Source organism: Dama dama, chromosome 8, assembly GCF_033118175.1.
Source record: "Dama dama isolate Ldn47 chromosome 8, ASM3311817v1, whole genome shotgun sequence".
NCBI lineage: Eukaryota > Metazoa > Chordata > Mammalia > Artiodactyla > Cervidae > Dama > Dama dama.
Window position 1 is genome coordinate 21317357 of NC_083688.1, and position 576716 is coordinate 21894072.

Genomic DNA, 576716 nt, shown 5'->3' on the forward strand with positions numbered 1-576716 from the left:
AAGTCTCTCTGACTGTAGAGCTTCCCCAAAGCACCAAAGGGCCATAATTGTAAATCTGCCTAGACAGAACTTTGAGCACAGAGAAAATTTAGTTCTCAAAACTCACTCAGGAATGAAAAATAGCCTTACTGAGAAAAATCGCCTTTCTGAGAGCTCTGGCCCCATGTGGAGCACCCATATTTTAGTATCTTCCATCTAATAAGAGCAGTGTTTGAAACAGATTCTCACTGAAAGTATTTGTCTATGGTCCCCATTCAGCAATTCTTAAGATGGTAGGTACAAGAAAAATATGTATCGTCTAGATGGAAACATGAAAAATTGAGTGAATTAAAAATCATCTACTTCAATGGTTAATGATCTAGATTTTAAAATGAAGATAGTAAGGTTCAGGGAACTTGGTGGTAAAACTGCGAATGTCATATCAGACTTGTCTTTACCTCAGTCTGCTTCAAATGAAGGGCAAATATTTCAGTGGTGAAGCCACAATGAATTCATCATGTTTAGAACTTAGCTCCAACTTTAGTCAGCAAAAGGATCAGCTGACAAGCTACTTAAAGTTCAGCTTCACAAAGAGCAGTGGGTCTGATTCAGTGAATTTTGTAAGTAGCCCAGGAATCAGTGTTTATTTAACATTTCTGGTGACTCTGATGCATGTGGTCTTGGACCATACTCTGAATAACTGTGTCAGAGGTACATGTGAAAAGTGAAAGTCGCTCAGTCATGTCCGACTCTTTGTGACCCCATGGACTGTACAATCCATGGAATTCTCCAGGCCAGAATACTGGAACAGGTAGCTTTTCCCTTCTCCAGGGGACCTTCCCAACCCAGGGATCAAACCCAGGTCTCCCTCATTGCAGGAGGATTCTTTACCAGCTGAGCCACAAGCATATGTTAAGTCAAACAAAACACAGTATTATATACATCCACAGTGAAAATTCATCCACACACTATTAGAGAAACTCCCATGTGGCTATCTTCATAGCAGGTGTTATGAGCAGGTGCACTTGCTTGCCATGAGTCATTGCATACAGAATCCTCTTGCTGAACCAGCTGACTTTTTAAACCATTTAAGCAGTTCATTCACGTGTCAAGAGTAACTTTATACTAATCAGTGGTTCTAAACTCTTCTGTCTCCCATGTATACCTGAAGGAGGTAATACTGTCACATCACTTACCATGACTCCTTTCTGCATTCAATCTTGAACAGGGGTTGTCAGAACTAAGATAATCCTGGAATGACAAGGAAGAGGGGTAAATGCCATTTGTAAGAAACTCACAGTTGATTTTGATGTCCATTGACTTACTTTTCTGAACTAAGATTTATCATGTGCTCTTAATATTTACAGGAAATATTTTTGTTTGTCTAATCTGTCTTAAATGCCTCATTTGTGAAGTCATTTCTGATCCTCACTTCTGAAATTATTCCATCCATTTATGCTCTGCCACTCTTTGATTTAAACTATAAAGCATAATCTATATTGAAAATTTTTGTTTCCATGTTGCTAATAGACTAAATGCATGCATCCCCAAAATTCATATGCTGAAACTTAACCCCAGATGTAATGGTATTTGGATGTGGGTTGGGAGGTGATTAGGTCACATCATGAGGGCTTTGCTCTTATAAAAGAGGTTTCAGAGTATTCCCTTGACCTTCCTTTATATAAGGACATAAGGAGAAGAAGTCGTCTATGAACCAAGAAAAACTTTATCAGACATCAAATCTACTGACACTTTGGCATTGGATTTTCTAGACTCAAGAATTGTGAGAAATTGCTCAGTTGTTTCAGGGAAAATCCATTTCTTACTCCATGTTCAAACTCTTTCTTTGACTTGCTTTTCATTGTTTTTGTTATTATAAGCATACATAATGGCCTGTCTCAGAGAATCCTGCCCCATGCCTATTAAACTAAAGTGCCTTTGTTCAGGACTCTGTTCACCTGTGGATGGCAGGAAGGAAGAAATTAACACATTCTCCTGCATAAAGCTTGCCATTCTGGGAGATATTTGCAAGATTAATGGCCTTTTTTCTTTGTTTCCTCACCTTCCCTACCATCTCTGATCCATAAAATAACCTGGCATCCAGACCTAGATAAGATGGCTATTTTGAGATATTAGTCTGCCATCTTCTCAGTCAGCTGGCTCTCTGAATAAAGTCATATTCCTTACCTCAACACCTTATCTCTTGAATGTATTGGCCTGTCCAAGCAGAGTGAGGTTGGATTCAGTAACACTATTGTTTATAAGCTCTCTGTCTATGATATTCTGTGATAACAGTTCGAACTAAAACATTCACACTCTTAGAGCACACATTCATGTGATCTAACAGAAGCCTTGTATTATTCATCTTCATATCATCAGCTTTCAGCAAATTGCCAAGTCAAGAATAGGCTTTCAATAAAAATGTATGAAAGAAGAAGAGCAGGCAGGCTGGCACTAACAAATGCCCTGGTACATATGTTAAGAAATCTCTGAATATGTATCTTGGTCCATAAACATATACAAGAGTAACTGGAAGCAAGATTCTTCTTAATACTGTCAAAAAAATCTTTGTATTTTCTTAAACTTAAATATATGCAGGTCTTCTTCATGTTTTAAATTAAAACATTGTATTATATAAAAGTAAGACAACTTTGAATTATAGTAATGAAAGACACTTTGGATAAACTATATATATTTTTATGATCCAAAGCATCCAGCATATAATGCTATTTGGTAAAGGATGCAGTTTTAGAATCTCTAACGTTTCAGTAAACCTTATTGAAAAAATTCAAGATCTGAAAACAGTTTTAAATGATATTTCAGAGTACCCAAAAGCTTTCTCAAACTCATACGATTGTTGTCATTTTTCTCCCCACCAGGTAAGAACTCTGCAAATTTGTTTGTATTGATTAAAGTCTGCAAAGAAAACACATTTATTTAGACTGATTCATGAAACTGACTGCTATAATGAAATACTGTACTACTTGTTTCCGTATTGGGCCCTGAAAATCAATTACAGAGCACTGAGACCATTATTTTCCTCTTTTAAACAAAGGCTCTTTCATTTCCAGAACATTCCTTCTATGTAAAAGATGATGGACCAAGATATTATATCTAAAGGGGATATGCCAACATTTGCCTATTTAGGTTAGCTGGAAGCCGCAAAATTAATATTGGCTGGTTCTGAATTTTCCAGCTATGCTCAAATGAATACACCATTTTTGGAGAAAAACAAAACAAGCCCTGTGTTTACAATGGCACTAACTTGCATGTTGATTCTTAAAATAAGAGTCTTACTAAAGTCATTTCAAAGAAAACCTCAATTCTATGAAATATCTTAGTCTGAACGATTTAGAACTAGAAAGGATTCCTCCCTCAGTGTATACTGCTTGGATACAATTAAGGAATGTTATGGTCTTGTGGAATTTCCAGTTTTAGCCATTCAGAATCTAACCAAACCTTCCATCACAGAAGTTTCAGTGGTACTTACTAGATTCTTTCAAAATGGAGTTGTTCTTTTTCTGGAAAGATCACTTACAATTACATCCAATAAACAATGCTTAGAGTTTATTTTTAGAAGGAAGAGGAAGTGTAGGTCAAGATTAAAGCATACAACCACCACACAGGCTCCACCCCAAAAGACCTCTTATACCTAAGTTCTAGGCTCTTTTATTATACATCTTCTGGGGGTGATTTGGAGTCCTTGGTTTCTTCCTCTGCAAAGAATGAAAGGAAACTTCTGGCAAAATTAGGCTGAAAACTTAAGAATTAACTCTTCAAAAATCTTTGGGAGAAGTCAACCGTGTATGTAGTTGATTTTTCAGTAGGCATAAAAGTTAAGAAAATTCAATCCCATGTTTCAAAAAAGGGTTATCAGTAAAGAGTAGGACCCATACACACCAGAGTTAACTCTAATAGAGGTGATAATTGGTAATGAGTTATTGTTTTACCTGATGTAACTCTGCAAACATATCAAAATAAAAAGTTTACTAAATAATAAAATAATCTGGCTGCACATAAATGTTATACAGATGATATCTATCTTCTTTGAATGAATTCTAAACCATTTCAACACTTGTTTTTCCCTAATCCCAAAGCCTTGTTCCTCTGACTTGATGTCATTTAATTGTCATTCAAACTTTACTCCCTTTCCTGTCAGTTCCTCTACTATATCAGGGCTTTGTGTGCAAAGTAGCTTCCTCCAGGCTCCAAGCCTAATTTCATTCCATACTTTTCAGATCTTTCTTTATAAACAAAATTGTTACATTTTAATACGTGTTATTTAGATGACTACCTATCCAAAATTGAGCTTCCCAGGTGGTGCTAGTGGTAAAGAACCCACCTACCAACTCATGAGACTTGAGACACAGGTTTGATCCATGGGTTGGGAAGATTGCCTGGAGGAGGAAATGGCACCCCACTTCAACATTCTTGCCTAGAGAATTCCATGGACAGAGGAGCCTGGCAGGCTACAGTCAATGGGGTCACAAAGAACCAGATATGACTCAGCATTTGAGCAACTATCCAACATTTGATTGATTTGTATTTGAAAGAGACTTAAGACATTATTTATTCCAACTTTACCATAATAAAAGTAAGAATACTGAGGCTCAGAATGTGCAAATAATGTTACAAACTGCTCAGGCAAAGTAAAACTATCAGAATCTAGATTGCCAATTCTTCACCAAATAAATGGGCTTTTTCTTGGTTGGGGGAGAGGGATTGGAGGTGGGGAGGCTGTGATTATTCTTAGTTTAGACTTCAAAAATAGCCACAAATGGCCATAAATTTAAAATCATTTACTCTTCTATTAACACAGATAATATACACAGTCCTTGAAATCTACAGTATTGAAAAATATCATAGAAAATAACTTGATAATCCTCTTCACTCCAAATAGCCTTTCCTCCACTGCTTTTCTTCAGAGGCAAAACTGAACACAGGCACATACATGTTCACAAACCTAGGGGCGCAATATAAACATTTTTTTTTTTCTTTTCTCAGTAACATTCTCAGAAATTGGAGTAGGAAATGGCAACCCACTCCAGTATTCTTGCCTGCAAAATTCCATAGACAGAAGAGTCTGTCAGGCTACACAGTCCATGGGGTCACAAAGAGTTGGACACTACCGAGCAACTGGGCCCCTCTATCTCAGAAATTATTCCCTATCAGCACACAAAGGCTGTGGTGGACAGACCTGAGAGTGTTCCCTTCATGACCCCTGACTCTTGGTATCATGCTCATGTATAATCCTCTCACTTCTGAGTATAGGCCAGAATTATGCCATGCTTTTAGGGACTTCCCTGGGTGGCTCAGTGATAAAGAATCTGCCTGAGATGTAGGTTTGATTCCCTGGAGGAGGAAATGGCAACCCACTGTAGTATTCTTTCCTGGAGAATCCCATGGACAGAGGAACCTGATGGGCTATAGTCCATGGGGTTGCAAAGGAGTCGGACATGACTTGGAGACTAAACAACAACAACACATCACATTTCTAATCCGTAAAATGTGACAAAAGTGATGGTGTTAGGGTGTCACTCTAGTGATTATTTTACCTTAATAAGACGTAAAATTTTGCCTTGCTAGCAGATGCTTTCTAGAGAATCTTCTTACTGGCTTGATGAAATAAGCAACCATGTGGAAAGGAATGGGCTGACAGTCTCTAGGAATTATGCCCTCTGGATGCTGAGGGTGACCTTCGGCCTAGTCAGGATATGCTGGGCCTTCAATTCTACAACCATCAGGAAATGAATTCTGCCAACAACCTGAAAAGCTATGGATGTAAATTCTTCCCCAAATAACCTTCTGGATGAGAATACAACCCAACCAAACATTCACTGTAGCTTTATGACACTTGAGCAGAAGCCCTAAATAAACAGTGCCTGAACTCCCAACCCATAGACACTGTGAGGTAATAAATGTGAATTGTTGTAAGCTACAAGTTTGTGGTAATTTATTATACAACATAGTAAGCTAATATAAATGTTTGCCTTATTTTTTCTCCTACATAACGTTGCCTTTATTCATATACCATATGGTGGTTTAGTCACTAAGTTGTATCTGACTCTTTTGTGACTTCATGGACTGTAGCCCACCAGACTCCCCAGTCCATGGGATTTCCAAAGGCAAGAATACTGGAGTGAGTTGTCTTTCCCTTCTCTAGAAGATGTTGCCGATCCAGGGATCGAAGCCACGTCTCTTGGGTTGCAGACAGGCTCCTGCATTGCAGGCGGATTCCTTACCCACTGAGCCACATGGGAATCCTTAAATTTTTCTTATTGATGGATGTTTATAGTTTGTGCCTCTTTGCACATAGAAATAAATATATTTGTAAAGCTAATTCTCACTAGTAAGATTCTACATTAAATATATGTTTACTAATTTCATTGATATTACCAGTACATTCCATACAGAAATATAAAATTTTATGTTTTCTCTAGCAATATCCAAGGTGAAGCAACTGGATAAAGAATTTGCCTACCAATGTAGGAGATGCAAGAGATGCAGATTCAATCCCTGGGTCAGGAAGCTCCCCTGGCATAGGAAATGGCACCCTACTCTGGTATACTTGGCTAGAAAATTGCAGAGTACCCTGGTGGGCTACATTCCATAGGGCAACAAAGAGTCAGACATTACTGAACACTAGCAATATATGAGTCATCCATTCTCCTCACCTGTATTTTGCTGCTATTGTTTCTATTTTCCAAAATATTGATAAAAATTTTACAATTTTTCTTTTTTTGGTACTGTTATTTCAATGCATTTTAAAGTTCAAATTAAAAGACAAAATTTTTATCCAAGATATATATCAATAAGTTCATTTTCCAAATCATCCTCCTAGGGCAATGGTTACATCCCATCAAAAGTTCTAAAACCTAGTAAGACATGTTAACTTATATAATTGTTCTATTCTTATAAAATATGGCTAAAATCTATCAGGTCTCTTGAACTACAATAGGAGAAAAAAGTCATATTTGATTTTTTGAAGAAAACTATATAGCCTTGAAGAAAGTCATAATGTTTTACTAAACTATTGTCATTTTCTATAAAACTGGAGGTAGAAATACCAAGCAATGTCAATACATATAACTCAAGACCACAATTTCATGGAGCATTTTCTAGGAAGATACACAAAACCCCAATATATTTTCAGTGAATTTGTCTTTTAACCTTCCAAAACAAGAAAGAGCAAGAGTTTTGGATTAATGCCCAGAACAATTAAAATGATGAGTCATGAGTGTCAAGACAGTATTTGAAGTGATATGCTGATGTGCACAAAGGATGTTTCTCATATTAGTTATGAACCATAGATCTTTGCACAGAGGTACCCAGGTTGCCTAGAAGTTACGAAGACGTCTCTCTCAGGACAGTAAGGACTAGAAAAACTCTGCCCCCAGATAATGGGTGACATCAAGCACTTTACAGTAAGTTGGATATCTTTAAACATGTGTGCTCCTTTTTCAATCCTGTTGTGAACTGGGCATGAGGAGGTACAGATCCAGTAGGTTTTACCCCTTGGGCAAGGAAAGGTCATCATCCTGGAGTGGGTGAGTGTTAATGCAGTAAGAAGGGCACACAGAATCTTGGGCATATGAAGGCATGCTTTTCACAGGATCTGTTAATATACCCTATACTACATTCTACCCTCCTCCACATTTTCTTTGCAATAGAGACTGTATCTCCTTTAGTTTTGGTTACGAATATGGTTTTGCCCTAGAGGTGCATTTTGCAATTGACCTTGTAGCATCATGCAGTTTTGTGACTCAATTTCAGACAAAAAATTTATGAAACTTTCTCTTCTCCATGGTATCTACTCTCTTCTTCTGCATTGAAATACTGATCAGAGAAAAGCCTGAAAATCTTTAGTGAAGTTGAAGATCCCCTTGATTCAGAAATTAAGCTCTTTAATCTTCTATTGTGAAGTGAAGTGAAGTCGCTCAGTCATGTCCAACTCTTTGCAACCCCATGGACTGTAGCCCACCAGGCTCCTCTGTCCATGGGATTTTCCAGGCAAGAATACTGGGGTGGGTTGTCATTTTCTTCTCCAGGAGATCTTAGGTTGGTGCAAAAGTAGTTATTTAAATTCTTTGAAAAATACATCACATGAAATGCCAGACTGGATGAATCACAAGCTGGAATCAAGATTGCCTGTAGAAATATGAACAATCTCAGATATGCAGATGTTATTTGAATGGCAGAAAGGGAGGATTAACTAAAGAGCCTCTTATGAGGGTGAAAAAGCTGGCTTAAAACTCAACATTCAAAAAATGAACATCTTGGCATCAGGTCCCATCACTTCATGGCAGATAGATGGGGGGAAAGTGGAAACAGTGGCAGATTTTATTTTCTTGGGCTCTAAAATCACTACAGGCAGTGATTGCAGCCACTAAATTAAAAGGTATTTGCTCCTTGGAAGAAAAGCTATAACAAATCTATGTTAAAACTGCATATTAAAAAGCAGAGATGCCACTGTGCCAACATAGGTCTGTCTAGTCAAAGCTATGGATTTTACAGATGTGAGAGTTGGGCCATTAAAAAAGTCTGAGCACTGAAGAATTGATGCTTTTGAATTGTGAAGCTGGAGAAGACTCTGGAGAGTCCCTTGGACTGCAAGGAGATCAAACCTATCAATCCTAAAGAAAGTCAACCCTGAATATTCATTAGAAGGACTAATGCTGAAGCTGAAGCTCCAATACTTTGACTCTTGATGGAAAGAGTTGAGTTACTGGAAAAGGCCCTAATGTTGGGAAGGACTGAGGGCAAGCAGAGAAGGGGGTGGTAGAGGATGAGATGGTTAGGTAGCATCACTGACTCAGCAGACATGAGTTTGAGCAAACTCCAGGAGATAGTGAAGGACAAAGAAGCGTGACGTGCTATAGTCCATGGGGTCACAAAGAGTCGGATTCAATTTAGTGACTGAACAAAGCAAAACAAAACAAAACAAAAAAGTAACTATGGTTTCAGACCCTGAATTTTAAATCTTTATAACTAGGCTCAAGCACATCTTTTTTTTGCCAACAAGAAATAGGTTTATTTATTCCTGTAACTTAAAAATCTCTGCTTTGGGATTTGAGGAACTCTTGGAAAGCATCTTCTGTGTCCTGCTGGTTGGAGAAGCCTTTTCTCTGCAAAAAGTTGTTGAGATGATTGAAGAAGTGGTAGTCAGTTGGTGAGAGGTCAGGTGAATATGGCAGATGAAGCAAAACTTTGTGGCCCAATTCGCTTACCTTTGAAGCACTGGTTGTCTGATGTGCAGTCAGGCGGTATCATGGAGAGGAATTGGGTAATTTCTGTTGGACAATGCTGGCTACAGGCATTACAGTTTTGGGTGCATCACATCAATTTCTTGAGCATACTTCTCAGATGTAATGGTTTCACCAGGACCAAAGAAAGCTGTAGTGGATCAGACCAGCAGCAGGCCACAAAACAGTGACCATGACCCTTTTTTTGGGTGCAGTTTTGCTTTGAGAAGTGCTTTGGAGTTCCTTCTCGGTCCAGTCACTGAATTGTTTGCTGCTAGTTGTCATATAAAATCCATTTTTCATCGTACACCACTATCAAATCGAGAAATGGTTTGTTTTTGTGTATAATAAGAGCAGACACTTCAAAACTCTGATTTCTTTTATTTGTGTTGAGCTTATGATGCACCCACTTACTGAGCTTTTTCACCGTTCCAATTTGCTTCAAATCCCAAAAGACACTGAAATGGTGGACACTGGATTTTTAGGCAGTTTCCTGTGTAGCTGTAAGAAGATTGACTTAGATGGTCCTGTCAGTAAAGCTGATACTTTCAGTTGGTCATTGTCAGCTGCCAATAACCAGGCCCTGCACTCCTCATCTTCAAGGTTCTAGTCTCCTTTGCAAAACTTCTTGAACTACCACTGTTCCGTGTGTTCATTAGCAATTCCCAAGCCAAATGCATTATAGATGTTGCCAGTTGTCTCTGATGCTTTATGATCCATTTTCAACTCAAATAAGAAAATTGCTTAAATTTGCTTTTGGTCTAACACCATTTCCATAGGTTCAGTTCAGTTCAGTTCAGCCGCTCAGTTCAGTTCACTTCAGTTCAGTTGCTCAGTTGTATCTGACTCTTTGTGATTCCATGGACTGCAGCACGCCAGGCCTCCCAGTCCATCACCAAATCCCGGAGTTTACTCAAATTCATAACCATTGACTCAGTGATGACATCCAACCATCTCATCCTCTGTCATCCCCTTCTCCTCCTGCCCTCAATCTTTCCCAGCCTCACGGTCTTTTCCAAGGAGTCAGTTCTTCGCATCATGTGGCCAAAGTTTTGGAGTTTCAGCTTCAGCATCAGTCCTTCCAAAGAATATTCAGGACAGATTTCCTTTAGGATGAACTGGTTTGATCTCCCTGCAATTCAAGGGACTCTCAAGAGTCTTCTCCAACACCACAGTTCAAAAGCATCAATTCTTCGGCCCTCAGCTTTCTTTATAGTCCAACTCTCACATCCATACATGACCACTGGAAAAACCATAGCTCTGCTAGACAGACCTTTGTCAGCAAAGTAATGTCTCTGGTTTTTAATATGCTGTCTAGGTTGGTCATAGCTTTTCTTCCAAGGAGCAGGAGTCTTTTAATTTCATGGCTGCAGGCACTATCTGCAGTGATTGTGGAGCCCCCAAAAAATAAAGTCTCTCACTGTTTTCATTGTTTCCCGATCTATTTGCCATGAAGTGATGGAACCGAATGAGATGATCTTAGTTTCTGAATGTTGAGTTTTAAGCCAACTTTTCACTCTCCTCTTTCACTTTCATCAAGAGGCTCTTTAGTTCTTTGCTTTCTGCCTTAAGTGTGGTGCCATCGGCAGATCTGAAATTATTGATATTTCTCCTGGCAATCTTGATTCCAGCTTGTGCTTCATCCAGCCCAGCATATAAGTTAAATAAGCAGGGTGACAATATATAGCCTTGACGTACTCCTTTCCCGATTTGGAACCAGTCTGTTGTTCCTTGTCTGGTTCTAACTGTTGTTCTTGACGTGCACACACATTTCTTAGGAGGCAGGTAAAGTAATCTGGTATTCCCATCTCTTTAGGAATTTTCCACAGTTTATTGTGATCCACATAGTCAAAGGCTTTGGCGTAGTCAATAAAGCAGATGTTTTTTGATAATCCAATGGATATTGGCAAGTTGATCTCTGGTTTCTCTGCCTTTTCTAATACCACCTGGAAAACCTGGAAGTTCATGGTTCATGTACTGTTGAAGCCTGGCTTAGGGAATTTTGAGCATTGAGTAGTTTGTTGTGATTTGCACAGTCAAAGGCTTCGGTGTAATCAATAAAGCAGAAGTAGATGCTTTTTCTGGATTTCACTGTCTTTTTCTATGATCCAAAGGATTCCATAGTCTAAAATACATATAAAATAAACAGCAAGTAATAATTCATTAACAAAAAGCATAAAACAAGAAATGCCCATTAAAATGAAGTATAATGCCATTTATTTTGTATTCCAGTATCAAATGGCAAAGTTCAACAATGCAAAACAGGTTACTTCTGCACCAACTTAATAGGAGAACTCTCAGCATGTATATAAAACATATATACAAAAATGACAAAAATGCAAAAGCATCACTTACAATAGAAATAGTTTGCAAACCACCTGCTGCTGCTTCTGCTCCTCAAAAAAATAAATTAATAATTGTGTTTTATAAGTGTTTTGATAGAAAGGCAAGCAGCTGCAGGTTAAGGGAAGAATGTATATGTATGTATGTGATTACGTCATTCATTGTGGGTCAGGAATAACGGACTATAATGACATGATAGATAAGGCACATATCTTTAAATATTTAATATTTTAAAATAAAATATAATAAAAGCATCACTGGAGGAGGAAGCAGCAACCCACTCCAGTACTCTTGCCTGCAGAAATCCATGGACAGAGGAGCCCGGAGAGCTATAGTCCATGGGATAGCAAAGAGCCAGACATGACTGAGTGACTAACATTTTCACTTTCATGTTAAAACTTGTGGGATATGCTTAAGCAGTAATTAAAATAGAAAAATATGTGATAGTCTTAAATAAAAATTTTTAAAAGGCTAAAATCAAATGTCATAAATTATCTCATGAAATAAATTAAGATCAACAGATAAAATTATGCTTTATTTATTTGTATTTATAGATTATAGGAAGTTAGGAAAAATAAAACTGTGTTATTTTGCTGTCAAAATTATCATTCATTGAACTTTATAACTAATAGATAAATTTGTGTTAAATATATTGAAGAGGATTGTTTAAAAAAAATCTTCTCTCTGTATTAGTTATATCCAAGATGAACTATATGAAAAGATTCTTCATGTCATTAACTAGCATATATATTACACATTTCTCTATGAAAAATAGCTCCAAGTTATATCTTTCTCAGGTCATAAAGTGTTTAAATTTTTTTTCCTACCAAGGCTTTAGAATCTCTCAGTATCTTTCTCCTATTGGCCTGGCTCTGAAGAAATATATAATAGTAACTTACTAGAATGCTGTGCTCCTAAAGACCATTATGCTTATTTTTGTAGCATCCAAACATTCCTATTAATGTCAGGAACACTCCACCCTACTGGAAACCTGACAGTCATTCAATAAGCAGTACAAAGAAAGAATGAGAAAAACTCTCATTTTATGGAAATGATATTATTGCCGAAATAAAAAGCTTACAATATTCTCCAGAAAAAAAAGTTAAAACTAATAAGAACAGAATTACTGTCAGGAAGGCTAACATGGGATGTTCTGAAAGAATAGCATCGAAACATGTATATTATCAAGTGTGAAACAGATCGCCAGTCCAGATTAGATGCATGAGACAAGTGCTCGGGGCTGGCGCACTGGGATGACCCAGAGGGATGGGATGGGGAGGGAGGCGGGAGGGGGGATCGGGATGGGGAACACATGTAAATCCATGGCTGATTCATGTCAATGTGTGGCAAAAACCACTACAATATTATAAAGTAATTAGCCTCCAACTAATAAAAATAAATGAAAAAAAAATTGTAAGTCCTCATCCCAACAATACCATTTATCAAATATGAAAGAAAAAAACATATTATTTATAATATTTAAAATATTGTAATACCCTCAATATTATCAATGCTGAGGAAAAAATAAATAATTTGTGATTTGGGAAATATCTAAAAGAAACTGTTTTATATGCAAATGATAGAATCCTATTTTAATAGTAAAATCAGTCCTTATTTGTGTTCAGTCATGTCCAAGTCTCTGCAACCCCATGGACTGTAGCCCAGCAAGTTCCTCTGTCCACAAGATTTTCCAGGTAAGAATACTGGATGGATTGCCATTTCCTTCTCCAGAGGGTCGTCCCAACCCACGGATTGAACCCATGTCTCTTGAATCTCCTTCACTGGCCAAAGGATTCTCTACCAACTGAGACACATGGGAAGCTCCATTTACTAGTAAAATTGAATAAAACAAATACATATGTATTTCCATATATATAACCATGGAACTCTAAATAACAGGGAAAAAAAGACTAAAGGGAGACATGATGCTGATGGCTTCTAAGGGCTCAAGAAGCAAATAAAGAAAGCCTACAGTTTGGTCAGTAATGCTTTAGGTATTTTATTCATAATAACATTACACAGAAATATTACAAAGTTTTTTAATGTTAGGGAGTAGCTGTGCAGGTAATTGCTACATTATTCTCTAATCTTTTGTGTGCTTCTTACATTTTTCAAAGCTCCAAAATGATTTGTAAAGAAAGTAAAAGAAAAACCTGTAATTATAATCACAAACTTCTGTATTTATATGAAGCATGCTTGAGTTATCTCATTTGCATAAATTGTATATGTATTGTGCAAATATAAAGATCCTGATAGTCTGAAATATAAAAAGAGTGATTTGGAATTTCCAATTCAAATCCTTCAACCAATTAACTGCCTCATTTACTTAATATAAATGCAACTTCAGATTTATGTGATTGAAAAGCTCTTGATAAACAGAATTTCTCTTCAAAAGAGTTTTGGTTTTTCTTCTGTAAATTTAATCTTAGTAATGATTTTTCATTTATCTTGAAAGCATATAATTTTAATTTTTATTAAAGAGTTAAAGAAGAATAACATACAGGTAGCAAATTATGCATTCAGTAGATTCCATATTTCTCAACTTTTCAAGTTCTAGTGCAACTGCCCACCACAGATGTGAAATGCTTTGGAAAGCTCTTTGGAATTTACTACAAAGGTTGTTTGTGGGTGAAAGTGAAAGTCACTCAGCCATGTCTGACTCTTTGCCACCCCATGGACTATACAATCCGTGGAATTCTCCAGGCCAGAATACTGGAGTGGGTAACTGTTCCCTTCTCCAGGGGATCTTCCTAACCCAGGGATGAAACCCAGGTCTCCTGCATTGCAGGTGGATTTTTACCAGCTGAGCCACAGGTGAAGCCCAAGAATGCTGGCACGGGTAACCTATCCCTTCTCCAGCTGATCTTTAAAGGAATAAAATGATGGTGGCTCTGATTACCAAATCATGTGACACATGTTTACAAAATAATCCTAGAACAATGCCACCCCCTCCTCCATTATGACCCATTCAACACCAAGGAAACAAAATGAAGAACGGGCCAATTGATTTTACTCAGATGCTCAAGTCTTAAAGGTAAGCACATTCGCTGGGTGGGGAGAGACTTTTTCCACATGGCTAGAAAAGGCCTTACCAGTAACAAAGAACTTGCTTCAAAAGATAATCCCACCTTTCAGATTACCTCAATATATACAAAATGATAACAAAACTCTCTCAGATTTAAAGGCTATTCTGGGAAAATGGTTTGGGTTCTCAAGATCATGGCTGAAATTCTGGAACAAGAGCTATGAGGTCTCTGTTTGTGCATTCATATGTGTCTATATGTGTGTTATAGATTATGATTTGCCAAAAATTAATTCATAAAACTGTTCTAATTAACTTAAAATAAATTAAATACTCATATAAATACTCAAAAATACAAAATAATCAGGCCAGAATGAATTTCAGGCTCATGTTCAGTTCAGTTCAGTTCAGTCACTCAGTTGTGTCTGACTCTTTGCGACCCCATGAACCACAGCACGTCAGGCCTCCCTGCCCATCACCAACTCCCAGAGTCCACCCAAACCCATGTCCACTGAGTCTGTGATGCCATGCAACCATCTCATCCTCTGTCGTCCCCTTTTCCTCCTGCCCTCAATCTTTCCCAGTGTCAGGGTCTTTTCAAAACAGGCTCATGTTATCTGGAAAATATTCAGGACAAAACTGATATCTGTTATTGGTTTAGCCTTTTTGATGTGGTTAAATTAGGCAAAGAGTACCCATTTTCAGGATTAGTTGGGTAAATGGGTTTTTAGGGATGGGCTAGGACAAGACTGGATTTGATTTCTCCCTCCAAAGTATTCTTGAAATGCTGCTTTTGACAAACAGATTGAGATGAGTTTCTTTGCCTGTGAGTGATTTTTATTACCTTTTGAGATCTTTAGGGAAAAAAAGTCTTTAGGTTAGGGATTAAGTATTATCTCACAGTGACTTATGATCTTATGTGGCTAAAACTAACTTTCGGATGTTTTAGAGGGCTCCTAAGGTATCTCAAAGAGAAATGTTTAACTGGGGTTATTTAGTATGTTATGCTAATTGTGATCATTTGTAATTCTGGTTATTGTAGCCAAACTTTATCATACACTATAGTCACATGTTGGACCATGCCTTTTGAGTCTTTTGTCATTTATAGATATTTCTGTACACTGGTGCTGATGCAAAAAAATACTTCATCATCAAGAAGATACATAGGAAGACGAAGGAACTAGTTACAACAGTTATACATCAAGACAATGACTATGTAGGGATTTCAGCCCATGTGGACTAAAACAAGGAGCTTCCCTGCTCCTTGGGCCCCTAGATCAGTCATCCAGAGATTTTTACTTCTGATAGGTAGGGTCGATGCCTCTACTCAGCCTTGAAGCAATTACAGAAGATGGATCTTCGCCCTTCTGCTTCCCATAAGAATATGGGAGTAAAATCTCTGAAGGGGGAATGTAACAGGAGGGAAGGGGGAGGACACAACTTTTGAAAGAATGACATAGCCTGAGGACACAACATAAGTCGATTAGAATCAAGAGGGACCAAGATGGCAGACAAGACTAGACCTTGATCCTGGATCAACAAGTGAAATGACACATCCAGATGTGCCATGACAGTTCCAGTTCAGTTCAGTCAGTTAAGTGGCTCAGTCGTGTCCGACTCTCTGCGACCCCATGAATCACAGCACGCCAGGCCTCCCTGTCCATCACCAACTCCCAGAGTTCACTCAAACTCATGCCCATCGAGTAGGTGATGCCATCCAGCCGTCTCATCCTCTGTCATCCCCTTCTCCTCCTGCCCTCAATCCCTCCCAGCATCACGGCCTTTTCCAATGAGTCAACTCTTCGCATGAGGTGGCCAAAGTATGGGAGTTTCAGTTTCGGCATCAGTCCTTCCAATGAACACCCAGGACTGATCTCCTTTAGGATGGACTGGTTGGATCTCCTTGCAGTCCAAGGGACTCTCAAGAGTCTTCTCCAACACCACAGTTCAAAAGCATCAATTTTTCAGCGCTCAGCTTTCTTCACAGTCCAACTCTCACATCCATACATGACTACTGGAAAAACCATAGCCTTGACCAGACGGACCTTTGTTGGCAAAGTAATGTCTCTGCTTTTTAATATGCTATCTAGGTTGGCCATAACTTTCCTTTCAAGGAGTAAGCGTCTTTTAATTTCATGGCTGCAGTCACTATCTGCAGTGATTTTAGAGCCCAAAAAAATAAAGTCTGACACTGTTTCCACTGTCTCCCCATCTGTTTCCCATGAGGTGATGGGACCAGATGCCATGATCTTAGTTTTCTGAATGTTAAGCTTTAAGCCAACTTTTTCACTCTCCTCTTTTACTTTCATCAAGAGGCTTTTCAGTTCCTCTTCACTCTCTGCCATAAGGGTGGTGTCATCTGCATATCTGAGGTTACTGATATTTCTCCCAGCAATCTTGATTCCAGCTTGTGCTTCTTCCAGCCCAGTGTTTCTCATGATGTACTCTGCATATAACTTAAATAAGCAGGGTGACAATAGACAGCCTTGACGTACTCCTTTTCCTATTTGAAACCAGTCTGTTGTTCCATGTCCAGTTCTAACTGTTGCTTCCTGACCTGCATACAGGTTTCTCAAGAGGCAGGTCAGGTGCTCTGGTATTCCCATCTCTTTCAGGATTTTCCACAGTTTATTTTGGAAAGCCTTCCACTCAGTCGAAGGCTTTGGCATAGTCAATAAAGCAGAAATAGATGTTTTTCTGCAACTCTCTTGATTTTTCAATGATCCAGCAGATATTGGCAATTTGATTTCTGGTTCCTCTGCCTTTTCTAAAACCAGCTTGAACATCTGGAGATACCCCACGTCCGAGGTAAGAGAAACCCAAGTAAGATGGTAGGTGTTGCGAGAGGGCATCAGAGGACAGACACACTAAAACCATAATCACAGGAAACTAGCCAATCTGATTACAGGACCACAGTCGTGTCTAACTCAACGAAACTAAGCCACGCCATGTGGGGCCACCCAAGATGGTCGGGTCATGGTGGAGAGGTCTGACAGAATGTGGTCCACTGGAGAAGGAAATGGCAAATCACTTCAGTATTCTTGCCTTGAGAACCCCATGAACAGTATGAGAAGGCAAAATGATAGGATACTGAAAGAGGAACTCCCCAGGTCGGTAGGTGCCCAATATGCTACTGGAGATCAGTGGAGAAATAACACCAGAAAGAACGAAGGGATGGAGCCAAAGCAAAAACAATACCCAGTTGTGGATGGGACTGGTGATAGAAGCAAGGTCCAATGCTGTAAAGAGCAATATTGCATAGGAACCTGGAATGTTAGGTCCATGAATCAAGGCAAATTGGAAGTGGTCAAACAGGAGATGGCAAGAGTGAATGTCAACATTCTAGGAATCAGTGAACTAAAATGGACTGGAATGGGCGAATTTAACTCAGATGACCATTATATCTACTACTGTGGGCAGGAATCCCTTAGAAGAAATGGAGTAGCCATCATAGTCAACAAAAGAGTCTGAAATGACAGTTCCAAGGCACTTTCAAAAGACCAAAGAGTGGGTGGTGGCCCAAATTCTGGAAATTTCCACCTCTTCCCAAAATAGTTGGAATAATCCTCCCACTCATTAGCATATAAAATTATCCAGCCTATAAAAACTAACCACACCACATTTCAAGGCCACACTCACCCTCTGTGGTGGCCCACACTCTGTCTGTGGGGTGTGTTTCTCTCTGAATCTGAATAAATCCACTTCTGACCTATCACTTTGTCTCTCACTGAATTCTTTCTGCAATGAAACATCAAGAACCTGAGCTTCATTAGGCCCTGAAAACATGGGTTGTGGCTGGGTTTGAGTCCCAGCATGTGGGTTCAAGTCCTAAGCTGAGAAACAGTTTCACTAGCATCTGTGGTTTTGATATAAGGTAAGAGGACACAACTGAGTGACTGAACTGAACTGAACTGAAGAGGACCAATTACTTGTTGACATTACTTTATGTAGGAGTTAGCAAGCAGGAAGAAAATAGGGGTCACTGGAATATACACTGTTGGCTAATTCTGTGTCTTGGTGATAGAACTTGTGGCCTTGAGTGGCTCACTGATGCTGTTTAATGTTTGGGTTTCACTCAAGGACAAGATTGAGTCTTTTGTTGACCATTAAGGGATTGATGGATCTTTGTTTCAGTTCATTTCAGTTCAGTTGTGTCCTACTCTTTGCGACCCCATGGACTGCAGCATGCCAGGCCTCCCTGTCCATCACAAACTCCCAAAGCTTGCTCAAACTCAACTTCATCAAGTCAATGATGCCATCCAAACATCTCATCCTCTGTTATCCCCTTCTCCTGCCTTCAATCTTTCCCATCATTAGAGTCTTTTCCAATAAGTCAGTTCTTCACATCAGGTGGCCAAAGGATTGGAGCTTCAGCTTCAGTATCAGTCCTTCCAATGAATATTTAAGACTGAGTTCCTTTAGGATGGACTGGTTGGATCTCCTGCAGTCCAAGGGACTTTCAAGAGCCTTCTCCAACACCACAGTTCAAAAGCATCAAATCTTCAGCCCTCAGCTTTCTTTATAGTCCGTCTCCCACATCCATACATGGCAATTGGAAGGACCATAGCTTTGAGTAAATGGATGTTGGCAAAGTAAAGTCTCTGCTTTTTAATATGCTGTCTAGGTTTGTCATAGCTTTCCTTTCAAGGAGCAGTCACCATCTGCAGTGATTTTGGAGCCCAAGAAAATAAAGGCTGTCACTGTTTCCATTGTTTCCCCATCTATTTGCCATGAAGTGATGGGACCAGATGCCTTGATCTTCGTTTTTTTGAATGTTGAGTTTTAAGCCAGATTTTTCACTCTCCTCTTTCAATTTCATCAAGAGGATCTTTAGTTCCTCTTTGTTTTCCGCCATAAGGGTGGTGTCATCTGCGTATCCAAGCCTATAGAATGGTAAGCTGCTAATGCTCACTTTGGCTGAAAATCAGAGGCAAGCCGTATTCATTTCCTAGGGATACTGTAAGCAAAGTGCCCAAAACTGGATGACTTAAAGCAAAGGAAATTTGTTATCTGACTGTGCTGTAAAATAAAAGTCTAATATCAACACATTGGCAGGACCATTTTCCCATCTCAGCCTCTACAGGAAGTTCCTTCCTTGTCTCTTCCAATTTCTAGAAGCCCTAGATGTTCCTCGACTTGTGTCAGTGTAACTTCAGTCTCTGCTTTGGTCTTCACTCGGTTGTCTTCCCTCTGTGTTGTGTCTCTGTCTCTTACACTATCTTGCAAGGACACTAGTCATATTGAATTAAGGGCTCATTCTACTCCAATATGACATTATCTTAACTAATTACATGCCTAATGAACATATTTCCAAATAAGGTCAGATTTTTAAGCAAAAAAAGCAGGGAGACACTACTCAACCCAGTACACAAGCCTTAGGCAACTTAATTAGATATTAACTTGAAATAATAAGTTCCTCATAAACAAAGAAGAAATGACCCTCCCTTTCCATGTTTATTTCACTTTTTAAAATTATTTTTAATTCCTGTAGTAATTCTTTTTAAGCTTTCCTTCCCCCCCGCCCCACCCCCGGCCCCGGTCAGAGGATGTAAATTTCATTCACTTTAGAATTACATCATTATTATCTTTGCAAGGTTTGGAATGTCCTTAGAAATCAGGGATTCCTTCAAGAATATGTCTGTGTGCATGTATGTGGAGGGAAGAGAATTCAAATCTCCTGGGAAGTCAAAGTTTTAATCTCCTTCAGTTGCAAAAGAAAAATTTTGCAGCAAGATAAATGAAACGACCTGCAAAGGGATGAGAAATAAGTCTCATTATGTTTCTTAACCATTCAAATCTGATATCACCCATTAAGTTTCAAAGACTAAAAAGCAAAGTCTATTTATAACAATGGGCTGCCTGGGTGGCTTAGTGTTAAAGAGTCTGCCTGCAATGCAGGAGACTAGGTTTAATCCCTAGGTCAGAAAGATTCCCTGGAGCAGGAAATGACAACCCATTCCAGTATTCCTGCCTGGAAAATCCCATGGACAGAGAAGCCTGGTGGGCTACAATCCATGGGATTGCAAAAGCCTTAGACATGGCTTAGAGACTAAACAACATTCATAACAATCCTGTAAAGGGATTTTTTCTGAAGGGAGAGACAAGGGAAACTAGAAATTCTAGGTAAACTTTTTGTTTCCTGAGGTCAAGAGATTACAAACTCCATAGATAGTGATGGATCCAGAGTTCAGTTCTCATTTTCAGGGTGGTGAGAGGTCATAAGGTATAAGAATATCAATAAGAATTACTTGTAATTCAGATTGTCCTTGATGTTGCCTCATCATCACATAACTATATGCACTTCATTCCTTTTAAAGAATAAAGTTCAAGTTTCATTTAACTCAGAGAAATTCCCTCAAATGGTATTTTACTTTCTGTAGGCCAAATCCAATTCTTTGTTCTCAAGTAGGATATTTCTTTTTAAAATCTCGAGTCTTCAGGGCCCCCAGACATGTCATTATAACTCTCAGTTGCTCTATATGTAATATCACCCTAAACTGTTAAATCACAGCAATTTAAAAAGTGCACCTGAAACTTACTTAAAAAAAAAGAAAAACAAAAAACCTGGTAAATACCATCTTTCATTGTGATGTTGAAGTTTCTAGGATATTTCTGATCCTACTGCTTTTAAGTGTTGCCTTTAAAGGACTAGAAAAGCATAGATGAACTGTCACAACCAACCATTTATGTAGGAAATGTCTGTGACCTTATAAATTGTTCTTAATCATGATTTACAGATTTGGATACTGAAACACTCTCATAATGCTTTCCAAGTGGTCAGAAATATGTACATGTTAGATAGTTTAGTAAGTATGGGTCCAAAAACTGATCTCTCATAACAAACACATACTTTCCATTTATGGATAAGAAAAGATGATTTGGAACGTGAATAATGCCTTTATTCATAAATCTCCCACCAACATATCCAAGCCTATTGATAACAGGGATATTTGGATGTGTGTGGTACTAATTTGTTATGCAATTGAAAGTACATATATTTTTTACATAACATCAAATATAAAATTATGGTTAAGCAGACATGACTCAAAGTTTCCATGTGCGTCAGACAGCACAGTCTATAGACTAGTCTCTAGTAATTCTAACTCCCCCCACATATATTATGTTCAGTCAATGAGTACAAGTATGATAACTGAGGCATGTGAAGGGATTTGATAATGCAAAGTAATATTCATAACTAAGGTTTTCTGTGTTTCTTAATCCTTGTTGTGCTCTACAATCAACTGGCAAGATTTTTAAAGTTTAGTGAATGGAGAAACTAGTGAGTGGAGAAATGAATTGTGGTGTCGATAGTCATACCATTGATTACTTCTCAGCATTTTCAATAGAACATAAAGAAATGAACTATGTTACTTTCAACAGTATGATGAATCTCAAAAATATAATGTGATATGAAACAAACCTGGTGCAACAGACTAACAATTTTGGTTACATTTGTATGACATTCTGAAAAAAGTACAACTGTTGGGATACAATTCACTTTAAAATGAGTGACACAACTCAAGCTTGGGGAAAATTAGATATCCAAGCCTCACTCCAAGAAATTAAATTCAGTTATGTTAGAACTCAGGCAAGGATAATTTTTAAACTTTCCCAGGTGAGTCTAATGTGGGAGCTAAAAACAAAACTCCATCTTGTTCATATTAGAAGCCCCAATCCCTGTTGACTGTGACATTGCAAGCCTATGCAATAATGGATATCTACCCAAAGTATCAAAGCTACAGGCATCAATTTCTATACTATAAATAGAACTATAATACAGTTTCCTTTATCAGTGGAGATCTGTACATTGATTTACTACTTGATTTGATTTAATGGACTTCCCTTGTGACTCAGACAGTAAAGAATCTGCCTGCAGCGTAGGAGACCCAGGGTTGATCCCTGGGTTGGGAAGATCCCTAGAGAAGGGAATGGCTACCCATTCCAATATTCTTGCCTGGGAAATCCCATGAACAGAGGAGCCTGGTGGACTATAGTCCATGGGGTCGCAAGGAGTCAGACACGACTAACACTTTCACTTTCACTTTATTTAATGCATTTATTATTCAACACAATGGTTTGTTTTTACTTTTCCTTTGTGAAGATCACATGCAGGTATTTAACTTCTTTCCAGAGCATTGTGAACATGGGTAGCCCTTCTCTCCTTACTAAACTGATTTACCTATGATAACACATTGTTGCTTAGTCACTTAGTCATATTTGATTCTTTTGTGACCCCATGGCCTTTAGCCTGCCAAGCTCCTCATCCATGGGATTTCCCAGGCAAGAATAGCACAGTGGGTTGCCATTTCCTTCCCCTGGGGATCTTCCCAAGTCAGCGATTGAACCTAGGTCTCCTACACTGACAGGTGGATTCTCACCAGAGAAGCTCATAATTTTGGCTGGATTCAGACTGAGACCTATATGAATCAAGATTTTGATGTGATTACTCAAATAGCTAAGGCAACCTCAGCTTGACAAGAAATAAATATTAAGCATCTACTCTTTAAAAGGCATCTAGGGATTTTCACTCTAGTGTAAGAAACAGGACATGCATATTGAGAACCAGAACACAGAGCAGGTATCCACCAGCACCAGAATCATGATCTCTACAGTCTAGGGAGGGAGGTAAAACATCCATCTAAGTGTTAATTCTGTAATGCTCAGAATTAGCTTCTCACCATGTTTCTCCCACATCACATTCACCCACTAAATTAACACCAGAGTGAATCTCCTAATCTACAAATCTGGTTATGTGACATCACTCCTGAAATCATTCAACAGTGCCTCTTCTCCCACAGTATAAACATCAAATTCCAAAATGTTGTATAAAGTCTTCCACTATCTAGGCCCTGCCTCTGGTCTTGGTTTCATTCCAGTGTTGCCCACATTTCCTTCCCCTCTTCTCCAATTTGTTAACATTTCAAGTTCAGTTAATATTAAAATTGGGGCAATGGAAATAAACCCATGCACCTATGGGTACCTTATTTTTGACAAAGAAAGCAAGAATATACAACGGGGCAAAGACAGCCTCTTCAATAAATGGTGCTGGAAAAACTGGACAGCTATATGTAAAAGAATGAAATTAGAACACTTCCTAACACCATACACAAAGATAAACTCAAAATGGATTAAAGGCCTAAATGTAAGATCAGAACTACAAAACTCTTCAAGGAAAACATAGGTAGAACATTAGATGACATAAATCAAAGCAAGATCCTCTATGACCCACCTCCTAGAGTAACATAAATAAAAACAAAAGTAAGCAAGTGGAACCTGATTAAACTTAAAAGCTTTTGCACAGAAAAGGAAACTATAAGCAAGGTGGAAAGACAACCCTCAGAATGGGAGAAAATAATAGCAAATGAAACAACTGACAAAGAGTTAATTTCCAAAATAAACAAGCAGCTCATACAACTCAATGCCAGAAAAACAAGCAACCCAATCAAAAAGTGGGAAAAAGACCTAAACAGACATTTCTCCAAAGAAGACATATAGATGGCTAACAAACATATGAAAAGATGCTCAGCATCTCTCACTATTAGAGAAATGCAAATCAAAGCCACAATGAGATATCACCTCACACTGGTCAGAAAGGCCATCATCAAAATGTCTACAAATAATAAATGCTGGAGAGGGTGTGGAGAAAAGGGAATGCTCTTGCACTGTTGGTGGGAATGTAAATTTATACAGCCACTATGAAAGACGGCATGGAGATTCCTTAAAAAACTAGGAATAAAACCCAGCAATCCCACTCCTAGGCATTTACCCTAAGGAAACCAAAATTGAAAAACACACATGTATCCCATTGTTCATTTCAGCACTATTTACAATACCTAGGACATGGAAACAACCTAGATGTCCATTGACAATAAATGGATAAAGAAGGTGTGGTACATATACACAAAAGAATATTACTCAGCCATAAAAAGGAACACATTTGAGTCAGTTCTGATGAGGTGGATGAACCTAGAACCTAATATATAGAGAGAAATGAGTCAGAAAGAAGAAGATAAATATTGTATTCTAACACTCATATACGGAACCTAGAAAAATGGTACTTAAGTATTTATTTACAGGGCAGCAACGGAGAAGCAGACATAGATAATAGACTTATGGACTTGGGGAGAGGCGAGGAGAGGTTGAGATGTATGGAAACAGTAACTTCAAAACTTACATGACCATATGTAACATAGATAGCCAACAGGAATTTGCTGTCTGGCTCAGCAAACTCAAGCAGGGGCTCTGTATCAACCTAGACGGGAGGGATGGGGAGGGAGATGGGGGGGAGGTTCAAAAGGGAGGGGATATATGTATACCTATGGCTGACTCATGTTGAGGTTTGACAGAAAAGAGCAAAATTCTGTAAAGCAATTATCCTTCAATAAAAAAATTAATTAAAAAATAAAGAAACAGGAAAAAAATATTAAATTGGGGTGAGTATCATATGCTATCACATATATGTGGAATCTAAAACAAATGATAAAAATGAACTTGTTTGCAGGACAGACTCATGGAGAATGAACTTAAAGGTTGCAGAGGGAGGGTGGGGGTAGGACTGAAGGAGGAAAAGACTGGGAGTTTCAGATTGGAATGTACACACTGCTGTGTTTAAAATGGATAGCCAAAAAATTAAAATAATAAAGGTAATCAAGGAGGACCTACTATAAAAAATAAACTAATTAAAAAAGAAAGTTTTTAAAAATTGGGTAGAATAGAGAGGAAAACTGAATGTTTTTGATCATACATCACTTTCTTCTCTATTGAGAACTGTGCTACTGTGGAACTGATCTCATGGGCAGGAGACATTATGTATTAGCACAAGGTCTTGTACTGAGAAAGACTCCTATGCCTGGTTTAATGATCTCCTGTTGCCACCTTGAAATTCCTAATAATTTCATCTTTGACCTTGTGTTTTGGAAATGACATCTCACTGGATAGTGGAGCATGTGCCGCCTGAGTAGAAGACATAGCTGGGATGGCAGTGTGTTCCCAGAGCTGGGGTCCAGGAGCCCTGGGCACAAGGGCAGACACATAGAGCATTTGATTCCTTGTCATTTGATCTCTTATGCTTATGCCGCCTCAGGCAGTCCTGGACACCCTTCTTTCACTTTGGGATGACATTTTCTCCGCCTGGAATGCACACTTGTAACCGCTTTCACACTTGTCAACTCACCTTCCTTTACCTAAATATTGGAGAAAATTCTATGCATATTCCAAGACATAACTGAATGATTATTTTGATAGGAAAGCTTTCTTAAATCCTGCAAGAATTCCATCATTTCCTTCCTTGAAACACACTGGTCCTGGCACTTGGCTTCCCTGGTGACGCAGTCATAAAAAAGAAAATCCTCCTGCCAATGCAGGAGATGCAGGTTCTATCCCTGGGTCAGAAAGATCCTCTGGAGAATGAAATGGCAACCCATTCCAGTATTCTTGCCTGGTAAATCCCATGGACAGAGGACCCTGGCAGGCTACAATCCATGGGGTTGCAAAGAGTCGGATACAACTTAGCAGCTGAACAACAAGTCCTAGCATTAACCTCTACTCCAACATGTACCAGGAATATCTCACAATTATTCACAGGTAATTTTACCCTCGCTAAATTATACACTCTAAAGGAAAGAATGGCTTTTACTATATATATTCCTGACACTTAGCACAGAGCTCAGATATCATTGACTCTCAGCGTTTAACCACTTGTACTTTTTTTAGCAAATGGGCTTTGTGGTGATGGACAGAGAATCCATGGCTAAAAGATCCTCTTGTCAGCTGGAAAGGTTATAGGCAGAAGGGAATCTCAGTATATCTGGGGTTTCTAAACTTTCCAACAAGCCACCAGTATGTACAAAGATGAGACAGCTGGTTCCGTAACAATGAGCCTTTTTATCTGTTTTCTTCTCTTCGCTTTGCCACTTAGTCTATTTTATGTGAAATTAAACAATGTCTCACATACACTCGGGAGTAGGTGTTTTCCCAGATGATTGAGTTTAATATTTCAGTGTTTACTTTCTGGCTTTTTGTTGAGTATTTAAATCCAGGTGTTTACAATATGGGGTTCTTCTGTAATTTTTGTTTTTTCCCAAGCAGATTTTCTAAAGCAGCTGGTGGCATGTATGTAAACAAAATCAAAATATTTGTTTAAATTTTCCTAGGACTTTGCATCTACCGGACTTACTGATAGAAGATGCTTATTTTAGAGTTGGCTGTGAACGATGTAACTGAGATCATATTGCTTGGGAAATATAAAACAACTGAAATAGGTTTATAAAAGCAAGTTGATATTACACTGTATTGATATAAAACAGGGAACAATTATTGATATTGGGTTAAACTAAACTGAAAAAGGCATGCGTACATCCACTCTAAGTTGCTTCAGCTGTGTCTGAATCTTTGCAACCCTACAGACTATAGCCTTCCAGGCTCCTCTGTCCATGGGATTCTCCAGGCAATAATACTAGAGTGGGCTGCCATGCCCTCTTCTAGGGGTTCTTTCTGACCCAGGAGTCCAACTGGCATCTCTTTTATCTGCTGCATTGCCAGGCATTTTCTTTACCACTAGCACCACCTGGGAAGCCCCAAAAAAGGTATATATGGGTGTTAATAGAGATGATACATTTTATTGAGCATCTTTCATGAATTAGAATATAAATTTCAAGCCAAGATAATATATAGAGTGTTTTGTGGGTTAAGAAAACCAGACACATTTGGGGGCAATTTGAAATTTGTTAATTATTTAGGCATAAACCAGCTAGATTATTCTCTAATTGTTCTTAATACTGTCTCATCATGACTAGATTTTCTTAAAATATCATAGTCAAATTGTTTTTTAGGAGAGAGTTTCTGGCTCAGTGGAAAGACTGGGTAGCACAAGAAAGACACAGGCAAAGGATATGTGTCAGCAGGCAGTGAGTGTGAGGGAAACTTCTTGGACATTATCTAAATCAGCATATCTTTTAACTTAACTGTGTGCCACAGCAGGTATAGTGCTGGACACTGGCATATGGCGTAGAACGAAACAGACATATTTCTTGTCTGTGAGTGTCTAGATTTGTATTAAGCAATCATATAATTCTATGTAAAAGTGCACCTGGAAAAATACTATGAAGAAGAGTCATATGATGAAGTGGAAACATGTCTCAAGAGGAGCTGATACAATTGGGAAATCTGGGTGAGGGAATCAGATAAAAAGAAAAACATGTACAAAGAAAACAGGTTTAAGGGTTAGACTAGAGATATTCCTTGAATAAGGAGGCAGGGACCTGTAGAAGACAGAATCTTTGTCTTTACGTGAAAAGTCACAGGAAGCCCTTGCATTTTAGCAACAGAGTAAGCTGATCAGACTTGATAAACTTTATCTGGCTATGGGATTGATTGGAGATCAGGGGGACTGGAGAAAAGAAGACAAGAGGAGACTCTCCATCAATCCTTGTTTTTCTCAGTGGCTCTCATCTTAACCCAGAATCCAAATGGAATAGACTGTGAAAGGGTTAGTATTAGAATATCATATGCTATCACTTCTTTGCGGAATCTTTAAAATGTGATACAAATGACCTTATTTACGAAACAGACTCACAGACTTAAAGAATGAATTTATGTTAATCAGGGGAGAAAAGTGGCGGGGAGGGGTAGGTTAGGGAGTTTGGGATGGACATGTACACTCTGCTGTATTTAAAATGGATAACCAACAAGGACCTACCGAATAGCACAGAGAACCTTGCTCATTACTCTCTAACAACATAAATAGGAAAAGAATTTGAAAAAAAGAATGGATACATGGATAACTGAATCTTTGTTGTATGTATTAAACTAACACAATGCTGTTAGTTAACCATATTCCAATATAAAATAAGAAGTTTAAAATATGCCATACACAGTATTAATTATTCAGCATTCTCTTCTGATGACCTAGAATTCATCCACAACCCTTTGCTGGCAGTGAAAAATATTCACATCTACACTCTTAAAGCAACTCCAAGGACAGCAGAGCCAAGGTTCTGTAAAGTCACGCAGCTGTTCAGTGGAATGTCTCTATCCTATAGGGCAAGGCCCTTGTATAAGAAACAAAAACAACTCTGGGTGTTCCTAGTTAGCCTTGTGGAGTCTGGCAGCCATGCACAAGGATAGGCCAGCCAGGTTCAAAAAGCATCTGTGTGTGTCATGGAACATATAGCAATGTCAGCCAGCTGAGCACTTGGTCACCTTTGTATTCTGAATAAGGGCATGCATTTCTGCCTGACTGTATATTTGTGCTTCTCACTAATCAAAGGCACCTGAGTGGGAGAAATACAGAAGTCATTTCCTAATTGAAAACAGTTTGAAAATCTAAACACTGGAGTTGACCCACTCCCACCCTCCCTAATAAGCTACTTGGAACCTTCCCAACATCCAAAAACAAGGTAAAATAAGATAACCTTCTGATAGGTGAGATGTTAACCATCAGGCTTGGCAAGAAAGATGCAGCTCCTTCCTTGCTCTGGATTATGCAGAAGCCTTTCTGGGATAAATTACTAAAAATGCTGATAGTTTCAACAGAAAACTTACTATAGTATGATTGAGCTTTGGGATATTATAGTTTAATATATATATAATAACTGCCAAATTTACCTTTTGAGTCATTCAGCCTGTATATTTCTTGTATACCACATGAATAGCCAAAATCCACAGAAGCAAGGAGACCCTTTCTCACTGATTTTATAGGAAAGTTCAAGATATGACTCCATTAATCTCCTTCTCATCCTCTATCACCCCAACTCCAAGGATGATACCCATTATTTGAAAAGGAAGTGAAGTCATGCCAACAGAAAGTAAATTTAAAGCATCCTTCTCATATTTTATGGGCCTTAAAATTTCTGGCTGGCCAATGACTAAAGCCTGAAGTCCTACCTTCTATTTTAATTATTTATGTGATTGTATACCCATATTGTTTCTTTTAAAATTCATCACAAGACCTAGAAAAGACAAATGGAATAACTTCATTAATACATAATATAAAACTTCATTGCAAATGAATACCATGTAAAATCATCAAGAGAAAATGGAATGGCATATTGTAACAATTCCTTGGAAATAAATTGTGAAAAATAAGAGTATCGTCATTGCTATAGAAGAATCAACAATCATGTACAGATTGTTGTACTCCCTCTGATTGGGAGATTCCACATCCACGAACTCAACCAACCACATATCCAGTTTCACATGCCATTTTATATAAGGGACTTAACCATCTGTGGATTTTTAGATCCATGGTGTCTCAAAACCAGTCCCCCATGGATTCAGAGGGATGACCGTGTGTGTGTGTGTATGTGTATGAGGGAGAGAGAGCACACATATGTGCAGATTTTATGTTCAATTTTTAATTATTGCTTCAACTCTCATGGCCTCTGTTTTTTAGGTAACCACTCTACTCCTCCATGTAGATCCCCAAAGTGAAGCCATCCTTCAGTCCACTGTGTTCTCTCCCACATTTTGAAAACTGAGTGATGCAAGAGTAAATGGCACTTAACGTACAGTTTGGTGTTGATACATCATGGTTATCAGTCTCATCTGGAGCCTCAACACCATTTGTCAATCTTGTGTCCTGTTGCAAGGACTAGTCCCCCCAGAGCTATTAAAAACTTACCATCAACCTCAAGTATTTCTCACTCTAAGCCTATCTACTCACCGAAATGAATGAATGGAGTCTATCAGGTGGGAGCCATGCCATCTGCTGTTCCAGGACCCATCTCCTCCTTAATTTCTGCTTACTTTATTATACAGATTCTCCTCCTTCTTCTGCATCTTAAAGGTTGATGGTACCCAGAGTTTTGTTCTCCTCTCTCTTCTTTCTTCTCAGTTGTGACTGGAAGGCTTTCCTGGGGAGCCAACTCTGAGATGCAGTTGAGGGTACAGGGGCTTTATTAGGCTGTGTTCTTGGTCTCAACGCTGGTAGAAGGGAAAGGAATAGGAATGGGCACAGAGGACTTTGAAGAATTCCTGAGGAGTAGGGGGGGCGGGCAGGCTTTTATATCCTCTGGTCAGTCTGTCATCAGAGGCTGAGGCCAGCTATTCCGGGAGAGAATACGATCTTACAAGAGGTGGATCGCTCCATTGGCAGAAATATCTAAAGAGGCTACAGAGGAGGGTGCCAGCCGCCCTGCTAAAGGTTAGATTTTGAAAGTTTTATTCATGAAGAGAGATCTGAACCATGTGTCACATCATTGTGTCTGCCTCGTATTGCACCCTGATACACACACACACACTTACACACACATACACACACTTATACACGCACACACACAACAAGTTCTTGTGACTTTACTTTCTGTCTCTGCCTCAAATCTGACCCACTCTACCATGCTTTTATTCTCTTGAACCCTGAAGATGGAAAATACAAGATTTAGGTATTTATTTTCCTGTTCCTCTTTCCTTAGGGGAGAGTCATCCACAATAACGAATCCTAAGTTCCGAGAGAAGCAGTGTCTCAATGAGTGATCTGCGAGTGTTTGAGTTCTCGTGTTCCAGCTGTCTCTCAAGGCCAGCTCCCTTCCCATATTGACAGGGAAGTTCCCATGTGTTTTCTTCTTTCCGTCACCCATTCAAGTAGTGGACCCAATGCTGGGAAGGCAAGGAGCTCTGATTCATTCAGATGATAACCAAAGGCTAAGCTAAGCTAGATGCCAGTGGGTCACTGTGCCCTTCAGGTTAGGCAGCATCTGCCCTGAAATTTATCTTGGTTTTTGTTATGTCTATCTGACTTGTGCCAATATAATTAAGCCCTACCGCATTTTACCTACCCCCATGCTTGCTTTCTTCTTTTTATTTAATTTTAATATGCTAGGCTTAAACAGGAAAGCACCTGCATTTCTGCTGCAGGTGACAGGATGATTCATTTCCCAGATGCATTTATACCTCTTTTATCAGAAAGAAAAAGAGATGCAGAAAAATGCTTTGGAATTACTTTTAGACACTCACTTTCTTTTCCACTCCCAGCCTGTAATTGCTCACCAACACCCTTACTTAAAGAGCTATCCTTCATGAGCACAGCCAAGGGGAAGGCAAGAAGAACTCAACTGACTCATCTTGCACAGGATGAGAATGAAGGAGAATGGGGCAAGTGTCTACCTGTGTGCGTGAGCTGAATGTATGCACAGTGATTGGGGATTTTCAGGGTGGGGAGGCTTGGAAGTGGACTGGTTGCCTTAACAAGCCTTCTCCACCCAAAAGACCATCCATTCTCCTCTTTGAGATTAACTGACCCCTATGGAACCTGGGCAACCACTATCTTCAGAAGCAAGTAACTAATGCCTCAATAATGTTGACTGTAAAAACAACAAAGCAAAATGATGTATGGCAGATACAACTTTAACTCATCAACTGATACTTAACTTGCACTCACTTTAAACCTGGCTTTCTCCCAGCTATTGAGGAAAACATTTTTTTTTTTTTTCTTAAAGAAAGGATTGATTAGAAGTATCTCATTGCCATTACCTCTGTTATTTAATTCTGAATTCCAGTTCATTATGTTTCTAGGAATCATAAAATGACTAACATTAATTAGCAGACTTTAAACTGCATCTTTCACATGTGTTATGCCTTCTTTCTCTCTTGTCAGAGATATGATATTTTGAGAAGTAATCATTAAGTTTCCCAAGTTAGAAAATTTTAAACTAAAGCCACATTATATGAAAACAAGGGCCCAAGATCACATTAGTTAGGAAAGGAAAGGGTTAACATAACCTGGGTTAACATAAAAAACTGAGTTTTTTGACTCCAGAGACTAAAATTCATTCATCTAAGAGAATGTGGAGAGTTGAGTTTCTCTAAAATAACAAAGAATAAGTCAGACCAGCGATTCACTCATAAGGAAAGCAAAAAAAGTTCTGTTTCTAGGTAAAGAGCTGGAGATAATTCATTTAACAAATATTTATTAGGCCAGTTGGGTGTGTCTAGTTATTTTATCATTGCCCACCAGTCTTGAGCTGACATCTTTGACAGACTTTTTGTAAAGTCAAATCCACAGACCATTTGCTCAGAAATACCCTTGAAGCCTGTAAAAAAAAAAAAAAAAAAAGCTTGTTGAGTCTGAACCAATGGGGGTAGTAAGTAGCGAGTATGCACTTCATCCATATTCTAGGTAACATGTATTCTGGATGGTAAAGCTTAAAAAATCCTGGTTTACAAATCTTGACTCAAATTATCAGATAACTTGAATCGACACTTTCCTTATTCTGAGGGAACAAGCTAAATACTGCCAGAGAAATGAGTATCACTTTCTTTCTCAGTTATTAGCTTTGAAATAACATTTTACCTCAAGTAATCTTTCTCCTAAGCAATGAAAATGATAGGGACTGATAATTCAGAATCACAGAATCAGGTTGCTAAGTACAGGAATACTTGGCTGTGTTTGCTGGACAAATCTATGAGGGTGGCCCAACTGTGAGATATTTTCTTTTCCTTTGGCAGCAGTCCCATCAGTTTGTCTGACTAAAGTTTGTGCTTATGTTTTAATGACTCATCTTCTCCTGCGCTATCCCATCAATTGCTTGGCAGAATTGCTGTTAGTTTGGAACATCGCATGTCAAGGGACAGGTATTAGATTCTGTGTATGTCTATTTCAAGATGAGCAGATACAAATGTCTAAATCTTTGCTCTTTTACAGATTTCTCAACATGACCTAATTTTCTCAACATCTTAAATTTAGAATCAGAACCCAGACTTTGTATTCTTTAATATCAATGTTAACCTTTAAAACTACCATAGAAATAAGTGGGTCAGGAACAAGTATTGACAGAGATTCAGGGTGACAAAATTCTGTGTACATCAAGAAGGGAAGACAAGGAAAGCCTTTATTGTTAAGCTTGCAACTCTCTCATCTGTGAATCTTGGCTACCAGGGATCCATTTCCACAGGGTATGGGTCCTTCAAGTTCCATGTAGGGAAAACAAGGTAAGAAGAACTTGGACCAAGAACTCAGTAAGTGGAACTTCCCTGGCAATCCAGTGGTTAAGACTCCACATTCAATTCAGGGGACACGGTTTTGATCTCTAGTCAGAGAACTAAAATTCCACATACCACATTCCCCACCACCCAGAAAGAACTCACTAAGAATGTAAAAATGCCAGATTCTTCCAGTCAATCTGAGACAGAACTACCAGACTGTTTAACAATTGTTCGGTAATATAAGTAATCCTAAGGGTCTTTTTTGTACTATGAAATGTGGCCTCTTTTCCATGTCAGAGTCCTAGTTAAACATCAACCAGCCTTTTCACTGTTTGAGGTGGGAGGCAAGTTTAGAAGAAAGGGCTGGAAAAGGAAATACAAAAGGAGTTTCCCAACCCACAGGTTGCAGAATCTTTAGGGCAAGGAAAAGGAACACTTTCTAAAGTTCTATGTTAAATTCCAGAAATTTACATTGTATCCTGCTATAGCTAAAAACAAGCATATGTGACCTAAGTCTTCTGAACCTCGCTATTGACGTTGAAGTCAAGTAATTCTTAGTTGCAGAAGGCTGTTCTGTATAATGTGGGATGTTAGCATCTCTGATCTCCACTCATTAAATCCCAGTGTAACTCTCTCCCTTTGTGACAAGAAAAAAAGGTCTCCAGATATTTCCAAATGTCCCCTTCTTTTTGTGGTTCAATCGCTAAGTCATGCCCAAATCATTGCTACCCCATATCCTTTATCCTTGCAACACATATCCTTTTCCTGTATCTTTTCCTGTGCTGCCCATTCTTTCATTGATTTTCAGTCACTCAGTCTTGTCCGACTCTTTGTGGACCCATGGACTACAGCATGCCAGGCTTCCCTGTCCTTCAACATCACCCAGAGTTTGCTCAAATTCATTTCCATTGAGTCAGTGCTGCCATCCAACCATCTTATCCTCTGTTGCCTGCTTCTCCTCCTGCCTCCAATCTTTTCTATCATCAGCATCTTTTCCAATGAGTTGGCTCTTTGCATCAGAAAGTGAAGTCACCCAGTCGTGTCTGACTCTTTGTGACCCCACGGATGGTAGCCTGCCAGGCTTCTCCATCCATGGGATTTTCCAGGCAAGAATAGTGAAGTCAGTTGCCATTTCCTTCTCCAGAGAACCACTGGGCAAACTGGACCAGGTCTTCCACATGGGTCACCCTCCATGTGTGAGGGGTTACCCAGGCCACATCCCCCCCACAAGGGGTAACTGCTGTGATTCTTCACTGTCAGTTCATTCTTCAGTCCACTGGGGCTTCAGCCAGTGTCCTCTTCACACTGTATTAGAGATGAAAACTCTTTACTAAAAGGTCGGTGCAGGGCGCTGTTGCTACATCTCAACACAAAACAGGAAGCAAATTAATACTGAATATTCAATATCAACTTTAAATTAAATGCAATTAAATGCATTGGCCAACTCTATGACTCACAAGCTTTCTCCTGCCATGGTTCGAGCTTCCTCTTCTCTTCTGATAGTCCTTCTCTGGCTCACTCTTGTCTCCTGACCCAGTTGGTAAGTTGCTCCCAACTTTGCTTGTTACCACTATATAAAGAGTATGAATTAGTCAATACAGCTCCAGATTGCTTTCAGAGTTGTGCTTGTGTCTTATGGTTATTTTACTTTTCCATTTAGTGAACTAAGGTTATCACACTGGGATTCTACACTTTAGAACTTTGAAGTCCCAAATGTTCCCTTATTGGTGCTTCTTTGGGATCTAAATTGTGTATTTGGAAGACAGTCACAAGAAAGCTTTATCTCAGATAAACTCACAATTCAGTCAAAAAATATATGTGTACATATATACATATATATATATATATATATCAGTGATCAGTGAAAGTCACTCAGTTGTGTCCAACTCATTGCAACCCCATGGACCATAGCCTGCCAAGCTCTGCTATCCATGGAATTCTTCAAACCAGAATACTGGAGTGGGTAGCTGTTCTCTTCTGAATGGGATCTTCCCAACCCAGGGATCAAACCCAGGTCTCCCGCATTGCAGGCAGATTCTTTATCATCTGAGCCATCAGGGATGGCTCATATGATATGTACATATGTATGTATGATATGTACATATCTATATGTATATATGGGCCGTATATATGGCCCATATATACATATAGATACATATATATGTGTGTGTGTATATATATACATACAAATTATATCACATGTGTTATATATGGGGCTTCTCAGGTGGCTCAGTGGTAAAGAATCTGCCTGCCAATGCAGGATCCACAGACAGCACAGTTTTAGTCCCTGGGTCAAGAAGACCCCCTAGGGGAGGAAATGGCAACCCACTCCAGTATTTTTGCCTGAATAATCCCATGGAGAGAGGAGCCTGGCGGACTACATTCCATGGGGCCTCAAAGAGTCAGACACAACTGAGCAATTGAGCATTCACACACCCAAGGTATTTATGAATATGTAAGTATATACACATAATTTTATAGAAGCAATAATATTTTTGCATGTATACTTCATGACAGCTACACCTTTGCTCTTGTGACATGGAACAATCTGTTGTCTGAATGACTTCAAGTCAGAAAAAGTTACACCAATAAATATCCCATATGATATATAGTCCTCATGGAAATAATCCAGAATCCTCGCTGTTCAAGAAAAGAACCCAACTCTTAATGCAGTATCTAACAATGGAGTCAGGGTTGAATCTTAAGAATTGCACCGAGTGGGATCATTTTAGGAAACTTGTTAAGTACTGAAGTCTTTGATGCTTCCCCTCCTATTTGTCTACTGTGGATCTCCCTTCTTCATCTTTATGTGAGAAGTCAAGCCTGCCTTCCCCTTTTACTCCCAGTGTCTCCATCCTCTCTAGCTACAGGATCTTACAAGATTACGGGAAGATTACAGGTAAACTACTGGGTGTTTACCTTTTTTAATATTCTTATTTATTTATTCGACTGCACCAAGTCCTGGGTTGTAGTGCACAGGGTTTTCAACCTTCGTTGTGGCAAGCAGATTCTTTTAGTTGGGGCATGTGAAATCTTTTTAGTTGCAGCATGTGGAATCTAATGCCTCTACCAGGGATCAAACCTAGGCCCCCTGCTTTGGGAGCACAGAGTCTTAGCCACTGGCCTCCCAGGAAATTCCTTGGCCATTTACCTTTAAGTCAGTGCGGGGAGCCGGCCTGACTGCTCAGGCCCCTTTTCGGCCCTGAGAGAGATCTAAGAGGTCCCTCTCTGTCCCGCCACCCCTGATTTATTAAAGTGCAAACTGGCCTTTCTCACCTCCCTCAAGGAAATCGCTGCAGCCACCATTTGCCCATTTTCCTGACTCTGATAAGATTTTCGGGCTCCTGTGAATGGTTTATGTCTAGGTAGTCTTTAACTGATTGTAAGACGCTGGTGCCATGCTCTGCTAGAGTTAAGATAAAACTCCTGAGCTAAAACTAGTGTCTGCAGTTCTGCACGTATGCAAGTCTTTGATCTAAAATTTGGTGAATCCTGTTAGCATATATATGTATGTTACCCCTCAGTAAAGTCGTCGGAATCAGTCACAAGCTGACTCCGTCCCTCTCAACCCCATCTTTCCGAGTCTTTTATTTCTCAGGTGCTCTGGTGATTGCGTTCTCGACCTGTTCGTTTTCCCGGCAGGTCCGGCAAGTCAGAGCTTCTTGTCCTCAAACGTGGGAATGGTAAGTCCAGAAGTCTTCAGTTTCTCCCCATCTGCATGCCCTAGAGCCTCCAAAATTAACTCTTTGAAGAACTTTCTAACCATGTATCTTCTACTGCTCCCATCCCATAATGCACATCACCAAAAATCAGTGAAAGCTTGTCAAGATGAATTCTACATAGTTTATGTAATGAAATCAATAAGTAAACCAACTGAGCCCCACTCATCCTCTGGATATTCTCACAGTTCACCCCTTTCCCATAGAAGGCTTTTTTTGCTGTGGTGCAAATTGCTTCAACTGTTTTTCCCAGACTCCAAGGTTGTCTTCCTTAATCCACCATCCACACGCTGCCAAACAGTGAACAAAAAATAAAAATATATCTTTCTTTTGCTTCAACCCTTCAATGACACATGACTTGATAGGCTTGTTTCTCCCATGGCCAGTCATATGCTCTGTGGGCAAGATAGATATAACACACTTCTCTTCCTGGCTTAACCATAGCAGTGCTGAGCTAATGGAAGAGGCTGGGTTATGTTGCCTCTAATAGTATAAAAGGGAAAGGAGAAATACTCTTTTAACAAAATGTTTCACACTTTTTCTAAGAGGCAGTCACTCTTGGCCAGATTAAAGACGCTGGAAATGGAGGGAAATTAGTAAACTGGTATTTCTTTAACTCTTCTCCTTGCAGAGATTCACAGCTACAGGGTGTGGAACATCTCAGGTCAGAGCAAGGGTGGAAATGGTGAGGAGAGGAGCCCATAGAAGAGAAGGACCCTTTTGAAGGCGTTACTGGAAGGTAGAAAATTAGGGCCTGCTTCAGGATCCAAGCAGTGTATGAGGATGTCAAGAAGATCCCTGAGATACTCTTGACTCCCCTGCCACAGAACATTCAATCTAATCTACGGCTGAAAATCCATACTCTGTGTTCAATGGTACTCTGAGTGTGAAAGACCCACAGAGTATTTTTTGAGGGGGAGGGAATGCTGAGATGTGTCATTCTACACCGTCAAGGATAAAGAACAGGGGTGACACAGTTTTGAAAATATTTAAGAATCGTAAGATGTATTTGAAAAGCTTTACAGGGACTTCCCTTGGGGCCCAGTGGTTAAGACTTCACCTTCCAGGGCAGGGGCTGCAGAGTTTGATGATCAGCTGGGGAGTTAGATTCCACATGCCCTGCAGCCAAAAAATCAAGCCATTAAACAGAAGCAATAATGTGACGAAGTCATCAAAGATTTTTTAAATGGTCATAGTCTTTACCTCTGACTCCTGCTGCTTAACACTTCTGTGACTGTCAATATACCCTGAACTCCCTCATTCCAGGCCATTATCTGTGCTTTTGCTTGTGTATCCACTTGTACAAAATGTGCTGCGTTTCACTACTCTCATCTGTACTGCTAAACACTACTCATCTTTTAAGACTCTGCTGACATGAAGTTATGTCACATCTTGTCTCAGGTTCAATTCAGTATTCTACATTATTCATACCTCAATAAAGACACACATTGCAATATAATTGCAAGTGGATATATTTATCCCACCCACTAAGTTACAAGTAGATCAAATAACTGAATACTATTAATTTTTCAGCCATCTCCTCCTGGCCTGTGTGCTCAGGTGTGACCCACTCTTTGGGACCCCTTGGACTATAGCCCTCAGGGTCCTTTGTCCATTGAATTTTCCAGGCAAGAATACTGGAGTGGGTTGCCATGTCCTCCTCCGGGCATCTTCCTGACCCAGGGATCAAATCTGCATTAGCAGGCAGATCCTTTACCGCTGAGCAACCTGGGAAGGCTCTACCTTCTCCAGGACCCACTAGTTATTCCGTATTTATTGGGAAAAAAAAAATTACTCCTAATATGCATTTTTGGTTGTTTTTCTTAATATAAATAAATGATAGTTTCTTTTCTTTATCAACTAAGTTTGACTTTTTGGTGTCACAGCCGCGGAAGCTTTTCTGGCACCCCTAAAGTGTCACCATGATACAGATCCATTGTTGGAAAGTAGAGTTCGGGAAACTTCAAGTGTCCTTCCAGAGACATTGACTTTCTAGCTGGAGCCAGGTCATCCCGAGACACTCATGATCCCCTGGAACATCTGCCAAAAGTACACCTGAAACTGGATTTTTGCCACAAATGCATCATGTGGTTTCTTGGGCATGATTTAAATCTTTGATATACTAAGGGTGAGTCAAGTGTAAATAACATTACGAAATGTGGATGACTTCAAGGAAGCATTTGTTCCCAATGTCTTTGTTCTGACAAGCTACAAACCTCAGCAGAACTAAGTTATTTATGTGAAAACTATAACTTCTAGTCCATAGTAACAGTGAATTTTTTTCTGTTTCTTTGTAAAAGAAATTTATTTGTAAACTTTCTAATAACTTAGCCCTGACACTACTTTTTTCCCTAATTTATATCATGAATCCTTGAAGGGCAGTTATCAAATTTCACTGAAAAAATTTAAATATGGGATATATTGGATTATGTTTTTTATACACTGGTGAATATCATATATTATATTAAAGTTGATCTAGTCCTACTCATCAGCTGCCTTATTGTGGGTTGAAAGTTTTTGTGGAAGAGATCATGAATCCATGAACAGAGCAAGCAATCTATATAATTTCCTCATATCATTAGAAAATTTATAACTTAATAAATAGAAACCTAGTTTAAAACATTGGAAGGGAGGTCAAAATGAGAATTTCCCAAGTGAAATTCAGTCATGACATTAGGGCTTCCCAGGTGGGACTAGTAAAGAATCTGCCTGCCAATGCAGGAGACTCAAGATATGTGAGTTTGATACCTGGGTCAGGAAGATCTCCTGGACTAGTAAGTGACAACCCACTCCAGTATTCTTGCATGAAAAATTCCATGGAGAGGGGAACCTGGCAGGCTACCAACCATGGGGCCGCAAAGAGTCAGACACAACTGAGCAACTCAGCACACACACTAGGGCAAAAGGAAAAACAAAGTTGATCACCTACTCACTCTGCCTTGATTCTCAAATACCAACTTTGAGGGTTTTTTGGAAGGCCTTGACAACATTACAACTTGCATGTTTACAACATTATAATTTGCACGACTCACGTGTTCATGCAAGCTCTCTCGTACTATGTAGCAGGTAGCTTCCCAGAAGCTGAGAACGCAACAGTGAACAAAACAGACAGGCACCCATGGAGTCTGAATCCTATTATGGAGTATCAGAGAACTAAATAAAGACTTCTGGCAAGTGCATTTAAGAAAACAAACACAGTGATACATAGAGTATTACTTAGAGCAGAAAGAAAGGACCCCACATCAAACAAGATTCTGAAAAGGCCAAGAAGGTGACTTCTGAGCTCAGATCTGAAAACTATACAAGCAACAGCTGCTAAAATGCATTTGAGGAACAGGAAACAGCAAACACAAATGGACTAAAGAAGAGTTAAACTTAGCAGAAATAAATTCACTGAGAGTGAACCTTAGTGATCGGGAACAGATGGGCATTGGCCAGGGCACACAGGGATTTATGAATTAAAAAAGGAAACTGGATTTTATGAAAAAGGCAAGAAGCTATTGGCAAGTTTTAAACCATAGAATGGCATACTCTTACTAAGTATTTTTGAAAGATTGCTGTCCTGCTAATGTTAAGCTCCAAACAGAACATCCATAGCAATAACATTTTACTTAATTACTTGCTTCTGGCTGGCTAATTTGCTAATCCATAGCACATTAAGGGCAATTAGCAGCTTTAATTGTGGCTTAGCTTTTAAAGGCTATTTTGTTTCTTATTTTTATTTTTAGTCATCATCATAATCATTAGTGCCATGTATAATTATTAGGGAATTCCTTCCATGTTGCCAAAAACTCATTTCTAAATAACTCTAGCTTTACTGTACTTTTGTTCCCCAAATATTTGCCTTAATATCCTTAATATTATAATTCTATATATAACAGTTTCCCTTTTTGCCTATCAATGGATGTTAATTTTTTCATACAAACACAAACCTGTTTTTGAGCTAATGTAAATTACTTGAAGTTTACAAAATCCTTTAATAGTGATTGACCACTGGAAATACAGAGATAATCTTTGAAATCTCCAAAGCTCATACTGAGCAATAAATTTGATTCAATGAAAAATAATTGACAGAGCAATAGGTTATATACTTACATGAAGAAATATTAAGAATATTTTTAGAAGAAACACCTGTCAAGTTCTGAAGTAAAAGCTTTTGCTCTTTTTCTGCATTTGCTTGTTTTTAGTTTAAAAAATATTTCATACTTGTTATTAGAAGTAAGGAAAAACTAGAAAATGATCCAGGTAAGGAAGGAAAAAAATAATACTAGTACATCAAGTATACTTATCTTAAAACCTCAGTCACCTAGATCACTATTTTCTATAATAGAAAAGAAAATATCAAGAGAAAATTAAAGAGAAAAAGATCCCAGGTTATTTGTTTTGATTAATGAGTGGCATATTAATCTTCATTCTCCAAAGAAACGGAACCAATAGGAATTGTGAGAATTCAGGCTGACAAGTCCCGGAATCTGTAGTTGGTAAGCTGAAAATGTTTAGTTCAAATCTAAGGATAGGAAAACCAGACGTGTCAGATAAGGATTCTTTCTTACTTGAGGGAAGGTTAGCCCTTTAATTTTATTCAGGTCTTTACCTGAAATGTTAAGCTCATCCCAAAACACACTTGCTGAAACACCCAGATTAATGTTTCATCAGATATCTGGGCATTTTGTGATCCAGTTCAGTTAACACATAAAATTATCCATCACAGGTGACTTTTAAAGCTTAGGCCAGGATTCAAGTATCTATTCATCCTACCAATATTTATGGGTACCCTGATAAGCAGCAGGTCTACCCTAGATTCTAGGGATTCAATGAGAAAAAAAAAATGATCTTTGACTTCAGTGGCCCTTGGGAAATAGGAAAATGCAAATTCAGTGAGATAGTTGCCAAAGGGATGGGGTTGGAAAGAGAGGGTGGGGTCAACAAGTACTAAACGGGTGTTCAAGAGATTTAACTTTAAAATTTAGGGATTGGGATGAATTGGGAGATTGGGATTGGCATATATTTGCTACTGATACTATGTCTAAAATAGATAACTATTGAGAACTGACTGTTAGCACAGGGAACTCTAATCACTGCTCTGTGGTGACTGAATGGGATGGAAACTCAAAAAAGAGGGGATATATGTGTACATACTGCTCATTCACTTTGCCATATAGTAGAAATTAACACAACGTTGTAGCACTACTATACGCCAATCAAATTTTTTTTTTAAAAAGAAAGAAGACCAGGTTGGGAACAATATTCTTAGATAAAGAAAATAAAGTAAAATTTAGAGAATAGTAATGAGATTACCTGCATAAAGGGCATAAGGATCCCAGAAAGAGGGAATGTCCTGTCTCAAGAAATATATAGGATCAGAAAGGACACTGTGGGGAGTGCAAGTGGACTGGGGAACCAAGAGGAGACTCTTATGCTGTTGTATTCAGTTGCTAAGTTACATTCAACTCTTTGCAACCCCATGGAGTGTAGCCCACCAGGCTCCTCTGTCCATGGGAATTCCCAGGGAAGAATACTGGTGTAGATTGTCATTTCTGTCTCCAGGACATCTTCCAGAGCCAGAGATCAAACTCATCTCTCCTGCATTGGCATGCAGATTCTTTACTGCAGAGTCACCAGGGAAGCCCCAAGAGAAGACCTAGTGATTGGGAAAAGCCCAAGTGACCATGGGAGGTTATGTCATAAAAGACTGTGTGCAGCGAGCATTGCTCTTTGATTGTTACTGCAAGCCAACAGAATTTTCTCTAGATGAAAGACGACTCCTCAGCGCACAAAGAATCTTATTCCATTTTCAGAAAACTTTACCTAATTTTTGCTTGAGTTTTGCCAAAACCTTTTTTTTTTTTTTTTGCTGTCGCCAATGATAGCTCAGTTGGTAAAGAATCCGCCTGCAATGCAGGAGACCCTGGTTCAATTCCTGGGTTGGGAAGATCCACTGGAGAAAGAATAGGCTACCAATTCCAATATTCTTGGGCTTCCTTTGTGGCTCAGCTGGTAAAGAATCTGCCTGCAATGTGGCAGACCTAGGTTCAATCCCTGGGTTGGGAAGATCTCCTGGAGAAGGGAAAGGTTACCCACTCCAGTATCCTGTCCTCGAGAATTCCAGTTGCAGAGTCCTACAGGATTGGCAACTTTCACCTTCAATAATTAACATTTTTTCTGTCTTTAAATGACTTGTTGTGTCAAACACTGAGCCTTCAAATTCACATCATCCCTCCTTTATACATCCATTAAAGAAGCACCATTCATGTCAAGCACAGGTAGATTACAGCAGACAGAACATACGTGGCCTTTTCCTTGGCAAGCTGAAAGTCTCCTAGACAGAAAAGAAAATAGAGGATCACAAACTAAAATATATAACTTTTAATGTGATTTCTGCAATGAGTGCAAAGTACAGCTATGATTGGTTATTAAGGCTAAAGTCAAAATCAGCCCAGACAAAAGAACCCCAGAGTGACCTAGGGGAATCTTAGGCTATTTTATCTTACCAAACCAGTGATACAATCACTAAGGTCCAAACCAACTCAGAGGCCTGCTTTAAAGTGCACAGAAACCTATGGTCTTGTCCAGGCATAGACCTATTATTTTTTAACTGTCATCTCCAACTGGAAACAAGAAATAAAATTTAAATTCCTTCTTGACTTCATGATCTGACTCATTCATTAATTGCTCCTATTGGTTACCATTAATTGAACCACTCCCTTTGCTGCATTTTGTTTATTTGACTTAATAATTATATCTGAGCCTCTACTGTCAAAATCCAAGCAGTGGCATAAGAGAGAAAAATAAGGTTTCTAACAGCATTCTGCCTCTAGGCAATTATCAAGATTTTTATAGCGTCTTCTTAAAACTAAATGGGAAACATAAATTCTATAACTGGAATGAGATGAACTCATTTGCTTATCTGAAGACCAAGCCATTTTTCTTCATGCCAACTCCACCCAGAGGCTCCCAACACCCCTACACTCAAACAGAAAGTAGCAGGTATGCACCTCCTGTCTTCCGTGAATTACAACCGAGATGGTATTAAAGTGGAAAGGGTGAAGATAAGTAAAAGAAACCTAGAAGCCAGAAGCTGGTTCACATCCACCAACCCCTGGTCCAATTCTCCTAGTTAGCCCCAGCATTAAAAATATTTGCAAGCTGCAGTAATTATAGCCCAAACAATTTATTGAGGCCTTTTCTTATTTGCATTACATATACAGTCAGATCTGCCCACAGAATTTTTCTCTTAGTTGTCTTGCCATTCTTGTATCCTAGCCATTACCATGTACCATCCTGCATTAATCCCACACACACTTCAAGCTGCCTGGTCCTCAGTCCTCCCTGCTTTAGAAAACCTCCACAGCATCCATGCTCCTGGGTGATGTGACTAAGACTCTTTACAATTCCTGGTGAGCTAGGATCTTCTGTATCATTACCATAGCAAGAACAAACAAAGGTTGAAAAGGAAACTAATGTTTGGGGGTGAATGCTTTTAACAGAGAAAAAGCTTTCATACTGTGAATTACAATAGATAAAACATTGAATACCTGAGTTTTGGCTTCCATTTTGCATTTAAATATCACTTATTTTAAGAATACCTAGACATTTAAACTATTCTAGAAATTGAAGTTTTTAATTCTAAAATTAGAAAACTCAAATACAGCTAGCAGTTAAATTTAATTAACTGTTTAATAGGAGTTCTTGGACTCAGAATGAACACATATTAATCCATTCATCTATTTAGCCATCCAAGTATTAACTCATTCAAAAAATATATATTTAGAATCAACTGTATGACTCTATTCTAATCAGAGTCTCAAACATGCTTGGCAAAAGTGGTTTTTATTTTCACATCAGATTGGATGTATAAGCCATAGAAAAGATTACATAAATTTAGATGCTCAGGAATAGAAAAAATACTATCTATTTCTGGACTCAAACAGCAGAGTTTTATGGCTTTATAATCCCATTCATTCATTCATTCATTCAATAAATGTGTGTTGAAATCCTGCTATCTATATTGGATGAGGCCCAATTCCTACAGAAAGGACTAATTATTTGAATAGATTATTTTAGTAATTGGCCTCCTTGGTGGCTCAGCTGGTAAAGAATCTGCCTACGATTGGGAGACCTGGGTTCAATCCCTGGGTTGAGAAGATCCCCTGGAGAAGGGAACGGCTACCCACTATAGTATTCTGGCTTGCAGAATTCCAGGACTAGGCCGTCCATGGGGTCGCAAAGAGTAGATCATGACTAAGCAACTTTCACTTTCAGTAAGTACAAAAGTTTAGCATCGTTGCTCACAAGATGTCAATGGGTGGACACAATAGATTGGTCAGTTGGTCACTTTGCGAAGAAGTGGGAACACTGTCTCTAGGCAGTTGGGACTTGCTGAAGACTTTTATGGAGAAGAAGGGTCTAGTTGGGTTATAAAGATCTTCTGAAGGAAGTATGAAGAATGAGATAGAGAACTGGATTTTATTTTGTGTGGGGCGAGGGTTAAGGGGGGAGAAGCCAAGGAGACCTCTTTAATGGGCCATGTGAGAAATGACAGTCTCAGCCATGCATCTGCTGAGGCTATGAGATGACAAGGAAGTAACCCAAAGGAAAGAGAGTGTATGTCTCCATCAACATGTAGATTAAACGCCTAAATACAACTTAACTATGTAAATTTAGGTGTTACCATGATATAGGCAAACTTAAGTTTGTTAAGGGTCAGAGGTATTAGGCAGTAAAACCCAGTATTTCCATAGTATTTGCTATGTGTCTAAATGCTGTGCACAGTTTAATTTACCAAGATTAAATTTACAGGTTAAATCATTTCAATAATCCTAGGAAGAAGCTACAATTTCTTCCCCATTTTACAGGTGAATAAGCTAAGAGAGGTTAAAGAAAATATTTCAAATCTCTGAGCTACTAAGAATAACTGCTAGATTTAAAATCCAGGTATGCCAACACTCTTGGATTTAACCATAAATGGCATTATTGTTAGTATCATTGAATCTTTATTGTAGTAATTCCTGACTACAATATGTGACATCCAATGGCACAGAAGAATAATGCTGGTGTTTGGGAATTCTCCTTCTTTATTCCATAATCTCATCCTCTGTAAATTCCTTTTAATTTTGATTGTCTCTACTCTTAGAGTGGTTCTCCTCATCATTTAGATAGTATGTTTTTAATACTTAATAAAAACAATACCCATTTTGGCCTCACTGTAATAGATGATCATTTAAATAAAATGTACTGAACTCTCATTCTCCATTGCTAGTGTCAGTGTTTGATAGTCATATGATTGCTCTTAGTTTTTACATGGACTCTTTCAGTTCAGTTCAGTCACTCAATCATGTCCGATTCTTTGTGATCCCATGAACCGCAGCACACCAGGCCTCCCTGTTCATCACCAACTCCCGGAGTCCACCCAAACCCATGTCCATTGAGTCGGTGATGCAATCCAACCATCTCATCCTCTGTCGTCCCCTTCTCCTCCTGCCCTCAATCTTTCCCAGCATCAGGGTCTTTTCAAATGAGTCAGCTCTTTGCATCAAACGGCCAAAGTATTGGAGTTTCAGCTCCAACATCAGTCCTTCCAGTGAATACCCAGGACTGACACTTTATGACATTGCTAATATATGTAAGTCCCTATTTCTTATTCTATAGGATTTTTATGGTATAGACCTATCCACATTTCTTATGGTATAGACCTATCTACATTTCTTATGGTATAGACCTATCCACATTTCTTTTTTTTTTTTAATTTTTTTTTTATTATTATTATTATTTTTTTTTTCCCAGTGGGTTTTGTCATACATTGATATGAATCAGCCATGGATTTACATGTATTCCCAATCCCGATCCCCCCTCCCACCTCCCTCTCCACCCGATTCCTCTGGGTCTTCCCAGTGCACCAGGCCGGAGCACTTGTCTCATGCATCCCACCTGGGCTGGTGATCTGTTTCACCATAGATAGTATACATGCTGTTCTTTTGAAATGTCCCACCCTCACATTCTCCCACAAAGTTCAAAAGTCTGTTCTGTATTTCTGTGTCTCTTTTTCTGTTTTGCATATAGGGTTATCGTTATCACCTTTCTAAATTCCATATATATGTGATAGTATGTTGTAATGTTCTTTATCTTTCTGGCTTACTTCACTCTGTATAATGGGCTCCAGCTTCATCCATCTCATTAGGACTGGTTCAAATGAATTCTTTTTAATGGCTGAGTAATATTCCATGGTGTATATGTACCACAGCTTCCTTATCCATTCATCTGCTGATGGGCATCTAGGTTGCTTCCATGTCCTGGCTATTATAAACAGTGCTGCGATGAACATTGGGGTGCACGTGTCTCTTTCAGATCTGGTTTCCTCAGTGTGTATGCCCAGAAGTGGGATTGCTGGGTCATATGGCAGTTCTATTTCCAGTTTTTTAAGAAATCTCCACACTGTTTTCCATAGCGGCTGTACTAGTTTGCATTCCCACCAACAGTGTAAGAGGGTTCCCTTTTCTCCACACCCTCTCCAGCATTTATTGCTTGTAGACTTTTGGATAGCAGCCATCCTGACTGGCGTGTAATGGTACCTCATTGTGGTTTTGATTTGCATTTCTCTAATAATGAGTGATGTTGAGCATCTTTTCATGTGTTTGTTAGCCATCTGTATGTCTTCTTTGGAGAAATGTCTGTTTAGTTCTTTGGCCCATTTTTTGATTGGGTCATTTATTTTTCTGGAATTGAGCTTCAGGAGTTGCTTGTATATTTTTGAGATTAATCCTTTGTCTGTTTCTTCATTTGCTATTATTTTCTCCCAATCTGAGGGCTGTCTTTTCACCTTACTTATAGTTTCCTTTGTAGTGCAAAAGCTTTTAAGTTTCATTAGGTCCCATTTGTTTAGTTTTGCTTTTATTTCCAATATTCTGGGAGGTGGGTCATAGAGGATCTTGCTGTGATTTATGTCGGAGAGTGTTTTGCCTATGTTCTCCTCTAGGAGTTTTATAATTTCTGGTCTTACATTTAGATCTTTAATCCATTTTGAGTTCAGATAGGAAAAGAAGAAGTAAAACTCTCACTGTTTGCAGATGACATGATCCTCTATATAGAAAACCCTAAAGACTCTACCAGAAAATTACTAGAGCTAATCAATGAATATAGTAAAGTTGCAGGATATAAAATTAACACACAGAAATCCCTTGCATTCCTATATACTAACAATGAAAAAACAGAAAGAGAAATTAAGGAAACAATACCATTCACCATTGCAACAAAAAGAATAAAATACTTAGGAGTATATCTACCTAAAGAAACAAAGGACCTATACATAGAAAACTATAAAACACTGATGAAAGAAATCAAAGAGGACACAAACAGATGGAGAAACATACCGTGTTCATGGATTGGAAGAATTAATATTGTCAAAATGGCTATTCTACCCAAAGCAGTCTATAGATTCAATGCAATCCCTATCAAGCTACCAACAGTATTTTTCACAGAACTAGACCAAAGAATTTCACAATTTGTATGGAAATACAAAAAACCTCGAATAGCCAAAGTAATCTTGAGAAAGAAGAATGGAACTGGAGGAATCAACCTGCCTGACTTCAGACTCTACTACAAAGCCACAGTCATCAAGACAGTATGGTACTGGCACAAAGACAGAAATATAGATCAATGGAACAGAATAGAAAGCCCAGAGATAAATCCACGAACCTATGGACACCTTATCTTTGACAAAGGAGGCAAGGATATACAATGGAAAAAAGACAACCTCTTTAACAAGTGGTGCTGGGAAAACTGGTCAACCACTTGTAAAAGAATGAAACTAGAACACTTTCTAACACATTTCTTAAGATGAAGTTTTCACTACCCTTACCCTCTCTTACTTCCCTTGCTCTTTTATCTCCCACTTTGGCAGTTAAATTTTTCATTTTTATGTAATTAACTTTATCATCTTTTACACTTTATTCTGCACTCACAACCAAGTTGGTCATGATTTGTCTGTAGACTGGCTCTAGATATTTAGGGCATTAGTTAGTTAGTTAAGTCGCTCAGTTGTGTCCAACTCTTTGCGACCCCGTGGACTGTAACCCACCAGGCTCCTCCATCTGTGGGATTATCCAGGCAAGAATACTGGAGTGGGTTGCCATTTCCTTCTCCAGGGGATCTTCCCAACCCAGGGATCGAACCCAGGTCTCCCGCGTTGCAGGCAGACGCTGTAACCTCTGAGCCATAAGTAGCTATATTATTATGATGGTGCAGGTAATGTCATCGCCTCAAATACTGCATTAGAATTACATTCTTATCTCAGAAATTTAATATTGGGACCTCTTTCAAAGATGGAAGAAATGATCCTCATATAGAGGTCAAGTTGATTTTATTTTACTATTCCAAATCATACCACATTTTAATTTGCTTCTATGTAAAATTCCATTGGACTGCAAGATCAAGTCAGTCAATCTTGGTTAATTCATGTTGATGTTTGGTAGAAATCAACACAATACTGTAAAGCAATTATCCTTCAATTAAAAATAAATTTAGGAAAAAAACAGTCAATTCTTAAGAAAATCAACCCTGAATATTCATTGGAAGAACTGATGCTGAAGCTAAAGCTCCAATACTTTCGCCACCTGATGCAAAGAGCTTACTCATTGGAAAAGACTTTGATCCTGGGAAAGATTAAAGGCAGGAGGAGAAGGGGACAGCAGAGGATGAGAGGTTTAGATAGTATCACTGACTGACTCAATGGATGTGAGTCTGAGGTAACTCTGGGAGATAGTGAAGGAGAGATGAACCTGGCATGCTATAGTCCATGGGGTCACAAAGACATGATTTAGTGGTTGAACAACATGTGAAACTATGGCTTTTTGAACAGTTTAGTTTTATCACTTCCAATTGCCTCTGTTTTCTTTCCCCTTTCCTTCCTTCTTTTGTTCCTCTCTTTTCTCCCTCCCTCTCTCCCTTCCTTCCTTTCCCCCTGCCCTTTCTCTTCCAACTATGTGCCTTGATACCATGCTATGCTCTTTCAAACCTCTCATTCAGAGGAACAGCAGTTGGTTCGTGATCTTCCCTCGCAATCTGAGTTTCCCTCTCACTCTTTTGCCGTGGACACTAGGATCCTGGTGGCTCCAGGATGATCGAAGCATGAGACGGAAGGAGGTACGCTGGTCCTCCATAGTATCTGTGTGTATTGTCATCAGCTGAGAAAGCATGACCCTACTGGTCCTCTTCCTTTTTTTTTCATCAGCTCATCTCCCATCTTGGATTTGGACAACATTCAGCCCTTCTCCTGCCTCACTCTATGGTCGGGAAAACAGCAGTGCTGTAGAGATCTGTCTTGAAATAACTACACACCTCCATCCGACTCTTCTATGCCTTGGTCAGGCTTGAGGATTTCCATGAAGCTTGATAGATTCTAAGGGATTTAAGTAGAAATGATATAATACCCTTTTCTGTTTTTGAGCTCTCCAAACTCTATGGGAAATCTATCCTAATGTCTGCCTCTCGTTGCCACTTAGGAATTTGACTTCAGAGGAAAGTAGAGATCAGGGATCAATATGAGAGATTTACTATCCTGCCATTTTTTTTTTTTTTTTTTTTCTGAATGATAACCCTTTTTCCCTAGCCCAAACCATTTTTATCTCCATTACAGTTAGAAAGACCCATTCTCAATGATTCTTCCTAGTCTTTCAGGCCAGCATTTCAATAAATACCTTATTTTATTTCCCTTTGTGTTTTCCTTTTAGTCCTATTCTGTGTGTAGAATATTCTTTAGGCCAAACTTCTCTGAAAACTGATTCTTCAAATAGATTCCTGCTTTTCCATATGCCACACTCCAGGGATGTCTGAATTTCAGTTCAAACTCGAGCTGGATAATGGTTATATGGACTACTCTTTACCTTGCTATTTTACTGCATACTAGACCTACACATTTCCTAAAGCAAAACTGGATGATCAAAAATATTTTCAAAATTGTATATGATGTGAACTGATATATCTTAAAGGCTCAGCTGCAGAAATAAAATTGTTTTGAATTTCAGCCTCATCTCAAGATATTTGAAGGCAAAAAAGTTAAAGGCACTCATTTCTATTAAAACTAACTTCAGATCTCCCACAAATTCTGGGGCATTTATCTGAAGTCCCATTGGGTTTAAGCCATGATTTTTACTTCAGATTTACAGTGATATGCTAAAGAAAAAAGCTCCTAAAATATTCTAAGGAGTCAGCATTCTGCCACCAAGGAAGTTGGTTCCCATGAGTTGCGAACTTCTGTTCTCTAATGGCCCTTAAAGGCCATTCAAATTAATGTTTAACCCTCAGGGGGCCTGCATTTATCAGATATTTTTCCCCATTTGTTTTCTCCTCTCATTGAAAGAGCATTTAAATGGGTTAAATATGAGCTGTGGTTATGTTTAAATTGATTTCTAACAGTTCTCATTAAAGTTTAAAAAAATCTTCTAGAAATAAGAAAGTACCTATTAGCAGGTATTTCATAAATTTTTAAAGTGAAGACAGATGAATCTTTGAAGCACCTCAGCTTTATGCTTAAAAATATCAAGGACATATTTTATTATGGTTATGTGCTGCCATATAGCTTCCCTGGTGGCTCAGATGGTAAAGCGTCTGCCTGCAATGTGGAGGACCCGGGTTCGATCCCTGGGTCGGGGAAGATCCCCTGGAGAAGGAAGTGGCAACCCACTCCAGTATTCTTGCCTGGAAAATTCCGTGGACGGAGGAGCCTGCTGGGCTACACAGTCCATGGGGTTGCAAAGAGTCAGACACGACTGAGCGACTTCACATACGTGATGCCATACAATAACTTTTTCATAATAAATCCTTAAGAAATCTTGAGGGATTTTAAAATGAAAGATTCTTACAATTTGGAATCATTAAGATCTAAATACAGGAAGTTTACTGACTACATAGGGTGTTCCAGTTGGTCCAGTCACAAAAAATCTGCCTGCTAATGCAAGAAACTCAAGAGACACAGGTTTGATCTCTAGGTCTGGGAGACTCCCTGGAGAAAGAAAAAGCAACGCACTCCAGTATTCCTTTCTGGGAAATTCTATAGACAGAAGATCCTGGTGGGCTGCAGTCCATGGGGTCACAAAGGGTCTGCCACAACTGAGCACTCACACACACACTGGCTACATACTCTTGCAAGCCCTCTAATGTTTTTGGTTTTGACTGATAATCTGATCTGATACCACTTTGTTTCAAGCTTCATGGGTTCATTGACTACTAATCAGGTTTAATAAATGTAATTTCACTTGAAAATATTGAGTACCATAAAATTATTACCTTGATGATTTTTAACTTAGTGTATCTATAAAAACTTCTGATAGTTTTTATACAACCCATGTTCATTGAGCAAAACTGTTTTCTGAATACAATATACAACATTCCATTTACTTATTATATTTTGAGAGATTTTCCCATTTCAGCTATAATTCAGAATGAAAAATTAACTAAACAATGAGCAAAGTTTCTTAGTATGACATACAAAATAGAAGCTTGCAAATACTTGTTCATTTTCTTAACAATCACTTATTCTCTAAAAGTGACAATAAAATTTAAAGTGTAAAAAGTCAGATCTATTTTTATAAATATACATTTGATAACTAGATAGCCTACAGAGAAAATGATCCTGACTTAAATGAAAATTTAGAGACTCAACAGCCTTAGTGCTTAATGTCACCCACAGGAATTTCAAACAAAAGTTCTCAAAACTTTTCATAGTTTATTTAAGAATCAGATTAATTACCACACCGAGAACAATAGAAATGAAGCTCAGAGCTTACAGATTTGTCATGACATAAAAATAGTTCCTAAAAAAATACACTTGTAATACATTTTGGAGAAGATAAGACTAACTTACTATAATGTTCCACAATAAAATTTTAGAAAGTTAAGATCTAGGAAAATTAACAGTTCCAGAAACAAGTTTGTTGTATTGAGAGGTTTTTATGAAGGCTAATTTTATGTCTCAATTTGACTGGGCCATGGGATGCCCAGATATTTGATCAAACTTTTCTCTGAGTGTGTCTATGAAGGTGTTTCTGGATGAAATTAACATCTGAATATGTAGACTGAGTAAAGCAGATTGCCCTCACCAAGAGGGTGGGTCTCATTCAATCTATTAAAGTCCTGAACCAAACAAAAAGTCTGATCCCCCACCGTGGTAAGTGGGCTTCCCAGGTGGTACAGTGGTAAAGAATCCACCTTCCAAGGCAGGAGATGTAGAAGACGCTGGTTCGATCCCTGGGTTGGGAAGATCCTATGGAGGGAAGCCTGGCATCCCACTTCGGTATTCTTACCTGGAAAATTTCATGGACAGAGGAGCCTGGCAGTCTAGAGTTCAAGGAGTCACAAAGAGTCGGACATGATTGAGTTTACACACAGACACACACACACACACACACACACTCTTAAAAGAGAATTCCTCATACCTGACAAATCATTTCCAACTAAAGCATCAGCTTTCTCCTGTTTAATGCTCCCTCCTCTATAGGAAAGCACTGCTTTCATTAATAATTATGGAATTAAACTAATAAAATAATATTCACAGAAGCAGTGGAGACAGTAAAATATTTCTTTTATTGAAATTTGCATAAATAATTATGTTGCTAAAAGTAAAATAAAACAAAATAAAGTGATTTTTTCAGTATAAAGCACAATTATTTATTCAGTAGTTTTTATGTCTAACTAGCCGTTTGAACACTGATCTTCAGGGGACATTCTATGTAAGCTATGTAAATAATTGTTCATTAACTTTGTTAGTTACTATTTGTGAAAAATAAGCTAATTACAGTAGAAGCATATGCTAAACGTCTGCTAATATAAGAGAGGGAAATGGCAAACCACTCCAGTGTTCTTGCCTGGAGAATCCCAGGGACGGAGGAGCCTGGTGGGCTGCCATCTAAGGGGTCCGCAGAAAGTCAGACACGACTGAAGTGACTTAGCGGCAGCGGCAGCAGTATAAGCAAAATCGTACAATTTAGGCAATTACTGAATCATAGTGCTCTTGTAACATTATTTGTCTTTAGGAACAAAAAAATATAACTATTAAAGAAAAAGTGTAAATTTTTAATTATATGTATATTTATTGAAATATAGTTGACTTATAACATTGTGTTAGTTTCAGGGGTACAGCAAAGTGATTCAGTTATACATGTATATGTATATATTTATATTTTTATTCTTTCTCATTGTAGGTTATTAGAAGGTTAAGTTTATTTTTACATATGTAAAAGTCATATAAATTTTATTTCTATGAATGCAATGTATTATTTACATTCATGAAAATATGTGCTACTTAAAATTCTCCCTTATTAAACCAAATACTGTACAAATTATGTGTACTTACAGTCCAGACTGTTTTACTGTTTTACCTTCCAAACACGGTATAAATTCCATTTGCCATATGACCTTGAACGACAAACTCAAATAACTCTATTTCTATTTCTGTATTTTTACAGTTACCATGCAAATTATTTATTTTGATCAACTAACTGTTTTAATGCAGGACTAGGTAGTACCATAGGGCTGGAGGCACAAACTGTGCTCAAAATAAACTCCAATTATAATGAACCACTGTAAACTTTTTCTCCCTTTTTCTCCAGAGAGTCATCTATAGCTGTGTCTACATGTGTTGGGAGCTGTATAATCGGAGGTTCTCTGAATTAACTTCCATATAAAACACAGTGTTTTTTAAAAGTAACAATGGCTAATTTGAAGTTTACATGTATACTGCTAATATTCAAAAATAACTACAAGGATGCATTAGAACTTAGACTGATAAAATATATTTTTCAGGAAATAGGTAGTTTATCACTGACATTGACCAGCCCCTATCATCTCAAACACATGGTGATAATAAAAAGCAGGTCAATTATTGGAGTAAGTTATTGTATGTAAGTTGGCTACAGTAATACACACCACTTCCTTATTGCTGACTTTGGTCATCTCTGCCACCGCACCCTAGACATACCAGGAGTTGTAGTGAATGTAACTTACTTCCAAACACTTCAGCAGAGGCAGTGGTATCTTGGTGTTTGTTTAAATCTGTATCCCCATAATGAATAGTAAATATTTTATTTTCCTGAATAAAGCGTGCACAGTCCACAAGAAGGGTATTATACAGACTCTAATCAGAAGCCACATTCCAGAGATAGCCAGAAGAGCATGTCAATCAGCTTTATTTCCACTCCCATCAGAAGGCTGTTAATTTAGCAGAATGGGTTTCAGGAATGTTCTTCCATTGGTGTAAGGAGTCATGTTTAAGGTGCAATCATGACCAGCAACTACACCCTTGCATAACCTCGATCTCAAAATCCAGCAAGACCAGGAGACTAAGCTTTCCAGAAGGCTTAAGGGCAATTTCAGAGTGTAGCCCTGTGTCTGATTGTTTTCATAGGATTGTGTCACCTGAGCTGACAGAGTAGCTGACACCTATCCTTGAATAGCTTCTCATCTCACCTTTCTCATCTCACTCTCGCCAACCTTTCCTACAAGATGCTCTTCAGAGCTGAGCCTTCAGGGAGCTTGTGAAACTGATTACAAATCAATGACCACATTTGGGTCCACTTGTTAATCGCTATTTGCAAGTGTGGCAAATTCCAAAGACTTGTTTAACAGGTCACCTAGCAGCAAGGTGTGAAGAAAGTTGAGCACGGAAGAATTGATGCTTTTGAACTGTGGTGTTCGAGAAGACTCTTGACAGTCCCTTGGACTGCAAGGAGATCCAGCCAGTCCATCCTAAAGGAGATCAGTCCTGGGTGTTCATTGGAAGGACTGATGCTGAAGCTGAAACTCCAGTACTTTGTACCTAATGAGAAGAGTTGACTCATTGGAAAAGACCCTGATGCTGGGAGGGATTGGGGGCAGGAGGAGAAGGGGACGACAGAGGGTGAGATGGCTGGATGGCATCACCAACTTGATGGACATGAGTTTGAGTAAACTCCAGGAGCTGGTGATGAACAGGGAGGCCTGGAATGCTGCGATTCATGGGGTCGCAAAGAGTCGGACAAGACTGAGGGACTGAAGTGAACTGAACTGAACTGAGCAGCAAGGTGTGGGCAAGGCTTTCTCACCTGCCTTTAGCTGCAGAAGTTACTTATGCCCATTGAAGCAACCTAATAATTGAGAAAGGCCACCAAATTAGCTTAGGACAGTAAACAGCTCTGTATATGTGTATAGAAAATGATGATTATTAAGTTAAATGGGTCACAACTGTTTTCCTAAATAACTCTTGTTTTAAGAAGTGGTTGGCCACCAGGAAAAGACTACAGTTTACTCTCAGATATACTTTGGTCTGATAAAAGAAAACAATTAATGACTCTTTCATCTGGGAACAGCTAATAAAAGTTTGGCATATTCAGCAATCTACACAAATATTTCTTGGGACACACAAAACGTAGATAGTAATTGTTTATTGTTCCAGTTTGCTTCTTGACATATTTTTCCCATCTGAAGAAGTGGGAGAAGGTTCAAGAATCTGTGGTACTTTTATTTTTAAATCAAACAAATAATATATAGATTCATTCCTACAATTACATGTTGAAAAGTATATTGCCATATATAAAGTCAAAATAAAAGTACCCTTCCTTGTTCTTGATCAGCAAATGTACCATTTCTTCTTTTTAATACATTATGATTTCAAATCGTTGTCTATTTACACCAATATATATGCACATATAGAAATATGGGTTTTCAAAATGGCAATAGAATTTTTAAATATAGTGGAGAGGTGAATGGCTTTTTAATTAATGTATGGATGTACTTATTTGCCCCATTCTTTCTAGTTGTAACTATTTTATTCCATTGTATGGTAACTTGGTAGTTTCTAATAGTCTTTACAAGCATTGTATAGTTTGGGGTGCCCTTGAGGTTGTGTGTGGCCCTGTGAATAGAATGTGAGTGAGAGAGAACTGGATAAATTTTAACAGGAAGCCAGGTGACAGTCTAATTCTCCAAACTGACATCTGAATCCCCGACTGGGTCCCAGGTGAGGGGCGCTCAAGACAGAACTCCAGTGTGTAAGTAGAAATAACCTTGTCCTTCGAGCCACTGGGTTTCTGGAGTGATGTGCTACTCCTGCAGACTCCAGCATTTCTTGACTCATTGAAAGAGTATCTATGTATTAATATGATGTTTAATTCCATCACCTCATCAATATTGTTGCTTCCAATTGTCCCTGTATATAAAACAGTGGCAAGAGACACTCTTAACATTGGTATCTTACATTTTTGTAACCAAGGCAGATTTTATGCAAAGTCTGTTTTGGTAGATTTTGCTGAAAGCGTCCTATAAAAAAAGTTGTCAGAATAGATACTAGTAGAAATATTCATGAGAACATATTGACCCATGTTGTAGCCTACATCGGATATGATCTATCAATAATTTAATTTTCACAGGATCTGATTAGTTAAAAATACCTAACTGTTGTTTAAGTCGCTTTTTCTGAGTATTGATTTGGCTTTATGTATATTAGCTATTTTTATCTACCATGAATACCTGTCAAGAAGCTTCATCTGTATTTCGACCCTTTTTCTTTTACATATATTTATAGGGACTCATGTGCTATACATCCTTAAAGTGAGTGTGTTGTGTATATATATATATATATATATATATATTGCAAATATTTTTCTCCTAGTCTATCACTGCCTTTAATTTTATTTTTGGTGTCTCTTATACACAGAGCTTTCACTATATATAGTAAATTTTGTCTTCTTGGTAGATATGGAATTTGGGCTTAAGAAGCTTTTCTCTACTCAGCAAAGCATTACAAAATGAATTATGTTTTAGTATAACTTAAATTATTTATAAAACGCCACGTTAAGTTTTGGAGGTTGTTTCATTTTTAACTTTTAAATCGAACTAGAATTTACTTTAGTGAATTACATGATGAATTTTAGTGAATGAACATATGTTTTTGTTCAAAAGAATGAACAATTACCCCCACATGATTGGTTGGATAACCTATTTTTTTCCCCACATGCCACACTCATTTTAGGTTTATTTCCAATATGCACTGCACTCTATTCCTGACCTCTATTCTGTCATTTTCTTTTCCTCTATTACATCCTTTCTTCCAATATGAACCTATTTCATTACTGTAGTTTCATAGTATATTTTTAAATCTGATAGAGCAAATTCTCCTCTATTGTTCATTTTAAACATCATATTGCCTTATCCTCACACATTTTTCCTTTAACCTAGATGAATTTAGAGTCAGCTCTTCAAATTTGATAACAAAATTTATTTGGGTACTGAATTTTATTTTATTTATTTGCTCATTTATTTGAGCCTGCAGGATCATAGTTCCTGATCAGGAACTGAACCCATGCCCCCTGCAGTGGAAGTTCAGAGTGTTAACCACTGGACCACCAGGGAAGTCTCAAGACTACTGAATTGCAGATTAATTTGTGTGATAGAGCCTGTGATATGCTGCTGTCAGGCAGCCGTTAGGAAAGACTTCAGCCTTTCTGCAGGGGTTGCAGGCAGCAGACTTCTCCAGCTAGTTCCCCAGAGGACCTGCTTCCACTGCTGTGTGAACTGAGGGGTGTTCACGCCAGGCTCCTCTGTCCGTGGGATTCTCCAGGCAAGAATACTGGAGTGGGTTGCCATTTCCTTCTCCAGGCGATATTTCTGACTCAGGGATCGAACCCCAGTCTCTTGCATCTGCTGCATGCACAGGCTGACTCTTTACCACTAGGGCCACCTGGGCACCTGGAGGGGTGTAAAGGTCAAGCCATTTTGGCCCAGCATGGATTGTCCACGGCTTCAGAGCTCCCTCCAGGTTGCCCATAACTGTTCAGTTTTGTTCTCCACCCAGTTCTGTTTCTATCTCCTCCCTTCACATTTATGGATCTCTAACACACATCTTGCACCCTAAATTCTATTTCAGCATCTGCTTCTCGAAGACCTGAATCTGTGAAAATTTGGAAAGAAGTGACATATTTACATGATTGGCACTCTGTTTGCTAATGAGTGAATTTTCTTCTTGAGAATGGTCAGTCATTATCCTCATAAAAACAAGTTTCATGAAATGAGTCGATGTCCATGGTGTTTATTCATTCTAAGAATACACACCATTCTGAAGGAAAACCAACAAACTGCCTGAAACAGAAAGTTCAAGCAGGTGTCAGGCTATTAACATCTCTGAATGAAGGGGCTGGAGTCAGGCAACAGGGAGGGAAGGACCACGGGATAAGTGGGAGAGGATCAGACTTGCATACAAGATGAGCTGCTCCGCACCAGCCCACTCCTGCTCTGTAGACACATGGACCCAGGGTGCCCCCTTTTCCAGTTTTATTTTTTGCAAGAGAACCCTTAAATACATGTATTATATAAAATGTCCTGCTTCCTGATCTAGAAAATGCACAAGTACATTTCCAACCAAAGATCTTTTTCAAGAAAAAATAAGGTTTATGAAGCTGAGAAGAAAAGATTTACTATATCAAATATGAATTAAACTTTAACTTACCTTTAACCATATGCAAGTTTTCATAGTCATGAGACATGAGATAATGATCTTTAAAGCCAAAAGTCTCCTTTCAGATTCAGTGAACTTCAAGTAATAGTAGATGAGAATGTTTGCCTTGATGGGAAAGGCCTGTGAGCCAGGTGTTAGTCCCAAAGTAAAAATCATATGTTATTTCTCCATCCCTAGGGAGGGAGTAAGTGAGGCCAGTGAGAGAGAGAACAAGAAGCTTTTGGAGATCCCACCAAAGGAAAGAAATATTACAATGGAGAATAAATTGTATGTGTTATATTTGTGCCATTAAGGAAATGACAACCACTCCAGTATTCTTGCCTAAGAAATCCCATGGACAGAGGAGTCTAGCAAGCTATGGTACATGGAACACAACTTAGTGACTAAACCACCACCACCATGATATTTCAGAAAATCGTTACATGTCTTAAAATTTATAAAGTGTCACAAAAGGAAATGCTCACCTCCTGTATTTAAAAATTATAAGTTATAAAATGTTTGCATTCATTTATTTCATAAAATGTAGACAGTAATTATGAAGTTTTTGGTACCATCATGGAGCTTTGTTTTTTCCAGGATAGAAGCTCACTGGAATTGATTATCTATGTATTCATTCATTTTTATCTTCTGTAACAATTTACAATGTATAATGAAAGAAGCCCACTTTGTTTTTCTGTAGAATGACAGAGAAAATACAGATGAAGTCCCTTCATCATTTTCACTGTCTCCTATGGAAGCTTTAACTCCCAAACCAGTTACATTTGTTAAAGAGAGCTGGAATGGTTGCAACAAACTGAATATTTTTTATACCAACTAAAGGTCAATCCTTCTATGTGTTCAATATTTTTAAACATCAAATGTGTTAAATTTAATTTCAGTTAATATTAACAAAAAATAATAAAACAGGAATGAAATCAGATTGCTTAACAAAACTCAAATAAGTGTTTGCTTTTAACAAGAAGAGATTGAGTATTCTAATAAGATATATTTAGAATTTATCAAGCTACTTATAACGAATAAGTGGCACCAAAACTGACCAATTTAATTTTGGCTTAAAAAGCCCACCACCAGTTTCAAATGTTTTGCTGTCATCAATATTAACAAGATGCTGTAAGTTTTATGAAATACATATTTATTTTATTGGCATTCTAGGTAAGAGTTCAGAAAAGTGTTCATGAAAAATGAGCAACTTAAAAATAGCAAAGAAGAATAGAAAATCATTGTTCCAATGAGGAGATCCAATCACAAAGGAAGCCCAATCAGGAGATAGCAACACATAATAATTTGAAGAGGCAAAATTTGATGTAAAGAAGTATCAACTGTAACAGAGGAAAAGATATACAGCACTCAAGAGAATTTTAAAAGTTACCTTGGGGATGAGAGATATAACCTAAGGAAGGAACAGATGTGGATGATAGGATTTCCTTCCGCAATACTGGGATTCAGAACTCATTAGAGTATGGTTGTGGCTCAGTGGAGAGCAGAGTAGTTTACTGAGTTGCCTTGGGCCAGAGATGGTCTACAGACCCTGGGTAAGCTGGAAATATCCCTCTGAGGTGCCATTAAAACTCTATGAAGGTGAGCCTCACTTATATTTGGAACTGAGATGATATGAATTGATCGTTTTCACAGTTGTATTTAACTTTCTATTATCTAGTCATTTCTGTGTGGACATATGTCCCTAAGATTTTAAGGAGTTTATAAACAAAAAGAACCTTATGTATAACACAGGGGATTCTATTCAGTATCTTGTAATAGCCTATAATAGAAAAGAATCTGAAAACATTAGATATTATATACATTCTTTTTAGATTCCTTTCAATTATAGGCTATTTAAATATATATATATATGTATATATATACACACACATATATATATAATATATAATATACTCAGTCACTTTCAGTTCAGTTCAGTTCAGTCGCTCAGTCGTGTCCGACTCTTTGTGACCCCATGAATCGCAGCAAGCCAGGCCTTCCTGTCCATCACCAACTCCCGGAGTTTACTCAAACTCATGTCCGTCAAGTCGGTGATGCCATCCAGTCATTGCATCCTCTGTCGTCCCCTTCTCCTCCTGCCCCCAATCTCTCCCAGCATCAGGGTCTTTTCCAATGAGTCAACCCTTCACAAGAGGTGGCCAAAGTATTGGAGTTTTAGCTACAGCATCAGTCCTTCCAATGAACACCCACTTTAGTAGTGTCCAACTCTTTGCAACCTTATGGACTGTAATCTGCCATGCTCCTCTGTTTTTGGGATTCTCTAGGCAAAAATAATGGATTACCATGCCCTCTTCCCTCTCCCAGGGATTGAACTCGCATCTCCTACATTGGCTGGCGAATTCATTACCATTGAGCCACCAGGAAAGCCCCAAATATTACAATAATCAGGAGATCAGCCCTGGGTGTTCATTAGAAGGACTGATTTTGAAGCTGAAACTTCAATACTTTAGCCACCTCATGTGAAGAGTTGACTCACTGGAAAAGACCCTAATGCTGGGAAGGATTAGGGGCAGGAGGAGGAGGGGATAACAGAGGATGAGATGGCTGGATGGCATCTCTGACTTGATGTACATGGGTTTGGGTAGACTCTGGGAGTTGGTGATGGACAGGGAGGTCTGGCGTGCTGTGATCCATGGGGTTGCAAAGAGTCGGACACCACTGAGCGACTGAACTGAACTGAACTGAAAAGATAGGAGCATATCTAAGATATGGGTGGTAAATATAATATGTAGCCTGTGGATCTAAATGTTTCCTAGTAATCTAAATCAGCATTTTCTAAAATGTTTCATAAAGTGTCTCTCATCTCTTATCCATAGACTGTTTGCTGCTTATTATTTATTCTACTTATTTTTTGGTTTGAAAAGGTAAGGGAAGGTCAGGGAGCTGAAGTATTTCATACTTTATGGCTGTTATTTTTTTCTGATTTCCAGATTCTTATCATTGGCATAGCTGTTTTTCTCTAATGGAAATGATATTCCTTTTAATATCTGTATATATCTGTGAAAATCAGTGCTATTCCAAATTGTGTAAGAACTGAAGCTTATACAAATTGTGGAGGGATGTTCTTTAAGGAAAAAAAAAACAATTTATTAATTCTGTGATTTCTATAACAATACCCTACTGAGCCTAAAGTGATTGTTCTTCCAACCTAATCTCTTAGCCAAATCTCAAAAATTCCCAGAAACACTCCAATGTTCCCAATCAAGGAGAAGTAGGATGGAAGGTAAACTAAAGTAGAAAAAGACATCACTCTGAACTGATTAATTATAATCCAAAAGGCCTGCTTTTGCAGACTTTACACAATTGTATGATCATATGAAACCATTGCTGGGCTTTTCTCCCAGCATCTTAGAATGGTTTTTATATAAGTGTATGTGGCCATAAAATTGACGTCATTAGTTTCACATTAAACCTATCTTTGGCGATCAACCTAACTATAATTTATTAAAGTCTATTTGTGTTTACTTACCTCTTCTGTTGGATTTTCTTTTTTTGTTGCATATTTTCAAATGTTTGATGAGACTTGATTTTCTGCACATGCATTGGCTAATGAGAAGTGGGCCGATCAGTTTAGGAAGGTGTCATAGATATCCTTTTTACTAGACCCATGTATTCCTAAATTCCACCTATGCCTTTTCTTAGATATTGCAAGTGATACGTTTTACATCTTGCCTGGTATATAAATTCCTCAGCACCTACATATCTGGCCCTTCCCCTCCCTGACCTCCTGTTCACTGTATTTGTGGCTAGTAGGGTTCCTCAACAAATCAAAATCTTTTTATTTCAGAGGTTTGACAATCCCGCAAACACTATTCATTGTTTATATCTCACCTCACCTCTTTAGATTTAATTAATAATACATCTACAAAGCAGGAGGAAAAAGCTATAAGGAATCATCAGAAAATACTGAGTCAATAATTTTTGGCCTTACCCTTTCCTTCCTTCTCTGTGCTCACTTTATTCATCTCTATGCCTTGATTCGCTGTCTTGTTTCCCTTCCTAAATAGTTTGATCAAGTTTCCCAAAGGACTCTTTTGTAGAATCCTGATATAAATGTGAAAGAAAGCCACACATTCCAAAAAAAAAAAAAAGAGGTAAATTTCCTTAAAAATTCCTTCTTAGCCATCTTTGGGATAAATTGTACTTTTTTCCAAAACTAAACAACACTACAAATGTTATTTTAAAAATTTACTGTATTCCTACTCTTGTGTTTTTCCCTTACAGACTCCTTATCCTCATGTCTAAGTTTATGTTACAGTCTACCATCTCCTTCACCTTCTATTTTTTTCCAAGCCCAACCTTATTATTGACTATTTCAATACTTGGCAATAGAGACTTGTCTTTTTCTTACCCAATGCATACAGTCTTTTGAATTTGAGATTGTTGATGGATGATGCTGGGGTCTGGGAAGCAAAAGGGCCTTATCGTTTGATACTGAAGCTGGAGGGTTTCTGGAAACAAGTGGAACAGTTTGGAACCTGAACAATGCGATTAGCATTGTAAACTAAGAGAAACCAAGGATTTTCTAGGGTATGACAAACATTTGGATGCTAGTCTTAGGTAAAGTCTGGAGGCTCCTCAAGCCAGCAGCCCATTTTGACATAATTATCATCAGAGATGTGTAATCATCTCCAAGTGGTCTCAGTAGTCTTTTTCTCTTCAGAAACTTTCCACTGTAAAAAGCAAAGTGTGTATTTAGCAAGGAAGCAATATGTGTATATGTGTGGTCTCTAATACAGAGGTGTCAAACCCCAAGGCAATGAGGAGGGTGAGGCAAAAAAGCCTTCTCTGATAGAGACAGTATCATTTTATGGCCTCACAGCAGCTGCCTTTCAACCTTTCAAACACTTCTGAATGTTGCCACATCCGAATATCATCTCAACACCACACCTTGTAATTCTTGAGGTCTGAGCAAGGGGGCTAACTTGGTGATTTAGTCGCTGACTCCTGTCTGATTCTTGTGACCCCCTGGATTACAGCCCGTCAGGCTCCTCTGACCTGGGAAAATGGAATTTTCCCAGCAAGAATCCTGGAGTGGGTTGCCATTTTCTTCTCCAGGGGATCTTCCTGACCAGGGATCAAACCTGGGTCTCCTGCATTGCAGGTGTATTCTTTATGGCTGAGCCAGCCAGGAAGCCACCAATTTAGTAAGACTAGTAATCATATCCACTGTGTAAACTCTAACAGGAGTAGAGTTGTCCTTTATTCAGTACCAAATTCCCATCATTGGTTCAATTTGCACAGGAGCACTCAAGAATAATTCCTTCAGGTCTTCCCTGGCCCTCCAGTGGTTAAGACTCCAAGTTTCCACTCCAGGGTGCATGGGTTCCATCCCCGATAAGGGAATTAAGATCCCCCTCATGCCACATGGTGTGCCAAAAATATTATTTATTCTGTGAAAGAAGTCAAATATTTTAATATGCTAACATTACACTTTAAATGTACAAAAACTTCTTAACTATATAACTAAAATAATAACAAAGCTTTTTTTTTTTTTTCTGTCCTAGTGTCATGAGTAGCGTATTTCATGGATCTTTGTGAGGAAATGTGGCTGAAGAATCTGGAGGTGTCAGTGCCCAGTTCTTTCAAAACCAGGCGTGACTCTATTATTCTTTCCCCCCATCCCTTCCATTTTAAATGACCCAGTGTCTTCCCTAAAGAAAGAATAAGAAAATTTGCATGAGTGCATTCCCTAAAACAAAGTACATCCTTCAGCCAATAAACCTTTTGTTGAATGGAACTGAGAAGGCACTTTGAAACATATCAAGAAAGTTAACATAGTGTGGCCGTAGTTAGCCTAAGGAAAATGTACTGGCAAAATCCATTTAAGAGCCAATTTACTATTTGACCTTAGTGAACTCATTTGACTCTCCCTGCAACCAGTTAAAAAACTAACATGAAATTATCAATAATGGCAAAAAAAAACCAAAAAACAAAAAACTTCTAGTCCTCTACACTGAGCCATAATTGTGAACTTTATTCCACTGTAGGGGAAAAGATGGCCTCTTTGGTGTTAAAATAAGTATATCGAAGTTAGATGAGTTAGTTCCATTGTTGTCACATTTCCCAGGTGGCGCTAGGGGTAAAGGACGTGCCTGCTAATGTAGGAGACATAAGAGACCTGGGTTCCATCCCTGGGTCAGGAAGGTCGCCTGGAGTAAGAAATGGCAACCCACTCCAGTGTTCTTGCCTGGAGAATCCCATGGACAGAGGAACCTGGTGGGCTGTTGTCGATAGGGTTGCAAAGAGCCAGACACAACTGAAATGACTTAGCGGGGAACTAGTGTCTAGCTTTTGTGTAGTGTTCAAAATGTGTCTGAATTTCTGCAAACAGTGAATAGCAAACTGACACTAATTTAAACGAGAGGCTCTGTTGCCATGGCTTTGTTTTAGAATCAGATAAGCTTAGCTTGAATTTTCAGAATCTATAAATACGATCTATTTAAGTTGGGGCAAGTTCTACAAATTTCAACAAGTTTACCTAGAAAATAAATATAATCATAGAGCTGAGGTAGGAATTAAGTAAAACAAATTCATCAACAGTTCCATTTCTACCATGAAGTATGTAAGAATTGTGTTGCTATTATGATTAATTATGAACTTATAATGAGTAATTACATAGAGTATCATTGTATTCATTTTGTGAACTAAAATCATTTCTGGATACTTTTAATATCATGCCCTAATCTTTTATTTTTCCTCTTACAGTTGTCATATAGTCTCACCATATATCTTGCTGTGTTTTATACTTTAATATGAACTTCTTTAATTTATGTAATAACAATGCAGGGTTTAAATAAATGTGTAGGTGGATTGTTCAATCTCTAAGACATGTCCAACTCTTTGCAACCTCATGGAGTGCAGGACACCAGTCTTCCCTGTCCTTCACTATCTATTAGAGTTTGCTCAAACTCCTGTCCATTGAGTTGGTGATGCCTTCTAACCATTTAATCTTCTGCAACCCTCTTTTTCTTTTGCCTTCACTCTTTCCCAGCATTAGGGTCTTTTCCAGTGAGGTGGCTTTTCACATCAGGTGTCCATAGTATTAGAGGTTCTCTTCCAAAGAATATTCAATATGCAATGAATGATTTCCTTTAGGATTGACTGGTTTGATCTCCTTGCTGCTCAAAGGATTCTCAAAAGTCTTCTTCAGCACTACAATTTGAAAGTGTCCATTCTTCTACTCTGAGATCACTGGAAACAATGAGTCTTAGGGAGAGCAGGGAGAATAGAAGAGAATTCAGAATGTGGGGCACTTGTCATGAGCTGAGATGAATGGAAGTTGGAAGTGTTGACAATGGAAAGTATGGTTAGTTATTTCTTGTTCAAACAAGAGGTAGGGTGCATAGACAGCCTTTGAGTAGCTAGAGAAGTGGAAATGAAGAGTGAGAATAAATTAGATTCCTTTTGAGAATGAACATGGAAATAATTTGTGAGAAACTTTGAAATTATAATAAATTACACTGAAATTTGATGTATAAGAGAAGATGTAAGTAGTTGATTAAGTAACCATTAGACTATTAAAGGAGGCTGCAGTATGACAAATGCACATTTTTTATACGTTTGCTGAACTCCAGAACCTTGCTGTATATATTTCAGATAGTGGCACTTTAGTTACCAACACCCCAGTAACATTAAACATCCTGACTTGCTCCCTATTTTGTTATTATTGTTGTTTAGTCACTAAGTCATGTCTGACTCTTTGTGACCCCATGGACTGCAACACACCAGGCTTCCCTGTCCTTCACTATCTCCCCGAGTTTGCTCAAACTCATGTTCATTGGGTCGGTGATGCTATCCAACCATCTCATTCTCTGTTGCTCCCTTCTCCTCTTGCCGCTAATCTTTTCCAGCATCAGGGTCTTTTTCAATGAGTCAGCTCTTCACATCAAGTGGCCAAAGTATTGGAGCTTCAGCTTTAGCATCAGTCTTTTTAATGACTATTCAGGATTGATTTCTTGCTCCCTGTTTAAGCCAGATTAATTCTTGAAGTATGACTGAACAAATGAGTGTGTTAAACATCTTTTAAATAAATGAATATCTTTCCTATGTATACCAGTCTAGGATTGCTGGATTTTTTTTTTTCTTTTAGTGCCTCCAGAACACTTTAGATACACACTGAATCATTTAATTGGAATTAGGTGCATATGAAAGAAAAAATGTAGTTTCCTCTTATTTACTGGATCGCCCATTTGAAGCAGAAGCCAGAGGGTGACTAAGTACAATTGAGGGTCACATAACTAGGGTGAAAGTCTCAATCTTGCCAATGACTCACTGGTAAGAGTTGTTTACCATACAAACAATCTCAAAGGCAACTGGAAACATGGAAAAATGTGTGCATTTTTCTTTAAAAGATTTCTTACTAATCTTGCTTCTTGATGAATAAATACCAGCAACAACAAAGTCAACTAATTTAAACTATTGCTTTTATTATAATTACACGGGAGCACAAATAAATAAGCACAAAAGTATTGCAAAATATTGCCAATGCACTAAAGAAAACAATTTGTTTTCAAACAACATCTGGTTACTTCAGTAGTATCAAAGTACATTTATAGTTACATATTACCTAAAAAATCAAGTACAAAAATTAAAAGAAATTAAAACATCAGTGTTTATATTAATGTGTATATAGAAATGGCTAACAACACATGAGTAGAGAAATCTGTTATCTAATGCTTATTTGCACAACTTTTCAGGCACATACCTGACATTTTTAATGAGTTATGAAAAATGCAATATGACATTCAAATTTTTAAATACGGTAAACATGTGATGTTGGAATCGATGTTAAATGGTTTCTTTAAAAAACCCTGTCTTTTAAAAGTGTAGTGCCATTATCCACTAAAAAACATATTATTTGATATCATTTTTCTCAATAGCTATTTGTTTCAATTTCTTGAAAACAGCAAGAAAGTAAACATACAACTGCTAAATACGTAAACACATTTTTAGTGCAAGATAACAAGACCTGTGACTTTACTGTGCTTTGTCTTTTATAATCACAGTGCACTTCACACAAATTGCTACACTATAAATGTTAACTGAAGGAGTTCCAAACAGAAGTGCATACTAAACACTTTCATATATATTATATACAGTATGTATACTGTATGTGGGCGTATACATGTGTAAATGTAAATGCTTTTAGGGTGGGCAAACCCAGTCATATTTGGGAATAATTGAAAACTTCAAGAAGATTTTCACATAGGTTTGGTTGAGATAAATCCAACAATATTACTGTAAAGATGTTTTCCCTTAAATTTAAAACTTTATAATATTTAAAGGGAAATATACTCAGACATTTTTACCCAGGTAACACATATCTTGCTACAATGTCATTGACCCAAATATCAAAAGGTTTTAAATCAATCCAAACCCCAAGCTATAATGTTCAAAGTCCAACATGGCAAAATGCATTATTCTTTTACTGATTTATATAGACAAGAGTACATATCCTATGTGTACACATAGAGGTTTACACATAAACATATTTTATATTTAGACATCAACTTTAGTATGTTTAGCATTTTATTTTGACTATACACTTGATCCGGGAAAAACATATATAAACACATATATAAACACATAAGAGATGTCAAACACATATGATATTGTATATCTTCTTAAAAACTCTGTTTTGAAACTACTAATGATTGTATAATGAAGCTCCTTGAAGGCAGGGACCACATTTTTCTGAATGCTTAATGTCAAATGCTTTAGAAATGCTTTAGAATAGCTGATATATATAAGTGGCTCAATAATGAACTGTTAAATGAATAATGGATTAATAGCAAATTGTTCACATTCTAGAGTTAGCTATAATTTTTCCCTTACAAAGAAGATTCAGTGAGTTAAGCTTAAGTACATTAAGTACCATTTTTTTTTTCACTTCCATTTAAGCTTGGGATGCAATGAATGGTGAATTGCTTTTCTACTCTACTTCTACTTCTTTGCAAGGGTGAATTCCCTCTCATCTCAGATAATTTGCTGTTAATATCATAGAAATTTTTCCTTAATTTTATAGGTAGCCATAATTAGCTTACAATTACTTTTCAATTTTAGGTAAGTAAGTCAACTTAACATAGAAGTAATATTGAAATTGCATTGTATGTGCATTGTTCTGATGCCTCATTTAATTAAAACAACAAAACAATAGAGTTGTTTAGTTTTATTAATTTGATCACCAAACTTGCTCATAAGCATCAAACCACTTTAGATATAAGGATGCGGCCTAAGCCAAAATATAATAAGAAAAATGTTTCTCTCCAGAAGAATTGAAAGAAACTCGTTTGGGACCTCGGGGTCTCTGAAGTCCCAGTGTCACTGCTTTGAAAAGCGAAGTTGTATCTGGCTATATCCATTCAATTACCACGTGTCTGAATACGTACAGTCTTTAAAACTACACATTCTAATCTCTTAATATTTTGCATTGTTTCATTTTAACGTCTATTTTTGTGGAGTGGGCATTACCTTTTCCACAGATCAATCAGTTTTCACTCCAAACTTGCTTCCATAGTATCAACACTAGGGGGAAATGTTGGCAGTGTTTACTTAAAGAACTACTCTACTGTTATACTTCAGAAAATGCTGGCTTCTGAGATTGGATAGAAAACAGGATTTGATATTTCCCTTCCATCAATTCTAAAGAAATGTGTGTCTTCTAAGATGTTGTTCACATATAAAAGCATCTTGCTGACAGCCAATAAAGTTCTGTTTCTATAAAATTTGCTCTGAAACGATCATTTTTTATAGGGCTGAGCTTTCAACTGGTAACCATACAATGATATGATTTGTTCTTTGGCACTGCTAAGAAAAAAAAAAAATAGCATATGGAGTTTTATCACTCCATAGTGTTCTGGCTGTAGGTGGAATTTTTTATCATTTGACTAAATTCATAGGTATAAGTGCCCTAAATGGCTACCATCAGAGAGTAAGTTTATTTTCCTTTTTTTATCCTAGTGACCTTTTTCCACATAAAGAAATGTTGCACAAAAAGGAAATCAACTATATAATAACTATTGCCACATAGGCTAAACTACAGTGAAGAATTTTATTGGTATAGAATGTCATTTCTTAAATATCCGTGAAGCTGCTTTTCCAGATCTTTCAGTTACTTCCCACTGAAGGCAAGATTTGGAGACAGTAAATGGAAATGGTTGCCTAAGGTCAGATTTTCAAAGAAGCTACCTTCTCAGAAAATAACTTGCTTGGAAAGGGAGTGTATGAAACCTGGTAACAGCATTCGTTTGGCAGGACAAATGGAAATGGCTGAACCCAACACAAATCATTTTGTTAGCTCTATTTCCTTCTTGACAAGTGGCCAGCATTAAAAAATATCTTCTGCCTAATTCCGAGAGATATGGTAATGATGGGCATTTGAAAAACACACCTATGTGTTTTACCTAAATGAAAATTTCAAGGGAATTATCCAGTTGTAATTAGATCAAGCTTGACATATTCATATGACATATATGTATGTATGTGTATCAAGATCATCATAAAGATGCTAAGCATTGATGGCTTACATATATCTAATTCATGGGCTTGAGTATATGTGGTCATAATAACTTAAATCAGGATAATAATTTGGGTCATAAACACATTTAATGTCAATTCTTAGTTTTACCTTAACACATTTTCACCACTCTTAGATTTGTACTCCATTGATTTTGGGGTTTGAAACATAATCTATAGCTGGGGAAATATGACAGCAGGATCTATTTAAGCTACTTAAGATCTCTCCATGATTTCATGTACTAACTTGCGACTCTGCTTTTGTTTTTTTCCATCTCAATGATACAAGCAAAATTTCAAACATCAGTAAGCATTTTATGTATACAGTTCCCCCACTGAGTACTCATTCACGTGTAGTGTACACAAACACACATAACAGATACACATGCTCCCACTCACCTTATTTCCCTTATTCTTTCAGAATTCTAGTTGGGCATCAAAATATACATTAATTATAAAATATTAAAAAATTATTTTATAACATTTCAAAGGCTTGAAAGAAACTATTACTGATAAAGCATTACTAGGTCTTTAGCAATATAGATTACAAAATTCCCCTACATCCTGTTATATTTGGTTATATTGAGCAGCACTGTGCTATTGCTGTCAAAACCCTTACAAGGAAAACCACTATGACAACAACTTCAAACACATACCTTTTCTCTCAGAAATATAATACTAAATTGATTGTTAAAGAAGAATCACATACTGTCCATTTTTTGGGAAGCATAAATAGTAATTTAAATATACAAAATATATATGATAGTTTCCTTTTTTATTCCTCCATGGGGTTATTTATATTCAACTAACAAGTTACTCTTAAAAGATATATAGGATCTGTTTAACTTAAACTTTACCACCACAAAAATTGAATCCACCCCATCTCCCATCCCCTGCATTTCCTGTTTCTTCCTTGAAATAAAATAAAATAAACAATTGGTCATAATTCTTTGGTCATGGTGTCATCATCGGTAAGAATGTGATGAACATGCACAAAAGATTAACCCCCCAAATAGGGTGATAACTCATTGAAAAGTTAACATGAAATACTACTCCACTCAGGCATCTAGATTTTGAGAAAGCTTGGCATTTAGCGTACTGAAATATGCAGACTCATCTGATTGAATGTTAATTGATCATTTTCTAGGGGAAACAAACATACACGTGAAAAGTTACTCAAAAGTAGCGATTGCAGCAGCTCTAAAGCCACTGGTCTCACCTTCTTGAAAGCAGTCGTGCTGTTTCGCCTTCTATTCCTTGTCCCTTCCATTGTCACAGTGAACCCTGGTCTCCTCCAATCAGATCAATGATGCAAGGACATGTGACCCTAAAGTCATTTCTGAAAGAAATGTTTTCTGCTGGGATGTCCAAATATACCCTAGTAACTTTCTCTGGAGTCTGACTCGCCATTGCTTAGTATAAACAAGACGACATTTGAAGAGAAATTCTTATAAAGCCAATGCAGCAAAAATATCAGTGTTGATGTAATGTGGATGTCCAAATTCAGCATCACATTGGCATTCATTTCCCATCAAACCCTTAAAAAGGTACAAAGCAACAAACAGATGTTCTTAACGATGTGATATTCAACTTCTACATTACTAGCACCAGATCATATATTATGTGATTGAACATAATTCATACATGAGCTAGTGTACAGAAACCAAATGTGGGAAGAAAGAAAAACATTTTAAATGCAAAAATTAATAATCAAAGGCATCAAGGGACATATAAAAGAGATAACAAACCAGTTAATACCGAAATTGTATCATATAGTAAAACTCTTGGTATTTCTATCATTTGTATACGTATAATGTGTATTATTTCAGGTGTCACCCATAAACTAGTAAAATATTTACATCTCAATATCTTCTGGATTCAAAATAATCCATGATAAATAAGTGTGCCTTAAATACAAGGAAATACGCATTTTATCTTGAACTCGCCACAAATAGGCATAGCTTCCCATGGGATTTCCAGGGAACCACTGGCGTTCCATTCTGACTGAGAAGATGTGTAACAGTTACTTATCACATGACAGAGTCGACCTCCCTCTTCGTGTTCAGTAACGTGGAGCTCACGCCATCCAGCACACAGTCATATGGCCGTATCCCAGAATACCGTTTGTTGTTTAGAATAGGGTGGAGGGCTGTACTTCTTTGCACCTGCGTTCTTCTTCCAGCTGGGTAGGATAGGCATGCTATCCTGTTTGCAAAGCCCCTTTTCCGTTTTCTGTCTAGCTTTTATTTCCTTGCACAAGCAACGCTTTTTCTCAATCATCTCAAGCATTGTATGGTCTCCATGAAACCACTGCATGCATGCCACCTAGCAAAAAAGAAAGAGTGAATACAGAAAAAAAAAAAATGGAAAGAAAGCAGATTTGTTTTGCACTGTGCTAGTAGTTGTTCTGAAAAATGTCAGCCATTTCTATATTTCTGAAATTCTTACAAAGCAAAATTAAGGCATATAAGTGCCAAACAAAATTTGTACTTCAATTATTAAACATTGAGATATTATGAAACAATAATTTAGAAGTGAATATTTTACCAATATGTCCTAAAAGTGCATGCTATGGAAATAAAATCTTCTGTAAAATTTTTAAGCCATTTGCCAAATATTTGGCTATTATTTTTATGTTGACTCCATTGTCTTATGGGTCTCAATATTCTAAATTCAATTATTAGCATTACTTTCAAGAGAGACCTTATATGAACGTGATATGCTTCCATGAACATTTTTATTAGTAAAATAAAGCTTAACATTTGTTTATAAATAACATGGAATTTAGGCTTTTAATTATTCTTCTACCAAAATGAATTTCAATGTACATCCAATGGTTGGAATATAGACACTTAAGTAATTATTCTGCAAAGAAGTTTCACTATACATCTTGATGCTACAGCAAATGTTTAATTAGAATCATTGGTTTCTGCAATAATACTGATCCAGATCCTGAATAGTTCCAGAACTTCAAAGAACTAGATTCATCGGGTCAGTTGGATACCAGGAGAAGATTCAGTGATGACTGTATATTGATACACATACATCAACTATTGGACAGGTAAACACTGCTCCCAGGTGTATGAGACTATGTCCACCAGTAAGTGTTCTTTAGCACAGAGTTAGCAGGTTGAATCTGTCACAGAATAGCAGTGTGATTGAGACAGGAATCCAGGATGGAGATGTTTACACTTAATCATTTAAGCAAATCTATTATATGACTTCAGAGTTAAAATAGCTCACTTGGAGACACTAAATTTAATGATACAATTTTAGGAAATAATTGACAAATATTTATGACACTTTTTCTGGGGCTTCCCTGGTGGCTCAGTGGTAAAGAATCTGCCTGCCAATGCAGGAGACATGGGTTTGATCCCTGGGTTGACAAGATCCCCTGGAGAAGGAAATGGCAACCCACTCCAGTATTCTTGCCTGGGAAACATGAACAGAAGAGCCTGGTGGGCTATAGCCCATGGGGTTGCAAAAGAGTCGGACATGATTTAACCACTAAACAACAATTTAACACACTATACCAAAACCCATTCTTATTACTTGGCATAGTTTAATGCAATTATTCCTCACAATGACAATGCTCTGAATTAAGTACTATTGATTACCCCATGTGTATGTTAGTTGCACAATCATGTCCAACTCTTTGTGATCCCATAGACTGTAGCTCACCAGGTTCCTCTGTCTATGGAATTCTCCAGGCAAGAATACTGGAATGGGTTGCCATTCCCTGCTCTAGGGGAATCTTCCTGACCCAGAGATTGAACCCGGGTCTCCTGCATTGCAGGCAGATTCTTTACCATCTGAGCTATGAAGGAAGCCCCTGTAATCCCATAATGAGTAAAATGAGACTTGGAGAGATTTAGTAATGTGCCTACGTTTACAGACACAAATGACAGGGTCAAATGTGAACCTAAGAGTTTATTTCAGCACCTGTGCCCTTAAAAACTACAAGCTGCTGGTTCTAGAGCATGTGAAATTGGAAAGGATTGAGAACGGTCAGGACACCCTCCACATACGGGTGAGGAAGCTAAGTTTTCCAGAATTTATATATCTTGTCCAAACCAGGCAGGTAGGTTTTAATGTGAACAAGGCCAAATTGAATTCTCACAATTCTGAAGTCTTTATGGAAAGGACAAGATCTTGAGCTAGGAGTCAAAGATTCAAATTCTGAAACTTGAGGAATTTCCATTGATCACTCCATTTCTCAGTTTCTTTTTCTGAATAACTGAATTGATAACATCTTCTTTTCAGAAGTTAGTTTAAAAATTAGATTGGGTAATAAAGGTGAAGTAATTAAATAAAAACAAAACAGTGAAACATTGCCCTAGAATTATTATCCTAATACTGACAAATACCTAGCAACGGTTTTCCATACATGCTCTCTGCCATTCATGTGAAAAGAGCTCTACATATGTTATATTAATATTAAAGCCTCCCAGCCACACTGAAAGTTAGGGTTTAGTAACACATCACAAGTAAGAAAGATGAGACTTAGAAAGCTTAAGGAACTAGTTCAAGGAAGGTCATAGGTTACTGGCTGTGATGCAAGTCTTTATCAAATTCAGATCTGCTTGATTCCACAGTAAATCATCTTTCTACTACAGCAAGCTCCATCTCCTGAATATTATTTTAGAGATTTTAATAATAGTTGTTGTTGTATGTACTACCATTTCCAGATGCTATTCAAAAATGCAAATGTATTTATAGCCTTATGAGTAAATAAAAACTGTTTGTCAAGTAAATAAAATCAATGGCTTGAATTGATTAGCTGATAGCTTAGATTCCAGAGGGTGATTCTCTTGGGTAAATATCTTGTATGTAATAAGCTTAACTTGACATAAAGTTTCTTGAAAGGATGGGCTGTGTTTGACACCTTTTGGTGTCCTCTGGCCCCAAGCACAGGGCCCCGGCCATGGCTGTTCACTTTTAAGTGAATTTCTGGGACAACAACCAACAGGTTTTTGTCCCAACATGAGATTGTCAAAGTAGCTCATAATTTTTTAAAAGATTTGTAATATTTTAAAACATGATAGTCTAAGCAATAAAAATACGATAACTCTATTTGGGTGGAAATACAAGCAAAATTTATTGAGTGACTATAAACTGTTATAAATGGAATTTATAATACAGAATTCTCAGAGGGCTAGCCCCAAATAGCATCCAACACAGTAGCCCCGACATGCAGAACAGAATCATTTAGCGCTCAATAAAAGTTTTAGAAATGGAGTGAAGCCACCATCGCTGTACAGTGTTTGCTATTCTCAGAAAACTCTCAAGATAATTTCCTTTTTAGTAAATTCTCACTGGATTTCACATATCCCAATGAAATCACAAAACCTCCCATCTTCTTTAAGGTAAGATAGTTACAGCATCACTTCAATATTTGCATGGTATTTACTTGTCCATACAAACATTAAATCACTTATTAATTTCCTTTAATATTTTTAGGGTGTGAATCAGTACATGTAACTGAAAAATAAATTTTTTTCTGGATTCCTCTGACAACAGTGCCACCAATATATTTCATTATATTTCATTTCACTTCATAGTTGTCATTACAGTTCATAAATGCATAATACTATTGAGAATAACTGTTTTCAGTCAATTAGTAGTTTATGCTATATAGGTATGTCAATTTATTAAGAATAATCCATTCTTTGAAAATCTAAAGAATAAGAATTTAAGAATTGAGTTATAAAATATGCTTTTTCATATTCATTGCATTTTTATTTTAGAATACTTATATATCACTTGATTGAGATGTAATGGTTCAGAAGAGTACAAGTAGACAATCATTCTTGTTTTCCAGACTGACTCTGCAATATTAAACTATTTTCTTTTGGGGGTCCATTATACAGTCAGTAAAAATTCCATGACAAAACATTGCCCAATGAGAGGGAGAGGTATTCTAAGAGAATTCAAATTCTTAGAAGATAGTAAAATTCATTTTTTAATTTTAAAGTTTAACAAATCTAACAAGTCTGGTACAGAATCTTCTCATGTTAAATTTGCTATCAAATTTTTTTTCTCATTTAAAATACCACCCCCAAGTTGTTATTATGTTGCAGTAATATGACTAAATGAAGAATGAGATTCAGTTTGGGGGAGATAAATCTGCTTCTCATATTTACTTTTAAAGAAAACATGTTTTTGAAAATTTTGTCCTAAAGAGTACACATTCTTTTTAAATCCCCAAGTTAAACTCAGTGTTAAACTCAATTGCCTATTGACATGGCCAAATCCCTTCCCCCTAAAATGTGTCCAAAAATTGTATTTCATTCTGATAGTATGTGTATATTCATTACTTTAAGCATAACAAATAGCAAGTTTAGGCATTATATTAAGTGTGTTAGGACTACTACCCATAAAAGTTATTGAGACTTTTCCATTTTTTTGGTCATCTAATTCTTCATATTTAATTTAAATTTAGCTGTAAAATTCCATTCCACTTCATACTATAGTTGAAAGAATTTTATGCCAATTTATAAATATTAATATTTAAAACTAATCCTAGCAAATAAACTCTAGTAGTTTAGTTCTTTAGGGGCTTCCCTGGTGGCTGAGATGGTACAGAATCTGTCTGTAATGCAGGAGACCCGGGTTAAATCCCTGGGTCAGGAAGATCCCCTGGAGAAGGGAATGGCTACCCACTCCAGTATTCTGGCCAGGAGAATTCCAAGAGCAGAGGAGCCTGGCAGGCTACAGTCTATGGGGTCACAAAGAGTCACACACAACTGAGTGACTAACCCTTCCTTAGTTATTCAATCAAGTGGTCTGTTTCTTATCTTTAATCCAAATGCATTTATTGTATGAACAAGGAAGGAAAGGAAAAAAAAATACACAAGCAAGTAAACATGCTCTGGGAAACAATTATTCAATTAGTATGAAAACACTTTTATATCTTGGACAAGATTTTCCTATTAGCAAGATTCAATGGAGACAATATTCTTGCCTAATTTCATGGAGATCAAATCAAATGAAGCTCCTCCTCAAGAAGATGAATCATAAATATACACCCCTCAGGTGTAGGCTATACACATGACTTCTTTCCAGAAGGTACAATGTGGAAAGGAGGAGAAGATGAAGTTTACATGAAGAAACCTGTCAAACACCACCTACACCACACCAGATCATCCACACTGATCAGTAATGTTGAGAGAATGCATCGTGATATCATGTGATGAGAAGTGCACTTATCTCTGTGGTCTTCCTCCTCTAAACCATAACTCCAATAGAATCATGAGAAAAACACCAGACAAGCCCAAATTGAGAGACATTCTACAAAATACCAGTCCAGGAATCCTCAAAACTGTCAAGATCACATAAAATAAGGAAAGTCTGAGAAACTCTCAGTCTAGAAAGGTTCAAAGAAACACGATTGAAATGAATTAATACAGTATCACTGAAGAGATCCTGAAACTGGCCGATCAAATCTAAGGCAATTCAAATAAGGTATGGTTTTAATAACAATGTATCAACATTGAGTTTTTAGTTGTGACAAAAACACCATAATACTGTAAGGTAATAATAAAAGGGGAAACTGAGTGTGGGGTATGCAGGAATCCTCTCTGTGTTCTTTGACACTTTTTGGTAAGTTCAAAACTATTCTAAAATTCAAAAAATATATATTTTAAGAAATGACATGATAGGACCACATTCTTTCCAAAGAATAAGTACCTGTATCTTTCATTCTTTAGAGGGAAGCAACGCAGTATAATAGAAGAATTAAATAACTTGACTGGGATCTTGATTGTTGTGCGACCTTGAAAAGTCATGTGTCTTTCTGAAGTTGTACGTACTTCCTATACACATTATATATGTATATATGTACATAATTCATATATACACAGTATGTACACTTGGATATACTTTATATATATATATAATGCATATTTATGCACCACATTGCACAAGGTTACAGGAGGCAGTTAACTATCACATGCAAGACATTGAAAAACATTAAAGTCCCACACATCATTCATGGTCTTATCTACTGATTCTTCAATGCATCGAGAATAACATAAATGAGGAGTTTTAATTCACTTCAATAATTACTTTCTCTAAAAAAACAATCAAGTACTTCCTGATATTGAGTACATTTTATCCCAAAAGCAAGGAAATAGTGAGACTATCCAATAAACAAATCTCTATAATGTTTAACTAAACTATTCAATTTTTCAAAACATGTAAACCATAAGAGAAAATAATACTCTGAGTAAAGACATGGAGCATTTGAATATTAAAAATGATACAAGAATTAAGCTGATGCAAGCATATCTATCTCTACTGATTTTGATTTTTATGCTTCATGAATAAACACATTTAAAAAAATCATTGAAGATTTTTGAGCAGGTGTGATGTTTGCTTTGAAATAAAGTTTGGCTGTAAGCTTGAAGATTTGAGAATTAAATTTAATTCCTTAAATAATAGACACAACACCAATACTAATTTCCAGAAACTCTGGTACAGGGGGGCGAGGGGCATTTATCAGTTGCATGTTGCTCTCTTTGTCCCAATTTCTATTACCTGGGTAGCTCATTTTCTAAGAAATCATTGTTGCCAACTCTGTAATGACCTATATGGTAAAAGATTCTAAAAAAGAGCAGATATATGCACATGTATAACTGATTCACATTTCTGTACAAGAGAAACTAACACAACACTGTAGAAGTACTATACTCTCCAAAAAAATTAATTTAAAAAAAGAAATCATCGTTTCCAGTATGAGGAGTATAAGCGTTAGTCTAGCTGAAAAAGAAGCTAGATTGTCAAATTTCTCTGAATTTTCTCTTTACCTTGGAGAAAAATTTCTCCAGGAGAGCACGGATAATATTAGTGGGGCATCAAGAAAGAGCAGGCATGAGGCCAGCTGGTATGATTTGAGAAGGGGAAGCAACTTCTTCAGGGATTACAGAAGGGAGAAAGACTTTCACCTCTGCTGTTTCTGTCCTTCGGAGTCACAGGTCAGCCAGAGGTGATAGTGTTCTCATTGAAAACATTCTTCCTCTCCCATTTAGTGGGCAAGGAGATTGATTCTTTATTTAACACATGTACATAGAATAAACATGCAAGTAGAACGGATTTTTTTCATATTATCTTCAGGATAACAGACAGAGGTTGGCCAACTACAGCACATTTCCCAAGTAAAACCCATTGCCTTTTTTAGTACAGGACATGTTGGCACTATAAAGAAGGCTAAACTCTGAAGAATTGATGATTTCAAATTGTGGTGCTGAAGAAGACTCTTGAGAGTCCCATGGACAGCAAGGAGATCAAACCAGTCAATCCTAAAGGAAGTCAACCCTGAATATTCACAGGAAGGACTGATGCTGAAGCTGAAGCTCCAATAGTCTGGCCACCTGATGTGAAGAGCCGACTCATTGGGAAAGACTCTGATGCTGGGAAAGATAGAGGGCAGGAGAAGAGGGTGACAGAGGATGAGATGGTTGGATGGCATCACTGACGCAATGGATATGAATTTGAGCAAATTCTGGGAAATAGGGAAGGACAGGAAGCCTGGTGTGCTGCAGTCCATGGGGTCAAAAAGAGTCAGACAGGACTTTGCAACTGAACAACATGTTGGGACTCATACCACATGACCCATAAAGGCCAAAGTGTTTCTTGTCTGACTCTTTAAAGAAAAAGTTCTCTAGGTTACTAAGTAAATGTCCAATTAACACTTACAATGCCTAAAATGCCTAATATTAACCCTAAGAAGTGCCTGATGAGAAACCAAAAAAGGTAAAATCAATATTAGTACTATAAAAGGGCTAACACAAAATCAAGAGCATTGACTCATATGCACTTACAATATTTTTCATATAAAATGTGGCCCATTTGGTGAATCATAAAGGATGAGACAGATTTAAAATCAGCTCTGACAACTAGTTTAAAGAAATTATTTGGGCCCACTGACTACACATTTTACCATTTCATCATTATAAGAAAGGTCAAACTTTTTTTTTTTTGTCTAAATCTTTTGATTTACACGTATTCCCCATCCCGATCCCCACTCCCACCTCCCTCTCCACCCGATTCCTCTGGGTCTTCAAACTCTTCTTTTAATAACCCTGAAGTACTTATTTGTTTTGTCTGTGATACGTCACACTGGTGATTCAACTTCAATATAAAAGTTACCTAGAGAACTTTTTAAATAATATTTTGGTGAACTGTACTTCTTTTCTACTTTTCCAAACATATTTTAGAAAGAAGGGATCGTCTTCTGACATAAATGCATAATTCTGTCTTCTAATCTTTTGCTATAGACTGTTTTGTATATTTCATTTAAAGAAAATGAATTCTTTAATATGAAATTCTCTTACGTCTATATAAAATCAAGTATAAATAATTTACATTTTTTAATATTTAAATAAACTTGTTTATCTAAAATTTGAAAAAAAAAAAAAAAGAAAGAAGGGATCATCCTTCCATAGCATAGGCAGCAACATAGACCCTAAATAAACCTTTGGAAATTGATATAACACAAAAATTAGAAAGGTTATAATTATCTGCACTTGTCAGCAAATTCAATAATTGTTTTATTACTTATTGACTAACAAGTTATCAAATCCATGTTCCATGATTATTATACAGAATGGAAAAACAATGTATTTTTCTTTGATTTAGTAAGGCTTACTCATGTATGTATGTATGTGTGTATGCATCTACCTATCTCTGCCTATGCACACAGAGGTGACCCAACATCACAGAATTTTCTATGGTAAATATTAAATGGTGCCATCAAATAATGAGGCTCACCTCACTCTGCATAACAAGTTCTAGGTTCATTCACCTCACTAGAACTGACTCAAATGTGTTCCTTTTTATAACTGAGTGATATTCCATGGACACATGCACTGAAACTTCCCCATCCATTCATTTGTCAAAGGACATCCAGGTTGCCTTCATGTGCTAACTACTGTAAATAGTGCTATAGTGAACACAGGGATACATGTGACTCTTTCAGTTATGGTTTTCTCAGAGTATATGCCCAGTAGTGGGACTGCTGGGTCATATGGTAGCTCTATTCCTATATTAATGCATAAATGTGGAATCTAGAAGGATGGTACTGATGAACTATTTGCAGGGCAGAAATAGAGAAGCAGACTTTGGACACAGCAGGGAAAGAAGAGGGGGGGGGGCGTGAATTGAGAGAGTAGCACGGAAACATATACATTACTGTGAGTAAGATAGCTATTGGGAAGTTACTACCATAAGTAAAATGGATAGCTATACCACAGGGAGCTCCATGCAGTGCTCTGTGACAACCTACAAGTGTGGGATGGGATGGAGGAGTGGGAGAAGGTTCATGAGGTAGGGGACATATGTAAATGTATAGCTGATTCATGTTGTAAGGCAGAAGCCAACACAGTATTGTAAAGCAGTTGTCCTCCAATTAAAAACAAATTTAAAAATTAATCCATGTGACTTTATAATTACTTATGTGCTGCACGCGGAATTGCTTCAGTCATGTCCGACTCTTTGCGACCCTGTGGACTGTAGCCAGGCTCCTGTGTCCATGGGATTCCCCAGGCAAGAATACTGGAGTGGGTTGCCATGTCCTCCTCCAAGGGATCTTCCTGACCCAGGGATCAAACTTGCATCTCTTGCGGCTCCTGCATTCAGGCAGATTCTTTACCACTGAGCCATCAGGGAAGCCAATACTTACTTTAAAATACTATTAGTTCTACTCTGAAAATTACAAATTCAAGGTCAGGAAGATGATTCCACCCTAAATGAATTTGTTTCTCTTTTTTCATGAAGGCTGGAATGAAGTTAACTGAACAGGAAAGTATGAAATATCAAAAGTAAAAAAAAAAAAATACATAATATAAGTGCGCAAAACAAAAAGAGATAATATAGATGTGCAATATTTTTTAAAAAGCAGATAATGTAAGTTTACAAAACCAAAAAAGCAGGTACTTGTCAGTTCCATAGACCTGGATTTTATCTTGACTTTTAATCTCACTTGGTGATGTGCAAGTTACTTATCTGGTTCTCTTGCTTGAGATATTATGAGAAGTAAAGGTTACATTTGAAACATTCCTAGCTTTTAAACTTCTATGACAGTATTTGAAATGATAGCACCCCTGGGATAACTTAAGCATTTCCCATAGTTTTATGCCTATGCTTTTATTCATCTTTAACTCTGATATGTTTTTTTTAAATTGTTCCTTTGTACTCTTCCCTCACTTGTCAGCACTGTTGATTTAGAACCTATGGTATATGAAAGAGCTATTTTAAAAGTGTACACCTAAGGTATATGCAAAAATTTCAGGTTTTATTTAAAATGGTCTAAATTTAGCTTTGAGATATCTATCGATAAAATTCAAGTAATCTTCACCCTTCTTTTTCTAGATCTGAAGATCTGCCTCAGTATACAATCTCTGATCAGCTCTAAGAAACATCACATGTTGATATTTTAAACCACATGTGCTATCTTACATACCTGTGCTAGTTTTTATGACCAATTATGTAAAACTCACTCATCATAAAGATTTTTAAATTGTAAGTTAATAAGCCTTACAATTGCAAGTCTATAAATAGAGTTTCAAGTTAATATAGATTGTTCATGTTCTCTGCCAGCAAAATGAGGGAAACATCTAACTCTTCAGTTTTAATATGATGTCCTCTAAACAAGACCCACAGGTCACTTTTAAGGACAGAAGTTGGTCTGAACTACTCTGTTAAACAATGGCAATCACAGCTGTCCCCAAGCTCCACCAATACACTGTGCATCCTTCTATAACACACCAATACAATTTTTGTGGGCATGTTTGATTTCCTTCTTTCTTAGGGGATAGCATAAGTGGGTAAAATGAATATCATGGCCTGGTTTTACCGCTTATTACTTATGAGATCTGGGACAAGTCACATAATCTTCTTGGTTCTTTAGCTTTAAAATAAAAATAATAAGACCTTAGGTTTGTTGGGAGAAGCACATGTAATAAGTTAACATCTACCTCAAGGTGGATACAAAAATACAAGCTCCTCTACAAGGTGGCTCAGTGGTAAAGAGTGCAGGTTTGATTCCTTGGTCGGGAAGATCCCCTGAAATAGGAAATGGCAACGTGCTCCAGTATTCTTGGCAGGAGAATCCCATGGACAGTTGGACACAACTGAGCGACTGAGCACCCACACCCCTCATAGACTGGGTACAGACACCACTAGTGAGCTCTTTGGGGGCAGGGAAGGGTTCTGCAGTAAATCACCACACCCTTAGCCTTTAGCACAAGGAAGTACGTCACAAAAACTCATGCAAGGAGCGAATGAATAAGCAAGTGGATGACTAGAAGACCAATGCTCCGGTCGTGTCCAACTCTTTGTGACCCCATGGGCTATACAGTTCATGGAATTCTCCAGGCCAGAATACTGGAGTGGGTAGCCTTTCCCTTCTCCAGGGGATCTTCCCAACCCAGGGATCGCACCCGGGTCTCCCGCATTGCAAGTGGATTCTTTACTAGCTGAGCCACAATTGAAGCCCAAGAATACTAGAGTGGGTAGCCTATCCCTTCTCCAGCAGATCTTCCCTACCCAGGAATCGAACCGGCGTCTCCTGCATTGGAGGTGGATTCTGAGCTATCAGGAAAGCCCTATTTCAGGAAAGGAGTTTTGGGAATCTTTGGTTTATTGAATGATTTGATTCCACTTTGGCTCAACTGAATCCAATAAATATCCCAAATTTTACAAGGTTTAAAGAATATATTTCCTGGGATTTTTCAGCCACAGAAACCATCTAATGTTAAATTCAGTCCTCGACGTCATGTGAGTCACAGTCTGGGTGTTCTATAGTTGAAATCATTCTGGGGTGTTTGACTCCTTGGGGTCTCAAGGATTTGAATTCTGGGGTCTCAGAATCCTTGACACTTTGGCTCAGATTAATGATGAACTGAGGCTCCCTAAACGTTAATATGCTTTCAGCTCCCCTTAGGAATTCATTAAAATCAAATTCTTAGGCATTAAGACCCTGATGCTGGGAAAGCTTGTGGGCGGGAGGAGAAGGGGACGACAGAGGATGAGATGGTTAAATGGCATCACCGACTTGATGGCCATGGGTTTAGGTGGACTCCGGGAGTTGGTGATGGACAGGGAGGCCCAGCATGCTGCAGTTCATGGGGTCACAAATAGTCGGACACGACTGAGCAACTGAACTGAACTGAACTGATACCTAGAGATCCTGAAGCTAAGTTTTAGATAAGGCGGGTTTCAGACAACTGCATTCAAATGGCCCAAAATGCAGTTAATTCTGTTCCATAAATTTTTCTCAAATTTGCCATCATCTTTTACATTTTCAGGTCATTGCCTGGACTCAGTTCAAGTCCTGGACTAATAAGATTGTCTCTAGTGTTCCATTTCTCGGCTACTTCTCATCCACCATCCACACTTCTGCCCAAGTGCTCCCTGTGAAGCCCCCACAGTGTCATGTTAACTCAATGATTCCCCCTTTACCTAACACAATATAGTAAATGCCCCACATCCATCACAATGAGCTTCAGTGTTGTCTTTGCCAGTTAATTAATTTCGTTGTTGTCCTTGTTTAGTTGCCCAGCCATGTCCTACTCTTTGCGACCCCATGGATTGGGATTTTCCAGGTAAGAATCCTGGAGTGGGTTGCCATGTCCTTCTCCCAGGGATCTTCCCAAGCCCAGGAACAAACCAATGTGTCCTACCTATATCCACTGCATTGCAGGCAGATTCTTTACCGCAGAACCCCAGGGATGCTCCATCCATTTGCTTCCTACTCCAGTCATGAGCAACTGCTCAAAACTCACCCAACACCACAGGCATACTACTTGATCATATTTTTAGCTCAAGCTGTTTCCTCATTCTGGAGCTCTCATTCTCCCAGCAGCCTCATCCTTTATGTGAAATTCCACTGATGCTTTTAGAGTTGAGCTAAATGTAGCAAGAATCCATTGAGAGATCCTCTGTGACTCACTGCCAGGCTGGCTTATTGCTGGATTCGTCTACTCATTCATTCACTTACTGAAATCAGCAGCCTTCTTACACCATGCTATGAATACTGTTTATTACAAGTTTTGCACAAGATTCTGAACTTCTGAAAAGTGGAGATCTTGTTTACACTATTTTTGTAACCCTAGAATCCTGAGTTACTACTGAAAAAAATCCCACAATGTTTTAAATAGTTAAACTTCACTGAAATAATACTTCAAAGTGACTAGTTTGAGAGGTACATTTTTTTCACTACATTTTTCTGATTATAAAGGTAATATACGCCTATTCTACAAAAGAGGGTAATAATTATATAACAAGGAAAATTATCTGATGCCACCATACAAAAAAGTAGCATATTTCTTCACATAAATTATATATACATATAATGATATTTGATATGATAAGCTCCCCTAGTAGCTCAGTTGCTAAAAAATCTGCCTGCAATGCAGGAGACATGGGTTCAATCCCTGGGTCACGAAGATCCCCTGGAGAAGGAAATGGCAACCCACTCCAGTACTCTTGCCTAGAGAACTCCATGGACAGAGGAACCTGGAGGGCTACAGTATGGGGTTGCAAAGAGTCGGACATGACTGTGTAACTAACTTTCACTTTTTTTTTAATAGGGATATTTATGTATGTATAAAATATCTTTTTTAAACTTGGGATTATACAGTATTACTATATCCTCGCGCTTTCCCCATTATTACAGCCTTAAATTCTTTTTTCAGGACATGTTAATAAAGGCAAATTATTCACTATGAATATCTTTATTTAGTCATTTTATAATTGCTCACATTTGATTGACTTTCCTTTCTTAAATGCAATAAATAATGTTTCAATGCTTTATGATATTTTTCTGCCATGAAGCCATTCAAACAGTAATTCTCAAGTCAAAAGGTCAAAACATTTTAGGGCTCTGGATATAGACATAGCCTATTTGTCTTCCAGGAAAGTTGAACTATTTTCCATTCCCATAGCGGGATGGTACTCATATCACATTTTTATTTGCACTGAGTTGTGCTACCAAAATAAAAAGCAAGGAAACAAACAAAAATATTTTTTCTGCATTTTATGCATCTAAAACAATGCTTTGATTTTAATATTTACTTTCACTAATATTGAGTTGAATGGATATGGATATTTCTCAAATGCTTGATAACAGAAGAGTTGATCCATAGCCTTATTTTCTGTTTTTTTCTATAAAGATAGTTTTACTTACTAATTTTTATATTTTAATTTAGGTATTTATATACTATTTATATTAATAATATCCAATATTTAACACTTTTAAATTAGTCATTTATGTTATTACTAAAAGAATGTGAATGAATGTGAAGTCGCTCAGTCGTGTCCGACTCTTTGCGACCCCATGGACTGTAGCCCACCAGGCTCCTCAGTCCATGGGATTTTCCAGGCAAGAGTACCGGAGTGGGTTGCCATTTCCTTCTCCAGGAGATCTTTCCAACCCAGGGATTGAACCCAGGTCTCCCACGTTGTAGGCAGACGCTTTACCATCTGAGCCACCAGGGAAGCCTCATTATTACTAAAGATGCTTCTAATTTTAAGTAGTAAAATCTGTTAATTTTTTCAAAATTTCTCCAGTTTTTATTCTTCAAATTTCCTGACATTTTGATAACATATAAATATACCTGTTACTTTTTTCAGAGTTTATGGTTTTATTGTATTCTTCAATTCACTTTTATTTCATTTGTTTATGTTCTTCTTTGTTACCAAAAGTACGTTGCTTATGAAGAGAAAATATATTTAATATGAAAAATGATACAAAAGGTAAAACAATAAAAGGGAAAATTTTGCATTTTAATTTTTCATGAAGTGAGAATCTACTTTTATTTATTCCATGTACCTAATCAATTGTTCAAGCATATATATATATATCCATCATAGTGGTTAAGCCATATTTCAATTTTTAAAATTCTGTACTATAATCTCATTTTATAAGGTACTAGCCAATATAAAACTTTCAATCACTACAATATGTATATCAGTTCTACCTTAAGGAAAATAATATCTAAGGGGAAAAAAATTACTTCTCCTCTTCAAATTACCCTGGTATAATCATTATCTTCTTGAAACATAAATCTATATGAATGCACATATATACACACAATCCATCTTTTGCAAAAAATACTCTTTCATTTTCTGGCTTTAAATGATTCATATAATGGAAAAATATAGTTTTCCAGGTTGCAATGTATTATACCAAAGTCTTCAGAAGTGTTTCACTTTGGAAAATATTTAGCAATTATGTTTTAAAAAGTCATTGTTTGTCATTGCTTAGTCACTAAGTTGTGTCTTACTCTTTTGCGACCCCTTGGACTGTAGACAACCAGGTTCCTCTGTCCATGGGATTTCCCAGGCAAGACGGCTGGAGTGGGTTGCCATTTCCTTCTCCAAAATAATCATTACATTTCATTAAAAGAAAATAAAAGTCTGTTTTGAAGCTGTCTGTCATCTGACCATATGATCAAACACATGCACACATGAATATATATACACACAAACATTTTATGTATAGTCATAAACATAAATATGTATATATGTATAAAAGTATAGATCATACATTTTTGTGTATAAGTATGTATCTGTGTATTTGTGCATATGTGTATATAACAGACAAGTATGATTAAATTATTGAAAGCTATAGATTTCAAAAAAAATATTGCTGAAATAATATATGTGTCTTTAATGTCACTAAAAGGCTTCCCCGGTGACTCAATAGTAGAGAACTCGCCTGCAATGCTTGAGACTCAAGTTTGATCCCTGGGTTAGGAAGATCCCCTGGAGGAGGAAATGGCAACCCACTCTGGTATTCTTGCCCGGGAAATCCCATGGACAGAGGAGCCTGGCAAGCTACAGTCCATGGGATTGCAAGAGTTCAACATGACTTAGCGACTAAACAATAACAATGTTACCGAAGAAAAAATAGTATGCTAAAGTTAATAAAATCTCATATGTTAAGATTCTTGATTGATCTCAAGGAATGACCTCAAAAAATCCTTGAATGATTTTACAAAAGTTCAAAAATTAATTAGCAAGTTATACTAACCTTTGATCAAGTGACTTTGGAATGAAGGATTGTCACCATCTAAGTATTAATCATAAGAACATCAACAATGTAATAATAGCAGCAAACATTATTTATTTTACATAAACTATGTTCCAGACACCAGACTGGCACTTCACATATATCAATTCCTATAGAGCTTAATAACTATATAAGCTTGTTATTTGTTAGCTGATAAGTTGAGGCTTAAAGCGGTTGAATAATTTGTATAGTATCATATTCCTAACAGAAGGCAGAACTAGAATTAGAATTCGAAACCAAATATACCAAATGCTTAAGTCTGTGCCCTTATTAGTACACTGGATTGTCTCACAGCTAATTCTGATTAAAGTGGCCCACACTGAAAACACACACAGACACGCACAGACACACACACACACACAATCGTCAGGGTACCCTCACTTCACATAGCCAGTAACATGTGAAAGTATGCTGTATTAAATAACAGTGGTAAAATTTGCAGCTGAAATATTAGAGGATTTATAAACTATCAAAACTTTGGGGGAGGGGTGAAACTCTGATCTTATTACTTGTTACACGTGTCATAATTGTCATCATACCCTCCTCTCATCTATATGATTATCAAGATCATGGGCACAATAACCATAGCATCGCTTCTCAGTGAGAAAAGCACTGTGTGAACATTCAGCTTGCTTCATTTCACTTTAGCCTCACAATAGCCCTGTGAACATCATATTCTAGATGAGGAGATCAAGTTCAGAAGAGGTTAAAGCTCACTTAGCAGTCTCTAGAGACAGATTCCATAATGGGTGTGAAAGAAAATTATTAATAGAGAGGAACACATCATCTTCTTCCTGGGTGGGACCCTCTATCCACAGCTCAGGTTCCTTGCCTCTAATCCATAGGAATACATTCATTCATCCTCAGAATATTTTCACTTAGTTATATTTAATATCACTGAGGTAAAATGCAAAGATAGTTCTCTGTCTTCACTTCCTCCCTCCTGGCTTCCTTCTAAAAAAAGTTATTTCTCAAACATCTAATGGATGGAGCATTCTGACTGGAGATGTGTCCAAGTGATAAATAGTAACAATTTCATTAAGGATAAGAACAATGGGTGAATTCCCTGGTGGTTCAGTGGTTAGGACTCCACGTTTTCACTGCCAAGAGGGCAGGTTCAATCCCCGGTCAGGGAACTAAGTTCCAAAAACCAAGTAGCATGTCCCCCCACAAAAAAAGAAGTGCTCCTTTCTCGTTATATAAGAAAACCTCCATCTCATCTCACTTTCAGACTGCTTACTCACTGGTTGTATTTCTGTTTGTGTTTTGAGAATATATTATGTGCTCTGTATACTTCATCAAGGGAAGCCCTCTGAAGGTATTTTCTTTTTTACTTCATCAACCACAACTCAGGTTCATTTCAGGAAGCACTTTACCCTCAGTTTCATGGCAACAAACAGCATAGTAGTCCTTCTACACGTATCTATATACCTCTCCAAGTATATTCACAAGTATAGTAAAATGTTAGTGTCTCCTTATTGAGTTACATAAAAGCGTTAGCTGATTCAATGAGTGGCATTAGGAGGAAAAGTCCAAGAAACACTGCACAAAGGGAAAAGACCAAAGGTGGTTTTTCATAACACCATGAAAGAAGATGCTAATTGCATCAAGCCATCATTTAATAAAATTTTCACTGTAGCAGAAATTTGAGAAGAATAAAATTTCAACATCTAGAAGAATGAAGCCTTAAACATTTAAAATGAATCACATTTTTAGATAACAAGATGACAGCTATGTGCAAAGCAAATTGTCAAAATTGGATGTTAACTTTGTATCTCTTACAAACACATACAAAATGCACAGTGGTAACTGAATGTGATTTGGCACATACACGTTCTGTGGTGAAAAAGTATGGTCAAATATACAATGAAAAACTGCCTATCATCCATTCAGGTGTGTGTGACGTGATATGTGCGTCTCCATACATATGTACAGTGCATATATACAGGTATAAGAAGTGGATTCATTTGCGTAGGGTATAGAAAAATGCAATGACTTTGAGAAATGTTCATAACATTGCATGAGAAAGAGTTGATTTATGATATATTTCTCAAATGTCTGAAATTTTCTTAAAGTGTTGTTACATTTAAATCTGTATACACTTGTAAGGGACATGTAACATAAGCATAAATCATATATGACTTGATATATGACATTCCTATATCAAAATGCAAGAAGAGGCTTTACAGAGGAAAGCTGATTTATGTCCAAATATCAAAAATATTATGTCTGTGTCTGCAAGCAGGACCGTGTATTATCTTAAAATACAGATATAGACACAAATATATAGATGTATATATGTATATATAACTTGATTTGACTTTTACTATTTTATGATTATGAATTCTTTACCCTTAGAAAGTAAAAAGACTATAGAAAAATTGTGATACATTTTTCTCAACAAAAAAGGCACAGCATATTCCTCAGCAATTAAATCTAATAATGACTACAATTTTAGCTGCTAATTGATTAAATGAATTGTTTGTAATAAGAAAACCTCTGAGCAGGTTTCAGAATTAATTTATGTTTCTAAATGAGCAAGAACTTTCTAAGTAGAACACCTTAAAAAGACATTCCCTAAAGGAGCAAACAGTATTACAAGATAAAACTCAATTACAACAAGTGTATTGATGTTTTTCACAAAGTATATTCTCTTAATCACTTACATTAGCATTAAGTTAATTTCAAGTTTAATTCCATTAGAAAATATTGTTTTTTAATTGTCCAGACTGACTTGACCACAGATAAATTAAGGAGTGTCACATCTCAATAGACATTTGTTTTATCTAGCAAACGAAAGGGAAGTTCAGAGACAACCAGAATAAACTAATTCTCAAAGAACAGTTTTAAACATCCTTGGCAGAGCTAACAATCATTTTCATATCTTGTAACTTTGACTAGATCTGAGAAAGTATGTAAAATCTACTTTTCTTCTGTAGAACACATTGCCCAAAAGGAGCATAACTTTATCATAGAAAGAGAAACGAGTTGCGGATCCTAATAATTCCATCCTGAAGTCAGCTGTGCTGTTTACTCACTCTGGTAAGTCACTTCACTTGTCTTGGCCTCAGGTTAGAAAGGACTGGGAGGCAAAAAATGTGAGTACAAAGTTGCTTCAGTTTCACAGGTGTATGTTACATAAAGTGCACAATATTTTAAAGTTTTGAAACTATGTGAATAAAAAATCATTAGATTATAAAGAAAAAGAATGAGAGAGAGAACAGAGGAGAAAAGGGGAGGGCGGGGGGGAATTCACCTGGAATGTGGCTTCTCTTGAAAAATCAGAGAAACATGGTAACAACTGGCTAGGGCTGTTTTTTTCCCTCTCTTTAAATAGGCTGGAAATAGAACTGCCATATGACCCAGCAATCCCACTCCTGGGCATATACACTGAGGAAACCAGATCTGAAAGAGACACGTGCACCCCAACGTTCATCGCAGCACTGTTTATAATAGCCAGGACATGGAAGCAACCTAGATGCCCATCAGCAGATGAATGGATAAGTGAGCTGTGGTACATATATACCATGGAATATTACTCAGCCATTAAAAAGAATTCCTTTGAATCAGTTCTAATGAGATGGATGACACTGGAGCCCATTATACAGAATGAAGTAAGCCAGAAAAATAAAGACCATTACAATATACTAACGCATATATATGGAATTTAGAAAGATGGTAATGATAACCCTATATGCAAAACAGAAAAAGAGACACAGAAATACAGAACAGACTTTTGGACTCTGTGGGAGAAGGTGAGGGTGGGATGTTTCAAGAGAACAGCATCGAAACATGTCTATTATCAAGGGTGAAACAGATCACCAGCTCAGGTTGGATGCATGAGACAAGTGCTCGGGCCTGGTGCACTGGGAAGACCCAGAGGGATTGGGTGGAGAGGGGGGCTGGGAGGGGGGATCGGGATGGGGAACACAAGTACACCCATGGCTAATTCATGCCAATGTATGACAAAAACCACTACAATATTGTAAAGTAATTAGCCTCCAACTAATAAAAATAAATGAAAAAAAAAAATAGGCTTGTTTGTCCAGTTCAACTGCCATGTGTGCTTAGTCGCTCCGTCGTGTCCAACTCTTTGCAACCCCAAGGACTGTAGTCCACCAGGTTCATCTGGCCATGGGATTTTCCAGGCAAGAATACTGGAGCAGGTTGCATTTCCTTTTCCAGGGGATCTTCCCAACCCGGGGATTGAAACTGTGTCTCCTCTGTCTCCCGCATTGCAGGCAGATTCTTTACCCACTGAGTCATTACGGAAACCTCCAGTTTAACCTGGTCCCATGTAATTCAAAGCTGAGACAAAACACCAGTTGTCATTTTTCACTTCCCTAGGAAGAATACTTTTCATTTGATAGAAAAATATTTTCTGTTCTGTTGATTCTATCAAAGTGAGAAAGTACCCATTGCCAATGCCTCCTAGGCAGCTGTGGGCATTGGGGTCTATGACTCTGTAACTTCACCATCTAAATAAATTTCTTTTCATTCTATGATTTCAAGTCTGAGCCACATGGACCTAAAGTCTAAGGCCTTTCATCCTAATTCAAAATCATCACTTATGCCCCAAGTAATCAAAATAACCCGTGTAATTAGACTCCAATTACTCTGTGGTCAACATTACAAGGATTTATAATTGGACTCTAATCCAATTATAATTGGATCTCCTCAAAAGAAGTTGGCCATTTTCCTTTTAGCCAAATTCATCCAAATCTTCATGGAGCCAGAAGGCAGGAAAAAATGAGCACCTTGTACAAGAAACCCAAAATCAGCTTAAGAGCAAGCAGTTTCCTTGCAAAGCCAACAGTTCAGTAGAGGGTTTCCTTCTTTGCTGCCTAATTCATGTCCTCCATCTCAATTTCTTTTATCCTGCTTCCCATACTGCTTACTGACTGCCCAAGAAAACATCCTTCAGGGCAGCTAAAAACAAGTTGTCATGGAATCACCTAACTAAATTCTGGAAGAGGCATGGACTGTAAGATGTGCTCTAAAGCAGTGGTGCCCAAAGTTTTTGGCACCAGGGGCTGGTTTCCCGGAAGACAATTTTTCCAGGGACTGGAGCAGGATGGGGCAGGATGGGGGGTGGGGTGGGTGAGAGGCAGTTTCTGGCTGATTCAAGTACATTATGTTTATTGTGCACTTCATTTCTATTATTATGACATCAGCTCCACCTCAGAACATCAGGCCTTATATCATGGAGGTTGGGGACCCCTGCTCTACAAAGATAACAAACAAGGGCTTCCAGTGGAGGTTCAAGTTGAACGTCATGAAATCTGATTTCCAGAATTAGTCTCTTATGCGCTGTTAACTCACTTCTCGGGAGGGCAATTTGGTCATTTTTGCTCATTTGAAAACTAGAAGAAATTTCTTTTATTCAATGGTAATTTATGTTATAACAATTGAGGAAATCAGCTCATTTAAAATTACCTTTTCTAAAGTAATATTCAAGAGGTTCTCTAATTGTGAAAAACATACACTCTTTCAACCTGAAAGTTATTACCTAGAAAATGGCTCTGCTATCCCAGATCTTCTCAGCTTCTGTATTTCAAAGAATCACGAATGGGCTGCAGTATCATTCTCTACTGTACATAAGGAACAACTTATGCTCAGAGGTAGAATCAAAGTTAAAACATAAAGCAATAAAATCCTTGTGGGTGAGAAATGGAATATTTCCTGCCATATTAGTAAACAAAGAATGTTACAATCATCAATGGTTGCAGCCACCATGGATGGTGAGCTAGAGAACCCTGAGGAGACTCAGGAGGGCAAGAATACCTGCCATCTAGCAGCCATCAGACTATAGCCACTCCCTAAGGTGGGCCCTGAGAAAACTCAGGATGTGAAAAATAGGATACCAGTCCCAGATAACTGAGGTGCATATCAAAGGAAGGATTTTAGTGAGCCCAGATTCTTGTTTCTTCCCATACAAAGCAAAGCACTAAAGTCCTTAAATTGAGATATCTGTTTTTTTCTAAATTAATATTAATCCTTTGACCACCTTCCCTTTGTTGCAAAACTTCCATATAACCTGTCTCTCCCCATCACCTCCTCAGAGCAGTTCTCCCAGGATTACTTAAGATGCTGCTTCCTGGGCTTGAAGTCCTAAAAATTCCCATCAAATAAAAGATAACTCTCAACTTTTGGGTTGTTAATATTTTTATTTTGTTGATGCAGGAAATGGTTCTAGGATTGTCCCTGCATCTCTGCCATATCATGCTGCCCTCATTCACAAGTCACTGTAGCATTTGCCCTCATAATGGCCTTCAGCTGGGGGTTTCAGAGAAAGGAAAGTAAGTCAACAGGTATAATGTTGGAGGCAGTGACAAGGAAGACCAGAATGAGGAGGGAATTATCAATACTACTGTTCTAATACTTTTGTTCATAGACAATTGCTTTAATCATGTATTTTACCTTCCCAAAATCTCAAAGTGCTTCCATTGTCAACAGAACTATGTCTCCATAATTCAGGGGTGCATTGAAACATGTGGACCTGATGGCCACATATACCTTCATGATCTCATCTCCTACAACTCCCTCATTACTAATAGAACCCTGGGTTCTCTCCAGCTTGTGGCAGTGTGCACCATTCCTGATTCAAATTGGAATATTATATTTCTCTCAATCAAGACTGCTCTCAATTCAGATTTCTAGATGGCCAAGAAGATGATATACCTGCTACTTTGCTAACATGAGGGCTTTCCTGGTCGCATGGTGGATAAGAATCCTGCTGCCAACACAGGGAACATGGGTGTTCAATCCCTGGTCCAGGAAGATTCTACATGCTGAGGAGCAACTAAGCCTGCACACCTCAACTACTGAGCCCACACAATTAGAGCCCTCGAGCCACAACTTCCGAGCCTGAGTGCTGCAACTTCCGAAGCCCATGCACCCGAGAGCCTGTGCTCCACGAGACAAGCCACCACAGTGAGAAACCTTTCTCTGCAATGAAGAGTAGCCCCTATTCACAACAACTAGAGAAAACCACTGCAAAGCAAGGAAGACCCAGTGCAGCCAAAACCAAATAAATTTTTTTTTTAATTTTAAAGAAAACATGAGGAATCACTTTTAGTATGCTGCTCTGAGCCCCATTTCTAAGAGCCTTTGGAAATAACTGATACAACTTTATAAGTCCATGCTTTCATAAAAGCTATGTGAAACATCCCATCCCCACCAGTTCCTATTCAAACTTAACCAATAAGCCACTCAGAAATAATAATGGGGTGGGGGGTGGATGAAAATCAGAAAGACAGAGGACAAGCAAGAGGATACTGGTGTTTTGTAATAATTTGCAGCTGTCAGAAGAATTCAAATGGAATCGAAGTGGCCAAAAATATACTACTGTTAGCTTACATCTCTTCTTCCCTCTTTAACTGCTCTTCCCATGGCTCCTCATACCTGCCAACATAATATAATTCTAATTGCATTTGCTTAGGAAAAGGCCTTAGGCAGCATTACTACAAACAAGTGGAGTAGAGATGACAGAATTCCAGCTGAGCTATTTCAAATCCTAGAAGATGATGCTGTTAAATTGCCGCACCCAATATACCAGCAAATTTGGAAAACTCAGCAATGGCCACAAGACTGGAAAAGGTCAGTTTTCATTTCAATCCCAAAGAAAGGCAATGCCAAAGAATGCTCAAACTACCATACAATTGCACTCATTTCACATGTTAGCAAGGTAATGTTCAAAATCCTTCAAGCTAGGCTTCAACAGGATACATCTGAGAAACTCCAGATGTACAAGCTGGATTCAGAAAAGGCAGAGGAACCAGAGATCAAATTGCAGCATCCATTAGATCATAGAAAAAGCAAGTGAATTCCAGAAAAAAAAAACATCTAATCCTGCTTCATTGATTATGCTAAAGTCTTTGACTGTGTCCTCTCTGTCTGTGCTAGTTACTCAGTTGTTGTCTGACTCTATGCAACCCCACAAACTATAGCCAACAAGGCTCCTCTGTCCATGGAATTCTCCAGGCAAGAAAACTGCAGTGGGTAGCCATTCCCTTCTCCAGGGGATCTTCCCGACCCATGGATTGACTCTGTGTATCACAACAAACTGCTGAAAATTCTTAAAGAGATGGGAATATCAGATCACTTTACTTGCCTCTTGAGAAATCTGTACACAGGTCAAGAAGCAACAGTTAGAACAATGGACTGGTTCAAAATTGGGGAAGGGGTACATAAAGGCTGGATATTGCTTGCTTATTTAACTTATAGGCAGAGTACATCATGCGAAATGCCAGGCTGGACAAATCACAAGCTAGAATCAAGATTGTCAGGAGAAATATCAATAACCTTAATTGTGTAGATGATATCTTTCTAATGGTATCTAATGGTAGAAAGAAAAGAGGAACTAAAGAGCCTCTTGATAAGGGTGAAAGAGGAGAGTGAAAAAGCTGACTTAAAATTCAACATTCAAAAAACGAATATCATGGCATCCAGCCCCATTACTTTATGGCAAATAGATGATGAGGAAACAATGGAAACAGTGACAGGTTTTATTTTCTTCGGCTCCAAAATCATTGTGGATGGTGATTGCAGCCACGAAATTAAAGATGCTTGCTCATTGGAAGAAAAGCTATAACATATTAAAAAGTAGAGACATCACTATGCTGACAAAGATCCGTCTAGTCAAAGCTAAGGGTTTTCCAGTAGTCAGGTACATCTAGATGTGAGAGTTGGACCATAGAGAAGGCTGAGCACAGAAAAAAAATGATGCTTCCAAACTGTGATGCTGGAGAAGACTCTTGAGAGTCTCTTGGATAGCAAGGGGATCAAACCAGTCAATGCTAAAGGAAATCAACCCTGAATATTCATCGGAAGGACTGATGCTGAAGCTGAAGCTCCACCTGATGGGAAGAATAGACTCACTGGAAAAGACCTTGACGCTGGGAAAGATTGAGGGCAGAAGGAGAAGGGGGAGACAGAAGATGAGATGGTTGGATGGCATCACCAACTCAATCAACATGAGTTTGAGCAAATTCTGGGAGGTACTGAAGATCAGGGGATCCTGGCATGCAGCAGTCCACAGGGTCTCAAAGAGTTGGACACAACCTAGCAACTGAACAACAACAAAAATAGTTGCAAATTTCTCTATACTGCAGATGAGGAAACCGAGGTCCCAGAGCCAGGTGATGGACAGAAGTTTTAAGTCAGGGCTGATTGATTCTACAACCTGTCATCTTTCTATCTATCAAATTATTCTCTAAAATTAGAAAAAAAAATCAATAGAAAAATAGTTTTGAAAAGGAAATTAAAACCAGTAGAAACTTCACTCCTCAAATGAAAATGGATTACCAATCTGTCTTCAAAATTTAGATATTATTCTAAGTTACATCAGTTGCATCCAACTCTTTGCAACCCCATGGACTATACAGTCCATGGGATTTTCCAGGTCAGAATACTGAAGTGTGTACCTTGTCCCTTCTCCAGGGGATCTTCCCAACCTAGGGATTAAACCTAGGTCTCCTGCATTGCAGGTGGATTCTTTACCAGCTGAGCCACAAGAGAAGCCGTAGTTAAAGAATAGAATTCCTTAATTCAATATGTTGAGGATGAATAAATTTTCTTTCACCCGTCTAGGTTCTTTTGGCTGGTCTAAGAATCAAATTGACATGAGACAGATTAGTATGATAAAGTCAAATACTAAGTTTCATAACATGTATACCTGGGAGACACCTAGGGAAACTGAATAACTCACCAAAATGACACAAGCCCTCACCTGAAATACTGTCTTCAGCTAAAGACAAAAGAGCATAAAGGCATCAGTGTGTTGGGACTTCTAAAATGCACCCTGTGGAGGCAATTCACATGGAGATGAAAAAGCAAATGTGTGTCAAGTGAATGCTTGCTGGGCCAGGCAGAGACAGTGGGACAACAGAATTTAAGCAAACGAATTTGTTGGGTTCCTCCCTGTTTGCACACCTACTTCATATTACATTTATCTGTGGTGATAGCTCCCTTCCTGAAACAAGTCCTTAAACTGCAATCTTTTAGGCAGTTAAGAGGAAGGTCAAAGGTGATTCTTGAGTATTTCAGGCCTTAAAAATAATCAACTTAAATTAATCCTTCTGCCAAAAAGACACAATTAGGGGTAGCAACTTATGCTCCCCTGCAAATATAACTATTAAAACTTTCATAAACATGTAGAAAATGTTTTAAAATACCAATGTCCTCTCTGTATCATATATGGTAAATAATGCAAAATATCTCACTCATTAGTATGTTTTTCCCTAGGACCAAGATTTCAATTTACACAATGTTTTCTAATGGTTTCTCTTCTACCTTTTCCTCCACAGAAATAAATTATTTGCTTTTCTAAAACATTCCTCAAAAATGAGAACATGCAGTTGTAATGGTGTCCATACTTGTTAAGCTACATTTTTCCCTGAACATACTTGCCAAGTTTCTCATACAATATATTTAATATATTTCTCTTAGCTGGGATAGAAATAGAATAATTTATTCATTGTCTTTAGAGGATTGTGTAATGATAACAAAACCAGTGATGCCGTCCACTTCATCATATATTACAATTATCGTATACCCTTTAGAACTATCATTATTGCTTATTTTAATTGCTACCATTTTTCATATAAGAACCTGAGTCAGAGAAGTTAAATAATGTGTCCATGAAATTCAGCCAGGGGATAACTGAGCCAGGATTAAATCAAAGATTCCACACATCTGCACATTTATATCCAATCTCACTACGATTACAAGCCATGCATTCCATAAATGAGGCTATTCTGATTGAGATTTCTCTGAACCCCCCACGCTTATGTCCTACATCTTTTCATGCAATTCAAAAATATACTGTAATCATGAAAGAAACAAATGGTCTTTATAGTTCCTCTTCTTCATAAAATACCACAAACTGAAGGAAAATTGCCTCTTACCCATGAAATTTTAGAAAAATTTCTGAAAAACTTTGACCTGTGAAGATGAAAGCCCTTAGTTTGTTTTAAATTTTCAGAAGAGCAACTGAAAACTCTTTCATCCATTGTAAACAGCGACTAATGACATTAATGGAACCTAGACAGATTGTGAAAAAAAAAAGAAAATCTTGTCAGATGATTTGAGAAGGTAGTAACTATTAACCATTCAATTTACCATAGAAATTAATAATCCCATATTTCTCTCCCATTAACAGGTAAGACTGAAGTTTTTTCCCTCACTTTACTAACACGTGATCTACTCTAAAATCACTATGTTACTAGAGATACAACTTCCAGGTTATACCCCGTGATCAAGTTCTCTGAACCTCAGTGATCTCGGTGCACTGGCAAACAGCTAATCTCCAGGACACATCCCCTGGGACCAAATATAACCTCTGGTTTTCTATCAACAGATTGTTCCCATGAGAACCTGCAAAGAGATCAGATTCGGGATATGGGATGGAACATATGTTCCACTTCTCAACTGACTAATGGCAAATAGGCAGGGGCTTCCTGGTCTCAAATAGCGAACGGGGACCCAGCAATAAAGCAATAACATGTCAGGGGTCATTGTCATAGGATGAGCCTTCTAGACTGAGGGTAGCCGTCCACCCTGCACTGTGCACTGATTGGCTTTGCACATCTCGGGTTTTTCCAAGAATCACTGGAGCACCATCACTCACGGCACACTCGCCTGGAACAGCCCCGGGGGCAAATGTGGTCTCAAATATTTCTTGTCAATTATTCCACAAGCACTAACCTTCCCCACTCCTCACCAAAACTTCTAAAGGGACAATAAATTCTTCTAAGAGGGATTCATAAACTCTCCGATTATTCATATGTTAGGTTCACAAAGTGTTGCATAAGCAAACACCAGAAAATACAGCCCTCCTTCACATGGCATGTCAGAATACTTTTTAAACCTCTGAATCCACACACCACAAGCTAATATATAATCAAAGCCCAGAACCCTAGGCAAGTTACACTCTCTTCAAGAGACTAACTCCCTCATCAAAGTCTTACTGGGAGAAGCAGACGGTTTTCATTTACTTTTGCTCCTTCTCTCTGCCCAGCAGCTCTCAGAGCAAGAAAACCAGTTACTGAAACTCAACGGGACGCAACGCAGGAACATTAAGACCCCAAGTTCTGTGGCTTCACCCGACCTCCTCAGTCTTAACCTTGTTTTGTCATTACGCCCAAGACGAAGGGGAAAAGGAGGACTGTTGGTAGCACTACAGAGATGGCTGAAGATACCTTTGGCATTATCACCCTTCCTGCCAAGAAAGAATGGACAGGAGCAAAGAGTGCTGGTGTCCCAAGTTGTTCTTGTTTCGCTGACAATTAGTTCTCAAAGGAGACTGAGCTTTCTGATTATCCTCATGTCTAATAATTGCTCATCCATTGGTACCAGAAATATATTATCAACAGCATTACATGCCCTCAGCATATGACATGAATTTGATTCATAAGTGCCTATATTGCCTATCAGTGCCTGGAAAAAGTGAAGTTTTCTACTGATTCATAGCAACAACCCAAGAATCACGTTTATTTTTCTTAAAAAAAAAAAAGAAAGAAAGAAAGGTTATATAACCAGACCAAATGTATTTTAGGAAAATTGACTTTAATCCAAATCTCTGTCATCCTGAAACATAATTTTTTTTTCAATTATTATTTGATGCTCCCAAAATGATTGCAAAAAAACCTAAAGTATTACATAGGATTTTTAGAGAAGACTGACAGCAGTTTGGAAGAGATAAACTAGCCAATAGCACCTCCTGGTGGCAATGGGCACTCATCTGCTTGGGAATCTGCGGTGGTTTTAAATGTCTTCAAAGGGGCAATTTCACGACCTCTTCCTGTAAAACATTCCAGGATCTTACTCTCAGGTCTATTAAAACGCTTTGAACAACAGCATGCACCCATTTCCTCTAACCTGCCTCAAACCTGCCTCTGCGGTTGAGATCAGAAACAGATGGTCTCTACGCTATTCCTAGGTGACTATATGAAGAAGGAGCCACATCAAAATTTAATGAAACAGATTTAATCAGAGTAACTCATCGGGGTTCGCCCATATGTCTGTCCAGAGGAAAACCTGCAGATACTAGGCTCACCATTCAAAGCAGAGGGGTGGTTTAAAGGGTTTGAAGTAAAGCTCTCCATCTGAGGACTGCTTCAAAGGTGCTTCACAGAAGATGAATCACTATGCTCCCGACCTCTGCACGTGGTCACACCAACTCCCACTCTTCTCAGAGGCGATACTCAAAATGGATTTTAATCAAGAGATTTTTGAATAATACTGTCTACTAATGTTTTTACTATTTGCAAGTCAACTATGGGACAAAACTGAAATTAATATTTTTTTCTTTTTGAAGTCTAGCATTTTATTTTTTCTATCACTGAACTGAAGGCTATTTTATATCTTCCTCACTTAACACTTTAAATATTAATATTAATAAACTTTGATTTTTTGTTATTCATTTTAGCACTTCCCAGTGGTTTTCAAAGAATAGACCAAGCTTATGTCTGCCCAGTGCATTTTGTTCTTACAGAATTGACATGAGACTCTGTTTTCTTTTCTGTTTTTTTCCCCCACTGAATAATTACTATTCAGTAATAATTATTATTCAGTACTGAATAATTACAAAAATACTATTGTTTATTATTGTTACTCCAGGTGATTAAGAAAGTACCCTTCTCTTAGACCTCTAGAGAAAGTTTGTTTTTATAATCCAATCAGTGCAAAGATAGCTTTTCTCCATATTTTCCTATGGGAGTGAGTTTTTAAACAATGAATTAAATGTGTGATAAGAAAAATTGAAATGTGTTGAGACTCATTTGGGAGCCTTTAATTTTTCAAAAACACAGTATAGTAAATGTCAAATTCACATTTCATAATGATTTTTGATCTTCTGTCTATAAAGGAAGGGACAAACTCGTGATAGGTGCATGCAGTATGTTTATTCTTCCAGGTACATATATATATATATATATATATATATATATATATATATATATATATAAAGAACAGCTAATTGCATATTTTTTCTTAAACTCTCACTAAATTATACATGGGCCATATACTCATTTTGTATTTTGTTAATAATCATATACTTGTTCTTAATCTTATTCAATAATGTCTGTGCTTAATGCACATTTAATCTATTTGAATTTAAAATAAGCAAAAAAAAATAAGTTGGGACAGAATAACTTTTTTTCCCTTTATTCTTTCAAGTGTTGCCCAGCATTCAATTTGATAACTGTCAAAAGATTTCTAAATAAATGCAGTTATATTAACTTTGAAGGTCCTCTCTCGCCCTCTAGTGGTGAAGAGCAGTGCAGACACTTGAACGGCTGGGTTTGCCCTGAAATACTTTCATCCTTTTATAATTCTTCTTTCAAATTTTCAGACCTCAACTTTTGTAACTACTATAATGCTAAATTGCTTGCATTTTTTGTCTGAATGATGTGGTTTCAGACACCTTATTCTTCTGCAAATCTTTTTTCCCTGTCTGTAATGGCTTTCTACCTTCTTCTATTAAAATATCGGGAAAGTGAAAGTCTCAGTCGCTCAGTCATGTCCAACTCTGTGTGACCCCATGGACGGTAGCTCGCCATGGCTCCTTTGTCTGTGGAATTCTCCAGGCAAGAATACTGGAGTGGATTGCCATTCCCTTCTCCAGGGGATCTTTCTGACCCAAGGATGGAACCTGGGTCTCCTGCATTGCAGGCAGATCCTTAACCGTCTGAGCCACCAGGGAAACTGTGGCCATTTCCTCGTCTGTAAAATCATGCTTGACCACCTTCAATGCCACCTCTCAAAACTCAGTCCCTTTGTCTTCTGTACAGTTTCCTCTTAATTATACTAATTGCAAATGTGTGTGTGTGCATGCATGCTTGGGGGTGTGTGTATGAGATCCTTTACTGGGCTGAAGTTCCCTTGAACACAAGCCATTTGTATCAACTCTTGAACATCAGTCAGAACATCTGCTGTTGATCAAGTGGGCATTTGTTGAGGGAAGGTATGAAAACAGTTAGCATATCCCGGGGTCAGGTAGATCCCCTGGAGAAGGAAGTGACAACCCACTCCAGCATTCTGGCCTGGAGAATCCATGGGCAACGGAGCCTGGCGGGCTACAGTCCACGGGGTCACAAACAGTTAGACACGACTTAGCAACCACACCACACCAAAGAGCTAATGTGACTACTGCAAGGAGTCAGCGGCAGTCACACCTGGATGAGGCATCAGCGCGGGCAGTTGTTATTAGGATTATTCAGTTGGTGGGGCAGAGATGCCAGAGTACATAGGGAACATGGGCCTCAGGAGCTGGAGAATCTTGTGTGAAGTATTATAGGATATTATATTATATTATAGGATTATAATATATTATATTATAGGATTTCCCTGGTGGCTGAGATGGTCAAGAATCCACCTGCAATGTGGGAGACCTGGGTTCCATCCCTGGGTTGGGAAGAGCCCTAGCAGGAGGGCATGGCCACCCACTCCAGTAATCTTGCCTGGAGACTCCCCATAGACAGAGGAACCTGGCAGGCGGGCTACAGTCCTGGGTCGCAAGGAGTCAGACACGACTGAGCGACTAAGCACCCAGCACAGAATTATAGGATATTTAGAGCACGGAGGCCTTGGAAAGAGAAGGAAAAGGGAACATGGCCAAACATTCATTTTATCCACACTATCTTTTTTCTCCCCAGACTCCAGGTGACTGTTAGCAGAGCTGTGAAATGTAAGGTTGTCAAATCACTATTAGAAATATCTTTCAGGGAATTCTGGTTCATTGGGTCCAGCCCCTCTGCCCAAAGCCCTGGCATCAGTGAGGAGGGAGAGCAGGTGATGGACAAAGATGAGGAGGGGAAAAAAAAAAGACATGATGTGTTCTGCTCCAGATGGGACTCTTGGCCTCATTGCTGCACCTCATTTCTTTTCATCTCCATGATCAAGACTGAAATGAATCACTCCTGCTTGGACCCACTTTTAAAGCAGGTCAAGAAAGATGAAGTGCTGCCCTCTACTGGTAGCTTCAGCAAATCCTCACCCTCAGGTCATTAAGCAGTTGCATTAAAACAGTCCCCTTCTTCCAACTCATTTTGCCAGGACAGTGAAACAGAAAGACAGACTTTCTTTAAATTCAGTATACCATAATAGCAAATAGCTCTTTGGTTTTCACATCTTTTAAAGTTTGTTTTTAACTATTTGCCTCTGTATTTATTAATAAATTTGGCTGCAGGATTAGTTGTAGAAATTCTTTGGGCATGCAAAGAGTACGGAATCACCCAAACGTCAAGTGCTCATATGTTTAGGGCTGTGCTGTGCTGTTCTTAGTCACTCAGTCGTGTCCGACTCTTTGTGACCCCATGGCCTATCGCCTGCCAGCTCCTCTGATCATGGGATTCTCCAGGCAAGAATACTGGAGTGGGTTGCCATGCCCTCCTCCAGGTGATCTTCCCAACCCAGGGATCGAACCCAGGTCTCCCACACTGCGGGCAGATTCTTTACCATCTGAGCTGACCAGGGAAGCCCATGAATATTGGAGTAGGTAGCCTATCTTTTCTCCAGGGGGCCTTTCCAACCCAGGAATCAACCTGGGGTCTCCTGCATTGCAGGCGGATTCTTTACCAGCTGAGCTACCAGGGAAGCCCTTTGTTTAGGGCATCTAACCAGCAAATACGAAATAAAACAATAGGAAGAAATAGAGAAAGCAAGAAATAAGAATTCAGCTTCAATAACCTTAAATAAAATTTTGTACAGAGAAAATCTAAATGAAGTTAAGTAAAATACAGTAGAACATATACAGACTGTGATATGTAGGGAAACAAAATTTGCCACCCCAAAATGTCTCTTTGGCATGTGGATTATTTCAAGCTAGGGAAAAAAATCAAGTTCTAAAACACTCAGGAAGAACTTTTGACATTTTCCCTAACTGCCTTCAAGAATGTAGACAGAGGACCTATTCCAGGAAGTAAGCCACAGCCGTAGATAAAGTACGTGTGTAGACAGAGAAGAACCCAGTAAAGTCTGTTAAAATTCTCTCTGTGTCCCATCATCTCTGCCTGACCCAGAAAACACTTATTTACCAAATGTTGCTTTTCCATACCCACATGAATTGCCTCCATCCCCTTCGAAGTTCCAAATCACTACCCCAACACCCTCTTCTGTCTTTAGCCGGAGCTGACATTTAAGATGAAGATTTCGGCCATTTCGGTATGTTACTTAATTCCCCTTGGAGTCTCCCACCTTTACAAGTGATTAAACTTCTGTTTGATTTTCTCCTGTTAATCTATCTCATGTGCACTTGATTCTTAAATCAGCCAGAATAACCTAGAAGGGTAGAGGAGAATTTCCTCCTCCCTGACAATACTGTGATTTATGAAAAGAAACATATATTTGGTCTTCACCCCTGTTCCTGGCACAGAGCTACTAAAATCTTTAGACTTTCCTGTGATGAGAGCAATAAAGATGCTGTTTGTTAACTTAAGGCGGTTACCTCTGGGCAGCACCTAAGATGGGGGCTGGCTGCCAGAAGAGCCAGCCCTATGATTACAGGCGTGGAATTTCCAGTCCTATTCCCCTGAATCTCCAGGGAGGGGAGAATGGATGAAGACTGAATTATATCACCAATGGCCAATTATCTAATCAGTCATGCCTAAGTGAAAAAGGAAATCAGTCCTGAATATTCTTTGGAAGGACTGATGCTGAAGCTGAAACTCCAATACTTTGGCTACCTGATGCAAAGAACTGACTCATTGGAAAAGACCCTGATGCTGGGAAAGATTGAAGGCGGAAGGAGAAGGGGAAGACAGAGGATGAGATGGTTGGATGGCATCACTGACTCAATGGACATGAGTTTGAGTAAACTCCAGGAGTTGGTGATGGACAGGAAAGACTTGCATGCGGCAGTCCATGGGGTCACAAAGACTCAGACAGAGCGACTGAACTGAACTGAACTGAAAGTAACAAAGCTTCCATTACAACCAAAAAGAATGGGGTTTGGAGAACAGGCAGGTTGATGAATTCATGGAGATTCAGAGAGGATGTAAAGCTCGGAGGGCAGAGAAGCTTCACGCCCTTTTCCCCTACCTTGCTCTGTGTGTCTCTCTCATTTGGCTGCTCCTGAGCTATAACCTTTTATAATAAACGGGTGAGCTAGTAAATGTTCCTTTGAGTTCCGTGAGCTGTTCTAGCAAATGAATTCAACTCGAGGAGACAGTTGTGGGAAACTCTGATTTATAGCTGGTTGGTCCCTGGACTTTGACTGATGTCTGAAGTGGGAGCAGTCTTGTGGGACTGAGACCTGGACCCGTGACCTGGGGCTCTCTCTGGGTAGCCAGCATCAGAACTGAGTTAAACTGTAGGACACCCAGCTGCTGGTGGAGAACTGCTAGGTGGTGTGGGGAAAAACTCGCACACATCAGAATGTGAACTGATGAACACATATTGTGGTTGGCGCCAGAAGTACAGATGTGAGGTAAACTTTACATTATTGAAAAGATAAAATTCATATTGAACTATTCACAAGAGGAAGGTTTTAATAATCACTTCTGTTACAGCTTTGAAAGGTCTTAATCTGCTCCAATCCCAGTTTATGTTCTGTCCTAAATACACACTTTCATCATTAGAGTTTATCTTTCTAAAGTAATCTCCATGATATGCTCTTTCATCTTCTATTAATAAAAGCTATATTTAAAGAGAAAAAAATCAATGTTTAGGAGTGAGTTTAACAGAGGTTTCTCTTTAAGTGTAAATTGCAGTCGTGGGGTTACCTCTCTCAGGAGCACTTGCATTTCGATTCTCTCACATTTGGGTCTCATCCTCCGCCAGAAGGTAAAACTGGTTCATTAACTAGCTGAGGTGAGCACACGGGATGACTGTGTATAGAGGTATCTGTCAGGAGCCCAAACACTTCTGGAAATTGTTCTAACAGTGTTACAGTGAGAAGACATCTGTTTCCACCTTTACCATTAATTTATTCATTCAATGCAGACTAAGACAGCAGACAGAGAAAAGAGTCGTGGTTGCTAAGGGGCAGGGGGAAGGGCAGTGGGTAAGGGATGGACGAGGAGACGGGTTAGCAGATGCAACGTGTTACACATAGAATGGATAAAGAACAAGGTCCTATTGTGCCGCACAGGGAACTCTGCTCAATATCCTGTGACGAACTGTAATGGAAAAAAATATGAAAAAGAAGATATACATGTATGTGTATACACATCCGAATCACTTTTCTGAACACCAGAAATTAGCACAGTATTGTAAATCAACTACACTTCAACGAGATAAAATTTAAAAAATATATATAGACTGACAGGACTTCCCTGATAGCTCTGTTGGTAAAGAATCCGCCTGCAATGCGGGATACCTGGGTTCGATCCCCAGGTTGGGAAGACTCCCCTGGAGAAGGGAACAGCTACCCAGTCCAGTGTTCTGACCTGGAGAATTCCAGGGACTGTATAGTCCATGGGATCACAGAGAGTTGGACTAGACTGACAACTAGAGATGTCCAAGCGAAAATATGCATTCCAGCCCTCCTAGAGCCTACACCTTCATGAAAACCACTGAAAACCATGAAAAGAAGGGTTCTCTGGTAAAATATACTTGAGAAGCATGACTTGTGAAATCCTCCTCTTTGCAATTTCTAATGCACATCTATAAATATAGATATCACTGACTCAATGGACGTGAATTTGAGCAAACTCCGGGAGACAGTGAAGGACAGAGGAGTCTGGTCTGCAGCAGTCCCTGGGGTCTCAAAGAGTTGGACACAATTTAGAGACTTAACAACAACAAAAATATGTTGAATAGCTATATGACTAAAAATAGGCATTTACATTTAGACATTCTAGCTTAAAATGCGCTTTCATATGAATCATCTCATGTCACATGGATATAGAAGTCAAAATACCCAAAAATTCCATGAAACCCAGGAAAGCACATCACTGGGTGTAAATGCGTCCCACGGAAGGCTTCTTCAGGGGTTCCTGCTCCATTGTTGAGATTTCTATCAGACAAGTGACAATGAGTGTCTTCCTGGGCTGTATCCTAAATGATGTGGCTTTGGCTCTTCTGGTTTCTCCCCAAAACCCTCTGCTCTTGTCTAACTCAAAGTTGACTTAACTTTCCAAGTTGACTGATTTGGGTAAGATGACTTTTGATACCTTTGGGTCCTTCAAATAACTTCCTCATTTTCTGGAAAGAAAGTCATTCTATGCAGCATTCCACACACCACCCGTGTCAAAATAGATGACAACCAGGGATTATTAACTAACTCTATTGCAGCCTGGCGTGCTGCAGTCCGTGGGGTCACAAAGAGTCGGACACGACTGAGCAACTGAACTGAACTGAACTGATTGCAGCATGTACTTTAGAAAACAGAGGCGGCTTCTTCTCCCCCCACCCCCACTTTACAGTGTCTGCTCATTAGATGGCTGTGGAAGCCCAGAGAAATCTTGTTGAATGTATTATTTATCTTTTGTGTGTTGTTGGTTAAATCTACAAGAGTATTCTAGATGCTGGTGTTTGGGTGTGCGTGTTCATAAGAGGGGTGCATTTTCTTTTCAGAATGTGGGAAGAGGTAGATGTGTTCAAGTGTTGATATTCTCAAGTGTGCCTGCCTGTGCACCCCGGCACACACACACCAGTGTGGTGAGCGCTCACGACACCAGCCTGTGGTCCTCAAGAGAAGGACGCCACAAGTGACATCAAGTTCCTTCCAGGAGTTACAGTCCCAACCCCATCTCACTCTTGCAGATCCACTGCCTTGGTGATGCCTTGTTCACTTGAAGTCTCAATTGAATTCATCCCGCTACTAAGTAGCTTTAATCTAGATGAATTATAAGGCAATATCAAGAAAATCAAAGAATGATTAAACAAATGGGTGAAAGAAAATGAAGGAAGGTGAGTTTTATAAAGAGATTAAATTCAGAGAGACAGCTATTTCTAGTAGAAAATAAAGCAGAAGATAAATAGCTAGACCCTCCTAGACTTACAGTCACTTTTGAGCTCTAAACCTTTAACAGGTAACAGGTTCTCCAGCCTCAATTTTCTTGAGTGAAATAAGGGTATATTACCTACTTCTTAAGTATGTTGTAAGAAAGAAATTGTAGGATATAACATTCTGAACACCGTGCCAAGCACATAATCAGCTTTCAACAAAAACAATTTTAGTAATCTGCTTTATTGGGGCAAGGAGGTTTCAACCTGAAGGCTAATGTATACTTGAAACACAGAATAAAGAACAAAGGTTTGTCCAGCAGGTGAGCTGGGTGGAGAAACTGAAGCTGGTAAAGAATCTGCTTGCAATGAAGGAGACCCACTTTCAATCTGTGGGTCAGGAAGATCCCCTGGAGAAGAAAACGGCAACCCACTGCAGTATTCTTGCTTGGAAAATGCCATGGACAGAGGAACCTGATGGGCTACAGTCCATGGGGTTGTAAAAAGTCGGGCACGACTGAATGACTAACACTAGAACTTCCAGAATAAGGCACTCACATGTGGATGTATAATATTTGTTATTCTGAGTCAGGTACAGTCTAACTCTGAACCAATATTAATATCATGTAAACCAATGGTCCCCAAACTTTTTGGCACCAAGGGCCAGTTTTGTGGAAGACATTTCTTCTACAGGCCAGGGGTTGGAGGGATAGTTTTGAGATGATTCAAGCACATGACATTTATTGTGCACTTTATTTCTATTATTATGACATCAGCTCCACCTCAGATCATTAGGCATTAAAACCCAGAGGCTGGGGAGCCCTGATGTAAACATTTCTTGCTAATCCACATATAACTTAAGTTAGAAGTAAACTTGTCTACTGGTCAAGGGAGATTGCTCTTTTCAGGAAAGAACCTTAAGTCAGGTGCACTAAACACATTGTTGAGTCTTGCCCAGCTCTTTGAGACTCCATGGACTGCAGTCCACAAGGCTCCTTGGTCCATGGGATTTTCCAGGCCAGGATACTGGGGTGATTTGCCATTTCCTTCTCCAGGGTTAAACACGTTAAGGTCAAACAAAATCAAGAAGGAATTCTTCCAGTCAGCCAGGCTTTCTCCTTAACTTTTCAGTCTGCAAAATAGAGGTAATGATCCCCTTTCCTCAAGTCTCAGCCTGGATTAAGGGAATCACAATGCACAGAAAATGTCATAAATCCCAATGAAAATAGCCACATCTATTCATAAATAATATATAACCCTCAGAGATCACTATCTGTGGTTCATCACCTATCCACACAAAAGTAGAGAAAGGTGCATTTAAAAGTTAGTTTACAATTACAAAGATAAAGTAATGAAAAAGGTCCCAAACAAGGTCCAAGAGTTTTTCCTGAATTTCTATAAGCATTATGTTCATTATCCCAAACTGCGTAACATCTCTGACAGAAGGCGATTTTGCAGAATTCAATTCTTCCTATGTAAGTACAGATTGCAAAGTGCATTTGAGACACTAGGTGACGCCACGTGTCCACTCAATGTTTCTTTATTTTCCCCAAACTAGGTTGGCCGCCGCCCATCTAGAGCCTGATACGCGCGTTAATAGTTTGAGCTTGTGCTGGAGAAGGTTTCTAAGATGTGACGTCTGCTGATAACTGGCAGCAGATTACAAGCATAGCATTTAGTTCTCAAGTGGAGTTCTCACTCTGTAAAAATTTAATACTCTTTCAGTAGGTCTCTGTGTTATAACTCAAACCAGACCTACAGTTAGGAATTCTTGATTTGTCCTCTAGACTTGGAGCTAAAGCTTCACATTCAACTCTACTGACATTTTGAATAAACTTAGCAGCTAAATAGTTTCAACTGCCTCCCAAAGCCTCTATTTTCTGAAAAAGAAAAAAAAAATGACATGGAAACTTTAAAGATAGGCTTGAAAACACATGGCATAAACTAATGTGACTGTAAATGGATTTAAAAACTTCAGCTTCACTTCCCCAGACACATCCATATTATTGTTAGCCTAGTTAACTACACCACCCTTGGCATTTGAAGAGGAACAAATGGGAATTCCAAAAATGACAATAAGTAAAAATAAATAAATAAATAAATCCCATTGCCTCTGATTTTGCCTAAGAAATACTAAACAGTGGCAACTGATCTCTATATATTGGGACTAGATTTGGCACACATTCATTTGGCAAGCCTAAATGTTGTTAAAATTCAGGCTGCTTTGTTTCCATAACATTTGTAATGCAATAGCCTTAATGCTTTCTTCAATGAAAAGGAAAAAAATAAAAATGAAAAACAAAAGCAAGTGGCATATAGTGGGCATATAAAAGTTAAATTGATATAATAGGATAAAATATCATAATGGACAAGCTTGTGGGCAAATACATGTGCAGCTAGGGAAACAAAGCATCTCAAACTGAGGTCCCGAGAAGCTTTAAGGAAAGCCAAAGTTGGCAACAAATGTATCCTGTGTCTTTGCAGATAACAGCTTCTTAGCAGCTCTAGCATTTTCATTACATTCATTCACATCTGAACCCAAGCAGCAGAGAAAAGCGGGGTCAGAGGACTGGTGACATTTCTGAATTGATACCGTTAGTCAACTTCCACTTGCTTTGCTTCCAAATCACACGTGGCACCTACCAGGTGAGAAGAGATGCCAACAACAACCATCTAATAAGATGCATCCTTATTAGATGTTTACCATCTTATTAGATTAGATCCCCTGGAGAAGGAAATGGCAACCCACTGCAGTATTCTTGCCTGGAGAATCCCACGGACAGAGGAGCCTGGCGGGCTACAGTCCATGGGATCGCAAGAGTTTGGCCCAACTTAGCAACTAAACCATAAGACATCTTGTTTGATGTTTACCATCTAATAACATGCATCCTTATTAGATGGTAAACAACTGAATACCTAATTCCCTATTTGGAGGAGAAGGAATGAGAAGGATAATCCTATCCAGTGTACCTAGATGGGGTGGAGAAACCAATCTGTCTCAGATGCTGTAATAAAGAGATGCACTGTCTAAAGAACTTAAAGTCAGTAATAAAACTCGCTAAAAAAATCCGTCTGCTTTTTTATTATTACCACATGCTAGCTATTCTATACAAGGTCATCAATACAGGGTGGACAGAACCATCCCTCTGTGCCCATCGTTTTCGGAATTTCGCTGACTACAGTGACTCCTCCTTAGGACTTGTCAGCAAGCAGGAAATTTGCATTTCGGAAGAAGGAGAAAGCTATAAGGGAAAGAATTCTTATTTTCCTAACAGGTATTTTCTGTCCAGGACTTCATATACATAGGTTATCTTATCAATCCTCAACAAAACCATGGGCTGTGTGCTAAGTTGCTTCAGGCGTGTCCAGGTCTTTGCGACCCCATGGACTATAGCCCACCAGACTCCTCTGTCCATGGGATTCTCCAGGCAAGAATGCTGGAGTGGGTTGCCATGCCCTCCTCCAGGGGATCTTCCCCACCCAGGGATTGAACGTACTTCTCTTCCGCCTCCTGCGTTGGCAGGTGGATCCTTTGCCATTAGCGCCACGGGCAGATAATACTGCTCTCATTTTACAGATGAGAAAACAGACTCTGAAAAGTTGAGCAACGTATTCAAGGATACACAGGGACTGAGGGGTGGAGCCAGAATTCTAATGGAAGTTTTACATCCTCTAAAACTCAGACTTTTAACCAGTTGAGTAGTTGGGATCAGACTGACAGTTAATAGGTACAAAATTTGGACAAGGTATGTAACCTCACTTTAGTATCCTCATTTGTAATTAATGGGATGATCACAGGGCGGGGCTGTTTGAAGCACACCTTCAACAATATAGGAAGGCTCTCATTACTGTCCTGGCACACAAGAAGCTCATCGGAAATGGCAATGAATGGAACGTAATTTTCATCATGCAGACTTCATCTAAGAACCCTAGAGATCCCTGTATCCTTCCCATGGATTAAAGAATGCTAGATTATATACCTAAGCAACTTTACATCTTTTCCTGTAGCCCTGGTGGTTTATGGCAACAACTTTGATGCTGAGCAGGGCACACACAGATAAGGGGATCTTGGCAAAGTCAGGTAGCAGGCACTCTCAGAGTTCATTTTTCCTTTTCCTCACTCTAACTTGTCAATTTGTTCAAGATTTCTCAGAGAACATTCTCTTGTTTTGTTATACTCTGCCTCCTGCGCCAAGGGTGTAAATGCAAGATTACTGAGGGGAATCGGGGCAAAAGGATGGGTTTCTTTAGTTTGATACTATTCAATACTGGGGTTATTGAGAGACTGGTCTTGAGACAATTGGCCTTTAAAAAGTGATCCTAAATATTCTGCCATGTGAAATATACACAAGCACACAATTCTTTCATAATATGTCGAAATTTCTCAATTCAGATTGTGGTCCATCGCAGAAAGCAATCTGAGTTTCTGCCCTCTGAATACGTGTATGAAAATGGAAGCTAAATCATGCCAACATTTCATGACACAGATTACTGGATTTGTCTGTTACTGAAAGGTAATGACAAAATCTTCTTTATGACACTAATTTACGGAGGTCCACAAAGCACTAAAGCCTACCATTTTTTATAAATCAACCAGGCAAGACTTCGAGGGCACACATAAGCCTTTGTTTACTTTTTGGCACTTGCATTATTTTAATACAATGATGCTATAATACACAGCAATAGATCAATACAACCACTGACACTCCTATTTGTCACATGAATTTATTCCACTTTTCACAAGCTTAGATCCAGTCTCTTTGGTGAATAATATTATCACAAACAACGATAAATTCTTTGTAACATAATCTTTGTGAAGATGGTATTTTATTTTACAGTTTGAAGTTTGTACAGATAAACGCTTCTCCAATAAGGTGTTAACATTGCATGGTAAACTTAGTGGGGGGTTTTTCAAGCACCTCCCATCAGGCTTTAACATATTTGGAAATAAATGTCAGGTTAACTTATATGCAGAATGAAACAAACAATAGGAGTCATTTAAAACTCGACTGCATAGCCTGAAGGAGGTTCTGCAGTGGGGGAGCTATATGCAAAGAATGAAGTGAGTTCAGCTTCCCCTGATTGTATGTTCTGTTTCTGTTTTGCTTGTTTTTTTGTTTTTGTTTTTTTTTTACCATCTCTATACTATGATGTTATCCCTGAGCATACAATCAAACCAGCTGTATACAGGTACAAATGCAATGTAAACATTCTCTTAGTTCAGGTCTAATAGGACCTGGAAAATTACAGGGTCTCAAAAACAGAAGAAAAGTTTGTTCAACACCTGAGCAAGGGATGGTAGAAAAAGGGCCCCTTCATCAGCTTAAGTTGGGGTGCCACGTGCTCTCCACCCACATATTCTGTTCCTTTCTCTGCTAATACCACTTTCTCCCATCTCACACAAAACCTTAACTACTCAACGGGGGCACTTAACAGTGTATGTGAAACTGATCAGGGAAAATCTCACAGCATACATGTTCCAGAACCCAGGGCTGGAATTTTGGTCTTGGCAAAGCAAGCCACATTTATGCTAATGGCAACACAGGGATTCTAAGGAGGATTGAAAATGTTCTCCTCTCAGAACTTGTGAAGCAGGGAATGTCACCCGTCCTCGGGTATTGCCATGTAATGATGACGTCATTAGCCACTGGCACGGCTGACCGGCAACACACCCTGAACTGCTTTCAGGGTGAAGATCAGAATGAGATACTCCAGGCCCCGGAAAAACAGGCAAATCAACCCCGTAGAAATAAATACTTAAAGAGAAACTTTTTATGAACCTGGATTCTTGCATCTTCACTTTCCTAGCGAAGCACTAAAATCATTAACTGAGATATCCGTTCTTTGGGACTAGCAGTAACGTTCTTCTGAGATGTTTCCTAGATGGCAAGTCCCCCTCTGCTAGAATCACATGTGTGCTGGCCCCTCCGTTTTCCTCTTTGGAGTAGTTCCTCAGAGTCACAGATAGAGATCTCAGTAAGTCCCCGAATAAAACTAAAACTCACAGCTCTCACATTGTGGGCTACTTTAACTTCAGTTAATCGAGAGCTTTGTTTTCATTTTTCTATCTGATACAATGCACACAAGCTGACAATGAACTAAGAACATGCCCTTGAAGTTCACATTATTGAGAAACGCGGGTGGGCACCGAGCAGGTGAAACTGGAATTCCTTGCTATGCCCTTGCTGTGGGTTTATGTTACTACATTCAGTCTTCCTTTGTCTTTAGTCTTCCTCATGCTCCCCAGGCTCCTGCAGGTTCTGTGTGCAAATGTGCTGATTGTCTGAGAGTTAAATGAAAGCCTAGAACTCACACACAGTCTGAGAAAGAGCATGGGTCTTCTCAAAGCTTTAAGGCAAAGCATCACTGAGGCTGTGGGACCAGCAGAAACATCCCACGACTCTGAAGGTATTCAAGGCCAAACGAAAAGATTACATTGGATTGTGTGAGAAACACATTTTTTCAAGGCTATATAGAAAGAGACATTTATCAAGAGAGGTATTTAGTAGGTCAACGCAAGCCACTGAGTGTCACACACTAAGTTGGGCAAAGTCCTTGTTACAGAATCTACTTAAATCCTAAATCCTAGTCTTTTATAGGTACTGATTCCTTATCTCTATCTTTGGGTGATTTAGGTTCTTTCTTTTTTTACTGTATCTAGAAAATAATTGTGACATGAGTGATATCTAGAAACACACATGGACACACATCTTGCTGTAGACGCTAACACATTCATCTTCCATTATCTCAGAAACCTGGCCAGATGCCGGCAGACAGACACAGCCACGCAGCCCATGGGAACTGAAAAGGAATTCTGCTCAGCAAGCAACCCGGGCAGGCACTCATTAGGCCTCAGCAGGGTCATCAAGCTCAAGGAAGATGTTAGGAGCTTGGGGGGAGTCCAGAGGACTGCATGAAAAGAAATAAACGTTTGAGAAATGATCCTGAAGGGGCAAGTTGAAAGGGACCAGGCTTGTTTGCCTGGATAACAGCTTGTAAGCACGCAGCAGGAACCGGTCTGGGCAATGGCTTGACTGGAGGGTGAGAAGGCAGCTCTCATCCCACACGGGCCCAGAGAACGAGAGACAATAGCTTTGGGGGGTGAGTTTTAAATTTCCATGGAAATTCGGGACCTCCAGATTTCAAACTGTATGTCCAAAGGAAATGACAGATGGCCTTTTGTCACCCTCTCCCCAACATCAAGGAAAATCAGAGATGATCTAGTTTGGAACAATAAACCTTAGAGAGAAAGTGAGTTCCCTGTTCAACACTTAGGTCACTGTTAGCTCTGTGACTCCCTGGTTTGATGTGGGGAGTTGTTAATTTAACAAGGGCATATGTTTGTGAGTGGGTATGTGTGTGGGGTGTGTGTGTGTGTGTGTGATTGTGTGAGTATGTGAGAGTGTCTGTGGATGTGTGTGCGTAAGTGTGTTGCAAGTGTGTGTGTGTGTGTGATGGAGAATGTGGTTTTCAACTCCTTTGTTCCCAAAAAAAAAGTACAAACATTTCTTAGGAACATTTTTCCAAAGACAGTGGGTGCTTTTGTCTGAAGACACACTCTAGCCGCTCCTTTCTTGAAAGACAGTCTGATTTTCTCATGGCCGTGCTCCTTATTCTATTTCTTCACCTTCAGCAGCAAGACTGGAGGTGACCCATTTCCAATGAAATGGGGGTCACTGATGACACAGGTCAGAGATGGAGGGATAATATGAATATAATCTGCTGTCTCTAATAGTGCTCACGCTTCTTCCCTCTGAGCACAGGCTTTCTACTTCACCACAGAAGAAAGAAAAAGAGAAAGTGATAATATCCAAGTTCAAAACATGACTTCTAAAGTTTTGCTTTTATCAACAAGAAAAGAAAATAGCTTTGTCATTGCAGTTGCAGAAATTCAATCTAATTTCCAAAGATCTGCCTTATGACAAATGCCAAAATATGTGGCTGCCTTGCTATGAAATTCCAAGGAAATGTCACTTTTCCCTAATTGTCCCATGACTGCTCTATTTATTCAGGAGTGAATTAAGAAAGAAAAGATCTATTTTTCATCTCTCTGAGTTTCAGAAAAGAGTATCTGTTGTGTAAAAATTGTAAATGCTTTGGAACTCATGTTTCTTTCCTGAGTTTCCCGTTTCCTCTTTTAAACATTTTTTAAAGTTCCAGTACATTTCTGCAAATCTTGTGTCTGTTTTACTACCTGAAGTCAAAACAGACTGCAAAACCAAGCAAACACTACCTCCACTTTTTATATAAATGGCCTTGGAGGGCAATCACCAAGGGACACAAACTCCTCTGTGGGTCAGTCAATCACTACTATCTCTAGATTCTTTAGGGTGGTCCATCATCTTTGGTCTAGGCTCCCAGGGCTAAGGGTCAATCCTTTTTGGTCACCTCTGCCCATCTCTGCTGGAGTAACTTTAGGCCCTTCTGTCTCCTCCTGCAATCCTTCTCAGAAAGCTCTAACGATGATCTGAAGTGGTAAGTGAAAAACCAGCACTGAGAAAACTGAAAAGAAGTAAGGTATTAACAATCACACACACACACACACACACACACACACACACACTTCCTTCTCTATGAGCAGAAAAGTCCCATCCCTTCTTAAAGCCAGGTTCATCAGTCGATAAGCACTACTGGAATTATTTCAGGGCTCACTGATTATTTTTGTTTGCTTGACAGTACAAGATGAAAGTACAAGACCACATGGTCTTCCAAAAATGTCCTAGTAAGAAGTCTATCCATCTTCTATTAATCTTTCTGTGTTTTAAAAACTATCAGGAATTCTGGTGTTGGGAAAACACTTTAAAAAAAGTGACCAGGGTAATTATTTGTGTGACAGTGCTAGGTGTTCCATCTCCTAATTTGTGTATGAATATCCAAATGTGTTTAAACGTCTCTCACCTTGGGTGGAAGCAAAGGACTTGGGTGACTAAGCAAAGGACAGGGTCATCTTTGTTGTAACTGAAGGGGACATCTCAGTCAAGAGCATGGGAATGAGGTGAGAAGAGGGACTTCAAAAAGTACTCAACTTCAGTGCAGTTCCAATTTGTAGGAAGGCAGAGCAGGGTTCTTCTAAGCCATGTTCACCTCATTAGCTCCAGAGTATGGAAGAGGTGGATGCTACATCTGTTCACAAGACATGGAAGTCACAGAGGGCAGCCTTCTAATTTGCAGTCCTGACAGCCTATCTACGACACGACTGTGTGCCAGAATTTCTCCTGGTTGGAAAGAAAAAGTGCAGCATACAAGTATCAAGAGGGACCTTCTCTGGTTGCTGTGTTTTGAAGAATGAAGAACATCCCATCAGATAAATGAAGAGCTGAGAAGCAAAGGCACAAAGACTGTACCTTGTCTCTGTCCTGGAAGTTACCCCCCAGAACCCTTTCATTGAGAACTGAAGGGGCTCAGGATGAAACAGCTATAAAGATGATAAGGGGAAAAAAGCAAAAGAAAACAAAGACCACAAGCCTCTCTATGTCACCAAAGTCATGTAATACGAAGGTATAAGCACTTGGAAAATTGATTGTATTGATGCAATCCTCTGCCAGTTAACTAAAGCTCTCTCCTGTCTGGATCCAATATTTTAAGCTTTAAAAATCAATAAATGTAATATTTTGCAATAGTTTTAATCAACTAAGATGGCAGTTTATCTTAGTGAGGTTAATTGTGTTATTTACTTATTTATTCATTGTCTTCTTGTTTCTACTTCTTTTATACCCAAAAAGCATTTGAGGTGGATTCATTTAGTTATAAAGGCATTTAAACTTTTAAATAAGACACAAAAAAGTCTAAGTGGCACTTGAGACACCCCCTTGAGAGAAACCTCTCATCTCTTGGGTTTGTAGATATCGCATATATTCATAAATCAAATCCTGTGACTACTTAAGTGAGGCCAAAATACTAAAAAAGCACCCTGTATTCCATTAGAAAAAAATGCAATTAGTTTGCTTGGTTATGTTTTTAAAATAGCTTGACATTTTACATAATTGATGAATATGTAATTTTCTAATCAGTAATGGACAGTTCCCATGGAGATATCATTATTAGTCTTTTAATTTACAATTTCAGAGAGTTTTGTGAAAGTGGAGACTAAAGCTAAGAAGCAGAGAAAAACCACTCCAGGATGGCATTATCCTATTTAACACCAATAATATTTAACAGTAACCACAATTAAGCTTCACAAATTAAGTCATTGTATTGCATTCCTATTGGATGAGTTATAGGTAGAGAATTTATGTGTAGTGATTTTTTCCCCATACTAAATTTCCCATACAGAGTCATGTAACCAAGTGAACATCAGAGCAACATATTATACTATAAAGGGTTAAATGATATTGTAGCTTATGTCTTTATTTCTTGCTCTTTTCTCCAATGATAATAGAGATCTCAGTTACCATGCATAAACACTTAAATTCCCTTACTGAGAATATTTCTGATACTGTTGGTATAAGAGAGAAAGTAATTTATTTAAAGATTGCCTTGTCTGTCTACAGTTTTTGGTAAGTATCTAGATTATGTCATTGGTCAGTTTGTCCTTATGACCTAAGAAAATAAGACTAGCTGCCATGTTCAATCCAAATGACTTGTTATAGGAATATTTATAAGGACATCAATATTCATTGTATCTTACAGTCATGCTCCAAGCGAAATAAAAATAAAAGTTAAACGGCCACAAATATTACAGTATCATAGGATAAGAACTAAACAATATGTACAAATTCATTGACAACATCTGCGCGAGTGTTGTGGACAAAACATTTAAAAAGAAATCTACATAAAACAAAGTTGATAAATTTATCAAATGTTGATAAATTTTCAGAGACAATATAAAAGTACACAAAACATAGAAGAGAAAAAGAATTTTAAAAAAACAACCACTAAGCCAGTACATAGAGTACAAGTTTACATTTATATTACAGAATGATGGGAACCAGAGACAAAAACGATTTGATAACAAACAGCAAAGAAAGTTGCACCAATCACAGGGAAGAAGGACTCTCCTTTTTAGATGAAAATGCAGACGGCCACAGCTCATCCCGACCCCCACCCATACACACACAGAAAAATAAAAGCAGATGCAAAAGTCGTTACAGCAACACACGACAGACAGAGGTGGAAAGCGTTTGGCATGTCGCATCACAGGAAGTCAATCACGATTGGCTAACGATGATGGTACCTGGCTCTGGTGCAGGTCACCGGCTTGCCTGAGAGGGGTAACAGATGGAGGGGGCACACCTGATGTGGATGCCGACCGCCCCAGTTTGCAGCTTACTTTCGGTTCTGTGAACAAGGAGGAAAGACACAGCGTTAGCTGAGCAAAGTCTGCAGCCACGAACCGGCTCTCAGACTTCCTTTTGGTTTTGCAGCAGGTTCTTTTAATGCACCGAATTCTTCTGCTGTATGCTAATCATCGGCAAGTGATGAAACAATTTCATAACAACGGACTAAAACGAAATTTGTTCATGAGGATCAGCTCCTGGGAATAAAGAACAAATCATTTAAGTTCAAGGCCTTGTTCCCTTGTGCTCTTTACCCTATTTGCAATGAGTTTCTACAGAGTGATTAGGCTGGGAAGATCCCCTGGAGAAGGGAACGGCAACCCACTCCAGTATTCTTGCATGGAGAATTTCATGGACAGAGAACCCTGGCGGGCTACAGTCCGTGGGGCTGCAAAGATTGAACACGGTTAAATGACCAACACAACATCCCATTGGGAAAAAAAGCCAATTTTTGGTGCTTTATTTTCAGCTTTGGTCCATGGTTCTCCTATGTCCTAAAATGTCTTTCTACCCTCTCCAAATTTTTCTTCTATCCTGCCCTCTTTTCATTTTATCTTTTCCTCTTTCTCTTATTCTTTCCTTCTTTTTCTATTTTCTAGCTTTTTGATTTTCAAGTTGTCTTGTTCTGGCTATTTCCACGATACAATATTTTCAACGTATCATTTCCCTAATTTAAACTCATTTGCTTTTAAGTCTATAGATACTTCTAAGACCTTTGCAGTCTTTCATAATAATATTATTTTTCAAAATTAAAAAGTCTTCTCCTAACTCTTCCTTTATTTAAGGAACCTAGATTGGGCACCTGGGTCATTGTCAGGATACTCTGGAGATTAGAATTTGGGGGATGGAAAGAGTTACCTTCATCCAAGAAGTGCAGAATGTATGGTCTACAGAGGACACTAATTTTCAGACATATTTGAGGGTACTGTGCAGGTGATTCTAGTACCTACACACCTACTCTTAAAAATATAAGCGTTCAAATCTAAGTGTACCACACAATGACTATCTCTCTAACTTATAAATGAATTTAACTTCCCAGGATGCATAAGTCCTTACATGTCTTAAAGAATCATCTTTCATCATATAAAATAAAAGTAAAGGTAAAGCATCTATTGGAATCCTGGTTGACATGTTTTTATAATGAGCCAGTGTTTCTATATATCCCTTTATGGCAGTAACACATTTAGGTACATGAAGAAAATTAAGCAATATTTTTTTCCTTGGAAAGGATAGCAAATAATATTTTTTCCTATGAGGTTCCTTTAAAGTGTATGTTGAAGAGATTATCCGATGAGTGACACAATCCCACGCCTTTCATATTACCCAACGTACCTACGGATTAATTTCCCCTGCTAGGCTTCCAGTCAGACTCTGACTTAATCAGCATCTTTCGAGCATAGGCGCTGATATCTCTAATGCACAGAACTGAGACTTACCAAAATCCAAGCAAACTCCCAATTTCATCATGACCCAGAAAGGCTTTGCCTTACCCCCATTGGACAGTGGTCCCGATCATGCCCCCTGAGGGACTGCAATTTAGCCATTAACCAGTCATCACACATGGCGGCTTCCCTTACTGGCCAGCCAACCTGTGGCTTTAAAGTCCAAGCCCAGCGTGGCTCATATGAGTTATGACTTCACCTGCAGTGGCAGGGACAGGCTGAGATGATTACTTATACATTCATTATGCACACACGCATATACAGACAATAAACACATTTCTGTGTTTACACACACACACACACACACACACACACACAAATACACACTCCATTGTTGCTTAATGGTATCATGTCATAGGGACAATTTTGTTCATTGTGAGTTTTCGGTTTATCTTTAGCGTACTCATTTCACTCTTGTTTTCCATTTCACCTGGTCCTTCACTTAAATGCATTTGTAATCTATTATGGTGTTTGTGAGACCAGGTTGGTGAAACAAACCATTATGATCTTGGATCCACCAAGGTTTTTTTTGGCCAAAAGAATGTTCTGAAAAAGTTTTAAAAATCCTAGAAAAGATACTGTTTTTATAACTGAATCTCTTAGAGCTATGATATCGAAGTTAAATTGTCCAGTTCACTCACCTTTGGAAATACACTGCACTTTAAGTCTTAAACAGAGGGGCTTAGGATCTGTAGTACTGAAAACAATATGTTTTCATCCTGAACTCTGTTAATATAAAAAACTGCCAAGGCTTTAGAGGACCACAAACAATAGACATATGCCTCAAAAGAGATCTAAGATGTGGCTTTCCTCCCCTTAAAAAAAAAAGAACTCATTTCATTTAGAGATTCATTATGAGCTAGAAATTACTTATTCTTTGTACACCTAAGGAAAAACCTCTCTTTGTGTAATAAACTACTAAAAACCTAGAGGTAAAAGTTGATGTTATTTGTGCAATTTTAGTGAAGGTCAAGTATAAAAAAACAAACAAACAAAAAAAAACAAGAAAGAATGAGGAGGGGGAGATACACAGAGACAGAAAGAATGGAAGAGGAAAATGGAAAAAAGGAAGAAGGAAGGAAGGTGAGGGTGAGAAAGTGGGAGGGCTGGAGGAAGGAAGGAGAAAGAAGACATTAACTTTAACTCCTTAAAATAAACTATCATCAAGTATTCTGTGATGTTTCCAGGCTAGTAATTCATCATCATCTTACGATATTATTAAGGAAGTGCCAACTGGAATTTGTTACTTAGGAAGAAAGAACTAGTATTCTTATTGGATACAATCTTTCATTGCATTTTTAAAGGACGGTAATTTCTCCATCATTTTTCATCTTCCCTTCAGGGTGAATTTAATTTCTGTTCAGGATTATGTTCCTTGGTGTTGTTACAGGAGAATCCCCAAGGCATCCATAGCTACGAGTGTTAGCACTGGAGTTCTCGTTGCTTTCAGAAAGAAAACACAAATGACTGTCCTCAACCTCTGGATGTACACAGCAGTAAGAGATTAGTGCCTTTTCACTAAAGAAAACACTTTCATCTAGCGTCAAAGAAATAAGATCAGTCAAATTCTGGGGAGACTTATTTTTTCTCCATCTTGTTTTATTTTTTCAGTACACTATTTTTCTCTACTGGCAGAGGCATATCATGATTTTCCTTAGTCAATCACACTGCTGAAAGTTTCTAATCGATGACTTTGTGCTACATGGAGGTCACAGAAAGGCCTTTTATTTAATACACCAAGGTATGCTGATTGCAACTCTACTTTCATTTCTGGAGAAGGCTTTTTTTTTTTTTTTCCATAACACATATGCTATTTGAGATAAACTGATGCCTGAGTAATAAAGGCACAGTTTTGCCAGGACTATGCTAATCTTTAACCTTCACAGATTTCAAATGCTTTATTTTCAAGCTTCCCTCACACATCATAGCAAACATATCCGATGCCCTCATATCCTACATCAAATGTAAATTTTATTATGTAAAATTGGAATACATTTTTATAATTTTGCTTTGAAATTTCTGGACTGTGAAAATCCATTTAATTCATGATTCGCTATGATTTCTAGACAGTAATCATGCACACTCAGGAAGCCTTATAGAATTAGACAATCTAATCTGGAATTTATTTTCAGGTGTAATGAAACTGTTTTAATGTTAAACTTAACAATTAATTAAATTGACCTAATGTTACATTTTGTATTGATTTAGTTAAATATCCATTCATGTTAATGTGGCAGTTTCATTTGGAATTTTGGTGCTGCTATTTTTTTTAAGTATCACATATTTGCAGCCATGAAATTGAAACAGACTTGCTTCTTGAAAGGAAAGCTATGGCAAACTTAACATATTAAAAAGCAGAGACATCACTTTGATGACAAAAGTCTGTATGGTCAAAGCTATGGTCTTTCCAGTACTCATGTATGGATGTGAGAGTTGGACCATAAAGAAGGCTGAGCACTGAAGAATTGATGCTTTTGAACTATGGTGCTAGAGAAGACTCTTGAGAGTCCCTTGGACAGGAAGGAGATCAAACCAGCCAATCCCAAGGGAAATCAACCCTAAAGATTCATTGGAAGTGTAGATGCTGAAGCTGAAACTCCAATACTTAGGCCACCTGATGCAAAGAGCCAACTCATTGGAAAAGACCCTGATTCTGGGAAAGACTGAAGGCAAAAGAAGTGGGTGGCAGAGGATGAGATAGGTTAGATAGTATTATCAATTTAATGGGTATGGATTTGGGTAAACTCTGGGAGATAGTGGAGGACAGAGGAGCCTGGCATGCTGCAGTCCATGGGGTCACAAAGGGTCAGACATGACTTAATAACTGAACAGCAGCATTTGTATAGATCCTTGAGGACCCAGGGGCCCACAGACCCAGGCACTGTTACTATGATGCTGAAAGATGAAACAAATCTGATCACTTCTGCGATCACTTTGTGGCTGTGGAGAAAGAATATCAAATGTAAAACTCTATCCTGTGAGTAGACATGCTTCTCTCTCTCCATCTCCATGAGGGGCATTCCTCTAAGCAAGCATTCATATAGTACTGAATGACTCCTGGCATCCTTTAGCTATGGACCAAATTCTAGTGTTATCTGAAGGATCAGATAGTAAAACTATTGATGCTGGAGTAATTGGTGATTCTCCTTGGGAATACTGGAATTCTGGTAAAGATCTAAAACCAGATAAAAGTGAGGTGGCAATCTCATGGATAAAATATATGATCTGATGTCAAAAGTAGAAAATTAAAGAATCCATTGCATACAGGAGAAAGAGAATCCCATGCACGTGGGGTTAGGAGTACCTGTTGTATTCCTTCTGAGTATCTGAGGGTTGGGCTTTCCCTTGCTTCCACTTTCTTATGCAGAGAGAATTTAAATCACACTGCTTATACACAGGGATGCCCCCAATGCTATAATGCACAGTCTTCTTACATGGCAACATGGCATATTGTAGCATTAACAGCTTTTTAAATTTGAGAGCCTCTTTTATTAAAACACATAATTTCTGAAATGCCCTTAAGATCTTCATCACCTTAGCTAAATATGAAAGTGTGCTTTAAAAAAAAGATACTTGATTCCACATAAAAGAGAATTAAATTATATGTTTATAAAGGAAGATATTTTATCTATTCAACAAGCAACATATGCTAGTTAATCATCTTAAAAATTATTACATAAAAATTCACCTGCCAAGAAATAGAGGAAAAGGCATTTGATATGCAGGATCAACTATTACCATGGGAATAAAAATTTAACTTCATGTTATGATGTCAAAAATAGAATAAACAAACAAAAAATAGAACAAAACTCTTTCATCCTCTGATATTAGGAATTAATGCATGGCATAAATAACTTCATGTATTTATATGCCATATTACTTTTAAATAACAAAAAGAAAGAAATTCCAGGCTTAAATTTTTGTGTATCACTCACCTTATTAATGCAAATGACAATCAAAATTGGACATAATACTAGTGATTCTTCTTTATACAATTGATTTTGTGGTTTAAAAAAAGCAAACATCCTGCGACAAAGGGTGACCAGACACTGAAATTGTGCGTGGTCTTGTAGCATGTTTTACTATAAATACAGTGCTCTTTATATATAGAAAATACAATGTTCTTATGTTTATATATATATATATATGCAGTTATTTTTATATATAAATACGATGTTCTTATGATTCTGCCTTAAATACACTGTCTGTTAGAGACATAAACTAAACAGTATGTCTCAGATCCTGGGGTGAATTGGGAAACTGGGGTTGGCGTATGTGTGTAAAACAGCTAGCTAGTGAGAACCTGCTATAAAACACAGGGAGTTCAGTCTGGCCCTCTGTGATGACCTAGAGGGGCGGGATGGGGGCTGATGGCAGGGAGAATCAAGAGGGAGGGGATGTATGTGGACAAATAGCTAATTCACGTCATTGTACAGCAGAAACTAACTCAACATTACCTATACCCCAATTAACCAAAAAAAAAAAAAGTGGCTATAAGACTCTACATTGACATCCCCATGGCTGGGACTTCAATCTGATCTCCAGCAATGGTTATGTTTATTCACTCTGTAGTAGAACTTCTGAGCGGCTCTACCACCCTTTGAGGAGATGGATGGCATAAGGTAAAAACTGCTCTCATAAAAACACTAAGACATCATTTGGTGTTCTCTACTGTGTTGACAAACACACTCAGAGTATAAAAACAAGCTTGGATGAGTCTGCTGACACAGTAGAACCTTAAACAATAGCACCAAATTGTACTAGTAATTATGCATTTTTTCACTGCCACACACTTTCATATTTGGCAGATATCTTTTCAAAAAAAATGAATGAAGTTAGCTTATTGCTTTAAGGAAGACAATTGGCTGTATGTGTTGACAATGATGTATTTGAGCTTTCAAGCAAAAAAGTAAAATTTTGAAACACTAGTATTTCTCACTCTGAGCTTGACAGAACCCTTATACTTAAAGACTTTTTCTAGGAGATAAGTGGCTACATTAATGAATGTGTTGTTTTTGATTTTTTATAACAAAATGTGTCAATGTATGGAAGATTTGCATGACACATTTTCCAAAAGCCCTATGTTATAAATCACTCACCGATAAAGATACACTTAAGTCTAAGATAGACCAAGGTATTTTAATGTATTTAAGAGGTATTTAAGAGCATAATGAGTTTATTGATATGTAGTTAACCTTAACCAAACTGCTGTTAGTTGAATTTGGGGAAAGCATTAAAGAATAGCCACAATTATATGAAAATGCTATTAAAATATCCCTCCTCTTTCACATATGTTTAAGTCTAGATTCCCTTGATACCTTTTAACCAAAGCAACATATCACAACAGACTGAATCCAACATAGATGAAATCCTATGTTCTACTGAATCAGACATCAAAGAGATTTGTAAAAATGTAAAAAATGTTCTTCTAAACATTTGATTAGACATAATCTTCTAAACATCTGTTACAATTTTGGAAAACAGTGTCATTTTTCATGAGAAAAAAATTTTATGTTAATGTATAATGTTTACTATTTGAATGAATAGATAATTTTTAATTCTCAATTTTAATTTCTAGCATGAGAAATAGTAGACCTAACCCAGATAAAGGAAAGCTTTTTCAGAATATGAACTTTGAAGAATATGAAGGGTTCTGAGAATGAAGAGTTTAAGCACTGTTGTTTCCTATGGACTCTGAGCCCCCAAAGAGTTCTCTTAAGAGGGTCATTTTTTTATCCAATTAATCATCCATTTGAGTATTTGTAAAACAAAAATTTGAAACAGTGGAAAATATCATGGTGGAGCACAAGAAACAGGGGAAAACCTTTGAAAACTCCAGAGGATTTGGGAACTACTAGTTGTAAAATGCTGCCTTAGAAAAATCTCGACAGCAATGTCTAAGAAATGCTATTACGGTCCCGTGAGACCTGAGGGAAGACATCCAAATTCTCAGGGTGCTTTTTCATCACTTATAATAAGAAGCACTTGCCACGGTTCACTGATTCTTGGATGTTCATAAATTAAATCTGTTGGAATCATTGAAATGACCTCAAAAATACTCTTGATTGATGGTGAGTTCGTTTACTAAAGTCACTTCTTTTACTCCTCCTTTTCGTTTGTTTTTCATGCTTTATTACTTATTTATTTATTTATTTAGATAGTTATTGTCAAACAAAGTTTAATAACACCTACACATGGAGAGATCGAGAAGAACTGAAAAACTTCTGTGCTTAATTTTTGTATCAGTGTTGGTAGGATTATGCATAACTCAAGTGTGCTATGTGCTAACATTTGTAAAATTGTTGGTGAAAGCCTTGGCAGTAAATGGTTAAACATTAAAAAATAAGTATTAAAAAATAAAATTGAGGAGGTATGAAGGTCATCTGTCATTTCCACCTATCTAGAATCCACTTATTCTTTCTTCTCGAATAGTATGAATTGCCTTTGGAGAGCACAACCATCAGTAACCTCAAGTTTCATGGTTCCCTATTAGGGGCTGACAACAACTTCAGCTCCAGAAGCGGTCACATGATTCTGCCCTGTCCAATCAATCATTCCATCCCCTTGCTTCACTGACTGGCTCAGGATTGAACATGTGACCCACGGCAGCCAATGAGAGCTGCCTTCATACTTCCGCTGGGGCTCTTGGGAAAGATATATCACCAGTGATGCTAAGCTCCCATCACTGACGAGCTGAATGACTATGGACAATTTGCTTGACATCGCTAAGATTTCATTTGTTCACAGGTAAAATGGGAGAAATAAAGGTAGCTGCTTCAGAACATTATTTTAGGAATTAAATAATATAATAAGTGTGAATTTCACCATAGTGGCCAACATGTCATAAGGTCTCAATAAAAGTTAGCTGTTTTTATTTTATTGTTTAAAGCACATATGATCTTTCCGTTCCTCTGCTTATAATATAAAGAAATCTAAACTGCTTCCTTTCAGTAGTACACATGGCTCAACTTACATAGCCAGCCTCACCTGCAACCTTGCACCTGTCACATTGCATTAACTTCTCCTAAAGGCCCATGTGTTCCCTTACTCTCGAATTTTAATCATGCTGCTCACTCTGCCTGCACACTTGTTCCTTCTCCCTCCCTCCATCTCCTTCTCTACTAAACTGAATGCTTTGTGAGGACAGGAGCCATGCCCATCTCATTCTCCACCTGAGCAACAGGAAAACTAATCCCTGATAAGGACTCATGCCGTCTTTATTAAATGAATCATTAAACCATGTTTTAAAGAACGAAGCCAGTGTAAAAGATGACTTCTTTGTGTATCTCTCCAAGTTCTGAGAAAACGTGTTCTTACATTGCTTCATCTTTCCCAAGACTCTAACGAAAGAGGCAAAAAATTGTATTGGCCAGAATATAGTTGAATTTAACTTTAAAAAAACTCATGATGGGGAAAACTGCAATGCCTGACTTGGACAGGAGATGGCAGTGCAAACGCAGTTTGCTATGTATTCTGGTGCGCCTACAAGCTCCCAGAACTAGTTTCTGTACACTCCCAGCGTAAGTCAGACAGAACCTTCTTTTCTGTCCTGTCTCTTATGGCTTTTCACAGATGCAGGAAGAACATGCTTCGTGAAAACTGGTGGCGTGCTGTATCCACAGCGCTTTTCCAAAGAAAGCCAACTGTCAACTAGGAGCGATGTCAGAGATGCTTCTCCCCAAGGGGGCACAGAGTGGGCAGGTTTCCTGCGGTCAAAGACCCGAGGAGCTGGCCCTGCAGTCAGAACTCAAGCATAGGGTCATCATGATGCTCAAAGAGGGTTAACCTACTGAGAGGCGAGTGAGGGGAAGGAACCTTCTGCATTCTCTGAATTATGCCCGATAAATGACCTTTTTTTCCCAAGAGAATCAGAGAGTAGGTAGAAATTCAGAATTTGGGTATCTGTATGGTCTGCAATGTGATGGTCTATGCATGGTGTTTATTAGAAATCAAGTTTAAGGGAACTTTATGTGTGTGTATGTGTGTGTAGTCATACAGTTATGTACAGAATATGATAATAAGCTAGCTGACTGCAAATCAGACCACATAAAACTCAAGTTTAAAATCTATAAATAGCTATAGATAGACACACACACACACACACACACACACACACACCCCAATTGATATCATCAAATTGCTTGACCCCAGAACTGTTCCTATAGCTTTAACAAGTCATCTTGCTAGGGAAAAAATGAGAAAAAGAATGTAAGTACTTTAGGGAAATCCTTACAACCACTGAAAAACAAAGTCCAATCTGGGACAGTGATGCCCTGTCGTAAAAACTCAAGCACCATCATAGGCTGGCATAGGCTCCTTGAAGGCAGAGGTCACTTGTCACCACCGTATAGGGTGCTGTTCAAAAACAGGTATTCTCACAAGCCTGTTGGATGAGTAAATAGCTGAACCAAAGAAAGACAAGGACAGATCATGTTGCTATTTTATTAGGGAAAAAAAATACACGTGACACAGTTGCCCAGGTGCTTGAGAGTTAATGTTTAGATATATCAAAACAAACAGTTATGAACAACTCTGGGTTAGTCAGAAGAACAGAGAAATTTCACGGGCCAGAGAGAAGAGAAAACACTTCTTTGAATTGATAAGGCAGGTTATTTGGGGCAGCGTCTTTATCTTCATAATTCGGTTCCCCTTGGTTTAGGATGAAAATACGTTAGCTGACTTTGTAAACCTGATCTCTCAGTTTATAATCCCAGGAGTTTAAAATCCATAAACGGCTTCCGGGCACTTTTAGGTAAGACTTGAATCAGTGACACGGTCATCTCAGCCTCATGCCGTCAGGCAGCCGCCCTTGGCCACTCTCTCACACATGCCCCCAAGTTCCAGAGTTGTTACACATCCTGGGTCCTCTCCCTGGATTAGTTTTTCTCCTAAATCACGTGAGATCTTAGCTCCCAAAGGACCAGGAGGCCCTGTGACTTCAGAGGGAGTGTGGTGTCATTTTCCTTGGTGACTTTAGTCAAAGATTGTAATTACACTTTTAACTTTTGTGATTAATAGCGGTCTTCCTCACCGGCTCATGCTCAGTGCCTGGGAACTTTACATTGGAAAAACAGAAGAATAAATGAATCCATAAACAAGTAAATTTATGAACATGGAGGTGGAAATGGGAAATCAACCTAATTCAGTCATGGGAAGGGAACTATACTATGATTCAGAAACTTGAAATCCCATTCTTGATTTGAACCTACTACTTACAGATGGGTCTGGGCTGTTTAACTGATTTCTCTTGAGCTGCAGTTTGGTCACCTAAATAACTTGAATCATAACACTAATCTGCAGATGTATGGGTTTTTGTGAAGATCAAATGAAATAGCACTTATTTTAAAAGTTAACACATGGTATATAAATAAAAACACTTTTAAATATGTGTTAGTCATTCAGTTGTGTCTGACTCTTTGTGATCCCATGGACTGTAGCCTGCCAGGCTCCTCTGTCCATGGAATTCTCCAGCAAGAATACTAGAGTGGGTTGCCACTTCCTTCTCCAGAGTATCTTCCCAACCCAGGGATCAAACCCGCATCTCCTGCATTACAGGCAAATTCTTTACCATCTGAGCCCCCAGGGAAACCCATTGTTTTAAATGGGTCACAGATAATCAACAAAGGTGATGAACTGAAATTTCATAACTTGGGCTAAATTTAATCTGCAATAATCTTACAGCAAATTTTGTAATTACATCTGATTCTGTTTTGTTTTTTTTTTTTTTAACTTGTTCATTTAGCTATTAACTTGAACATAAAGAATCTTGAAATCCTTTGGCTTCTTCAAGTCATAAAAGTCTTATTGTAATAATCATTTAAATGCCTAGTTCCTTACATTAATTACAATTTTGAACTTTGGTTCAAGGAGACACTTCTCTCCTGGTCCATTCTGGTCAGCTCCCGGCACACACTGTCATTTTGCCTGACAAGGGTCGAACCCCAGTGTCCCTAACTTCATCCTCCCTCTGTCTGCCTTCACAAGGGATGAGGTAGGAGGAAAGAGGGGAGGTGAAGGGATAAGAAAAGCCTTCTTGCCTGGTGTTGCCATGAGCTGGTATGCCTCACACTGCGGTGTAGCAGGGAAGGAAAGAGAGGGGAATACTCTTCGTGGGGTGCTTTCAAGAACACCCTAAAAGCCCACGTGGCTGGCCATCTCTCACCTGAGATCTCCCGTTTGCCCAGTGGGCATCCTGTGGATGGGCCTTGAGCCATGTCCTGCAGAATCCTTGCCATTCTGGCTAGTCATATGACCTAAATGACCTCTATGGGTTTCTCTCCATGTCTTAATCAGGTCAACAGAAAACACACTTTGCACACATCTTTAACCCATCATCAGTGGCTGGAGAGTTACCTGCTAGGCAGTTGTCTGCTCTGTGGTCATAGGCTATTCAGCTAACCTCTTGTACTTTTTGTTTTCTTAATGGTGCCACTTCAATGACTGGGAAAAAAAAATAACAAAATTTCCAGGTGGTCCTGTGAAAGTCTCCATCACTTGATTTTTCGCTGGGGGAGACACTTTTCTCATCCCTTGTCTATAAGGAATGGAGATTCATCTCTCTCTCTCTCTCCCTCCATGTCTCTGCCTCTGTCTCTCTCTCTTTCTCATACACACACACAAACACACACACAAACACCCACTCTATCGCAAAGTCTCTAACAGCTGGTTTCTAGCCTCCCAGCCTCTAGCCCTTTTCCTAGGCTAGAGAAAGGAGTTCAGTTAAGGACACTCACTTCCATCACCTCCTTTGCAAATTCTGCTTCTGTGGTTTAGCTTTTGGCCTTGGAATGTGAGTATAATCACCTTCTATCATTTTGTAATCAGCCCGCTGCACATTCGAACCCCAGAAAGACACATTTGGGCTATTTACAATGGTTAAGACCAACTTCTCCTGTCCTGGTTGTTTCTCAAAGCTGTATCACCAGTATCAAGAGAAAGACAAATAAAACCATTTCTCTGGCGAACACAAACTCTAGCAGCCAGAAGTCACAGTTTTCCACAGAGAAGTGAAAGTGGGACGACTGGGAATATGACTTATACTCTCCAAAGACTCTCCACGTGAGAATTCTGTTATGTGTTTACTACCAGAATTCAGAAAGGGAACGTTAAACTCTAGAGTGTGAAATTAGCCAGCAGAACCTAGCAACCGGATTTGGCCAGTGTTCCCCGAGGAAATAACCCAGCATCCAATTAGAACTGGGAAGGAGAGCAGATGTGGGGAACTGAACTCTGCTGCCTGAGCTGACAGTACGCAATGGCAGCCTTGAGGGTCATAGACGCTGAAGCCTGCAGCTGCCTGCGGCCCATTAGAGCCAAGCAGGAAGTTAGTCAATATCCTACAGCGAAGCCGGAATCACCATGAGGCCTGAATGCTACCCAACTGGTTTGTGGTTCCTGTTGAATAATAACAATGAAAATAATAGAAATGACAGTTTCTATCTATGCACAGGCCCCAAACAGTGATGCAGCCTTGACAGTTAAAAATCATGCTTTGAAAGGGCTAGAGACAGCAAGAAGAGGGTGAGATGAATGGAGAGAGTAGCATGTAAGCATATGCACTACCATATGTAAAATAGATAGCCAATGGGAATCTGCTGAATGACTCAGGGGACTCAAACTGGGGCTCTGTGACAACCTAGAGAGGCTGGAAAAGGTGGGAGGTGGGAGAGAAATTCAAGAAGTAGGGGATATAGGTATACCTATGGTTAATTCATGTTGATACATGACAGAAATCAAACCAATGTTGTAAAGCAATCATCAATCAATTAAAAATAAATAAATATAATTATGAAAAAATGATGCTTTGAAAAGTGGAATGGTAAAGCAAAAGGTAGGTGGGTTTTCACTTTTTTCTGTGACTTTTGGGTTTTCATGAAGCATACTGCAATCAATTAATAGTAATTAAATATTTCCATTTGATGGAAAACCAGCAAAATTGAAACAGACCATGGCAGCTACAGTCAGTTCATGATTTCACACTGCACCCAAACCCAGTGACTTAAAATGACACTCATTGAGTTTTGTTCTTGAGTTTATGGATCAGTTGGGTGATTTTTCTGGTCTGAGCTGGGCTCACTCATGCATCCATGGTCAGCTCTGGGTCAGGTAAGCATTTCTGGTATTTCATGCTGTGCTTTCTCACGTGCCTGGGGGTTGGCTGGCTGAAGGCTGAAGACTCTCGGCTTTCTTCCATATGTATCCCACTTTCCAATGGGCTAGTTCAGGTTTGTTTTCATGGTGGAGGTAGGACTGGAAGCATTCATGGCCTCTTGAGGCTGAGGCTCATGATTGACACAAAGTCACCTCCATTTTATTCTATTGGTCAATACAAGAAACAAGGATAACCCAGATTTAAGGGGTGAGAAACAGACCTTACTACTTGATAAGGAGTTACTAAAGCACGTTGCAAAGAGTGTGCATTCAGGAAGATGGGAACGATTGGGACCGTTGTTGCAACTATAAGGTGTCAAGCCATAAGAAAAAATGGAGAAGAGTATAGAGTTTGGGAATTACACAGTCATATTAAACAGTTTACTACTAATCAGCTTTTAACAATAAATCTTTTTCATCCATACTTCAGTGAGTGAGCTGCACAGAACACTTTAACCCCTCTTATGTGCCTAGTTCTTACTCATCATGCCAGTACCAAATTTAATATTACTTTCTCAAGGAAGCCTGTCTGAATTACATTCATTTTTAGATGGATAAATCATGTGACTGTGCCCAGAAAAGACCCTAGAAAAGACCCTGGTGCTAGGAAAGACTGAAGGCAAGAGGAGAAGGGGACGACAGAGGATGAGATGGTTGGATGGCATCACCAACTCAATGGACATGAGTTTGAGCAAGCTCCAGTAGTTGGTGATAGACAGGGAAGCCTGGCATGCTGCAGTCCATGGGGTTGCAAAGAGTCAGACATGACTGAATGACTGAACTGAACTGAACTGTGCCCAGAACTTATAAGAATCTGTTAAACTTTACTCTCCATCTTTCCAGTTAGAACATGAGTTCTGGAAGGGGTGGATCAGGTCTACCCAACTTACCCTGCATCCCCAGCACCTAGTCCCTGAATGGCACAGAGTAGATACTGAATAAATGTTTGTTAAATATACACAAAGGGAATGAATGACTGAATTAATAGATGAATGAATGCCAAGTTGAGTATTTATTAAAGAAATGTGTCCCTTTGTGGATATCAGTGTTTTCTTGTGATTCCCATGTCCTTGCTAATCTGTGTTTTTGAATTTCATTCATTGCTATGAAGCAGAAAAGAAACACTATGAGAGTTTAAGATTATTTTTTGATAAGTGTGTATAATGCAGCAAGCAAATTTTAAAGCCTGAACCTGATACTTTCTCCAAATTTCATAAATGCAGACTCAAGAGAATCCAAAAATGGCCTTTACACTGACTTACAGTCTTTGTCAGAAATGCACAAATAAATGAAAGACAGGCTGTTGTGGTTGTGGTCCTACCGTAGTGGTCCTATAGCCAATTATATTCTGTGTGACTCAAGAGAACCTTATATTTGCAATGAGCTGAGCTTTCCAAAGGAAATATTCAGGTTTTGTCCTAGAAAAAAAAAGACTTGGAGATTCTTCTAATAAAACTGAATAGGAACAGAATAAACCGCGGTCTCCTAGCTATTACAAGTCAGATTTATACCAGACCTTCCTATACATTTCAGAGTTTAATCCTCATAACAACCTACATGGTGAGATTCCCTTTATCTTTACTATAAAGATAAACTGGGGCATAGCAGTGTTACAAGTTATTAACACTGAAATATTAATTTATTAACACCACTGTAAAGCATGGTTTACATAAACAAAGAGGGAAGACCACATTGATTTATTATGGTTTGCCGGGAATTATTGTCATAAATACTGTTCCACTATCCTCAGTCCTGCAGCCCAATGCATGCTTCTCACATGTTTTTCATTGTCTGAATTTGTGTACATGAGACTTTCTGGATAGAAATATCTTTCAGTTATGGTTGCCTGGAGGTTTATCAGCAAAGTTACCAGGTATCCTAGGTTATCAAGTAAGGTATGTTTCAGAACTTCAAGAGGAAAGCATCTTTTTTATAAATCAACTAATAGTCATCAATTTTCAAAGACTATACTCTTGGGTTCAATTGTATATAGTTCCCTTTCTTGAATCCTCTTTTTCATTTGCTTATATTAAATGGTTCCCATTCTGCCAAATCTTCTTCCCAGATATCCTATATACTCTTAGGCCTTTGGCTAAAACACTCACATCTTTGTGATCTTTCCAGTCTTCAAAGACATGATTAGAATATGAATTAGAGTAGAAAAGGACACTTGATCCTTGAAAGGAAAGCTATGACAAATCCAGACAGCGTATTAAAAGAGCAGAGACATCACTTTGCTGACAAAGGTCTGTATAATCAAAGATATAGTTTTTCCATTAGTAACATACGCATGTGAGAGTTGGACCATACAGAAGACTGAGCACCAAATAATTGATGCTTTTGAATTGTGATGCTGGAGAAGACTCTTGAGAGTCCCTTGGGCTGTAAGGAGATCAAACCATTCTATCCTAAAGGAAAGGAAATCAACCCTATTCAGGGTTGATGGACTGATGCTGAAGCTGAAATTCCAATTCATTGGCCACCTAATGAGAAGAGCTGACTCATTGGAAGAGATCCTGATGCTGGGAAAGATTGAAGGCAGGAGGAGAAGGGGAGGACAGAGGACGAGATGGCTGGATGGCATCACTGACTCAACAGATATGAGTTTGAGCAAGCTCTGAGAGATGGTGCTGGACAGGGAAGTCTGATGTGCTACTTATTTCTTCATCCCATGTAGAAAGTCCTCATTCTAGATTTCTACTCAATTAATAATAAGTGATTTTTTCAAAAGACCTGATATAATTCTGTTTAAAGACTCAATATCTCCCATTAATCCCTCCATCCTTTATCTAGCTTGCCCTCATTTTTTGTTCTCCGAATGATTAAAAGTAGAGATAGTAAAAAAAAAAAATGCATTCAATTATAATCTAATTAATTTACCTTCAATAGTTTTGTGTCAAAAGAAGCATAGTAATGTTTTAGAGTGGCAGAGACCATGTTTATATTTTATATAGCCTATAATGTGTGTATGTGTTTGTCCCCCAGAAAACATAACAGAGGTGGATACAAGCTTAGAAACTACTTGCTGATTGATTTAGTTTTTGAAATCTAAGATGCTGTTAATACAATATATACTGGTATAATTTCTACTTTTTCTCATTGTTTTCACAAGCATTGGGGTCCCAGTTCTCCACTACCTTCAAGACTCTCCCCCCTGAATTTCTTATTTACTAAACAACAGAAACTTGAAAACAGTGTCACAGCAAACAGCGGCACCAATAATTAGAACTGAGATCTCCTGATACACTCCTCTGCTTTACTTCACATTTCCTTTATTCCTCAGGAGAGCTGTTAAGAACAACCATTCCAAGTGGCTAAACTACTTTTGTTAAAGCAAATAGTCTGTGACTGGTGGCAGTTTGTGTCTCTGTGTGCATGTGTGTGTGTATCTAAGTGTGTGTGTCAGTGAGAGACAGAGAGAAAGAACCAGAGGCAGAGAGCTGACTGACACAGAGATGGGGGACTTAAAGTTTTCATTCCTTTTGAGTGTCAGGTGTGGAGTTGTGTAATTCCTTGTTTAGGGAGGAGGGTTATCACTTGCAGTTCTAGTGTAGTGCGGGAATATTCCTCATCCAGGGGCCCCATGTCAAGGATACAACAATGAAGAGGAAGTATGAGGAGACGGGGGATAAAGCGTAAATACTGAGTCACTCTCTTCTGTTCCAAAATAGCAAATCCAACATGTTCTATTCACATAGCTATTTACCAGACTAGCTATTTACCTAGTCTGGATGAAGGCCATCTCACTGATGGAGGTGATTCTTTAAGGAATGCCCCATTTGTTTAAAACCCCAAAGGTGAGTGAACTTTATAATTCAAATAGTATACCTCTCCTTGCTAGTGGAACTATACCCTTTTCTAATATAGAATTGGCACATTTTAGGTCCTTTCTTTCTACCAACATAACAAATATTTTCCTATTCTCCTCAGTATTCTGGCCTGGAGAATTCCATGGACTATATAGTCTATGGGGTAGTAAAGAATTGGACATGACTGAGCAATTTTCACTTTTCCTTTCAAAATTGGAATATGAGTAGGCTCGACAGATAGGATTTCAGTGCCCTATGGGGTTGGCCAAGACGTTTGTTCTGTAACAGCTTATGGAAACCCAAATGAACTTTTGGGCTAACCCAGTATTTGTGAGGCATGGACTTCTAAAAGTTCAATACTTGTAATGTTCTTTCAAGCATTATATCATGCTAATATGTTTCACTATTAGGGCTGAAGAAGCCCTAATTGGCACGGACACTGTATATGTAACTCTATATTTGCCCCTGCATTTCACATATCTTGCAAAATGGATACAAAAATGTCTTTATCAAAATTGTAACAAAAATCTTTTCTTCCACCTTATTTACTTCCTTCATAATCTAAGATGGAGAGTGTGCAAAACAAAAGCTATTTGTGCTATTTCTTCTGGTCAGTAGACAATTTATCACTCTACAAACAGAGCTTAAGGACCGAGAAGAGGAGATTTTTAGGTGCCATCAACTGAAAGAGATGCTTCAGTTTTCAGTTGAAGAAAGTGAAAGAACATTATAAATTCAGTTTACACTCTGAATCTCGTAGAACAATCATGTCAGAGTGTCAAAGACATATTACAGCTTACCCTTTTTTATGCAACATGTTGTGTTCAGTAAAACTTCATTTGTGTATTATTTGATGGTTTTGTTTTCATTTGTTTCACAGGTTCTTCCTTCTCTGCCCACACTTAGAAATGTTTGGACTCCCCAGGGTACAGTTTCAGTCTCCTTCCCATCCCAGTTTCCTGCCCTTCTAGATTAGAATCATCCAGTTTTACAGTACCACCCATGTCAAAAAGCCCTAGTCTCATTCTCTAACATCACTAAATCTCTTTAGTGCTAGACGTACAATTTCAACTGTATGCTAACTTCTCAGTTAGATGACCCAAAGCGTTTCCAAATTAACATCATCAAAATGTAAATACTGGCTTTCCCACCTTAACCTTGCTCCATATCTCATGTTGTCACAGAGAAGAGCAAACCTGACTCCTTATTGGATCTATTCCTTTAGCTCTATGCTCTGTTCTGTCGTCTGTGCTCAGTCATGCTACCCCTGCACCTTTTGTAAACTAATTTTGCCTATGGGGCAAACATATTCAGTGCTAAGTCACTTCAGTCATGTCTGACACTTTGTGACTCTGTGGACTGTAGCCCTCCAGGCTCCTCTATCCATGGAATTCTCCAGGCAAGGATACTGGAGTGGGTTGCCATGCCCTTCTCCAGGAGATCTCCCTGACCCAGGGATCAAACCCAGGTCTCTTATGTCTCTTGCTTTGGCAGTCAGGTTCTTTACCACTAGCGCCACCTGGGAAGCCAAGTTTGCCTATAGCCTGAAACGTATATACAAGATAGGACATTTTCAAGTATCTGATAATAGCTGCCCATTCATACAAAGGTAAAAAGTTACAGAACAAAAAATAACACTTGTCTTATTGGAGGTTTATAGGAACACATTACCAGACCTATCTGGATAGCTGCAAGTACATAGGATTCTGGTACCAGGAAGCTGGCAGCAACCAGCCACACTCCCTCTCTTTTCAGAATAAAAAAAGCCAGAATTCTAACTTGGGGAAGATGGTTCTTTGGGACACTAGTCCACCATCTTCTGGGTCTGATGATTTTACTAGTAAAGTCACTATTCCTTGCCCCAACAACTCATCTCTCAGTTTATTGGCCTATCATGCAGTGAGCAGTACAAGCTTGGACTCAGTAACAATGCTATCTCTGTCTGAATAAATGGGCCTCCCAGTCACCAATGCTTGAAGCCTTGGCGTTATCATTGGGCTTTTCATGATGAAAGCTAAATTTATATTTTATCTACCTTAAAAATATACAGGTGACTACAAAAGTCCACCACATAATGTGCCAAACCTCACAATGGGACAGATAACTGTCCATTGCTTATGCTACACTCCCGGCAAATAGACTGTTGATTTCATCTTCAGGTATAAAGCAGAGGTCTCTTTATGTAAGGGAAAGAAAGGCCCTCTATAAGCTCGTGGAAGTCCCTTCCTCTTCACTCAGTGATTGATCTAGAGGATGCTTCCCAGATTTGCCCAAGTAGATCAAAAAGAGAGTCTGCTGGAATATGACACTCAGAACCATCTCCTCAGCTTGTGATCACAAAGGTACCATCCAGGGTAGCAAAAGAGAAGAGTTACAGGACAGAAAGTTTCTGGGGCCTCGATGATATCACTAAACAGTTACAAGAAACTGCTTACCTCCTGTTCCAGGGCTACAGGGCCTTAACAGAAGCAAGTATTACTTTAGCCACTGTTAATTGGTACTCTGTGCCTGAAAGAATTTCTGCTTAATGCACAAGGCCCTTCACGATTCTTGCTATCTGGTCCCAACCTATTTTGCGGTTTCTTCAGTAAACCTTCTGTAAATCGTCACAGCCTAGATTCCATCCTACAATATTTCAAATTTTCATTTAGAAGGCAGACATTTCTTCCGTGTCCTCCTGGTGAGCAGGTTTCTGACAGTTCAAGCTCTAGCTCAAAGTGTTACCTCTTTAAGCAATGATGATTTCATCTATACACCAAAAGCCTCTCATTGTTTTCCCTGAAATCATACCCTCCCAAGAAAAATTAACTTATTTCTCCCTTATTTCTCCTTGCATATTATTTGTATACAATACATTCTATTGCAATGATCCACTCATCTGTCCTGCACTTGCCTTTGAGGCCCCAAATATGAAGAAGTCTTACTCATCACTGTACTCACAGATCCTCAAACAGTGGCTGTTACATAATAAACATTCAGCTAATGCTTCTGGATTTTATAAAATATCTGTGGTGACAACAGGAGCAAATACTATACATGTTTTGTTTTTGTTTTCTTTGTATAGTGGCACAAACTTAATCACTAAAAATATACTAATAATTAAAAACATTACTGATACTAATATATTAATAACCAAATAACTAAAAACAATACAACTAATAATATACTAATAACAAAATAACCAAAAATATACCATAATAATACACTAATAAATAAACTAAAATGAGTCACAATTCCCAATAGTGATGTCAACCTTCTTTGGGAGTGGCTTTTATCCTACAAAATTCCATTTGTTTCCTATGTTTTTCTTCTTCATGACAAAATGAATAGATATCTTCTCATATACCTATAGATATTTATATTTTATGATCAAAAATCTATTTTTAGATTTCTACTAAATTCACATGTTCCTTCTCTGAAATTTGAACTCACGCTATTAAGTTGATGACCCATATGATACGTGATATGGCAATATCACCAAAGCTTTTAGTTACATTTAAGTCTGAGGAAGCTATTGTTCTGCCTCGCCTGGCTAATGTTCTGGAAGCATCCTTTTCCCAATACATATATCATTCATCCTGTTCCAATTTTAACTTGTGCATGACAGTCAGAGACCCCAGGCAAAATTCACGCTAATTGCTTTCCAAGATGACTATCAGAGTTGAAAGGAACATTAAAGGATTGGTCTTTTCTTAAGAGTCCTAACACTCTTAAAGAATAGAAACCTGAAAACTACAGGCGTCTGCCTGATTGTTGTTTATTTCAGTTGACAGTTCTTTGTGAATCCACCATGTTGATCAATCAGTTCAAAGCACATATATTCTGTATTTTTTAAAATGTTGTTCAATAATATTTATCTATTCATATTGCTGCAGTCCACAAGGTTGCAGAGAGTCAGATAGGACTTAGAGACTAAACAACAAAAATTAACATTGCAAAATTGCATTTCAGATTTTAATTTCAACTTGTGAAGTTAAGACGTATTAGATTATAATTTTGTAAGTCTTTCAACTTATACAGAAACATAGTACCTTGCCCATTGACTAGTTACTGTCTTCATCTTATGACATCAGATGCCTTATAATATTTACTCTCTCTACTGCCGCCCAATCATCTTTGCTAAATTTTTATTCTCCATGTTACTTCCTATTTATTTTTTCCAGTAGTCTAAAATCTTTTTTGAAGCAAAAGAGGCATAAACTCTAAATTACTTCAACTTTATACATGAAAACTGCTTTAGATGAGCCCCTAGGGTTTTTTGTTTTGTTTTGCTTTGTGTTTTTAAGAAATTTAGTACAGACGGTTGGAATTGTCAGGGTTGCTGCATTGTACAGCCCTGAAAAGCACCATTCACTTCTCCATCATCCATATGAAGAATGTTCCCTGGGGTGTACCACATACTGTTCCCTCCTTTTGTGCGAAGGGCTGCTTACACTGTCTCACAGAGATACCTGCAGTTATGGTTTTCTAAGGGATAATTGCATAAAAACAGTTTCTAGAGCCATGAGGACTTACCATTCGGGGGATTACTCTCTTTCTTACCTGAGCTGTGGTTTCCTGCTAGTAATGTGGGGCTCACGGAGCATCTTCCCAGTCTGCTGGTGACCACAGGTGGTCCAGGGGTCCCATCCCATTCCTGAGCTTTGATAGGCTCTCTGGAGGACGATGCCCCATGATGGCCTCTCTCTTTGCTGTCCAACTTTGGTATTGGCTCCGTGCTGTGGCTCCGAACCTTCAGCTCCTCTGTGGATTCTGTGTATTAACCAGAATTATATACTCTTAAACAAAAGTCACATCCTCCCCAGATTCCTTTAAAAATTAAAGAATATTTAATTTTTTTTAATTTCTAGAAAATATTTAATATTTTATAAAATATTTTAATGTATTTTTGGGAACTTAGGTGTATTGGAGATGATAACATTTAAATAAATCAGGGACACATCACACAGGCCCGTTTTTCTCAGCTTTGCAGATTATCATCAGTGAGAAACAGTTATACCTTCGGAATGGAGAACCTCAATGAACCTTGAGTATTCTTCAGTAACTGCTCCCTGGTCAAATCTTCAAGGAAACTTCGTAGAAAGCACTTTTACACTCCTCTTTACGTTCTCATCTTCCATTCATTCTGCTACTCCCCTGGGACGTAAATTTAGCCCAACCACTCTATACAAGTGCTTTTGCTAAAATCACCTAGTGCCTTTTAGTTGGCAAATTTAGAAGACACTTCTAAGCCACTACTCTCTTTAAGTCATTACAATAAGAGAGTAATCAGATTAATCTCTGTTTGCTCTCTTATTGATAATTTCAATTCTCTTGGCGTCACTAATGGCCATTTTTCTGTGGTGTGTTATCTAACACCTTTTCTGTGTCATTCACACCTTCTCTTCTTCCAAGAGTCCCTTCCATTTGGGTTGTAGTGACTAAAAAATACAGTCACAACCTGAAAGAATATATTCTTTCTGTGATTTCATCCTCCAGGATTCTACTAGCAATTGTCTGGTGGCTGGTGGTTTCTATATAGTTTATGGGAAGGCTGGACCATTCTCCTGAGCTGTAGACTTATTTATCCAACTGCCTACTGGATGACTCCATCTGGATGTCCCTTAGATAAAACAAATTTAACATTTCACATACTGTGCTGACACCATTTCTAACTAAACTAATGATTCCTTCTGTTCTGCTAACCATCTAAGTTAGAAACTTAGCTATCTCTTTTTTAACTGCTACTCTCCAATCCATCAGTCTGCAAATTCTACAGATTTTATTTGTGAATATCTTGTTTTACCTTCTTTTGCTCTTTCTATCATGTCTATCTCAGCTGTTCTGGTTCAAGCTCTAATCATCACCAAACTTACCTCCTTGATTGACTTCTCAAAAAATAAGCTCCATATACTGCCAAAGTGATCTGTCCAAAATGCAAATTTGATCAAGTGTTTTTTCAGGGACTAGATGTGATAGCCATTCTGTAAGTCATATACATTAGTATTTAAAAGCACATATAGTTTGGAATTAACAGATACACACTGTATAGTACTATAATATTATACAAATTATATGCATTATATATAAAATATATACCAACAAGGATGTACCAGATAGCACAGGGAATTATATCAATATTTTGTAATAATCTATAAAGGAAGAGACTCTGAAAAGAATATATATATGAATAGATAGATAGATAGATAGATAGATATTATATATGTATGGCTTCCCTGACGGTCCACTGGTAAAAAACCTGCCTGCCAATGCAGGAGACGTGGGTTTGATCCCTGGGTTGGGAAGATTCCCATGGAGAAGGACATGGAAACCCACTCCAGTATTCTTGCCTGGGAAACCCCATGGGGAGAGGAGCTTGGTGAGCTACAGTCCGCCATGGGGTCGCAAAAGAGTCAGACACGACTTAGCGACTAAACAACAACAAATATAGAAATACATATATATAACATATAAACATTTCTATACATAGAAATGTATATAAACATTTCTATACATATACATTTCTATATGTATATATACATACATTTCTATGCATATGTATTTCTACATATAGAAATGCACGTACATATATAAATGTATATATGCATATAAATTATACATAAATATATAAATTTCTATGTATAGAATGTATATACATATATAAAACTGAATGACTTTGCTGTACATCTAAAACTAACACAACATTGTAAATAAACTACTCTTCAATTTTTAAAAAAATAGCCTATGGAAGACTTTTTTTTTTTTGGAAGACTTTTTTAAAAAATATAATCACTTCCTAATTTTTGAAAGAGCATATGTAGTAAATAAATATGCTTTAGGAGTGATACCAGCTTGCTACATTCAGAATAATATTATTTCAGAGAACTGATGTGATAGTCATTCTGTAGTGCACAGAGATAAGTATTAGAAGACAAAAAACAAAAACAAAAAAATGCAAAACTATTCATGATGTATCCTTGGCTAAAATCCTTCCAGAAGCTTCCTGTTACAGAAGTATGTCTAAGCTCCCTGTGACCCACATGATTCTCCATTTCACTTTTTTGTCTCTTTAACTTTTTCACTTCCTACTTGAACACTGTATTCAAGAAACATCGATAAATTAGCTGTAGCTTCTTCCTCTCTACTCCCTCTCCGACAAATACAATGCTGGTTTCTATAGTTACTATCTCCTACCTCACCTGCATTGAAAACCCTTATATCCTTTCCTTTCATTGGAGAACTCTTTCCTCAGTCATCTTTACTGTTTAAGTATCCTTTAAAGCCACCCTACCCCATACATAGCCCATGGTGGGATAACAACTCTGTACTGACATTGTCTTGTATCATTTTTTTTTTTTCTGTGTACTTGGTCTTCTTAAAAGGCCCCGAGTTCTTTAAAGGCAGGATCTGAGTGTTGATTTTTGCTTTTTTTTCCATTGGTGCCTCTAGCTCTTAGCATATTGCTCAGTGGGTATGTAACTAACTCATTTATGGAGTAGTTTTCCTAAATCCTCTGGCATCTTTCCAATGTGTGTAGGAAATACAACATTCCTAATGGAACAAGGGGATTTGCTGAGCGATACAAACGTATTCAAGTGGCACAGAGCTAACGGCATTTTCAAAAATCTAATTACCTGACAATCATAAGCTGTAAGATTTGCCAGGTTGAAAGTTTAATCCAAATAAAGAATCTTTGAGAAAGACTATAGTGAACAGTGACAGAATAGGTTCAGAGAATCTGTATTTTGTTTTCTTGGCATGTAAGTTCAAACACTCATCATCTTCCAACAGTGTGATAAGACAAATGTCACACTTGGGTTCCTTGTTATTTGAATCTGTGGGGCAGAGATAGAATAGTTTGTAATTTAGTAAGCAGCTGGGAGAGGGATCTGAGAGGCCCAGCTGGAATCCTTAACCACTGTGGCCACATGGCTGGTGACCCATGACACGGAGCCCTTGGCTTTTTCTTTTGGAGCTCTGCTTTGCTTAACTACAAAATGGACATAAGACAGACCTGCCTAACTTTCCCAATTTAATTTGAAGGATCTAATCATATCCTACGTTTTTAATATTTTAAAAATGAAACAGGGCCACACATGTAAAAAGTTGTATTCATTAAAAAAAAAAAAAAAAACTGTGGCAATTCGTCCTTCATGAATTTATTTATTCTTTCTATGTTTGTTTTGGATAATCATTGAGAGACTGAAGATACAGATGTAAATTTGCCAGACTACATATAAAAATATCTATAATATTTTCTACAAAATATTTCTACAAAATATCTACAAAAAATTGTCTACAATAATCAGTCTAGAGAGCTAACCTGCAATGCATAAGTCAGACTTGCAGAGACTTTGGACTGCTATCTTGCAAACTGTAACCTGTATAAGAATTGGCCCAAAACAGACAGGATTTGATTAAAAACTGTCAGCTTCCCCAGTTTTTATCCCTGCTTTTAACATAGGACCAAACAGAGGAAGTCAGATATGTTCCCCTAACAATAACATATGATACCCTGCTTCTGGGCTTCCCAGATGGTTCAGTGGTAAATATCCACCTGCTAATGCAAGAGACATGGGTTTGATCCCTGGGTCGGGAAGATCCCCTGCAGAAGGAAATGGCAATCCATTCCAGTATTCTTGCCTGGGAAATCCCATGGAGAGAGGAGTCTGGCAGGCTATAGTCCAGGGGGTCACAAAAAGTAGGACAGGACTTAGCAACGAAACAACAACCCTGTTTCTAGGTTAGGTTGCCTGCAACTCGCCAATGCCAACTGCCTCCACTGGGGGCATACCTGAAGCAATCCCTTTTTCCCACTACAAAGCTTTGCACTTTCTCCCTGCCTTGACTCTCTGCCAATCCTGGTGGCTGACTGCCTTGCTACAGCAAAGTCTGAATAAATAGCCCATGTGTTCTCATTTGTTTGGTCTTCACTAATTTCCACATTACTGAGGTCCCTTACAGCATCAAGATGCTATGCAGTTGTATAAACACTTGTCAAAAATATAATTCTATGAGACAGAACCTAAACCAGGAGGGCAGTTCCATAAAACAACCTCAGAAAGATCCCTGGACCCATATATAAGCTTCAGTCCCAGTCATACTGAAATCAAATATAAGAAAAAATATTTTCAAACTAATACATCCCAGCAATTAATTACAGCAAGACAATTTAACTGACAATTGCTTTTCTGTGCCCTGAGTCAAATGGAATAAAACGAGAATCAGAAAAGAACATCCTAGACTATTTCCAAGCTGTTTATTCACAGTTTCAAAGAAAATGTGACTCTGGCTTCCAAATGTCACAGCCTCAGAACCTAATGACCCATCTGTGTCAACTCACTTTCTCTTCCAGATTTCAAACTTAACGTTGGGATGTTTGCCTTATTATCACTTTCTAGGTTTTATTCCCCTGCTATCATTAAGCAGTTAAAACTTTATCTTTTCTTTTTCTCTCATGCGGCGCACGCATGCACACACACACACACACACAGAGTCTTCCACCACTGGAATTGACACTAACCAAACTTAAAAAAAAAATGCTGTAATTCATCATTGGGTTCAATACTGTTCCTACAGGTTCGGACACTATTTTAAATATGAAAGGCTGAGGATGTGTGTCAAGCCTCTCCCCCTACACCACTTTCTTTGTTCTCATTCAAATTACTCGCTTACAGGCACCAGGGAAGGGTCACTTTGGTCTCAAACCTCAACTAAATAAAATCCCAATACAGCTTTGGGAACAAAAAGGGTTTTTTTTGTTTTTTTTTTCTTTTCTCCTTTCTTTGTTTTCAAGTCCCAGAGGTTAGACTTCAGTGAATTTTGGCAGGTATATTTAGGGAAACCTGAACAAGAAACTTGCAGAAATCATACTATTCAGCCGTGTGCCCCGTACCTTCACATCTAAGTAGAAGGCAAATCTGAAAAATCAGTAGGAAAATCGTAAATGTATTATTGAGCCTTTTACTGGGAAGTAAACCAGGTTTGCCATGGATGTTCAAGAACAGCTTCCTACAAAATGCATTTCCTAAATAAAATAAACACAAATCTTTAAAATAGCTGTTGAGCAGAGTCAAATGGAAAGTAGACAATTAGACTAAGGAATACTGAAACCCAAAGGAATAAGGATGTGTTTATCCATATCCATATCTCTCAATGTTTTCTTAATACCTATTGAAAACACAATTGATTTTAATAACAATCTTTCCTAAACAAAATGAATCTTAGGTACCGTGGTACATTTGTATGTGGAAACTAAGTTCTTTCAGTGATCACAGTTAAGCTCCAGCATGTAGCAAGAAGTCAACCACAAAGAAATCGCTCATCTTCTACCATGGGGTGCTGACTATTGATCTAAACATCTGATTCTCATACTGAAATCTCATCTTGCTATATAAAAGCATATATTAATGCATTGCATTGGTCTTTCAGACTGTGTGTTTTACATATTATTGTCTTAAACGTTTTACAGTGTTTTGGTTGAAGACTGATAAATAAGGTTAAAAGGTCAGGAGTCATCAGTTCATGACCAACATGTTCTCTATAGGATATCAGTCCATCACTCTTCATGCTGCTAACTCTGAAGTCCTTTCTCAAAGTTTTCCCATTTCTCTGCTGTTTATGTTGTCTAATGGCAACCCACTCCAGAACTCTTGCCTGGAAAATTCCACAGATGGAGGAGCCTGGTAGGCTACAGTCCATGGGGTCGCAAAGAGTCGGACACGACTGAGTGGCTTCACTTTAACTTTTACTTTATGTTGTCTCTGAGCCTATCTTTGTCTCTCCAGCTTCTAATTCATCTCTCTCTTTTCTGCCCTGGGCCACCTGCAGCCACATGGCTTCCTGGATGGGTGTTAAGGCTTTCCCCCAGATCTGCTGCCCACCAGATGCTGAGTTTTCCCTGAATCTTTGTTCACTCTTTCTCATCAACATTCAGTCTCTCAACAGTGACACAGCACTAAAGATTCTTACAAATTTCCACCGCCTGAAAACCCCTTTGAGGCTCTAGAGACAAAGAAAACAATTTGTTCTCATGGACCGTTACCTATGGCTGTCTGGGGAACCACAATGGGTTAAAATGGACAGTTTTGTCATCTCTCCAAAGTTGTTTTTTTAGGTTGGAAAGGTCATGTAGTTACTAATTTACACACATGATCTTCCCACCAGACCATAAACTTCTTAAGACTAAAGACTACATCTTTCATGTTGGTACTCAATATTGAATAGACATCAATGAAAATCTAGGGGATGAATGAATGCATCCCTGTTTCTTCACTCAGGACAGTGAGCTTATTAGTGTTTAAGTCCCAGATGAAACCCTATCTTAGACCATGACTCAGCCTCCCCACCAACCTTTCCAAACTCAGCCAGCACATGGACCATGGCAGGAACCAATAACCCTCACTGACAAACAAAAGTTAATTCCTGTAGCCAAAATTATTATTTTTTTTGTTAACCTATAAATGTTTTTTATTGACTTGCTAATGATAGACCAGAAAATAAGTAATCTGTTTGGGAAAATGAATATTTATTTGTAAATATGACCAGTAAACACTGTTTTCTTGGGGAGATGTTAAGATTACTTTATTTTGATTTTTTTTGCAATATTTAAAAAGATTAATTTACCTTGTCACTTAACTGCTTCCATGAACATCTACATGATTCAGATGACTTAGACAAGAGACTTTTAAATTTGTGGTTTGTGACTGCTATTGTACTCAAAATTTCACACTTTCATACAGGGATTCCTCAGACACAAAATACCTACTTAATGTTACTTGGAAATATAGGGAGCAAAGCTCATGTTGCTGATGAGAATTCAAGTTTGCTATGGGCATAAAGAATGCTTTAGAATTATCCCCTTATATCAGTATAATCAAGATTGAAGTTTCTCCATTCTATTCCCACTGCTGAACCATGGAAATAATGAAAGGTGATAAAGGCAACTTAATTAAGCGGAAAAGACAATGCATTTGGACTCTAAAGGAAGCACTACACTAAACTGTATTATCAGATGTATATTAGATTCAGGCATCAAATTTCAGAGCTGAAAGAGATCCCAGAAATCCTAAACACAACTCATCAAAAGGGGGGTGTGAGTGTATGGAATTGCTGATGGCCATCTTACCTAGTAGGGAGGTATCCCAAGATACCTCCCATCTCATGGGAAAGCTTGACTCAACAGAAAACATATTTAAGTACTAGAAAGCTCCAGAATGGAGCTCAAATTGGCCTCTGTCCAAGCACTATCATTAGTTGGTTGTTGGTCATCCCGTTTCTGCAACAACTCAGAGAGCTAGTCTAGTTCTCTTCTTAAGTAAATATCTTTTAGAATCTAGAGCAAGGATTCTGTCTCCCCTTAGTCACATCATATTCAGACTACAAATCCAGAACTCTCACTCTCCCATTCTCTCTGTCCTGGACAATAACTGCATGTCATTGTGTCTTATAAAACTGTGGCGTCTGGAACTGATCAGAGCCAGACAGCCTGACATGTTTTAGCTAAGAATCCACATGGGCTCTTGGATCCTCCCCTTGCCCTTCTATGATTCCACCTCCCAAGTCCCCAAGGAAAACAAGGCAAAGGCTCCTCTATCTGCACAATGAAAGGGCACCGAGGAGCAGAGGTTAGTTTTAAATTTTTTATGACTGCTTCTCTCTTGTGTGAACTCTGTCATTTGGGGTCAGTTATGTCAATTCTAACATCTAAGGGATGCCTTCTATTCAAATATATGTAGAGAGAAAGAATGATAATAGCTCAAGCAGCTAGAGAGAGATTCCATGGTTTTAAATAAAATCAGAAACAAAACCCATGTTTGTGTTAAGAAGAGTGGTAAAGTAAAAGCTTTTAATAAAATAGAGGAGGCAGATCATTTAACAAGTAGGCTCCCCATGTGGTGCCAGTAGTAAAGAATCTGCCTGTCAATGCAGGAGTGCAAGAGACAAGGGTTTAATCCTTGGTTGGCAAGATCCCCTGGAGGAGGAAATGGCAACCCACTCTAGTGTTCTTGCCTGGGAGATTCCATGGACAGAGGAGCCTGGCAGGCTACAGTACCTGCGGTCACAAAGAGTCAGACATGACTGAGCATACACACACACTATTTAATAAAGTAATAAAACAGATGACACGTACTGAACTAAGAGAGACTATGCAAAGAATCCTAATTATTTTACACATTTAAAGACAGCTCAGAGCTTTTACAAAGCTTGCTCAAGGTCACACAAATGGCAACTAGTAAAGACCTGATGAAGCAACAGGTTTCCTGACCGCTGCCCAGCAGGTAACTCTCACCCTAAGACACAGAAACTCACATACTGACCTATATTCAAAAGTTATTTTTTTTATGGTTGCAAAGAATGGTACTTATTCATAGGGCAGAATAATAAATAGAATTTTAAAGGCTGTGTTTGGTCTTTAAAAACTTTCAAACAAATGTCCACATGATTTAATTACTCTCTTTTCATCAAGAGATTTTCTCTACCTAAAAAACCTTCACTGAAGTCATCAGGCATATTGCAAATGTTGACAGATTTTAGTAACACTTCCTTTAAAAAATTCTAGCATTGCAGGCCAACGAGAGACAATTTTCTCAACGTATGTAATCTAAGACTTACTTATTTATTTATGGCTCTGCTGGGTCTTTAATGCTGCTCAGGCTTTTCTCTAGTTGTGATAAGCGGGGAGTACTCTTTAGTAGTGGTGTGTGGACTTTTCATTGTGGTGGCTTCTCTTGTTGCAGCTCCTGGGCTCTAGAATATAGACTCAGTAGTTGTGGAACAGGGTTTGGTTGCTCCGTGGCATGTGGGATCTTCTCAGACCAGGGACTGAACCCATGACTCCTGCATTGGCAGGCAGATTCTTTACTACTGAGCCACCAGAGAAGCCCCCCAAATAACATAATCTATGCTTCTGTTTATTCTTGTAATGCAGAAGTCAAATGGGCCTGTGGGCACAGACTAGCTAGATGCTGACCAAGCTCTTCTTTCTGAGCACGTAGAAAAATCACACTTCCCAGAATTCCTTGCAGTCAAGGAGAGCCATACAACTGAGATTTGGTCACTAGAATGTGGGTGGAAGCGACGTATGCCAGCTCCAGGTCTAGTCCTAAAACTCCCCCACAGAATCCTCCTTCTCTTGTATCCGTCTCCTACTGATTGGGATTTTTTCTTTCTTTCTTTTTTTTTTTTTTTTTGAGGTCCTGAGTGCTGGAAGAGCCACCAGAAGGGAAATTCCCAATAACTAGAGGGAAAATAGCCCATTTCCCACTGAACCCATTAATTCATTATCACATGTCTGTGACATATGTTGTGGTCCGTGCCGTGAACAAGATATAAGTCATACTAAACCACTGAGGTTGTGGAGTTGCTTGCTGTAGCAGATTTCAATGGACAGTATTTCTCATTTTGTCTCCTGTAAAATATATTCTAAGTATAAAGTTCCTGGGGATTCCTCCAGGGCACAGTAGTTAGGACTCAGTGCTTTCAATGCTGGGGGTCCAGTTCAATCTCTGGTTGTGGGACTAAGATCACCCCACAAGCCACATGAAGTGGCCAAAAATAAATAAACCAAAGGTCGTTAAGTTTCTAATGAGGGCAATGTTTTTATTGGCATACTGACAGAAAAAAGGAGGATAAAAAGGTGAGTTAAATTGCCAAATGTAGTATAGGAATTCAGCAAGCGATTCTTCTCTCTAAGCTCTAGTTATAATAAAACCACTTTACAAAATTGATAAATGCATCCCTATTGAGTACGCAGTAAATGTCTTAAATACTATGGATTTGAACTCAGGTTTCTCTGAACAAGCAGCCCACCAGTGCAGCTTTGTTTTCTTTTGCTTGGATTCCTATAAGGAGGATTATTTACCTTATTTAAAAAGAACCAATAATTTTCTTTTCAGAAATTTGGAGATTGAATAAATAGAAAATCCACTGATGATATTTGGGAGAAATCAGTTGTCAATCTAAATGGTATAGATTACAAACAACTCAGGGCTTTCCAGGTGGCGCTAGTAGTAAAGAATCCACCTGCCAGTGCAGGAGACACAAGAGATTCAGATTCGATCCCTGGCTTGGAAAGATCCCCTGGAGGAGTGCATGGCAACCCATCCCAGTATTCTTGCCTGGAAAATACCATGGACAGAGGAGTCTGGCAGGCTACAGTCCGTATAGGGTGGCAAGGAGTCAGACAGGAAGCATGCACAAACAACTCAGCTTCTGATATCAACATTCAAGTAATGAAGAAGTTAACAGTAGTTTTCAGATGGAATGTAGATTGTATTAGTAAACCATAGCTATTAAGAGATATTTATCAGTTACACCGAAACAAGTCAGAAAGTCAAAGAAAGTGCAATTTTCTAAGACTGGTTTGACCATTTCACTCTGAAATATTTTTTGGATTACGTTGGAAAACGTGTCAAGTAAAGTACATATTTTTCCTTATTTTATTCGATCAATGATGAAATGTACATGTCTTGCTCCATCTGTACAGACATTTTCATGCCAGGCACTGTGACAGTGAGAGAAAAGGACAGTGAACTAAAACATCATGACTTCTACCCATATGGGGCTCTCTACTCAGAGAGAGAGAGAGAGAGAGAGAGAAATTACATGAACTAATGCAGGTGGTATTTGAGCTCTGGTATGAACAAGGAGAGATGGTGGGGTCTAATGAAAGGGCCTGACACCACATTTTCTTAGTAGAGTGATCAAGAAATCTTGATTGAATAGTGGTTCAACAAGCGGTAAAGGGGAGGATGAGGATGGGCTAGATGAGTGTTGTAGCCCAGGGTAAACTAACTGTCCACTATCCATGCAAGTGGAAAGAGGGAAGGAAGGTCTGCATAGCTAGAGCAGAGAGGAGAAGAGGTGAGAGCTATTAGGTTGGCCAAAAGGTTTGCTTAGGTTTTTCCATAGATAGTATGGGAAACTTGAACAAACTCTTTGACCAACCCAATACGAAGTGAGGTGGAGAGAGAGACTTGGATCAGATATGCAAGATCTCCTCAGGGAAAGAGTTTCATTGCAAATTCTGAGAGCAAAGGAAAAGAGTTGAATGTTTTTTTATAGGGATAGACAATATGTATATATATATATAGACAAAAAATATTATTCTAGTTGGAGCTTAGAGGTGGGACTGATGCTTAGTCTTCTAATTAATTCCTTGTCCTTGATAAAAAAAAAAATCTGAAGAGGGAAATTTCATGGAAATTAGGGTTTTGAGTAGTTCTTGCCAGATATTTCCTAATGGAGTGATATAATGTTACCCTAGCCTAGATTTCATTTCTGTCTACAATATATTCTAAAAATTTGTTTCTAGCTCAGCTCCTCCTCTCTCTGCATCCCAACAACAACCAGCTTGCTGAAACCTCAAACTCTGTCAACAAATGTGTTCACACGGGTGAAACACAAATTCTGCATGCCATAAACACCTACAACTCTTAAGACTGTAGGTATTATTAATAAAATGTTTCTACAGTTAAATAAGTTGGGGAAATGCTGGGCTAAACAATGTTAAATAGCTTTGCTCTCTTAAGATTTGTTCAAGTCTTTTAACAAATTTGTGTACATTGTCCCTGGTATAATCTGCAGGCTGGTATAATCTGCAGAGTTTCTTGAACTTATTTTTTAGAGCATTTGTTTGCTTGCTTGCTTGTTTTCCCTTATTCCAGAAAAAAATCTCATGGCTTCTTCAGCCTCACAGAAGGCACTCTGGAAAATTCATGGGTGATCCCCAGACAGTCTGCTGTTGGTAAAGATGAAACAGAAATTCAGATTCAATCTCATCCTATAATACATTTTTAGAGAAAAACTTAAACTCTGGTATGTAATTGAAATTTTCAGTTATTTACTATTTTCCATCTCTCTTCTACTCCCACAGCTACGAACCCGGACTGTGCCCTCCCCTGCTGTTGTTGTTCAGTTGCTAAGTCCTGCCTGACTCTTTGCAACCCCATGGACTGTAGCATGCCAGCCCTCCCTGCCCTTCACCAACACCTGGAGTTTGTTCAGACCATGTCCATTGAGTTGGTGATGCCATCCAACCATCTCATCCTCTGTCATCCCCTTTTCCTCCTACCTTCAATCTTTCCCAGCATCAGGGTCTTCTCCAATGCCGTCTCCTGACCTCAATTCATTTGTTGAAGCTTAACACGGAATGTGACTATCTTTGGAAATTCAGTCTTTAAATAGGTAATTAAGGTAATGAGGTCATAAGGGTGGGATCCCAATCCAGTATGACTGGGATCTTCGTAAGAAGAGGAACAGACAGGGATGCGTACCTACAGGGGAAAAGCCACGAGAGGACACTCAGAAGGCGGCCGTCTGCAAGCCTAGGAGAGAGGCCTCAGGAGAAACCAAACCTCTTGATACTTTGAGCTTGGACTTCTATCCTCTAGAACTCTGAGAAATAAGCTTCTGTTGTTTACAAGTCTCCCTACCTGTAATATTTTGTTATGGTAACCCTAGAAGACTAACATACAGACTGTACATGAAATCTTGATCTAGTTCTATCACTCTCTGGATTTTTCTTAGGGTAGGGAGAGATTTGAAGAAATGAGTGGAAGAAAACAGATGTTTGTTGAATAACTGCTCTGTGATTACATAATTCTCATTTTACTGATGAAGAAACCAGTACACACTGGTAAATAATAAAGTTGAGATGTGATTCCCAATCTGTCTGACTCCAAATACTGTCTTGACTCCCAGTATGGCACATTCTCTTTCTGAGATCTTCTTTATTTTTAAAATGTGAGTATCATGCTGTTCCCTTACTCTGGGCCAGAGAAGAGAAATGATGTGCATAGACCAGCTCTCAGAAATGACTGTTTTAGGCATTTCTCTTCAGCCAATGCTGTGGCCTGCTTTGTTCAATGAGAATTATTCATGAAGGCAATCACTGTCTTTCTTATCTGCCACAGAGGAAGTGTGGGCTGTGAATATGATCAGTAGAAGCCCATATTTATCACTCAACCATAAAGCCCTGGTCAGTATAATAATAGGCTTCCCAAGGAGCTCAGTGGTTTAAAAAAAAATTCCTCCTGCCAATGCAGAAGACGTGAGTTTGAGCCCGAGGTTGGAAAGATCCCTTGAAGGAGGAAATGGCAACCCACTCCAGTATTCTTGCTTGGGATATCCCATGGACAGAAAAGCCTGGTGGATGATAGTCCATAGGGTTGCAAAGAGTTGTATGTGACTGAGCAACTGAGCATGCACGCATTATACAACATAAATTCACTTTTAAGGACATTTCCAAATCTCAAATACCATCATGTTATTAATATTTTAATATCACTGACTTCTATGTCTTTTATTTGGAGCAGATTTAAATAAAGACAGTGTCACCCTTAGCCCTGGGCAACCAGGGCCCCTGTCCTGGGCACTACTCCTTGGAGGATCTGATTCTGATTCTCCTCCTGTTGCACTCTCACCATAGGGCAAGGGGTCCAGGAGGCCAAGAGCCTGTGTCCATCCAGAACCTCCAACCTCCCCTTCTAGAACTTTTCTCACACACCTTGAACCCCTGAAGTTCTTGTGTTAATAGCCCCAAGCTGGCTTCCAGGCTTTTTCCCTGGGGCTATCCTCCTGAAAACTGATCCTGTCTAACAACAAACTTTCAGTCTGACAAAATAGCACAAGCAAATACTTTCAACAAAGGGTAGACAGGAACAATGTTTTGGGTTCTATAATAAGTTTAATCTGCCTAGAGAGGCCTTATATTAGGAAAGAATGGGGCCTGAATTTACATAGAAAAGAAGGAGGGTTTTGAGTGACAGCCTTTGAGTTTGTATTTCTTTTTGAGGGGAAGAGTAATGGTGATGCCATCAGTATTAAAGGAAGATTCTCCAGGAGAAGTGTGCAAGAACCAGGAGAACAATGTGTAAGGTCAGTGGCTTATAATCAGCACCATCTTATCTCTCACACAGGAAATCCCCAGAACTCCAGAGATCACTATCTTAGCATTCTGATGTCACCAACTTCTTAAACATCTTTTTCACTGAATTGTACAGACATAGATACAGACATGCAGAAACATAAACTGTTCCATTGCCTATTTTTTTATAAACAATTTTTAGAGTTTGCATCCAACGCAGATGAATTTGTGACTATCTACCAGATGAAGATCATTTTTTAATTCAAAATATATCATCTGTTCAATGACAAGATAATCATTTTTTTTTAATCAACCTCATTGTCTGCTCTTAATCTGATGTCAAGATATAAAGACAGAAATACCAGACAAGGTTACTTTGAGATTTCATTAAATAACTACTCTGAACCCAGAGTCAATCCTCTGAATATTAAAAATGAAACATAATTACGGAAAGTGTCCTTATTGTTCAACAATCCTTTTTACTTCAGAATAGTGCATAAAATGCAAATGTCTCCCTATAATTTACTACATTAAATATTTATGCCCACAGCTCTCTACAGCACCCATACTGTCAATGGAGGTCTTTCCATTCTTTCCCATTTAAAATCTGACAGGACTGCAGCTCAGCTTAGTTCCCTCTACATCCAGTTCTTCACATATTGGATAGAGAAGCTACCAGTAAAACCTCTTAGAGGACAAAGGGAATACTAAAATAATTTGACAATTCTAAAATACAGAGTTCTAGGGTTATAAAATCTTTAAACCTGGATCAGCCGCAGATTTTGGCTTAGGGTGCTTTAAGCTATCTATCTATATCTTTGGCAAATTCCAAAATCGTATGCAGTTATAGAAGATCTGACACTAGTGTCATGCTTAAGTAGGACACAAGGCAGCAAATTACCATAAAGCTAACAATCTAAAAAAGAATCTTCTTGAAGAAAGGAGGCCACAGGGACACGAACATATGTTAGCTTTACATTTTTCTCCTCCTACTGTCCTAGTCACAGTCATGCTGAATAGAGGCTGGCATAGAACAGAGATCTGTGGATTTAATTATTTGGGAAACTTGACCTAGGAAATGGTTCTGCCATCATCAAGGTGACCCTAGGCATGCTATTTTACTTTCCCTGCTTCTATAAACTCATGTCTCAAATAAAGGATTTAGACCACAGCATTTCTAAGATGCCTTCTGAATCTGAAATTCAATGGAAAAAAAGAGTCCAAAATCATGCACTTGTTTCCTCAGTTTAAAGTGAAATAGGGTTCAAGTGCACTGAAATACATTACAAAAATGCTATTTGATGATAATGACCCACTATTGAAGAACAGTATTCTTAAAATATGATCTGGCCTTGTTTTCAAGAGATTTTTCAAACTAATTAATGATACCTTAGTATACAACAAAAGAGGGGAGGTCTTACATACAAAATATCCTTAGGTGCTACTGACAGCATGAAGAATCACACAGCCAAAATGTGGAAGAAATGATGCCAAGTCCAGTCAGAAGTAACAATGGGAAGAGTAGAATAAAGAAACCATGGCTATAATTTGAATTGCCCTTTATGAGATATTCAAGATGATGTGGCTTTATGAGCAGAACCGCTGCTCATTAAGGCCACTGGGAGAAAGTAGACCAGTTACCTACTGGATGCAATGAATCCACATTCACTTTTTCTGGTACAAGAAAGAAAAATGTGGAATTCTATTCATTCATCTATCATTTTTGTTTCTATTTTTTAAGTGGTTAGGTCAGAATAACTCTTTGAACAATAGAAAAAATGAATGACTAGCAAGATCCAAGCCATACTCTGTTATCAGACACAGGAAGATTGGGAGGACTTTTGTAATATAGAACATTTTTATGTGTCCTCAAGACTGAGTTAATGTGCACAGGAAATTACTATTAGACATTTGGGAAGTTCCTGTTACATGGGTTATTGCCACATTTTTAGAGAAATGGCCTGAATGTTATTGGAAGATATAAAATCTGTACTAATAATGCAGGGTCTGGATTCATACCAGCAATTTGGAAACCAAGTACAGAGGGTTCATAGCTCTTAATGTCATGATCTGGGAAGTCTCAGCCACAGCATTTTACAGTGTAAACAGAGTTGTCTTTGGGATTATGAGACCCTGGGTACCAGTTCAAACTAAGTCCCTAATTAACTGTGAGGCCTTGAGCAGATCACTTCCCCCTCTGAGCCTATTTGCTTGTCTTTAAATGAGGCATCTGAACTCAGGGATCGTCAGGTTTAGGAGTCTATTGATAAATACAGAATACCCTCTATACTGCAGGTTTCAATCCTGACTGCCTGTTGGACACTCTTGGAAAGACTTCAAAAAGTATCCATGCCTGGGCTACAATTAAATCATTACCGAGTGTGGGGCCAAGAACTTAATCATTTTTAAAAGCTCTCCAAGAGTTTTGAAAGTAAAGCTGGGGTTCAAAATCACTTCAAAATCACTATTCTATACTTAACTGAATGTTTGTTTTTAAAGCAACATTTAATATACTTTCCATTATTCTTTTTGTGAGCTTCCCAGGTGGCTCAGTGGTAAATTGGCCTGCTGATACAGGAGACACAGGTTCGGTCCCTGGGTAGGAGAGATCCCCTGGAGAAGGAAATGGCAACCAACTCCAGTATTCTTGCCTGGATTATCCCATGGACAAAGGAGCCTGGCGGACTACAGTCCATGGGGTTGCAAAGAGTCAGACATGACTAAGGGAATAGACAGCAGCAGTTGCATTCTTTTTGTAGACTAGTTTGGTCCTTTATTTCCCCAGTTTCACCTATTTTGACTGAAAGCATTTTCATTATCCTTCTTTACCCAAGAGAAATGAAAAAGAGCTGGAAAAAGACACTCATCTGTTTTACATTTATTAGAATTCTTTGGAAAAAATTTGTAGGTGGAGAAAAATATTCGATCACATCAAGTTTTTAGATGATTCTTATTTTTTTTAATATCTTTCTTCTGTCATTTCTTTCCTTTTCTTTCTCTCTTTCAGTTATGATTGTTTCCTATCTTCATAAATAAGGAAAGATTGAATTGCCAAAGCTAACAACACATACAAACAACCAGCAAGTGGGTGAGAATTTGTTGCTGAATTTTTATTCCTTTACTTGACTTTTTCAACTAGGCTGCCTTATAAATAACACAGAAACCAGCAATTTAAGGAATACAACCAACTTTTTTATATCACCCACTGAACAATATTAAAAGATTAAAAAGTCATCAATCGAAGATACCCAAAACCATCACAACCACTTCTCAGGGTTTTCTGTTTTCTATAATTTTTTTTTTTAAAGATCATAGTTCCCTTTTCTTTATTTTTGAAGGAGATCAAGCTTTTTCACTAGTAGGTCGGAGGTGTGTGGGTAGCCGAATATATGCACAGGTGCAAATGACTTTAATTAAGACTCAAATCATTTTAACAGGCAGATGGAAAAATGCTTCAGTCTTCTTTTAAAGTAACAGAGGCATTCAGGCACTAAAAATATTAACACATGGGAAGAGAAAAATATAATTTCTGTTTTTCCTGAAAGGTATAATTCTGAAAATACATTCATAAATATTTCTGAAGCAAATATTAGATGGTATGAGTAATCATCTCTTCATCAAAAAACATAATAAAAATAATTAATTTCTATCAAAATAAATGCAAAAGAGCATTGTTGAAACCACAGCTACCAATAGTCATACTTGGGGGATTAAAGGAGTTAGCTACTAGCTTCATAAGAAGAGCATGGTAGGAATAGCAATCTTTTTAAGGACAATATATGATGGCTACAGAAATGAATGTATATTGTACATTCTTGATTTTAAATCACAGAGTCTTTAGATAAACACACAGAGATAAATTGTGTTTGGGAAACATTGTTGGATAATCTTGCATTGTTTGTCGTACTCTCGATGAAAATATACATAATAATTTGAAAAGAGAAAAAAAACTTGTTTGGGGATATTATCAGTTATCTAGGTTTGATTTCCCCCCCTAAAATGTTATTTTAAATGTACTTAGTCAAGAAGATAAAGTAATGCTAAAAGGAAACTAGTAGAAATATATATAAATGTTGCTTTCTTAATGTTTAGAGGACACAGAAAAAAGGTGAAATTCTTTTCAGATTATTTTCACACAACATTACATTTTTGCTCAAGTAATTAATGCTTTTGAACTGTGGGGTTGGAGAAGACTCTTGAGTCCCTTAGACAGCGAGGACATCAAACCAGTCAATCCTAAAGGAAATCAGTACTGAATATTTATTGGATGCTGAAACTGAAGCTGAAGCTCCAATACTTGAAGCCACCTGATGCGAAGAACTGACTCATTTGAAAAGACCCTGATGCTGGAAAAGACTGAAGACAGGATAAGGGGACAACAGAGGATGAGATGGTTGGATGGCATCTCCGACTCAATGGACATGGGTTTGAGTAAGCTCCGGGAGTTGGTGATGGACGGGGAAGCCTGGTGTGCTGTAGTTCATGGGGTTGCAAAGAATTGGGCATGACTGAGTGACTGAACTGAACTGAATTGAACCTCTTTGTATTTTAGCTTGTTTGTTATATGGAATTAAGTAAGATTATTTCTAAGACCCAGCAAAATTTTTTATTGAGTGCCTACTGTGTGATTCATGGTCTAACAACAAGAGAGTAGAAAATCAATGATTTTCTTCTCCACTTGTTCTTTTTGAAGCCAAGAAAAGTAAGATATAAAAATTCTTCTCTGGAATTTTCCTGTGGCAACATCATTGCATTTCTGTTTCTCTCTTTCCCTCTCTTTCTTTCTCCCTCCCTCCATCCAGTCCCTCCTTCCTTCCCTAACTCCCTTTCTTTCTATTTTGTTCCAGTTTCAGCCAATCCAACCGGTTGGTGCAAAAATAATTGTGGTTTTGCATTGTCGTACCTTGCAGTTACTGGAAGTCATGCTTAAATAAATGTAGTTATTTTATATCATTTTAATGCACATTTCTTGCTTTATTTTTTTTTGCTAATGACTTATTACTTGTTTATTTTATATTATTTTAGACTGTAGAAATGATGTTAGACAAAAAGCAAATTCAAGTGGTTTTCTTATTCAGGTTCAAAATGGGTCTTAAAGTGGCAAAGACAATTTGCAACATCAACAACACATTTGGCCCAGGAACTACTAATGAACACATAGTGCAGTGGTGGTTCAAGAAGTTTTGCATAGGAGACAAGATGAGGAGCATATCGGCTGGCCATTGGAATTTGACAATGACCAATTGAGAGCAATGATTGAAGCTGATCCTCTTGCAGCTACATGAAAAGATGCTAAAGGGCTCAATGTTGACCATTCTGTGGTCATTCGGCATTTGAAGCAAGTTGGAAATGTGAAGAAGTTCGATAAGTGGGTGCCTCATGAGCTGACTGCAAATCAAAAAAATTGTTGTTTTGAAGCATCATCTTCTCTTATTCTTTGCAACAATGATAAACCATTTCTCAACCGGATTGTGACTTGCAATGGAAAGTGGACTGTATACGACAAACAGCAAAGGTCAGCTCAGTGGCTGGACCAAGAAGACGCTCCAAAGCACTTCCCAAAGCCAAATTTACAAGAAAAAATTATTATGATTATGATTACTATTTGGTGATCTTCTGCTGGTCTGATGCACTACAGCTTTCTGAATCCCAGCGAAACCATTAACACCTGAGAAGTTTGCTCAGCAAATCAAAGAGATGCACTGAAAACTGCAATGCTGGCGGCTGGCACTGGTCAACAGAATGGGCCCAATTCTTCACCAGGACAACACCTGACCACACATAGCACAACCAACACTTCAAAAGTTGAACAAATTGGGCTACAAAGTTTTGCTTCATCTGCCATATTCACCTGACCTCTCACCAGCTGACTTAGCACTTCTTCAAGCATCATGACAACTTTTTGCAGGAAAAACTGCTTCCACAACCAGCAGGAAGCAGAAAATGCTTTCCAAGACTTTGTCAAATCCCAAAGCATGGATTTTTATGCTGTAGGAGTAAACAAACGTATTTCTCATTGGCAAAAATGTATTGATTGTAATGATTCCTACTTTGATCAATAAAGATATGTTTGAGCCTAGTTATAATGATTTATAATTCACAGTCTGAAACTGCAGTTACTTTTGTACCAACCTCATGGCATGCAGTCCCATCACTTCATGGCAAATAGATGAGGAAACAGTAGAAACAGTGGCTGACTTTATTTTTTTGGGCTCCAAAATCACTGCAGATGGTGATTGTAGCCATGAAATTAAAAGACACTTACTCCTTGGAAAGTTATGACCAACCTAGACAGCATATTAAAAAGCCAAGACATTGCTTTGTCAACAAAGGTCCGTCTAGTCAAGGCTATGATTTTTCCAGTGGTCATGTATAGATGTGAGAGTTGGACTATAAAGAAAGTTGAGTGCAGAAGAATTGATGCTTTTGAACTGTGGTGTTGGAGAAGACTCTTGAAAGTCCCTTGGACTGCAAGGAGATCAAACCAGTCCATCCTAAAGGAAATCAGTCCTGGCAGTTCATTGGAAGGACCGATGTTGAGGCTGAAACTCCAATATTTTGGTCACCTGATATGAAGAGCTGACTCATTTGAAAAGACCCTGATGTAGGGAAAGATTGAAGGCAGGAGGAGAAGGGGACAACAGAGAATGAGATGGTTGGATGGCATCACTGACTGAATGGGCATGAGTTTGGGTAAACTCCAGGAGTTGGTGATGGACAGGGAGGCCTGGTATGCTGTGGTTCACGGGGTCACAAAGAGTTGGACACGACTGAGTGACTGAACTGAACTGATAGTAACCAGTCCCTCATAGGACCACCCCTTGTGGCTCTATGATTGCAAAACACCTTCAGCAAAAAACCATCATGAAACCTTGAAGAAAAAAAAAAAGTTTATTGCTCACAGGTCCCTGAAAGCACATGGCAGAGTGTAGGGGCTAAGTTGCTATGGTTGTGTCTGACTCTTTACCCTATGGACTATAGCCCACCAGGCTCCTCTGTCCATGGAATTCTCCAGGTAAGAATACTGGAGTGGGTTGTCGTGCCCTCCTCCAGGGGATATTCTGACCTAAAATCAAATCCTCATCTCTTATGTTTCCTTCTTTGGCAGGTGGGTTCTTTACCCACTGAGCCACCTGGGAAGACATACAAGGAAGAAAAAGAACCAGTTTAGAGTTGAGAGTGGGGCCTAGGGTTTTATGGGCTCACTCTTTATTGATGAATTTAAAACATAGCAGCTGCAGGAATTTGAAGCCCAGGAAGAGAGAAAACAAGTGGGTCTAAACAGTTATGAGATCAACCAAGATCTCTAAAACAAAGGAACTTGGAGGCAGTGGGAGTGTCTGGCTCTTCTTCAGTCCTGTGGCCAGCAATACATTTATTCAAGATAGACATCTTTGAAGTGGGTACCTCTGCCATCAAAGCTTAAGTCAGTCACCTGTCCCCTCTCTTCAACTCTGGTCAACATCTTCACATACTTTCACATAAACATACATATGACTCATGTATGAACTCTTTAATCACAAAGTACCTCAGGAATATTTTGTGAATTAATCACAAAATACCTCATATTTTGTGAATTAAATTTAAAAATCCCTAAAACTGGATGAAATTCCATATTTCTGATGTTACCAATACTTTTCATTGCTGTGATACTAGTTGTCTAAGTAATTTAGAAGCAGAATTTTTGAACCAAAACCAATCTGAATGATTAACAAGGCCTCAGGGAATTCCAATATCCATTGTTCTGGGTTAGACTCATAAGTAAAAAAAAAAGAAAAAGAAAAAGAAAGAAAGGAAAAAAGGCAAAATGAAAAAAGGGAAAAAAATTAGGAGGAGGATAAGGAGAGAGCAATATTTGCAATACTAGATTCTTTAGCTGAGGCCATGATTATGCTTCAAACAAAAACCATTTATCTCTTGAGGCTCACCAGAGCCAGCCCATTGGAGTGAATCCAGAGTGCCCAGGCCTTTATGACCTCCAGAACCTAAAGAACTGTTGTGACATAAGCCAGAAGGGTCAGAATGGCACAATGCAGGGGCAAAGGAGAAAGAGAAACAGAGTCTTTTTCTAAAATGTTCAGTTCTAAATGCTTAGTTCTAATATTTATGTCTTCGTAACAATATGTTGTTTATTTATTTGACTGTGCCAGGTCTTAGTTGCAGCATGTGGGATCTAGTTCTCCAACCAGTGATTGAACCCAGGCCCCCTGCATTGGAAGTGGGGAGTTTTAACCACTGAACCACCAGGGAAGTCCCAAAAATGTGTTTTTGATTGCCAAGGCTCCGCTCAGAAAGAACCTTCTCCCTTAATAAAGGTGTCCCTCATCTTCATTTGAATTATTAGGTTTTAATGTTCAACACTTGGGGAAGGGCATAGCAACCCACTCCAGTATTCTTGCCTGGAGAATCCCATGGGTTGAGGAGCCTGGCGAGCTACAGTTCATAGGGTCGCAAAGAGTCGGACACGACTGAACCAACTGAGCACGTAGGCATTGATTGACGCTTCAAAATAGACATGCTAGCACCTGGAATAGTGGCTGGCACAGAGTAGCTATTTCATAAGCATTAACTGAATGAATGAAAGACTGAGTGAATGTGTATACATGGTTAAAACACTATGTGTTAATAGCTCTGAAAAGAATGAAATACTTAGGAATAAATTTAACCAAGGCAGTAAAAGATATGTACACTGAACACTACTTCTCCCATTAATTTTACTAGCTCACTCCACTTTAGTTTAGTATTCTAGCTTAGAACTCTGGAATTTACGTGAAGCCAGCCAACCCTCCACTTCCATCAGGTTGCACAGTGACCCCTTCTGTGGTTTCATGTTAACACTTGGCAGGAACTTATCTGATCTTTCATAGAAGTCCCTTTCCAGATGGAGACCCACTGTGCTCTTCCATACCCCAAGGGACTATTGATCCTCTGCCTAGCTGGTTTTGATTCCTGTTCCTATTTCATGCCCTACAATTCAGATCCTTAACATACTAGTCTTCAAAAAGGTTTGACATATACCCTGGATTCTTACTTTCAAAATTGAAACATAGGTGTCTGAAGACCTTATTCTGGTGGATACGATTTTGCTTTTCTGTGGCTTATATTTGAGTGCAAGTGGGTGCCTTTTAGACCTTTCTTTCCCTTCCTCAGTCCCAGATCTAGGGGTTTCTGCTAATTTGAAGCCACTATAGACGTATCTGACACAGGAGCTCAAAATCTCCCAGGGGCACAAAATGCAGGTCTGGCTCCACTTCTCTGACTCAATAGCTTCCACGGTCCTCTCTATTCTTAGAAGGACTTTTAAAATGAATAAAAAGGGAGAGAATGCTGAAGCCCAAGGAAACATACATTTTACACCAACCCGGATGATGAGTTGGCCTCCTTAAATGTCAGCTACTCATGAGTCTCTCTAAGTCATCCATTGATTTTACATGGAAGTAGGTCAGGACTGCTTTTAACTAGAGGAGCCTCACACTGCAGGTTTCATTTAGCTATGTGGAGGGAATATTAAAAATTGATGTGAAAAGCAAACCTCTGCTTAATTAGCATCTGGATAAAGGCTTTACTAGGGAAGTCACGCAAGTTAATATAAAATGAGAAAACTGACAATGAAGTCTTTTGACAGCTATTTTTGTGTCTGTAGCCTTTCATTTATGAGAAGTATAGGGATGGTCACCTCATGCTCTGTCTATTGATGCTAGTTAATCTGTATTTAGGAGGTTGGCATTATTCCTCTATCTGTGGTTGCACACATGTTTTTATACAAAATTTGTGTTTCTTATTGCTTTTTTCTGATTTTTTTTTTTTTCCAAATGCTAACCTTCAAATCTATTTGCATGTTGACCAATCACTTTAGAAGGAAGAGATTCTTTTTGAATCTGCTTAGAAACAACACTTCACATATCACCCTGCAAACAGTCCTCCATCCACATACTATTTTTTTTTTATATTAAACACTTAGAGTCTTTGGCTTCTACTAATTCATTGGTTAATATTAATACTTATACTTTTTTTGGAAGCAAGATTTTTATTTTAAATTCATAACCAGGAAAAGAAAAATATTCATTACATTTGAAAAACACATCCATAACCCAGTTATACTGAATTTTTTTTCCTCTGCGAAGAAATCACCTTTCACAATCACGTTGCCATGTTTGTCTGCCCTTTGTTCAATGAGGAAGAGCTCTTTGTTCTCAGCACTGTTCTTTCTCGGGTCAGGGTAACTGCTCTCAGGTGTGATGTCTCTCCACCCTCCAGGCTTCGATATCATCTGGCAACCCTGAAACAACTTGCCTCCAGAGGGAACATTCTGCCGAGTGCTATATGCTCCTTTACATCAGGTGTGGGATCCACTTAAGATGTCAGATCCTTTACCCAAACCGAACTGAAGAGAGTTGTGGGAACAGAGTGGACTGCCTAAAAATTTAATTCGTTTAGACCTTGCTGCAATTTTTTGTATAAAATATTTATTTTTTCCCCAGATATCTAAAAATCAAACAATCACCCCTTAGAGCTCTGCAGCTATTTATATTTTACGAAGTCTTTTCTAGAACACAATTTTTCTTTCATTTTACACAATGAGGTGAATATGAAAAAGCTGATACTGGGAGGATTTGACTTGCTCTGAAAGAACAACTGTTTAGTGATAAGTCTATCTTCTGACCCCATGATATCTGATTCCTCTCTCTTTTCCATTTATATACATTAAGTGATCCCCCTCCTATCTACCTTGTATTATACCAAGATGGCTTTTTAAGCTGGTCAAATAAAAGGATTTTTTAACAACAAATGAAAGTAAAGAAATGAAGATTCATTCTAAAACTCCTTATCATCTTCTGGAAATCAGATAGTAAATGCGCTTCACTTCCCTGGTGGTTCAGACGGTAAAGAATCTACCTCAGTGCAGGAAACCCAGGTTGCATCTCTGGGTCAGGAAAATCCCCTGCAGAAGGGAATGGCGACCCACTACAGTATTCTTGCTTGGAGAATCCAGTGGACAGAGGAGACTGGCGGGCTACAGCCCATGGGGTTGCAAAGAGTCGGACACAACTGACATGACTTAGCACACAGCACACACATAGTCTTTCCTCTCAAAAATGAATCATTCGATTGTAGAGGTTGGACACACATTCATTCAATTTAGCCAATCATTTGATCATTCAAGGAACACATATTGACAAAAATGTCCTCCGTGGCAGAAAATGTGCTAACTGTTCAGGTGCTGGGGGAAAAAAAAAAAAGACTTACCACTATGTCCTGACCATTTAGTTGAAAAGGCAAAAAGGAAGCTGAATGGATAGAGTTCAAAATTAATTGTTAATACTGACATCATATTGCATGAGAACCAAGAATGCCCTCAGATGGAGGAATTAACAATATCAAATGTTCTGTGATGTTTCCTCGTCCAAAAGAGGAAAGGTCCAGAGCCAGAGGCCAGTGAGGAAGCTCTTAGTGACTCTGGAGTGAGAAGAAGAGGAAGCCAGCTTGTAGGAAATGAAAGATGGGGTGGGAGACAGGAAATGAAGGCAGCAAGTAAATATTCACTTGACTGTCTTGGCCATGAAGAGGAAATGCAGTATCATGGCTGGGTGTAGAATCTAGCTGCTTTTTCTGAAACATTGATGGACAATTTTATTATCATTTATATTCAATGGTCACAAACAAAGCATGGTCTAGAAGTCAAAGTGAGTTTTGCAGGCTTGGAGTGAGATTAGCAATCAATCAAAGAAGGATGACTCTCAGGCAGTCTGTTTTAATTTCTTAGATTTGAAAGTTCTTTTGGACAAAAGCTTGGTCAAGTTTCTTTGACACAAGGCTTTCATCATTTTGACAGAGTTCTCTTGTCCTTAATCATAAGTAGTTAATAACTTATCAATCAAAAAATGAAAGAGGTAACTTTGAGATTCAGAATCTGATAATGTAAAGAGAATAAAGCTTTGTTTCAGCTCTGACCCTTCTGTTGGGGGCTCCTAACATCTAAAACTTTTCCCAGTTTCTGAGTTCCTAGAAATAGTGATTTCTTACTTGTGTCAGGGGAACAAAGACCACTTTAGAACTACCTACCCATAGCGACATGGGTGGATCTAGGATTGGACAATACACAGATACCCCCAATCTTTACTTTATGATTCTATAGTTTTACTATCCTTTTTCTTTCTCAATTTAATTATATCAGTTCCATCTGTAAGAAGGGCACAGATGCAAAACATTTTTAAAAAATGATATATTTTTGAATGTAACTGAAATTTGACCAGAAGAAAATCTGAGGAAAGTATTTTTTCTACTTTCAATTGTTACAAGACTATTCCAGACTTGTGTATTTGAATTTTTTCCTTTCAGTTCATATATTCAGGGTATATCTGACTAGACAGGATATTCTGCTTCCAAATCCATGTTACTAATCCTCCCTCCTCCCCTCTTAGATTCTTTATGGCATTTTTACTCCTTTCATTTGGGAATAGCAATAGCCCAGATTCTTCAGTTGGTTGGTTATTCTACCAGGAGTGGAACATTTAATTAACCCAGCTCCCATCAACTAACAACAATAATGAGTTTGCTTCAGCCGAGAAACACCATGCACCACTACAGACACTTCATTAAATTCAGAATTGCCATCCATTTATTGAATTCTGAAAATTGATCTTTCTGAAAAGTTAAAAAAAAAAGCTTTTCAAATATTTTATAATTTAAACAAATTCTTACCTGGAAACACACTCATTTAAGACGAGTGGTCCCGTAATAATAACTCCCTGGGTTTAAACAGTGCTTTTTCACCAAGGAGGTAAAATGACTTAGCTGAATGTGTTCTTACTCTCTTTACTATTTGAGTTCAATAATGCATAATGTTAAGCAGATTGGAATTCCTTCTTTAAGATGTTAGTCTCTGTTATTTCTTCATGAAAAATGCATCTCTCTATCTCCAAGTGTTGAGAAGTGATCAATTTTTCTCAGCTATACATTTGTACAGGAACTGGTGATGACCTGACATCTACAAAATGACCCACATTTAAATGCTTTATGGCTATATTCTTTATATCTTTCCCCTAATAAATCTGCCTAGAATGAAATGGGCATTCTTTTAAATAGTACATTTAAGTGCAGAAGCAATGAATTCAGCATTTAGCATAGTTCCTTTTTGGCTGAATGACTATATTGATTTCAGTGTGGAATTTTCTAAGTCATAGGATCTAATTTTTTCTTTTTTTTTACTTAATGGTCAAACATTTCTCTTATGGCTTTTGTTTCTTCAATAGCTCTCTCAAGTCACTATGCCTATTATTTCAACAAGTTCAATAAGTACTTATCCTGTATCAACTTTGGGAAAGATTGCATTGAGCCAAGTGCTACATGAAGCAAAATGATGAAAAGGTATGGCCCTTGATCTTCCTAGCCATATGTTTTTAACAGGGAATAAAACAGGAAAAAAAAAAAAAAAAGCAACTTTACAATAGGTCAGAATAAGACACATACCATTACAGATGTATAGAGCACTCCAAAGAGAGATTATTTCTAGACAATAGCATAAGAAAAAGTCAATGAAGATGCAAGTAAGCTGTAAGCCATGATCCAAGCATTAGACTTTGTTTTATGGAGTTACTGGAGGAGTCCTTTCCGCAAGAGAAAATAGCATCAGAAAGAAAGCTTCAGAGGCAGGAAGAGGTCATTTGTTTGGGGATCTACAGCTCATTCAATAATCCACAGATATATCAAACAGCAGAGCCCAAAGAGATTCACAGTTTGAGCACTTAATAGTCTCATCTGAAAAGCGAGAAAACTAAGGCATTAAGAGATGAACTGATTGATTCAAAGTGTCAAAGCGTCTTAAATGGTTCAGCCAACAAGAAAACCATCTCTTATGATGTCCAGGCCCTGCCAAGCCTTCTAGATCATATGAAAATGCAGCACACATGTGAGGAACTATGATGTGACTGATAAGAAACCTTTTATTTACTAATGCTGTTGTTTAGTTGCTAAGTCATGTCCGACTCTTTGTGACCCCATGGGCTGCAGCATGGGCTATAGCTCCTCTGTCCGTTATCTCCTGGAGTTTGCCTGAATTCATGTCCATTGAGTCAGTGATGCTATTGAACTATCTGTTGCCTACTTCTCCTTTTGCCCTCAATCTTTCCCAATATCAGGGTCTTTTCCAACGAGTTGGCTTTTCACGTCAGGTGGCCAAACTATTGGTGCTTCAGCAACAGTCCTTCCCATGAATATTCACTCTACTTTTACCTAACATTTAATGTCTCATAGATGTCAAACTGTTGAAAACACATGATATCAAATACAAATCAGAAAGTGAATTTTCTGTTTGAGATAATTCAACAGAAGAAAAGGAAATCAGTCCTAGTATACTGAATACAAACTAAGGAAATCCTGGCTTAAAAAAATAGACTAGATTAGCTTTATGTCTGAATTGAAAATGTTTCTGCATTTTTTAAGCCTAAAGCAGGGAGGGTTCTTCTTAATGGAGAGAATTGCTGATTAAATCGCTGACAAGAAATTGCACTTAAAGATTCAGCAGGCAGAGACCATAAACATGGGGAATAAACATGTCTGCCTGCATCAATCAAAGACAGCTGCAGTCTACTCCCAGAAAGGTGAGCAATTATTTATGAAATTATGTCTTCTTCAGTGATTCTATGTTGCAATCCTAAGAGAAACTGAATGAGGAAAACAGACAGTGTCATGGTCCCAATTAGCCAAGGAGTCACATGCATTTTCAAAATCAAGGGATTTTACTTATATATTATTTAACCTCATCATCTTGAAAAAAAAATTGTTTAGCTTTAAAAAATGATAAATAGGCCAGTGTGTTCTTGAAGAATTGCATGTGTGTGTGTGTGTGTTTCAAGATTGGTGTCTGATTCTGCCAAGTACACATTAACATAAATCTGAAGAGAAAAGTCCAGCCAAGAAGCATTTGACAAGGGCCTCTTTAAGAGATTTTGTTTGTTTGTTTCACTAGATCATTTTCTAGGTGAGTGATGCTAAGGCTCTCATTGCCTTTGGGCATTGGCTGATTTTTTTTTTTTTTTCTCTAAATCCATGGAGTGTTTCCCGCCCCCGCCCCCCCCCTTGGGGAAGCCTTGAGCCACCAAGATACTGCTTAGTTGTGGACAAGATGCAAAGGAAGTGTGGACAAAAGCCCTATATTCCTGCAAGATGAATCATCTAGTTGGTATCTGAGTACTAGAAACCTCTCGGCCCGAAGAAACATGCCCAAACATCCCTAAGTTATGCTTAAAGGCATTGAGATGAATGTTCATGGTCTCTCTGCCAGGTCATTTAAGTGACTGTGAGGCCCACTGCGCAGACCACAGTCCTTCAGGGACAGCTCAGAGGCCTGAGATCCAGAAAATCCCTTCAGAGTGACTAGGATATTCCAAAGTGAATTTTGGAGGGTCCTGAAAAGGTTTTTCCTCTCCCTTCCTAAGCTGATGACAAATATGAAGTGGTCCAGGTCATTTAGGTATAGATCCAGCTTTCTCCTATCCAGCAGATAACTCTGGGAGCAACAGAAGTATGAGACATCAGAGGTTTTGATGGTAACTGGTGTATTTTAAGGAAATTGGATGGGAAAGTAATTGGGGAGACTGACAAGTATAGATAAAGTATCATTAAGACCAGAAACTCTGAAGCCAAATAATCTGGATTCAAGTCTTCGATTTACTCCCTATGTGACTCTGGGTAAGCTATGCCTCAGTTTCTCCTATCTTTAAAATGGCAGTGCTAATATCACCTACCTCCAAGTGCTGCAGTGAAGGTGGAATACAAGTAAAATGCTTAGAACTCTGTATGGCACAGAGGCAATGGCCTAAAAGCAAGTGCACCCTACTCTTGTTTTGGAAGCATTCTGAAGGAAAAGATTAGGGCTGCATTCTTTCCCTGAGTCTGCAGCACTACTTCTCAGATGAATTCCATCGTGCTTAGTTCATGTTGAAATCATTTCCGAGGCAAACCTGTTTGAGGCAGAAACATTTCCCAAGAAGCTCATCACCTCATTTCCCCATTCATATTGTTAGCTCTAACTACCGAGATGCTTGGCCCAGTTATGACGGTTAGGCCTCCTCCTTGCTTTCATCATCCCCTCCAGCGTCCCAGAAGGAAGACCCCCATTCTCTTGTACCGCTGTCTTACATTGACTGGATTGTGGCCTGGGAAACCTCCCTAGAGAGCACACCCTCGATGCATATTATGGCTCCATCTGAGGGTCCCATTCTGCTCTGGCTAGTCCTCCCCCTTGAATGCCCTAGACCCATCTAAACAGACCTCTGGGGTGAAGACTGCTGTTGGCCTGAGTCTCAAATTCTCCTGCCTGTCTAACCAACAGAAACAACTCCTTGCTGAAGCAGTTCTTAACAGTGGTTCTCAAATTTAAGAGTCAAGAAATTCAGATGAGGGAAATGACGCATATAGATGAACTTATTTGCAAAGCAGAAATAGAGACACATATGTAGAGAACAAACTTATGGATACCAAGAGGGGGAAGAAAGGGATGGGGTGAATTGAGAGATTGGGCCTGACATATAGAAGAAGGAAATGGCAACCCACTCCAGTGTTGTTCTTGCCTTGAGAATCCCAGGGACGGGGGAGCCTGGTGGGCTGCCGTCTATGGGGTCACACAGGGTCAGACATGACTGAAGTGACATATATACACTACGATAAAATAGATATCTAATGAAAACATACCATACAGCGCAGGGAACTCTACTCAATGCTCTATGGTGACTTAAATGCAAAGGAAATCTTAAAAAGAGGGAATGTATGTATACATACAGCTTATTCACTTTGCTGTACACAGAAATTAACACAACATTGTAAAGCAACTATAGGCAATACAAATTTTAAAAAAAGAGGAAGAAGAAATGACACATAGCTGGCATGACTAAGAAGGTTTTAAGAACAAGAATGGGTGTTTTTCACACATGGCACACTACCTGATACAATGTTAAACTCTCAAGGTCTCCAGAAGAAACTGGAGGTAGTAAAACTGTTTTCCCTGCTGATTCAATCAAATGACCCTGGCTGTCTTTTTTTGCAAGCTGTCAACTAATCAGTAACTCACTTAAGGAAAGAAAAACAACATTCACTCATTTCATGTTATCTGAATTTTACTTTTCCCTCGCTCCTTTCCTTTTCCCCTCCTGTGTTTATTAGAAAGCAAACTCAAAGTATTAATGTATTACAGGTTTCTCTTGCACACAAGTAAACAGTGTTGCTAATATTTAGCCATATACCCTTGAGTTATTGTTGGATATTAGCTATAAATATTCCCAGAGAAGGGAATGGCAACCCACTGCAGTATTCTTGTCTGGAGAATCCCATGGACAGAAGAGCCTGGAGGGTTAGAGTCTATGAGGTTGCAAATAGTTAGGACTGAAGCGACTTAGCACACATGTACAACCATAAATATTACTGAGGATTACCAAAAAGTCAAGATCACAGGTCCAAGCTCCAAAATTTTTCATTGAACAGGTCTATCTATGATAAAACCTAGGAATCTGTATTTTTGACAACAGGCAGGTGAAAATAATGCAGGAGGTCCTTTACCCACTGTACTTTTAATGACCTAAGGATATTCCTGGGAGCATGCCTTCACAGTCCTGGCCTGAGGACATCTCTATCATCCAGAGGAGGGCTCAGTTTTCCTTCTGAGCTACTGGAAGGAGTCTTGCTAAGGCAGAAACCAGTCTGAGGCCACAGTGTAGGGCTCTGAGCAGAAGAGCAATCAGTTAACAGCAGGAAAAGAACCTGACGAGGATTGTAAAGTTTAGATTCAGAAGTTTAGCAGTACCTATAGGCTTTGATCTTGCCAGACCTTCTGGAAACCTCCTTGTTATATCCTCAGATATCTCTTCAGCTGTTCTACGTGCATGGTCAGTTGCTTCAGCTCAGTCCGACTCTTTGCAACCCCATGGACTGTAGCCCACCAGGCTCCTCTGTCCGTGGGATTCTCCAGGCAAGAATACAGAGTGGGTTGCTATGCCCTCCTCCAGGGGTTCTTCCTGATCCAGGGATTCAACCCACTTCCCTTATGTCTCCTATTGGCAGGTGGGTTCTTTACCACTCCTAAATGCCTTTGGAGGATCACTATGTTTCAGAGGTTCCGGGTCTCACCTTTCAACACTGGCCAGGTAGCTTCCACCACACAAGTGGAGGTTCTGCTCAAAGTCAGCATTCTGGGCAGTGGGCAGTAACAGGCTGAAGGCTCACCTATTCCGCATAGTAAATGCAAGACTCAGGCTCCTGGGTTCTCTTCCCCACCCTTCCCCTCAGCTTCTCTGTCCAACCCACTCTGTGTCAGTCTCTACTTTCACAGGAATAAACAGGAGGGAAAAATAAAGTCCTTAGCCAGTGTGCTTGCCAGATTTTACCAGGAAAAAATATTTCCACTGGGCTAAACAAAATGTGTAAGTTAACATTAGTTTCACGTTTCCCAGGACAGCTGAGTTCTCAGAAAGGGGACACCCCTGATCATTTCAGACATGAATCTGAGAACTTCATCCAAGACTAAGCAATTGGATTCATGTGGCCTTTGAAAGTGAAGGTCACAAAGTCCCCACACTGCAGGTCAAACACTTTAAGTTAGATGAGAGGCTCCACAGACAAGTTTGGATATCTGGTTTCTTGGTCCAAAACTGATTAATGATGTGATAATACAATGAGGAAAAGCGCAGAAGGAAAAGAGGGGAGAAGGGGAGGGGTGGAGAGGCCAGAGGCATCAATAAAACTGCCTGCAAGCCAGAGGAAGCAGTAAAACCACAGGAGACAGACAGAAGAATTTAAGTGAATTTAAATAGTAGAGCTATAGAGGACTAGCGAGCTCTACAACCTCAAATAGCCCCATTGGAGGAGACCTGTTTCACAGTTAATCTATCAATACTGTCACTGCTACTACCAATGATAGGACAATGATGGCCACCCCTGGGTGAGGCCTCCCTTGTTCAGGTCATCATGCTGGACCCTTCTCAGGTATTAGCACATAGTGCACACACAGTGATGATCGCAACAGTGACCCTGAATCATAAACACCCTGATATTAGCACACCCTTCCTTTCTCTTTAAAGTGGGATACTATACACATACAACCTTCCAAAATCATTGTTTTTCTAATTGAAAATTATTTTTCAATTAAACTAGTAAGAGTCAGTTGGATCAGTTGCTTTACCTGCAATGCCTAATATTTTAGGAATCACTTGACCTCAAGCTACTTAAACAATGAAAAAGGCATGTGTGTGGGAGGTAGGAGGCATGGGGTACTTTTTTGGTTCTATTTTGCTTGTTTGATGGTTTGGGATTGTTGTTTAAGAAGAGTGGAAAAGCAAAAGTTACATCTGATTCCCAACTGTGTGTCATCAGACCCAAAGGACATATGTATATCTATAATTGTAAATATGTAACATAACATCCAAAAGTCTTAAAAGGGAGTCTTATTAAAGGGTTGGGGAAAAAAATATATATGAATTGATTGATATTGGATTGATTCCCCGGTTTGATTCCTGGCTCGGGAAGATCCACTGGAGAAGGGATAGGCTACCCACTCCAATATTCTTGGGCTTCCCTTATGGCTTAGCTGGTAAAGAATCTGCTTGCAATGGGGGAGATCTGGGTGCGATCCTTGGGTTGGGAAGATTGCCTGGAGAAGGGAAAGGCTACCCACTCCAGTATTCCAGCGTGGAGAATTCCATGGACTATATACTCCATAGGGTCGCAAAGTGTCGGACATGACTGAGTGACTTCCGCTTTCATAGGCTTCCCCAGTGGCGGTCGTGGTAAAGAACCCGCTTGCAAACGCAGGAGACGTGAGGGACGTGGGTTTGATCCCTGTGTTGGGAAGATTCCCTAGAGGAGGGGATGGCAACCCAGGCCAGTATTCTTGCCTAGAGAATCCTATGGACAGAGGAGCCTGACGGGCTAAGGTCTGTAAGGTCACAAAGAGTTGAACACGACTGAGGCGACTTGGCATTCATGCAACAATACCAGAAGGATGAGCTTGCATCTTTCCTTTTCTTTGACCTTTCGTTGACCCTACTGGGTCTGTGTTTCTTCTCTGGTTTTCTGTGTACCTTTGTATGTGCTTCATTGGTTGGCACATATATTTGCTTATATGACCACCTGACTTGATGTATGCATTTTTTGTGTATGTTTCTTGGCGCCTCAGTATTTTTAATTTATTGCTTCTCTTTGCTGTTTCATGTTTCTATTTTTTTTCTTTAAGTTTCCTCTTTACACTTTTCCACTTTTAACTTTTCTATTGCATTTTCTCCCTCAAGTACATCATAAATTTAATTATATCCTTCATTATGCCTCATACATTTTCACAGGAACATACATTCATGCATTTATATAGGCTGAACTTTATTTTTAAAAGATTTATTTGAGGGGATAAAAGAATTTTCTTTTTTTCTCACTTGATTCTGGCTAATAGTTTCTATGATTCAGGGCTTTTGATTTATTAAAACAAAATGGCCTATTCATGACCTAAGTGTTTTAGATTCCAGTCAAAGGATATATACAAAAAGAACGTGTAAAAGGAAGACAAAAATGATAAGTAGAAAATTCACTACAAAACGTATTTGTATTGGGCTGACCAAAAGTTTGTTCAAATTTTTGGCCAATGCAATACTTCACCTACTTCTCATATAGACAAAGAAATGTGTAATAATAAAATACAAGTTAATCACTTCTAACATGTTTGCTATCTTCTTTATCACTATATGGGTGATATATAGTGGCTCAGATGGTAAAGAATCCGTCTGCAATGTGGGAGACCTGAGTTAAATCCCTGGGTTGGGAAGATCCCCTGGAGAAGGGCATGACAATCCACTCCAGTATTCTTGCCTGGAGAATTCCTATGGCCAGAGGAGCCTGGCAGTCTGCAGTCCCTGGGGTCACAAAGAGTTGGACACAACTGAGCATCTAAGCACATAAAACCACACAAATTTTAAAAATACTAATAAGAACCAGTTTACATGAATTTATCAATACTATGCTCATGCACAGTTAAATAACAAAATAATGCCAGATCAACTAGGAAAAGCATGCTTCTGAGTTTAAAAAAAAAAATGCTTCCTAGAAAATCATGCTTCAATTAATGTGAAGGCTGTATTTAGAAAACTGTAAATTAAAATGAAATTGATTCATAGTCTAACACTACTGTCTTATTTTAACTCTTTCCTATTTCCTGATCCCCATCAATAATTATAAGCCTTTAAGATATGAAATTATTAAATTAGGTGTATCTTTTAGAGATTATTAAAAATAAGAGTTGAAAGGACAAATTTTATTTGACATAGATTTTTAAAGCCAAAAGATTATATTTGCTTTGAATTGAATATCAGAATATTAGCGAAATGAACATTTCTAGTGAAACTTAGTGGGGTATGGAGCACAGAGATACGAGTCTTACTTTTATTTCTGAAATGCAAAAAAAAAAAAAAAAAAAAGAATGTGACTCAGGGGTCATGAATGGTATACTACTTCATATCACTTATCCTCTCCCCATGTTATGGGCAAGTATTTACAAATCCTATCTGTCAAGAGGGAAGGGGATAGTTGTACCACTGAGGGCAGCAGTAACTGTAGGTAAACGCTCAGCTATCAACACTTTTGGATCTATATTTTGAATCACAGGATGATTCTGAGAGCCCCAGTGATTGTGTTAACATCAGACAGTGTTTTTCTATTTTTTTCCTGAGTCCAAAAAAAAAAAAAATGGCATTGGATTACTCATTAGAAATACTATGTGCATTTTTCCTCCCTTCCATATGATAAAGTAAAACATTGGAATTGACATAACTCAGGACATGACCTTTCTCTGAAGAGCTGATGCACAGTTAATAACATATGGAAAGGAATTTAATCCTCAGATCTCTAAAAAGCTATAAAGAGCCTAGATCACTTTTCCATGTACAAGCTTGGTTTTAGAAGCATACAAAGCTCATTTTGGAGTTGAATAGGAAAGTCTGTGACATATAGCACATAGTCTGATTCTAACAGATGGATTTTTCTTGAAATAACTTCATTAGTTAATCACTTTTTTTACATATACTTTTTCTAGCTAATTGGTATAACTGCCAACTGGAGCTGTTAAGAAACCTCCAAAGAAACTGGTAGGTAGGGAGAACACTGGCTAATCTCACCAATTCTAGGATTCAACTTCTACTAATTTCATACTAACCAGTATGTACTTTGAGAGTAAAATCATCTCCATCATTTTTTTCACCTTTTTCCAAAAAGCTTACTAGATCTGTGTTTAAACCAAATCAATCATCCAGAGTTGAAGACATGACAAAAAGACAAGACAGCAGAAGATGAGCCCCACAGGTCAGCAGCTCTCCAAAATGCTACTGGGGAGAGCAAAGAAATAGCTCCAGAAAGAATGAAGAGGCTGGGCCAGAGCGGAAACAACGCTCAGTTGTGAATGTGTCTGGTAGTAAGAAGTTAATGTTTTCATAAATCTTTCTGATTAAAGAGGAAAAAGATAAGTTGCTTATACCCACTAATGAATATTAATTATCTATGGAATTTCATCACCATCTTCATCAGACACGCCTAAGAGTTCTTTGCCTTTAAAGAAGTTTCTCAGTGTAACTGCATGAACGCCTGTGTGCTCAGTCACTCAGTCCTGACCCCAGGAACAGTAGCCTGCCAAACTCCTCTACCCAAGGAATTTTCCAGGTGAGAACAGTGGAGCCGGTTGCCATTTCCTACTCCAGGGGATCTTCCCAACCCAGAGATCCAAACTGTGTCTGTGGCGTCTTGTCTTCTGCGTTGGCTGGTGGATTCTTTAGGAATCCTGTGATGGCATCATTTGATATGTAAATGATTACTTTTTAGTTTAGGTGCCCTGAGGCATTTTTAAATAAAGGAAAACAGTGTAATTTAATGAAATGAACACTGAAAAAACTGGGATCTGTTTTAACTTTACAATATCTTTACATAGTGATTTGGATCTCACAAAAGGATTAGTCATTCAGATAAAGACAATCCCTAGTCTTTGAAATTCAGTGGTAAATATCATGTTTCCCACCTATATATCATTAACAATCTTTCTGTAATTTATATGTTGATAGATCTAGGAAAAGTACCATAGGAATAAGATGCTAATTCATGCTAATGAGTTCAGTCACTCAGTCGTGTTCAACTCTTTGTGACCCCATCAACCACAGCACGCCAGGCCTCCCTGTCCATCACCAACTCCTGGAGTCGACCCAAACCCATGTCCATTGAGTCAGTGATGCCATCCAACCATCTCATCCTCTGTCATCCCCTTCTCCTCCTGTCCTCAATCTTTCCCAGGATCAGGGTCTTTTCAAATGAGTCAGCTCTTCCATAAAGGGAAACAGCAAGCCTAGTCTAGTTTAGTATGTAGCAACATGGAGTATGGGGAGAGAATAATTTGTTGTTTTTTAAAAAAGTAATAATTCTATTCAAATTGCTCTCTTTCCAGTAAAGGTTTTCTAATACAAATTTGCTCAAGCAGGTTTTTAATATAAGGTAATTTTAACACTTACCAATTCCATGTTTGAATGTATAATTTCCTGCCAAATCAAGACGTACATAAAATTTTTTATACTAATATGTTTTCTTTGTTAGACTTCCAAGGGTCACTTAAGAATTGAGATTTTACAGTTTATTTTAAATTTAAAACTGATTCCTCTTTTTAATAAGTTATATTGTGCAGACTGTCACTTTCAGTTCTTTCAGAACACACTAGTTCCTTTTTTGTTTTGGCGGCTTAAAAAAATGACACAAATTTACTACTTCGAAATTCTAGAAGGCAGAAGTCTGAAATGCGTTTCACATGACTAAAATCAAGCCTGTCGGCTGGGCTTCCATTCTTTCTGAAGGTCTAGGAGAGAATGGGTTCCCTGGACTCTTCAATGTTCTAGAGGTTTCCTGATTTCTTGGCTCACAGCCCACTCCCCCATCCTCAAAACCCGCATGTTCATCTCTCTGACTCAGACGGCCCTGCCTCTGTCTTTCACTTTTAAGGATCTGTAAGAAGGCACTATTTCCTTTGGTATGGTGAAAATAAAATCACGCATCTTGAGCTTTCAACTAAAAGGACCAAACTTCACTTTGTTGCTGTGTTGCTAAGTCCTGTCCTCTGCCACCCCCTGGATCCCCCTGGACCCGCCTGGACACCCCCTGGACCCGCCAGGATCCTCTGTCCACGGGCTTTCCCAGGCATGAATACTGGAGTGGGTTGCCATTTCCTTCTCCAGGGGATCTTCCCGACCCAGGGGATCGAACCCGAGTCTCCTGCATTTGCAGTCGGATTCTCTACCACTGAGCCACCTGGGAAGCTCCCCCAAGCTCACCTACCACGAGCCTTATCTGTACATCAGGGGCTTCCTTGCACTCAAGTCACGAAGGACAGCGTCTGTGCACTTACTCTCTGCCGGTTCTTTAGAGCGGCGGCCGCTGGACGACTTCCTCAGCAGGCTGCGCCCCGAGGTAAAGAGGCTGGTTAACTCTTCCAAAGGACTCGTGGGGGTTCTGGAGCGGGAGCCGCTCGGGGCCGAGCCGTAGGTGTTGACCGCGGCGTTGACCATCTTGCCCCCGTCTGACACCGGTCTGGGGGTGGAGTGAGGCACTGCTGGCGAGCTCCTAGAGAGGCTGCCCGAATGCACGGCGTCGTAGGGCGGCGGCCTTTTGAGGCTGAGCGGGGTCAGGGACCTGCCCATGCTGACAGGCGATGGGGAGGCGGAGTGGCTTTTGGGGTAGCCGTGGGGAGACTGCGTTCGGTACAGAGTGGAGGGCGGGGGAGGGGACGAGGAGAGCACGGAGCCGGCCGGAACCGGCCCCGCGGCTCCAGCCTGCTCTTTCTCCAGTTTCGCGTGGCCGGAGGCATGCGATGGCAAGGAAGAGGGAGAGGCCCCGGCCTGCTGTTTCATATAAGACACGTTTTCCAACACAGGAAGCTTGGTGACCTCCAGCGGGGTGAGCGGAGACTCATCCGAGTTGGGGGAGCACTGCACCGGCGCCGGGGGGAACACCAGCAGCGGGGGCCTATGAGACAGCAGGTTGGGGAAGGGCGGGGGGATGTCACAGAGCAAACCCTTTGGAGTACATGGCACTGAGGATTTGGCCAAGTCCAGGTCAGGCACCGTGGGAGTAGCACACTGCGAAGAACAACTGTGATGGTCGAGGTCACATTTTGAGTCTTGGCCTAGATCGTCGAAAATGGGGTATTTCATTTCTTCGTAGACGGCCTCACTCTGGTCCTCATCGTCCTTCCGGAAGTCTCTGAGAATGTTCCCCACCATCTCGATGTACACGGGCTCCTCCTCCTCGGGGTCCCCCGCGGGGCTGCTGACCTGGCAGAGCGATGAATCCCGCGGGAGAGAGGTCCTCCTGGGTGCGTGCTTTTTGATGTACGTTTCGTCAAAAGATGTGCTGAGCTGAGTGTTTGGGTTCCGTTTTGGTTTGGGAGGAGGAATCTTCTTTGAATATTCATCACTGTGGGGTCTTGGTTTGGTTGACACTAAAAGAAGAAGAAGAAAAAAACAGTAAAACAGATGAATACAATAGTAAAACTTTCAAATATGACTTGCAGGTGACTTTACTACTCTAATGAGAAGGAAATGGCAACCCACTCCAGTATTCTTGCCTGGAGAATCCCATGGATGGAGGAGCCTTTAGTCCATGGGGTCACAAAGAGTTGGACATGACTGAGCCAGTAACACTTTACTACTCTAAACTTTTGAGGAAAGGGGTAACCTGAATTATTTCTAAATGGAGGCATAGATTAAAAATCCAACAGAAATCAAACATTTCAATATTTAGAGAAACATGATGTGAAAACCGTAGTAATATTTATCTTCAAATTAATATTAATAATCCAACACTGATAAATGCATTAAGACCAGAACGCTTCACCACTGTCTTAGGATTTCTAAGTAGAAACTTTCAGATGACACAAATTGGATAAAAACAATCATATATTTGATAAAAATCAACTTCCAACAATTAAGCAACAAAGAAACTTAAGGAAAAAGAGAAAGGACAGAGTTTCTATTAGAACAAATGGTTATAATAACATCATGGGGACTGTGCCCTTTTAATGATATGGCTATTACACATGATCACATCTTGCTTTCATTTGGGATAAAAATGTTCCAGCCTGCTAGACTTAATCTCTGTCTTGGTTCAGATAAATAACTTTTATACAGATGGGGCTGATACATCAGGGGAAATTGATGTGAACATCTTATGAGACTAGACAAGTTAATCTCCAAATCTCCAGGTAGTGTTGATTATGGTGTATTCTGTTTTTGTTCAGAAGGTCTCTCATGATATCCCAAATGCTGTCTTGGAATGAATTCATTACCCTGACACATCAGAAGCCCCTAGAGAGTTTTACAAGAGAATAATCCAGAGAATGATGTGCAAGCTTCAAGAATAACTTCTGGAAACTCACAATGAAGTGAAGTGAATAGATATACATGAAAGTATATTCCACAGCCTGCTGGAAGTCCTCCTCATCATGGAGCATAAACTTCTGACTCCATCCAGGAGGGCCAAACAGGCAACATGTCTGTGACTGCAATCAATTGTTTAGCATGCAGGGAAGGTACTGAAGTCTTGATATTATCTCATTATTGCATTGTGCTGATACATAATTATAATGATTATCATCTTTATCCAGCGTTGCAGAATGTAGTTCATTGTCGTAAGTGATAGCATACAATGTAAGTTGACAGAGTAGTTTATAGGTATAAAACTATGAGAAAAGAGCAGAGTTCTCTCTAATTTGCAGCTTGAAGGGAAAGGAGGTCTCAAGACACAAAGCAGGAAATACCCCAAATTTCCTTAGTTTTGTTTTTCAACTAGTATAACTATGACACAGAAAGTCTTCTAAAACTTACTATATGACAAGCAAGTGCTTGAAGTTTATTTAGGTGGCTTCCCTAAACATCAATCATATCTTCTGAGAAAGAGAACCCATCAAATACTCTAGCAGTGGCTATATTGCTCACTTTTCTAGGTCATTCCTGCTTTCAAATATTCTGCTCCATTGTTCCCATGGTGATTTTTTCACTCACTACAATCAAACAGCTTGTTGAAGGGAAGTTTCTTAATATTACGTAGACTTTTCCTTTAACTTACAGTAGGAAAAAACTAGATGCCATTTCCCGGGGGGAGGGGGGAGTGATACAGCAGTAGAGCCTTTTCATGTCAAATAAGAAAATTCTAGGGACATAATGGGATGAAAACTGCCCAGAAAATTCTTTTTTTTTTTTTTCCCAGAAAATTCTTTAGGCAGGACCCAGAGTGACTAATAGTTCCTCTCTGTATCTCCTACTGGTAATAAATTTTTATTGGTTTTGAAATCTACCATGCATGTTCACTTTATATGATTTAAATAAATCATCAAATTATATACAAAAATCTGAGCCCAAATAAAATAAAACCATAAATTAATTAACAAGGTTGACTTTGAATTGGAAGGGACTTTGAAAGAGCCAAGACTTAAAAGTCCACCCAGACTATTCTTCTGTAACTTGTTTCTTGCCATCTTCTACCTCAGCCTGTCATCCTAGACTGCATAACTCACCCTCTAGGAATACTTGCCACTGAGTATTGAGTTCTAGGAATTGAATGGTGTGGGAAGTAGCAAGACATTCTGTAAATTGAGGGTTAATCCAAAGTTAGGAATGAATGTGTATCGATGAGATGGATAACTTCATGATTTGAGAATTATCATACTTAGAATGAGACTTTCATTTTTCTGACTCCTAAATTATAATTCACTGCTGATTTCTTTTTGACCTTCCTCTAAATTCTAATATTCCAACATAGACTTCGGTAGTTGTATGGAGAGAATGAACAGTACAAGCAGAACACAAGCATCTACTGAACCCAAATCTAGGTAGAAACACTGCATTGAGGGAAAACTACGACCCAGGATTCCCAGGAACCTAGAGGTCAGGATAGAGCTGAAAGTGACATGATATTCAGGGAAGTGGAAGCATCAGCCTCTTCCCTGGAACCAACATCCCTCTTCCCACATAGATTAGAAGGTGGCCTTTGGAACAGGCAAGACCAATGCTTGGGTTGCATTCAAAATATAAACAAATGACACTAATTTTGTTTGCCAAAATAAACAGAAAAAAAAAATGAAATAAAATAAAGACCCACCATATCTATGAAATAATGAAGGAAGAAAAAGATTCTATTCTAGAACACAACATAGTTAGAATTAAGATAACCATTCATTATGAGGGCTTTCCAGGTGGCTCAGTGATAAATAATGCACCTGCCAATGTAGGAAATGTGGGTTTGATCCCTGGGTCAAAAGATCCCCTGGAAAAGGAAATGGCAACTCACTCCAGTATTCTTGCCTGGGAAATCCCATGGACAGAGGAGCCTGGAGGACTACACATCATGGGGTCCCAAAAGAGTCAGACATGACTTTGCGACTGAAAAAGTTCATTACAAAGGAATTCAGATGATTTATTTGTACTGTGAGGACAACTTTAATACCAAACCAAGTACTGATATTAATCTGACAAGGGCAATTACATATGTGACTCTTGTTATGAATCTGAGGTAATCAAAATTGACAGTTGCTATGGACTGAACTGTGTCCCCGACAAATTATTTTCTTGAAGTCTTAACGTCCAATGTGATGTTACTTGGAGGGAGGCCCTTTGAGTGATAATTAGGTCATGAAGTCATGAGGGCTGGGTCCTCCTAATGGAAGAGATTAGTGACCTCATAAGAAGCATCACCAGAGGGCATTTTCATTGTCTCATTCTCTTCACCACGTGAGGACATAGTGAAAAGATTGCCATCTGCTAGGCAGGAAGAGTATTCTTAGCAGAAATTATGTTAGTACATTGATCTTGGACTTCTGCCCTCAAGAACTATGAGAAAATAAATATCTACTGTTTAAGCCACCTAGTCCGTGGAATTTTGTTATGTCAGCCTGAGATGACTTAGACAACAGAATATTGATTAAACCTAGATCTGATAGACAGAGTGCCTGATGAACAATGGATGGAGGTTTGTGACACTGTACAGGAGACAGGAATCAAGACCATCCCCAAGAAAAAGAAATGCAAAAAAGCAAAATGGCTGTCTGAGGAGACCTTACAAATATCTGTGAAAAGGAAAAAGCAAAAAGCAAAGGAGAAAAGGAAAGATATACCCATTTGAATGCAGAGTTCCAAAGAATAGCAAGGAGAGATAAGAAAGCCTTCCTCAGTGATCAATGCAAAGAAACAGAGGAAAACAATAATATGGGAAAGACTAGTGATCTCTTCAAGAAAATTAGAGATACCAAGGGAACATTTCATGCAAAGATGGGCTCAATAAAGAAGAGAAATGGTAGGACCTAACAGAAGCAGAAGATATTAAGAAGAGGTGGCAAGAATACACAGAAGAATTGTACAAAAAAGATCTTCATGACCCAGATAATCACGATGGTGTGATCACTCACCTAGAGCCAGACATCCTGGAATGCAAAGTCAAGTGGGCCTTAGGAAGCATCACTACGAGAAAAGCTAGTGGAGGTGATGGAATTTCAGTTGAGCTATTTCAAATCCTAAAAGATGATGCTATAAAAGTGCTGCACTCAATATGCCAGCAAATTTGGAAAGCTCAGCAGTGGCCACAGGACTGGAAAAGGTCAGTTTTCATTCCAATCCCAAAGAAAAGTAATCCCAAAGAATGCTCAAACTACCAAACAATTGCACTCATCTCACACAATAGTAAAGTTATGCTTAAAATCCTCCAAGTCAGGCTTCCACAATACGTGAACCGTGAAATTTCAGATGTTCAAGCTGGCTTTAGAAAAGGCAGAGGAACCAGAGATCGAATTGCCAACATCTGCTGGGTATTCGAAAAAGCAAGAGTTCCAGAAAAACATCTATTTCTGCTTTATTGACTATGCCAAAGCCTTTGACTGTGTGGATCACAATAAACTGTGGAAAATTCTGAAAGAGATGGGAATACCAGACCACCTGACCTGCCTCTTGAGAAACCTGTATGCAGGTCAGGAAGCAACAGTTAGAACTGGACATGGAACAACAGACTGGTTCCAAACAGGAAAAGGAGTACATCAAGGTGGTATATTGTCACCCTGCTTATTTAACTTATATGCAGAGTACATCATGAAAAACGCTGGGCTGGAAGAAGCACAAGCTGGAATCAAGATTGCCGGGAGAAATATCAATAACCTCAGATATGCAGGTGACATCACCCTTATGGCAGAAAGTGAAGAAGAACTAAAGAGCCTCTTGATGAAAGTGAAAGAGGAGAGTCAAAAAGTTGGCTTAAAGCTCAACATTCAGAAAACTAAGATCATGGCATCAGATCCCATCACTTCATGGGAAATAGATGGGGAAACAGTGGAAACAGTGTCTGATTTTATTTTTCTGGGCTCAAAAATCACTGCAGATGGTGATTGCAGCCATGAAATTAAAAGATGCTTACTCCTTGGAAGGAAAGTTATGGCCAACCTAGATAGCATATTAAAAAGCAGAGACATTACTTTGTCAACAAAGGTCCGTCTAGTCAAGGCTATGGTTTTTCCAGTAGTCATGTATGGATGTGAGAGTTGTACTGTAAAGAAAGCTGAGCACTGAAGAATTGATGCTTTTGAAGTGTGCTGTTGGAGAAGACTCTTGAGAGTCCCTTGGACTGCAAGGAGATCCAACCACTCCACCCTAAAGGAAATCAGTCCTGGGTGCTCATTGGAAGGAGTGATGTTGAAGGTGACACTCCAATACTTCGGCCACCTGATGGGAAGAGCTGAGTCATTTGAAAAGACCCTGATGCTGGGAAAGATTGAGGGCAGGAGGAGAAGGGGACAACAAAGGATGAGATGGTTGGATGGCATCACCAACTGGGTGGACTTCAGGAGTTGGTAATGGACAGGGAGGCCTGGTGTGCTGCAGTTCATGGGGTCGCAGAGAGTCGGACACGACTGAATTGACTGAATTGAGTGACTGAATTGATTGATTGACTGATTGAAAGACCCTATAAAACTAACTCCCAAGTACCCACTCTTTCATATTCTGGTGTTGTAATACTTTAACAAGCTTTGTTACTTTAAGAATTAATATAACTCTTTCCCAGTCTTTTGGGCTTCCCTCATAGTTCAGTTGTTAAAGAATCTGCCTGCAATCCAGGAGACCTGGGTTCAATCCCTGAGTCTGGAAGATCCCCTGGAGAAAGATATGGCTACCCAATCCAGTTTTCTTGCCTGGAGAATTCTTTTGGATGTTATTTGCACCTTCCCTTGCCCAATACTCTTCAACCACTGAAGCCATGTTAGAAAGCATATTATAGCTGAATACAGAGATGCTGATCTAAGGTACCCACCCAAGGGCATCCTTCCCTGCCCACTGCCTGTTACTCTGGTTCTTCTCTATCTGATAATCCAACCTCTGATTTATGCCAAGGCACATGTCATGCTATTTAATGAGACCCATTTTCTAGATGTTCTTTGTTTTCTGTTGTTGCTTGCTGTGGCATATAGACTCTCTGCTCCACTGGATTGGGTGTGTTCTCCTGCCCATCATTGAAAGTAATTCTCCAGCCATCCTTGCCCAGAGAATCCTTCATTATCTGAGCAAGTTTCTTCCTTCCCCCTTTCCCTGTGGTGAAAAGAGCCTAAGATAAGCAGATTCATATAATTCAAAACACTTTATTTACTGCTTCTCTTCTTTTATATTGATCTAAATCAAGATGAGAGTATTGAGGATTATTTAGTGAGTAAAGCAATAAGTAAATTACAGCCAATCAGGATGAACAAACAGATTCATTGCTTCAATATCAGGAGACTTTTATTCCAGGCAATGTCTGGTTCCCATTACACATCCTGCTTGCAACCTCATGGTTCTCTCTGAAAAGTCAGAAGACGGAATGATTTCATCTCTAATGAACTGATTTTTCTCTGCATTTGCAACTTATCATCTGGTTTCACCTTATTCCGAGTACTGAGTAAATAATTCATTGAGCAATGAAATTTTATTTCAGCTGTCATATGTGCTTTGTTTGTTTGCTTACCCAAAGAAGAAAAAGACTGAAATTTTTAGCAACATTGTCCCATGATTCATTCTAGTTTAATATCACTCTAGAGAACTAAAAATTAACTAAAAATTCATGTTTTAAAAATTAGCGGCGGGCGGAGGGGAGAGAATGCAGTCTGTGCTTTCCGACCCCCAAACCCCTGGATGTGGAGGTGAAGGGACCAGGTAGGGGGACACCCCTGAGCAGCTCCCCGGATTCTTCCGATTCGCGTGTGCGTTCATTGGCACAGCGAGCCATTGGAGGACCATTTCCCGGAAGATGGATGTGCGTGGCTCCCTTTCCAAGTGGCCCTGTGTCTCCGAGGGTGTGTCAGTGGACGCTGCCTGCTGTCTCTGAGGGTCACCCTAAGCTCTGGGACTTCCCAGACAGGGAAGTCTGGCATGCTGCAGTCCATGGGGTCACAAAGAGTTGGATACAACTGAGCAAGTGAACTGAACTGAGTACAGACAGTGGTAGGAAACAGAAACAAAAACAATATCTAAGTTTGGTCTATTGTCAGCAAATTCTCCTCCATCTCCCCAGTGTGGGGGGTGTTTCCTAGGGTGGCAGGAAACAGAGGATGAGACAATCCAGTTATGCCTACTTGCCTCTCCTTATATGATATTAAGTATTTGCAAAATCTGTTTAAGTACACCTGATTTGAAACTTCTCTGAAACTTCTTTAAAACTTCTTTGAAACTTCAGTGTGAGCAGTCCAGGGGAGAAAACAGAAAAAGTATATAATTAATGTCTCAAAGTAAAATTACACCACACGATCTTGCATTTTGCTTCCAGGAAAGTAACCCCAATTCCATATTACCCTGAACTCTAACTTTTCCATATCAGTCTCCGATCTTAATCTTCCTTTAGCAGTTACCGTGTGCCTTCCAGACCATTAGTTCCCCCACCAACAACTCATTTTTCCCTTATGTCTACAATGCGCTCATCCACACCCCTTCTTATACTGTGTCTTTGGCAATCCCTTCAGACAATCCCACTGTATTAATGGGTATTAAGCATTAGGAATTCCATATCAGTCTTTTTCATAATGAACTGGGAAAGAATGGAGGGAGTAGGGACTAGAAACAACAGGCTTGTTCTTATAGGACATTATCAAAATATAACCTGTTTTCAACCATTACTGCAAGGCTCAGGTCGTAACCCTATAATAACATTCCCATCACATAGTAACTGTAAGAATTAGGTAACCTAAAGAACTAGCCTGTGTAGTAGGCATTCCTACAGCTTCAGAGATGGGAAATCTTTATTACTATAGAGTATCAAATAGGCAGTGTCTTCCTAGCATTCCAACCTCTCTGTCAATAATCTGTAAATGAACAGTTATGTACACTAAAAAGTCATCCTGCTGTTTTGTGAACAATTATCAACTATTTTTTATTAAAGTGAATTGCTACATAGTATGTTTCTTACATCAGATAGCCCTAGTAGAAAATATTTACATAATGCTGGGAAGAGTCTATCCTCTTTCCATAAACTCACTTTACAATTCTATTATTTTTTTTCTTTCTAGTAGAAAATGGTTTCCATGCATAGAGAACACAGCTTTTATCTTGCTAGGTGACAGACTTACACATGCCTTTTTAATTTCAATAAACTAACCTCACATGCTGGTGGGGATTTTATTCATGAATACATGGCTCGTGCTACTGCTTAGGAGGAAGATAAATTTTAAAAAATAACTATGTATTTTCTGCCTTTACTGAAGCCAAGTTTCAGGTTTTTATAAGATTTAATACATTATCTCATTATTTTTAATGCATTTTCTTTAAAAAAAAAAATCCAAACTTCCCAAATCACTCCATAATAATTTTGAGTTTCCTTTTCAGCAGAATGCTCTCATCCCCTGTTGTTTATTCCAGTCCTAGCCCAAGAGAACCTTTTGCAAAGCCAGTTTTAGAATATGGTTGAGTTAAGGAGAATATTCATGTAAGTGGATAGATATGGTATGAGTCATTGTTTGAGAACACGGTTATCTGTTATGAAGAAATTTTTAATTGTTTATAACATGATGCAATGAAATAAATCCTTGTCACTGTCCTAATTCCATCAATTTTGGAATAAAGTTCACCATCAAAACTAAAAAAAATAAAAAATAAAAAAAAAATAAAAATTATTTCTTTAGAAGGTGTTTAAAAATAGTCTTGTTCTACATACATAGATGCTGAAATTCTACTAATAAACAATAAAAATTGCATTGCAGATTTCAACATTTAACCTAATTCAATCATAATAAAAAGGTGACTTTTATTGCTCTTGAATGAATTGTAAATTATTTCTAATAAGACCAAAGATAGAAGCAATAATCCCCGTTCAGCTCCAGAACACAAACTTTATGCTTAAAATAGTATAATGACAGTAGCATTGAATAAGCAGAAAGTGACATTTTTGAAATGAACTATCTGAGCACAGAGATTATGTATGGCTTTCAGTCATGCCCAAATGATCTGTCTTTCACAGTTAATTTTGGAAATTCACCATGTCCCTTGTCATTCTATCCTTCTGAAATATTTTTCCCTTATTAAAAAAAGAGTAATGAATAACCAGACTTTAGTGTCTATGCATGTTCTTGCCTCAAGAAGTGAGAAAAGAAACAACACAGGTGAGTATCTCCCCTGATGAAAAGTCTCTTTGATCACAGGTTCCCAAAATTTGAAAGGGTCTTAGAGATTATCCAACCCAAACTTCATATATTATTGATGAAGAAATATAAATTCCTTATCAACTACTTAAAAAAAATCTCAAAGTCAATTTAATCTTTTATACCTTTTAAAACAAAGGAAAGGAATAAGGGAAAAAACTCTAAAATTCATTATTTTGTATATGGCCAAAAGTATCATTTAGAAAGGTCATCCTCACCCATGCTATATGTGTGGTTTGGTTATAGAGGTATACTTAAATAGCTCTGGTTATAGAATTATATTTAAATAGGTCATTCAAACTGGGAAATGAGCGTCCAGTGAACACAAGTTATGGCCAAATTGCATGATACTGAACTGGCTGATTCTAGAAGGTGAGAGACACATTTCCCACTTTCAGCAGAATTCTGCTCACAATAACTCTCTTTTCACTACTCAAAATGTCACAACCCCCATAATAGCATCCACAAAATTGTTCTTTTCTTATGTTGTTTTATTTTTTAAATGAAGGTGTTTATAAAGGGATGGGAGTTACAAATACTCTTGGTTTGTTTACAGTAGGACCAAGAAAGTGAAAATATACAAAAATTATCAGATTTAGAATTGTAGTATCTGTGCTATAACATCATCCTAGATCTGCCAACAATGAAAACACAAGACTCAGATCAGAGTTTGGATTGAAACAGTATAAGACGTGAAATTGGCTCAACACTATGGTCTTAAAGTTGAGTGGGACTGAGAGTCTTGGCTTAAATTAGATACAGGGCATTTCTTGTGAACAAGGAAAGATGACTCAGAAGGAAGATTTAAGAGCTCAGAGAGAAAAATTACAGAACCAAAACTGGGGAGCAGAACTGGGCTGTAACCAATAAATTCTTCTGGAGACATCACTTTGCTGACAAAGGCCCATATAGTCAAAGCTATGGTTTTTTCCAGTAGTCGTGTATGGATTGTGAGAGTTGGACCATAAAGAAGGCTAAGTGCCAAAGAATTGATGCTTTCAAATTGTGGAGCTGGAGAAGACTCTTGAGAATCCCTTGGACTGCAAGGAGATCAAACCAGTCAATCCTAAAAGAAATCAACCCTGAATATTCATTGGAAGGACTGATACTGGAGCTAAAGCTCCAATACTTTCGCCAACTGATACAAAGATCTTTTCGTTGGAAAAGATCCTAATGCTGTGAGAGGTTGAAGGCAAAAGGAGAAGGAGGATGGCAAAGGATGAGAGCATCACTGATTCTGTGAACATGAATTTGAGCAAACTCTGAGAGATAGTAGAGGAGAGAGGAGCCTGGCATGCTGCAGTCCATGGAGTCAAAGAGTAAGACACAACTTAGTGACTGAATAACAACAAGAATAGGAAGAACTGTACATATGTACACAACTGGATTTCCAAATTGCTCTGACTTCTATGTGCCTCCAATCCCTACTGTTCTGAAGAAGACTGTGCACTATGGTTTTCCTGCTCTTAAACTGCCAGTTTGTGCCAAGTTTTGTAGGGCAGATAAAGTGTACTTTTAATTCAAAGACCTCTGCATATTATGAATTGCACCCAAGGGACCATAAGGTCATATCGAGATGATGAAATCCTGGATTTCAAGCTGATGGTATAATTCAGTGAAACTTTCGGTCAATATTTGATTATTAAAAACAATGAGACTAGAAGGCAAATTGTGATAGATAGACTTCTGAAAAAGCCACCCTCAATTCCTGCCCCCCGCCCCCCGCATGCTTTCCACCTTTCAGTAAATAATCTACATCCTCCTCAAATCAAGGCAGGCCTTAACTTACCTTGACCAATATAATGTGGCAGAAGTGATAATGTGTCTTGAATATGAGAGAACTGACAGATTTCACTGCTTCTATCTCAAAAGCCAATTGCCATGTAAAATCTCTTAGACCAACATGCTATGAAGAAACTCAACCCAAATATGTGAAGAGACCACCTGGAGGAGAAAGACCACCCAGGCATGTGAGTGAAGCCTTGTTGGATCCTTCAACCCATCCTGACTGCCAGTTGAGTATGGCTAAATGAGAGACCCCAAACAATGAAACACAGAATAGAAGAACTATCCATAGAAGCCAGCTCAACTCATAGCATAAGTAATAAATCGTTAGTGTTTTCAGCCACAGCATTTTGGGTTGGTTTATGGCACACCATAGATAACTGAAAAAAAAAAATCCTAAAATTAATTTCCTGTTTGTGCAGCTATCTCCCAGAAAAATGCTATTGTTATTTTCGTAGAAGTAGGGTACAGTGTGCACCCTGAGGAAACAGAAAGCATCCTTGAAGAATAGGGAAATAAAAGAAGTAAGATTGCCTTCTGAGTATTACAAAGTCACCATGGGATGATTCAGAGAAGAGATATAAAAGGAGATTACATACTTTCTGGTCAAAAAGACTGGATGAAATCAGAGTGTAAGTATCCGTATGTAAAGGAAAAACAACTAGCGGGACTCTTTTGAGCCACAGGGATTATCAAACCAGGAAAGTCACAGAGCAAAAGATGGTGGCCTCTGCACCAATTTCTGGGGAACCTGGTACTTTGTTATTTCCCTGTTGTGGGGATGGGTCCAGCTCACTGATAAGAGTGTAAAGCTACTACAATATGATCCTTGTGAGTCATTCCTTCTCTGACTTCTGTTTCATCAAGAAACTTTTTAATAAGAGTAGCAATCCCACTTCTGGGCATACACACTGAGGAAACCAGATCTGAAAGAGACACGTGCACCCCAATGTTCATCGCAGCACTGTTTATAATAGCCAGGACATGGAAGCAACCTAGATGCCCATCAGCAGATGAATGGATAAGGAAAATGTGGTACATATACACCATGGAATATTACTCAGCCATTAAAAAGAATTCATTTGAACCAGTCCTAATGAGATGGATGAAGCTGGAGCCCCTTATACAGAGTGAAGTAAGCCAGAAAGATAAAGAACATTACAGCATACTGACACATGTATATGGAATTTAGAAAGGTGATAACGATAACCCTATATGCAGAACAGAAAAAGAGACACAGAAATACAGAACAGACTTTTGAACTTTGTGGGAGAATGTGAGGGTGGGATATTTCAAAAGAACAGCATGTATACTATCTATGGTGAAACAGATCACCAGCCCAGGTGGGATGCACGAGACAAGTGCTCCGGCCTGGTGCACTGGGAAGACCCAGAGGAATCGGGTGGAGAGGGAGGTGGGAGGGGGGGATCGGGATTGGGAATACATGTAAATCCATGGCTGATTCATATCAATGTAAGACAAAACCCACTGGGAAAAAAAATAAATAATAATAATAAAAAAAAAAAAAAAGAAAAAATAAATAAATAAAATATATGGTTGAACAATAAAAAAAAAAAAAAAAGAGTAATATCCAAAAGAGGAGACTGAAAAGGTTGGCTTAAAGCTCAACATTCAGAAAACTAAGATCATGGCATCGGGTCCCATCACTTCATAGCAAATAGATGGGGAAACAGTGGAAATAGTGGCTGACTTTATTTTGGGGGGCTCCAAAATCACTGCAGACGGTGATTGCAGCCATGAAATTAAAAGACAGTTACTCCTTGGAAGGAAAGTTATGAGCAACCTGGACAGCATATTAAAAAGCAGAGACATTACTTTGTCATAAAAGGTCCATCTAGTCAAGGCTATGATTTTTCCAGTGGTCATGTATGGATGTGAGAGTTGGACTATAAAGAAAGCTGAGCGCCGAAGAATTGATGCTTTTGAACTGTGGTGTTGGAGAAGACTCTTGAGAGTCCCTTGGACTGCAAGGAGAATCAACCAATCCATCCTGAAGGAGATCAGTCCTGGGTGTTCATTGGAAGGACTGATGTTGAAGGTGGAACTCCAGTACCTTGGCCACCTGATGTGAAGAGCTGACTCATTTGAAAAGACCCTGATTCTGGGAAAGATTGAAGGCAGGAGGAGAAGGGGAGGACAGAGGATGAGATGGCTGGATGGCATCACCGACTTAATGGACATGAGTTTGGGTAAACTCGGGAGTTCGCGATGGACAGAGAGGCCTGGTGTGCAGTGGTTCATGGGGTCACAAACAGTCTGACATGACTGAACGACTGAACTGAACTGAACTGAACTGAACTTTGACATCTTGGTTATTAGACCTTTAATGATGGATTTTCTGAGTTTATAGATTAAAGGGCAGTACTTTACCAGGGAGAGCTTCCTAGGTGGCACTAGTGGTAAAGAACCCATCTGCCAATGCAGGAGATGTAAGAGACTCAGGTTCCATCCCTGAGTTAGGAAGATCCCCTGGAGGAGGGCATGGCAACCCACTCCAGTATTCTTGCTTGGAGAATCCCACGGACAGAGGAGCCTGGTGGGCTATAGTCCTTAGAGCCATAAAAATCTGGACATGACTGAAGAGACTCAGCACACATGTACACACTTTAACAGGGAAAATTCATCACAGTAACATCATTGCATGGGAATTTGTTCAGAGAGTCAGCCAGCATTCCTAAGGAGACACAACCTTCTATTTATAATAAAAGTGAAAGCAAAAGTCACTCGGTCATGTCTGACGCTGCAATCTATGGACTGTAGCCCACCAGGCTCCTCTGTCCATGGAATTCTCCAGGCAAGACTACTGGAGCAGGTTGCTATTTCCTCTATTTATAATATTTATCACAAATATCCAGTTTCATATTTCCATTCCCTATTGTAATAGTCCTAAATAGAATCTGTTTTAATCATTTACTGTCCAGTTCTGTTTTCTGTTTGATATCCCTGAACTATACACAGCTGGCTTCTTCTTGTGCATGCATGCTAAGTGGCTTCAGTCCTGTTCAACTCTTTGCAATCCTATGGACTGTGGCCCTCCAGGCTCCTCTGTCCATGGGATTCTCTAGGAGAATGCCCTCCTCCAGGAGATCTTTCTGACCCAGGGATTGAACCCACATTTCATGCCTCCTGCATTGACAGGCAAATTCTTTATCATTAGCACCATCTGGGAAGCCCAGCTTCTTCCTAGCACTCAGCAAAACAAGTCACTTCTTTGGAGAAGTCTTCTATAACCATCCAACCAGTACTTATCACACTGGATAGTTCTCTTGTTTGCGTCTTAGTTGTTTTATTATGTAAGCATAATGATTTAAAATTTTCAATTCTCTTTCTCATATAGTCCTTCGGGTATTTATCATTCTTTCCTCCATTTTTAATCTTTTTTTTTTTTTTTTTAATAAAAGTTGACCTCCTTAGAGATTTTAGGCACATTTAACCTTAAAGACTAATTTTATTTTTTAAAAAAGAACATGAACAAAACTCTGTGCCTATGTTACTACAGGTTCCCAAAACCAAAATCTCTCTTGGTTTTATCTGTGCATACATATCACTTCCACCCAGTGCTCAACCAAATGATACTTAGGAAGTCCAAGTCATAGAAAGTAACACATATATTTAAAACTTAATATAGTTGAGCTATTAAACCACTTGTTATAGCTCTTTATCTTTTTGCCCAAATATTTTAACAATCTTTACAAGTTCACAGTAACTATCAGTTGCAACATCACTACCTGTGGAGTAAGGAAGTAAGCAAATAAGTTAATTTACTGAGTCTTGAGCAAAAAAAACCCAAAAACGTGACAACAAAAAATGAGCCATGGAAAATGCATGATGCTGAGGATCCAACAGAAGCTCAGTTAATTTAGATTCAACCCAGGAGGATACTATGTTAAAGAAAAGTAAGATGGGAGAAAAATCCGATTAACAGTTAGAACATTTTCCCCTGTCCCTTGGGCAGCCAACTTTGTAGAAGCTGATTCCCTGCAGTTCCATAGATACAGTCTACTAGGATTATCCTTTGTAAATCTGTCCTGGTTGAGATATAAAGATAGAAATGTTTGTGATCTTTGAAAGTATCTGAGATCACAGAGGAAGCAGCATGAAATTACAGAACCATAAAACATTTCATTCAGTTTCACTGAAGTTGTTGTGTTGATGTGTGCTAACATCTGTAATGAAAGTATAGGAATAATAGAAAGAAGGAGAAGGAGAAAGGGGAGGAAGAGGAGGAGGAGGCCACCACGTATCAAATGCATTTTTTGGTAACAGGCAATGGGCTTATGGGAGACAAATTTATTTAATCCCCACAACATCGCTAGGAGGTAATGCTATTATAAAACCCATTTTATGGGCACTGAAATTACATTATAGAGAAAATAAATTACTTGACCAGGTGGTAGAAACTTGCTTTGAACCCAATGATCTGACTCTAGGCGCCACACTGTCAAAGAATAATTTGCCTTTATATATGATGATGCATTTTTTCTTTTTTACAAATATATAGTTAAGGAGTTTTAAACAATTTTTAAAAAACATTAACAATACTCTTTGATGAGTCAGATTAGCCTAAATACAAATCCAATTTAGTAGTTGTGTAACCTTGGGAAAGTCAACTCTAATCTCTTTAAGCCTCATTGAACTCAACTGTTAAGTGACTATAATGATGTTTCTTTGCAGGATGTTGTGATAGTTTAAAAAGACACTACACTGAAGTGTTTAGCATACTGCCTGGGCCACAAGAAGGGCTTAAAAAGTAAAGCCAATATCATTATCCATTATTTTCAGTATTCATAAAAAATGTCTCTATGTTGGAAGATATGTAATGAGAGTGTATGCTTTCACGCATACTTCACATTTATTTAGCACTGAGCTATAAAAATTAATGGCACTAATGCCAGCAAGCCTACCAGTTCTGGGAAATTGTAAAATGAGTGATTGCCTAAATAAATATAGATTTTATGTTCACTGAACTATGAGATCAATATTTCAGTTTCCTTCAGTATTAGAGTTATATCTTATGTATAGCCACATAATAGAAGTGAATTTATTTGAGAAGATGTAATCCTTCCTTTAGAGATATATAGTCTTTGGAATTTTCTGGATATTATCATTTCAATGTTGGCACTCTTAGTTTCTTTCAAGCTTAATAGCTTAATTTTTTTAAAAAAAATATGATTTTTCTTGTGTGGGTATTAATTTAAAAATGCAATTAAAAATCAAAACAGAAGAAAAAATGTGGATGGAAGTCACAGCATACATGCGACAATGCAGAAAATTCAACTGATTAGTACTTTTTACTTAAACTCTCCTTTTTACAAACCACAGAGATACTCTCTAGGTTCTGCAAAATGACATTGGGAGCAGCTTCCTGTGCTTTAAATTTAAGAAGAGTGTGGACTAGATTCTAAAAAAGAAAAAGAATATTTCCAAAAGATGAAGTGGCTCATCTCAAGAACATCTTATTGCTTTATGCTCTATGCATTTAATGAGCATGCAGATTGCTTAATATTTATGTAATTCAGTTTGGGATATTTCAGTTTGGGATATTATAGGTACTTCTTTGTACCTATACGGGCTTCCCTGGTGGCTCAGCTGGTAAAGAATCCTCCTGCACTGCGGGAGACCTGGGTTTGATCCCTGGGTTGGGAAGATCCTCTGGAGAAGGGAAAGGCTACCCACTCCAGTATTCTGGCCTGGAGAATTCCATGGACTGGATAGTCCATGGGGTCCTAAAGAGTCGGACACAGCTGAGCGACGTTCACTTATCCCTGTGTAGTCTACTCCCCATTTTTGCAGATGAGGATTGGAAAAGTGAAATGATTTCTTTTTGTTTGTGCACAACAGTTATTTGATCCTGATGATTCTATAATTCTTCTTTAGCAAGCCCTTTGAATAAGTTCCATATTTATCTTCCTAGAAATTCAAATGAGGAAAATGGTTCCATTAGGGACTCAGTGGCATGACCCAGACCACATGTTCATTGACCAGGAGGAACAGATACTGGTCTTTTTTGGTTCTGAATTCTTAAGGATCACTGAAAACACAGCACAAACTGAAGTAGCATTGGTCAATGGGAGAGTGTAAGCCTTGACTTTTGGACCTGAGGCCTCAGGTTTTTGCCTCATTTCTCCTTTGATTTGGCAGTTCTGTTTAACCCACAGTAACTTCAGAGCTGGGGCTCTATAGGCAGGCCAACAGTGGGCCATGGGAAGTAACATTGCAGAGACCACAGTCTTTCTCACCTTGAATGAATTCATGGGCTACATGTGAATCTAGCCTTTTATTCTTCAAACAGTATAACAACTGCGGATTCAGTTTTAGATTTAGATTCGCTTTTTTTTCTTTACAATAAAGTCATCAAGTTGATATGAATTCTGAACCTACAATGTGAGGAAAAAAAAAGAGACATGATGGTTTGCCCAGTCTGTATTATTCTTAGATTACAGTCCTCAGATTTTTCCATGAGAGTCTTTCCTATATTCAAGCTACAACTTAGACATCTAACTTAAACATCAGCTTGTAATTTTAATCTACAAATTAAACTTCAACTCATAGTTGTTTTGCACAATAATAATGGGAATCTAGAGAAATGCTCTTAGTCTCAAAGTGTACTTTCAAACTCAAAATTGAATTTCTATGTGTGTGTGTACACATATTCACATGTATATATATGTGCACATATATACGTGCATATATATGTATATGTAGCATATTATCATATATACATTTATGAGTCTATCTATTCTCTGTACACCCAGAAATGCCCTGCTTTGTGATAATGAAAATGCCTGATCAGATCCTTTACATATACAGTTGTAACTATGATAATCAGTTAGCTCTGACTATGCCATGAATCCGTTCCCCAACCCCTGCTTAAAATCTGGCAATGACTTCTCATAATCATTATAATAAATAAGATCTTCCACCATGTGGCTCAAATCTCTTGCTCCAACCACATCTTGCAGTGTTTGTCCCTTTGGGAACTTGCTTCAACCAGAAGCTTCTCTTTCAGTGATTCAGATCAGGAAAATGAGTCTCCATCAAAGAATTCCTGTAGTCAGAACGCCCTTCCCAGCACCCTCCCCCACCTCGCCACCCCTTACTTCAAATCTTATTTTAATTTTCACTCAGGGACCTCTTTCCAGGAAATTCAATCTAAAAATAACCTCCTCTGGAACTCTTCTCTTTTTTGTGTCCTCATTTCTAGGTGCGTGCCTTTTTGTATTACCTAATTGATTGTTTCATATCTTCCTTCTCCCCTAGGTAGGAAAATTATGTTTGTCTTCCTCACCTTTGAAGCCCCAGAGCCAAGCACAAAGCACAGTGCCAATGTGAGAACAAAATTAAATTTTTTGCAAAGAAAAATATGTAAAATTTCATAGTGCTCATAGAGATGCAGATGTAGAGAATGGACTTGTGAACACAGCGTGTGAAGGAGAGGGTGGGACAAACGGAGAGAGCAGAATTGACGTATATACACTAACGTGTAAAACAGGAAGCTGTTGCATAACACAGGGGGCTCAGCTTCCTGCTCTGTAACGACCCAGAGGGGGTGAGATGGGGGATGGGTGGGAGGTTCAAGAAGGATGGGATATGTTTATACTTATGACTGATTCACGATGTTGCACAGCAGAAATCAATACCACATTATAAAGCAATTATCCTCCAATTAAAAATAAATTAAAAAAATAACCTAGGCTTTACCCTCACCCTCTCCCAACTCTTAAGAAAAAGATGCTACTCTCCCCACCCCAGGCTAGTATGTCCATTTCACTTTACCTTTTTATTGTATGTCCTTGTAACTTTATACATAGAAATCTTTAAAGAACAAAAAAGCTATTTTATATTTATTTCACTTCAAAAATACTTTGCAGTGAAGTAGATAAATGGGTAGACCTTGTTTCATCTTCAGATATCCATGATCCATGTAGAAAGAACTAATCATAGTATGCTGCCTGTGTGTGCTCGGTCATGTCCGACTCTTTGCGACTCCATAGACTGTAGCCCGCCAGGCTCCTCTTATCTATAGGATTCTCCAGCCAAGAATACTGGAGTGGGTTGCCATTTCCTATTCCAGGGGATCTTCTCGATCCAGAGATTGAACCCACATATCTTGCATCTCCTGCATTGGCAGGTGGATTATTTACCACTGAGCTACTTGGGAAGCCAATCATAGTATGAGAACCAGCAAAAACTGTTACAGTTAAAACAGGAGAAGCGATTTGGTGCACCTTTATCCAAACTAAGATGGTGGTTTAGGTAGAGATGAGACAGTTACACAGGAGCTCGGTGCTGGGGATGTGCAAGTGGGGAGATCAAATGAGGGGAAGTCAATCTTAACAGGAACAAGGTTTGGGGTCATGTCCTGGGTCACTCAGCAGGTACCAGCTATACAGAACACGCACACAAGGTAGTTGAGAACAGTGCCGCCTCTTCCATTTCCTGGACTCTGAACGTTCTCAAGTAAAATTGCTCCTATGATGCTTTTCAAATAGCACAAAGACCCAAACAGGGAAGACAAACTGTTCCCAGCCAATAGGAATGTTGGTGTTACCTTGGAGATGAGGATCCTTTGCAATCAAACCCATATCCCAAAAACCTCTGACAATCACCCTTAAAGCACACAGCACTTAGATCAGAGCATAAGAGCTTTCCAGTGGGGTATGCTGGCGTGCTATATGAAACAATAACTGAAATTCCGGAGTCACGGAGATAATTGAGATGTTGGACACATATGGCAAATGCCCTTAGAAAGAGCAGGAAGCCACATGCCCTGGATTTTTCAGATTGTTCTCTGTATTTCTGTGAACAGATTCAAAGAAGAATCATTTTCCTCCTTTATGTATCATTTGTCACCCACCCACACAAAGCCATAGCAGAAACTGTTCTTTCCCCCAGTGAATGTACCATTTAAAGGGGAAACAAAAACACATATAATTTCTAAGTATTTACCAGCAAGTGAGACTCACAACTGACAAAAGAAGTAGCAAAAGCACCCGTAATCCAAATTGCTGTGCCCACTCTTTCCTGCCCCACCCTGTCTTCCAGGTCTTGAAGATTTCTAGTGAGATTTTCATAACATTCTAATCTTTTCACTACAGTCCAGTTAGGCCCCAAAATTTCAAAAGCAGGAAGCCAGACATTAATTATTCCTTTTGCAGTATTATGTTCACTGCCATGAATGTGGTGAAAGCCTGTTCCAGACAGAGATCTGAATGAAAAGAAACAGATGAAAAAGAGTGGGGTCCCCAGTCCTTTGGGGGTGGGTGAGCAGACGATTTAACATTTAATTTCTAAATATGTTTCCAAGGTGGCTCAGTGGTAAAGAATCTGCTTTCCAATGCAGGAAATGCAAGAGACTCTGGTTCAATAGATCCTTGTGTCCCAGAAGATCCCCTGGAGTAGGAAATAGCAACTCACTCCAGTATTCTTGCCTGGAGAATTCCATGGGCAGAGGAGCCTGGCGTACTACGTAGTCCATGGGGTTGCAGAGTCAGACATGACTGAGCACACAGCACAGTAACTTAATGCGTGCAACAGTAAAATGATGTGTGAAGGCTACTAAATGAAAAATATTGTTTTATTAAAAATAAACTGATTTCTATATTGCAGCTGTATGGGTGAAGTATTCCCTGGTGGTTATTCCCAGTGGCTCAGCAGTGAAGAATCCGCCTGCCAATGCAGGAGATGCAGGCTTGATACCTGGGTCAGGAAGATCCCCTGGAGAAGGAAATGGCAACCCACTGCAGTATTCTTGTCTGGAAAATTTCATGAGCAGAGGACCCTGGTGGTTTGCAGTCCATGGGGTTACAACACAGTCAGACACGACTTAGGGGATAAACAACAGCTACAAGGTGAACTCTCACTGAGCTCCAGCTGATGCCGTCTCCCTCACCCATGACAGCCCTATCATAATAAACCACAATTGCCTCTATGACTGCAGAGAAAAAGATGTAAATGTTCATAGTTCTCATTCATTCTAAACACTTGTTCTTAATTTCAATTCAAAGATATTTGGCAGTGAAGTAGATAAGTGGGTGACCTTGTCTCATCATCAGACATCTTATCTGTGACCCATGTAGAAGGAACTAATAGTATGAAGAGCAGCAAAAACAGTCACGAATAGAACAGGACAAGAGATGTGGTCCAAGTTTATCCAAGCTAAGATGGTAGTTTAGGAGGAGGTAAGACAAAGGTCCATATAGTCAAGGCTATGATCTTCCCAGTGGTCATGCATGGTTTTGAGAGCTGGACTGTAAAGAAGGCAGAATGTCAAATAATTGATGCCTTCAAACTGTGGTGCTGGAAAAGACTCCTGAAAGTCCCTTGGACAGCAAAGAGATCAAACCAGTCAATCTTAAGGGAGATTAACCCTGAATATTCACTGGGAGGACTGATGCTGAAGCTCCAGTATTTTGGTCATCTGATGCACACAGACGACTCACTGATGCTGGGAAAGATTGAGGGCAGAAGAAGAAGAGGGCGTCAGAGGATGAGACAGCTGGACGGCATCACTGATGCAATGAACATGAACTTGGGCAAACTCTGGGAGATGGTGAGGGACAGGGAGGCCTGGTGTGCTGCAGTCCTTGCGGTCACAAAGAGTTGGACATGACTGGACGACAGAACAACAACAACAAAGATGACTACAAAGGAGCTCGTGGCCAGGGGTGTACAAGTAGGGAGATCATTCCACCCTGGAATGCTCCCTCAGTGAGAGCCCTGCCTGCCTTCATCTTACATACCCAGCGTGTAGCCAGGGCTCTGGGATGAAGCAGAAGCTTTAAGACATTTGTTGAACAAGTGGCTGTGATGATTCAAAATTGGAGATGCTGTGTAGTTCTCACTGTATCTCATAATGCCATACATTACCCAAAATATTTGTCTATCTCCCCAACTTCTTTCCTACCTGTGTTCTTCTTGCTCACCCTGCTTCCGCCACACTTATCTCCTTCCTCTTCCTAATTTCCAAGCATCTTCGGATCTTAGGACTTTTGTACTTGTTCTTCCTTCTATCTGTGATGATCTTCCTCCAGATATCTGCAAGGCTTGTTCCATCATTTCATTTTAATTCTGCTCAAGGGGTTTTATCTGTCCTTCTTTTTAATTAGTTGATTCTATAATTTCACTGGAATAGTATTCTTTGTTGGAGCATAGTTGGTTTACAAAGTTATGTTTGTTTTGGGCTGTATAGCAAAGTGAATCAATTATTTATATATATGTATATATATTTATGTATGTATATGTGCTATGCACAGTCACTCATATGACTGAGCAACTCTTTGCAAGCCCATGGACTGTAGTCCACCAGGCTCCTCTGCCCATGGAATTTTCCAGGCAAGAACATTGGAGAGGGTTTCCATTACATATGTGTGTGCACAATACTCTTTATCAGATTCTAATCCCATTTAGATCATTACAGGGTATGGAGTTGAGTTCCCTGTGCCGTAGAGTAGGTTCTTATTAGTTATCTGTTTTATATATCTGAAATAGTCATCCCCCTGCCTCTTCACCCCCCTCACTGCTGCTCACTTTATATCTTCATAGTTCTTATCATCAATTACCATTATATTATATATTTATATCTACTTGGAATAAGTAGAATCATCTACCTCCCCTAAAACATAAACCTACAAATGTTTGTAGGCATGGCTGTCTCCTCCAGGCCTGTAGAAGTGCTCGTCATCTATCAGCTGCACAAGAAATATATATTGAATTGATAAAGTCATGAGAAGCAACAGAAAACAATTTGGGGAAGATACTTCCTTTGTAATCTGCATCTTTGCCATGTAAAACTTCAACAGAAAATCTATTCACAGAAGCTAGGCTGAAAGGTGTAGATAGTTCTAAAATAATAAAAAATTAATAATAAGAAGAAAGGATGTATATGTATGACTGGATCTGAAACTATCACAACATTGCTAACTGGCTATATCCCAATGCAAAAAGAAAGTATATTAGAAGGAATCAAACAAAAAGCAACATGGATAATCATCATTTTTCCTGGCCCTTTCTCACAAAATCCCCTATAGTTTTGCACAGTTGAGTTACACATGGAAAATTCCATACACGTCACAAATCTCCTGCCAGTGCCTGCTTGCAAGAGAATTTCTGCTCCAATTGAACAATTATACCCTCTAAAAATATGCCCAGTCATCTGGCTGTGAATGTAATATTTTATTGGGAGGAAATATACCACTTAATTACCCAGATCCCAGACAAATTTTGCTATGATTATGGCCTTTTGAAAGGAACCATGCAGTTTTGTGAGTAATTCAACATCCTCTATCAAATGCCTTGGGAAGTGCATTTGCTGGAAGATCGTCCTTGTAGGTATGAATTCCAAGGAAATATCCAGTCACATATGAAAAGATACATACACGAATATGCATTTATCATGGTATTATTTCTGTCAAAATAAGTTAGAAACAACATAATATCCAGCAAAAGTACTGTGTACTAAATTAGAAGACATTATAGCTATAATATATAATGAAGTACTCTACAAATATAGAAACTGATATGGAAAGATAGCCATTTACAAAATTATATTTTTATAAGTATTATATATTTATATTTGCATGACTTAGGGTAGTATGGCTGTACCTGTACATGTATGGAAAAGCATATGTACATGTATATGTTTTTCCATATGTATATATTTACATCAAATCAAGTTTCACTTTTAAAATAATTGTAATATTATAAAAATAGTGAGCACGTTTTTTTAAGTGTACACTTTCAATTTATATCAAGCATTTACAACAGGGCAACATCTTCCTCAAGGAGACAAACATTGGTTTGGGGGGCAGGAGGAAAATATCTTACTCTTTTCACATATAAAGCATGAATAGACATATCACACATCATCAGATATACAGTGTATCAGTGGTATTAAAATATCATGGGAGGGTCGACAGTGGAGAAGAATATATCTAGAAGACTCCTGTGATCATGTGTGCTAAGTCACTTCAGTTGTGTCTGACTCTGTGCAACCCCATGAACTATAGTCCACCAGGCTCCTCTGTCCATGGGATTCTCCAGGCAAGAATACTGGAGTGGGTCCTCATGCCCTCCTCCAGGGGTTCTTCCCCATCCAGGGACTGAACTGCATCTGAAGTATCCTGCATTGGCAGGCAGGTTCTTTACCACTAGCAGGAAGACTCCTTATAGAGATAGTAATGAGAAAATGCTTGAGGAATTTCATTTCATTCCAACCCCCAATTTTTAATTGTATGTTTGTGTATCTTGTCAGAAATATTTAAATTTCTTCCATTATTTTGCACACAATTACCCCTCATCACTTCCAGTATGCACAAGTTTAAATCCAGTCACAGTCACTGAGGAGAGGGCCCTACATCAATTCATGAGGAGTTTCTGAAAAGAAGTAAGGGAATGCGGTTACTAGATCACTAATGGCAAAGAGCTTCGATTTAGGAGAGAGTTAACTCCAATCCAGCCAGGCACTTTAGGCGTCTCGAAAGCAATCCTTAGAAATGTTTCTGCTTTTTCTAATTGAGGTCAGACAATGGGAAGCTTTCACTAATCCCTAGACATAGTGCCTTTTTTTCTTTTTGGCATTTGTACAATGCCTTCATTTAAGACCTTCCTTAAAAGCATCATCGCAGTGATAAATGAGCGATGGGGTTGGCAAGCCTTTTCTCTACTGACACTCATATTTCAGAAAGTCAGGATTATGATTAGAGAAGCACAATATCAAAGACAAGGCTCAGATCAGTCCCCAGAGCAAGAGCTGCTGAAATTAGAATTATCACCAGAGTTTCCTCCCAGGAACAATTTGGAATCCATCAAAAGGAAAGAAGGAGATGATGCTAAAACACAAACAGTGGGGGAGGGGGTGGGAAGACTGCCTCGACCTCCCAATGTAATAGAAAGAATTTCTCCAGGCTGTCATAGACCAGTCTCACAGAGTGATTTAAATTCCAGCTACAGAAGCCAAACAGGCGGGAGTTTTCCCGTAACATGTCACAAAGAGTTCTTGGGCAGAAGCTGAGTGGTGTCACAGTGCTAAGAAAACACTTTCATTAACCTTATGCATTCCCAGGAATCAGTAAAGAATGGCTCTCTCTGGGAAGGCTGCCCACGTTCATGGATGTCACTCATTAATTTCAAAAAAGCTGGGTAGGGAGAACTGCAGCAGGCTCCAAGATGCCCAAATCCTAAAATATCTGGAAATTAGAATTCATGATCCTATACAACAGAGGGAACTCTGCAGATATGGTTAAGCTAAAGGACTCTGGGATGAAGAGACTAGCCAGTGAGTACATTGAATCTCATGAACCTTTAAAACAGAGGATGTGTTACCTGGTTGTGGTCAGTGGAAGTGATGTGATGATTGAAGTTGGTCAGAGAGATGTGTCATGAGGACTCGATCGGCTATTGCTTCCTTTGAGAAGGAGGAAGAGGGTCATAAACCAAAAACTTCATGTGTCCTCTTGAAACTGGAGAGGGCTTCCCTGGTGGCTCAGACTGTAAAGAAATTGCCTGCAATGTGGGAGACCCAGGTTCAGTCCCTGGGTTGGAAAGATCCCCTGGAGACGGAAATGACAACCCACTCCAGTATTCTTGCCTGGAGAATTTCATGCCGAGGAACCTGGCAGGCTACAGTCCATAGGGTTACAAAGAACTGGACATGACTAACTGACTAACACACAGAAGCTGGAAAAGTCAAGGAAAGAGAGAATTCCTTACAGCCTCCAGAAAGGAATGCAGCCCTGCTAACATCTTGATTTTAGCCCAGTGAGGCTCATGTCAGACAGAATTATCAGATAATGAATTTATGTTGTTTCAACCACTAGGTCTGTGGTATTTTGTTATAGCAGCAGTAGGAAACGAATATGAAACAAACTGGAAATCGCAAATCCCCATTTTATTAACTACATCACCACTTAGTTCTCAATCAGAATCCAAAATACCTTCAGTGTTGTTGGAGACAAGTTTGTCCACCCTCCACAGTCAGATCACGTCCTTGGAAAATTGGGATTAAACCAGTCAACACCAAAAGCAATACAAACTGAGAACAAGAAAACTGGGGTAAGAAAATAATATGAATGAGGACCTTTGTTAATTTTTCTCTGGATTTTTTAAAGTAGAATCACAATACAGTAGGCAGTGTTATTCTACCATATTTGCTCAACTGTGACTTTGTTTAAAAAAAAAAGACCCTTCAAACAAGGTAATTTAACCTAATTCTAAAATAACTGAGCAAATTATAGACCCTGGCAAACAGCCTAGCCTATTCTACTTGTCCCTTTTTGTATTCACCCAACAACTTAAATATTAGAAATGGATGCCAGGGTGGGGATAAAGGAGATACTTTACAAATACATTCAGTATGCTGACTCTGATTAGAATTATATATTTGACTATAGCTGCATGGGCTATTTTGTTTTCAGCTCAAATATTGAGAAGGTCATTCCTGACCACCTATTTAATGTTGCTCATTCCCCCTATAAAGTCATATTTTCTCCTTTCCATAGATTCAGAGATTCATTTTCATAGATTTAAAACTATATTTGTGTACTGATTCTATGTTCCCCACTAAAATATAAGCTCCACAAAATTGAAGTTTTTCTTTATCTTATTCATATTACATCCACATTTTGTAAAAGAATGCTTGATATATATTAGGCAGCATTAAATACTGTTAAAAGGATGGATGGATACATGGAGCAGAGAGGAAAGAAGTCAGTCAGTGCCCAGAAGGTAAAGGAATTTTCAAAGAAATGATGACCCTCTTACACTGTTGGTGGGAATGCAAACTAGTACAGCTGCTATGGAGAACAGTGTGGAGATCCCTTAAAAAACTGGAAATAGAACTGCCATATGACCCAGCAATCCCACTTCTGGGCATATACACCGAGGAAACCAGATCTGAAAGAGACACGTGCACTCCAATGTTCATCGCAGCACTGTTTATAATAGCCAGGACATGGAAGCAACCTAGATGCCCATCAGCAGACGAATGGATAAGGAAGCTGTGGTACATATACACCATGGAATATTACTCAGCCATTAAAAAGAATTCATTTGAATCAGTTCTAATGAGATGGATGAAACTGGAGCCCATTATACAGAGTGAAGTAAGCCAGAAAGATAAAGACCAATACAGTATACTAACGCATATATGTGGAATTTAGAAAGATGGTAATGATAACCCTATATGCAAAACAGAAAAAGAGACACAGATGTACAGAACAGACTTTTGGACTCCGTGGGAGAAGGTGAGGGTGGGATGTTTCAAGAGAACAGCATCGAAACATGTCTATTATCAAGGGTGAAACAGATCACCAGCTCAGGTGGGATGCATGAGACAAGTGCTCGGGCCTGGTGCACTGGGAAGACCCAGAGGGATAGGGTAGAGAGGGAGGTGGGAGGGGGGATCGGGATGGAGAATACATGTAGATCCATGGCTGATTCATGCCAATGTATGACAAAAACCACTACAATATTGTAAAGTAATTAGCCTCCAACTAATAAAAATAAATGGAAAGAAAAAGAAAAGAAACGATGAGATCTCTTAAATCTTCAATGGATGGCTATTAAAAGAGGTGGAGAGAAGCAAGAATTCCAGGTGACAGACGTCATGCAAATAATAACACTAGCCAAAAGCAGAAGAGAAGGACTTTGGTGTATGATGAGACAGGAACTAGCCTGAAAAGACTGGAACAAAAAGACAGTGTTGGACCGAAGAAAAGCTGGGATTATTGTATATATAAGCATCATGAGAAAATGGGAAGTTATCTCTGGGAACTGTTAATTCAGAAAAGCCTCTACTAACCTGTGATCTCTGCATATTAAGAATCCCTCACTTCAGTCCATCCCCTATTGTCAGGTGAAACCATTTGATATGCCATACTAAGCTCGAGTTCTATGTTTGAATCTGTTCAACATAAGCCTGTGGGGGATGTAATGTGTCATCAGATATTTACTTCCCTATCATACCCTACATACCACAGGTGCAACAGTCTTCCTTATTTGTTGAGCTTAGTTATGTGAGTTGCACTGGTCAATGAAATTAGTGTAGACCTAGTCTATTCGATGGAGCTTCCCAGGTGGTACAGTGGTAAATAATCTGTCTGCCAATGCAGGAGATGTGGGTTTGATCCCTGGGTCAGGAAGATCCTTTGGAGGAGGAAACAGAAACACACTCCCATGTTCCTGCCTGGGAAATTGCAGAGAGAGGAGGCTGGAGGGCTACAGTCCATGGGATCACAACGAACTGGACAAGACTGAGTGACTGAGCATGCACGCAGTCTATTCTATAGCACTGAAGAGGGTTTCAATATGGGTGGTTTGAGTTGGGCTCTTTCAATCATGCTCATGAGAAAATCTGCCAAACCCATGCTAAGCGCTTAGCTTATGTCCTGGCATCAAAGACATCTGGTGCATACTTGAACCTGACCTGTAACCTGAAGTTGGACACAGCCAGGGACAAAGTTGTCAACCATCATAGTCTTCAAGTTACCCTGCAATATTATGATAGTAAACCTGTTAATGGGAAGTAATGTTGTAGAGGAGCTTGGTCAGGAAACCTAACAGAGACAATAAACAATTCATCAAAATTCATTCTCGCTTTCCATAGTGTAGGGGCTTTCCAGGTGGCACTAGTAATAAAGAATCTGTCTGCCAATGCAGGAGACTCAAGAGCCACAGGTTCAATCCCTGGATCGGGAAGATTCCCTGGAGAAGGAAATGGCAACTCACTCCAGTAATCTTGTCTGGAGAATTCCATGGCAGAGGAGTCTGGAGGGCTGTAGTCCGTGGGGTCGCAAAGAGTTGGACATGACTGGGCATGCACATGCACACACACACACACACACACACACACACATACACACACACACACCTCCCATAGTGTACAGCCTAGGAAGGAGCTGTCCAGAGGCTGCATATCCTGTTACACCCAGGTGGAGTCATGTGACAATTCTGATTAAAGAAATGGGATCAACAGAAGTGCGGTGTGTCTCCTCAAATCCAAGATGATTACAAATCCATCTCTTTCCCCTCAACCCAGCTGGACATTGATGACTGAGGTGTCCCACAAACAGGATAGTCACACATTGAAAAAGTTTGTGTGTCTGAATTATCATATGTGAGGAAACCACACTAGACCATAAGCACCCACATTTGGACTATGACATAATCAAGAACAAAATTTCTATTTTCTTCAGCTACTAAAATGTAGCTTATAGCCACTGATACTGGCCTCTGTAATATGTTTGGCATACACCAAAGTTATGTGCACTGCATAATTATGAAAGCATATCCACAGGATTATTATTTCAGAATAAGAAAAAGTTTTTTGTTTGCTTAGGAGAATGTTCCTCAAAAAAGAATATTCTTGTGTAAAAGCCAGATTTCCAGTATTATCACATTTTAAATTCATTTATTTACATATGAAGAAATTTAACAAATCTTTAGATGTTCTAGCTGGTAGGAATCCATCAGTGAAAAGATTCCTGCCCTCAGGGAGTTTTTTATACTAATAGCAGTCAGACAATATATAGCCATAAATAAATGATATGGTATGTTAGAAGGTAACAGCTGCTAATAAAAACACAGAGCAGGGTAAGGTTGGAGTGTGGTACAAGGATCTGTGTGATTGGGTGTGTGGAGGGGTATATCATTTAGGCTTAGTCACTCAGTCGTGTCCAACTCTTTGTGACCTTTTGGACTGTAACCTATCAGGCTCCTCTGTCTGTGGGATTTCTCAGGCAAGAATACAGGAGTGGGTTGCCATTTCCTCCTCCAGGGGATCTTCCCAGCCCAGGGATCGAAACCAAGTCTCCTGATTCTCCTAGATTACTGGCAGACTCTCTACCACTGAGTCACCATGGAAGCCAGGGGGAGTAAATGCTTAACTAATACTTAGATGATCCCTACCTACAGTGAGCAAAAATGGAGGGCAGAGAGGAACATCTCCAAACAAGGTTTCCATCTGTATTCGTCACGAGCTGCCAGATGACTCTAGAAACTCTTGAGGCTTCTGTTGTCCTCGCATCAGCTCTAAATGATTTTGACTATTATTATCAAGCAAAGGAAGAAAAGGGGACTAATGAGGATTAGGCTGGTTTGTTTGGAAGTGGGTCCTCTATGGATAGGATGAAGGTATTTTTCCATGTCCTCGGGAAAGCCTGCTATGGCATCCAGTGATGTATGGGCCAGAACTATTAGTTATGCTATCTACCATTGATAACTGAATGGATAGACCTTAAGTCTGGAGGGTTTGGTGACCCCTAAAATCTTATTATTAATGTAAGACTGTGACTAAAAGATTTTAACAGCAAAGAATTTTTGATTGTAAGGGCGATAGTAAATAGATCAGATCCAGGAAAAGAAAAAGAGAATTGTTCACTGATTAGCCAAGATTTGATCTGACCTTGTTCTGTCTATAATTTGAAAACAGAAAGGAACAGGAAATCAAGTAAAAACGCAGCTGAAGTGCATGAAATGTATTTTTAAAACATAAGAAACAAAATTCTTGTTTTTTCCCTCCCACCCTAGCCTATATTTACTTTGTTTGCTCACACCTCTTTCCGAATAGCTGGTCAAAACATAAATCCTTCTGGAAGAAAGCTCAAGCATGATTATTTTGGTGTACAAAAACCATCCCAAAAGTACTAACATATTTTGTATAGAAAATACATAAAGATAAAAAATTGAAAAGGAAAACTGGAAAATGCTCCCAGTTTCTATAAGGTGCTATAATACTGCATTTAGAAAACTGTCATTATTTCACAAACGGTGCTCAAAATTCCCATGATCTGTGCATTAGTTGTTACTAAGATCAATGTTTTCAGATGACAGTTTTACAGCTGTTTTTGGATTGGGGAATATTTTTATACTAAAAATAGTTTCTATTAAGGCCATAGGAGCACACCACTAAGAAAAATGTGGGTTACTTTGAAATATGTATTTCTCTGCTTATTGTATTATTACCACTGGAACATGAAAATTCTAGTACAAAAAAAAAAAACACACAAAAAAAACGAATAGCAGTTAGGGCTAAGAGACAAGGATCAGATTCAGTCAGTTCAGTTCAGTCGCTCAGTCGTGTCTGACTCTTTGTGACCCCATAGACTGCAGCACACCAGGCCTCCCTGTCCATCACCAACTCCTGGAGCTTAGTCAAACACATGTCCATTGAGTTGGTGATGCCATCCAACCATCTCATCCTCTGTCATCCCATCTCCTCCTGCCTTCAATCTTTCCCAGCATCAGGGTGTTTTCCAAAGAGTTCTTCTCATCAGGTGGCCAAAGTATTGGCGCTTCAGCTTCAGCATCAGTTCTTCCAAGGAATATTCAGGACTGATTTCCTTTAGGATGGACTGGTTGGATCTCCTTGCTGTCCAAGGGACTCTCAAGAGTCTTCTCCAGCACCACAGTTCAAAAGCATCAATTCTTTGGCACTCAGCTTTTTTTATAGTCCAACTCTCACATGCATACATGACTACTGGAAAAACCATAGCTTTCACTAGATGGACCTTTGCTGGCAAAATAACGTCTCTGCTTTTTAATATGCTGTCTAGGTTGGTCATAACTTTTCTTCTAAGGAGCAAGTGTCTTTTAATTTCATGTCTGCAGTCACCATCTGCAGTGATTTTGGAGTCCAAAAAATTAAAGTCTGTCATTGTTTCCATTGTTTCCCCATCTATTTGCCATGAAGTGATGGACCAGATGCCATGATATTAGTTTTCTGAGTGTTGAATTTTAAGTAAACTTTTTCACTCTCAGATTATCATAGGCTAGTTAGTTAAATGCCTATTTTTTGTCTTTTTTAGAAAACACTTTCAAAATTATTGATAAAACCTGATCAATTTTCACCCCATTTTAAAGCCAAAATGGGAGGCATAGACACTTTATGATATCAGACCCTTTAATGGAATGGTTATGTCCATAACAATGAAAAATGAGTGGCTCCTGATGAATTCACCTCTTGGCATGAATTGCTTTGTAAAGCCTCTCCCATATTGACTCTCATTTTAACCATGAGACTTGCTTGGCCAATGTATGATGCAAGCAGATAAATACTGGAATGTCAGTATGAATACTTGAATATCAAATGTGTCCTCGTAGAAATAATTGCCCTTGGAAGCCAGCTGCCATGCTATGATGATAGACTACTGACTTATAAGAATCTACATGAAAAAAAAACCCTGGAGGCTGGAAGGCCATCTTCTTGCCAAGATTTCAGCTGAATACAGTACCATGAGTCATCTCAGTGAGCAGAACTACTATATGGAACAGAACTACTCAGCTGAGTCTGATCAAACCCCAGAACGAGCAATAATACATCACTGTCAAGCCACAACGCTGTGGGGTAGTTTGCTACATAGCCAAAGATTACTGGAACACCACCAGAGAGAAATTTCTTTAGTCTCAGGATCAAATTAAGACACAAACCAGAATTTATACCCATCTTCATTTTCTTTGGGTACAGAGGTAAAAGCCCTAAGCGTATCCATGATCTGTTTCAGTTGGAGCGGGGGCTTTCCTCCATTGGTTACCTCCTCTCTCATGACTGTTAACCTTTCCCTCTTCTCGGATCCTAACTGCGCATTCCCAACACATTCTTACTCCCCCTTAGTTCACACAAGCATGTACACACGTCTCTTACCCTTACCTCTCATTTCCTTCCAGCTTCAGTCCGTTTTCTCAATTCCTTTTCATAGCCTGCCTTCTCAAAAAAATTACATTTGCCCTCTCTCTACTTCCTCCTAGTCCATTTTCCCTGCAACCCCCTTTCAATTTCAATTTCTACCTTCTCCAGTCCCAAATTACTTTTTTCCTGATCACCAACAACCTCTATATGGCCAGATCTAATAGGCACACTTCTGCCTTCCACCTAGCTAAGCTCTCTATGGCTTGTTGCCATTCATCACTATATCTTTATAACTTAATTCCCCTTGGCTTTTAATTTACCCTCTTGTTTCCCTCCTAACTTACTGGTTACTTTTTCTGTGTTCCTTCTTGACCTCTTTCATACCTAATTGAATCTGAGTTACACATGGGGTGTTTCTATACCCTCTGATTGTCATCTTTCTTTCCCAAAGTGACTCTATCTGATCCAGTGGCTAAATTGTCTTTATTCTAATGATCACCAAATCTATAGCTCTACCTCGATTCCCCAGAGAACTATATCCAATTCACTTTTATCTCCAGTTGACATCTTTCAAGCATATCAACCTGAAACTCAGTTCTTTCCTAATCTTTCCCATTGTGGTAATGACTCCAGGGTATATTCATTTGCTCGGTCTAGAGTCATAGAGTTGTATTTGATTCTCTTATTTTTCCAACACATATTTAATTGAGAGCTTACTAGCACCAAACATGTGTTAGATTAACGTGATTCTTATCCTATAGGAGTTCACTGCTTAGAGTTGAAAACAGATGTGAAGGGATAATTATAATGCAACTGGGAAACTGCGATAGAAGAGACCAAATAAAATATGTGTATAAGCAGAAAAAATAGCATTTCAGTACTATTCTAGGAAATGGAAAAAACTATTTCAAATGGCCAAGTTCTGAAAAATTTTGCTTTCATTACAGGAACCATTCAGTATCTTGCTTGGCTTATTACTTGAAAGTAACTAAACAATTTAGCTCACAATTAATTATCCCTTAGGATGGGGAGTTCTTAGTTTTGAAGTAAACATTTTCAGAAGCATTTCCTAGCGCAGCAACTTTTGTCAAGCTGTGGATTTTCATTGTTGCATAGAATTTGATTATTCCTGTCCTCATCAGATGTCTTTAAGTTATTTTTCCTTCAGTGTTCTTGGAGAATATGGCAATAAAACCCACATCATTTCTTTCTCTCTGCATTTTTGTTGTGCTCCAAACTAGCATAATTTCAGAGTTGCAGGAAATTTGACATCCCCAGTAAACCTCCTACTCTCCAGAGACACATGAGCATTATATAATTAAGAAGTGAGGTACATTGCTTAATACACAGACATTAACTGCTTATATTTGGTGACAGCTTGAGTATTAATAAAGGTATGTGAATATTTCATGCATCATAGTTCACTCAGGAAGTGCTAAAAGATTAAGGATCACAGACAAATTCATCTGTCTAGTGTGATAGTCCCTGGAAGAGCAAGAATTAACAGAAATTAATGGTGGTTCATAGGAAAAAGTATTTAAATTATTAATAAGCTGTGCCTTTTATTGTACCTGGAGAGGTGTGAAATTCCACGATAATACTATTGCAAGGAATTACTTCTCAGTTCAATACTCCAGGGGAGTAATTACTGGTCACAGACCTAAGTTGGCATATAATGGTGGAAAACAGTTTGTGAGAATGATCTCAACTCTTCTTAATAGTGTATCTCTAATCAGTAGATTTAATATTCATCTTTACAACTTTCTTTCCAAATAAATAAAGGTCAACTTCAATATGTATTTATTAAATATAGCAGGCTTTGAGGAATTTAGTTGGGATACAAAGAGGAGTAAGATCTTTAAGAAAACACAACTTAAAAAAAAAAAAAAAGAAAACACAACTTAGCAGGAGATGCGAGTTCAGTCCCTGGGTTGAGAAGATCCCCTGGAGAAGGAAATGGCAACCCACCCATTCTTAGCTGGAAAATCCCATGGACAGAGGAGCCTGGGGGGCTATTGTCCATAAGGTTGCAAAGAGTCAGATACAACTTAGAGACTAAACAACAACAACAACAAAATTTCTGGAAAAAAACACAGTCCTGCAAGGAACTGGGTAAGTCTTTACTCCAAGAGGTATGGGGCAGGAGAGTGGTGGACATGAGGATTTTCCCAGGGCCAGGGGAATGTAGACTGGCATTTCATTGCAAGTGAGGCTAAGAGCAATGGCCAAGGAAAGGGAGGGGTGTGTTTGGAAAGCTGGAGGGAAACCCAAGCTTCAGGTGTGGGCACAATCTCAGCTGAGCAGCAGAAAAGCAAGGCTGGGACAGCTGGAGAGGGTTTGGGGGGTGCTCTAGAGGGCGGCCCTTAAAACATATTTTATATGTTTGTGTTTTGAAAGCACAAATGATAAATAAAACCTTTTGCATTTATTTCTTTGATGAACTAGCCATGTCTGCTATGTTTATAATTTAAGCATCTTTTACTAAAACTCATTCTTGGCTTACAACATTTCAGATTGCCAGAAAAAAATAATATATATTATTATATATATAATATAAATGCAATCAACAGCACACATTTAATGAGTTTTCATGGATATGGAGCACTAGCATCCTTTTCTCAAGGAAAAAGTTTTCACAGCTAGGACAAGTTTGTCCTAAGTGTATCTAGGTATGTATATCTACATCCGGATCGACACCTGTATCTACATTTATATCTATAGCACTAGTAAGGAAAGAATGGAGATAGAATTTTGAGTAACTGCCCCAACAGAAAAGGTAATACTTTTCTATTTTTCACCAATTCCACTTCTACTTTGGTCTAAGCCAGGGATCTCCCGCCTCCAGGATCTAATGCCTAAGGTGGAGCTGATGTAACAATAATAGAAATAAGGTGCACAATAAATGTAAAGTGCTTGAATCATCCTGAAACCATCTCCCCTCACACCACTCCCAGTCCATGGAAAAACTGTCCACAAACCAGTCGCTGGTGCCAAAAAGGTTGAGGACCACTGGTAAACAACCTTGGTCTAAGCACTCATCTGTATGACCTCAAAAGCATCCTGGCTCGTCTTCCTGATTCTATATCTGACCCCTATAAATTTATCCTCCCCACAGTCACCACAAAGATTCTTTACAAACATATCCTGCCACTCTTCTGCTCCACCCCCTGCAATGGCTCCTGTGGACACCATGCCCTAGGAAGACATACAAGGAAGATTCTACAGGGTCTCATCTTCTTGTCCTCTCTGACCTAACTTCCAAGGTCTTGTCATTTTTACTGACAATGCTCTCCCTACACTGACCTCCTTATGCAATTCCAGCTTTTGGACCTTCACAGTAACTGTTTTCTCCACTGGGAACGCTCTCCCTCAAGACACCCACCTAAGTGGGTATTCTTACCTCCTTTCTGTCCACATGAGTTATCAACTAAGTGACTCTCACTTCCAAATACATCTTCTTTTCCTGCTTGTGATTAGGGATTTAGGCCCTTTAATATTTTCTCCTGGGCCAGCTGGCACAATGTTAAGCTTTGTCTACAGAGGATGCTGGAGAAACATCACAGCAGAAAAGGGTTTTACTTCCTGGTTCCCAGGCTCTCTAGCCAAGCTTCTGCTGCACAAAGTGGCTTTCCCACATCTAATTCCCACCCCGCAGAGCAGACAGCTTCACTAGCATCTGGCTCCCAAAACATCAGCTGCCTGCAGCAAGCCAAATCCCAGGTAGTGGAGTACCACTGATGAGAAACTCCTATGAGCGCCAGCACCTTAAAAGGTGGTTTTTCAGGAAGTTCCAGAAGATGAATTTTCAGTAAGAGTATGGTTGCACCACAGGGATGTCTCTGCCATTCAATAATCCACAGCTATGCCTTCCAACAGGGCATGGGTCTCACCCAGGGTGGAGGGGGCACTCTATCTCAGCCTTGGGACCAGAGACTGTTCCTTGTATCTTCAATCCTGTAGTCATTGCAGTTTTCTTTACTTCTTTCTGACTGCTCCCATTATTCTAATCCCTAGTTATAATCAGCGATTCTTTACAGTGAGCATCCCCTGTTCAAATAACTGCATGGTTTTTCTCTCCCGATCGGATCTAGACTGATCCAATGTTGTTGTTGTTGTTCATTCACTAAGTCCTGTCTGACTCTTTGTGACCCCATGGACTGTAGCATGCCAGGCTTCCCTGTCCTCCACCATCTCCCAGAGTTTGCTCATATTCATGCTACTGAGTTGGAGATGCTATCTAACCATCTCATCCTCTGATGAGACTGAGTGCATACCTTAACTCAAAAATCAGGATGAAGTCTTTTCTGCCCTCTCTTCTTAAAGGTGCCCCAGTTTCTTGGACCTCTTTGCCTTGGTCTAGATTTTTCTTTCTCCTATAGCATTTATAACATTCTAACATGCTAGTCGGGCTTCCCTGGTGGCTCAGATGGTAAAGCATCTGCCTGCAATGCAGGAAACTTGTGTTCAATCTCTGGGTTGGGAAGATCCCGTGGAGAAGGAAGTGGTAATCCACTCTAGTGTTCTTGCCTGGAGAATCCCATGGACAGAGGAGCCTGGCAGGCTACAGTCCATGGGGTCTCAAAGAGTTGGACACGACTGAGCAATTAACACAGATACACATAACATACTAGGCAATGTGCGGGTTTAGTACGTCTGTAATACATCAATTTCTTACTCCTGCGAGAATATAAATACTTCAAAGGTCCTGCACCTTTTGCAAAAATTTGTTCATGAATGTATCTGAAACTCCTAGAACAGTGACTGGCAGATAGTAGGTACTCAATAAATATTTGTTGAAAGAACAATCTCATAGATCACAAGAAGTTGCCTCTCTGGACATATTGGCCCATAATAGAGGAATTTAACTTGCTTTCAGTGGCTATAGTCAGCATTTCCATATTGTCTGGGGACTGAGAAAGATGGTAATCCTTCCATTACATACATCCCAAATTACAGTTACAGAAACTCTTCATCATTCTCTGTTCCACTCGTAAGACATAACTCTTTCTCTATCACCATGTGAGAATGTTGTTTCAACACTCATTTTGCCACTGCAAGCAAATCAACAACTTTTTACTCAACTATTTTTCATGTGACAATTAAATTTATATTTAACCCAGTACCCACTGTCAAGCTGTGTGCATGCATGTATGCTCATTTGCTTCAGCCATGTCCGACTCTTTGCGACCCCACGGACTATAGACCGCCAGGCTCCTCTATCCATGGGATTGTCCAGGCAAGAATACTGGAATGGGTTTCTATGCCATCCTCCAGGGGATTTTCCCAAACCAGGGATCGAATGGATGTCTCATGTCCCCCGCATTGACAGGTGGGTTCTTTACCACTAGCACCATAGAGGAAGTCCTAAACTGGTGTGCACATGTTGCTAAAACAAAGATTTTCACAGCCACAGAAATCTAAATGTTGGATAGGAATAGGAGAAAGCATCTCAGCTAAGGGACAGATCGACAAGGCTCTGGCTTCTTTGATCTAAGGGAGCCTAGATAGAACATATACATTCCCTTTCCCTCTCCTCTCAAGCTTATATATCACTTAAACCTTGTGTCATGTGCTCAGTTGTGTCTGACCCTTTGCGACCCCATGAACTGTAGCCCACCAGGCTCCTCTGTCCATGGGATTTTTCAGGTAAGCATACAGAGTGGGTTGCCATGTCCTCCTCCAGGGGAACTTCCCAACCCAGGGATCAAACCCACATCCCCTGTGTCTCATTCCAGGCATATTCTTTACTGTTGAGCCATTGGGAAGCCCCATATCATTGCAGGCAGATTCTTTACCAGCTGAGCTACCAGGGAAGCCCCATCATGTAAACAATCATGGCCATATTATCCAGACACAGTTAGGAGAAAGAAAATAAAATTAAAATGTATAAAAACAGGCCAGTTCTAATTTTCATGTTTCTTGTTTATATTTCACACATAGGTACAAGGTCTATTTAATATTTTGTGGAAGTGAGTATCTCAACTTGAATTTCATCTCTGTGAACACTTATCTTTCTCTTAAAGATAACCCAGCCCTTCACATCTCCTAGAGATGGAAGATTAGACAAGATAAAATAAGCATATGAATTCCCCAAATAAAATTATATATGGACAGTAGAGTTTTAGTTATTTAGAGCTACAGGATGTAAATCAGTTTGCTTTGCCATATTTTCTGGAGGAAGAAGAGCTTTCTCATTCAGTTGCAATACACTTTTTCATTTTTAGTATTTTTACAAAGAATATTCCTAAAATATCTTGCATCCTTATTTTCAGCATTCATGACATTTCCTCTAAGAAACCACCTCTGACTCTTTAAGTTGGGGTAAGTGCCCTTGATTTATGCTCACACAGTGGGCCCTATACTCTGCCCCCCCAACCCAGGAACTGATCCCACTTTACTGTTTGATTTAACCTGTTTCATTATCAGTGGGCCTCCTTGGGTTGTCAAGTCATTTAGGGGAAATAACACACCTTTCCTGTTTCTCAGTACCTGGCACATGATATATACTTAATAAATAATTGTCGACAAATGACATTCTCAGGCCATCACATTAACCATGAAAGGAAAAGGGGGTTAATTATAATCAAGGCCTTTTGATGCTCTTTAATTTGATAAATATATATATTGTTTAAATGCTTCTCTTTCTTTAATATCGGTAAAACAATACTGACTTTTCCTTTTCCCATGCTCATTCATTGTTCGTAACAAATTTATACCAGTTAAAAAAAAAAAAAGAAAAAACTGTGCAGTTTATATTCTGTAAAAATTCACCAGCCTTAATGCAAGAAGAAGTCTGGCTCCTCTAAGCTCTTTTTTTAAAAATTCTTGTTAGTTTTCAGCTGTTCTCATTAGATGGAGCTGTCAGAAAGCAGGGATTTCCAAAGGGCAATGTGTTCCCATGTTCTGCTCCATATAATCAACTTAATTTAATACATATTAATAGAAAAAAATCAAAAAGAGCTTGTCTTAAATCACTGCCCTTCCACTTAACAAGAAAAAGTGTAGAAAGCAATACATATTCTAGAAACTCTCAGGAAAGACACAGGGCCATTAAATCAAGGCACTCATTCTGCAATAAGTATATGCTTTGTCGAGGTCAATTAAAGGCAAGATTTATGCACACAAGCAGTCACTCTGCCTTAAAAAATGGCTTTACACATGCTTCTTCATGGTAGAGTAAAGAACTGTTCAGAAGCTGCATGCCTATAGAATGGAAAAATACAATTAATCTGGAAGAACATATCTGGCCTCCTAAAACGATGACATAAACAACCAAGGGAAACCCTGTAATATATAAGGATAGGAAAGACTAAAAAACTTTCAAAAGTCATTTAAGAGAAAGCAACCTCAGTTCTCTCTTGCATATTAATTGAGAAACTTTTTTTTAAAGCCTTATCTGAAGGGCACAAGCAGAATATTTTTTATTTATAACATGAAGATAAACCAATAGGTACATGGTGCCAATAATACATTACAGCCTGTCAACAGTATTTTTCAGATTCAGAACCTACCAAAGATTCAGAAATGTAAAACAATGGAGGAAGTATACTGTAAGGTTTTACAAACCTAACCTAAGAGCAAGCAGAACCATTTCATCTTTTAAATCATTCAGAGTGGTTACCTTATCGTAAACAAAGCTGAGACTGAAGGGTAGATGGATGGCCAAGATACTTGCTCCCTGAGTATCATGAATCACCCTGCTTTTCCTCTAAGCTCTCCAAATGCTTTAACTTCTTTCTACTCTAAAGCTGCTTGAAAGTGCAATAACTCTTCATAGCAATTAGCCTGTTGGAAGACTCATTAATGAAAGAGTGTGTTATTAAAAATATGCTCCTTCAACACTACCTATTAAGCCCTACTCCGTGGTAGGCATTGAAGGCGCAAAGAGGAAAAGAACAGGTCCACATTTCTAAGGCGTGTTTAGACTCATTAGGATACAAAAATTAGGCAAATATTTAGCACATGATATAAAATAGGGACTTCCCAGGTGGTGTTAGTGCTAAGAGAACCTGACTGCCAATGTAGGAGACATGGGTTCATTCCCTGGGTTGGGAAGATTCCCTAGAGGAAGGCATGACAAGCCACTCCAGTATCCTTGCCTGGAAAATCCCATGGACAGAGGAACCTGGGGGGTTACAGTCCATAGTACTGCAAAAAGTGGGACATGACTAAAGCTACTTAGTACAGCACATGACAATAGATGGGCTTCCTGGATGGCTCAGTGGTAAAGAATTTGCCTCCAACGTAGGAGATGCAGGAGACACAAGTTTGATTCCTGGGTCAGGAAGATTCCCTGGAGTAGGAAATAGTCACCCATTCTAGTATCCTGGCCTGGGAAATTCCATGGACACAAGAGCCTGCTAGGCTACAGTCCATGGGGTCACAAAGAGTCAGATATGACTGAACTGACTAAGCACATAACAATAGATATACTGGAGTTATATACAAACTACACAGAAGAATGTGCCTACATACATTATCACAGAGAAGGTAGCAGTTACATTGGGATCTTGATATATGAGTGGAAATTTGCCACAGAAACTAATGTGGAGAAGATGTTACAGAAAGAAGGAATTTCACTCTCAAGGGTACAGAGGCAGTAACAAGCTTGCTGCCTTTGTTCAGAGAAAATTATATGGTTTGGGAATGCTGTGAGAAGCATGACTGTTAGGAGATGTGGTTCTGGGGACTGGCAGGGGTCAGATGATGAGGGTTATGCTAAAGTGTTGTCATTTTATCAGGTAAATGAAGAACAGGACATGATTCAATGAAACCAGGAGCTGAGTAATGATGTGATCTGGTAAGTATGTGAGAAAAATCCTCTGGATGTAGTAAAAATGATGGACTTGAAAAGGTGATGGTGCAGGAAAGGAGACCAATGAGGTGCCTGAGCAGTTGTCCAAGTGAGAAATGACAATGGTCTGAGATAGGAGAGAAAGAGAGCAGATGATGGGGAGGGTCAGGCAGCAGAATTGGCTACACTTGTTAACTGATTAGATGTCAGGGCTAAGCTAAGGAGAGAAATCTGATAAGGCTCTCATTTTTCCAAACTGAGTATCAGGTTACAAAACATGGGGGAAACTGCTGGTCAATGTGGATATGATGAGTTTGAAAACTCTGTGACGCCTACAGACATATGTGGGTCCAGAGATGCAGTCAGACATTCAGAGAGTATGTAAAATTCATCAGTTGCTTATTCAACAAATATAGAGTAGCATATAAGAGAAGAAAATATTAATAAGATCCAACGATCTTATTAATCTAGATACATCATCTAGATGCGTCCAGATGTTTCTAGAAAAAGCATCTAGAAAAATCATCATTGAAGAATCAGGCAGAACAAGAGATACCCTCAAAGAAGACTTAGAAGGCAGAGGAAGAAAACCAGTAGGGAGCCATGCATGAATAACAAAGGAATAGTGGATTTAGGAAATATGGGAATGATCAACAGTCTAAAATGCTGAAGAGAAATACCAAAGGACAGGCATAATAGGAAGTCACTGAGCTGGGGACCAAGATGGGATTCAGTGACAGTGAAGGTGGAGTCAGCAGTAAAGTGTGGATCTGGGGTAAATGAACATTGAGGCCATGGAGCATGGGCATGCAGAAGGCCTTTTAGAAACCAGATAAACAAGGAAGGAGAGATGCAAGACTGTGGTTTGAAGAGCCCACTAGGCCAAGGTTAGAATTAGGTGAGACTAGTAGTCAAGGTCAGATTCTCCTGAAAGGAGCTGATCTCATTTTCATCATACCTTGAGGGAAGTTCACCAGTGGGAAAGACTCCTTCCAATGATTGTTAAATCTATGAGGATCTATGAGGTGGTCTGTACAAGTATAAAGGAGATTATGCCACTTTTTTAAAAGTTGCATTTTAATTGTATCAAATGCTTTATGTAGACAAATGGAAGAAGATGTTTTTATTAGAAATACCCTGAGACATGCACTGACCAAGGTTGGAAAGATTGAGAAGGCGCTGGGTTCTTGCAGGAAACATGTTTATGTAAGTGCAAGGAGGTTCTGAATTGCCTTCTAAAGATGATGTGCTCAGTTAGCTTCAGAATTTAGGGGCCAGACTGAAGCACAGAGAAGCAGAGGAGATGTGAGAGTTGAGTTTTATAGAGAAGAGAGCTATAGGAGGTAGGAACCATTTAAGGAAGGCAGGCCATCAACCCTTGTCCTTCATTTTCCTTTTAAAATCTTAGTAATTTAAGAATTTACCACATTACTTCCTAATCTTTCAGTATAAATGCATAGAAGAAATAAAACCCTATTCAAGTTTGAGGCCTGACAAAAACAGAGATTTATTTACCAATTATCTAAATGTCTTGTGGTATTTACATTAGTCTATTAAATTTCAGCTGAAAGTTGCACCGAGGGTTACATTTAGTATCTTCTTCACTGAGGACACATGCTTTCTGAAGTCTGTTTTCCTATCATTGGAAGTTGATAAAATTTTTGCAGTTGAGAAGTTACATGATTTAGAAACATGCAGTCTCATCTTTACTTGTCATCAAAATACTACTCAACAGGTAGACAGAGGACAGTAAATCACTTTGTATAAATTAAAACCACTAATTCCTACAATACTGGGGTTCTGGAGAAATCGACAAGCCAAACCTCGGGGAGCATCTTTGCCATATCAAAGATGCTGTGGATTATCTAGCCCACATCCATCTGATGTTTTAGGAGACAATGACTGTGTTGGGTCAAGCTAGCTCTTTGGGTCAACAAAAGAACTCCCCAGCTAGCAAAATCAGCAGGGAGGATCAAGTAGACTGATAATTATGCACAATTCAAATTTTCTTATTTGTACCATTTTGGTGTCAATACTCGGATCTTTATGTTCTAGAATTCCTTTGGCCTGGGATCTGCTGGACTAGGGAGCATATTTTATCATGTCTTCAGGGGAAGGCTGAGGCCAAAATAAATGAGATTTTCTCATTTTCAACTCTAAAATAATAATTCAAATCTTTTGCAACAGGGATAACTTCTTTTAAATAAAAGGAAAAGACAGAGAGAAATGGGGTGATGTTGTGCCGTTTTTATTTACCAATTGTTTAGACGACTTGTGGTATTTGAATTATTCTACCTTACCTGCCTCCTGAGAAATCTGTAAGCAGGTCAAGAAGCAACAGTTAAAATCAGATGTGGAACAACAGACTGGTTCCATATTGGGAAGGAATATGTCAAGGCTGTATATTGTCACCCTGTTTATTTAACTTATATGCAGAGTATATCATGCAAAATGCAAGGATGGAGGAAGCACAAGCTGGAAACAAGATTTCCGGGAGAAATATCAATAACCTCAGATATGCAGATGACACCACCTTTATAGCAGAAAGTGAAGAGGAACTAAAGAGCCTCTTGATGAAAGTAAAAGAGGAGAGTGAAAAAGCTGTCTTAAAACCCAACATTCAGAAAACTAAGATGATGGCATCCGGTCCTGTCACTCCATGGCAATTATAAGAAGAAACAACAGAAACAGTGACAGACTATTTTCTTGGGTTCCAAAATCATTGCAGATGGTGAGTATAGCCAGGAAATTAAAAGACACTTACTCCTTGGAAGAAAAGTTATGACCAACCTAGACAGCATATTAAAAAGCAGAGACATTACTTTGCCAATAAAGGTCCATCTAGTCAAAGATATGGTTTTTCCAGTAGTCTTGTATGGATGTGAGAGTTAGACCAGAAAGAAAGCTGAGCACCGAAGAATTGATGCTTTTGAACTGTGGTGTTGGAGAAGACTCTTGAGAATCCCCTGGACTGCAAGGAGATCAAACCTGTCAATCCTAAAGGAAATCAGTCCTGAATATTTATTGGAAGGACTGATGCTGAAGCTCCAATACTTTGGCCACCTGATGTGAAGAACTGACTTATTGGAGAAGACCCCAATGCTTGGAAAGATTGAAGACAGGAGAATAAGGGGATGACAGAGGATGAGATGGTTGGATGGCATCACTGACTGGATGGACAAGAGTTTGAGCTAGCTCCAGGAGTTGGTGATAGACAGGGAAGCCTGGCGTGCTGCAGTCCATGGGGTGACAAAGAGTCGGACACGACTGAGTGACTGAACTGAACTGAATCAATTGACTCTGCTTTTATCATGGGGAGATTATCCTGGTTAGCTCTTTAAAGGAAGATTCAGGCCTTTCCTGAAGCAAGAGAAACAAAGGGAGAGAGACAATTTCTCCTTGTGTCCTTGAAGTAAGATATCATTTTCCACAACCACAAGGAAATGGATTCTGCCAACATCCACATGAACCAAAAAGGACTTTGAGCCTCAGATAAGACCCCAGCCCCAGTTGGCACCTGTATTGAAGCCTTGGGAGATGCTGTGGAAATTCTTGACTCTCAGAAACTGTGAAATAATCAATATGTATAGTTTAAGCCATGAATTTGTGTCAACTAGTACAACAGGGGCTGTGGGTGCAGTAGACCTGGGTATGGCATAAGCCCTCTTGGAGAAGGTCACCATTAACCCCACCATAGAGCCACTAGAACTTACATTGGACTGGGGAAACAGACTCTTGGAGGGCACAAACAAAACCTTGTGCACACCAGGACCCAGGAGAAAGGAGCAGTGACCCCACGAGACTGACCCAGACTTGACTGTGAGTGTCCAGGGTCAGTGGTGGCCTGCTGCAGGGTGGTCTGCATTCTCCCAATGCAGACACACAAGTCAGACTCTGGAAAACCTGACACACCTTGTGCACACCAGGACCCAGGAGAAAGGAGCAGTGACCCCACAAGAGACTGACCCAGACTTGACTGTGAGTGTCCAGGAGTCTTGGGCAGAGGCGTGGGTCAGTGGTGGCCTGCTGCAAGGTGGTCTGCATTCTCCCAATGCAGACACACAAGAAGTCAGACTCTGGAAAACCTGACAAAGACAGACTGCACTGTCTACTTTAAGCCAGGGCAGGGCTAATCTGATCTTTGGAATAGGTCATTATTTATGGTCATATCTTATCTCTGAAGTGAAGTGTTGTAATCATCTTGACTCTGAACCAGGAGAATCGGGCCTCAGAACTGTTATCCTCAGCTGCTCTAAACTTGTTATTCTGATTGATTCAGTAAACACTTGTTAAGCAGCATTCCATAGACTTGACCCTAAAAGATCTGAAATAAATAACATAGTACAGTATTGAGGATTTACTAAGCATGGCCCCACCCATCAGAACAAGACCCAGTTTCCCCCTCACTAAGTCTCTCCCATCAGGAAGCTTCCATAAGCCTCTCTTCCTTTTCCATCAGAGGGCACACAGACTGAAAACCAAATCACAGAAAACTAATCAATCTGATCACAAGGACCACAGCCTTGTATAACTCAATGAAACTATGAGGAATGCTGTGTAGGGCCACGCAAGCCGGATGAGTCATGGTGGAGAGGTCTGACAGAATGTGGTCCCCTGGAGAAGGGAATGGCGAACCCCATGAACAATATGAAAAGGCAAAAAGATATGACATTGAAAAATGAACTCCCCAGGTCAGTAGGTGCCCAATATGCTACTGGAGGTCAGTGGAGAAATAGCTCCAGAAAGAATAAGAGACAGAGCCAATGCAAAAACAGCACCCAGTTGTGGATGTGACTGGTGATGGAAGCAAGGTCTGATGCTGTAAAGAGTAACATTGCATAGGAACCTGGAATGTTAGGTCTATGAATCAAGGCAAATTGGAAGTGGTCAAACAGGAGATGGCAAGAGGGAACATCAAAATTTTAGGAATCAGAAAACTAAAATGGACTAGAATGGGTGAATTTAACTCAGATTACCATTATATCTACTACTGTGGGCAGAAATCCCTTAGAAGAAATGGAGTAGCCATCATAGTCAACAACAGAGTCCAAAATGCAGTACTTGGATGCAATCTCAAAAACGACAAAATGATCTCTGTTCATTTCCAAGGCAAACGATTCAATATCACAGTAATCCAAGTCTATGTCCCGACTAGTAACACTGAAGAAGCTGAGGTCGAATGGTTCTATGAAGACCTACAAGACCTTCTGGACTAATACCCAGAAAAGATGTCCTTTTCATAATAGGGGACTGGAATGCAAAGGTAGGAAGTCAAGAAACACCTGGAGTAACAGGCAAATTTGGCCTTGGAGTACAAAATGAAGCAGGGCAAAGGCTAATAGAGTTTTTCCAAGAGAACACACTGGTCATAGCAAACACCCTCTTCCAACAACACAAGAGAAGACTCTACACATAGACATCACCAGATGGTCAATACTAAAATCAGACTGATTATATTCTTTGCAGCCAAAGATGGAGAAGCTCTATACAGTCAGCAAAAACAAGACCGGGAGCTGACTGTGGCTCAGATCATGAACTCCTTATTGCCAAATTCAGATTTAAATTGAAGAAAGTAGGGAAAACCTCTAGACCATTCAGGTATGACCTAAATCAAATCCCTTATGATTATACCATGGAAGTGACAAATAGATTCAAGGGCTTAGATCTGATAGACAGAGTGCCTAAAGAACTATGGACTGAGGTTTGTGATGTTGCACAGGAGGCAGTGATCAAGACCATTCTCAAGGAAAAGAAATGCAAAAAGGAAAAATGGTTGTCTGAGGAGGCCTTACAAATAGCTGTGAAAAGAAGAGAAGCAAAAGGCAAAGGAGAAAAGGAAAGATATACCCATTTGAATGTAGAGTTCCAAAGAATAGCAAGGAGAGACAAGGCCTTCCTCAGTGATCAGTGCAAAGAAATAGAGGAAAACAATAGAAGGGGAAAGAGTAAAGATATCTTCAAGAAAATTAGAGATACCAAGTGAACATTTCATGCAAAGATGGGCACAATAAAGGACAGAAATAGTATGGACCTAACAAAGCAGATATTAAGAAGAGGTGGCAAGAATACACAGAAGAACTATACAAAAAAGATTTTCATGACCCAGATGACCATGACGGTGTGATCACTCACCTAGAGCCAGACATCCTGGAATGCAAAGTCAAGTGGGCCTTAGGAAGCATCACTATGAACAAAGCTAGTGGAGGTGATGGAATTCCAGTTCAGCTATTTTAAATCCTAAAAGATGATGCTGTGAAAGTGCTGCACTCAATATGCCAGAAAACTTGGAAAACTCCGCAGTGGCCACAGGACTGGAAAAGGTCAGTTTTCATTCCAATCCCAAAGAAAGGCAATCCCAAAGAATGCTCAAACTACAGTACAATTACGCTCATCTCACACACTAGCAAAGTAATGCTCAAAATTCTCCAAGCCAGGCTTCAACAGTACATGAAATGTGAACTTCCAGATGTTCAAGCTGAATTTGAAAAAGGCAGAGGAACCAGCGATCAAATTGCCAATATCCTTTGGCTCATTGAAAAAGCAAGAGAGTTTCAGAAAAATATCTACTTCTGCTTTATTGACTATGCCAAAGCCTTTGACTGTGTGGATCACAGCATTCTGAAAGAGATGGGAATACCAGACCACCTGACCTGCCTCCTGAGAAATAAGTATGCAGGTCAAGAAGCAACAGTTAGAACTGGACATGGAACAACAGACTGGTTTCAAATCGGGAAAGGAGTACATCAAGGCTGTATATTTTCACCCTGCTTATTTAACTTATATGCAGAGTACATCATGTGACATGCCAGGAATGATGAAGCACAAGCTGGAATCAAGATTGACAGAAGAAATATCAATAAGCACAGATATGCAGATGACACTATCCTTATGGCAGAAAGCAAAGAAGAACTAAAGAGCCTCTTGATGAAAGTGAAAGGGGAGAGTGGAAAAGTTGGCTTAAAACTCAACATTCAGAAAACTAAGATCATGGTATCTGGTCCCATCACCTCATGACAAATAGATGAGGAAACATTGGATACAGTGACAGACCTTATTTTTTTGGGCTCCAAAATCACTGCAGATGGTGACTGCAACCATGAAATTAAAAGACACTTGCTCCTTAGAAGAAAAGTTATGACCAACCTAGACAGCCTTTAAAATGCAGAGACATTACTTTGCCAACAAAACTCTGTCTAGTCAAGGCTATGGTTTTACCAGGAGTCATGTATGGATATGAAAGTTGGACTATAAAGAAAGCTGAGCACCTAAGAATTGATGCTTTTGAACTGTGGTGTTGGAGAAGACTCTTGAGAGTCCCTTGGACAGCAAGGAGATCCAACCAATCCATCCTAAAGGAAATCAATCCTGAACATTTATTGGAAGGACTGATGCTGAAGCTGAAACTCCAATACTTTGGCCACCTGCTGTATAGAAATGTCATTTGAAAATACCCTGATGCTGGGAAAAATTGAAGGCAGGTGGAGAAAGGGATGACAGAGAATGAGATGGTTGTATGGTATCAACGACTTGATGGACATGAGTTTGAGTAAGCTCTGGGAGTTAGTGACGGACAGGGAAGCCTAGCGTGCTGCTGTCCATGGGATCACAGAGTCAGTCATGACTGAATAACTGAACTGAACTGAATACGCCAACGGAGCTTTCCTGGTGACTTAGACAGTCAGGAATCTCCCTGCAATGCAGGAAAGCCAGGTTCAAGCCCTGGGTTGTGAAATTCCCTGGAGAAGGGAATGGTTACCCACTCCAGTATTCTTGCCTGGAGAATCGCATGGGAAGAGGAGCCTGTCAGGCTACAGTCCAGGGGGTTGCAAAGAGTCAGACACGACTCAGTGACTAAGGACAGTATAGCAATCGAATACTCCACAATCAATGCCATGATCAGAACAGATACTTGGGAAGTTTGAGCTTATTGGTCTGTTGTGGAAGATGCCATCAGTAGCAACACCCATGGATAAAAATCCTCTTATGAATTTCAGACACTGAGACAAATGAGACCAAATCCAGAGTGTTACTGAAAGGGTGTTGGGTGAGACCAGAAAGAGGCAGGGTAGTTCTCTGGACTAGAATCAAAAGCCAGGACCAAGGGAAAGATGATTTGACTTACAAATAGTTTCATTCATGGGCCTCGGGGTACGTTTAGAAAAAGATCACACGCTGTAGTCAGACAACTCTATCTCTGTCTGAGCAGCCTGGTTTGACAGATGGCTTTTACACCAGGAAGCCCAGCAGTTTCTGATTCTGTCAACCTGGAAAGTGAAACCTAGGAATGTGGGCCTTCAGTGACAATTCTCCACGTCTCATCCCATCAAACCAACAAGAACATACACTAGAATACTACCCAGTGCCAAAACGATGAAGATTTCAAGGGCTTGTTTTCCACTTTCCTTGTGTTTCATTAGTGTGGTGCTAAATGGAGCTTTGAAGACTTCTAGAAAGCCTGCTGTGAACCACAAGTGCCACTTGTTACAAGAAAAAAAGGCTCGAAGCCTGCAAGTTGCAGTCATTTAAATGAGTCATTGAAAACACCACTGAAAAGCCATCACTGAGTCCTTTGAAAGAACAAAAACTGCTGGCAAGAAAGGACAGATCCTCTCAGAAAAAGATCCACACAAATTCAGAAAGAGTTAAGCAGGCATTCAAGAGACCTAGTATGTCAGCATTTTCTGGGCTTCTATCATCTTGTTTACTTTCAAAGTCTGACCCGAGAAATCTGGAAAACCACCAGCACTGTCTTAGTAGTAAAGAATCTGTCTGCAATGCAGAAGACCTAAGAGTCATAGGTTTGATCTATGGGTCGGAAAGATCTCCTGGAGGAGCGCATGATAACCTACTTCAGTATTCTTGCCTGGGAAATTCCAAGGACAGAGGAGCATAGTGGACTACAGTCCATAGGATCATAAAGAGTCAGACAGGCCTGAAGAGACAGCAGGCACACACATTGAGAAGGGCAGCGAGGTTGCTGAGGATCTGCTCTTCTCCAGGTTCTAAGCTATATGCTTTGCCAATGAGTTTTACCCCACTTTTTCTGCCCAATAATTTAGTAAAATGGATTATTTTTCTATCACTACAATAACAAGTTATCAAAAATACAGCAGCTTAAAAATCAGTACCCCTCTATTAACTCTTGGATCTATGCATCCGAAGTATGGACATGGCTGGGCTTCCTTCCTAGCTCAGTTGGTAAAGAATCTGCCTGCAATGCAGGAGACCCCAGGTTGATTCCTGGGTCGGGAAGATCCTCTGGAGAAGGGATAGGCTACCCACTCCAGTATTCTTGGGCTTCTCTTGTGGTTCAGCTGGTAAAGAATCTGTCTGCAACGTGGAAGACCTGGGTTTGATCCCTGGGTTGGGAAGATCCCCTGGAGAAGGGAAAGGCTACCCACTCCAATATTCTGGCCTGAAGAATTCCATGGACTGTAGAGTCTATGGGGTCATAAAGAGTCGGACATGACTGAGTGCCTTTCACTTTCACTGGGCATGGCCAGAATCCAGAAGGCTGGGATCTCTGCTCAGGGTCCCACTGACTGAAATCGAGGTGGCAGCCAGGCTACATTTTTGGAGATTCTAGAAGAAACTCTGCTTCTAAGGTGAGTATTGTTGTTGGCAGAATTCAGATTCTGTAGTTATAGGACTGAAGTCCCTGTTTCCTTGCTGGCTTTTAGCCAGAGACTACGCTCAGTTGATAGAGACTGCCAGCATTCCTTGACTTTAAAGACCCTAATGCTAGGAACGATTGAGGGCAGGAGGAGAAGAGGACGACAGAGGATGAGATGATTGGATGGCATCATTGACTCAATGGACATGAGTTTGAGCAAACTCTGGGAGACAGTGAAGGACTGGGAAGCCTGGCAACCTGCAGTCCATGGGATCGCAAAGACTCAGAAATGACTAGGTACTGAACAGCGACAAACAACAACACATTCCTTGCTACATGGCCCCCTTAATCTTAAGGCCACCAATGGTATGAGAGTTCCAGGGAATATTCAAGGTGAGTATACCAGGGAGTGGGGAATCCTGGATAAAAATCTTGGACAAGATTCTACCCACCGCCTAAGACCAATATTGCTATTCCGATAGTACAGATGAGAAAACTGTGTCTGTGAGAGAGAGTGTATTAAATGTTGGCAGCACAGATATGAAACCAATGTCTGTTTCCCTCTGAAGCCCATATTTTTCTAATATTTCATGCTGAGTCATAAAAGGCATAGTCTAATTTTTATAAATATCTTGTAAGGATCAGAAATCTGGGCTAGTCACTGAGAAAAAGTAAAACCGAATTTACGGCTGGCTCTGACTGGGGCTTATTCAAGTTCCCAAACTGGAATTCTGACCTGGGAAACTTGTAAATTCCCCAACATAAAAAGCACATTCAATTTGTTTCTCCTCTCCCCTCAAATGCCCATAGATTGCCTACAAAGCTGTATATTGGTACAAAATCAGATACAGGCATGTTTAAATTGTTAGCACTGAACAATGAAAGAGCAGCAAATATTCTTTGTAGGATAAAAACACATTATTAAAATGTGCTAAACTGTTTCTTCCAGAGTTAAACAACTAATTACACAGATGATGCTCACGTGGTTGTCATGCCAGATTTTCTGTTTTCCAGAAAAGATTCCTGTAAATCAGTGTTGAGAAACATGTATGCAAGTCAAGAAGCAACAGTTAGAACCAGACACAAGAGTCTGAGCAAGCTTCAGGAGATGGTGAAGGACAGGGGGGTTACAAAGAGTTGGACATGACTGAGCAACTGAACTACGACAACAAAAACAAATCAGTGCTTGCCTCATGGTGTAAATAGAGGGAAACAGTCTGAACTAGAGAATTGGAAACAAAATTGGTTGTAAGTAACATGAAGGAAGAACTCTCCATGTGGCAATAGTGGTAGAACCTGCCTGCCAATGCAGGAGACATAACAGATGCAGGTTTGATCCTTGGGTCGGGAAGATCCCCTGGAAGAGGGCAGGGCACCCCACTCCAGTGTTCTTGCCTGGAGAATCCCATGGACAGAGGAGCCTGTGGGCTTACAGTCCATGGGGTTGCAGAGTCGGACACGGCTCAAGTGACTGAGCACATATGAAGAACATGAAGGGAAAGACCATTTCTATTTTGTTCAGTGCTGGATCTCCCTACAACCAGGTAGACACTCAAAGAATTTGCAGAATAAATAAAGAAAAGAAAAGCAACATTGCTGAAGACTGTAATCTACTTTGGTAATCTTGAAAGAGGGATTTGCACTTTTTATTTTGTGAGGCAGTGACCCTATAATGAACTTAGTCTTCCTTTGGTTCTGGCTTAACCTCACAGTTCAAGATTTTGAGGACACGTTGTGATTCCAAATGTTTCTGTATGTATTCCAAATTTTGATTCATAGATATGACTCTAACAAATATATCTAGAAGGTAACATCAGAAACCAGGAGAACCATCCAAATTCATTGTCTTCTGAAGATAATCATGAAGCAATATAATAAATTAAGTGTTGAGATTTACTTGAAAGAAGAGTTTAAAACAAAAGAAAGTTAAGAACACTTAGTTTTGGAGGTGTGTGAGAAATGGTAAAGAGGGTTGAAAAGAACAGACTTCTAGTAAGTCCTGGGAATGGAATGTACAGCATGGTGACTACAGTTAATAATACTGTATTGCATACTTAAAAGTTGCTAAGAGAATAAATTCTAAAAGTTCTCATCACCAAAAAGTAGGTAATATGTGTGGTGATGGATGCTAACTAGACTTATCATGGTGATCATTATGCAACACATCCAAATATTGAATCAATATGTTGTACAGCTGAAACTAACATAATGCTTGCATGCTCAGTCGCTTCAGTTGTATCTGATTCTTTGCGACCTTATGGACTGTAGGCCACCAGGCTCCTCTGTCCATGGGATTCTCCAGGTAAGAATACTGGAATAGGCGGCCATGCCCTCCTCCAAAAGGTCTTCCCAACCCAGGAATCGAACCCATGTCTCTTAATATCTCCTGCATTGGCAGTCTGATTCTTTTCCACTAGCTCTACCTGGAAAGGACCAACTAACATAGTGGTATACTTTAATTATACTTCAAAAAAAGAATACTTAAGTTTTTTAATGGAGTCTAAAGTATAGAAATACTTGATTTAATAAAAATATGTTTTCTTCATTACACTAAACATATTCATGTCATGCTATTATGAAGAGTTTATTACAACTAGAGAATATTTCTCTGTTTATTTGGGTCATTGTGTAAAAATTTTAAGCCTAACATGTCAGGTATGTGTGTATGGTTTTTATTTTCCTGTCTTATGTATTTATTAATTTATTCAATTTTACTGGAGTGTAGTTGATTTACAATGTTGTGTTAATTTCAGGTGTACATCAAAGTGATTCAGTGATGCACATACATATATTCATTCTTTTTTGGATTCTTTTCTCATATAAGTTATCATAGAATATTGAGTAGAGTTCCTTGTGCTATATAGAGGTCCTTTTTGGTTATCTATCATACATATAGTAATGTATATATGTTCATCCCAAATTCAAGTTATCCCTCCCCCCACATACATTGCCCCTTCATTAACCACAGTTTGTTTCTGATGTCTGTAAGTCTGTTTCTGTCTGTAAACTATATGTCAATAAAATTGAAAAGATGGACAAATTCTTAGAAAGGTACAACCTTCCAAGATTGAAACAGGAAGAAATGGGAAATATGAACAGATCCATAACAGGTACTGAAATTGAAACAGTGATTTAAAAACTTCCAACTAACAAAAGTCCAGGTCCAGATGGCTTCACAGGTGAATTCTCTCAAACATTTAGAGAAGACTTAACACCTATCTTTCTAAAATTTTCCCCAAAAAATTGCAGAAGAAGGAACACTCCCAAGGTCATTCTGCGAGGCCACTATCACCCTGATGCCAAAACCAGAAGAAGATATTACAAAAAAAGAAAATTACAGACCAAAATGAGGGCTTCCCTAGTGGCTTAGATGGTAAAGAGTCTGCATGCAATGCAGGAGACAGAGGTTCAGGCCCTGGATCAGGAAGATCCCCTGGAGAAGAGAATGGCAACCCATTCCAGAATTCTTGCCTGGAGAATTCTATGGACAGAGGAGCCCAGGCTATGATACATGGGGTCACAAAGAGTTGGATATGACTGAGTGACTAACATTTTTATCATTGATGAACATACATGCAAAAATTTTCTGAAAAATACTAGCAAACTGAATCCAACAAAACATTAAAAGGATCATACCACGTGATCAAGTGGGACTTATCCAAGGAATACAAGAATTTATCAATATCTGCAAATCAGTGTGAGGCAACACATTAACAAACTGAAAAGCAAAAACCGTATGATCATCTCAATAAAAGCAAAAATTTTTTTTGATAAAATTCAACACCCATTAATAATAAAATCTCTTCAGAAAGTGGGCAAAGAGGAAACAAACCACTATATTTCTGCTATTTATTTTTAATATATGTGCTATGGGAAGATCCCCTGCAGAAGGGAAGGACGACCCACTCCAGTATTCTTGCCTAGAGAATCCCATGGACAGAGGAGCCTGGCAGGCTACAGTTCACGAGGTCGCAAAGAGTCAGACGCCACTGAAGAAATTTAGCATGCATGCACATGAAACCAAAATTTCGTGTTATTCTGGCACGTTAATAAGTCAGTTCAGTTCAGTTCAGTTAATAAGTGTAAGTACATGTTTAAAATCATATGAACTTACATTTGTATAGTGTTTTCTTTTTACCATGCACAGTTGTGGGCATTAGCCTACTGTATGGTCATGAGGCTGTGAGAGGGGCAGGGTATGATTAGTTTTCAGTGCTTCATCATCATTTTAAAGGTGAAAGAAACAGTCTCATTAGATCACTGTCTCAAAGTCAATATTTGCTTGTAGATTCTAAGCACAGTCTCTTTTGCCTGCACCACAGAGCATCTCTATGAATGACTCTATTAGGAAATGAAATACATGTTGAGCTGAACAATGGGAATGGAGAATGTGAGTTTGCACAATTACTGCTCTTTCCTGAAGTAGTAGTTGTCAGGTCTCTCATCCTTTCTAGTTAGCTCCTTTTACTTCGTCTAATCATTCCTCAAACTCAGCAGGTATTACGCTGAAGCAATAGAAAGAGCAATTAAAATATCTATTGCATATTTATGGTCAATTTATCTACTCTACTGTATACATTTTGAAATGTGTCATTATGAAAGATCTTAAAATAGAATTGCAAATATATATTTTCAGTATGACACAATTGCAATTTTTAAAAGCTAAATTATACTTTTCCTGGTATGTGATTTTTTTGTTTGTGTTCATCATTAAACTATTTCTTTCCTACTCTGAAAGCTGTTTTGCTACAAGGCCATTTCCTTTCTACTTTCATCCCCAGGGAAGTCATAATCCCTGACTTAAATAGAAGCTGGTTACCATGGAAATCATTCTAATGCCCCAGAATCAATATTTTGATTTTGCTGACATTTAATGTAAAAAGAAAAGACAAACTAAGATTTATAAAAGTCACTCTTCATCTTTGTTACAATTCTGATAGCTAGAAAAATTGTAAAAAAAAAAACACATGCTCCGTAATGAAGTCCAGTTAACTCACAATTACAAAGAGTTGAGGATTCATAAAAGAACAATCTACATAGTTATATAATTTTGGCTTTGAGTACACACATATGAATGCATGCATTTGGGCTCAAGATTTTTTTCCCATCTTTGAACTGAGCTCTGATTCTCTCCTGTTATTGAAGTCATACCTTGGTAAAAGAGATTTGAATATATCCAGTTCTGCAGTTGCCTTTTGATTAAGTGCTCCAAAGAGAAGCTGAAATTTGCATTGAAAAATCACTCTTCTATAAAAGTTGACCATTTCTGCACTGAATCTTAATAGTCCATCCGGTCCACTGACCATCCTCAAAGAGGCACTATAGCTGAAGGCTCTTTAACCACCCTAGAAGTCCTTTAGAAGAGAGATGTTGAACTTCAACTTCGTGTTTAATAAGCCTTACCGATCATAAGGTAGTTTTCCAAGTCTGAGATAAGCCTTTGCTACTGCTTTAATTTACTCACTGTCTTCTCTTCTGCCTCAGAACTAATAAAGATAACAGATTTCCTGTCTTCTCTTTGATAATGAGCTATTTAGAGCCTTAGATCTTGAGATGGTGAAGGGATCTGAGAGACTTATGAGTTTCTCTATCTCAGGATTTAGCTACCTGAAGCATCTCAAGTGAATGGTAATCAGTTCTGTCTTTAAGACAATTGAATCACCACTCAAATGTTTCTTCTGTGGGACAATCATAATTTTCCACATGACCACTTTGAAGACCTCAAGCTCCCCTCCCCAGGGAGGGGACTATTTTGAGGTGTGTATGTTACACTGCTTTCAAGTGTTTCCAGCAGCGTTACCTAGCCTTATAGCACATCCTTTACTGGCCGCTCACCTTGTCTGATTCCTTTTCGCCTCCCCTTCCGATGGTTCTTTTATCCCCCTTTATTCTTGAATCATTTTAGATTACACTCAGGCCCTCATCATTCAGACACCATTGTTCTAAATGATAATCTGCTTTTGAAAACAATGCAATGTAATTGATTATGTAGTTTTCTGGCAGTACAAGTAAGAAGATGTGACTTCTGGAAATAACCTCATAGACTATAAAGAGAAATGAAAGGCATCAGGTATCAATATCAGGGAAAACTTAAGAACAATATTTAAAATTTACAGAACGCAGATCTCTAGAGTCTTTTAGTTTATTAACAAGTAAATTAAACACTATCTCTAAAACATCAGTATGTTACAAGTTGTAGGGCATACTGATAACCTTGAATCATGAGAAAAAAAGACTCAGAATTCAAATCTGTTTCAAGGTAGAGGAACAAAAGAGTTACACAAACAGACAAACCCCCCCCCCCCCCACACACACACACACAACCCTTCATTGCAGTGTGATTGATTACAGCAGAACAGACTGGAACCAATCTGGTGTGTTGAGTATTAGTCGCTCAGTCATGTCTGACTCTGAGGTCCCATGGGCTGTAGCCTGCCAGGCTCCTATGTCCATGGAATTCTTCAGGCAAGAATACTGGAGTGGGTTGCCATTCCCTCCTCCAGGGGATCTTCCTGACCCAGGGATTGAACCTGGGTCTCCTGCACTGCAGGTGGGTTCTTTACCAGCTGAGCCACCAGGGAAGCCCAACTAAGACTTCATCAAAGAGATAACAATTGCATAAAGTACCATGAAGTGCACGCCCTTCCTTAAAAATGGTGTTTCCCAACAAACAGAATGCCATGGACAATAATCACAAGAAAACAAGTGAAAATATAAAGCACAAAACTATGCACTAGGATTTCAATTTCATAAATATGCACAAATGCATATTATCCACACATATAATCTCACACACATACCCATAATTGTGACTATTTCTGACTGTATATGAAGTAGGAAAAACTGAGATTAACTGGAGATTTTCCCTGAAGAAAGTATGGATTAGCTCAATCTCCAGGCATTTATTTGTATTCTTCAGTATTCTCTGAGGCTTTTGCTTTTTGGCTAAATATGCCCTTGGACACTGATACAGGTGAAAGGAGAGATGAAAATATTAGAAGAGATGGAATACGCCTCATGGGTAACCATACCGTAGGCTAGGTTTACGTTTCTGTGGGAGGATTAGACCACAAGATGAGGGAGCTTTTGTGAAGGACTGGAGAGCCTCAGTGGCAAAGAAACCTTCCCAGTTAAGGAAGGGACCAGCTGGTGTCCAGTGTTTGTTGCAAGCTACTGGGAAACTTGGAATACCAGGTGCTCAGGTGAGCCATTGGGGAAGAATGTCAGGGAGAGACAGGGTAAGAGAAAGACCATGGGACCTGGGGGAGACGTGCTCTCAAGCCAGTCACAAGTCCAGTCAGCACTGGACGCCCCGAAGCATCTTCCACAGCTGACACACAGCCATCTGAATGCACCTGTATCAAAACTCCCTTGGGACTACTTGCCCTCCAAGGGACTCTCAGGAAAATTTCAGGAAAGCTGAAACTGATTTATTCAAGCAAGGCTAAAGTACCAGTGAGATCTGGGGTTAATCTGACCTAATTTATAATTATAGACCAACAAAGAGACTAAGATATATTTGATTTATGTACTTCATGGCTGAGAAAAAAAAAAAAAAACATAGATGTGGTAAAAAACAGAAGACAGGGATTGAAGTAGAGGCTACAAATGTACATACATGCATGCATAAATTCAAATTCATTGGAAGTACACCAAAATGATTAAGAAATGATTATTTCTAAAGACGACTACGATTTTTCTTTTTTATATTTTCTGGCATTACAAAGCCCCCCCTCATGATTTCATGATGCGTGCAGTGGTGCTAAGTTGCTCAGTGCAACCCTATGGACTGCAGTCTGCCAGGCTCCTCTGTCCAGGGGATTCTCCAGGCACGAATACTGGAGTGAGTTGCCTTTCTCTCCTCTAGGGGATCTTCCCCACCCAGGCAGCCAACCTATCTCTCACCTCTTCTACACTGGCAGGCGAGTTCTTTACCACTAGCACCACCTGGGAATCTCATGATAGGTCTATAATTATACAAGTAACAGGAATAAAAGCAAAAAAAATAAATACAGATTTTAGATGTACTGCTAGGCAAAATAATTTCCTAATGATTCAAAGCCCCTTAAAGGGGGCTAGAAAACTCACACCCTTTTTTGGTGACATAAATTAAATATATTGTGGGGGGGTGTCATTTGGCAACACTCCAATGAACAGCCACACACCACCCCCTCCCACCCCTATTCTTCTTTTTTAAGATTTAAGGTGTTGAAGAGACAAGATCATGTGACCCAGGGAGGAAGGCAGATGCTGGTGGGTATGCGGATCCGGACACTTGTGTGAAGCCTCATTCTAGGTGAAATGGGCCTGGCCGGTTTTACCTTCGGTCCGCTCGGGGCCTTTCCCGCTCTTGCTGGCCGCCGTACTGTTGACCGTCTCAGATGACGTGCTCAGCTTGGTACTGGGGTCCCGCTTGGGCTTGGGGGGTGGTTGTCTCCGGGAGGCACAGCTGCTGTCGTCGTCTGTGCCCCCGACAGAATGCAGCGACTGCGACCTGACCGAGAAGCCACTGGAGCAAGGATGGGGCAGCCGGTCCTGGGGCGCGGGCATCGTCATGAATCCCATGCGGAAATGCTTGCCCACGTAGGTTCCTTCGTGGCCTCGCCCCACTTCTCCACCTATGCTGTAAAAGACGAAACCGGCGCCAGGTGAGCCAAGATGGGCAACGTCATGGGCACAAGTATGTCTGTAACTGATGACAGTTCACATTTTAACTTGAGACTGGTAAAGAAACATTTCCAACAGCGTGAAAATGTTCTATACTTTTGCATTCAATATGATATTAAAGGGATATGATTTGACCGTAATCAGAAATTCTGCTATACTGGTATCCAGATACTCATAAATTAGTATTCTAAATAAACAAACAAAAAAAGCCTAAAACTACCACATAGAACATTTCATCTTCAATCCTCTTTCTTTACTTTCAGGTAAATCTTGTTAGATGCTTACTCCTTGGAAAAAAGTTATGACTAACCTAGACAGCATATTAAAAAACAGAGACATTACTTTGCCAACAAAGGTCCATCTAGTCAAGGCTGTGGTTCTTCTGGTCGTTATGTATGGATGTGAGACTTGGACTATAAAGAAAGTTAAGCACCGAAGAATTGATGCTTTTGAACTATGGTGTTGGAGAAGACTCTTAAGAGTCCCTTGGACTGCAAGGAGATCCAACCAGTCCATCCTAAAGGAGATCAGTCCTGGGTGTTTATTGGAAGGACTGATGTTGAAGCTGAAACTCCAGTGTTTTGGCCACTTGATGCCAAGAGCTGACTCATTTGAAAAGATCCTGATCCTGGGAAAGATTGAGGGCAGGAGGAGAAGGGGACGACAGAGTATGAGATGGTTGGATGGCATCACCAACCCAATGGACATGAGTTTGGATAAACTCTAGGAGTTGGTGATGGATAGGGAGGCCTGTCGCAAACAGTTGGACATGACTGAGTGATTTTCACTCACTTCACTTATACGTACTAGTACATATATGTCATAGACCACCCTTTGACACATGACTGAGGCAGCATTTGAAACTCTTTTCAACTTCACAAGATCATCCCTACTTTTACCTAATTAGCATAGAGGGTAAAACAAAACAAACAGCAACGACAAAGGGGGTTCTGTTATGAATACAAGGGGGGAGACAGACAGGAAGGGGTGAGGAAGTGAAGGAAGGAAGGACGGAAGAAAGGAAGAAAGAAAGAAAGGATGGGGAAATACTTGCTTAAATCAGTAAAATAATGGTCAGTCTCTCTTCAGTTTCCAGAATCCGTTGGTTACACTAGTAACTTAGTTCTACTGATAAATTAGTAGAGCAGCCGGGAGTGGCTGAGAGGAGCTACCCCACGTCCAAGGTTAGGGGCGGTGGCTGCACTTTGCTGGAGCAGCCTTGAAGAGATACCCCAAGTCCAAGGTAAGAGAAATCCAAGTAAGACGGTAGGTGCTGAGAGAGGGCATCAGAGGGCAGACAGACTGAAACCACAATCACAGACAACTAGCCAATCTGAGCATATGGACCATAGCTTGTCTGACTCAGTGAAACTAAGCCATGCCGTGTGGGGCCACCCAAGACGGACGGGTCATGGTGGAGAGGTCTGACAGAATGCGGTCCCCTGGAGAAGGGAATGGCAAACCACTTCAGTATTCTTGCCTTGAGAACCCCGTGAGCAGCATGAAAAGGCAAAAAGATAAGACACTGAAAGATGAACTCCCCAGGTCAGTAGGTGCCCAATAGGCTACTGGAGATCAGTGGAGAAATAACTCCAGAAAGAATGAAGGGATGGAGCCAAAGCAAAAACAACAGCCAGTTGTGGATGGGACTGATGTTAGAAGCAAGGTTAAATGCTGTAAAGAGCAATATTGCAGGGGAACCTGGAATGTTAGGTCCATGAGTCAAGGCAAATTGGAAGTGGTCAAACAGATGGCAAGAGTCAACTTTGACATTCTAGGAATCAGTGAACTAAGATGGACTGGAATGAGTGAATTTAACTCAGATGACCATTATATCTACTACTGTGGGCAGGAATCCCTTAGAAGAAATGGAGTAGCCATCATACTCAACAAAACAGTCTGAAATGCAGTACTTGGATGCAATCTCAAAAACGACAGAATGATCTCTGTTCGTTTCCAAGGCAAACGATTCAATATCACGGTAATTCAAGTCTATGCCCTGACCAGTAATGCTGAAGAAGCTGAAGTTGAACAGTTCTGTGAAGACCTACAAGAGCTTTTAAAACTAACACCCAAAAAAGATGTCCTTTTCATTATAGGGGACTGGAATGCAAAAAAGTAGGAAGTCAAGTGATACCTGGAGTAACAGGCAAATTTGGCCTTGGAGTACAGAATGAAGCAGGGCAAAGCTAACAGAGTTTTGCCAAGAGAACGCACTGGTCAAAGCAAACACCCTCTTCCAACAACAGAAGAGAAGACTCTACACATGGACATCACCAGATGGTCAACACCGAAATCAGATTGATTATATTCTTTGCAGCCAAAGATGGAGAAGCTGTATACAGTCAGCAAAAACAAGACCAGGAGCTGACTGTGGCTCAGATCATGAACTCCTTTTTGCCAAATTGAGACTTAAATTGAAGAAAGTGGGGGAAACCACTAGACCATTCAGGTATGACCTAAATCAAATCACTTATGATTATACAGTGGAAGTGAGAAATAGATTTAAGGGACTAGATCTGATAGACAGAGTGCCTGACGAACTATGGATGGAGGTTCATGACATTGTACAGGAGACAGGGATCAAGACCATCCCCAAGAAAAAGAAATGCAAAAAAGCAAAATGACTGTCTGAGGAGGCCTTACCAATAGCTGTGAAAAGAAGAGAAGTGAAAAGCAAAGGAGAAAAGGAAAGATATACCCGTTTGAATGCAGAGTTCCAAAGAATAGCAAGGAGAGATAAGAAAGCCTTCCTCAGGATCAATACAAAGAAATAGAGGAAAACAATAGAATAGAGTAGAGATCTCTTCAAGAAAATTAGAGATACGAAGGGAATATTTCATGAAAAGATGGGCTCAATAAATGACAGGATTAGTATGGACCTAACAGAAGCAGAGGATATTAAGGAGAGGTAGCAAGAATACACAGAGCTATACAAAAAAGATCTTCACAACCCAGATAATCACGATGGTGTGATCACTCACCTAGAGCCAGACATCCTGGAATGTGGAGTCAAGCGGGCCTTAGGAAGTATCACTACGAACAAAGCAAGTGGAGGTGATGGAATTCCAGCTCAGCTATTTCAAATCCTGAAAGATGCTGCTGTGAAAGTGCTGCACTCAATATGTCAGCAAATTTGGAAAGCTCAGCAGTGGCCACAGGACTGGAAAAGATCAGTTTTCATTCCAACCCCAAAGAAAGGCAATGCCAAAGAATGCTGAAACTACTGCACAATTGCACTCATCTCACATGCTAGTAAAGTAATGCTCACAATTCTCCAAGCCAGGCTTCAGCAATATGTGAACTGTCAACTTCCAGATGTTCAAGCTGGTTTTAGAAAAGGCAGAGGAACTAGAGATCAAATTGCCAACATTCACTGGATCATTGAAAAAGCAAGAGAGTTCCAGAAAAACAGCTATTTCGGCTTTATTGACTATGCCAAAGTCTTTGACTGTGTGGGTCACAATAAACTGTGGAAAATTCTGAAAGAGATGGAAATACCAGACCACCTGACCTGCCTCTAGAGAAACCTGTATGCAGGTCAGGAAGCAACAGTTAGAACTGGACATGGAACAACAGACTGGTTCCAAATAGGAAAAGGAGTACGTCAAGGCTGTATATTGTCACCCTGCTTATTTAACTTATATGCAGAGTACATCATGAGAAACGCTGGGCTGGAAGAAGCACAAGCTGGAATCAAGATTGCCGGGAGAAATATCAATAATCTCAGATATGCAGATGACACCACCCTTCTGGCAGAACGTGAAGAAGAACTAAAGAGCCTCTTGATGAAAGTGAAAGAGGAGAGTGAAAAAGTTGGCTTAAAGCTCAACATTCAGAAAACTAAGATCATGGCATCTGGTCCCATCACTTCATGGGAAATAGATGGGGAGACAGTGGAAACAGTGTCGGACTTTAATTTTTTGGGCTCCAAAATCACTGCAGATGGTGACTGCAGCCATGAAATTAAAAGATGCTTACTCCTTGGAAGGAAAGTTATGACCAACCTAGACAACATATTAAAAAGCAGAGACATTACTTTGCCAACAAAGGTCTGTCTGGTCAAGGCTATGGTTTTTCCAGTGGTCATGTATGGATGTGACAGTTGGACTGTGAGGAAAGCTGAGAGCCAAAGAATTGGTGCTTTTGAACTGTGGTGTTGGAGAAGACTCTTGAGAGTCCTTTGGACTGCAAGGAGATCCAACCAGTCCATCCTAAAGGAGATCAGCCCTGGGTGTTCATTGGAAGGACTGATGCTGAAGCTGAAACTCCAATACTTTGGCCACCTCATGGGAAGAGTTGACTCATTGGAAAAGACTCTGACACTGGGAGGGATTGGGGGCAGGAGGAGAAGGGGCCGACAGAGGATGAGATGGCTGGATGGCATCACTGACTCGATGGGCATTTATTTGAGTAAACTCCGGGAGATGGTGATGGACAGGGAGGCCTGGCTTGCTGTGATTCATGGGGTTGCAAAGAGTCGGACACGGCTGAGCGACTGAACTGAACTGTTGAAGTATAAAAAGTATGTTTGAGCATATGAATTTTGGAAGCCTCCTGAATCTACCTTTCCAAACATAAGCTTTTTTATGCCTTTTAAAAATTTATTTATTTAAATTTCTTTTAGTTATTCATTTATTCTGGTTGTGCCATGCGGCATGCAGAATCTTATTTCTCTCACCAGGAATCAAGCCCATGTTCCTCGCAGTGGAAGTTGGAATCTCAACCATTGGACCACGAGGGAAGTCCTAATTTTAATTTTATTTGTCTCTTCATTGTATCTTTCATGACTCCAAGATTTGTCATACATTTTAATTCCAGTAGGAACAATTATGGTAAATGAGCCTTTTTTCCATCTTCAGTGAAGCAGTTATGACAGTTTTATGACCCTTGAGAACAGAGCCAGAAAGGATTCAACTAGTGCATGTGACTCTGATGCTGGCATTTCATTCTGATCACAATTTGCTATTCAATCAAAAATGTTTTTTATATTTATTTCATATTTTTCTAAGTATTTTGAGTTGATAGACACTAGACATACTGTCTTTGCAAAACAAAATAAAGGAATTTCAGTGGACTGTCCAGAGCAGTTGATATCTAGAAACATGAATGAAATCAAGCAAATGATTAGGTGGAAGTGTTCACATCATAGTGGTCAGTCTCCTAAATCCATTCAGTGTCCTCAGGCATTTGTGCTTTCTTCTAGAACGTCAGTCAAAAAATAAGCGAGAATAAAATCAAATGGAACAGTTTGTGAAAAATCAGTAAGAATTTAAGGCGGAAGTGGTAGAGGGTGGATCAGGGTGTGATGGAATGGGAAGGTTTATCACTGATTTATGATGATTGTGACCTTAATCTTTCTCATGGAAGATGAAACATTTGATCTCATCTATCTTTGCCTCAATCATTCTATGTGTCTTTTCCTTACTTCCACTGCCATACCACTGAACAAAAGGTACTTTGAGGACTTATTTAGACAGTCATTCCCAGGAACATATCCACGTGAGGGGATTTATGCATGTGTTAATGCACACAGGCAATTATGAGAGTGTTACTAGGAATAATTGTATCAGCAATTTCTCTGTTACTTTTGACCTAAATAGCTCAAAACCTAAATATGTACCTTGTCCAGACAGATAATTAGCTCTGTTGCTTCATTTCAAAATTACCTTTTTCAGCATAATACAATTTTCACTAACTCTCTATCCTTTTGTTCGTATATGTCATGTATACACACATAGACACACATGCATACACACAAATACACATACACACTAACAACTTTTCCAAAGAGAAATTCAGTGTATGCTTTAAACAATGGTAGGTCTCAGGTCAAATTTCATTTGACCAGGCTGTAAATGCAGGATGAAGATATGGGCTAAGATAAGTCTGATACAAAGGCCATTACCCAAGGCTAAAGTTGAGCAATAACAGTTATGGTACATTTAGGTTCAAGAGACCAGCAAAGATAATTAGCCTAAAGCAAACTGAAAACTATGGAATATAACATACAACTAACTCCTGAATATATGAGAGCACTTTGTGTAGTTTTTAAGATATGCAAATCTCTGGACCCATACTAATGACAACTACTGAATCATATTTGTTGAATCAGTATCTCTGTAGCCAATGAACCAAATTCTGTAGCCAATAATTTCTTAAAAACTATATCCAGATGTCTCTGTGTAGTCAATCCAGAGAACCCCAGCAATATTAAGAACAACACTTAGAGATATTTATGACAGATGTCTGTTAGTTAGAAACAGGGAGGGAGACACAGGTATGAGAAATCAAGCAAAGGAGACTTGCCAGAGACCAGGGAAAATATCACAGATAAGACAAGGTACCATGCATTTGTAAGATCTCATTAGGTTATCCTGAAGTAACAAATAATCCCCAGTTCTTAGTTATTTTTAACAACACAGGTTTATTTTTTGCTTGTATTCATTAGGTTGGCTATGCATCAGCTGTGGCTCTACTCCACATGTCTTCTTCATTCTAGGAACTAACCCCTACTGGAATATGTTCTCATGGCAGAAAGAGAAAAACACCGAACCACACAGTTGGGCTCCAAAATCACTGCAGATGGTGACTGCAGCCATGAAATTAAGACCCTTGCCCCTTGGAAGAAAAGTTATGACCAACCTAGGCAGCATATTGCGAAACAGATACATTACTTTGCCAACAAAGGTCCGTCTAGTCAAAGCTATGGTTTTTCCAGTAGTCATGTATGGATGTGAGAGTTGGACTATAAAGAACACTGAGTGCCAAAAAATTGATGTTTTTTGAACTGTGGTGTTGGAGAAGACTCTTGAGAGTCCCTTGGACTGCAAGGAGATCAAACCAGTCCATCCTAAAGGAAATCAGTCCTGAATATTCATTGGAAGGACTGTTGCTGAAGCTGAAATTCCAATACTTTGGCTACCTGATGCGAAGAACTGACTCATTTGAAAAGACCCTGATGCTGGGAAAGAGTGAAGGCGGGAGCAGAAGGGGAGGAGAGAGGATGAGATGGTTGGATGGCATCACCAACTCAATGGACGTGAGTTTGAGTAAACTCTGGGAGTTGGAGATTGACAAGGAGGCCTGGCGTGCTGCAGTCCATGGGGTGGCAAAGAGTCGGACACGACTGAGTAGCTGAACTGAACTGAACCACACAGTGTCTCTCAAAGCTTGTGCTCAGATGGGGTATATATCATAAACTCACATTCATGGGCTAAAACCAGTCTTATGGACAAGCTTGATGTTGATGGGGTGAGGACTGAATCTCTCCAACAGGAAAACACTGCAAATTACATGACCACCCATGAGGACATATAATCCTCTCTGAGGTAGAGGGCCAAGCACTGGTACAGCACCTGTGGTGTATGCTTCTGAGATCTGTCTTCAAGAGGAGACTTGACATTAGGAATTAAGGTAGCTGACAACCAGCCCATTGAGGGATTTTGTGCTTCTTACCCCCATATTTCTGGTCTCTACTGAGTTAGAAGTCGTGGTCTCCAAAGAAGGCACAGTCTTTCTAGACGACACAGCAAGGATCTCATGGAACATCAAAGCTGCCTCCTAAGTAATTTGAGCTCTCTTTGTATACTGGCCAGCAGGCAAGAAGACACGTATCCATTACGGAAGAGATCATGGACCCTAATCATTATGAGAAAGAGCACCTATTCTTACAATATGGGGCTGAGAGAGAAATGTGTGGGACATCTCTGGATACTCCCTTGCCCAGTATGGCTTTGAAAGGTTACATGCAGCAACCTAGCAAGAGAAGGTTTTGTTTACCAGACATCCCAACCTCTCATTAAATTAGTCTCACTACTAAGTGAGTGACAGAGGCCGGTAGAGGTATTAGCTCAGTGTGAGAGTGAGGTGAATTTAGAATAAGTGTGAGAGGAGGGAGGTAATGAGAATTAATTGCAGCCCCTATATGAACTGAATGGGGTTCCCAGGTGGCACTGGTAGTAAAGAACCTGCTGGAGGAGGAGACATAAGTGACGCAGTTTTGATCTCTGGGTTGGGAAGATTCCCTGGAAGGCATGGCAACCTATTCCAGTATTCTTGCCTAGAAATTCCCATGAACAGAGGAGCCCGGCAGGCTACAGTCCATAGGGTTGCAAAGAGTTGGACATGACTGAAGTGACTTGGCATGCATTTGAACTGGAGGGAAGGGGCCTATAGCTGATCATACCAACGGTTCCCTTGTAAGTTTCCCCTAAGGAAGAGTCCAATGGGAGCCATGAAAGAGCTCATCCCCAGATCTGCAGAAGAGCATCTGCTGAGCAGGAGAGCTCAACTGTGGTAGCCATAAAATTTCTCCATGGACAGCGGTTAGCTGCCAGCCACCAGCCACAGAGTCTTCAAATCGACTGCAGCATTTAGGTCAAGGCCACTCTGCCCATGGAAGGCTCCTGGCTAATGGTTGAGCATGATGAGGTATGGGACTTGGTTATTTCTGCCTAGTGTGGGAGTCCTTATGTCTGAGTTTTCCCATAGGGCTGGCTGAGCCTGCCCCATAGGTACACCATGATCTGAGGCTCTTCCTATCCAATTATTTTTCCTTGCTCCTCTCCTTTCACAGGTGTGATGCTGCACTGTGGCCTGAGGCCTTCCTGCATTTTCCTATTCCCTTCTTATCCCAGGTATCCTCCTCAATAAATCTCTTATTCTAAATTCCATCTATCTTGGTGTCTGCATTCTGGAGGGCATGAACTGACATACTTGGGAACAATCATATAATTTCTGACATTTGGAACCCAAAGAAGGAGGAAGGAGAAAGCCTAAAAACAGAAGTGAGACCCGAGAAATAAGAAATACACATGAAAATAGGGCAGACTCTTGCCTCAGACTGAGCATTTAAATGCTGGTTAGGGAAGTAAGAACCAACTCCAATACAGGAATACTTGGCTTGAAGTGAAAGTTATGTGGGCTGAAGAAGGCAGAGTCTTTTTGCAGTGAGACTCTAGTGCTCAAGATAGACTAGGCCTGACACATCTCATGTTATAAAAATACAAATAAGTTTCATAACCCTGAATTTAAACAAGTACACTTTTTTCACACAATGAAGGTGATGTTGCGAGATCTAATTGTCTCTTGGTTAGTTTTTCTATTATAAAATAATAAATAAATAAAAAAAGCACTACTTAAATCAATGGAGGTTTTTTCCTAGAAGTGATGGATAAAATATTTGTAAACTTCTCCAAACAAGTTATTGGCTTATGAACAGGCTGGACATGTGCTCTGGAATCACTGAGCTGTGGTTTCTATCCTTAGCTCCATCATTTAGCACCTTTCCTTAGGCTACTGATCCCAAAGGCTATTTCCTTAAGAGATAAATAGTAGTACTGGCCCCATGGAATTGTTATCAAGTTAACCTGAAATGCTATACTGAAGCATTTACCACAGAGTCTGACCTATAATCAGCTTCCCTGGGAGCTCAGCTGGTAAAACATCTGCCTGGATTGCAGGAGACTCCGGTTCGATTCCTGGGTTGGGAAGTTCCCCTGGAGAAGGGATAGGCTATCCACTCCAATATTCTTGGGCTTCCCTCATGGTTCAGACAGTAAAGAATCCTCCTGCAATGCAGGACACGTGGGTTCAGTCCTTGTGTCGGAAGATCCCCTGGAAGAGGGCATGGCAACCCACTCCAATATTCTTTCCTGGAGAATCCCCATGGACAGAGGAGCCTGGACGAATATAGTCTATGGGGTTGCAAAGAGTCAGACACAAATGAGTGACTAAACACAGCACAGCACAGAACTGACATATAATATACAGTCAATAACTTTAGCTTTGCAATTCCTTCTTTTAAGTCCAATCCTCCAGAATTTTGTTTATGCGATCATCATTTGCAGTGTTAGCCTGCATCTCTAAAAATTGGTATATGGTACCACATAACCTCAACAAAACTTCACACAAAGTCAAAACAAAATCTTACATTTAACTTAAAATAACCTAGTCTTTTTCAACACTTTGCTTCGATTTTTTTAAGTACCTGTTGATCAAGACTGACAAAGAAAGGTACAAAACAGGAACTTCAAAACTGCTTTGACAACACTGTTCAACAAAGATTGTTACTTGTCTTGCTGTCTACTTGAAAATCCGTCAGCATTAATGTTTTATATCTCCTTCTGAGAAATGCCTCTTTTCAGAGATGAAAACACAACCTCTGAGAAGGGTGAGCTGCCAAGGTGAGATGTCAACTCTAAGAGTGACAGAGGTATTGCTTCTCTGTGTAGTTTTGAAGTAAACATGCCAATAGCTCATTGTAGTCTTCCTGGGAACCACTGGAAAAAAAATAGAACCCTAGTTCATATGTTTATCCTCTTTCAAGCATATCTAGGAAGTTGGGCTGCAAACTCAGGGGTTACCTAAGAGTTTGCTTGCTTGGCTTTTTTTTTTTTTTTTTGGTGGAGTGGGGAGTAACAGTTCTGCAAAAAGTGTAGTAAAGAGTCAGGTGGCTCAGACGGTAAGAAGTATGCCAGCAATGCAGGAGACATGGGTTTGATCCCTGGGTTGGGAAGTTGGGAAGATCCCCTAGAAAAGGGAATGCCTACCCACTCCAGTATTCTTGCCTGGAGAACTCTATGGACAGAGGAGCCATATGGCTACAGTCCATAGCATCACAAAGAGTCAAACAGTCCTGTAAAGCTAAGTTCAAAAATCCATCTCTGATCCTGATGCACAATCCAGTATATTTTTACCTTTGCAAAATTCTGAACCACCTGGAATTTTTTCTGTTGATTTTTCGAGATGATTTGATGCTATTAGGGAGAAGGAAAATTAAATCATAAAATAAATGGGGAAAGTCTGAAAAAGAAATGAAAACTGTATCTTTAAAGGAGATAGTAAAACTTGCCTGTGGGCAAGTTGACCACTGTTATCTGCTAACTATTCAAACTCTCATGCTAGGCATTTTACAATGAATTAATAGAAGGAAATTAATATTTTATTCAATAAAATAATTACTTAAAAAGTTTGTATTTGATGCTGTCTTCCTCTTAGTTTCTCCACAGCTACTTGGGGCCAAGAGCTAATGACCCTCTGCTGCCCCATGAGTCCCCACGATCCCACTCACCAGGGGGCTCCTGCTCTAGAACTTGTCATTTGCCCCCTCAGCAATGGCCTCTTGTAGGCATCATTTCCCACTAAAATAACCTGAGCTTATGAAAAATTAGACATAGAAAGAACCAAGAGATGGTGTATTATACTTTTCCCTCTTTTGACAGCAATATGCCCCAACCCATAGTCAGACTTTTAAGAGAGAGCTTGATTCATTACATTTTCCACAATATTTGATGGAAGGAAATTGTCATAAAATTCATCCTCATAGCCCTATTAGTCCTTGATGAGTACAAGTGGCTCTTCACATTCACTCATCTGGAGCTTCATGCGGGCAAGAGTCTTCTTGTCTTCTTTCTCACTGCTATTAACACTATCATGTTACAAGTGCTCAAACATTCATGTTTTATAAAGGAAGACGTGAAGAAAGGAAGTAAGTCCACTCTGGGGAGAGAGAGGGATGGCTTAGAGGATTTCCTGAACTTTTGTCATCTGTGCCTCCCTGGGATTCATTCTCTCTACTCCTGGCAATGGTAACTCCTATGTGGAGATAAGTCTTCTTCCTCTCAGTCTAACACATCACTCAGCCAATCAACTACTAGATCCCTGTGGCCACTGTGACTATTGTAGAGACTGGAAAGTTCCTCAAGTTGGTTGAACGACAGTAAACCCAGGTACTGTGTAGCAGCTCAAACGTGCCTCAACCCTCTTGCCGGTACAAAGGGAGACTAGTGGAACCAGGTCTGTGGCATTGGAGGCCTAGATCTAGATACGCCTGCAGCTAGGTCAGGTGGCTAAGTGGTAAAGAATCTCCCTGCCGATGCAGGAGACACAGGTTTGATCTTTGGGTTGGGAAGATCCCCTGGAGGAAGAAATGGCAACCCACTCCAGTTTTCTTGCCTGGAAAATCCCATGAACAGAGGAACTGGTGGGCTGCAGTTCATGGTGTCGCAGAGTCAGACATGACTGAACACACACACATGCAGAGGTCAGGTGTAAGACCAATTTTGGACAAAATGGTGTTAGAATGAGTCTCAGTGTCCTTCTAGCATCTTCTCTGTTACATTCACCCTGATGATGACCCTTTCTCCTGTAGAATTGTGAGTTTAAGGTCTACAGTTCATGGGGTCACAAAGAATCAGACACAACTGACCACCACATAGGTCAATCCTAGGACTCATCAGTTTTGTCAAATGCTAAATTCCCTTTTGTTAAATCCCAGTATAGTTGGGTTTTCTGGCACTTACATTGTAATGCAGTTCTAAATGAACTATTACAATGCAGCAATTACTAAATAAATGTTAGTGGGGGCTAACATCTCAGAAATGTAGCTGCTATCAGGAAAGGACTAGGAATAACACAAGGCAGGAAATTAATGCGTCATTTTTACTTATTGCTTGAAAATGCCCTTTCTATTTAACAATATAAGTGGAAGTAGTTAACTACTGGATACGTTTGCCCCAAATGTATGTTTTTACTCATACAGTACACTTTGATGTGGAAACTGGGCTCCAGTAATACCAAACTGTGTTCATATTTTCTTCCAAATTGTTCACTCACCATTACCATTAATGTCTTCCCTGAGCCCAACTTGCTTATTCAGAGCCATAATATGTGGATTTCTTGCCTTAGGGTCAGTCATTTTTACCACTTCATATCCTCAGTGATATCTGTTTCCTACTTTTGTGCTACTGATATCTTAACTCTCTCACATTTTTTTCCAGACATCAATTTCCTGTGTCTGGCTGTTTATTGATGCTTCTCAGGTCTTAAGTTCAAGTGTTAAAAATGGGATCATTGCATATCTTTTTATTACCTGCTGTGGTGACTTATAATAGCAAAACAAAACAATGGGAAACAAAGAAATTGTCCCAAAAAGAAGGGATGAAGTTTCAGTTAACTTCAGATGTTATATTTAAAACTGATATACTTAAGCAAAAATTGTATTATTTCTCCTTACTAAAAGATATTTTAACTTTGCCTAAAATTTGGTTTCTCGGAAAGAATATTAAATGTGTAATCAACCATTGACTAGCTATCTAACTTTAGATTGGCGACACATACTTTCTGAACCTCCATTACCTTTATTTTTACTGAGGTATGAAATATTTTCCAGAGTTATTATGAGTTAAAAGAGATCAAATATGTCAAAGACACCTATCAAGTTACCCTGTATAAGTCAGGTACATTTCCACTATTTGGCACCATAAAAGAAAAAATACTTTAAGAGTAAAAATACATTTTGCTTATTTCTCTAAGGGGGCTTTGGCAATAATCATCAGGCAATATACTCCTAAGACCAAATTGGGGAAAAGGGGAAGGGGAAGATCCCGCTTGAAAATGGAAAAGTAATAAAAATAAATAATTTATATTTTCTGTCATAATTACAAGTTAGGTATCATACAGAGTTGAGCAGATCTTTTGAATGGATTTTATGGTTATTTCTGTAAAAAATATGATAATTCAAGATTTTTATGTAAGTTAGGGTTTAAAGTAGTCATGGCAAGTGAGTTATGCTTGAAAAACAAATATGTCATTATTTATCATAAGTGCTTATTGCCAAGAGTTTGAAGGTGATATTGTGGCCCATTGATTGGTCATAAAGTGAAGAACTTAGAATGGGGAATAGAGAGATTTTTTTAAAATTTTATCAACGTTCTTATTATTCACTTCTGAGGTTCTTAAAAGACAGAACTGAAATCTAATGCTTATTAAAGGCATAACAAATTCTATGGAACATCTTTAAGAGACTTATTTTTACTTGAAACATGACAAGTGCTTTTAAGATTAACATATGCTATTATCTATGGTACTTTGAAATCTAAAATTAAAACAGTCCTTATTCCTATACACAAATAAGACTTCTCTACTCTTTAAAGTGTCATGGCTTGAATAAGACTGTATGGAAAATTCAAATCAAATCATGATATTCAGATTCAACTTAGAATATAGTTTACAGAAGTTCACAACGTGGGAGATCTTTTCCAAAAATTCAACTGAAGAAGGGGAGGTTCTGGAAAATATATGTTTTATTTGTATCTTCAAAACTAACATAAGCTTTGAATATGATTTGAGAACATGCCAAGTTTTTACAAATGAGTTTAGCTAACCATATGTGGCTCATTTCTCAATCTAGAAGTAGAGGCTAGAAATATAGAATGTTAACATATAATGGCCTTGAGCTTCCTGGGCATAAGGCTAACATAATGCCAGTTTAAAGTATAATGATAAGTTTGGCTGCTTAAAGTTATTGTTTTCATGGAGGAAGAAAAAATTCTATGTGTTGAGCCACTTAATTCATTGACACACTATTTATTCATGAAGTATCCGAGTGCCTACCCTTGGCTGGGCAGTGACCAGAGCAGAGAGGTCCCTGTTCTCAGGGCATCACAGGCTATTGAACCAGCATGATTTCAGCCCCATGTGCTCAGATGTTCTTTCAGAGGAAGTATGAGGCAGGTGCAATGGAAGCACAAGTCCTGGGGCCCCAACCATGGCTGAAGGTCTGGGAAGTCCCTTGGGAAGAAGTGATTCTCCAGGTCATGCAGAGCTGAGTAAGACAAAGAGAAGGGATAGCAGTGGAGAGAAGAGAATGTGTGTACTGACAGCTGAAGTCAAGAGAAAGTGAAAAATTACAGAGGTATTTGGGCAGAACTTCACTGGACCTGTTAGTCCCGTATTTCAATGGTTTGAACGGACTTGGCTCAAAAAGGAAACCCAGTAAGTGTTTATTAGCTAAATGAGTGGAGCAATGTGTGTATGATTGGGAATAACTCCCAATCTTCTTAAGCACACTTAATAATATTCTGCTCTATGTGCTTCCCAGGTATTACTAGTGGTAAAGAACCTGCCACCAATGCAGGAGACGTAAGAGATGTGGGTTCAATTCCTGGGTTGGGAAGATCCCCTGGAGGAGGGCATGGCAACCCACTCCAGTATTCTTGCCTGGAGAATCCCAGGAAGAGAGGAGCCTGGCAGGCGGGCTACAGTCCATGAGATCTCAGAGACACAACTAAAGCGACTTAGCACACACGTTTTGCTCTATTTCTTCCTTTCCTGCAGTTGCCATTTTCTTAGTTTATGATGAAGGAGAAAGGAAAAATCTGTGAATATTCACACACTATTAATTCTTGTCCTTGTTACAAGAGTAATCTGAAGGCAGGGATCAGTTTAATTCCCTCCTCTCCATTTCCCCTGGCCTGCTTGGTTTTAGGTGCTCATCAGTTCTGGGCTAAATTAATGCAATTGCCTCTTAGCGGATCTTTCTCCACGGTGCTGCCAGATTTATCCTTGTAAATGCAGATTTGCTCATGTCACTCCCTAAATTAAAACCCTGTGATAGCTTTTCCATTTCTTCAGACTAAAAATCCAAACTTTTATGTGACACTCAAGGTTTTTTCAGATTTCGATCCTATACCAAATCTCATCTGCTATGTTTTCTCTCCTTGACCTTAAAATCACCCGAATACAAGATGTTCCCACCTTAACTTTGTTCCAGATGGTTGATCCAGGGATAGGATTCAAGAGTGACTATGTGGCGAAGGGCGGCAATGACTTTTGAGGACACAGGCAGGTTAAGTTGTGACCTCAGCCAGCAGTCCTACTGCCCTGCCTGCTTGAGCTTCTTCCTTTGGCTAAATCATGTTTAAAGATGTAATTCAGGAACTTCCCTGGCCGCCCAATGGTTAGTTGGAATGCTTCCACTGCAGGGGGCGCAATTTTGATCCCTGGTCAGGGAACCAAGATCCCATATGCCACGCAGCCAAAAAGGAAAAAAAAAAAAGCAATCCAGATGTGGCTTTTTGAGGAAAGTTTATATTATATGTGCGCTCGGTTACTCAGCCGTGTCCGGCTCTTTGTAACTCCATGGACTGTAGTCTGCCAGGCTCTTTTGTATTAAAGGTCAGTCTTTTCAAGTTTGATCGCCACGCCTCTCTATGGCTGACAGAGGGCTCTGTCCTTCTCCATATCAGAGCACCTCCTTCAAGATACTCTAGAGTTGTCATCTGTGAGTTGATCACTTCTCGTCTGTGGGCTACATGAGGGACAGACCGTGAACTATTTGCAGCAAGTGGAAAGTTAAGTGGAGATAATGGAAGGGAGGGAAAGATATGATCCATGAAAAATTGCTTGATATTTTCAGAGCCTTTCTTTCTAAAAACTCTTTTGACTTGAGCATTTTCGAACTGTCATTAGAAAGAAAAGTTTTCCAGGACATTGTGGAACTCAAGTATCCAATAATTATTTTCACTGTTCAAACAAAACAGAGGCTTCTAATAGTCACCTGTCATACTGTGTATAGACCGTCTGGATGCCTGAAATGATACTGTGGAAGTTTAGAGAACTAATTTTTATTTAACAAATCCCTGAATTAGATAGAATTCTTACACTCTGTAAAACATTTTGACTAACAGCCACAGCACTCTGAATGTCCCTGGATTTTATGCTGTGAAGACTGAATTGTATGCAGAATCAGTTAAGTTTGCCCTCAAAACTGCTTATGTCAATTGCACTTGTTCCTGTAACTATATTATCAAATAGTATATAAACCAAAGAAATGTGAGTTTGAGCAATTAGTGAGAGTTTCTCCAAAAACTTTGTTGAGAAACTATGTCAATGGTTTTTAAGATACTCAATAAAAGGAGTTTTACTGCAAAAAAAAATGGTGTTATTGGATGTGGTGAGATTAGGGTAAATTTGTTAAATCTAAAAGGAATCTGAACTGTGTTTATTTGCTTGTTTCTCCAAAGGCCTTTAAATTTGGACTCAGCTTTAAAGAAACCGAAACTAAATTAAAATGAAAACTAATAAGACATATTTTGTGCCTAAAGATTATATGCAAATCCAGTTAGGGAAAGCCCACACAAATCAAAGACTGTATTTCAAAATTTGGTAAACAGTGTGTATTTACTTTACATTTTAAAGAGTTTTATATGGGTTTATGTGTTCTTTTTTTAAAAAAAATATTGCTCCAATTTTTCAATATTTTGTTTAATCAGTCCCAATCATACTAGATCTAGATCTTCTATATGTAATTCTATTAAAAAATCATCAAGCAAAGAGCCTGGCACACAGTAGTCTCGATAAGGCTCAAAAAATGTTGATTTCCTTCCCTCCTACCAAAAAAAAAAAAAAATGATCCCACAAAATTATCCACTAAAGACTCAAAGATAATTGATCCAAAGAAAGTTGTTTTGGAAATAGCCATTGACCTATAGGAAGTCAAATTTTTATTCAGGGAGAATTGTTTATAGTTGATTACATAGTCAATAAAATAATGTAAAAGGTTAATTTACTCATAGAAAATTATTTGAACAATTACATTCTTGAAGGCACTTTGGAAATGGCTCTGGAGGTAGAACATGTTTTCCTAGTGGTGATGACATACAAAGCAATGCCCTGAATTCAGGAAAGTGAAAAGTCTCTCAGTCGTGTCCGGCTCTTTGTGACCCCATGGACTATACAGTGCATGGAATTCTCCAAGCCAGAATACTGGAGTGGGTAGCCGTTCCCTTCTCCAGGGGACTTTCCGAACCCAGGGATTGAACCCAGGTCTCCCACATCGCAGGCGGATTCTTTACCAGCTGAGCTACCAGGGAACTCCAAGACTACTAGAGTGGGTAGCCTGTCCCTTCTCTAGCAGATCTTCTTGACCAAGGAATCGAACCAACCAGAGTCTCCTGCATTGCAGGTGGATTCTTTATCAGCTGAGCTACCAGAAAAGCCCAAGAACTGTACAATTCAAGAAAGTAGCAGATGTCAAGCTCTTCGGTACCATTTCAAGATATTTTCTCTTTTGAGAAGGTACAAATCAGCATTTGGGTACCTAATGACTTTCTCATCCCAAACCATTATTCATGACATCACATTAGATGCTGACGTCACCACTGAAATTATCTGCTATTGTTTTTTGCTCAAAACTAGCAAAACATGTATCACATTTTGGCGAGTCTGTATTACCCATAATATCGGGAAAAAGGAATTTGTATAGCCCAAAGTTATTTTTCACATGATTTTACACGCCCAAAATAATTTTCCCTTGAATCTGTAAAGTTCCCGAGTACAAAACCATCTACCTATTCACCGACCTTCTACAAGCGATGTGATACAGTTTGCCAAGAAAAAACAGGGAACCAGAATAAAAAAGCTGTAGTGTCAGCTCTGTGTTAAACATAAGGCATTCACCCTTTCCAATCATTTGAAATATACGTTTCTCTCAGTAATGGCATCTTAAAATTTAATGGAATGATGCTCTAAATGTTTTGGGCAAAAGGAAACTTCAAAAGCATTATAGAAAGTACCTACAAATGCAGAGTATTTAAACACAGTGAAATATCACTTGCAAACTATTTTGCTCAGGTCTCACAAATATTGTGCAGTTTTAATAGCGCTATGAGGCTGAAAGGGAATAACACACTTCAGAAAGTTCAAGTTCTAGAATAATCGTGAAAAATGAGCTACCAATGAATAAAAATATATCACTCTTTCATTTTCCGTATCAAACCAATAAACATCATGTCTTTCTAAATAATATTTTCAAATTATCCAGATACAACTAAGTTTATCTTTCCTAAATATTAAGATAATATTTTACTGACAAATGGTTCATGGCATAATGACTGCTTAGGACACCTCGTGTGTGTTATGTTATGTGTGTTAGTTGCTCAGTTGTGTCCAACTCTTTGCGACCCCACAGACTGTAGCCCGCCAAGCTTTTCTGTACATGGAATTCTCCAGGCAAGAATACTGGAGTGGATTTCCATTCCCTTCTCCACTTCCCTAAAGGTTAAAATAATATTACATTGACAAATGGTACATGGCATAATGACTGTTTAGGACACCTAGGTTTTCGTAAATCCAAGCCCAGGCCCTCAGCAGAGCTCACCTCAAAGTCTCTTTCACTGAGAAGATTGTTACCCTCTAATGAGGAGACCCTTGCTTCATCTGTGATTCTTTCCACATCATTAGCTATATACTCTTCCTCTGGTTTTCTGACTCAATCTCTCTCATAGGATTTTCTGACATACATTCATCCTTCTTCTGTGTAGTCCTTTGGCTTAATCTCATTGACAATCCAGAAGATTCCAGGCTCCCCTTTCTTTAGAAACACTTTCCTTCACACCTGTGTGAGCTCCTGCCCATCTCTCTCATTCTTTCTATTTTTCCTTTCACTCTTCCTCTCTCCCTCCCTTCTTCTTTCCCCTTTTACTCTACCTTCCTGCCTTTCTTCCCTTTCTCACATTCATTTATTAAATCATTCATTTATATGTAATTTGCAAATATTTACTGAGCATCTCTTTTGCATGCAAAACATCATTAGCTGCTGAAATGCACCTTGAAACAGGACGTCAAGTTCTCAAAAGTCTGGCCTCCTTTGTGACTGATCCACGGATCACACCCTCTCTGTGTCCATTTTTATCTGACTTCTGCCACCGAAGTCTGCTGAAATGGTTTCCTTAAAACACACTCTTTCCTCGCAAAGTCTATAATCTAGATTTTCTTTTTTCTTTGTCTAGATGCTTGTTGGTCTCTTTAGAGCTGTTTTCACTCTTTTAGACCACAGCTGCTTTCTAGAACGTCCCATTTTTCTTGGCTTCCCTGAAAATGTCCTCTGTTATTTTTTGATCTTTCTGGTTGCTCCTGCTTGTTATCTTTAGTGACTTCTCTTCTTGCCCCTCAGGCTTCAGTATAAACCAAGGTTCTCTTTCCATTATTGTCCGTTCTCTGTACATGTCCTTGACAGCTATCAATTTTTTTTTAAATTTTTTAATTTTTTTTTCATTTATTTTTATTAGTTGGAGACTAATTACTTTACAATATTGTAGTGGGTTTTGTCATACATTGACATGAATCAGCCATGGAGTTACATGTATTCCCTATCCAGATCACCCTCACAGCTATCAATTTTTAAGAGTTCAACACTCTATTCTATTTACATGATTTCTAAATCTAATATTCCACTGTTTCTTAAATTCTGAGACATATACTTGCACTCCCCACAAATGCTGGGTGTTTTCAAATGGATGTCCCTTTGATATGCAAGGTCAGTATGTTCCAAAACCAATTCAACATCATCTCTTATTTCCTTCTATTGAAACTTGGTGTTCAGTAGCATCCTCATGCTACCAGTCACAGAACAGAAATTCCCAAGCAATTTCACACCTACAATCTTCCTATGTACATTCTGGTCAACAAATCCTTCCTCTTCTCTTTGGCTCTGACATTGGGCTCCTATTGTCAAACCATCAGTGAGGCTTTAATTAACTTTTGTCTTGGTTACTAAGTGGATTCTCAATCTGAATCCCACCTCAATATTCACTAACCTCAACAAAGATCCTAAAAACAAAAGAAAGAAATAATATTACCTCTTTCTTCTATAGAGCCTTCAGTACTACCCAAAATAGAGTCGAGTTTATCTGTAAGGCAATTCAGACTTTGTACATATGGCCCAACTTCGTTTCCACCCACTCCATAATTCTGTCTTCCTGGGATCTCTTCCTCTTCGAACTATATCCCCATTTGAAAAAAATAATAAATTTCATGTTCCTCGGAGCCTAACTTGAGTGCCACATTCTCCCTGAACCTTTTATTAATACTCTTTCTCCTCTATCTTGAATTTCTTGTGTGTTTTTTTGTCACTTTCTGCCATATAGCTATCATACACAAACATGAGATTCTAGAATTTTTTGAGGATGGGGATCAAATTTTGTACATTTTTTTATCTCCCATAGTATCAGGTATGCTTCTTTGCACATAGAAAGTAACATATAAATGTTTAGGAATTTAAAGTAAATTTAGATGATAATGAAAATGAATATAGAGTAAATTATTTTAGCTCAGTATTTCCAAGTGTATATTAAATTAAAGGATTAAAACTGTCTAGAAATTCCTTCGATAAATAAGTCTGGAAGACCATTTTTTTTAAATAGAAGTTTGGTTTGGAAGGAAGTGAAGAGGTAAAGTGAAGTTTAGAGAATTTCACTTCTTCCAGAAATTCCCAGGCTCTAAAGAAGACTGAGCTCAAGGTCTACAACTGAGTAAATAATCAAGCCATTGTTTTTCTAGGAAGTACTGATAAAGCAGAAAAAAATCTATAATTGTTGCATCTACAGAAAAAGACACTATAAATCTCACACGCACAGACAGACATGCATACACACACACAGACACGCATACACACACACACACTGTACGCATGCTTTTTCCACCCTAGTTGGGAGATTTCTGTTTCTAGCTCTGCTGGCACATCACCATATGACCAGAAGGCCACTGGAGAAATAATGTCCAAATAGATTCTTTCACCTACCACTAGGGTAGTATTATAATACTTTACCCAGCAATCATTCATGATATTTGTGGCACTAAAATGTGAGCATAAAACAAAGTCAGGTTATATTCATGAAGTGTTTTTCCTATTTAAACACAGAAACCATTTTTTCTATTGAACACACTATCTTGGCAAACTGGTAAGTCTGAGAACTGTATTCCTTGGCATTTTTAAAGTTCATTTTTAAAAAATGCCTGCCATTTTAAAATCCAACCTTCTATCTCTCATCCATATAATGAGTGACTTGTAAATGGAATCGCTAGAGATACTGCTTAAGAACAAAACCCTCATTCATAGATGCATTAGTTACTCTAAATGGAGTGGCCAGTGTGCTGTCTTTATACACATCAGGTTTACATCTGCTTAATGCACCCAAATGTAATAATATAAAAGACTGAAAAATAGATGCCGTAGATTGCCTATGCAGAGGTCAGAAGCTTGGCTCTGCTCTTCTACAATCACTTTCCGGGAACAATTTCCCAGATTGGTTTCCTTCAGACAAAATGATTGAACTGAATGCTCCCTGTCAATGCATGCACTTGGATTATTCACTTTAAAGTGCAACCCTTAAGGGCTTCAGGGTCCAGTGTTAAAAATTTGCTTCTGATCAAACCTCATCCTCTCCTACACATCTTTATTGATAACAAATTAGAAGCTATTATCACAATAGTTTAGCAACAGTTTTAATGCCCATAGTGCATCTTAAAATAAAAAGAAACAATTTCCCCATTATAATGGATGTGGTATCTTAGCTGGCCTCATTATAATATTTATCATCTGTTATTTGTTGCCTGTGTTACACAATAGTGAAAAATACACAGCCCCCAGGGTTTACCATTTAATGGAAAGCATATTTGAATTTAAAATCTACCCTATTGAAATAAACCCTTCTTATGCACATCTAAGGGGAGCAAGGACATGTGAATTCATGGCTGCCTTATTGAAAAGGAAGTTTCTTGTTTTCTGAGGAATGGTTCAATTTAAGGAGGGCAATTAACGTAATGATTCTTTGGCAAAGGTCGATTTTTACCGCTTTTATAACTATCATTTGTGAGCATCTGTTTTAAGTTTTTTTAAGCATTTGCAAACTTTGGATTCCAGGTTGGAATCACCAAAAGAGATTTTCATTGCAACTCATTTAGTTTAAAAAATGGAAAAATTGGTGAATTTTAGGCTAACTTAGGAATATGTAAGACACAATATTAAATATACACACATTCCCTGGCCACTCAATTTTTTGAAATCTTTTCCTCAAATATTTCCTTTTTTTCTTCCTATGTCAGCCCCCTCTCTCATAGTCAGAACTTATCCTTTCAATAACCAGTAACTTTACTCCCTCCATAACCTTAAGTTTAAGCATCTGTATCATTGACTACCAACACCTGTCTATTTTTTGCTCACTACCTCTGCTTAATCTCAAATCTCCTTTGACACTTTTTTGAAACCTCTTGTCTACTGGTCTTGCAATCATCTCCATGTTCCTCCTCAATTGCTGTAAAACTTGTGTTTCTGCGAGCAGCTTAAGTTTTATGAACAATGGTTATTATTACTGCTTGTCAACTACCCTCAACACCCTTGTCCTTGTGCTGTTATATTAATATGAACATGGGTGTATCAAGTGCAGAAGTCATGATCAGTCAGTTCTGGGTAATAACAACAAGGCTGTCATCATCACATGCAGATGACCTCAAGCAAAGAACCAGATTTACTCTGCAAGCTTTTCCTCTAATGGTTCTCCCAGAGCATTACTAGGTCAGTCTACTGAAGATCCATTAAACGGTACACTCCCTTGCTCAAATGTCCCTAATAGTATTTGATCTTAAAATATTTTCTGATGTGACAATAACATACACATTCAAACTTATTTTCTGATACTATACTTCTCAATATCCTTTCTGTGCTGATAATCCCCTTCAAAACACACAGATACCTGATTAATTAACAATTTGCTATTTAAACTCATAATTATTGAAGACCTATCTGTGCCAGCTAGTGTATTAGGTCCCAGTCTTTCAACAGAGACCAAGATTGTTTATCTTTCCCAAACTTAAGAGACTAGCAGAGCCGGATGATCAAGACTAATGCCAGGTGATAAAGAACATGCCTGCCAATTCAGGAGACAGAAGAGATGCAGGTTCGACCCCAGGGTCTGTAAGATGCCCTGAAGGAGGGCATGGTAATCCACTCCAGTATTCTTGCCTGGAGAATCCCATGGACAAAGGAGCCTGACAGGCTACAGTCCATGGGGTCACAGAGTTGGACACGACTAAAGCAACTCAGCAAGCAAGGAAGAAAATAGAATGAAAGTGAAAGATGTGATGAAAGAAAGTGGAAGGGACCTGCTTTAGACAGGGGGATGAGGGAATAATTCATTCTTCATAGAAGATATCCTTTCCCCTTCTATAAATTCTACATATCCTTTAAAATATACCATCTATTCATCAATTCACTCTCACCAGTAGCTGATCTCTCTAAGCTTCTCTACTTTCTTAGCCCTTAGAAGTGCAAATATAACAGATTTTTTCAATTAATTTACTAATTTTGAGTTTTTTTCCCAAATAAATTAGAAGTTCCTAAAGTGAGAAAGAGAGTCAGTGTTGTCTCTTATGCTTATTTTTAGCTCCCATAGATCCTAGCACAGTCCTGAAAATTTAGAAGACTATATTGACAGAAAAACTGATCTACCAATATCTCTATAAATTATCAAAATAAGTAGAAGTGTAGAATTTTTACAATGAAGAAGTTACATGAGCAGTATTAATTTAATTCTGTGTGATAAGCAAATAAATACTTTCATTTTTTTTTCCCAGCCAAACTTAAAGAGTTTAGATAAAGATGCATTGTTTTGGGTTGGTATTATTAGCTTTAATGATAGTGGTATAAGAAATATAGATATAAACAAGCTGCATATATTTAACAATCTTGTGAATCCAGGTTAACAAGATCCGCTCTCCCCCACCCCGCATAAGGATGTAAGTAAAGAAGTGATTACCTTGTGTATACAAGAGCAGAAAGCAATCTGTGCTGTGGCAGGTAGATTCTTTACCACTGTGCCACCACTTCATCCATGTCCGACTCTTTGTACCCCACTGACTGTAGCCCACCAGGCACCTCTGTCCATGGGATTATCCAGACAAGAATACTGAAGGTGGTTGCCATGCCCTCCTCCGGCGGATATATCTCCTCACCGTTTTCCCCACTGTACCTCAATTCCCAAGGCATCATTAACATAAATAGAAAATAACATTCCCCTATACAATGTGACCAAGTTCAGATAATAAAAACAAAAACAAAGTCCTACCTTGACATGTACATGTGGAAGGTCTATTTTCAAACCATTTCTTTCAAACCTCTTTTACCCTTTCTGAGACACAGTTTCTTGGAAGGAATGAAATTTTGTATCTTGATTTCTGGTATCTTCCCTTCAAAAACCACAAGCAGGTTCTGGAGCAGAAATGAATGGCTAATTGAGACAAAAAGGTGAATCCAGCCAAACTGGTCACTTCAAAGTAAAGTACTAGTGACTGAACCTACAAAACGGAGGGGATCTGATGTGACTGCATGCATCACGGCAAATGACTCATTCCTGCCTTTTGAAATCATCCTCAAAATCAAGCAAACTAATACTTCCCATTTTCACCCAGAGATCTAGAGACTATTCACAGAAAATCAGGTGACAGAAAGTTTGGTTCACATCCAGTTTTGTGGGGAGACACAGTCACTGAGTAATTTGTCTGGCTCAGTGAATGTCAGTGATGTATGTGTCACATTCCCTCATGTTCAGGGAACTGCCAGTGTTCCCACCAACTTGGATTTATAAAATATTTGCCTTCTTGGGAGTACTGAATGCTGTCATACTTTTCATGTGATGTGTCCTCACAAGCGCATCCTCATTTTACCAATTAAATAACTGAGCAGTAAAGAGTGAAACTAACAAGAAGAGACTTGGATTGGAAGTGAGATTAAAGAGGTAACTGGAAACATGGGCATAATTCATAGCTACTGGATTCCACTTTGAGTGGCTTGGGATGTCATTGGCGAGATTTCCAGTTATATGTGGAGCTGATTACCTGGCTAGGCAGAACATCTCCTGCACTTATCTTCCTAACTCCAGGGTGACTTCACATTGCTGGTTTGAAATTAGTCACAGCAGAAATATTTACACAGGGGGAACTTAGCAAATGTCACCCATCAAGGCTCTTTTTTTTTTTTTTTTTTTTGTCCAGGTAAAGGTGATTGTTAGAGTTTTTGGTGATTTAAACAAAAGAGTGAGATGGTGTAAAGTTCCAAGTTAATAATGGGAGTTGAGGGGTAAAAATGTGTGTGTGTGTGTGTGTGTGTGTGTGTACACGCTCAGTCATGTCTGACTCTTTGCAATCCCATGGACTTTAGCCCACCAGGCTCCTCTGTCCAGGAAATTTTCCAGGCAAGAATTTTGGAGCAGGTTGCCAGACACAGGGATCAAACCAGCATCTCTTGTGTCTCTTGCCTTGGCAGGTAGATTCTTTACCACTGTGCCACCTGAGAAGCCCCAGAGCAAGAACAAAGTAAAATAGATCAAATAGCCACAGCATTGTGCTAATCTTGGAGAGACCCTGAGTGACCTGAGTTAGGGTGGTGACCGTAGATACAGAAAGAAGAGTTTCCTTGCAAATCTACTGTTAAGAAAACAGCTCTACTAGTCGTCTTGGGAAAGTATAAAAATACTTTTGTGTAAAATCTCCCATTATTTTTATGTTGGCCTTTCTGTACACCATGTTTAGGTAAACATGGCTATGAGCAGATGTCACTCTTCAGCTTTCAGTTCACCACCCTGAACCAATCCATCTTCTTACAGATGACATCACTCTTTACTAATATATGCTTTGGAAATGCATTTTAAACACTCTTTAAAAAAAACATAAATGTTGTTATAAAAAATGCTATTTTCCCCCTAAGCCACAATGTAAAAAAAAATCTCTCATAAAAGGCAGCCTCCCTACATTATCCTTTCCTAAATCATGGTAGAAGAAAGAGCTCTGAATTAAAGATCAAGAACTCTTCACTTCTGGTCTTGGCTCTGTCAGGCATTGAATCTTTCTGATTCTCAGTTTTGTCAACTATAAAATGTGGATAATGACAACTCTGCTCCCAGTGTTGTCAGGCAAGTCTAGCAGATACAAAGTAGCATATATCAATTGGATAAACATTCTACTGTATAACACAGGGAACTATATTCAATATCCTGTGATGAACTATAATGGAAAAGAATATGAAAAAAAATGTATATATGTGTAACTGTCACTCTATTGTACAGCAGAAGTTAACACTACTTTCTAAATCAACTATACTTCAATGAAATAAATTTTTTAAAATGTTCTTATTTCAGCAGACCCTACTTTATACTCTGCACCATACTGACAGAATACACTGTGGAAATAGCATCCAAATTATGAGTATTTTACATTTATACAAGATAAATTTATTCTTCAAGTGATACGCTTGTCACAGTGTCCTTGTGAATATGCCCTATAGTATGATTATACCTGCTTTATGAATAAAGAAACACACCCCAGTTGGTAAATGGACTGGTAGAGTCAATTCTGAAACATACCCCTCATATAACACTCTGTGTCCTGTGTGGAGTCACATGGCTCACATTTGAATTGAAGATTAATGATCCCAGGTACTTCATTTAATGAAGGTGTGTGTTAAATGAGTGCATGGATTAAATTACCTGTAACAATAATGGTTGTGATATTGAAATAATAATCACCTATGTATACGGTACTATCCTATACATGACTTACACATGACTTATTGGTCCTATATATAAGACTTATCTCCAAACAGCCCTATGAATTAGGGACTATTAATCATCCATGTTTTACAGATGGAATATGACCTTTAAGGAGCTTAATAACGTGTATGAGGTCTTAGAGCTTGCAACTAAGTTGCTTTTGAACCAGGCCCGCCTGTGCCCAGAATTTGTGCACAGACTTATAACTCATGGATCATGGGGACTTTCAAAAGAAAAATTCTAAGTATAGAATCATAGATAAAAATATAATATGTGGTTAAAATAGTGTGGCCTCTGCTGGCCCTGATACAGATGCTTCTAATAATCAACAGGCAAAGGGGTTGCTGGTATGACCTGTGGACTTTGCTCTTCCTGTCACACACTAGTCCCACGGGCCATGGGGTAGTCAATATGTGAGAGGGACACATTTTTGCCTTTGATCTGCTCCACTTGGTTCCTGGACTCAACCCACATCCTTTTGATCCTGATCACCACCTCCTCCATTACGTCTGTTCATCATTTCCTGTTCCACAGCCAGACAGGATATAGGTTTCTAATCTTTTACTACCTGAGAATATGAAGACAATACATAATAAAAATACAAGGTTAAGTAATGAGCTCTCACAGGCTAGGAAATCATTTATTGCATTGAAGGAAGTGTCACAGAATCAGTGAATTTTACAGTAAAGATGAGCCTTCCATAGATCATACCCAATCTGGAAATTTCTCCTGCAAAATTCAGCAGTGCTACAAGCATCTCTCATGGGTCAAAACATCACTAACTACCAAGAAAAGACCCCTGCTCTACCCACTGGGAAGAAGTCATCAATAGCAGATGGCCTTGCAGCACACACATTAAAGGAGGAGGAAATTTTACTAAGTTCTTTCTAAAGACAAACTATAGTAAAAATATAGATTACAGTTGGTGAAGATTCTAGAATTAAGTATGAATTTCAAGGAGCTGCTGAGAGATTGTAAATGTACAAATATAAATTCTCTGATATAAAATAAATATATAAAATGAGTTCTCTGATATAAAATAAAATCAGAGACACATAAATTCTATGATATAAAACCTATAATGAAAGAAAAAGACATTTCAGACAGGTGGGGTGATGGTGTTCAACAGGAGATGTGATGTGTGCATAGTAAGAATGGTAGGACCACAGTACCTGAGGAAGTAGAGATGCGTTGAAACAGCAATGGGACCTTCCCTTTAACCACAGTCCAGCCACTATCACTACCTCCTTAGAAATCAAGTTGATTGAAATTTATTCCTTGCATCATATTTCATGGAGTGTATAGACAGAGGAGCCTGGCAGTCTACAGTCCATGGGGTTACAAAGAGTTGGACACAACTTAGTGACTGAACAACAACACATTTGTTTACTGCTTACATAATCATGCTACTGATAATAAACCATAATTATTCTGTAATATGGTAATTTTATTTAACTTTTTTTCCCCCACTTTTAAAATCCTGAGTTAAGAACTCTTCAGGCACCATTAGGAAGGGATATTGGATGTGCCAGATGATATTCAGAAGACCATAAGCTTTGTTCATCTTGACTCTCAATCTGAATCCAGCATCAAGTATATTACTTGGAACACCTTCAAGAAGCTCTGGTTAAATAACAAACCAAACAAGCAATCTCATAAGGGCAGTCAAGAGTGTAAAGCTCAGGTGGGTGAATATGAATCTTAATCCCTCTTAACAGGAACTACTCATTCAACTCAGCACACAAGTATCCAGATGTGTTTGAGATTCCTTGGCTAACAGCAAACTGTTGGACAAATTTAGGAAGTCCACATTTGAGAGAAAATAAAGGTCTACCAAAATTTTAATTTACATAACTAGTTCTCTCTGTCTTCTCAGGACCCATACTATCTAACACTCCTCTCAGACTCAGCCCTGCATAAACTCCTTTTTGAGGCTCTGGATTGGTAATCTTGGTTTGTGGCTACTTAATCCTCTCAAGCATTATGCCTTTCCCAATCTCCTTGACATTTCTGTTACCCCGGAGACTTCACTGTAGGAACAGAAGATGTGACTCGCAATGTTTAACTTACAAAGCAGGTCAGAGAGAGGTATTTGCATCTACAAGGAAAATCCCCAATCTTCCTCAAAACTAATCTTCCCCTTCATTTAGCAACAAGCATTCAAAATCACTGCTCTCAAGCTTTGTTCATGGAGATGCCTTGAAAATTTCTGTTCAAAGGATAATGTTTATGGGTCTCACATGTTGTTGCTAAGGGAGTCGAACAAGAGTTTTATGTTGTAAGTAATCAAAGGGATACCTTTGGGACAACACCGCATGTTGGATGGTATAGAACAGAACAGGATTGAATGGAAAATGAATCTCAGAGCTAGAAGCTGCCCTAAGTCCTTAGAACCTGGTGCTTCCTGAAGTTCTCTGACAAACAGAAGCTTGTCTAATGGGTGACAGTGAGTTAAAAGAGCTTCATAATCAAGTTATTAAAAGCATCCAAGTTAAAGACAGTTCAGTAATTTGCTTACCTGCAGATCATGAGGATAAACAACATGTGAATGTGTACTGTGACCATCCTAGAAACTTTTACAGTTTTCAGTGTTTCCCAATCTGGTTTTCTGAGAATCTCATAGAGCTATGAGCATCCTTTGAAGAATGGACTGGTTATTGATTTTCAACCTGCAAGGGATCCATTTGGGGAGATTTAAAAATCTAGGGTTGGGATCAGTCCGTAGAAGGAACTATTATGTTATCTGGGTCAAGGTCTCTGGCTCTGCTATTTAAGAAGCTCCCCAGAGTTTCTTAGTGGGCAGGTTAGGGTTGAGGAGCCTTGCACTGTGTGACTTTAACCTCTACACTTTGGAGGTGAGGAAAGCCTGTTTACTTACACACCTAGACTCTGGCTGCATGAGCCCATATTGATTTTATGACCACCGTAAATGTTGGGAATCTCAGAAAATGGTAAACATAGGTACTTGTTTCATCTCTAATAAGGATAATAAAATTTTTATTAGGCTTTTAATAAGAAAGGAAAACAGGAATCTATTGGCTTTTGTTATGATTAATTACCAGCTATGGGCAAATGGGACAACACATGTTTGAAAGAAAAAGGGGAACTTCTAGTCTACGAGGAAGCAGCTAGAAAAACATGAGTATGATGCAGACTTTGGAGTGGGCGTGCAGCTGAGTGAAACTTTACTTCAGTTGGGAGGTGATATCCTCAGTCATTAAATAGTCTTGTAGATGAAGTTGGAACTCCTCTCTTCCCTGGGTTCTTAGCAAAGTTATGCTGGAAAGCCTCCATTTCCTTACCTGGAAATATGCTCGTGCCCTCTTGCCAGATGGTTTTGAGCTAGATGGTTCTTTAAGGGAAGTGCTTGTTTCAACGCTAGTGACACACTCACACTTAGCAACCATCACAGTGGAATTCATTTCATGACAATTGTTCTCCTGGGCTCTGTAGACCCTCGCGGAAAAAGGCTAAAATCCACCCTGAAAGAAGGTTCCTTACGAGAAGAGTAAAGATGCAATCGGCCTACTCAGAAAGTTTGGGAAATAAAAGTCATATCAAAGAGACGAAATAAAAGTTCCATTAAGTTTACACGATTGGCTTACAAAATGAGCAGTCTGATTTTCTTTCTTAAATTAAATACACAGAATCTGCTTGTTATATTTCTAAAGGCCAAGGATTATCATTCTTTTCCTGGCACTCATGACTTCGTTAGGCACATGCTGCCAAGCATGTTTGTTCTCCTTCAAGCTCTGCTGGGAGAACAATGAAGATTTTTTTTTTTCTCTGTTATTCCTTTTTCCAAGCAGCAGCAGGATTAAGGAATGGAAATAAATAGCATTTTGATTTAAGTCCTATGATGGTCAATCGATATGGATCAGAAGAAACTTCTTAAGTGAACAAAAAGAGCTTTGTGAATGCTGTGGACAAATTTTCCTCTCCAGTCCCTGATGGGACCTTTCCTCTCCTCTTCTCCCAAGCACCCTGAGAATGTCAGCCAAGCTTCTGCCAGAACTGCCAAAGATGTATTACCATACACAGAGAAAGAGGATTAGTTTGAAATGCTGTCTATGCAATTTTTCCTGTGGGTGTAGATATAAGTGTGTGGGGGGAGGGGAGGTCTTTGTCAGATTGATGGAAAAGGGACTGTTGAAGGATCTGAAAATGCCTCTAAATAAACAGTACCACCAGAAATACTGCATGTTGTCTTATAGAATGGGGTAAAACTGGTCTATGAAAACTAACTGTAAAAAATTATATTCTGTCCAGTTGAAAGTTACCTATGAGAAAGCAGGAAAGGAGCTTGAGGCTGAGTTAGAGGTCGAGGGGAAGTTGAGGGTTCTCCCAGGTTTGAAGGTCACACCCAAGTATGTGCCTTGTCCCCTCCCATCATTCCCAGAGCAAAAGCCAAGATGCTCCTTCCCTGAGAAAAAGGGACGTCAGCCCCAGAAAGCATCCAGGAGGACAGAAGGCAGAAAAGAGAGAAGCCAGAGGCTGGCCTTGGGTACCCGATGCAGGTGATGTTTTTGTCTCTGTGTGATTTCTGTTGTCTCTGTGTGATTTCTGAAGTGCTGGTCATATATATCCCTCAGCCAGTGCCGTTGTCTCCCACACTGCTGGCTAAAGTTTCTGCTGTGTGGACTTAACTGGTTCCAGCTGGCTACAGTTCCCTTAACTGGAAAGGCCTTTCCTGCTGGAATATTTTTAAATGTAGGGATTCTGAGGAAGAGCTGGAACTTAGATGTACACGGGGGAGGAGCTGTCAGACCATTTCTCAAAGGGGAAGGGCCAGAGAGATTGGACTGTGCGGGTGAAGAAGGGGATGGGGTAGAGGACGAGAAAATATTCTATCAGAGCCTGAAGGAGAGCATCATCTCCAGCCAACACACCTACCTCCCACGTGGGCTCTGATGGGGTTTCTTCTTCTGTATTTTAAAATAGCCACACATGCTTTTGTCTGGGGGCAATGAATTTACATGAACAGTGCCAGGAAATAAACCCAAAGGTTACTTCAAAGGTTATTGATAAGAAGCATCTCTGTGGAGGAAATGTATGGCATTTGAAAGTGGAGATCACATCTACCTAATACCATAAGCCCAGCTCAGCGGCAGGCAAGGCTCAGGGCCTATGTCTGCGTGCTCCTCAGGCTCACCCATCGAGCTGTTTGCACAGGCCTTGAGAAAATTCTCTGTAGCATCAAAGCCTGGAACATTTACTTCCTACACAGGTGCTAATAGCTGCAGTTCTCCAGCTCCTCTTCTTCCCTATTCCCTATTCCCTTCCCACTCTTGGCTATTCTCTCAAAGTGGACTGTCAACAGGAGTATCAGATCAGTGAATACCATCTTGGCTTCGCCATCTCCCTCCTACTTCTCATTTATTTTCCATTCACAGCCACAAAGCTTCTCAAGAATCTAGTTCTTCTCTTTTTACATTGGTCCTGAAATAATGGCCAGGAGAAGGAAGTCTCAGAGGCGATGCCTATTTCAATCAGGGTACCATGCACTTAGCTTAGACTTGGCACTGTGAGATGGGGAAAGTGAGAGGGGGATACCAGATGACACTAGTTCTTAAGCAAAGCGGAGGCAAGTTTGCTCCCTGGGGGCCAAGTAACAACGTCCAGTGACACTTTGGTCTGCCACGACTCTAGCAGGGCTAGCTCCTGGCACCTAGGGAGTAGAAGCCAGAGATGCTATTAAAGATTTTCATTACATAGGACAGCTGCCACAGAAAGAGTTACCTAGTCCAAAATAGCAATTATCTACTTTATATATAGTACCAATAGTGTGGCTTCCCTGGTCGCTCAGTGGTAAAGAACTGGCCTTCCAATGCAAGAGACATGGGTTTGACCCCTAGGTCTGGAAGATCCCCTAGAGAAGGAAATGGCAACCCACTCCAGTATTCTTGCCTGGGAAATCCCACATACAGAGGAGTCTGTCAGGCTACAGTCCATGGGTCACAAAGGAGTTTTACACGACTGAGCAACTAAACAATAACAAATCGGTAGCGTATATATGTCAGTAGACAACTAATAAAAACCTACTGTATAGCACAAGGAACTCTAGTCAATTCTCTGTGGTGCCCGAAATGGGAAGGAAATCCAAGAAAGAGAGGATATATCTATACTTATAGCTGATTCATTCCTATACAGTAAAATCTAACACAAGATTGTAAAGCAATTATACTCCAATAAAAATTAATTAAAGAAAAAGTAGCCACTGTGCCACTGCTGAGATAATGTAGCCTCAGTGTTCTGAAAATTTTCAAGGTGATGACGTAGTATTCTCCTCTCATGCCCATCATTTGCTCATTTCAGAAATTTGGAAAATATTCATCTTCTCCTTCCTAGTATGCCCCTAAGTGTGGGGCTATGGAATTCAATGAGAGGGAGTAAGTCTATATGTACTCTATGGACTTTTCCTGGCCAACTGAATACCTATGTACCATTTACTTCTCCCTACTGCTCTGCTGCTTTTAAACAGTCCTCTGGAAAATATCATAAAAGCCAGAAACTAAATAGAGTACATTATCTTATAGACATCTCACTCTGCTTCCCTCTCCAGTAATCTTTCTTAAAAAAAACCTTTTGGGTTAAAGCAAATACAAACCTAACTCAGGAGAGATGTTACTAAGGTTTTAGAGTCAGTGACCCACTAAGGTGAATACATCAACATGAGTCTGAATAGGCCAGGCTAGTGATCCTGAACTTCATTCAGAGGACCTCAAAATCACCTGGAGGGTTTGTTGAGCCCCCAGTGAAAGGGTCCTACTCTTAGAGCTTCTGGTTTGGTAGGTCTGGTGTGAGGCCCAAGAACTGTCATTTGCATTAACAGCCAGGACCCAAGTGGCGCTAAGCCTCAGGTTGTTGGGGACCACACATGAAGATCCACTGGACTAGCTGCTCCAAGTTTGATTCCCAAGCTCATGATCAAACATTAAGATTCACAAATAACATTTCAAAGCAATAATTAACCTTAGCGATAACTCTGAGGAAACTCAGCATTAAGCTACTCAACAGTAAGGAAGAGGCTTAAGGTCAGGTAGAAAGAGTAAAGAAGGTCACATCATAGCACCTGAATTCTAGACAGGAGGGTGCCTTAACCTATAAGTTAGTTGAACTAACTAGTCTTAGGGAAGTCATTTAATTGCTGATCCTCAACCTCCCCTCTTCAACAGAGAGAAAATACTTGCCTTATCTACTTCACAGTGTCATGGAGACTACAAAATGAGATTTTTTTAAATGATAAATGATGATACTAGATGCAAATAGATGTAAGAATGCTTACTATTCTGCAACGAGCCTGAATAGTGGCTGAGTCCTAATAAAGGGCCGTGCTCCCAACTGTTGCTCATTTGGGATTTATAAGCTGGAAAACTTCTATGATGGAGGATCATACTTTCTCAAGATCGTTAGTGATGCTGACCCTCAAATTTGCCCTGCAAACTACAGTCCCAAAATACATCTTGGCAGATATGAGCCCTTTGATTTTAAAACCTGCATTTATTTTAAAATATGACATTAAATTCCCTACATGTATTTATCATGCATTTGATACCTTAAGCAAACAGGTTTGCTCCTTGATAGAATTTTAAAAGGCTTAAAGTACACTTTTCAAGAGTTGTTTTCCTGAGCCTGAAATAGAGAAATGGCTATAACATTTTTATTCATTTACCAGTTGTTATCAAATTAGTTCCATATAAAACTTGGAGGGACTCAAACATTAATAAAATTATTTCCATTCTTCTTGTAAACTCAAAACTTTAAGAAGTATTTTCAGCACTAAGTTAAATATTTACTTAGAATCAATAGTCTTCCTAGGCATAGTTTTACTCATAATATATTTTAATAGTGTGTATATGTTGTATATGTGTGTGTGTATACTTCACAACATTTCTATGAGTACCTTTTGTCAAAATTACAAATAAGTATTAAAAGTAGAATTCTGACCAGTGTTTTACCCAGCATTTCCCAGTTCCAAAAAATAGAAAAAACATAAGTAAACATGAAACCAACACTTTTCCTTTTTAAAGTCTCTCCTCCCACAAGGGCAGGAAAGTTGCATAGTGGTGGATTAACTTAATGCTTAAACAATTAAAAATAAATGAAAGCATTTCACAGTACTCATATCTACATACAAGTTACCAACATGGAAGAATCACACAGGTGGACCATAGCAACATATTCTTTAAGGTAAACATAAGCCAATCTCTTCTCAATAAAAAAGATGAAATATTTACCAGCTATCTGATGAAGTCCTGAACAGTCCATGGAATCCCTGAAATAATGAGTCCACAGGCTTCTGCCTTCCTCTAAACACCATTTCATCCATTTCTCTCACCCTGTTGTTTTTCCCATTTGCAGCAAGACTGCACATGTGTTTACCTAAGTCATTTGCTTGGGTAGGGCCAGCTGGGGAAAAGAAACCACCTTAGGGATTCCAGCTAAGAGACCTGGAGGAGGGAACTTGAATTTTAAAGAACTGATGACTCTAGAAGAGAAGGGGGTGGGGTTGGCAATAGAGCAAATTGGCATGGTGTATATGAAGCAGCAAGTACATAAAATTACATGCTGGGAGGTCTGGTTTTCTGTTGCCTCTGAATAAAGAGGAAATGAAGAAGGGGTATGTGTATGAATTTCCCCAACTGCTCAGCAATCTCCAGCTTTCCACTGAAATGACTTATTTATCCATCATTAGAAGCTACATTCTCCTTTAATATTCTTTTAAGCTGTTGCTGACCTAATGAAGAAGAAAAAATATTAGACGGCCTCTTAATTGGTATGTTACATAATGACAGCAAGGAAGGCCAAGAAGAGGAGAAACAGCAGAAGAGCCAGCATGCTTTGGGGATGAACAAGGGTCTACTACCCCAGCATGCAGCATTCTGTTTTCTATCTTTTTCCTTTCTCGCATCAGCACCATATACATGTAAGCAAAGGGTTTAAGAGCAGCCCGAGAAAATTGCCCCCAACTTTTATTGGAAGAAACAGATAGAAAAATGTTTTGTAATGAAACCATCTTGAATGAAACTTTTTCTGTCAAATTGCAGGTAGATATGCTTAAAAGGTTTCATGACAAGAATTCTATTTAAAAAAATAGAAAATGGAAAAGAAACTATCATCTTGTATCCCATATAAGGATAAGATGTTTGTATACTGCTCTTTTATTTTTGTTCTTATTACACTCTTTCAAATTCTATGTATCATTGCATGCATACTCAGTCTTTCAGTCTTGTCCCACTCCTTGCAACCCCATGGAATGTAAGCCACTGGATTCCTCTGTCCGTGGGGTTGTCCCAGCAAGAATACTGGAGTAAGATGTCATTTCCTTCTCCAGGGGATCTTCTCGACCCAGGGATCAAAGCCGTGGCTGCTGCATCTCCTGCATTGTAGGCGAATTCTTTACCGCTGAGCCGCCAGGGAAACTCCCTATGTATTACTGTTTTTTATCAGTTATCATACAGTTGCCATTGAATGTTTGTGTGTGTGTGTGTGTGCATTTGTTGTTGCTATTTTCATGTCTCCCTCTTTCAATTTGAATCACAAACTGCAGGAGCTCTGAGTTTGCCTCATTTTGATCTCCAGCACTTAGCACAATGTTTGGCTAAATTAGGAATCAAAAACATGTATTGAGTACATGATAAACAAGTGCCTAAGAGTGAAACTTTGCTTTTCGAAGGCCCATTCTGAACCTGAACATCACAAACTTTATTTCACATATTGGGTTTCCAGTATAGAAAATATTATGTGACCAAGTTTTGAGACATATTGCTTGACATCAGGGCTTCCTAGGTGCTGCAGTGGTAAAGAATCCACCTGCCAATGCAGAAGAACGAGAGACATGAGTTTGATCGCTGGGTCAGGAGATCCTCCGGAGGAAGAAATGACAACCCACTCCACTATTCTTGCCTGGGAAATCTCACAGACAGAGGAGCCTGGTGGGATACAGTCTATGGGGTATCAAAGAGTTGGACACAACTGAGCTCGCTCACACACACACACACACACACACACACACACACACACACACACACACTTAATTTATAGCATTGTTTAAGGAGAGACCTGGTTCGCAAGTAAATACTATCCATTTAAATCAGTCAGTTGAGGTTGAAAACTTATTAAATTAGTAACAAGTCCCAACTGGGCTTCCCTGATGTCTCAGTGGTAAAGAATCCACCTGTCAATGCAGGGTTCATCCCTGGGTGGGAAGGATCCCTTGAAGAAGGAAATGACAAACCACTCCAGTATTATTCCCTGGAGAATTCCATGGAGAGAGGAACCTGGCAGGCGATACCGTACTTGGGGTCACAAAAGAGCTAGACCTAATATATTGACTAAACAAACGATAACACAGGTCCCAAAACTCTGCTCTCCCCATTTTTATTCTTAACTAATTCAATTCTTTATTCAGTTCAGTTCAGTCACTCAGTCCTGTCCGACTCTTTGCAACCCCATGGAATGTAGCACAGCAGGCTTCCCTGTCCATCACCAGCTCCTGGAGCTTGCCCAAACTCGTGTCCATTGAGTCAGTGATACCATCCAACCATCTCATCCTCTGTCGTACCCTTCTCCTCCTGATGAGTGCAATTATGCAGTAGTTAGAACACTCTTTGTCATTACCTTTCTTTGGGCTTGGGATGAAAACTGACCTTTTCCAGTCCTGTGGCCACTGTGGAGTTTTCCAAATTTGCTGGCATATTGAGTGCAGGACTTTCACAGCATCATCTTTTAGGATTTGAAATAGCTCAGCTGGAATTCCATCACCTCCACTAGCTTTGTTCATAGCGATACTTCCTAAGGCCTACTTGACTTCACATTCCAAGATGTCTGGCTCTAGGTGAGTGATCATACCATCGTGGTTATCTGGGTCATGAAGATCTTTTTTATATAGTCCTTCTGTGTATTCTTGCCGCCTCTTCTTAATATCTTCTGCTTCTGTTAGGTCCATGCCATTTCTGTCCTTTATTGTGCCCATCTTTGCATGAACTGTTTCTTTGCTATCTCTATTCTTGAAGAGATCTCTAGTCTTTCCCGTTCCAGTGCTTTCCTCTATGTCTTTGCATTGCTCACTTAGGAGGGCTTTCTTTTTCTCCCTTTGTTATTCTTTGGAACTCTGAATTCAGATGGGTATATCTTTCCTTTTTTCCTTTGCCTTTCACTTCTCTTTTTCTCAGCTATTTGTAAGACCTCCTCAGACAACCATTTTGCCTCTTTGCGTTTCTTTTCCTTGGGGACAGTTTTGATCACCACCTCCTGTACAATGTCATGAACCTCCATCCATAACACTTCAGGCTCTCTGTCTATCAGATCTAATCCCTTGAATCTTTTGGTCACTTCTACTGTGTAATCATAAGGGATTTGATTTAGATCAGACCTGAATGGTCTAGTAGTTTTCTCTACCTTCTTCAATTTAAGTATGATTTCTTTTCAATAAATAGTTCTTGATCTGAGCCACGGTCAGCTCTCAGTCTTGTTTTTGCTGACTGTATAGACCTTCTCCATCTTTGGCTGCAAAGAAAATAATCAATCTGATTTCGGTATTGACCGTCTAGTGATATGTCCAGGGGCAAAGGAAAAGCCCCAACAAGATGGTAGGAGAGGCAAAATCACATGTAGAATCAAACCCTCTACCTGCCAGAGACACTCAGAGGTCTCAAATAAATCCTTGTGTGCCCTAGGACCCTGGGACCCCACAGAGAATAAGCCAGACCTGCCTTCGAGTATGTGAGTGTCTCCTGTGGAGGCATGGGTCAGCAGTGGCCTGCCATAGGGACAGGGGTTCTGACTGCAGCAGACTTGAGAGGCAAGGCATGTGGCATAAGTCCTCTTGGAGGAGGTGGCTGTTAGCCCCACCATTGAGGCACTGAGCAGATGACCCACAAACTGGAGAACAATTATACCAAAGAAGTTCTTGCACTGTTATAAAATTCTAGGATCCACAACAAGTTTCCCAACCTGGGGATCTGGCAAAGGGCCTGAGAGCCCCCAGAGAATTTGACTTTGGAGGCCAGTGAGATTTGATTACAGAATGTCTACAGGACTGGCTGGGGAAGCAGACTCTTGGAGGGCACAAACAAAACCTTGTGCACACCAGGACTCAGGAGAAAGGAGCAGTGACCACCACAGGAGACTGACTCAGACTTGCCTGTGAGTGTCCAGGAATCTCTGGTGGAGGCATGGGGTTGACAATGGCCTGCCACGGGGTCAGTGGAACTGAATACAAGATTCCTGGCATAAATCATTTTGAAGGAGGTTACCATTACCACCATTACCCCTAACATAGATTTTCCTCAGGCCATAAAACATGGAGGGAACACAGCCCTACCCATCAATAAAAATTGGATTAAAGATTTACTGAGCATGACCCTGCCCAAACAAAACAAAACCCAGATTCCCGCACAGCCAGTGGAAGCTTCCACAAGCCTCTTATCCTTATCTATCAGAGGGCAGACAGAATGAAAGCCACAATCACAGAAAACTGACCAATGAATGTATCACAGTGAAACTATGAGCCATGCTGTGTAGGGCCACCCAAGACAGATGGGTCATGGTGAAGAGTTCTGACAAAACATGGCTCACTGGAGAAGGGAATGCCAAACCACTTCAGTATTCTTTCCTTGAGAATCCCATTAACAGTATGAAAAGGCAGAAAGATATGACAATGAACGATGAACCCCCCAGGTGCATAGAAGCCCAAGATACTACTGGAAATGAGTGGGAAAATAGCTCTAGAAAGAATTAAAAAGCTGAACCAAAGTGAAAACAATGTTCAGTTGTGGATGTGACTGGTGATGAAAGTAAAGTTCAATGCTGTAAGGAACAATACTGCATAAGAACCTAGAATGTTAGGTCCATGAATCAAGGTAAATTGGAAGTGGTCAAACAGGAGATGGCAAGAGTGAATATTGACATTTTAGGAATCAATGAACGAAAATGGACTGGAATTTAATTCAGATGATCATTATATCTACTACTGTGGGCAGGAATCCCTTAGAAGAAATGGAGTAGCCATCATAGTCAACAAAAGAGTCTGAAATGCAGCCCTTGGGTGCAATCTCAAAAACAACAGAATGATCTCTGTTCGTTTCCAAGGCAAACCATTCAATATCACAATAATCCGAGTCTATGCACCAACGATTAATGCCATAGAAGCTGAATTTGAATGGTTCTTTGATGACCTACAAGACCTTCTAGAACTAACACCAAAAAAAAGATGTCCTTTTCATTATAGGGATTGGAATGCAAAAGTAGGAAGTCAAGAGATACCTGGAGTAACAGACAAGTTTGGCCTTGGAATACAAAATGAAGCAGGGCAAAGGCTAACAGAGTTTTGCCAAGAGATGATGAATTATAAATAAGGTAATTCTTTTAATTGACAAATATTTCATAGCAAACACTCTCTTCCAACAACACAATTCTTTATTGTGACATTATCATCATTGTTATTATTATTATGTTATTATTATTGTGACCTAATAATTATTTATTAGGACATCACAAAGTTTTTCATTCAAAAATTAGCATTGATGTTTAGGAAAAATATAAATGGAATAAAATGTATTCATTATATTAAGACCACATCTACATTCTAAAGCATTAGCTAGAATAGAGTGGGCATTCAATGAATCGACAGTAACTAATTGGAGAAAATAAATAATCATCATAATTTTCCCATTTAGTGCAGAAAGTTCGACCATTGATAGAAACCTAGATAAAGCAAAGTTACAAGAAGTATATAGATAACCTGATTGTTCCCAAGAGATGATGAATTATAAATAAGGTAATACTTTTAATTGACAAATATTTCTGTAGAAAAGGCATTCTTGTTATAAAGAAAAAATAGAGATCAATAGCCATCATCCAATTTTCCCCTGATTCCTCCCTTTGATTTCATGGTGCATAAATTAAGAATGATTCTGAAATTTCAAAGGGATGTCAGCTTAAGAGAAGAAATAAGAAGAAAAAATAAATCTCCATTTTTAGATCTCTTGTTGAATTGTAAGATAGCCCGTACATCAAACAAAGTGATTATAAATAAGCAGAAGGGTTGTTTACTTTAAATTTAAAATAATTAATGCAGACACTTATTACCTGGACTGTATTATTGAGCAAAAATGTAGCAACTCTTTTTTTAAACAAATTTTTAACTTAAAAAATTAAATTGTATAAGAAAGTCAGATTGTCTTCTCACTACTCTTATATCAAATAAGTTTTAAGTCCTCTTCTCAAGCACAGCTGTGGGTATGCAATTCTCCTGCTTAAATATCTTCAATGGATCTCTTTTGCCATTCTTTTTAATTTTGCATTCAATATCCTTCTAGATATTCTCTGGGCCACCTTTGCCATGTAAAACTTCACAATATATCCTAAGTGTCAATTATACAAACTAGTTGTGCTATAAAACCTGTATTCTTGGGTCTCAATATTCCTTCACACTATTTCCTTTCCCCTCTAAGTCCATCCTGAATAAAGTTCACCCATCTTACTGAAAATATACATTTCTTCAAGGGCTAGCTTAAATGCTTTTGCATCTAAGAAATATTTCTTAAACTCACCTAGTTGACTGCCACCTTCCTCCCTTTCATATTTCCATCATGCCTCCAATTCCCAGCAGTATATTTTGTTTTGTATTAGAATTTTTCCATATAAATCTCTATCTTCCATGTTGTATATTTAAGCATTTGGGGGGGAGATATCATATTTTCTTAATTTCTAGAATTTCTCTGCACAGACACCCCTAATAACAACTGCCCTGATATGATAATCCATACATAGTAGACGTCCAATGTTGTCTGATGAACTAAAAAGTTTTCTTAAAAAGAACACAGATTTTAGAAAATAATTTTCTAAAATTTAAGGTTATCTCAGACTATCAGAATGGTTAAGTTAGGAATTTACATGAGAGTGATTCAAATTTCCTTAGAAAGTCATGCATATTTTGACTACTTTAACTTCAACCAAGGTTGCATGGTTGGTGAAGTCTGACACTGTCAGTAAACAGGTGAAGAATGAGAATTTCTTACTATATGTTCGCCTTTGAGATTGGTTAGAAATTGAAGAGAGGAACATAGAGATGGAATAATGCTTTGCATTAAGAAAGATTCTTTGTAGAAAACAGGACTGGGGAAAGGAAGTCACTTAGGGAATCATTCAATGAAATTCGATTTTGTATTCTGAAAAATTGAGATGCTTCTCATATTCTAACAGCCTAGCTAAATTTAACCCCTAGATCTTCTAAAGTTTGCCCTTAAAGAAATGCTGATCATACTATAAGATATATAAGGTGATTGCATAAGCAAATAGCTTTTGTTCATTACCGGTGATTAAAACAGGAAAAGAAAATAATTGTACTTTGGAAATCTAAGTGTTTTCATAATGCATTGTAACAAATCCAAAAAAGCTATTAAAAGTTATTACTTTGGCTGGACCACCAAAACCTGTGGAAAGTTGAAGCTTTGGTGTGCCACATTACTTTATTAAGGGACTTTTGCTATGCATACGGAAACAGTGTCTTTCAATTATCCTAAAGGGTTATTTGAAAGTGAAAGTTGCTCAGTCATGTTCAACTCTTTGCGACCCCATGGACTATACAGTCCATGGAATTCTCCAGGCCAGAATACTGGAGTGGGTAACCTGTCCCTTCTCCAGGGGATCTTCCCGACCCAGAAATCGAACCAGGGTATCCTGCACTATAGGCGGATTCTTTACCAACTGAGCTATCAGGGAAGCCCAATGGGTCAAAAAATTGTCTGGAATTTTTTTTTTTTTATTATTATTAAGTATTCTTTCTGAGATTCACTTAATAAGTGAATCACATCAAGAGACACTAATGCACTGATGTGTAGTATTAATTTAGGACAACTTGTATTTTAAATTAAGAGTAACTGACCTGATTTTGCAAGAATTAGAAATTTCTGTGCAAATGACACTGAATTCTAAGGGAAGTATTTGATAACCGTGAACTTATTTACCTGAATTCCTCTTCCGACTGTGGGAAGACCTACTCGTTTTTAACATATCTCCCATTAATGTTTTCATCTTTTTGTGTTGTTTCCTCCTTTGGTTCCCACTCATCCATTGTTCCCTGAATCATCTGTAGCTCCATCAATAGTCAACCTATTATCATAATATTAAAAAAAATTGGTACTGAATGCTGAATCCTTAGTTTCTTTACAACTGGATTCCCTGATGGCATCTTGAATTCAACAAGTCAAACTTCTTTACTCTTTTTCTTCACTAGTCAAACATGTTTCTTGTAAACTATCTGTGAAAAGTCATCGTCCATTCCTTCCACTATTTCCAGACCAATTTCTGTACTATAAAAAAGATGAAATAGCTATTTTGAAATTCTTTGTAATACTGTTTGGAAAAACTCTTTCTACCTAAGGGTCTAAAATGTGCTTTTCTCCTCTACCACTCAGTAAAGCCCAAGGTTGCCTGTTCCTAAATACTCTACTGTCTCCTTTCTGAATCTTTCAAAATCACAGCTTTTCATGAAAGTTTATCATTTTAATACCCTGATTATCCCTGAAAAAGACTTAAAGTTATATTGCTTAGGAAAAAACAATATAAACAATGAAATGATTAGAAATGTATATCCCACCTCCAGGTTAACTGTAACTCCTTGGGTGGTTTCCTTTCAGAAAATTTGTTTTGTTGTAAAGGCAAACTAGTAATACAGATACAGGATTTCTCACAAACTCATGAGGTTTATAATCCTGAATTTCCTAAGGATCATGTTTCTAAACCTGCCATGAGGTACACCTTAGAATTATTTCAACCTTGAGAAAACATGGATTAACAAGCAAAATTAATGCCTTCTGCCTTACTCTCAGCTTAAAAAGAAAAAAAGAAAGGAGAAAAATTAAAGACTGGCTTCTTTTCCTCCGAGGGCTACCATTTAATCAGCTACCCTATCATGTTCCCAGTCACAGTGGTTTAATATCTGATACACTTCATCCTCCATTCCCAGGACTCAGATTCTTCCTGTATTTTTTCACCCTCTAGCATAGACATTTACCACTTACCCCTAATTTATGATAAACAACCTCTCTGTACTAAGTTTACTTTGTATTCAATTTGGATGGCACAAGATTAAACTTCCTAGAGCATAATAAATATATTTTCATCAATCACTTATGTTCTTATAAATGCCTACAGCATTAATTTCAAGTGATTTTGGCTGAAATTCAAGGTTTTCTTATCCCTCCTAGGTCCTAAAATCTCATCAAGCTTGACTGATTTGGTTTTTCCTTAAACATTTTCTTTAAAACTAGGATTGATAAGCTTTGACTTCAGGCCTTAAATTTGATTTTCTAATTCTTGCTTGCATTTTTTTATCCTACTTGTCCTCAGTGGCAGTTCCTACTCTTCCACTAGGCCATCCCTAACTTTTTCAATTCTCATTTTTATCCCTGTTTTCTCTACAGTGACAATTAATTACACACTGTTCTATTTGGGGCAGATAGAGTAGACCCTTTCATATCACATGTGTGCATGTGTTCTATATCTATCAGTCTCTCTGTATATTTATATATAGAGAGAGACCAAAGTATGGTCCATGGACCTGAAGCATCACTAACATCTGGGAACTTGTTAGAATATAGAGTCTCAGAACTACTAGATCAGAATCAGCATTTTAACAAAATCCCCAAGAGTTTTATGCACATTAAAGTTTGCGAAGTGCTGCTTTAGAGTTATACTTTTAAAAGCACACACCCATAGACACAGACAAGCACATATATATATATATATATATATACCTCTCAAGAAAGGCAATGCCAAAGAATGCTGAAACTACAGCACAATTGCATTCATCTCATATGCTAGTAAAGTAATGCTTAAAATTCTCCAAGCCAGGCTTCAGCAATATGTGAACTGTGAACTTCCAGATGTTCAAGCTGGTTTTAGAAAAGGCAGAGGAACCAGAGATCAAATTGCCAACATCTGCTGGATCATCAAAAAAGCAAGAGAGTTCCAGAAAAACATCTATTTCTGCTTTATTGACTATGCCAAAGTCTTTGACTGTGTGGATCACAATAAACTGTGGAAAATTCTGAAAGAGATGGGAATACCAGACCACCTGACCTGCCTCTTGAGAAACCTGTATGCAGGTCAGGAAGCAACAGTTAGAACTGGACATGGAACAACAGACTGGTTCCAAATAGGAAAAGCAGTACGTCAAGGCTGTATATTGTCACCCTGCTTATTTAACTTATATGGAGAGTACATCATGAGAAATGCTGGGCTGGAGGAAGCACAAGCTGGAATCAAGATTGCTTGGAGAAATATCAATAACCCCAGATATGCAGATGACACCACCCTTCTGGCAGAACGTGAAGAAGAACTAAAGAGCCTCTTAATAAAAGTGAAAGAGGAGAGTGAAAAAGTTGGCTTAAAGCTCAACATTCAGAAAACTAAGATCATGGCATCTGGTCCCATCACTTCATGGCAAATAGATGGGGAAACAGTGGAAACAGTGGCTGACTTTATTTTTCTGGGCTCCACAATCACTGCAGATGGTGATTGCAGCCATGAAATTAAAAGACGCTTACTTCTTGGAAGGAAAGTTATGACCAACCTAGACAACACATTAAAAAGCAGAGACATTACTTTGCCAACAAAGGTCCGTCTAGTTAAGGCTATGGTTTCTTCAGTGGTCATGTATGGATGTGAGAGTTGGACTATAAAGAAAGCTGAGCACTGAAAAATTGATGCTTTTGAACTGTGGTGTTGGAAAAGACTCTTGAGAGTCCCTTGGACTGCAAGGAGATCCAACCAGCCCACCCTAAAGGAAATCAGTCCTGGGTGTTCATTGGAAGGACTGATGTTGAAGCTGAAACTCCAATACTTTGGCCATCTCATGCGAAGAGCTGACTCCCTGGAAAAGACCCTGGTGCTGGGAAAGATTGATGGCAGGAGGAGAAGGGGCCGACAGAGGATGAGATGGTTGAATGGCATCACTGACTCAATGGACATGGGTTTGGGTGGACTCTGGGAGTTGGTGATGGACAGGGAGGCCTGACATGCTGTGGTTCATGGGGTTGCAAAGAGTCGGACACAACTGAGCGACTGAACTGAACTGAATAGAACATGTTGATTATAATATATAAGATGATACATAATGCATTGTGTAATTTTTTACAGTTCCTTTCCTCCAAATGCATAAGCAGTGATCGCTAAAGCTGGCTTATACAAGCTAGCAAAATCCAATTATTAAAATTATAGTAAGTTTCTGAAATAGTTGCTAAATGCAGCCATTCTTAGCATTAAGTGATACAAACTTAAGAGGAAATCATACTGGGGACAAAAATGCCATGCTAAAAACTCATAATTTCCTAGTTATTTTACTCATTCTACTATTAATATATGCTGAATTGGCTTAGAACTATTATGCCTGTTTGGTGTAATACTTTATAATGATGTGTATGCCTCTTTGCAACTGAGTGACCTTTGGTTAGTTGCTTTATATCAGTCATTAAAATAATATCTATGCAGTGGAAATTCACAAGTGCTACAAATCAGAGCTTGGTTTATTGTTCTGATTGTCTGGATTTAGAAAAGTGATGGAGAAAATGATAATAATGCAGATTAGACTTCAAGGTATGTCTTATCCATAAACAGATGAATAGAAAAAGAAGATGTGGTGTGTGTGTGTGTATATATCCTGTGTATGTATGTATACATTTTATATACACATCATATATATATGTGTGTGTATTTTTTATACACACACAGACATAAACACAAAACGAAATATTACAAAGGCATAAAAGAATAAAATTTTGCCATTTGAAACAACATGAATGGATTTGGAGGGCATTATGCCAAGTGAAATAAGTAAGACAGAAAGAAATACTATATGACATCACTTAAATGTGAATCTAAAGAACATGGCAAACTAGTGCATACAACAAAAATAGAGGCAGAGTGTCACAGACACAGAGAACAAATTAAAGATCACCAGTGTGTGTGTTTGTGTGTGTGTGGTGGGGGGCAATATAGTGGAAGGGGAGTGAAAAGCACCAAGTTTTGAGTATAATATAGGCTACAAGGATATATTGTACAACACAGGGAATATAGTCAATATTTTGTAATAATTAAATGGAGTGCAAGATTTAAATTTTGTACAAAAATTTAAGAAACCAAACAAAAAAGATTTAGCTTAAAAATCACTTTTTAGGTACATCACAAAACATACACTAACATGTGTTTTCTTTTTCTGAAGAAGCCTATTGAACATTGACCAGCACATGACTGGGTGAAGACACTAGAACTAGAATGTTCCTACAATGAACAAAAACTTGACATGTTTTGGATGTAAAAAAAACATTTTCAGACATCTATAGAAACTAAAGTAATCCACCCTATAGGTTTTCATCAATTCATGCATAATATATCCAAAATTCTAAACATGTACTTCATTAGAGACTGGGATAAGTGTGTTTTTCAGTTTCTCATTGGGAAATCAGTTCATTATCATTTAAATTTATCCAAAAAACTGAATTAGGAGATTTGAATTATAAATGAAATATTGATTTACTCTCTAGCACTATCTACTCAAAGACAAAATAGCTGAATGAAATCTGAAAAGATCCATTATTAAGATATACAACTTACCTATTCAAATGGCAACTCTCACATCTGAATGTCTAACTAATTTCTTAGTCTAGATTTCTGGGTGTAACATAAACACAGAAAAAGGCCAAAACATCATTCTAGCTTTTCAAATTCAGGTTAGAACTGTTTTTTTTTCCTTACCGCATTTGGAACCTATACCCATAATGTATAAATCAAATAAAAATTCAGTTCAGTCTCTCACTTGTGTTTGACTCTGCAACCCCATGAACTGCAGTATGCCAGGCTTCCATGTCCGTCACCAACTTCTGGAGCTTGCTCAAACTCATGTCCATTGAGTCAGTGATGCCATCCAACTGTCTTATCCTCTGTTGTCCCCTTCTCCTCCTGCCTTCAACCTTTCCCAGCATCAGGGTCTTTTCAAATGAGTCAGTTTTTCGCATCAGGTGGCCAAAGTATTAGAACTTCAGCATCAGTCCTTCCAATGAATATTCAGGACTGATTTCATTTAGGATTGACTGGTTTGATTTCCTTGCTGTCCAAGGGACTCTCAAGAGTCTTCTGCAACACCACAGTTCAAAAGCATTAATCCTTCAGTTCTCAGCCTTCTTTATGGTCCAACTCTCACATTAGTTTTACTTATTTCCATCAGTTTTATTTGTTTTCAACCTCAGCATTATCCTTAACAGAATAACAAGAATGTAAGTATTATGGGATCATGCAATTCCCAGGTGGCCCTAGTGGAAAAGAACCCACCTGCCAATGCAGGAGATATAAGAGACACAGGTTGAATCCCTGGATCGGGAAGATCCCCTGGAGGAGGGCACAGCAACCTACTCTAGTATTCTTCCCTGGAGAATCCCATGGACAGAGGAGCCAGGTGGGTGACTGTCCATAGTGTCGCAAAGAGTCAGACAGGACTGAAGCAACTTAGCAAGTATTATGGGAGCAAAGAGAAGATGATGTTGTTTGAGAAAAGTGAATGAAGCTAGTCAGTTCACTATACCATGAATGGCTTAGTTTGGTTTAGTTTAGTAATAGTCTAAACCTTGGCTGTTACAAAAACTTAAAAAACTGTCCACAAGGGAAGCTTATATTTCCTCAGAGTGACATATTCCAAAAGACATATAGTGAATACATTGATTCAGTTCATTGATCATTTTTCTTATGCTTTTGCTATGTTTTATATATACTTTCAAAAATTTTTACCATAAGCATGTATCAATTCAAATGAAAGTCAAGAGCAACCAGGTAAGAGTCTAAACCTAACTGTCTGAGTAGACCTGCATGAATCTCAGAGATAGAACATTGACTTTGGCTGATTTTGACCACTTTTCTTCTTCTCAGGAGGCAGTATGTTCTTAGAAGTCCGTTTTTCAAGATTCAGATCCTGGCTCTGCTTCTTCCTAGATGTATGACTTTAGGCAAATTATCTCAACTCTTTAATCCTTAGTTAATCCATTCATAAAACAAGATATTAGTAGCTCCCTTAAAGGGCTGTAGGAAGATTAAATTAGATAATACACATTTGGCAGGAATATAATAAACACTCATTAAGAGGTATTTCTTGTCATTATTTTTGACCTCTTCGTTAAGTTCTGTATGTCAAAATATTAGCAACTGAAGTGGTTTCCCTGTTGCTATGCTGCATTTTAATGCATTCCATGAAAGCATTTTCACTGTTACACAGAAAAGAGTTGAGGCTGGCTTTAAAGGCTAACGGAGACAATTCAGTCCTGGTTTTCCCATTCACTGTCCGGGATTGTGAGCAACTTGCCCTCTTAGTTTATTTTCTCCTGTGTCAGATAAGGCAACATTTCACAGAGGCTGCATGGAAATTAAATAAGATAATGCACGTATAGTGCCTTCACCCAAAACCTGGAACCTTGTGAAAACCCGCTATATGTGTTCACCAAAATCAACTGCAGACATGCGGTGTTTCCATAGGGTGGCTTTCCAGGTTATTTCTATTCATATTTAATTCATGTTATTATTTATACATCTAGTTTAGAGTTCCACTCCAAATTTGAGTAAACGAAGCTAATAAAAAATATATCTAAGTACTACTCTGCCTCAACATTTTCTTGTACATGAGGATGAAAATAAAAAAACTTGGAGAAAAAAAAAAAGCCCATTACTTTAAAAAAGTTTCAGATATATTTTTCTTAATCTATCACCACAGCAGTATCCAAGGATCAAGGCCACAGAGGCTTTTCTAAAGCAGCTTCCTTATTAAAATTCGAGGTTTCCCAGATGGTGCTAGCTCCTGCAATACTGGGGACATAAGAGATATGGGCTTCCCTGATAGCTCAGTTGGTAAGAATCTGTGTGCAATGCAGGAGATCCCGGGTCGATTCCCCAGTCAGGAAGATCTATTGGAGAAGGGATAGGCTACCCACTCCAGTATTCTTGGGCTTCCCTTGTGGCTCAGCTGGTAAAGAATCTGCCTGCAATTTGGGAGACCTGGGTTCGATCCCTGAGTTGGAAAGATCCCCTGGAGAAGGGAAAGGCTATCCACTCCAGTATTCTGGGCTGGAGAATTCCCTGGACTCTATAGTCCATGGAGTCACAAAGAGTTGGACACAACTGAGCGACTTTCACTCACAAGAGACATGGGTTCGATCCCTGGGTGGGGAAGATCCCATGCAGAAGGGAATGGCAGCCCACTCCAGTATTCTTGCCTGGAAAATTCCATGGACAGAGGTGCCTGGGGTTTGCAAAAGTTGGACATGACTGAGCACTCACTGCTCACATGTTAAGATGCATTCAAACTTCTCTGCTTCCCACATATTCATTTGCACACATGGTTATGCACACCTCGGGACTTGAACAGCTCTTCAGCCTTGGTTTTTAAACTGATTCCTGCATCTTTGTTTGGGAACAACAATGTGTATAGCACACTCAACAATACAGATATGGTTTCCAGCAGACATTTAGAGCAGAATGGTTAGAGAAGCCTGTTTAATTTTCATGGACAATGGAGATTTGTTTAAATTCCTCTACACTGGATTGAAAGTTGATCTTCCATATTGCTTTAACATATACTGTGGTCAAATTTTCAAAGGTGTGAATGCAAAATAATAAGATTCAGCAACATTTTTCTCATTGCCATATAAAAATTATGCTTCTTGTAAGATTCATGTAAGATTCTACACATATGTGTGTATATACATATATACAGATACATGTACAATTTTACTTATATTTGTATAGGCCTTACAGGCCAAGGCTACCACAGGTACTAAGCTTTTGTTTTTCACTACAGTTCTAGTAAAGGGTTGGCTATTATTTTAGAGATTGCATTATTTTAGAATGCATGTGAAACAGAGCATACAATACCCTGTTTTCTATGGTGAAGGAGAATTTCTAAACAGGCTCCCCTCCCACCCAAGATGTTTTTATTCTGATTGTTTTTTACCCAAGAGAAATGCTGAGTGCCCTTTTTCTCAATCATGACACAAATTTTAGCAAGACTCAACAGAAAGTCAAAAGAGCCTATACTGTGCATGCCAGGCTTCCCTTCTGTCCTGAAATTTGTGGTTTCAATTGATTCTAATGAATAAGTCCAAGTAAACTTAATGGGCTTTAATTTTATTTCTAACAACTAGGAGAATGGAGGTTTATGTGTTTGCATATAATATAAAAATAAAGAGATATTTATATAATAAGGAAGGGCAGGATTTTTCTGTGGTAATATTTCAAGAGAAGAGTTTTACCAGACAAATTACTTCAGGCACAAAAAAAACTAGGTCAGGTCACAAGCAACAGTAGGAAAACACACCAATTTTTAAAACTGTGTGGGCTCCAAAAGAGAAGCAAATAATGCAATTACTTACCATTTATACAGTGCCTAATAGATAAGAAAGCAGAAATATATTTTATTGTGAAATCTTCCAAATAACCTTGTTCAGTTGTTAAATTATGTCTGACTCTTTGCCATCCCCTAGACTGCAGCACACCAGGCCTCCCTGTCCTTCACCATCTCCCAGAGCTTGCTCAAATTCATGTCCATTGAGTCAGTGGTGCCATCCAACCATCTCATTCTCTGTCATCCCCTTCTCCTCCTGCCCTCAATCTTTCCCAGCATCAGGGTCTTTTTCAAATGAGTTGGCTCTTTGTACCAGGTAGCCAGAGTATTGGAGCTTCAGCTTTAGCATCAGATCTTCCAATGAATATTCAGGGTTGGTTTCCTTTAGGATTGACTGGTTTGATCTCGCTATCCAAGAGACTTTCAAGAGTCTTCTTCAACACCGTAGTTCAAAAGTATCAATTTTTCAGTGTTCAGCCTTCTTTATGGTTCAACTCTCACATCCGTACTAGGAAAACCAGAGCTTTGACTATCTGGACCTTTGTCGGTAAAGTGATGTCTTTGCTTTTTAATATGCTGTGTAGTTTTGCGATAGCTCTTCTTCTAAGGAGCAAGCAGCTTTTAATTTAGTGGCTGCAGTCACCTTCCGCAGTGATCCTTTTATCTTTTTTGAATTCTGAATAACCTATTAGCTATTAATTAGCACTTTCCCCCCTTGATTTTGTCAGTCTAAAATCAGAGTTTTGAAGTGCCACCTACCCACCTGACAGAGAAATTCTATATAACAAGGCTAGAATTTAAATATCTACTCAAAACTGTTGAATTTATAGGTTACATGAAATCACTGATTACCAAAGTCGGCTAGAGCCTCCTCTTTTTTCCATTATGTCTTCTTCATGTCTTCAGGGGCTTACTCTTTCTTTCTCATGAGGATGGTGGATGTCGTTCAGGTATTTGTTAAAATGACTAGTATAGTTGATTTGCAATATTGTCTTGGTTTCAGGGAAATGGCAACCCACACCAGTACTCTTGCCTGGAGAATCCCATGGTCGGAGGAGCCTGGTAGGCTACAGTCCAAGGGTCGCAAAGAGTCGGACAAGACTGAGCGACTTCACTCACTCAGGTGAATAGCAAAGTGAATCAGTTATACATATCCATATATCTGCTCTTTTTTAGATTCTTTTCCCACACAGGCCATTACAGAGTGCCGAGTAGAGTTCCCTGTGCTATAGGGCGGGTTCTCAATAGTTATCTATTTTATATACAGAAGTGTGCTATGTCAATTCCAATCTCCCAATTCCTCAATGATTTTTTACTGTCTAGGTCTAAATTTTTCCATTTGTCACTTTCTTAATCTAAATGCCAATAGTCTCTAGAATATATTGCCGGCTTGAATTGAACCTGTAGTTCAATTTATTTCCCCATTTGTTGTTTCTGTTCCGTTTGTTTGTTGAACCTTCCTTTCTCACTGTCCTGTCTTCATTTCTTGTATACATTTCCTGGTGGCGCCATAACAAAACAGCTCAAATTAGATGGCTTTAAATAACAGAAATTCTCTTGGGGTTCTGGAGTCCAGAAGTCAGAAATCCAGGCATGCTGGCAGGACCAGACTCTCTCTGAAGTCTCTCCGGGAGAACCTGTCCCACACCTCTCTCTTAGCTCCTGATGTTACCAGCAATTCTGCTCGGCTTTTGCTGGCTTGAAGACCCATCAATTGAAACTCTGCCTCTGCCTTCACATGGCTGTTTTCTCTCTGTATCTGAGTCTGAATTTCATCTCTTCTTACAAGGACATCATTTCTATTGGATTAAGATATCAATTCAGGACGACCTCACCTTAGCTTGTCTGTGTGTGCAAAGATCCTGTTTCTAAATAAGATCACATTCACAGGGAACAAGAGGTTGGGACTTCAACCCTCTTTTGGAGGGACACAATTCAACTCAGAAAATACCATCTTCTACTGCTCAAAATATGACCCAATTCCATCAAGGAGATGCTTCCCATTTCTTCAGTTCATACTTTCCTGAATTTTCATTGATTGAATGATTCACTGGGGGCATTAACTATGACAGGTTTGTTCATCCCCGTACTCGAGGAGGCTGGAGGGGTGGCTGCTACATATTAATAGTAAGAACTCAATCAGTATTTGTTGAACGAAAGACTATATTCAACAAGCAAATGAATTTATACTATATAATTCAGTTATTTTTGGACCCAGTGGCTTAGGGTTATTTGCTTTATTTAAATTAATTGCTCCTCTAAAAGAATGTGAAGGACACTGTTTTATCCCTGTTTTTAATTTCAGAGTCACAGAGTCCAGCATAGGATTCCCACGTGGATGATAATCTGATAAATGCTTTGCTAATTGATTGGTCTAGAAAAATCTGATTGAAAGGCACTGGGACATCAATCGCCTGTTTAGAGACATTTAGAAAAAGTGGAAGGCTATTTCAGGCAGGAAAAGGCCTATTGAGATGAAAGCAAAGCCGAATAGATTGGTGATTAATGTTTTGCTTAAACCAAATGCAAAGTCTTTCAATATTATAGAAAATCCCAGATATCTAGCTGATTGGAATTGTTTAGATACCATCTGGACATATCTTTCAGACTTCAAGTTTTTATTTTTTTTGATGATATGTTTTTCTCTCCATTTGTATGTTTTATTAGGAAAAAAGACATGTATCTGTTTATATACCCAATTTACTGCTAAATAGCATTTTAACTAGAAAATCATAAGAACAACTCCCGCAGCCTCGACTATTAACTTTTCATAACTCCTCATCAGCTTCACAATGGGGAACAGAAGAAGCCTCACACCTGGGGTTGTAAACGTGACAAAGACTACTTGAAATAAGAGAATTAAACAATTTCCATCTTTCTATTAATGCTTTTACTTAAGTAGTCTCTTTATCCCAAAAGCAAGCCCAAATGCTCATTTTCTTAACCCTGCTGATTAAATATCTGCAAAATTTAACAGACATCCATGCCACCCACAGAAAATAGAGCAGATAAAAGAAACTGCACGGATTCCCATAAATCACAGATGGAGAAAGGGAAAACAGGATTTGTCCAGTGGGCATAAATCTTCTGCACATGTTTGAGGTAAAAAAGTTTTGGGAAAATGGTACCTTTGGGAAATTTGTGTATGTGTTCTTTTTTTGCTTTTTCAGTTGAGTATTGTGTGATAGCACACACAGAGGGCAGACTCTTGCCTGTGTCACAAAGCCCTCAAGCCATTAAAGGGTCTGGTTAAAGCCACCTTGTTTGCAATGCAAATTAACAAACAACATGGTGCCTTCAATTGCAGGTAAGCCTTAATAAGCCTGCTGATTGCTTCTTAAGAGTGCAGTTATTTTGTGCTTAAGGGCTGCCTGAATGGTTGAGAAACTGAGCATTTCACAAGAACCCTCACAATGGACAGAAGTGATTGCATGTAGAAGAGTAGGTATGGTTATTGTGGTTGAGCAAAGAGTTCAGATTTTTGTCCATTGAAATGCATTCATGGATGTCAGACGTGTTTTTCCACAAAGCTCTCAAGCACACAGAGAGTAGGTTTAGAATGTATGCTGGTCTAGGAAATCCTTCACAAGTCTCTTTCAGAAGTATAACTCTGGCAGGAACATAGAGGCTTAGAGGTTGATAAAAGATGCAAATTGGCCTACCTGTGCCAGGACCAGGTTCTTGCATAGGTAGAAAATCCATTTTTAGGAAACCATCCCATGGTTCAGGCAAACAGACTTCTTGGCTTTCACTGGTGAAGAAAGTCCATTCCCCATTGCTCATTCCTTTGCTCTTGATTTTATGGGGAACCTAAGGAAATTCACTATTCCCCTCAGAACAGCTCTTTTCTGTACTTAAAATGGTATTTAATTGCCTTCGACATATTGGATTTCTAAATTTATATCCTATCTAAAAGCAAGATGGAAATACAACTTTTGCCAGTAATCGGATTAAAAGTCTTTAAATAACTCATCCCATGCTGACTTTGCTGCACAAATGCTTTCCCAAAGTGATCTAGAGCACTGCAGTGAACAAGCAGCAAAAAGGGACAAAAGCAAGTGTTACAGATGCTAGTCAGACTGCTTGGTTTCTTGAACCTGCTCAACCAATGATCATCTCTTTCCCTGTGCAAAATAGGGGACATCTGTGCTTCATAGGCCATGTGCTTTACCATTCTCCTGAACCACCTATAGAATGGAAAGTGTTAGAAGACTACAAGTTGATCACTTTTTCAAAATTTATACACTTATAAGAATTTTTAAAAGTTCACATTAATAAAATTTTGACATCTCCTTTAGTAAAGAAAGCGTGTCTACAATAAATCACATGGTCCTGATGCAGAAGTAGGATAGAGTTGATTTTGGTGAGACCCTTGCAGGGTGTATGAGCCTCCAGTTGACTACAGACAGCACCCTTCTCTGTTGGATTAGAATTTTAGAATTGGAATGCCTCTGTTTGGGGAACTACTGACCTAAACCACCTGCCCTGGTCAGGCCTGTGAGCTACCTATCTATCTTACAACAGGAAGTTATCTATCTTGAGTTATCTATCTTACAACAGGAAGTCCTGGTAAAGAATGCAGAACTGACAAGCTGCCACCTATCAAAATGATAGGAAAAGTGAAAGCGAAAGTCACTCAGTCATGTCCAACTCTTTGCGACCCCATAGACCGGAACCCGCCAGGCTCCTCTGTCCAGGGAATTCTCCAAGCCAGAATACTGGAGTGGGTAGCTGTTCCCTTCTCCAGGGGATGTTCCCAACTCAGAGATCAAGCCCAGGCTTCCTGCATTGCAGGCGGATTCTTTACCATCTGAACCGTACAGAAAATGTCAAAAGCAGAAAGGAAACGCCAGTCCCTATGTCCTACCAACCTCCCACAATCCTCCTCGCTGGAATCCATCTTGCCTGAGCAATGCACAGGCCATCAGGAAGGCCCCTGAATCAGAATGATTGGCCAGAGACAACCCTGAAACTAACCCTATCACCGTAAAACACGAGCCTGGGAACATAGGGCAGAGCAGGCCGTCTGCTTTCTGTTACCCTGCTGTTCTCTGCCTGGGCGCCCCTTCCCAGTAAAGTCTCTTTGTTTCTCCTCAGAGAATTCATTTCCGAGTATCAAACAAGAGCCCACTCCCGGGCCTTGGGAGGGTCCCCCTTCCTGCAACACTTCTGTTACTCATGCTACTTTCCTGGCCCCTTGAGATTTTTTGATTTTGTGTTGTTTCTGACACAACAAATGTGTTCCTATGTATGAGCACCTTCTCCAATAGGCCCTGTCACTCTGCTTTTTCCCGAGGCTTCGTGATATCAGGTCATGAGGTTCCAGCTGCAACATGGTTCTGAAGGTTTCTTGACTGACCCCACAAGGAATTCTGGAGCACAGATGGCTGTCAGATTGGTCCTAAGTTTGGCCTAGTCTCCTGCCTTTCACAGTTGCTGAATGTGGACAGTGTTCTGCTGACTGTAATCCCCTCAGCTGGGAAGACAAGGCTTTCCTTGACAAGTCTGTCAAATCACATCTAAGAGGCCACTTTGCACCTGCCTCATCCCTCAGCCCCTCCCACCTGATTTAACATTTAAGGAGACACTGATGGGTCCTAGCTGGGCACTAGCTATATTAGGACAACTGCTAGGCGGACTCAAGCCTTGTTAGCCCAGAAGAGTCACCAGGATGGTCTATCTAGTTGCCTTTCCACATAAGCAGAGTCCTCCAGCACTGCTGGAGCCCATAGGCTTATAACCCAGACCCAGATAAACTGTTCTGCTTACCCTGCTTCTGCCTGCCACTCTATCACCTGAGTGCTTTCTGAGTCTCCTGGAAAGGACCTGGAGAGGGATTTGGGGGCTGAGTTTAAAGGAAAAGGCACAATGATGTGCAGGAAAATGATTCCAAATGATTTGGCTGAAAGCAATTTGTCCAAATGGCACAATTAACCATCGGTTTAATGATTTTTCTGGTAACTTTAGAATACGCTAGGGGCAGGTTCCGCTGCCCTGAAGTGTTGACTGTCACAAATAAAGCTAAGCAATGCCTTTTTTAGAGTAGGCAAAATTCTGAACAATGGACAAAATTATTATTCACAAATGACATGCTAATCAAAACTACCAATATATTATTTAAAGCATGATTGATTGACTGGTGACCTATTCAATTTGATGAAATTATATCTGCAGATTTGTTTGCCACTCAAGAATCTGCTGCAAAGTCATTCCAAATGCCAGAGATGGAACTGGGTCTGTCCTTAACCCACAGTCCATCCCACACCCCAGCACCAACAGCAGGACCACCCAAAGGATTTTGCCCTATGATGGCAGCTAAATTCAAGCCCAGGGTTTTTTAGGTTCAAGTTTAATCCTGTTCTCAGCAATGTTTATTTGGAATTGATGGTGCTGAAATGTATTCTCTGCATGCATTAAGTCCCCTACATATGAACTATTCTGAGAGTACGCTGTTCTGAGAGTTCTGTTCTGAGAGGATAGTCGTAAGTCCAACTTTGTAAATCCAACAGTTAGTCTAGTTACCCAACTAACACAATCAGCTATATAGTACTATAGATTTATAATACTTTTCACAAAAATAGTACATAAAAAACAAACAAAAGATAAAGAAAGCATTTTTAATCTTACAATTGTTGTTCTGTCTCTAAGTTGTGTCTGACTTTTTGCGACTTCATGGACTGCAGCATGCCAGGCTTCCCTGTCCTTCACTATCTCTTGGAGTTTGCTCAAATTCTGTCCATTGAGTCCATGATGCTATCTAATCATCTCATCCTCTTACAGTACAGTACCGTGAAAAATATACTGGTACTAGCTACATCACTGCTGCTTTTGTGCTTGTTTCTGGACATTCTCAACTTGACATAAAGACACTGTACTACTGTGGTTTATACAGTGCTGTCTGGTAGAGGACGCAAAAGCACCGATTCTGTAAAGGATGCTCTCGTGTGATGATGTTACCCAGACACTTGAAGTAACTTACATGAATGGACGTGCAAACACACATTCGCGTCTTTGAAAGTTCTCAGCTTGAAGGTTTGAATGTAGGGGACTTACTGTATGTTATTCAGAGAGGGCTGAGAGGCAACTGACAGACCTATATGGAGCATCGTTCATTGGAACACTAGTCTTCATCTATTCATTTCTAACCTGGAACGCTTCATTATGTAAGTTCATACATCAGGGCCCAGTAGGTGGTGAGTCTGAACCTCCGGCTACGGATCATTTTTAAACAGGAACCAATTGATCACTACCACTTAAAAATACATCAATCACTAAGATGGCTCAAATTAAATCACCTCAGTCAACATTTTTAAATGCTCTTGATGTATACAGTCACAGGCCACTAGAGCATAAAGTGCATTTTTTCTTTTAAGGCACCAACTGAAGCTATTTGAAGGAACTCTAAATAGTATTCTGATCTGACTAGAGCTCAGAATTTCTAAAAATACTTCAATCGTTTTTAATTCTGATTCAGGTCATCTGCATTTACAAAGACAGGGATTTCAGTGTTGGGTGGCATCACCGACTCAATGGACATGAGTTAAAGTAAGCTCCAGGAGTTGGTGATGGACAGGGAAACCTGGCGTGCTGCAGTCCATGGGGTCGCAAAGAGTCAGACACGACTGAGTGACTAAACTGAACTTAAGGGGAATTAAATTTCTTTGGAGCTGGCCAGAAAAAAGATGATCTAATAAGATCAAGAAGATGAATAGCAGATGTGTTTCTCCTCTGACCCGTATATAACATCATCCAAGTTATAAAGCCATTCATTGGGATGGAAGAATTGGAAACTGGAGTCTTCTAGTCTGGGTGGGTGCAGTGGTCAGGAAAACAGGTAAAACGTAGACACAAAGGAAAGGTGAAATCAGATCCTGGTAGAAAGATGATGGGAGTAATAGAGAGGCCAGGGAAAGAGTTCATGGCAAGAAAGTGAAAAATGAAGAGAGAAGAGAGAAATGTACCTTTCATTTCATTCTTTAAATCCAATTTTTAATCACTGTCATGGCTTAAAGCTTCAGACTTTTTTCAAGTTTGATAATTCAGTGCCTTGTGCATTTATTTGAAATAGCATATTTCTATTTCTATATAGTTCTATATTCATATTTCTGTTCATTCTATATGTAGAATAGCAAATCTAATGAACTAAAACAGTATATTAATAAGTAACCTGTGCAAAGATACAGCATATATATGCATCATATGCATTTACATGTTCAAGCTATTTAATTAGATAGTATTTTTTACATGATTTACATGCAAACTTTAGGGGGAGAATCACTTTCTAATTAGGATCAAGCGATCTGGAAATTTACATTTCTAACTAATTAATGTTGATGTTGAGAGACCACATTAATTATAGTGCAATCTGTGGCAGAAGAAGCTACATGTTTTAGCTCAAATAAATAATACAACAAAGGTACATAAATTATTATCTTTCTTCAGTTAACTGTAAACACTAAGCTTAATTTTTTTAAGTTTATAGTTATTGTTATCACTGTCAATGAACTTTCTCCCATCTCCAATCCATTAAGATAAATGGAATTTTAGAAGCATTCTTAGATTTTCCCTACGATGGTCCCTAAATTAAACATGGTAGAAGCTATGAAGCCAAAAGCAGGACAGAGACATCCAGGTCCCGGTGATGAAAGGTGGAGGTGGAAGTTGCAAGGACTTCCATCTCTTTAAGCACAGAAATACTAACTTATCTTTCAAATTCCACTCCCCAAAGTCTATTCCAGGAACAGATTTTTCCCTACTGGTCTCCATTCTTATCATATCTGGCAATTAATCCTTTCCTCTGTAAAATAGTTCTCATGTTCAGTGAAGTGTTCAAATGCCACTTTACAAGGATGGTTGACAATGAGAATAGATGGATGGAGAATTGTATACAATAGCCAGGGCGGCAATTTCAGAGCTACCCACTTACCAGGAAAAAAAGGGACATGTTCTCAAGTCCCTGGAAAGATTAGATGCAGACTTCTTAGGGACAGAATCTAGGATAACCTAGTGAGATTCCTTACATAGAAAAAGCAGATAAGGTGCATCCGACATTTATTTAGGGTGAGTCATCTTTCAGCTTTAAGAAAGGCTTGCATTGGTAAAACAATTTTGAAGTAGTATATGAGCAACTTTCACCATGCCTGTGTGCAAATGATCACTGATGTTCTCTTTTAAAAGAAGCATTATTCACTTAATGGATAAGTTCCTTTCTCTTTCAGTCATCCCAGTTATCCTGGCACAATGAATCCATTTCACAGGAGTGAAGTACCCATCCTGTGTTTTCTAAATGCCAGTTTTAAATTCAAAAGTGAAGGTCCAGGATATGAGGATACCTTCTCTTCTGGCCATCCTACTCTTGAGAGAAAATAAGATTTGTGAGATTCTGGTGAGGCGGGATGGGTTTTGCATTAGTCACTGTGTGATACAAGGATGGACAGGACATCCTGATGCTATCTTGTGTACGTGCCTGCAAAGTCGCTTCAGTCGTGTTAGACTCTTTGCAACCCCATGAACTGTAGCCCACCAGGTTCCTCTGTCCATAAAATTCTCCAGGCAAGAATACTGGAGTGGGTAGCCATTCCCTTCTCCAGGCATCTTCCCGACCCAAGGACGGAACCAGGGTCTCCTGCATTGCAGGCTGATTCTTTACCATTTGGGCACCAGGGGGCCAAATTCTGGTGAGAAAGATGACAGATATGAATAACAATAGCACAAAGTATGGACTTCCCTGGTGGTCCAGTGATTAAGACAGAATACACATGGGTTTGGATCACTGATTGTGAAACTAAAATCCTCACATGCCCCATAATATGGCCAAAACAAAAACAATAGCACAATGTAGAATGGCTCAATAAAAAATAAACAGTAAAATATATGCAATATATGTATTTGTTGGCCATCTGTAAATCTTCTTGAAACATGCCTATTAGATCTTCTGCCCATGTTTTCATTGGGTTGTTTATTTTCTTTTGATATTGAGCTGAGTGAGCTGCTTGTATATTTGGGAGATTAATCCTTTGTCAATTTCTTCATTTGCAAATATTTTCTCCCATTCTAAGGGCTGTTTTGTTTGTTTGTTTGTTTATGGCTTACTTTGCTGTGCAAAAGCTTTTTAAGTTTAATTAAGTCCCATTTGCTTATTACTCAGCCATCAAGAGGAATAAAAATAATGCCATTTGCAGAGACATGGATAGACCTAGCAAATGTCAGATACAGTGAAGTAAATCAGAAAGAGAACAAAGTATCATATAATATTGTTTATATGTGGAATCTAGAAAAAATGGTACAGATGACCTTATTTGCAAAGAAGAAAAAGAGACTTAGATGTAGAGAACAAACTTATGGATACCAACAGAAGAATGGGGTGGATGAAATGGGATTGACATGTATACACTGCTATGTGTAAAGTAGGTAACTAATGAGAACCTACGGCACAGCACAAGGAACTCTAACGCAGTGCTGCCTGGTGACCTACATGGGAGGAAGATCTCAAACAGGGCATATATGTGCACATGTAACTGATACACTCTGCTTCACAGCAGAAGCCTTACAGCAGAAAGTGAAGAGGAACTAAAAAGCCTCTTGATGAAAGTGAAAGAGGAGAGTGAAAAAGTTGGCTTAAAGCTCAACATTCAGAAAACAAAGATCAAGGCATCTGGTCCCATCACTTCATGGGAAATAAATGGGGGAACAGTGGAAATAGTGTCAGACTATTATTTTGGGCTCCAAAATCACTGCAGATGGTGACTGCAGCCATGAAATTAAAAGATGCTTACTCCTTGGAAGGAAAGTTATGACCAACCTAGATAGCATATTAAAAAGCAGAGACATTACTTTGCCAACAAAGGTCTGTCTGGTCAAGGCTATGGTTTTTCCAGTGGTCATGTATGGATGTGAGAGTGGGACTGTGAAGAAAGCTGAACGCTGAAGAATTGATGCTTTTGAACTGTGGTGTTGGAGAAGACTCTTGAGAGTCCCTTGGACTGCAAGGAGATCCAACAAGTCCATCCTAAAGGAGATCAGTCCTGGGTGTTCATTGGAAGGACTGATGCTGAAGCTGAAACTCCAATACTTTGGCCATCTCATGCGAAGAGTTGACTCATTGGAAAAGACCCTGATGCTGGGAGGGATTGGGGGCAGGAGGAGAAGGGGATGACAGAGGATGAGATGGCTGGATGGCATCACTGACTCTATGGACATGAATTTGAGTAAACTCCTGGAGTTGGTGATGGACAGGGAGGCTTGGCGTGCTGAGATTGATGGGGTCGCAGAGAGTCAGACACGACTGAGCGACTGAACTGAACTGAACTGACAGCAGAAGCTAACACAACACTATAAAGCAACTATACTCCAATAACTTTTTTTAAGTGCACGTAATTTAAAACCATTTCTATCAACAACTTAAATTGTTCAGCTATATGAGATGAATCTTTCTTTTTTAGGGGGTATAATACAATAGAGCAGGAGTACCTGTAAATATCTCTCCCCCTCACTTACTCTCCTCACTTCCTGAAAATTTGGGTGAATTTCATCTTTCTGTTTATTAAAGGATTGAAGATAAACTGGAAAGACACTAGATATGAGCTTGTAAAACTGGAAGTAAAAATGACCAATAAAAGATCTAATATTGAAATTCAAGCAAAATGTGTTACTTATTTCTAAAAAGGGGACTGTTCTTCATTATCTTCACATGTGTCTGCACATAAAGAAGAAATGGATTTAAATTTATCAATAAAGAGCCAGTTTAGGACCAGCTTGTAAATTCTTGACTAATTGTTAAGAACAAAGTAAACATTTATATTTCCAATAAACCAAATAGTTATAAATTTAAATTTGTAGCTGCTAATGGTGGGACACATTCAGTGGAAACATTTAACTGAGCACCCACTTATAAGAATTTTAGTGTAAATATGTGAAAAATTGTAAAACAAAGCAGAACCTTCTGTTCCAGTGGAACACAGAGTCTAGCGGAATTTTCTTCTTTAGTATGAACCAGAGCTCAGAATTCTTTCTCTCCTGCACAAAGTAGTATTACTCTGGCATTCAGATAAATCTAAGTCTTTGTTATATTCTGTTAAAATAAAATAAAAAAAATTTTAAACTTTAAATGATTTTCTTTTCTAAATGAAAAGATTAAAGCTATATTCACATTGGTCAAAAACTTACAATCAAATCTTACCTATAGACTGATATGTATTTTGAAATGCTAAACAAAGCTAAAGAGAATGCCTTAATCTAGAAGAATTTCCTTAAGAGATCCATTAAGTAAATCTCCTGTGTACTCTGCATATTATTTTTTTTTCTAAATATTAGTGGAGATTATTTCTATTGTAACATTTAATCAGGTAACTGAAGTAAAAGGAGAGAGAACTACAGTCCAACAAATTAGTCACCAAAGAACCCTAAAAATGATACCACATTATTTCTGCCTGATCAAACATTTTTGTTCTAGAAAACCTCATATATTAGCCCTGTTGTCACTGTTGACTCATTTGGGCATTAAGAATCTTATCCTCTCATAATGTTGAACACAGAAAAGCAAACGTTTCATTAGGCACTATCATTTTCCTACCTGCCTGCCACAAGACCTTTGGTCTTGATTAACATAATAATGAATTACATTTATCTCTGTGTATTCACAAATACACTCTGGGGACCAATAAAATGGCATATGGCATAATTGAGTCATCTGTTCAATCATAGTTATTATTAGCTTAACACATTCAGCCTGGTGGAAGTTCACGAGAGCCCATCTTATTCTTCAGATTCAAGGGTTAAGATGTTGTTCTGGTCCTTGTTTTAGGTTTAATTACATTCAGTTTTTCCTATTTTCCTTGTAGCATTTACATCAGGCGTTTCTATAATATAGCATTAGAGTTTTTGTTTCTTTGTTTGAGTCACAAAGGTAACCACAATAGGAGATAAAATGAGATTAGTTCAAAGTGATCTTTTTTTCTTTTATCAATAAAAGACTGTTACAGAAGGCCTGATGGACTCTTCCATACTTTACCAACAAACATTAGCAAGCCATCCAGCAATAAACCTGAGAGCCTGTTTAAAAGAATGTTAACAATTGTCATTAAATCTATGTAATAAAACACTGTCCCTCAGGAACTTCAGAGCTGAATAGAGATCCACATGAGGCAAAGGACAGCTTAGGAAACTTAAAGGATGTGCAGTGCATGCACTCTGGAACAGTGTTGGGTCAGTACCTGGTTGCAGGATAGTTTTGATAGATACTGAATCAACAAAGGAAGAAGGAGAGGCTGGAAGGAAAGGCAAAGGCAGAAAGCAAAGCCAAACCACATTCTCAGTCTCAGAGGAGAAGGTGTCACAATGCAAATCAGACATGTACTAGATCTTGCGCTGTGCAATGAAGCCAGTATGAGGATCTACTACTGGTGACAAAACGGTTCATCGGGAAATGAGGTCTCACGACGAAAGTCAGACCCAGAGTGACTCAAATTCATTGAGACAGTATGTTAAAAAGCAAAGACATTACTTTACCAACAAAGGTCCATCTAGTCAAGGCTATGGTTTTTCCAGTGGTCATGTATGGATGTAAGAGTTGGACTATAAAGAAAACTGAGCACTGAAGAATTGATGCTTTTGTACTGTGGTGTTGGAGAAGATGCTTGAGAGTCCCTTGGACTGCAACAAGATCCAACCAGTCCATCCTAAAGGAAATCAGTCCTGAATATTCATTGGAAGGACTGATGTTGAAGCTGAAACCCCAGTACCTGATGCCAAGAGCTGACTCATTTGAAAAGACCCTGATGCTGGGAAAGATTGAAGGCGGAAGGAAAAGGGGATGACAGAGAATGAGATGGTTGGATGGCATCACCAACTCAATGGACATGAGTCTGAGTAAACTCCGGGAGTTGGTGATGGACAGGGAGGCCTGGCGTCCATGGGGTCACAAAGAGTTGGACACGACTCAGTTGGACTGAGTAACTGAACTGACTGACTGATCAGGTTGGCCTACTTTTTTTTTTTTTTTTTTTGAGAGGCAAATTAAACCCATTGGCAAATGCGTGACAAAAGGCTTTCATCTGTGAACTCCTCCAAAAAAGTTATGAAAATAATGTTTTTTAATGTTTGGATTCTTGGAGACTAACCTGCCTGGTGTGTGTGCACATGGTCAGTTATGTCAGACTCTTTTGCCATCCCATGGACTGTAGTCCCCCAGCTTCTCTATCCAAGGCATTTTCTAGGCAAGAGTACTGGGATGGGTTTCCATTTCCTCCTCTAGAGTATCTTCCCTACATAGGGATAGAACCTTCATCTCCTGCATTGGCAGGCAGATACTTTGCCACTGAGCCACCTGGGAAACCCCAACCTGTCTGGTAAATATGTTAAATCTCATATGGACCACTGCTTCTGAAAAATCCCAGGACTGCTCATGCAATTTCTCATTAAGAGAGTGAATCATCATAAGACTTTTCAAAAATTATTTTCTAAAGATGTCTATGTATTACCCAATCAAACTGAAATTTTAAGAATTTGTTGATAATCTTTAATAAACTTAGTGAAAGCTGAGCCTCTAACCAAAGTGAAGACAAGACAGGTTTCCTCCAGTCTTCTTAAGGACCCTGACTGTGTCTGAAAATTAAACTGACAAAGATGAACCAACAAGAGAATTGCATACAAATTCATTTAATATAAGTTTTACATGATTTGAGTGCCCTTATTGAGAACTGGACCGTAAAAAAAGGCTGAACACTGAAGAATTGATGCTTTTGATCTGTGGTGTTGGAGAAGACTCTTGAGAGTCCCTTGGACTGCAAGGAGATCCAACCAGTCCATCCTAAAGGAAATCAGTCCTGGGTGTTCATTGGAAAGACTGATGTTGAAGCTGAAACTCCAATACTTTGGCCACCTGATGCGAAGAGCTGACTCATTTGAAAAGACCCTGATGCTAGGAAAGATTGATGGCAGGAGGAGAAGGGGATGACAGAGGATGAGATGGTTGGATGGCATCACCAACTCAATGGACATGGGTTTGGGTGGACTCTGGGAGTTGGTGATGGACAGGGACGTTCTGCGGTTCATGGGATTGCAAAGAGTTGGACACGACTGAGCAACTGAACGATAGCATAAGGAAATAACCTAAAGAAATGACAAAACCTAGTTGTTTTTATAATAGGATGCAAAAAGAGAGGCAACTGTGAAGAAATGACCAAACTATGTGTGTAGGCTAAAGAGAAGATGAGAATTATTTTAACAAGGTCTGTTGGTACAGAATTCTTTCAACTTCTTGTTCTTAAAGATAAAAAAGTCACTGTACCTCACAGTCCAGGAGAACATCTTGCACAAGGGAGTATCTCCTGCTGCTAAGAAGGAAAAGAAAGGTCAAAATACTCTTCTTCCACCTGCTGTTTCTCAAGTGCCTTTAATTCAAAATAACCAATGTGCCAAAATGGCATATTTTAGAATGACAATCTCTGAACTCCTTCAAAAGAAATTAGTTGCTTAAGTGTTTAGACCAGTAACCTTAGGAGTTGAGAACCATGAAATGACCATCCTAGAGAAAGGAAGAGGTATGTGAGGAGATCCTACAGCCTGCCAATGTTTCCTTTATTTCCCTTTAAAATCTGTGGTCCCTCTGTGGGAGAAGGCGAGGGTGGGATGTTTTGAGAGAACAGCATGTATATTATCTAGGGTGAAACAGATCACCAGCCCAGGTAGGATGCATGAGACAAGTGCTCGGGCCTGGTGCACTGGCAAGACCCAGAGAATTCGGGTGGAGAGGGAGGTGGGAGAGGGGATCGGGATGGGGAATACATGTAACTCCATGGCTGATTCATGTCAATGTATGACAAAACCCACTGCAATGTTGTGAAGTAATTAGCCTCCAACTAATAAAAATAAATGAAATAAAAATTAATTAAAAAAAAATAAAATCTATGGTCCTGTTTCATCTTCATCACATAGTCAGTTGAACATATAAAAGCAATAAAATGTTTTGGGAAAATGCATCATGTTCATTCGCACTGGACATCCCCTAGTCACACTTGTGGATAAAATGAAGGACATTTACACCTTCAGTTCAGTTCAGTTCAGTTGCTCAGTCGTGTCCAACTCTTTGCGACCCCGTGAATCACAGCAGGCCAAGCCTCCCTGTCCATCACCAACTCCCGGAGTCTACTCAGACTTATGTCCATCGAGTCGGTGATGCTATCCAGCCATCTCATCTTCTGTCATCTCCTTCTCCTCCTGCTCCCAATCCGTCCTAGCATCAGGGTCTTTTCTTTTTTTTTCTTCTAGTTTTATTGAAATATAATTGACATACTTCACTGTATAAGTTTAAGGTGTACAGCATAATAATTTGACTTATATGCATCATGAAATGATTATAAAAATAAGCTTAGTGAACATCAGGGTCTTTTCTAATGAATCAACTCTTTGCATGAGGTGGCCAAAATATTGGAGTTTCAGCTTCAACAGCAGTCCTTCCAATGACGGCAATAAATGACAGCAAATGTAGTGGCTAACACAACCTGGACTCATTTTCTTGTACTTCTGGAGTTCAAAAATTTGAACTAGGTCTTGCTGGTTAATACCAAGGCATCTGCAGGTCTTTTTAGAGACTCTGGGGGGGAATCTGTTTTTCTCCTTTTCCTTCTCCTAAAGGCTGCTCATAGTCCTTGGCTCACGGCCCTTCCTTCATCTTCAAAGTCAGCAATGAGTTGAAGCTTCTCTCAAGTCCTATCACTCTGACACTTCTGCCTCTTTCTTTTCCATTTCAGGACTCCTGTAATTACATTCTGTTCACTCGGATAATGCAGAACTATCTCCTTGTTTTACACTCAGTCAATTCCACTTAGCTATATGATATACCACATGCATGAGCCCTACGGATTAGGACACGGACATTTCTGCAGAGTCATTGCTCTGCTGGCTATGCTATAAAGTTCAAGCCATTATTACCATCAAAATGGAACACCTGAGACACTAGAATAAATATGTAATTTTATCAAAAAATAATTATTAGTGGGACTTCCCAGGTGGCTCAGTGGTAAAGAATCTGTGTGCCAGTGCAGGACGCACGGGTTTGATCCCTGGGTTGGGAAGATGCCCTGGAGGAGGAAATGGCAACCCACTCCAGTATTCTTGCCTGGGAAATCCCATAGACAGAGGAGTCTGGTAGGCTACGTACAGTCCATAGTGTCACAAAGAGTCAGACATGACTGAGCATGCATGCATGACAAATTTTTATTGAGATTTACTGTGAAAAATCTATTAGTCAAGTTTCAAAAGTCTTACACTGTAACACAAAACCATTAATTTATTTGTTTAAAAAGGTAATAGACTGGTACTTTGTCTGGAACATATCTATGTGATCATCACATACTTGAAATTTTCAAACAAAAGTGATCTCACTGGCTGCAATATTAAAAGAATGCTCTTAAAATTATGGTATTTCATCCTGTTTTTCTGCTATGTATATATATTTATTTTTTATAAGTGAAAGGTGTTGCTGAACGATGAGACACGGGATTCTTGGCCTCTGGAGGAGATGAATTCAATCCGGGGCCAGAGACGAGGCTGGATCGCTCAGAGCTTTTGAGTAATAAAGTTTTATTAAAGTATAAAGGAGATAGAGAAAGCTTCTGACATAGGCATCAGAAGGGGGCAAAAGAGTACCCCACTCCTAGTCTTTAGCTGTATGTTATATAGTCACTCACAGTCTGTTAATGAAAAGAAAGGAGTGTCATAAAATTTAGAATGGCACCAGATAATTCATCCCCGGCCATAAAATGATTGACTTGAATCTTGTAGAAGGGCAGAATACCAGCAAATAGTTTCATTTACATAGATTAGGGGAACAATACTTGAGTAAGTAAGTTAGGCCATTTGGCGGAACCAACTTGAAGACAGAGTCTGGGGTACATTAACATAGCTTAAGACAACATTTCTATAAGAAAAAGAAATGTATTGGTTAACTCAAGGTTTGAGAGTAGTTAGCTTCAGGTGAAACCAGGTGTCATGGCAACACAGCATTTTAAGAGAAACCTCCTCTTAAATTTGTATAGAGAAGAAAAATATATCGCTGGTTTTTTTCCTCCTGCCGCTTAAGAGAGATAAAAACGTCTGGCACTTGCAGCCTCTTTCCTCCGTTTGGAGACCCCTGGCCTTTCTGCCTGTTACCCTCTCATAAGCATTCATTGTCCCAAACAGGATTTAATATTCTTCAACATGGGCATCACTTGGAAACTTGCTAGAAGTAATAGAATCTTAGGGTCCACCAACTGAACCAGAATCTGAATTTTTATAAGATTCCCAGCTGATTTGTCAGCAGATTAAAGCATGAGAAACACTGATACAGCAGAGTCTCTTACTTATCATAAACATTTATATTAGCTATCCATATGTTTTCCTGTTTAACTATTTAAAATACCTTCAAAAAAAGGCCTTCATTAATGTTTTGTGCATAAAATTAACATCTTGCATAATTATAGTTTTATTTGTACAAGAATAAATAAACGCTGCATATCACTGATAAAATTTTCAGCCCATAAAGAAAGAAAAAGACTTATGATCTGAGTTACATTCAGAATGCTTACCTACATTTGAAAGTGAATATTCAGAGGTAAATACACAGGAGAGCTGAATTTCATGCCTTGTTTGATTTCTGAACTGAGTATGCTGATTGGATTTGAGAATATCATAAAATATCTCATAATGGTTGATTACACAGAAATTTAGGAATTCTAGGGATTACGTTGAAACAGGCATCTTGGTGCTCTGCCTTCCAAAGGCCCAGGATAAAGCCAAAACCAGAGAAGATTTTAGAGTAACATTAAGGCTGACACTGAATTTTCTGTGTGTGTATATGTGTGTGTTAGTACATTTTATTACCTTTTAACATGGACTTGGAAAGGAAACAAATCAAAATAAACAATAACAAAAGACTAATCAACCTAACAACCCCAGGCATTCTTGGGCTGCTTATTAGCTTAGAACAAAACAAATTCAATGGGAAACTTGAAAGTTGTCTTCACATATTTGGGAGGATGTCAAATGAAAGAAGAATGTGGAATGTACAACGAAGTCCTAAGGGACAGAACAAAAACCAACGTGAAGAAGGTACACAGAGAAGGATTTTATTCTTTCAATAAATAGCTTTCCCACCATTCAAGAGAGCTGTTAAAGATGAAATGGGCTGGACTGGGAGATAATGAATTCTCTTCTGCCTTAAGTGTATAACTTTAGGCAGAATGGCCATTTGAAATGAGCACTACAGAGGGGAATCAGGTTTCTTTTGGAGGATTAATAACTAATGACAGCTATCACTTATTGAGCCCTGTCTAAGAGGCTGGTGAAGTGCTGTTGCAACTTAAAACTCTGACTCCTTTCATCCCCATTCTATAGGATGGGTACTACTGTTTTCATCATTCTAAACAAAGGCTAAGAGAAGTGAAGTAATGAGTCATTGGGACAGAATTTGAATCCAAGTCCCTCAGATTATTGAGCTACAAGGCACTTCAAACGAAGTAAGATGGATTCGGAACCTCATCATCCCCTCAATGGGAACATTGCTTCCTTTGCTTTCAAACTGGAGAAGACCCTAGAGAAGACCCTTGAGAGTCCCTTGGGCTGCAAGAGATCAAACAAGTCTTAATTTTCATTGGAACGATTGTTGCTGAAGCTGAAGCTCCAATACTTTGGCCGCCTGAGGCCAAGAGCTGACTCATTGGAAAAGACCCTGATGTTGAGAAAGACTAAAGGCAAAAGGAGAAGGGGTCGGCAGAGGGTGAAATGGTTAGATAGCATCACCAAGTCAATGGACGTGAATTTGAACAAACTCCAGGAGATAATGGAAGACAGAGGAGCTGAAGGGCTACAGTCCCCAGGGTCAGAAAGAGGTGGGCATGACCCAAGCGACTGGGCAGCAGAAGCAACAGATCATTCAATATTTCTTACTACAAGTTATGAATGAATACATATATGGAGAGAGGAGAAAGTGAGGTTAGTGTACTTACTGCACAGCTATTGTGATGATTATACAAGTTGATGGATTAATAAAACAATGAAGGAGCATATGGTTTGGTAGAAATTCAAAAAAATGTTTGTTGAATGAAAGTACAAAAGAACCAACTTTCCATTCGTATTAACACATCATGTAACAGAGTTTTGAAGCTAAGAAAAACATTACTTGGTCCATTAATTTTTTCTTATTTTTATTAATTGCTACAGATATGTGTACTTGAGTAAAATGAGAAATGTGCACCATGTGAGGTTTCATGATCATTTGGACTAGAATTAGCCAGAGGTTTCTATCATATTAAAGTGGTCCACCTGGTACTTCAAATTAAAGTCTTTGTAATGGTTTCCATAATGTGTACATCATCTGCTTGGTCTGGTAAATGTATTCATCCTGTATCCAATTTTATTTTTAAAGGAAGAGCAATAATTTCCACTGTCTAAATTACTGTTACACACAGTGAGAGAGCTTGGCCACATCTAAATCTTCACAGTGTAAGAAAAAAACCTCTTTGATTTCACTTAACTGCAATGCAATTATTCTCTGCATAAAAACAGATATATTTTGGGTTCCCAGGTATATATATATCTACACACACACACACACACACACACACACATATATATACATACACACACATACATATATACATATTATATAAACAAGGTAAATATTAATATTGAAAGATCAAGGGCATCTGAAATCAGAAAGCTCTTGTCATTCACTGTGGACAAGAACAGATCATGGGGAGAGTTTCAAATTGATCCCAGAAATTCCTTATCTTTTTGATGCCTGGCAGCTGTAGTTGGATCTTCTGTCCTCAGTGTCTCCTCCTGTTGTTCACATATTCTCTCCAATGCCAAAAATCAAATACTTTCACAACCTGATCCCAACTTTCCTGTTTAATTTAATTAATTTATTTTTATTATTCCCTTTAAAGCTTGCAAAAGTAACTCATTGCATTTACTACCTAGTATTTAGTCATCCTAAAAGATGATGCTGTGAAAGTGCTTCACTCAATATACCAGCAAATTTGGAAAACTCAGCAGTGGCCACAGAACTGGAAAAGGTTAGTTTTCACTCCAGTCTCAAAGAAAGGCAATGCCAAAGAATGTTCAAATTACTGCACAATTGTACTCATCTCACACGTTAGCAAAGTAATACTCAAAAAATTCTCCAAGCCAGGCTTAAACAGTACATGAACTGTGAACTTCCAGATATTCATGCTGGTTTTAGAAAAGGTAGAGGAACCAGGGATCACATTTCCAGCATTCATTGGATCATAGAAAAAGCAAGAGAGTTCCAGAAAAGAATCTACTTCTGCTTTATTGATTACGCGAAAGCCTTTGACTGTGTGGATCACAACAAACTGTGGAAAATTCTTCAAGAGATGGGACTATCAGACCACCCTACCTGCCTCATGAGAAATCTGTATGCAGGTCAATAAGCAACAGTTAGAACTGGACATGGAACAACAGACTGGTTCCAAATAGGGAAAGGAGTACATCAAGGCTGTATATTGGTCCCCTGCTTATTTAACTTATATGTAGAGTACATCATGCGAAATGCCAGGCTGGATGAAGCACAAGATAGAATCAAGATTGCCAGGAGAAATATCAATAACCTCAGATATGCAGATGACACCACCCTTATGGCAGAAAGTGAAGAAGAACTAAAGAGCCTCTTGATGAAAGTGAAAGAGGAGAGTGATAAAACTGGCCTAAAACTTAACATCAAAAAAACAAAGATCATGGCATCTAGTTCCACTACTGCATGGCAAATAGAGGGGGAAACAAAAAAAAGAGTGAGAGACATTTTCTTGGGTTCTAAAATCACTGCAGATGGTGAGTGCAGCCATGAAAGACCCTTGCTCCTTGGAAGAAAAGCTATGACCAAAATAGACAGTATATTAAAAGGGAGAAACTTTACTTTGTCGACAAAGGTCCATTTAGTCAAAGCTATGGTTTTTCCAGTAGTCATATATGGATGTGAGAGTTACATCATAAAGAAAGAAGAGCACTGAAGAATTGATGTTTTTAACTGTGGTGTTGAAGAAGAATCTTGAGAGTCCCTTGGACTGCAAGGAGATCAAACCAGTCTATCCCAAAGGAAATAAGTCATTAATATTCATTGGAAGGACTGATGCTGAAGCTGAAACTCCAATACTTTGGCCACCTGATGGGAAGAACTGACTCATTGGAAAAGACCCTGATGCTGGAAAAGATTGAAAGCAGGAGGAGAAGGGGATGGTAGAGGATGATATGGCTGGATGGTATCACCAACTCGATGGACATGAGTTTGAGTAAACTCTGGGAGTTGGTGATGGACAGGGAGGCCTAGCATGCTGCAGTCCATGGGGTTGCAAAGAGTTGGACACAACTGAGTGACTGAACTGAACTGAACTGAAGTGAACTGAAGAAACATACAGTCATCAAGAGACAAACTAGGGGTTAGAACCTTAGAAACGCGATTCCAGGAGGACAGCCTTAATCACTGTCGTCTGCTTCATCAAGCACCATCCTTTGAGCTGAAGTCAGTTCTATTTTGTGAATTTCATTTCACTGAGCAAGAAAAGAATCCCACTGGGACATTTTGAGTTGGGTTTGCCATCACTGCTAAAATCCAGACCAGTCTCCTCGGAAACAAAAGCACATCTCATGTGTTTCGCGGTTCATATTTACTGACGTTAGAAGTATTCCACTAAATCTATTTTTCTAGCTGAGTAATTCCTACTGAAGTTACATTTCCAGCACATAACTCTCCTCATACCCTCCAGTCTATGCCTACACCAAGCATTTTCCTTAATGGCGTTGCATTCTTTATTTCTAATGTCTGTGTCACCTTCTTTTCCGTCCCTCCCCCAAAATGTCCTTAAGGTAAGGAAAAAGACTACATATTATCTTTCTCTGATTCCACACAGTGTGTCCTACAAAATTGGTACCTAACAAATACTTATTAGGCATCAGATTGTAAGAACTGGTTATGGTATATAGAAAAATGTGAGGTCTAGCTTAGGAGCTATGAATTGAGAGATATATCTTTTCTTTGGGTACAAGGTAGAAAAGAATGTTTCAAAATGAAAATACATTTGTAAAGAAACTAGCCTAGATGTAGTTTTCTTTTGCTTTACTTATATATATTAAACGATCTCCTTGTTTTATGACTTATCACTGCACATTTTTTGCTGTATCAAGAATCAGCTCTCATGTCTTTAAATATAGGGTAAAGTGTTCTTCCCAGTGGACCACATCTCATCTCTATAGTATTATAAGAACTCTCCTTATATGCATAGCATATAAGAGTTTACACTATATAGAATACATACTGTTTTCATTTGACCATTACTTGTGAGGTCAGTACTATTAGTTTTCTTATTCAGTCAAGGTAATTAGACTCAAAGACAAATAACTGCTAGTGCATGGACACCTACTATCACAATATAAAACTTTCCACTCTCCCATTTTGCCATTTTATGACCTGCAGAGTATATGTCACATAGCAGATGTTCAACAAATATGTATCTGTTTGGCTCTTCTCTTTCTTCATTATTAAAATTATACATTCAGCATGTTAGGTTGAATACTACGAAATGCAAAGAAATGCTATAAAGAGACACTGTCCCCAAGGAATTCACCATGCAATTTGTATAGAAGTGCTCTATCATAAACACATATATGTGTTCTTTTCACTCACCAGAACTGATGGAGATCTGAATGTATACCAACCACAAGGGCAATGAGCAGAAACAAAGCTCACAGTTTGCAAACCGATTTGAAAATTAACAACCTAAACTTAGAACTTGCGTTCTGAATCTCTGCTGGATAATTTTGATTCTGAAGCATGACAAAGATGATGGCTTGTCAAAACAGTGCTTCTAAACAGTGATGATAATCTGATGGCTTGGAAGGTGTAGCTTCATGTGTGAGCCTTCTTGGAGGAAATGAGAACCATCATGACTGGGAATACTTAGACCTGGATGCACCTATGCCCATTCACCAGAGATGTGAACACATATATTACTTGAGTGTGAAAAATCATCCCCTGAATATTTTGATTTAAATCAATCATCCTCTGTTGCCTATAATTCCTCCTATCTCTTTCCAGCGTGACCCTCCACCACCACAGCAGCATCGCCTTTCTAGATCTTTAACAATTATTGATGACTGTCACTGGATTACAGTTTGTGTCCTCAAAAGCAGGAGGTGGTGTGTTAACTGGCTGAAGAGATGCCAATTCCTTCACTTGGCCTGCTTTCTTAGTCTCTCTAGTTTCTTTTTTTCCTACCCAAATTCTTTCTTACTCTCTATTTCTTCTATAGAGCTGAATCCGTCACTAACTAGCCATGGCCGTGTGCTTGTATTTTGCCAGCAAAGCTGAAAAGGCCAATCTCAGGTGGCAACAAAGTGGGACAGCTTCCCAGGTTCGTTTGCTTTTTCATCACAAATTCAATCTTCCTAAATTCCACTTCAAATGGAATCCCCACCTGAGTTCTTTTTAAACTAAGCATCAGACCAAAGAACATCAAGAACATTCTCAGAAGTTACATTTGTTTGAACAGCTGTTTGGAACTGCTCTCACTGTATGCACAATCTTCGTTTATAATCTCTTGGTCAGGGAATGACAAGTTCAAATTGTTCATATTGAATTAAGCATAAATGATGCAGTGGATCGCAGAAAATATTGATTTTACCGTTCCCTGGCCATTGCCAAGTTTCTTCTCGATTAGGGCTCTGAGCAGCATAGATTTACTGTATTTGATCTTTCGACCCCTTTTATCTAATCATTTTGCCTCATTTTTTTCATCCATTCTATATAATTTAAAGAATTGACAGTAGATTTAAGATTCTAGTCCTCATGTTTGGAATGTACTCAACATTATCCTTATTTATGTTCTCTTATTAGAGTTCTCCTTCAGTACTAGCATTTCACAGCAGGTTTGGGGTTTGCAATTCAAATTACTTCTTCTTAGATAGTTTTTATTGTCTCAATATTGAACTCTCTAGGTAATGAAGTTCACATTTATTTGATATGAGTATCAAATGTTATAATATTTTAAGACTAGCAAGTTTATATATAAATAATTTATAAATGGCCTTTACAGTTAAAAGTGTTTTTAAACAAAACTGAGGGAGGCTGGGCTGTTACGGGAACCAAAGAACAATGGGGTCAATCCAGGGGTGAAAGGACACATCTACAGCAGGAGGTGTCCTGATGACCTTGCATGTCTCCACTGGGGCTACATGGTCAAGGCTGGACCACAGTCTTCCCAGAGTCTTGGCCCAGCATCTGTCAATTTCTGCTGCAGTCGGTGGAGGTAAGCAGTCTGATGAGAAGCTGCCATGAGGCAGTTTCTCACCAATCTTGCTGTGTCCTCACTGATCCTAGGCTATAGCTGTCAGATTCTGTATAGGTCTGAAAACCTCACTGTATAGCTTGGTGGTGTTTTCTCAGTGGAAAAAATCCAGCTTGTACTGTCTCTCACATACGGCTTCTTTGGTTCAAAGCTTTCTCTGGGACTAGGGCCATGGGGAGCAAACACCATTCTGATCTTGCTTTCGTGGTCTGTACATGTAATAAACTGCCTGAATCCATTTCGGTTCATTGTCTCCTTACCAGCCAACGGCTGCAAGGAGTAATCCTTGTGGCTCCATTAAAAATCCTGCTGCTGTGTACTGACTACTTCACAACTTACAGGGAAATTTTAATTGCCTTGAAGTGTATAAAGAATCCCCCTGCCAATGCAGGAGGCGTGGGTTCAATCCCTGGGTTGGGAAGATCCCCTGGAGAAGGAAATGGCAACCCACCTCAGTATTCTTGCATGACACATTCTGTGGACAGAGAAGCCTGGAGGGCTACAGTCCATGGGGTTACAAAGAATCAGACATAATTTGGTGACTGAGCATGTATGCCCTTTTTAATAAATCAATATTATGTAATTGGATCTTACAGTGAAACACTACTAAAAGTGGTTAATATTTGTGAACACCATGGTGTTGGGTCTTCTCATTCTGGATCTTCTTCAGCTAGCACTTTCTTCCTCTGTGGTTCTAGGTAGCTTCATACTTTCTCACTTTCAGGTGAACCAGTAATTGTTTCTTCACATCTCTGTCTACCTGGCAAAATTAGTTATTCACACTGGAGAGAATAATTTGATTCTGTGTTCCAAATTCAATAGAGGATAATTGATTCAGTGAATGAATGAGTTAATAAATAAATGAGCAAATGGAAAATTGTGGGAGCTAATATTCTTTAATGCTTTGTTAGTCTCCTATACTTTCTAAGTCATTTGCAATTATCATAATAATTCTGTAAATTTGGTACTAATTTTATAGATTAGGAAATTTAGACAAGACAAGGTATAGCTTAAGGTAAGACTGGATATTTTTACTAATAAGTAAGTAAAAAATTAAATATTTTATTAAAAAATATTTGGGAAAAATTAACTTGCATATATATGTCTATACATCTCTTTAACTAAAATGTTTTATTCTTAAAGTCTTCTTTTCTATATTTTATAAGATACTCTAATTCATTTTTGTTTTAGCCTAGTATTAAATTGGGATACTCAGATTTTAAGTTATACACACACATATATACGTGTGTATATGTGTATATGCGTATATACGTGTATATACCGACTGCAGCACACCATGCTTCCCTGTCCTTCACCATCTCCTAGAGTTTGCTCGAACGCATGTCCATTGAGTCGGTGATGCTGTTCAACCATCTCGTCCTCTATAGTCTCATTTTAAGTGGTACCACAGGTCACATAAACCACAGGTTAGTCATTCACATCAGAATTCAGTTAATTCAAATCCCAATATGCACATGACTCTGGATTAAAGTATATAAATATATCACATCCAGTGTCAAAAAGTGGTGTAAGAGAGAAGCACAGTCTTTTTCAGATGGTACCCCTAAAACTTCAGGTCAGTTCAGTCACTCAGTCGTGTACGACTCTTTGCGACCCCATGAATCACAGCACGCCAGGCCTCTCTGTCCATCACCAACTCCCGGAGTCCACCCAAACCCATGTCCATCAAGTCGGTGATGCCATCCAATCATCGCATCCTCTGTCGTCCCCTTCTCCTCCTGCCCTCAATCTTTCCCAGTATCAGGGTCTTTTCAAATGAGTCAGCTCTACACATCAGGTGGCCAAAGTATTGGAGTTTCAGCTTCAACAGCAGTCCTTCCATTGAACACCCAGGACTGATTTCCTTTAGGATGGACTGGTTGGATCTCCTTGAAGTCCAAGGGACTCTTTCGAGAGTCTTCTCCAACACCACAGTTCAAAAGCATCAATTCTTCTGCACTCAGCTTTCTTTATAGTTCAACTCTCACATCCACACATGACCACTGGAAAAACCATAGCCTTGACTAGTTATTCCCTAATTCTAAGGTCTTTTTGCTGTTTTGATATAAATTCAAACTCAAATGAAGCAGCAGAAATATCAATGAATGAGAGTCATTTTTATGTTCATTTGGTACAGTTTTTGTTGTTCTCTAAAATATTGAACAAAATTTTGGTACACATTAGCAATCTGGTGTAGGTAGTATTTTGGAAAAAATTGTGTATAGTAAAGACAACAACATTTTATAGTAAGAGTGATTGAAACATCTGCAGATGTTATAAGTAACTCAAACATGGTTTTAATGTTTTGCTGCAAAACATATCAGTGATATACCTCTTTATTTTTTTAGCAAAACATATTTTGTTTCATAAATTAGCATAGCTCATAGCTAGGTCAATAACATAGAACATGGAATGACTTTATTTTTCAATCTATATGGTTTGTGCCATTATAGGGAGAGAGGAGGAAAATGCTGCAGGTTTTTAAAATTACTTTTTGAAACGTGATGGAAGAAGCTGATGAATAACACAAATAAGTGGTATCAGTTTTTAACATATATTACCAAATTAAATTGGCAAAATGTGTTGCTAAGGTTTTGTGTTGTTTCACCTTGACATTTTAACTTGGCAACCAAATTGATAGGAACGTGATATTGTTTCAGTAACACTTGGCCCATGATGACTGAAATAAACTCAGAAATCCACTTTCCCTTCCTCACCACCACAAAATTCTTGCTGTTGTTTTTGTTTCGTCTCTAAGTCGTGTCTAACTGTTACAACCCAGTGGAATGTAGCCCTCCAGGTTCCTCTGTCCATGGGATTTCCTAGGCAAGAATATTGAAGTGGGTTGCCTTTTCCTATTCCAGGGGATCTTCCTGACCCAGGGATTGAACATGGGTCTCTTGCATTGGCAGGCAGATGCTTTACCACTGAACCACCAGGGAAGCACGTAAAAATTCTAGAGATCCACATTCCTCAAAAAGTTTACTCCAAGTAAATTTAACTGAATACATATTATTCTCTTAATTTTGACTCCTACATTTTATATTACTGTGTCACCTTTATGTGAGTGTATATATATAAAAATAATAAATCAAATAATTGAGGCATGTATATAGGCTTCTATGAAAATCTTTGCAGCAAGACATTTTAGAAGCACTTCAGTCTGGATCACATTTTAATATTCATATATGTTCACATCATTTAAAAATACCACAGATGGCATGGGACACAGACAGCATGTGTGCTAAGAGAGAAAAACACTGAACTCAGGGTGGGCGTAGTTGCCAGTGCACATAATTTAACTCATATTGATTCTGGCTAGGTTGGCACAAGAGCACATTTATGGAGTTTCTGTGGAAAGTGTCGATAATGCCATAACTGAGAGAAGAAACAAATTTCCCTGAGAATCAATGGATTGAATGATAATTCTGAGTAGTTGACTGCCTTTTGAGTACACAGAGTTTGAGTCTTTTAAAATAATTCCAAGGTCATCTGAAAAAAGTATAATATGAGAAGATGATTACCATTAATTTTAACTCATCCAATATGAACTGCCCATTGAGCTCGCTTGAATCCAACTAGCATTTGCCATCTTGCTTTGGCACAAGATGGCGCAAAGAAACGTATTAAACTTCTTGGGAGCCAGCAGATCACACAAAACCAAGAATGTGATTTCTGCAAGTGTTTAATTCTCTTACATATCTTTCTATGAAAATGAGAGTGATAGTGTTTGTCTCCCAGTTCCATTCAGTTTAGTTAGTTGTGTCGGATTCTTTGTGACGCCATGGACTGCAGCACGCCAGGCTTCCCTGTCCATCACCAGCTCCCAGAGCCTCCTCAGATTTGTGTCCATTGTGCCTGTTATGCCATCCAACCATCTCATCCTCTGTTGCCCCCTTCTCCTCCTGCCTTCAATCTTTCCCAGAATCAGGGTCTTTTCCAATGAGTCAATTCTTGGCATCAGGTGGCCAAAGTATTGGAATTTCAGTTGCAGCATCAGTCCTTCCAATGAATATTCAGGACTGATTTCCTTGAGGATGGACTGGCTGGATATCCTTGCAGTCCAAGGGACTCTCAAGAGTCTTCTCCAACACCACAGTTCAAAAGCATCAGTTCTTTGACACTCAGCTTTCTTTATAGTCCAAATCTCACATCCATACATAACTACTGGAAAAACCATAGCTTTGACTAGACAGACCTTTGTTGGGAAAGTAATGTCTCTGCTTTTTAATATGCTGTCTAGGTTGGTTATAGGTTTTCTTCCAAGGAGCAAGCGTCTTTTAATTTCATGGCTGCAGTCACCATCTGCAGTGATTTTGGAGCCCAGAAAAATAAAATCTTTCACTGTTTCCATTGTTTCCCCATCTATTTGCCATGAAGTGATGGGACTGGATGCCATGATCTTAGTTTTCTAAATGCTGAGTTTTAAGCCAGCTTTTTCACTCTCCTCTCACTTTCATCAAGAGTCTCTTTAGTTCTTCTTCGCTTTCTGCCATAAGGGTGGTGTCATCTGCATATCTGAGGTTATTGATATGTCTCACAGCAATCTTGATTCCAGCTTGGGCTTCATCCGGCCCGGCATTTCTCATGATGTACTCTGCATATAAGTTAAATAAGCAGGGTGACAATATACAGCCTTGACATACTCCTTTCCTGATTTGGAACCAGTCTGTTTTTCCATGTCAGTTCTAACTGCTGCTTCTTGATCTGCATACAGATTTCTTAGGAGGCAGGTAAGGCAGTCTGATATTCCTGTCTCTTGAAGAATTGTGCACAGTTTGTTGTGATCCACACAGTCAAAGGCTTTCATGTAGTCAATAAAGCAGAAGTAGATGTTTTTCTGGAACTCTTTTGCTTTTTCTATGATCCAGCGGATGTTGGCAATTTGATCTCTGGTTCCTCTGCCTTTTCTAAATCCAGCTTTCACATCTGGAAGTTCATGGTTCACGTACTGGTGAAGCCTGGCTTGGAGGGTTTTGAGTATTACTTTGCTAGCGTGTGAGATGAGTGCAGTTGTGCAGCATTTCAAACATTCTTTGGCATTGCCTTTCTTTGGGATTGGAATGAAAACTGAACTTTTCCTGTCCAGTGGCCACTGCTGAGTTTTCCAAATTTGCTGGCATATGGAGTTCAGCACTTTTGTAGCATCATCTTTTAGGACTTGAAATAGCTCAACTGGAATTCCATAGCTTTGTTTGTAGTGATGCTTCCTAAGGCCCTCTTGACTTCACATTCTAGGATGTCTCTCAGTCATGTCTAATTCTTTGTGACCCCATGAACTGTAACCCTCCTGGCTCCTCTGTCCATGGAGTTCTCCTGGCTAAAATACTGGAGTGGGTAACTATTCCCTTCTCTAGGGATCTTCCTGACCCTGGCATCAAACCTGCATCTTTTGCATTGCAGGATGATTCTTATGGTCTGAGCCACCAGGTAATTCCTATATCTATATGGCTAATGATTATTGCTTTTAAGTCTGAGGAAGCATTTCATAAAGGTACTTCACCAGTCCAAGGGGGAAAAGGTCTACATTGTGTGGAAAAATGAATATGCAGCTGCTCCTTAAAAGAAAATTCAAAACTCTATGTATAATATTTGCATGTAGTTCCAAGGAAACATAGATGGCACAATGATAAGTAGGAAGTTATTATTTTAAAGATAGCTTCTTGCAGGTCTAGTTCTATTTTTAATGAGATTACACATTTATCTTTTTTCTTGCTATGTTACCAAATGTGAATCAGACCATCATTTTGCCCCAGACCCAGGAATTCATTCTACTCATGCCACAAGTATTGATGTGTAAAGAAACTTCTGCTTGTAGAGCATCAGAGAGGTCCCTCGCTTGGCACATTATGCCTGCTCCTAGAGCTATGTGCCTGGAGTCTTTTTTTTTTTTCTTCTTATTTTTTTATAGGAGGGGGTGGATATAATTGCTTTATAAGTTGTGCTATATTCTGTTATACAATGACATGAATCAGACACATGTATACATATATCCCCTCCCTCTTAGATCTCCCTCCAACCTCCCCCATCCCACCCGCCTAGGTCCCCACAGAGCGCCGAGCTGAGCTCCCTGCATTATACAGAAGCTTCCCTCTGGCTATCTGTTTTACACATGGAGGTGCACGCATGTCAGTCTCAGTTTCCCAATTCATCCTATCCCCTCCCCCACTCTCTTGTCCACACATTCATTTTCTACGTCTATTGCTGCCCTGCAGATAGGCTCCTCTGTACCTTTCTTTAGATTCCACATATAAACATTAATATACATGATTTGTTTTTCTCTTTCTGTACTTACTTTGCTCTGTATGACAAACTTTAGCTCTATCCACATCTCTACAAATGACCCAGCTTTGTTCCCTTTTATGACTGAGTAATATTCCATTGCATATATGTACCACATTTTAATATGCTGCGTGAGCATGCATTAGGAAGGTGAGGGGATGATATTTAAGTACCTTTGGTGGATGCTTTCACTTGTAAAATCTCATTAAGCCCTACTACAGCTCTATCAAATTAGTAATTACCTCGATATCATAGATGAAGAAACTAAATCTCAGAAAATTAATAATTTGCCAAGAATCAGTGGCAGGGATACAATTCAAGGCCAGGCTTTTCCCATCCAAATACATTTCCAAAAAGCAGTTTCCTTTGTAGGCATGCTGGTTGGTCAACAAAGGCTCTGACAAATAAGTATGAGGAATTTTAGAAATACAGGATAAAAATTAATGTGTTCTCCCCCCCCCCCCCCCCCCACACACACAACTTCTCAGACCTGCTAATATGTATCACGTATACTAAAGACAGGGCAGTATCTGTGTCATCCCCTGAGCGTAAAAATCAGAGAGTGTTTATAAACAAAGAGCATTTCCAAAGGACTAGTACCCCCACAGAACACACTTTGGAAAATGCCATCTCTTATTGCTGTCACATCAGTCAGGTGAATCTCCTTGAGAGATTAAACTTATGCACACTCTGAGGTTATTCTGTTATAGAGAGGAAACTGCAGTCAGCAGCTTAGGCATACACAGCTCTTGCACTAGTACAAACTCTGTTGTCCTCCTCTCGACCTGTTACTCAGCCGCTTGGCCTAGATTTTCCAGCCTGGAAGCTTATCTGCCATATTGTGGAAGCTTGTTTCCTTACTTCTTGAGTTCTGAGTTCCTACACTCTTGTACAATCATTCTTTGCCTGAGCAAGTCTGTATTTATTCTTCAATTTTTAGAAGTTTTATACTTGGGTGAAACTAGCCTTTCTCATTGAAATATCAGTCTTAATCTCACCTAACTTATGGCTATTCAAGTCTTCTTATTCTATCTCGCCCTGGATTCCTGTTGACTTATGGGTCCCTGACTATTTTTTCTAAATGTTTACTTTGATACCTGTCAATATTTGTATCTTTTGGATTCTAACATACCTCCCTATCTTTAACCAGCCACCTTCCTTTGACCTAGGGTATATAGGATTCCCTTTTTCAATCTCTGGAACCAAGATGACCTCTGACATACTCTAGATCCTTGTTCGAGTCTAACTATCCCCCTCTCTTAATTCATTTTCTACCCTTTGTTTAGTCTTAGCTTCATTTTCTAATCCTAGTTCCCTGCCTTCTGTCTCTAATCCATCAGGTCATGAAGTTCTTATGCAAACATTATGCATGTCCTTTTTTTATATCTTTCACTGAATGGATTATCTTCACTAAAATTTAATATTTTATTAGTAAATAGCTTAGTAACTTTAAGAAAATTAATATGCTTTGTAAAAGCTGTAACTTTTAAAAATTACTGTGTCTGAAAAAAATCAGTTATTCATCAACATGATCATTGGAAAGTAGCATTGTAGTTCCTGGAATTGAAAATCTGATTTTAAGAATTATGCAGCTTCTACAAGGATTGCTTCTTAACTGCAAGCCCAGGACTTGTACATGATGCCAAGCACCCATGCGGCACACTGTCACCTTTTCCGAAATGACATCGACTTAAGTCCACTTAAATTAATTATTGTTCCTCTTTTAACTGCCTTACTTGGCAAGAACAACCCATTCATGTGCCAGTTTGAACAGAGACAGGAAGTGGGTTGTGAACAAAGGAGACTTTAGGGAGAGGCATCTCACAGCATATCACATCATAAGCATCAATGACTTATATTTTTAATCTGAAAATCACTGCATGAACCCAAGACAAGACTTGGAACGCACACAGATTAATTCTGTAGGCAAGTCAAAGCTGAAGATTCCTAATGAACACATGGCAATCCAGAAGGATATCATCCCAGAAAAACCTGGCGGTAGCCCAGACATACCCTCATTGCGGGGCGTGGTAATGCTTGGTGAAATTCCCAAAGTCATGTGCAAGAATCCTTTCCATGTGATACTTCTCAATAAGCAAATGCAGATTTTCAGTTGAAGTTTGGCCTGCAAATGGCACTCAAGTCCCGGTCATGTCATTCCCTACACACAGGTGTGAACCTGTCCCTGGTGAGAGGTTTTGCTCCTCTTCCAGGCTCAGAACCTGATTTGTTTGTATGCAAGGAATAGATGTGTCCCTCAGTGATGGCCTCGGGTTAACTAAATTTCCATATTCTCATACAATGCAATGGGAAATGGGCTCTCCTATTGTTCTTTACACAAGGCATCTCCCATCAGAAGTTAGATTTACCCAAGCTGAGCAGAATTCTTAGAAGTCTGGGCAAACTTGCCTTCACCGATCTAGAAGACGTAAATCTTTTGGTAAACTTGAAGTGAAAGTGAAAGTTGCTCAGTCGTGTCCGACTCTTTGTGATCCCTTGGACTATACAGTTCATGGAATTCTCTAGGCTAGAATACTGGAGTGGGTAGCCTTTCCCTTCTCCAGTTGATCTTCCCAACCCAGGGATTGAACCCAGGTCTCCCGCATTGCAGGTGGATTCTTAACCAGCTGAGCTATAAGGGAAACCCAAAATGTTGAAGAGAAGTGAAACTTATCCTAGGTAACTTCTACTAATCATATCAGTCTTAATTCGTTTATCACTTTTCCCAGGAAGACTTACTTGACACTCTAATTCTGGCCTGGTTGCACAACCAAATGTCCTTCCAAAGCATGTGCATACCCTATCATAATTCCTTTTCTTTTTCTTTCAATAAGAAAGTTTGTTTTTATTTTATTTTTGTTTGTTTCTTGGCCATGCCCTTGGCATGCATATATGCAGCATGCAGTATCTTAGTTCCCCAACCAGATATTGAACCTGTGCTCCCTGCCTTGGAAACAGAGTCTTAACCACTGGACTGCCAGGGAAGTCCTCTATCATAATTCTTAAGGCCAACAAATGGTCAGTGTTCAACAAATGATTTGAGTGTATGAGTAAATGAATGAACAAATCATTTAGATTGCCTTCTTATTTCACCCTTGGATGTATGATGATAATATTTTAGAAATACATAACAGCTTTAATTCTTTCATTTAGAAACAAAGAAAGATATTATGTGAAATGTGAGTTATTATCTACTGAAACATTTTGATATTTTTATCTTTAGGAATGAAATCAATTGAAAGACCTGTATAAAACCATCAGTCATTTGTCAATGATTTTATAATTCTTGCCAAATAAGGTCTTGGAATTCCCAGTTTAGCGCTCAGGAATGAGTCTGCCGCTGTAGTGCCATAGTAAAGGCAGTGATCTATGAAAAGGGGAGCCAGGGTCTATCTTTGATAAAGCAAAGGCACTTGCCAGAATCTTTTATTCTATGGCAGGTTCTTAAGATCAATGTAATAGCACTGTATATATACTCAAATTTATTCATGGCATTATTTAATGTGGTAGTTTTCAGATGAAATTCATCCATATGCAATAAAACTCATTTGACCCCAGTAAAATTGAAAATTCAAAACCCACCCATAGTTTGGACACACCTTCTAGTCACTCATTCCTGCACTTGGCATTATAAAGTGTCCAAGAGGAGACACAAACTAAGATCTGATGGGAAACTTGCTGTTTGGGAACATACTCAGGATCTAAATATGGATATGAAGCATAGCTCCCAGGGTCTGAGTCTAGAAAAAAGACCTCATTTTGACTTGCAGACATGCTGGTTTAAGTTTATTTAACATGGTGGTGAAATGCCCTTCTTTTCTGAGAGAAGTTCATAGAATTATCCTGTAGTATTACTTTTATTCTGTTTAGTGAGTTGAAGGGGGAAGAAAATGAAACAATTATGATCTACAAGCAGTGTGTTCTGAGAGTAGAGAACTAAACATCCTCAAATATTAGAGCTAGGTATGTTGGGTTTTATTTGTGAAAAGGGACAACCTAGCTGTCTTTTAGCTCATTCTAACACAAATCTACTCCCAAATATGGTAATACTGATATTTTATACCAGCTTTTATCTTTAGATAATTAGAACACAGAAGAGCAGGAAATTCCCTTGTCATATACTGAGTCCTCTATAAATATGAAGCGTTTACTGCTACCACTAAGCCTTTCCAAGTGACTTTGGAGGAAAGGATTAATCTCAAAAATATACAAGCAACTCCTGAAGCTCAATTCCAGAAAAATAAATGGCCCAATCAAAAAATGGGCCAAAGAACTAAACAGACATTTCTCCAAAGAAGACATACAGATGGCTAACAAACACATGAAAAGATGCTCAACATCACTCATTATCAGAGAAATGCAAATCAAAACCACAATGAGGTACCATTACATGCCAGTCCGGATGGCTGCTATCCAAAAGTCTACAAGCAATAAATGCTGGAGAGGGTGTGGAGAAAAGGGAACCCTCTTACACTGTTGGTGGGAATGCAAACTAGTACAGCCACTATGGAGAAGAGTGTGGAGATTCCTTAAAAAACTGGAAATAGAACTGCCGTATGACCCAGCAATCCCACTTCTGGGCATACACACCGAGGAAACCAGATCTGAAAGAGACACATGCACCCCAGTGTTCATCGCAGCACTGTTTATAATAGCCAGGACATGGAAGCAACCTAGACGCCCATCAGCAGACGAATGGATAAGGAAGCTGTGGTACATATACACCATGGAATATTACTCAGCCATTAAAAAGAATTCATTTGAATGAGTTCTAATGAGATGGATGGAGGAGCACATGTGAAGTGCCAATGTTCCAGCCCACGTTCCAACCCAGCACAGCACCTAAGTCCCAGATGCTTCATTTTAGATGCTAGACACAAGATAACACAATTGTTCTTATAGTTTTAAGGTGCAGTATAGTTTGCTAATTCTATTTTTCATTTCACAGCTCACTTCATCTTTTCCTTCACATAGCTTATTTCATTCTGATAATTTATTGAGGTAAATCATGCGGCTACTCAAGCCATCTGTTTCCCCTGTGGGTATCTGCTCCCTAAACCCCACTAGCAGACCCCAAATAAGGGCACCAAGGTCTGATACGACAGAAGTTCAGAGAGAGAGAGTCTTTTAAGCATGAATGGGATGGCAGAATAGACAGGGGTCATGGAGAAAGAGAAAAGGAATACATATGAAGAAGGTAGAATCTGATCTGAGAACTATATATATGGAAAAGGGCACTCTGATATCTTTTATGCTTATATAAAAGGCAGGCAAATATAGTATATATGGAGGTCATTCAGCATTTTTTTGATATGTGGCCAGGTTATGGCACGATTTCTATTATGAATTAAACTGTGCTACCTCCAAATGCATGTGTTGAAATCCTGGCTTTCAGTACCTCATGTGCTGCTGTGCTTGCTTAGTTGGTCAGTCCCGTCCAACTCTTTGTGACCCCAAGGACTGCAGCTTGCCAGGCTCCTCTGTCCATGGGATTCTCCAGGCAAGAGTACTGAAGTGGGTTGCCATGCCCTCCTCCAAGGAATCTTCTCAACCCAGGAATCGAATCCAGGTCTCCCACACTGCAGGCGAATTCTTTACCAGCTGAACTACCAGGGAAGGCCCACAGTACTTCATGCTGTGACCTTATTTGAAAATACAATCACTGAAGATGTTAAGATGAGTTCCTATTGGAGAAGGGTGGCCGCCTAAACCAATATGACGGGGGTCCTTATAAAAAGGTGAAATCTGGATGTAGACACGTGAAGGGAAAGCACCATGTGAAGATGAAGGCAGTGATGGAAGTAATGGATCTATAAATTGCCAGCAAGCCACTGGAAGCCAGGAGAGTAACACGAAACAGATTCTTCTTCAGGGCCCTCATGAAGAACCACCACCAATATCTTGATATTGAACTGCAAGATAACTTTCTGTTTTTTAAACTATTGAGCTTTACTCTGCTTTGTTACAGCATCCCTAGTAAACTAATTTATGGTGAATGTTGGACTAAGGATTGCTTGGCCTTCATTTTGCAGGCAAAAGGAAATCACAAAAATGCCAGGGAAGAGACTTCCTTTAACCAATTAATTTGGCTGCTGCTGTCAATTTCGTGTCTCCCAGGTGGCACAGTGGTAAAGAATCTGCCTGCCAATGCAGGGGAAGCAGGTTCGATCCCTGGGTTTGGAAGATCCCCTGGAGTAGGAAATGGTAACCCACTCCAGTATTCTTGCCTGGAAAATTCCATAAACAGAGGAATCTGGTGGGCTACAGTCCATGGGGTTGCAAAGAGTCGGACACAGCTGGGTGAGAGACTGAGCAGGGACATGTTAATTTGACCACATGTGGGATATAAGAGCTAGAGAAGGTGAGCCCAGTAAGAAGTCCACAGCACAGCTGAAAGTCCCAGTGCCTGGCACCTAGGAAGCGAACAATAATTTTACATTTACTAGTACTTAATACCCGGCACTTTATATGCATCACCTCATTGAACTCTTACAACCATCCCATGAAGGAGGTAATATCAAATATCTCCCTTTTACAAATGAGTAAAGTCATGCTCCAAAGGAGTAAGTGATGGAGCCAAATATTAAATCCAGATCTGTCTGTTTATAGGGTCCAAGTTCTTTGCCACTATGATATGTGATCCTGAAATAAATTAAAGTGTAATAACTGAATGAATGCAGGTTATATGATTATGTTTGTATGCATGAGCATAAGTATGATTGTGAAACAAAGGCCAAAAGGGCAACTGCTATAATATAAAGTTATCCCTTTGGGTTACTAAAGTGGATAATTTACAGAGAAATTAATTAGTAAAAGGAATATCAATGTGTTGAAAATTCATAAGCATTTTAATAATTAGGAATGATAAACAATTTATTCTGCTAAAAGAAAACTGAATCAATAAGCAGATTGTAGCTATGGGCATAAGGAGATTTGTGTATTTAGCCAGTCAAATCAAATTTAAAAAATTAAACTCACTCAGTTTCCACTCTGACTACTATCTTTGAAGATTTTAACTGATGTGTAACACATCATTTGACCATCAGGGTCCTTCATTTTAATTCATCTTCATTTATATCCCAGGTTTCAGCACTCTAAACGTTTAGGGTCTGCCCTGGTGGCTCAGTCAGTAAAGAGTCTGTCCACAATGCGGGAGACCCAGGTTTAATCCCTCAGTCGGGAAGATCTCTGGAGAAGAAAATGGCAACCCACTCCAGTATTATTGCCTGGAGAATTCCATGGACAGAGGGGCCTAGGGGGCTACGGTCCATGGGGTCACAAAGAGTCAGACACGACTGAGTGACTAACACTTTCATTTTTCATTTATATTTATAATGCAAGGGCAACTGAGTTTAAGAGACTTTTATTCTTTGTCTCTTTACGTAGATCACTTTCCTTTTCTTACCTGATCCTTTGCTGCTGTGTATACTGAATAATATAAAATGATACTTGAATTATCTTTTTGCTTAGTTTACTTTCAATGTTCATTTAATTACAGAAGATCTTTGAGGGTAAATAACAACTATCAGGGCTGCAAATTCAGAGGAGAAATGTCTCTTAAAAAAGCAAAACAAAGAAACAATATTTTATATATATATAAAATAACAATATATTTTATTGTTATTGCATCCTGATATATATATATATATATATATATATATATATATATCAGGATGCAGGAAGAGCAGTATTGTGAACTACAATAACCTTCTCATATCCCAGGACACTTTTTAGACTTGTCCCAGAGCGCACTTTCAGCTGATTGTTCAATAGCTCATGAGAACAATAGTGTTTCGCCCAACAAAGGATGGATTCAGCGTTGATGTCTGGCACAGATGGGCAAGTCTGATCATATCTGAAGGGTCTCAGGTTCTCAAGGGGTTTATAATCATACCAACATTCATTTTCCATCTGTATAGATGTATATATGTGTGTGTTGATGTATTTAAAGAAGCACGGTAAACATGTTAATTTATAATATATAGCCTAGTACTGTCTACAACAATGACACCATCCGTATATTTACCTATTATGAAATAGCTGGGTGCATAGTCTTCAGAAGAAAGAGTTCACAACAAAAATGCATTATCAGGAAATGCCAGCTGGCTTCATATAGCACCTCAAGTTCCTGCTGTACACTCCAGTGTCTACTATTAATAGAGGGACCTAATGGACAATCCATCCATATCAAGTGAATGCATAAACATTTTCAAAATAAAGTAATTGCTTTTCCTATTATGGAAGCCTAAAGCATTATATTTTTAAACTACTTCCTTTTAACACATGATCATACTTCCTAACTTAAAGGACAACCCCTTCTTGCCCTAAAATACTCAAAGTTCTGCTAGAATTTTAAGAAAGAAATAGGCTTATTTCCCCTAATTTACGTGTGGAAAGACTGGTCCTACCATGGCTTTTGGCTGATAGAAATTCCTAAGCAGCTTTTAAGCCCCCTGGGAAGCTGCTGTAGCAAGAGGGCAGAGCGGCAGCTGTCCCCGAGGCCACTTGCGCCATGCTGGTCTTCCCAATCCCAGCCTTTGCAGCGTCCTCATTTGGGTACTCAGTTGTCTTTATGTAGCATCCTCTAAGACACAGAAGAAAGCCTTCACCACGTTCTCCTCCCTAACTCCTCTGAAGGGAACACAAAGAGCACCTCTCCTCAGTAGTCACACAGACCTTATCTTATACTGAATGGGAGAAACGCACAGGCAGCCAAATGACAGTCATCATTTTATTAAAATATATTGGCTCATGGTTTGATCGTTATAGAGATACATGTTTTTCCCACTCATTCTATTCACAGTTCTACATTCCATAAATACTGATCTTTGCAAAATACAGCTTAATGAAACAGCTGACATTTTAAGATTCATACTGCTTGACTGTAACATTTTTTGAAAGCCATTTACTCAGTTTCATTTGAAAAAAAAAAAAAACATTTGAAGACCATTAAATCAGTTTTAGGACGTTCCTACTCAGCTTTCCAGGGACAAACTAAAATGTGTACACATACCAATACCCTATTGATTATAGTATCCACCGTAAAATTTTAAAATATTCTAACATTTGCTCTTTGAAAATATTTGGCTATACATTTCTTATTTAATTTTGAACTGACTATAATTTTTTAGTAATTGTTCCTATTCTAGGGTTTTGGCAAAGGGGGGAAAATACAGTGTCAATATTAGTTTCAAAAGAAATGGCTTTTGTTAATACTGAATTAAATAATTACACATTTGCAGTATATGTCTTAGAAATATTGTTTATTATTATCTTGCATCTAATTCTATTTTTTGTGAACATCAGACTTCGCTCACTGATGGGAACTTTTAGTCAACCTTTCCTACACTCTGCTCCTCAATCTTTCTGCTGCTTTAACAGTACATGCAACAGGGCCCCACTTTTCTCACAAGCGGGCCTCTTAATGCATGAATCCATTTGCAAATGAGTTCCCGGAACATGCTAATGATATTTTGTTCTGGATCATTTCCAAAATGGTTGTAAGCAAACAAGCTCATTTGAGCCAGAGACAAAGAGAAAGAGACAGAGAGGTGGGGGGAGAAGAGATAGAGAGAAAGAGGGAGAGAGACAGAGAGGTGGGGGAAAGGAGAGAGAGAGAGTTTGTTTAGGGGCAGGCAATTACTCAATGGCTATTAACTAAAAATATTTGCACAGAAACGTGATTACTTGTGAAATAACATTGGAGTCTGATGGACGGGCCTTGGAAATTGAAAATGGACTCACTTGAAGTTCAAAAGCTTTACCACAAAAGAAAATCACAAGATTCATTAATTACCCTATATAGGATCTTGGGAGTTGCCTGTTCATTAAACCTGCTGCCCTTATATTCTCGAAACTAAACTAGAGAGAGTGAGTCCCAGAAGGCATTAAAGTGTAGAATTTTGTTAATAAAACTAATCTGTAAACTGAAACTCGGAAAAGAACGCCAAGAGTATACTTGTGGATGTGGTTTGATTCCTCTGTAGCATATGGAAAGCATGTAACTGTGATGTGTTTAATCCAAATGGGTTAAAATACTAGTCTGTGATTTGAAATAACTTTTGCAAAAGATGGAGCCACCACATTTTTCATCACTCTTTTCAATAGATAGAATTTATATTCATTACATGGTCTGAAAACTTTATTTTGTTTTGCTTGCTTTGTTTTCCCATTTGTGCCTGGACTTATCTTTGGTTTTGGCTTTAATAAAATGAATAAATACTTTTTACTTAATAAGCAATTTTGATTCTGTTAAAATAATGGCCAGACAAATAACAACCCCACATAAAACTGAAGAAGAGAATCTGAATCAGTTGTGTAAATTAAACCATTTATGCTATAGACATTTCTGATATTTGGAAAGCTTGCAAGTTATGCATATTCTAAGACACTGATACAGAAATTAATAAAGTCCTGGTAGTTCAGCAGTAATGAATCCTCCTGCAATGCAGGAGACACTGGAGATGCAAGTTCAATCCTTGGGTCGGGAAGATTCCCTGAAGGAGGAAATGGCAACCCACTCCAGTATTCTTGCCTGGAGAATCCCATGGACAGAGGAGCCTGGTGGGCTACAGTCCATAAAGCCACAAAGAGTAAGACACGTCTGAGCATGCATGCATGCATGCACCCCATTGCAAAACATTTTTTTTCCCCCAAGTCACTGATATATCACTGGAAAGGATTATTTTGAGACAATCTGAGATGGTCAATGAATCTTTAACTATTGCATTCCATATCTACAATAAGATATGCAACTGAGAGAGAGAGAGACGGAGGGAGGGAAAGAAAGAGAGAAGAGAGAGAAGATGAGTGAGCAGATCTAAAGAAAGCAGAGAATTGCAGGAGTCAGAATAACCCGGAGTTTATCAGTTTACGCTGACACATTTCCTTGGCAAAGGCTGCTGACTGTAGGCAAAGTCACGTGGCTGAGAGTCTGGTGTGTGTCTGCCCGTGAAGCTCTTTGCCTCCAGACCAGCATGTGCACCATGTGATATCAGGTTGCCATGGTAAGTATATAGTGTGCAACTGAAGGGTTTTTTTTCCCCTGATATGCAGCTTTAGCATAGATGCACCAGAATTCAAATTAATACTATAAGGAATTCACTGGAAGGGGAAGCTTTAAGAGGCTTTGGTTAAATACTCAGCATAAGCGTTAGATTCTATAAGCAAAGGTGCTACATCATTTATTATTTTTTCTCAAGTATAAACAGTTTATCTTAAAGTGGTCAACGGATTATCAACATACAATTTTAAAAAATATACTAACCAGTTTCATTGTTTCCTCTTTTGCTATGCTGAGGCTTATATTATAGAGGAGTTCTTAGCTACCTGAATAGTTTTTATTTCACAAGAAAATGATTCTTGTCTTTTTCTATCTTCAAAATATCACATGCATTGTAAAAAACTCCAAATGTGCTGAACTTTGTGCAAATCTAAAGACATCATCCTGAATTTGATGTAAAAGCTGCTCTGAAAACTAGATCATGGGTTTGAAACTTCAGGCTCTGTCTGAGAGCTCAGAAGTTCCTCTCTGTTCTCTGCAGTGTCACTCTGTAAAAGGCAAGCTTAGTATTCGGTTCATGAACTTGGAATCCTGAAACTGCCCAGATGACCTGCCAGATTGGCTCACATAGAAGCAACTGATAGCTGAGTCATTGCCCATCCCTAAATCCCACTGCCAAAACAATGCATTATTTCTCTCTCACTTCTCCTCGTTTTCAGAATTGTTTTTAGAAGTCAAATAAACCTGTGTTCTAGACCAGTGCTACCCCTCACTATGTGATCTTGGCAAATCTCTTGAATTCTCCAAGACTCAGCTTCTCTATCTGTGAAATGGAACAAATGATAGAATTCACCTCAGATTATCATTTGGATTAAATAGACAGCATGTAAAAATGTATAGGGTCTTGCATGATATAAGCATTAAATTAATGTCAGTTGCTATTGTGATCTCTTTATGATTGTTTACATCTATCTTCCTTGCATTGTGCACATTCTTAAAAACCGCTATCCTAGAATTTCAAAACTTCCCCCAAAGAGCTCTTGAAGCTTTATTTTGCATCAGGATCAATAATCCGGCTAGGTAACTTGGCAGCAAGTGTCTTTCTAAAGCCCAGTTTCTTGATGCTTCTGAATCACAGGTTTAGGGAGGACAGAATACCAGCAAAATTCCTTTCAGAAGAAATTGGCCTGGATGGTGCCAATGAGGCCAACCAAAACCAATGGATACACTAATAGGGATTGGAAAACTATGATTCACAGGTCAAATTTGGCCCTCTACCTGTTTTTATAAATAAAAGTTTACTGGAAAACTGTCATAGTCATTGGTTTAAGTTTTATTGAAGTTACTTGCACACTTTAGTAGCAAAGTTGAGTAGCATAAATGGAGACCTTATGGTCCTCAAAGTCTAAAATAAGGAATATCTGAACATTTTTGCTGACCCGTGGACTAAAGCAGCAGTCCCCAACATTTTTGGCATCAGGGACTGGTTTTGTAGAAGACAGTTTTTCCAAGGATTGGGACAGGGGATGGTTTGGGGATGATTCCCATAAGGCACGCACGACCTAGATCTCTCACATGCACAGATCCCAGTAGGGTTCATGCTTCTCTGAGAATCTAATGCTACTGATCCGACAGGAGGTAGCGCTCAGGAGGTAATGTAAATGACGGGGAGTGGCTGTAAATACAGATGAAGTTTTGCTTGCTCACCCGCCACTCACCTCCCAGTTCCTAACAGAACACAGACCTGGTCTGTAGCCCAGGAGTTGGGGACCCATGAACCAAAGGGTTAACTGGGATACCTGAGTAGGGAAGAACAGGTAAAGTGGAGGTTTTTAAAAGGCAGAGCAGCAAAATGATGCTTGAATGCCAATCTGTCATTTTTTTCCAAATTCTATCTTGTACCTATATTAAGAAGGAACTCAAACTAGCAGTGGAGGGGAAGATTCAACTGTATGACTAGGATAAAAATGAAAATTTTGCATTATAAATGATTATAAACTTCTCTTCTTCACTTCCCAAGGAGGAAGAATGCTGCGTTGCATGGCTAGTCTAGGGACCTGCTGTCTTGAGCAAAGTACAGGTACTATGCAAAGAATGAAGGCCAAAAATGATCCTCTATCCCTCCCCATAAAACCCCAGTATTCACTTATCTTGATCTACACAGTAAAGAGCTTATCCAGACAGCAGGGGAGTGGAGAGAGGAGAGCAGGGTTGTCTGGTAATGGGAAGAAGAATCATTATGTCAGGTTTTCTGAATGAAATGGCCCTTAGGCTATTCTTTGAGAGATTCCAGAAAAGATCTGTACCACTTTGCAGATATTCCAAGTGGCTAAATTCTCATTTGTTTGAATGGGACTCTGTGCCAAGATCTGGCCATTATTTGGCTATTTTTGATTTGATATATATTAATCATTCCAGAAGGTGCATTAAATGCTAGAATCATAGAGAGTACAATGAAAGAAAATAAGAGAAAATAAACAATAGTGTCTGTGAAAATCAGAGAAGTTGTCAGAGATACTGCTTGAACTGTCTCGAAGGAATCATAGGAACCTAAGACAAAGGATCATGAATGGCTCGAAGTACGAGGCTGAACTTGTGGGGGAACCACTCATCTTCTATGGCTGGAGAGTAGTGGTCCCTCTAGCAGTATTTATATTCCATTTAATCCTCACTATTGTCTGGAGAAGGAAATGGCAACCCACTCCAGTATTCTTGCCTGGAGAGTCACATGGATAGAGGAGCCTGGTAGGCTACAATACATGGGGTCACAGAGAGTCAGACATGACTGAGCAACTTCACTCACTCACTCACTCACTGTCTGGCAAAGAGGACAGTATGACTGATTTTCATCAAGGAGGAAACAGATAATTTGAGGAAGAATAAATTTGACTAAAATTATACAATATAGAGTACTATTATTTGCATTTTCACTTAATATTGTATAAATGATGACCCATTTTGGTGACATTTTCCCAGTTGTTATATACTGAATGGGGATTATATTGGTAACACTGAAAATTTAGCCAATCTGGACATTCCTTAATATTCATCCATCTATTTGGAGTTTTGTGGGAAAAATTGTAGGATGAGAAGCACTTTATTTGTTCAGAGACATTAGTAGGTTTTTAAACTTCTCATTTCCCTTTTCCAAAGATTCCATATTTTATTGCCCAACTGTCTTCTGTTTTCTATTATCCACCCAAATTTAAACTAAGAGAGATAATTTAAATCAGTTATAGCAGGAAACTAGTTTGATTTCTCTTTCTAAATTCAGCAATTATTTGCTACATGGCTTCAGGAAACCCACTTTTCTGCTGGTTTACATTATATAGTGATCTACATCTGAAACAAAAGTGCAAAACTGGTTTCTTACCAGCCCATTGCCATTCCCTTTAATTCAATCTCTTTGTCTCTTATATGTTCTCTTAAAAGAATACTGATTTATAACCTACTTATTATTAGGAATGGGTGTGACTAATCATTCACAGTAAAACAAAATTGACTAATGCTGAAGGGCTCAATAAAGGGCAGAAATGGTAGGGACCTAACAGAAGCAGAAGATATTAAGAAGAGGTGGCAAGAATACACAGAAGAACTGTACAAAAAAGATCTTCATGACCCAGATAACCACAATGGTGTGTTCACTCACCTAGAGCCAGACATCCTGGAATGTGAAGTCAAGTGGGCCTTAGGAAGCATCACTATGAACAAAGCTAGTGGTGGTGATGGAATTCCAGTTGAGCTATTTAGAATCCTGAAAGATGATGCTGTGAAAGTGCTGCACTCAATATGCCAGCAAATTTGGAAAACTCAGCAGTGGCCACAGGACTGGAAAAGGTCCGTTTTCATTCGAATCCCAAAGAAAGGCAATGCCAAAGAATGCTCAAAACACTGCACAATTGCACTCATCTCACACGCTAGTAAAGTAATGCTTAAAATTCTCCAAACCAGGCTTCAGCAATACGTGAACTGTGAACTTCCAGATGTTCAAGCTGGTTTTAGAAAAGGCAGAGGAACCAGAGATCAAATTGCCAATATCTGCTGGGTATTCAAAAGAGCAAGAGAATTCCAGAAAAACATCTATTTCTGCTTTATTGACCATGCCAAAGCCTTTGACTATGTGGATCACAATAAACTGTGGGAAATTCTGAAAGAGAAGGGAATACCAGACTACCTGACCTGCCTCTTGAGAAACCTGTATGTAGGTCAGGAAGCAACAGTTAGAACTGGACGTGGAACAACAGACTGGTTCCAAATAGGAAAAGAAGTATGTCAAGGCTTTACATTGTAAACCTGCTTATTTAACTTCTATGCAGGGTACATCATGAGAAATGCTGGGCTGGAGGAAACACAAGCTGAAATCAAGATTGCCGGGAGAAATATCAAGAACCTCATATATGCAGATACCACCACCCTTATGGCAGAACGTGAAGAAGAACTAAAGAGCCTCTTGAAGAAGGTGAAAGGGGAGAGTGAAAAATTTGACTTAAAGCTCAACATTCAGAAAACGAAGATGGTGGCATCCGGTCCCATCACTTCATGGCAAATAGATGAGGAAACAGTGGAAACAGTGAAAGATTTTATTTTTCTGGGCTCCAAAATCACTTCAGATGGTGATTGCAGCCATGAAATTAAAAGATGCTTACTCCTTGGAAAGAAAGTTATGACAAACCTAGACAGCATATTGAAAAACAAAGACATTACTTTCCCAACAAAGGTCCATCTAATCAAGGCTATGGTTTTTCCAGTGGTCATGTATGGATGTGAGAGCTGGACTGTGAAGAAAGCTGAGCGCTGAAAAAATGATGCTTTTGAACTGTGGTGTTGGAGAGGCCTCTTGAGAGTCCCTTGGACTGCAAGGAGATCCAACCAGCCCATCCTAAATGAGATCAGCCCTGGGTGTTCATTGGAAGGACTGATGTTGAAGCTGAAACTCCCATACTTTGGCCACCTCATGCAAAGAGTTGACTCATTGGAAAAGACCCTGAAGCTAGGAGGGATTGGGGGCAGGAGGAGAAGGGGACGACAGAGGATGAGATGGTTGGATGGCATCACTGATTTGATGGACATGAGTTTGAGTAAACTCCAGGAGTTGGTGATAGACAGGGAGGCCTGGTGTGCTGCGATTCATGGGGTCGCTAAGAGTCAGACATTACTGAGTGACTAAACTGAACTGAGTGCAGAAGAATTGACGCTTTTGAACTGTGGTGTTGCAGAAGACTCTTGAGAGTCCCTTGGACTGCAAGGAGATCCAACCAGTCCATCCTAAAGGAGATCAGTCCTAGGTGTTCATTGGAAGGACTGATGTTGAAGCTGAAACTCCAATACTTTGGCCACCTGGTGCAAAGAGCTGACTCATTGGAAAAGACCCTGACGCTGGGAAAGATTGAGGGCAGAAGGAGAAGGGGACGACAGAGGATGAGATGTTTGGATGGCATCATTGACTCAATGGACATGGGTTTGGGTGGATTCCGAGAGTTGGTGATTGACAGCGAGGCCTGTCGTGCTACGGTTCATGGGGTTGCCAAGAGTTGGACACGACTGAGTGACTGAACTGACCTAACTGATATAATTATACTAATATGTTGTCTTTTCATTCACCTTATAAAGACTAGATCAATGCAAGCCAAAAGAATAATCTTATACTTTTGAGATGTATGTGTGTGTGTATTAGTGGCTCAGTTCATGTCTGACTCATTGTGACCCCACAGACTGTAGCCCACCAGGTTCCTCTCTCCATGGGATTCTCTAAGCAAGAACAGTGGAGTGAGTAGCCATTTCCTTCTCCAGAGGATCTTCTCAGTCCAGGGATCCAATCTGGGTCTCCTGCATTGCAGGCAGATTCGTTACCATCTGAGCCATCAGAAAATCCCTGGTTATATTATATTTGTTGTTGTTGTTCAGTCACTCAGTCTTGTCTGACTCTGCAACCCCATGGACTGCACTACACCAGGCTTCCCTGTCCTTCACCATCTTCTAGAGCTTTCTCAAACTTAGACCCATCGAATTGGTGATGCCATCCAACCATCTTGTCCTCTGTCATCCCCTTCTCTTCCTGCCTTCAATCTTTCCCAGCATCAGGGTCTTTTCTAATGAGTTGGCTCTTCACATCAGTTGGCCAAAGTATTAGAGCTTCAGCTTCAGCATCAGTCCTTCCAATGAATATTCAGGATTGATTTCCGTTAGAATTGACTGGTTTGATCTCTTGCAGTTGACGGGACTCTCAAGTCATGTATTGATCTCCTTGCAGTCCAAGGGACTCTCAAGTGCTAAGTTGTCCAACACCGGTTATATTGAAAAAGAGATTTTCACAGATGCTAAGAGTTACACTAGCCTCCCCTCAAATTACACCATATCACTAACTTCCTATTAACTCATGCATGCTGCTGCTGCTGCTAAGTCACGAATAAGTTCTCATAATACAAATTAATATTTAATAAATCATCCAAATATATTTATTAAGCATATACTGTGCCAGGTGTTGAAGATACAGTAAAGTGAAGCCAAGGCCCTGTCTTCATGCGGGGAACATTTCGTTTATAAGAGCTAATGTTCATTTAGTGTTACAAGTCCTGTTTTAAGCCCTCTGCATGCCTGATGTCATCAGTTTCTTATAACAACATGAGTTGTAGACACTATCATCATCACCATTTTATCATAGAAAAATCTGCAGCCCAGAGAATTTAAGTACTTAGCACATGATCACACAGCCAGAAGGAGGTAGGAACAAAAATATAGCCTGAAAAGAAATCTGATGCTGCAAATCACCTGCTATATTATTCTATGGGTTCAGATGAAAATATTGAAGAAGTAAAAAAAGAAAAGAAAAAAGAGATAGGTATAACATGAAACTGATTTTATTTTGACATAATTTTATTTTAAAATTAAAATTTTATTGATTTCAATTATTTTATTTTGATTTCAATTATTAAGAATTTATGTCTGAAAAGCTACCTCATTTTTCTTCATTTGGGTCTTCCCACTATAATGAATTTAAACTTGAATTTAAATATTAGTATTCTCTCACACACTCAACACACACTAATGGTTTCGTTGTCTCTTAATCCACCATCAAACCAAAAATTAGACATTTATATAACATGTATATTGAATTAGTCTAATTTCATTATTAAAAAGTATTTGTATAGTTTGTTACAGTAGCTGTTAAAATCTATTAGAATGCAAATCTTACTGCTTGTATAAAATCTAAAAATAAAACAAATCTAAAACCCCAAACATTTACCTCTGCTTGTATACCATTGGAACTTTCCAATCTGCCATAGGACAAAAGATGTGAATCCTTAAATGTATTAGATCAACCTCTTTTTAAAGGCCCATTTTCCAACAGAAACTTAACAATAGAAAGCCATCTTTAATTTTCCCTTTTCCATTGTTTCTCCTTCCAAGTGTGTGTCAAGAATTTAATTGCAGCAGGAAATTAACCAGTCATAAAATACTGTACTTGTGCCCTTGCCTGCTAAAGCAGAGTGCACTAAATAATTTGCTTAATGGCCTCTAACATGAGACCTCAATTTAATAACCAAAGTGCCTTGACTTGTTGGATAAATTCCTGGTGAGAAATGCTCTGTGTAATCCATCAAAACATCAATGGCTCAAACACACACGCCCACACAGAAAATGAAAATAAAAATAGAAATTCTGATATGCCAAGTTAACTAGTTTGAAACAAACCATATAGATGACCTTTTGTATGAATGCATAAACTTCTGCTGGGTCTGATTAACTCCACAGTGGGAAAGGACATGGTCACTCCAAAGACACACATTTGCCAGGCACCTGACATGTTTCTGTCTCCTTTTTATTAAAGCTCTATCCCTTAAAAAAATCAATGTCTATTGTCGAGGTTGCTAAAAATTTGGTTTCTAGAAAACCAACGTTACCGTAGTGATTAAGTGCCACTTTAGGCATACAACTTTGAGTCTGATAGAAATAACTTCAAATTATTTTTGGATTATTTTGCAAAACTACAAGGATTCGTTTAATGACTACTCTTGACAAGTATTTTGCAAACTTACTTATAAATTCAGAGACTAGAGAAGAAAGGAACATAGTCTGGCATTTTAGTGACCAGGCTAGCCAGTGACCAGGCTAAGATTACCCTGATCTCTTCGGGAATTTCACTTTTTTCCTTACTTTTTATCTAATTTATTTCCATTTGATGCTTTGATTTTAGGAGGACACATAAGCCTCGGACAATAGAGGATTCTTCGTACAATTTATATGTGTGGGTTGTATTATTTATGTGGCTATTTGTTTTGCTTAGAGATGATAATTAGCGCTAAATACTAGAAATTGAGGCTAGAGATCATATATAGAAAGTATGCAAATGGGGCTTTTGGTGAATTTGACATCCTTGTACCTGAGAAAAAAATAACTTGACGAAACTTTAATTCATTGTCCCACTATCATTTTGAATATAAAGTAACATATTCTTCATTCATTTTTAAAAATCTATCTGATTGAATTTAGAAGGAGTGAGGGAAATGCTTTTTTTCTTCCAAAGTTCAGACACAAATATAAAAAAAAAAGTAATGAAAAGTTGATTTTCAGGTCTGATCTTAAATATATGAAGTTGTATTTCATCAAGTATCTTGGGAATTACATGGTCCACTTGAGGAATAAAATGTCTCCAAATCAATAAAAATATTATCCTTTAACTACATGGATCATGAATGAAGAAAATAAATTATCTTTTTTAGAAAATTTTCTAAAGTGAAGATTTTTGTTGTTGTTCAGTTGCTCTGTTATGTCTGACTGTTTGTGACCCCATGGACTGCAGCACACCAGGCTTCCCTGACATTCATGATCCATGTAGTTAAAGGGTAAGATTTTTATTGACTAAATTGACTGCTCCAGGAGTTGAAAGTGTTTCTATTACATGCTAATTCTTGACTCCCAGGATATGCTGCATCATTATCAGGGCCTAATAGAACAAGGTGACTCAGACAGTAAAGAATCCACCCTCAGTGCAGGAGATCTGGATTCAGTCCCTGGGTTGGGAAGATCCCCTGGAGAAGGGAATGGCTACCCACTCCAGTATTCTTGCCTGGAGAATCCCAAGAACAGAGAACCCTGGCTACAGTCCATGGGGTTGCAAAGAGTCAGACATGACTGAGCAACTAAGACTTTCACTTTATCAGGACCTAACAAGAGCTGCTAGTTGGCACGTGGAGATAATTTTTATTGCATCAGGTTGACTATTCTGAGCTGCTTCATTAAGATGAGTTTTATCTGTTTGACTGAGGTAACAGAACACACACGCATTATTAAAGCACACCTTTAGAAGCGTTCAGGCCACAAGAGGGTGGCTACGTCCATTCTTCCACATGTTCATTGAGCCCATTTCATTTTGTTCCCAGGTTATCATTTCTACAATAGTTCATACATGCCATCAAGCCTGGGCTGAGCTCCTCATTCAACTCTGGGGTGACAGAGGTCATCCTGTTTTCGTGTTAACTAAATCACAGTCTGTCTCAAACCAAGATTGCCAACTGTGTTAAATTAAAGATAGAGGTTCTTTGCTGAAGGCAAGTTACACAGGGGATTGTGTTGACACCTTTAAGCTGACTTCTTTTTAGAATTCGAAGTCACATTGAAATGGAAAGGCTTGGGCAGATAGGGTCACGGCATTAATGACAAATCCACAAGCAGCATTCTTATTAAACCCAATACCAGCCTAATCTTTCATTCTTCCACTTTAATGCAATCATGGGACAGCACAGGCTTAGTGTTCCCACCTCATTTCAAAATGCTCTCTTACATGCATGATATCTCCTTAGAGATTTTTTAATCTTGTAAGGAGTGATAGAAGACTTTCCCTTCCACTATAGGTGGGAAAGCAAATGCTTTTGTTTGCAGGTCGTATGTAAAACCAATGGACTTCTTCAGAAAAATTACATGTTATCAATTCAAACCAGAGTCTCACAAAGACATATTATACCATGTCTTTAAAAAGTATCTGTTTTATAGACACACTACCATGTGTAAAACAGATAATCAGGAAAGTCCTACCATATAGCACAGGGAACTCTACTCAATATTCTATAATAACCTATATGGGGGAAAAGGTGAAAAAGAATAGATATATGTATCTATATAACTGAATCACTTTGCTACTTGAAACTAATACAACATTGTAAATGAACTATATCCCCATATAAAATTTAAAAAGATGTTTTAAAAGTATCTGTTTATAATAATCAATGTTCTGACAGCTAGCTATGGAGAAGTAGGTTAGTTATGGTATTCATCAGTAAATAGAATTGTTCATGGGTAGAAACCAGACTAGATACTGTAATTAAAGTATTCATTGAAAAAAATTCATGGAAGTATCTAGTTACTGTGTTTCCTGTTCCCTTTTATCTTCCTTATCTTAGGCCTGTTTTTCCATGATGGATCTCTTTACACTACAGTAGTGCTCTCATCTGGCTTTGCAAGCTCTGTATTGACTGCACACTTTTCTGGTTGTATTTTTAACGGACACATTTGCCAATGATATTTCTTTGGATTCCTCCCTGTCAGTTTATTTTTGGCAGATTGGTTCAGTGTCCTATTCTCTTATTTCGCTGTCCAGTTATCTATCGTTCTGGCTGCTGGTGGTTGCGTTCATTCAGACACACATCATTCTTCTCTTTCGCCTGTTTAGCCCAGTCTAACCTGTGAAAAAATTCATCATGAGTCAGGGGAAATTCAGCATGGCATGTATTATCGGTATTGTGTTTTGAGTGGCAGGCGACCAACACTTAGGGAACAATTTATCTACCTGAATTGGGCTAGACATCACTAATGCACATGGCAGACTGATTGTATGGTTCTAGTGGACGTATTCTTTATTAATGAGATTCAGTATGATTTGCTAAAAAGCCTTTTACTAGGCAGTCATTTTCTATCCCCCTCCCCCATCACTCTTTATTCCATTTAATCTATTGAACCATGTACCATGTTTTGAAAATGTATTTCTCTCCTCTATTTTTATTTGAAATACCTAGGCTTTTTAAAAATAATTGTGCACAAACTGAACAAAGCACACATACATACACACACACACCAGATTGGAATTGAAGTGTATTATAAAACACAGGAACGAAGGAAAGCAATTAAAATCCTAAAAAGACATTAAGGAAAAATAAAAATAAAACTCTATCAAAAAGACATAGTTTAAATGAAATTTGGCATTTGAAAGAACTAATTTCTAGAAATGAATGTGTCTGTACTAACAAGAGTTGCAAAGTACATGGGATTTCTTTCTAAAAAGATGTTATTTGTACTGATCTGCTGAGAGTTGGAATTTGCTGAGGTTTTGGACCTTCAAAAAGAGCTCTGTAAAAATCGTGAGAAAAGTCATAAACTACCACCTCTTAACCTTTTGCTTCATTATCCAGAGGCCACAAGGCAGAAGAGAATAATGTTTATCCATTATAATGAGTTTTCTCTAAAATGCTTTAAAGATAACAGAAAAGTAAATTATTTCAGATTCTAGTCTCACTGTGATCAAACACTCCCTACAATATAATTTCAAACTTGGTAGGGGAGGAGGGTAAAAAAGGAAGTCATCCCCCTTCTCTTGAGAGAAGAGTCTGTTCATCCTCTCATTGCTACAAACATGTCTCCCCATTGTCTTTTCAAAAAAAGTTCTCCATTACTGTTTTCTTTTTTTGTGTGTAAATCACAAGATGCTATCTCTCCCTAAACAAAATAAAATGCCAGCTGCTGAAAGAACAATGTTTCCTTAAAAATGATCTATAAAATAACTTGTTCAACAAATGATATCTAGTCCTGTTTCATCATTTATCTCCAAAATAAATACTATTTCAATTGTGTATTGTAACAGGCTTCAGAGCATTTTTAAAGTTTGTTTAAATTATATGTGTGTCTGTGCTTAGTTGCTCAGTCATGTCTGATTCTTTGCAACCCCATGGACTGTAGCCCACCAGGCTCCTGTGTCCATGGGATTCTTTAGGCAAGAATGCTGGAATGGGTTGCTATGCCCTCCTCCAGAGGGTCTTCCCAACCCAGGGGTCGAATCCAGGTCTTCCTCACAGCTGGCGAATTCTTTACCGATTGAGCCACCAGGGTGCAACAATCTAAAAACAAGCATCCTAGGAGGTTAAGAACCCCTCCAGGAAAATTCTCAAAGGCTCAAGTGTCTGCATGCAATTTTGGTTCTCTTTTAAAAAGGGCTGGGCAGGTCAGAGTTACAATTACTGCATGAAGGGGTTTAAAAGGAAGAAGAGTTCTTTCCTGGTGTGAAGGGCAGGTGGAGACTTTCATGTGATTAGTCTCCCGAGTAAGTCTCAAAATAATAGGAAGCTTAAATCTTTTAGCAGTATTTACAGTGCCATGTTGAAAACATGTTGCTCTCCAGAAGAGAAATCAAATAATAAAGTATTTTTTAAAAAATATTTTAGCTTGTATCTCTTGTCGACATTAAGTTGTCATTTTATCTTCATGAGTCATTATTCCTTTCTTTGTTTAGCTTTAGCCCAAGTGTTATAAGCAGTTTCTTCACAGGAAGTATGCATTTCCATGAAAAAAGTCAAAATTTAGCTGCTCAGATGCCAAGAGGGAAAACTTTCAGGGTAGTTCCCTGTAAATATCTGGAAATTCATTAATGATTTACATTTCAAATATCACATACTATGCTAGCTTATTTACTGTTCCTATAGGAAATAGATCATCAGTAAATGGACTAAGTTTGATACAATCTTATATGACAAACATTTCAAAACCTACTACACACAAGAGGCAACTTCTCTGCTCTTAAAAACCAGTTTAATAATTAAGACTGAAACTACCAGTTACTGCATCCTTTCGAATCTATTTATGTGCCAAAATCTTTCAGCCCTCATATAATTTTAACTATTTTAGGAGAAGAAACAAAAATATGTGTACATGGAGAAGATGAAACAAAAGGAAGAAATTCACATTTGAGGTCTGGGTATATGTGTAATTTCAATCACTCAAAGCAAACAGTCCAGTTTCTTTCCTCGTGTTGCTTTCTACCTAAATGGAGATAGATTTTTTTTTCATTGGTGCAGTATGTCATTATTAATGTAGCTATATTATATGATGAAGATGAAGGTCATAATGTTGACTGTGAAAGCAAATATAGTGATGATAATAATAATACTAACAATAATGGCAGCTACCAATTCTAAGCAGTTATGATACATTGACTACTCCACTAGTTGTTCCATGTGAGTTGTATCTTTATTTCTCTTAACAGTACAAGAAAGGGAATATTATTATTTATAATTAACAAGTGAGTTAATGTCACTTTAAGGATTAAGGACCCCTTTATGGGTCTCACCTTAGTTAGAAAGTAGAAGAAACCAATCCTACCTTCCATCTGGGCACCAGGATTTTCCCACTACTTAGTTATCCTCTCCTGTGGCCTAACATACACACCATTACTCCCTGCCCGCCAACACACACACAACTTTACTCTGAATTTGCATCTTACAACAGGATGATAACCCTGGTTTATTGAAATACCTCAGGACAGGGAAAATGTCCCATGTGTATCAGTTAACGAACTACTTATCTATGTCTCCATCATCTCAAAAAGGCCATAAATAAACATGGCCAAAGCCACCCATTGTTAGAGCATTTTTACTTTTTAACAATGTCGAGTATTCTGCCAGTCTACACCTGCCTTTCATCTTGCTTCTAAAACTATAGGATGAGGGTGGTTCTCTCTGTCTTAACTGGAAAGCGTCCAAGAGTGTGGATCACGTAGCTATTAGAATCGAGATCACTTACTCCACTAAATCTGCACAAAGGCAGAGACCTTCAGGCAATTTTTCATTTTCTCTGGTTAATCTACACATTTGCCCTTTGCTGAATAAACACTAAAAAAAAAAAAAATTTCTTCAAATTTAAATGTGTGTGTACAATTTTGAGTTTTATAAAAGTATTTCAAATTCTATGCAATTTTTCAATCCCAAACCCACAAAACATCAAAAATGAAACATGAAATTCTCATAGATACCAACAAACCATCAAAAGCCTGAGAAATCTCAATATGCCCCAAACCTTTCTCACCAAAACCCCTTTTCTGCTGTCTTCACCATGCTAGCTAATGGGAATGTCTTACTTTATCTTGCTTTCACACCCCACAGCCAATCTGTCTCCAAATTTCATCAACTCTACCCTCAAAATGCACCTCTAATTCCACCACTTCTCCCCCCTGTCCAGCGCTGCTGCTCTGGTCCACGCCACCGTCTGTCCTCCTCATGATGGTTTTTACAATCTCCCAGCTGATGCTCCTGCACCACAGAGCAGCCAGAATGAGCCTCCTCTCTATCTGGGAGTCAGTTTACGGCATTCTTTCTTCCCAAACCCTTCAACAAATCCTCCTCTCATCTCAACTGAGTAACAGCGACCTCCATGGTCAGTGACATCCATAGTGTGACATCCATAGTGAGCCTTTTCCTGGTCCATCTATGTACCCCTGCCCTCTTCATCCACATCCTTGGCTTCAATGTCCTTATTTCATTTTTTTCCACATAACTCATCAAATTTTAACTTACTCTCTACTTTACTTGTTTATCGTCTGTCTCTCTCACCCAACACATAACAGATTATAAATCTTATGAGGACAAGCTTCTTTTTTTTTTAAACTATTTGTTCACTGCTTTATCCCAAGCACCTAGAACTATACCTGAGTTGTGATAGACATTCAGTAAATGCTTAATGAAAAACTTGACAAAATACTGCACAACACATATAAATGCCACCATGATAGAAAATTATCAAGTCTTCTTTGTAAAGAAGCTCTTCTTCACTGCTGAACCACTTCATTTCTTATTCAAACATCAGGATATGCTGAATGGTGTACTTAGTCCCAAATAAGAGACTAAAATGCAATTTACTAATTAAAATAATGGATTTTAAATGCTGGTCTTTTTATTTTTAAAATAGCTTCCTTGTGCCTCTTAATGAAAATGCTTTTCTTAAAAAATATTGTTCCCTCTGCTTCCTGGCAGGCTAGTTATATTCATATTGTAGCATGGCTATGAATATTCTGTCCTGTACTTCCAAATATGACTGTTATTCAGAATAACTTTTCTCCAGAGGCATGTGTTTCAAGCAGAGATTCATTTTGGGAGAGGAGCTTGATTTTCCTTCTATCAGTGCATGATTAAAATTAATTTCAAGGTGACCCATACATTTATAATGAAGATGTTTTCTTTCAGGCTATGTCAAAGTTGGACAGAAGCCTTGGAGCTATTTTATTAGCATGCTCAGCCTATGGTCTAGCTGTTTCATTTGTTACATTAGACATGTTCTCTAAGCTATATTGCATTTTTAGTAGTTACAAAAGTCCCCTGACTCATACCCTAGCTCCATAATAATTTCTTTTCCTTATCTGGATTTTTGAACCTTTTCCAAAGGCTATGTTTACTTAAAGATTGAGAATATCCTCTGATAGCCTGAGAGTATAAAGAAACAGCCTTAAACTAAAAACTATTGCCCCATTAATCTATAACCATCTCTAAATATTTAACACTGCTTTTGAAAGAAAGATTACCTTATGCTTTCCAATGGGTTTCTTTTCAATGATTCAGGTAGCCGTAGGTTTGGATGTTTGAAAGGTCCATTCTTTGCCGTGATATCCTCCGCATAAGAGCTTAATTCTCAGGCTGACTGACAGTTGCACATGGGATTGTGTTCTGAAAAGCTCCTCCTCTTGCCAACATCTGTCTATTTATTTCAGATATAGAACAGACACTGAGCTTCTTCAAATGTAAAGTCAACGCTAGGTCCCAGATGTAATTAAAGTTGCAACAACCAGAGGGATAAATACTCTCCAAAAGGTACATAAGAAGAATAAAGTCTTACCTTAACCTGAGCCATTAAAGATCCCTCTTAATGTGACCTCTAAGTGCCCTCACAGGTGACAGTGAAAAACCTACAATCACCTCTATTACAAATATAGATGCAATATGAATTGTAGAAAGATGAATACTGATGTTAGTATAAATCCTCTTAGGACTGCGACAACCCTTACTGCAAACAGGAGGCCAGCAGTCAGACACCATTCTGACTTACAAAGTGAACTGGTAAAACAACCAAAATGGACAAATTTAGTCCTTAGGCTAAATGGGGAAAGTTAATATTAATGAGCCTAAGTGGTGTCCTTAGATACAAGCTCATTAATATTAACTTTCCCTTCCAGCATTGGAAATATAGAACATTTTTAATAAATCAATTTATTTAGGATCACCCTTGTAGATTTGGCTTCTGGCTCAATAAAGAGCAGTGGAGGATGGACGAGGCAAATTATTGAATTCTTTATTCTTATTGTAGGGTCCTATGAATTAAAAATATCCACATAAATTTGTATTATAATAAAAATTACTCGTGTCTAGATATCTTGTTTAAACTTTGAAGAAAGAAATCCAGATGCACAATTTTAACAACAATAAAAAAAAAATAAGCAAAGCAGCTTGTGGTCCTCTGAAATGATTAATAGAAAAGTGATTGGAATTAATCACAAACACAAGAGGAAGCTGAAATTAGAGATGGTTATCAAGATACTGTCCACTGTTTAATCTCACCCCCTTATAAACACATTAACCTTCTTTTCTCTGCCTGAGCCCTGAGTCCTACAGCAAAATTAGGTCAGAAATTCACATCAGATCAGATCAGCTGATTCATTCCAGCACGACCCTGACACGCTGCAGATTTGGGTTTCATTCTAGATAGACGAATATGGCTGAAGGCTTGGTGGGTTTGTTTCCTATGCTCTAAGCGTTGGAGCTAGAGCTGCCTGTAGAGTCACTTCTAAGGCTAACACTAGAGTATTACTAAAAGTTGACATGGTAGTGTTTCTGAACTCTGGTTCATTTAACTGTCTCCACTTCACCTCAACAAAGTGAACATCCATTTTCATGCACAAACAGGGCATTTCATTTTCCCACATACCTGCAATTAAGTCAAACCTAATAAGATTACCTATCCGTGACTATTCACATTGCACTGAATGGATATTTCTCTCACTCAAATGCTCTTCAGTAAATGCTCCCTATTTCCATAAAGTCTTCTGCTGCAAATCATCAGTATGATTCCGGAAGCCATAACAATCTAAAGAGGATTTATGTAACTACTAACATTTCTCTAATAAGAGCTCTCAATGTAATTATGTCTTTGGGTAATCATTTCAAATAGCAACCAATTCTAAATTTTGGTATCACAGTCATTTGCTTTCTAAGTAGAAATGCTTTAGTAAATAGGAAGCAAATATTTTCTTTAATTTTATTTTTAGTTATTTTTTTTCTCTGTTGTCTAAAGGATGAACTTTCCTGGCCCTTTGTTTCTTTTGACTCACAGAGATACTGAAATCTTCAAATATAAATGGCTCCCAAGTATATATCTTAATATACAATTGCATGTATTTTTTTTTAAAGGAGCTGTAACTAATCTAATTCTGTTTCTGACTGTCACTTTTAAAGAGGAAATATAACCTCATATAGATCCCTTGAGGGCATCCATAGGGAATAGAGACATTCCTAATCAGCCTAAGTAGTCCTTTGTGTCAGAACCACTTAGCTAAAATCTAGAGCTGTCTTCCAGACTTGCAATGTTAGGGGGAATTTCACTAATGTAGCATTTGTTTTATTAGAAAAAAATATTTGACCCCTTTCTTTAATAGAAAACATACTTAGAAAGATATGTACTGGGAACACATTTTCCAGGAGCTTTTTTGAAATAAAGGATATGTCCTATATTGTTTGCAAAATACTAATCATTTTACTAGTAGTAAAATGAGACAATGCAAGAATGAATTCCAGAATCCAGATAGAAAAAATTCACATGAAGAGAGAAGCCTCAAGCCTAAGCATGAATCATTGGGTTTACCAGAGGATCTTTTTATTGCTCTTCTTGATATTACTGGTAGAGTGACTCTTCAAAGGAGATCTTACATTAATAGGTACACATAAGTACTGCCTTACCTGGTGTCTGTAACCAGCCTGTTCTCATTTGTGAGTTGCTGCCCCTTAGTGACTAGTGCCTATGTGTTAATGGTTCAATATATCTATTATCCTTGTGTCCTAAACATCCCTCTTCACCCACACGTGTAACAAACTAGAGTTTTCTAACATACTTCAAGTGATCTCACTAGTCTGAAATGATAGGTTTTGCATGTTTGTTTTCTGATATTTTTTTTTAATAAAAAAGAAATCTCATTTAACAATGCCTGCAGAAAACCATTAGAATTTTAACATAGCAGAAATGATGAGCTACTGGAATATTTTTCATTCTCCATTAACTTTTCGCCTTTTGAGTCTTTCTCTCTCTTTCCCACCAAATGTTATTTGGAGCTGTTGAGTAAAGTACTGAGAATCACTTTTTATTTATTTAAAATTTTCTATCCAATAAGATTTTTCAGTCAAATCCCATTTGAGAAATGGAAGTGAAAGTATAAGGAAGTTAATAGCAAAAAATGGGCTCAACTTAGTTTAAAAATAATAATTGGGCTCAGAAAGCACAAGTGACTTGGAACACTGAGAATGTGATGAGGAGATTTTTTCCTAAGAGCTCAGTGTTTTAAGCTTCCCAGCTTCAACACAAAAGGCATTTCAGCACATATGTGATCTAGAAGATCAATCACAGGAAATCCTATTTCCATTTTTTAAGCAATCCCTGGCAGTCTGCACATTTCTGAAATTGCAACTGGCATATTTCACAGAGAATTATCATCAATGCCTTTTCAAGGTCAAACATGCCCCATCTTTAGATTTTCAGCATTTACATTAAATCATAGTATATATTAAAGCAAGCATTCAGCAGATGTGACAAAGAATTTTAATTGATTAGACTGTGTTTATTAATATCATGTTGAATTTTATGTATAATGACATAAATTGCATGTTAAAAGTACTAAAATATGTGTGAAATTTAGGTATGGATATTCTGCCTTGGTTACCATCTCTGCAACCTCAAAATGCCTGTGTGACCAGAATCTTGCTAAGGAGTTTTCAAAAATTTTAAAAATGAATTTCCTATTAGCAAAGTTGAAGCAACTCTAAAAATGTACTATGAGAATATTCTATACAATATTTAAAATTTATTACATCCTTTAATTTTCAGAATCCCAGAACATTTGTCCCCATATGAACAATATAAATTGAATTTGAACATTTCAGCAGGTACTGAGATGGAATAATTTGAGAGCCCCATCCCAAACACAAGGAGGCCTTGAACCTCCTCCCCCTGCCCAGTCATGACTGTTCTGGCTCCTTTCGTGATTCTCCAGTTCCTCCCACTGCATCATCCAGAAACTTCTATATATGTCCCCACACTGCACATGTGTGTGTGTTAATCCCTCAGTCATGTCCAACTCCTTGCAACCCCATGGACTGTAGCCTGCCAGCCTCCTCTGTCTATGGAATTCTCCAGGCAAGAATACTGCAGTGGGCACTCATTTCCTCCTCCAGGGGATCTTTCTGACCCAGGGATTGAACCCAGATCTCCTGCACACTGCTCATGAGCCCTGCTTTTATAAAACAAAGCCATCTGAGCAACATGGATGGACCTAGAGACTATCATACTAAGTAAATCAGACAGAAAAAGACAGATATTGTATGACATCGCTTATATATGGAATATAAAAAGTGATATCAATGAGCTTAATTTACAAAACGGAAATAAACTCACATACATTGAAAACAAACTTGTAGCTATCAAAGGGGAAAGGAGGGGATTTTGGATTAGGAATTTAGGATTAAAATGTATACACTATTATATATAAAATAGATAAACAACAAGGACCTACTGTATATCATAGCATATCACTATTCTCTATACTCAGTATCTTGTGATAACCAGTAAAGAAGAGAATCTGAATACATATATATATATATAATATAAAATAGATAAATAGCAAGGACCTACTATATATCACAGTATATCACTATACACTCAATATCTTGTGATAACCTAAAATAGAAAAGAATCTGAATATTATATATATATAATATTTATGTAATATATATATAGGTATATAAGGGGCTTCCCAGGTGGCACTAGTGGTAAAGAACTTTCCTGCCAATGCAGGAGACAAAAGAGAGATGCAGGTTCGATCCCTGGGTCAGGAAGATCCTCGCACACCCTCGCACGCCTTCTCACACTCTCGCAACCCACTCCAGTATTCTTGCCTGGAGAATCCCATTGACAGAGGAGCCTACCAGGCTACAGTCCACGGGGTCTCAAAGGGTCAGACACGACTGAAGCGACTTAGTATGCACACATATATATCTTAATCACTTTGCTGAGGACCTAAAACATTGTAAATCAACTGTACTCCAACAAAAAGCAAAACAAATGAAAAAAGAAAATCATCTGAAAAGTTTCCAAATTTAGGAGATTTTACTAGTGTTTTGCTCCTTCCAAAAATATTTACACTTTAAATTCCAGAAAAATATTTGATGAAAGACTGTAGGAGAATAGGTAAAAATTACTGATAGCAAGAGACATACTACATCTTTTGATTCCTAGCACGTGTGACGGCTATGGTACAATAATAAAATGGTGTGTGAGGAGCCAGGTTTGGGGCCGCTTCACGCAGGAATAGTCATCCGTTCATTCATCGTTCAGTCACCCATACATTGTGGCTGAGCAGTCTGTGCTCCAATCTGAAACACTTGAGATCTCATCCCTTCCCACCTACTCAAGGATATAATCACAGTAATTTTTCCTTCCCTCTCCTAAGTCATTAACATTTCCCTTTCTACTGTAATCATTTATATCAGCATTTCAAATAAGCTAGCTTTCTCTCTTCTTAAAGGAAAAAAACGAAAACAGAACACCATAAACCTCTCTTCCTCCTTCAACTACTCTCCGTATGTGTGAATTTTACTTAACCTCAAAAATTCCTACAATAATTTTCTATTATTTTCTTCCTTGGGTGCAGACCTGGGTTTGATCTCTGGGTCAGGCAAATCCCCTGGAGAAGGAACTGGCAACCCACTGCAGTGTTCTTGCTTGGAGAATCCTATGGACAGAGGAGCCTGGAGGACTACAGTCCGCAGGGTTACAAAGTTGGACATGGCTGAGTGATTAACAGACACACATTTTCTTCCTTGTTTCAATTCCTATTTTTCCATTCTCTCATGAACATAACCCCATTGGGTTTTGCCCCCAGACCTCCAGCAAAACTTTTCTTGTCAACACCAATGTGGTAAAAAGCATCCATTCAATCTTCAGGCTTCAATATATTTGACCCACCAGTAAAATCTCTCTTCTTTAATCCCTTTTGTCATTTCACTCTGATGCAACACCCACTTTGCTGGTTCTCTTATCTCACTACCTATTCTTACTGGATTCTTCTACTGTTCCTGTTACTTAAGCAATTACATGCCCCCAAGGAACTGTCCTGGGTGCTTTTATTCTATCCAATTTTAGGTCCTAGGGATTCTTAACTAGACTCTTGACTGCAATATCTGTGACTCTCATATTAACATTCCCAACTTTGATCTCTACCATGAATCCTGGATTCAATTGCCCATCCAGAATTCTCCATTTGAATATCTAAAAGGACTCCCAACACTGGGGATGAAAGCTGAACTCCCATTCCCCAACCATTCAACCTAAACTTACTTCTCTTCAAATCTTTAGCATTTCATTAAGTGTAAGCATCATTCTTCTAGTTGTCTCGGATAAAACCAACACATAACAACAGAACCCAGAACAACAGCAAAACACACTTGAGAACCATCTTCAGTTCCTTTCTTTTATTCTACTTCTACTTCTCACCAGTTAGAAAATTCTAATGGTGCCCATAATTTTAGTATTTTATGACACCTCTACTAGTATCACCCTACTCCAAATGACCACCATTTCTCACATGAATCACTGCAAAAGTTCTCTCTGAATTCCCTGCATCCAGTTATACCCCATCCATCTATTCAACCCATGGAAACCATAGTCATCATTGTGGGATGGTGAGTTAGGGCACGTCATTCTTATGTTCAAAAATCTTCTGTAATCTTTCTTCTATCAGAGTAAAACATAAGTGTTTATAAGGCTTTGTATTACCTGATGGTCCACTACCAGTCTGAAATTAAATTACCGCCCCCAACCTCAGTATTTGCTCGGTCACAACAGGACACCTTGCCCTTGGAGCACACCAAACTTTGTGTCCTCTGCCGAGAACCCTCTTGCCATAGATAGCCACATGTGGTTCATGTCTCCAGCGACAGGCTCCCAGTGTCTCATACTCCTGCTCAGATGTTGCAGGATCTCAGAGTTTTTCCCTGGAATCTATTCTTATCTTCCTCATCTTGGCTTGTTTTACAGGGTAAAAAACTGTTACCACCTGTTGTATACATTTATTTAAACATATCTTTCATGTTGCCTCTCCTTTACGCTTCTTTCAGAATGTAGTCTTTTATAACCAGGAACTTTGTTCTGTTTATTGATATTTCATAAAAGCTTAGGGTTTCCCAGGTGGCGCCTATAGTAAAGAATCTGCCTGTCAATGCAAAGAGACGTAAGAGATGCAGGTTTGATTGCTGGGTTGGGAAGACCCCCTGGAGAAAGGCACGGCAACCCACTCCAGTATTTTTGCCTGGAGAATGCCATGGAAGGAGGAGCCTGGCGGGCTACAGTCGATGGGGTCACAAAGAGTCAGAAGCGACTGAAGCGACTTAGCACACACACATAAAAGCCTAGAACATTTCCTGGCATTCAGTAAAATTCCAATAAATATTTTACCAATCAATGAATATATTTGACAGCAAGTTATTGGGATGGCCCAAAAACTGCATTCGGGTTTTTTCCATAAGACATCATGGAAAAACTCATACGAACTTTTTGACCTAGTAATTATTGAGCAATAATTTGGCTTAAGATTCTGTTCTTAGAACTGCACAGTCACTTACCTAAATTCCTATTCCTGTTCCCTGAGCTATAGACTTCTTGGAATTATGCCTCTTTGAACACTTGACCACCTAAGAATGAGTCATTTTTGCTGTCTTAACATCTATAGATCTTTAGATAGAAACTTTCTGAAGGTTGTTGATGAAACACAGAATCTAATAGTACAGTGATAAGCACACTGTGGGTGCTCTGTATAGTCTAATAGAACAATTCAGCAAATAATTCTGTCCCTACGTTTAGAGAAAATAATGAATTCATGAGTTTTAATGGCAAGATTGGGAAACTGTAGATTTTATATATGAAGTTATTTTAAAAATCATGAGTTTCCTTTTTTGTTTGAGTTTCAGAAATATTAGACTCACAGAAGTAATTTAAAATGTTCATATACATATAGAAGTTTATCAGAGGTACTTTGCAGAAAAAAATTTATTGTAAGAAAGGAACCTGTGATGTCAACTAAAACTGGGTAGAAATAAACAACATCTTACAAAAAGCATATGTGATTATTAACATGTTTATGAAGCATGCAATTTTATAAATATTTGGGCATTTGGTAATAGAATGGATTTCTATTTTAATAGTCCAGAGAAAAAGATGGCACTCTTTCACAATGATCCTCTAGAAAAGTTCTTTCTATACTTTTGTTTCCAAATCTCTCTCCCTGTTTCTCTCCCTCTTCTTCCGCATCAGTCATTAAATGATTGGAGTAGTGCATCCTTACTTTGCTTCTTTATGAGAATGAATGTATGTGTGTGTATGTTTGTCATTTAGTCATGTCCAACTCTTTGTGACACCATGGACTATATATAGCCTGCCAGGCTCCTGTGTCCATGGAATTCTCCAGGCAAGAGTAGTGAAGTGGATAGACAGTTCCTTCTCCAGGGGATCTTCCTGACCTGGGGATTGAATCCAGTTTCTTGCATTGCAGGCAGATTCTTTACTGCCTGAGCCACCAGGGAAGCCCATAAGAATGAATAGTCCACCTTAAAAGAATATTTTCTTTTTCTTCATATTATAGTGTTCATAGAGAGTAAGCAAAAGGATTAATTTCAGATTAGATGAAAAATCCACCAACTATCAAGACAGCTTACTATTACCATTCAGTTATCCAGGCAATTGATGGATTAATTTCCTGAATTCTGTCTCTTTGCCCTTAATAAATGTACTTCATTGAATAAATAGGACTCCATCAAACACACATTTCTACCTATACCCCTACAATATATACACTCAGAAAATGCTGAACATTTTTTTGGAAAAATCAAAAATTGTGTATCCTTCTTTTGATCTCAATACACTGGAAAATGTAGCCTCAGTTTGGAGGCTGCAATTGAGGCTCATTTGCATGTAGCAGGTAGGTTTTGAAGCATGAAAGTCATTTCATTTGAACAAAGCTGGGACACTTAGCACCAGGCAAGAGATGTAATAGCCACAGAACTCTGCATAGAGACCGCACACTGAAGCTTCCACTTCAGAAACTCACAAAAGTCTAATTGACAAGTCTTTGCATAGAAAGATGAACTCTATTATAAGATAAGGATGACACAAAGACCTTTAAAGGTAGGCATTTTTCATTAAACATTAAATAAGTGTGTGTTCCCTTAAGCTTTTATCAAGAGATTGTTCAGTATGAACTTTTATTTAAAGGAAACTGAATTTTTTCTTCATCCCATCTGCACCTCCATAATCATAACACAAAAGTAAACAACTTTTGTTAACTAAGGCAAGAGTCCTGTCCCTAAGGGGGGTTGTTTTCTGTTACAGTTGAGGAGACATTTTCACTTTGTCTTTTCAAGTCTAACTTTGGCAAACCCCTTCTTGAGCAGGTGACAACATCAGAGTCTTCGCAGGACTCACAGACTCCTGGGAGTGAGCAACACTCAGGACACTTTTGTTTATACTTACCGTTTTATTGCTTCTTCCTGTCTTCGGCGTTTTTCATTCTTCTCTTTCAAGTAGGCCAGGTTTGTCTCGTTTCTCAAGCGATCGTTCTCTCGAGCAATGTCTGATGCGTTCTGAATAACCAAGCCATCATAGGCCTTCATTCCCATATCCTCAATGTACTGGAGAAACGTGTCCAAAGGGTCTTCCTCGGGATTGGAGCTCATCATCTTGGAGGATTTCATGTGAAAAGGAACACTTCCTGTGGGATGAGAGCACATTTCACTTTCATCAGAGATGCGGGTAAAAGTAAGGTGTTGCTTATTCTCCTAATATCTCATCAGCCCCAAACTCCAGTGACTATGGTAGAGTCTACTTGGAGAAAATGGCTCATTAGAAATCACAGTTGCATGTTGAAAGCAAATATTAAACGAATTTTTCCTGGGTAGCAAACACTTTCCTCAAAGTGGCAAAATGAACAAATTCAACATTCAAAGCTCTTGCACTGAAGGGTGATGTGAAGGTGTAAACATTTGGGGGAAAAATAACATAGGTTATGGGCTTATCTGATGGGACAAATGGTGAAGAATCCTCCTGCCAATGCAGGAGATGCAGGTTTGATCCCTGGGTCAGGAAGATCCCCTAGAGAAGGAAATGGCAACCCACTCTGGTATTCTTGCCTGGGAAATCTCATGGACAGAATAGCCTGGTGGGCTACAGTCCATGGGGTAGCAGAACGTCGGACATGACTGAGCACGCATACATCACACTATGTAAACAGCCATGATTTTGTTTCTCAAAAATGTGTTCATATGCTAATAAGATATATTAAAGCCAAGCTCTAATTTTTTTTTTTGAACACCATAACAACTTTTCTGTGCAGTTTCAAATAAAAAAATGTAGTAATTTGGAATGAACTTTCTCTTTGTGTGTTTTCCTTGCCATTTAAAGTTAAGATTTATGAATCTGAACAATTCATGCAAAATAGAGCAGTTATCAAGGAAATGCATTTTTCTAATATAAGTTGGCTTAGAAATAATCTCTTTTGGGTCCTCCATTATTCTCCAAAATGGCTTCATACTATAACTCAAAAATCATAGATCACCAGAACCATGTTAATACTTTTTTCTGGTCATTCAGCAATGGCAATTTTGATTATCCTTACTACTTGAAGGATGAAAAACCTGAGCCACAGAAAGGAACTCTGAAAGCCAAAATCAAATCAAAACAAGCTCACCTATAAAATGATGGAAATAATAATGCTTAGCTCACTGATATGAAGATTATGGGACATGATGACTATAGAGAATTTCACATAGAGTTCAACAATAATAAGTGTATACATAGTAAAGCTTGTTGATATTATTGACAGAACAATCATGTAAAAAATTAAAAAAATATATATATATATAGATGAAAGGGTAGATAGATAGCCAGCAGGCTATAGAAATCAGCATGGCTTGAAGTAGAAGTATCCAAAGAATCATAGAAATAAATGAAGCCAGGGGATAGAGAAATTGTGTTTGTATCAATCAAAATAGAACTGAATTTTAATCAATTACATGCAGAATAAGTATTTTACACTTCTAGCTTATTAATCTTTACTGTTCTCAGTTGCATATTCATTGTGGTAAAGCAAAATCAATTAACAAAGAGAAAATGTTGGCAAATTTAAAAATTATAAATCACCTTTACATCTTTCACTTTCTTCAATAGTCTCAGAAAGATTTTTTAAAAATATCAGCTGAGCTTTTTAAGGTAGAAGTCCTAGACCTTCATTTTTACCATTTCAAATTATTTCCATCCTGATTTTTTTTTACAAGAATAATCATGTTCCATAACCTGGATCGTAGCTATGGAAACTTCACTTCTTATCAGAGTTTATTAGCATTTCAGCTGCCAGTCAATCCATACGTTACTTGAAGCCCACTCTGAATTTAAGGATTTATTCTTCAACATGTAAGAAATTGTTGAAACCAGAGGATCGATGAATGGTTCTTTCATTCATGATTTTCTGTTATGTTGTTTTCTTATGTTTAATTTGGTTTTAAGCTGTAATGAGTTGGTAAATGAAATGGACTTCTAATTGCAACCATCTAATGGGACAAATTATATTCCATTATCATCCTATCAGAAGTGGTGAACATACATAGGAATAAAAAAATTCTGCTATGAATGATTGTAATTTGTGGTGGAGCAGATGCAACATGATTCTCAAAGAGCTAAAGCATTAGTATTATTGGGAATTCACTTCTACCAAGGATTTCAGCACTAGGTGTGCGTCGATAAAAAAAGATCTGCATAACTTCATGGCAATTATTTCTACCATGGTTAAGCAAGCCAAGTCAGTATTACAAGGATTCTAGAGAGAATGACTCAGGGTGGAAGATGATCACTCCTACTCTGCCCTGGAGCAAAATTGTCTATTTCCATTGTGTAAGGCATTACCCAAAGATTTTTACTTCTTCCCTTAAGTTTTCCTCTCCATCCAGATGACACCTGCAATTCTTTGTGCAGTTTATATATTCCAAATATTAACCAGGTTAATTGTGCACCTCTAAAAATTAATTATCTCCCTAAGTGGTCTTTCAATTTGATTAGAGTCCAAATTTGTTTATTTTGAGAAAATATTAAATAATAACATTGTAAAATATGTATACTATGGAGAATCCTATTATAAGGTGTTTTTTAAATTTAGATGAAAATTTGGGGGATGAAAATCAACTGTGATATCTATTAACACTTCAGAGCAATGAAAACTGAATGTTGGTGAACATGCTTTTGCCATCCAGTTCTAGAGGATATTTGTTTCTACAATCATTCATTTATTCAAGTATTTCTTGAGCACATGTTATGAACTGTGCTGCCTGCTAAGCTGCTTCAGCCGTGTCCACCTCTGTGCGACCCTACGGACTGTAGCCCACCAGGCTCCTCTGTCCATGGGATTCTCCAGGCAAGAGTGCTAGAGTGGGTTGCCATGCCCTCCTCCAGGGGATCTTCCTGACCCAGGGATTGAACCCACATCTCTTGGATCTCCTGCATTGGCAGGCAAGTTCTTTACCACCAGCGCCACCTAGGAAGCTCCATATTATGCACTGAAAGTGAAAGTGAAGTCGCTCAGTCGTGCCCAACTCTTTGCGACCCCATGGACTGTAACCCACCAGGCTCCTCCATCCGTGGGATTCTCCAGGCAAGAATCCTGGAGTGAGTTGCCATTTCCTTCTCCAGGAGATCTTCCCAACCCAGGGATCGCACCCAGGTCTCCCGCATTGTAGTCAGATGCTTTACCATCTGAGCCACCGGGGAAGCTCATATCATGCATTGGGCAGTGATAAAGGCAAAATTGTATCCCTCTAGACGGCAACCCACTCCAGTGTTCTTGCCTGGAGAATCCCAGGGACGGCGGAGCCTAGTGGGCTGCCGTCTGTGGGGTCACAGAGTCGGACACGACTGAAGTGGCTCAGCAGCAGCAACATTCATTCATTCAGCAGTGAAAGAACACAATAAGTAAATAATTGCAACACAGTGTGACAAGGGCACCAATTCACTTGGCAGTGTTGACATTCACTGGTTTCTCATGGCGATGGTCAGCATTTTTGACAATGAGCACTTTTCAGTGATTATATGTAGTCTTCAAAAGTAAAAGTAAAAAAAAAAAAAAAATAGACTTGGGCTGTATCACTATTTAAGTATCATACGTTCTTTGCCTTTTTGAGGCCCCATGGACTTTAGCCCACCAGGCTCCTCTGCCCATGGAATTTTCCCAAGCAAAACTACCAGAATGAGTTGCCATTTCCTTCTCCAGGGGATCTTCCTGACCCAGGGATCGAACCCATGTCTCTTGTGTCTCTTGCATTGGCAGGTGAATTATTTGCCACTAGGGCTACCTGTCCTTTTTGCCTTTTTGTCCACATGTAAAATGTAGTTTGTAATGTAGAGGCAAAGAGCAGCAGTCTTGAAGGACATATAGTGGAGTAGTTGACCACAATGGCTTAAAAGTCCTAAACTAAAGCACCCCTAGATCTATGACTTTGTGCAAGTTAATTAACCTCTTTAAGTTTCAGTCTCCACATTTTAAAAATCGTTATTTACCTCCTTATGCTATTGTGAGGATTCAGTTAGAAAACGCATGCTCAATATGGGACCAAATTTATTAGTCATTAACATTAGATGATTTTCACAATTTTCAACTGTGGCAAAGATAAGGTTTTGTAATAATTCCTCTATAAATATAGTTTTACTTGAAACATAATAGAATAGAATGCTTAATGTTCAACTTCCTTAATCACAGGTATGCAAATAGAGGCCATGAAAAGGGTTAATAGATTTGCTCACTAACCAAATGCATTTAAAGTACTTATCCATTCTGCCCCGTCCCTGACAGCTCAGCATGTAAAGAATCCACCTGCAATGCAGGAGGTACAAGAAGCACAGGTACAATCCCTGGGTTGGGAAGATCCCCTGGAGAAGGAAATGGCAGCTCACTACAGTATTCTTCCCAGGAACATCCCATGGACTGAGGAGCCTGGCAGACTAGAGTCCATAGGTTCTCAGAGTCCGACACAGCTGAGCATGCACGCACACCCATTTTTCACATCTAGAAAATAAAGGCTTTGGGGAATATAAACACTTGGACTCCACCCATCCAAGCCCAATGGTATTTCTCAGAAAACTGGACTATGAATGAACAGATTCATGGCCTCACCTAAGAAAACTGAATCATATTAAGTGTCTACTTCATTACAACTGCTACCATTCCCATGCAGTGAGAACCCACAGACAAGTGTGATCTTAAATCAGCCTTTCAGAAATGTGTATGTATGGCTAAGACAGATATTTAATCAGATATATTTGTTTTCACTAAAAATTTGGCTGTGTTTTGATTGTTGGATTTAAATCAAGTTCCGTTCTAGCCCTTGAAGGACACTCTTATATGCAAACATTTTATGAAGGCTTGTTTTGAGCACCTAATTCCTAAAGTTGGCATCATGAAAGAAAACAGCTAAGAAGCAAACAGGCAACTTCCTTCGGGTAGTGTCTTTAGCCATACTGCAATTAATTATTTAATTAATGAGTCTACATCAGTCAGTAGGTCAAAATCATTGCCTAGCATATTTTAACAGAGCCTGTGAAATTGAATGGAAAGTTTGCATTTCTCCAGGCATCCCCTCTATTTGAAATATGTGTCTGCAGCCATTTTTGCTCAAAACCAATTGGAAATTTCAGCACCCCACCCCTCTACGCAGTGGTTGAAAGCTGGCATCCATGGTCTCCACCCACAAAGCAGATATGTTTTCTTTGGAATGCAGAACGTTGATTCGAACTGCTCAAGATTTTTTCTTTTCTTTCTTCTTCTTTTTTTTTTTTGGTATGTATTCTTTTTCTGGGAAGTTGTGGTCAATATTTAAAATTTCTGTCAGGGGCTCTTCTGGGAAAGCATCTAAAATAGTGGAGATCAGAATTCCCATACAAATCACAGATAACTTCAAGTCTTCACTTTATGCCTTTCTTGTACTGCTGTATTCTGCATTTATAAGGCACTCTTTTTATTCAATTTTTGGATCACTGTATTTAGAATCAGCCCATTCTAATAAGGAGTTACAGATGTTGGATTAAATACAACTGAATGGTTAATTGCTCAGCTTTGTTTTGTTTTATTCTTTAACTTTTGTTATTTCTTATTGACCACACCCTTTGTAAAGATTACTTTGTATAATATTGTGACACTTATCAGAATTCGAAATTTCACTCTACACAGCTAAGAGGCACCAGGTGGAATTCAGGTCATATTTAAGGCATTAAACATTTAATCTTTTAATCAAATTAATCATTTCTTTATTTTCTTTCAACATCATCACTCAACCTTACTAATGTTGAGCCTAGAACTGAAAGTAACATTACATTTCTTTACAAATATTTCCACTGAAATAAAACTATCCATTATATACATGTACAGAGCAGGAAATATACATACGGCTATTCAAACACAGTACATAGAAACATGTAAAAATTTCCTTTCTCTTCTGTAGCCACTGCTTGCATCCAAGGAACTCAATAAGATGAGACACTATATGAATTTAAGTGTTCAAGCCAAAATAATGGAGGCATATTTTTGAGAAGCAAGTACATGCAAAAATGTTAGCTAAGATCATATTAATACATTTACATGGGTTAATCCCTTTGTAAATTAAGAAACAAATCTTATATGGCTGCAATTTACCAGAGGATATTTAATGTGACTCTAAAAAATGGTGTCAAGGTTGGGTTCCCCCATAGTCTAGAGGGCTTTTGATTAACTATAGGCTGTTTTGTTTTGTTTTGTTTTGTTTTGTTTTAAAGATATACCAAAAGAGTCAGATAAATTTCAGGTATGCCATCTTCTCATACACGTGAAATAATTTTTCTTTTCTTAAAAGTCAGAACAGATTTTTCCTGTAGTATAATTTCATGCATTTTGACATCAACTACTCTGACTCCATAAGAAATGGCTCCAGTGGACGTGTGCACTGACTTCTCTGGCAGAATCGTCCTATGAGCCATTTATTACCATTTACCCAAAGAAGAGTTCTAGCATACCAGCATCTTCTCCGTGAACTAGTCCTATGGCCCTTAGGAGTGCTGCTACTTTTTTTTCTTCTTGTGGTGTTTACTCAGAATTTCTGAAATGGAGCTGTGCTCCATCTAAAACCTTGGTTTTCCAAGAAATAAAGTTGTGAAAACTCTACTTATCCAGATATTTTCCACATACACTGAGGGGTAGTGGAATCAAAAACATATGTATGGGAGGGAACTGCTCCCCAATCTTAAAGTTCTGTAAGAAATGTCTTAAATTTTAGGTTGCAGTTAACTCCATATGATAATGTTATAGCCAGAATAAAATAAAGTTTATTTTGTGCTATTATTTTAATTTTACTTGAGAAAAACAAGTTTCCTGGTGGACACGTGAGACATTTTGCTTTCATGTCATGTTAATATTTTTTACTTTATATGCACACGGAAACTTTTCTGGTCCCCACCCCTTATTTGCTTCTTAGGTTTTCGAACCACACCTGTCTCAACCCTGTGAGGAAGCTATTTGATTTTGGCTTATTACAATTTGATTTTCCCTCCCATACCAATCATTGCATTGTCTCTGAGATAAAGAATCTTATTTTGTCCAGTAGTATCTATTCATCCAAATAAAAAAGTTTCCCAAGGCAATTTGGACTATATTTTTTTGTTCATCAGGAGAAAAAGATCTTTTACATTTTTTGCATGTACTCACATCAATTTGAAAAAATAAGTACTTAAATAATCAGGCTTCATATGCATATGTAAAATACATATGCAAATTAATATCAAATTTGCTGACTTCATGGAAGACCAAATCAACAGACTAGATTGCCTGGTTCCACTCCACAACCCATGCAAACCACGTCAAAATTATTTTTCTGATCAAATCTTATAAGTGTAAAAATAAGTCCTATAATTTCACTTTGATTATTATGCTTGAAATCCTGCTCTCCACCCCACGGATGGTCATGCTTAATTTTTCATTCCACTGTCATCAAAATGCAGCTGTTCTGCCCAAAATGGGAAATGTTAGAGTTAAAACCAAGAGAGCTTGTTGAAGTGACTACAAAGACAGTGACTGCTTTTTTTTTTTTCCCTCAGAAAGCAGATTACTTTGTAGTGAGTTTCTCTCTACTATCTCTCCCCCAAATGGTTAACATCGGCTTTGATCACTTTAACATAGAAGCATTGTAAATCAGATTCCACTCCCACCCCAACTTACAGGTTGCCATAAGACTATTTGCCTATGTTCTAAAAAGACTGCACATTTCACTAGTATTAGGGACTCACACAAAATGTCAATGGCTGAGGTACTTTTTGGAGCTGTTGGCCAGATGTTTCCAGACGCTTACAAGGCAATATTTTCAAACTAGATATAATCAGTATAATAAATTGCTGACTGGAGCTACAATAGAAATCATCTAATTGGGTTGGAAGGCTATGACTTACTTAAAAAAAAAAAAAAACAATAGCCAACCTTCCTGTCTCCAGGTTTTTACACTTCTCTCTCTAAACTTTACTAATGCTCCAAGTCCTTGGACTTCTCTGCAGTTCTTTGTGAAGTTGTAGTATTTTCCCCCCCTCAGGTCTGCTTTCACTGATTTTCTAAATTGGTAATGTCCTTCACAGAGTCCCCTCCTTTGCTGAGTTGGCAAACATATGTTGCACTTTCCACAGAAAAATGAAACAATTTTGTCATTTGTGGCTCACATTTTCTCATGTTAATTTGTTTACCACTTGACTATCTACAAAATACGTTGAAGCATTGTCTGAAGTGTGAAATATTAAGAGAAGTTAATTTCCACTTGTGTTCTACAGTCATTAATCCACACTACTCAGTTATAAATTCTTGCGTGTTAAAATGACCAAGACTACATCGTGGAAGTTCTTCTACTGAATTCTCTTATTTTTGGACTATATTTAGAACAACATTCCAGTTCTTGGTACTGAAACAACTTTAAGATTTCCTGACAATGAACAACATTATTTCATGTACTAGTTCTTCCAGATAGGGAATACCTGCATTTCTTGTATTTAAAATTTGCCAATAGTTGGAGGAATTAGAATGGAGACACCCCAACAAAATAAGTGTGTGTCCCAAGTAAAATGGGTCCACCTAAAGTTCTCAAATATTTATTGGGATGAGAATAGTGAAATCTTCCTGGTATTGATTGATACTAAAATATATATTTCTCAAAGAAATTTATGTCTTATGAGTTAGGAAAAAGCAGTTTCAGATTTGCTCTATTCTGATAGTTTGGATTTTTACATTTTGGTACTGTGCCTTTTCTTTCTTTTTTCTTTCTTGAAAACACAAAACTGGGCTGAAACAAATGTGCTAAGACATTGTTGTAAAATATTTATGGTATGGAACAGCAGATAAATAGCTAGCATGCACCACATGAATGCCAATTAATACCCAGGAAAATATTTTCAATGCTTTTAATAATTCAACATGGCTTATTTTACCAATGAAGATCTGGTTTAACCATTTCTGCGGTAATAGAACTAAGTGGCTAAGAGGGTACAGAATAGCCTGAGGCTCATTAAAGCCTTGGATGCCTTTGCTGTGGCTTTCTTTCTGCTCCAGCTAATAAGACATGCAAACTTCAGCATTAAGTATCCCCAGCTAAAATCCATTTCATCTTATAACCAGATTGCTTGATCTATTTAGTGCTGGATTCAATTAGCATGCTTAGAGAATCTGAAAAATGAGATACATACCAAAATTTTAAGTCCCCAGGGACAGCTAAGTGCAATATTCAGAAGGTGACTTGTGTCTGTCAGAGCCCTCTCTCGCGGCTGATCTCAGGGCAGTTCTGTAGGAGTCATCCAGCACCATAAGAAATAGACTTCTAGTTCAGCTCAGTTTTTCTTCAATTAAAGTGCATTGTATCTGGATGGGAAAAGTGTCCACTCCCAGATTCTTCATCACTAGAGATCAGAGCATTCTTGATGTTCTTTCTATCAGATAAAATGGCCTTTAAAGTTTGCTAGGAAGATGCAGTGGCAGAAGACAGGTGCTTGCTTCCTTAAATCGACATTCAGAGAAAAGAGGGCATAGCTAATGGGTGGGGATGAACACACAGCCTCTCGCCTTCCAGGTCCAGCAGGGAAGAAATTGAATAATTTTACCCACTTTGCTACACAGATGATTATAAGACTCGAAGCAATCACCCAGGCTGGCTAAGGTGCCTCATTTGATTATATTCTGTGAAGGCAAAAATAAATGAAAACAAAAAATCAGAAACATCCTTTCTACATGTCTCCTTTCAGCCAAAAAGATGCTCTTTCTCATTGCCACTTACATACAGAAGGTTTGGAGCAGCCTAGCTTGTGGCATCGTCCCTCCCCCGTGACAACCAGCTCTCTCTCCCTCTCATTCTCTCTCTCCCCTCCCTCCCTGCCCCTGACTCCCTCCCTTCCTGCTTCTCTCTCTCTCCTCTCCAGCTGCCTTAGTCTGTGGATGCTGCTGCTGATTAATCAGGGTTCTGAAACAAAGAACCTACCTTCTGAAATAAGCAGTAATCTTTCTTCTCTCTTTCTGCAATCCGTCTGCATTGAACGGCAAAGCTGCCCGCGTTCTAGCACCTTGGATAGTTCCTGCTCACTAGGCCCATTGGAAAAGGCAGGAGAAGCAACTGAAGAAATGACAAGAAACCCAAAAGCAGCATCGTTCTACTTCAGATTTCGGCTCCCTGGGGTCTCTCATCCTCATTAAAGGCCTCACATCTAGGCAGCAGAGCCTCTCTCTTTCATCTATCTGAGCTGAAGTCTGATTAGTAAATAATAAAATGAGAAGGGGATAAAGAAACCCCTTCATTTATAGCCACTACAACACTAATTCAGTCTTTATGGAGAAGAGAAATAGAAATCCATCAAAAATAAATGTTCTTACTCCCAAGGATGTTTAAGTCATAAGCTTTGCACCCCTGGCATGGCTAATGAAAATGAGCAACAACTTAAACGGTACATTCAGATCTCAGTTTGATACCCCTATTTGATATCAATTTTGCCTCCACCCTCTCTCTGCACAGCGAGCCAGGCACACAATTACTGCTGACGTTCTTCAGGCTGCTGCTTGGGGAAAGAGGGGAGGAGCCTTTTAACCTCATCAAAACAGCTTCATGCCACCTGCTCCCATGGCATGAGAAAAAAACTAGCCCAGTTAGAAAGAACATGCACAGCACATGCCTATGTGGAATAAAGATCTCACTTGGAGTGCACGTTATTTATTTACTTTTTAACAAAAATAAGATGTGAACTAACCACGGCATGTGTGTCATTAACTCCTGTAGAATCACTGTGGAAATTATGTAAAGTAATCCTGTTTCCTACATATGCTGACAACTCCCCTAACACATGTCTTAATATCTTACTGAATATATACATATATATCATGTTATATAATACAATCTATATAAACAGACGGATACACATACACACGTATATATACATATATATATATATCTCAAGTCTTAAATTTTTATCTAACATGCTTTTCCTGAGTAAAAACTGTAACAAAGTAAAATGTAAAAACTGTAACAAAGTAAAATGTAAATGCTTTAGTATATAAGTTCCTACTATGGTAAAAGTAACAGTAGGCAAAAAGTTTCTGCTTCATTCCAGCTAAAATATAAATTTTAAGGGAGAAAATGAGTTTATGATTCAATAGTGACTTGTAGATTTTTTTCTCTTCACATTCTTTTCTAATAATTCTTATTGTAATTACCTTCTCTCAAAGCTGATTTTTCTCAAGGGTTAACCTAAACATCTAAATTCATAACTAATTTCTTAGAAAAATTTGTTCTGAATGTAATTTTTCATATATCAACAGGCCACGAAAAAGTAATAAACTTAAGTTCACCTTCTTGATTTTTAAATGCTACCTGAGACTGTGGTATTATTTTACAATTTTAAATTTGTGAGTATCTGCAGGAAAATGAAATTAGCACACTATATTACCTTAAGACTTTCAGTTTTCACACGCCCTAAAGTGCATTCCGAAAGTGAATCACAGAAGTCATTTATTTTCCGGTCTTGTTGCATCTACTTTTTGTTCAGAACGGGACATATGTTTAATGAACTTTGAAAGATTAGACAGATGAAAAGCAGGAAGGGAAATATAATTGGGAAAGAGACGAGGTCATCTCTCTCCTTATCTCTCTCTCTCCCCCTCCTACTCCCATCTTATTAAGATTCTAAAAACAGCACATTGTAGAAAAGTGTCTCAAGTACTGCTTATGAACTAAATAACAACCACCACACTATGATCAAGAGGTTTAGTAGTGTATCATTAATAATAGTCAACTGTCCCTAAAGAAGTTGTCTTTTAGCACATGACTGAAAGTAGAAAAGAGTCTTTATAAAGACATTATATGACAGATATCTTGGGAAGTGGAAATATTTTATCATGGCTGATAATTCTAATCAGATTTGGGAGGTTATATTTTTCAACTATAAAGAGTTTGAATAGGCACTGGTGTAAAGTCCATTTCTACATACGAGAAAGCTACCCCCTGGATAATGACACTGACCTGCTTTAGGCCTCACCTGCTTCGGCTCACTGGGAAAAGGAGCTAGGATCAATGGGCTGGTTGTGCATCTTTGGACAGAGTGGTTCTCAGTCACCTTGCTTCATGCACCGGGATAATTTCAAGTAAAGGAGACACTGACATATGGTAGCTAACTATAAAAAGAAGCGACATTTTTACTACAAAAATTTCAAGAGCTAAAGGGATTTTTTATCCCCCCAGAATAAGGAGAACATATTTATGATAATGTGTGGTTCTTAAAATTTAATGTTTTCAGCTTTAGGAAAATTTGTAATTATTGCAGTTTCCCTTCCTTCCTCCTATCTTTCCTTCCTTCCTTCTCCCCCCCCCCCCCATTTTCATAGACTAGAACTTGAGAAACAACACATTATATCAACCCCATCTTCCCAATCCCATTCTCTCTTCACTTCAGGCCGCAGAGTCTGTTGACTGGGCATTTTTTTCTCTGGAGACGTATTGATGTATTGGTATTTTTGGCACCTTTGAAAGTTGGTACCTAGAAGTTCCCAAGAACTACTTCTTCAGGTCTCATTAAATGAAACAGAAAATTATCTCTATTTTCAAATAATCATAGAACCAAATGTAAAACTCATTTCTACTCACTTCAATAATATCTGGAGGAAAATGCATTGGACAAAATTAAAGTTAAAAATACTTAAAATATAAGTATAGAGGTAAAAAAAAAACTTGAACTGTAGTTATGTGCTGGTTTATTTCTTGAACATCTTCATAAACTACACATATTGTTGTGATGTCAATAGGAAACCAGTCCCTGAAGTGCCTCATGATTTATTTCTTTTAAAATTCTTAAGTGAGGGTGGCTTGGCTCTTTTTGTTATGCTATGCTGACTACCAGAGTTCATGTTGTTGGAGTTAAATAGGTCCCTTCTATGCATTCAGATAGACCAGGAGAGTCAGAGCCTTGAAAGTGCTTCTTAGTCTATAAATCAGCCAGATGGTGGGGAGTGCTTTTTGTATAAAAGTGATGCAAATGAGAAAAGTGAGAATTGAAATTGAGCGATCTAGCTACCTAAATTTTAAGGGGCTTATTTAAATATATCAAGAGGTACTCTCTGAAGTCATGTCATAATTTATAATAAAGCCTTTCTATTTTTTTCCGTGAACTGTAATTTTTCTATTATTCTCTCCACATTTAGCTTAAGGAGATGACACCTCTGTTATAATGAAATTATTCCACTAGGGAAAAAGCTAATCTCCTTCCCATCCAATCAGGATTTCTAAGCATTCTGGTAACAGCATGAAATGAAAGTCTTGGTAGAATGAGAGCCATATGTTCCTCATGATTTTTGCCTACACAACAATATAAATGTCAACAGAAGTCATGCATATGATCTGGGGGAAATGGGGTAGTGGATAACAATATGGTGCTCAGGGATCCAGAATATTGAGCAACTGGGGGAAAAATTTACTGTCTAATAACATGCTACATTTGTACTGTTAAGGCATTGTCAATAGATGGGAGTTTCCATGGCAGGGAACTTATGAATTCATCCAGACATCCCTCGCTTTTGTCCAGCAGATATTTTTCCAGTAAATATTTCAGAATATTTTACATCAATAAAAAAAAAATGTATCTATCTTTGTTGTTCTGTTTAGTCACGTAATCGTGTCTGACTCTTTGAGACCCCATGGACTATAGCCCACCAGGCTCCTCTGTCCATGGGAATTTTCCAGGCAAGAATACTGGAATGGGTTGCCATTTCTTTCTCCAGAGAGTCTTCCCAGCCTAGAGATTGAACCTGCATCCCCTGCAAGTCTCCTGCATTGCAGATGGACTCTTACCACTGAGCCACTCAACTACTATTTTTTTTAATTGTTAAGAATGAATCTACATATTGTACCAAAAAAGACACTCCCACTCCAACCATCTTCCTTCTTTGGATAATTTTTATTCATTTCAAAAATCAGGTTTATCATACCCTGGTAGCCTGTTCTGATTTACCATAATCCAAACTTGATGCTTATTCTCTGCTAGAAAATTGTCCAGCAATAAATATTCCACCGATAAAAAGCGAAGACATGTGATTTTCCATACTCTGCCAAACATGTCTATTTCACTCTCCATGTGTGCTAGTCTGAGATTACTGAATGAGTGGGACCCTTCCTTCTATTCTCAGGACCCCAGGACATAGATTGCGTCTGGACAGCAGCAAGGATTTATTGGATGCGTGCATGGCTCCAGATCTTAACTGGTGACAGGGCTTGTACAAATAGCAAATTCAAAAGCACCCATGTACTGAACACAAAATTCTCTTTTCAAAGAATTCTAAGTCAAAATTTCAAAATAGAATTAGCCAGTCTAAAGTACAAATTTTTAAGAAAGGAAAAAAAATTTTTTTTCCAAAGAGGCTCCATATCTTATACCTGAAAAATCAAATGTAGCCAGTTTGAAACTGGCTGGAAATAATGAGCTAGGATCATGGAAAGTTCAGCTAAATATATAAATACAAGGACAGTATTTTGAGAAAACAAAATTTTTCTGAGGGTCTCTCAGTCAACTTAGGCTGCTATAACAAGCTGTGGATTCCATAGACTGGTTTACACAATAGACACTTATACCTCACTATTCCAGAGGCTGAGAAGTCCAAGGTCAAGGTGCTAGTAGATTCAGTTTATAGTGAGGATTCTTTCTCTGACTTGAAGAGAGCCACCTTCTTGCTGTGTCCTCATATGACAGAGAGAGTGAGAGCTCTGATCTATCTTCCTCTTCCTTTAAAGGACATTAATGTCATCATGGGGTCCCCACCCTCTTGACCTCATCTAAACCTAATAACCTCCCACTTTCAAATTCCATCACTTTAAGAGTTAGAGTCTCAACATGAATTCTGGGGTACCACAGACATTCAGTCCATAACACAGACACTGAAGACATGTGAAAATAAAGATATTCCTTCTGGAACAGAAAGAATCAATTTTGTCAATAATTACTTCTTACTAAATTGACTTCAAAATGAATGTAGTATCAATTTGAATGAAATGTGATGTTTGGTGGAATTTGGGAAGCCAATGGATATTTTTATAGATATTTTCTTGACCAAATATTAAAACATTCTGCAGAGCTACATTCATTTTATTGTAATATTGGACGGAAATGGACTGTGAATCAATAGAAGAGATTAGAAAGTCCAGGAAAAGCATATATCTGTATTTAGCATGTGATAAACATGGCATTGCATATCAATAAGCAATACAATTAAGTAAGCAGAGGAATGCATACATATGTACACAAAACATTTTTATAATTCCTTGTGAAATAAATCTAGATTTTTGCTAATGTAAGTGTGGTCCAAGGATCTGCAGTGTCAGCATCATGTGGGGGGCTCATTAAGTATGGAAAACTCAGGTCTCTTCCTAGCCCATCTGAGTCAGGAGCTGCATTTTAACATAGGCTAGGTGATTGGTAGGCATATTAATGTTGCAAAGCATTATCCAATAAAAATTCATAGGATGCACTGACAAAAATGGTAGCCACTAGCTACACATGGCTATTGAGCACTTGAACTGTGATTAGTGACATTGAGAAAATACATGGTAAATTTAATTTATTTAAATTTAAAATCTACTTGTGGGTAGTGGCTACCTTGTTAGACAGTGCAGCTCTAGAACGTCCTTTGAAATATTTACATATGAAAGCACTTATTTACTGAAATTTTAATATGATTTTGGGGTGGAGATGATCAATCTAAAGATAGTATCAAAGCTAGAAGCAATTAAGTGACAGTCAAGAAAAATGAACACATAGAAATGTCAGATACATAGATGGGAAGAGATTATAAAGTTGTCATTTAAGTGCAAAATTAGGAAATTATTGGCAATTCATGTCAGAGCTTGGCAGATACACATTCCTCTTATATTAGTAAAAGCGAAAAAATGAAAAAAATGAAAAAGAGACAAACACCACAGTAATAAACAAGAATGAAAGATAGGAATGAGTCATTCACAAAATAAGAATTTGAAATAGGAAATAAATATGGAAAAAGATGTTTAGCCTCAGTTATAATAAAACTCAAATTAAAATAAGAAATGGGTCTTTTTTTACATAATTTATATTGATGGTAAACACATGGAGAAAGGGACAGTTATATGAATGCATGCAACCAAATGAAGGAAAAATTGATAGGTTAAAATTTTTTTTTTAATGAGCACAGTCTTTGAAACAATTTTACTTTAATGATGTGAGAAGTGTACAAAACTGTGTTTCTGTCATTTAAGATTTGCAAGAGCAGAAATTTGAAAACTTCAAATAGGTGATTGAAACAGTAACAGGAGATAAAAAAATAAATTATGATGTAAGTATTAAATTTATTATATAGATCTATATTCACTTATGTAAATATTGGTATAGTAAGAAGGGCAAGAGCATTAGCTCTGGAAAAGAATTGCTGGGCTGGACTACCACTCATCTCTTTATCCTAACAGCCTGATAAGATCAAGCTACATAACCCTGTCTCAGTTTCCTGACCTAAAGAAGTGACAATAATATTAATGCAAAGTCATAAATTTATGATGATGATTAAATTAATTAATGAATGCAAAAGTCCCAGTAAAAAACTGTGTCTAGCACCAATAGATGCCAACTGCTCTTAGTAATGGACACAGTCATTGCAAGAGTAAGCAGTACTTGGAAAGACAACCAGTGTCATGTCTAGCACCCACTAGCTCATGGTTTCAAATCCAGTGACCATTTCTCTATCATCTTTGTAGAGGTACTGTTTTATCTTATCATCCATGTCATTCTGTATTCTCGTGTTTTCTCTTGTTTCAATGACTTCTTCGTCTTCTTTGTTGGCTCTCTACTGGAGTTCTAAATGTTGGGATGCCCCAGACCTCAGAACCAGACCTCTATCTCATCTTGTTCATATTTCACTCTTGTTCTTCAATCAAAAATAGAAAAATAACTGTCACTCCTTATTACACCAACTAAACTGCTTTCTCTGCACATACGCATCACCATTTTATATTATCTTGTTTATTCACATACACACACACACACACACACACACACACACACACAAGTATTTTTACCTCTGTTTTAGTATTATCAGTTTCTCCTTACTAGAACACAAGCTTCATGAGAACAGTAACTTCGGGGACTTGCTCATCTATGCATCTGAGCAAAGGCTTACATATAGGAGGCATTGAACTAAACTTCATTGAATATATTACACAAGAAATAAAATGCTATAGTATGATGATATATGCATCCATAAAATATGACTCATACAAAAACATAACACTCACAATAATAACGGTAACAGCGAACACATGTGCTATGCTGTGCTTAGTCCAGCCGTCGTATCCGACTCTTTGTGACCCCACGGACTGTAGCCTGACAGGCTCATCTGTCCAGGGGGAGTCGCCAGGCAAGAATACTGAAGTGGGTTGCCATTATGCCGTCCACATGCATGATGTTTGTTATTTGTTCTACTTAATTCTTTCATTCAATCATCACACCAATCTTCTAAGGTAGGTACTCTAATACTCCTCATTTTACAAACTAGAATAGTGAGGCAGAATTTAAGTGATTTGTCTATGGTTGCACAATTATTATATGAAGATGGAAATCCTAGTACAGAAAAAAAAAATAGCACAACTGTGTTTATGTCCGACTGGCAGTGTGTGGGTGTGCTTTTCTCAAAAAAAAATGAAACAAAACAAAAAACAGGTGTATGTGTTGCTTTGTTTTCTCAAATAAGCACATATAATTTTTAATAATAATTTTACATAGTAATTTGGGGAAAAAACATAAAATTCTGTCTTCACAAAATTCCCCCAGAAAGAAAGAAGAGCCTTTGGAATACATGGGTTTCCATTTATTTTTAAAATGAGAAGACTGAATCAGGAGGATTTGTGAAATGAAAATGTCACCAATGCATCAGAGTTTGGCAATATCTGCAAAAAAGAGATAAAAATTCAAAAGTATGTATGAGTAATGTATTGGCCAGATAAGATTTGGGGGAAAGTTATAAAGAAAAGGGAAACTGCAGGTGGAAACATAACCTGTATACGGAAAATTTTTAAAAAGGGGTTTAGAAGACTGTGCCTTTGGGGACCGGGGCCAGGTTGGTTTCTGTGACTAACTTAATCAAAGCTAAACCAAGTCCTGCCCCTTTTCTCAGCTTCTGCCCCAAAAAGTGTTGTAGCCTGTCTTCCTGAATGGGGGTATAATAATCTTATTTAAACTCACACAGAGTTAATAAGTACTTGAAAATACCCATCAGTAATTGGAACAGAGGAAGAAACAGGTGTAAGTTGCAGTATACAACGTATTTCCCCCCCAAGCCTACCTCCTTACTTCATTTAGTTAATCCAAGTAAAATTATTTGAGAGAATTTGTGGCTCAGCTGGTAAAGAATCTGCCTGCAGTGCGGGAGACCTGGTTCGATCCCTGGGTTGTGAAGATCCACTGGAGAAGGTAAAGGTTACCCACTCCAGTCTTCTGGCCTGGAGAATTCCACAGCTTGTATAGTTCATGGGGTCTCAAAGAGCCGGACATGACTGAGCGGCTTTCACTATGGCAGATGAAATTTGAGGCTCCAGAAAATGTATTACCAAGGTAAGGCATGAGGTACCAACACTCCCTTCAAACGTAGGAACAAGAAATAAATTCAAGATTATTATTTCTAAACATCTGATCTTTTTCTAACTCTAGATTAACTATGAATTAAATTTAAGGTGTTAGTGGATCAGGTTTCAACATAATTGAGCTATATAGTTCTCTCTCTGGGTGACTGGCCATTAATCTAAGGTCAAATTTAAATACAAAAGAGGACCTAGGAAATGACTCAATCTAACCCCTTCAGGAAACTGATCAGGAAACTGAAGGAGGTATGTGAGCTCAGTTGCCTCTGACCCATGGACTGTAACCCACCAGATTCCTCTCTCCATGGAACTTTAGAGGCAAGAGTACTGGAGTCAGTTGCCATTTCCTACTTCAAGGGATTTTCTGGGCTCAGGGATTGAACCCACATCTCTTCTTGCATCTCCTACAATGGCAGGCATATTCTTTACCACTGAACCACCTGAGAAGCCCTAGAAAATTGAAGAGAGAATGGTAAACAGCTTGCCTCAAAACACAAAGTTGCTTCTTTGGGTTTCCAGGACTAGGTAGTTCTCTTTCTAGCCTGCAATATTTTATTTTCATTGATAGACTTTTTTTCTTTACCTCTTCTCCCTCAAAATTAGCAAGCATAAGGTAGCATATTTTAAGTGGGATCTAGAAATAAAAAAGCCTTTGTGGATAGGTGAAGTAGATGCTGAACTATTAACTCGGATCTGAGATGTATTAGGCAGGCCTTGGGTAAAACTGTGAGGGCTTTTTCTGGAGATCCCAGGAATCCCTTCCAACTTTCTTCAAGCTAATAATATCATTCTACACTCTCGGCCAACTGCCTAATACTCTCTATGTGACTCTTAGAAACTATGCTCAAGAGACAATCTGCTACCAGTTCAGGTTTGCATTCACGTGCTGATCTCACAGGTGGTGCATTGGAAAAGAATCCTCCTGCCAAATTAGGTGACATAATAGATGCAGAATCAACCCTTACATCAGGAAGACCCCCTGGAGGAGGAAATGGCAACCCACTCCAGTATTTTTGCCTGAAGAATCCCATGGACAGAGGAGCCTGGCAGATAAAAGATCCCTTTGGGGCCACAAAGAGTCGGACACGACTAAGCAAATGAGCACACACACAGCACAACCGCACTTATGCTTGCCTCCATTGGAAAAGCTCTTCCCCTGTCTGTATGCCTCCTGCCCCTTAATGCTCCCACCAGCCTCTGTCCTGAGCGTCCTTAGTTATCATCACACTACCTCATTGACTTCGGAGCTACATTCACCTGGGTTTATAGCTCAGTTTTAGTCTTAGTTAACTATGTGACTTTGAACAATAATTTAGCTTCTCTGTGGTTCAACTTACCCATCGGAATAATTGTAACAGGACCTACCTGACAGAATTGTGATAACTAAGTGAGTTACTATTTGTAAAACACAAAATGTTAACTCTTATTGCTCAATATTCTTTTCTTTCGTGTATTTTTGTTATACATTGCTATCTTGATAGTATAGCTATTTCTTCACTTGTTTATTTTTGTCTTTCAGTTCAGTTCCTTTTAGTGGCTCAGGCCTGTCCGACTCTTGTGACCCCATAGACTGCAGCATGCCAGGCTTCCCTGTCCATCACCAACTCCCAGAGCCTACTCAAACTCATGTCCATTGATTCAGTTACTGTGGTGATAAAATTCTAGGAGAGCAGGAAACCTGAGTTTCTTTTTATTTTCTACCCCAAGTGTTCAGAAAGCTTCTTGGCAAAGAAAAGGACCTTAATAAATACTTGTTAAGTAGTCTAGTGATTCCCATTTCAGGGCACTTAAGTATGTTCTTGGGCCCCTTCAGTTTCAGTCTTATTTCTAACCACTGAATCAAGTTTTGTTCTGATTGGAGCTGTTTCAAGCTTCAGTAAAGAGAGTGGGGAAGGTGATTTTAGGCCTATGGGGATTGGTGACCCCAAATCTGTGTCTGCATGAGTCACCTGTGAACACTGAGAAGTGTCGCTTCTCCAAACAACGTTCCCAACTAAATCACAACAGTTTCTGAAATTCCGTTCTTTTATTCACTTCAACTCTGCCTTTTACTAAAGATCTATCTAAGGGATTTGTATTTACATACAGGTGAAATCTAACCTGGGATATTGACTAACTTGATATTTTTTCTTTGTAAACAGGCCTCAGGCAAGAAAAATAAAATTGTATTTATATTCTTCTAAATTTTCTGACTAATGCTCATGGAAGTACTCAGAAAATAATACTGACACAAAGAGAGAAATGAAAAATGGAGGTGACTCAGTTCACCAATTTGTAGCTACCAAAACTTCATGTTTTATGAATTTCTTCAAATTTCAATTTTTTCTCATTTTTTGTGTCTGAGAAAATGCATGTAAAGTAGAACTTCAAATAATGAAAGTATATATAGAAAACTGTACTTCGGGGGAAAAGTCAAGAATTAAAGTAAATCAGATAATTTCTCAGTTTAAGTCACAATTAATCTAAAGTTTATGAGATTAGCAATAATATCTGAAGGAAATATAGAAAATCAGGGAAAATACCAGAGCTAAGGAAATGGATAGAGTTGATTTTGGAAGTAAAAACTTTTGATGACATAGATACCTAGCAGCCTCTTAGACCAGGGGCTATCTTCAACAGGTATCCAAAAAATAGTACGTATTGAAAAATGACTTTATAGAGTAGAGGCAATGGACAGTGTCTAACTTCTACTTTGTTGTCATCTTGTTATTACTATCAGTTCAGTTCAGTCGTGTCCAGCTCTTTGTGACCCCATGACCTGCAGCACACCAGGCCTCCCTGTCCATTACCAACTCCGGAGTCCACCCTAACCCACGTCCATAGATTCGGTGATTCCATCCAACCAACTCATGCTCTGTCGTTCCCTTCTCCTCCTGCTCTCAATCTTTCAGCATCAGGATCTTTTAAAATGAGTCAGCTCTTTCAAATGAGCTCATCAGGTGGCCAGAGTATTGGAGTTTCAGGTTCAACATCAGTCCTTCCAATGAACACCCAGGACTGATCTGCTTTAGGATGGACTGATTGGATCTCCTTGTAGTCCAAGGGACTCTCAAGAGTCTTCTTCAACACCACAGTTCAAAGGCATCAATTCTTCAGATTTCTTTATAGTCCAACTCTCACATTCACACATTACTACTGGAAAAACCATAGCCTTGATTAGACAGACCTTTGTTGGCAAAGTAATGTCTCTGCTTTTTAATAAGCTGTCTAGGTTGGTCATAACTTTCTTTCCAAGGAGTAAGTGTCTTTTACTTTCATGGCTGCAATCACCATCTGTAGTGATTTTGGAGCCCAGAAAAATAAAGTCAATTATTATTTGTTGTTGTTTTATTTTATTTCCTATGGCTATCAAGCATAATGGCAAACAGTAGGGGCAAAAAATAAACACGGAATTGAAACAAACAGCAATCTTAGCAGCAAAAAACCAGTAAACAAACCAGTAAACAAACCAGTCAATCTTATGGGAAATCAACCCTGAATACTCATTGGAAAGACTGATGCTGAAGCTGAAGTTCCAGTATTTTGGTCATCTGATGTGAACAGCCAACTCATTAGAAAAGTTAGAAAAGTCCCTGATGCTGGGAAAGATGGAGAGCAGAAGAGGTTATCAGAGGATGATATGGCTGGATGGCATTACCAATGCAATGGACTTGAACTTGGGCAAACTTCAGGAGATGGTGAGAGACAGGGAGACCTGGCATGCTACAGTTCATGGGGTTGCAAAGAGTTGAACATGACTTGTTTGGATGAGTCATTTCAATAAAATGTGTTTTATTCTCCAATAATTAAACCAGCTATAAATTACCTTGTCTACACAAACAAAATATAACCATATCAAAATTATAAGAATGCTATTATAAAAAACATTAAATAAAATCATATAATATAAAATAGATCCATAAAATTAATTCTTCCAATGGATTTATTTTATAAATGAAGGATATGAAACCAGAAAATTTTGAAATTTGTTCAAATTTCATCAATGATAAATTCATCATCAGAATCCAATATTCTGGCACAGTCATTATGGAAACAGCATGGAGTGTCCTCAAAAACTGAAAGTAGAACTATCAAATGACCCAGAAGTTCCACTTCAGAGTATTTATCTAAAGTAAATAAAATCAATATCCAGAAGAGATATCTGCACTTTCATGTTCACTGAAGCATTATTCACAATAACCAAGTGTTTGAGGGATGAATGGATAAAAAAATATAATTTGCAAAAAAGAAAATCATGCCATTTGCAACAGCATGGATGAACCTAGAGGACATCGCACTAAGTAAAATAAGCCAGAACAAAGAAATAGATACTGTATGTTATTTCACTTACAAGGGGAATCTAAAAAACTCAAACTGATAGAAGCAGAAGGTAAAATGGTGATTGCCAGGAGCTGGGACTGGGGACAAGGGGGGAGATGAGGAGATATTGGTCCAAGGGCACAAACTTTCAGTTATTAATATAAGATGAATAAATTCTAGGGATCTAATGAATAGCATGGTGGCTATAGTTAAACACTTGAAATTTTCTAAGAATGGATCTTAAGTGTTCTCACCATGAAAATACAAAATAACTATGTGAGGTGATGGATGTGTTAATTACCTTTACTGTGGTAATCATTTCACAGTATGTGTGTGTGTGTGTGTATATATATATATATAAAATCATTACATTATATACCTTAAAAACCATGTTGTACTGCCTAAACATACAATTTTTATTCCTCAATCATGTATCAATAAAGTTGGGAAAATAATTTAAAATAATTAATAAGAACAATCTAATATTCTAAGTCCTAGTTGGTATTCTTTTCCCTAGAGAGAAGACCTACATGGACAGAATCTGAAGTAAATGTGATCAAACTTCTAGCTCTTTATATGAGAAATAATATTTTGTGCTCAGGTGTGTTCCTAGGTTCATTCACCTGGAATATCATGAACTGAACAGCTTACTGCAAAGAATATGTAACCTGTACGAAGGGGAAATACATTTTGTGAAATTCTTACTCCTTGAATCCCTACTTAGTGATACAGCATCAGGGATTTGTTTTTTTTTTTAGCATCATAGATTTTTAAATTCTTTCTGCCCTATTAAAGACAATAGTCAAAAGGAAAACAAAAGTCATAAAAATATCAAAATACACCTTGAAAATATACAATTTTAGTAAATTCTTAAAAACACTATGTAAATTTTACCTATATACTCACACATATAGATATAATATCTCCTAATATATGTTTGTATATATATATGTATTTACATATACATAATTCTTAAAGTCAATGCATCACTATAATTTTAAATTCTTTGAATGTTAATGTAAAATTATACTACCGACAAGATTTGACATAAATTGGTTTTTAGTAGATGCTCTAAATTTAATTTTTTAGTAGAATTAGAGTAGGGAAAATAGTCTAGTATGACTGGGTCATCAGCAGAAAGGTAATGAATGTCGAGTATAATTACAAGCTATTTTTATTAATAGTAACACATTTTATTTTAGAGATTCTTGTTTAAAGTATCTGAAACTTTAATCATTAACTTTTTAATTGTCTATAATCATTAAATTTTTATCCTCATTAAGAGAAAACATAGAAGCAAAGGGACGCTATAGAGAGCAAAACCCAATATGAGACCCTGAATGCAAACAGCCTACTTTAATCTGGATCCTTGTTGAAAAGTTAAATGATCTTTAGCACTTTTTAGGGCTTTGCTAGTGGTTCAGATGGTAAAGAATCTGCCTGCAGTGCAGGAGACCTGAGTTTGATCCTTGGGTCAGGAAGACCCATTCCAGTATTCTTGTCTGGAGAATCCCATGGACAAAGAAGCCTGGCAGGCTACAGTCCATAGGGTCGCAGAGTCAGACACGACCGAGTGACTCACACACACTTAGCACTTTTTTAAAGAAATAGATGTGGAATCATTTAAAATCATCTTAAAAAGTTATTTAAAGCTACTCAGATTATCTTGAGTTTGTCTGTTTTTCAGCCTTTTAAATTAGTTGTATGTTTTGATGGAGATATTGCACTGCAAGAAATGCTGGGTTTTAAACCCATTATAAACTGTGGTATTCACTTTAAACTCAGATCCTAAAATTGAAATTGGTAAAAAACAATAGTACGCAGTCAATTATTTACAGAACCTGAAAAAAAGCACTTTATTGATTGAGAGATTTTTTTTACATAAATTCAAAATATTATACATATATACAAAATGCTTTTGTATGTATAAGCACTGTATATCTCCTGAACTCATTTATGCCTTTTTCTATGAGTGAACTTAGACACAATCAATGCAGTCATTTGGTTCTCAATGTTTAATTGAGTCTCCTCCCACATCTTCATTTCAAGTCATATTGGAGGACTTATGATTTTTTCACATTGTTAGAAAGTGCTGGTTTTGGATGATGGGGCAATTCCATGAGAATATAATTAGTAGGTCAACTATTTTTTTTTTTTTAGTATATCTTGATTTATGAACCATAATTTTTGCTTGTGACAAAAACAGACTTAACTTGGGAAAAAGAGAGTTATTGGGAAAATACTATGGCTTTCATCTTAGCATGAGTTTCTTTCACTATAGATTGGAATTCTCTACATAGCTGGAGACATGGCTGCCAACGGCTCCTAAGACTCATAGCTCACAAGACTTCAAGACCCAAGAGGATTATCCATTTCTGAAGTACCAGGGAAGGAGAAGGGGGAAGCAGAGGCTATATCTAGTCCCTTTAAGGGCATGACTTGAAGGCTGTGCAAATCACTTCCACTCACATCCCACAAGTCAGAATTTAGATTCATAGCCGTACTTAGCCAGAAGGAAGACTGGAAAACATGTTTTAACCAGGGCAGCCATGTGTCCCCACATGTTTTAAGAAACCTATTAAAAGGAGAAGGGTTATATGAATGTGAGGAACACATTTGAGCAGTTCTAGAGAGTGGATGAACCTAGGGCCTGTTATACAGAGCGAAGTCAGTAAGAAAGAGAAAAACAAATGTCGGATAGTAATGCATATATATGGAATCTAGAAAATGGTACTGATGAACCGTTTGCAAAGCAGCAATGGAGACACAGATGTAGAGGACAGACCTGTGGAGGCAGTGGGGGAAGGAGAGGGCGGGACGAGTTGACAGAGTAGAATTGAAACATATACATGACTGTATGTACAATAGATAGCCAGTGGGAATTTGCTCTATGGTGCTCTGATGCTCTGTGACAACCTAGAGGTGAGATGATGTGGGAGGTGGGAGGGAGGTTCAAAAAGGAAGGGGCATAGGTATATGTATGTCTGATTCCTGATGATGTATGGCAGAAACAAACACAATATTATAAAGCATTGATCCTCCAATTAAAAATAAATTAATAAAAAAAAAGTGCACAGTGTCATGGGAAAAAAAGGTTAATAGGTGTGTTTTCCAGGGAATGCTGCAACTTGTTTCTTTTCAGAAAGAATATTGTTTCTTTGATAATAACACCTAAACTTCTGAAAGCTTCTTATTAAAGGATTAAAAATAATGTGCTGAATCCTGCCAGGTGAGTAACTACTCACTGGGTGAAAAGTAGGACATTAGCAACACAAAGTGATTTTTCTCAGGCAAACGGTAAATACCACTCTAGTGAGGCCACACTGACAGTTCCAAGTACCTATTTCAGTCCTGGGAGCTGAGTCACTCGGTAGAACCTGACCCCATGCACTTTTCAATAGCTCCCTTGTTCTCCACAAAAATCAGAAGCAATCAAATCTCTTCCAGGAACTCAAAATAGAGACACCTCCAAAGTGCCTGTCAGCCCACGAGCATCCCTGATGTCCTGCCGCAAATCTCTAATGGAGATGTTTCTATGATGTCCATTTAAATGTCTTTTGCATTTTAAATCTGATGCATAATCATGTGTATCACCTCCTGCCAAAATAATCTATTGTATACTTTAACAGGGAGAGGATGGCCGCCACATAGCTAAATTGGAAGCATGGGTATTTTTAGTGCTTGGTGAAAGGACTTACATAAAGAGTGCCTTTATTCACCCTATTGGGATCCTCTTATGTAAAAGGCCTGGCACAAGTGTAAGGTATTATTATGACTATAAAAGCTCCTCACTCTGTAATCATAGGAAAGGCAGTATTATGGAGAAATACCATGCAGTTGCATGGCAACTGAATCCTAGTGGAGTTAGTTACCACGCAGAGGAGTTATAATGAGTGCTTCAAAGCAGCCCAGCCAAGACAGCACCCAGACCACAAGCAGGGAGACACCCACCTGTTGCCTAAGGATGCTTCACCTCCATCCTGGGAACTGACTGGGACCCAAGATGGAGGTGTGGTTTTGGCTCCCCTGGGAAAAGCCTGAGCACCAGTAAAGGGTGCTTTTTGTTTGAGACATTTCTAGTATGTTTTTCCATTGTGAGAGAATGAAAAAGCACACACATCATAAAGTGTCAGCCACAATGAGAAACCCACAGCTGCAGCTTTGCCAAATCCAGGGAATTATAGAGATCTGAATAGACTTTACTAACCTCTAAAACAAGTGTAATATCCCAAAGTCTTCTCCTGTTTAAAAAAAACAAACAAAAATGTAGATACTTTTAAATGTAATATTTGGCCTGCCAGCATCACTGTCATTTTGCGATCAATAAAATTAGATCTTCTTCTAAGAAACTACTCTTTTCTCACTCTGGTCCATGTGGTTCAGATCAACCAGAATCCATCCCCCCTCCAGAGATGGGCAGGTGATCCAGAAACAACCAATTGGCATATTTCATTTCCCAGAGGTTGGCTCAGGGTTGGGCTTATGACAAAGCTTAAAGGACAATAAGACTCATTCTTAGGCTTCTTTTGGAACTCCTGGCCTGTCTTAGTCTGGTGGAGTTCCTCTCAGGGTGGCTGTGGCCACCTTGCCTCCTGTGAACATAACTTTCTCAGACTGAAACCAGAACAGAGAAATACAGAGCACAAAGCCATAGTTGCCACGCAGGTTGCCAACTGCACATCAGACTATTTGGGTCCAGTCGTAATATATATTCTATTCCCAAACTTTGTTGAAACACAAATTTGTGTGTATGTGTTAAATTTGAACCAGTTCAAATTAGATTTCCACCACTCACAACAAGAAGATTCCCTGCCCATCTTCAGCATGAGAATGGTCTTTGGAATTTACATCTGTGCTCTGCCACTAATGAACTGGCTGACTTGAGCCAAGTTACATACCTTTTCTGAGTTCTAGTTTCTTTGTTTCTAAAATGAGCCTAATAATGTTACCTTAATTCATAGTTTTATTAGTGTTAAATGAGACAATGCATGTGAAGAACTTGTCCAACTGTCTAGAATTAAAAAAAAAAAAAAATGAGCTCAGTAAATGGTATTTAGGACTTCCCAGATGGTTCAGTGGTAAAGAATCCACCTGCCAATGCAGGCAACATGGGTTTGATCCCTGGGTTGGGAAGATCCCTTGGAGGAGGAAATGGTAATCCATCCAGTGTTCTTGCCTGGGAAATCTCATGGACAGAGGGTTCTGGTGGGCTACAATCCATAGGGTCTCAAAAGAGTCAGATACAACTTAGTGACTAAAAACAACAAACAAAAATGGCATTTATTATTTGTTAAAGATTTGCAGAGGTCTCTGTCAGAAATGAGTGGAGTATTCAGGTATGCAGAGAACATAACTTTCTGGGGTAGCTCAGTCACTCATTGTTTACTCTCTTGAGCCAGTAGTTGAGTTTCATTTAACCCAATAAACACTAGTTGATCTTTAATAGGTTTAGAAAGATACTTATACAAGCCTACCGGGAATCCTGCAAGAGAGCAGTGTAGGCCATTTCAACTCAAGGGACCCGCAGATTGTCATCTCTATTTTCTGATTGCAGTAACCCTCCTCCTGTGTTGTTCCCACAAAGGACGCATCTCTCTCTTCTCTCTCGAAAACTGGCATAATAAGCGTGGACCTTCGAAGCCACCCAGAGAACTGCTCTGCATAAGACCATTTGCTCTGCCATGCAGCTTCCCTGTAGTAATAAAACATCAGGTACTGAGACACATTGTTGGAAGAGCAAATGAGATAAAAGGAAAAAAAGTGCAGACAGTACAAAACACAAATTAATCTTTCAATATACTGCCCCTACGAAAAAGCTAACATTCACTGAGTTGTCACCATTGCCACAGAGCTAACTAGAGGTGCCCACACTTTCTCAGTTCATTGAGCCCGTAATAGCTTTTTCATGACACGTGTGGCCCAAAAGAAATACCTAACGCTTCCATTTATTACATCTGAATTACAATCTATATGGTAAAAAGTTAGTAACAACTTGATACACATCTATTGAACAAAAAAATAATATTTTTAATTGTAACATATCCACAGGTATGTAAAAAAAAATATTGGGCAATACATAATTTCTCAAAATTTGAAATCTGTGTGGGCACCATAACCCTCATTTTCTGTTACACATCAATTTTTGCATGAGGCTTGCTTTCTGTCATAACCAGCCCCCACCCAAACCCAGCTTTGCAATGAAAAGACACCATCAAATGGAATGTAGTGAAATATCATGTTGAAATTATAAAGCCAGGAGTTTATAGAGTGTTTATTTTCCCTTGAGAACTCAAAATCTCTCCAATGTGTTGTGACAATACCCAGGGTACCTTGGTGCACAGTTTGGGGAACCAAGATGCTAAACCACTTCTAAATCTTGCCTCATATTATCCATACAGTAGTCTGTTGAGCACAGGGACATATATCATCTTTTAAAGATGAAGAATCTAGATTTTTAGGTTTAAAGTTTCAGCTAGAACAGAGAAAGACAGGGATTTGAATGATGGATCCTCAATTTCTGCCATCAATCTCTACTTTCCAATGATTACATTAGAATAGAAATATTTTGGCTTACATTATTTTGTTAATTTCATCCATTAATGTATTCAATGATACACAGAATATTTAATGAACACGAACACTATGCTCACTGCTGAGCTTAGGGCTGGGAAACCAGAGTGAGACCAACCTCAGAATAAATGACAAAGACCAAGATGGACAGTAAAGCTTGTAAAGAGACCATCATAGGGTTATCTTAGGGTGCACTGCAGGGTACAAGACCACATGGGATGATCATAAAACTTCACAGAGAATCTAAAGCAGGAGGAGAAACTTAGATGATAAAAGGTGACATCGTGTTAACTGCTCTTAAAATGCCATCTCCATCAGAAGCAGTCATGTACATGAAAGCGCAAAACTATGACAGCATTCTTACCTAGAGAATTCCACGGATGGTGAGCCTGGCTGGCTACAGTCCATGGGCTCACAGATTCGGACATGACTGAGCTACTAACATTTCACTTTCAGCCTGCCTGGGAATAGGGCAGCACAGGGAGTTAGGAGTTGAGAACAGTGATATCTAGGTACATAGTTGAAGAGGGAGGGAGGGGTCAGAGTATCAGCATTTTCTGGGAATATAACCAGTAATTATATTCAGTGTTTCCCTAAGAGTGACACTGATGTTGGAAAGATACCTCTTAATAAAGGGATCATGTGAATGTTAGAGATCCCATCTTGGAGTTTCAAAGTGAACATAAGCATTTTGAAAGCTTTGAGAATATCTGATGATTAAATGAACAAACAAACAGGAAAGCTTTGGGTTAATGGAGTGTTTATTTTCCTTGAATATTCTGCTCTGTAAGAGCCACTGCTGCAGGCAATGGGAGCTTTAATTTCTCATTTATGCACCTTTACTGATAACCTTTCCATCAACAATTTCAGATCAATCTCGTTTTCTCTCAGAGAAAATTCACATGCTAACACTGTTTCCTGTTTCTCCCTTTTGGGAACTTGGAGAGTTGATGGGTAGATGTAGGGACTATGTTTTTAATGCTGGTGACTCACATCCATACCTTACAGATGAGAGATGCTAATAGCTGCCAGAAAGGTGAGGCATGACTGTGAGTTCACAGCCAGAGCATCTCCAGTCTACTGTACTGGACAGCAGCCTGCTTGCCTTCAGTCACACATTCTATTAAAGAAACAGAGCCCTGTAGACAGGATGGAGCTCAAATAAATATGTATGCCAAAATCACTTTCAAGGGGAGAGCAAGGTTGTCTCTACTCAAGGATAGAATTGGCTCTGTTACAATTCAAACATACCATAAAAATGCTTAATGATGCGTTTTCACAAGCCTTGCCCATCAAAATCCCCAAGTGTCTGATCTTGCAATTGCAGTGCTAATGGATCAGAGTTTGGAGAGAGATTTATCACTAAACTCATGGGGGAAATGTTCACCTATCAATAATAGTTATAATATACTGCATATTTTCAATGTGCCAAGACCTGTGTGAAATATTTCACGTCTAGCTGTTGAAATTGCAAACAACCCTGAAGAGTCACTGTCGGCAGTCCCAACAGACAAGGAACTCAATTGTAAAGCATCATACCATTACCATTATGTAAACAGAGAAGAACAAGAATACAAATATAAATAAGCCTAGATCCATAGTCTTACCCACTTTTTCTTTTTTAAAACAAACATTTAGCAACAAAACCATTTCCAAAACCATGTGTGCTTTGGTTTGTGACATGATACCAAGAGATTCTTGCTTTCAGATCCCTGGGAAACGTTTTGAAGCTCCATTTCAGGCATCCTGGATCCCTGGCTCCACAGCCAGCGTACGTGGAGAGAGAAGAGATGGATGGATCCTTCTCACAGTGCTTGCTGACGACCTCTGGGATCTGATCCAGCAATGGTGGATGTGATTGAGAGCTCTGCAAGTCAATGATCCCTTCATCAGAGGTTTTAAACACCAGGCTTTATTTGAAATGCTTTCTTCACATTGTGTGTGAATGGTCCCTGGACTGCTCTGGATGGTGGAAATCCAGTTAGTAAATAGTTCTAACCTGTATGTCCTCATCAGTCAAATTTCTCTTATGATGAGTAAACTGAGAGATTTTCAAATAAAATGGAAAAGAAACAAAACAACCAAAGTAATAATGTATCTTAAAGTTTTGGCTAGGGAGGAGCCAAGATGGCGGAGGAGTAGGACGGGGAGACCACTTTCTCTCCTACAAATTCATCAAAAGAATAACTGAATGCAGAGCAAACTTCGCAAAACAACTTCTGATCGCTAGCTGAGGTCATCAGGCGCCCAGAAAAGCAGCCCATTGTCTTCGAAAGGAGGTAGGACAAAATAGATAAAAAGTGAGACAAAAGAGCTAAGGACGGAGATCCGTCCCAGAAAGGGAGTCTTAGGCGGCATTGCTTGGGGTAGGGTCCGGGCCTGAGTGCCCTGAGGACAATCGGAGGGAGCTTCTGTGAGTTGCCAACTTGAACTGTGGGAGACCAAAAGAGAGAGAGTAAATTAACCGCCCGAACACACTGCCGGCCGTTCGCAGAACAAAGAGACCGAGAAAGTCCAGATAAGAGCTCGCAGGCTGCGGACTGGCCCAGCCCCGCCGGAGGCAGGAGGCAGAGGGGAGGGGAAGGTCGCGGCGAGACACAGGGCGCAGGCACCCGACCCGGGGTGCGGGCGGGGACTGGGGCTGGGGACGCGGAGGGCGGAAGACACACGCACCCGACTGGCGCCAGCGGAAACTGAGACTGGGTCCGCGGAAGGGTGTGGGCGCGCCACACCTGGGGAGAGTGCGCCCACCAAGCCCCTGGCTGCCTGGACCGCTCTGACGGGGAAGGCACAGAGAGCAGGCGCAGCTTTTCGTTCCGCGCTTTTGTGGAACAGCCGAGGGCTGGAACCTCGCGCAGCGCGGGGCGCGCTCCATATAGAACAGCCGGGAGCCTGAGCAGCGCAGAAGGAGAGAGCAGTGTCAGCCCCTCCTGGCAGCCCCAGCCCATCCCCGTGGCGCAAGCCCCTCCCCGCGGAGCGACGGAACTAGCTACCTGAATAAGAGTCCACCTCCGCCCGCCTGTGTCAGGGCGGAAATGAGGCTCTGAAGAGACCGGCAAACAGAAGCCAAATAAACAAAGGGAACCGCTTCAGAAGGGACTGGTGCAACAGATTAAAATCCCTGTAGAAAACACCGACTACACCGGAAGGGACCTGTAGATATTGAGAAGTGTAAGCTGGAACGAGGAGCTATCTGAAACTGAGCCGAACCCACACTGACCGCAACAGCTCCAGAGAAACTCCTAGATATATTTTTACTTTTTTTTTTTTCTATTTTTTCTTTTTTATTTTTCTTTAAAATTCCCTATTACTCCCCCATTACTCCTTAACTTTCATTTCCATAGATTTTTATAATTTTTTTAATTAGGGGAAAAAAAAATTTTTTTTCTTTCTCTTTTTTTCTTTTTCTTTTTTTTCTTTCCTTTTTCTCTTCTATTTTCTATTTTTCTTTTTCTCTTATTTCTTTTAAAGTCCTCTAGTACTCCTCTACTACTCCTTAATTTTCATTTTCAATACACTATAACCTTACAAAAAAAAAAAGAGAAGCCCTATTTTTAAACCGAGGATTTTTCTCTCCCAATCTTGACTCTCTGTTTTCTACCTCAGAACACCTCTATTTCCTCCTTTCCCCTTCTCTTCCCAATCCAATTCTGTGAATCTTTGTAGGTGACTGGGCTACGGAGAACACTCTGGGAACAGACAGCTGCGTAGATCTGTCTCTCTCCTCTTGAGTCCCCCTTTTTCTCCTCCTGCTCATCTCTATCTCCCTCCTCCCTCTCCTCTTCTTCATGTAACTCTGTGAACCTCTCTGGGTGTCCCTAACAGGGGAGAATCTTTTCGCCATTAACCTAGAAGTTTTCTTATCAGGGCTGTATAGTTGGAGAAGTCTTGAGACTACAGGAAGATTAAAACTGAAATCCAGAGGCAGGAGACTTAAGCCCAAAACCTGAGAACACCAGAAAACTCCTGACTACATGGAACTTTAAGTAATAAGTGACCATCCAAAAGCCTCCATACCTACACTGAAACCAACCACCACCCAAGAGCCAATAAGTTTTAGAGCAAGACATACCACCCAAATTCTCCACCAACGCAGGAACATAGCCCTGAACATCAACATACAGGCTGCCCAAGGTCACACCTAACACATAGACCCATCTCAAAACTCATTACTGGGCACTCCATTGCTCTCCAAAGAGAAGAAATCAAGTTCCACGCACCAGAACACTGACGCAAGCTTCCCTAACCAGGAAACCTTGACAAGCCAATCGTCTAACCCCACCCACTGGGTAAATCCTCCACAATAAAAAGGAACCACAGACCTCCAGAATACAGAAAGCCCACTCCAGACACAGCAATCTAAACAAGATGAAAAGGCACAGAAATACCCAACAGGTAAAGGAACATGAAAAATGCCCACCAAGTCAAACAAAAGAGGAGGAGATAGGGAATCTACCTAAAAAAGAATTTAGAATAATGATAATAAAAATGATCCAAAATCTTGAAAACAAAATGGAGTTACAGATAAATAGCCTGAAGACAAAGATTGAAAAGATGCAAGAAATGTTTAATTAAGACCTAGAAGAAATAAAAAAGAGTCAATTAAAAATGAATAATGCAATGAATGAGATCAAAAACACTTTGGAGGGAACCAAGAGTAGAATAACGGAGGCAGAAGATAGGATAAGTGAGGTAGAAGATAAAATGGTGGAAATAAATGAAGCAGAGAGGAAAAAAGAAAAAAGGATCAAAAGAAATGAGGACAACCTCAGGGACCTCTGGGACAATGTGAAACGTCCCAACATTCGAATCATAGGAGTTCCAGAAGAAGAAGACAAAAAGAAAGGCCATGAGAAAATACTCAAGGAGATAATAGCTGAAAACTTCCCTAAAATGGGGAAGGAAATAGCCACCCAAGTCCAAGAAACCCAGAGAGTCCCAAACAGGATAAACTCAAGGCGAAACACCCCAAGACACATATTAATCAAATTAACAAAGATCAAACACAAAGAACAAATATTAAAAGCAGCAAGGGAGAAACAACAAATAACACACAAAGGGATTCCCATAAGGATAACAGCTGATCTATCAATAGAAACCCTCCAGGCCAGAAGGGAATGGCAGGACGTACTGAAAGTAATGAAGGAGAATAACCTACAACCTAGATTACTGTACCCAGCAAGGCTCTCATTCAGATATGAAGGAGAATTCAAAAGCTTTACAGACAAGCAAAAGCTGAGAGAATTCAGCACCACCAAACCAGCTCTTCAACAAATGCTAAAGGATCTTCTCTAGACAGGAAACACAGAAAGGTTGTATAAACCTGAACCCAAAACAACAAAGTAAATGGCAATGGGACCACACCTATCAATAATTACCTTAAATGTAAATGGGTTGAATGCCCCAACCAAAAGACAAAGATTGGCTGAATGAATACAAAAACAAGACCCCTATATATGCTGTCTACAAGAGATCCACCTCAAAACAAGAGACACATACAGACTAAAAGTGAAGGGCTGGAAAAAAATATTTCATGCAAACGAAGACCAAAAGAAAGCAGGAGTCGTAATACTCATATCAGATAAAATAGACTTTCAAATAAAGGATGTGAAAAGAGACAAAGAAGGACACTACATAATGATCAAAGGATCAATCAAAGAAGAAGATATAACAATTATAAATATATATGCACCCAACATAGGAGCACCGCAATATGTATGGCAAACACTAACGAGTATGAAAGAGGAAATTAATAGTAACACAATAATAATGGGAGACTTTAATACCCCACTCACAACTATGGATAGATCAACTAAACAGAAAATTAACAAGGAAACACAAACCTTAAATGACACAGTGGACCAGCTAGACCTAATTGATATCTATAGGACATTTCACCCCAAAACAATCAACTTCACCTTTTTCTCAAGTGCACACGGAACCTTCTCCAGAATAGATCACATCCTGGGCCATAAATCTTGTCTAGGAAAATTCAAAAAAATTGAAATCATTCCAGTCATCTTTTCTGACCACAGTGCAGTAAGATTAGATCTCAATTACAGGAAAATAAATTGTTAAAAATTCAAACATATGGAGGCTAAATAACACGCTTCTGAATAACCAACAAATCATAGAAGAAATCAAAAAAGAAATCAAAATATGTATAGAAATGAATGAAAATGAAAACACAACAACCCAAAACCTATGGGACACTGTAAAAGCAGTGCTAAGGGGAAGGTTCATAGCATTACAGGCTTACATCAAGAAACAAGAAAAAAACCAAATAAATAACCTAACTCTACACCTAAAGCAATTAGAGAAGGAAGAAATGAAGAACCCCAGGGTTAGCAGAAGGAAAGAAATCTTAAAAATCAGGGCAGAAATAAATGCAATAGAAACTAAAGAGACCATAGCAAAAATCAACAAAGCTAAAAGCTGTTTTTTTGAAAAAATAAACAAAATTGACAAACCATTAGCAAGACTCATTAAGAAACAAAGAGAGAAGAACCAAATTAACAAAATTAGAAATGAAAATGGAGAGATCACAACAGACAACACTGAAATACAAAGGATCATAAGAGACTACTACCAGCAGCTCTATGCCAATAAAATGGACAACTTGGATGAAATGGACAAATTCTTAGAAAAGTATAACTTTCCAAAACTGAACCAGGAAGAAATAGAAGATCTTAACAGACCCATCACAAGCAAGGAAATCGAAACTGTAATCAAAAATCTTCCAGCAAACAAAAGCCCAGGACCAGATGGCTTCACAGCTGAATTCTACCAAAAATTTAGAGAAGAGCTAACACCTATCTTACTCAAACTCTTCCAGAAAATTGCAGATGAAGGTAAGCTTCCAAACTCATTCTATGAGGCCACCATCACCCTAATTCCAAAACCAGACAAAGATGCCACAAAAAAAGAAAACTACAGGCCAATATCACTGATGAACATAGATGCAAAAATCCTTAACAAAATTCTAGCAAACAGAATCCAACAACATATTAAAAAAATCATACACCATGACCAAGTGGGCTTTATCCCAGGAATGCAAGGATTCTTTAATATCCACAAATCAATCAATGTAATACACCACATTAACAAATTGAAAGATAAAAACCATATGATTATCTCAATAGATGCAGAGAAAGCCTTTGACAAAATTCAACACTCATTTATGATTAAAACTCTCCAGAAAGCAGGAATAGAAGGAACATACCTCAACATAATAAAAGCTATATATGACAAACCCACAGCAAGCATCACCTTCAATGGTGAAAAATTGAAAGCATTTCCCCTGAAATCAGGAACAAGACAAGGGTGCCCACTCTCACCACTACTATTCAACATAGTGTTGGAAGTTTTGGCCACAACAATCAGAGCAGAAAAAGCAGTAAAAGGAATCCAGATAGGAAAAGAAGAAGTGAAACTCTCGCTGTTTGCAGATGACATGATCCTCTACCTAGAAAACCCTAAAGACTCTACCAGAAAATTACTAGAGCTAATCAATGAATATAGTAAAGTTGCAGGATATAAAATTAACACACAGAAATCCCTTGCATTCCTATATACTAACAATGAAAAAACAGAAAGAGAAATTAAAGAAACAATACCATTCACCATTGCAACAAAAAGAATAAAATACTCAGGAGTATATCTACCTAAAGAAACAAAAGAACTATACATAGAAAACTATAAAACACTGATGAAAGAAATCAAAGAGGACACAAATAGATGGAGAAACATACCGTGTTCATGGATTGGAAGAATCAATATTGTCAAAATAGCTATTCTACCCAAAGCAATCTATAGATTCAATGCAATCCTTATCAAGCTACCAACGGTATTTTTCACAGAACTAGACCAAAGAATTTCACAATTTGTATGGAAATACAAAAAACCTCGAATAGCCAAAGTAATCTTGAGAAAGAAGAATGGAACTGGAGGAATCAACCTGCCTGACTTCAGACTCTACTACAAAGCTACAGTCATCAAGACAGTATGGTACTGGCACAAAGACAGAAATATAGATCAATGGAACAGAATAGAAAGCCCAGAGATAAATCCACAAACCTATGGACACCTTATCTTCGACAAAGGAGGCAAGGATATACAATGGAAAAAAGACAACCTCTTTAACAAGTGGTGCTGGGAAAACTGGTCAACCACATGTAAAAGAATGAAACTAGAACACTTTCTAACACCATACACAAAAATAAACTCAAAATGGATTAAAGATCTAAATGTAAGACCAGAAACTATAAAACTCCTAGAGGAGAACATAGGCAAAACACTCTCCAACATAAATCACAGCAAGATCCTCTATGACCCACCTCCCAGAATATTGGAAATAAAAGCAAAACTAAACAAATGGGACCTAATGAAACTTAAAAGCTTTTGCACTACAAAGGAAACTATAAGTAAGGTGAAAAGACAGCCCTCAGATTGGGAGAAAATAATAGCCAATGAAGAAACAGACAAAGGATTAATCTCAAAAATGTACAAGCAACTCCTGTAGCTCAATTCCAGAAAAATAAATGACCCAATCAAAAAATGGGCCAAAGAACTAAACAGACATTTCTCCAAAGAAGACATACAGATGGCTAACAAACACATGAAAAGATGCTCAACATCACTCATTATTAGAGAAATGCAAATCAAAACCACAATGAGGTACCATTACACACCAGTCAGGATGGCTGCTATCCAAAAGTCTACAAGCAATAAATGCTGGAGAGGGTGTGGAGAAAAGGGAACCCTCTTACACTGTTGGTGGGAATGCAAACTAGTACAGCCGCTATGGAAAACAGTGTGGAGATTTCTTAAAAAACTGGAAATAGAACTGCCATATGACCCAGCAATCCCACTTCTGGGCATACACACTGAGGAAACCAGATCTGAAAGAGACACGTGCACCCCAATGTTCATTGCAGCACTGTTTATAATAGCCAGGACATGGAAGCAACCTAGATGCCCATCAGCAGATGAATGGATAAGGAAGCTGTGGTACATATACACCATGGAATATTACTCAGCCGTTAAAAAGAATTCATTTGAACCAGTCCTAATGAGATGGATGAAGCTGGAGCCCCTTATACAGAGTGAAGTAAGCCAGAAAGATAAAGAACATTACAGCATACTGACACATGTATATGGAATTTAGAAAGGTGGTAACGATAACCCCATATGCAAAACAGAAAAAGAGACACAGAAATACAGAACAGACTTTTGAACTCTGCGGGAGAATGTGAGGGTGGGATATTTCAAAAGAACAGCATGTATACTATCTATGGTGAAACAGATCACCAGCCCAGGTGGGATGCATGAGACAAGTGCTCGGGCCTGGTGCACTGGAAAGACCCAGAGGAATTGGGTGGAGAGGGAGGTGGGAGGGGGGATCGGGATGGGGAATACGTGTAAATCTATGGCTGATTCATATCAATGTATGGCAAAACCCACTGAAATGTTGTGAAGTAATTAGCTTCCAACTAATAAAAAAAAAAAAAAAGTTTTGGCTACTATTTGGGGAAGAGCATTAGAAAAAAAAAAGAGAGATTTTTAAAGACACTTCAGATATTATTTGTGTAACAATCCAATTCTCAAACCATCACAACAATGAAAAAGATTTGAAGTACAGATGTACCATTGACATTAAAAATAAAATTTTAAAAAATTAAAAAGAAAATCAGAAGAAAAGCCTGTATTATGCCACTCATCAGCAGGGCAATAGTGAATGGTCTGTCAGGGTTTTCATTAGCCTTTTTCCAGCACCATTGACAGCTACATTCCTCCTAATTAAGATAAAACAACACTCCAGTGAATTTGTAGTATACAAAAAAATCTTTCCCAAAAAGTTGAAAATAGAGAAGTGCCAACCTACCAAGTAAAGCATAGCACAGCAAATGATTGTAAATATCAAATATTTAAAAATAAAGCCAGTTTATAAGCCAGTCACAAATAAATACAGTTGTATTTGATAATTAAACAGGCCTTTCTTGGTTTTGAATGATCTGCATTTGTCATAGATTGGGTTATTGTTTAGCAAGCACTCATTCCTCACGCATCCTTGAAGTAGGGTACTTCCTTATCTCAAAAGCTTTGGGTTTGGCCATGTCATCTACTCTGAACTTTGGACAGTGACCAGATGTGATGCAGGCAGAAACTTGAAATGTGCACGTGTGTTTTGGCTTTTCTTCTGCAATCTTAGGATGGACATGAGAAAACCAGACCTGAGGGACCCATTGACTATTCTCACATGGGGCAGAACCAATCCAAAAAATCCCAGCAGACATGCAGCAGAACCCTTCTAGGTGACCAACAGGACCATGAGTGAGAAAAATAGATGCATGTTGTTGTATTGGGTATGACTTATTAGACAGAATTACTGTCTAACCTCTAACCTCTAACACTCTACCTCGATTCACCTCCACGAATGTCTAATGACAATTTATTCTAGATGAACTCTATCAAATCAAGCAGTTGGAGAGTCAAACTAAGTTATCTCTCTGTCTCTGGCCAGAATAAAATTCCCACTTCAGTGTTCCTATCCACTGGCATAGATTTTCTCTTCCCATTCTTCTGATCCAGCTTCTAGTTGCATGTGACCCAAATATGACCTTTACCCAAAAGGTGAAGGAAGAACTAGGTGGCCCATGTGATTGTCTGTATCTCAGGGTGAAAAGGGTTCATGTTTGGCCCCACATTGCTCTTCATTGTCTGGGTCCATTAGTAGAGTTCTCATTAGGTCCATTGCTGAGCTTTGGTCTCGGATATCGTCTTGGTCTAGCTACTCAGGTCTTGATGGTGGCTCTCTGGTCATATCTGATATTGTCTAATGCTCTATCTTGAGATGTGAGATGGCCTTTGGTTTCCAAATAGGTTTCTGCACAGCATTCATGGGTGGATGAAACTATGAAGACCTGGTTCCTTCTCCCAACTCCCTCTCACTCTTGGGAATCCCTTCATCACCCTCTTTGGGGAAATGACAAAATATAAAACTCTTTCTAATGACACAGATGTTCTAACCTCCAAGCCCATGGGGAACATGAGAATCCCTCCAGAAACTGGAGAGTGCTCTTTACTCTCTTCATGCCCAAGCATGCCACTTACACCTCTGTTTGTCCTTCCCTAATACCAGAGTTAGGAGAAGGCAGTGGCACCCCACTCCAGTACTCTTGCCTGGAAAATCCCATGGACGAGGAGCCTGGTAGGCTGTAGTCCATGAGGTCGCTAAGAGTCGGACATGAATGAGCAACTTCACTTTCACTTTTCACTTTCATGCATTGGAGAAGGAAATGGCAACCCACTCCAGTGTTCTTGCCTGGAGAATCCCAGGGACGCGGGAGCCTGGTGGGCTGCCGTCTGTGGGGTCGCACAGAGTCGGACACGACTGAAGTGATTTAGCAGCAGTACCAGCAGCAATACCAGAGTTGGGGCTTCCTCAGTGGTTCAGTGGTAAAAAAAAATCTACCCAAAATACAGGAGACACAGGTCCCATCCCTGGATAGCGAAGATTCCCTGGAAGAGTGCATGGCAACCCACTCCAGTATTCTTGCTAGGAAAATTCCACAGACAGAGGAGTCTGGCAGGCTGTAGTCTATAGAGTCACAAAGAGTTGAACACAGCTGAAGCGACTTAGCACACATGCACACAGTACCAGAGAGAGCCCTTATGAGATTCTCAACCTCAACTCTGCTAAATTTCCCAAGTTTGCCAAAGTCATGTGTTGCTCTTTGCTATCACAGGTGGGACATTTAAAGAAGAAGGATTCCAGCTGGTTAATGCCAGAATGACTAGTTTACTCACTGCTGAAGCAAAGATCAAGAAATCAAGTGGATTTTTTCACAACTTGACATGAACATGGGGTGAAAGTTAACAAGTACAAATTTAGGGGTGGAAAAAAGAAGATTTAATGTTGCTCATTAGGGAATTGTTTATGTCTTGAGCTGTTTTTTATGTCAGGTAGTTAAAGGAAAGAAAGCAGAAATCTAATATCTTATGTTTCAAGTTATTGCCACCTTATTTCTCATACCAAGTCACTGAGGTCATTTTTCTTTTAAGTGAATGCATAACAAAAAAGTTTGGATTTGAATGCTTGGATATTCATCTACAGAATGTAAGTTCCATGAGAACACAGACTTCTTTGTTTCATTCACTGCAGAGAATTAAAGAAAGTCAACTGTTTTTTAAAAGTGCTAGTTGAATGAACTGATAAAATTAGCCTAAAAAGCTTTTCCCATCCCATCCCATTTGCCTTTGACTTAGAAGCATCTGAAAAAGTCGGGATCAACTCAAGGAAAATAGCCTGAATATTACTTTAATTTTTCCTATTTCAATCTTTTTTCTAGCCAAGTACAAGCTTGGGCTTCCCTGATAGCTCAGTTGGTAAAGAATCAGCCTGCAATTCAGGAGACCCTGGTTTGATTCCTGGGTCAGGAAGATCTGCTGGAGAAGGGATAGGCTATCCACTCCAGTATTCTTAAGCTTCCCTTGTGGTTCATCTGGTAAAGAATCTGCCTGCAATTTGGGAGACCTGGGTTCGACCCTTGGGTTGGAAAGATCTCCTGGAAAATGGAAAGGCTATCCAGTCCAGTATTCTGGCCTAGAGAATTCCATGGACTGTATAGTCCATGGGGAGACAAAGAGTCAGACACAACTGAGTGACTTTCACTTCACTTCAAGTACAAGCTCTTCTTCTTACTAGGAAAATTTAAAACATCACACATATATGTTATTCAAATCCCCACATTCTTTTCATTAAACTTAGCTGTTCAGTTCATCTCAGTCGTTCAGTCCTGTCTGACTCTTAGCGATCCCATGAATTGCAGCACGCCAGGCCTCCCTGTCTGTCACCAACTCCCAGAGTCCGCCCAAACCTGTGTCCATTGAGTCAGTGATGCCATCCAACCATCTCATGCTCTATCGTCCCCTTCTACTCCTTCCCTCAATCTTTCCCAGCATCAGGGTCTTTTCAAATGAGTCAACTCTTCGCATCAGGTGGCCAAAGTACTGGAGCTTCACCTTTAACATCAGTCCTTCCAGTGAACACCCAATATTGATCTCCTTTAGGATGGACTGGTTGGATCTCCTTGCAGTCCAAGGGACTCTCAAGAGTCTTTTCCAACACCACAGTTCAAGAATATCAATTCTTTGGTGCTCAGCTTTCTTTATAGTCCAACTCTCACATCCATACATGACCACTGGAAAAACTTGACTAGACGGACCTTTGTTGACAAAGTAATGTCTCTGCTTTTTAATATGTTTTCTAGGTTGGTCATAACTTTCCTTCCAAGGAGTAAGTGTCTTTTAATTTCATGGCTGCAATCACCATCTGCAGTGATTTGGAGCCCAGAAAAATAAAGTCAGCCACTGTTTCCATTGTTCCCCCATCTATTTGCCATGAAGTGATGGGACCAGATGCCATGATCTTGGTTTTCTGAATGTTGAGCTTTAAGCCAACTTTTTCACTCTCCTCTTTCACTTTCATCAACAGGCTCTTTAGTTCTTCTTCACTTTCTGCCATAAGGGTGGTGTCATCTGCATATCTGAGGTTACTGATATTTCTCCCGGCAATCTTGATTCCAGCTTGTGCTTCCTCCAGCCCAGTGTTTCTCATGATGTATTCTGCGTACAAGTTAAATAAGCAGGGTGACAATATACAGCCTTGACTTACTCCTTTTCCTATTTGGAACTAATCTGTTGTTCCATGTCCAGTTCTAACTGTTGCTTCCTGACCTGCATGCAGGTTTCTCAAGAAGCAGGTCAGGTGATCTGGTATTCCCACCTCTTTCAGAATTTTCCACAGTTTATTGTGATCCACACAGTCAAAGACTTTGGCATAGTCAATAAAGAATAAATAGATGTAAGCATCATTGAATATTAATAAGTTGATTATAGTTAACAGTTTTTATCCCTAAAAGTAAGCAACCCAATTTCAGTAACAAAACTCACAAGGTCCTTTTAACTTAACCAAGAAAAAAAGACAGAACTATTTTGAATAATGTAGCTGGAGTTTTCATAAAATATTTTCCAAAGTTAATAATTTTGTCTTCATTCATAGCTACAGTCTCTTGACTACCTTTTTCCTGTGTGTGTACTTATAAAGAGAGATTTATTTTAAGAAACTGGCTCAAGTAATCACAGAGGCTGAGAACTTAACTTTTACACAGGAATTAAGTTGTTCAAAGCTTTCATTAATTTCCTCTGGAAAATACAAGTCCAACTCCAAGGGAAAACAGTTTTAAAAGGCAACTTCATGGATGTAAACACACATTATTGATTATAGACACTTTGGGAGATGAACTCTCCCAAACTAGCAATTACATTGAAAACACAGAATCTCTCTTGTTTTCCTCTGGTGTCTTCATGTTCATCACCACCCCTTAAATTCTGAACATTATAGATACATCCCTGAGGATTGGAAAAAAAAAAAAAATCAACCTCTTTTCAGCTTACTTCATGCCCTTTTCATATAGTAGCCTAAGATCTGATTTGAGGGGAAAACATGCTGAATTTCAGCCAGCCATCAGTGTAAGTTTGGTGGGTAAGACATATTGCTGAGAATCATCATGGAAGAAAATGTCTGCCTCCACTCTTGAAGAGTAAGGTACAGAGTTCTCATTCATACAGCACACCCAGTCCTTTTGGATCAGACACTCGGGAATATATTCTTCCCCATGTGTGTATCCATCTCCTATGTAACAATAAGGATGATTTTGGTGGCTAGCCTGGAATAGAAAACACCAGCCAAAATTGGCCTAAGCAATACTGAGACCTTTTGTGTCTTCTTTGGGAGATAATTCCTGATGGATTGCTTGTGTTTCTGTATATCTTGTGAGCAGCATTGTGTTTATTTCTTCCAGTTTAGCTTTTCAAAGCTGTTTGCATAATAAGTATCTTTTCAAAGGTGTTTACATAACCTTGGAAGATAGAGACAGTGTGTCCCTCCAAAGTCAATAGCAAGCCTCTTTAGTGTGCAGTATAATAAACAATAATGTCCCCTTCATGATCAAAGAATAAGAGTACTGCTGCCCATTATCAAGACTCAGGTTCCATAAAAAGGAATGAAACTGGGTCATTTGTAGAGACATGGATGGAGCTAGAGGCTGTCATACAGAGTGAAGTAAGTCAGAAAGAGAAGAAACAAATTATTAACATATATATGTGGAATCCAGAAAAAAATGGTATAGATGATCTTATTTGCAAAATAGAAGCAGAGACACAGACATAAACACCTTAAGATTTCTTTCTTTCTTTCTTTCTTTTTTTTTTTTTTTTTTTTGATCCCTGGGTTAAGAAGACCCCCTGGAGAAGGGAATGGCTACCCACTCCAATATTCCTGCTTGGAGAGTTCCATAGACAGAGGACTCTGGCAGGCTACAGTCCATGGGGTCACAAAGAGTTGGACATGACTAAGAAACGAACCCTTTATAAATCAAAAGAACCACATCTGGTTATTGGGAGTGAATGACAATAGATGCCTAAATTATCCTGCTGTCCAAATGACACTGAACGTGTGTGCCCAGGCAAATGTGACCGAATAAAACTGCCTGAGGAGGGAGTATTAGGATTCTTCAGAGAAGCAGAACCAACAGAATGGGTACCCATCCACCCAGGGGTCGAATCCGTGTCTCATGTCTCCTGTATTGCTAAGTGGGTTATTTACCACTAGCACCACCTGGGAAGCCATCCACATATACACACACAAGAAAAGATTTATTACAAGAAATTGGATCACATGATTACAGAGCCTGAGAAGTCCCGAGATCTGCACTCAGCAAGCTGGAGCCTCAGCAGACCTGACATATGGCTCCAGTCCAAGTCCAACTCTGGAGAACCAGGAAAGCTGGTGTAAATTCCAGCCGCAAAGCCAGCTGGCTTGAGAGCAAATAAGAGCTGATGGTTCCATGGGACTCTGAAGGCTGGAAAAGGCCTATGTTCCAGCTCAATGGACAGGCAGTGGGAATTATTTGGCATTTTTCTTCTACTCAGGTCATCACCTGACTGAACAAATCTCACCCACTCTAAGGAGGACCCTTTGCTTCTTACTCAGTCTGTGGATCCAAATGTTAATCTCATCCGGAAGTACCCTCACAGACATCCACAGAATGATATCTGACCAGATGTCTGGGCCCCTGCAGCCCAGTCATGTTGACACATATCGTTATCCATCACAGAGTCTCTCTACTTTAACCTTATGGAGACAAATTGCTTTGGGAAACCTGAGGTAACAAGCAGGACAGTAAGGTAAAATCTATCTGCAGCTTCTTGGTTTTGTAAACAGAGAGGAGTTGGAACTTATGAGCAGGTCAGACTATGCTTTCTAGTCACTCAGAAACTTTTTTTTCTTTTTACCTTTTAGTTTCTTAGCCCCCCATTCATTCACTCCCTATTTTGTTGACCTGTAAAAATTAGCTAAGTGCTTACACATTTGTCTTACTTGGTAAAAAATGTTTTCTCAGGGATTTTATTATTCACAATTATGTAATTTGGGGGGAGATTTATTTTTATCTACTTTACCATTTCAACAAAGCATCAGTGTCACCTCTAGTATTCCATATAGCCTATACTCTGCATGGAGGAATAGTAGTTCAAAAACTATGTACTAGTAATTGAGGACAACAGCAATTTATACTTACTGTCTCAGCACCACTGTGAGGAGGGGAAGAGAGTCAGACTTAATTCATGGTAAGCCATCTTAATAATCCTCTTTGTCCATCTCTACCATGATCAACTCCTGGAGTAGGAAATGGCAGCCCCCTCCAGTATTCTTGCCTGGAGAATCCCACTGACAGAGGAGCCTGGTGGGCTACAGTCCATGGGATTGCGGAGTCAGACACAACTGAGCGACTGAACACACACATATACACACACCACTATCAACATCCATGCGGAAGCAACTGATCCTTATACAGCATTCTGTCTCCTCTGTTCCCAAACTTCAGCCATGCAGACCCCCTTTGGAACAAGCTCAGTTCATACTGCCTCGTCTTCCCTCTGCCGTTACCATGGTTTATAGGAGAGATCATATGGCCCTCAGTGATGGCTGATGAAATGTCTTCCCACTGTTTTCTCTTCATTTGTTTATGAATGGGCACATAACCCAGGACTGGTCAACAGACTGTGAGCAGTGCCTTATGGGAAAGTTTCCTTGTTCTTGAAAACTAAACTGAAATGCATCACCCCTTATTTTTGCTAAACAATGTCATGTTTGGATGCTTCTTCTGGAACTTCTTGTTGGGGGAGGTCATTAAAAAGATGTGACTGTGGGCTGACCTGCAAGCCAGACCCAGGCAATTAGAGATTTCTTACGCTGTTCCCTGTCCTCAGAATGTACATTCTGTCTACCATTTTTACACAAGAAGCTGCTTCAAGAATGTGGCTTTGAGAGATAAATGTGGTGTTGAGACTATCTGGACTGAAAATGTGACCAGATCCTGTTAAGTCTTCTGTATAAGCTTCTAAGATTCTGGCAGATGGGTACAGAGATCTATGCCTCATGTGATTACCCAAGAGAAGTCCCATATGCAATTTTCCTTGCTTGGTAATCCTGCTACCTACCAAGATGGAATGGTCTGCCTCTTTTTTTGCCCTCCACATAGAGGACCAGTTTACAAACAACTTTGCTTCCATCTCACTACCAGACTGAGTTTGAAGCCAATGCAGAGAAGAGGGCAAACAAGAAGAATGCCATAGAAGCAATGCTGGAGCCTGGATATACACCTGGACTCAACCCTATCTTTAATCTTCTGGTCATAAGACAGTCAAGATCTGGGAGACATCACATGATTGCAAGTCAATCAGTTAGCCTGCCACAGCTTTATGGATCCTGGCAGAGAGCATGAGATTCCTGAGTAAGTAACAGAGGATGATTTAGTTCTTAAAACCAGAGTATCAGCATGTGCTCTGGATCCCTGGGCCCCCAACCCCCTCAAGAGGATGTGAAGAGGGTCAAGTGATACCTACTCTCACAGTGGGTTGTGTCCAGGAGAGGAACCCTGAGCTTAGGGAACCTGAGGCTTTTTATTATTGTTGTTATTATTATTGATTCTTGTTGGAGGAATAGTTGCTTTACAATGGTGTGTTAGTTACCACCGTACAGCACAGTGAATCAGCTATACACATATATCTCTTCTTTTTTGGATTTCCTTCCCACTTAAGTCACCACAGAGCTTTGAGTAGGGTGCCCTGTGCTATACAGGAGGTTCTCATCAGTTATCAATTTTATACATAGTATCAATAGTATATATATGTCAGTCCCAATCTCCTATTTCTCCTACTCTTCCTTGCTGTCCATTCCCTTCTCCACGGGATCTTCCTAACTGAGGGATCAAAAAAAGAAAGAAAGAAAGAAATCTTAAGGTCTCCTGCATTGCAGGCAGATTCTTTACTGTCTGAGCCACCCAGGAAGCCCTTTTATGATTCATAAAGAAACCATTAAAATTAATGAAAAATGGAAATCCAGTCCATCAATCACACTAGTCGTATCTTAAGTATTGAGTAGTCACATGGATAGATATAGTCACATGGACAGACACATGAGTAGACACATGGATATCACATGGGACATCATAAACATAAAGTACTTCCTTAATTGAAGAATATTCTATTAGCACTGGGTTATACAATAACAGATTCCTACCCTATTGACACTTAACAATAGAACATTCTTGTATCACTTGATTACACTGGACAGTTTCCTACACAATAAAAACAAGTAACAGATGGTATATAGCCAAAAATGATTCTTGGAAATCCACTAAGTTATGAATAGTTTGTGTATATACCACTACACAGATATGCAAAGATATATAAAGCATTGCTTAAATACATGCATATGAAAAATACATGTACATATAACTATATAATATAGTACTTAAGTATTCCAATTATTCTCTAATACTGCCTGTCTGACAGAAGACCATTTCTGTATTTGTGTCAGCTTAAAAGTGAAACTCTTCTGCTGCTTTCTGGTTTCCAGGTTTACAAAGGCTCTCTTACATGTTACTAGTTTATTTGGAAGCCTGGCTGCAGGAAGTCCATTTCTGAGTGTTAGTTTCACTACTGGTCTGAAGGCACCTGCAGCAAAAACTGACTTATCGATTATCATTATGATAACAGGTACCTCCCTACTGGTGGTAAGTGGGCTCCTTCCTCAACCTGGATGAGCAGCCAGGAAGGAATTCATCTGGGAGAGAAAAGGGTATGATGAAAGAAATCATGATGGGTTTAGGCAGGATCAAAGGTAAATCTTGAACAGAAAATATAATACAGCCTTATGAAACATAGGTTAAGAAATTTCCAAGAAACTTGGAAAAATGAAGAGATCTAAGGCACAAAGGTGGACATTGGCACATTTGTTCTGAGAAAGTAAAGACCAGGTCTGCCCAATTTCTTATCTAGGCACCACCCACCATATCTCCCATAGTGCAGTCTGCCTGAACTACTCCTTTCTTCTCAGAGCATCAGTCGCACATCTCTCTCTCTCTTCCCACTGTATCTGAAGCCTGCTTCCTTTAAACCACCCTGAAGCTCCTTCGTCAGGAGACTTACTGCACTCTCACCCCCTAATATCTACCCCTACAAAGCCTTGTCTGATTCTCTCTCGCACACTCTCAGTATACACTATTTATCCTCTGCACTTTCTCAGCCACATCATATATATATATTTCTCTTTTCCCATTAAACTTTGAACTTTTGGGTGCCATACATGTGTCTTACTAACACTAATTCTCAGGGCCCAAAACATAGTATGTGTTTACCTGGTTTTAAAAAAATAAGCTGATGGATTAGTAAATGAGAAACAAACAAAAAAGAATAATGAATGCATGAGGAAGAGGGTGACAGAACAGCTCAAGCCAGTGAATTATTGAGGTCTGTGTGGAGACCCTGGAAGTGCTACTAAGGAGACAAGAAGCTTTTGCAACTTTTGTCAATGCTTCTGAATTACTTAGAATTCCTTGGTTTGCAAGTGACAAAAATCCAACTCAAAGCAGTGTAAGCAAAAGAAGGAATTTTTGGTTTCTGTAGCTGATGAGGCCTGTGGTACAAGCCTCAGAGAGAGAAGGACTTATCGGGAATCAATTGTTCCAGCTCTCAGTCACGCTGCTTTCTACGTTCAATTTGTTTTCGGACAGTCCTCTCAGTGTGGTGACCTAGCAGAGCCACAGTGATAAGAGACTATGACTGCTTCCTGTTCCAGCAGCCTTCAAGGAAAGAGATCTTCCTTTTTCCTTTTTAAAAAAATGTATTATTTTTATTTTTGGCTGCACTTCACTGATGCTCACAGGTTTTCTCTAGTTGTAGTGAGCAAGGTCTACTCTTCCTTACAGTGCCCAGAATTCTCATTGTGGGGGCTTCTCTTGTTGCGGAGCAGAGGCCCTAGAGAGCAGGCTTCACTAGTTGTGGTGCATGGACTTAGCAGCTCTGCAGCATGTGGGGTCTTCCCTGACTAGGGATCAAACCTGTGTCCCTGTATTGGCAGGCAGATTTTTATCCACTGTGCCACCAGGGAAGTTCCAAGATCCTGCTTTTTCTTATTATGACAGCAAAATTCCAGGTGAGTCTATCTCTGGACCAGCATAGACTACTGTAGCACAGAGAACATGGTGTGGACTCTGAGTATGGGATACTGTGATTGTCCAAGACTGGGGTAGATGGTCATTCCTGAAGCTGGAACTGGGCCTAGCCCTTCTGTTCTATATGGATTAAGAATTGAGGTGTGGTATCCCAAAAGATATTTACAAGAGGGGAAACAAAGGGAAGACCAAAACAAATATGCCCCTGAAGATTTCTTTTCATTGCCATTCTCTTCCTGTAATACAAAGGAACTGCGGTTCATTACACATCTTTATGTTCTCTATGATAGAAACTAGGATGCCAAGGCTTATTTCACTGCTGTCTCCTTCACATCTACAAGTGGTTGCTCCAAATAAGAGAGTGAAAGCAATTGCTATTTGTTGACACATTCTTTTAATCCTCCTAAGGGTCGTTATTACCAGTTCAGTTTAGTTCAGTCACTCAGTTGTGTCCGAATCTTTGCGACTCTATGGACTGCAACATACCAGGCCTCCTTGTCCATCACCAGCTCCCAGAGCTTGCTCAAACTCATGTCCATTGAGTCGGTGATGCCATCCAACCATCTCATCCTCTGAGTCCCCTTCTCCCACCTTCAATCTTGCCCAGCATCAGGGTCTTTCCCAATGAGTTAGTTCTTTGCATCAGGTGATCCAAGTATTGCAACTTCAGCATCAGTCCTTCCAATGAATATTCAGAGTTAATTTCTTTTAGGATGGACTGGTTGGATCTTCTTGCAGTCCAAGGGATGCTCAAGAGTCTTCTCCAAAAAAAAATTTTTTTTTAATTTTTAAAAAAAGAGTCTTCTCCAACACCACAGTTCAAAAGCATCAATTCTTCAATGCTCAGCTTTCTTTACAGTCTGACTCTCACATCCATACATGACTACTTCAAAAACCATAGCTTTGACTAGATGGACCTTTGTTGGCATTGTTATATAAGGTAATAAATCTCTTCTTAAGCTGCTGTTGCTTGCTTATTAACTATGTGATTCATGTCCAGATTGGTTCACTCATTTTGTTTTTCTTTCTGGCAGAGGAATGTGCCAATCAAACCTCATTTCCTCTCTTCTTTCTCACAGTACTCTAAAAACTCCATATAAATTGACGTTCCCCCACTACTTGTAGTGCTAGGTACTTTTAGGTGTCATTAAATAGCATTAATTCATGTGGTGACATGGTTATTCTTTCTCACATTCTCTATATCTTCTAATTAAATGGCCAGGAATTAATCTGGAGTCTTTACTGGGCACTCACTCACTCAGAGTCTTTAGTGGGCACTAAATATGAGTGAAATTCTCATAATAATTTTGTGGCAATATTTCCTTGCCTTTGGTAGTTCAGTGGGTAAAGAATCCACCTGCAGTGCAGGAGACGTGGGAGATGTGGGTTCAATCCCCAGGTCAGGAAGATGCCCTGGAGGAGAGCATGACAACCCACCCCAGTATTCTTGCTTGGAGAATCCCCTGGACAGAGGAGCCTGGCAGGCTGCAGTCCATAGGGTCTCAAAGAGTTGGACATGACTGAAGTGACTGAGCACACACACGAATGTCTTTAGCTGTACCATTAACAACTATATGTCAAATAATGGTAGTTTCAATTTAAAGAAGTGCAGAAAATATGATTTTACATACATGTATGTAAGTAAAAGAAACCAGCCAATTTTTACTAAGATATTAAATGCACAGAAGTACAGGTGCTATGTTGTAATGCAGAGGTCAGTAATACAATTTAGATGATTATGGGCTTGAAAGTGTCAGTAAGCTGAAAAACAACTCTATTGAGTGACTTCAACAAAGTCACTTTTGCTTATAAACTTATATAAACAAAATGTGGTCTGGTAATGAAATTTTCAAATGGTTGCAGAATATGTTTAAATATGCCATGAATCTGAAATATTGTATGAAGTGATACTTTGGGGATGTAAATTTTAATGCAAGATTGTGTTTTATTTAAGTAGCAGACAGGAGGGATCTTTTAAGATTCATTGGTTTTCTATCGATTTCTACCATGCAAGGGAAGGCAGCATATCAAGGATCCTTCATGTGAGGGGGATATGGAGACTAACAGTGTTCGAGTAGTTCCAAACAATAACTTTAGACAGCCTCCAAGGCGCTGAAATAAACCTTGCCAGGTAATTGTGGATTTGCTCTCAGTGAAGTTCAATCACAATTAGGCACTGTGGGAGTTAGGGACATCCTTCTTACACATAGCAGATACACTGATAAGAAAAAGTTCCTTCAAACTCACATGACTTGACAGTAGAAACAGCCTCACTTGGAAACATCAGAAAAGATAATAATATGAAGCACAGGTTCTCTTACCACACCAAATGAATTCAGCAAATGATGAGGATTCAAAAGTTATATTGTGCCCCTCATGGGATTTCAGTAACATTTTGTTCCACTAAGAACGGGGGTAAGTCGGTACTTCCCCGGTGGTCCAGTGGTTAGGACTTTGTCTTCCAACGCAGGGGGTGCTGGTTCAATCCTTGGTGGGGGAGTTAAGGTCCCACATACCTGGTGGCCAAAAACCCAGAACATAAAACAGAAGCGCTATTGCAATAAATTCAATAAAGTCTTTAAAAATGGTCTGAATAAAAAGAAAAAATATTAAAAAAAAAAAAAAGAATAGGGGATAAGTGCAATTGAACCTAAGAACTAAGCCTACTTTTCCTTGAGTGCTAGAACATGGTTATTAGCTTCAAATGGGAGGCAGAAAACAGACTTCATAACGAAAGTCTCCTGTAAATTTACTCACTCTCATTAAGAAAAGCATTGTTTTCTTATTGCACTTAATTTCCCTGGTAGCCTAAAGAAGTAAAATTTAAAGACTAATAACAAAAATAATTGTTCAGTTCAGTTCAGTTCAGTCACTCAGTCGTGTCTGACTCTTTGTGACCCCATGAACCTCCAGGCCTCCCTGTCCATCACCAACACCCAGAGTTTACCCAAATTCATGTCCATTGAGTCGGTGATGCCATCCAACCATCTCATCCTCTGTCGTCCCCTTCTCCTCCTGCCCTCAATCTTTCCCAGCATCAGGGTCTTTTCAAATGAGTCAGCTCTTCGCATCAGGTGGCTAAAGTATTGGAGTTTCAGCTTCAACATCAGTCTTTCCAATGAACACCCAGGACTGATTTCCTTTAGGATGGACTGGTTGAATCTCCTTGCAGTCTGAGGGACTCTCAAGAGTCTTCTCCAACACCACAGTTCAAAAGCATCAATTCTTCTGCACTCAGTTTTCCTTACTATCATTTTTTTTAACTTACATGATGTTAAAAAAAAATTGATAGTGAGGAAATAAGAAGAAAGAATATTTCTTCTAGTCTGAGGCATTGTTTATTAACAAATATAGTCTTTTTAACATAAGCTGAAACAGGCCAACTATTTCCTTTTGCCTCACTCTGAGTTTTAACTGCACCGATTTCTGCTTTAGGTGCAATATTTTGAAGTTTAAAATGCCAGGCAAGTCTTGCGGAATTAATACACTTCAGCATGCAAAGTGTTTAAGCATGAATTATTTGGTGTAAAACTATTTTAAGATGGTGGAAAACACAGGCTACATACTGAAATTATATCTTGAAAAGACAAAGTATATAATTTCTATCATATATATAAGGTTATAGTAGTAATTCTATAAATAATAGCAACATTCGAAGAAAAAGACCAGTGTTAAATTTCCACTGGATTTTTATCAGGTTTGATATAAAATAAAAATATCATTCTCAGTGTAAACTACTTAAAAACACATCTTGTAAATCTCTGTGAGTTACAGCTGCATCCCCGTAAGAGTCAAATAAATCAGATCCTTTTTAAAAATGTCTCCAAATATTGACAATTTCAAGAAGCAAGCCTTATGAAAAGAAACGAAAAATGAGGAAAAATGGAGAAATAGAACACATATTAAAAAGTAATACATTAGGAAAAATAAGTGCTGATTCTTTTCAAGGGAGGAGAGAACTTTATAAACACACAGAATGTAAACAATCAAACAAAAAAAACCTGTGGAAATTCAAATAAAACTGAGAAGGTAAGAAATACATATACACAAAATTGGGATTAAAATAGGAGGAACATACCAAAATTAGAATAATGTATCTGAATGATATTTAAGAACAAGCGAAAATAAATAAATAAATAAATGGTCAAGAAAACAATGTGAAGTTGTATAAGAGGGAGGCTTTGTTAAGAAAGAGGGAGAGAGAAACAGAGAAACTTGGACAGATGCTCTGAAAGCATCTGAAATCACACCAAATGAATAAAAGAAGCCCTCTCCAAGTGAAAGGCTTACAGGTGATTTTCTAAATGGCAACCCACTCCAGCATTCTTTTCTGGAAAATACCGTGGACAGAGGAATCTGACAGGCTACAGTCCATGGGGTTACAAAGAGTCGGACACGTCCAACAGAGTGTGAGCATGTGTTACATGTTTAGTAATAGAATAAATAAAATAAAGGCATTCTTAGGGAGTTAGGTGCTGGGAAAAATTGAAAGCAAAAAAAGAAGGGGGTGGTGGAGGATGAGATGGTTAGACAGCATCACCGACTCCATGGACATGAATTTGAGCAAACTCCGGACAGGGAAGACGGATGTGCTGCAGTCCATGTGGTCACAAAGAGTCAGACATAACAGCAACTGAACAACAACAGCAAAATATAGATGCAGCTACTATAAGTATTTCAGTGATCATTAAATCGAGTTCTTATAAAATTTTATAATAATTTTTATAATTTTATAAGGAAATAAAACTGACAGTTTTTCCCTCTGATGCAAATGTTCATAGTGTCTAGAAATCTCATGTTTTCATATTTATTTTCACTTTAAAAAACATCAGGTAGAAGACAGCTCCAATCTAGCATTTCTGGGACATAAGTAGAGGGAAAGATTACTCTAAAGGTCATGAAGAAAGGAAAAACCTGTCCTCTTAATATGTCCTTGGAGAATCAGCTTAACAATCTACACTGGTTTCTTAGAAGACTGGTACTAAGCTGTTTAAAAAGAAGGTCCATGTTTCCAAGATTCTATTTTCTTCTCATCTAAAAATATCTTGGAATGGGATAGTCTTGAAACCTCTTTGGAACTTGGCTTTCCTGAATGGCGTTTCAAAATAAATTCAGTAGCTTTATTATGGAAGGCTTGGTTAGGCTTTTATCTCCCACATTATTTTAGACACTGACAATGAATCCAAAAATTCAAAACATAAGCAAATAATTCAAAATTATCCTTGAAAAGCTACAAATGAGGCAGTATTTGTAGTGAAAAGAATATCAAACTGGAAGAGGATAAAGCTATATTTCTGGATTTGTCACCAATGTCTGTAACAATTCATTTTGATTCATTGGGGTCCAGTTCTCTGATCTGAAAAATAAAGAGGCTGAGTGTGATGTTTTCTAAGTTTCTTTGCAAATTTAAAAAGAAGTCTGTGAAATGTCATGGGTTAAATAGACTTGGTATTGCTAAGACATATGAGTTCTGTGACCAGTGAAGAATATTAAAATCACTACATTTCAACTGTTTTTCAATGAGGAGAGATATAAAGAAAATATTGTATAGCTCTGAAATTCTAAATATAGGGAATTTTAGTAGTGCAGCAATTACCAAAGCAAAACTTTGAATCTCAGAAAAAATTCAAGCCTCAAATTTTCCTGAATTATCTTAACAAACTGCCAACAACAAGAAATGTGGTATATTCAAAGAAAAAAAAGATTAACTTTAATTCACTAGTTGCCCAATGAAGACAGAATGAAATATCTACTAATACAGATCCTTCCAAAAGGGCTCATTCCCCAAGCTAGGCCAGATTTAGTCCATGATATTGTCTGCATAATAATTTTCAGTGTCTTTCTCCCTGTCTCTTTCTCGTGTGCATGCGTGCTTGCTAAGTCGCTTCACTTGTGTCTGATTCTTTGAGACCCTGTGGACTGTAGCCCTCCATGCTCCTCTGTCCATGAGATTCTCCAGATAGGAATATTGGAGTAGGGTGCCATTACCTTCTCCAGGGGACCTTCCTAACCCTGAGGTTGAACACCTGTCTCTTACGTCTCCTGCATTGGCAAGTGAGTTCTTTACCACTAGCATCACCTCTCACACACATGTAATTAAGGAGAAACAGTCTTTCTTTTTTGTCAATCTTTTTAGTTCTGTCCAAATATTGATAAAATATTTAACAAAATATACTTGGAAATTGGAGAAATCATTGATTCCAGTTTTCCAAAATATCCAAGGTCTAAATTCTCAGACAATTTCCCAGACAAAATACAGTATCTGGGAAATTTACATGTGAAAGAAAATGGTGTCCATATGTTATCATCATAATATTGATAATAGTGTATGGTTATACACATACAGAATAGTTACGTTTATATGACTGTGTGTATGCATGTTTAGTTGCTCAGATGTGTTTGACTCTTTGCCACCCCATGGACTGTACCCTGCAGACTTCACTGTCCATGGAATTCTCCAGGCAAGAATACTGAAGTGGGTTGCCATTCCTTTCTCCAGGGGATCTTCCCAACCTTGGGATTATAAGACAGCATCTACCTCTAGATTGTGAACTCTAGGTGGAAGTAGCATATTTCAGTATAATTCCCCAGGACTTTGGACATGGTGGATGTTCAGAGCATGTTTGCACAATTAATGTTGGATGACTGAAGATTTAAGAATATACCCCGGATTTAAGTCACATTGATTTAGTGTTTTGGCTTTGTTTCTTTTTATTTAAATAAATTATTTCCCCTATGCTTTAGTATTATAAGTAAAGTCAAGTGTTTGTCATATCCTAGAGTCATTTGATAATGAAATAATATTTCTTAGATTATTTTGTTGTATAATGTTGTATCTAAATAGATTATTATTATTGTAATTACCAATATGACATTATACTAAGAGAAAAAGAAGTCCTCCAACTCAGCAGTTACTCTACCAATTCTAATGTCACCTGGAATTTCTTTGAAAGATGTAGAACTTTTATTCTTTTTTAAGACAAGGCTGAAATCAAATATAGTTATGAGGAACATCAAGTAACAGGGATATATCCCAACTGCCAACATCAGATTTTTTCAGAGTTGGATAGAGGAAAGAATAACTTGAGCAAGATATGAAATGGGGAAGAGAAGGCTTGTGAGGAGAGGTAAAGTTTCAGGTTTCCCAGTCTAGCCCTCAGGATGTCAGTGCCCTGAACTCTGCTCAGAGGAATTTTTAAAGTACTTTTTAAATGTTCCAATTTTTACGTAAAATATTTTGCAAGTTCTTTCTCACTCGAGAATAAAAATGGCAACTTAACAGAGAGAGTATAGTCTGGAAGTAATATGGAATAATATATTCTGGTCCATTGCAGTCTGGACTCGAGCACTTACTAGCTGAGTGACGCCAGAGGTAACAGCACTCTAAGTCTTGATTCCTCATTTGTCAAACCGGGATGAAGTTACTGAGTGTATCGTTAGGACCTAACGTTAGCTTTCCACCCACCATATCCACTGCCACAAACCTGATAGCCTCAACCAAACATGAAACACACTCAGCGAAATAATGAAGCTTCCTCATTTGAAGTAGACACCGTGGGGAGCTCAGAAGCCCAAGATCCTTAGTCCAGCTTTTTGTGGAGTGTCGGTTTGTACCACACTCAGATGAGCAAACTTTTCCTTATGCTGTTTTTGGAAGGAAGCAATGTAGGCAGAGATGAGTTAATGTCCTCTTATTATGAAAACCTTCTCTTCTAATGGAATAATGTTCCTTGTAAATACGCTTAGGCTTCCCTTGTGGCACTGCCATATGACCCAGCAATCCCACTTCTGGGCATACACACTGAGGAAACCAGATCTGAAAGAGACACGTGCACCCCAATGTTCATCGCAGCACTGTTTATAATAGCCAGAACATGGAAGCAACCTAGATGCCCATCAGCAGATGAATGGATAAGGAAGCTGTGGTACATATACACCATGGAATATTACTCAGCCATTAAAAAGAATTCATTTGAATCAGTTCTAATGAGATGGATGAAACTGGAGCCCCTTATACAGAGTGAAGTAAGCCAGAAAGATAAAGAACATTACAGCATACTAACACATATATATGGAATTTAGAAAGATGGTAACGATAACCCCATATGCAAAACAGAAAAAGAGACACAGAAATACAGAACAGACTTTTGAACTCTGTGGGAGAATGTGAGGGTGGGATATTTCAAAAGAACAGCATGTATACTATCTATGGTGAAACAGATCACCAGCCCAGGTGGGATGCATGAGACAAGTGCTCAGACCTGGTGCACTGGGAAGACCCAGAGGAATCGGGTGGAGAGGGAGGTGGGAGGGGGGATCGGGATGGGGAATACGTGTAAATCTATGGCTGATTCATATCAATATATGACCAAAAAAAAATAATAATAATAAAAAAAATAATAATTAAAAAAAAAAAAAAAGAATCTGCCTGCAATGCAAGAGACCAGGGTTGGGAAGATCCCTGCCGGGAGAAGGGAAAGGCTACGCACTCCAGTATTATGGCCTGGAGAATTGCATGAACCGTATAGTTCACGGGGTGGCAAAGAATCAGACACGACTGAGCTACTTTCGTTTTCACAAATCTCTCATCCAACCCAGAGACAATGGTGTATCCTTGTGAATCCCTAGGGGGATTTTAAAAATTAACTTATTCAAGAGTATTGATTTAATTGTTGGAAAGATGTAAAAAGGAGTTTGGCTTGATGATTTTTCAAAATCTCTTATTTTATTGATCAAGTTTTTATTTCCTTTGAATCTACACTGTAATACTTGTTAATATTACTCCTACATATATATTTTATAAGTATATCATCAAACTGTTAGCAAGAAGTAAAGGGAAATGCTTAATTGAAAAAAAAAAAAAGCTGAAAAGATTTGGGCAATATTAAAAGCATAAAGTACAGGGAATAAGTAGTCTCTTTAAGTAATTCTTATGAAACTATGGGTGTCTCTGTTAGGCTAAATGCTCTGCATAATATGTCAACTAAGCATATGATCAGCCACCTTTATGTCAGAAATAGGAACTCACTAGTCTTTTGCTAGCTCTGCTATAAAGTCACGTATATCTAACAAATCTCAATATGAAGAATCTCATACTGTTTTCCCCATGAGCAAATGTGTTCTGTCCCCAGTGGCTTTTCCTATATTTTGTACCTCATGCTACTTTTGGTTTTCACTCATACCCACTTAAAATCCTGCCCACAGATTTTGACCTGGCAACCTCATTAAACACATCAGCTCTTCAGGGAATATTCCCATACTTTTTTTTTTTTTTTTTTTGAAGTATAGTTGCCATACAGTGTTCTGTTAGCTTCTGTTGCACAACAAAATGAATCAGCCATACATATACATATGTCCCCTCCACCTTGGACCTTCCTCCCTCTCCAACCCCCATCCTGCCTATCTAGATCTTCCACACTTTTAATGGTTCTCTCTTTTTTCTTGAATTTCTGTTTTATTTTTGCAACATGACTTTACTGTATCCTCAATGTCTGGAACAGTGCCTGGTACTCAGAAAGTAACAGATGTTGAATGACTGAGTGAATGTCTTGTGTCAAACTGTCTTATATTAACCCCACAGCTTAGATGGATTCAAAAACCAATACAAGACAAAAGATGTTTACAGCCAATGTTTTAAAATAGTTACCTTGGAATTCTGTTTTCTTCTTTCAAAACAAAAACACACACCTGGGGGGAAAATGGGAAGAAATAATATAATCAATAGTAGCGAGATTTCCTCTGCTCTAAATATGCCAGAGTAGGTTGGCCACCATTTATGCTTTGACGGTTCCCTCCTTGGTGTTGTGAGAAAGAAAGACGAGGCAAGCTGGCTTGGGACAATATACCTTGAGCAACCCAGGCATCTTAGGAAGACTTTCCCAGACTCTGCCTTCTGTCCTACTGTATAAGGGCAGTGGGAGTTTTATAATATTTTTAAACACACTTGACAGCCAAAATGGATACCTAGAATATCATTTCATTCTGCCTCAGATTCCAGCTTTTGCCTCATCAATCAAGCTGCCCTGATGTTTTCTTGAACCAAAAGAAAAAAAATTATGGAAATATAAATACTTCCTCCGGTGTCTTAAAAATTCTTGCATGTAAAAAATGATATTGCCACTCAGAGATAAAACAAAGAAAAGAGAATAGAACTGAACTATTTTGTGAGTTGACTATGGGTAAGATAATGTTTTCTCCCCTTAGAATGCTATCTACTCAGAAGAGGGAATAACGATGATATATTTTATGTATCTTCATATATAAAATATAATGATGCATATAAATGATAATTATAATGCATATACACATACTAGCTCTTGTGCTAGTCACCAGTAATATAGTAGTGAACAAAATGGCTGAGTCTTCCACTTTTGAAGGAATTATATTCTATTGTAATTGGGGAAGGCAAAAATAAATAAATGAACAATACAAGTACTTGCGAGTGCTATAAGGAAAATAAAGTGTTATGAAAGATATGATACAGAATAATGAGAGAATGGTGGTGTGCTATAACTTGAGAGATCAGGAGAGATCAATGTGGCACCCCTGAGGTATGTGGGAAGTTCTGAAAAGAAAAAAAATTACTGCTCATGATGAAATCAAATCCCTTTCTTCATGGTATCTAGCACATAGGATATTTTCCTTTGGGAAATTATACTAACTGGGAAATTTAAGAGAGAATTTGTCCTCTTCTTTCCACTAGGTGCCCCTCCCCTCCGCCCCTGCTTTGGCTTATTGTGAAGCTTCCTGCTTAGCTCAACTTCATCTGCTTGGTTCAGTTCCCAGCAGTTCTCTCTGCTTCAAGGACTCTGGTCTATTCATTGCTTGCCCCTTTCTCTGCAGGAAGAATCCTGTGCTTCCTACTTTCCAACCTTGGGGTAAGCTCACAGCTAAGTTCTTGTCTCTCTGGCTTGGTTTGTTCCTGGACCATTCCTTGGTGTCATTTCAGTTTGACCCAGCCCCTGGGATGCATTTCTGTATGTTCTTCTTCCCAGAGACAGTCTTTATCCAAGAATGCCAGTTACTGTGGGTGTGTGTGTGAGAGAGAGAGAGTTCACTCAGGGCCACAGTGTCTTTCTACACATTACCCATTGGATGTAAGCATTTCCAAATAGTCCAAGGGGCTTCTCAGGTGGCTCAATGATAAAGAACCCACCTGCAAAGCAGGAGATGCAGAATTTCAATCCCTGGGTCAGGAAGATCCCCTGAAGATGGAAATGATAACCCAATCTAGTACTCTTGCTTGGGAAATCCCATGGACAGAGGAACCTGGCCAGCTACAGTCCATGGGGTCACAAAGAGTCAGATATGATTTAACGACTTAACAACAACAGTAGAAGCAAATAGTCTAAGGGTCTTAACTGGTATGATGTGACAGGGTGCTGTTTTCCAACAAGGAATGACTAGCACTTTTTTCTGAATGAGAACAGGATCCATCCTGTCAGCCAATACTTCAAACCCAGCATTCTTTTCAATTCCTTTGTTTCCAAGTCTATGTGAGATAAATTACCAGTTTGGGAAAGCCCAGCAACAAGTTGGAGGGAGTAGATTAAGCTAAAGTGATGTTAAAATTTAATTAGATCTTAGGAAAAAAAAAAAAAAAGATATCTCTAGTATTTAAACAGAATGTTGGGTAAATGGAAGAAGAAATCTAGGCAAATGTGCAATTGCAATTAGTGGATATATTTAAACTCAATTTTAGTAATTATCTGTTAAGAATAGGAATCAATAGCTTTTCCAGTGACCTTGAACAAATTGTATAGCTCTTCTTTAAGTTCAAAGTTTTCCCAGTCTGTAAACCACAGTTAGTACCATTTTGGTACCACTGACTTCAAAGAAAGGTCTTGATGAGTATGTATTATGTGTTGAGACTTACATATTTAAAAAAAAATTTAAAAAACAGCTACCATATGAGAAAACACTGCGTTGTTGACAACTCATGTCTTAGTGTGAGATGGTTAGATAACATTACTGACTCAGTGGACATGAATTTGAGCAAACTCCTAGAGATACTGGACAGAGGAGCCTGGCATTCTATAGTCCATAGGGTCCCAAAGAGTCGGACATGACTTAGTGACTGAACAACAGCAACGTGTCTTGATATTTACATAGCACTTTCAAAGAGCTGGAAACTTACCACTCCACTTAACCCATAAGGAGCAGCTGAGTTTCTGCTCAATTTCTCCACAAGTATTAGCTTGTGTGTTTCCAATATGAGCCTTTTTTTTTTTTCTTCCCTAGCCATATTTCTAATCTCTTCAAATCATTTGGGAGCAGTGGGAGGCGAGCCACATGGCTTGCAAAATGTTAGTTCCCTGACCAGGGATGGAATTTGGGCTCCCAACAGTGGGATCTTGGTGTTCTAACCACTGGGAAACCAGGGAATTCCCTCTTCAGATCATTTTTATTTTATTTTTTTCACCCTCACTTATGAATTCAAACCACTCAACTGTAATATCATTAGTAATGTAACTAATATGTTTCTATCAGACATCAGCTAGTTATGATGGTAAACAAAAACCCTGTGTGTTACTATAATGATGCCAAAGTTAGTCCCCTTTTTGTGACAACTGGTGATATAAGAGACGGGTGTGAGGGTTTTCCACCACAAAAGGCACAACTGAGGGTAGAATATAACAAGTTGGGGGAAATGGGACAAGACATACCTACTATTAAGTTTTGGGACTCCCCAAAATATAGACTCGGCAGCTAAACCACCACCACCACCACCACTATTATATTTAGAAAGAAATTTAGTCAGAATATCAAAACTGTTTGGTTTGGGATAACCAAACTTTTTATTTTTACTTTATTGGCCCCTTGAGGTCAGTGTTAGGAATAGGAAGAAAAGTCTGAGTTCCTTGCCGGAAGAAGGTCACTAGATGGTTGAAAGTTAATAATTATAATATCTAGTATTGAATGAAGAACTCGGTCATTGTGCTTAGCATCAGAATATTTTTTTTTTTAAACTCTGACACAATTCTTGATTTTAGAGATCTCACACTTTGTTAGGGGCAAAGTATCATTAATTTTAAACCAAAATGAGAAGTGTAAAATGGGCCATAGAGCACAGAAGAGAGTGAACTGGGTGGTATGAAAGAACTCAAAGAAGAAATGACTTTTAAATTCAGTTTTTAAATAAGAATTTGATTCTTGGAGAATGAGAAGTTTATCAAAGGGAGAAAATTTTCTATGCAAATGTGTTTCAGAGTGAGTCATTTTCTGATGCTGGGAAATTGCAAATTGACTAGTGTGATTGGAATAAAATATACTGGTAGTAATGACAGGTGGAAATGGCAAAATATAAAATTTGAAGACAGAACAATGTATCTTGAATGCCTTGGAAAGGGTTTGAAGTTTACCCTATAGGCAATTGAGCACAGTTGGGACAGCACAGAATTTTAGGTTGGACGTTAACATGATCAGTTCAGGTCATTACTGAGAACTGGACTCCTGTGTTAAATAAAATTCAATCCAGTTTCAGTATTTATGTCTTTCAAATCATTTCAATAGAAGCTATTTCTTTCTGTTGTAGTAAACAGATATATGCAAGCAGAAATTCCACAAAATATGAATGGATATCTAAATTTTGCTGTTGATTTCTCCAACGTCTCTGAGAAGAAATTTGTTATCATTAAAATAAAGTTCACAGTCCCCCAAAATAATATCAGATAAAATGAACTATATGCCGAAAATAGAATTAACTCTAATGTTCAAAATAACAGTATCTATTTTCTCTAATTTTCTGGTCATGTTATCATTAATTAACCAGCCTTTTTTAAGCCATTCTTTTCAAATATGTTTTTAAAGTATTGCTTAATTATAATATATATTATATTTATCTAATATATTTACTTAATTTTCTAGTTATTTTTAGCAATAACTAACAAGAGTCCATGTTAGAACCTGAACCCTAAAATTTAAAAAAAAATCCCTAAATGATTTTAATATACTTTTCTACTTTAGTAAATATGATTAACATGATATTTTGCAGTTAATCAGAGTCAAGGCCTGAGTAACAATTCCCTTTTTATATATTGGCAAACTCTGAATGCCGTTGGTATAAAAAAGAGATATGTTCTCCTCAAGAGATTACAAAAAGCTTTCAAACTTTTGCAAAAAGCTTATTTGTATGAACAACATGTTTGGTTACTTTATTCCTAAATAGAAGGGGAAAAAGTAGAAGCAGTGACAGATTTATTTTCTTGGGCTCCAAAATTACTGCAGACAGTGACTACAGCCATGATATTAAAAGACATTTGCTCCTTGGAAGGAAAGCTATGACAAACCTAGACAACTTATTAAAAAGCAGAGACATCAGTTAGCTGACAAAGGTCTGTATAGTTAAAGCTAAGGCTTTTCTAATAGTCACGTACAGATGTGTGAAGTGAAAGTATCAGTCACTCAGTCATGTCTGACTCTTTGTGACCCCATGGACTGTAGCCTACCTGGCTCCTATGTCCATGTGATTTTCCAGGCCAGAATACTAGAGTAGGTTGCCTTCTCCAGGGGATATTCCCAAACCACAGATCAAACCTGTGTCTGTTGCTTTGCAGGTAGATACCTTATCACCTGAGCCACCAAGAAGCCCACAGATGTGATAGTTGGGTCACCAAGAAGGCTGAGCATGGAAGAATTGATGCTTTTGAACTGTGGTGCTGAAGACTTTTTAGAGTCCTTTGGATTGCAAGGAGATTAAACCAGTCAATCCCAAAGGAAATCAACCCTGAAGATTCACTGGAAGGACTGATGCTGAAGCTCTAATACTTTGGCCATTTGGTGCGAAGAGCTGCCTCATGGAAAAGACTCTGATGCTGGGAAAGATTGAGGGCAGGAGGGAAAGAGGGTGACAGAGGATGAGAGGGTTAGATAGCATCACGGACTCACTGAACATGAATCTGAGCAAACTCGGAGAGATAGTGAAGGACAGGGAAGCCTGACAAGCTGCAGTCCATGGGGTCACAAAGAGGCGAACACAACTTAGTGACCAAACAACACCACAACAACTCCTAAATAGAAAGTCAACGCGTTGCTTAATAAGGCTTTAAACTAATATTAATAGTACTGAGCAGGATGCCATCCATATATTAAATTCTAGAGGTACTTTTGCTCAGTGAATAAATGGATCTTCCATTAAACCACTTGTAAATTGATTAAATATACGACCATTATCTATTTTACTGACAACTGTTCACCATTTCCCTGAGGCTTACAACCTGCTGTTGTCAATATTTACTTATTTGTTAAGCGTTCACAAAGATTTACGCACTGAACACACTCAGTGAATGAAGTCTCCCTGACTCTTAGAAGTTTACCATCTGGTAGGACACCATTTGGCCTTTCCATATGTTAAATATGTCACAGCAAGATATAAAGGCAGTTCCATTTATATATTCACATATTTTTAGATGTTATTTGTGTTCTCTGCACTGTTCTAGGTGCTTTACATATACATATCGAGAAAGGGTGAAGGCCTGATAACTAGGATGAAAGTGGTATCTGTCTTCATGGAGTACATAATTAGAAATGCTATAAATGCTAAGAAAATTAGAAAAATAAAAGTACTGCAGACTTCCATAATTCAACCAATAGATTAAATTTAGAAAGTAAAAAATATCTTATTTCTCACAGTTTCTTTTTTTTTTCAATTTTGCCCTTGTTACTTCTTATTTTTTAGGCTTATTGTTGAGACATAGGCACTTTTTTTTTTTCATGTCACCCAAGTTATTCAGTTTGACAAGTCTACCAGTGTGCAACTCAGAATGCTCACCCAAGTCATTCAGAAATATTCCATTTTTGAGAGGACCATCAGATGGGACAGATTTAAGTGAGGAGCTTATATACTGCTGCCCTCCAGAAAACACCTTATAATTATGACTTACAAATTTCAAGCTTTAATATGCAAAGAAGGTTACCATAAAGGGAGATAGGAGGCAAGCTCAAAAATATTAGAACTGACAAATTTGAGTAAAATATATGAAGAAATAAAAGGAAGCAATATAAAGTGCTGTCTGATTCTTAAGAAAATATTGCAATTTCTTAAACTTGGCTTTGCTGTTAACATAATCATAGAAAAAATGAGTGATGTGGTATCTTTAATTAAAATTCTATCATCAAGAAATTATAGAAAATACATTTCTAAAAGGAAAGAGAAAAAAATCAAATCTGAATTATTTTCTTTTGTACAACAACATTTTCCAAGTATTATTCATGTTAACCTTTCCACTCCTAAATTTATATATGGCATTTCAGCAATCAACCCAGTTTAAAAATGAAATGCATAATGTTTCATTATTTTCATAGAAATCTAAGGAACAAAGTTCACTGGCTCTTTTATCAATCAGAATTTTGATCACCATTAGGACTGAGAGGATATGATACAAGAGATGAGGTGAAATTTTTGCCCATATAAAAATAGTAATAAAAAATAAAGGTGGACTTATTACTTCCTATCTGCTAAGCTTCATTATCCATCTGTCTTATGTCATTTCCCAACCACATTATCAGTTCATCTTTCCTTGGGTGCTTCTCATACTTAACAATGGTTTAATTACAGTTACCCAGAATAATATGGAGAACAAAATGATTATACACTATAAAAAATGTTTAATTTCCTAGAGTTGGCCACAAAATGAATTTCATCTAAATGCCTTTATTAATTATGATTAGAAGTCTAGTCCGACCTCTATAGTCATGGATGATAATGTACTCCAGTGTGTTAGCACTTTATTTTTCTTTCCCTTTTTTTTTTTTTTTATTGGCCACACTGCCCAGCATGTGAGATCTTAGTTGCCAGATGAGGGATGGAACCCATGCCCCCTGCAGTGGGAGTGTGTGGTCTTAACCACTGAACTGCCAGGGAAGTTCTGTTGGCACTTTCCACTCATTTAATCTGTTGGATAAAATATATGATCAAGAAGATACAGTCATGAGTAATATATAGGTTCCCTGCAACTTCCCCACTTTCTCATTACACAACTCTCTTCTCTCCCTTTCCTATTGTAATCCATGACTAATTTATAGCATCTGAAAGCTGACCTCAAAGAAAAAGCTTCCCTTCTGCTATCCTTTGATCACTGTGGCAGGTACAAACTAAAACACTTTGCAGGTCTCTCAGTCTGGGCACCCAGGGATAGACTGTCAGTCAGGTGGTAAGCTTTATTGAGCATTAGGGTGCATGCAGGGCACTGCTCTGGCAGCTGTGGGATGTTACAAAGGTACTGAAGTACCTGCAAAAGCCCTAACCATCAGGGGTCTTAGAGTAAAAGACAGCAATCAATTCCAGGATGAATCTATGACTGTATAAAGCAGATCTGTTTCTGCTAAAAATTTTCCTGTGATCTTTCGGCTTCAACCACTGAGCTTCCACCAGGGTACCAATGAGATTGCCTATGACATAATTTCATAATTCAGGAACCCAGGTTCAGTCCTGCCCAGAGAAGTTAATCATTCTAGGGAGAGAGTAATGAAAACAGTTCCTCTTAAAAGGAAAAAGTGTCCTTTTCTCACAAGAGAAAAGCGTATTCTTTTGATAATGGGCAACTACATTCAATTAACAACACACTTAAGACTTTTTTGCCATGTAGCCGTTAACTCCATTACCTAATTTGGAGAGCTTTAAAGAAGACATTTTTTTAAATTATTTTTTGGGGGGGAAGTATAGTTGCTGTACAATGTTGTGTTAATTTCTACTAGGTAACAAATTGAATCAGCCACATGTATACATATATCACCTCTTCCTTGGATTTCCTTCCCATTTAGGTTGCCACAGAGCATTGAGTAGAGTTCCCTGTTCTATCTAGTCATCTTTCATTAGTTATCTATTTTATTTATAGTAGAGTACATATGTCAGTTACAATCTCCCAATTCATCCCAATCAGCCTCCTTACTCCACAGAAGTCCATATGTTTGTTCTCATTCATCTCTGGCTCTATATCTGTTTTGCAAATAAGTCCATCTATACTTTATTCATTTTCTCAGTTCAGTTCGGTGGCTCAGTCATGTCCGACTCTTTGCAACCCCACGGACTGCAGCAACCCAGGCTTTGCTGTCCATCACCAACTGCCAGAGATTGCTCAAACACAACTCCATCGAGTCAGTGATGCCATTCAACCATCTCATCCTCTGTCATCCCCTTATCCTCCCAGCTTTGATCTTTCCCACCATCAGGGTCTTTTCCAATGAGTCAGTTCTTCACATCAGGTGGCCAAGTACTGGAGTTTCAGATTCAGCATCAGTCCTTCCAGTGAATGTTCAGGACTGATATCCTTTAGGACTGACTGGTTGGATCTCCTTGCAGTCCAAGGGACTCTCAAGAGTCTTCTCCAACACCACAGTTCAAAAGCATCAATTTTTTGGTGCTCAGCCTTCTTTATAGTCCAACTTTCACATCCATACATGACCACTGGAAAAACCATGGCTTTACTACAGGGATTTTTGTTGGCAAAGTAATATCTCTGCTTTGTAACATGCTGTCTAAGTTGGTCATAGATTTTCTTCCAAGGAGCAAGCGTCTTTTATTTTCATGACTGCAGTCACCATCTGCAGTGATTTTGGAGCCCAAGAAACAGTCTGTCACTGTTTCCATTGTTTACCCATTCATTTTCTAGATTATACATATAGTTGTCTAGATTATACATATAAATGTTAGTATATGATATTAGTTCTTCTCTTTCTGACTTACTTTGCTCTGTATGACAGTCTCTAGGTCCATCCACATCTCTGCAATGACACAATTTCATTCATTTTTATGGCTGAATAATATTTCATTGTATATATGTACCATATATATTCTTTCCATTCATCAGTTGATGGACATCTAGGTTGCGGCCATAGCCTGGCTATTGTAAATAGGCTGCAATGAACACTGCAGTGCTTGTATCATTTTCAATTATGGCTTTCTTCAGGTAAATGCCCAAGAGTATATGCACTCATCTCACCCGCTAACAAAGTAATGCTCAAAATTTTCCAAGCTAGGCTTCAACAGTATGTGAACTGAGAACTTCTGGATGCTCAAGTTGGATTTAGAAAAGGCAGAGGAACCAGAGATCAAATTGTCAACATCCATTGAATCATAGAAAAAACAAGAGAATTCCAGAAAACATCTACTTCTGCTTCATTGACTACACTAAAGCCTTTGACTGTGTTGATCAAAACAAACTGTGGGAAATTCTTAGAGATGGTAATACCAGACTTGTCTCTTGAGAAACCTGTATACTGGTCAAGAAGCAACAGTTAGAACTGGAGATGGAGCAATGGACGGGTTCCAAATTGGGAAAGGAGTACGTCAAAGCTGTACATTGTCACCCTGCTTATTTAACTTATATGCAGAGTACATCATGTGTAATGCCAGGCTAGATGAAGCACTAGCTGAAATCAAGATTGCCAGGAGAAATATCAATAACCTCAGATAAGCAGATGACACCACCCTTACGGCAGAAAGCGAGAGGAACTAAAGAGCCTCTTGATGAAAGTGAAAGAGGAAGGTGAAAAAATTGGCTTAAAACTCAACATTCAAAAAACTAAGATCATGACATCTGGTCCCACCACTTCATGGCAAATAGATTGGGAAACATGGAAACAGTGAGAGACTGTTTATTTTCTTGGGCTCCAAAATCACTGCAGATGGTGACTGCAGCCATGAAATTAAAAGACGCTTGTTTCTTGGAAGGAAAGCTGTGACCAGCCGAGACAGCATATTAAAAAGCAGAGACATTACTTTGTTAACAAAGATCTCTGTAGTCAAAGTTATGGTTTCTCCAGTAGTCATGTACGCATATGAGAGTTGGACCATAACAAAGGCTGAGTGCCAAAGAATTGATGCTTTTGAACTGTGGTGCTAAAGAAGACTCTTGAGAGTCCCTTGGACTGCAAGGAGATCAAAACAGTCAACCCTAAAGGAAATCAGTCCTGAGTATTCATTGAAAGGACTAATGCTAAAGCTGAAGCTCCAATACTTTGGCCACCTGATGTGAAGAACTGACTCATTAGAAAAGACCCTGACGCTGAGAAACATTGAAGGCAGGAGGATAAGGGGATGACAGAGGATGAGATGTTTGGATGGCATCACTGACTCGATGGATTTGAGTTTGAGCAATCTCCAAGAGTTGATGATGGACTGGGAAGCCTGGGTTGCTGCAGTCCATAGGGTTGAAAATAGCCAGACAGGACTAAGTGACTGAATTGAGCTAAATGCCCAGGTGTGGGGTTACTAGGTCATATGGTAGCCTCTAAGGAAGCTCCATACTGTTCTCCATAGTAGGTATACCAGTTTACATTCTCATTTGTTATGTATGTGTGACATTCCCACATGTGCAGAGATAGACGTGGGTTAAAGGGGATAATGACTACAGAGCATGGGATTCTTTTTGAGGTGATGAAAATGTACCCAAAATTAACTGTGGTGCTACAATTCTATGAATGTACTAAAACTCATTAAACTGTGATCTTTCAAAGGATGAAAGTGTACTGTAGGTAAATTATATCTCAATAAAGGTGAATTTTTAAAACTCCTTGTTTGTATCTGTGGTCTTATTGTCAAATAATAATAATCACAACCAGCATCCTTGCTCCTCTATTGATCGATCCCATTTGACTGTTTACAAAATTCAGTTTACTCATTTCCCCTAGCTAACATAAAAGGGAAAAAATGGGCTTTGAATGCTGAGCTTTTAAGAGTCTGAGTCAGATATTACCTAACACACAGGCTTTCATGAAACACAACCTTTTTAATTACCCAGCTGCATTCAATTATCCAAAACGCAGACCAAACACATGCTTGTTCTCACCATTCTCTGCCTTGGATGGGTACCCCTTTAGCTCTGTCTGTGCATGTGGGCTATTGAAGTTGTTTCTTTTTCCTTCATCCTTCCCCCAAAATAGTTGTCAAACAGACTGTGCTGAAACTCATTACATTAGCAGAGTGTGACTGAGTTGTTTTCAATGAATCACTGTACCACAAATCCTTTTTCTTTTAACCCATTATAACTACATAAAAGATGCTTTCAAACATATTATATTATTCCTAACTAAGTCAGAGAAAACGCATGTGTTTTATGATTCACTTGCTTTCATCCTTTCCCAAATGCAAAAAAAAAAAAAAAAAATCCTAGGTTGTGAAAGAGGTATATGTAAAACAATAACAAAGCAAAATCAGACCAAAGTAACTTAAAAGTATACAGTAATTCTGAAGAGAAATAAAAAGATTCCAGGTATATATGCTCTTGACTACCACAGCTTGAAGACAAAATTTTGTGAAGCTAAATCATGGCTATCATTTACTTAAACCAGCTCCCTGCCCGAGATTCCATTCTGGAGTTTGTTTGGTTCTAAGGCAAACCCCAAGATACTTTTTAAAAATGGGAAACTGATTCTTTAAGTTCATTTTTAAGAATTTTTTTAAAAATTAATTTTAATTGGAGTATAGTTACTTTACAATGTTGCGTTAGTTTCCGTGAAGGTGTTAGTCAATCAATCCTGCCTGACTCCTTGCGATCCCATGGACTGTAGCCTGATGGGCTCCTCTGTCCATGGATTCTTCCACTCCAGGCAAAAACACTTGAGTGGGTTACCATTTCCTTCTTCAGGGGATCTTCCCGACCCAGGGGTTGAACCCAAGTCTCCTGCATGCAGGGAAATTCTTTACCGCCTGAGCAACCAGGAAAGTTTCTATTGTACAGCAAACTGAATCAGCTATACGTATACATGGGACATCCCTGGTGGTTCAGAGGTAAAGAATATGCCTGCATTGCAGGAGATATGAGTTCGATATCTGGGTTGGGAAGATCCCCTAGAGATGGAAATGGCAGCTCACTCTAGTACTCTTGCCTGGGAAATCCTAAGGACAGAGGAGCCTGGTGGGCTGCAGTCCATGGGGTCACAAGAGTTGGACACGACTTGGTGACTAAACAACAACAAAATACGTATACACATACCCTGTCTTTTTTGGGGTTCCCTTCCTGTTTATGTCATCACAAAGCACAAGTAGAGGTCCCTGAGCCGTACAGTGGGTTCCCATTAGTTTTCCATTTTCTACACAGTATCAATAGTGTATATGGATAAGGAAGTTCATTTTAAGTGGTAGCTATTTCTGGCTTGAATGAAATTCTGAAGTTAAAGCCAACTCAAGTCCAATTCGAGACTGTAAATTAATCCAGATTATACCTCAAATGTTCAATAAAGGAAACAGGGTGATCAAAAGGACAGCTCAGTCTAGACCTTCATGCTTGAAAAGAGTGCTCCTTAGGTCACATGAAAGCCCAGACTTTCAAACTTAGGATTAACCTTTTTCTGAAAGCAGCAGGGATCATTTTACTTTATTTATTTTTAATTGGAGTATAATTGACACATCATTTTATATTAGTTTCAGATGGATAGCATAAATAATTCAATATTTGCATATATTGCAAAATGATCACCACAATGTCTGGTTAACATCTGTCACCATACATAGATACAATTTTTTTTCCTTATAATAAGAACTTTTAAATCTTCTCTCTTAAAAAAAAATAAATAAATCTTCTCTCTTAGCAACTTTCAAATATGCAATATAATATTATGGACTACAGTAGGCAGGAATTGTTAAGAATTATGAAAACATCATTCATCATTTATATCTTGGCAATTGATAATATATTGATTGGCCCATTAGTGGTAACTACCTGAATCATCAAATCTCTTTTCTTTCTTACCTGTCTTTCCTCTCCTACCCTCTTAGCATAGATATTCTTTAAGACTCATTATTTAGCCTCTGCTAGTCTAAAGTTCGGAGAAGGCAATGGCAACCCACTCCAGCGGGTTCTTGCCTGGAGAATCCCAGGGACGAGGGAGCCTGGTGGGCTGCTGTCTATGGGGTCGCACAGAGTCAGACACAGCAGCAGCAGCAGCAGCAGTCTAAAGTTCATCATTGAAACACATATCTTTCTCATGGATTTACCTAGCTCTTTCATAAATACCAACCAAATCCTTATCTCCAATCAAGTTCTCTTATTCAAGTGCCAAGATTCCAAATGCCAATCAGACACTTGTAGTCAGATTTCATAAAAGCATTATGTCCACAATTGAACTCTCCATACATGCCCATCCCCCAAAGAACCTCCCATCCTAACAACTGTGTTTTGTCAGAAGCTAATAACATTTTCTCAATTTCTTGAGCTACAAGAAGAGTCATTTTGAAACACCATTTTCCTTCATTTTCTATACTCCATTCAGTCACTTAAGACTTAGTTATTTTTCCTTTAAATAGCTTCATTATTTGCATAATCCTTTATATACTTACACTGTCATTTTCAAAGCGCAACACTAATAAACTTTTTCCTGGATTTCTATAACAGGCCCCTGGCTGACCTCCCTGATTTCAGAGTTGACCTCTTCAAATTAATGTCCAGCATCACTGTCAGATAATCTCCCTTAATTATTGCATAGTCAAGTTAGCTCCAGGTTCAAAAGCTTTGCTGGCTCACTGTTATGAAATTATATGATATGATATGATATGATATGTGATCATTTGTATGATGCCTTTCTATATTAAAAAGTCAAAAATCTTTACCAGAGGTTATTTTAAAACCTCAGTTTGGAGGTCATTTTAAACCTCAGTTCCTCCATATACTCTGCTTTGATTAAAACTTTCATAAACTCACATCTTCTCAGAATTACTCAGAACATATGATTTATATAACATAAATTATCAATAGATTACATAAAGCTTTATTTTGTCAATATTTTTTCTTGAGTGTTAGTTGAGATTCTTGAATGTAGGAATTCAGTCCTGCATAGTTTAATGATAATGATGAGGATGGTTAAATGAGGATGACACAATGAGGATGACACTGATTTTCAAAGATCATTCACAGTAACAGCACAATTATGTTAGAACATAAACCAATCACTCCTGGAAGAAAGGAGAAAGAAGTTCTTCCAAAGAATTGACAAGATCCAAATTTGTAAAGATAAGGCACCAACAGGTGCCATGTTTGGGAGCAGGGCTATAAGAGCAGAAAAGGGGCTTCTGGGAAGTGGATTCTGTCAAAATCAAAGATCAAGGAAGTTCCTTCCAAGCAATTTGGCAGATTCTAGAAGCAAAATAAAGGCTTGAGAAATGGGGATGTTGGTAGTTACATAAGGGAGATGAGCACTCACAGCCTATGAGACCAAAGTTTGGGATTGTGGTTTTGTAGACTGGGGAGTGGGATCAGGCAACTAAAAGTGGAACTAATCAAACAGATTATGCCGTCCCTTAGGTAAAACAAGGGGGTCACAGCCTGGTGGGCTAAACTCTTCCTCTACAGAGGATGGAATGGTTAGATAGCATCACCAACTCAACCGACATGAATTTGAGAAAACTCCAGGAGGTAGTGAAGGACAGAGGAGCCTGGCGTGCTACAGTCCATGAGGTCACAAAAAGTTGGACAAGACTTAGTGACTGAACAACAACAGAGGACAGTTTTTGTGAGAAAGCTTCTAAGAAGAGGGATTTTCCACACACGTTTCTAGGTTCTTTCCTTTTGGTCAAAGCATGAAGTGAGAAATTCTGATGGTGGGTGCTAACCCATTGGCTCATGTTTTTCGATTAAGATAGCTAATCTAAAGTAAACCCATACATGTCAGAAATGTGGCATCTCTTTTCTTTCTTCTCCTTCCTGGAACAGTAGCAGGCAGTGACCTGGGCAGGTGTCTAGTCTGAAGATTCTGTTCCATGGAACATGTCTGGACCGGAGTGGGAGTGTCAGAGGAATGGAATATAGAGAAGTCACAGTTCATTTCACTCTTGTACCAAGCCAATTTCTCCAGCATCAACAATGAGTATAGAACATACTGTGTAGGAGAAAAATACCTGTCATCTGGTCAGAGATGGTTTTTCTGTCCCTGGATAAGATAGGATAAAATGTTCAAAATTAGCTTACTATCTCAAATCAGAGAAAGAAGATTTTCTTAGTAGAAACTGGAGGATTGGACATATTCTTGACATAAATCTGATAATATAGAAATCAGATCTGTATGCTAAGGCTTTGCAGTGGTTAGCAAACCATAGATTTGAGGAACCTTGTCAAGAAACCTGGTTATATTTTACCTAGCAATAAGACATATGCTGAATGGCATCTTCCTGGACGTATTTTATTAAAACAATACTAATGCCACCAAAAAATTGCAAAATGAAACAAAAAAAGTCTTCTATCGTTTACCTAAGACAAATTTTGGTTGTTATTCTGTATGGAGTGAAGATTTACTAATACCTGAAGTAATGGAGCTAAATAGTGATTACTTAAAGGCAAGTCTTCTAATAGCTGGTTATCTGCTGTATTATATTTTAATACAAGATAAAATGTGGTTAAGATATAAATTGTTCACTTTCCCTGTAAGATATATCTATGTTTTGAAGAAGGCAATGAATAAAGCCTTTAGAAACATGAAAGATATCATGCATATACTATTTTTAAGATAAAGCCATATTCATTCATTCCACAAAATCTTATGTTTTGTCAGACACTGTTCAAAGCAGTGAGAATATAATGATGAACCAGACTAACTTCCTGCTCTTAAAGAAATGACAAGGGAATTGAATATTGCCAGGAGCATGTCTGAGCTCTCTTTGTCTATCATTTCTGTTCCTCTCTGAGTGCTACCTTTGTTTCACTATTATTGCTTTCTTTATACTGTGGAAGCGGAGTTGCCTACAGTTCTTGGGCGTCCAGCTTTTCAAGCTTCAAAAACTGACTTTTTTTTCAATTTTTCCATTTTCCCTGGCTATCCATTTCTTATGCAGTATATAGTGATTGAAATATGTGTCTAAATTTATAAAAAGGTCACAGCTTCCTTTGAAAACTATAGTCATAGTGAAAGGAAGAACATTTCCTGAAGAAGTGTCAGTAGAGTACTCAAAAGACCAAACAGTATGCAGCAAAGAGCACCTGATAAATTCTTCAAATGCACAATTTACATTATTAGGAGGTATAGGAAACAAAAGAAATGATCAGGGAAAAAGGAAGCTCAAAAAGTCTCAAAAACCCACAGTTACACAGCTCAAAAATTTGAGTAGATATTTCAGCTTCTGTCCAGGGCATAGAAGCCAGAATATAGAGCTTGTGTCAAGTAAATGAACTGTCTGTTAGGTCAAAATAAAACAGTTATCAAAGAGAAGATATTCCTAAGTTTCTATAACACATCAGCTATGATGTTCAAATCAAATTTTTTAAATATTACATATGAAAAGAAACAGAAAGATATGGCTTGGGAAAAACAATAAAAAACAATAGAAGCTGATGTCTGGATGACTCAGATGTTGAAATTAATTTACAAAAAGGACTCAAAAGAACCTACTGTAAATATGTTCCTAGCTTTTAAAATAAAAGATGGTCACAATAAATAAATAGATAATACCAGCAAAGAAATAGAAACTAAAACAAACTAAATAAAAATTCCAGAACTGAAAGGAATAAAATATCTGAAATTTAAAATTCACTGGATTGGTTTTGAAGTACATCAGAGATTCCAGAAGAAAGAGACCAAAGAAAGGGGTCAAAGATCAATAAGGAAACAGAAGACTTTAGCAATGCTATCGACCAACTAAACCTAACATATATCTATAACACAGAAAATACATTTTTTTCATGGAGCATTCTCTGGTAGAGACCTTATTTTAAGCTATAAAATAAGTATAAATAAGTTAAGAAATTAAACCATGCAAAGCATGTCTTCTAACCATAAAGAATGAAATCAGAAATCAGCAATAGAAGGAAAATTTAGGAAATTCAAAAACATGTGGAAATTAAATTACACACTCCTAAATCATTAACAGGTAAAAGAAGAACTCCCAAGGGGAATTAGAAAATACATGAAGATGAATAAAAACAAAAATATTGACAAAACATAGAAAATCTTTTAGGATGTAGCAGAAGCAGTCCTGTGTGGGAAATTTGCAGCTATAGACATGTACATGTAAAAAGAACAATGTAAAATGAATAACCTAGCCTTTTAACTTAAGAAACTAGAAAAAGAAAAGTAAACTCAATATAAAGTGGCAGGAAGGAAATAATGACAAAGGCTAGAGTAAAAATAAGTATTGTAAAATGGATGGTAGAAAAACAAAGCCACAATTGTGTCTTCAAAATGATTGACAAATTGGCAATCTTTTAGCTAGACTGAATAAGGGATAGGAGAAAATTACTAAAATCAGGAGTAAAAGAGGGGACATCACAACTGACCCGACAGAAAAAATAAGAATTACAAGGGAACACTATAAACAATTGTGTGCTAATAAATTCAATAACCTAGGTAAAGTAGCCAGAATGATACCACCTAGGTAGAAAGATACAAACAACCCAAACTAGATAAAAAAGAATTTAAATTCTGAAGAAGTCTATAGCAAGCAAAGCAATTACATTTTTTAATGCAAAAATCTTCCCACAAAGAAAGCCCAGATTCAGATGGTTTCACTACTGAGTTTTACCTAACATTTCAAGAAGATTTATTGAAACATTCCCACTGTATCCACCCCCCCCCCCAACACATGCATATAATTGCAAACAAGAAGAAACAGAAGCATAAGGAGGAAGAGTAGGAAGAGAAGAAGAAAAGGGGGCAGAGAGCCAGTATTAGATGGATACCAAAACCAGATTAAGGCTTCACAAGGAGAAAAAAATTCAGATTTATGTTCCTATGAACCTAGACTCAAATGTCCTGAACAAAATATCAATTTCAAATTGAATGAATCCATGTTATGAATTCTAAGTCACATCAGTAGTGTCCGACTGTTTGCAACCCTACTGTAGCTCACCAAGCTCCTCTGTCTATGGGATTCTCCAGGCAGGAATACTGGAGTGGGTTGTCAGGCCCTCCTCCAGGAGATCTTCCTGAACAAAAGACTGAACCGTCGTCTCTTAAGTCTCCTGCGTTGGCGACCGGTTCTTTCCACTAGTGCCACCTGAGAAGCCCAAACTGAATCCAGTGACATATAAAAAGGATTATACTTTGTCACCACATAGGGTTCATCCAGAAAAGCAAAACTAGAGTAATATCAAAAAATCTTTTATATATTACAGCATATCAATAGAATAAAGGGCAAAAACCCTTCTGTGTCTCAATAAACAAGGAAAGAGTATTTGACAAAATCCAATACAGATGAGAAGCACAACTTCCTCACCTAGTAAAGAGTATCTCTGATAAATCCACAGCTTAGTATCACTTTCAATTGTGAAAAACTGAAAGTCATATTATAAAGTTATAAAATTGTTGACTTTCACAGTGAATAGATGAAGACTCCTAACCAAGTGATGAGTAGAGGGTTGTTCTAATTTTGTTGTTTGCTTTTTAAGAGTCAGGGGGGTTAGGAGCAAAGAAATAGAAATATTTATTTTAATATCTAGCAAAGGTTCAATTAAGAACCATATGGAAGTTATTTTTCAATAGGAAATATTAGATGACAGAGACTTTTCTATGTGAATAACTCCTTATACATTTTAATATATTAACATCAAACATTCTTTTTGTTTTGATCAAAACTGTATTTGAAATTCTTTCAGGATTCATGAAACAAATTTAGTAAACATGTGTCACAGGGAAAACTTTTCAGCCTTAACATCTACTCTCAAGTTTTAGGTTTTGGAGGCTAAATTATTCGTTTCCTCCCTTTAGTTTTGAATGAAGGGTAAAAAACATATATACTGACTCATTTACTTAATTCAGCTCACAATTATCACTGCAGAATTTGACACTGTCACTTTGAGGGGCCACTGATTCATCGGTACTGAAGTAAGAAGTTAGATATAGTAGAAATAGTTTGTATTCTCTGTTCAGTAGCATTTTTTAATTACCAGGCCATTTAATGTCTTCCCTTAAGAAATTTTAAAATAAGTTCTCTCTTTCCAGGCCCCTAGGTTATGTGTCTTAAAAGTGGTGATGTAATACTTCTCAAAGTAAAATTAGTAACATATAGAAAAGTATGAAATCTCCAAAGTAACTAATGAAGTAAAACAACAAAAGTTCCCATTTTCTCACTTTCACTTTTTAGAAAAAGTTTGACTTCTTTCACTTTAGTGCAAAGACCATATTAGAATAACTAAAGTGAAGCAAAAGTGTTAGCCACTCAGTCACTTCCAGCTCTTTGCGACCCTGCATACTATACCCCACCAGTCTTCTCATCCATGGAATTCTCCAGGCATGAATACTGGAGTGGGTTGCCATTCCCTTCTCCAGATCTTGCTGACCTTAGATTCGAACCGAGGTCTCCTGCATTGCAGGCAGGTTCTTTACCTTCTGAGTTAACATGTTAACTCAGAATAACTAAAAGCCAGAACAAAAACTACCTATAGCTCCATCACCTAATGAAATCAGCATCTTTATTTAAGGTGTGCCTCGATTGTGCCTGCATACAAATTCTATTTTTACGTGCATATGGCAATATTCTAGATAGAATGTTATTCTATACATATAATATCATGCATGCATTGCTGTTCTGACACAGCATTTTTTCTTGTATTTTTCTTTCCTTTTTTTTTTTTCACTCTCCAGCTTCCTAGTCAAGGTGTCCAATGTCAACAAAGTTAACAAATTTGGCCCTCTTTATCCACAGGTTCCACAACTCTGGATAAGGAGAACTGATTGTACTGTGCATTTTATGAAAGGCCTTTGACAATCTGCAGATTCAGAGGTCCTGAAAACAATGCCCCAGGGATAATGAGAACCATACATATCGTTTTATGTCTTTGCATGATCAACAGTGTGTACAAATATACATGATCAAAGATCTATCTGAATCATAACTGGGTTGCTCAGCAAATGGAGCATAAAACTGATACACCACTTTGATTTCTTTCATCAGTGTTTTATAGTTTTCTGTGTATAGGTCTTTTGTTTCTTTAGGTAGATATACTCCTAAGTATTTTATTCTTTTTGTTGCAATGGTGAATGGTATTGTTTCCTTAATTTCTCTTTCTGTTTTCTCACTGTTAGTGTATAGGAATGCAAGGCATTTCTGTGTGTTAATTTTATATCCTTCAATCAAAGAGGACACAAACAGATGGAGAAATATACTGTGTTCATGGATTGGAAGAATCAATATTGTCAAAATGGCTGTACTACCCAAAGCAATCTATAGATTCAATGCAATCCCTATGAAGCTACCAACGGTATTTTTCACAGAACTAGACCAAAGAATTTCACAATTTGTATGGAAATACAAAAAACCTCGAATAGCCAAAGTAATCTTGAGAAAGAAGAATGGAACTGGAGGAATCAACCTGCTTGACTTCAGACTCTACTACAAAGCCACAGTCATCAAGATAGTATGGTACTGGCACAAAGACAGAAATATAGATTAATGGAACAGAATAGAAAGCCCCGAGATAAATCCACAAACCTATGGACACCTTATCTTCGACAAAGGAGGCAAGGATATACAATGGAAAAAAGACAACTTCTTTAACAAGTGGTGCTGGGTAAACTGGTCAACCACTTGTAAAAGAATGAAACTAGAACACTTTCTAACACCATACACAAAAATAAACTCAAAATGGATTAAAGATCTAAATGTAAGACCAGAAACTATAAAACTCCTAGAGGAGAACATAGGCAAAACACTCTCCAACATAAATCACAGCAGGATCCTCTATGACCCACCTCCTAGAATATTGGAAATAAAAGCAAAAATAAACAAATGGGACCTAATGAAACTTAAAAGTTTTTGCACAACAAAGGAAACTATAAGCAAGGTGAAAAGACAGCCCTCAGATTGGGAGAAAATAATAGCAAACGAAGCAACAGACAAAGGATTAATCTCAAAAATGTACAAGCAACTCCTGTAGCTCAATTCCAGAAAAATAAATGACTCAATCAAAAAATGTGCCAAAGTACTAAACAGACATTTCTCCAAAGAAGACATACAGATGGCTAACAAACACATGAAAAGATGCTCAACATCACTCTTTATCAGAGAAATGCAAGTCAAAACCTCAATGAGGTACCATTACATGCCAGTCAGAATGGCTGCTATCCAAAAGTCTACAAGCAATAAATGCTGGAGAGGGTGTGGAGAAAAGGGAACCCTCTTATACTGTTGGTGGGAATGCAAACTAGTACAGCCGCTATGGAGAACAGTGTGGAGATTTCTTAAAAAACTGGAAATAGAACTGCCATATGACCCAGCAATCCCACTTCTGGGCATACACACCGAGGAAACCAGATCTGAAAGAGACACATGCACCCCAATGTTCATTGCAGCACTGTTTATAATAGCCAGGACATGGAAGCAACCTAGATGCCCATCAGCAGACGAACGGATAAGGAAGCTGTGGTACATATACACCATGGAATATTACTCAGCCATTAAAAAGAGTTCATTTGAATCAGTTCTAATAAGATGGATGAAACTGGAGCCCATTATACAGAGTGAAGTAAGCCAGAAAGATAAAGACCAATACAGTATACTAATGCATATACATGGGATTTAGAAAGATGGTAATGATAACCCTATATGCAAAACAGAAAAAGAGATGCAGTGAGGTACAGTGTGTGGGGGTGAAAATGGAGTTTTGGAATTGAACTCCTTGCCTGTAAATGTTCCCTAAATAATTGCTGTGCATATGAAACCTGTATAATAAAAAGTATTCTCGATAGAACCTGTGGGAAAAAAAAAAAACTGATACACCATAACCTGAATATTCCATTAATTTAGTCATATACATTTAATTTAAATGGGCTTCCTTGGTGGCTCAGTGGTAAAGAATCTGCCTGCCAATGCATCCAATGAAGGGACTGACCTGGGTTCAGTCCCTGGGTCAGGAAGATCTCCTGGAAAAGGAAATAGCAACCCACTCCAGTATTCTTGCCTAGGAAATGCCATGGACAGAGGAGCCTGACTGGCTACAGTCCATGGAACTTGCAAAAGAATCAGACATGACTTAGCAACTAAACAGCACAATACATTCAAACACATCCTCTGTATTTCTTGGAGTGTAAGCCAGCTGACTTTAAAGTTTCCTGTATAAATCACAAAGATTTCCAGCTTCAGTTTCTTTTAAGTGGATCAAGATTTTTAAGACATTTCCTAATCAATTTAGTGTAGAGCTTTCCTGTATTTTTGTAATTTTCTTCTCTGATCTTTTCAGTGTTCTTGCCCATGCTGAAATGATCAATATATGGTTCTAGTGAATTTCATTTATGGAGTTTTTTCAAAGTTAATTTTCTTTTTCATGAAGCAATAATTCTTCTTATCACAGTTATTTATAATCACTTTCTGTAACTTTTTATTAGATGTCAAAATTGCACTAACAGTAGCATATGGCATGAAGGAATTTGGTAACAAACATAGCTGATGCTTAGTAAGTAAAGGTAGGAACAGAACTGTATGGACAAGTGCATGGAATCAACTTTCAGGGAGTAATCCATGTGCCCTAAGGCACGTTTTATAGAGAATGGACAACACAGATGAGTAGATGCGTCTTCTAGGCGGAAGATGGTTGAAAGAACTAACATTTGCATATTTTTTGTCATTGTTTTATGTAAGTGAAATTATCCAATATACTTTCATGAGCAGCTCGCTTTTCTCATTTAATGACACAATTGCTATCTGTCCAGAACAATATCTTAGGTCTAATTCATTCTTTTTGATAGCTAAATGATATTTCATAAAGTGGAGTTGTTAAAAATGCAGTCAACCTTCCTTTATTAAAGAACATTCAGAGTATTTTCAGGTTTGGCCACTTCAAACAAAATTTAAAGGAGATCATTATCTATACATCCTCAGATACTGCTGCATTTATTTGTAAAGGATAAATTCTCTAAAGTTTGTTCTTGTCTTTCAATTTCTTCTTTTAATGTCCTTAAGTTTTAAGTATTATTACGCAATATTTTAAAACAAGGTCAAGGCTCAAACTGAGTAATTGGAATTCATGTTTACACTTGCAAGATTTTCACCAGTGTGAAATCAACCAGTCTATGGGGCAACTGCTGATAATTTTGAATCCACCAGTATTCAGAAGGTTATCATCTATCTATTAGCTTGAATAGTTTTGTAAGTAAATTTCCCTGGTCCCTGTACTCCTTGCAAATGAAGAGTGCTACATCTAGGACAGCTCTCACTTATTTCTATAATTTATTTGACTGAAAAATTTGTCCTTGAGTCCAAAGAGAGAACAAGTAAAACATTATATTGAGTTAATATGGGGAAACAAGAAGCATTTAAATACATAAAATGTTAGAATACTATAAATCTAAACACATGATTTCCACTTCTTGCAAATCAGAACAATATAATGTAAAAGTTAGGTCTGTTTTTTATGTCCCATGATAATGTGATTTATTTTGAATTTTACTGTTAATATGGGCCAATGGGCTCTGACATACCAGCATGTGATCTGGTCTCCTTGCACAACATTATTAAGCCATCTTAAGGAGATTCGAGACTTGCAAACATCCCACGAAAGCTTCAGGGCCACCAGATTACAAGACTGTTCCCTCTAATGACTCCAATCAGCTGCAGTGTGAACATCTAATGACATCAGTTGTTGATTCTACAAGTCACACTTTCACGTGCTTCAGCATAGAGGAGACCTGATGTAGCAACATGATAGTGGCTCTCTTGATGAATATCATTATCTGTGTAAGTTTTATAATAAACAGAAACCTTGGGAGTTGGGCTTTGTTGTTGTTTTTTCTTTATTCATTTTAGACATTTTAGACAGACAATAAGAAGCCCGGGGTTATGAAAACATAGCTTACATGTTTTCATTTATTGCAATAAGAAGTATTCCGTTTAATGAAGTATATTTGTGCATTGACAGTTCAGAGAAAGTGTGCATACCCCAGGGCTTCCCTGCTGGCTCAGATGGTAAAGATCGCTTGCAATCCGCGAGACCTGGGGCCAATCCTTGAGTTGGGAAGATCCCCTGAAGGAGGGCATGGCAACCCACTCCAGTATTCTTGCCTGGAGAATCCCCAGGACAGAGGATCCTGGAGGGCTACAGTCCCTGGGGTTGCAGAGCTGGAAACACCTGGACGAATAAGCACAGCACAACAGCATGCGTAATTCAAGTTTGGTTTTGCCTCCCACTCGCACAAATCTGATTTAAGAAAGAACAGTGATGAAGTCTGTCTTAAGAATTTTAGTAGTGTTTGGCAGACAGAAATCAGCTACTGTGAATTTGTGTCAATCTTGAAGTATTTACACAGAGAATGGCTACACAGGTAAAAAATAAATACAAAGGTGACCAGGTGTCCTTGTATGCTATATTATGATAAAATCTTTATCGTGGAAGTCAACATGAAACTTCAATTCTTGGATTAAAGGAAATGAAGTTGTATATCCCCATTCATCAAATCACTTGCTAAGAGAGACCTAACCGTAATTTTTACAGCCCAGTAATTCCTGCCTGTGGTCTTTATGTTATTTTCCACTGAGGATTTTTGCCCAAACTGCTGTATTCCAAGTCCTTAGTAGATAGAGTAGAGAAGCATTGCAAGAAATGGGATGTTGCTTGTAGGAACGGTTTCAAAGTCAATGATATGCTTAACCCACAGATCTCAAAAGCAGAGCCACTCTGATTTGCAGCATTTGCTGATTTCCACAACGTAAGTATTCTCATTACAAAAGATTTCCAGCCACCAACTCGATGTCCCTAAATGCAGATTTGGGAGGAGATGCTAACAACTGACTCTCATAAGCTAGCACAAGGGCTTCCCAGGTGGCACTAGTGGAAAAGAACCCACTTGTCACTATAGGGGATATAAGAGATATGCGTTCAACCCTGGGTCAGGAAGATCCCCTAAAGGAGGGTATGGGAACCCACTCCAGTATTCTAGCCTGGCAAATCTCATGGATAGAGGAGCCTGGTGGGCTACAGTCTATGGGGTCACAGAGTCAAGCACAGCTGAAGCAACTTAGCACACCCACACAGTATTCTGTGTACTCAGGTAATATGATTGATAGACTACAGAATAGGTAGATATAGACAGAATATAGAATAGATATATGGGTATAATGTGGATCTATTGAATATAGAATCAATTTATTCTATTCCTTGATCTTCTGTGAGTTTGGGAAATCACTCAACTACTCAGCACAGAGTTTACACAGCAGAGTTTACTTCTCAACCATAGATATTATTTTACACTCTTCTTCTTAGAAGATGTTAATGATAACCCTATATGCAAAACAGAAAAAGAGACACAGATATACAGAACAGACTTTTGGACTCTGTGGGAGAAGGTGAGGCTGGGATGTTTCGAGAGAACAGCATGTATATTATCTATGGTGAAACAGATCACCAGCCCAGGTGGGATGCATGAGACAAGTGCTCGGGCCTGGTGCACTGGGAAGACCCAGAGGGATCGGGTGGAGAGGGAGGTGGGAGGGGGGATCGGGATGGGGAATACATGTAACTCCATGGCTGATTCATGTCAATGTATGACAAAAACCACTACAATATTGTAAAGTAATTAGCCTCCAACTAATAAAAATAAATGAAAAAAAAAATAAATTAAAAAAAAAAAGAAGATGTTGACTAGGGTAAATGATAAGTATGTTTTGAGCAGTAAGTGGTCACTAATACCAGCACAGACTATAGAACAATACTGACAAAACATTCTACACTGATGGAAATGTACTATATGCACAGTTCAATTGAAAATTCAGTTTCTCAATTGAACTAGCCACCAAGAATCTGCCTGCAGTGTAGGAAATCCCTGCTTTATTCCTGGGTCAGGAAGATCTTCTGGAGAAGGGATAAGCTACCCACTCCAGTATTCTTGGGCTTCCTTGTGGCTCAGCTGGTAAAGAATCTGCCTGCAATGCGGGAGACCTGGGTTTGATCCCTGGGTTGGGAAAATCCCCTGGAGAAGGGAAAGGCTACCCACTCCAGTATTCTGGCCTGGAGAACTCCATGGACTGTATTATCCATGAGGTCACAAACAGTCGGACACCACTGAGCGACTTTTGCTTTCAGCTTTCCAGTGCTTAATTGCCACGTTATTAAATTAAATTAAATCTAAATTTAAATGGCCACTTAAACTAGAGGCTCCCATTTTGGAAGTGTAGATCTAGAAGTTGAACAACCAATGCTTATTCCTTCTTCATCAGCAAAATTAACAATCAGCCAACAATTCTGTCCCATGTAGTGACGAACATGGCATTTTGGAAATAAAAACTGTTCTACAAATCTTTAACACTATGTTTTTTGCTAACAGTGACTAAAATAGAAACTATGTATGCTTTCACAAGAACCCGATTAATTCACAATTTTCAGTATTATCTTCCATCTTATTTAAAACATTTTCAGTCCTAAAACTCCAGTAAACCAAAATTCAAAACAAAACTTTCTTAGAAAATATTTATTTCTAGGAAAATCTATTCTAGAAAGTTTAGTTAAGTTGGGAGAAGAAAATATATTGTGTTAGCAAATAAATTGTTTGAAACCCACAATGTATGTTTTAATGGCTAATGTGATTTTATAGTGTTTATTAAAACCCAATTTCTAAATGTATGTTCACTGTATTTTTGAGGTAGGAAATGCATACATTTTTCAGGACATAGCTTTTCAAAGAATTTTATTTCCTTTCACAACAGGAATTTAAAATATAGATGAAAATTTAGCTAGAGGAAGGGAGAGTAAATGGGAAAAATGAGTGCAATTGTGGCAAATAAGTAAATATTTGAAAGAAATCTTACCTCTTCGGGATTCATAAAAACACCTTTTTTTCTATCAGTTTAAAAATGTATGCTGCTAGTATAGGGCTTCCCTGGTAGCTCAGTTGGTAAAGAATACGCCTGCAATGCAGGAGACCTGGGTTCGATCCCTGGGTTGGAAAGATCCCCTGGAGAAGGGAATGAATCCACTCCAGTATTCTTGCCTGGAGAATTCCATGGGCGGAGGAGCCTGGCAGGCTACAGTCCATGGGGTCACAGAATCAGACACGACTGAGTGATTAAGCACAACACAGCATAACACAGTAATATAAACATATGAAGAGTTATGCAACACTTAGAAATGTAGCTAAAATCATCTTTTAAACTGAAAGTTGATACTTAATTGAGAACCAATTTACCATAATATTCTAAAATTTAATTTCAGTTTAAAAATAGCCTGTGGCAAGCCTAAACTTGGCAAAATAACTTCTCCAACTGTTTCCTAAAATATTTTTGGATCTGATTTAAAGCAAAACAAAATAAAAAACAGCAACAAAAATATCTATAATTCAAAATCATTCACTGAAGCTTTTACAGCTATGTTTTTTGTTTGCTGATCTTCCATTATGCGGCATTGATCTCTTGGCAAAACTGTTTGAGCTATCCAAATCATATACTTGGAAAACAATATGCATTTTGCTTACCTGTCCAAGAAGAGCTTTGAAAAAAGCCCTCCTAGTTCTCCAATTAAAATGTCAAAGGTATACGCGAAGCCCTTTGGCTGGTAGTCAATGATAATGAAACATAGGTTTAGTCTAATTCATTTTTCTAAAGTGCCAGATGACTAGCTTACATTGAATTCAGTCCAGGTTCAAAAGTACAATTGATGTCAGCCCAAATTCTCAGCCAAAAACAAACATGGAATCTGTTGCCACGGGCTTTGTTTGGGTTTCAGGTGAAGGGCCCTTGCCATATGGTATCCTTGGGGCAGGGTTTTTGTTATGGTGGGTGAGCATGGATGTATGTGTGTGTGTGCTTTATAATAGTGCAGACATTCTTCAGTTGTAACGCAAACAAAGAAAAAACAATCCACTCATTGCTAGAACCTCTATAGACCACCAACTGTTGAGTACTATTAAAGTTACACAGCGCATTAAACAAATAGAAGTTCATGTTCAAGACAGTAATTCACCAATGAATTCTTTATTTGCCCTTGACATCTTGTTTTCTTTTCACCACCAAATGTCTGTGCATTTATAATTAATGAATTGACACTGCATTATTAATATAAAATTCAAGATATTTTGCAGTAGACCAGTGTACTTATTCCAAGTGTTGCACCCCAAATGTTTATTAAACATCATTTGCCTTTGATAGCACAGTTTGGTTTGATGTAAAAAATACTTGACTTAAAAATAGCAAGTAAGTTGGACTGAATAACAAATAAATGGATGCTTATGGAAGACTCTATTAAATAATTAAAATATAAACATCCCAATATGATCAATATATTTAGTAGTATACCCAATAGATATGAAAATTTTAACAATTTTCTTCTAATTACTCAATTAAGTCATTATCAAAGCCCTGTCAAGTTTAAGCATTGCAGAAGGAGAAGAGGGCATCAGAGGATGAGATGGCTGGATAGCATCATTGATGCAATGGACATGAACTTGGACTAACTCTGGGAATGGTGAGGGACAGAGGGGCCTGGCATGCTGCAGTCCATGGGGTTGCAAAGAGTCAGACATGACTGGGTGACTGAACAGTAACAACAAAGGCCTCACAGGAAACAGACATAAAACAAAAACTCCACACTAAAAATACAAAGAGTTTTCTTGTCTAATAGAAATACATATGAAACAACAGTCAATATTATAGGCAGAACATAATCATAAGTATAAATAATAGAATAGGATTAAAAGCACAGGGATATAAATAAGTCCTGGAAGTGTCCATAAGGAGGTAGGATTTAATGCAATTTTAAGAATTGAATAGATTTTTCATAGAAGGACTCAGATATGGAACATTATTTCTGATATGAGTAATAGCATAAAGAAAACCAAGGAGATGGGAAGGAATATGCTAGTTTACTGGTAAGTATGAACATAGGCAGAGCTAGCCTGGAAGGCTATATACAGTTAGGTATCTGCATTGGCAGGATTTGTCAGAGCCTGATTTCAAGGCACTTAGGTTTGATGTGGTAAGAAAGTGTTTTCAGTGAGGTCTGGGATTAGAGATGAGTGCATTTGAGGTCTCTGAAGGCATCTGGTTAGACAAGGAAGGTGGTTCCCTAGGAAAACTCCACATTATCCTATTTTATATATGGAAAGACTTTGTTAGATTTTGATGGCTAAATTGCATAGATTTGGTGGCTAAATTATTTAATTTAGAAAAGTTTAGATAGACAATTGGAAACTTCTAGCTCCTTCAACGCATCACAGGATAAATTTGGTCCCATGTAAACACCTGCAATACATTTATAGTGCAATGATTTTATCTTCCTGACATTGTGAGTCTTAATAAGTTATTCACAGAGGACAAAACTTTAGAAGCCTTGACTTTAGTTTGTAGCTCCACTTTTGCTATACTATATTTGCAACATAACCAACAAACATGTCCCCAAATAACAAATTAAGTTAGTTGATCCTGCTGACCCTATGGAGGAAATATAGTACAGAAATTTGAGTGTTAAGTTGCTTCTGTTCAACATTTTAAAAGGATAAACTTTTCAAGATAATTACAATAAGAGTTTCCTCTTGTCATTTTTGCACTCTGTGAGTTCAAAGACTAATTTGAAAATATTTTTTCATATGTAGTAGCTTCATATATGTCTTTTTTTCCCTGGGCCTTCATACATCTAGCACATGTCAAAAACCTAATGTGCAAGATACATGGTTGACACAATACCCATCTCATGAGAGTTTTGGTTAGATTCACCTGAATAATTCTGCTTCTGAAATTAAGTTAAAAGTCAAGCTCCTGCTAGATAGCATGACTTTCTAACGAGTCTGGCACTAAACACCTCTCCAGAAGTTACCAAGATCTAGGCTTCAAACATCCTAACATATTCCTATTCTTAGGTTAATTCTTTAGCTAGCTAACTAGCTGGGTAATTGGGCATTTGTCAGAGTTTTCTTCTTGAAATTTTATATTTAAGAATCAGGGAAAATTTTTTTAAAAACCACTACAGACTAAAAGTAGCATTGAGAATCTTACTTTGGACAAAAACTGTCAGAAACAATTATAATCAGTTGGAGATTTTATAATATAAACCAATTAATATAGATTCTAAATAGAATAAAGTTTTTAATTGTCCTCAGGATAAAACATGTTCAAAATGTATTTACAAATTATCCTTAACTCTAAGTTAAGCTTAAGATCCACCTCAAGTGAACACATAAGCAGTTCATTGACTTCTAAGCTCTTTTGGAGTCAATTTTTCCAAAATTTAAAGACAGAAAAATTGAATAGAAGAATCATATGCACAGTTCTCCTCTTTGGAGGTCACCACCTCTTCACAATCTCTGACACATTCCTGGAAGAACTAAAGAATTGTTTCATCTCTGTTGGAAGTAGTAATTACCGTCAGATAGTCAGCCGCCCCCTGCACTATTGAAGCTCAGCATCTCCCAATCCTCCACCAGAGCCACCAGGGAAATCAGTAAGCAAGTGGGATAGGAGACAAGAAATAGAAATGAGACATCCCCAAACCCTCTCAACCATGCACTCTCCTTCCTTTTCCCTTCCCAACCCATCCATGAAAACTTCAGGCCATGGAAAAGGCCAAGAAATACCCCAGAATAAAATGGACTCAGTAACATAGTGCTTTTGCTTACAAAAACAGGGAGGCTTTGGCACTAACATCACCCCACCCCACTACTGTTTTCCTCAGACTCCTGATTTCTCCTACTTCCCTGACATTCCCATTTTCAACTGACTACAGCCTTATCAATTTATCCACCAAATAAGGTTTCCAGATCTCTCATTTCTTTCCTCTACCTTCACATTGCCTTTTTAAAATATTTATTTATTTTAATAGGAGGATAATTACTTTACAATATTGTGATGGCTTCTGACATACCTCCATTGCCATTTTAATTAATTGTTGTTCTCTCTTTACTGAACTGTTGCAGGAGCCTTTGTTTGTTGTCTCTGATTTCATCTTCCTGGTTCTATTTATTCTCCATGCTGCTGCCAGGATGATTTTTCTAGGCTTTTAAATCTCATTATCTAATTATTCTGCTTTTATAAAATAAGCAAAAAGACACAATTTCCATTGTTTCCTTGTGCCGAAGGGATTGATAGATTTCACCATGACATTGAAGTCTTCATGACCTGCTTCCAGTCTCAGGTAAAGATGCCTCATCCCCTCCTCTGCCATACCTACTCTGTTTTCCACCAACTCAGAACCTTCCTGGGACTTCCCTGGTGGTCCAGTGGCTAAGACTACACTCCCAAATCAGCGGGCCTGGGTTCGATTCTTCATCGGGGAACTGGATTCCACAAGAAACAACTAAGACTTGGCACAGTCAAATAACACACCACTTACTTTCTTACTCACTTAAGTTTGCATCTGACATCCTTCCAGACTGGCAAGAATATCAGGATTAGCATTTATTGAGCTCATTCAATTTGCCAAGCATGTCATCTGCACAGCATTTCAAAGATATAAGGATGATTGCTTTTATTTTGCAGGCAAAGAAACAAAGGAGGAGAAAATTGTCCAGACACCTGGCCATGATTGATGATGTTGCCTGGTTTAAAATCTTTGTCATTTTTCCTGTATGGAATGCCCTACACCTAATTTTATTTTTGCCTGAAAACTTCTTTAAATCTTACTTTATGTTTAGCTTTTCTCCAAAGGCTTCAGGCAGAAGAATGCACTTTTTATAGTGTCATAATACCTGTTGGAGTGGTCCCAGAATTTCTGTATGGGGAGCTCCAGGGAGCAATACATTTGAAAGGAAAGGAGAGTGGGGACAGGCAAGATTTATCTTGAAGTTTTGTTTACATAATGAGCACACTGTCTCTAGTCTATGTTTTATGCTCATGAAGATGATGCGATTGCAAATGTCCCCAGGTAACCTATTTGTTGGCCTTGCAATATGTCCTCTCTCATGATAAAAGCTATATTCAAATTTTCTGCTAATATATATAACTGTCAGGTTAAAGCAGTAAGTTCCTTAAGATTTTGCACACCTTTTTCATTTTTCTATTCCATGCCCTTGTCAGGGACGTGGCTTTGTGGTCAGTGGGTATGGGACGAATGAAAATAGGACTGAATGGAATGGTTATTTCCTGTCATGACAACTCTTTGGAGTATTTTTATTCCACTTCCTCAGAAACCAGTTTGGAGATTTGGTGTTTTCAATTATCAAGAACTATAGTTCTAACTATCTGTTAACACTATGCATGGCTATTTTAGTAATTAGGTTTTAATACATTTAAAGAAATAGGTCACTTTAATATCCAAAGTCAATGATCCATTCATCCAAGTAAGTGCCATAATTTGCTTCTGAAAAGATAGCTTCACAGTTAATTCACTTCAATCTTTTTAATAGCTAGCTATATTTCTATTACTATAATTCAATTGAAATTAAGCATTTAAAAAAATTAAGCTTGTAACTTGCATAGGTTGGATGAAAATAGTTATTGCCAATTGTGAAAGTTCTAAAAAAACAAATCACCTTGAAGTGGAAAATCATTTAAAAAAGGATAGGACTATAATTCTCATGGGAAAACTGATATGTTATTTCAGATTTTGAGGGAGAAAGTTGATAGAGATCACATGCAGATCATTGCATTTTCATACATTCAGTGAAATAAGACAGGAAATAATCATAATATTTTAATTCTCTCACTGATGTTATGATGAACACAGTGACTGCTATTTGAGCTTCTATCAAGCAAAACACTAGATTCTCAGCATAAACTATCCCATTTAAGTACTGCAAATATACTCTAAGGCAGATAATGCTCTCCCATCTCTATTGATAAGGACACCGAGATTCTGATAGTTTACACAATTGCCTAAAGTAAGGAAATAAGATTTGAGGCCATGACTTGACATGTGTCTTCTATAACTTATCTGATGCCATCTTGCTCTTATGTCCATAAATTCTGCTGAGTTATTTCAGACAAAAGTAGCTCTTTAAGTTCACAGTATCATTTAGAATCATAAGCATTCATAGAACCGAGTTTTATAACGCCTGAATTTACTTCATAAAATTCTTCTGAGGTTGAAATAGTGGAATCAATGTAAAGCAGTCAGGCTGGTTCAAGGCTTGAAATAAGCACTCAGTAAAATTTATATGGTGATGACTTATTCTTATCCATTTTTTAGTGATTCATGAAGAAATCAGCTCTGAGAAATCAAATGCCAAGAACTCACAGAGAAATGGCAGAACCTGATTCTCATTTCTCTGTAAGACCTGCTTACCTAGAGACTGCTTGATAATACATTACTGAAAGACCTCACCATGTATATCCTGGCATGCATATAAAAATTAACAAAGATGATCATCTCTTCTTCTTGTTTAGTCATTAAGTTGTACCCTTTTGCAACCCCATAGACTGTAGCCCTGCCAGGTTCTTCTGTCTCTGGAATTTCTCAGACAAGAACACTAGAGGGGGTTGCCATTTCCTTCTCCAGGAGATCTTCCTGACCCAGGGGTAGAACCTGAGTCTTCAACATTGGCAGGCAGATTCTTTACCACTGAGCCATCGAGCCACAAAAGAAGCCTGATCTTCTCTAGATTAAGAGATATAGACCCACTTGTGAAAGGTGGGTTTCATAAACCAGCAGCATATGTGTCACTTGGGAACTGGTTAGAGATGCAGGCTCTTGGGCTCTCCTCAGGACTTGCCAAATCAGAATTTGAATTTTAACAAGATTTCCAGTGATTCATAACCCCATTAAAGTTAGAGAAGCTCTGCTATAACACATCTCAACATGGAAGCAAAAGAAAGATCTGGAAGATGGGCCATGGAGTAGAGGAGACCTGGGTTCCAACCCTGTCTCCACCATTTGCTAGTTGTAAACCTTGGACAAGTTCTCTGAAGGATTAAATGTTATAAATTATTTAAAGAACTGAGCACAATATGGAAATCTTAACTATTATAACAATTAGGGCAGACCCAACTAAATTCAGATTAAGAGGCATAATTTGCATGACAATGGGAAGATTTGGGCATGAATTCAAAACTTCCATCTTCCTAATGAAAGTAAGATTCATTTACAAAGCAAAAATTATAAGGGTAATTATGAAACATGTAAGTTTAGCTACAAAAATTATATATGTATATGCACAATATCATATATTTCTCAGCTATACACAAGATGTTTATTATCATTCATTATAATTCCCAAATAAATATCATATTAATGCAGGAAAAAGAAACCTGATCCAAGAGTATATTTTGGACTCTGTTCACTAGCCATGACTAGATTCTTAATTGACCATATTATGGCATAAATCAAATTGTGTAGAAATGTACATTTTTCATTTGGGGAGTGGAGAATTAAGTCATTGTTAGTCCTTATCTTATTGTATTAGTTTTCAGTGTATTTAAAAACTGGAGTTTTGATGAAATGACCTCTTCCCAAAAGTTTTGAAAACAGCTTGGCCAAATAAAAGTGAAATAATCTAGAGAACTAGATATGGCCCATAGCACAGCGGTAGATAATGTTAACCAGAAGAGATGATGAGGTACCCATAATTTTTAGGAGAATTAGCTTCTTTTTGGCAAGAACGAAGTTATTTTATTACCTGAACTTCACCAAAGCTTATAAAGACTCAGTGTATCATTTTCTACATTTGGAAAGTAATGAAATTATGATGATCATTTATGAAATGCTATTTTAAAGCAATTTTTTGGATTTGGAAGTATATTCTATCACTCTTAATGTAATATGATTAAATGGGCCAAATGTGAGCCCTTATGAAGGACACTATGCAATAACCACTTTGTAAATGAAAATGGGAGGACCTTCCTGTACCACCCATGCCTGGTAGCATCTTATAAATCAATTCCCTGTCACCGAACCAAAATATGTGCTCTTTAAATTTGCGTGCCTGGTGTTATATATGAAAATTGAGTGTTTCTAAACGTATGTGATTGATCATCAGATGGCCTTAACATAAATGGGATGATGAGATAATTATATTACAATTTTTTCTAGGCACATTCTTCTCCCTATATAGATAATTATATCATCTTCACCTAATTGCTTTTCTGAAAATAATAAGCAAATTATATGCTGCTGGCTATAATTGTCAGATTTAAGTCTGCATTTTTCATTATCTGATGTTAGTCTTTAAGTATTCTACATATGATTGAGCCACTGAGGCTAATGTCTAGTTTGATATACCTAATCCTTGGTTCCATGATGAGGGAAATCTAAGGCCATGTAGACAGATTGATTTTGGTGGTTTTAAAATTAATTTGACCTTTTCTTTTAAGTTACAAAGAAGCCTGGATTGTGACAAAGATCTATTGACCTATTTCTCAACAAATTGTTCACCAATAAAGCTCAGGACTTAAGTTTTGGTCATTATAATAACTTCTCCTTCCATTTATTATCATTTCACACCATGGTCCTTTAGGGAATGACTTGTCAGTACTGATTTTTTGTCACTCTAGAGATCCTTAAAATATTATATTTGATAACCATCCTAAGACCTGATTAAATTGCCTGTGATGAGTCTTTTTTTTCTAGAAGCTCAGCCAGATAAAGTCCACTACAGCAGTTACAGGCAAGTCAGAATGACTTGCATCATCCTTCCCTAATCACAGCCTGGATAAATCCTCTCTTTCTGATTTTTGAGGTTAATGCATCAGATTTCTCCTTCTCACAATAACGATGCTACATAAGTACTCCATGATAATATTTCACTCTACTTGCTTTTAATTTAAGCTATGCTTAAAAATATTTGAAAAGGTCATTGACCTTAAAATTGCTATTATTATATAGAATCAACCTGAATAAATTGGAAGGACTGAGCTGAAGCTGAATATCCAATATTTTGGTCACCTGATGCAACGAGCTGACTCATTGGGAAAGACCCTGCTGCTGGGAGAGATTGAGGGCAGGAGGGAAAGGAGGCAACAGAGGATGAGATGGTTGGATGGCATCACCAGATCAGTGGACATGAGTTTGAGCAAGCTCTGGGAGGTGGTGAGGGACAGGGACGCCTGGTGTGCTGCGGTCCATGGGGTCGCAAAGAGTCGGACACGACTTAGTGACTGAACAACAACATATGGAATCAAAATATTTTAATTAGTCTCCACAGATCGTTTTCAATGTCTGCAACAAGTTATACAAGGTGCTTAAAAATACCTCTGTAAGTCATGCCCTGCTCTTATCTGCAGCTACCTTATACCTGAAGTCTTGCATAACAGTCCAATATATCTGCTTCTTTTCTGTTTTCAGTCATTTTTAAAATCATTTGTTTACATTTACTTATTCACTTATTTATTTTAACTAATTCATTTATTTAAATTTAATTCATTTAGTCACACTTAATTTGTTTATTTATTTTTGTTCATTCATTTTAAATTTTTATTTAGATTTATTTATTTAAATTTAATTCATTTAGTTACATTTATTTGATTCATTTATTAATACTATTTTCTGGCACCCACTGTATGCTTTCTGTTAGGGTCCTTAGTACAGTAGAGAGCTAAATGAGATAGAATTTCTGTCCTAAATAATCTTGAAAGCAAATTGACAAAAAAGAATCAATCAAAGAACACACAAAAAATATAAAGTTGCCAATTGACTAGTGCCAGACAAGAGAAGCTCTGTATTTTATGGAAGTCGGGTTGGAAGCAGGGGTGCCTTAATGGGGAGATATGATCTGGGCCTGCAGGTCAGAGGAGCACTTATTGATGAGTAATGTTTGAGCTGAGAGGAATAGGAAGACAAGGTGTTATGTTGGTGAGAAGAGGAGCATCCCTGACAGAGGGTACACATAAGCAAAGATCTGGTAGAAAAAAGCAGCAGGAAAAATAGAGGACCAATATGCCCTGATTACTCAGCCAGTCATCAGGAATATGGTCAAGGGGAGGCTGGAGGGCTGGACTAGAGCTGGGTATGCCTGACCTTATGATTCAAGGGGAAAGTCTTGCCTTCAACCTAAGAGCAGCGTGATGTCAACTGGGGGTGGGGGATGATTTTGAAAATTCCCTCTGGCTGCAAGAGGGTGGCAGGGAAAGGGAAGAGCAGGTTAGTAATTTGAGGGTGGGAGTGCTATTTAAATAGCAGGGACTTCACTAATGGTACCTGGGACTAAGGAGAGAGTAGTGGACATGGGGAGAAATGAGTTGGTTTGCAAGATTTTTAAGAGCTAAATTGAGAGAAGTTGGTGGTCGTCCTAAATGTCACTGTTCTTTTATTCATCTCCAGTGCTGCTTTGCTCTTGTCTTCAATAAATTTGAGCATGAGAATCATTGCCACTGAAATACATACAGCTCTTCCTTGATTTATGATGGTGCTGCATCCTGATAAGCCCATCATCCGCTGAAAATATCTTTAGTCAAAAAGGCAGTAAATACACTTAACCTACCAAATGTAGCTCTGCTTAGCCTTTGATAAATGTGCTCACAATACCTAACACTAGCCTATGCTTGGACAAACTCATCTAACACAAGGCCCATTTTATAAGGTGTTGACAATACTGTAATTTTTTGAAATGCTGCCCTGAAAGTGAGAAACAGAATGGTTGTATGAATGCAGAATGGTGGTAAGTTTATCCATTGTTCACACTCATGATCACCTGGCTGACTGGGAGCTTCAGCTGCTCACAAGAGGGGAACCTACCACATATCCCAGCCCCAGGAAAAAGAGTACAATTCCCAATTTGAAGTCAGGTTTCTACTGAATGGGTATCACACCATCGTAAAGTAGTCAGTTGAACCATCATCAGTTGGGGACCATCTGTATCTATGCACCATGCTACTCTTTGGGAAAGTTCCTGCCAGCTTGAAACTCTCTAAATTGGCATGCAAACCTCTCAAAAGGACCCTAACCATCTCATCACTTATTTTCTATTACTCCCTTAAAAGAACTCAAGTATGTAAAAGCTATCTAAAACAGTGTCACATAAATATGAACTGTATATATTTTCCACTCTTCCTTCATCCCTCATTTTTTCCAGAATCAAATTTCTGCTTTCCTTACCAAAGCACTTAATTCCACTTTGATTGTTTAGACCACATCGATCCTCCCCGCCTTAATCCTCCCCCTCACCAGGCAGCTTAGTGTGGTAAAGAACCCATATGCAAAGTAAGAGACTTGGGTTTGATCCCTGAGTCAAGAAGACCCCCTGAAGAAGGGAAATGGCAACCCACTCCAGGATTCTTACTTAGGTAATCCCATGGACAGAGGAGCCTGGCGGGCTACAGTCAATGGGTTTGCAAAGTCAGACAAGACTGAGCAGCTGAGCACACACCAAGAAAATAGTAAATCCTAAAGTTTAGCTATTGTTATTACAGCATATTCATCTAAAATAATGTATTATTTATTAAAATTATGTATGATAAAACTTAACTTTCTTTCTCCACTTCAAGTTGGACTGCAGTAGCATTGTTTTAATAACTTTATGTCATTATTATAATTTGATACCCTTTTCTTCCTTCCTAATTTCTCAGACATTATCCAAATCCAATATTTCTTTTATCTAATTTCTTATAATGACTTTTCAACAGGCCCTTTGCCACACTCCCCTTTTCAATCCATCTTATGTGACTTTGTTTTTTCTTCATAAAGTCCTGCTTAACATCCTTCTTGCCTTCAGTATGAGGTTGAAACTCAGTGAAATACCCACCTCTGGGCAAATACATCCCCTTGGGTTTACCTTCTTCTGCTCCCTTTCCACATTTTAGGCATTGTCCCAACTCTGCTTTTTATCTCTTTTTTTCTAATTTGAAACATCTTTCTCCTTCTTTAGCATCCAATGAATCCAAAGCTCAGCACAAGTCTTCTTCTTCTAAAAAGTCTAATTCTTTTCTGATTTCTTCAGCTAGATTTAAAAAAAAAAAAAAACTTCTCTAGGTTTCCATGCATATCTCCCTCACTCTGAGTTATCTTCATATTCTTATGTTTGTGTCACATTTATTTGTGTGACTGGCTGAGTTTTTATACTGCTCAGAGAGGGATTATAACAGTCACACCCACCACATAATCTAGCTCAAAGGTGTTAAAGGCTGATTGAGTGAATACAGAGCATATTAGAAATAATGAAGGGTAGGAGTGGTGGCAGGCTTCCCTGGTAGCTCAGCTAGTAAAGAATCCACCTCCAAAGGAGGAGACCCTGATTTGATTTCTGAGTCGGGAAAATACTCTAGAGAAGGGATAGGCTACCCATTCCAGTATTCTTGGGCTTCCCTGATGCTCTGATGGTGAAGAATTTGCCTACATTGCAGCAGACCTGGGTTCGATCCCTAGGTTGGGAGGATCCCCCGGAAGAGGGCATGGCAACCCACTCCAGTATTCTTGCCTGGAGAATCCCCAGGACAGAGGAGCCTGGTGAGCTACGGTCCATGGGGTCACAAAGAGTCGGACACGACTGAGTGGCTAATCACAGCACAGAGCTGGTGGCATAGAAGAGAAAAGGAATGATCCAAAAAGGTTTGCAATCTAAACTAGAGTGACTAGTTTATGCATTCCTTTTCTGAATGCATAATAAGGCAAAGCAAAATGTCCATTATTTTTTCTTTTCCTTGCCCCAAGCATGTTTGAATGACTTTTCCTAAGAAAGTAAGTTAGATGCCAGAAACCAACCATAAGCAAAATGGTGTGCCTCTAAAATTGGAAGTTCTGTACTATTTACAGGCTTCCCTGTAACTCATTCATAAAGAATCTGCCTGCCAATGCAGGAGACGCAGGAGATACAGGTTCCATTCCAGGATCGGGGAGATTCCCTGGAGGAGAGTATGGCAATCCACCCCAGTATTCTTGCTTGGAAAATCCCAGGGAAGGAGGAGCCTAGTGGGCTACAGTCCATAGGGTCCCAGAGAATCAGACATGACTGTTGAGCACACATATGCATGTATTATTTGCACCACTCTTTCTGCATTTTATTCTCTGGTTATGACAGTATCTCTAGTCCTAGTCTTGATGCACAAAATTAATTCTGACATGCTCTTTTAACATGTCTCTAGCATCTTTTTTCAATCTTTTTGAATTGCTCTTTCAATACCAATCTGCTCCTTTAATATTTGACCTGGTCCATGATGTGTTTTGAATTCTCTTAAAATTATTACAGAGATATTACATCTTTGAGTTTTCTTAATCATATTCTTTTACAGAAAAGACTCGTGCCTCCCTCTTTGGTCAAAAGCAGAAGAGAAAAGATGAGGAGAGAAGATCACATGTACAAGCAATAATGTCAGGAGTTCTTAGAAACTGAAAACAAAATTTTAAAGTTCAGTATGTGCTTTATTATATATCAGTGCACTTATTTACACATGCACAGATTTAGTTTTTCCCTAAACCCTAAAATAAAATGCCACTGACTGGATTTAGAAAGCCATCTCATTTCTCTATTCATAAATATATTATTTTACCAGATGCATTTGTTTCCTATGGCTGCTATAGTAGTTTCTCACAAACTTGAACGCTCAAAATAAAAAAACTTTATTCTCTTCCAGTTCTGGAAGCCAGAAGTCCAAAATGAGTTTCACTGAGTTAGAGTCAATGCGTCACCAGGACTGGTTCCTTCAAGAGGCTTCAGGAGAGAATCCTTATCTTTTCCAGCTTCTAGAGGCCACATGTACTTCCTGGCATCATCCAACCACTATCATAGTTCCTCTGCCTCTTCTGTAGTCAGGTGTCCCTCTGCCTTCCTCACATAAGAATTCTTGTGATGATATCTTGGACCGATTTGTGTAATTCTAAATAATTCCCCATCTGTAGATCCTTAGCTTTATCATGCCTGCAAAGTCCCTTTGGCCAAATAAGATGCATTCATGGGTTCTAGGCATATGGACATGGATATCTTTTGGAGCCATCATTCGGCTAACCATTTCAGTCCTTTTTCATAAGAGGAGATTTATTATTTTATCCATTAATTTAAAAATTATTGAGCACATATTATAAATAAATTTCCAGCAAAGTTCTCTACAGTGGGATGCTGTTGTTTAGTCACTAAGTCATGTGACCTCATGGACTGAACCCACCAGGCTCCTCTGTCCTCCACTATCTCCCCAAGTTTATTCAGATTGATGTCCACTGAGTCACTGATGCTACCTAACTATTTCATCCTCTGCTGCCCCCTATCCTTTTGCCTTCAATCTTTCCCAGCTTCAGGGGCTTTTCCAATGAGTCAGCTCTTCACATCAGGTGGCCAAAGTACTGGAGCTTCAGCTTCCACAACAGTCCTTCCAATGAATGTTCAGCATTGATTTCCTTTAGGATTTACTGGTGTGGCCTACTGGTTGTCCAAGGGACTCTCGAGATTCTTCTCCAGCATCACAAACTGAAAGCATCAATATAGTAAAATGCTCACTTAATAATTGCTAATTTGCAACCTCAGGAATCCCCAGATGAAATTCAAAACTGACCTCCAATCATAGAGGGCAAGGAGAGACTGAAAAAAGAGACAGACTTCAGATTGGTAAGTGACAGAGTTAAAAAGCAAGGGAACTTATATGTAAGGCTTGTCTTGGGTGGCCACAAGATGAGTAGATCTTCTCATCCATCACCAGAATCTTAAAAATCTATAGAGAGCTCTTAACATGACTCAGTCATATATTCAGTCCAGATGGTCTCAACAGCCTCTACCCTCTCAAGGTTAATTATGTCTAGAAACAACTGCTAGTGTGGGAATAGTAAGCAGAACCTACATCCCAAGAACAGGGGAAGTGAGTGAGAAGCCTCCAGTTGCCTGGATCCAACTCTCAAGTGAATCAGCAGTCATGTCCTCTGGATGACCTCACCCAACAAGAATAAAATACTTTGAAGGTGGAGGAATATTTTTTAGGATTTCTTTAATTTTTTTTTCTAAGTTTCCAATATGTTCTGTAGTATCATATTCACATTATAATATTACCTGAATGTTGCAAACCCACTTCACTTCTGAGTCTTACCTAAAGGTCTGGATCCCATCCCACTATGAACCTGCTTTTTGTACTGACACATAGGACTGATTCTCTAGTGCCAGGCCCAGATTCCATTTTTACATTGATGTCCAAGCTCCTCTCTAAGACTAATCTACTTCAGAATGCATACCCTGTCCTACATCCCTAGTCTTAGCTCAGTCTGGCTTAGCTGATTAATTCAAAGATCTTATTTTTAGCTATTGGGAATAGTCTTTGAACAGAATCATTGAGAATATCAGTTGTCAATGAAAATAGGAACAAAAAAGGTGACTTTGTTTTGCTCACCCAAACTGTCATTACTCATGAATTAAGTGTAACTTCAACATTTTACCTGCTTTATTTATGCATAGCATTCAGGCACTTAAATCACTTATGATAAAACAGACACTAAAATCCTAAAAGTTTATTGTCTAAAGTCATCATTTATCATTATTACTGTTATTAGTAACAAAGCAATTTAATATATGTAGCATAAAATGATATAGAAATCTGAAACTCCAAATATACCTTTTCTTTGAATTGGAGTATAATTGTTTCCCAATGTTGTGTTATCTTCTGCTCTACAACAGTGTGAATCCGCTTATGTGTATACTTATATCCCCTCCCTCATGCAGCTCAATATCAAAAAAAAAATAACCTAATCAAAAAATGGGCAGAAGACCAAAACTGACATTTCTCCAAAGAAGGCCTACAAATGGTCAACAAACAATGAATAGATGCTCAACGTTGTTCATTATTAGAGAAATAAAAATCAAAGCTACAATGAGGTATCTCGCCTCACCAGTCAGAATGGCTGTCATCAAAAAATCTACAAACAATAAATGATGAAGAGGGTGTAGAAAAAGGAGCCCTCTTGCACTGTTGTTAGGATGTAAATTGATACAGACTCTATGGAGAACAGTGAGGAGTTTCCTTAAAAAACTAAAATCAGATATAACTTTGATATCAAGTTATATTTCCTTATAATTACACATTAAGTTCTTTCTATCTCCGCAGACTCCTATGGTGTTAATTTATTTCTTGTGGACAATTGTTATACTGTGAAATACAGGGGAATGCTGCTGCTGCTGCTGCTGCTAAGTCACTTCAGTCGTGTCCGACTCTGTGCGACCCCATAGACGGCAGCCCACCAGGCTCCCCCGTCCCTGGGATTCTCCAGGCAAGAACACTGGAGTGGGGTGCCATTTCCTTCTCCAATGCATGGAAGTGAAAAGTGAAAGTGAGGTTGTTCAGTCGTGTCCCACTCTTAGCGACCCCATGGACTGCAGCCATGGGATTTTCCAGACAAGAGTACCGGAGTTGGGTGCCATTGCCTTCTCCGAGACAGGAATGGTTGGAAGGAAAACTAGTGGAAAGAGAGAAGCTCTGGTTTCTGACTTTGGTTTGATGAGAATAAAATTATTTTAAGAGTTTGTTTTAATTAAAGTGGTCAGGAAAAGGAAACAACAAGATCCTGAGGGCAATGGAGAGTACTAGTATAGTGGAAAATTGTCCCAAATACTTTCTTAAAATCTTTGAGTAAGGCAGGGCAGTTAATTAAATAACACTTTTAAAGTTAGGCAGAAAAATTGAGAACAATCATACTTAGAATTCATTCCATCCTTGTCTGTAGTATCTTTAGGATATATATATATCCTAATAATATATATAATATATATTATTATTATTATATAATAATAAATATACATATACATATATGTATTCCCCTGACTTATATGGTAAAGAATCTGCCCGCAATGCAGGAGACCCAGGGTCAATCCCTGGGTCAGGAAGATCCCCTGGAGAAGGGAATGGCCCACCACTCCAGTTTTCTTGCCTGAAGAATTCCATGGACAGAGAAGTCTAGGACGCTGCAGTCTATGGCTCACAAAGAGTCGGATATGACTGAGCAACTAACACTTTCACTTCACCTTCCCTCAAAAGCCAATTCTTTGGCTTAGAAAAGTAGAAGGAGTAGAAACACATTGGGTATTTCTTTTTAACATTTTTTCCTTTTGACAGTATTGTTTATATAAATGAATCATCTTAAATTAAATATTATTCTATTAATTACAGGTATCTTACCATATTGAATCACATTTACTGATTTATTTTTAATTTTTCCTGGAAGGATATACATTTAGCGGGAAGAATTTGGAAAGAAGGAGATGCTGTTAGTGATGCAAAGGCCAGATGGAAAGAACAGCTTAGTCTGTGAGATGCTTCAAGGGGGACACTAGGGCAACACGGTTGGAAGCTACACATTTAGGGATTCATTCCATACACTGATTTCATTAGTGAAAGATCATTTTTTTATGTTTAAAAAAGTGAAAATGTAAATTTTATTTAGGAAGGACAGGAGTTTAACATAACATCCTGGTTGAAATAAGTTCAAAAAAAAATAACAACAAAATGGGAGAATTTGAGAAACCAGCTCATCTCCACACTTACCTAATTATTTATAGAAGCCAATATGCATGTGATTATACCTGAAATGCCTGACATTTGCAAGCTGAGGTCCTTCCCTATGGAGGAGCAGCCCTTTCTTTGGCACGCTCGGTTTTTCAGTGGGATCCAGAATTTATGTATGAATGGAGTATATGCAAACAAGAAGATATGGCATGCAAAATGCATTGTAGACATAACTGTTCCTTGTGGAGTTTTACCAGTTGCATGCAATCCAACGTATCAGATCCATCTTATGCAATGTATCAGATTTCAGTGTAGCTGTCACAAGGACACTTGACCACTTCCTTCCTGCCAGTAATTGCAGAAACCAGGTTAGCATGGGTACCACCAGAGAACACCTCTCTTCCCACCCATGCCCTGAATCTCTTGTCTGTTGCTCTGTCTTCCTCTGTCCAGATGAAACACAAGGCCTTTGGGATCTGCTCACTGACCAAAGAGATGAGATAAAGCATATCAATATTAACATTTGCTATATGAGAAATTAAAATTGAGTTATTATAAAATATTTAGGTGGTAATTCAGTTAAAATAATATAAGCATATTTCATGCTAATGGAGGTAATATACTTCTAGAAAAATATATCTAAAACAAAAGACTACTGAGAAAAATAACATTGTTTCACATTCCTATAAATCTCTGTAATATCTTGCTTAATAGAAGACAGCTCTGTTCTCATATCTGTTCTATATTAAATCTGTAGTTGTAAAAAGAATAAATATTTCAATAGCTTTCAGAAAACTATGGATATTCATCTTTTATACTATACTATGCTCAAACCTGACAAGAGGTATTTCTAAAAGTTTGTTTTTCACAACATGGATTCTAAAGTCACATCAGTGATCTTCTTGTGCTCTGTTACACTGAAATCCATACAAGTCTAGTATATTTTGTATTTTGAATAGATGTTTTATCCATACATGATTTTTGTAAAAACGTACATAGGTCAATTGGAAAATGTTAGTTCATTTAGTTGTGAAAATCCTCCAGATGCTCACATATGTTAATATACAATATCAAAAATATCATAATTGTTAACATCATAACCAACAAGATTTCAAAAGTTTTTAAATATTGGTAAATGATCAAGTTCATAGTGGCAGATACAAATTTTCCAAAATTCTTTTTCTAGAAAGCTCAGATTTTATCATTGACATATACAGTCAGTTATTTGCTCTGAAGATGGGCTCAATTTATTCATTTTTGAGAAAACGTCTGTCACAGACCCAAGTCTGATCACCGCTATTTGTCAGTTTTCCAAGTAAAACTGAAAAAAGAAATAAAACTAGCTCAATTCACAACTAATACAATCACATTAATCCCTTTATTCAAAACATCAAACTTCATATGAAGTAAGGATGCTTTATATAATTCTTATTTTGTGGTAGAGATTAGAATATTAAAAAATGTGTATTCAATGCCAACATTCAAAAATATTTTGAAATTAAAACCTTATACTGATTTATCAAGTACATTCTTAAATGAAATTGGCCTTCTGTGTGTATTGGTGATGTTGTTCAGTCAGTCAGTCATGTCCAACTCTTTGCAATCCCATAGACTGCAGCATGACAGGCTTCCCTGACCTTCACTTTCTCTTGGAGCTTGCTCAAACTCATGTCCATTGAGTTGGTGATACCATCCAACCATTTCTTCCTCCATTGTCCCCTTCTCCTGTTTTCTACGTTTCCCAGCATCAGAGTCTTTTCCAGTGAAATGACACTTTGCATCAGGTGGCCAAGGTATTGGAGCTTCAGTTTCAGCATCAGTCCTTCCAATGAATATGCAGGGTTGATTTCCCTTAGGACTGACTGGTTTGATCTCCTTGCAGTCCAAGGGACTCCAAAGAGTCTTTTCCAACACCACAGTTCAAAGGCATCAATTCTTCAGCGCTCAGACTTCTTTATGGTCCAATTATCACATCCATACATGATTACTGGAAAAACCATAGCTTTTACTAAACGAACCTTTGTCAGCAAAGTAATGTCTCTGCTTTTTAAGATGCTGTCTAGGTTTGTCATGGTTTTACTTCCAAGGAGCAAGCCTCTTTTAACTTCACAGCTGCAGTCACCATCCACAGTGATTTTGAAGCCCAAGAAAACAAAGTCTGTCACTGCTTCCATTGTTTCCCCATCTATTTGCCTGAAGTGATGGGACTGGATGCCTTGATTTTTGTTTTTTGAATGTTGAATTTTAAGCTAACATCTTCACTCTCCTCTTTCACCTTCATCAAGAAGTTCTTCAGTTCCTCTTCACTTTCTGCCATAAGGGTGGTGTCATCTACATATTTGAAGTTATTGATATTTCTTCCAGCAATCTTCATTCCAGCTTGTGCTTCATCTAGCCTGGCATTTCGCATGATGTACTCTGCATATAAGTTGAATAAGCAAGGTGATTATATACAGCCTTGACATACTCCTTTCCCAATTTGGAACCAGTCCATTGTTCCAAGTCCAGTTCTCCCTGTTGCTTCTTGACCTGCATACAGGTTTCTCAAGAGGCAGGTAAGGTGGTCTGGTATTCCCGTCTCTTGAAGAATTTTTCAGTTTGTTGTGATCCACACAGTCAAAGGCTTTAGCATAGTCAATGAAGCAGAAGTAAATGTTTTTTTTTTTTTTTCTGGAATTCTCTTGCTTTTTTCTATGATCCAATGGATGTGACAATTTGATCTCTGGTTCCTCTGCTTTTTCTAAATCCAGCTTGGACATCTATAAGTTCTCAATTTATGTACTTTTGAAGTCTAGCTTGGAGGATTTAGAGCATGACTTTGCTAGCATGTGATATGAGTGCAATTGTGCAACATTCTTTGGCATTGCCCTCTTTCTTATTGGAGTAAAAACTGACCTTTTCCAGTCCTGTGGCCACTGCTGAGTTTTCCAAACTTGCTAGCATATTGAGTGCAGCACTTTCATGGCATCATCTCTTAGGATTTGAAATATCTCAGCTGGAATTTCATCACCTCCACTAGCTTTGTTCGTAGTCATGCTTCCTAAGGCCCACTTGACTTCTCACTCCAGGATATCTGACTCTAGGTGAGTGATCACACCATCGTGGTTATCCAGGTCATTAAGTTGTTTTTCATATAGTTCCTCTGTGTATTCTTGCCACCTCTTCTTAATATTATCTGCTTCTATTAGTTCCATACCATTTCTGTATTTTATTGTGTCCATCTTTGCACAATGAAATGCTCCCTTGGTATCTCTAATTTTCTTGAAGAGATCTCTAGTCTTTCCCAATCTATTGTTTTCCTCTATTTCTTTGCACTGATCACTGAGGAAGGCTTTCTTATCTCTCCTTGCTATTTTTTGGAACTCTGCATTCAGACGGGTATATCTTTCCTTTTCTCCTTTGTCTTTCACATCTCTTCTTTTCTCAACTATTTGTAAGGCCTCCTCAGACAGCCATTTTGTCTTTTGTATTTCTTTTTTCTTGAGGATGGTTTTGATCACTGCCTCCTGCACAATGTTACAAACCTTCATCCATAGTTCTTCAGGCACTCTATCTATCAGATCTAATCCCTTGTCACTTCCACTGTATAATCATAAGGGATTTGATTTAGGTCATACCTGAATGGCCTAGTGGTTTTCCGTACTTTTTTCAATTTAAAAAGAAAGTAGGGAATTCGTATGTATGTGTATGTGTATTTGTTTGATGGTGAACAATTTAAGTATTATTATTGATAGAGTTTGGTACCATTGCCTTAATTTGTACAAAGTCACCAGGAGTCTTGCCCACTATTGCTTTTGCACCATCCTTGCAAATATTAATATAGTGGGAAAGGTAAGTAGCATCCTACTGTTATGAAAACAGTTTGGACGTCTAGGAACCCCAGAAAGTGTCTTGTCAACCAGCAAGTGTCCACTAACCACACTCAGATCTTCTGTTTCAGTATTTTGAGGATGGGAAGCAACCTGGGACAGTGCTCCTGTGAGTTCAAGGTTTTGGGAGAAGGAGAGGAGAAACTTCTCTACTCCAGGCTTGGAAGCCACTAGAGTCAAAAGTATAATATATAAGCGTTAAGAAATATATAAACATTAGGAGCAGGTCAAGGTGAGGCCTCCTCAAATGGTTGCTGAAATACAAGGCCAAATCAAAGATGGAGATTAAAATACGAGATTGAAAACCTTAATACCAAGTTAAGAAATCAGAGGACTACATAGATAAAGAGAAAAGTATTGGTTAGGATGTCAGTGAGAGTGAATTTTGGAAAAAGACAACACCGTAAAGCCATTTGTCGTGACGTCTGTGTAATATAAACAGGAAGGTTGACCAGTGATCAGGTTGCTTTAGGGGCTCCTCCAGCTTGACAGCTAGATATTTTGATGAATCATAAGTGTATTCAGAAGTACCCTGTTTTTAGGAAATAATAATACTACAAACTATAAAATAGATGACCGAGGGTACAATGTGGTATCTTACAAAATTGACATTCAAAGCATAAATGAATTCAATACACTCTTCTTATCAGCACTAGCCTACACACTTCATCAAAGCCTGTAAAACAGGAAGTGATTCACAAAACTTCAGGCTTAGGGAGAAAAGCGCTTACATAAGGTTTCCTCTAGGGAAGGAGAGAAGTGAAAACAATTTCTGATCAACACAGCTTCTTCAGTGGAATACAGTGACATTAATTAGACTCTCTAAAAGGAGAAAATATTCAAGAAAACCAAACAATAATGTGCTGCAATCAAACTCAATAGTTTAGTAATTGTGGAAAAATAGAAACCACAAACCGCAAGGGAAAAAGCTATAAATAATGCATCTTAAAAACCTCAACAGTAAATAAATCTTGAATAGGATTCACTGGGTTTTTCTTTTTTATTACTGTTCTCCGAAGACTCTAAATTATCTTTTCTGTAATTTTTTAAAATTCGGGTATTGTGGTAAAATATACATATGTTACAATTTACCCTTTTTAAGGTAATAGGTATTTTGATAAATATATACACAAATATACTCACAACTACCACAATCAAAACATAGAATATTCCCATTGTCTCCAAAGCTTTTCTCATGCCATTGGCATTCAATTCTTACTACCCAAACTCAATGGAGGCAACCTGTTATTTTATTTCTTTTCCCCATAATTTTCATTTTTCTAAAACATTGTATAAATGGATTCATACAAGATGAGTCTTTTGCTTCTGGTTCTTACACCTACCTAGCATTATACTTTTCAGATTTATTCATATTGGTTCATGTAGAAGTTCGTCATTGTTTTTTATCAGTGAGTAGTGTTCTATTGTTTATCCATTCACCAGGTGATGGGTATTTGGGTTGTTTCTGACTTGGAAAATATCATAAATAAAGTTTATAAAGTCACTTTCAGGTACCAGTATAGACATACATTTTAATTTTGCTTAGGTTAAAGTCTAGGGGTTAGATTTCTGAGTTAGAAGATAAGTGTATTTTAAACTTTATAAGAAAAGGCCAAATCATTTTCCAAAGTGCCTGTACCATTTTGCATTCCTATCAGCAACATTGAGAGTCCCAGTCACTCTGCATTTCCATCAGCACTTGGTATTGTTTTTCATTTTAGTCATTATACTGAATATGTAGTAGTCGCAGATGTGGTTTTGATAAACCTAAATTTTAAGCACATCTTCATGAATGGATATCTGCAATCCATATCTCTTCAGTAGTTGTGTCTATTCAAACTTTATTTGCCTATTATTTGTGGGGGAAAGGTAGAAACGACTTGTAGACACTTACATAAAGGGTACTTATGTCCAGAAATGGACACACTTCTGCTTCCATCAGGCAGTTAGGATGGAAGTTGAGTCTGCTCAGGAATTGCACTGTGTTGGTTGGTTTTTGTGCTTTGATCATCAGTGCGTCAGAAACTTCTAGTTCCTCCTGTGGTGGGCTGCTCCTTCCTGGTGTTTCCTATGGAACCAGGGCAACAGCTTTCTCAATGTTCCTCCTTCAGTCTCAGATATCAACACTTCCCACACACCTGTGTCGAAGATAGGCTACACCTCTGCCTGCCTCACTGGTCCTTCATCAGAAGTAGATTTCTTCTGCTTCTTTTTCCATCCTAGCCTCCTAATGGAGATAGTGGGGAAAGATGGTGGAGGGTAGGGAGTACAACAAAGAATCTTGGTCTTCCTGGACCAGCCTCAGTCTTGGACGGAGCCTGAAGGGTGAGCCTTTCTCAGCGCTCTCACCCTTGCATTCCATGGAAGCAAAACTCTACTTTGCAACCCTGGGGGGTCACCAGCAGAAGAGTCTCCTGCCGGCTCTTTGTCCTATTAGACCCTCGCTTTGCATCAATGTAGAGTCTCCTATGTCTTCTGGCCTTCTCCTAGGGAGCAGTTGGTTTTTGCTTATTTCTCTCCATGAGGAGCAAGGTCTGCCTCGCTCAGAGTAGCCTAAGCACTTTACTTCATTCATGAGAAAATTTCAAAGAAGTTACATCTCTTCTGAGAGCCAGCCACTCACCACTGGCACACCTGTACCACCAAGGGTAGGAGGTATTATGTGTGAGGACAGGAGGTAGATGGGAAATCTCTAGACCTTCCTTTCAATTTGTTGTAAACCTAAAACTGCTCTAAAAGATACAGTCTTTAAGACATAAATAGAATAATTAAATAAAGAAATAAAATGTACATACCAAAAAAACTCAAAATGTAGCAACTTAATCCTTTTACTTTGTTCATGACTTTTATGGGTCACAATCTTGGGAAACACGTGGCTGGACAGTCTTTGTTTAGTGCCTCTTATGAAGTTGCAGTCATTCACAGGCTCAACGGAGGGGCATACCCAAGGGGCTATAATAAAGTGATGGGCAGCTAGTGTTAGCTACTGCCTGTAAGCTCAGCTGGAGTTGTCATCCAGGCACCTATATTCAGCCCCTGGAGCCTGGCAGTCTCAAGAAGTTTCATGACTACTAAAGAATCAGTGGTAAAATGGATAAAGATGTGGTACATATATGCCATGGAATATTAATCAATATTAATTAATATTGATCAATCAAAAAGGAATGAAATTGGGTTATTTGTGGAGATATGGATGGACCTAGAATCTGTCACGGGCTTCCATGGTAAAGTATCCACCTGCAATGCAGGAGACCCTAGTTCAATTCCTGGGTCAGAAAGATCCCCTGGAGAAGGGATAGGCTACCCACTGCAGTTTCCCTGGCGACTCAGACAGTAAAGAATCCACCTGCAATGCAAGATACCTGGGTTCAATCCCTGGGTTGAGAAGATCCCCTGGAGGAAGGCATAGCAATCCACTACAGTATTCTTGCCTGGAGAATCCCCATGTACAGAGGAGCCTGGCGGGCTACAGCCCATGGGGTCGCAAAGAGTCAGACATGACTGAGTGACTAAGCGCAGCAGAGCAGAGTCTGTCATACAGAGTGAAGTAAGTCAGAAAGAGGAAAACAAATAGCATTTATTAACATATACATGTGGAATCTAGAAAAATGGTATGGATGAACCTATTTACAGGGCAGGAATAGAGATGCAGGGGTAAAGAATATATGCATGGACATGGGGAGGGGAAAGAAGGGGATGAATTGGGAGATTGGGGATTGACATATATACACTAGCATGTGTAAAATAGACCACTAGTGGGAATCTACTGCCCAGAACAGGGAGCTCAGACTGGTGCTATAATGGCACAGATGGCTGAGATGGGGGAGCAGCAGGGAGGTCTGGGAGGGAGGTCTAGGAGGGAGGAGATATACGTATACATATAGCTGATGTATACACATATGCTTCCCTCATAGCTCAGTTGGTAAAGAATCTGCCTGCAATGCAGGAGACCCCGGTTCAATTCCTGGATCAGGAAGATCTGCTGGAGAAGAGATAGGCTACCCACTCCAGTATTCCTGGACTTCTCTCGTGGCTCAGCTGGTAAAGAAACCGTCTGCAATGTGGGAGACCTGGGTTCAATCCCTGGGTTGGGAAAATCCCCTGGAGAAGGGAAAGGCTACCCACTCCATTATTCTAGCCTGGAAAATTCCATGGACTGTATAGGCCATGGAGTCGCATAGAGTTGGACACGACTGAGTGACTTTCACTCTCACTTTCATAGCTGATTTATTTGCTGCACAGTAGAATCCAGCACAACATTGTAAAACAACTGTTTCCTCCTACCCCCTGAGAAGAATCAGTAGTCGCTGCCTGGGCTCTTCAGATCTAGCCTTGAATGGTGTATAGTATTACATCCACTGCATTCTTTCCATTCAAACACAATCACTAAGACCAGTCTCAAGTTCAGGTAAACTCTCACTTTAACATCCCTTTAATTATTTGATTTGGGAAACACTAGGTCTATATGTGTTCAAACGAATTCAGTGCAAAGCCATCAACCAGTATCATTCCATTGAAAATACTGTATAATCTTTAGACTCCTTTACTGATATAATCCCATAGAGATGTTATTAAAATTTCATGCTCATCATATATAATAAGATTTTTTTTAAATCATGTATTTTCTCTTCCAGCTCTTACATTGAAAGGAAACCCTTCATTTGAAAGTTATTTTGCATGTTCTTTAAAGGTTAGATGTGCTTAGCCTGATTACTAAGAATCTTTTTGTCAATTTTAGTAAAGGGGTCAAGGACCTACCCTAACATGAAGGTCTTAAAAATTCTTACTTGATAACTATAGACTGAATTCAAACACTGATTTGAGTTCAGTGGTGAATGCTTGAACTAAAGATAAACCTTTTCTTTCCTTGAGAAAAATAAATTCTGATGGGACGTTCTATTACAAGTGATAAAAAAATCCTTGCAAAAACACTGCTGTAAAAAGTTGTACAAAATAAAAGGCAAAGGCACTTATACGTCTTTAAGACTGATTAGAAGGTCTTTGTACAGCAAAGAAGATGAACTTGTCACAATTTGCTGTAGAAATCCAAGTGATTAAAATATCCATTACCTTTCTCAAATTACTAGTAACTCTTCCATGCAAAGAACTCAAACTACTTTTGCCATTATACCCAATGATCTGAAAAATATAAAAATTTCAGTAGCTGAGTAAGATACTGAGCAAATCACCTCATCATTACTAACCTATTATACAAAGAAATATTGTGTACCATTAGTGGAGGATTTTGTTGGTTTCTTGAGAATTATGAAAACATGTTCATTGCCTGAGCCCCAGGGCATTTTTCAGTGTTGCGATACATGGAGTCACTAACTTCTCTTGTTTTTTCTTCCCCGGTTGATACAATTTGTAACAGACATTCACATGCATTTGGGACTAAGACATAAATACAACAAAATACAAAACTGACCAACCGAAAATTAAGACTCAAAATCTAGACAAAAACTGAACCCAACCAAAGATTGGTAAGAATAAAAGGGTATTAATTGCCTTTTCTGATAGTAATTTTATGGCCACTTTTAAGAATAATCTCAGGATGATATTATATTGATCTTTTCCATCTGCAGGATAAAAATAAAAATCCAGACAGGACAGAAATATTGACTAATTTATTAATGTTTCTTTTTATTTACATCCAGTTTGCTTTTATTCTGTTTTAAATTCTTTTCAAAGTGATTGCTTACACAATCTCACTGAGAGAAAGAAAAAAAAAGAAAGAGAACGAGCTATAAGATAGGAAGGAAGAGAGGGAGGGAGAAAGGAAGGACACAAAGAAAGGAGGGAGAGAGGGAGAATTAGGGAAGGAAGGAAAGAGGGAGGGAAGAAATTAAATTTGGATGGTTTTTTGGCTTGGTTTTCCTGCTTTTGTGGATTCATTTTCTATGTTGCCTGTTGCCTTTCTCTATTTTGTGCTGGAATTTAGCCTGGAACTCGGTAATATTACTACGTCTTTTTCTTTAGTTATTCAACTCTCTGAGCAGGTGGATCAGTGTGAACTTGAGGGGAAAAAAATGGAAAGAAAGGGCATCGAGAGAGTTTTTAATTTCACCCACCCAAACATGTCACAAGCTCAACAGGGTCTGCTTTCATGTTTAAAGAAGTTTCTCCATAAGGAACTTTCATACCTCTGAATACATAACTAATCCTGTCCCCAAATGGAACACCTAATTAAAATATTATCAACAATAAGACTTTCTCCAAACATCTTAAACAGAGAAGCTTATGACAGAAAACTAATTCAAGATGAGCGATGAGAAAAAATGTCTTCAGGACAGCTGAATTACTTCAAGGGTTAGGAAAATAAGCCAGCCTGTGTTTCGAGTTACTTTTTAATCTTCTCTATCCAGCTAATGGAGTGGCTTAGGATGCCATGCTTTTAACTTGGCTTGGTTCTGTTGACATATTCATAGGGTGAGCAAAAAGTTGCTAAGGAGAAATGTAGAGTTTTTTAATCTTCTTCAAATGAAAAATAACAAACATACTAGTTCTTTAAAATTCCTTTCCGACACAGCTTTCATCTTTTCTTCTCCGGCAAAATGACATCAGGTGGCTTTATGAGACGAAGTCCTGAGCAATATATGCAACTGTAACTGAATCCTATTTGTATAAAATAACACTTGGTTCCCTTTTCCTAAAACTCTGATAATTCCTGGTTTAAGGCACATTGTCACCTCCTTTAATTTACATGTTTAATTTCAGTCATGCAAAGGGCTTCTGAATTTAATTCTCCCTCCTTTTCAAGTTTTAGCAAGTATCAGAATCACTTGCAAGGTTGTCTAAAATCCAGCTCTCTGAGTTCCATCCTCAGAGAGATAAATTCCATGTGGCAGGGGTGGCATTGATGCAGTTGCATTTCTTTTCTTTTTAATTAATTTTTATTAGAGTCTAGTTAATTTATAATGTTTTGTTAGTTTCTCCTGTGCAGCAAAGTGAATCAGTTAAATGTATTCATAGATCCACTCTTTTTTAGATTCTCTTTTCCATATAGGTCATTACAGACTCCTCAGTAGAGCTCTCTGTGCTCCACAATAGTTTTTACTTATTTACTTAATAATAAGTAGTTATTGCTTGTCTATTTTATATATGGCAGTGCATATATATCAATCTCAATCTCCCAATTTATCCCCCCTCCTTTCCCCGTTGGTAACCATAAATTCGTTTTCTACACATGTGACTCTATTTCTGTTGTGCAAATAGGTTCATTTGTGCCATTTTCTTACATTCCATATATTAAAAATATCACAAGATATTTGTTTTTTTCTGTCTAACTTACTTCCCTCCATATGTCAATCTCTTGGTCCATTGACATTGCTGCAAATGGCATTATTTTATTCTTTTTCTATGGCTGAATAATATTTCATTGTATATATGTACCACATCTTCTTTCTCCATGCCTCTGTTGATGGACATTTAGATCACTTTCACATAATGGCTATTGTAAACAGTGCTGCAATGAACATTGGGTTGCATGTATCTTTTTGAACTATGATTTTCTCCAGTTATATGCCCAGGAGTGGGATTGCTGGGTCATAAATAATTGCTAATGATGTTAGACCCAGACTTAAGCTAAAGCTTCCTGCCCAAAGATTGTACTCTATGTATCAAAACCCTATAGCTCTTATAAAATTTAAGTCCACATTATCTGAAGAAAATCTTCAATTTTCTCGTAGAGATACAAAGTCTTACTATATCCCAAGTATAACATTAGTATATTAATAAGTATTACTCATTTCACTGAAAACACATATTCATTTAAATTTGCTTTTTGTAAAAGTTAAATAGATAAAAACAGGATGAAAAACTACTCATTCCTTATCTACTCAAGTACAAATTTGCATATAAGTTTTCTGAAATATAAGTCTGATTTATGTTTTGTATGTGTATTAAGATAAAGGTATTCACACACAAACATGCCAAATTCACTTTGGTTTTCAGAAGATTGAATAAACTTGCCTCATTTTCAGCATATAAATTTAAAACAAAACCAACAATTTAGAAGTATTCATTGAAGTTGACTAATAAAATAAAAATCAGCTGCATTCATAATTTTACAGCTTTCTACTTCAAATATTTGCTCTGGATTTTGCCATGTCTCACAGACAATATTGTGCCTTTTTTTTTTTTTTTTTCAATTAAAAAATCTTTATGAAGCCTTTGCTTACTATATGCTAGATTCTCTTTGGGGCTTCACAGATGGCTCAGCAGATAAGGAATCTGCCTGCAATGCAGGAGACACAGGAGATGTGGGTTTGATCCCTGGGTTGAGAGATCTTCTGGAGAGATCCCTGAAGAGAGAAATATCAACCCACTCCTGTATACTTGCCTGAGAAATTCCATGGACAGAAGAGCCTGGCGGGCTATAGTCCAATGGGTCGCAAAGAGTTGGACTTGGGCTTTATGGAGACTTTAAACCCTCATAGACTGTCATCAGAAAGGTGCCAACCCTTTCAAGACAGTGAAGCATCTCTTCTCTTAACCACATCACAAAGCAGGGAGAAGTACAGAGAGCATGACATGAGAATTTAAAGAAGTATTATTTCAACCTGGAAAAATAATTAAAGGACCATGTTGGAGCACTTGGAACAGAACCTGGAGAACAGGAGACATTCATCAAGTCACTGTTGAATAGAATGCGCTACGGCTTAGGTTTTAAGGACAAAGTAGGATCTGGTCACAAACAGCAGAGACACTAACATTCCGAAAGAAGGTAACAGAAGGATGGAAGAAAGTGACTAAAGCACAGGGTTTGCCTGGAGGAGTTAACCTCACTTTAAGGCAGTAGAACGTGCCTGAATTAAAGACAGCTGGAAATTAGGTGGTATTAGGTTGAGGAGGGAGAAGGCAATGGCACCCCGCTCCAGTGTTCTTGCCTGGAGAATCCCAGGGATGGGGTGCCTGATGGGCTGCCATCTATGGGGTCGCACAGAGTCGGACACGACTGAGGTGACTTAGCAGCAGCAGCAGCAGATTGAGGAAGGATTTGGGTTCCACACTAAGGATCATAATCTTTATTTGGGAGAAAAATCGGAACTCTTGACTATTATGAATGAGAGCAATTTTTATAAAGATTAGTCTAGCAGCATGCATAGGATGCTTCAGCACAGAGAAAGAATAGAATCTGGGAACCAGTTAAAAGTCTGTGATATTAGTAGATTTTGTGATAGGGTAGAGGATGTGGATAGTAAGAGATAAATTTGATGAATTCTGTATGTGTCAAAATCATGGTACACAAGCTGGCATTTATGTGTAACAAAAGAATGACCCAATAATAACTACCAAGCTTCAAGCCTCTGTTACCAGGAGTTCTGAGTCCGATATGATGATGATGAGTTGATTCAGGGGCATAAATAGTTTGAGGAATAGTTTATTAGTCATATTTATTTTCTTTTTTTTTTTTTTTTTCATGAATGGGAAACCCTCCTATAATGTTTTTCCCTCTCTCTGCCCCAAATTAGATTTCAAAAATATGTATTCATACCCTGCAGCCTTCTTTGACCAAGACAGAATGAAAAGCAATTGTTCTCATTAATGTTCAAATGTGCTGGCTTTAAAATTGCTAAAATGAAATTTCTGGCAAGCCAGTTGCATTTTCAGGAATAAACAAGTGCACTCTTCTTCATGCCGACACTGTGGTGAGCTGCAGTGGCAGGCTAGTCCAACTGCAGCTCCAACAATCTGTTCACTGTGGAACTCTCCAGAATCAACCGAGTGGAATCATTCATATGGTGCCTGTCACTGAACATGAAAGTGACAGAAGTCAGCACATCGGGAAAGCCATCATCCATTCATCTTCCATCTAGAAAAATACGCTTTTTATCTTGATTCTTTTTTTCTAGCTTATTATTCAAATGAAGGAAACAACTCAAGTACATCTAAAAAGAACAGACACATTTATTTGATCCATATTTGATTTTGACTTTGAGAGATTAAGTGGCATGGCCCAGGATTTCTTAAGGGTCACTAAATTGGTTGAAATTGGATTTGTGTCTTTTGTAGCCAAAGCTAATTAAAAATATTAATTTGTGGACACTCAGAGGTAATAAGACTTCAGAATTTCTGTTCTTAATATCACATCATATATTTTTATTAGAATATATTGTCTCCTTGCATTGAAGAGAAACATTTTACATAATAATGATAAGCTTCTTGAGTATTCTGTGCATCTCCAAAGGAGTCATTTTACAGCTTCACCTCTAGCATAGTAGCGATGCCAAGAGAAAGAAGAGGGCAAGGTGAGTTTGAAAACACTTTCCATATAAGCTGTCACTGATTCTACCTTTTGTCTATGGATCATAAAGCACTCTACATGACAGTATTGTTCCTCAGCCCTCATGAGGTAGGAATGTATTACCTGTATTTTACAGTTGGATAAACAGGAGCTTCATCAAGTTTAAAATCACACAGTAGGAGATCTGGGAAAAGAGCCCAGAAGATCAGATTCCCTGTTAGTGGCCAGAATCATTAGTGTTGCTCTAAATACACTCTTCTCCTTGGCTTAGCAATGAACTGTGACCCTAGAAAATGGGGAGAGAAAAGAGAAAGAGAGAAATGAAGAGAAAAGAGAAGGAAGAAAGTAAGGAAGGATGGCTGTGGACTCACTGTATTTTTAAACAAGTTCTCAGTGTGGAAAAGACAGGCATGAAGAAATCTGTCAATCTGCCCACAGATAGAATGAACATCAGCCTCACACTAGCATACATGCATACACAAGCATACACTCACACACACACAAACATATTCACTCTCTAGCTTTTTTTAAAAAAATAGAGACCAAACAACGCAGTATGGTGGAATCATGTCTGCTTATGCTTGTGCTCTTATTATGACACTTCAAATGGTATGATCTTGGATAAATTATTAAACTTTTTGGGCTTTGGTTTCAGTTCAGTTCAGTTCAGTCGCTCAGTTGTGTCTGACTCTGTGACCCCATGAACCTCAGCACACCAGGTCTCCCTGTCCACCAACTCCTGGAGTTTACCCAAACTCCTGTCCATTGAGTCGGTGATGCCATCTAATCATCTCATCCTCTGTCATCCCCCTCTCCTCCTGCCTTCAATCTTTCCCAACATCAGGGTCTTTTCAAATGAGTCAGCTTTTCACATCAGGTGGCCAAAATATTGGAGTTTCAGCCTCAACATCAGTCCTTTCAATGAACACCCAGGACTGATCTCCTTCAGGATGGACTAGTTGGATCTTGTTGCAGTCCAAGGGACTCACAAGGGTCTTCTCCAACACCACAGTTCAAAAGTATCAATTCATCTGCACTCAACTTTCTTTATAGTCCAACTCTCACACCCATACATGACTACTGGAAAAACCATAGCCTTGACTAGATGGACCTTTGTTGGGAAAGTAATGTCTCTGCTTTTTAATATGTTGTCTAGCATACCTTCCTTCCAAGGAGCAAGAGTCTTTTAATTTCATGGCTGCAATCATCATCCGCAGTGATTTTGGAGCCCAGAAAAATAGTCAACCACTCTTTCCACTGTTTCCCCATCTATTTGCCATGAAGTGATGGGACCGAATGCCATGATCTTAGTTTTCTGAATGTTGAGTTTTAAGCCAACTTTTTCACTCTTCTCTTTCACTTTCATCAAGAGGCTCTTTAGTTCTTCTTCACTTTCTGCCATAAGGCCTCAGTTTACTTACCTTTAAAATTCAGATGGTAATTTTTATATCATATTACTATTGTGCCAATTAAATAAAACTCTTCTTTTGTACAGGATATGTCTTAATCACTGTCCAGTCCTACACAAGCACATATGACTTGGATTTTCCTGGTCACATCACAAGTGCCTTTCTAGATTTCAGAGACCTCACCCTCCATTTTAGGACTAGAGTCAAGACTTTTAAAATGGGCACCTCTTTGCTAAAGAGTTTGGATGAGTACTTTGGAAAAGTCCAGGTCACAGACTTCTTTCCACACAGCAGAAGGAAATCATTTCTGCTGGGGATCCATGGGAGATAGCTGTATTTAGAGAGTTGTGACTGGGAGATGACAATGAGGAAAAGATAGACTAGGGGAAGAGTTTAACCTGAACCCTAATGGGATGTTCCAACCCTAAGATGCAGTGATATGACCTTCCCAGGGGAGAGAAAAGCTCAAAGGACAACAGTGCTGGCCTAAACCTCCTTCTGTGGGTCCCTCAGATTCTAACTCATTGACCTCCACCAAGGTCAAAACCTTTCTTGCTTTTCCCATCATCTCTGGCCCCAGTCAAGTTAATTCCCATCTTATCACTCTGGCAGTGAACTAGGCTGGGCCTTCTCACCTTCTCTTTCCAAATCTATTGTGACATAAACACAATGCCCCGCTTCCTTTGTGCTATCCCAATAGCTTTTCCTTCCCTTAAAAAAAATCATTTTATTTCAAATGGAAAATTTTGGCTTTCAAGATGTTATTCCTGTTAAGGAACCCAAGAGGCTGTTTAGAAAGTTTTAACATTCAAATATAGTTTCTTCCTTCATTTTTCCCTTTTAAAATGATTCTAAGTCTCTGTAAAGCGAAATGGATGCCATTGACCCACCTAGAGAAGAGTCAAGTACAAGAAACACTAGAAAGCAAAGTGCAAAGATTAATATTTCAGAGTGTTATTTTGCTTCATATGTGAAGCACTTAATGCAATGTCAGCCACATATTAAAAATTTAATAAACACCTGGTCCTATTTCTCTTAGCTCTGTTGAAGCCTAATGTGAGGCTGATAAAGCTTTGCACATCTTTATGGTTCCTTACATAATTGACACACATTTGATTGTCTACTAAGAATGGCCACATGTGCCAGATACTATGCTTGTTGTTTAGGGTTAATATCCCTATCATATCTTAATATGATATGTCTTGAGGACCCATCTTTCACAAGGTCATAATTTAGTGGCAGAGACAATCAGGTTAATAGGGTGTTTAAAAGAACATACTAGAAAGGAGTAGTAAGAGTTTTTAGGGAGTCCAGGAGAGGAAGTGATGATGAAAGATGGATGATGACAGATTTATCAGAAGAAGTGATGTTTGAGCATAGCTTTAGGAGAGCTATTTTTTCTAATCATGTTAAGTGAAGTAAGTCAGAGAAAGACAAATATCATATGAAATCACTTACATATGAACTCTAAAAATGACACAAATGAACTTATTTACAAAACAGACTCACAGACTTAGAAAACAAAATTATGCTTGGCCAAAGGGAGAGACTTAAATTAGGAGTTTGGGATTAACATATATACACTACCATATGCAAAATAGATAACCAACAAGCACCTACTGTATAGCACAGGGAACTCTAGTCAATATTCTGTAATAACCTATATGAGAAAAGAATCTAAGAAAGAACTTTTGTTGCCGTTTATTTGCTAAATCTTGTCTGACTCTTTGTGACTCCACAGACTGCAGTACACCAGGATTCGCTGTCCTTCACTGTCTCCTGGATTTGGCTTAGATTCATGTCCATTGAGCCAGTGATGCTATCTAACCATCTCATCCTCTGCCCCCTTCTCCTTTTGGCTTCAATCTTTTCCAGAAACAGGGTCTCTTCCAACGAGTCAGCTCTTCACATCCGGTGGCCAAAGTAATGGAGCTTCAGCTTCAGCATCAGTCCTTCCAACGAATAGTCAGGACTGATTTCCTTCAGGATTGACTGATTTGATCTCCATGTAGTCCAAGCGACTCTCAAGAGTCTTCTCCAGCACTACAATTCAAAAGCATCAATTCTTCGACAGTCAGCCTTCTTTATGGTCCAAATTTCACATCCATACATGACTACTGGAAAAACCATAGTTTTGACTATATGAACCTTTGTCTGCAAAGTGATATCTCTGCTTTTTAATATGCTATCTAGGTTTGTCATACCTGAATGGCCTAGAGGCTTTCCCTATTATATTCAACTTAAGTCTGAATTTTACAATCAGGAGCTTGTGATCTGAGCCACAGTAAGCTCCCAGTCTTGTTTTTGCTGACTGTATAGAATTTCTCCGTCTTCAACTGGAAGGAATATAAAAATCAATCTAATTTTGGTATTGACCATCCAGTGATGTCCATACGTAGAATTGCCTCTTGCATAGTTGGAAGAAGGTGTTTGCTGTGACCAGTACATTCTCTTGGCTCAATGGACATGAGTTTCAGCAAACTCCAGGAGACAGTGAAGGACGGGAAACCCAGAGTACTGCAGTCCATGGGATCGCAAAGAGTCAGACACAACTGAACAACTGAACAACAAGCTTTGTCATAGCTTTCCTTCCAAGTAGCAAGTGTCTTTACAGATATATGTATTTAACTAATCAGTATACTATACACTTGAAACTAACACAACATTGTAAATCAATTTTACTCCAGTATAAAATAAAGTTTAAAACGCGGATAAGAAGGAAACTTCAGGCAGAGGGATTTTCATGGGCAAATATAGGGAGATTTTAGAGCCACAAATTACAAGTTCAGTTTGCAATTTAACAGAAGGAGAGGCAGAGAGTGGTGGGAGGCAAGCAGAAAGAACTTGAGTCCAGATTGTGAACGCCCTGACATGTAGGAAGGGGTTGGGGTGACTTTATCCTGTGGGCAAGTGGAAACAAATACAAAATGATATTTTCAGGTGCATTCACTAATCAACTGCTAAAACTCTCCCTCCTGACAAATATTTCACTAAGAAATGTCAATGTCAAGCCCCAATAATTTTTTACCCAATGTTCACAGCAAATGTTAATACAGATCACAGGAGCAATATTAAAAATGAGTTTTATAGTAAATGTTAAAGAATCATGACTGATAAAGATTTAAAAAATATTTTATGAAAAGTGCCATTAGAGGATAATTCAACTGATGTGAACATCTGCATGTTAAATCAACAGTTTTGAACTTCTCATCTATTGAAAAAAATGAAACATGAATGATGGCTTTCCCCAGGATGAATCATGGGAACTACAAGTCAGATTTGACAACTTTCAGTACTCAGTTAGGAGAAGAGCCTCAGGCACATCACTTAAGAGATTTTCAAGATTGTAGGTAGCTCTTTCTATGTCTCCGTGTCTTTGTGACGCCTGGCCCAGAAGCTGTGTCCCAGTTTCAGAACAATTAGTCAATGGACCACAACAGATCATGAAGTTGTTCTGTTGGTTTTACGATACCTCTGCTTCCAAAAAGTTGTCAGAAATGGGGTTTTTCCACTCAGAAAACAAACCAAAGTCAGAAGGTAGGAAGGCACGAGAGTGGCATAATACTGTCAGACCTGGGCTGATGAGTGAGGGTCATGCACAACTCTGCTAGTTTGTCTTGTGTTCTTGTTGAGGAAATCCTTCCCCCAAATAAAATAAAATACCCTATTTCTGGGCATGACTCTCTAATTCTTGAAAATTGGCAGAATTCCATTTGGCTAATCCAGTTGGAATTATACACATTTGTTATAGTTGTTAAGAAAACACTCTTAAGAGAAATCTGTGTTAGCCATTAGTGTAGGTGTAATATGACTATTACTGTTTTCCATTTCATTGTTGCCTTTGGCCATGTATGAGCACAACTAAATTAACTCGTAAAGTTCAAATTATTGAAAAATCAATATAATCTCTTAGACCAACAACTATGAGTTTTTTCTCACTTGATTGCTGAGTATGGTCCCAGAAGTAGAGGCTTCCCACATTTTCTGAAACTTGTATCTACATGCTCAAAGACTGCTTACTGCAAACATCCTTGACTCTGCCTGAAGACAATTTTTCTAACCAGGGGAGTACAATCATCTAGTAGAGAGGACAGTTTTCTACTACAAATTATAGACCCCGATTCAGGTATGGATTCAAGCTAAAATATAGGCAAACACTTAGCCATAAATATAGATAGAGACATAAAATAAGATAGATCATATGAGATATATAAAGAACCTGCCTGCCAATGCAGGAGATGTAGGAGACTGGGGTTCAATTCCTATGTTGGGAAGATCCCCTGAAGTAGGAAATGGCAACTCCCTCCAGTATTCTTGGCCTGGAAAATTCTATGGATGGAGGAGCCTTGCAGGCTACAGTCCATGGGGTTGCAAAGAGTCAGACATGACTGAGTGACTGAGCACACAAATAAGAGATAAGAGATATAACATGATATTAGAGATAAAGTGATACTAAATGTGATGATATCAGATATAGATATAGGTTTATTGTTGTTATTATATTTTATCTAAAATGTGTGCGGGATAGGAGGTGGGGTTCGCTGCACCAGCTGAGTATGTAAAGTTATAAAAGATGCCTGCTACTTAGTACCACATTTCTTTTTCTAACTCCACTCTAATAAGAGAATTTTATCCTGTGCTTTAGTTGTTCATTTTAAGTTATTGACTCATACTGTCTAAGCGTTATTTGTGAATAATTTAGATTTTATTGTCACCAGATCTCAGAATCAAGCATTCAACTTGCCCCAAAGGAATTAATGAATTGGCATATTATGCCAGAAGAACTGGACTTCCCCAATAGCTCCATGGTAAAGAATCTGCCTGCAATGTAGGAGACACAGGTTCAATCCCTGGGTCAGGAAAATCCCCTGAAGGAGGAAATGGCAACCTACTCCAACATTCTTCCCTGGAAAATCCCATGGACAGAGGAGCCTAGCAGGCTACAGTCCATGGGGTCGCAAAGAGTTGGATGTAACTGAACACACACACATATGCACCTGAAAGACTTAGATCATGTCTGGCACGTGGTGAGTGAGAGATGGGCATGTGTTATCCTGATATTGTGGTGGCTGTTAATATAGGAATGGAAGATAGGATAGAGGAAATGTTTTGGTGACCAGCAGATAATGTACCTAGTTACTATATTTTGGCCATAATATTCAGCCATCTAATTCTGCTGGAGTGCTATGTTAAGAGGAATCTGAGGATGCACTAAGCTCAGTGAGAAGATCATGCTTGAATGTCAAAATATGCTACTGAAGAAGACAAAGAACTTGGCCTTCAGACAATTATGTGGTAGTCACAGGGATTTGAACCCAGTGCCATCAGATTCCACAGCCCCGGATGTTAATGGCCATATGGTTCCCTTGGATTTGCAGAGAGAAATGGGTCCTGAGAGATCAGATTTCACTGCAGTGAAATTCTATATTCCTTGGATGCCAAGATACTCTCTTTGGGTAACCAACCACTGTCAAATCAATACTTTATTCTGAAAAGGAACTGCAGGTAACAGCTGGCTGCTTGCTACATCATTAAGTCAGATTTCTTTGAAATCTCCATCCTTTTTTTTTCATTGTATAGTTTATAAACTTGAAATACTCTAAGTTACTGAGTCTAAGATAAGGTTGAAGTGTTGCATATTACATATAATTTAAAACTGGATTATTTGCTGTCTTTTTGTTGTTCTTTTTGCATTTTTCCTTCCAGTAACAAGAGTAGAAGAAAAATCAGACTAAGTATCTCAGGGAATTGTTTCAATTTACTGTATCAAACATGCTATGGTATTGAATATTCCCCAATTGAAAGCAACTAAAATGGTAAACTTCAGTTTTAAAAATGCCCAGAGACGCAACTGATTCTAGAACAGGGTATATTTACAATTATTTGAGAATTTCACCAACCTGTACTTTCTTATTTCTTTTTATGTTATATTTATAACTTATACTGATATAACCTTATTATTAGACATCCTAGTTCTTCAAAGCAATAAATAAATATTCTAGCTTCTTGTGGCATGCATTCAGTAAATATGTGTGTTACATAAAATCACACTAAGTGTGTGGGTTTATGTAAAAGGATAAAAATAAATACTAAAATACCTTACAAATAGCAATAGAAGTAGGAGTCACAGTCATAAACAAAACATACAGAGAGAAAAAGAACAGAAAGAATGTGAAATGTTATTAGATAAGCCAAAGGTACATATGAGTCTGGGAATCAAAATTGTATTAAAAACACTGGCATGTGAAACATTAGGGATTAAGTAGGTATTGAACGGAAATATTCATAAGAATTTGAAGTGCAATAAAGTCATTGTTTATTTTATTCAAAAGGAAAAAGTTTTCCTGTTGATGGAGATTTAAAATGATTTAAAATTAATTTCCTAAGGCAATTTTGAATTTTCCTCTCTGGCTATACTTAAGTATTAGCTGGTAGGCTGAACTTTCCGATAAACTAATCCATTCATCTCTGTTTTCACCTCAAACGTTGGATGGAAATTACTAGTTTGGCCAAAAAGTTCACTTGGGGTTTTCTGCAAAGTGTTACAAATGAACTTTTTGGCCAATCCAGTATGTAGTTGGTATCAGGAGAGCTTCCCAGGTGGTTCACACCTTAAAGAATCCATGTATAATGCAGGAGACCCAGTTCGATCCCTGAGTTGGGAAGAGCCCCTGGAAGAGGAAACGGCTACCCATTCCAGGATTCTTGCCTGGAGAATCCCACGGGCTATAGTCCACAGGGCCGCAAAGACTCAGACACAACTCAAGGACTAACACTTTTCACACTTTACCAGATTAGAGCCATAATTTCACTCCACAGTAGCATGAGTGCTCATTTAAGATCTAGAAGCTGGACAAGTGAAAGTGAAAGTAAAAATCACTCAGTCATGTCCGACACTTTGGGAACCCATGGACTATACAGTTGATGGAATTCTCTAGGCCAGAATACTAGAGTGGGTAGCCATTTCCTTCTCCAGGGGATCTTCCCAACCCAGGGATTGAACCAAAGTCTCCTACAATGCAGGCAGATTCTTTACCAGCTGAGCTACCAGGGAAGCTAGATAGCCCTCATACAGTTTAAATTCAGTTCTTTGCCAGCCCCAATATCCCTGACCATTGGGTTCACGTGTTTCGTCATTAAGGTGCATGCTTACGTATGTGTTTTCTCCAGTAATCTTTTCTTTGAGCACAAGAGTGAGTCTTCATTCATCATTATATCTTCTATATTTCCTCACAATAATGCAGCTGCTGTTTATAAAATACCTACTAGGTGGTGTCTAGCCTCTTTACATGTGTTTCTTCAAGCCCTCCCATGTCTGCAAATCCCCATGTTTGTCAGTGACATTAATTAAAACACTCTGGTAAAACAAAGTTTCAAGATCACCTCACATAGTTTGAGGCATTTCCAAGTGGCCTTTCTTTTATTTATTTATTTTTTAACTGGAGTAAAATTGCTTTACAATGTGTTAGTTTCTGCTGTACAACGGAGTGAGTCAGCTCTGTGTGTGTGTGTGTGTGTGTGTGTGTGTGTGTGTGTGTGTGTTCTTCCTCTTGAGCCTCCTCCCAACCTCCCATTCCATCCCTCTAGGTCATCACAGAGTACCAAACTGAGCTCCCTGTGCTATATAGCAGCTTCCCACTAGCTAAGTATTTTACACAATACTGTTGTTGTTCATTCGCTAAGTCGTGTCCAACCCTGCAACCCCATGGACTGCAGCACACCAGGCTTCCCTGTTTTTCCCTATTTCCTGGAGTTTGTTCAGATTCAAATCCATTGGGTCGGTGATGCCATCTAACCATCTCATCCTCTGCCACCACCTTCTCCTTTTGCCTTCAATCTTTCCCAGCACTGGGGTCTTTTCCAAGGGCTGTTTACACTTTACACATGGCAGTGTGTGCATGTCAGCGCTAGTCTCGCTCACCCAGTGGCCTTTCTCGATTGGAGGCCATTCTGTCTCCTCAAAAAACTCTTTGAAAATGTGTGCAACTGACTCTTATGATAATGATAGCATGCTCTTGGTATTTAATAGGTGAGAAACAAAGATGCTAAATGCCTAGGAGTGTGAGGCACAGCCTGTCTCAGTAAAGAATAGTCTTACCCAAAATGTCAACTAGGCTTCATGGAAAAATTTTGGCAGGCAATCATTTGTCCACTTCTCTTAAACGACTCTTTCTCCCTTTCTGTAGCGAAACATCTTAAAAGAATTGCACCCAGCTTCATTTAGGCTTCACAAAACAGTGCCACGCTAACAAAGCAAAAGAAAACAAAAAGCCATTTAGGAGAAATAAAGGAAATGGAGAGAGATTAGTTTCCTCTGGAGTCTGGCTTCCTGTCTTCAACATGTCTTCACAGTGAGATTATTTCCAATCACTTAATACAAGTGGCTTTTCCCTCATCAACCCTATTAGTTAACCGATAAAGCAAAAGATGGTAAATGTAATATGACTTCCCCTTGACACTTCTCACACTGAGAGCAAATTAAGAGAGTTCTCTTTACACCATTGTTTACTATGGAAATAATAAGCTTAGGAGTTCAAAATGCATTTTTATGTACTTTATGGAGTAAATCATTTGCAAGTGATATTACGCCCAGATCTGTCTCCTCTGACAACTGAGTTGTTTGCAGAGCTGCAAACTGGAAATGACACTAAAAGCACACAGTGATTTAAGAGGCTGGTTGACTCATGTACTAGCAATGACAGAATTGATGGGGAGTGGGGAAGAAGTGAAAAAGAGCTTAGAAGATCTGTATATTTCCATTGCCCAATGAAGATTAGGCAGAAAGGATTTTAAAATAAACTTTGGTGTATCTACTCACCCTTGGCTTTATAATGAACTGAATGCACAATTAACCCATGGGTTTTAGCCTTATCTTACCATTAAAAACACTTTTTTTTTTTTTTTTTTTTTTAACATTTTGCCTGTTTTGACAGAAGAAAAATTGCCATGGGTAGCAGTGAATATGTAATGGTGAGATAGTAAACAGCATAATGGATAACAGAAATCCCCCTAGAGGTAGACCAGCTTGGACAAACAAAAGGTGCTTGGGAAAGGAAGTTGTTGTTTAGTTGCTCAGTAGTGTCCCAATCTTTAGCAACCCCGTGGACTGAAGCCCGTCAGGTTCCTCTGTCCACGGGACTTCCCCAGGTAAGAATACTGGAGTGAATTACCATCTCCTTATCCAGGGCTTCTTCCCAATTCAGGGATCAAACCCATGTCTCCTGCATTTGCAGGCATTAGCAAACAGATTCTTTACCACTAAGCCTCCCGGAAAGCCGCTTGGGAAAGGAAAGGAAGTTATGTCCTAAATTGGTGTAAAGTTGCCAACCAAAGACTGTGCTCTATCTCTCCCTCTTCTGGCTGAAGGAAGAAACAGCAATGGACCTTGGTCTAAGCCTCACTGAAAATAGCACAAAGTTCACTGCTTAAAAAGTATTTGGTATCCACCAAGACACAACTAAAAACTAAGATCATGGCATCTGGTCACATCACTTCATGGCAAATCGATGGGGAAACAATGAAAACAGTGAGAGACTTTATTTTGGGGGGCTCCAAAATCACTGCAGATGGTGACTGAAGCCGTGAAATTAAAAGACACTTGCTCCTTGGAAGAAAAACTATGACCAATCTGGACAGCATATTAAAAAGCAGAGACATTACTTTGCCAACAAAGGTCCATCTACTCAAAGCTATGGTTTGTCCAGTAGTCATGTATGGATGTGAGAGTTGAACTATAAAGAAAGCTGAGTGCCGAAGAATTGATGTTTTTGAACTGTGGTGTTGGAGAAGACTCTTGAGTCCCTTGGACTGCAAGGAGATCTAACCAGTCCATCCTAAAGGAAATCAATGCTGAATATTCATTAGAAGGACTGATGCTGAAGCTGAAACTCCAATACTTTGGCCACCTGATGTGAACTGACTCACTGGAAAAGACCCTGATGCTTGGAAAGATTGAAGGTGGCAGGAGAAGGGGATGACAGAGGATGAGATGGTTGGATGGCATCACCGACATGATGCACATGAGTTTGAGTAGGCTCCAGAGCTGGTGATGGACAGAGAAGCCTGGCGTGCTGTAATCCATGGGGTCACAAAGAGTCAGACACAACTGAGCGACTGAACTGAACTGAACTGAAGACACGACTGAGCAACTTTCACTTTCACGGTCAGGTGTACTGGAGTAGGAAATGGCTACCCACTTCAGTATTCTTGCTGTGAAAACTTCATGGACAGTAGGGCCTGGCGGGCTGCAGTTCAACAGGTCGCAAACAGTCAGACACTACTAAGTATACCGTGGACAGCCTTGGTGTAAGTCTTGGACAGAATGGTGTTTGAATCAGTCTTCAGTGTACTCCTTTCATCTTCTCTGTTACATTCACCCTGACATTGACCCTTTCTCCAGTAGAATTGCTAGTTTAAAGGGAAAATCAATTAGAAAGCTTATTGCTACCTTTTGCTTCCTCCCTGCCATCCTTCCTTTTTCCTCTCTTATTGATATATTAGAAGCCACAGGAATGTTGATTTCATTCAGCACACTTATTAATTGTTCAACATTCATCAAGAATTCTGTGCTGGTGCTGGAGAGAGTTTAATGATGTTTAATAGTACCACATCAAATATAACCAGTATTTACAGAGTGTGTACCAAGTTCTGGGCTGTAGTCTTCATTATTAATATGACCTCCTCCTTGCTAGGCGATAGCTTAATTCTATAAGACAAACAGGTAAGCAAAAGATTTCAAAAGAGTGGAATGCTTAGCTCATAGTACAGAGGAAGCCCAGAGAGCTCACAGGGGTGTTCAGGTAGGTGTGAAGTCAGGTATGAAACAGCCAACCAAATGCATAAGGAGTAAGGGACTCCTAGGCTTCCCAGATTTCCCAGGTGATACTAGTGGTAAAGACCCACCTGCCAATGCAGGAGACACAAGAGATGTGTGTTCAATCACTGTGTTGGGAAGATCTCCTGGAGGAGGGCATGGCTATCCACTCCAGTATTCTTGCCTAGAGAATACCATGGACAGAGGAGCTTGGTGGGCTACAGTCCATGGGGTTGCAAAGAGTCAGATATGACTGAAATGACTTAGCATGCATGCACAAGGGACTCCTAGTAGAGAAAACTTTGCATCAATGTAGAGGTGAATTTAGCATAGTGTGAGGGGGGGCTTGTTAAAGTTCAGGAGTGCTGGCACACTGGGTCTGAGATAAGGTGCAGCAGAGGAAAAGAAAACAGGGAGCAGGAGAGTGGGGATCTTTCTGATGTGATCAAAGCTCATACTTCACCATGTAGGCCAGGCAGAGTCACTAAGCATTTTTTTAAATATAAGATATAGTGATTGATTGGTTGATTGGTTTTGTTCAATTCCTGGGTTGGGAAGATCCACTGGAGAAGGGGTAGGCTACCCACTCCAGTATTCTCCGGGTCCCCTAGTGGCTCAGTGGTAAAGAATCCGTCTACCAATTAATGCAGGAAATGCAGGTTCGATCCCTGGATCAGAAAGACCCCCTGCAGAAGGAAATGGCTACCCACTCCAGTATTCTTGCCTGGAAAATCCCACGGACAGAGGAGCCTGGTGGGCTACAGCCCATGGGGTCACAAAAGAATCGAACATGACTTGGCAACTAAACAACAGCAAAAAGAGATTCGTGAGAAAGCTCTGCAATAATTCTCATAAAAATAATTAAAGTCTTAGTAAGGGGGAAAATTCATAGGTTCGATAAATATTTAGGGCTTCATGGTTGGCTGGGCATGGAAATGCTACAGACGGGAGGAAGGGTTCAAAGGTAACTTCCACGCTTCTTACCTGAATGGATACTGGTTCTCACAGGTGAGACAGATAATAGAGGAAGGCAAGTAGGTTTGAAGAGAAGAAAAATTGAATTTAGTTTTGATCCTTTGGATTGGAGGTTCTCATATAGTATTCATGTAAAAAGTGGAAAAAATGGGGTGGAGATATGTATTTGGGTATCATTCTCATTAAAGAATAGTTAAAACCATACAAGTGGATAATACTGCCCAGAAGAACTTTATAATAGAGAGGTATTTGCTAATATGAACACCTTTAAAAAATGGATAGAGGGAAAAGACCACAGATGAAGGAAAGAAGGTAAAGTCACAATTCGTAGAAATCACAGTAGTTTAACATGTGAGTGTGTTTGTGTGTGTGTGCGGGGTGGGGGGGGGGGGTTGGTCTGTGTGTTGGAGGTGGGAGTGGAGAGGATGGTAAGACTTGAGAATTGGCTAGAAATGAAAAATGAGGGGAAAACCAAATGAACCAGAAAAGAAAATGTTCTGCCTTGTGTGGGTAACTCTCTAGAATCCTACACGAGAGAAAGACATGATAACAGGAAAGGAAGATGTTGATGCAAAGAAATTTTATTTTTTCAGAGTTGGAAGAGACCAGAAGATGTTTAGCACTGAAAGAAGAGGTTCAGTCTGCAAGGAGTGTAGAAAGGACTCCGCTGATGAAGGAAATTCCGAGAGATGCAAGTGCTGAGGATATGAGTCAAAGTGAAGGAGTGGGCTTCACACAGGATGAAAAATACCTCCTGTAGTTGGAGGTAAAACACTGAAATGAAGATGCGTGAAGAAGAAATTCTGAGAGGGTCAGAACATAAGGTTGAATGATTTCCCCAAAGACCTTCATATTCTTGCTGATATCAGTGCTGAGACTTTCAACGTGTGTATGGTGGTGAGGCAGGAGACTGGATTTGAGGTGATCAATTGAGGTTCTCAAGGGCAATAAATGAAGAGCCAGCAATGCTAAAGCCAGAGTGTGAATCAACAACATCGAGAACTCTAAAACAAGGAGACTCTGTCCATTTCTAGAGATGCTAATCCAACCAGTTGAGTCCTTTTCCACCCAGCTCTCAAACCTCCGAGTGGAGACAAAGTGTAGATTGTTATAGGGATTCCAGATTTGAATATTCTTGAGTGTAAGTTGCTGATAAAGCTTCAAAGAGAGTAAATCCATGTCATCACATGGGAGGTTAAGACAGGAAAATGGAAGAGAAAGGCTATATATAGGATTTCTCAGAGAGGGAAAATGTGGGGGATTTGGGGGTGGCACTTAGCACAGTGACAGACTAGGCCCTAGGGGCTCCCAAGAATTGGTTGTACACCCTTCTTTTCAACTCAGTTTCAATGCCTCGTGTTGGTAGTTTTGCTAAAAAGCTTTGTTGGGAATATTTATGCCACAGAAATTGACACTGTACATTGTGGCTTCCCAGTAGGCGCTAATAGTAAAGAATCCACCTGCCAATGCAGGAGATGTAAGAGGCATGTGTTCAAACCATGAGTTGGGAATATTCCCTAGAGGAGGGCATGGCAACTCATTCCAGTATGCTTGCCTGGAGAATACCATGGACAGAAGAGTCTAGTGGGCTATGGTCCACAGGGTTGCAATGAGTTGTACATGACTGAAATGATTTAGCATGCATACATTGTGGTGTTGTCTTGAGAAGACTCCTGAGAGTCCTCTGGGCAGCAAGGAGATCAAACTAGTTAATCCTAAAAGAAATCAACTTTGAATATTCACTGGAAGGACTGATGCTGAAGCTGAAGCTCCAGTTCTTTGGCCACCTGATGCAAAGAGCCAACTCACTGGAAAAGACCCTGATGCTGGGAAAGATTGAGGGAAGGAGAAAGGGGTGACAGAAGATGAGATAGTTGGATGGCTTCACTGATTCAATGCATATAAGTTTGAGCAAACTCAGGGAGATAGTGAAGGACAGGGAAGCTTGGGGTGCTGCAGTCCGTACGATTGCAAGGAGTTGGACATGATTTAGGGACTGAACAGCATCATACATTGGAAGCCAGGGTACCAGCACATTAAGAGATGGGAACATGGGCCTTAGCAATTTAGAAGGCTAGGAGGTCATGGTCAGACTGTAAAAATTTTGACAATTGATATTTGTGACATGGAAGGTTAATGAAAATGCCAGGCTATCTTTGTTTTGTTAGGTTTTTGCATTTTTTTTTTTTTTTTATTAGTTGGAGGCCAATCACTTCACAACATTTCAGTGGGTTTTTGGCTGAAGCAGAGGTGAAAAAAGAGAATCACGTAAGTGGAGTTCAAAGCTTTTGAAGTAGATGATTTATAAACACAGCCATTAACATTTCCAGGTAGAGGGTGGGAGCTTATTCAGGTACCTGGATACTCAGTTAGTTAGATGGTACCATCAGGAAGCTGGTAAATATCATCTATGAGAAAAAGGACAGAAATTTATATTATGAACCACAAGGTCTTATTTTTATGCAAGTTGTTTCCTATTGCTGCTATAATAACTTACCACTATCTTAGTGGCTTAAACCAATGCAAAAGTCTTATCTTATAATCCTGGGGTCCAGAAATCCAAAATGGATCTCATTGGGCTAAAATCAAGGTGTCAGCAGGGTTGTGTTTCTTTCTAGAGGTTTTAGGGGAGTGTCTATTTTCTTGGCTTCCTTAGTTTCTAAAGACTACCTTCCTTCCTTGCTTACGGCCCTCTTCCATGGTTAAAGTCAGCAAGGTTCAGCTGAGTCTTTCTCATGGTGCCAACTCTCTGTGCTCTCTGTTCTGACTGTCCTGCCTCCACATTCCCTATTTAAGGACACTTGTAATTATGCCAAGCACACCTAAATGTCCAGGATGCTCTCCGTCTCAAGGTCAGTGATGTTAGTTCTATCTGCAGTCACAACTCCCCCTTACCTTATAAGAATATGTGTGTGAGTGGGTGCATGCTAAGTGGCTTCAGGCACGTAAGACTGTCTGCAGTCCCATGGACTGTAGCCCACCAGGCTCCTCTGTCCTTAGTATTCTCCAGGCAAGAATGGATTGCCATTTCCTTCTCTAGGGGATCTTCCCAACCCAGGGATAGAACCCACATCTCTTATGTCTCATGCATTAGCAGCTGGGTTTTTTACCAGTGATGTTAATTCTCTCTGCAGTCATAATTCACCTTGACTTGTAAGAATATCTATTCACAAATTACAGGGATTATGATGTGAATATCTTTTGGGCAGGGGTGGGGGGGGTGCATGATTCTGCCTATCACACAAAAGAAGTACACTTTTTCTCCTAGATTTTTCCAGACATTATATTTAATGAGATTTAATTCAGCAGACATTTATTGTTCATAATATTATGCTAGATATTATGATGGGAAGGAGACTTGATAATGAATAATTTAAATCTTTATGGGAAATATTATTTTATGTCTCTTATAAAACATTTGAAATGAAAGGTTTAGTGGCAAAAGGAAGAAGCTTTTTAAAAATTTTTAGTTCTGTGGACCTCACTGGTGAAAGCTAGCTCATTTGAAGGTTGCTAAGGAGTTGCTAAGGGACATTGTATAGAGAAATATAAGTTTTGCATTATATGTGCTGATCAACGATAAAGGAAAAAGTCTTATTTCTTTTTTTCAAAGAAGGCTAAAAATAAACACAGACCATTCCCAAATGAGTGCATGGAATGTATAGGTGTCCAATAAACATTTACTGAATTGCATCGAATGTCATAAATGTCCATCTCATCGTAATATTTTTATTAATTAGCCTTTTCTAATTTTTATTAATTAGATTTCAGTTTTGCTTTATTGTGCTGAGCTACCTTGGCTGTGACCATTCACCCCTCATTTATTTTCTGTGTGAGAAGGCAAGACCACTCTGAAGAGGGAAGGGGATGAGTGACAGCTTCTCTTGACCCAGGCAGAAAATTTTAAAACATCCCCTGAAATGACAGAACGCAGGCCATTACCTTATTATATCTAATTAGAGAGCTGCCCTTAGACCAGAGGGTCTTCATCTATTTTAGCATGTGCATTTCTTTACTGTCTTGATGAATACTGTTCCTCCAAGTAAGAAAGAATTTTATTAGATAGAGGATGGAAAAACTCTTTCCTTTTATAGGTTACCCTTAACTCTATCCATTCTGCCCTGGCTGCGGGACGATCCCTGTAACTCCTGTACTCAGGTCAGTTCTCCTCCTGAAGCCTCTTAGGGCATCTCTACAATTTGCTATTTGCTTTTTGGTGTCTGGTATTAACACATTGATTTCCATACCACAGATTTCGTCTCTCAAAGCAGCAAACCGTCTAGGTGCTAATCCACAGGAGTCCCCACTGCCCAAGTGTCAGCCAGGTGTCACAGATTCCTTCTACCCTCTCTCAGCTACATGCCACCACTAAGAACCAAAATGTATCCTCTGGCTGTGGACCCTTGTCACTTGGAGTCACCCAGTGAAAAAGTTCCCTCCACTTCTATCTTCTCTTCATGGCACCAAAAGCCAGTCTCTAAGAGAAACAGCCTTCTATCCTCCAGCTCACCTTTTACCAAGCCCCCTCCCCAGACATTTCTAGCTCTCATCTTAAGACCCCAAAGATCCCATCCATCATGAAATCAAATATTAATATGAAAGTTTCATACACGAAAATATGACAGGGAAAAATCCAAAGACAAGCTTAGGAAAAAGTTTTACTGATATCTTAAAAAAAGATATGTTTTATGGAGATGAAAAGAACAGACACTAGAAAGATTGGAGTGCCTCCCAAATTCTTGTATAAGGTTAATAGTGGAATGAGCAAGGCCAAGCAAAATCCCAATGATATTTTATAGTAGCAAAATCATTCTCAATTTTATCTGTAACTTTAGTCATTAATAGAAAATAGCAGTTGGAGGAAAAAGTCATAATGAGAGAAGGCCTATTCTACCATATATGTAAACATTTTGAAATGCAAAAGCTAAAAATTACCTCAAAACTACTGTGAAATCAATATAGTATCAATAAGCCAATATATTTGGCTTAGTTGCCCAAGTATTTTGAAAGTAAATAAGAAATAATCTTACCCCCACAATATACATTTCAGATGAATAATTATTGAGGAAAAAAGTAAACTGTCTTATAGTAGACACAGTGTTTTCCCTTGTTCTCTCAACCAACACAGCTTGAGCGAAATCTGAACAATTTCCCAAGGCCAGCTCCTGTATTAAGAGATTTCTCTGTCCCACCTGGTGATGGATGGAAATTCCAGGGAATGAAATTCACTTCCCCTAGCAATCCCCAGCACCTCCCAACATCTCCCAGCACCCCCAGCATCTCTCAGCATCTCCCAGCATTCCCCAGCCAAGGGGGTAACAGGAGAGTATAATTATCTCAGTTCTCTAATCCTGAATTTCTCAGACTCATAATGGGATTAAGCTCCATGTACCTTTGCTGATAATCTGCTCAAAAGTGCACTCATTAGAGGCCTCTTTATCTCCACATGTCAATCCCCTACTGTCCTACCAGTGTTTTCCAGGATCACCAACCAAATCAATTAGTTCTCATAACCTGTTCTCACAGCAGCTTCTGGGGAACCCAAGTTAAGACATACATCTCTCCCCCGCAAAAAAGGACATGAAGACACAAATAATGAAGGAGTAATAGCTATCAGAATGAAAAATTTTGACTCACAATTATCAAAGAAATGAATAGTAAAAGAACTAATTTTATCATTGATGAGATTGCCCAAGATTACAAAACAATCCTCTGAGTTATGAAGACTACCCTCATGCTCTACTGGTGAGAACATGCATGAATAACACCATGAAAGAAAGAGATTTGGCAGAATACAGAGTGGATGCCCTTTTGTTCATTGGACCCACTATTATCACTTCTTTATTCATTTATTCACCAAATTAAATTAATTAAAATGTCACTTGATTCACAGCATGCTTAATGCTAATTAAGATCAGAGAAGAGGGGAACCCAAGTCCAGTCTCTCAGAGTGTTCATTATATTATGAGAAATTGGTAAGCATGGAGGGAGGGGCAGGGTTAATAAAGAAAAAGGCAAATTTTCCCCAGAGTCTCTTTTCTTCCTCTTTCATTTCTCTTGGCCCTGATGCTGTGCTGGCCTCAAGGACCTGGCTCTGATGCTCACCATTGCTTAAGTCTTGGCATCTCCTTCTCTTTGGCCAGTTTTCAGATCTTGACCCTTCCTGAGCTATGATACTACATTTCTGACATTGGCCTACCTCTTCTTTCCCTAATATCTGACTTGGATCTCATCCAGTTTTCAATGTCACTCTTTTCATAGGTCAGTGATAATCCATTCTATTTTGTGACTCATTATCACCCAGACTATCACTCCATTTACTGGAATAGACTACCTTGTTCCCTGCCTGCAAATCATGTGCTGACTGCACTATTCTGCAAGTCATGTCCTCAGTGGTGACTGAAGAAAAGCAAAACTAAAGAACTTTATACATATATAGTCCAGAGTGTAGAATGAACTGTTCTTAAACACTAGGTATCAATTTCACTTTTCTGCAAGAATTCATTCTACAGTATGAACATCACAAATAGAGGGTAAGAGCCCACAGTTTGTTTGCTTTTTCTTACTTATATTTTTTTATAGTGGGAATATTTTATGTTTGAATTTTTTTTACAGATAACAAGTGACATTAACAAATAAAAATCTAACATTGTCACCCCCAAGACATTCATTATAAGGACTTTTAAAGATACTTCCAAGCCTTCCTAAGTTCTTACAAAGGAGAATGAAATTTGCCGAGTCTCAGATTATGAAATGATGGGTTTACTTGCAGCAGCCACACATACCAAGGATTCTCTAGTGCTTGATCAACTGGCCACCCGCCAATGTGTTCTAGTGTCTACAAGGAGGTGCAGAAATGTCACTGAACTAGATTTACAGATGTACTCACAGCTGATGACCAGAACTGCTGCTGATATTCTATTTAAGAATGCCAGGGAGTTGGGCTCCAAATTTGGACTCACATCCTGGTGAAGAGAAATGTACATATTGATCTCAAAGGACATTAATTCCAAAAAGGAACAAGAGGGAATAAATCTGTTGAGAAAACAAAACTTAAATTTATTGCCATGCATTTACAAGTGAAATTTACTTTTCATTATATGTAAAAGAATCTGTCACATTTAACACTATATAAACTGTGAAATAAAGCACATCCATCCTACTGGTAAAAATGTAATCTCTTTGGATTAGTGATGGATTTGTGGGAAAAGAATTTAGGCAGTTTCCACACTGAATGTGTGTCATTGGGCAGACTGGTACAAGTCTCACTTCAGTTTTCAAAACCTTTAATGTACTGATTTGAGGCTATCTTAATTTGTGAGTTTCAATAATCAGCCTGAAATTGTATGGATCCACACGTGTAATCTGGAGAAGGAAATGGCAACCCACTCCAGTATGTTTGCCTAGGGAATCCCATGGACAGAAGAGCCTGGTGGACTACAGTCCATGGGGTCTCAAAGAGTCAGACAGGACAGAGGGGCTACTACTACTATACATAATTAGATGTCATCTTCTCTGGTTCCCCACACCCTATAGTTTCTCCTCACTCTGTGGCTTACATCATTTTATTTGTGTGTTTCTTTAGGCCATAAAGATGACTTGGTCACTGATGAAGTTTTAACTATAGTACCTTGCTCCATTATTCAGAGATATTCTTGCAACAAAGCTTTAAGTGACAGAAAAGTAATAAACTCAATTTAACTACCAAATCAATCAATCAATAAACAAAATTAAAAAAATAAAAGTGTGTCATCCTGACTTAATGTAGAATGATCAAAAATCTCAAAACCTCTTTGATTTCATGTTTCAATATATGACACTCTGTGTGTGTATGTATGTTTAGGTCTTTTCCATTGTACCTGTAATGGAACTATATAATTTGAGTACCTTTCACAGATTGTAAATGCTTTGGGAGATATTTAATGCTCTATATCAAAGAAAGTATTTTTTAACTACTAGAAATAAAATATGAATGTCTTATATTTACATAGATCATCTGCTTTCCAGGTATTTTCAATGAGCTACATGCAATTTATGTTTATAGTGTATTTATAAAGCAAAAGGAATCAGCAAACCCAAAATTCCATTTTCCAAATGAAACAGAGCAGAGTCAGAAATTTGCTAGAGGTCAAAAATTGTGTGGTTTAACAGGAACATGGATAAGTGTTTCCCTTGCTGCCTCTTTGTGCTTTTCAGTATAGGTGACCTTGAAAGAAGTAATCTGCTACTGACAGAATTTTTTAATATGAATAATGAATATTTATTGGGTTTCCAGATAATATTTTAGCAAATCAGCTCTGAATGAGATAGTTATTTACTTTCCAGTGAGGATAACCTCTGCATATGATTTTTCATACCTTGTAATTATAGTCTGCATGTGATAAGTTCATTCTAACCATGTGTCATTTAGTTGTTTATTAGTAATATTGTTTCAGTCCACCAATTCAATTAACTGTACATATCATTGGCAATTTCTAGTGATTTCCTATTATTAAAAATGAAAAACGGTACTTGGCTTGTGTATTTTAAAGTACCAGATGAAACAAAAAGGTTTACAAGATGAGGTTACTCTATTTTGTACAAGACAGTAAGAAGGGGATCAAAAGCATTTGTGATTACTTAAAAAAATAAGTGGAAGCTCCTGAGAAAACAGAGTCATCATACTGGACTCTGTAGTATATCAACTATAACAATAAAGCACCCTCTGATGTACTGGTCCAAAATTTGCAGAACACTTTGTATACCTAATGTTATTGAATCCACAATGCTAGATAGTAATCAAGGAAAGATGAAGACAGCCTGCCCTGGTACAAGCAATAAAGGCCTCTCCCATTTATTGGTGATTTTCATGATTTAGAATGAATTTTTATAGGAATGTGAAGCCAATATCCAGCACTTAAAAAAAAAAAAAAAAAAAAAAGTGTGATTCCTAAATTCTGGAAAAGACATGCAGAAAGTCTTTTCCATTAAAGTCATGAGCCCACAGGCCACCCTCATGTCATTTACAGTGTTAACTGCAAAATATTGAAATCATCAGTACATTATATGTAGAAGTAGGCCATGGTAGTCCATACTAGCAAATGGAGAATGGTCTGGATGATAACGTCACAATACAGAATGTGTTACCACTGAATTGTAAGAAGAGTGACATTGAAAACTGGGTGAGATCCAAGTCAGACATTTGGGAAAGCATAGGTAGGTCAATGCCAGAAATGCAAAGTCACAACTCAGGAAGAGTCAAGATTTAAAAACAAGCCAAGAAAGGAGATGCCAAGATGTAAGTCATAGTGAGCATCAATGGTGAGCCTTCAGGCCTGAGCTCTGGAGCCAAGAAGAATGTATGAAGTAGAAAGGGAAGAGAATCCAGGGAACTTTTGTCTATTCCTTCATTAATCCTGACTTTTTCACTCTTACCAGTGTCTCTAGTAAAGTAACTAACACTCTGAGAGTCTGAACTTAGGTTTCCCTCCTTTCTCCTTTTATACTTAGTTCAAAGGATGCAATTAATTAAAATATTTGCTAATTTACTAGGTATAATTTTCAAATAAATAGAGGTGGACATGCCAAATTGAACAGCATAAACATTTTTGAAAATATATGTATACGTATTTTTGCCAAATATCTTTTTTTTATAATTATTTATTAATTTCTCTTATTTTTTAGTTTTTGGCTGTCCTGGATCTTCGTTGTTATGTGGGCTGCTCTCTAGGTGCAGTGCATGGGCTTCTCACTGAGGTGGCTCCTCCTGTTGCAGATGAGCTCAAGGGCACACAGACTTCAGTACTTGTAGCACATGGGCTCAGTAGTTGCGACTCCCGGGCTCGAGAGCACAGACTCAGTAGTTGTGGCTCACAGGCTTAGTTGCTCTGCAGCATGTGGGATCTTCCTAGAACAGGGATCACACCCATGTCTCCTGCATTGGTAGGCAGATTCTTCACCACTGAACCGGAAGGGAAATCCATCAAATATCCCTCTTAAATGATTGTATTGAATTGTATTTTCATTAACAAAGTATGGGAGAATTCTTCGAATATACTGTTAATTACACTGACTTTTGTTTTTTAATCTTGGACAAACTAAATGAAAAATCAGATCTTCATTAAACATTCATTTCTTTAAAAACCAGGAAAGAAAGTTCTTTGCTTGTTTCCTCATACTTTTCTTCAGCTTCTTTTTAACTGATTGTGTGCAAGGAAAAGCTTATCCAAGGAGGAGCCTGTGCTGAGAGATCAGCCAACTTCCTAACACTTTAACCAGGGTTGTAGCATGGCCAACATTCGCTATTTAGGTGAATCACTGACATCTGGGCAGAGGATGAAGTCAAGACCTGTGGGGATACTGGGGCTGGCTGATACCATACCAAATACTTTCAGTTCAGTTCAGTTCAGTCACTCAGTCATATCCAACTCTTTGCGACCACATGGACCACAGCACTCCAGGCATCCCTGTCCATCACCAGCTCCCAGAGTTTACTTACACTCATGTCCATTGAGTCAGTGATGCCATCCAACCATATCATCCTCTGTCATCCCCTTCTCCTCCTGCCCTCAATCTTTCCCAGCATCAGGGTCTTTTCAAATGAGTCAGCTCTTCGCATCAGGTGGCCAAAGTATTGGAGTTTCAACTTCAGCATCAGTCCTTTCAATGAACACTCAGGATTGATCTCCTTTAGGATAGACTGTTTGGATCTTCTTGCAGTCCGAGGGGCTCTCAAGAATTTTCTCCAACACCACAGTTCAAAAGCATCAATTTTTCAGTGCTCAGCTTTCTTCATAGTCCAACTCTCACATCCATACATGACTACTGGAGAAACCATAGCCTTGACTAGACGGACCTTTGTTGGCAAAGTAATGTCTCTGATTTTTAATATGCTGTCTAGGTTATATACTTTAGGCTGCTATAAAATGAAGCTAGAGAGCTGTTTGAAACAATTTTATAGCATAGTAGGTCAAAACCAAACTCTGATGCATAGCCAAGTGTGTGTGTGTGCTGGGGGTGGGGGAGAACTGTTGTGTTTTCTGATGCATATTGAGAGGGTAACAGGCAGGAAGGCCAGGGGTCTCCAAATGGAGGAAAGAGGCTGCAAGGGCCAGACATTTTTATCTCTCTTAAGCGGCAGGATGAAACAAACCAGTGATATTTTTTCTTCTCTATACAAATTTAAAAGGAGGTTTCTCTTAAAATGCTGTGTTGCCATGACACCTGGTTTCACCTGAAGCTAACTACTCTCAAACCTTGAGTTAACCAATACATTTCTTTTTCTTATGGAAATGTTGTCTTAAGCTATGTTAATGTACCCCAGACTCTATCTTCAAGTTCCGCCAAATGGCCCAACCTACTTACTCAGGTATTGTTCCCCTAATCTATGTAAACGAAACTATTTGTTGGTATTCTGCCCTTCTACAAGATTCAAGTCAATCGTTTTATGGCCAGGGATGAATTATCTGGTGCCATTCTAAATTTTATGACATTCCTTTCTTTTCATTAACAGACTGTGAGTGACTATATAACATACAGCTGAAGACTAGGAGGGGGATACTCTTTTGCCCGCTTCTGATGCCTATGTCAGAAGCTTTCTCTATCTCCTTTATACTTTAATAAAACTTTATTACTCAAAAGCTCTGAGCGATCCAGCCCCGTCTCTGGCCCCGGATTGAATTCGTCTCCTCCGGAGGCCAAGAATCCCGGCGTCTTATCTTTCAGCAACAACCCTTCAGTATATTGTTTTTGTAATTATTATCGAGGTGTGGGAGGTTTTTTGTTTGTTTGTTTCTTATTGGGACTTTTCCTGAAAGTTGTATTTGAGTGGAAGCAATGAGTTTGATGGGTAATCTTGGGAAATCTTAGACTGAAAGAAGGAGGGAGACAGAGTGATGAGGAGAGCTGATGAAAGGTCTGCTTTTGAGTAGGTTTCCCTTTCAAGCCATCCAACTTAGGGACTGGGGAGTGGCCATTCTGTGGTTAGGGGCTGTAGTGGGGTGGGATTCCCACCCTGCCACTTGCAGCCTGCTCTGAGCGTCATACTTAAAAGAGAAGCAGGTGTGGGTTTCACATCCATGGTATCAGCCCAGTCAAGTGGGCAAGGCATCAACAGGGTCTCCTGCAATGAGGTTTATTTTTTTTGAGGTTGTGAAAGCAAGAGAGTTCCAGAAAAACATTTATTTCTACTTTATTGACTACGCCAAAGCCTTCGACTGTGTGGAAAATTCTGAAGGAGATGGGAATACCAGACCACCTGACCTGCCTCTTGAGAAACCTGTATGCAGGTCAGGAAGCAACAGTTAGAACTGGACATGGAACAACAGACTGGTTCCAAATAGGAAAAGGAGCACGTCAAGGCTGTATATTGTCACCCTGCTTATTTAACTTATATGCAGAGTACATCATGAGAAACGCTGGGCTGGAAGAAGCACAAGCTGGAATTAAGATTGCCGGGAGAAATATCAATAACTTCAGATATGCAGATGACACCACCTTTATGGCAGAAAGTGAAGAAGAACTAAAAAGCCTCTTGATGAAAGTGAAAGAGGAGAGTGAAAAAGTTGGCTTAAAGCTCAACATTCAGGAAACTAAGATCATGGCATCTGGTCCCATCACCTTGTGGGAAATAGATGGGGAGACAGTGGAAACAGTGTCAGACTTTATTTCTGGGGGCTCCAAAATCACTGCAGATGGCGACTGCAGCCATGAAATTAAAAGACGCTTACTCCTTGGAAGTATGACCAACCTAGATAGCATATTAAAAAGCAGAGACATTACTTTGCCAACAAAGGTCCATCTGGTCAAAACTATGGTTTTTCCAGTGGTCATGTATGGATGTGAGAGTTGGACTGTGAAGAAAGCTGAGCACTGAAAAATTGATGCTTTTGAACTATGGTGTTGGAGAACACTCTTGAGAGTCCCTTGGGCTGCAAAGAGATCCAACCAGTCCATCCTAAAGGAGATCAGTCGTGGGTGTTCATTGGAAGGACTGAGGCTGAAGCTGAAATGCCAATACTTTGGCCACCTCGTGTGAAGAGTCGACTCATTGGAAAAGACCCTGATGCTGGGAGGGATTGGGGGCAGAAGGAGAAAGGGACGACAGAGGATGAGATGGCTGGATGGCATCACTGACTCGATGGGCATGAGTTTGAGTAAACTCCGGGAGTTGGTGATGGACAGGGAGGCCTGGCGTGCTGCGATTCATGGGATCGCAAAGAGTCAGACACGACTGAGCAACTGAACTGAACTGAATAAACCTTTTCATTTTGAGGAATATTAGTTCTTCATTTTTCTGGCAACTATGTTTCTAATTTATATGTGTTTCTTATGCTTATGGATTTTAATGAACCATTTAAAAATAATGTGATTTTTTTTCTTTCATTTTCCCATTGCTCTTATACTTTAAAATTTTTTCCTGTTAGGAGATGTAATTAATATTCACCAATGTTTCAAATTAGTTTTATTTTTTTAATTTAGTGTTCAAAATACTGTAAGAAAACACAAAAAAACTGGAGTGTGTGTCATATTCTGGCTGCAAACATTGAACATATTTAAATGTATGCTAATATGTTAGGCATTTGTGGGTTGTATAATCTGCAAATACTCCCCCTCTTTTCTCTTCCTAATGGCAACTATAGCTTTCTTCATTAGCTCTTTGGATAAAGCAATGCTCTCTTCACAAGGATGGGAATGAGGAAGCCATTAACCATCCCTTCTTGCACCCATCTAGCAGTTACGGTGAAGGACCTAGAGAGCTAAAGCAACACAAGGAAAACCACACTGATTACAGGTGAACGGACACAGAGTCTTAACTGGGTTGTGGCTATTCCACTGCATCAATAACATCCTTCAATAATTCCCTCCAATCATTCCCCTCCTATTGTTTGGAGAAATTTTTTTAGGTTCAATTGGCAAGTAACATCATATTAGTTTCAGGTGTACAACATAAAGATTCTGTTTGGAGCAATTATTATTTACTTTTCTTTGACTTCAACATGGAGCCCTGATTAAACTGAATGTATGTACTTTTTGTTAGGGTTGTATTTGGTGCATTTTTAGCTGGAAAGGAAAATCCTTCTTTGAACTCCAAGTCCCTTCAGTCTTCAGAAACATACAAGTCTCCATAATATGCAGGTTTCACTGAAGGATAAGGGCACTTAAAGAATGACCATGAAGGGAACTCCCTGGAGAGCCATTGGTTATGAACCCCTGCTTTCAATGCAGGGGGCACCAGTTCCTTCCATTTTTAGCAAACTAGGATCCCACATACTGTGAGGTGCGGCCAAAAAAGGAAACCAAAAGAATGACAAGTAAGAAGAGAATCCCTCTCAGAATAGTGCTTTCATAACATATATACTTTATTATGAATGCAGTAAATAAAAATATCTTCTGAAAAGTGAAAGTGAAAGCTGTTCGTTCAGTCGCGTCCTACTCTTTGCAACCCCATGGACTATACAGACCATGGAATTCTCCAGGCCAGAATACTGGAGTGGGTAGCCTTTCCCTTCTCCAAGGGATCCTCCCAACCCAGGGATTGAACCCAGGTCTCCTGCATTGCAGACAGATTCTTTACCAACTGGGCCACAAGGGAAGCCCCCAAAATATCTTCTAGTGAATTCAATAATTTTGAGATGTCAAATGAATATATTATAAATTATCTGTAAAAGCAATATAATTTGAAAATATCTGTGATTCTTATTGTAGCAAATGCCTAGGAATATTGCCAGCTTTATGGTATATGGGAGGAGGGTATTTCATTCACAACAGAAGGAAATGCTAACTTCTAAATAAACATCAGTCATGAGAGGGACTTCCCTGGTAATCCAGTGGCTAAGACTCCACACTCCTAATATAGGGATCCGCCTTCATTCCCTCATCATCGAAGTAGATCTCACATGCCACAACTAAGACCCAGCCCAGCCAAATAAATAAATATTTAAAAAGTGGTTAGTCACAAGAAAGCCATTAATATAATGTTTTCAACCCAAATGTATAGATTTCTTGAATTCTATCCATTGACCCAGGTTCAGAACTGCTATGTAAAACTCAAATCTAACATTCTGAATATTTGAAGGAGTTGAAAGGAAATAAAGAAAAAAGTCATTCTACCTTCTCAAGAAATAACAGATTTAAATTCAATTTGTACATGTTTTCTGAGGACCCACTGTATACAGCGCATTTGTCTAGATATGTGGTCAAAGGGAAGAATACACTTTACTTAGAGTACAATTAGACTAAAGAACAATTTTCATACTGCCAGCTTTACAACAGAATTTCAACTGCTCCCAGAGGGAGTCCAGTTTCAATTATTTAGACTTACATTTGATCTAGTTTAACTAACCTACTTTCAGGGGGCCTGGGGTTGGAAGAGGGAGAGCAATGCAAAGGATAAGACTGTTCTATAGGGCACTTTCATGATAATTCAAAACCCATAACTGATTCATCAAAGATTACCAAAATGCAAGGTTCTTAAGCAGTAGTAAATATTTAAAGCTCTGATGGAAACGGAATTAGAAGCAGGAATTAAGTCGTCTAATCCTTTCACCTGCCCTGATGCTGTGGGAGGGCTTAATGAGAGAACCCCTTGGATATTTGCTGATGGTGTATTTGTGTGCTACCCTCCCATTACTGAACACATGGAGAGAGTAATTTTTCAAATTGACATTTACTTTTGAAAATGCTTTAACGTGTAAAAATAAATCCAGCAAATGTAAAGAAACCATTATTTTAAAGGAGATGAGCAGCAATAAGCTGAATCATGCCATGAGAATAATTTTATCTTTGCAAGTGTCTTCTGCATATCATCTGAAAGCTTTTGTTAAAAATAAACCCTTCAGGAACTAACCCGAATTTCTTTGTTTTCCCCCCCAACATGTATATATCCTCAAAATTCTAGAACTAAGAAAAGAATTTGACCAGAGTACTGGTCACTGTGTTCTTTTCTGAGTTGAGTTGCCATTAATTTGACAAATTATTTCTCAAAACAGCCCAGTATTCAGAGAAATAGGACATGGGTGGATGCATTTAGCAGGGCCTGGCTATTCAGAATTAATAACTCACTCTCCAGGCTCAGCTTTAGTGTCTCTACTACCAAGAGGATAGTAAGATGCGAATCTACCAGCCCTGATTCCAACACTGACCATCAGTCTGCATTTCAACTATGGAACCACGCAGAGGTGAGGAGCGGGGTCAGAACGAAATTCGACTCTTCCTTTTACCAGCTGGATGCCCTTGAGCAAGAGCCTTATCCTCACTAAGCCTCAGTTTATGTATCTGCAAAATGGAGCTGATAGCGTTTCTTCAGGGACTCTTAATGAGCAACAAATGATATAATATATTTGAAAGTTTATATTATAAACTATAAACTGTAAAATATAAGAGGTTGATTGGTATAGATTGTATTAACACTCCTTTCTTTCTTTTTTCTAACATTTAAGATCAGTGGGTCAGGTGAAACAAAATCAAGCAGCTTAGAAAGGACAGACATCTCTCAAGTACATATGTTATACCTAAAAAGGAATACTTAAAAAGGAAACTGCAAACTCTATATGTGCTCTTCTGAGGATCAAGGAATTCATTTCAGAAGACTGTAGACTAATGACAAGGGATTTTCTCATCCTAGTTAGAGTCCTAAAGATCATGAGAGCTTGGATGGCCTTGTGGTACAACGAAATGGCCCTTTAAAACAATCCAGGGAATTCCCTGTCTGTCCGGTGGTTAAGATTCTATGCTTCCACTGCAGCAGGTTTGGGTTCAGTCTCTGGTTAGGGAACTAAGATCCCACATGTCACACAGTGCAGCCAAAAAAATTAATAAATAATGAAACAATTCAACAATAAATGCATATACTTGACAAAGAACTGGTCTCCAGGATAAGTAAAATACTCCTAGAACTGAATAATAAGAAAACATACACTGAATTTAAATGGACAAGAGGTTGAACATACATATCACCAAAAAAAAAAAAAAAAAAAAATACAAATCAAAAGTAAACACAAGAAAAAATTTTCCATATCATTAGTCATCAGACACATGAAATTAAGACAAACACATAAAATAGTACTATGCACTCATCTAAATGGCAAAAATTAAGAACTACTTACAATACCAATCTCTACCAAGAATGTAAAACAACCAGAATTCTTTTTTTAATTTTTTTTTTAGGCAAAAATTTATTTATTTTTTTTTTTTTTCCATTTATTTTTGTTCGTTGGAGGCTAATTACTTTACAATATTGTAGTGGTTTTTACCATACATTGACATGAATCAGCCATGGATTTACATGTGTTCCCCATCCCAATCCCCCCTCCCGCCTCCCTCTCCATCCCATTCCTCTGGGTCTTCCCAGTGCACCAGCCTTGAGCACCCGTCTCATGCATACAACCTGGGTTGGTGATCTGTTTCACCCTTGATAGTATACTTGTTTCAATGCTGTTGTCTCTGAACATCCCACCCTCGCCTTCTCCCACAGAGTCTAAAAGTCTGTTCTGTACATCTGTGTCTCTTTTTCTGTTTTGCATATAGGGTTATCATTACCATCTTTCTAAATTCCATATATATGCATTAGTATACTGTATTGGTCTTTATCTTTCTGGCTTACTTCACTCTGTATAATGGGCTCCAGTTTCATACATCTCATTAGAACTGATTCAAATGAATTCTTTTTAATGACTGAGTAATATTCCGGAGTGTATATGTACCACAGCTTCCTCATCCATTCGTCTGCTGATGGGCATCTAGGTTGCTTCCATGTCCTGGCTATTATAAACAGTGCTGTGATGAACACTGGGGTGCACGTGTCTCTTTCAGATCTGGTTTCCTCGGTGTGTATGCCCAGAAGTGGGATTGCTGGGTCATATGGCAGTTCTATTTTCCACACTGTTCTCCATAGTGGCTGTACTAGTTTGTATTCCCACCAACAGTGTAAGAGGGTTCCCTTTTCTCCACACCCTCTCCAGCATTTATTGCTTGTAGACTTTTGGGTAGCAACCATTCTGACTGGCGTGTAATGGTACCTCACTGAGGTTTTGATTTGCATTTCTCTGATAATGAGTGATGTTGAGCATCTTTTCATGTGTTTGTTAGCCATCTGTATGTCTTCTATGGAGAAATGTCTGTTTAGATCTTTGTACCATGTTTTGATTGGGTCATTTATTTTTCTGGAATTGAGATGCAGGAGTTGCTTGTATATTTTTGAGATTAATCCTTTGTCTGTTTCTTCGTTTGCTATTATTTTCTCCCAATCTGAGGGCTGTCTTTTCACCTTGCTTATAGTTTCCTTTGTTGTGCAAAAGCTTTTAAGTTTCATTAGGTCCCATTTGTTTATTTTCGCTTTTATTTCTAATATTCTGGGAGGTGGGTCATAGAGGATCCTGCTGTGATTTATGTCAGAGAGTGTTTTGCCTATGTTCTCCTCTAGGAGTTTTATAGTTTCTGGTCTTACATTTAGATCTTTAATCCATTTTGAGTTTATTTTTGTGTATGGTGTTAGAAAGTGTTCTAGTTTCATTCTTTTACAAGTGGTTGACCAGTTTTCTCAGCACCACTTGTTAAAGAGGTTGTCTTTTTTCCATTGTATATTCTAGCCTCCTTTGTCGAAGATAAGGTGTCCGTAGGTACATGGATTTATCTCTGGGCTTTCTATTCTGTTCCATTGATCTATATTTCTGTCTTTGTGCCAGTACCATATGTCTTGATGACTGTGGCTTTGTAGTAGAGCCTGAAGTCAGGCAGGTTGATTCCTCCAGTTCCATTCTTCTTTCTCAAGATTGCTTTGGCTATTCGAGGTTTTTTGTATTTCCATACAAATTGTGAAATTATTTAACAACCAGAATTCTTATACATTTCTGGAAGGGACATGAAATTATGGGATTATTACAAACCACTGTTTCTGAAACCGTAAACAGCCCAGTTGCCATCAATATCCCTGGAGAAGGAAATGACAACCCACTCCAGTATCCTTGCCTGGAAAATCCCACAGACAGAGGAGCCTGGTGGGCTACAGCTCATGAGGTGGCAGAGTTGGACACAACTGTAGCAACTTAGCATGCATGCATGCATACAGATATCTGTTCATTATGAAATGCATCAAAAATAAAATAGACAAATGGATAGAGAAGCAACAAAAGTAAGCTGCAATGTAGAAAATATAGGAATTGGGTATATCAATATTTCCTGTAATCTTTTTTCCAATTTCTTTATCTATGTACTTGAAATTTTTCATGATAAAATTTTGGGAAAAGTAAAAACATATCTAGCTATGCCACCAGCGGTGAGTATTCTTATAAGAAGTTTCTTATTTGCAGGATGTGGTAAATTTATATCTTTGGTCTATAAAACTTGAAACAAAGCCAGACACCAAAGTACAGTGGAGGGGCAGCTCCTGTTTCACCTAATTATGAGCCACTTAAATATTTTAATCTCCCTCTAACTCTCAGAGTTCTTATTTCGAGAAGTTAAGAGTCCTGATGATTGCACTCCACTAGAAGCCATGGTGATATTTCCATTAACCTAAAGCTGAGACTATCACGCAGTACTTTTGCGGAGCAAGTGGAAAAATTGAGTGATGTGCACAAGACTGATCCTTACATCATTGGGATACAGTTACTATTCTAGAGTGGAGCCCTTGGGGACTCTCTATAACACATTTTGTGTCCAAGGGTGAGAGGTAACAGAAAAGCAGCAGCAATCTTAAATAGGCTAGAGAGCCTACCAGTGAACAGAACCCTCAAAATTGAAAGTGTGGGTGAACCCTGGGCTTAGAACACTGACCAAGAAAGAAAGAAGGAAAGAATAGAGGAGGGAGGAAGCTTCAGACATCCCTTCTGGCCTTATAATCACTTGGATATCCCCTTTATGTTAGCTTTCTCTGCCAGCTTTCCTCTGGACATTTGCTACAGTGGTTCACAGTGACAGCCAATGGGCTGAATCCAGCAGAAGATGGCTCATACTGTGTCTGGTTTCGTTTTAAAATTTAATTTAAAATGTCTTCCACTTAAAACACTCTCTTGTTCAGACTGCATTTCTCACATCTGTCTTACACCTGTCCAGATTTACACATTTATGTTACCTCCTTAACCTCTATACAAAATTGAATTTACCACCACTTCTTCGAAATACTTCCTTGCCTTTTTTTCCCTTTTTTTGGCCTCCCCATTTCACTATAGCAGTTGATCCACTTGTCATCAGCTTAAAATGAATTTTTCTTGTTGTTTTTGTTCAAGTATTAGTAGATTTATATGTACAGTTTCTCTCAAGCCTTGCAGAACCCAGTTGTAAACACTGGAACTAACTTAGGACCTTGTGGAGATGTCTCCTCTAGCTGCAACTGGTGGTGTGTTATGTGGGTACCATCTTGTCAGAGTGGAATGAGTACGTTCATGGCTGAACACGTGATTCTTGAAATATGCAAGGTCTGGGTGGGTATTTCTGTGGCCTTGATAAATAGGATGACTCCCTAAAAGCAGGACATGAGGTTCCCAAGTCCCTAGGAGAATCCTTAACTCCAAATATGCTCAATATTTGTCATCTCTCTTGGATGGATAAACCAATCCAGTAAAACATCTGTCTCCTTTGGGAAATATAAGCAAGTGAGCCAAGAAAAGGTGGATTTCTAGAACTTCAACTTTATCTTTAAAACTGCTGGACTTTGGCTTCCTCTGGGACAAATTGCAGATCCTAGTCTCAGAAAAGCTGGGACCAAAAGTGATTCCTTGACTGGGGAGAAAGACATACTTACTAACTCATTTCCTAATAAATCTGTGCGCTGAAAAGCCACGAGCAAAGATAAGCATGTGCCTCTTCTTTGACACCTGAATAAGATTCCATAAATATGTAGCTCATATGTTCATGTATGTGTATCAACTAAGTATTATAGCAAACGCATGTCACTGTGTGTGTTTAGAGCCAACCAAGTACTCTGGACTCAGCCAGTGTTTACAGGAACTCTGCTCTGGCATAAGCCCATCCTAGATGCTGAGGACACCAACTACTCCTATTAAATATTTAGCGAATTTGAATGAGCAACTTTCCATAAGCATATCTTAGATCACATTTACATGTTACCCAGAACTTTATACTTTACCTTGTAGAGCTCTCAAAAACCTGAGGGGTAAATAGTTAGAAGTAAGAAGTCTCATACTTTTATGAGAGAAGTACTATAGTTGGGTATATGGAGATCATGCACTTTGGCGTCCTGACATTATAGATGCAAAGCCCATTAAAGGCAAAATATGCTAGAATAGATATTTGACAACTCTAAGAAAGTTAAGTCTTCATTTCTGTCAGAATGAAGACAGTGGTCAGGCATACAGAATAATTCACATGTCTTCAACTTAGTTGGAAAAATAATCTGTTACACAAGAAAAATCTTGATGAATATTTTCTTAAAATCGAATGCCATGTGGACAAGGGTATTAACGTGCTTATTACCAAACCAGGAAAATGTTGATGTTTAACTATTCAGTTCAAAATAATTAGCCTCCAAGAAGCTGTGATTTAGAAACACTGCCTATAACTCTCATTAACTTTAATTGAGTTTACAGTGCTCGTAGAAAGGGAAAGCATAGCAGCTTGTAGAAAGGGAAAGCATAGCATTGCCTTTTTTTTCATTTATTTTTATTAGTTGGAGGCTAATTACTTTACAATATTGTAGTGGTTTTTGTAAATTTAGGGTGAACTCAAAAATTATTAGCCACTTGTTGACCTGGTTTTTCTCCTGAAACTATTCTCACAATTCATTTATGATCAATTCCCTTCATTAACTTTTATACTTTTTATTTGCTTATTTATTTATTTTATTTATTTATTGCCACTACATTTTTCTCCTTTCACGACTCCTCCATTGCAGATTTCTAAAATTATTTTTAAATGACTCTTATTTCCCAGTCGCCCTATTTCTTCCTAAGTCAGCCTTTGTCATTATCATTATATACCTGTTTCTCCCAGTCTATTCTTCTCCTGGAGTCCACTGTTGTTGTTCACATTTCCTGATTATTTCCCAAATGAGATCCTTGCCACATACTAATAAGTCTAATTTTCTAATGCCACACTCTAGCTTCTCCAAAGAGAGAGCTGTTTTTTCATGTAGAATATATAGTATATTAAGTGTGATATAAGACAATCTAAATTGAAACCTGGACCTTAAGTTGGAAGAATTACCAAACAAAACAATCTTGGGAGGGCAGGATGTTAATATTATAGGGAGACAAAACAAATAGGTGGGGGAGAAGAGAGTCCACTGTCACTTTCCATAATATACACACCCTCTTTACCCAAATCTTTTGATCCTCTTGGTTCTCTTCAAATGTTAGCTAAATAGGTATTTCCCCTCAATGTGACAACTTCAACTTCTTTCAGTTCAGTTCAGTTCAGTACTCATTCATGTCCGACTCTTTGCAACCCCATGGACTGCAGCACACCAGGCTTCCCAATCCATCACCATCTCCCAGAGCTTGCTCAAACTCATGTCCATCAAGTTGGTGATGCCATCCAACCATTTCATCCTCTGTCGTCCCTGTCTCCTTCAATCTTTCCCAGCATCAGAGTCTTTTCCAATGAATCAGTTCTTTGCATCAGGTGGTCAAAGTATTGGAGTTTCAGCTTTAGCATCAGTCCTTCCAATGAATATTCAGGACTTATTTCCTTTAGGATGGACTGGTTGGATCTCCTTGCAGTCCAAGGGACTCTCAAGAGTCTTCTCCAACACCAGCGTTCAAAAGCATCAATTCTTTGGCACTCAACTCTCTTTATGGTCCAACTCTCCCATCCATACATGACCACTGGAAAAACCACAGCTTTAAGTATAAGGGCCTTTGTCAGCTAAGTAATGTCTCTGCTTTTTTAATATGCTGTCTAGGCTGGTCATAGCTTTTCTTTCAAGGAGCAAGTGTCTTTTAATTTTATGGCTGCAGTCACCATCTGCAGTGATTTTGGAGCCCCCCAAAATAAAGTCTATCACTGTTTCCATTGTTTCCTGATCTATTTGCAACTTTTTAAGATATTTAAAACTTCCAAGACATAGAAAATTATAAGAAAAAACTCAGTTCCACTTCACAGATTGTCAAATTTTAACTTTTTTTCATCACTGCTTGTATTCATCTTCTATTGCTATGTAACAAGTTACTGTAAGCCCAGAGTCTTAAAATTACAGATTCATTATCTCACAATTTCTTTAGGTTAGAAGTCTGGTTCAGTGTGGCTAGGTTCTCTGCCCGGGTGTCTCAAGGCTGAATTACGGTGTGAGCTGGACTGTCTTCTCATCTGGGGACTCTGAGTGAAATAAAAATCTGTTTCCAAGCTCATTTTTGTTGTTTAAAGACTTAGTTCCTTTTGGTTACAGGACTGAGAACTTTGTTTCTCCGCTGGCCATCAGTCAGGGGCTGCTCTCAGCTCCTGGAGGGTGTCAGCATTCCTTGCTATGTAGAGCCTTCCTCTCCAAGCCAGCAATGACCCAGACCATCTTTCTCATGCTTTGAATCTCTGACTTACTCTATCTCTGACCTCACAAACCAGATTTAAAGGACTCCTGTGATTAAGTCAGGCCCACTCAGATAATCCCTTTTTAAAAGTCAACCCGGGCCATTTAAACTTATCTAATCACTGGGCATAAAATTCATCATATGCATAGTCCTGGCAATTTTGCAGGACACTGATGGGGTTAGTGATCTTGGAAATCATATTAGAATTCTACCTACCATACTACTTCAGCCATTTCTTGTTGGGTCACAACCCTGAGAGCTTCCCAAGAGAAATCTAAATTGGCAACATGGAGGAGGGCCAGAAGAGCCCAAAGAATGAGGCAGACCACTCCAGATTAATAAGTGGCCATTTTAATAAGCAAAGAACTTACATAGAGGCTTGTCTTGGGCAGCTGCAAGACAAATAGATCTCTGCACCTGTTACAAGAATTTTTGGTTTGTATATAGTTCTAAGGGGATTCCCTGGTGGCACAGTGGTAAAAACTCTGCCTGCCAATGCAGGAGACTCAGGAGATGTGGATTCGATCCCTCGGTCAGGAAGATCCCCTTGAGGAGGAAATGGCAACCCACTTCAGTATTCTTGCCTGGAAAATCCCATGGACAGAGGAGCCTGTTGGGCTACAGTCCATGGAATCACAAAAGAGTCGTATATGACTGATCATCTAAATAACAAGTTATAGTCCTAAACTGCATCCAACCACATAACTCATCCTGATGGTCTCAACAACACATTGTTCTTTCAAGCTTTTGTCTTTAAAAACGAAACCACGGAAAGAGTGTTGGGTAGAACATATATTCCACAGATATAGGAGAGGGTGAGGAGCCTCTGATTTCACAGGTCCAACTTGCAGGTCAGCCTCTTCTTGATGATTTCCTACAACATGTGTTCATAATTAATATGCTACAAACATCCAATAGCACCCTACATTGCAACTGAAATAAATGAGAAGTTCTATATGGATAAATCATGAAGAACAAATGGAAGTGGATAAAGCAAGTTTAAGAGGATATGGATAGTGCAATACCATTCATGTAAATTTATATATATTTATAAATAAATATATGCAGGACATATATATGCAGGACACAGCATATATGTATATGTGTGTGTGTGTGTGTGTGTGTGTGTGGGTGTGTGTGTGTGTGTATGACCTGCATTATGCATGAGACATTAAGTGGACCAAGTTGAGGATACTGGTAACTCTGGAGAAGAAAAGCAGAGGTATCCAGAGCCTGTGTATACTTGGTATTTAAGTGTTGCTGAACACACAATTTCTCTGTCCCTCATTCCACTACATTTCGCAGAACTACCTTCGGCTGCTGGATCCAAGGGAGACCCTACTCACACATCCTTCTCCACTATGACCGCCACTACTAAGAGGAAGCTGCCAGACTAACTCAGGAGGGGAAAGTCATGGGAAGCCCAGTTATGTTGCGACCTGATTATCTCGCCCTTGGGTGGATGCATTTTCAGCAAACCCTTCCACTGATTTGCTTTTATTTTATTTCATCTTCATTTAGCAATCTGAATAAGTAAAGGTTGTTTGCTATTCCCTTTTGGATAGACCTCGTCCAGCTTCCTCCTGGGTTTGTTGTCACCTCCCCACCAGCGACTCCAGTGAGAGCAGGAGATTCTGTCTCTAGAGAACCTCATCCCCTCATCAAGGTTCTGGCAAAATCCTCTGAGTCTGCCCAGTCTCAGCACCCACCACCGCCTTGATGTATTCAAGGAATGGTATTGAATCCTTACTGCCTGCCAAACTACCTGCCATTCTTCCAGGGATTGAATACTGCACTTAATTGTTCATTATTTTTCTGTCAATTTATGTATGTAGTACTAGTCGCTCAGTCGTGTCCGACTCTTTGCGACCCCATGGATTGTAGCCCACCAGGCTCTTCTGCCCATGGAATTCTCCAGGCAAGGATACTGGAGTGGGTAGCAATTCCTTTCTCTGGGATTGGGATCGAATCTGCATCTCTTATGTCTCCTGCATTGGCAAGCAGGTTCTTTACCACTAGTGTCCCTGGGTTATGGAGCATAAGTTAAGCATATAACAAATACATATTGCATGTTAGATAGGAATAGTGCTATAAAAAAATAAGATGTGAGAGTTGAACTATAAAGAGAGCTGAGGGCTGAAGAATTGATGCTTTTGAACTGTGGTGTTGGAGAAGACTCTTGAGAGTCCCTTGGACTGCAAGAAGATCCAACCAGTCCATCCTAAAGGAGATCAGTCCTGACTGAAAGGACTGATGCTGAAGCTGAAACTCCAGTATTTTGGGCACCTGATGCAAAGAACTGACTCGTTTGAAAAGACCCTGATGGTGGGAAAGACTGAAGGTGGGAAGAGAAGGGGACGACAGAGGATGAGATGGTTGGGTGGCATCACTGACCCAATGGCCATGAGTTTGAGTAAACTCCAGGAGTTGGTGATGGACAGGGAGGCCTGGCGTGCTGCAGTCCCTGGGGTCACAAAGAGTCAGCCACAACTGAGCGACTGAACTGAACTGAACTGAGGTATAGAAGGACTCTGCCCTCTCAGAGCCTATAGTTTTGAAGGGAATGTTGGCATTAAGCAGATAATCTCAACTGTAGTGAGTGGACGTTCACAAAACCATGGTCGCATCAGTGGGAGAGCTGGATTCAGGAGGCATTCTCCTCCAGTCTCCTTTGTCACTTCTTTTTCCTTTGGTTTCAGCCTTCCTGTAACACATGCTTGGAGAATCCCATTCATTGTCTGAGCTACTACATGTGGTCTGAAATTTCCTGAAAGATTTGGTGTCCCTAGTTGCTTGCCACATATTAGAGGCTCAATAAGTTAGAGACTTGTATTGCTTACAGCTCCCTAAGACTATACCTCTAACTTATTCTGCCTAAATATCATTAGCTGTATTGCCATTTTTTTTCAGTTGAATTAAAAGAATAACCATCTCAGTAACACATGCTTTTTCAATGAAAAGGAAACCAAACTTTAGCACTGATCTTTAAAGGCTATTGGTTGAGTGAAAAACAGAGTAGAGACAACTGCTTAGCCAGAAAAATATGAATTAATTTGTATTTCATTTGCCTCACTCAGGTTATTAGAAAGACACCAAGCACCATGAAAGTTTAGCATCATTTTATATCATTTTGAAATACGATACATGGCTGCATTGTGCTGTGTGCTGTGCCTAGCTGTTCACTCACGTCCAGCTCTTTGTGATGCCATGGAATATAGCTTGCTGGGCACCTCTGTCCAAGGGGTTTCTCCAGGTAGGAATACTGGAATGGGTTGCCATGTCCTCCTACAACACAGCTGCACACTCATTTGTTAAAATTAAATTTCTTCCTACTACTCTTGGCTGCCCAGGTGGGTGACTGATATAATGTAGGCTCTTAATAAACTGATTGGGTTAATTAATAAATACAGCAACATTATATTTGTAATGGGTTAACCAATTTCTAATATTTTAAACTGCAGTATACTAAGTTTTTTTTTCATTTTCTTTTGCATTTATAACTGATGCTGTTTAATAACTTGACAATTTTTTGTTACAGAAAAATAATAATTTTCTCCATTAATTATTAACATTGCTTTGACTGACACTACCACCCATGCCAGGCAAGGACTGCCTATAGGTGAGAATAGTACCTACTTCAGGAAAAATTAATTTTGATACAACTGAGCAGTTGAACTCTTTTGGAAATAATCTCCATAACTAAGTGCTAAGATAATTTCTTCTCCACACTTATTCTTTTTTTTTTTTAAGTTTTAATACTGTAAACCTTTCATTGCTTAGACTGTTTTCTTTGTGTAAATTTGTTCTCGATGGCAAAAGTCTTATTTTTTTTTATGTGTAAAGCATGGATATACATACAATATATAAACAGATATGCATTATATTAGACTTCCCATGTGGCACAGTGGTAAAGAATCCATCTGTCAATGCAGGAGATGCAAGAGATGAGTGTTTGATCCCTGGGTTGGGAAGATCCCCCGAAGGAGGAAATGGCAACCCACTTCAGTATCTTTGCTTAGAAAATTTCATGGACAGAGGAGCCTAGTGGGCTACAGTCCGTGGGATCACAAAGAGTTGGACATGACTGAGTACACACATCAACACCCAAATTCAAATTTTTTAAGGTAAGACCAGTATTAATAAATATTCTCTCTATCAAATAGTAGAAAATTCATATTTTCTGAAAATGAGATAAGATACTGTATATGAATTCTATACATGAGATATTAAATGGAAATACATAATAAAGTACTTAACAGGCCCACAGTAAATATTAGTTCTCTTCCTTTTTTCCTAACTGGAAATATTTAATATATCAGAAACATAATTTCTCTCACTTTATATTTTACCTCATTTTCCTTTAATTAAAATGATTTCTTTTTCTCTATGGGCTATAGTTTGCAGATTTTCTTTTATTTTTAAATCCCTTATATGCTTTCCAAAGCAAAGTCATCAAACTATAATAACCCATTTACAGAACTGGGTAATTAACTCGGTTCATGTTTTCAAAATGATTTCTGGTATTCATGTCAATTTACTTGTCTTATTCAAATTGAATTCAACTTTTATTCACAAAATGGCTATATAGAGGATTAGATTAAAGCTTCAGTTACTAGTAGTAGTAGAGATAGCCAAACAAGCTACAATCAAAGAGCATAGTAAAATTAAAAATATATAATTTTATGATTGAATATTATTGTGCAGTAATTGGTATCTTCCACTTACAATCAGGGAACAAATCATTTTATTCAAGTAGGCTCAGCAGGAATATCTGGCCTAAATCTGGGGATTTTTACATTGTGCAAAAAAATAAGTTATTTATGAGAAATCTTGTTTTTCTGAGCGTTTGTACAACCGATCAATCTAATAAGCAGTGGAAATAACTATCCCACTGGAGGAAACTTCTTGATTAAAATGTGGTGCTTCTGTTATATTTATACCAAGGTAGCAGCATCATCATTCATGTTCCTTTATTCTGGCATTCAAGATTTCCATTTTAATAGCCTATTCAGCCTATTCAACTAATCTGTTGGCTAACATTGGTATTTATACCACAGTAAGCTTGGCAATATATTTTTTAAGCGATGATCAAATTCATTCCCTGTGAATGATACCCTTTGATGGCTCTATTCTGCTTGTTCTGCTATGGATTCTTTCTATTATGCATGGCTACATCAGCAAGCAAATGCAAACACATTTTCAAGTCTCTCAATAAATATGCTGATTAATGAGTATTGGGCTTCCCAGGTGGCACTAGTGGTAAAGAACCCACCTGCCAATGCAGGAGCTGCAAGAGACATGGGTTCGATCCCTGGATCTGGAAGATCCCCTGGAGTAGGAAGTGGCAATCCACTGCAGAGGTTTTTGCCTGGAAAATTCCATAGACAAAGGAGCCCGGCAGGAGTCGCAAAGAGTCAGTCATGACTCAGCACAAAAAATGAGGATTGCTACCACAAGTCCGCTCACAAATCTAGGCATTTTTTACTGTCATGTACCTTAACTCACTATCTTATTTGTCATCTCTCAATATGGCACATTTTACCTGTAAGAAAATCACCTGAAATATTAAGAAACAATTATCTGTTATAAAAAGTAGTGACCCACTCTCAAAGTATGTTTCAGTAACAACAAATAGACTGTCTAAAATAAATTGCCTACTAGTAGAATGTGATCGGAGAGATGAACACAAAAGAAGAGAGAAAAGGTCATAGTAAAAGCACATAAGAAGTTCTTATCAGTTATTTGTGATTTAATTACCCCCAGTATCAATCACATGGGTAAGAGTGATTTGAGAAACATCTCATTTATTTTCTACAAGGTTGGAGAGGGACTCCATGAAAAACAAGGAAAATACAGGGAAGATTTCACTGGAGAAAAAGAAATCGACATTAAATTCAACTGTACTTAGTAATCAACTACTAATCTTTGGGCTTCCCTGGTGGCTTAGCTGGTAAAGAATCCACCTGCCATGAGGGAAACCTCTGTTTGATCCCTGGATTGGGAAGATCTCCTGGAGAAGGCCAATCTCACATGCTAGTAAAGTAATGCTGGAAACTCTCCAAGCCAGGCTTCAGCAATACATGAACTGTGAACTTCCAGGTGTTCAAGCTGGCTTTAGAAAAGGCAGAGGAACAAGAGATTAAATTGCCAACATCTGCTGGATCATCGAAAAAGCAAGAGAGTTCCAGAAAAACTTCTATTTCTCCTTGACTGATTATGTCAAAGCTTTTGACTGTGTGGATCACAATAAACTGTGGAAAATTCTGAAAGATATGGGAATACCAGACCACCTGACCTGCCTCTTGAGAAACCTGTATGCAGGTCATGAAGCAACAGCTAGAACTGGACCTGGAACATGGAACTAGACTGGTTCCAAATAGGAAAAGGAGTACGTCAAGGCTGTATATTGTCACCCTGCTTATTTAACTTAAATGCAGAGTACATCATGAGAAACGCTGGGCTGGAGGAAACACAAGCTGGAATCAAGATTGCCGGGAGAAATATCAATAACCTCAGATATGCAGATGACACCACCCTTATGGCAGAAAGTGAAGAAGAACTAAAGAGCCTCTTGATGAAAGTGAAAGGGGAGAGTGAAAAAGTTGGCTTAAAGCTCAACATTCAGAAAACTAAGATCATGGCATCTGGTCCCATGACTTCATGGCAAATAGATGGGGAAACAGTGGAAGCAGTGGCTGACTTTATCTTTTGGGGCTCAAAATCACTGCAGATGGTGACTGCAGCCATGAAATTAAAAGATGCTTGCTCCTTGGAAGGAAAGTTATGACCAACCTAGACAGCATATTAAAAAGCAGAGACATTACTTTGCCAACAAAGTTCCGTCTAGTCAAGGCTATGGTTTTTCCAGTAGTCATGTATGGATGTGAGAGTTGGACTGTGAAGAAAGCTGAGCACCAAAGAATTGATGCTTTTGAACTGTGGTGTTGAAGACTCTTGAGAGTCCCTCAGACGGCAAGGAGATCCAACCAGTCCATCCTAAAGGAGATCAGTCCTGAGTGTTCATTGGAAGGACTGATGTTGAAACTGAAACTCTAGTACTTTGGCCACCTGGTGTGAAGACCTGACTCATTTGAAAAGACCCTGATGGTAGGAAAGATTGAAGGCAGGAGGAGAAGGGGACAACAGAGGATGAGATGGTTGGATGGCATCACTGACTCAATGGACATGGGTTTGGGTAGACTCCAGCAGTTGATGATGGACAGGGAAGTCTGGTGTGCTGCGATTCATGGGGTCATAAAGAGTTGGACACGACTGAGCAAGTGAACTGAACTGAACTGAACCCACTCCAGTTTTCTGGCCTGGAGAATTCCATGGACTGTATAGTCCATGGGGTCATAAAGAGTTGGACACAACTGAGCAACTTTCACTAATCTTCTATTCATATTTTTAAGAGGTTGAAACTAAAGCATTGTAGATCACAATTATAGTGTCTAGGAACTCTATGAAATACTAGAGATAAAATTATGAATAACAAACAGCATAGTAATAACAAATGATATCATATATTGAATGCTTCATAATTGTCAAGTACTTTGCCATGTCCTTTCCTTGCCTCTCCAAATCTCTCAAATGTCTAAGAGGTAGATACTAGACCTAACTGTGTTTTCTCAGAAAGAACTAGGTTCTAGCTGTATAATCCTATCTGTTCCTCTGTTTGTTCATCTGTGAAATGGGAATAATCATAGTGCCAAATGCATAATGTTGTCACAATCATTAAATAACAAAGCAAATAAATAAGGAAAATGCTTAGGACAATGACCAGCATATAATAGGCCCGAAGTTAGAATTTGTGTCATGATGATATTGTGTAAAGTGAATAGTTTATAGCACCATCTTCAATATGAACATAATTTTATTTACATACACACAGATACAAAAAGTGTATGCCCCAATATGTTAATACTAGTATTCACCAGATAGGGATGTGGGGACAGAGAACTGTTATGCCCGATGTCCGAATCCCCGAGCGCGAAGAGAGAAGGCCTCCAAGACAATGCAACTTGCGGAAAGGGAAGTTTATTACTGACTCGAGCCAGGACTCTCTGCTGCAACCAACGCAGTGGTGCGGGTCAGAGAGCCCCGAGCTCAAGCTGTTACCCAAATTTATAGGGTGAGAAGCGGATTGGTTACACGTTTGCAAAGCAATTTCATTGGTCAAAACTTTCGCGCACGTGGGACTTTCCTGGGGGTTTCCGCCCCGTTCCTAATTTCCTAATTGGCAAACAGTGGTCAGTATTAAGTGAAAGCTAATTGGTCCTAATTGGCAAACAGCGGTCAGTGTTAAGCGAAAGCTAATTGGTTGTATTCAGGTGGCCTGATAATCTTACCAAGTAGGAAGGCCTACTCCTAATCTAAGCTGCGTTACTTCTGCTCGCCTCACAAGAACAAGTTACAGTCACTTTCTTTTCATGTTTTTAGCATTTTCCAAATTTTATAAAATAAACATGAACTCTTACTAATTAAAAATGAAAAACAATTGACAAAATAAAATAAAATTAACAGTAATTTCTTTTCTTCCTTGAATCTGGAAATAAAGTTATTTTTTAAAAATATTCCACTTATTCCATTACTCTAAGAGGTAGATGAAAGAGGACCTTGCTGTCTTTTATGTCAAAAAATGTACTGCCTAAGTTTTCCTCTAAAAGCTTTATAATCTCTGGCCTTACATTTAGGTCTTTAATCTATGTTGTGTTTATTTTTGTGTATGGTGTTAGGAAGTGTTCTAATTTCATTCTTTTACATGTAGTTCTCTAGTTTTCCCAGCACCACTTACCAAAGAGTCTATCTTTTCTCCATTGTATATTCCTGCCTCCTTTGTATCAGGTGCCCAGAGGTGCATGGGTTTATCTCTGGGCTTTCTATCTTGTTCAACTGGTCTATATTTCTATTTTTGTACCTGTATCATACTGTCTGGCTTCCCTCATAGCTCAGGCAGTAAAGGATCTGCCTGCAATGCAGGAGACACAGGTTTGATTCCTGGGTGGGGAAGATCCCCTGGAGAAGGAAATGGGAACTCACTCCAGTATTCTTGCCTGGGAAATCCCATGGACAGACTAGTCTGGTGGGCTACAGTCCACGGGATCACAAGAGTCAGACACAACTTAGCCAATAAACCACCATCATACGGTCTTGATGACTATAACTTTGCAGCATAGTCTGAAGCCAGAAAGGTTGTTCGTAGCTGCCCTATTTACAATAGCTAGGACATGGAAGCAACCTGGATGTTGCTGATTTGCATTGTCATACTGCAGAAACCAAGCTTAACATTCAGAAAACTAAGATCATGGCATCTGGTCCCATCACCTCATAGGAAATAGATGGGGAGACAGTGGAAACAATGTCAAACTTGATTTTTTGGGGCTCCAGAATCCCTGTGGATGTTGACTGCAGCCATGAAATTGAAAGACGCTTGCTCCTTGGAAGGAAGGTTATGACCAACCTAGATAGCATATTAAAAAGCAGAGACATTACTTTGCCAACAAAGGTCTGTCTGGTCAAGGCTATGGTTTTTCCAGTGGTCATGTATGGATGTCAGAGTTGGACTGTGAAGAAAGCTGAGCACCGAAAAATTGATGCTTTTGAATTGTGGTGTTGGAGAAGACTCTTGAGAGTCCCTCGGACTGCAGGGAGATCCAACCAGTCCATCCTAAAGGAGATCAGTCCTGGGTGTTCATTGGAAGGACTGCGGCTGAAGCTGAAACTCCAATACTTTGGCCACCTCATGCGAAGAGCTGACTCATTGGAAAAGACCCTGATGCTGGGAGGGATTGGGGGCAGGAGGAGAAGGGGACAACAGAGGATGAGATGGCTGGATGGCATCACCGACTCAATGGGCATGAGTTTGAGTAAACTCTGGGAGTTTGTGATAGACAGGGAGGCCTGGTGTGCTGCGATTCATGGGGTCGCAAAGAGTCGGACACGACTGAGCGACTGAACTGAACTGAACTGAACTGCAGAAACCAACACAACACTGTAAACAATTTTTCTTCAATAAACAAATAAAATTTAAAACTTTTAAAGAGAATGGGAAAAAAGAATATTCCTAAACATGGAGCAGTTTTATAAGCTTCTTCAAATTACCTACTCCCTTATTTGCCTGATTTTATTTTTCTAACATATTTAATAATATGTGAAATGGCATTTTCCACATTATCAGGTATATTGTAGAATAAAATAATATGTGTTTCCCAAATAAAAGTTTTCTTTCTAAAATTAATTTTTAAAATAAATATACACTCTTTATTAAACTCATTTCCCTTCAGGTAATGCAAAGATGAAGAAAGTTCTATTATTTCATGCCTGCAAGATTAATATCTCAGCAACTACAGATATTTCAAGAATAACTGTAATAAACTAAAATGAAAAAAGTGGGGCTGATAGCATCTTTAGTTCACTTTTGAAGAACATGCCAAACCAAAATGAAATCATATCCAAGGCATTTTCTATACCGAACTTATTAGAGAGCCCAAGAGACAAAATGAATCTAAATTCAACAAATACATATTAACCCTTTGAGCAAATGTAAGGATTGATTTTCTCAATCCAAGCCACACTGCAAAGCATTGTTTCAGACTCTGTAGGGAATTCAAAGAAGTAAACAACCCAGATTCCACTATCGGAAACCTGAAGTCAACTTGGAAAATTAGGGTTAAAATATTCAAAAACAGACCTAGCAATGAGAAGCAATAAGTGCATAGTCACTTTCCATAAAATGAATTTGAGAATTTACATAAAATAGTTTTGTAATCCACCCAATAAAGAAACAGCCTGCGATGTGGGAGACCCAGGTTCCATCCCTGGGTTGGGAAGGTCCCCTGGAGAAGGAATTGCTACCCACTCCACTATTCTTGCCTAGAGAATTCTATGGACAGAGGAGAGTGGTGAGCCCTTGGGGTCAAAAGAGTCAGACACCACTGAGTGACTAACACTTTCACTTTCAATACTAGATTAATTAATTCCATGATGCCAGATGAAACGTTTGCCATTGCATTATTCTCCTGTGTGTTTTGCATTATATGATTTTTATACTGTTCCATTCCTCTTCAAGAACTAAAACACTATTTTTCTATAAAATATACGATCTAAGTAATTACATTGAAAGCCAGTGAATGGCAGCTTACTTGGACAATTTCTCCTTTATAACACTATTTCAGCACCCACTTTAGTAAATTAATTTTGGGTACATGGGTTCAGTTGTCTCAACCCAAAAAGATGAGCCAGAATAAATTTTTCACATGAAATCTTTTATTGGAGTTGGCAGTACATAATCTGGGCAGGCTTTTTCATTTGGCAATGCTCTGCAAACTTGCAATAATATAGCATGCTTTGTTTAGGAACTTAGAATGCATGATGCACTTCTGCCCATGTTAACTCATTTGATGCACACAGAGGCTGTGTGGATGGATAATATTCTATTACTCCTCAGTTTACAAGACGTGACTCTGAGATGTTACCAGACTCTCTCAAGCTCACAGATTGAGAAAAAAAAGCCAATTTTTAGAGCTCTTATGATCACTGGGCAAAAACTAAAGGGCTGAATTTAATGGCATAATTAAAATTTTAATCTTTTAAATTAAAAAAGTCCCCCAATTACCCTGAGCATGTTCTGATGCACAGATTATAATGGTATAACGAAACCCAGGTCTAGCAGCTCGCCACTCAAAAACCATTAAAGCGGCTAGGTTGGTGGAAAGTAAAGTTTGCTTTACTTCAGAGGCCAGCAACAAGGGATGGGGGGGAGACACTTGTCCAAAGGCGTACTCGCCCCCGCCCCCGGACTGACAATGAGTGAGCAAGAGATTTTATAGACTGAGGGAAGGAGCTACAAGCAGAAAAACAGAATAGTCAGCTCTGACAGATATCTTGAAATTGGTCATTGGTGATCTGACCAACAATCTGGATCATTTTAGGTACAGTTAATCTTCAGTTCCAGGGTCAGTCTGTTCCCAATTCTTTGAAGCCAATTCTCAGAAACGTGACAGCTTATTTCGTGGCTACAGTCTGGTCATCACGCAGTTAACTTCTTCCACCTGGTGGGAGTGTCAATATCTATAAAACAGCTCACAGGATATGGCTCAGAATATTATCTATAGCCTTTGAAGAGGAATTAAAGGTTTTTAACTTTGCTTAATGACTAAACCATCATTAGTATTTGATCTCCTTTGACTGATCTTCATTTCCACATTTTCTCACTTCTCTGATTAAACTTATTCTATGGCTAAAGTTTTCCACAGACAAAAGGCAGGCTAAGGGCACAGGGTGAGAGGCAAGGACCATAGGGAGCTGCTCTACTTCAGTGGAACACCTATTAAATGTTGAGACGCCATTGTTTTACAGCTCCCCCAAGTTTTCCTCAAGCTAATATCAATTTACTCCTAACCAAGAAATTCTTTAAATACAAATTCAGACCTAGGATTATAATTTTTATTATGACTTCTGATTATGATTATTCTGAAAGCACTGGTAAACTCCAGGAGCTAAAAATATCTCCATCTCAAGATGTTTCACTTGATTTACTCTTTCATGAGAGGAAATTATTAATAACATTGAGATGGCAGGAAGGCTCAGAGGTTAATAATTTTAACATAAGTCACACATGGCAAAGATACTGTTCTCATTATAAATTATCAGCCTCTAAGTATAGACCCTGATGATGGCCAATGCATGAGTTCCTCATTCACTGTGCACTTGAGGTCTCTCTGATGTCTGAACATGTCCTCAGATGTTTCAGCATCAGCAGGATTGGTGGTGTCACCCTAGATTCCATTGAATGTGTGTGCTCAGTGGCTCAGGCACGCACTATTCTTTGCTACCCTTTGGATCGTAGCCTGCCAGGCTCCTCTGTAAATGGGAGTTTTCAGTCAAGAATACTGGAGTGGGTTGCCATTTCTTTTTCCAGGGGATCTTCCCAACCCAGAGATCAAACCCCGTCTCCTGCATTTCCTGCATTTGAAGGCAGATTTTTTGAATAGGCATGTTCTCTCTTTGTACAAGCTGTTCCACCTACATGCATATTCTTTCCGCTATAGTGATTGATAAACTTCTCATCCTTAACATTTCGGTTCAGACATTATCTTCCTCAAACCAGGTCTTCACCATTATAGCCTGGATTGTTGTTGCCATTGAATGTTCCTGTGCAACCCTGTAGATTCTAATTTACTCATCCTGAATTCATTTATTTATTCATTCACTTGTTCAATATTTACCTAAATGTTTTCTCCATGCCAATCACTGTCTTAAACACAGAAGATACAATGGAGAACGAAACATAGGTCATTGTCCTCCTAAAACTTACAGTTGAGAGGGTAACAGGTAGAAAGGCCAGAGGTCTCCAAATGGAAGAAATAAGCTTCAAGTGTCGGATTTTTTTTTTCTCTTAAAATTCTGTGTTGCCATGACAACAGCTGATTCCACCTGAACTTTTTAATGAAACCATGTATTTGCTTTGGAATTTGCCTTTCTTCAAAATGGTTCCACCTAAGACTAACTTTTTTTCTTTTCTCAAACATTGGGCTGATAATAGCTCAATAAATCAGTATTCATATCAATTGTTTTACGGCTGGGGGATGACACACCTCATGCCATCCTATCTCAAAAATGCATGGTGTGGAAGAGGGGCCTGGCAAAACTCCGTCTACCTTGAGGTGTCTGTCTTATCTGATTAATCGTTTTCTAACAGACATAAAATGTCTGGCTAAAGACTAGCAGGGAGGCACTCTTTCTGCCCCCTCCTGATGTCTACGTCAGATGCTTTCTCTATCTCTTTTATACTTTAATGAAACTTTATTACACAAAAACTCTGGGCAATCAAGCCTCGTCATTGGCCCCGGATTGAATTCCTCTCCTCCAGAGGCCAAGAATCCCAGCATCTTTCACAGCTCAGCAACAACTTTTCATCTTGAAGGCTCATCCGGGATTCTTCAGGACAAGGCAAAGACACTTGGAACTCTAGTTCTTTGTTCCCCTACCAAACACTTTTTCTGCTGTACTTTACTAACTCTATGGTCTGCTTCTGTGTGTGATCAGTTAAAAGAGACACATGTGCGAACCAAGGGCTATGTCCTAATCTGCGGTTCCAAGGTGACCTCGTGCAGCGTATGGCAGAAACTCTGTCCTGGGATTATACCAACCTGCTAATGTCAAAAGGCACCCAATGTCTCCTTCAGGGAATGGCCAGAGATGGACGAAGCGTGTGGACCGAACTCTCCTTTCTCCGTCAAGCTTTCCAATCTCTTTGACCGTTTCATAACTTCTTGGGAATTAGAACTACTAACCTAATCTGTCAGATCATAAACTTCCAAGGGAATTGTAATCTATGCTGTTACCGTGTACTGTTACTTAGGTCCCAAACTTAAATTGGTAGTCCAGAAGCACCTAGCCACGCTAGGAGTTGCAAGTTTGGAAGCTAGATGGAGCTCTAGCTCCAATAGCATCTCTCAGGTTAAAGGTTACTCAGAGAGGAAATACAACAGGCTTCTTCCTTTGGTAATGCTAGCTCTTAGCGGACCAGAGGAGGCTCTGCAGTGGCTTTTGTCCCAACTCCTTAGATATTCTTCCTGTAGAATCTGTGGGAATACTGGTGTGGTGATGCTCAGAAGGAACATATCGGTTTTATGTTTGTACCAGTCTTATTGTGGTCAGGAATATACTTAGGATTGTGCACAGACACTCAGGAGGCAAATGTTTCCCCCAGTGGTCTTATCTTGGGAGACATTCCACAAGGTTACTCTGATTTCACCTAGGTGGCATTAGAAGCAAGCAAGGTTTTAATGGTGAGGAGCTGGACAATACTCTGGGTTGCCATCAGGTCTACCCCTGGTGTATCTCCACCCTGACTCAGTGGTAGAGCTGGGAGGGACAAATAAGGCATCTGCATCAGTAAGGGACAGACTAACTCCAACCAGGGAAGGAAAGCTTTGGTGTGAAGTCTGTCTACACCCTAGTCTGTCTAGAGCAGGGAGGGAAGCCTCTGGTAGAAAGATGGCACTGGTTGCTTTTTTTCTCCTTCGATATGGGAGCTAACAATTCCAGCCTCACTCCTTTGAACTGTATCCTGAAAAACTGGGATATATTTGATCCCCAGAGCTTAATGAAGACATGTCTGATCTTCCTATATGATACTGCATGGCCACGGTATCCATTGGAGAATGGAGAATAGTGGCTGGCTGGAGGGTCTCTTAATTACGATACTGTTTTACAAATAGACCAGTTCTGTAGAAAACAAGAGAAAATGGGTAGAAGTGCCATATGTGTTGCTCTTTATCTCTCTTTGAGACATGCCAGACTTGTGTCCTAAGGGTGCAGATTTGGGTATGAAACCTTCAGTTGCCTCCTATCCTCTTGCTTTGTCCCTGTATCAGGGGCTCCCAACTGAACAGGCTGAGAGTCAGGGCACCCTTCCAGAAGGGGATGCCTCAGTCTCAGTAGAAATTCAAACAGTCCCAGTTGTGGTCGAAACTACCAAGAGGATACAGAAAAGTACATAGAAGACTTTATAGGACTAACTTTACTTTCTAACCTTACTTGGAGAGACATAATATATGTCATGGGACAGATGCTGACTCCTGACTTCAGAGCTCGAGTTCTGAGGGAAGCTACTATTTTTGGAGATGAGTGGCTTGAACGTGAGATAAGGGGAAAGATGGAACATGAAATATCCCTCCTCCTACCGGGAGCCAAGCAGTTCCCATGACAGAGCCAGACTGGGACTATAATATGGCTAAAATAAGGTGGGATCAGAACCACTTTGCCAGATGTATTCCTGAAGGACTCAAGCAAGCACACAGTAAGACTTTATGCTAAGTTGACTGACATAGAACAGGGTGAGAAGGAAACTGCTGGTAAATTTCTAGATAATTAGGGGAGGTTCTCTGCAAGTTTGCTGATGTTGATCCCAAAAGTGCAGAGGAGGAATGATAGATTAAAAGATAGATTTAAATCTATGTTAAAAGATAGATTTCTCACTCAGTCATCTCCAGATATCTGCCATAAGTTACACAAACACGTGTTCAGACCAAACTAGTCTTTAGAAAAACTGTTGCAGCTGGCTCAGATGTTATATTATGGTAGAGAATATGAGAAGGAAAATAAGAGGCAAAAAAGATGCAGGCAATAGACTGAACCCCCAGCATGGCTGTTAGATCCACTCAAAAAGTCTGAGAAAATTGCCCAGAGGAACCCAGGTGAAGAGGGATGGACTTGTTAATGTGGAAAGGAGGAGCATCTCAAGCGTAATTGCCCTCAGTCATCTAAGTCGTCCGCGGCTCCATGCCCTGTCTGCAAAGGACCATGCTGGAAAAGAGACTGCCCTCTGAGGTGTAGACCCCAGGGGTCAGACTCTCAAGACAATTGGGACTGAAGGTGCCCTGGAGTCCCCACACAAGCTCCCATCCTGGTAACACCTCAGGAACCCTGAGTATTAATAACCGTGGGTGGCCAATCAGTTGATTTTCTTCTGGACACTGGGGTAACTTTCTCTGTGCTCAGTGAAGCCCCTGGCCCACTTTCCTCCCAATCCACTACTGTAGCAGGACTATTTGGACAAGCCAAATGTTATTATTTCAATCATCTTCTAAGCTGCAACTTGGACCCTGTGCTGTTTTCTCACAAGTTTCTGATCGTGCCAAAGCCTCCCTCACCCCTTCTGGGGAGGGATATACTGAGCAAAGTCCAGGCCTCTGTTTTAATGAATATGGAACCTGCTCTTTCTCTCCCATTAATTAAAAAAAATGTAAATCCTAAAGTGTGGGCTGATGGAAAAACTGTGGGTCGAGCACAAAATGCTGCTCCTGTCATTATCTAGCTCAAAGACCCTCACCTATTTCCACATCAAAAGCAGTATCCATTAAAGCCAAGTTAAGGAAGGGTTTAAATCCATCATTGAAGATTTAAAGGAACAGGGACTATTAATTCCCTGCAATAGTCCATGCAACACTCTTATTTTGGAAGTGAAAAAGTCAAACGATAATTGGAGACTAATTCAAGATATATGAATAATAAGTGCCTAATCCTTATACTTTATTGTCTGAAATTCCTAAATGAGCCAAATATGACTTTAAGACAATTGAGAGGATTTGGGGGGCATAATAGGCTATGCCACATTTGGATTCTTGGTTACGGGGAACTTGCCTGGCCTTTATAAACTTAAAACTGAGACTCAGGAGGCCCAAACCGACAAGCTAGTTTGGTCTCCAGATACTCAAAAAGGTTTTTAAGGCTCTTCAAACTGCTCTTCTGCAGGCTTCAACTTTGAGCTTGCCCACAAGATCAGTTTAGTGCCTTATTGAAAAAAGACTATGGCCACATTCCTTAAGGGTAATTGCCACTATTGTTTTGTTAATGCGTAAAGCTTTTAAGTTTGCTAATGGGCAAAACCTTACTGTACTGACTTCTCATGATGTAAGTGTAAACTCTAAAGTTCAGAGCAACAATGCTCCACCTTTTTAAAGCTACTCAAGGGACTCTAGGAATAGAATATCACTTACACTGTTCCTGGAGACCCCAGTCTTCAGAAAAAGTTGAAAAGGCCAATGACGTTATTAAAAGACATCCAATGTAAGCTAACTCAGGCAACACAAGACAGTTGGTTTACAGTTCTACCCATTGCTTTAATGAAGGCTTGAACATCCCCCCGCCCACAAAAGAAGGGACTGTCTCTATGACAGGCTGTTTTTGTGCACAGATATTGTCATAGATCCCAAGGTCTTAAAATTAACTATGTGGCTCAGCTTTCAGCTTTTCAACCTCCACATCAATTGAAGGCTTCACATGGTGGGTTTCTTCCCTTCAAGGAAAGGACTTTCTTTAACTCTGAGAATATCTTCAGGAACAACAATAGTATTTGGTGCCTCTTCTTGATCTGATGACATCTAACGGTCCTAAGATGGACTGATGTAACTATGGACATATTGTGACCTTTAATTTTGACTATGTTTTAACTTGGTTTAATGACTATTTTGCCTTACATCTGTAACTGTATAATGGGGTTTGTTTCTAGCCCTCTGAAAGCTTTTAAGTTACAAATGGTTGTCCAGGCTCCTATGAGTGTCACAACATCCTCCAACTATTACCTGGGGCCCCTGGATCAGAGAACCTCAATATGAGGGTTAGGAGAATATATTGCCTCAACAATTTAGGGATGACACCCCATAACAGCAGGAAGTAGTTATGGAACGAACACAATGCCCTTTTCCCAAGCAACACAATTCTCCTAAAAGAAAAGGGGGGAATAAGAGTAATAGGCAGGAAGGCCAGGGGTTTCCAAATGGAGGAAACAGGCTACAAGTGTCAGATTATTTTTTCTCTTAAAATTCTGTGTTATCATGATGATCCCTGGTTCCACCTGAACTTAACTTTTTAATAAAACTATATATTTGCTTTGGAACTTGCCTTTCTTCAAAATGGTTCCACCTAAGACTAACATTTTCTCTTTTCTAAAACACTGGGCTGATAATAGCTCAATAAACCAGTATACATACCAAGTGTTTTATTTCTGGGAGATGACAACCTGATGCCATCCTATCTCAAAAATGCATATTGTGTGAGGGTCCTGGTAAAACTCAGTCAACCTTGAGGTGTCTCTCTTATCTGATCAATAGCTTTCTAACAGACATAAAACATCCGGCTAAAGACTAGCAGAGGGGGCAGGCTAAAGACTTCCCCCTCCTGATGTCTATGTCAAAGCTTACTCTATCTCTTTTATACTTTAATAAAATTTTATTACACAAAAGTTCTGAGTGATCAAGCCCCGTCACTGGCCCTGGATTGTATTCCTCTCTTCCAGAGGCCAAGAATCTTGGCATCTTTCACAGCTCAACAACAACCTTTCACAGTCTAGTGGAAGAAAACATCAAATATACAATAAAAATAATGAAAAGAATCATTAAAATTGTGATGTTATTAAAGGATAAATAAAGGGTATTGTATTTGTGATAGAATACAAGTGGATGAGAAGTTATATAAATGGTACTACATCATCCCTAGTAAACTATTATTCCGATACACTAAATTACAAACTTCGGGTAAACTTGAAACTGCTGAAATTATTTTTAAAAATTGTTTCATTCAGCACCTCCTAAAAATAATTAGGCATCATTTTCTATAAATTTTATTATGAAATCTTTTGAATCTATACCTTCACTGTCACCATCCCTCCTTTTTGTAGGCTTCAATTCAGTTCAGTTCACTCACTCAGTCATGTCCAACTCTTTGCAACCCCATGGACGGCAGCACTCCAGGCTTCTCTGTCCATCACCAACTGCCAAAACTTGCTCAAACTCATGTCCATCAAGTCGGTGATGCCATCCAACAATCTTACAGTCCCCTTATCCTCCTGCCTTTTATCTTTCCCAGCATCAGGATCTTTTCCAGTGAGTCAGTACTTCACATCAGGTAGCCAAATTATTGGAGTTTCATCTTCAGCATCAGTCTTTTCCAATGAATATCCCAGGACTGATTTCCTTTAGGATTGCCAAGTTGGATCTCTTGCAGTTCAGGGGATTCTCAAGAGTCTTCTCCAACACCACAGTTCAAAAGCATCAATTGTTTGGTGCTCAGCTTTCTTTATAGTCCAACTCTCACATCCATACACGACTACTGGAAAAACCATAGCTTTGACTAGATAGACCTATTTTGGCAAAGTGTCTCTGCTTTTAGGTTAGTCTGTCTAGGTTAGTCATAGCTGTTCTTCCAAGGACAATGCTGCAGTCACCATCTGCAGTGATTTTGGAGCCCCAAAAAATAGTCTGTCACTGTTTTCCCTGTTTCCCCATCTATTTGCCATGATGTGATGGGACCAGATGCCATGATCTTAGTTTTCTGAATGTTCAGTTTTAAGCCAACTTTTCCACTCTCCTCTTTCACTTTCATCAAGAGGGTTTTTAGTTCTTCACTTTTTGCCATGAGGGTGGTGTCATCTGTATATCTGAGGTTATTGATACTTCTCCCAGAAATCTTGATTCCAGCTTGTGCTTCATCTGGCCTGGTATTGTGCATGATACACTCTGCATATAAGTTAAATAAGGAGGGTGACAATATACAACCTTTACATATTCCTCTTCTGATTTGGAACCAGTCTGTTATTCTATGTCCAGTTCTAACTGTTGCTTCCTGACCTGTATTCAGATTTCTCAGGAGGCAAGTCAGGTGGTCTGGTATTCCCTTCTCTAATAATTTTCCACAGTTTGTTGTGATCTACACAATCAAAGTCTTCATGAAATCAGTAAAGCAGAAATAGATGTTTTTCTGGAACTCTCTTGCTTTTTCAATGACCCAATGATTGTTGGCAATTTAATCTCTGGTTCCTCTGCCTTTTCTAAATCTAGCTTGAACATCTGGAAGTTCACGGTTCACATACTGTTGAAGACTGGCTTGGAGAATTTTGAGCACTACTTTACTAGCGTGTGAAGTGAGTGCAATTGTGCTATAGTTTGAATGTTCTTTGGCATTGCCTGTTTTGGGGATTGGGACAAAAACTGATCTTTTCCAGTCCTGTGGTCACTGCTGAGTTTTCCAAATTTGTTGGCATATTTAGTTCAGCACCTTCACAGCATCACCTTTTAGGATTTGAAATAACTCAACTGGAATTCCATCACCTCCACTAGCTTTGTTTATAGTGATGCTTCCTAAAGCCCACTTGACTTTGCATTCCAGGATGCCTGGCTCTAGGTGAGTGATCACACCAATGTGGTTATCTGGTTATAAAGATCTTTTTTGTAAGTTATTCTGGGTATTCTTGCCACCTCTTCTTAAAATCTTCTGCTTCTGCTAGGTCCATAATATTCCTGTCCATTTTTGCTCCCATTTTTGCATGAAATATTCCCTTGGTATATCTAATTTTCTTGATGAGATCTCTAGTTTTTTACCTTCTATTGTTTCCTCTATTCTTTGTATTGATCACGGAGGAAGGCTTTCTTATCTCTCCTTGCTATTCTATGTAACTTTGCATTCAAATGGGTATATCTTTCCTTTTCTCTTTTGCCTTTTGCTCCTGTTTTTTTCTCAGCTATTTGTAAGTCCTCAGCAAACAGCCATTTTGCCATTTTGCATTTCTTTTTCTTGGCGATGGTACTGATCACTGCCTCCTGTATAGTGTCACACACCTCCATCCATAGTTTTTCAGGCACTCTATCAGATCTAATCCCTTGAATCTATTTGTCACTTCCACTGTATAATTTTAAGGGATTTGATATAGGTCATACCTGAATGACCTAGTGGTTTTCCCTACTTTCTGCAATTTAAGTCTGAATTTTCCAATAAGGAGTTCATGATCTGAGCCACAGTCAATTCCTGGTCATTTTTGCTGACTGTATAAAGCTTCTTCATCTTTGGCTGCAAAGAATATTATCAATCTGATTTCAGTATTGACTATTCGGTGATGGCCATGTGTAGAGTCTTCTCTTGTGCTGTTGGAAGAGGGTGTTTGTTATGACCTGTTCATTCCCTTGGCAAAACTCTGTTAGCCTTTGCCCTGCTTCATTCTGTACTCTGAGTCCAAATTTTCCTGTTACTCCAGGTATCTCTTGACTTCCTACTTTTGCATTCCAGTCCCCTATGATGAAAAGGACATCTTTTGGACGTGTTAGTCTAGAAGGTCTTGTAGGTCTTCATAGATTTGTTCAGCTTCAGCTTCTTCAGCATTGGTGGTTGGGACACAGACTTGGATTACTCTGATATTGAATGGTTTGCCTTGGAAACAGAGATCTTTCTGTCATTTTTGAGATTGCACCCAAGTACTGCATTTCACACTTGTTTGTTGACTATGAGGGCTACTCCATTTCTTCTAAGGGATTCTTGCCCACAGTAGTAGATATAATGGTCTTCTGAATTAAATTCACCCATTCCAGTCCATTTTAGTTTACTGATTCCTAAAATGTCGATGTTCACTCTTGCCATCTCTTTTTTGACCACTTTCAATTTACCTTGATTCATAGACCTAACATTCCAGGTTCCTATGCAATATTGTTCTTTACAGCAGCAGACTTTACTTCTATCACCAGTCACATGCACAACTGGGCATTGTTTTCACTTTGGTTTCATTCTTTCTGGTGTTATTTCTCCACTCTTTTCCAGTAGCGTATTGTGCACCTACCAACCTGGGGAGTGCCTCTTTCAGTGTCATATATTTTTGTGTTTTCATACTGTTCATGAGGTTCTCATGGGGTTTCATACTATTCATGGGGTTTCTAGGTTCAGGGATTAATTATCTCTGGCCAGCAACTGCACAACTGCTATATGTTCCCTGTTTTCAGGTTCTCTCTTAATTCCAGTTACAAGCAGGGTTTTTTGTTTGTTTGTGTGTTTTTTCATAGTCATATATGATCAGATAGTCATTATACCAGTAGCTGAGAGATGACTGATCCTAGTATCTGTCAAGGCCAAGATGATAGAATAATGACTTCTATCCTATAACATTGTCTCTTTTAGCATAATAAAAAATACAAATATTATTGGCTGGTTCCTTTAAAATTATACTTCAAAATATACATAGCCCATCTTCCCCTTTTCTTCCTTGAAGACCTGCCAGGTAATAGGAAGAGACAGGGGGTACTTGGTGTTCATTGCTTTTATAACAAATTACTACAAACTTGGTGGTTTAAAAGAGCAGAAAGGTTTTCTCTTGCAGTTCTGGCGAGGAGATGTTCTGGGGCATGGAGTCAAACAGACCCATCTCAGGGACACTGAGCAGGACGTTGAACTCTCTAAACTTTGATCTCCTCATCTGTGAAATGGAGCCATTCATTCATAATTCATACTTTGTCTAAGGAGATTAAAGGAGATAATCCAAATAAAGACTAATTCTGAAGAGTGTGAATGTTCTGTGAATATTAGTTAGTGGTAATATTTAGTAAGTGCTCTGTGAATATCAGCTACTCCATTAACAAACATAAAGTGTTTGGTCTTTCGTTTGTGATATGCCAGACATTGGTAGTGACAGAGACTGCAAAGCACTCTAAATAAGAGCATAAGCTCCAGAATCAGATAGAGCTAATTGAATCTAGCTCGACTAGTTCTGCCTTGGACTAGTTCCTTACTTTTTTGTAAGTACCAGTATCTTCATACATTAAATGGAATTATGAATGGCAACCACCTCACAGGGTTGCTGTGAATATTAAAAAATAGGAAGTCAGTAAAGCATTTCATATGGACCTTGCACCTAAGAAGCAATTACAGAATGGTGGTTGTATCATTATTTAAATGCTATAAGATGAACATTTACTCAGTTTTGGCTAAAGGACAAGAACTATGCCAAATTCTTTTGCAGGTGATTTCCGTAAAGTCTCAAAATATTTTGATGAATTAAAGACATCATTGTCCTCAAGTCATTGTTGAGAAAACAGAAGTCTATAGTGACTTGTCTGAAGTCAGAGTTAGTTAAGAACATAATGAAGCTACGGTTCAACCCATAAGATCTGAACTTCGCTTACTAAACACCTAAGTTTACAGAAAGATTCTCATGGACTATAACCAAGCATACCATCTGCTCCACCTTCACAAGAAGATAATTTCAGACCCCAAAACCTTATTCTAAGTGAAGATCAGTAACCCAGAGACAGAACATCTAAGTGACAGGTTCAAACTTGCCTCTAGGACTTCAGGACTTTGCAGAGATTGAGAATGAAGGAAAAAACTGCTTTGAGATACAGAATCAAGAAGCTGGACATCCAGAGGGGTAAAGACAGGGCTTCAGTGCCCCCAAAACAAAGAAACCTGAATCTAAAAAAAAATCAATTGTCTGAGGAGCTGCAGGCTCACTTCAGTGAATCATCATTCATTTTCCCAAACATACCAGATAATTTCTTCCCTCAAGAAAGCTTTCTCTGAACTTCTACACACAGATGATCTTATTTTTATAATAGTCAAAATAACACATAATGGATCTAGACATAAAACATCAAAAGAGAAGTTTTGGAGTATTACGGTGTTTTGATTATAGATTTCAAAGATTATTTTTTATTTATCTGCAAGCTAAAAAAGATGAGACAAAATAAATGTTCTTAAAAGATACCAATCAAATTTTAATTATTAAAGATATGAAATGAAGATAAATGTCTATAAATCATATAAATATCTCCTTGCTTCTTTCCCTAATCCTTGTGTTCCCATTCTGAATTACATATTTACAGTAGGAAGACCAGTTCCTATTTATTTACAAAAAAAATTTATTCATCGAATTTCAAACTTTTATCACCTTTACACTACACAAGAAGCCCTAAGAATACTCCCTTTATTAATTCCCTATTCCTAAAGGCAAAACTAAAGCTCCCAGTACTAGTCGGCACCAGCTGGCTCACTGCCAAGGACCTTCAGGCAGTTGATTCTAGAGGCTTCTATTCATAAAAGCCATCAGGCAGCTGTCCCCTGGGAGGTTGTCATGGCAACCTGTAAGCAAGACCCCACAGATGCAGATGTAAGTTTGGTCACATCTACACTGTCAACAAAAAGGCAGCACACAACACCCAGCTGCCAGTGTGTAGAAACATCAACATGTGAGTCCTTGGGCAACGTCAGAGGTGAACAATATACACGGTCTCACCAACTGTGGGTTCCAGTGGCCTGAGGTTATCTTGAATCCCTTTTTTCTCACCTCAATATCTAATCATCTCAATATCCAAATGTCCAAATACCTGCAATTTTCATATCTAATTATATATCCAATTATGTACAAAACAAATGTTCCTTCATCTCTATCTCTACATTCCCATCACCTTGGATCCAGGCCATTGTGATCTTTCACCCAGATAATCCCAACAGTCTCCAGTCAGTAGCCTTCTCTTCTGCAATATTCTGTGCTCCTCATACAGCTCTAAGAAGATCGTCTTCCTCCAGATATTGATTTCAAAACACCACACTCCACTAGAAGAACCAAGTATTTGGTCAGGAAAACCAAGACAAATCTCAACCATTTGTGCCAAACATTAAGAAAGTGCTAAAAAACTGATGGAGACAGGTTGAAAGAACAAACCAACCAATTTGAAAGAGGCTCCACTGGCCAAATATAGGATAGTTTGTGTTTCAAAATGAATAACAGCGTAGACTAGAAACCACTGATAAAACCAGAATCCATAAGGTCATGCTGAGAATAAGTGAGCAAATACACAAATAAGTAAACATTTAAAAAAAATAAGAAGTCTGGCATGTTGCAGTCCATGGGGTTGCAAAGAGTCAGACATAACTTAGCAACTGAACAACAACAAGTAAAGGAGAATGACAACTAATATATGGAAGAATTATAAAAATCAAATATCAGGATAATTGATTCAAGTGCGAATTCTCATTAATGTTAAATATTATTGAATTGAAGTTTAATAGGAAGTAGTATATATACAGATTCTCAAAGCAATCTCCCAGGAAAAGGAAAAATAATAACTTTCCAGTGGAGAAATGCAACTAACATTACCACAACCAAATAGTCAAAGTTAACATCACCAGTGAATAAGGCAAAGCAACGTCATAGCTCTCCTGCTATGCTGCAGTGAGAAGGTCATAATTTCTGCATCCTTTCTGTAAAACGACACCACTTCTGTGGTATTCCTGCCAAAAAGGTATCACCTGGACCTAATCATAACCAAGTATCAGACTATCCGAAATTGAAGGGCTTTGAGATTTCACCTCAACTCACCTATACTTTTCAAAATGTCAGTGTCAAAGGATAAAGGCTGACTGACCTGTTCTAGAACAAAAGAAATGAAGGATACACGACAACTCAAGGCAGTATGTGCTTCTGAAATAGCTCCTCCTGAATCCAAAAATATGATTAATTGCTATAAAGAACATTAGAGAAACTGCTGGAGAAATTTAAATATGCTGTATGTCTTAGATAATAGTAGCGTGCCAAGGTTATATTTATTGAATTTGGTTTAATTACATTTTGGATTATGTAAGAAAAACTATTTTTTCTTTGGAGTTACTGAACTATTTAGAGGTAAAGCATCATGCAATTTATACCTTGTGTCTAGATGATTTTTAGTAATACAATAATAATAGTCTGTATAAAGAGAGAACAAATATGATAAATCACAAATCGAGGTCAAAAGCATAAAGAAATTCATTGTACTGTTCTGGTAAATTGTTTGTTTGATTTTTTTTTTAAATAAAACGTGAAAATTTTTAAATTGATCTTGTTATAATACGGTTTTTCTGATTGTTTCTCTTAAATCCCTACAATAGTTTCCATTTCTGTTAGAATAAAATTAATTTCCTAAAAGACCCTGACCACCATTCCAGCCTTGCCTAGAACAAATCTTGTGATTGCACTGGTTTTCTTTCACTTTCAAGAAAACATTAAGGTCTTTCATGCCTCACAGATGCTCTTATTCTACTTGTATTACTGAGTTTCTATCTATCTGTTTGTCTATCTGTCTATCTATCATCTATCTCTATATGTGTTTTGCTTTCTTTTGTCTACTTTATAAAGCTCCCAGGTTAATAAATGTCACTCCTTAGAGAAGTTTCCTCTGACTCCTCCAGGCTCGTTCTGTTTTCTCTATCAGAATCTCGAATCTATTCAAAGCACCATCAAAACTGACAGTTACTGTTTATTCACCTCATTACTGGTGTGTCAGTCATGTCCATTTGAATTTACTTTTATGCTTCAAAACATCAGAAACCATGATCACCTTGTTCTAGTCCCTTTTCCTACCCCAGTTTCTTCAACAAAGTTCAACCATCTGAAAGAATGATGCATTCAGATAACTGGGAAAAGAAACTGGCAAGGCAGAAATACATGATTTACCATTTATTCCTTTCTATCTCATCTCTTTGAAAGCTCAGTAGTTAATAAAGGGAAATTCTCTCTTCCTCCAGTCCTCCATGCCCTTGTTTTGATGGTCTCCAGAAGGTCATTCAGGGAGTTTCCTGCTTTGCATTATAGGTTGCATTGAGAAATACAGGTTAATAAGTCCCTCGTTTAATGCTTGAATTCTGTATAAAACAAAGTAATTTTTCAGCCTCTGAAATGTGAAACTAATGCACCCTCAAGCAACTGATTCCAACTTTGAATGGATTTCGGGGTGAGAAAGTTTCTTTCTTTGGTTCCCTTCCTTGTGCAAATCATAGTTCTTGGCCCACTCAGAAAAAATAAGTTGTTCCTTGTGACAAGTTTTTCAGTTCTTATATATTTAAGAACTTCTTTGAGTTTTTCTCTACTGGTCTTTTCTCCCTTGGTCTAATGAAAAACATATCTCTTTTTTAGAAAATTAGATGCGTATTTTCTCTGTATTGGAATATTTTCTCAGTTGTCTAAATGGGGGAAAAACATTTTCTTTGTGGCCCTGCTCTAAATTAAAGCAAATATGAAAAGAATATGATATCTGATCCTTCTAAGACCATCAAATGTACTTTCTCTAAGAGAGCTAACACGATGTTCCCTTTCTGAGCTTTTCTGAAGATTTTCTTTAGCTAAATTCTCTCTCAAATTAAGCTTTCTCTCTTTGCAATTTAGTGTATATGAAGTACTTAACTGGCCACATATACAAGAAATACTAACATTTTCAGGACTTACTTTATATCACCTGTGTGTTAGTGTGTCTTTGCCTCCCTCCTGTTATACTTATCATTTAAGTAAAATTATACCAGATGAAGAAACAGAGGAGTTAAATAATTTGTCCAAGGCACACAGCTAACAAGTGCTAGAGTCTGGATTTTTACTTTAATTTTATATCATTTTATGATTTTAAAGAAATTAAAATGAGAAATTAAAGGAAGTAAATAATGTGAATAAATTAGTCAGCTGCTGGTACTACAAATTGCAAAACAGTTTGGATAAGTTACCTCAGAACCGACTTTTTCAGTGGTTGGGATAGAGTCAGGGTCAGTGTGTAGCATATGAGGAATGAAAGTGATATAATATTTTAGGTGGTAATAAAATATTAAAATGAAAGACTAAGTATCTAATTCTTTTGGCAAGTCAGATCCTTACTATAGTAGCCTGTCTAATATTGGTCATCATTTAAAAGATTCTAAAAAAAACTGGAGAGGATCCAAGAAATACAAATGGAAGTAATGAAATGGGAAAGAAATCTAGTATAATAAGGCACTAAAATTACTTGCTAAATGAATACACAAATTAATAAATGAAACTGGCTCTTTACACTGCTACACAAATACTAAAATGTGACCTGATTACAATCTTCAGAGATCAAATGAAGTTGTTCTTTGCATCTGTCGAGATTTTAAGAGGCCCTAGAAAAAGGCCTCTTAAGATTTTAAGCATAATTTCTTTATCATTGAAAAGGCATGATAGTTGAATAGATGGTCAAGTAAGTGGTGGACATTTGTGACAAACAGAACAGAAAATGGTGTTTTAGAAGTGACTTCAACTTTTGGAGTCAGACCACATGGGATTTAGACAACTCCCAATGTGACCCCTTCCACTTCTACTAATCTTTAATTCCTGGGTCAACAACTAAACTTGACTTAAGATCACAAGACTGGAAAGAATCTTCAAGGAACAATTATCCAGGAAGTTCTCAGGTCTTTCCACTTTGGTGATTCTATAAGTATCCAGGTTCTTCTCTCCTATTCTCTCTCTTTCAAATCAAATCTTACTAAAGCTAAAAAGAACTAACTGAGAAGAAAATAAAAAGCATCAGAAATGTGATAAAAATTATTGCTCAAGATTAGCCTAAAAAGAAGAAATATAGCCAAGAAAAGAAAATGGAAGACAGATAATAAATTGAACTCCTTTTTTTCCCACTAATCACTTTTTGGGGTATGTCAACCCATTCTTGGGACCACCTTATTCAAAGACACTCTGGTTTAATCCATTCACTATTTTTTTTTTTAAATTCCCATTAAAGCTTTCTACAGAATTACCATAGCATACATTCCTGTGCTCAATAATTACTGCCAGCAGAAATAACATATTAATATCAATGATAGTAGCAAATAGCTTCTGTGTTAGTTAAGGTCCTCTGCAAAGCAGAGGTCAAGGTTGAATCTAATGTACAAAAAAATCTTAGGGGAAATACTAATACCTGTGAAAGGAAAAAAGGCTGAGACAGTATTAGATCACAATGAATTTCTGATTCCAAGTTAAGGAAGAAAGGAGGCTTGGGTGTAAGCATCTTAGAATGCAGTGAAGCTTTAAGGAAAATGCAGCAAGTCTGTAAGGAGTTCAATTCAATTCAGTTCAGTTGCTCAGTCATGTCCGACTCTTTGCGACCCCATGGGCTGCAGCACACCAGGCTTCTCTGTCCAACATGAATTTCCGGAGCTTACTCAAACTCATGTCCATCGAGTCGGTGATGCCATCCAACCATCTTATCCTCTGTTGTTCCCTTCTCTTCCTACCTTCAATCTTCCCCAGAATCAGGATCTTTTCAAATGAGTCAGTTCTTCACATCAGGTGGTCAAAGTATTGGAGTTTCAGCTTCAGCATCAGTCCTTCCAATGAGTAGTCAGGACTAATTTCCTTTAGGATGGAGTGGCTGGATCTCCTTGCTATCCAAGGGACTCTCAAGAGTCTTCTCCAACACCACAGTTTAAAAGCATCAATTCTTTGGTGCTCAGCTTTCTTTATAGTCCAACTCTCACATCCGTACATGACTACTGGAAAAACCAAATCTTTGACTAGATGGAACTTAGTTGACAAAGTAATGTCTCTGCTTTTTAATATGCTGTCTAGGTTGGTCATAACTTTTCTTCCAAGGAGCAAGCATCTTTTAATTTATGGCTGCAGTCACCATCTACAGTGATTTTGGAGCCCAAAAAATAAAGTCTTTCACTGTTTCCATTGTTTCCCCATCTATTTGCCATGAAGTGATGGGACCAGATGCCATGATCTTAGTTTTATGAATGTTGAGTTTTAAGCTAAGTTTTTCACTCTCCTCTTTCACTTTCATCAACAGACTTTTCGGTAAGGAGTGCTTAAGTCTAAATAACTTGTCCAAGGGGGCCACCCCACCCCAACCCCGCTCTGCTCCATCTCCCAGAAATGCTTCACAATCAGTTATTGGCACTCACATGGCAAGAGATTTCACAGCCACCAGCTAAGGCCCTAAATTGTTTCCCTCTCTGTAGTCTAAGATCTGGGAGGTACATTCCCATGTCCACCAAAACTACAGCTTCTCATGTCCTGTCTTGTGCCCCACACTGTGTTAAGTACTCTAAGATCTTGTTGGATCTTTACAAAACTTGTCCAATAACAACAGTGATGAATTGGCAGAGTGGATGTCAATCCACCTTTCTGACTCATCAGCCTAAGCTCTTGACACCCCCCTCACCACCACATACACCCAACTGGACTATTCTACCTCTCTTTATGCATCACCACCCTGATTACACTTTAAAAATATCCAAAGTGAATAATCTAGGCTATAATTTAGAGCTATTTCTGCTTGCTTTTCATTGTGATAGAAAGGGAGAGAACAGTTCAGTCTAACCCTTCAAATGCTTAAAAAGTATACTTTGGCCATCTGTTCTCTCTGATGAGCAGCACAAGTGCCTGTAATAGGTTTGCACAGGACTTGTGACCCCAGCTTCCATTATCTCCATTTAGTGATGTATTCAGCAGCACCTCTCCATCCTGGGCACACTCACAATGCTGACTCACTGTTGTTTCAGGTCGATCTCATTTCTCGAAGCCTTGTGCACAACCAGTAGATACATTCCTCCTCCAGTCCTTAACAGTACTTTACTGTCATCCTTCTCCAATATGATTTTAATCTCTCACCTTGTATTATTCATGATTGCTATTACTTTCATCCCTTTCATGTCATCTTGATCCCATTCGGAAGGTTCATATGTGAATATGCTTTATGTCCCTTTCTCTGAGCCTTTCAACTACAAAGAGTAGTTTCAAGTGCCAAGTCTGCAAACAAAACCTGCACCAATTATGTTCTTTTGCTGAATACACCTGTGAGTCTCTTCTAGTGGGTGATTTCATCAAGTGTTAAATATACAGTAATTGGGTATTTTTATTTTATTCTTATCTTTTAATTTCAAAAATTGTATTAAAGTATAATAATATACAATAAATCAGTCTCTTAAAAGTACAGCTCTGTAAGTTTTGACACATAAAGAAAAGCATGTAAATTCCACCACAGTCAAGATAAAGAACAGTTTCATACCCCTGCAAAATCAAACTGTGAAACTGTTGTTAAACCCTCCCCCACTGTCAGTTCCTGGTAACCATTTATTTCTCTTTCTCTGCCTGTGTGGTTTTGGCTTTTCTAGAATGTTATGTAAATGGAATCACATGCTATGTAACCTTTCTGCTGACCTCTTTTATGTGCATGCTAAGTCTTTTTAGTCGTGTCCAACTCTGCTCTACCCTATTGAGCATAGCCCGCCAGGCTCCTCTATCCACGGGATTCTCCAGGCAAGAATACTGGAGTGGGCTGCCGTTTCCTACTCCAGGAGACCTTCCCAGCGCATGGATTGAACCCTTGTCTCTTAGACCTCCTGCATTGGCAGGCAGGTTCTTTACCACGAGTGCCATCTGAGATGAAATTCATGTATGTGGACAATGAGGATTAGTTAGAAAAAGAGTGAATTAGATGTATGATACAAAGATTAAATTTGATACACTTATTTCACCCTAGTATTGAATCCCTATGATTTATGAAAAGTTGGATGTTTTCCATTTTATCATCTCATTTCACTCTTACTACAATCCACCAATGAGCACAGTATACTTATGCCCATTTTACAAGCGATAAAACTGAGGATCAGATCACTTAAGTAGTTTTCTTGGTACAATTCAGATCCAGAACTGTTCAAATGCAAGTTTTATGCACTTTTTATGATACTACAGGTCCAATCTGACTTCAGTTTAGAGTATAACTCAGAGTATTTCTTATTTTTAAAGCCACATAGCACTGTCTCCAATCTGTAATCATCATATAGAAACTGCTTTTTTCCTACTATAATTATTGTAAAAACTGATAGATTATGATTTTTTAAATTCTATTCTATACTATTTTCCTCCAAACTAAATGGTCTAATATTTTTTGTTCAGTCTAAAATTATTCTTGTTATTAAAAGATCTGCTGTCTGTTTACAATATAAATCATAAATTGTCCAGAGCTCTTTCCCTTGTTTGTCTTGTATCTACTTTGATTATATCAGCAAGAGAACAACATATTATATGTATTGCATATGTGTTGCATATTGCAACAACAACAACATATGTGTTGCACACATATATTAAAGTGGTCTAACACCCCAGCATTTTAATGACACAATATACTGGTTTGAATTATGAAGTACATGTTAAGGGAATTCATAGTAAAGAACACTCACAGTAAAGAAAACTGTTAGTTTAAATCCTAGCTCTGCCTTTATTTTGTGTTTTATTTTTTTCATAATCTTCTAACGTACTTTGTCTTTTTAAATCACGTCCCTGCCTCAACTTATTTTCTCTTTCTTCATTTTTAGTACTTAAAAAAGTAAGTATTATCATTAGTAATTTTCTAGTCTACCATTTTGGGACAAGATGAAGAGTAAAAAAAATACACATTTACATGCATTTATGTAGCCTGAATTCCCCTTTGCCTCAGGAGCTTTTGGTATATGGTCTCAGGTAAAGACTTAAAAGCAAATTTCATCAAGTTCTGGTCCATTGGTAACTTCTAGACCTCTAGCTCCCAGGATCTCATATTTTCTCCAACAGGTCCATGAATTCTGCAAGACAATTTTCCCAGCTCATGGATAAATGTGGCCTTCAGGTCTGTACTCTGCCCATCTATCACCATGGTTCTCTGCCACCCAAGAGTTTCAGTTCAATCCTCATGGTACCTGAGAGCTCTGCTATCCTAAAAAGTAAGAAGCTGAATGGCTCTTACTCCCTACAAACATGAATCTGTGGAAGTCTCAGTGTGGAGTCATTTGACCCCATCATTGCTAAGAAATGAATTCCTCCAACATATATTCATGTCATCAGGCTGAATCAAGTTTGCCATGAACCAGTTCTTCATTGACTTAAAGCAAACTTTCAAGCAGGGAAATCTGTATTTCCACATTTTAATACAGTTTCTATGTGTACCTTGCCCCTTACCATCACTACTACAATCACCCAACTTTACCAAACATATCTGCATATGCCAGAATTCTAATTAACAACACACCTTCAGGGTTTTTTGTTTAGTTTTGTGTTTTTCCTCCAGTGATATATCTATTCATGTAAATGAACAGATACAACCAGTTGTTTGGGGAGGGGCTGGGACAGAAGATTACTCATCTCCATAAACTAAATGAAGATAAATCTGAATCTCAACTCCACCCCAGCATAGATCTGTTCTTCCGCAACTCGGGCTGAAAATTGGTCATGGATATAAAATGCTGGGCATTATAGGTAACATGTAGTGGTTATTCAGTTCATCTGATTTCCTTTACTTTGCTTCTGGGAGGCAAAGCTGCTTCAACTCAGAAGGTACCTTTTCTGATTTTTATGATTTCTTCAGTAATCTTTATTAAATTGCTCTGCTCAAAGATAGTCAATAGCTTGTTTACTGAGTAAATCAACAACAACCAAAAAAATTGAGTAAAAAAGATAAACAGTGTTTAAGAGAAGGACAAATAAAATTATACCTACCTGAAAATCTCACCATTCATTGTGTGTCTCGTTTTCTAAGAGGTATAAAGAAAGCATCAAAACAACTTGTCTATTTCTGAGATTCCCCATTATATACCAAATATTGGGTCAGTTCCTGGGCTGTGTTCTGATCACGGGTTCAATCATGTTCAACTCCCTGAGACCTCGTGGATTGTAGCCTGTCAGGCTCCTCTGTCCATGGGATTTCCCAGGCAAGAATACTGAGGTGGGCTGCCATTTCCTCTTCCAGGGGATCTTCCTGCCTCAGGGATCGAACCTGCATCTCCTTCATTGGCAGGTAGATTCTTTTACCACTGTGCCACCTGGGAAGCCCCAGAGGGTCAATCAGATAAATATAAATAAAGTTTCAAAGCTAGAGTTGAAGCAAAAGCCTGATCAAAACTTAGAAAAAGATAAATAATGCATTTTTCAAACAATGACATTGTGACTAAAAAGGTGAAATTGTCTATTACATTAAAATCTCTGCACAAAATATTAAGGTTTGAAAAACTTTTATTTGACTTTAAAAAATTAATTTGCTTCTTCATCAAATGAAACATCATATTTACTTTGAAATAACACTTTTTTTTTTTTTCATTTTAAATTATTCAGAAAGGCAAGATTTATCTCTGGCATGTTTTCATTATGAGTGCTCAGATGACTTTGTCTTGTAAGAAATGTCATTTTCAAATTAACAATTATAAAAGATGAAGGGATTTAATATTTCCACCTCGGAACTGCTTTAAATATGCTGGGTTTTCATTCAGTTTTTGATATGTTTATATCAAGTTTCTTATGTGACCATGGTCTCTTCACCTAGGTTAATCACATTCCCACAATCACAGTAAATTTCATCAATCTTCTACAGAAGGAAGAATGCAATGAATATCTTGACAACAAGAAAATGCCTTCCCTGGGGGCACAATGGTAAAGAATCTACCTACCAATGTAGGAGATGTGGGTTCGATCCCCAAGTCCTGGAAGGTCCCACATGCTGCAGAGGAAATAAGCTGGTGTGCTGCAACTGTTGAGTCTGTGCTCTAGAGCCCGCGAGCAGCAACTGCTGAAGCCCATGTGTCCTAGAGATTGTGCTCCAGAACAAGAGAAACCACAGCAATGAGAAGCCGGCACACCACAATTAGAGAGTAGGCACCACCGCCCCCCCCCCCCCCACCGACACACACTCACCACAACTGGAGAAAAGCCCACACAGCAATGAAGACCCAGCACAGCCAAAATAAATTAATTAATCTTAAAAAAAAAAGTCAGACAGTCAGCGGCCTTCAAGACTCAGGCCTTCTTATTGGCCTACAGTAGTATCTGAATGATCTGATTATTCTATGTCATTACATGTTCAGATTAATCTGTATAATACACAGTTTATAGTCTTAATTGTATCACTAGGTTTGAAATTGTAGAGTTATACAGAGAAACCAAGTTATCTTGTTTAGAGAACATCTGTGTGTTTATTGATAATGATTGCTGGCTTAAGGTACTCCATCTCAATAGGAATATTGCTTGTCATTCAATGGAGTCAAATATTTTCAGAGGCATATTTCACATCGATTTTTCCTTTTCTGTCATCCTTCAGGAAATTGAAATATTACAGTGGTATTTTGGTCTTCTATTTAAGCTGTCTAAAAATTACATGAGTGCTTCCCTGGTGACTGTGGTAAAGAATTCACCTGCCAATGCAGGAGACGTGGGTTCAATCCCTGGGTGGGAAGATCCCTTGGAAGAGGAAATGGCACCCCACTCCAGTATTCTTGCCTGGGAATTCCATGGACAGAGAAGCCTGACAGACTACAGTCCATGGGGTCACAAAGAGTCAGACACAACTTAGTGATTAAACAACAAAAATATTGCACAATTATTTATATGAAACATCAAATACTGTTATGAATTAATCTAAGATGGTTAGTGTGATCCCTGGCACCTGTAGTTTCTAAAAGGTAGCAGGGAATTAGTGATTAGGTCTTATTGAATAAGTAATTCTCAGTGCTACCTAAACAAGAAACATAAGCTTCCTTTACTAAAACTCTTGGATAAGCTCCTTCCATAATCCTGCACCCTGAAATGAATGATATATTGGAAGACAAGTCCCCTACACAATAGAAAACTAGATATTGGTCCTGGAACAGTCTTAGTTACTTTTAAAGATTTTCAAGAATTTGAATTATTGCGGTCTAGATTTCTCTTCCTCTTTTGTTGTGGTTGTTGTTGTTGTTGTCGGTCTGATGATTCTTTCTGTCAGGAGCATTTCTCTTAAAACCTACCCCCTATATCTAAGTGATGCACATACTTGTCTTTAAGGGAGATGACACTAGTTTCTGCATAGCAGTCAATAATGCTCTTTGTTTTGTGATAGTTTACCTGGTGTCCAGTATCCAACATCAATGACAAGTAGAGAAACAAATGAGATTAAGGACTATATGTCAGTAACTTTTATGCTTGAAAACTTTTATATTTTCAAACATAAAAAAAGACAATGGAAACAAAAAGAAGTTGATAAAGAAATGTCCTCATTAATTATAAATTATTTTTACAAAACAAATTATTTTTAAATAAAAATGTTCACTCTTGTAGGCCTTAAAAATCAATAATATATGCCTATAAAAACATTATTTTCCTCAAATTAAGAATTCACATTTATTTTCCATTAAGGCAGAGATATATTTGAACAATTTTGAAAGAATTGCTGACATTGAGCAATATTGAAAAATTAATGTCTAATTTTTAAATTTTTGCAACCTAAGCCATTAAAAATTATATTTTCCAAAATGATTTAGTGTTCACATATTTAAAAATACATTTTAATAATTACAGCCTTTGACTAATAACCATTTCAGGATCTGGGATATCTGTGCCTTTTGAGCTATAAATTCTTCATTTTTCATTTTATACCTCTGAGTAAAAAAAAGGATAATTATAGAACAAGAAAACATACTTGTTTAAGATTTCTGCATGAGGCCAATCATTGGAGAATGGAAGAGCTGGGCAACAAGATTTTTGTTAGATGATATTCAACATTCACACATTCATTCATTTATTTTATACTAAAATGTCTTCCAAGCTTCCAAGGCAGCTCAGTGGTAAAGAATCCAACGGCCAATGCAGGAGACTTAAGAGATGAAAGTTCAATTCCTGGGTTGGGAATATCCCCTGGAGTAGTACTGGCAACCCACTCCAGTATTCTTGCCTGGAAAATTCCATGGCAGAGGAGCCTGGAGGGATACAGTCCATGTGGTCCCAAAGAGTCAAACACGATTCAGCAACTGAGGACAGCACAACACAGCCAATGCAGGAGACGTGAGTTCAACCCCTGCATGGGGAAGATACTCTGGAGTAGGTAATGGCAACCCACTCCAGTATTCTTGCCTGAGAAATTCCATGGACAGAGGAGCCTGACAGGCTATAGTCCATGTGGTCTCAAAAAGGTCAGACTTAGCAACTAAACAACAGCATCGTATCTTCAACATTAGACAATATGTTAGGTGCTAAAGATTTTAGAGTGACAGATTGAGTCTGTAGGCATATGATATGCTCACAAAACACCAAAATACAATATGACTAATGATTTAAAGATCTGTACTTAAAGCAATGTGAAAACAATGGATAGAACCATACACACTTTAAAGGAAAGACTTTATAGAGAAGGGAGACCTTGAGTTGACTTTTTAAGTAAATTTTGTTGTTTTTTAAATTATAAAAATAATCAAAGCTTGTTACAAAATTGGAAAATAGAAAAATGTAAGAAGGAATAAGAAAATCTTTGTTAACTGATGTTTTTCATCATTTGTTTTCAGTGCAAGAGGGTTTTATTTTTATATAGAAAAAAAATATATATATAGGATGTTTTAAAATACAACTAGGCCATAAGTAAGATTTTATTATCATGTACTTTTATAAACATCATGTTTTTTCAGAAACTTTTCTTTAAATCAAGGAGCAATTCATATATATCATCAGTCCAGTTCAATCACTCAGTCGTGTCTGACTCTTCGCGACCCCATGGACTGCAGCACGCCAGGCTTCCCTGTCCGTCACCAACTCCCAGAGCCTACTCAAATTCATGTCCATTGTGTTGGTGATGTCATCCAACCATCTCATCCTCTGTCCCCTTATCCTCCAGCCTTCAATCTTTCCCAGCATCAGGGTCTTTTCCAATGAGTTGGTTCTTCACAACAGGTGGCCAAAGTATTGGAGTTTCAGACTCAGCATCAGTTCTTCCAATGAATGCTCAGGACTGATTTTGGGACTGACTGGCTGAATCTCCTTGCAGTCCAAGGGACTCTCAAGAGTCTTCTGCAACACCAGTTCAAAAGCATCGAACCAAAGTTCGGCACTCAGCTTTCTTTGTAGTCCAACTATCACATCCATACACGACTATTCGGAAACCCCAAAGCTTTGACTAGATGGACCTTTGTTGGTAAAGTAATGTCTCTGCTTTTTAATATGCTGTCTAGGTTGGTCATGGCTTTTCTTCCAAGAAGCAAGCATCTTTTAATTTCATGGCTGCAACCACTATATGCAGTGATTTTGGAGCCCAATAAATTAAAGTCTCTCATCATTTTCATTGTTTCCCCATCTATTTGCCATGAAGTGATGGGACCAGATACCATGATCTTTGTTTTCTGATTGTTGATCTATAAGCCAACTTTTTCACTCTCCTCTTTCACTTTCATCAAGAGGCTCTTTAGTTCCTCTTCACTTTCTGCCATAAGGGTGGTGTCATCTGCGTATCTGAAGTTATTGATATTTCTCCCAGCAATCTTGATTCCAGCTTGTGCTTCATCCAGCTGGGCATTTCACATGATGTATTCTGCATATAAGTTAAATAAGCAGGGTGACAGTATACAGTCTTGATGTAAAAATACCAAAAAGCATACTGGTAAAATTAAAATCTGAAGGCTTTCCAATGTTACAACAATCTTTTCTTTCTTGTTTTTGTCTTCTACCTTGAATATGGCATGTTACACTGTAATTCAGATAAAATCCCCCCTAATTACTGAGTTTCCAATGTTTAGCTTTTTTTTTTTTAATTTTTGAGGTATAATTGATTTACAATACTATGTTAGTCTCAGATGATTTGGTTATACACATAGACATAGATAGATAGATATGCATATCTATATTCTTTTCTACTATAGTTTATTATAAGATATTGAATATATTTCCCTGTGCTATACTGTAAACCCTTATTGTTTATTTTATTATGTTAGTGTTCATCTGTTATCCTCCTATTACCAATTTATCACTCCTCATTCCCTTTCTGTTTGGTAACCATAAGTTTGTTCTCTATGATCTGTTTCTGTTTTGCTACTAAGTTAATTTGTACTATTTTTTAGATGTTACCTATAAGTGATACTGTATAATGTTTGTCTTTCTCTATCTGACTTCACTTAGCAAAATAATCTCTAAGTCTATCCCTATTGTATAAATGGCATGATTTCATTCTTTCTTATTGCTGAGTAACTGTTCATTGTGTGGGTGTGTGTATATGTTTATATTTATATTTGTATATATCTTCTTTATCCATTCATCTGATAATCGACACTTAGGTTGCTTTCATGTTTTGACTATTGTAAACTATTTATTGTAAATTGACTGTTGACTATTGTAAATATTGCCCTTATGAATATTGAGGTGCATATATCTTTTCAAATTAGAGTTTTATCTTTTCCAGATAGCTGGCCATTTCAAATAATTCAGAGGGAACATTTTTGTTCAGAATCATTTTTCACATTTGGGATAATTTCTCAGAAATATATTCTAAAGTGTAGAAATTCTTGGCCACAGGGAAACTAGCTCATGCAGGATAAATAGAACAGTGATTAAATCGGGATATAGGGATGAGAAGGGGAACATGTGCATCCCAGGGAAAGGAAAGAGCATGCCTAAATGATAGAGATGCTGATCTCTATCTGCCCAAGAAGACTGACTGGGCTAGTGTACTGCTCCATCTCTGATTGACACTCTCAGAATGAGACTTCTTTCAACATCAAAAGTTGTTTCACTCACTCATTACAGGTGTTTAAGATCACATTACAAGTTTCGGGAGCATCTGCACTTTGTAGAGACAATACTGCTGTAATTACTGATAGCTATTAGTAATTGAAGCTACTAAAAATGACCTATTAGACCAGTTGCAGTAATACAGATACATAAAAGAGTACTGTTTATGATAAAAGGCAAGAAATTTTTCCATGGCCTCAAATAATGATGAATCAGATTGCCAAATTGAGGTCACAGAAAATGATATAATTTCTAAGGTCTCACCAACTCTAGAATTCTGTGTGGTAATAATATCATCTAATGGTTTCCCCACTATAATTCTGGCTAGTATAATTACTTCCACCTCAAACTCTTCTGAGAAATAACTTTAAGTACATAGAAATAGATAGATGATAGATAGATAGATGATAGAAAGATAGATAGGCAAGCTTATAAGTATATTGGGTTTTTAAAATATTCATTATATAATGTATTTCTTCTAAAGAAAAGGGAAATTAGAACAACTGATTAAGAGCACCAGTATAAAAATTCTAAAATCTTACTGTTTTTCTATCTCTTTGACTTTTATGTGAATTGGTATCTTGCAAGTAGCCTGAAGCTGTGATAAAGAATCCATTTGATTTTTTTGTATGAAGTTCACACTTTATTTGCTAAATGGCAGACTGGGGAATAGTGACTACATTAAAGCAAATAGTACTCGTCTTACTCTGTAGACCATTCTTCCCAATTACCCTAGCACAGATTCGTATTAAGGAGTTTAATGAACAGAAGCTACTATATATAGCATAGAGTTGTCAGGGCCCACAGACTGCACACGGATGCTGAGAATTACCAGGCAACCTCAATCCTTAAATGCCCTCAAAGGAACCCTGTTGTTCAAGTTTCTCTGTTTCCATGATTTCCTGCAATTCCAGTGAATAGACTAATTAAGACTTCTTCTGAAACTCATTCTCTTAGAGAGTTCTGATACACTCGTTTCCATAGAAATAGAGTGACCATTTACCCTGACCAACACAGTTCAGTTGCCCCAGGATAATTATTATTAAGGCCCAGTGTCACTAAAAAATTTGGATAATAAATTACGTTACCCTGCCTGTAAAAAATTCTCAAAAATAATAAGGAGGGGATTTCTGCAAGATGATGGATTGAAAAATGTGGGAACCACCTCTATTCAATCTATACACAGAGAAATGCTCAATAAAAAGTATTTAAAGAATTAAAATGCGTATCTGAGTTCAAAGGAACAAAGCAAAATGTCCCAGCACCAAAAAGAGAGAAGAAAAGCCACAGCCTTAAAGGTAAGAATTTAAAATTCACAACTGGCTGCCAACGTCCCCAAGCCAAATATAAACCTAAAAATTAGTATATTGATGCCTGCAATGGGGTGGGTTTTTGTACCAGAGAGCCAGGATGGGGTTCTTTCATTAAAATGAAACCTGGAAAAAAATTGCCTATAAATGATAATTGCCCATAATTGATAATCACCTGATAACAAGCCATGTGTGAAAGCAAGTGTGATACAGCATTTTCTGGATACAGGCAACAGTGCCACATTCACAACGCTCAAGTGGAAAAGAAAGCTCAGGACATAAATGTAAAACCTTATTTGCGTCTAATGACTTCATGCACCCAGACAGGGGTAACTCTGAAATTACCCACATAAGGAGATTGCCACAACCCAAAGGACATTTTTAAGTGTCATTTCAGAGGATAGATTTTCAAAGAAATTGAGGTCCTAGACAAATATCAAAAAAAAAAAAAAACTGAGCAAGTGCAATACCAAGAAAGATTGATTAGAAACTCAATAAAAAAGTTAATTGAACTTAGAAACTCAAATGATGAATTTGAAACAATCTTTATAACTGTTAACTGCTCAGCAAGATAAAATAATGCCAAACACAGAATAAGAGGAGATTGTAATCAGATTTGGGGGGAAAAAAGTATAAATCCTAAAAATACAAAACTGTGTAACATTTTTAAAAATCAACAAAGAGGATCAAAAGGTTAATTAAACATGGCTGAAGAGATAATTAATGAATTGAAGGCAGATAATAAAAACCTCAAATTTCTTTCCAATGAAACTTGGAAAGGCATTGAAGTTAACAGAGAATTCAGAGAAAAGCAGATGTGAACTTGTATTTGACTTCACTACTCATTACCTTTGACTTTGAGAAAGTCACAATCTGTATTTCAGTTTCCTTTCACAAGAATTTAAAATAATAATGTATCAACTATAGTTGATAGTTTTTTTTAAAGATTAAGTGAAATATGTGTAAACTACAAAGTGTATAGCTTGGCACCCACTAGCTACTCAAAAAGTGTTGTTTTGTTTTTTCTTTTGTCTTTTTTAGACAACTGTTTGGTGACTCTTTTTTGAATAGTGACAAATAAAACATTTCCAATATATTGGGTGTTTATAATGCACATTGTTCTCTATACTCATTTACCCAGTAGTAATTAAATCCTACAACTTTGCATGACAGATAAATCCAGATTATATAATAAAAAAGTGAGACAAGCAAAACAATGTGCATATCCCAGGTCGCAGTAGACAACAGAGACACATATTTGACCTGAGACTATTATATGTCAAACCTCACTTTATTAACACCTGATTCTTTTCTATTTCTCTTGCAGGAACCAACAAAAACTTTTCAATCAATGAATCAATCAGTTCCTCTTGGAATACCCTGGGCATACCCAGAGAGATATTCCCAAGAGGTTTCCAGCAAGTTTCAGAGGCTCTAAAACTCACGGTGCTTAGGACTAAATTTTCTAAATTCTACCAATTTTCTGTGTTACATCACCAACCTGCCTCACAGCCTTTTAGAGACATGAGGTTGAGATACAAATGTTAAGAGATAGCTTTAATTAAAGTTGGATTTCTTCCTTATTACTAAAGAATAAAGTAGTATGCTGAACATACATCTTGCTGATTATCTGTCAGTTTAATGGCTCTTTGTATGCATGTGATAAGAAAACATTTTATATTTTATGTTCAAAAAAGATATCATTTTACAGAATAAAGTGAAGTAGCACTTCATCACCTCAGCTATTTTAAAGAAAAATAGCTTGATTCTTTAATTAAAAAGAAAAAAAAAATCACTGAGCACATTTTGTATGTGGCAGTTTCCAAGAAGGAAAAAATGAAGACATTTTAACTCAATTTTTGAAAATGTGAGAGAAATCTAAGGACGATAACAGAATATGATCCATAAGAAAGCAAAAGTCTATGTATTCTTAGGCCCAAAGCCCCTAACAGTGCTTGTTATTAATATATGATATTTTTGCTTTTAGTAGATTCAATAAGGGCTTCCCTGGTGGCTCAGTGGTAAAGAATCTACTTGGAATGCAGAAGAAACAGGAGATTTGGGTTCAATACCTGAATCAGAAAGATTCCCTAGAGAAGGAAATAGCAACCCATTCCAGGATTCTTATTGAGACAATCCCATGCACAGAGGAGTCTGACTGGCTACAGTCTGTGGGATCGCAGAGTCATACAGGACTCAGTATGCACACACTTGTAGATTATATAAGCAGTTGTTAAATTATGTCAAAGTAAGGTTTCATTCAATTTGGTTGGAAGAGTTTTGAATAAGATACTTCACAAAATATTCAAAACTGACATATGATCTTCTCTTCTAACTTTAGAATTACTTCATAGTAATATTGGAATATATATTCTATCTGCATTATATACAGTTCAGATATTTAAACTGTCAATTCATTTTTCCAGATAACTATAGCATGAGTGAGTATTTGGAATGATTTACAAACATCATCTTAATTTCAGCAGTAATGTTTATGTATCTACTATTCACTGCCTTCTAATGGAGCATGAGATTAACTCCAGATAAGTGAGAAAATTATTTTTTATCTTTCTTTAATAATGGATCAAAATTAACTCTCCTATGCTAAGTATGCTCAAGATTTGCTTATAGTATTGAGGGGTGGGCAGGAGAGTTTACCCTGACACAAGTATAAAACATCAGCTGAAACTAGAAAATATAATCATTTGATATAGCTTTTACACTTCTGATTCTGGATATTTGCTTTCATGACTCCTTTACTTCATCAATCAATAAATGGCGAATCAGTGTGTGTCACTAGAAATACACCTGGGGTAAAACCTGGTCCCTATTCTTAAAAGTTTACTATTGATGGTGAGACAAATAAGAAAACAAGTCATTATAAGGCAATGTGTTCAACATTCTTACAGGGCTTAGCACAGAATGTAGTGGGGATGCAGAAGGGACAAGACCCACAAAGATATCCTCAGAGAGGTGACAGTTAAATCTAGAAGCACATCAAGGAGATAAACAGTGGCAGTAGATAAGAGTAAAGAGATTCCAGGAGAATGAAGTGGCCTGTATTTAAATTTTTTAAAAATGGAAAAAAGACACATGGAAGGAGAAGTTCAATTATGACTGGAGTGCAGCTTTGATGGAAAGCCCAAGAGACAAGATCCCCTGGAGGAAGGCACAGCAGCTGACTCCAGTATTCTTGCCTGGAGAATCCCATGGACAGAGGAGCCTGGGGAGTTAAGGTCCATAGGGTCTCAAAGAGTCAGGCACAACTGAAGCAACCGAGAATACATGCAAGAGGCAACACTGGTATGTTAAAAGAGCCTCGTCATAATCCTACCAAGAATTTTACTATCATATCCTCAGGCCAAAGTGGAAACATTAAATCTACTAGATGGGTATGATGGTCAGTTTTATCTGTCTATTTAACTGGTCTTATAATTGCCAGTTATTCAGTCAAACATTAATCTAGGTGTTTCTATGAAGATGTTTTGTCCATGTTATTAAAGTCTATATCAGTTTATTTTAAATAGGAAAGATTAGACCACGTAATCCAGCTTCAATCTGTTGAAATGCATTAGGAGCAGAATTCTGCATGCGTGCTAAATCGCTTCAGTCGAGTCTGACTCTTTGCAACCCTATGGAACATACCCCGCCAGGCTCCTCTGTCCGTGGGATTCTCCAGGCAAGAATATTGGAGTGGGTTGCCATGCCCTCCTCCAGGGGATCTTCCTGACCCAGGGATCAAACCCACATCTCCTGTGTCTGCTGCATTGGCAGACAAGTTCTTTACCACTAGCGCCACCTAGAAAGCCCAGGAGCAGAACTGAGGTTTCCACCAAAAGAAGTTCCATCTGTGTACAGGAGTTTCAGCGAGTGCCTGGGTAAACATGGGTTTAATGTAAAGACAGCAAAAAGCAAAGAAAGAACAGGAAGCAACTCAGACATGGACAGTCTCAGAGAGATTTGGAAAGGCTTTCTGTATGCAACATGGAGCTCCCCAGGTGGTGCTAATGGCAAAGAACCCACCTGTCAACGCAGGTAGATGTGAGACGTGGGTTCTATCCCTGGGTTGTGAAGATCCCCTGGAGGAGGGCACGGGAACCCATTCCAGTATTCTTACCTGGAGAATCCCATGCACAGAGGAGCCTGGCAGACTGCAGTCCATAGGGATGCAAAGAGTCAGACACTACTTAAGCAACTTAGCACACAAACATTCATGCAACAAAACTCAGGCACTCTACTTTTATTTATTATTATTATGTTACTATTATTATTTTGCTGTACTATGGCATGCATGTTATTAGTTCCCCAACCAAGAAACAAACCCATGCAGTGGAAACACAAAGTCCTAACCACAGGACTGCCAGAGAATTCCCAATAAGCACTCTAATTTTCTCAACACAGTAGCAGGCACCCCCAGTAGCAGGCACCCCTGCTGCCCATTGGAACATTCTGCCATAATGATGACCCAGTCACTGGCTCTGATGTAAATAACTACCTCTCATATTAAAGTCTTCAAGAGAGCATCACCAATCAAGGTAATGGTCTTCCAGAATGCTAACGGCTCTCATGTTCCTGACTTCCCCTCATGTCATCTGCCACAACTTATTCCAGCCCCTCTTATGCTGTAGCCAGGAGGAGGAATAAGAACCTGGATGGCCATATTTGAGAAAAAAGATTGGGCTACACTTTCTATGACTGAAACTTTTTGAAAAGTAATAGATTAGTTTAATTTGATGCTGTCCATAATCGCCCTCAATGAATGGGGCTAATGACAGCATGGCCATTATATTGGAAACGAATCTTTAAAAAGTGGATATGGAGAAGGGGGCAGCAGAGGATGAGATCATTAGATGGCATCACCAACTCAATGAACATGAGCTTGAGCAAACTCCAGGAGATAGTGGAGTACAGAGGAGCCTGGTGTACTGTAGTCCATGGGGTCATAAGGAGTCAGACACAGCTTAGAGACTGAACAATAACAATATGTGTATGCATAACTGATTCACTTTGATGTACACTTGAAACTAACACAACATTGTTAATCAACAAAACTCCAGTAAAAATTTAAAAAACAAACAAATTATACCATGGCCAGCTCTCTCTTTCTCTCTGTCTCTCTTTACTTGCACTTCTGTTTTTGTCTACTTTGCATGAACACGAAGAGATCTAGAATTATTATTAATCTAAGATTATTTTCTTCATGCCACCTTTCAAAAGCATCTCTTCTGCCATTTGACCACTATGCTTGGGGCAATGGGCTATTCTGTGAATGTCTGAATTCCTGGGCCAGGTGTGGTATGGGCCTTGAGACCAACATGCTCTTCTTCTATAATATATGTACACCATTGAACAACCACCATGTTGCAGACATTAGGAATCCAGGCAGAGGGGGCCAGTGGTGCAATGGATAACGCGTCTGACTACGGATCAGAAGATTCTAGGAATCCAGGCTAAATGTTTTGTTTGCATCTTCTTATTGAATCTTCATAACAATGACTTGAAAGTACAGGGTCTAATTATTCTCATGGAGAGATGGATGGTGCTTGGTTTGAAGCTACTTGAGCTTGCTTAGGAGTGGGAAATGTTAACCCGCATGTAATTCATCCTGACTCCTTTTTTTCTTTTTTTTTGGTTTACTGTTTCTAGCAAGTGGCATATTCATGCTGAAAGGAGCTGGGTTTTGAGCTAGAAATATAAGTCCATGCCTGCCAGATAAACTAACGGCCTCTCTGTTCTTCCAATGCTCTGACTTTTCATGTAATGATGATGTTTTATCAAGGAACCTGGGACAGCTTAGTATCTGCTACCTATTTAAACACATATCTTTGAACATTCTGTATTTACATGGAAATACTCTGCATTCTTCTGAATGTGCTAGCAATTGTTCTGCATGGGATGGGTGTATGTCCACTTTAAGAATGGACTGGCTTTTATTATCACTGTGAAGTTGTTGTAAAACAAATCCCATGATACAATGGTGGAGATGGCTTCTTGTGTATGTGCAGACATAGCCTCTGACATTATTCATCAGTTTGATCAGAAAATTGTTAAAAACTGAATACTTCACCTCAACTTACTAGTACACTACCCCTTTCACCCTAAATTCTCTCCTTAAAGTATCTTCTCTCCTATTTGGAAGAGCGGGTTGTTTCAGCAGAGTTTCAGGGTGCCATAAGCTCCTCTCCAGAACATCTGCGTGCTTGATAGTCTGCCAGCTGTGGGGAAAAAAGTCAAATTAAAAGAAGGAAAATATTACTACACGGGTGGTATGCTAAAGATGGTTCCTACAGATTTAGGAAAGTCGATTATCAAATTTCAGAAACTTTGCAAGCTAGTTGTTCAAATAGTAATCATTAAAAATTAAATTACATACATTTAAAAATTCAATGTTTTATTAAAAGCAAAGATACTCCAAAATAATCACTTACTAATTATTTAGTTCATGTTACTGATATCTATGCTCTTGAGTTATTTATATCTATTAACCTACATGAAAATAAACTCTATAATGGTGTACTTATATACGTTTCTTCCCAGTCAAACCAGTCACAACCAGTGGTTCTCAAACTTTAATGTGCATCAAAAATACCTGAAGGTTTAGTTTTGGTTTTTCACACCCAGATTGCTGGGCCTCACAATTACTGATCTGAGAGAAGCTGAGAATTTGCACTTAACAAGTTCACAGGTGGCTGCTATCCAAAAGTCTACAAGCAATAAATGCTGGAGAGGGTGTGGAGAAAAGGGAACCCTCTTACACTGTTGGTGGGAATGCAAACTAGTACAGCCACTATGGAGAACAGTGTGGAGATTCCTTAAAAAACTGGAAATAGAACTGCCATATGACCCAGCAATCCCACTCCTGGGCATACACACTGAGGAAACCAGATCTGAAAGAGACACACGTACCCCAATGTTCATTGCAGCACTGTTTATAATAGCCAGGACATGGAAGCAACCTAGATGCCCATCAGCAGACAAATGGATAAGAAAGCAGTGGTACATATACACAATGGAATATTACTCAGCCATTAAAAAGAATACATTTGAATCAGTTCTAATGAGATGGATGAAACTGGAGCCCATTATACAGAGTGAAGTAAGCCAGAAAGAAAAACACCAATACAGTATACTAACGTATATATATGGAATTTAGAAAGATGGAAACGATAACCCTACATGCAAGACAGAAAAAAAGACACAGATGTATAGAACAGACTTTTGAACTCTGTGGGAGAAGGCGAGGGTGGGATGATCTGAGAGAAGAGCATTGAAACATGTATATTATCAAGTGTGAAACAGATCTCCAGTCCAGGTTGGATGCATGAGACAAGTGCTCGGGGCTGGTGCACTGGGATGACCCAGAGGGATGGGATGGGGAGGGAGGTGGGAGGGGGTTCAAGATGGGGAACACATGTAAATCCATGGCTGATTCACGTCAATGTATGGAAAAAACCACTACAATATTGTAAACTAATTAGCCTCAAAAAAATAAAATAAATAAACCCTAAAAAAAAAAAAAAAAAAAACAACAAGTTCACAGGTACTACTGATACTGCTCCTGAGATGACACTCTGAGAATTACTAGGTTACTAAACAAGCCCCATGAGCTAATCTTTGTTGTCTCAATTTAAAGACATAGAAAGATTTAGAGAGTTCAAGTATCACATTCATTTACATCTAATAGATACATGTAATTATTTAAGTCTCAAATATGTATTTTCTGGAGGTTCTTGAAAAAATTAAAAATAGAACTACCATATGATCCTGCAATTCCACTGCTGTGTATATTTTCAAAGGGAAAAAAACACACTAATTAAAAAAGATATCTGTGTGCCCATGTTCATTGCAGTAGTATTTACAGTAGCCAAGGTATAGAAAGAGCTTAAGTGTTCATTGATGAATGAATGAATAAAGAAATCATGGCATATATATATACACATATATAATGGAGTATTATTTGTCCATAAAAAAAGAATAAAGCACTGCCATTTGCAACAACAGGAGTGAATGTCTGTGGTATTATGCCAAGTGAAATATCAGACAGAAAAAGACAAATACATTTCTCTTACACATGGAATATATATATATATATATATATATATATATATATATATATATATATATATATAATAGATACAGAGAGCAAGATGGTGGCTGCCAGAGTGGAGATAGGGGGTGGAAGAAATGAGTGAACTTCTTTTGTTTAGTTTAAAAATTGGGTGGTAGGGGAAAGCAGCAATAGTGTATTTAGAACTATAACTTAGCAGTGAAAATCCAAAGGCTAGTGGCAGAACGTTTGCGCATCAGTGTCAACTGTTAGACCTACTGACTCATACACACTCTATGTCTTCCAGATGGTCCTCTCAGATCCCTCAAGAGGAGAATTCATTACACATGATGCTTTTGTAAATAAACCTAAGGTCTTATGTGTAAAATGAACATTGTATCAGTGAAAAAGAGAAAAAAAGAAAATGAGAGCTTTTATTAAAGCCTTAAACGTATGTATTTTTAATTACTCCTATATTGATTGTGAATATTCATTGGAAGGACCGAGGCTGAAGCTAAAGCTCCAGTATTTTGGCTACCTGATGCAAAGAGCTCACTTATTGGAAAAGATCCTCATGCTGGGAAAGATTGAAGGCAGGAAGAGAAGGGGACAACAGAGGATGAGATGATTGGATGGCATCACCGACTCAGTGGACATGAGTTTGAGCAAGCTCCAGGAGATGGTGAAGGACACGGAAGCCGGGCGTGCTGCAGTCCATGGGGTTGCACAGAACTGGACACAACTTAGCGCACTGATCAACAGCAACAATTATTGACTGAGTCAGCTGTTGAAGGGGCACCATCTGAGTTCCAGTAGTTTCCAGAAGGGCTCTTAGTTTTCTTTCCTTCTTAATTAGCTCTATTTCTTGATGAAACAGCTATATGACCAGAGGAACATCTTGAAGTATGAATGCCATGATTCTCAACTCCAAATAAATTTGAATGAATGATCTAGAAGAGAAAAACATATTTTTCATGCCACAGCTGGTCTTGGCCACAATAATACTGACTCACAAAGCTGGAGTTGTTGCTACAGCAAATCATTCAGACAATAACACTTGGTGTGACATTTTGATGACATAGATACACAATTCCTGTGCTTATCTGTAAATAACTAAAGTTCTTAGCTATTTAATCTGTCATTTATTGTGCCATCTGTCTGTTTGATGTTTACACTTTTATTGTGAGTCCCAAATTTTTTTTCTTCTTTACAAAAGAGGAAACCAAAGCTCATAGATGTTCATGACTGCCCATAACATTTGCCATGTGATTAGTATCTAAAGACTAAAATGATCTTACATTGATCTGCCACAGAGTCTAACTTATTTTTATCACAAAATACTTCAAGCAGTACAGAATAATGTACATGACTGATAATTCAGAAAGAATTCCATTCTCTCATCCCACCGCTATCCTTAAAGCAGGTGCCATTGGCCTTCTAATCTTCTTCCATGGAATCATGATGCCATTTATCAGCCTTTTCCTTTTATTCACATTTGTGAATTCTTTTCTTACAATCATGGACCAACAGTCAGTGATTTTCTTGCAGCACTCAACAATGAAGACTCGGTACAATCAAGCATTATTTAAATTCCTGGGAGGAAAAAAAAAATATGGCATAAAATTCAAGCTCTCTTTACCACTCAAGCTAATAACATCTCAACCTTCAATCAGATTCCAGACATTGAGATCAAAAGTGTGTAGATAGTTTTCTTTTTAAAGAGACAGGTTTAAAAGGACAAGATACAAAGAGAAGAAGAAAAATTAAGACATGCTAACATAAAGGTTTTGTCTCAGATCTTTCTATTCAAATCAGAATATGAAATATTGAGCTGGTCATGTATTGAGGACCATAGTAAGCACTGAACAAGGTCACAATCTCATAGTACTGACAGGACAGAAATTTCTACTTGGTATCATACAAGTCAGACTCAAACACAAGGGAAAATGTGAAAGGGTCTGAAAATTAACATAGTTTTATCAGGATAGTAAGAATGTGTGTGGGATTGCATTTTAAACTCCTACTGCTCAGTTTTCTTTTAAAGAAAAATGATTATAAAGATGTGATATTGTAATTGGTTATAAGAAATGCATATTTGTGGGCTTTGTCCTAGTTTCTGGCACAGAACTCTTAAGTCCACTGGAATTTCCCCCAAGTGACAAGAGGGTTGTGCTGTGCGCTTAGTCACTCAGTCGTGTCTGACTTTGCAATCCCATGGACTGCAGCCTGACAGGTCCCTCTGTCTATGGGGATTCTCCAGGCAAGAATACTGGAGTGGGTTCCCATGCCCTCCTCCAGTGGATCTTCCAAATCTAGCGATCAAACCCAGGTTTCCTGCATTGCAGGCTGATTCTTTACATCTGAGCGGTCAGGGAAGGCCTGGTGTATTTTTTTATGTTAATGAGGTGACTTTCAGAGAGAAGGAAATGGCAACCCACTCCAGTACTCTTGCCTAGAGAATCCCACGGAGGGAGGAGCCTGGTAGGCTACAGTCCATGGGGTCACAAAGAGTCAGACACGACTGAGCGACTTCACTGGTTACTTAAGGAAGAGGGCTAGTTGCCTGGAGAACCAACCACTGAATTAGAGGTCTGGAACTTTCTTTTTTATTTTTCTTTTTTTTTAATTAATTTTTATTAGAGTATAGTTGCTTTACAATTTTGTAACTTCCTGTTGTATAAAAAAGTGAATCGGCTATACAAATACATTTTGTGGTTTGTTGTTCAGTTGCTAAGTCATGTCCAACTCTTTGTGACCCAGTGGACTGCAGCATGCCAGGCTTCCCTGTCCTTCACTATCTCCTGAAGTTTACCCAAACTCATGTTCACTGAGTCAGTGACAATATCTAGCCATCTCAAGCTCTGTTGTTCCCTTCTCTTCCTGCCTTCAATCTTTCCAAGCATCAGGGTCATTTCCAATGAGTTGGCTCTTCCTATAAGGTGGCCAAATTATTGGAGCTTCAGCATTAATCCTTCCAATGAATATTCAGGGTTGGTTTTCCTTTAGGATTGACAGGTTTGATCCCCTTTGCTGTCCAAGGAACTCTCCAGAGACTTCTCCAACACCACAATCCAAAAGCATCAATTCTTCAGTGCTCAGCCTTCTTTAAGGTCCAACCCTCACATCTGTACATGACTACTGGAAAAACCATAGCTTTGATGAGATGGACATTTGTCAGTAAAGTCGTGTCTCTGCTTTTTAATATACTGTCTAGGTTTATCATAGCTTTTCTTCCAAGGAGCAAGCATCTTTTAATTACATGGTTGCAGTCACCATCTGCAGTGATTTTGGAGCCCAAGGGGGGGAAAAAAACCTGCCATTGTTTCCCCATCTATTTGCCATGAAGTGATGGGACCAGATGCCATGATCTTAGATTTTTGAATGCTGAGTTTTAAGCCAACTTTTTCACTCTTCTCTTTCACCCTCATCAAGATGCTCTCTAGTTCCTCCTCACTTTCTGCCATTAGAGTGGTATCATCTGCGTATCTGATGTTGTTGATATTTCTTCTGGCAATCTTGATTCCAGTTTGTGCTTCATCTAGCCTGGCATTTCTCATGATGTACTCTGCATAAAAGTTAAATAAGCAGGGTGACAATATACAGCCTTGACATACTCCTTCTCCAATTTTGAACCAGTCCATTGTTCCATGTCTGGTTCTTACTGTTGCTTCTTGTCCTACATACAGATTTCTTGGAAGACAGGTAAGGCGGTCTGGTATTCCCATTCTTTAAGAATTTCCCACAGTTTGGTGTGATCTACACAGTCAAAGTCTTTAGCATAGTCAGTGAAGCAGAAGTAAATGTTTTATAGGAATTTCCTTGCCTTTTCTGTGATCCAACAGATTTTGGCAATTTGATGTCTGGTTCCACTGCCTTTTCTAAATCTGTTTTTGGATTTCCTTCCCAGTTAGGTCAGCATAGAGCATTAAATAGAGTTCCCTGTGCCACACAGTAGGTTCTCATTAGTTAATGAGTTGACACATATACACAATTGACACATATACTATATATAAACTCAAGGTTTGGAATTTAAAATGTCCCCCACATTCCTCCTCCATAGAGAAGGACTAGAGGTTGAAGCAATTGCTAAGGGTCAACCATTTAATCAATCAAGACTATGTAATGAAGCTTCCATAAAAATTCAAATAAATACAGTTTTAAGAACTTCCCGGTTGCTGAACACTAGGATATTTGGGGTAAGTCTTGCTCCTGGAGAGAACATGGCAGTTTCTGCCGTTTCCTCACACCTTGCCCTATGTATCTCTTCCACCTAGCTTTTCCTGAGTCATACCTTTTATAAACTGGCAATCTAGTAAGTACAATGTTTCTCTAAGTTCTAGAGTGAGCAACTCTAGCAGATTAATCAAACACAAGGAGGAGGTCCTGAGAACTTCTGATTTATAGTTAATTTGTCAGAAGCACAGGTAATAACCTAGACTTGTGATTGGCATCTGATGTGGAGAAGAGGCAGTCTTGTGAGATTGAGCCGTCAACCCATGGATGTGATGCTACCTCCAAGTTTATAGTGTCAGAATTGTGTTAAATGGTAGGACACCCAGTGGGTGTCCAGGAGTTACTTGGTAGTGCCTGGGAAACACCACTGTTCATTGGTGTCAGAATCTTAAAAGGAAAAATGACCTGTATGTTAGTAGAGAGGAGGAAGTTAGCAAACCAACCCATGTGCAAAGGTCTTCAAAATGGACTCCAAAGACATTGAAATTAGTTTTCAAAATAGACCAGAAGTTTAACTGAGCGGAGAAGCAAGACTATTTCATTCTCAGGAAGTGGAGGCAGGAGGGGGACAACTGGAAGCCATTACAAAAATAAATCCAATAAAATTTTTAGGTAATGAAATGATTTCCAAAAAGTTCCATCTCCTAGTCTCTGATGATGGTTAAGGTCACACCTTCTTCTGCCTCTTACCTTACTTCTGTTTTACAAGAACTGAAAAATAGCATTTGAAATTATATTTCAGGTCAAGTGCTGTTTCTTGCTAGTAAGGCTACCTATGACTAAGCCTTCTCCCCTCATGCATCTTCTCCTACAATGCAGTGAGTTGCTCACAAGTATCTTCTGCCTCACCAGCAGTGCCGCATTTGAGATGCATTGAGCTGGAATATAAGAAATGTGAATCAGAACCTGAAATCTCCAAAAGTGAGCCTCAAAATGATGTAAGAGACAAATTAAATAAATCAGGTGTTTGCTTGTAAATATCCTAAATTAATGCCCACTTCATTTATTTATAATATATATTACACATTTCTTTACACTATTTACTCTTTCCACTCTTCACCTGGTTTGAGAATACAGACATGAGTATTGGGCATTTTCTTTAAATTGCTAATATCTCATTGCTGTGTGATATTTTTAAGGAAAACTTTGTTATCTGTTCACTTGTTTGTTCCAAATTTAAATCTAAATCCATGTTGGTACATCTCATGGAGTCAATGAAATCTTTAGGTATTTTCTAGTTTTCTCCTGGATTTCAACATGTATGAAAATAATAAGTACAGGAGAATGAATAAACACTGATGGAGCATCTATTATGTGAAAACACAATAACAGTGGTTCATCTTTTGATATGAGTACATAATTGCCATTCAGTAAGTGATTTGGCTAATTAAGTTATTGTTTTTTATTGATACCTGAGAAAATCTCTCTCTACAGAAAAGCATATTTATAAACTGATATGACTGATTAACATTTGCCACATGAAAAACAAAATATTTCTCCCTTTCTATCCAAGAAAAGAATACCTCAGACTCCTTCAATTGATTAGGGAGAAGAATAATTTCCCACATTTCCAAGACCAGTTTCTACAAATGAGGTTAAAAAAAAAATTAAAGAAGTGGGAGATTTTGAGTTTACATTTTCTTGTCATCAAGGTAAGATTTGGTAGTTTTTCTTTAGTGTCAAATCATTAAATAATGCACAAATATCAAAATAATGGTACAAGAAGTTTCATTTAAGAAATGATAATCAACCATGTTTTTGCACATGAACTTTACAGCTGACTACTCTCTCCAGACCATAGAGTTTCAGATCTTTAGTTTTATTCAAATTTCCTATGGAGTATTTAAGTAATGGATGTGTCTGGGACATTTTAACCAATCTTTCAGGCTCCATCTGCCAGGCCATCTGGATTCTGCATCCACAGAGAACTAATACTTGGTGAATGATTATAGTCATGATTTTTAAAGAAAAGAAAAGAAGAAAGAAAGAAAATAATGAGTTGCAACATAAACACAAATAAAATTAAAACTGTTTTTTGAAATAGTCCTACATAAAAAGAAACAGTTGAAAAGCAGGGAGGAAGTATGCATTTTCTTGGGTGGTATTTTTCCATCAGTCACATGAATTACGATAAGTGCCTGACCTTTTTTCCATAAGATGCTTAAATGGCAACTGTTATGACTACAGTATACCATTTGATCAAAAGCTCTTGAGGACAATAGTTTGTTTTGCAAAGGTCATGCTCCACATATAAGTGTGAATGTGTTCAAAAGACTTACCAACTAAATATACAAGATTTTCATTGAGAATAAATTATATAGCCACTTTCAAATTAAATCTAAGCCAAGAAATCTATAGGGAATACTGTAAGAGAACTTTGAAAATCCATCTCACAGTTTGTAAAGAACACTCTTTTAAAACAAGTTAACCTGAATTAATAGGAAACATAGAGGCTTTAGTAAATGATTTATTAAAGCTACTGGTTAAATCTTATATCAAATATAATATAAAAAAGTAGACATATTTAAATATAAGAACATGCAGCTACTGGCAGAGAAAAAGAGGAAGGGAGAAGAGTTACGGTCTTGTTACCATGTTGCCAGTATCAGATCTTTTAACTCCTGTCCTGATGAAGTCCCAACACTTGTAGTTTATGTCAATATTAGAATAATAAAGTCTAGAATAAATTGTGTAGGTTACACTAACTGACTGAGCTTTCTAAAAGCTATGGTTTATTTTTGTTTTGTGGGGCGTAAGGAGGTAAAATTTTCATAGGATAAAATTCTTTCTTTTGAGGTATACAGTTTCGATGGTTCTGACAAATATATAGGATTGTGTAATAACTACAATGATCAACATATCATTTTCATCCACATGTAAAGTTAGCTTCTCCCCCTTTCAGTCAATTTTTGCCCCATCTGCTCTCTAGCCATTTGACTTTGTACTTATGTCCCCTACATTCTGCCTTTTCTAGAATGTTATATGAATGAGAACATTCAATAGGTAGTCCTTTGTACTGAGCTTCTGCAGTTATCATGATGTCTTTAAGATTCATCCATGTTGTCATATGAATTAGTAGCTTACTTCTTTTTATTGCTATGTACCATTCCCCAAATTAGACACACCATAAATTTTGTATTCATTTACCACTTGATGGACATTTGGATCATTTCTAGTTTGGGGTGACTAGTTGCCACAAACATTTGTACACAAGTCTTTGGTCATAATAAACCAAAAGGCAGGATGACTGTATTATATGGTAAGTGTACATACAACATAAGAAACTGCCAAATTCTTTCCCACTATAGCTGCACCATTTTGTATTCTCACACGAAATTCCTGAATGTCTCAGTCACTCCCACACCCTCGGCAGCACTGGATATTCTCACTGTTTTTAAATGTTAGCCGTTCTACCAGATGCGTGATACCAGTCAAAATCCCAGGGTTTCTTTTTTTCTTAGGTATTGGCAAGTTTATTCTGAATGTTATAGAACAGAAAAACCCTAGAAATGTCAAAATAGTTTTGAAAGAGAAGAACAAATTTGGAGGAGTCATTTTTTCTGATTTCAAGATTAAAGAAGTCAATATTTTGCCATTTTGGCATAAGACAACCATACAGAGCAATGGGACATAACAGATAGTCAAGAAACAGACTTCAAATCTATGTTTAATTAATTCTTGACAGAGATGCTAAAGGATTTTATTGAGGAAAGGGTAGTCTTTCATCATATGGTCCTGAAATAGTATTGTTTTAAAAACATAATTTTTACCTCAAACCATATATTGATTACCTTGATATGGGTCAGAGATCTAAATATAAGAGCTAAAATTATTAAAATCTTCTGAAAGAAAATATAAAAGAAGGCAAGGGTAGGGTGATTTGAGAGAATAGCATTGAAACATGTACATTACCATGTTTAAAATAGATGACCAGCGCAAGTTCGATGCATGAAGCAAGGCACCAAAAGCCAGTGCTCTTGGACAATCCAGAGGGATAGGGCGGGGAGGGAAGCGGATGGGGAGTTCAGAATGTGGGACACATGTATACCTATTGCCAGTTCATGTTGATGTATGGCAAAAACCATCACAATATTGTAAAGTAATTATCCTCCAATTAAATTAATTAATGTTAAAAAAAAAACACTTTGTGCCCTTAGGCTACACAAAGACTTCTTAAATGGGATACAAAAAGCATGAAACATAAATGAAAGAAAAAGATAGTTTGGATTGTATGAACAAATAAAATTACCAGTCCTTCAAAAGATTAAGACAATGTGAAGACAAACACAAATTGGAAGAAAATATTTCCAAAACACATATATGACAAAAACTTGGGTCTAGAATGTATAAAGAAATTTTACATCTCAATAATAAGACAAATAAATCAATAAAACTAGAAAAATATTTGCACAGTTTCTTCCACAAAAAAGGTAAATGGATTGTAAATAAGCACGTGAAAAGATGCTTAGCATCATAGCCATCAGGGAAATGCAGGTTAAAACCAAAAAACATTCCATTAAAATTATTTTTAAAAGTTGTAAAAACCATTTGGAGGAGAATTTAGATCAGAATATCATTTTAGTATGTCATAAATAAAACATAGATTAGAAAAAAATTTAGGAAAAGAACAGATATTGTTATTAGCATATAACATAATTACCTACAAACACAACTAAGATAATTATGGAATTTTTAAAAATATTTTTAACATAGATTTTAAAAAAATACTTTTGATGCCTTCTAATTTTTATTTTCTTTGATAAATTTTAAACTAGATTTAATATCCGGACTTCAAAAGGATCAATTTGAGATGCAGTTTTAGATTCATTGTTTAATTTTTATAGATGGAAAGTATTGTTTTTTATTAGAAAAGACTCTGATGCTGGGAAAGATTGAAGACAAGAGGAGAAGGAAATGTGGACAACAGAGGATGAGATGTTTGGATGTCATCACTGACTCAATGGACAAGAGTTTGAACAAGCTCCAGGTGACGGTGAAGGACAGGGAAGCCTGGCATGTTCTAGTTCATGGGGTCACAAAGAGTCAGACATGACTGAACAGCTGGACAATTGGTTTTTATTATTTAAAATAACTAAGCAAAACTTATGTTGAAAATTTATGAGAGAAACAGTGAAAATAAAGTAAAAGTTATAACTCATAAGTTAAATACCAACTAATTAAGAAAAAATACGTTATTGGCAGTTTTAGTTTGCATTTTTTCAGTAATGAAGTTGAACATTTTTCTCATAGATGTATTTAATGGTAAAATCTCTTCTGTAAAGTGTCCGTCTTTTTTCTGTTGTAATTTGGGCAAATATTTTTACTGTTTTATCCTTTACCACAATTGCCCTTGACAGAATGAAAAGTGAAAGTGTTACCCATGTCTGACTCTTTGCAACCCCATGGGCTGTAGCCCACCATGCTCCTCTGTCCATGGAATTCTCCAGGCAAGAACACTGCAGTGGGTGGTCATTTGCTTCTCCAGGGGCAGTTCCTGAGCCAGGGATTACACCCAGGTCTCCTGAATTGCAAGCAGATTTTTTATCATCTGAGCCACCAGGGAAACTCCTTTGACAGAATATTTTAAAGCAAAAGAATCCTTGTGCTCAGCGTTATAGAAGAGTACATCTTCTTCTCTAATTATGATCAGCCTAGAGTTTTGGCTACATGATGCCAAAATATCTGGCTGAAAAGTGAAAATTAAAACAAGTTAATGGGTTGTTTTAGTGGCTACCCACTTCCCATCAGGAAGCTTCCACAAGCCTCTTATTCTCATCCATCAGAAGGCAGAGAGAACAAAAACCACAATCACAGAAAACTAACCAAACTGATCGCATGGATCACAGCCTTGTCTAATTCAATGAAACTATGAGCCATGCAGTGTAGGGCCAGCCAAGATGGATGGGTAATGGTGGAGAGTTCTGACAAAACATGGTCCACTGGAGAAGGGAATGGCAAACCACTTCAGTATTCTTGCCTTGAAAACCCCATAAACAGTATGAAATGCAAAAAAGATATGACAATGAAAGACAAACTCCCCAGGTCAGTACATACCCCATATGCTACTGGAGAAGAGCAGAGAAATAGCTCCAGAAAGAACGACGAGACAGAACCAAAGCAAAAACAATGCCCAGTTGTGGATGTAACTGGGGATGGAAGCAAGGTCCGATGCTGTAAAGAGCAATATTGCATAGGAACCTGGAATGTTAGGTCCATGAATCAAGGCAAATTGAAAGTGGTCAAACAGGAGATGACAAGAGGGAACATAGACATTTTAGGAATCAGTGGACTAATATGGACCAGAATGGGTGAATTTAATTCAGATGACCATTATACCTACTACTGTGGGCAAGAATCCCTTAGAAGAAATGGAGTAGCCCTCATAGTCAACAGAAGAGTCCAAAATGCAGTACTTTGGTGCAATCTCAAAAATTACAGAATGATCTCTGTTTGTTTCCAAGGCAAACCATTCAATATCACAGTAATCCAAGTCTATACCCCAACCACTAATGCTGAAGAAGCTGAATTTGAACGGTTCTATGATGAGCTACAAGACCTTCTAGAACTAATTCCCCAAAAAGATATCCTTTTCATCATAGGGGACTGGAATGCAGAGGTAGGAAGTCAAGAGATACCTGGAGTAACAGGCAAGTTTGGCCTTGAAGTACA

The 576716-nt window shown here is 38.6% G+C and overlaps 1 protein-coding gene across 1 annotated transcript; it reads right to left on the reverse strand.

Annotated features, from left to right (window-relative positions):
* Window positions 1-73314: 73314 nt before the first annotated feature.
* NYAP2 (neuronal tyrosine-phosphorylated phosphoinositide-3-kinase adaptor 2) lies at window positions 73315-362099 on the reverse strand. The gene is made up of 6 exons (XM_061147893.1): window positions 361879-362099; window positions 242550-242851; window positions 182107-183198; window positions 143399-143608; window positions 121353-121456; window positions 73315-73542 (listed from the first exon to the last, which is right to left on the reverse strand). The coding sequence occupies exons 1-6, from the start codon at window positions 362097-362099 to the stop codon at window positions 73315-73317; spliced, it is 2157 nt and encodes a 718-aa protein (XP_061003876.1).
* Window positions 362100-576716: the final 214617 nt, after the last annotated feature.

What these genes read in the sequence shown, in the direction of transcription:
- NYAP2 (XM_061147893.1), bottom strand. Translation starts at nt 362,099, where the DNA reads ATGAAATCCTCCAAGATGATGAGCTCCAATCCCGAGGAAGACCCTTTG. An exon ending in CAGGAAGAAGCAATAAAACG is followed by an intron (nt 242,852 to 361,878) that starts GTAAGTATAAAC and finishes CGTCTTTTACAG; the next exon opens with CATAGGTGGAGAAGTGGGGC. An exon ending in AGGCCCCGAGCGGACCGAAG is followed by an intron (nt 183,199 to 242,549) that starts GTAAAACCGGCC and finishes TTCTTCTTTTAG; the next exon opens with TGTCAACCAAACCAAGACCC.